At 56.6% G+C, this 555828-nt stretch overlaps 13 protein-coding genes and 2 long non-coding RNA genes across 28 annotated transcripts; 7 read left to right on the plus strand and 8 right to left on the minus strand.

Moving 5' to 3' along the window:
• The first annotated feature begins 599 nt into the window (after nt 1–599).
• On the plus strand, nt 600–40219 carry PKP1 (plakophilin 1). The gene is made up of 13 exons (XM_068538582.1): nt 600–801; nt 9894–9991; nt 26527–26918; nt 29551–29695; nt 30704–30911; nt 31654–31831; nt 32923–33037; nt 34087–34242; nt 34961–35137; nt 36263–36416; nt 36694–36880; nt 37384–37468; nt 40145–40219. The coding sequence occupies exons 1-13, from the start codon at nt 600–602 to the stop codon at nt 40217–40219; spliced, it is 2172 nt and encodes a 723-aa protein (XP_068394683.1).
• An 18030-nt stretch (nt 40220–58249) lies between these two features.
• Nucleotides 58250–68659, minus strand: TNNT2 (troponin T2, cardiac type). Of its 2 annotated transcripts, none has more exons than XM_068538584.1 (12): nt 68575–68659; nt 64632–64697; nt 64248–64277; nt 63409–63442; nt 62240–62300; nt 61928–62044; nt 61441–61518; nt 60872–60982; nt 59686–59795; nt 59201–59291; nt 58684–58724; nt 58250–58429 (listed from the first exon to the last, which is right to left on the minus strand). In XM_068538584.1, exons 1-12 carry the CDS (start codon nt 68579–68581, stop codon nt 58384–58386), a joined length of 792 nt encoding a protein of 263 aa, XP_068394685.1. In that variant the 5' UTR covers nt 68582–68659; the 3' UTR covers nt 58250–58383. The 2 variants fall into 2 exon arrangements, with proteins under 2 accessions (XP_068394685.1, XP_068394684.1); XM_068538583.1 differs by having other exon boundaries at nt 64248–64280.
• A 7630-nt stretch (nt 68660–76289) lies between these two features.
• On the minus strand, nt 76290–89334 carry LAD1 (ladinin 1). 3 transcript variants are annotated; one of them, XM_068538586.1, is made up of 10 exons: nt 89257–89334; nt 82496–82633; nt 80566–81376; nt 80012–80116; nt 79201–79244; nt 78012–78084; nt 77787–77924; nt 77424–77510; nt 77084–77185; nt 76290–76792 (listed from the first exon to the last, which is right to left on the minus strand). In XM_068538586.1, exons 1-10 carry the CDS (start codon nt 89292–89294, stop codon nt 76787–76789), a joined length of 1542 nt encoding a protein of 513 aa, XP_068394687.1. In that variant the 5' UTR covers nt 89295–89334; the 3' UTR covers nt 76290–76786. The 3 variants fall into 3 exon arrangements, with proteins under 3 accessions (XP_068394687.1, XP_068394686.1, XP_068394688.1); XM_068538585.1 differs by having other exon boundaries at nt 77424–77522; XM_068538587.1 differs by lacking the exon at nt 89257–89334 and adding an exon at nt 88132–88205 and having other exon boundaries at nt 77424–77522.
• A 9802-nt stretch (nt 89335–99136) lies between these two features.
• Nucleotides 99137–110349, minus strand: TNNI1 (troponin I1, slow skeletal type). Its single transcript, XM_068538588.1, has 8 exons — nt 110311–110349; nt 107162–107191; nt 104729–104770; nt 103677–103808; nt 102018–102107; nt 100663–100839; nt 100315–100424; nt 99137–99458 (listed from the first exon to the last, which is right to left on the minus strand). Exons 4-7 carry the CDS (start codon nt 103800–103802, stop codon nt 100317–100319), a joined length of 501 nt encoding a protein of 166 aa, XP_068394689.1. The 5' UTR covers nt 103803–103808; nt 104729–104770; nt 107162–107191; nt 110311–110349; the 3' UTR covers nt 99137–99458; nt 100315–100316.
• Nucleotides 110350–133877: 23528 nt separating this feature from the next.
• Nucleotides 133878–136482, minus strand: PHLDA3 (pleckstrin homology like domain family A member 3). Its single transcript, XM_068541880.1, has 2 exons — nt 135857–136482; nt 133878–134539 (listed from the first exon to the last, which is right to left on the minus strand). Exon 1 carries the CDS (start codon nt 136286–136288, stop codon nt 135917–135919), a length of 372 nt encoding a protein of 123 aa, XP_068397981.1. The 5' UTR covers nt 136289–136482; the 3' UTR covers nt 133878–134539; nt 135857–135916.
• Nucleotides 136483–149441: 12959 nt separating this feature from the next.
• Nucleotides 149442–170016, minus strand: CSRP1 (cysteine and glycine rich protein 1). Its single transcript, XM_068541881.1, has 6 exons — nt 169749–170016; nt 159643–159755; nt 153928–154096; nt 153002–153131; nt 150942–151035; nt 149442–150479 (listed from the first exon to the last, which is right to left on the minus strand). The coding sequence occupies exons 2-6, from the start codon at nt 159752–159754 to the stop codon at nt 150403–150405; spliced, it is 582 nt and encodes a 193-aa protein (XP_068397982.1). The 5' UTR covers nt 159755; nt 169749–170016; the 3' UTR covers nt 149442–150402.
• A 12141-nt stretch (nt 170017–182157) lies between these two features.
• LOC137761673 (uncharacterized) lies at nt 182158–188235 on the minus strand. The gene is made up of 3 exons (XR_011073442.1): nt 187977–188235; nt 186796–186965; nt 182158–182415 (listed from the first exon to the last, which is right to left on the minus strand). It is a non-coding gene; the product is annotated as an uncharacterized lncRNA (long non-coding RNA).
• Nucleotides 188236–188396: 161 nt separating this feature from the next.
• NAV1 (neuron navigator 1) lies at nt 188397–401387 on the plus strand. 8 transcript variants are annotated; one of them, XM_068541883.1, is made up of 33 exons: nt 188397–188688; nt 240207–240331; nt 250250–251002; nt 255423–255526; nt 271368–272153; nt 316408–316510; nt 320661–321026; nt 367900–368038; nt 368487–368784; nt 369552–370245; nt 370722–371165; nt 371816–371857; nt 372465–372610; nt 374136–374306; nt 375295–375347; nt 376046–376069; nt 376178–376255; nt 378864–378947; nt 379138–379249; nt 386734–386855; nt 390015–390211; nt 390313–390505; nt 390627–390795; nt 391089–391186; nt 391348–391443; nt 391662–391821; nt 392163–392398; nt 393078–393232; nt 393387–393458; nt 393893–394089; nt 394540–394658; nt 396076–396273; nt 398158–401387. In XM_068541883.1, exons 3-33 carry the CDS (start codon nt 250281–250283, stop codon nt 398251–398253), a joined length of 6474 nt encoding a protein of 2157 aa, XP_068397984.1. In that variant the 5' UTR covers nt 188397–188688; nt 240207–240331; nt 250250–250280; the 3' UTR covers nt 398254–401387. The 8 variants fall into 8 exon arrangements, with proteins under 8 accessions (XP_068397984.1, XP_068397983.1, XP_068397986.1 ...); XM_068541882.1 differs by lacking the exon at nt 240207–240331; XM_068541885.1 differs by lacking the exons at nt 240207–240331; nt 374136–374306.
• Nucleotides 401388–406402: 5015 nt separating this feature from the next.
• IPO9 (importin 9) lies at nt 406403–453425 on the plus strand. Of its 2 annotated transcripts, none has more exons than XM_068541892.1 (24): nt 406403–406596; nt 424152–424213; nt 424436–424522; nt 425254–425455; nt 428135–428223; nt 428929–429015; nt 429521–429640; nt 429753–429853; nt 430039–430097; nt 430693–430844; nt 431526–431624; nt 432505–432611; nt 432983–433122; nt 435366–435525; nt 445508–445734; nt 447673–447821; nt 448279–448449; nt 449013–449288; nt 449398–449564; nt 450116–450249; nt 451296–451418; nt 451782–451886; nt 452068–452144; nt 452470–453425. In XM_068541892.1, exons 1-24 carry the CDS (start codon nt 406434–406436, stop codon nt 452578–452580), a joined length of 3168 nt encoding a protein of 1055 aa, XP_068397993.1. In that variant the 5' UTR covers nt 406403–406433; the 3' UTR covers nt 452581–453425. The 2 variants fall into 2 exon arrangements, with proteins under 2 accessions (XP_068397993.1, XP_068397994.1); XM_068541893.1 differs by having other exon boundaries at nt 448279–448407.
• An 11157-nt stretch (nt 453426–464582) lies between these two features.
• Nucleotides 464583–467323, plus strand: SHISA4 (shisa family member 4). Its single transcript, XM_068541891.1, has 5 exons — nt 464583–464718; nt 464988–465159; nt 465903–466036; nt 466733–466900; nt 467075–467323. The coding sequence occupies exons 1-5, from the start codon at nt 464646–464648 to the stop codon at nt 467119–467121; spliced, it is 594 nt and encodes a 197-aa protein (XP_068397992.1). The 5' UTR covers nt 464583–464645; the 3' UTR covers nt 467122–467323.
• Nucleotides 467324–471950: 4627 nt separating this feature from the next.
• On the minus strand, nt 471951–504599 carry LMOD1 (leiomodin 1). Its single transcript, XM_068541894.1, is given in 4 exon segments — nt 471951–472072; nt 472660–472963; nt 472965–474112; nt 504162–504599. Coding segments are annotated over 4 exon segments (1740 nt in total). The 5' UTR covers nt 504423–504599; the 3' UTR covers nt 471951–472045.
• Nucleotides 504600–506060: 1461 nt separating this feature from the next.
• On the minus strand, nt 506061–508851 carry LOC137761674 (uncharacterized). The gene is made up of 3 exons (XR_011073443.1): nt 507682–508851; nt 507039–507201; nt 506061–506227 (listed from the first exon to the last, which is right to left on the minus strand). It is a non-coding gene; the product is annotated as an uncharacterized lncRNA (long non-coding RNA).
• Nucleotides 508852–511330: 2479 nt separating this feature from the next.
• On the plus strand, nt 511331–523051 carry TIMM17A (translocase of inner mitochondrial membrane 17A). The gene is made up of 6 exons (XM_068541895.1): nt 511331–511400; nt 514732–514831; nt 514965–515028; nt 519092–519220; nt 519952–520062; nt 522204–523051. The coding sequence occupies exons 1-6, from the start codon at nt 511375–511377 to the stop codon at nt 522287–522289; spliced, it is 516 nt and encodes a 171-aa protein (XP_068397996.1). The 5' UTR covers nt 511331–511374; the 3' UTR covers nt 522290–523051.
• A 7354-nt stretch (nt 523052–530405) lies between these two features.
• RNPEP (arginyl aminopeptidase) lies at nt 530406–548849 on the plus strand. The gene is made up of 11 exons (XM_068541897.1): nt 530406–530878; nt 534684–534824; nt 535136–535284; nt 539040–539156; nt 539672–539907; nt 541772–541885; nt 542599–542711; nt 542838–542946; nt 543764–543988; nt 547241–547383; nt 548325–548849. The coding sequence occupies exons 1-11, from the start codon at nt 530438–530440 to the stop codon at nt 548481–548483; spliced, it is 1947 nt and encodes a 648-aa protein (XP_068397998.1). The 5' UTR covers nt 530406–530437; the 3' UTR covers nt 548484–548849.
• Nucleotides 548850–549183: 334 nt separating this feature from the next.
• ELF3 (E74 like ETS transcription factor 3) lies at nt 549184–555810 on the plus strand. Of its 3 annotated transcripts, XM_068541899.1 has the most exons (9): nt 549184–551464; nt 551820–551990; nt 552272–552493; nt 552640–552735; nt 552831–552950; nt 553074–553163; nt 553319–553435; nt 554307–554502; nt 555061–555810. In XM_068541899.1, the coding sequence occupies exons 2-9, from the start codon at nt 551828–551830 to the stop codon at nt 555173–555175; spliced, it is 1119 nt and encodes a 372-aa protein (XP_068398000.1). In that variant the 5' UTR covers nt 549184–551464; nt 551820–551827; the 3' UTR covers nt 555176–555810. The 3 variants fall into 3 exon arrangements, with proteins under 3 accessions (XP_068398000.1, XP_068397999.1, XP_068398001.1); XM_068541898.1 differs by having other exon boundaries at nt 549184–551990; XM_068541900.1 differs by lacking the exon at nt 552831–552950 and having other exon boundaries at nt 549184–551990.
• Nucleotides 555811–555828: the final 18 nt, after the last annotated feature.

A 555828-nucleotide genomic window follows, 5' to 3' on the forward strand; every position in this document is an offset into this window, starting at 1 on the left:
CTTGCCGTCAACCTGGGAGCCCCCATCCACAGGGCTGGCCTCCGCAGTGACCTCTGCACGGAGGCAGATGGGCATCTGGCTGTGCAGGGGGCCCAGTCGAGAAAGACTCCTTTTTCCTAGAGAGAAGTCTCTCTCAGTGCCGAGCTGAGCACGCACTCTATCCCTGAGCGCGCAGGACCGGGACAGAGGGCGGCTACCCGGGCGGAGGCCTCACCTCGGCAGGTCGCGGGGAGAGGGAAGGGGGACAAAGGAAGAGAGAGCACGGTCCAGGCTCGGGACTTGAAGCCCTGCCCCCAGAGCGCCCGGCCCGCAGCTCAGCGCCCGGGGCTCCGCTGGAGCGGCCGCGGCGGGGAGGGGGCGGCGCCGGGCGGGGCGGTATATCCAGCCCGGCGGAGGGCGGGCCCGCCAGTGCCTGGACCAGGACGCGCCGGGAGCAGCAGCCGGGAGCCGTCACGCGCGTGCACCGTCGCTCGATGGCTCAGGGAGCCGCTGAGCACGGGAAGAGCCCCCTCCCGCTGCCGCCCAGCACGCCGCGCACCCCGCACACCCCGCACCTCGCATTTGGCCGCTCGCTCTCCGGGCCCGCGCCCCGCGCCGCCATGAACCACTCACCGCTCAAGACCGCCCTGGCCTACGAATGCTTCCAGTTCCAGGACAACTCGACGCTGGCTCTGCCGTCGGACCAGAAGATAAAGACCGGCACGTCGGGCTGGCAGCGCGTGCAGGAGCAGGTGATGATGACCGTCAAGCGGCAGAAGCCCAAGTCTTCCCAGTCGTCCACCCTGAGCCACTCCAACCGAGGTAAAGGCCGGATGCGCGCGTGGCCGTGCGCCCCTCCCCGGCGCCCCTCCCGGGCGGCGGGGCGCGGGGCGCGCGCAGACCCCAGCAGCGCTCCCTCCCGCCGCCGGGTCTACTGTGCAGCCGCGGCCCGAGCCGCTCGGCGGCGTGCTCACGGTGTTGGGGGGTGGCGGAGTGGTGGGAGACGCAGTCAGGGCCGTTCTCGGGGCCCAGGGCTTTCTCTTCCGCGGCCTGCTCCGGGGAACTGTCTCCGTCCGCGTCCTGTCTTACCCGGTCGCCCGGGGTCGTGCGCCTCCCTCACCCCGCCGCATCCTGCCCGGACTTAGCTGCGGGATCCCAGTGGCTGGGGGGGGGGTCTGGGGGGAGGGCGGTGCGTGGTTGCCGGGCGGGCAGGGAGTCACGGAGACCCGAGCGGAGGCCCAGGAGGGGCGGGCGGCCGGGGAGGTGGCGCAGGGAGCGGACAAGCCCTTGTGACTGCGCGGCGTGGTAGCGGGAGCCTCACACCTGGAAGAGGCATGTGTGGTTCCAAGGTCGCCCCGGGCCAGTGCGGACCCTGGGGACTGAGGCCGGGAAGGGGTCCAGGATGCCCTCTTTCCCGTGGCTGAGAGAAACCCACTTTCCCACGGGATTTGCCCTGCCCCACGCAGCTTGCCTAGAAACAAGTGCCCCGAAGTAGGGAATTCGGTGGACAAGGTTGGGAATCCCCCGCCCCCGACCCTCGCCTTGCTGGGCCCTCGTGGTGGGCACTTGTCCATCTAGGTGCCGGCCTGGCCAGCCCTCTCCTCTTCACGGTAAGGTCCCCCACCTGGGGGCGGCCAGGAGAAAGGGGTAGGACCCCTGAAACGCAAGGAGGAAGGTATGATACCTGACAGGGCCCTGTGTGGAGGATTTTTAGACCAAACGCTTTCATACAGAGCATTCCCAGTGAGAATTACACACAAATCAGGGCACCTTCTATTTATTTATTTAGCTAAATTTAGTTAAATGCTAATAAAGACGCTGCAGACTGCAAACCAGTACAGGTCAACCAAGATTTATTTATTGAAAAAAAGAGATACATTGATCAAGTCAGGTGTTCATGAGAGAGCGGGGAGAATGGGGTTAGTAAAGAGGGGGGGACAAAGGAGATGAATCCTCACCCATTCTCCCACGCGCACGCACACACACACACACACACACACACACACCAGCTCACGATTTCAACCTCTGTGCCCCCGCCCAAGTGGCAACTGTAGAGCTGAGGGGGAGAAAATGGCTGGCCGAGGACTCCCCTGCACCCCAAACCCAAAGGCCTGTGCGGCTGTGCCCCTTGCCCTGGCCTGGGCCCCCTACTCCTCTCCTGCCAGACCCCCGCTCAAGGCCACAGCCTCCAGAGCGCTTGCCTCCTTCCCTTTTGTTTGGTGCCTTGGTAGCTGCTTCCAGCCTTTTTTGGAAGTAGGTTTGGGAGACAAAGTGCCCCTCCTTCTGACCACAGCCCAGTCACAGCTCAAGCCCACCTCCTCTCTCCCTCGCTGAAGCCTCACCTGTCCCCATCCCACACCCGCTCCGTCCCTGGCCTGAGCTTGGGGCTCACAGCTCCAGAAAAGTCTCAGACCAGCCCCGGTGCCCCCCGATGGGGCGCTGGCTGAGCACTGTGGCCTGGCCTCTCTCTTTGTGGGTGACATCCATCCCTCTTCTCTCCACTTCTGCATCCCAAGGTCCTCCGGGGGCGTCAGCAGGCAGGGGTGGACTCTGGTGGCTAGTGCGTCCCTCTCCGAGGGCTGGCCCTGTAGGCGTGTCCCCGCTACCCTTTGCTCTGACCAGTTTCCCCAGCGGCACTGTAGCTGGGAGAGGCCGTCAGGCCACCTGCAGCTGGTTGATCTGGTTTTCTGGTTGATCTGGCTTTGTCTCCTCGCCAGCGCTGCCCCAGCGTCCCCCGGTTTGCTTTGTGACTGCCTCTCCCCGCTTTGGTCCCTCTTTGTCCTGTTGATTTCACTCCATGTGTCTGCTCTGGTTCCCGGGAGGGGTGATTGGCGGCTGTGGAAGGACCACACCCCAGGCCATCCCCCTGGCCCCCCGGACAGACTCGAATTCTCTTTCACTTGCCTGAGAGAGAAGAGCAGGTTTCTCTGGGGTCTTTGATCCTCCTGGGCCCCCGCCCTGCAGAAGGCCAGGCGCGCCCCACTGCCCGCAGAGGAGCTGCCTCTCCCTGTAGCCCGCGGAGGACAGTCAGGAATCAGCCACCCAAGGTCCTGGCAGTAGGAGTGCCTTTTGTTCGGAGCCGGCCCCATAGGGCTGCCTTCCATCCTGTCAGGGAGGGGCCTTGAGCCTCCAAGGGCTGGGTGTGGGACCCCGTGGGAGAAGCCTGGCATGAACGCCCGTCTCTGCCGTGCCCTCCCCAGAACACGGGCCCAGACACATGGCCCACCCTGTCAGGCAGTTCCAGTTAGGGAGGGGTTCTCGGGGGCCGGAGACCCTGCAGGAGGAGGCTGCTTGGGACCTGCCCACCCATCTTTTCCCGAATGGGGCCCCTGAGCATTGCTGCCCACGCTTCCTGAGGGTCCCCGTGGGCAGCGGGGTAAAACCATGTGGGAAGCGGGAGGAACGTGGGGACGTGGCTGCCCAGCCGGAGATCGGGGCTGGGAAACACGACCTCCTTGTGGCCGGCGGGTAGTCCCTGCGGGGCGGACCGTGGGGTTGGGGACTGGTGCACTGTCGTCTGGCCCGAGAGGAGACGCTGCCATATTCATGTCCTTTCTACTCTGCTTGGAATCTCTTCCTAAAGCTGAACCCAAATCTCCTCTGATCCAAGTCCAAAGCCGCCGCTGCCACACGCGCGCGCGCGCACGCGCACACGCACACACACACACACACACACAGACACACACACACACACACAGAGCTCGGTGGAACCGGCTGCCTTCTGCACATCACTCCAGGGAGTCCTAACCCACGCGCTCTGCCCACTGCCCTGTGAGCCAGCATCAGCCTTGGGCCCGAGGGTTCTGTCTCCACTCTTCTCAGAAGCACCATTTCCCACCTGTGATGGTCAGAGGTGGGGGTGGGGTGCGCTGGGCAGGTGTCCTGCTCCCCGGGGCCCTCCTGGGGGCAGGCTTGTGCCCAGGGGAGCCAAGACCCCGTCTTAGGGCCCCGCTGGCCGGCTCCCTGGATTCGTGGGGGGCTGTGTCTCGGCGTGAGCCTCCCCCCGGGGAGGTTCTGCTCTCTCTACTCTCCTGGAAGGGTCCTGCCCTGACCGCAGGCTGGGCACAGGTGTCTCTTTTGGGGTTATTTCCTCGGGACCAAAGCTGAGACGGGAGGAGGTACGTGACGTCTGTGCTTAGGCCTGCCCCAGCAGGGAAACATCTTCGTTAACTTCAAGCGGACCAGTTCTCATTTCTTCACAGTGCCTCTCGTCGTCTCGGAGCTGAGGGCTTAGCCAGAATTTCCACCGGCCTGTTACAACACATGCAAAAATGCCGAGTATTCCGGGGTTGGAATCCTGCTCCTTTGCTAAGCTCATTGACAGAGATTAGAAAACAAATAAACAAAACAAAAGAAATTCCTCTCCCCACGCACGGAATTGTAAATATCAATAAGCCGCTTGTTCTAGGTTTAAAACTCTGGGAGCTACTTCTGCGATGATAGGGTGTGACCCGTAGAAGTTATGTGATGTTTGAACAAAACAAAATGGAGGACTGTTTTCCATGGAAGGTAGCCTCACGTGAGGTTCTTTGTAGGCACACACCACACAGGCACGCACGTATGCACACGTATACCCACCGCTGTGCACACACACACGTGTGTCCTCACGCACACACACATTCACACACAGCCCGACTCGCAGCTTGTGCAGCGGCAGGAGTCCAGCTGGTGTCAGGAGGCTTGAGTTCTCTCCGATCTGTTGCCAACTGGTGTGTGATCTTGGGCAAGTGGCTGCCCCTCTCTGGGTCTGTGCAACTGTAAGAGGTGGGGTGAGCTCATCTCCAGATATTTCACTGGAAATAGATGTATAACTCACTGCCTCTGCAGACCGTTTCCCCAAACCGTCTGCAGCTGCAAAAAAGCTCCTCCCCTCAAGACACAGCCCTCACGGTTTCCTTCCAGGAAGCATCAAATCACCAAAAAATATCCCCCAAAGCACTGTTCTTAAGCACGGTTACACATCAGAATAGTCTGGGAATTGTAAAGAATGCAAGCACCTGGGTCCGGCCCCCAGAGGTTCCGGTTTAGTTAGCATGGGGACAGCGTGGACTTTTAAAGGCTCCCAGGCGATTCTGATATGCAGCAAAGATCAAGAATCCTTGTTCTCGTCCTCACCCTCCCTCACACAGAGACCCACTGTGGGGACCACCCCCATCACAGGCACACATCTCTACACACACACACACACACACACACACACACACACACACAGGGATGGACATCTAGTGTGGCAGTTGCTGCTGCTGATGTTTTACCCTGGACCCCCCTCGGGGGGCTGAGCCCAGGCCCCAGCATGCTCCCGCCCTCAGTCCAACACTTAGGCTTAGTGGTGACCACACACAGATCATCAGAAGAAGAAGCAGGATTCCAGCAGAGCTGGGTTTGAACACACCCCAGTGTGCTTTGGTATTTCTGTCCTGTACACGTGCCCAGGAAAGGGCAGAGACTGCGCCAGAGTGTCAGGTGGGGTTGAGCTGAACTCCTCCCGTCCAGGAAAGGGCGGCGTGCGCATGAGCGCCCCGCTGGCCTGGGTGGAGGGCAGAACATCCCCTGCGATGTTCGAGGGGCAGGAGCTGGGCTGCGGGACAGTCCGGGGGCCCAGACATCTCCATGCTCTCTTCCGACAGTTCTTCTTATTGTCTGACTTAAATTCCTCTTGCTGTGGACCTCGCCCTGCTGGGCACCCTGGATGGGAGGGATTTAGGGGGTGAAGTCAAGGGGTTTCTGAGGCCGAGGGACAGTGGGCTTCCTTTCTGAAGCTTTTTGTGCTAAGGAACAGATGTGAGTGCAGAAGCAGCTAGAAGAGGCAGGAGCCTTGTGAGAGGCAGGTTCACAGATACCGCTCTGTGTGCGGGCCTGTGGCTAGCAGGGACGGGGGTGTGGGGAGACTGGGGTGGAGGAGAGGCATTTCGGACAACCTCTGCCCCTGGGGCAGCCCTTCAGCCGGGCTGGGCTGGCCAGTGCCTCGAGGGCCTTGTCCAGGTGGAGTCTGGTCCTGGGTCGGGGTGGGTGGAGAGCGCCCCCAGCAGACACACACACAGAATGTACAGCACAGAGTGTGTCGAGCAGGTAGACCGAGCGCTGACACGGCTCCGAGGGAGAGCTGGGGCGCCGGGGTGGGGTGGGTCTTCTCCAGGAGGAGCTGGGTTGGTGCAGGGTTTGGGCTCCAGGGAGAGGCTTGGCTGAGAAGGGGAGCAGGAATGTTTCAGGCGTGGTGGGTGTGACCCATGGAAAGCTGGGAGGTGGAAGGATGAGTCACCTGTCCCAGTGGGGAAGGAGTCCCGGGGGTCCTGACAAAGGGCTGCCCAGTGACACAGGGAGAGTCAGGCCGCCGTGCAAGGCCAAAGGGAAGGGGCGCCGGGGTGCTGCCGTGTGCAGGGTGGGTTTTCTGAGATGGCTTGTCACCCGGAGCGATGACCCGGAGCGAGGCTCGCAGCGTAGGGAGCGGCCAGCGATGCTGGTGCGCAGGGAAGGCAGACCTTTGCTCTCTGACCCCGATGCTGGTGCGCAGGGAAGGCAGACCTTTGCTCTCTGACCCCGATGCTGGTGCGCAGGGAAGGCAGACCTTTGCTCTCTGACCCCGATGCTGGTGCGCAGGGAAGGCAGACCTTTGCTCTCTGACCCCGATGCTGGTGCGCAGGGAAGGCAGACCTTTGCTCTCTGACCCCGGGCTTCTGCGGGAGGGCAGATGCCTCGAGGCAGACACGCAGTTGGGCCACACGGAAAGGCCCATGGGCCCTTCCAGCGACAACAGCGGGCGCAGTGCTCCCCGGGAGGTGGGGTGACTGTGGGGCAAGCTGGTGCTGGGACCCCCCTCCCTTCCCACCCCTGGGCCAAGAATCCTCCCTGAGAATATAGCCTTGGGCGTTCTGGCTCCAGTCTCTCCCCGGTTCACCGACCCGCCAGGGACCTCTTTGGGTGGGAGGGGGGCCTGGTTGAGTGGAGTCAAGGACCCCAGTCCCCTGCTGCGGTTATGGGGACACTGAGCCTCAAGGCACCAGAGCCGGGCAGGGGGACCGTACCTCACCGTACCCTGCACTGAGAGGACAGGCAGCCTGGGGCGCGGGGACCAGGTGGGGGTCATCAGGAAAGGCTTCCTAGAAGTGACGTCCAGAGAGGTCAAGGGGCCAGTGGAGAAGTGCAGGCCATCAGAGCTGTCCCGTCACTCTCAGTGAGAAGCTCCATGTTCTTCCTGCTGAACTTGACTTTCAGAGGGTGGTACTTCCCAACCAGACCCCCCAGGGTCAGGAGAGGGAGCGCCCGCTTCTGCTGTGGGAGCAACAGTCTCACAAACGGCTCGCCTCCCGCCTGCACCCCTCTGGGTATCTGGCACACTGCAAGGTGTGACTGCAAGTGTGTAAGGTCTCTGGACTCCCCACCCTTGAAACCTCGGCCCAAGGGCAGCTGCCTCCTGCCAGAGAAGCAGTGCTGGCTGGTGTGATGGCAGCCTCATTCTCACAAGGAGGCCAAACCAAACAGCTCACGGTGGGAGTCAGGCAGTCTGACCCCCAGTTGCAGGTGATCTTGGGGAGATGCCTTCAGGAGCTGCCTGGAAGGGGCTGGAGGCCTTGGCCCAACCAGAAGTGAGAGTTACAACCCACACCTGTCATCACCACAATCCCCCCTGGGTCACAGGGACTGGCCTTGGAATGATGGGGTACTCCAGAGGTCATCTGCCTCCACGGCAGAGAACTCCCCACCTGTCACACAAAGGAGAATGAGAGGGAGGTGGGCAGGTGCAGGGTGTGGGGGAGGATATGCTTCACCTGATGACCAAGAGGGCGAGTGACATCACTGCTGACAGACTCCCTCCCGAGCAGGGCGGAGGCCCCGTGGGAGCCTGCCCTCCACGGAGCCTCCTGGGGACGCCTCTCCCAGAACTCTGTGTCTGTCACCACCCCAGATTTTCCATCCAAAGCAGCTGGCTGACCCACGCTTGCCCTTGGGTGAGAAATCCCTGCCCAAGTGAACCCTGCCCTGCCCTGCCCTGGAAGGGGTGTCAGAAGTGGGCTGGACGGAGGGGAGATGGACGGGACACTGGCTGTCGGCCACCGGGGTTCCTGGCTGCAGCCCCTTTTCTCGGTGAGAGCGAGTTCTGGGGGTCCACGCCCATGAGGTTGCCTCCAGACTCCTCCTGACGAAGGCAGCTTTTCCAGAGCTTCCGGAGAAAGGAAGAGGCACGAGCTGCCTGCATTCAGCTGGGAGCTTGGAGTAATTCAGAGCCTCAGGGGCGTCCCTTCTGGAGCCAGGCCTGGGCCTGGGGCTTTCTGGGGTGGGGACACCTCTGGGGGCAGCAAAGGAGGTGGTGATGTAGCCTTTGATGCCCAGACTTCTTCCTTGCTGAACCCTGTCTCTAGAGAAGAGAGGTCAGGCTTCCCTGAATGCCATCAGGCACGAGTCACTATAATCACACAACCACGGGACCTTGGGGTACAGAGAGGCCAAACCCCTCTTTCTATAGAAGAGGAAGGCGAGGCCCAGAGAAGGCAAGTGCCTTGCCCAAATGCCAGAGCCAGGACCAATTCCAACACCACCAGGTGCCTAGGGCAGGGGGTCTCTGCCACAGCTGGCAGCCCCAGTGGCCAGTTGATCCTCCGTGATGGGGGGGCGTGGAGAATCAGGGGCACTGCCCCTCCTGTGAGCTGTTGGGGGGTCACCTGGCTCTGGACAGAGGAGGTGGCACCAGGCAAGGACATCTGCCACACCCAAAGCTGCCCCTCTGCTCTGTCTTCTCCCCCCAGCTCAGATGCTCCAGCGCCCACCCCCAAAGGCTTGGGAGTCTGAGGGGGCACAGCCGATGGGGAGGGGTGAATTGAGCCAGGTGGGATCCCGGCCAGACCCTTGCCCTGATGCTGGGGTCAATCCCCTCTCCCTGGATCGACTTTCCCCAGGGGCCATCACTTAGTAAGAGTGTAGGACCACCCTTGCTCCGGATGCCCAGGCCATAGAGCCATGGTTCCTAGTCTAGGAAATGGGGCACCAGGCAGGTTGTGACCTGGGGTACGGACAGCAGGACGGCCTCTTGGGCGGGGCCCGGTTACGGGTTTTGAACTTGGGTTTACAGACGGTTGCGATTCAGTGGCTGCGGCCGAGGAAGGAAGGCAGACTCGGCACGGGACGCGGCGTGAGCAAAGCCCCGGGCAGGTCACTGTCAGCCATGCTTCAAGGGCAGCAGGACAGCGGGCAGAATTGGGCTGTCCTTTTCGGGTTCCCCAGCCATCCGGTGAAGGAGCCTAGCGTCCAGGCTGCCTTGTGAAATCCAAAGCCACTTTACCCTCAATAATAGTAATGACACTCTGTCCTCCCCGGAGCCTGTCGTCTGTGGGCCCCCAAGCACTCGGAAAACAGTTAATTAATCCTCACCGGGCCTCTGAGGTTGGTGGCCGCTCCCCCTTCAGCAGCTGGGGCACCTGGGAGATGCAGGAGGGGGCGGAAGGCTGGGCTCGGGAGCCAGAGTCCCGCGTGGCGTTGGCCTGGGACCCTCCGGAGCTGCCCTGCGGCCCTGAGGCTCTGGACCTGGCATGCGGAGCTCCTGGCTGTCGTCCCTGAGTGGGAAGGTCATCCTTGTAGAACTCGGAGTTGTGATTCCCTGGACCGGGACGACGGGGGCCTGAGGCCCTCCAGGCCAACTCCTGACCTGTAGGTGTCAGCCCACCCCCGGCCACAGGGGTAGACCCCCAGGAAGGGGTCGGCCGAGGCCCTCGGAGCTGACCCTGCAGCCATCTGGCTGTGGAGGGGCGGGTGGAGAGAGGGAGAAAGGCGAGCGGAAGCCTGGCTCCCCATCCCCGTCCGCCTCCTCCAAGGCCTCAGCCCTGGTCTCCTCCGAGGTCCGCAGGGCACCAGATGCAGAGGGGACACCGTGGGGAGGAGGGCTGGGGGGAGCCAATGGCCTAACCCCTGCCCCTGTCCTCAAGGTTCCATGTATGATGACAATTACAACAGCTGCGGGACCACCGGCCGGAGCAGCTACTACTCGAAGTTCCAGGCGGGGAACGGCTCGTGGGGTTATCCGGTAAGGAGCTGCTTCCCGCAGGGTGTCGGTTCAGGCTTTGTGGAGGAGAAGGCGTGTCCTGGTTGCCGAGACAGTGATGCGGGGTGGGAACGGTCCCCGAGGGGAGGCCCCCCAGCTCTGACCGGGTCCGTTTGCTTGGCCATCATTTCACACGTGGCTCTTACTGCAGCCTCCTGTCTGACTGGATATTTCTGAATGCCTCAGATGAGAACATTTTAGAAAAAGCGTAAAGGAAACATCATATTAAAAAAAATCCATTTCCCAATATATCTGATTTGATCATAGATTTGAAAGAAGTTTGAATTCTCATGGTCCAGTCATGTATAGATTAGAAGTTTCTAGAAAAATCCCGAAGGGACCCTCTCCTCAGTATGTGCTGATGACCAAGGATGTGTGCCCAGGGGGGAATGTGGCTTGAGTTTGTACGTTGGACAAACCCGCGTTCAGATTCTAGCTGTGTTACTGCTGAGCGTGTGACCCTGGGTGAGATTCTTCTACCTCTGGGTCTCAGTTACCCCACATGTAAAATGGATATAACAAAGTCTACCTCTGGGGATTGTTGTCAGGACTAAACGAAATAGTGTGCATTTAAAAAAACCTGATTATAATCATTCTTAAGAATTTTTTAAAAATATTAGCATGAGTAGAGATGATCCTAGATCCTTTAATCCTGGCCCTGCCACTGTCTTTCTGTGTGATCTCATCCCGCTATGCCCATCCACCCATTACTGAACAAATATTTCTTTAGCCCTAACTCTCCACCAAGCACCAGGGCAGATGCCCTGGTTCAACCACACAAGCCCACGCAGGAGTTTTCTTCTACCCCACAATCGGCGTGTTGGGTTAGGTGACGCCCGGCTTTTCTCCCAGTCTGCAAATTCTGTGACTTTCCTTTCTTTTTGCTAATTTCAACATTAGCCTATGTTGTTCTGGAAGTTCTTCTGTGAGGCCCTTCAGGCCTGTGCAGCTGGGGATAAAGGCTGCTTCTCCATGGGACTCTGGGCTCCGTCTGCTTGGGCCTCAGGTTTTAGGACCTTTTGCTTTGAGTCCACATTGCTCACAGATGTTGGGGTCCCGGGCAAGAGAGAGGTGGGTGGTTTATGAGTTAGGTGTTCTTTGTCATCCGCTTGATTCCCTCCTACCTAAGTTCTCACTGGGGCTGATTGGGGAGGATTTGTCTTTCTTGCATGGTACAGGTTTAACTAGGTTTGCTGTGAATTTATTTCCCTCCCTGTTTCCTGCTTCTTGATGTCAGTTGATACCCTCAGTGCCGATAACCGATAAATACGGTTAACTGAGCCCAGTAGGCTGGCAGACCAGGCATAGGTGTGAGTAAAGGGCTTTGACAGAAAGACTGATGACCGGGCAGAATCTGAGAAGATGACCTCATAATGCCGTGAAAAGGATTAGGAGAGACCCAAGGAGGGCAGGTCCCTGGACGGGACCAGCAGTCAGATGAGTCATTATGCTGACCGCGCAGATGTTATGTGTCTTTACAATGTTGCGTTGCCCAGTCAGAACTTGGCGCTTGGGTTCCCGCCCTGGGCCGGCTGCTCTCTGGCTCTGTGACTGTAGATCAAGCTCTGATTTCTCTGGGTATCAGTGTTCTCATCTGCGCGTGCTTCACCTCCACTCAGGGGTTGACGTGTTAAATTAACCGGGACGCGTCATCAGATGGGCAGTGAGGGGTTAGTACATGTGGAGATTTGTAACCGGAACCTGCAGGGAACTCATTCTGAGGGCCTTCTTGGGAGAACCTGTGTGCGGCTGGGTTGAGCATTGCTTCTGGGCCATTAGCTCGATCCTCACTGGCTCCCAGCTGCCCCTACACCCTCCCTGTGACTGTTTTCTGACGCCCGGTGAGAATTCCTTCCTTTTCCGAACCCCAAGGCCCAGCCCTCCTCGCTCCTTCTCTCTGCCGCCGGGATTTCAGAGTGACTCAGGTCAGGAGCTGCCTGGGCACGTCCCCGGCTCGCTCAGCTCAGGAGGGGCTCTGGGACGGGGATTTGGTGGAGGGAGGGGGATGGGTGGAAGGATTGATGCTGGAGCCGAGCACGTCAGCCGTGATGGCAGCACCGCTAGTCAGGACTTAGGGGAAGGGGAGCAGGGGGCAAGGCAATAGCGGTGCCATGGGACTTTCCCAGGGATGGCACAGCTGAGCCAGGGGAGTTCAGTGGCCCCCCTCCCAAGAAACCGGCGCAGAGGGCAGGGGGAGAGAACAGGGCACGCGGACCCTCCTTGGAGGAGCCTCCATCCGCCCTGGGAGGACCGCAGACAAATCGAATGCAGGTGTCGGTTGCTAAGCTGGAGGAGTCCAGCTGTGCTGCCATTGCCGGAAGTGTTTCTGGAACCTCTAAAAAAACTTTTTTTTATAAAATATAATTGTTGTTAGTGCCCTTTTAGGGGCCATCTAAGAAAACCAGCCCCATTTCTGTGTTGTCAGGACCTGTGTTTGAGCAGAAATGATATTAAGCCCTCTGAGAGCCTCACTCCTCAGATTTGTCTTCAGTTTCAAATATCAAATCAACTTCAGATAACAAAGACGGGTCACCACTGACTGTATATTTTATTTAAATATGCAAAGGATCTGTGGGCACTTCCAGAAAGAAAGTTCTAGAAACGTTTAGAAAGCAGTGGTGTTACCTTATGATTTTACCTTATATTCTATATCAGCAATAGTCTTCTAATTTAAAAAAACAGATTTTATATATGTATATATGTATCTCACCATACTATTTATAATCTATGATCACTCATATCACAAGATAAGAAAATTGAATATAGAGGGTCTTGTAATAGAATGAAACAAAGTTAGTCTGACACACAAAAAGCATCAAGGGGCTTAAGGAAAAGAAGAACTGGTCCCGAGAAAGTCGTTGGCCAGTCGTTCTCTGTTCCCTTCTGGCCGCTCCAGCCTCCTGGTCCTCGGAGACCGTATCTGCTGGTCAGCACCACTGGGGCCCAGAGGCCCAGGCAGGAGCAGATGAGCTGGGGCAAAGGGTGAGGCACATCCAGCCCTGTTTCTCAGATGAGCAGACTCTGCCAGTTCTCAGAACCAGACTCGGGGACTATTAGAGACCAACAAGGTTGGCATTTCATAGTTGAGGACACTCAGGCCCAGCAAGGACAAGGGTCACACGGCTGGTTAATGGGAGAGCAGACGAGACCCCCGGCCTCCTAACTCCTAACCTGATGGAGTTTCCTTTCATCGCTCCAGACATTTGCACTCTTTTGTTGGTCATTTTATGGGGTGTTTTTTGGTGGTTTGTTTTTTGTTTTTTTTTTTGCAATCTCAATATTTTAACACTATAGCATGTTCTGGGGACTTGGAACAGACGCGTGAGTTCAGATCCCTTCATTTCCTCCCTTCCGTCCCCCAGCCAAGCTTACTCTTTCCTTGAGGAGTCAGCCTCACACGAAAGATGCAGGGCAGTGGCCCCTTTTGCCTTCCGAGACTCAAGCTGGAGCCACTCAGCTGTGGGGGTCAGGGTGGGCCACCAAGTAAAACATAAAGAAATGCAATCTTTGCGACACACTTATCCGACAATGTTATTTGTTGTTTACCTGATATTCAAATTTAACTGGGTGTCCTGCATTTTTATTTGCTGGATCTGGCGTCCCCAGGTCACCGTGTATTTACACTCATTCCCTGTAATCAAAACAAGACTCCCTAAGCGCCCCTCTCCTAGGCTGGGGACCCAGGCAGAATTACTTTAGGGGAGCAAAGGGAGGCTGACAGCCCCCCTGAGGCCCTCGTACGGCACTTTGAACACGTCCCCTGGGTCGGCTGACAGCAGGTTGAGGGAGGAGGGAGCAGGAAGCACTGAAGGCACAGCCCTTCTGTTCCAAAGCTGAACACGGGCTTCTGTCACGTGGGTTTGTCCTGGGTGAAGTTGCGGCAAGTGGACAGTTTAGCTTCCAGGGGAGGTTCTAGATTAAGAGGAAGGTCTCCTTTTCTACCGCCTCCAGCCCCGAATGGTTTTCCTATTTACAAATCAAGAAGCACATCTAGAGCGCTTACGTCCCTCTGGGCGTCACATGGAGTGAAATGTGCTTTGGTTATGGACGGGCCCAGAGCATCCTGCCGGGAGTCGATCCCATGCGTGCAGCAACTGCCAGGCGGTCTGGGCCAGGGTATCCCATGGGGGCATTGTGCTGAATCCCTCCGTCGTGCTCAGTTACACCAGCCCAGCACTCGGGGCGGGGGCAGGCCAAGACTCCCCAGGAGAATGGCCAGAGGAAATTCTGCCTTCATCCTGGTCACTGACCCTATTTCTCTACTTTAATCCAGGGTTCAGGGAATTCCCTTGTGGTCCAGGGGTTAGGACCCCGAGCTGCCACTGCAGGGGGCACGGGTTCAATCCCTAGTCGGGGAACTAAGATCCCGCATGCCGCACGGGGAGGCCAAAAAAAAAAATTATTAAAAAAAAAATCCAGGATTCGCTAGCAAATCTTCCTCCCGGCCTCTTCTCAGCTGTAGTTGCTTAACTGATGTGTCAGTATTTGATGATCCCATCACGACAGGGTCTCCTGGACCACGTGCTGGGGACCCTCTCCCTGAAGGGGACTGGTCCTGCCCACCCCAGACCCAGAGACTCCTGGGTGGCCCTCTTCTGTAGATGAGAGGGCTGAGGCTGTGCACAGCCCCGTGGGGCATGGGAGCCCAGGCTCTGGTGAGCCACGTGTGTGCAGGGTCTGCAGGCGGCAGGGCCCAAGGCCAAGGGGCTGCTGAAGAGAAAATGGCAGGACTCTCGCCCTTGAAGCAGAGAAAGGTCCCAATAAACACAGACCCCTCCCATGGCAGGTGGTGTGGAGGGACCAGCCCTGGGCCCTCAGCTAGCTGGATGACCCTCGGCAAATTCTTAACCTCAGCTGCTTGCCCATCTCTGAAATAGGTGAGAATTCCTATCTCAAAGGGTAGTCGGGGCTGCAGATAGGACACACCCGATCGATCGGGTAGGAGGCCTGGATTCTGGTCTCAGCTTGGCTGCTGCAAGCGGAGGGAAGGACCTGGGGGGGTCTTCACCTCCTGAGACCTTTTCTCACCCACGGAGCAAGGCTGTTGGACTAGACCTAGCCAAGGACTCCCTCAGCCCCGACTTTTCAGGGTTCTGTGTGGCTTGAGAGCTTCCTCTGGACAGCTGCGGGACCCACAGCCTGGGCCTCACGGTGGTCTCCGGGGCAGACCGCCCCCGCTGGCCTGCAGGTGGGTGAGGGCTTCTGTATGACCTCCCCGCTTTCATCTGGGCACCTCCAGGCACCTGGGGAACGGCAGGTAATTAACCCTTGCAGCAGGATGGAGAGCTGGTAGGCCCTCATTTCCTTTAGCTTTACAGAGGGGAGGCGGGCCGGTAACTCCCACTGCTTAAAAACCCCGCCCCGCCTCCTGCCCTGCTCCCCTCTCTCATCTGGGTTCTCTGGCGGTGCCTGCCGGGCCTGGTCTGTTTGGAAAGTCTGAGGAGAGAAGGATGGAGGGGATGCAAGCTCCTGCCCCACGCGGACACGGTTCCTGCCCCAGGAGGGAGTGATCGTCGTGCTTGCCAGCCCGGCGTCCCCCTGCCAGCAGTGACTCACCCCCACCCAGCCCCGTGGGCCCCAGGCTCTCCCCCAACGAGGATGATGCTGCCGGGGGGACAGAATTTGTCCGACGGAGGAGGAGGCGAGCGAGCGGGTCCCCGGGCCGGCCCACCGCCCCGCGCCCGGGCTCCCCTCCCTGTAGGAGCAGCGCCTCGCTGGGCATCGCTGAGGCTGGAGACATCCCCTCTGTTCAAACTCAGACGCCCATGTCGGGGTGTCCCTTGGGGTGTCCCTTGGCGTGGCTGTGTGCATGGGGGGGCCCTGCTTTCTGTGCCGGACGATCCTGCTGCCCCCGGGCCGGAGCCTCCTTCTGGGCTGATTCTCACCGAGGGCTGACCCAGCCTCTCGGAGAGGCTGCTCTTCCTGGCTCAGGTTTGCGGGGGCAGGGACTCTTTAGGGGCCAGTGGTGAGGTGGAGGAAAGGCCACTGGCCTGGGCGTGGGGCTCCCCAGCACTGCCCAGCGACCGCTGCTGGCCCTCCATCCCTGCCGGGCCCCGGCTGCACCATCAGACTGTGTCCTCGGCTCTGACGTCCTGTGTTGTGTGTCCTCCCTGGGTGGAGAGAAGTCGGCACCGTGGGCTTGTGAAGGGAGAGGACCCGGCCCGCAGATCAATGCAAGCGGAGTCCCAGGACGGGCTCCAGGCGGGGATCTGGGCTTGGGGGCTGCCCTTAGCCGACAGGAGGGGGCAGAGGGGTGCCGCCAGGCTTGGAGCCGGGACCGTAGCCCCCGGGCTGTCCTTTGTGAGTGCTCACAAGGCACAGGCATCGCTCCGAGAAGGGCAGCTCCAGAGGCCAGGCCCAGGAGAAGGCAGGATGTCACCTGTCACTGTCCCAGCTGGTGGACCCTTGTGGGGGAGGGAGGCAGGCAATTGGTCGCAATGTCCAGAGAGATATGTCCGTGAAGGGGACTCAGTGTGGCCACTGTGTGGTTGGTGGGAGCATTGGGCTTTGCCAGCCCTGGACAGTCTGCAGGGGCCCCTCCCAGATGAGGCTCAGGGAGGAGTTCCCCCTCCTCTGAGAGAGGACCAAGCCTGGTTTTACATCTTCCTTTGGCTTTAATCCACCTGTCACTTCCCGTCAGCGTCTTTCCCCAAGAAGGAGGCTCCCCCGTGATCTGCCTTTGTTCTCACCTTCCTTCTCACACACGAGTCACAGTAGAGCTGCTGAAACTTTAGAGGGAAGATTTGAAGAATCAAGGACAATTGCAAACTTCTTTATTTCGCTCCAGAAGAAAATTAGTGAGTTTTAGTTTTGCCTTTTTTTTTTTTTTTTTTTAAGTCCTGACAAGAACTAATCGACTGAGCCAACAAGACTTTAAAGCCCTAACACTCTAGTTAAAAACAACTAACAGGGGACTTCCCTGGTGGTGCAGTGGTTAAGAATCCGCCTGCCAACGCAGGGGACACGGGTTCAAGCCCTGGTCCCGGGAAGATCCCCATGCCGTGGAGCAACTAAGCCCGTGCGCCACAACTACTGAGCCTGCGCTCCAGAGCTCACAAGCCACAACTACTGAGTCCATGAGCCGCAAGTACTGAAGCCTGCACGCCTAGAGCCCGTGCTCCGCAACAAGAGAAGCCACCGCAGTGAGAAGCACGCACACTGCAACAAACAGTAGCCCCCCGCTCCCGCAACTAGAGAAAGCCCGCGCGCAGCAACGAAGACCCAACGCAGCCAAAAATAAATAAATAATTAAATTTATTTAAAAGAAAACAACAACAACTAACAGACGAAACACCAGCGTGAGAGAGGGTGTGATGAAATGCTGGGGTTTGCAACACGAGCTCCTTAACCCTCTCCGGGCCTCAGTCTCCTGGTCTGTCATCGGCAGGTGGGACCAGGTGACCACCCAGCCTTCTTTCCTAGCACCAGCCCTGGTCCCCAGGGTCCTGGAGGTGTGGGGACGGAGCCCTGGGGTCCTGGGTTAGCAGGCAAGTGCCGGCTTTGCCAGGACCACCACCTTCATGTTTGGTGGGCTGTCAGTGGGAGGAAGTCCAATCCTCAGAACCCCTTGAATTATGGAGCGGTTTGAACGTATACAAGGTAATCCTGTTTCCACTTCCCAACCTGATCCTTCCACCTTTGTGAGATCTGGACGGGTGAACTGGTTGCTGTCATTCCGATTTTATTAGCAGGGAAGTCAGGCTACGGAGAAGTGCAGGGGCTGGCCCGGGAGGTACCTCACAGGTAGACTGGGCAGAACTGGGTCCAGAGCCCGGTCAGCTCTGCGTGGGGTGTCGGGGGCACGAGGAGGAGGAGGAAGGGTCAGGATCTTGTCTCCTGCCCGAAGGGCGAGTGGCAAGGGCTCCAGAGCCGGGAGGGAGGAGGGGGCCTTGAAGGAGGCCGCCAAAACAAAGCCCTGGGCAGGTCGTCCAGTGCCTGTTTTCTGGTTGCAACTGCCTTTTGTCACCAGGCTCCGGTGACAAATGCAGCAGCCTTTCCCGGGTAGGTGGATGAGGACCTCACCCCTCCCTAGGGTGGGGCTCAGCCTCCTCCCCCAGGGCCCGACCCTGGCATGCCTCTACCAAGGACTTCCAGCTGCAGGAGAGCAAAACGTAGCTGAAAACGAAAATCCAATAGGGGTGGGGGTGGGCGGGGGTGGGGGGAGGAGGTGGAGACACAGCTGGGGAGGGATGCAGCTTTGGGGGCTCTAGCAGGAAGCACCCCCCACACACACTTGCACAAGGGCGTGGCCCGGAGTCGGGTGAAGGCAGCCTCCTGGGTTTGTTCCGAAGCTCTGAGCTAGGCTGGGGAGAAGGGCGAGTGTGACTCGAGTGGGGCTGAATCGACACTGAAAGTCAGAAGCCTTACAGGGCTGGCTCTAGTTGGGGAAACGGAGAGGCTCAGAGAGGTGAGGTGACTGCCCAAGGCTGCACAGCCACTCAGGGAAGAACCAGGACTAGAGCCTGACCTCTGGTGCCCCTGCCCGGTGCTCCTGGTCACACTGTCACAGGAGGGGACCCTGGCCACTGTAGGCAGCAGAGTTTCATCTGATCTCTGCTGTCAGAGTTTTTAGAAAATCATCACACCAACTATTATTTACTTATTTTTAATAAACTTCCTTTTAAATTTCCGTGCATTCATTTTGAAAAGAAACTTTTATCAGTAACTTGAGAGAAAAAAAAAAGTATCCTTTGCCATAAAAGAAGGCTTAACCATAATTTAGAATCAATAATAATAAGTAGAATGAAAACAAATCATTGTTTAATTCCAAATGGGTAAGGCTTTTTTTCTTTCTGCTCAGAAAGGGAGGTTGGCAAATGTTAAAGACACATCCTGGCACCAACCTGGACCTTCTCCTCATGGTAATCAAAGTGAAAAAGAAAGAGTTTTCTATGAGCCTCAGTGCTAGTTATTGGCTGTGCCCTTAAATGCCTTAAAGTCACCTCACGACTGCCGGTGGAGCCTGGCCCACACTTGGGGGGATTCCGGGTCATAAGCTCATCATGCAGGATAATTTTCCCAAAGCTGGTCCAGCGGGTCAGGTAGAGCCGAGGGTCAAGGAGAAAGGTGACCAGGTGATGCCCCCTCCCCTCACCAGTGACTGCCCTGTGCCCAGCTGAAGGCCTTTTTGAATGGAGCATTTAGATATTTTCTTTTCCTTCTTCTTTTTTTAATATTTATTTATTTAGGCCGCGCCAGGTCTTAGTGGTGGCATGCGGGATCTTCGTTGCGACATGTTTTTTGGTTTTCTTTGTTAGTTGTGGCGTGCAAACTCTTAGTTGCAGCATGCATGTGGGATCTAGTTCCCCAACCAGGGATGGAACCCGGGCCCCCTGCATTGGGAGCGCAGAGTCTTACCCACTGGACCACCAGGGAAATCCCTTGAATGGAGCATTTAAAGATGAGGTTTCTGGCCAAGGTCTGTGGCCCTCTGTACTAACCCAGGGCCCGCCGGGCACCAAGCCCCGCAGGATCAATTGCTCCTGGAGAGGGTCGGCAGGAGACCCCAGGCTCTCCCGATCTCCCCGCAGCCCTAAGCAGCTCTGGGAGGCCCACAGAGCTGGGGGAAGGGCGAGGTGCCATGGGAAGAGGCCTGGAGGGAGCTGGGGGGCTCGGGGCAGGCCCTTCTCCTCCCTCTGACTGCCCCCGAGGCTGGGAGGGAAGTGGCTCAGCTTCTAGAGACCCAAGAAGCTCAGTAAGACTCGGCTAATTGCAGGAGACTCCAGGCTCGGCCTCAGTCAGCAGTCTTGAAGTGATGTCCTGATTTCTCAGGGCAGCTTGTGTGCACCAGGAGCAAGCATGGGTGCAGGGCATGGGGGCCCGCACTCACTCCTCCGTGCCCTCCCTCTCGAGACCCCCCCGGCCAGCCCTGCTGCGATCACAGGCTGCCTCGCCCCGTAGGCGTCTCTTGGAACAGAGGGCCTTCCAGCCGGGCTCTGTGGGCAGTAGAGCCTTACCGCGTGTCACACAGCCGGTCAGCTGCACTCTTCTTAAGCGTTTGCCACCATCGGCCAAAGCAGAGGAGCAGGCCTCTCTTGTGTCTGGGGCCCTGGGGAGGGGTTTCTAGGTGATGGCCAGCGAGTAGCCCGAGGTGGTGGTGAAGCCATTTAGACTTCACTCATGTCACCAGACTCTGGTGGCCAAGCGGCTGGAGGACGAACACCAGGAAGGTCGGAGGCCTGAGTCCTGGTTCAGGGTCTACCCCGTCTTAGCCTCATGGCCTTGGCCCAGCCTCAAGTTGTCCGAGCTTAAGAGGTGCTCTCAGAGAGAATACAGGTGCCGCTGCCTGTCCTGGCCCCTGCTCGGCCAGGCGGGAGGCGGAGGCTGTGAGGTTCCAGCGGGAGGATGAATGGGAGGGCGCTTCACCACCTGTGAAGTACCAGGCCTGCTATGCGGTTCTCAGGATAAGCTCAAGGCACTTGCAGGGACCTACCCGCCTGAGTCGACCCCCAGCCAAGTGATGTGTGTCCCACACAGGCAGGTGTGCACGTGGAGTGTGTGTGTGTGTGTGTGTGTGTGTGTGCACGTGCACACAGGCTCGTCTTCCAGTCGGGGCTCTGTCACCAAGCCCTGGAGGGTCCGGCCAATCGTCCCTTCCTTCCTGTGAAATTCCTGGCTGTCTCCTCAGTGGGAGTGGTTTTTTCACCAAGGAGTCTCCAAGGAGCTCTTTTTTGGCCAAGGAAGAATCTGCCCCTCAGGATGTTGCCGTCTTGTAGCGTCTGGCCCTCCTCTTACGGCTGGCAAGCGCCTCCTGGCTCAGGGCTCGGGTGGCAGTTCAGGGGCACCCCCAGTCTCCCTGCACAAGGTGGGGTGCCTGGGCCAGTGGGATCTCCCTGACGCTCAGGTGTGCTGTCTCAGGAAGCTGGCACTTCCTCGAGGTTCAGGAGTTCTTTCACGTGGGAACCTTGGAGGGGCCCTCACTTTTCCCTCCCCAGGATGAACCATCACGGGGAAGAAGGGGTCGGCCTCTGGGTTCAAAAGTGACCACAGAACACGGGGCTCCTGGGGGGCAGAAGGACCGTGCCTCGGACAGTTCTGAGCCCATGAGAGAGGTGGCCGAGGTGCAGGGATCCTTTGCCTCTTGGGACTGTTGAGAGCTGCCTCTGAAAGGCAGACACCTGCCAGGGGGTACTTCCCAAAGTGAAGCCTGAGGTTTCCACGTACAAAACCTGAGGTCCTTGTTCCCCAAACCCATCCTGGCGGGTCAGGAGCTGAGAAGAGCCCACGTCTCAGGTGTGCAGGGGGAGAGGTCCAAGAACAGAGTTTCAGAAAATAGTTTCTCCCACAGTTCAGTGATGAAACAGGGAGCAGGATGTGAAGGCAGAGCTGGATGCTAGAGCTGTGTGCTGGGTGCTGGAGCTGGGAGTGGGGTCCTAGAGCTGGGTGCTGGAGCTGGGAGCTGGAGCTGGGTGCTGGAGCTGGGAGCTGGGTCCTGGAGCTGGGTGCTGGGTGCTGGAACTGGCACCGTTGTTTTTTCAGACATCACATGTCATGGAGGCCAGCTCTCGGCAAGGTGCTGGGGCACACAAACGCACTTTGTCCGTCCCCCCGCCCCCTCGCCCTGTCGCCAGGAGCAGCAGGGGCCACAGTGGGCCTGACCCTTGCCCCCGGCCTGAGAGGCAGACTTGGAGCCTGGAGGGCAGGTGGCTTCTCTCCCCAGAGTTGTGACCTCTGTCCCTGGAGAGGGCAGCACCTCCGTGAAAGACCCACAGGCTACAGTCTGGAGCGTCATAGGTTCTTTTCTACTTGGGCTTCATGGTCCAGATACTTCAGAAAACTTTTCTGAATTACGCACGACAGTTCTTACTCCTGCCCTGGTCACTGGGAGTTCAGTCCTGCCCTTACAAAGTTATGAGGGACACGCCCGTGTTAACCAGCTCTCTGGTGAAATCTCTACTCTCAGAATGAACATCAAAACTTTCTTCTTTTTCACATTAAAAACATTCAGGTGATAAAAGACGCCCAGCCCCCGGCATTGAATTTCAGTTTCAGATTTCTGTGGTGCCTCCCGTGAGCCTGGGAGCCGGGCCTCCATCAGTGTGGTCCAGTTCGCAAGCCGGGGTCCCCCCGAGTGGGCACTGCTGGTCACTGGGTGCGGGTGACGGACTCTCGGGGGCAGCTCCTCCCGCCCTGAGGGACTGCCTGGCCGGGGTACCCACATAGCCTCCTCCGGGCCCACATGGCAGGGCCTCCGAGCCGAGGGGCTGCTCCGTCTGTCCTCCACGCTCCGCTCGAAGCCGCGTGCCAGGGAAGGAGGGGAGGGCCGGCCCAGGGCGGGACCCCTGCTCCTAGCCAGAGAGGGAGCAGTGCCCGGGGGTGGGGGCAGGGACCGGCACTCCCCCCGGCCGAGGTCCCACCTTTGGTGACTCAGGCCGGTGGTTCCCACGCTGATGCAAACTGCCAAGTAAGCAGCACCCCATCCCCGGGGGACCTCCTCACACCCTGGGTCCTAAGTTTCCCCCCCGGGAGCCCTTGCTGGGAGGGGACCTGTGCCCTCCAGACCCCCCCAGGCCACCACGCAGCGTGGGAAGGCCCCCTGCTGCCTGTGAGCGGCTGCGGTGCCATCCCGACCGCACTCCCAGGAGGAGGGAGGCTTGCTGTCCGCTTGCTGCCCGGGGGGCCCGGCTGGGTGCTGAGTGGGGTGGCAGGTGCAGGGAAATGGCCGATGGGGTCTGTCCCTGAGGCGTCTCTAATCCGGGTCCTTTCTCAGGAGCCCCCTCCCTGGGCCACGAGGGCGAGGACCCCGTGAAGCGGCCCACGGGCTGGCTCTCACGGGAGGACATTGGAGGTGACTCTTCTCTGAGCGCGCCTGGGCAGGAGGGTCCGGGCGTGTCCGCCCAGAGCTGGTTTGTCCAGCCCCGCCTGCCTGGCGAAGCTTGGTTTCAGAAAGGGCTCATCAGCGGACACAGACCCTCTTTTCATCCGGGCCCGCCTGGCGCGCCCCTGGCTGCTGCAGACCGAGGGGGGCTCGCGGGGGGCCGCCCGCACTCGGTGCTTTGAGGCCCTGGGTCCCGGGCTTCTGTTGCTTTACTTTGGCCCCGTCGCCCTGTAGGACTGGCTTCCTTGCCTGCAAATGAGAGGGTTGGCCTCTGCGAGCTTGCTGACTTCAGGAGGAATGGAAAGAGAGATTACGTTGAGGGCCCAGGGCGGGGGTGAGAGCACTCAGTGGGGGGCAAAATTCCCCTTTTCCACGAAGGAAGGGGAGAGGGAGAGAAAATGGGTTATAAGACCCAGGTCACTAGCAGAGCAGGGCGGGGCTCTGGGAGGCTCCCTGGATGGTTCCAGGCGCTGAAACGTGTCTCTCTGGACACACTGCCCAGGCATCCCTGAGGCTGCCCGGCCCAGCCTGCTCTCTGGCCGAGGGGTCAGCTGTGCTCCCGGGAAATCAAGTTTCTAGCCTCTGGCGTGTTTTGATCCATGGGCCATCCCACCCGAGGCCAGAGTTTCCCAAGGAAGCATGAGATGACCAGACCACGGGGGGGTGTGTGTGTGTGTGTGTGTGTGTGTGTGTGGGGTGTGTGTGTGTGTGTGTGTGTGTGTGTGTGTGTGTGACCTTTGTAGCCACAGCAGAGGATGCTGCCGTCAGACCACTCTCTGGGCGCGGGGGTGAGCCCGGAGCCCCGGCCTGGCCGGCACCGCCCCGCGCTGCCTTGCTCCCTGGTCTAGCCCGGCGGCTGCTTGGGACCCACAAGGCAGCGTTTGGAAGCGTGTGGGGTGTTCTCACTGGTCAGAGTGGCTGTGAGGTGTTACTGGTACTTAGGGCCTGGGGGCCAGGGCACCAAACATCCCACAATGCTTGGGGCATCCTATACAGCGAAGAATTGTCTGGCCTGAAGGCCGACATAGCCCACGCGAAGAAACACCAGCCGTTTCATCATAAAGCCACCTATCTGGGCGGACCGGTCTCCTCTGCTTTTCTGAAACCCACGGAGGCTGTTGTGTGGCCGTGGGGTGAGAGCAGCCTGAGGCCTGGAAGCCAGCGTGCACCCCTTTCCCAGGCCGTCCTGGCTGCCTGGGCTCCTCCCCCTTCCTGTGCCCACGCGGCCGCTCCTTCGGCAAGACCCAGAGGCAGCCAGCCTGGCCCCGGTCTGAGCGTCAGAGGGACACTTACGTCACGCTCTGAGCTGAGCGCCTCTCAAACATCCGTGCACCGAATTCTCCCAACGGCCCTGCACGCTGGGCACAATGATGCCACTTTACCAATGAAGAAACCAAGACGCACAAGCCCAAGGCCACCCATCAGGCAGTTGACGTGGGCAGAGCTCAACCCAGGCCATCTGGCTCCTGAGTCTGTGTTCTTGGCCCCCGAGTCTCCCTCTGCTGCAGAAGTCTCAGCCCACCGAGCCCACGATGCCCCTGTCCTTTCAGGCAGATAGAAGAAAAGGGCAAAGGGCACAGGCGTCAGCTAGGCCACGGGCCGCCTGCTCTGGGAGGGCTTGTCTGCGCCTTGGAGGGGAGCCCAGGCCCCCTGTGCGCTAGGAGGGGATGGTGCCCGGCCGAGAGGAACCCTTGCTCACGCTTGTCAAAGCGACAGCAAAGGTCCTGAGGGCGGGAGAGTTGTCCACAGCTGGCTTGGCCACCGCCAGCCCGCCAGCAGGCCGTGCCACAGGAACCAGGTGGGGTGCACGATGCGGCTGTGGCTGAGCAGTGCTGCCCCACGGGGCCATTGCCTCCCCCGTACCTGCCTTCCCGCGGCACAGCCGGCACCCCGGCCCCTGTGGGCAGCGCCCCCCGACCCCTGGCCGGGGCAGGAGAGCAAGCCCTGAGCTTCGCCAGCAGGACGGCATGTGCACTGGGTTTGGGCCGGGGGAGCGTGTGGACTCTCCGGCGTCACTGTCTGGGGTGACGACCAGGACTGTCATCCCTGAGGACCGGGGGGGCCCAGCCTTCCCTCCACGGCGCCATGCCATCTTCCTCCCCCAGAGGAGGGTGGGGTGTGGCCGCCAGCCTGAGGCCTGGAGGCCTAGCTGCGTGTTTCTCGTGTGCCGTGCAGGTTGCCCACTGAGGATGGTCAGACGGCGGCCCACTCCTTTGACCTCTGCCTCTTCTTGTGCCTACCGTGCCCCACACACCAGTTCCCTTTGGAGTTGGCTGGCTTGACCCAGTTTGGGGGTGAATGCCTTGCCCGCCTGAGTGCGTAGCTGCACGCGTGGGCGGAGCTGACCAGAGCGCCTTGGCCAAGGTTGACAGTGGGTGGCTTCTGAGCGCTGGGTGTCACTGCTGACGGAAGGTGACCCACAGGTGGTCTCCTGCTGCAAAGGCTCTCCCTGCAGAGAGGAACGGGGCCCGGCCAAGGGCCGGTGGCTAGATCTGGAGTGGAGGGGAGTTCCCAGCCGCCCGACGACTCCCCTGTGTGTGGGCACTCACACACACACGCGCACACACACGCACACACACACTCACTCACGGGGTGGGGCGGGCAGGCTCTGGGCTGCTGGACTGGCCCCAGCTCATCCTGGCAAAGCTGAGTCCCAGGTCGGCACCTGTGCGGAGACATTTTCTCAGGCTGCATGTTGATTCTCTAGTCTCGGAACAAGTCAGAGCAGGCAGACCCACCGCCCGTGAGCTCCTGGGAAAGCTCCTCGGACGGCCATGCGAGGGCTTCGCTCCCACCAAGTCTCCGGCTTTGCAGGCTCTTCCCAGGGCACCAGACTCCCCAGCTGGGCTCACACAGAGCCTTGGGGGCGCCTCATTATTATAAGTTTCCTGCTGGATTGAGCCCTGCCCACCTCTCCCCTGCTGCCAGCCTGATGGCACAGCCTAGGAGGCCGCCCTGCACCCCTGCTGCAGCCCCGGGCCAGCCTCCATGGGTGCAGGAGGCCCAGGGAGCAGGATATTTTCCCCCTCTGGCCTTCGAGGGGGTCCCCCTAGAATGCCTCTTGCCATTTGCTTCTTGACTTGGCAGACAGGAGGCAAAGATGGGGAGTTTAGCAGAGAAATAACAGTGGAAAGAAGTCCTGGCCAGAGTAGGAGGAATTTCCCTGTGCTGAGTACAGGCGGCCAAGGCGATCAGGGGCTGCTGGTGTCTGGGAAGTGCACGGGGTGGCAGGGCGAGGGCCTGGGGGCTTGCGTTCAAGTCCCACTGTTGCCCTTCCCTCTATAGGAAGGCCCCTCTCCTCCCTGGGCCTTTGACTCCCCTCCTGGACCGGGCCCACTGGGACCGGATCAGTGGCTGTCTAACTTCTTTGGCTACAACCCACAATATGAAGTACATTTTACATTATAGCCCAGCCCTTTCTACCTGCACTGCACTCTGATATTTTTTATTCCAGTATCTATTATTCCATCCCATTTTTAAAAAAATGATGGTCACAGTCTGCTAAATTGATTTCATGATCGATAACGGGTCACAGCCTGCAGTTTGAAAAGTAGTCCGAGATGCTGACCAGGGTTCCCTCCACACCAGACATCCCGGGATTCTCTGACCATCGTCACGGGGGGCTATATCCCGAGGCCAGCTGGACCCAGGATCCCGGGTCAGGACCCTCGGCTGAGGCTCTCTCCCCTTCTCTGGCCAGATCTACAATGGGACCCTTAAGCAGGGGGCAGACAACAAGCGCTTCAGCTCCTACAGCCAGATGGAGAGCTGGGGCCGGCAGTACCCTCGCAGCAGCAATCCCCCCAGCGCCGGCAGCGACATCTGCTTCATGCAGAAGATCAAGGCCAGCCGCAGCGAGCCCAACCTCTACTGCGACCCCCGCGGCACCCTGCGCAAGGGCACGCTGGGCAGCAAGGGCTACAAGACCCCCCAGAACCGCTACAGCATCTACAGCACCTGCAGCGGCCAGAAGGCGGTCAAGAAGTACCCGGTGCGCCAGGCCTCCTGTATCTCCAAGCAGGACTCCGTGTACGTCCAGCCCACCTCCTGCACCAAGGACCAGTCCTTCAGCCACTCAAGGGCCAGCTCCAAGTGAGTGTCACTCGGCGGGGTGGGGCGGGGGGTGGGGGTGGTGTGGGGCATGGGAGACAGACCGTTAGCCTGGGAAGTTCTCAGCATGGAGACACTGAACAAACCTGTCGAGTGTGTGAGTTTTCAAGGGTCACGGGGAATGAACAAGGGGAGGAGAGTCGGAAGCTAGCTGGGCCAGCAGTTCTCAAAGTGTGCTCCTCTGGCCAGTAGCCCCAGCATCACGGGGGGACTTGTGAGAAACACTCCTGTCAGGCCCTCCCAGACCTCCAGCTCAGAAACCCTGGGAGGGGCCCGCGGTGTGTGCGTTACCAGCCTGCAGGAGATGGAGACCCTGCCACGGTTTGAGAATCCCTGGGCTTGGGCGTGTAAACCTCTCCCCACGTTCTGAAAGAGCAAAAGGGTGGGCCCTGGGGTCAACAACGGGAAAGAGCCGGGTCCATCTTACAGGGCAAAAGACATAAAAACTGGTAAGATCTAGTGCCAGGGGTGGGAATGCAGGAGATGGAGTGGGAGTCCTATAGAGAGCCCTGGGCATGGGGTGGCTTGGGGATGGCCACGGTGTCTCGAGGGTCTTGAGGCCTGCCCTCCAGGGCTCAGAGCCCAGTGAACCTCGGAGCTGTCCTCTGTCACCACTGAGTGGGGTCCTTTATTCATGTATTTGACATTCACTGAGCATGTGTGGTCTGTGGTCAGAGCGGGGAGACAGCCATGAAGAGAACGACAGCCCAGGGCCATCCTGCAGCTGCAGGATTAACCCCCTTCCATGGAGCCCAAGAGCCTTGCAATCTTCATCTCTAACCCTCAGAGCCCTTCCAGGCTAGAACCTGAGGAGAAACAGGCACAGAGACATTAGGTAGCTTGCCCAAGACCACACAGCCGAGGCCACACCCCTACTCACCATGCTGTCCCGATCATAAGCAGAAGCGTTATAAAGCTGGCCCTCTCCCGGCTACTCAAAGGCCGTAAGGGGTATTTAGGATGCTCCCGAGAAGGACTAAGAAGCCTCTCTCCCATGGAGACTGACCAGGGCAGCGCCTGGCCCCAGCTCATTGCCCCAAACTGGAGGCCCCAAGAGGAGAGGGTCAGGTGAGCCATGGAGGGCGTGAGCGACAGGCCATTTGGAGGTGACGTTCGACTGGCAGATTCTGGGCGGCAGTCTCTCAATGAGGATGGGGGAGACTGGGGAGCTCTGCCCCGTGGGTGATCTTTCCAGAAATGGAGTCGGGCACCTGCTACGGAAAGGCATGAGGCTGGTACACATGAGGAGTGTTTCTCCCTCTAGAAACGCCGGGAAGATTTCTAGGGGGCAGGGCTGGGTGCCAAGAAGGAGCTGTCCCCGCTGTCTTGTGGGACCCAGGACACAGGCAGCTGGGGAGGCAGCCTGTAGTCAGCACCCTGGGAGCTGGTGTGGGCCCTGGAAGAGAGGTTTCCTTTCCCTGGGAAGGCAGTGGGTCTTCAGTGGGTCACAGGCATGGTGAGGGGAAGGGACGGAGGCACCCCTGAGCCCTGATCAGGGCACAGTGCAGAGAGCAGTCTTGCTGGAGCAGACCCGCATTAGGGCTAGAGAGTGTGCAGGACACAGCAGAGCCAGACTATTGGGTTAGAACATGGTTGTTCTAGTTTTGTGGCTCAGAAAAGCTGATTATCGGCCATTTCGTGTGGTTCGACCTAACTCATGCCCTTGGATATCAGTTTAAGCAGTTTGAACTTGAACTTGCAGTATGAGAAGCTGCTGATGGGGACAACACAGTGAACCGAGTGTTCAGACTGCTCATCTGGGAAAGGGGTGTAACATTTTGGATGGGAGTGCTTGGAGAAGACACCAGTTGCGGGGGTCTCACTGTAGTCCCAGTGAGAGTGACCATGGTCAGAAGGAAGGCAGTGGCCATGAGGATGGAAGAAGGAGTAGGTGTGGGAATTTTTGTGTTAGAAGAATTAGCTAGACTTAGAAATGAAGGGAGGAGAGAGAGATGGATGCATGGATGGGTGGGTGGGTAGGTGGATGGATGGATGGATGAATGGATGGAGAGAAGATGGGTGGATGATGGATGGATGGAGGGAGGGAAGATGGATGGATGGATGATGGAGGGATGGAGGGAAGGAAGATGGATGGATGGATGGAGGGATGGGTAGATGCATAGATAAATGGTTAACGGATGGATGGAGAGAAGATGGATAAATGGATAGATGGATGGATAAATGGATGTGTGGATGGAGGGAAGATGGATGGATGATGGATGGATGGAGGGAGGGAGGGAAGATGTATGGATGGATAGATAGATGGATGGATGGAGGGAGGGAGGGAGGGAGGGATAATGGCAGGACATGGATAGATGGACAGGCCCCCAGCCATTCTCTTCCATTTTCCCAGTACCAGGCACAGACATGAGAGATGGCAGAGTGGGTGGAGAGCTTCCCCTCAGGAATAGGGTGGAGGTAACTTGCTGCTTGGACATGAACCCATGGCAGGGCCTCGTCCCAGCAAGTGTTTGCGGTGGGGTGAGCCTTCCCCCTCCTCTGGAGGATCTGCCCACAGCGGGGCCTGGGGCTGCCTCATTCTGGCTCTCGGGCGCGCAAGGGGGATTCCAAGCCCCCGTAACCCTCCCACACCCCACACTGCCCGTCCCCACAGGATCTGCAGCGAGGACATTGAGTGCAGCGGGCTGACCATCCCCAGGGCCGTGCAGTACCTGAGCTACCAGGACGAGAAGTGCCAGGCCATCGGGGCCTATTACATCCAGCACACCTGCTTCCAGAATGAGCCTGCCAAGCAGCAGGTGAGTGGCCTGGGCGGGGCCTGGGCGGGGCCTGGGCGGGGCAGCCTGACCCTGCACTTGAGCTGGTGGGGGCATTTGCCGTTGGCTCCTTCTGCCCCAGCCCAGCTGCCTGCGGCCAGGAGTGGGCCTGGCACTGCCCGAGGTCAGAACGGGCATCTTAACCCTCTGTGGGAGCAGAGCCCCTGGTGGAGGGGACGCCACTCGGCCGTGTTTCCTCTGTTGGTCGTGGAAGAGACACTTGGTGACGGCCACGGGTTCAAAAGAGACCCCTCCTCAGATTCCACTAAGGAGGGACGTCTTCCTCCACTTCAACTTCCTCCCCCTGCCCCCTCTCTCTGTTTCTGTCTCTCGTCTGTCTCTGTCTCTATGTCTCTGTCTGCCTGTGTCTCTCTATGTCTTTGTTTCTGTCTCTTTGTCTCTCTCTCTCTGTCCCTGTCTCTGTCTCTCTCTCTCTGTCTCTGTCTCTCTCTGCTTCTGTCTCTCTGTCTCTGTTTCTGTCTCTCTGTCTCTGTCCCTGTCTCTCCATGGTGCCACCCTCTCTCACCAGGCGTCTGTGGCGGAGAACAGGGCTGTCGGTGTCTCTAAGCGTGGCTGGCAGGGAGGACTCCTCAAGTCCTCTGCTGTCAGCCCAAGGGTGCAGTCCCGTGAATGCATTTCCTGGAGTGCGCGGGGTCCGTCTGCATCCAGTTCCTGCTGTATGAGGAGGCGTTTCCACGGGGGTCTCCCCGCCTTAGGGTTCTGAAGTGTGTTCCCGTCTGGTCCTCACCCCAGGCTCCTGAGGAGGAAAGCGGGGCTGGGGAGGAGGGGGCTCAGGGAGTCCCGGCTAGGATGCGGGAGAGCTGGCGGCTAAGTCCTGCCTTCGCTCCGGGTCTGGCCGGTCACTATCACTCTGCGCTGCTTGTTTATCTCGGCCGCCCTGGGTGTTTCGGTCGGAGTGAAGCTGTTCCAGGCGGAGGGTCGTCAGCCCGCCTCACCGCCCTGCCCGGCGCTTGGCACCCTGTCCCGCAGGTGTACCAGCTGGGCGGCATCTGCAAGCTGGTGAGCCTCCTCCGCAGCCCCAACCAGAACGTGCAGCAGGCCGCGGCCGGGGCCCTGCGCAACCTGGTGTTCCGGAGCACCACGAACAAGCTGGAGACTCAGAGGCAGAGCGGCATCCGCGAGGCCGTCAGCCTCCTGAGGAGGACCAGCTGCACGGAGATCCAGAAGCAGCTGACCGGTGGGGAGCCCGGCCACAGAGAGTGGGGCGTCTGGGAGGCGCTGGGGCGGCCACAGCCCAGGACAGGGTGGGGCATGGGCGGCCTCAGGCTGACACCCCAGGAGTCCCATGGGACCGGTGCTGGCCAGGTTAGTCGTGTCCAGCTGGTGACCCTGGGTATCGTGTCCCTCCATCCATCTGTCCATGTCCATCCGTCCGTCCATCCACCATCTCTGTGTGAGGGATAGAGGGCGGGGGTGGAGGCTTGGTGTCCAGGCAGGACCCGTACTCGGCAGACCCTGGGATTTGCAGGTGAAGGGGAGAGAGCAGGTCAACAGGTCTTCCGCGCCTGTGTCCAAGGCTTGTGCCAGCAAGCACTCAGGGTGGGGACACAGGGCACAGAAGTCACCGAGGAGACCTTGAGTGGGACGGGGAAGATGGGACCACACACAGAGCAACAGTAAGAGTTTCTGGGCTGACTTTTGGGTGGAAAACAGAGACCGTGAGAAGATTCTGAGTGCTAGCATTTGTATCAGAAAACACTGCCGAGTCTGATGTGTTTCGATCAGCTTCCCTATGTGTAACTTTGACCTGCACAGAGAATTGTAGGCGCTCTGCTCTCAAGAGCCTGCCGTCTAGTTGAGACGTGGGCAAGTGGGCTCACAGGATGATCAGATGACAGAGGCCCGTCCGGGAGGTGGGGTCCAGCCGGGGGTGGCACCGGGTCCCTGGTCTTCCTGACCCTGGCGGTCCCCACCCCCAGGGCTGCTCTGGAACCTGTCCTCCACCGATGAACTGAAGGAGGAGCTCATCTCGGACGCCCTGCCCATCCTGGCTGACCGGGTCATCATCCCGTTCTCCGGCTGGTGCGATGGCAACAGCAGCCTGCCCCAGGAAGCCGTGGACGCTGAGGTCTTCTTCAACGCCTCCGGCTGCCTGAGGTGAGGGCGGGGGGCGCAGCCTGGCTCAGCCCAGGCTCAGCGGGGCAGGGCGCTGACGCCAGCCTGGCCTCCTGGGCCGACTCCCAGACGCGGCTGCGCCCCAGCTTCCCTGGGCCTGGTGGAGGCTCAGGACCCCACCATCTCTGCTGAGGGGCTCTTCCTTAGGAATCTGAGTGGAAATGCTTGGATCTGAATAGCTAAACTGGCTCAGCTGTCTCCCCTTCTTCCACCCCACAAAATATGCCTTTCTTGTGCTGTCTCGAAGGGCATTTTTAGATACAGGTCTGCTGATGGGCTCCCGGCTGGGGTGCAAACAGCATCTGCCGTGTTCCTCGGCGTGACGATGGCACTGCTCTGCCCAGAGTTCCCTGAGTTCTGCCCCAGGGTGTGGCAAAGGCCCTGGAGGCTGTTGGCGGAGGGACCTAGGCGTGCTGCTTCCAGGGGGGTGGGCGGTATGGAGGTGGAGCTGTGGAGCAGATCCCCCCTAAGGGTCACACCTCACTCTGACGGGGTTTGTCTTCCCCAAACTCCTGGGAGCCCCAGAACAGGGGTACAGTTGGCTTGGGCTCCTCCCTGCCCGCCTCTGGCGGCAGCCTCTGGGGAGCAGAGAGGCTAGGGAGAGGCAGAGCCAGGGTAATCGAAAACTTTGTGGGGTGGCAGCAGTCACACCCCACCTGCACCAGGCAGAGGGGCCCAGACTGCCCGGGTGGGAGTGAGCCCACTGCTGGGGGCAGAACACAGCCTCCGCGGGGAGGGACGTCCAGTCCCCTGCCCAACAAGTGCCACGAGGGCAGGGTGTGTGCCTGGGCTGCCAGCGGCACCGGAGCCCTGGACACATAAAAGTTACGGGCCTGGGGAACCAGGTGGGCAAGAAGGGTAAAAAGAGCTGAATTCCAGTGAGACCCCTTCCCAGCCTCAGCCAGGACTGAGCAGGATTGGCTGAACGATTTCTCTCTCCTTCCTTGGTCCTCATTTCTGTTTCCCGCTTGTTCCTTTCCTCTTCTCCCCCCCTCCCCTCCCCCCTGCATCTCCTCCTCTCCCACCCGTCCCCCCCCCCCACCCCTCCCCACCTGCCCCATGTCCTCCACCAGGAACCTGAGCTCCGTGGACACGGGGCGCCAGACCATGCGCAACTACACGGGTCTCATTGACTCCCTCATGGCCTATATCCAGAACTGCGTGGCGGCCAGCTGCTATGACGACAAGGTGAGCGTCGCCCCCAGGTGGCACCCCTGAACCTAGACTTCTCTCTGTCTCCAGTCAGTGAGGGCGGCCTGGGACTCCAGGTCCTGGTACTTTTCTCTCCCAGATTCCACAGAGCAGGTCTGCACTCCTGGGCGCCTTTAAGGCGTGGCCTAGTGGCCGGAAGGGACCCGGAGCCTGGCCAGCAGAGGGGACGTCTGGATGCTGAGCACCCCGACCCTTCCCTGGCGGGTGGCGCCCAAGCAGTGGTTACAGGGGCAGGTCCTCTCCCACACTTAGAGGCTTTGTGACTGTGACACTTCCCTCATCTCTCTGTTCCTCAGTTCACATCGTATCTACCTCGGGGGTTGTTTTAGGGACTCAGTTAATAAGCAAAACACGAAGAGAACTCCTGGCTCAGGGTGAGCTCTCTGTGAGCGTCTGCTGCCGCCCCCAAAGGCCCTGGTGGAGCCACCCTGCCACCCCCCAGGACTCTGGACACCTGCCCAGACAGACAGAAAGGGGAAATCAGGGCAGGAAGATAAACTGGAGGCTGAGGTCCTTCCGCACAGCAGGACGGAGACTGGCGAGCAGTCCCCGGGGGACTGGCCAGGCGTCACGGCCCCTGGGTCCTGCACACGGTTTCCCCGGGGAGGGATTTTGTCTTCTGCTCCCTCCCCTGGAAGTGACAACCGGCTTCAGGAGACAGCCTGTCACTTGACTGCTCAGACTGGCCTCAGCAGCACCGTGATCTTCTGCTCTGGGTGGAACACCCCCTCCACCTGGCTGACCCCGGGCCCTGGAAGTCAGGGGCTCCCAAACCCCAGCAGGGCCGGACATTAGGAGGGCAGATCTGCTGCCTCACCCCCGAGCCGGGAGGGTTTACGGAAGGAAAGCAGCAAAGATCTGGGAGCAGCTGCCACTGGGAACTTCTTGGACCGTGGCGGGGTCTGTGCTGGCCCAGGGCAGCCCGAGGGGCCCGCCCTCTCGTTGGAGGGACTGTGGCAGCAGGGACTGAGCCGGGCATTCGGGGGCTGAGCAGAGGCTCAGCGCCGTCTCTGCTCGGCCCCCAGTCTGTGGAGAACTGCATGTGCATCCTGCACAACCTCTCCTACCGCCTGGACACCGAGGTGCCCACCCCCTACCGCCAGCTGGAGTACAACGCCCGCAACGCCTACACCGAGAAGTCCTCCACCGGCTGCTTCAGCAACAAGAACGACAGGATGATGGTGAGCGTGTGTGTCTGTCCGTGCGTCTGTCCGTCTGCTCCCGCTGAGTCCCCCGGATCCCACTGCCTCGTCCACCCCACCTCTCTGCCCTGCTGGAGCCTGAGACCAGTCCCCGGGGATGGACCCCTGCCCGACCTTGGCATCTTAATGACACTGGGGGTGTGTGTGCTTGGGATGTAGGAGCTGCTCAGACCCCCAGAGGCCAAAAGCTCCAGCCCCCTGTTTGCAGGCCTCGTCTCTCTTGCTGTGTGACTAGTCAAGTCTCCCCCTCTTCATCTCACCCCTGAAGATGGGGGGGCAGCCTGGTTCTCACCGCCCCCTGAGCCCCCCAGGTCTCCCCAGAAGCGGGGGGCTGCTGCGGAGGGAGGATGGCTGCCGTCACTGTGCCGGCGGTGGAAGCCAGGCCCCGGACCACCCTTGTTGGCCCAGGGAGGGTCAAGCTCAGGCTGTGACTCTGGGAGGGGTGGAGGCGTCAGGGCGTGAGACCCACAGCAGCCTCATAGCTGGGAGGTGGGGGCAGAGCTGGCCTGGGGCACCGAGGATGCTCTGTGCCCCGTAGAGACGGCAGAGGGCACAGTTGCCCCTCACCCACCGGGGAGCAGCTGCAGTGCACAGAGGAGGGGGCAGCGGGCGCTTGCTCATCTGGGAACCATGACCTTGAGGCTGGGGGAGCGGAACGCGTGGGTTCGGCTCCTCTCGACTCGCTTCTTGTCCCCAGAACGACAACTACGACTGCCCCCTTCCTGAGGAAGAGCCCAACCCCAAGGGCAGCAGCTGGCTGTACCACTCGAACGCCATCCGCACCTACCTGAACCTCATGGGCAAGAGCAAGAAGGACGCCACCCTGGAGGCCTGCGCCGGCGCCCTGCAAAACCTGACCGCCAGCAAGGGGCTGGTGAGCGCCCCCCGCCCCACACCTCTCTCTCCACCCGCAGTCCGGGCTCAGCTCTCCGCGTCCCCATGAACCGGGGCCTGCCTGAGTCAAGGGTCTGGCATGCGTAGGCTCTGGGCCAGGCACTGGGGACGTGTGGAGGGAACATCCTCAGCCCCTGGGAACGCCCAGGTGGAGGACAGGGGCTGTGGAACCCAGCTCTCCTGGATTCTGTCTGTGCCGCAGAATCTGCCTCCTGGTGTCCGGCCCTGGGCTGGCCTCGGGCTGTGCCTGGGATGGGGGACAGGATGAAGGGCGTGTTTGTGGTAGGAGAGGAGTCTCCTCTTTGCTGAACTGACAGGGGTGGAAATAGAGGGTCTGGGGTGTGGGCAGGTCCAGAGGAAGATGTGACAGGATCGGGAGAGGTTTTGAGGCCACAGGCAGGGCCGGGTGGGGCCCTGGGAGGCACGTCTGCAGCCACCCCGCCCTCCTGTTTGCTCAGGACAGCAGGGGGCGGGCGGAAGGAGGACAAGGGTGAGTTGAGGGTAAAGGAGGAACCCCCACTGTGAGGGGATAGGCCGGGGGTCTTCGAGAACCCCACACCAGCCTGGACCAGGTTACGGCCAGGACGGCTTTGCTGCCAGCGGCCCGGATGGGCTGACCTGGATTGCATCTCCACGAGGCACAGGCCCGCTCTTATCCATCCTTGACTCAAGTACGTACTGACTCCACAGAAGGCAAGGAGGTTGGCAGAGGATGGTGGGCACTGCCTCAGGTGACAGGTGCCCTCGATCAGAGGCTTCACGTGAGCAGTTAGTGCCGGGAAGGGTGAGGCAGGCAGAGCGGCAGCCGCTGGCACCGGCTCAATCTGGAAGTTGACTCTGGGGCCCCTCCCACCGTGAATGAGGGACCGGAGACTTCCCTTCTTCCCTGGGCTCCAGGCTGCCCCGGGTGAGGTGCAGGTGCATGTCTGCCCGGGGCTTTGCTCTGCAGTCACCCAGGTGGGAGCAAATGTGTGTCTGTCTCTGCTTCCAACATGGAAGAGAGAAAGTTCTGAGGTCTCTCGGTTTGGGGTAACTGGCCCTCTCCGGCCTGCCGGGCGGCCTGGGGAGCCCAGCCAAGGCCTCACTCGTCCGTCCCTTCTCTCAGATGTCCAGCAGCATGAGCCAGCTGATCGGGCTGAAGGAGAAGGGCCTGCCTCACATCGCCAACCTCCTGCAGTCGGGCAACTCAGACGTGGTGCGGTCCGGAGCTTCCCTCCTGAGCAACATGTCCCGCCACCCCGCGCTGCACAGGGTGATGGGTGAGCTCCGCGTGGCTCAGGCCAGCCCCCACCCCCTCGAGAGGGACCCCCGCTTTCCAGAGCCTACCGAAAGGTTACCCTCTGACCGCTCCCTGGGGTGGGGGGGAGCTGGCCCAAGAGAGGCTCGGGCACAGGAAGGGGCAGGTCACCTGAGGATGGGACACAGGTGTGCGAGGTCCCCTACGGTCCCAAGCCCTGGGTTGGAGCCGCCAGGCCTGGGGCCCCATGGGAGCCCTCGGTCACCTGACCCCGTGCCCTCCCCTCCTTTCTCTCCCAGGGAACCAAGTGTTCCCAGAGGTGACCAGACTCCTCACCAGCCATACCGGCCACACCAGCAACTCGGAGGACATCCTGTCCTCGTCCTGCTACACCGTGAGGAACCTGATGGCGTCGCTGCCGGGGATGGCCAAGCAGCACTTCTCCAGCGGCATGATCAGCAACGTCGTCAACCTGTGTCGCAGCAGGTGGGCAGGTTGGGGCCCCTCCGTCCCCTCCCCGGCCCCGCGGAGCAGCAGTACTGCAGCCTGAGCAGGCCGAGTGGTGCCGGGGAGCCGTGCGGTGCAGGGTGGGGGTGGCGGGGAGGCTGACCAGGAGGGAAGTTCAGAAGCTGAGCTCTAACATCCAGGCCTCGGGCAGCACACTTCCCGGCCAGGGGACCGAGGGACAGTGAGTCCTCGTGGGCCAGCAGGAGGCACGGAGGAGCAGACCCAGCCTCTCTCACCCACGGGCCTCTCTCCTCCGAGGACAAGGCCAGGGGATGGGACCGGGGCCCCAAAGAGAGTCCCGGGTACCTCTAGGCGGGCAGGGGCCTGGGGTTGTGCCCGCTGTGTAGAGTGACCCCCAGTGGGGCTGCGCTCTCAGGCACCCAGGGGCCGCCCCACGAGGAGGTGAGGGGGGGACGGAAGGGGGTGTTCGTTCATCCTCAAGTTGCTGGAGTCTCACCCCTGATGAACTTCCACCCGTGCAGTGCCTCCCCCAAGGCTACAGAGGCCGCCCGACTCCTCCTGGCTGATATGAGGTCCAACAGGGAGCTGCAGGGGGTCCTCAGACAGGTAAGGGCCCACACCTTTCACCCCTGCCGGCGAGGCTTTCCCGCTCCTTCCCGGCACTGACTCAGGTCCGTGCGGCTCAGGAAGGGAGAGGCCGGCCCCTCGGTGACTGGGGTCCAGGCGCTGACACATCTCAGCCCAGGGCCTGAGAAGGTGCTGAGGGAGTGGAGGACAGAGGAAACCCAGGAAGTGCCGCAGAGGCCTGGGAGTGGGGGGTCTTCTGGGAACGAACTGAGAAGCAGGCGGGCCAAAGGCACATCACGCCCTTGGGGGCACGTGTGCACTCTGGCTGGGAAGGCGGGTTTGGGCTGCATGACGAGACCCCATCAAGTTTAGACTAAAGGGTTTGCTTTTGGCGCTGGGGAGCCATTGAGGGTTTGGAGGAGAGGGTTACATGCTGAAACCAGCCCTAGGAAGCCTCCTTTCATGCACTCTGCAGGGCGGAGTGGACACGAGACCAGGCTGCTGGATTTGTCCGGTGGCAACCTTGCCCCTCTGTCCCCAACACCTCCCCCCTCCCCAGCCGCACGGTCGGGTCCAGTTCTGTAGGAGCCCTTCATGCTGCCTGACCTCCTTTCCCATCTCGGGGGCAGCCGCTCTTTAGACCGAGGTGTCAGCAGCGGTGAGGGTGGACGAGAAGGGCAGGGGCAGAAGAAACCGGCGGGTCGGGCTACCGAAGCTCGGGCTTCCGGCTGGAGACCCTGTGTTTACGTTTAGAGACGGATCAGCCAGGGAAGGGGGGGAGGGTCAGGGGCTTTTGAGGGAGGAGGGAGGGGAGCCCTGATGGAGAGGTGGAGTCTGGGGTCTGCGTGCGGGGCCTGGGGAGAGAGGCCAGGCTGCGTGCAGACAGCTGCGTGTCCACGTGGGAGAAGCCACGGGCACGGGCAGCACGTCTGCAGAAGAGTCTTGGGGGACAAAGGCGGAAGCAGGGAGAAGACCCTCCCTGGGGGCCGAGGGGAGAGGGGGCAGGAAGGGAGGAGGAATTGCAGTGGGGGGGCAGGCAGCGGTTCCCGGGGCTCCTGATGGACAAGGAGATGGGAACAGGAAGGGCCTGGATCTGGGGATCCAGAAGTCTCTGGTGACTCTAGGGCACAGCTGTCAAAGGGGGGAGGGGGAACCCCATGGGGCCCACTGCAGGGGGGAGGGCGGGGAGCTGGGAGGGGACCTGATCACCTCAGTTTGGCCAGAGGGAAGGGAGACAAAAGAATGGGTAAAAAGCTGCCTGTTTAATGACATTTCTGCAGGAAAAGTGAAGGAGGAGGAGGAGGAGGAAGGCGGGGGGCGGGGGGTGGTGACAGGGTCTTGGAGGGTCAGGAACTGCCTGACCAGGCAGGGGAGGGGACGGGAGGACGGCCCCCTGGGCAGGAGGAGGACGGCTCTTCCTCCAGCGCAGTGGGGAGACAGACGGGGCCGTGGAGCCACCGTGGTCAAGGGTGGCCGGGGCCGTGTGAAGCCACTGCCGGTGTTGGCCCTTGTCCTGCTCTTTTGGGCAGGTGGGCTTGGCCATGTGACAGCTGCCAGGAAGGCCTAGTGGAGGGGAGGTGGGTGAGAGGACCAGGGAGCGCTTCCTCCAGCTGCTCCAAGGTGGCCCGAGGGTTGGTCTCACCCAGATAGGGAGGCGGCACCCGCCCGGGACACACAGAGAGTCCCCTCGTTAGGCTCTCCTGGGCCGTGCAGTCGGAGCCAGCTTTGACCACAGCCCCGAAGGGACTGGGCTGGTGCTTCGGTGCTCAGCCGTCTTCACGGAGTTGTTGCATCCCCAGTGAGGCCGCCATGGGCTTGGTCCCTCCTGCAGACCAGGGAGACGGGGCCCCGGAGTTAGCCTTGACTTGGCCAGTTGGAGGACAGCGGGGCTTGGACCCAGGACTCGTCTCTCCTGGGACCTTCCACCACATCCTGCCACGCTTGGCGGGAGAGAGCCTGCAAACCTGCAGGGGACGGGGACGGGGGTGGGGGTGGGGGGGTGGGGATGATCACGTGGTCCATGCCCAGACCAGGTGGGACCGGGGCTTTGAACCACCTGCCTTGGGCCCCTGTGTCCCCACTGGTCAGTGAGCACTGACGAGGCTCTCAGAGGCCAGGGCTGGAGCCAGGCGCCCCTTCTCAAGGGCCGTCCTCAGTCACTCCAGAGTATTTACTGAGCACCTGCTGTCTGCTATGAGACATACAGGAGTAAGAGTCAGTCTCTGCTCAGCAAGCACTCGGGGCTGGTGAGGCCGGAGGTGGCAGAACACACAGGTAGACAGAGCCCATGACCCTTCCCCCCTGCCGGGCATGACCTCCCTGCCAAGAACTCTTGTCGGGATTTATTTTTTTAAAAAGCGGGGCCAGTCAGAGGAAGAAATAGACAATTTTTCTAATCTGATTTCGGTGGCTGCTCTGTTTCTAGAGCGACAAGCACTAGCTAAACCCTCACGCCTTGATTCAGATTTCTGTGATGGCAAGTAGGATGTTCCATTGTGCGGAAGGCCGGACCCATCTCACTCACTCGTGAGTGTCAGTGACCTCATGCTTGGTCACGCGTTTAATCAGGCCAGCTTTAGCCCCGACACACGTGCAGAGTGTGTCCAGAGAGCTTGGCACGAGCTCAGGGATGCTTGGGGGCAGCCTCTGACCGCGTGGACGCCCACACTGGTCCGTCCGGTGATGTTTCCCGTACCTGGTGCTTCTCGTCCACAGCAAGGTTTGGATCGGAACATGCTGGGAACCTTAGCTGGGACCAGCAGCCTCCGGAGCTTCACCTCCCGATTCTAAGCAGAGGCTGCCCAAGCAAGTTCGGCTTGCAGGTAAGAGGCGGCCCATCCAGGGCCGGGGGCGCCCCCAGGACCCCTACCGCGGCCTCAGCCAGTCCCGGAGAAGGGAGCCAGGCGGTGCTCCCCAGGGATGCAGAAGCATCCTTCAGTCCAGCTGACGCACGGTGAGGCTGTCTGTGAGGACAGCCGTGTAGACTGCCCGGCCAGTGACCATCCCACACAGGACGTTAGGGGCGTGCAACGTCCTGGTAGCATCGACAGGCCAGAGGTCTGGGCGGAACTGCCGGGTACAGCCGTGTGCGTTGCACACTGCACGACCCAGGTGGTGCCATTCACGTGGACTGCAGTGTGAATGGCGCCCCTGCAGTGACACCATGTGTCGTTTTGGGTTTGGGCTTCTACAGCTCACCTTCTTCTCCTTTTTATAATCCACCTTCCAGTCTCTGCAACATGCCTAGTGTGGACAGGCTTGTTTCCAGCTGATGATTCTAGGGACCAAAACCTCAGATCCAATATCTGTGACAAAGGCTCATAAGCCTTAGCCTTCATTAGACTCACCTGGGACGCTTGCTAAACTGCACATTCCTGGTCCCAGCCCCAGCAGTTCCGACTCAGTGGCTCCGGAGCGGGGTCCAGGAAAATACATTGTTAAACAAGCATCCAAAGTGATTCTGATGCAGATGAGCCCAGGACCACGCTTAGATGCTCAAACCAGACCTCATCAACCCTCGAGGGTCAGCAGAGGCAGCCCTGGGGTGGAGCCATCTGCAAAGAGCCAGGGGTGAGGACAGGGCCTTCTGAGCTGAAGGGGACTTCCTAGTGCCCCAGCGATCGCCAGGACCCCAATCCCAGCACCCGGGGAGGGTCCTGGTGGGGGAGGGGCTATAACTTCAGTCCAGATGAAGGTTCCCTTAGACCTCAGACACCCACTCCTGGCAAATGGGCTCCAACAACATGAGGACAGGAAAGGAGAGGAGACCAAAACCAGCAGATGCCTGACGCGCGCAGTCACGGCGTTCGGTGCTGCGCTGGCCCCCGGGGTGGGGGGCAGCTCTGACCCAAGAGGAGCAACCTGTGAACGTGTCGAGGGCGACCCTGACCCCGGGCTCAGGCCTGGGCGCGTCTGTGCGGACGTGGTGAGAGGGGGACAGCCCTGGCGAAACCGGCGGCGTGGCTCTCCCCCTGTGGGCACTCACTAGAGGCCTTGTCCTTTTCCAGACGTGATACGATCCAGCTGAGAAGACTCGGGCCTTGCTGGAGGGGTATTCTGTCCAGCTGCACAGTATTGGGAAAGGTTTAACCACAGCTGAGAGCAATCCGGGACGCCGTGGACGACAAAAATACTTTTAGATTCTTTTTTTTTTTTCCTTGGGGGAACTGACAGGCAGTGGGGGTTGGGGAGGGTTGGGGGGCCTTTCTTGAGTTAAGGGAGCTTACGTCTGATGTCAATACTTCTTTTGCGGAGAAACGGTACATATACATGTGTATAGTGTGTGTGTGTGTGTGTGTATTGCCGCGCACGCGTGCGTGTGCGTGTGCTGAAAGCAGGACCTCAAACTGCAAAGAGCTGTGTGAGCTGCCGGACTGCAGCTCGCGGTGGTGGAGGGACCCGCCCTCACGGGCGCGGACGCTGTGTGCTTTGGGTTTAGCGTCCCCGTCGTCCTGAGCTGTGTGTGCCGGGGCAGGGGCCACGCCAGCGCCAGGCCCACGGGGACCGCTGCAGGGGGAGGGGCGCGGTGGGGAGTACCTGGGCCCGGGGGCTCAACCCCCGCTAAGAGGCAGCTCTGCAGGAAGGGAGGTTGGCGGGCTTCGGTGTATCTCCTGGGAAGATGTAGTTGTGCGCTTGTGTGGCCCAGCCCGCGGTGCCACGGGGCCGTCTGCAAGATGGGCCGGGACGGGCACACCGGCTTTGCTGTGTGAAGGCTGTCCCGAGGGTAGGTGCCAGAGAGGGGGCTGGCCACTGTCGCGGGCTGCGTACCCGTCAGAGCAGTCTCAGCCTGGGGAGCCCCTGCCTTCCGGGGGCTTGGAATCCACTTGTTGCAGGAGAAAGAAGGCAGAGTGGTGCTCAAAGCCCAGGAGCTGTGCAGGGAATGACAGCTTGGTCCTCGTATTCCCAGCGGAGGGGCAGGCTGGGCTGGGCAGGGAGTCAGCCAGGAGGGTCCTGCCCAGTGCGCCTGCCAAGATCCAAGCGAGGGAGTGTTTTGGGTCCCAGGAGACTTGCAGGAAGGGAATTTGGATAGACCAGGAAGGGGAGCCGCCCCCGTCCCAGCCAGAGGCCGCTTGCTTCTTCCCCGACCCCAGTCCTCTGCCTGTACTTTGTGCAAACCACAGGGCATGTGATAAGAGGCCCCCCCAGGAACACTGGCCACCCCAGACCCCAGGCTCCTGTGCATTTCAGATGAGAAGTAGAGGAGGGGCCTCCGGAGAAGGGCTGTGTAAATGGTCCTTGGTCTGCACTGTAGGACAGGGCAGGACACAGCGTCCCCGCCGAGCTTCACTGGTGGTGATCAAGGGGAGCTGGCTGCCTGGTCCTCCCTCCTCCCTCCTCCCCGCCTGGAGTTCCCCCCACGCCCCGTCCAGCCCCGCCGCTCACCCCAGCAGTCAGAGCCTCTGCACTGAGGACCCTCCTGATGAGAGATGTGGCAGCAGGACGGGACTGGGGAGGGGGTGGGGAACAGACCCGAGATGACGGGCCACGCAGCCAGGCGTACTCTGGTGCTGGGTCTGTGCTGCGTCCTCCCCGCCCCTCGTGGTGGCGGCTTGCCTCTCTCTCAGGGCCCGTGGGGAGCTGGTCCCAGTAGACTGTCCCCTCTGCCAGCCCTCAGGGCCCAGAGGAACTGGTTTCTCAAAGAAACACGTACGGAGCCAGGCAGTGTTGTAAGCGCTCTGGATACATCAGTGAACGGAGAGGCCACACCCCTGTCTCACGTTCTCCTGGAGGAAAGAGGGGCCCTGGGGTCCCTGGCTTTAGGGGTCCCCAATGTGAGAGGACCGTCCAGTCAGGGCGAGAGAGAACTAGCCAATGACCCTTTGGAGGTGCCCCTTCCCTCGGCTTTCCTTCCCCCGCAGGGTGAGGAGCCGGGGCCCAGCTTCCGCCTTGGGGATGGGCAGCTTTTCAGACCCCTGTGGGCCAGGTGGACAGTCAGGCCGGGCCTGGTTTTGGTCACCTCTCTCATGACTTCTGAGGCCAGCCAGCTGGGCCTGTCACTTTGGAAGAGGCAGACCTTGGAGGGGCCTGTGGATAAATTTCCTACAGAAGGAGCACAGGGTCTGCTGAGGCCCAGCTCAGGATGTGAAGTACACGTCGGCCGCGCGCCGCCGGGCTCGACACCCGGAACAGGACAGTCCAACGCCGAGTGGGGGAGGACCCTGTCCTCCCTGTCGCTGCCCCGACCCAGGGCCTCCTGCGCATAACACAGACCTGGTCACACTGGCCACCAGCAGCCAGTGCAGCGGGGCCGGCCTAGCAGCGCAGACCCAGCTGGTCCCGGGACGCAGAGGCGGAGCTGCTCCCATCCACCCTGGAGCCTGGCTGAGGCGGGGGCAGCTGGGACAGTGAGGAAGGGGCTCTGGATGGGCAGGGAGGGAGGGTGGGGCGCTCTGCAGCCCGTCCCACCCCGCTCCATGTTTGCGGAGGAACCTAGTGCTGGCCAGGCCCGTTTCCCTGGGGTGTACACTATGCATTTGCTTTTTTTGGAAATGTAGGAAATCAATAAATTGCTGGCATTTCTTTGAACATTTTCGAGCAGTGGATTATTGGGGGAGCTGCTGAGGACCGAGGGGCTTCTCACTTCCTCGAGGGATTCCCTCTCACTGACCCTACGCCAGGCAAGGACTGGGGTCACCATGGGGGGGGGGGCACCACCCGCTCCGAGTCCCACATTCCGTCCTCATCTCCAGGACACTGGTGTGGCTGCCCTAATCTTACAAATAAGTCACGTGGGGCTTAAGGAGGGGATAGACAAGCCCAATGTCCCACAGCTTGTAAAGGGAAAGCCACCCCCAGGGGAACATGTCCAGGCAGGCACCTGGGGGACGTGAGCTTCAGGGCTATGAAAGGAGCTCGCGTTTACTGAAAGCATGTTCTCCCTGGGTCCTGCAGGACAGGCTGGGGCCCCCTGCCTCAAGAGGCTCGTAAGAGACACGACAGGCACATGGAACTTTCTAAGTCACAGGGCATAAGCTCCCAAGTGGTGGTCAGACGTATGGCTGTGGGCTTCCAGGTGGAGGAGGCTGGAAAGGCTTAGGGAAGGCTGGAGAGGACTCTTCTCAGCCTGGGAGGGCAGTGACCTCTCTGTAGAGCCCATGGCCCTGACCTCTGGGTCATCCTTCAGTTGGTGACGGTCAGGAAGGCCAGGGAGGAGGGCTCTACCTCAGCCTAGCGGGAGAAAGACGGCCTATCTGTGGCCCAGATTGTTGATACACCAGGTCTGGGGCCTCCAAAATGTGAGATCAAGCTACAGATTCAAAATCAATAAGCATTTGGACTTCACTGGTGCCGCAGTGGTTAAGAATCCTCCAGCCAATGCAGGGGACACGGGTTCAAGCCCTGGTCTGGGAAGATCCCACATGCCGTGGAGCAACTAAGCCCGTGCGCCACAACTACTGAGCCTGCGCTCTTGAGCCCACGAGCCACAACTACTGAAGCCCGCGCACCTAGGGCCCGTGCTCCGCAACAAGAGAAGCCACCGCAATGAGAAGCCCGCACACCACAATGAGGAGTAGCCCCCGCTCGCCGCAACTAGAGAAAGCCCGCGCGCAGCAACGAAGACCCAACGCAGCCAAAAATAAATAAATAATTTTTTTAAAAAATGGCTGCTTAATTAGGAAAAAAAAATCAATAAGCGTTGAATTGGTAAGCTGTCACTTAACCAGAGCGTACGCACAGGAAAGCACACGGCTTCAGCGCGGGCGGCTCTGTGAATCTCTGCCAGCCGAGCCCAGAGCGCCAGCCCCCAGATCAGGAACAGAAAGTGACCGGCTCCCAGTGGCCCTTTGGCCCCGCTTGTGCCTGTCCTGCTCTCCAGGGCAGCCCCTGTCCTGACTGACCTGCGCTGCTTATAAACGGAGTCGGAACGCCCTTCTGCCCTCCCCGCAGCTCATGTTCTCGGGGCTCGTCCCCTGCTGGTCCGAGTCACGGTCACTGCCGTGAAGCAGCCCTTTCGCGACGACCCTACGATGCAAAATACAATGTTCCGTCCCCACCGTCCTCATGTCCAGCGTTTACGAATGTGGAAACCACGTGTGGATTCGTTGTCTCCCTGCCCAGTAGTCCCCACAGGTGATGTGATGACAGAGAAAGTATAACTGACGGTAAAGAACTCCGACCTGTATGGTCGGTGGTGCATTTAACGTGTACAGGTGCTGAAGGGACGTGATCTAGCCGTCCCTGGTCGAGAGGGCGCAGCCCCTTCTGGCCCCACAGAGGATTTGCAGATGGGAGTGGGAGCCCTCGGGGGTCCCAGGGCAGAGGGAGCGCAGAGCGGGCGCCAGGAGCCGCTGCGAGCCTGAACTGTGAGGAGGGGTCTCCTGAGTCCTGAGCCTGAGTCTCCCAGACCCCAGGTCCAGGTTGCCCACAGCCCGTCCGCCCCGAGCCGTGATGCCGTTTCTTCCTAGAGCCCAGGCTGCCCTGGGGACCCTGCAGTCCTCACTCATCACCTCTTAGCACGCAGGGCGTTCTGCCGCCCAGCACCCCCAGAGAAAGAGTGAACAGAACTTATTCATCCTAGCAACAGGCTTTTTACTTGAGGGACCACAAAATAACCCTGTTACCTTGCAAAGCCTTAGGGTGTTCGTTTTCTTCCCCTGGTGAGGCAGGCAGAGCTCAGGGCACTAACGCCCACTTCATAGACGAGGAAACAGGCCCAGGGAGGCTGGCCCAGAGCCACACGGCACGGCCGTGACACAAGCGGGGCGGGACCCGGCCTCCTGGGGCCCAGCCCGCGGGGACATCCCAGTGTCAGAGCTGAGGACCCCGTAAACGGCCGGACACGGGGGCTCCGCTGTGTGTCATTCAAGCGTCAGTGATTTGGGCGCTCGTGCTGCCTGAGGCCTCCTAGGATCTCACGTCTGGTGCCAGGGCTGCTGGGCCGACGTGCTGATGAAGAGAAAGTTCTGATCCTTGGAAGATCAGATCCCAGAAATACTGTGAAGATCACCCCGTCTGGTGCCGGCCGGTTAGCTTGGTTAGAATATGGGGCTAATGAGAGCGAGGCCACAGGGCAAAATATGCCTCAATGACCCCCAGCAAGCGTCCCCCAGCCTAACTGGTCATCCTTCGGAAACTGCCACTGGCTCAGCAGAGGACTAATGTCACCGACCAGCATGTCAGCCCTCTCGGGGATGCACGTCAATGCCGATGAGCCCCCTGACGGTGGATCAACAGGGACCCCATGTAAGAAAGGACTTCATGCCCTTTAGCCAACCATTCGGAGGTTTCATGACTGGTGAATTAATAAAAAAGCACTTTGGCATTTATCAAGTGGTTCTGAATCTCTGGGCCATAAATGCCACCCTTTCCACTTTTACGGCCATTAAAATCCCACCCTCTGCACCTCTCTCAGAAGGAAAACTTCACCTGGGTCTCCATGACCAAGGGGACCCCCGCTGAGCCTAGTGTGTCGTTCTGGACCTCCCCAGCCTCTCACCCCTGCATTCTGGGGCCTGACGTTGTCCTGGGGGACAGCTGGGCCGTGGGGACAGGTAGACGTACAGAGCAATGACCACACGTTAATCACCTACATCTTTATATCAATGCCACAAGGTAGGCGTGACCACTCCCAGTTCACAGATAAAGAAACTACGGTTCAGAGAGGCTGAGTAACTTGTTCAAGGTCACACAGCTAGTAGGTGACAGACTTGGAATTTGAACGTGGTCTGAGGCCCAGGTTCCCACTCTTCCCCCCTTTAGCTGCATCTAGACAGCAGTTGCCCACAGTCAGGCCAACTCCCACACTGCCCTCTGGGGACTGCGTGAGCCCGAACCTTGGCCCCCGCCCGCCCCAGCTCCTGGCCAGGCAGGAGGGGGGGTACCCATGGTTGGTGCCCGGACCCTACAGCCTCCCGCCTCAACGTCTGCCCGAGGTGGGAGACCCGGCCGATACAGCTGGCAAGTCAGGCGGTGAAGACTGGCCCTGCCAGCTCTACCTCCATCCAACCACAGTGTCAGCAGAAGCCCAGGCTGCCACCCACCCTACAGGTGGGTGAGACAGGGTGCTTCCCTCCGCCCTATTACAACCAGCAGGGGTGCCAGCTCCAGGCCAGGCTGGTGGATTTGAGAGAACCATCGCATTTGGGACTCAAAACAAAAGCTGGTGAGGACAACCTGCCCCACAGACCCTGGGCAAGGCGATGTCGCCTCCACCCCACGGCCGCTGTCCAGAGGGCGGTGGGGAGAAGCTCCCCCGGAGTCAGCTTCCCACCTCCCGAGGGTGCAAGGGTTCCTGAGCGCCAGAGAGCCTCACGTGAAAGCCTTCGTAACTGGTGTATGTGCATACGTGTGTGTGTGTGCGCCTGCGTGTGTGTGCATGTGTGCATTGTTGCATGTGTGCGTGGGTGTGCATGTGCGTGCGTGTGCATGTGTGTGCATGGGCATGTGGGTGCATGTGCATGTGTGCGTGGGTGTGCATGTGCATGTGTGCATTGTTGCATGTGCGTGCATATGCATGTGTGCATGTGCATGTGTGCATTGTTGCATGTGCGTGCATATGCATGTGTGCATGTGTGGAGAAAGGAATCAGATTAGCATTTCCCTAAGTTATTCCCACAGGACGTTCTTAGGTGCTAAGTGACAAAGGAGGTCTAAGTTTTGGAGACTCTGGGCTAAATGAGGTTAAGCAGTTAGCGTTCTTCACTCAGGACTCCCAGAAGCTTTAAGTGCTTACACACGTGGGAGCAGAGAGAGCGAGAAAGAGGGTGGAGGTGACGTGAGCCCCCTGCCTCCACCTTGTCTCCTTGCAGGGAGCCAGTCTGGGCCACAGTCTGCCTGAGCCCAGGTGAAGGGGGATTCTGGGGCCCCAGGCAGACATCCCCCTGGAGCACGTTAGTGGCAGACCAGCCGGGCATGGCCTGAGGGGGCCTCTGCCTCAGCTGAGCGGGTCCCACGGGGGCAGCCTCCCAGGGGAGTTTGTGTGTCCAGGTTTCAGCCAACAGGAGAGGCTGGTGGGCAGGCTGCTGTCAAAGGCGGATTCAGGATGGGGCCCGAGCAGACCTGCGTCGTTATTTACAGAATTTGAGACGCCCCCTCCTCTGTCCCCAGTCAGCCTGACCAGCTGACCCAGATTCCCAGAATCTCCATCTTGTCGGGGTTGGAACAGCAAGGGTGACCTCGCTCAGTAATTCCCAAGCTGTAACGTGCGTGTGGCCCCTTGGAATCTGGTTAAAATCCAGGCTCTGAGCTTCTGCGTTTCCGCCAGCCCCCGAGGGGTGCTCCTGCCGCCCGTCTGTGGACCACACTTAGCAGCGAGGTCCTAGCCAGTCCAGGAAGTCTCCCTGGAAGAGTAGACCTACGAGAGAGGGGAGACCGGAGGGAAAAGATACCAGGAAGCAGAGCTGGGGCTGCAGAATAATAGGAAAGTGGGGAGAGCCTGACAGCGAGCCCTTTGGGGGCCTGGACTTGAAGCGGGCACGGGGTGGGAGGCCCAGAGGAGGCCCAGAAGGTGGACGCCAAGGCCGAGCAGCCGGCCAAGTCTGCCCCGGGCCCCACGGGGAGGGTGACAGTAATTCACTCGCAAGGCCTGGGGACCCCACCCAGGTAAGCCCTAATTCCTCGGAAGAGGGGTGTGCCGTCAGCTCCCCCCGCGGCTGGGGGCTGCAGGGCAGGGCAGGGTGGGCCCGTCTTCCCATGACCAGCGGTCCCAGGCTTGACTCAGGAAGGAGAGGACAGGAAGGAGGGGCGGCCAAGGCCCGCCCTGTGCCCTGGGCTGGGTGAGGGGAGCCTAAGCTGGGGGAATCTGAGGGGAGGCAGAGGGGGGCTGGGCACCCCCGGGAAGGAGAAGGACAGGGGACACACACAGTATCCGAGTTGCCAGCAAACACTTCCAGGCCTCCCCCGTGTGCCAGGCGCTGCTCCGAGCTCTCACATCTAAATAAGCTCGTTTCATCCTCACAGTGACCCAGTGGTCACGTCACCCCATTTTACAGACGAAGAAACGGAGGCACAAGAAGGTCACTTAGCAAGTCAGTGATAGAACTGGGACTAATCCAGGGCGGGTGGCTTCAGAGGCTGTGCCCTTAACAACGGGCTCCGGGGCACCCATGGGCTCCCCACTCCCCACCTGCCCCCCTCCCCGGCCCAGCCCCAGCCCAGCAGGTGCAGGATGGGGTCTGATGGCCAGAACAACGGTCCCACTGTCGGCCGGCAAGGCAGCCCAATCTCCTTCCTGGGAAAAACTCCTTTCCTACTGGTCCCCCCCAGCCATTCACTCAGGGCCCTGCAGCCCTGGCCTCTCCATTGCCACCAGCTGAAAACTCTGTGAATTCCCTTCCAGTGACAAATTCTTCTGAGTGTCAAATATCCAACTGCCCTGGCCCCAGGGCCACGAATCTCTCTGTTACTTTCCCAGCAGCAAGATTCTCTCTGACCTTTTTAGAGCACTGGGGACGGGCGGCCCATCCAGTGCCAAGCCTCAACTCCCTGGGGATAAACGGTCATTCATTCATTCATTCATTCATTCAACAAACAGTTACTGCACACTTTGTGTGCCAGCCACACCCTTGATGCTGGGGATTCAGATGGGAATTCGGCAAAAAAGACAAATCCTGGGTCCCTTAGAGCTTACAGTGAATGGAGAGAGACAGAAGAAAAACAAGATAAACAGTGAAAACACACAGTACGCAGACAATGAATAATAAAACAGGAAAGGGGCCGGAAGTGCCACGGGGAGGGGAGGGCACAGCGGGGTTAGCCTTTGTGCCAGGGATGCCCACCTCCAGGAGATGAGGTTTCCTTATGAAAGTCTCATTTTTATCTCAATAACGGCCACAGCCGTGCCCCAGGGAAGCCCCTTCCCTGCAGGGTGGTGGGTCAAGGCCCCGAACTTAGCCGTTTTGGTTCTTTCAACTGTCACATCTTAGTTATGAAGACTCCATCCTCATCCACCTCAAACGCCAGCTTCATATTCAACTCACAGCTCCCCGCCTTCCCCTCCGCCAGCACGCACAGACTTGGGGGGACAGGCCTGCGCTCTGCCATCCCCCATGCCTCTTTCCACGCGGACCTCACTCGTGGAGGTGGGCCAGGGAAAGGAGACGGCAGCTCTTACCTGGTCCCGTGGGTATCAGACCATTCCCCTCCCCTCCACGTAGAGGCTCCATCGGGCCCTCTGCTTCATCGTCCGCAGGCTCAGAGGGGCCGGAGGGCGCCCGAGAGGCGGGTCGTGGAGGGGACAGTCCAAGCGGCAGACTCGCCGGACTGCAGCTCTGGGCCATGCTGTGATGCGCCCACTTCTCTTCAGGGACACTAAACTGCGCTCCGGGTCCCCACGCTCCCAGCCCCCCAGCTTTCCACAGTCAAGCCCCCCAAACCGCCTTCTCTTGCCCTGGGGGAGGGGTAGCTACTTTGAGCCTTTCTAGAGCTTACGGTAAGCCCTCCCCATCCTGTCCCCTGCAGCTGGTCCCACAGCGCCCTACGCGCACCTCGGCCTCCGTGGACTGGAGAAGCCCTGGAAAGGCCAGGCCTCCCTAGCTGTGGTAGCCGAGGCCCTGGCCAGCGGCCCAACCTGTTTCTTCCACCCCGTCTCCTCTGACTCTGGGAGGACCTTGAGCCCCATCACAGCCCCCCGTCCAAGCTCCCCCAAGCCCCACCGGCCACACGCAGTCACCCCTGGGCCCTCTCCTGGGTCTGGGGGTGTCCGGGGCACACACAGGTGGTGTGGTCTGCCCCACGGAGGACGCGCCCAGGGTAGAGGCCTCGCGGGCCCTGATCGTGGCAGGAAGCCGGGGTGCCAGGCACCCTGACTGTGGCTAGAGCAGCAGTGGTGGGAGTGCGGGCACTGTTTCCAGTCCTGGGCCACAGGAGCCCTCATGGCAGAACGCAGGATGGCTGCATCCCGAAGCCCATGGCTGAGCCCAACTGCGTGTGTGTTTCTCCTGTAGCAAGACTTTCCTGGTAAAGGAACCTGCACGGGCTCAACTCCTGGGGCAAATGCCCATCTCGCTGTGGTGTGTCTCTGAGCAGCTCTGGTTCAGAGCAGCCGGGTCTGGGGGCACGTCCCTCGGGCGGCAGACTGCTCTTCCCACCAGGCCCTCCCGGGTCTGGGGTGATGCTGGAGGGACCAGGTGAGGCAGCGCTGGGGAGCGGATCAGAACCTGCGCACTGGAAACAAAGCAACCTGCAGGGCACTCTCGCCACAAGATTCTACACCAACAGATCTCAGACCCCATCTCTTCATCTCCTCCACCCCCAGCCAGGACCTCACCTGCCTCACCTGCCCCACCTGCTGCCCCACTGTCGCCATGGTAACAGCCTCCCACCTGTCTCCCCACGTGCTTTCTGGCAGCTTCACCGCCAAAGTGATCTTTTTTGAAACGTAAACCAAAGTGTGTCCTCCTGCCTGAAACCCTCCGTGACCTCCCATCACACTCAGAGGAAAATCGACCCCCTTCCCCCGGCCCCCAGGACCCTGCCGGCCTCCCCGACTCCTCCCCCACCTCCTCTTGCCTGGCTCTTTCAGGCCCCGGATCACACCAACCTCCCTGCCCTGCATTCCCTCTGCTCCCGGCAGCTCCGCGCTCCTCCTCTGTGGACCCCTGTTCACTCTGGGCGCCAACCCAGCCATGGCTCCCACATTCCACATGTGTGTGTCTAAGTGTGTACATGTGCATACCTCTATCTGTATATTAGTATCTATCTATTCATTGGCTTAATGTGTTTACTTTCTCTCTCCCTGGTCTCTGAAGACCTGGAGCACCTGCCCTGTTGCCAGTTATGACCCTGACAACAGTCACTACCTGCCCTAGGCTCTGTGCTCGCTGCGTGTGTGTTGGATTCACGGAAGGATGGATGAGCCTCACGGTAGAAAGACTGGTCATCAGTCAGACCCGGTGCTCACACTGATGTCACATGAGTGAGGCGAACATCTCGACCTTTCAAGATCAAAGTTGTTCTTTTTCTAGTTTCCGTTGTTTGGGGTTGATTCAGTGCTCTGACTCTACAAGCTAGTACAGCTATAATGTGACGGTTTTGCCTTATTTTCCCTCCCCGTCAATATTTGATGTTCAGGTGATCAAATCCCGTACCAGACAGGCTGGATGAGAAAGATCTCTTCCTCCATCCATTCACCATATGTGGGTGGACACTGGGCTCCACAGATGAACAAGCCAGGGCCCCAGGAAGCTCCCAGTGTAGAAGGAGAGAGATGAGAAAACCAACCACCACGGCTGAGTGGGGTGAGGCCGATGTTAATCTGAGCAAGGACAGCGGCCAGACCTCACGCTCACCAGCCAGACCGCCAGCAGAGTGCCCGGGGAGCCATCAAAAGCTGGCAATAGACAGGTGTGAATGTTATTTCACACTCTTTTCCCCACCATCAGGACTGCTGCACGCAGACTTTGCATCGTATAATCAGAAATTATTCAAACATTTGTTGGCTAAAATACAGAAGCAATTGCTTGAAAATATGCTTTTCTTGGTTTCTATCAGATACCCAATTTGGTACAAAGCGTACCATGCAAATAATTTAAAAATCATAATCAAAACAACAAAGGTCCTGCCCTGCATGGCCTTGGATGAGTCACCCAACTTCTTTGAGCCCCAGTTCCTCACATAGAGGGTGTTATTTATGTGGGCCCTGACTCGGTGTGGGACCGAGATATCACACGTGAATTACACATGGTGCCCCAGCGCACAGCAAGGGCCCGATGTTGATCTAACATCGTTTGTCTGTGTCGTCGAGGAGCTGGCTTGTAAGTTATGCCCACTACTCACCGCCTGCCCTGGACCCCAGAAGGTAGGAGATGTGGAGCCAGAGGGGTGACCACGTCAAGTCCAGAGGAAAAAAAAACTGCTTGTCCATTACCACCGAGCAGAAATGAAGTGACCCCTCCCTTCATTCTCAGCAACCTGCACCCGTGGGCTGCTCCTCCGGGGAACTGGCAGGGGAGGGGTGGGTGGGGAGAGGGGAGGGGTGCGGCAGCTTGTGCTGTACAGGGTCTCCCGACCCTCCCTCTGCAAGCCCAGCACGATGATCTCAGCCCCATCTCAGCACTTCTCAGCCCGGAGCCTCCAGGGGGGTCACACCCCCCTCCACCCCGCCCTCCGCTTTCCTAAGAGCAGCCCTGCCCGCCTCCTGCGGGGTGCCAGTGCCACGGCCCCACTTTATGCGGAAACTGCTTTGGGACTGGGGCTCCCTGAAGCTGTGCAGTGCAGCCGGTCTTCGGAAGTGCCGGGCCACGGGGCGGGGCTGCCCCTGGGGCCTGGGCGCTTAGCGCCACGTGGGAACAGTTTTCTCCTGAGCCTTCCAATGAGAGCCATTTAAGTTCCTGTAGCCAGTGGGGTGGAGGCTGAGAACCAGGGATGAGCGGGTGGGTGGAGCCGAGGGTCCGGGGCGGGTGCCGGGGAGGGCGTGGGGCGCCCAGACCTGGCCTCTGAATCACAGGCCCAGAGCGAAGGGCCTTCAGCCTGGGGCTCTCAGGGAGGCATCGCCCGGGAGGCCACAGGAGCTGGTCTTCCCCGCACGACTGCTGGCGAAGCAGTGACTTGAGCGAGGCCCCGAGGGATGGACGGGAGAGCGGGAAGGAGGGCCGTCCAGGGACAGGGAGGAGATGGCGGCGGTGGGAGCGTGCGGGTCGTTTGGGCAAACGGAAGAGCTAACTCCATATGGCTGGAGTGCAGGGGCTGCAAAGGTTCCCTGGGGCCAGGGAACAGGCCCAGCCCCTCCACCCTGGGGTCCCTCTCTGTGCAGCCAGGTGGCCCAGCAGCAAAGCAGTGACAGGTGCTTCCGGATGCCCCCCGACCCCGTGGTCGCAAGAACGGGCTGTCATCGCCCCAGGAGGGCGAGGCCCCTGACTGAGTCCCCGCCCCTCCGGGCAAAGCCCCCTGGAACTCCCCATCTGCTGCTCATTCCAGAGCCACCTTCAGGCTGGCCTCCCCGTGCTGAACGGGGCGCATCCCCTGTCTGGTCCCCCAGCTCCCCAGGGGGCAGAAAGGCCAGACTTGCAGGCTGACGGACGGACGGGCAAGGCAGAGAGGCTGCCAGGAGGGGCTGCCGTTTCTGGGCTGCGGGGGAGGGAGCAGAGCCCAGCCCTGCCCTCCTGCCCCGCATCGACCCAGGCCCCCCCAGCCGGTTCCCAGGGTTCCCGGGGGGCGGGGGGGGCTCTGCAGTTGGGGAGGTTTGGGGTGCTCCCAGCAGCAAGGCCCACAAGCTAGGCAGTCCTGGCTCTGGAGCCGTAGATCCGGTGCAAACCCCAGCTTTGCACTTACTAAGTGAACGGCCCTCAGACAGCGCCTAAACCTCTGAACCTGATTCCCCATCGACAGGGGATGTGGCCTGGGGACCGTGGGTGGTTGGCCAGAGAGGACACGTGTAAAGCGGCCAGCACAGGCGTGCACGGGGCAGAGGGAGGAACACATGAGGGCGTGTTGTGTGTGGGGAAAGGGGTGAGCCTGCCCTCTCCCAGGCATTTCTCCAGTTCACACTGTCTCCCCCAACGTCGGCCTGGCGGGCAGGCTGGACTTCCCGGGGAAGCGAGCCCAGAGAGGCCAGTGCCACGGCGGCGACCCCACAGGGACACAGACACCTGGGCCAGCGGGAGAGTCTGGCCAGGAGGAGCGCCACCAGCCCCCCCCCCACCCCCGGCCCCAGGGCGAGTCCTGCCCCACCCTTTCCAGAAACCAGGCTGCAGTATCAGGGGGTGGAGCCCGGCTGGGAGCCAGTTCTGCCGCTTTCCGTGGGCAGTGGCGCCGACCCAGGCCAGCGCCAGGGAGGGACGGCCAGCAGCAGCCAGATCATGCGGCCCCCAGCCCCTGGGGTCTCTAAAGGAGAAGGCCTGACCTGGAACCCAGAGAGAAAAGAGGCTTCTGGGGGCTCTGTAGACCCCGCACAAGGAGGCCCAGCCAGGGCCCAGCGCTGCTGACCTGGCTTCCACACACCTTGAGCCCTGGAGGGGGCCGGTGACAGGTTACAGCTAAAATAGCAGGGACAGCGGCCAACATTCATCACACACTTGATGGGCAGTGAGCACTGTGCTGGTTACCGCACAGGTGCAGCTCTGTTTTTCAGATGAGGGAACTCAAGCACAGAGAAGGCAAGCAACTTGCCCAAAGCCACACAGCTGGGAAGTGCAGGGCTGGACTTCGACGTGGTCTCCAGCTGGAAGCGCTGGGTTTCAAGGCAAGCAGGCCCCAGGAGAACCCGTTGTTCTCTCTTAGCTTTTCCACCTTGAAAGTGGGCATAATCTGAACCAGCTCTGCCAGGGACGCGCGCCAGTGTGGAGAGAGGACCTGAGGGACGGGAAGGGTCTCCGTCTCTGGCCCAGAGCCTCGGAGCCCGGAGGTCATTTTCCCTGAGCACGTGGGTACACAGGGGGCCAACAGACCCCCGACGCAAGGGGTGTGGCCAGAGCAGGGCAAGGTGGGACCCGGAAGGATTGGGGTGCCTGGGGTACAGGGGACGCTGGGCACAGCAGGGGTCAGGGTGTCTGGTGGGCAGCTGGTCAGGACACCCAGGCCGGCTCCTGGCCATCCCCCACCTTTAGTGTGTGGTTCTGCCCCGGCTGCGTGGACAGCACAAGAGTGATGGAATAAAGGAAGAGCTGAGGGGGAGGCGGGTGTGCCCCCCCCCCAGGCACCTCCACATCCAGAGTCCATCAAGGGGTTTCGGTGCACACGTCGTGGTCCCCCCGCTTCCCAGGAGAGAATGGGGAGAGCGCACACCCTTGCCTTGGACTTGGAAGGGCCCCCTGCCCTAGGCTCTGGGCCCTGGCCCTCACTCACTCTCTCCTTGGTGAGCCCGCCTGCCCAGACCCTTCGCTTATGGACGGTGCTTATGGAAGGGCACACAGGGACCTGCTGGCCTCCAGCCAGAGGCGGCACTCGGGTCAAGGGTAGGGCTCATTTCACGGTGCCGGGGTGGGGACTGGACCACCTGCCGCAGTCAGAGCACGGCCAGCTCTGCATGGGGATGGCGCTGGGGCACCCGAGGGCCTCTCCTGGACACCAGGGGACCCCAGGAGAAGAGAGAAGCGGGACCTGGCCTCAGGGAGGTTCAGAGTAAGGCAGCGAGGCTGCCCTCCGCGTCCGCCTCTGCACAGGGTTTTCAAAGGCAAGACCATGTCCATTGGAGCAGAGAGACGCTCATGGGGACCCTGTCGGGAGGGGAGGTGCAGCACTCGGGACCGAGACCTCACCATCATTCCGTCCTGCTGCTCCAAGGAGAGGCTGGGACACAGGAAGCAGAGCCTGTGGGGACTTGGTGGTGGTTGGAAAATTCTGGTGTCCACTTCTGGGCTCGATGCCCCTCTCTCTGGTGGCAGGAGAGGAGACCATTACGGAGGAGGGGCTGGGACACTGATGCAGTTGTCGACTGGGGAGCGTGAGGGGGGCCGTGCCCAGGAGCTCCGGTGGGTCTCCCGGGGGCAGTGGTGAGAGCCCCCCGTGGGCCCGAGGGCCTGCCACCTGCCGCCCTGCTCTTTCGGGCCTGTGCAGGGGGCCCTCCTGGTCCCACCACAAGCCCTTGGGCTCCGTGAACGCGTCAGGCTGGTCTCTGCTACCAGGGCCTATGTCTGTGCTGCCCCTTCCCTCCCTGCCCGCCCCCCTGCCCCGAGTTTCTCCTCCTCACCCTCTGGGGCCTGGTGAGGACACCATTTCCTCCAGAAAGCCCTCCTACCTGCCAGGGTGGGCCCGGGGGGCCCTGGTCTGCACGGCCTCAGCCCCCGTGCACCCCTGCTATCACGCGGAGCTGGAGCCTTCTGTTGCTGTGTTTCTCTCCAACCGGGCTGCGAGCTCCTGAGGGTCGGGCGGCCCTGTCTAATCACAGCACCCCCGCCCGGCACAGCAGCTAGCATACATTTGGGGCTCAGGAGACATTTACTGAATGAATCAGTGAATGAACAAGGAATGAGGCCGAGACCCCAGGCCCCACCCCTCCCAGGTGCCCTGGGACCATAGCCTTTTCATCTCAGCATCTACCACGGGGCTCGGCACACAGCACCAGACAAAGAGGCCCACACGTCTCTCGAGCATGGAAGGGCGATGCCCAGAGAACAGGAAACTTGCCCTCCGTGCATAAGAGGTGGCATGACCGTGACAGTTACAGGGCCAGGGTGTGCAGAGCAGGGAGAAACGAGCTCACTCTGCCTGGAAGACGGTGGGAGGCCTCACCCCACCCCGAAGTGTTCACTGTGCCCCTTCCGGTGGAGGAGTGAGAAGTGAGTGGAGGACCCCGGACGGAGGGACAGCTGCATTCAGGGGACTCCAGAGGGCAGGGCGGCCCGACCCCTCCCACGCGGCTTCCGCGTCCTCTGCCGACTGGACCAGGGCCCGGCCTCTTCAGCTCAGGGACCCTGCGACCCCGCGACCCCGGCTCGCAGTTCAAGCCCAAGAGGACCTCCAGATGGTGGGGGGGACCGAGGCACGCAGATGGGCCCAGGCCGTCTTCTGAGGCGTGAGGAGCCGCCTGATGAAACTGGCCTCCTTCCTCTACCCGCTTCTCGCACCCTGGCCCAGAGAGGAAGACAGCAGGTGTGCACCGAGGCCTCATTGTTCCCGAGAGTGACTCACTCGTGAAGCCTGGGGGCCGTGAGGTGCCGCCAGGGGCTCCCATCACAGCCTCTCTGCCCTGCGGCCCAGGCTGGGGAAAACATGGGCATCCCCGGGCCGCGCCCTCTCCCCACCGGGAGCGGGCGAAAGCCCTGGTCCAGGGGCCTGTGTCCCTAAGGGCTGCTGTCCGCCCCGAGTCCCTGGGAGGCCAGGGTGCGCCTCAGTTTCTCTCCCTCTAAAGAGAAGTGAGAGGACGCCGTGGGTGCGTGGTGGCCTTTATTACTGGCTAGGGTGGGCGTGGGGGCGCAGTCGGGCACGAGTGCGGCTTCCAGCTGGGCCAGCTCCTGGTCTGCGGCGGGAGTCGGCCTCTGGTGCTGGAGGACCCCGGGAGCCGGGGGTGTGCAGGGCGGGGACACAGCGAGGAGCAGATCCTGGGAGAAGGAGGCTCGGCCTCCGAGGAGGCTGAGGCTCTACTTCCAGCGCCCGGTGACTTTGGCCTTCCCGCGGGTCTTGGAGCTGCAGGAGAAGCAGGGCCCAGTCAGACAGGACGCGGGGCAGCCCTCCATGGTGGGTAGGTGGGGGGCGTGGGGGGCTGCTGAGGGCTGCCAGGGGCAGGGGGCCACCTGGAGCTGCCTCCAGAGGCTCAACAGGGCAGCAGTCTCAGGCGGGGGGAGCTCTTTGACCCTACAGGAGAGGAGGAAGGGGTGGGAGGCCTGGGAGACAGGGAGGAGGGGGGAGGGGGCAAGGGGGGGATGGAGCTCGATGCTCACACTTTCTGGTTGTCGTTGATCCTGTTGCGGAGAACGTTGATCTGTAAGAAAAGGAGGAAAGAGAGAGTGACCCCGCCGGCACCCACTCGGCTCAGGACCCGGCTGGCCTGGGGACGGGGTGGGCAGGACCAGCGGGCTGAGCCGCTCTCTTGCCTGGCGTCCAGGACCCCACACTAGGGCCCCGGGCTATCACGGTGAGAAGTGAAGCGACTGCGTCCCTGGTGAGGTCCCCACCACCACCTCCACCGGGAGGCCTGGCCCATGCATCCTGGTCCCCCCTGTCGTGCTCAGTGCGCTGAGCTGCTGCCTCGAGGCCAGAAGTGGGGATACCCCAGGGATGGAACCCCAGGAAGTGTCTGCTCAGCCCCAGCGAACCCTCAGACTCCAGAAGCACCAGCCAGCCCAGCGGTGGGCGCTGAGCACCGTCAGACGAGGCAGCGGGCAGGCAGGTGAGCAGGACGGGGAGGGGCTGCGGGCAGCAGTGGTGTGGGGCTGCGGACGGGGCCGGCCGGCTCACCTCGTATTTCTGCTGCTTGAACTTCTCCTGCAGGTCGAACTTCTCCGCTTCCAGGTCGTAGATGCTCTGCCACAGCTCCTTGGCCTTCTCCCTGCACAGGCCGTGGGCGGGCGGCAGTAAGGAAGGGCCCTCACCTGCCTCCCTCCTGCTCCTGACCACTCCCCATCCCAGCCCTCCTCCCCTCTCCAGGCCTGCTGAGGCCCCCAACCCCGGCTGACTGCAGTGCCCGGGACTGAGAACGGGGCACCGGCGCCGCCAGGACAAAGCCCCGAAGCGCGGAGGAGGGGGGGGCGTCCCGACACCGTGCGCAGGTGGGGAAGGGGAGCGGGGCTCTGCCGCCCCGTCCAGCCCGTCACGGTCCCTCCAAAGCCGCCGATGGAATAAGTGGGGCGGCAGCACCCCCTGGTGGCTCAGGCGAGCCGGTGCCCCTGCCCTCGGCCCGACGCCCCTCCCTCGCGGGTGCAGCCCCAGCGTGCGGGCCCCACCTCAGCTGGTCTTCGTTCAGGTGATCGATGGCCAGCACCTTCCTCCTCTCGGCCAGAATCTTCTTCTTCTTCTCCCGCTCCGTCTGCCTCTTCCCACTTTTACGCTCCGTCTGGAGGGGGTGAGAAGCAGGGGAATGGGTTAGAGAACACCCCCTCCTATCCCCACACCCCCAAACCCAGCGGGGACAGAGCCTCGGCCTTGCAACCCCCAGGCCAGCAACTGCCTGGGCTCCCCAGGAAACAGACACGTGGGGGCTCCCTGGACCCCTACCTCCCCACATCTCGCCCCACAGCCCGACGCCTTCCCCTCCTGGGGCTCCCCAAACTACGAGGAGGAGGAGGGTTTGAGGACTGGCACCCACCTGGGCCTGCAGAGCCAGGACAGCAAGAGGAAGACCCAGAGAGAAAGATGCAAACAGTGACAGAGACAGGGAGAGGGGAGGGCACAGGGACACAGGCAGAGACACGGGAAGGAGAGGGACGTCTCCTCCGCTCAGAGAGGGACGTCTGCGTGCCTCGGTTCCCCCCACCCGCGGGCCACCTTAGTTACTGGACGTGCGTCCGGGGTGGAGTGGGGACGTTGGACAGCAGGGCCCTGCTCATAGGGTCGCCGTGGGGCGCAGGGGCCAGGGGGCTGGCCCAGTTCTGAGCTGGGGACTTGGAAAACTAAGAAAATGTTCTGATGTGTCCGCTGCACAGAGAAGATCAATTTCCCATTTCTCCGCCCCTGGGAACGGAGTATCTGGTGGGGATGGGCACCAGCACTAGGACGTGGGGGTGAGCTCCCAGGAGCAAACCAGCCTGCGTCTAGGCAGCACTTAGCCGCGTTCCAGGGTAGCCCGTCTGACCCTCTCAAAGCAGGCAGGGTGGACATTAACCCCATTTTACAGATGAGCAGACTGAGGCTCCAGGATTGCATGAGGCCACACACGGTGGATGTGAGACGGGGCACAGGGCCTGCCAGCTCCACCAGCCAGCGTGGGGCTAGGGCTGGGAGGGGCAGTGGTGTTCTGGGCTCTGCCCACAGCCCTAATCCCAGCAGCCCCTCCCAGGGAAAGCCAGCTGGGCGAGCGCCAGCTTCGGGTCTGGCGTGGGAACTCAGTCTCGCAACAGCGGCTGGACATTTCTTCCCGGGATCCCGCGCACAGGCACTCCTCACGACACGGGACGCCTGGAGGCCCCCCACCTTCTGGATGTAGCCTCCAAAATGCATCATGTTAGACAGAGCCTTCTTCTTCCGGGCCTCGTCTTCCGCCTTTCTCCGGTTCTCCTCCTCCTCCCGGCGGGCCCGCTCCTCCTGGTTTCCGGCAGGGAGGGAGCGGATTAGGGGTGGGGGCCGGACACCCTGCTTCTGGACTGGCGCTGGCGGTCTTTGTGGCCAAGCAGACTGTCCTGAGGATTGAGGGCACTCCGGGCATGGGGCCTGGTGCTGGAGTTTGTTGGCCGGGGACACGGGACTGAGCGAACGGGGTCCCAGCTCCTGACAGTGAGGCCCGCCACCCCCAGGCCAGGAGCATGGGGCCCCAGGGGTGGGCGGCATTACCGAGGCGGGGCCCCTGGCAGCAGCGCGGGACGGGGGCTATGGGACCTCAGCTCCCGGGGGGCGCGCTGTGCAGGGCTGAGGGTGGGGGGGTCTTTAAACGCCCAGTGCATTTCTGTCTAGTTCGCCCAAACAACGCCCAGCGCCCAGGGGGTGCTCGCCGTCCCTGACTGAGCCCCCGTCTGCGCATAGAGGGCCCGGCGGGGGTCACGCACGGCCAGGCGGGTCTGCCGCTCCTTCTCCCGCTCCGTCCGGATCCGCTGCTGCTCTGCCCGTTCCGCCCGCCGTTTCTCCTGCGGAGGGAGCGCCCGCTGTGGGACTGACCTCAACACCTGAAGAATGTCAGGTGGGCTTCTCCGTGTCCCCTGAGTGCCCCCCCACTGGCCGCTGCCCTGTGCTGGAGACAGAGGCCAAGTCCTGCTGTCGGCCAAGCAGCACAGGAGGTAGAGAGGCGAAAGGAATCCAAATAACCTCCTGTCCCCAGGAGAATGGTTTGGGATTCTGGAGGTCACGCATCTTCCCTCCGTTAGTGGCTGGGTTGTGGGGGGGGGGGGTGCCCGGTGGGAGTGAGGTAGGGGGGCAGAGATGATGGCTCAGCTCCAGCCCTCTGGCGGGGGGAGGGAAGAGACCATGGTGCTGGGGCCTCAGGGGCTCTTGCTGGACCCCACTCCCAGCCACCGGGGGAGGGGGCCCGACACCCACGATCCTGTCTTTGAGGGAGACCAGCTCCTCCTCCTCCTTCTTGCGGTTCTCGAAATGCGCCTCAATCAGCGTCTGCAGCTCGTTCAGGTCCTTCTCCATGCGCTTCCGGTGGATGTCCTGGGTGGGGGGGCGGGGCTCAGAGGCTGCCCACCTCCCCCATGCCAGGGGGGAGGGGCCTGGGTCCAGGAGAGCAGTTGGGGCCGGACCCAGGACACTGTCGGGCACTGTGTGCCCCCCGCCCGTGACCTCCCCTCCGCCAGGAGGTCCTGAGGTCTCTCCCAGGGGGCCTGCCCTCCCGAAGCCCCAACTCACGTCGAAGTCCACTCTCTCTCCGTCGGGGATCTTGGGCGGCACCAGGTTGGGCATGAACAGCCTGGTGGGCAGAAGGAGGTGTGAGCACCAAGCCCTCCCTGGACCAAGGGGCTGCGGTGCTTGGGCGGGCAAGGTCCTCTCCTCCCTGCAGAAACGCGGCCGCCGCCACCCGGCCACTGGCACAGTGACACCAGCGTGGTGTGCACACAGGAGCCCCCAGGCCACTCAGCACCAGGGTCCCACGGCACCCGCACGTGCCCTCACGTTTACCCACAGAGTAGGAACCAGTCGTCTCACTCAAGGAAGCCGAGACTCTGAGACATAGCGCCTGGCTCACAACCACCCAGCCAGGAAGTAGAGAGGCTGCACGAGTGACAGCTTGGCTGACCCATGGGACCTCCCCAGGAGCCCAAGAGGCCGCGGCGGTCCCCACCCCCTCCCACACTCGCCGTGGGACTCCAGACCCCGGGCGCTGGGCCTTGGTTTCCCGTCTGCCTCGTCTGTGTGGGGCTGAACCGAGACACTGCAGCGCTCACACCAGCGGGGGAACGGGGAAGGGGCTGGACTGTCGGGCTGGGCTGGTTTCAGACCATCCACTCTAGCTGGAAGGCACCGCGGGGAGACGCCTGCGTGTGCTGAGGCGCCGTCAGCTGGCGGCGTTGGCATTCCCGAAACACCCATCCCACCCAGCACCCAGAGCTCCCAGGCAGGGTCACGTGTGTGGCAACAAGTTGCCCTGTGTGGCCCTTTGTGACGCTCTGAAGCCACACGCCGAGGCTGACACACTTTCACTGCTTGGCTCCCCCGAATTTTCTTCCCTCTTCCCCACCCCCCGGTCCCACCTCAGCCACTGAGGATGGAGTCCCAGCTCTCCTGTGGGGTCGGACAAGGTGTCCACCCAGGGCCACAGCTAGTTCATCATTTTCCTCTAGATGGACATAGTGCTGACGGGGGCAGGGCCCGGAATTGGTGATGGAGTGTGGGTGGATTTCAGCCCCCATCTCCCCCAACCCCACACACCCTGGCAGCAGACGGCAGAGACTCTTGTGCAGTGCACAACCTGTAAAACCATACGTGGTGGTCTGTGCCCGCTGTGCCACCGTGCACTGCGGTCCTGTCCCAGTTGTCCTCCCTCATGGGCCCTCTGCTCCCAGGGCCTCACCACTCACCTGGGCTTGGGCTTGTACTCCTCCACTGGGCCATCTGGAGAGAAGGGAAGCACACGGCCACGGGGTCAGGAGGCCTGGATCTGGTCCCACTCTGCCCCTGATGAGCTGGGCACCTGTGGGCCTCCGTTTCCCCATCCACCTGAGTCCCTCCCAGCCCCGGGTTGCAGGAGCACCCAAAGAACTAAGCCGCAGGGTTGCAAACCCCACACTCCCTCTCGGGGCTGCTCCCCGGGGGAGTCTCGGGGGACGCACGCACGCACAGCCCTCTCGTTCAGCAGTGCTGGCCTCACAGTGAGGAGGGGTCCAGGGCACGGTCCCTGGGGGTCCTGGCCCCAGAGTCCCCTCCCGAGCCTCTGCCTCCTCGCTTGCCCCCAGACCTCCTGGCGGCCTGGGACCAGGAAGCTGATGGGGCGTGACCCCAAGACCCACTGGCTGCGCCCCTCCAGAGGCGTGACTGGGGCCACCTGGGCCCCTGGTGAAGGCTGGCGGCCAACAATGACCGCAGCAGTGACCCACCCCATGGACCATCCATGCCTGGGATCTCCTCCCCCAGACTCCCCACCCTCGAGTGGTTCAGCCGGGCTCCAGGCGCCTCGTGTGTGGACGTGGCTGTGACCACTGCCCTGCCCTGCCTGGGCCCTTGGACATCGCCCCTCTCCCCCCGGGCGCCACCGAGGCAGCTCCTCTGCAAGGAGGAGCCCAACCTCCAAACACGCATGATCACCGAGTTCTGTCCTGCCTTCCCCAGCCCCTCCCCCGCCTCCCTGGGGTCTCCCCCAAGCTGCTAGAGGGGCTCCCCGGACCCCCAGCGCCTCCTCCCAACGCCCAGCGGGCCTCACCTTCAGCCTCTTTATCTTCCTCTTCTCCACCTTCTAAACAGAACGTGAGAAATCAGTTAAGGTCCTGGTTCCGAGCTCAAACCCCTGCCAAGAGGCTCCCTGCAACAGGTCCTCGGCCAAGTGTGCCCTGTGGGGGTCTGGGGTCCGGAACTGTCTGTCTGCACCTGCCCTGGGCCCAAGACCACTGGGCACCAGAGGGGCACGTGGCCAGCGTTTACTGACAGGGCGACCGAGGGCTGAGCCCCGACAGGATGAGTGGCCGCCCAGGCTGCAAAGCTCAGTCCAGGCGGATTTCTTGCTGCTGTAGGAGTGGCTCTGGGTCTCTCGCCACCCCGAGCTCCAGGACAGAGCCCCTCGCACCCTCACCCCCGGGCGGAGCCTCACCTTCAGTGTTGGTCTCCTCAGCGTCAGTCCCGCCTCCAGCCTCTTCTTCCACTTCCTCCTCCTGTTCTGGAGAAGTGAACCAGACACAGTGAACACGCTCGTGCTGGCAGGCAGAGCCCGGGGCGGAGGTGTGGGGAGGGGGCCAGCGACATCCAGGTTCCAGATGAATTTGGGGGTGACTGATGTGACAAGATGGGGGCTACTCTGTTCTTGGTTTAAACCAGAAGTCCGCAAACTATGGCCCAATCTGGCCCCCAGACTGTTTCTAAATAAAGTTTTATTGGAGCACGGCCCAAGCTGCTTTCACGCAACAACAGAGTTGAGTGGCTTCCACAGGGACCAGGTGGCCACAAAGCCTAAAACATTTACTATCAGCCCCTTCTCAGGGGCCTGGAGACCGGCTCTGCACCTGGAGGCCTCTGGGAAGGCCAGGCGGGTGCTGGGCGGCACCAGAGAAGGGGTGGGGGCTGTCTGCCAGGCTCTTTTTGTCGACTCAGCCCCCTTCCCCACCCCGTCCCCCGATGCGGCACCACAGGGATCAGGGGAGCGCCTGTCCCGGGCTCAGACCCTGGAGACCCTTCATCTGTATTTGAAAGAGACCAAAGCAGGACTGCGTGTGGGTGGAGGAGCCGCCCCGCATGTGGACGTATGTACGGTCCAAAGAGTCAGGGGGGTTTCTGTTTTCATCCACTTGCTTGGCAGGGTGTAGACCCCACCCCAGTCAGGCACTCCGAGTAGATAGACACATTCGACAGCATGGCACCAGGCACAGGGATCCGCCTGCAGGGGGTGCTGATGATGACCTTGACTGAGGCACTACATGTGGTGGCCTCCTGGCAGGGGGGCTGGAAAGCCTGGAGGTGGGGGGGGTGGTGAGGCCAGCACAGAAATGTTCACATCCCCTGCCTCCACCCCCTGCCTCCACCCCCTGCCTCCACTCCCTGCCTCCACCCCCAGCCTCCACCCCATGCCTCCACCCCTCGCCTCCACCCCCAGCCTCCACCTCCTGCCTCCACCCCCAGCCTCCACACCCTGCCTCCACCCCCTGCCTCCACACCCTGCCTCCACCCCCTGCCTCCACTCTCTGCCTCCACACCCTGCCTCCACCTCCTGCCTCCACTCCCTGCCTCCACCCCCAGCCTCCACACCCTGCCTCCACCTCCTGCCTCCACCCCCAGCCTCCACCCCCTGCCTCCACACCCACCTCCACCCCCAGCCTCCACACCCTGCATCCACACCCCCTGCTTCCACTCTTGTTCTAGGTCTGAGTCCTCTCTGAGGCCTGGAGAGTCCTGTTCTTTGATCCCTGCAGGACCCTTACCTCAAAGAAGATCCTTCCAGAAGGGGTGAGAGGGGAGGGCTGGCTAGCAAGGGCATGGCCAGGTGTGGGGTCCACCTTCAACCCATCTTGTTAACACCTCTCCCACCCCATCTGATGTTTCAGTTCCCACCTCGCCCCAGCTGCCCCCGCATCCTCAGACGTCACTACCAGAAAGTTCCCGCTAAAATTCAGTCCGAGTCTGTGCCCCCACCCTGCCCCGTCCACCTGCAGCCGTGCACACTTGCAGGCTGACATACCGTCCTTGCTACTCGGGCTATTTCCAGTCCCCCAGCTGCTCTCCCCATGATTCTGTCCCCAGGCCCCTCCCACCCCGGCCACCCTTCCCCGGGGGCTGTCCCCTAAGAGGGCGGGGCCAGCACAGAACACTGTGTGTGCAGCGGGGCGGATATCGGTCCCCTCTGGATCCTGGACTTGGAGCGGGTGGGGGACTGGCCAGCCTGGGTCCCTCTCGGGAAGCACGGAAAGGGGCAGTGGCCCCGGCCGCTCCACAACTGTCCCCACCCCAGTGCAGGCCCCTCCTCATGGGGGCAACTTGGGACGACAGGGTGGGAGCACAGGGACAGGCAGATCTGCACCGCCGTCCCGTCCTCTCTCCGGGCTTCCTCTTCTGAGGTCGGGGAGCGGCAGCCGCGAGGGGAGAGGCGAGACAGGTTAGCCTGGGGGCAGGAGGACGGGGCAGGAGTGGACGGTGCATGGTGGCGCGGGTGTGGGCCGTGGAGCCCAGGCCCTGGCCCACCAACTCCTAGACCCGCTCCGGTGGCTTCCCTGAGCCTCAGGGGTCAGCAAAGGGGAAATAACTGCACTCCCTTCTCGGTGATGCTTGGCTGTGCCTGGGCCCTGGGGGGCACTCAGGGTACCTGGTCACTTCCTGCTTCCAGACCCCAGAGCTCCCGTCTCCCTCTCGCGGGGACAGAGGCCCCAGAGTGGGAACAACGCACTATTGTCAGACCCCTCCACATCCCGACCCCGAAGGAGCCTCTCAGGGACCCACGAGACATCTTCAGTCTCCAGGAGAGCCGGGCACAGGGCAGACTTGGAAGGAAGCGGCCCAGTGCAAGGAAGCACGGCCCAGCACTCCCACTCTAGGAAGGCCGACTGCCTGTAGAACTATTATCTCCTGAAGGAAGCAGAGGCCCTGGGATTGTCCATCCTGTAGGCTTAGTGACACCCTTCCAGACCTCGCTCTCTTGGTCGCTGGCAGCCGGGGACTTAGCTACCAGGGAGCCGGGTGTGGTCCATTCACTGCAAGCAAGGCAGACACTCCAGGGACTCAGACCACCAACGCAGTGGAGAATTATTTTGTTAATTCACAGCCAAATCCTAGTGTGGGTAGCAGGCAGATTGGTACCAAATCCAGAGTCTATGGCTCAAACCTCATCCCCCAAAACCTGTTGTCAGGAGCTGGCAAATCCTCCAAAGCAAAGGAAAACCCACCGTATGGAGAGTCTGCAGGAAACACAACTGAAGGTGGAGCTAGATTTTTGATTCAAAAAATATTCAAATAGCCTCTGATGTGAGTGGTGTTCCTTGAGAACTGACTCCCAAGGCCCCCCCCCGGGTTCTCCTGTGAGTGTCTCTGTGTCTCCTCTTTGTCAGGTACCCCTGGAAGAGCCTCAAATGCAAGAAGCCCCCACTTTCCCCAGAAGACTCGGGAACAAGGGTCAGCTCCCGAGCCCCCTGGTTCTCTCCGAGAGACCCTCCTCCCAGTGTCCATGCACGATGTGCTGACATGGTGCTTTTGAGGGTCTGCTGAGCCTCTAAGGGGCAGGATCCACCCTTCCCGGGGGCAGAAGCCTGAGGGGCCCAAGGGCCATGCTGGGCCAATTGGGGGCACGGTAGGGACAGAGAGAGGCCTCTTGACCACTGGCATGTGTCAAGTACTCAGGAGGAAGGGAAGGTTAGGTGCTTGCAGGGAGAAGGGGCACCACGCTGAGGAGAGGACCAAGATAATGATAATGATCAGCAAGTAGGAAGGGCAAAGATCCGAGGGTCAGAGTGGACCCTCGCCAGGTAATAACGTCTTCATGTCTGCATGACGTGCCTCAGATACCTGAACACCTTCATAATCTCATTTGATAAAGTATTAAACTGAACGTTTTTAGGTGTGATCACGGTATTATGGTTATGTTTTTTAAATAGTGCTTATCTTTCAGAGATTCATACTGAACTATGTAAGCGTGGGATGCTGTGATGTCTGCAGATGATTTGTCTGCTCTAAAATACTGGGCAGAGACGGAGTAAGTGAGAGAAGATGGGCTGTAAGTTGACGGTTGCTGAGCTGGGTGATGGGTGCACGGGGGGTGCATTATTCTATTTTTGCCACTTTTATGTGCATTTAAAACTTTACATGGTAAAAAAAAATTAGAGAAAAAGAGCAAAAATAATTAATTGGAAAAAAAGCAGTGATTCCGTGTGAACCACCTGGTGGGGGATAGAGACAGCTTTAAACCTTTTGCCCCAAGACCTGAGCACCAGGGTTCGGGCTGACCCCAGTTAGGAGCTGGGATTGGTGGAGGGTCTTTGCTCAGCTGAGAGCAAGGGGCGGGGACAATGTGCTCCCTCCACGCCACCCCTCCTGCCCACCCCATCCGTCCCCCATACCTTCCATGGCTCCTCCTGCTCCGGGGATGAGGCGCGGCCCCAAGAGAGGAGAGAAGAGACCATCAGTTTCAAAGCAGGCTGTCCTGCCCAGTGAGCGTGGGGCATGCGCTTACCTTCCTGCTCCCTGCGGTGCAAGGGGAGACGCCGTCAGGAGCACAGGGCACGCTGCACACACGTGCACACACACACCCACCCCACATCCGCACACCACACCCTGGCCTTTTCCTGAAGATGACCCCAGTTTTTGCCCTCCGCACTGGGTCCTGGCGTCCGCCCGCTCTGCCCACCCGCACAGCCTGGTCTGGCCCAGCCTCCGGTCCAGCTGCCTCTGACCACCCTCAGGAAACCTGGCTCAGCTGCTGGTTTCCTGCGCTCTGTCCACCCCCCTCCACCCGGGGTCCAAGTCCAGGCAGGCGGGCGGGGCCCCTCCACGCTCCGCGCCCAGGAGGGAGGTCCGCGGGGTCCAAGCCGTGCCGGCACTCGTGTCACTCCTGTGCACCCACTCCCCGCAGGAGATGACTGCGTGATCGGCCGCCAGTGTGTGCCCCCTCCCCGGCGCTCGGGACAGTGCGGGGGAGAGGGCGGCGCAGGAACAGCGGCCTCCCGGGTTAGTGATCACAAGGGCTCTGAGGTGGATTCCTGGGGCACGGTCGCTCTGTGGCCTCGGGGTCCTCACAGAACCTCTCTGGTCCGTTCTCGGGAGGCCCAGCTCCCAGCAGGAGCCCACTGCCCTGGGAATGGGGTCTTTACTGCCAACCCCGCGGGGCAGCCCAGAGGCACACGGCTGGAGATGAAGGGGTGCAGCTCTCCCCGGGCCCCCAGAGGGGCACGGCCCCTGCCCACACCCCAGCATCTCCCAGACCAGGTGCACGGACGGGACGGCCCCCCAGCAGGACCCCGGTACTCACTCCTCGGACTTGTCCGCCGCCTCCTCCACGTCCGACATGGTCTCCGCTTCCCTCCGGAGAGAGGAACAGTCAGCATGGGTGGAGGGCCGGCCTCCCGGCTCTGCGAGAAACGCTGGGCCCGGTGTCCACCCGAGACTCTGACCACCCGCCCCTTATCCGCCCGTGACGGCAGCAGAGCCCGCTGCCTCCTGTGGCGGGGGCACAGCAACACCTGCACCACGTGGTAACCGTCTGAACCCCAGCTCTAAGCTTCCCCAGCCTTCCCAGCCTCGCCCAGAGACCAGGGGAGAAGCACTGCCCCATCCGCGCAATCTCCCCTGGGAGCGGCACAGCGTGGCGTGGATGGTGACAAGACAACAGAAAGGAGCAAACCGGGGGTGCAGCTGACACCCCGGACGGACCTCCAGGGAATTACTCTCCCTGGGGGGAGGAAAAGCCGAGGCATGTGGTTTCATCTCTATAACATTCTCGAAACGGCAGAGTTGTAGAAACGGAGAACAGATTGGTGGTTTCGGGGTCGTGGGGAGGCTGGGAGGGAGGTGGGCGTGGTAGGAAAAGGCACACGAGGGACGATTGTGGTTCTAGAATTGCTCAGTCTCTCTGGTGGTGGATCCTCGGGCCTGCACAGGCTAAAACGGAAGAGAATTTCACACTCACACTCACACACACCCACAAAGTCGAAGCAGAGCGGGGAATCTGAGTAAGATCACGGATGGAGGTTCTACGTCCCGGCTGTGATTTGGACCTGGTTGTGCAAGTGTTACCGCGGGGGACACTGGGCAGTGTGTGTGGTTCTACATCATTTCTCACAGCAGCGTGTTTATCTACACCGGCTCAGTAAAAAGTCCAACTCAACGGAGCTTCTCTGGGGAAGCTCTCGTCTTGAGATTCTCCCCCCACTGCACTAGGAACAGAAAATCAAGACTCTCCTGTCAGCTGAGCATTGGGGCAAGTCTTCCCAAAGCGCAGACAGAGTGCCCGCATCCTGGCTGCCCGGCCCAGAGGTCTGTGAGGACCAGGCTGACACCGAGGAAAGCGTTTTACTGTCACTTCCCTGCAATGACGGGGAGAAGCCAAGGGGGGCGGGGGGGGGTGGAGGCTGCCCGCACGGGACTGGGGGGCTGATCTGGCTTTGAACGCTGGCTCTATCTCACATTTGCCTGTGACCTTGGAAAGGTCGTTGACCTCCCTACACCTCAGTTCCCTCTTCTCCGAAGGGGTGATGCAAGGCTGCTCCTGACTCTGCCCCACTGACACCCGGCGCTGCAGCCACCAACTTCCGACTCAGCCTGCGGTGACAGTGGCACGGAGAGCGGCGCTCACGCCCGCATCCCCTGTCCCCGCACACCCCACTGTCCTGGCCGAGACCCACCCCAGGCACCCATCTGCGGACACGCAGTGAGCCGCAACTCTGGCGGGTGGCGTGATGTCCACCGCAAGGCAGCCCCTCTGAGGCCGAGAAGTTCTGAAGGAGCCTCTGCCCTGCGGCCCCTCTGGCGGAACACCTCCTCAGACCCAGCACCGCCACAGCCTCGGACTGGCTGCCCTTCTGAACCTGCCTCAGTTCGTCCAGTCCTGCTGGGTCAGGGTGAGCGCTGCAGCGAGCCAGACCCCTCGCCAGCCCCCCTCGCCGGCCCCCCTCGCTGGAGTTGGTGGGTCAGTGAGGTGAGGGCAGGGCCAGGCACAGGGAGCTTTGGCCAGAAGCTGGCTGCGCCAGGTGAGGGTGGAAGTGGGTGAGAAGGAGATGTCAGATGTGTAGGGTGTCCTGAGAAGACACACCCCAGAGGGTCTTCAAATGGGGCCTTGCGGGGAGAGTGGCAGGGGAAGAGCCCCCAGCCCAGAGTGGGTGGGGGTCTGGCAGAGGAAGCAGTGCCTGGAGCCCCAGGGAAGTAGCCAGAACCGGTGGCCCGAGAACTGGGGAGCCCCTCCCTGAACCCCGGGCGGAGTCTGTCACCTCGGCGCAGGGGAGGCCTCCCAGGGAAGGTGCGTGGCCAGACTGGGGCTTGGGGTCTCTCTCTGCTCTCCCGCCCGCCCTCCCACGAGCTCAGAGCCATCGGGCACAGCCCCGGAGACCGCCCCCTGCTCCCTTGAGCGCCGTCCAGCTCCTAAAAATAGCCTGCCGACCATGGGGAGGGGAGGGCTTTCAGCAGAGAGGACCCAGCCAAGACAATTGTTCAGGGGACTGGTGACAGGAAGGCGATGGGCCCGGGCGGGGCTCCAGCTTGGAGGCAGTCGAGAACCCGGCAGGCGAGGTACCAGAATGCCCACGCCCGGGCCCCCACCTGCCACCACAGACTGATTTCTAGCCGGTCTCCCTCACAGCCAAGAGAGTGGGTCACATTTCTTGGGGAGTAAAGCAAAAACAATAGAAGGCAGAGAGGATGCTGGCCATGCGGTCAAAAGAGCTGGGTTTAAAACCCAGTTTTTGCTGTGTGACCTTAGTTAAGTCACTTAACCTCTCTGGGCCTCAGTTAACCTGTCTATAAAACAGAGGAATGGGGGTCCCATCCCTCAGCCCTTGTCCCCAGCATTCAACTGGAATCTTCCTAAGCCTGCAGCTGTTAGCCCACCGGCAGAGCTAGGCCAGGGTACGGGGGGAGTGGGAGGGGCAGTGGGCAACTTGATCCTCTCAGATTCCTCTTCTGCTCCTAGAGAAGGAGGCCTTGCCCTATAAGACCCGGGTCAGGGGAGGAATTCAGGAGGTCAGGTGCTTCCCAGCTGCACTAGGACAGGAATGTGCTTTGAAATTCCCCGCGCTCCAGGCGGTCCCTTTCCCAGTCTGTCCTCAGCCTGCCCAGGAGAAGAGGGAATGGTTCTCCCTCCGGAGCTTAGAGCAAGCGCTCTCCCCGGGGGCGTATGGAGGTGGATGGGGCAAGGGTCACACTCGCAGGGACCCTGGGGTGGGGGGCAGCTGGACTCAGGGTTAACCCTCTAACCCAGTGAGCTGGGTTCACCCCCCATGAAGGGGTCTCCCAAGGGGGTCTCTCCCCATTGCTCAGCCCGTGCCCTGCCTGGGGAGGGGTGCAGTCCTGGGTCTGGGAGGTCAGATGAACCCCGTGTCTGCCTGGAGGGGCCTCCAGGGGTCCCTGCTGCCTCAGGACAGTGTCTGAATTCCGGGAAAAGAGAATTCGGCCGCAAGGACTATTCTGACTGATGCGAACAAGGCCCCACTCTGCTCTCTGGGGATCGAGAGGGACCCCTTCCCTGGGAAGGCTCAGGGGCCCTCTGCCTGGAGGGGGAGCCCCGTGGGTTGGAGCATCATGTATTTAGAGGCCTGGCAATTATCTACCCTTCCTACCGATGAGGAAGCTGAGGCCGGGGGAAGGAAAGCCGCTCACCCAAGACTTTCCAGCAAAACCACCCTTCGGTGACAGATCCCAGACTCAAACCCAAGCCTCCAACCTCTCACTGAGGGCCAGTTAAACTAGTCTCAGGGTCCTGTCCCTGCAACACCTCCTCAGAAGCACCCGAGGGAACGGGGCCTCCCCCAGCTCTGACACCCTCTCAGAGAGGACCCGGGGACTCAGGACAGAAGGGCCAGGCCACAGGACACCCCTCCACTCTCCAGAGTCTGCCCGAGCCTTACCCAGAGCAGGAGCTGCCGAAGACGGGTCCTGCGGCGTCTGCGCGGCCTCGCAGGGTCTGGGCGAGGGCAGGGGATGGAGAGGGCTTTAAGCAGACACGCGGTCGGCCCGGGAGCCAAGCCCCGCGGTGGAGGAATGTGCGGCAGGAGACAGCCTTGGGGGGGGGGGGCGGCGGGGGCAGGGGGAGTGGGGCTGCTGGCTGCTATTTTGGCAGGTGCCGGGGAAAGGGCTGAGGGAACATGCACCCCAGGCCATATAAGCCCATGTGGTCGTCCAGCTGCTCAGATAAGCTATTTAAAACCAGGACAGATAGGCAGGGGACAGGAGGGAGAAGGCATGTAACACAAACCAGCTGTCCCTCCTGAGAATCCCAGTAAAGTGGACGCCAGCGGCGGGGTGGCAGGCTGGGGGCAGGGCCGGGGGCACAAGGCACTTTGTCAGTCTCCGGGCGGGGGTCTCGGGAGCAGAAGCAGGGCTTATCTGCAGCTCGACTGAAGTAATGCTGTGGATGAGGACGCCTTCCAGGCTACTGGCTGCTTCTGGCAGGACGAGCAGCCTTGTGGGGGAGGCAGGCTCTGCTGGCCTCAGTGAGCACATCTGCAGAGTGGGTCTTCTCCTTGACCCCCCCAAGCCACGTGGCAAGCCCTCCTTACTGGGCAGGGATTAAACCCAATACAGGAGGTCAGATTCAAGGTCACACATCCAGCCAAGAATGAGGGTTCTCCCCAAAGAGGCAGCTGGTTGAGTGAAGGGGCAGGGAAGACGGTTGACGTTCACGCCACTACGGCTTTAAAATTAGGCAACACGGGACCATGATCTGCTAAACCCACTAGATTACAAGGTCCGTGAGGCCAGCGCCCGGGGCTTTGGTGTTTGCTTGCATGTATGCGGCTGCCTTGGGAGCCACATGCCGCGTCCACCACCGACGTCCTTGAAAGGGTCCTCCACGTGCTCCTCACCCACTCTGCTATCAGACTTGCCCCGTCACTCAGCTGCCACTGTCCTTCCATGGTCCCCGGTGGCCTCTGAGCCCAGTGGTCTGATTCCCCACCTCCAGGCTCAATCCCTGCCATGTGGCCCTTTACACTGCCAGCAGATCCGGGGCGGGGCAGGCTGAAGCCACATGCCTGCTGCCGGCTTCCCGGGGAACAGGGACGAACAGTGAGCAGCCAAGCTGTCGGGAAAGAGGGGGGGTGCCCCATCACCCGCTCTCCTGGCGCAGCCCACCAGGACCTAGCCTTGCCTTGTGTCCTGGCCTGGAACCTCCTGGAATTTAGGAATTGCTTTTCCTAAATCCTCCCTTAACTTGAGCTACTTCAGTGGGTTCCTTGTAAGCTCAACAATCCTTCAGATGGGACGTAATTTGCTTGCACAGATGCCTGGGACAGAGATCTGGCCACCTGAATCCCCACGGGGAAAACCTGGTAGGTTCTTGGCATCCGTGGACTAACTGCGTGAGGCTCTCAGTAAGTGTCCTAAGGTGGGAATCTGAGTCGGACCGTGGGCGGCAGTCACTCAGCTGGCGAGTCTAGCCACCCTCCAGCCACCACATCTGAGCTGCCGTGGACGCCCCGTCCTTGCGAACAGATGTAACATCACCTCCTCGTGCTAATGGTAGAGGGGAAGGAAGAGGAAACAGATGGTGCTTGGCCAGAATTTTACTGGAAGAAGCAGATGCTGGTATGGTGCTTGAACATTTGCAGGAGGAGAGGCTGCTTGTGAGGTCCCGGGTCTCCGGGCAGGAAGGCAGGCAGGCAGGGCCCGGAGTGTGGGTGGGAGGGTGGGGGGCTGTTCTGTCCCTGGAGGGAGTGGGATGTCACCTCCTCGAGGGGCCTCCCCCGACCTTGTCACCCAGTCACCCCCAGGCTGCATGCTCTGTCCTCACACTGTCACCAGCTGAGGTCATCCTGGGCGTGCATCCATCTCCCGGTTTACAGACCATCCCCTGATAGGGGTGCGTGCAGGGCCCTCGTGTGTGGGATGCATGAGTGCAAGGGGGCAGGAGTCGTGGGGTGCTGTCCCCCACACCCTGCCCAGCAGTCAGCCCTTGATGGGCACCCCAGTGCATGGGTTGCAGGCACCAAGGGCTCCACCCCCGAGGGCAACAGCTTCCGACACCCAGATCCCCAGGACCAAGCGGAGCCCCTCGGCCCGCTCTCGGGTCCCCACGCTGGAGGGAGGGTTACAGAGGACAGTTGTGCTGGACAAATTCACCTGCTGGGACCTTCCCAAGTTTAGAATGGGAGCATTCAAAAACCTGCAGGCCGCCTGTTTGAATCCCGAGTTCCTGGCAGGGCCTGCGTCTCTGGGCAGTGTTTGCCCTGGCCCCCGGCTTTGTCCTGGGACTCGAGTTGGTAGCGGGTGTGGGTGTCCCAGGCAGGCCCTCCAGGTCCTGCTGCCCCCCGGCTCCAGGCAGGCACAGGACCGGCCACAGGAAGCCCACCAGCGGGAGACGGGCCAGCCTGGGGTCACGGACGGGGCCCCACGGGCCTCCTGTGCCCTGGACCCCAGGATGCAAGATAGGAGCCTCACTCGGGATCACAGAGGCTGGCCAAGGCTGGCCGCGTCTGCCCCACAGGCTCGGGGGCCTGCTGACCTTTCCAGCTGTGATCTGAGGAGCCCTGCGGTTTCCCAGGTGGGCCTGGGCCGGGCGTAGAGGGGCGTGGGCCCTGCGCCCGTGTTCCCGCAGCTGGCTCCGGGGCACTTGGGAACAGAGTTCTAATTTAGTTCTAACGATTAAAAGAAAATACATACGCGTGTGTGTGTATACGTACACACACACACACACACACATGCACGCACACGTACGCTTGTGCACACACGTACCTGCACACGTCTACCTTTATCACTACAGCACAAAGGGCTTTGACAGGCACCAGACTTTCTGAGTTTGCTTTGTCCTAGATTCTCAGCTAGCCCAGTGTCCGCCAAGCCCACAGGGGCCATGAGGTTAGAGGAACAGAGGACTGGATTTGGGGATCGTGTGTGTTGGGATGTGACAGCAGGCCTGGCACTGTTTGTGGCAGTTCTGCCCCACCTCAAGTCACCGTGCTAGACAACTGGGTAGCAACCCCCTTAAACGTGAGGACAAGTGATGACCGCCTCCCCCCTGCACGCCCGCAGCCAAAACAGCCCTCCCCGCACGCTGCAGACGGTCCCCATTAACAGCAAAGCCTCCAGGAAGGAAGATATTTAAAGTATTATCAGTCACTTACACCTGAGAGTGAATGAGTTTATCAGCTCTTTCCTGAGAACAGGGGGAGGGGAGACAGGACGGCTTGGCCAGAGCAGCAGGTGGGGATGTGAGGGAGAACAAAGCAGGGGACGGGGCCAAGGAAGACAGTGCGACTCTTCCAGCCTGGCCTAAGTGGGTGGCCCGGCCTCTGAGAGGTACACGGAGACACCTGCTGGCTCAGACCAGGCAGGGACCCTGGGCTTCTTGCAGGACGGCGCCCCTGACCCTGGAAGGGAGCAGCTGTCTCTGGACAGGACCCCGAGGCCTGAGGTGCGGACGGGAGTCGTGCTGTGCCCATGCTGGCGCTGGGGCCCAGGATTCGCTGTGCCCACAGCAGGACAAGGGGCCAGGCACACCTGCCCCGGAGGCTGGGCAGGGAAGGAGCTGGCTGAGTCCCCCCGACGTTCCTGGTCCCAGGTCCGAGGCAGAAAGGGAGCGGGGTGATGAGACAGAGGTGTACCTGCTGAGCCTCGAGACAAGGGTCCTCACACCTACGGGGCAAAGGGCGATTAGAACAAGACGGGTTCCTCGGGCTGGACAGGAGGGCACCCCTTTCCCCAAGCCCCGCGCCCACACTGGGCCAGAGGCCCCAGGTCTGCTGGTTGAGGGGGGTAGGGGCTTGCACAGCTGTGGGGAAGCGAAGCCAGAGGAGGGCGCAGCCGGCGTTCCCCAGGTTGGGTCCACCTGGCCTGAGAACGGGGCTGTGCCAACACAGGCCAGTCGGTGTGCGTGACGTTGGGCGTGTGGCGTCTCCGCAGGGCAACCACCCCCGCCCTCCTCACCTCGGCACCCAGGGAGGGGTCTGCTTTCTTCCTCCACTGGATCCTCCTGGCGGCCGCCGACTCCTTCCGCCCCTCCTGGTTGCGGGCATCCTTCTGCACTTCCTGGTTGCGGCATCAGGGTGGAGACCAGAGGCTCAGGCTTACGGCACAGGGGTCCCCAGACCCCTCCCCTCCCGAGGGAGGACCCCAGACCCTCCTCCTCTCTGCCTTCTGACCCGCAGGCTTATCCACGGCCGTTCCCACGCCCAGAATATCGCCACTACTTTTGGGGCTGCCCCTCCTCTGACAGGTCACTCTGCCACGAAGGGCCCGTGGTGAGACCGCGGGAGGGCCGGGGTACCTGCGGGTCCTGATCTCCCGACTCCTGGGTCCTGCTGATCCACAGGTTGAGCCTCGATGTCACAACCCCCGAGAGCCGCAAGTTCTCCTGAAAAGAGAGCTTCCGTCTCGGGGTCGGATGGGCATCTCCAGAGGCCTGTACCTGGCCCACACCCATCCAGCCCAGGGCGCCGGACCCGCCCCCCCTCATTGGGGCTGTGCGCACAGCCAGGGGGATGGGGCCTCAGGAGCAGGAGTGGCAGGGAACTCAAGTCAGAGGCAGGTTCTCCCAAACTGACGCACAAAGGCACAGAGCTGTCTGGCACTGCCTAGGCCAGGGGCCGGGGTTTGCAGACACCCAGCCTCATCGGCCTGAGCCACTCACCTTCCGGCTGGAGGCTGATCCTTCTCGGCCCTGACCCACCAGCTCCTTCTCAAAGAGGTGGCGCTTGCTGGCGACGTCCACGGGAGCCACCAAGAACTCAGGGCGGGAGGGGCCCGGAGACCTGACTGACTCTGATCTCTGGGAGCAGAGAGCACAAGCTGCTGAGCCTTGAGGGTGGGCGCCCACCACGCCCACCACGCAAGGCAGGTACCCGTCCCCGCCCACCTGTACAGCTGTGTGGTATCTCTCCAGCTTCTGGCCCAGTGTGAATGAGCTGGCCGGGAGCCTCGTGCTGGTGCTGCGGGACGGGAAGGCAGGGCAAGGCAAGAAGGCAGGTGAGACCCCCGCCCCAAGGGAGATCAGGCCTGCGTCCACACCCCCAGCGCTTCGGCTAAGAGAATGTGGCCTCAGTCCCCGAGGGAGACCATAACGACCTGGCCAAGGCGACGATCTACAGACTCCGGGGGGCTCCCCTGTCCTCCCTAGAAACAGTCCCTTCAGCAGGACCCCAGCCACCAGGCCACCCCACCCCCGACCAACCCCATCCTGTCCTCAGGCCACCGGACAGCGTACAAGACTCATCACCTGGTCCTGCCTGCCCTCCTGACACCAGTGTCCCCCCGCCCCTTCCTCCCCACGCTGAGGAGCCGGCCAGCCGGACGCCGTGTGTGTCACACTCCATGCCCTTCCTCATGCTGTCCCCTCGATTCAAAGCTTCCTTCCGCTTGGAAATCTCCCTCTAGTTCACGTCCTTTCAGATGCCAATCGCTCTGGGACCGAGTCCCCAGCTCCCGAGGGCCGAGCTCCCGCAGCCATGAGGGGCTCCAGCCCTCAGTTCCCATTCCCATCCCGGCACCTCCGTGCTGTGGGGCTCTTGCACACTTCATGTCTGACGTGAGCTGCTCGAGGGCAGCGGCGTGTCTCATCCACCTTGTACCCCAGCGCCCATCCCCACCCCCAGGCCTCGCCCAGCACTGCTGCCCTAGAGATAGTTTGGGGGCAGACGGATGCAATGCATGTGCATGAAATTCCCAACGCATGAGCACAGCTGCTGCTCAGACCCCATTTGTTGTTGTTGTTGTTGTTTAAAAAAACACACAGTCCTCCAGCTGCTTGCATGGACGCTGTGGGCAGAGGTGGGGGTGGGGGGGAGGTGGAAGCGCTCGTCAAGCATGCAGAGTCCCGGGCACCCGCGCCCCGCCTGCTGAAGCGGCTGCGTCCCCTTCCTGCATTGGTCAGTCTCCCTCCGCACCCCTGCGCCTCAGGACAGCCCCGCCCAAGCCCCGCCTCCTCCAAGCAGCTCCCCGCATCCGTCCCCTTGTGCCACATCTCGGGCCTCAGCCCCTCCTGCTAACCCTGCAGCACAAGCAGGACGGGAGCAGACGGGAGCGGACAGAGCCTCCGGGCCCCTGACCTGCGGGTTAAGGCTGCCTCTGAGTGGTCTCTCCGGGGGCTCATCTGAAACGAGAAGGTGCCCATGAGTGGGGTCAGCCGCGGCCTCCTCAAGGGAAGGCTCAGCTGTCAGAACACATCCCCCTCCAGGGGCCTCCCACCCACCTCTGCTCAACCCCCAATCCAACCCCCATTAAAGGGTCTGGGACACGGCCCCAGCCACCAGACCGGGTCAGCAGCCCCTCCTTGATGCCCCCAGGTCTTCTTGGGGCAGCTGCAACCACCTGCTTCCTGCCTGCTTCCCCACCGGCCCGAGCCCTGTGGGGCAGGGACAGGCACCGGCCGGCAGCAGGTCTCCTGCCTCTCCCCAGGGCCTGGCACAGCGCACGGTCAGTCAAAAAGTGAGTGAGTGACCCAGTAAACAGAGGAACCAGGAGTAAGTTCTGGCATAAAGCGAGAGGACCAGCCCCGGTCCACGTGATTTGTACTCCTGGGGCAAGGCAGGGTGGCAGGCACTGGGACAGCCCATGGCTCCCACCCACCTCCCCTCCTGGAGGAGAGGCTCTCCCCGCAGTCCGCCTGCGCCGCCCTCCTGCAGGCTAGCTGGGCCCATCACCTGGGGCTGCTGGGTCTCGTCCACACCCGCCTCCAGCCATAAACCAGTGCTTCACTTGATCCAACCCCATCTGCTCTCGGCCACCCTTGCGCATCCAAAAGCCCTGTGTCTGCGTACAATGTCCCTGGTGTCTAACCCAGGGCCCTGGGCTGAAATGGGGGCTGCTTTCCGCGGCATGCCCTCCAGAGGATGGGAGGCAAAGGGACCCGGGCCTCACCCGGAAGGAGATGGTCCTGGGGCTGGAGCGCTTCAGGGAGCTGCTGTAGGTGGCCTGGGTGGGCGAGAGTGTGTCCGCCTCGTCCTCCTTGCTGGGGATTTTCATCTGGATGGAGCAGGGGGAGTATCACACGGAAGGCCAGGGTACCCCGAGCCCAAGCTGCCACGGGAGCGCCGCTGGCCTGGCTCATCCCAGGAGCTGCAGCGGGAAGCAGGCAGCAAGACAGTCCTGTGCCTCCTGCCCCTCTGCTGTGGGGATGGCGGACACAGTCCCGGGGCCAGGCCATCAGGCAAGGCTTTCCAGGGGGACTTCTAGAAGGATCTGAGGCTTCCCAAGGGTCCACGAGGGCCTGCAGTCTGGGCCCTGGCTGAGGATGTGGTACGGGGTACCAGGTGCTCCCCGCCACGCAGCTGACGCCCCCGCCCCCGGGTCCGCTATCCTGACAGTGGTGGAGCAGGTAGGGAGAGAAGAAGAAGCAGCCAAGGCCGGCCTAGAGGCAGGAGGACAGGACGAGAAGGGAGGGCGGAGGGCGGGAGGGCAGGGGCACCGCCAACCTGGAGAGTGATGGGTGGGAGGCGGCACGTCACAGCCGGACGCTCTGACCCCTGCTCCCGCAGCCCCGCCGAGGACGGGGGCTCCTGCTCGGGGCCGGCCCTCCCCTGCCCCTTGCGGGTGGACGGGCTCTCCGCAGAGGCTGGCCGCTCCTGGGCCTGGGGCTGCCCTGGGGCCGCCGCCCTCACTGGGGCCAGCTGCGTCTCAGGGGCCGGGGTCTTCTCAAAGACTGCTGCTTTCTCAGACGTCAGTCTCTTTTCTGAGTCCGACGTCTTCCCTGGGGACGGCAGCTTCTCCAAGACACTTGTTTTGTCCAGAACCAACCTCTTTCCCGAGATGGTTCTTTTCTCCAACACTGCGATCTTCTGGGACACGGGCACTTTCTCAGGGCTGGGGTTCTTCTCGGAGGCGGAGATTTCCTCGGAGTCCAGGCTCTTTTCGGGCGCTAATGTCTTCTCTGGGGCAGAGGGCTTCTCTGAGCCCCCCTTCCTGCTGCATCCCGGCTCCCTGCCCGCCAAGCTCTCCTCCTCCCGGACCCAGGAGCTCCGCTGCTCCCGGCTCAGTCTCCGGCGCGGCAGCAGCTTCAGCTCCTTCTCGGGCACCAGGGGCGGCTGCCTGGCCTGCCCGGTGCCCACGCCGTCCTCCTCCTCTGCCTCCACCTGCTCCCGGACGGGGGCCTGTGCGACCTCCACCTCCCGCTGCCTCTGCCTCCGCTCCTGCCGTGCCCTGAGGATGGCCCACACGTCCTCGTCCTCGCCTCTGGAGTCTAGGGGTGGTCGGGGGGGGACCTCCATCTCCTCCACGCTCGGCAGTCTGAGTCGAAAGATGGGAGATGGGGCGGGAGACAGAGTCAGAGGCCGGCAGAGGTGGGAGAGACCCTGGGGTGCCCCCCGACCCAGTGAAGATGCCTCTGGGGCCACGCGGGAGGGGCGAGGAAGGAAGGCCGTGGCCCCCCCTGGAACCACCATCGCTTAAATCAGGATCCCTTTTATCTGCTTTACATCGGGCTTCTAAGGTAGCCTCTGAACAAAGCACATGATGCTTTTAAAAGAAATGCATAAACCCCTGAAAGGTGCAACCATTCCACGCTCAGCCCCGATCAACAAACACCTCCTCTGTGCCAGGCCCCACCCCTTGCAGCTTAGATCAGGACCAGAGACAGTCAGGGAGCTGGCACAGGTCACACAGCTAATGGGCGGTGGAGCTGGGAGTAGAACCCAGGCCTCTGACGCTCCTCCCGCCCCGTCAGCCACATGGGTGCAGCTCAGGATGCACACCTTGTGGTCCCTCCTCTGGGGGACCCAGGGGAACAAGGGCAACATGAGAGGCCCTCAGGAGACTCTTCCGTCCCCACCACCTGCTCGCCATGCGACTTGGGGCAGGTTAATTCACTGTCTGAGCCTGTTTCCCAGCCTGCAAACCCGGCTTGTTCGGAGGCGAGAGGAGACTCATGCCAGGAGCGGGCACTGTCCTGACAGACAGGAGCGTCCGGTGAACACGGCCCTTCTCTGCCTTCCCCTCTCGACCCTCAGATCTGGTGGCCACACCGGCCCCCGCGCTCCTCCGGTCAGAGGCGGACCACGGAGGGTCCGGGTTAGAGGGAGGCAGCCGGGGTGAATGGAGAGAGTTGGCCCCGGGGCCTGACAGGCATGGACGACACCCGTGGCCCCCGCTCCCCAGGTGGACAACCTGTGTGCTCTCTGACCAGCTCCTGCACCTGTGAGACGGGTTAGGACCCTCTCTCTCAGGACCCAGGAAGGACTGAGTTACGCTCACGAAATGTCCAGCAAAGGCTGCGCGTCTCACGAACACTGGCCACACGGGCTGTCCTGATGAGGGTGGGACCCACAGGAGTTCAGCCCGGTTCCCCAGGCAGGGGCAGCCGGTCCGTCCGTCATCCGGGACCGGGGTACCGCCTCCCCACCCCCGCACCTCTCTGGGGCCGCCGGGTCTCCGTCCCGGGCTGGCCGGGCCACCTCGTCGTCCGCGGTGGAGCTCAGGCTCCGGTGTCGCCGCCGCCGTTCTCGCTCCTGCTCCGCCTCATCCTCCAGGGTCCACTGCCTGGCCAGGCTGGCGGGGGACAGGAGTCAGTGCAGCCCACACGGCCCGCCACCCCGGCCTGCGCGGCCGACACCCCCAGGGGGACACTGGGCTGGACTCCGCCCTGGACCCCCGAGTGGGATGGGGGCCCATACTCCGGGGTGCCCAGGGACGCGGGAGGGCAGGTGCAGCTCTGCCTGAAGGAGGTGGGTGAACCTGACAAGCTCCCCTCTCTCTCTGGTCCGGGGACTTAGATAACATCCCTCAGTGGACAATCACAGAGAAACGTCCTCAGCTACACCGCTCCCCGTGGGACTTCTCAGCTCTCCAGAGGGGGAGACTTGCCACTGAGACCAATGACAGCCGGGGAGGGCCCAGCATCACTCCCTTCAGCCCCCAGGAGCCCCGTCAGCCTCTTTGGCTCCCGAGAACCAGTTCTCAGGTGCCGGGAGCAGGGGCCACACCTGCTTTTGCTTCCTGCTCCCACCACCCTGCACCACAGGGCCTACCGGCCACTCACAGCCATCCAACCTCCTGTCCCGGCAAACAGCCCTCCCCCATCGCCTCCACCGCCCTGCCCACCCGTCATCCTTATCCACCTACCCCCCCCCCAACCCACCCCCACCCTCCATCCCAACCAAAGAGCAAATATCCCTGAAGAACTGTGCTGGGCCAGCGCCCCGTCGGAAACTGCAGGTTCACAGACCAGGGCAGGGCCCCTGCCTCGGAGACACCTGCCAAATAGTGAGAAAGACAAGTGTGTCCACCAGTAGCTCTGCACAGGGAGGGAAAGGTTACTGGGGCTGAAGCATCAGGAGAGGCCCCAGAAGAGCCTGAACGTGGGCTGAATCTCAGGAAGGGGGACAGGCCAGGGCCGGGAGAAACCCGAGGTCCAGGCAGAGGGGAGGGACGAGCAAGCCTGGAGGTCAGAGGTGGGGGCTTGCAGGGGAGGGAGGCCGTGCTTCATTCACCCGGAGCCGCAGGAGCTTAGGCCGTGAGGGTTGGGAGTGGCCTCCCAGTGCTGTCTGGGGCCCAGATCAGATGGGCCTCTGCTTGGTCCTCCTGCCCGCGGGCAGGTCCCTTCCTTGCCTCCTCCGTTTTCCTCCCTAAGAGGAAGAGGAGCACCCACACGACGGCCCTGATCTTTTTTTCCAAGTCCAGCATCACACCTGCTGATCTGATCGTCACTAAACTCACATGTTTTGAGCACAGTCTACAGGCATGCAGGTTCCGGGAACTGGGAAGGAGCCCGACAAGGAGCCCGACGGGGTTCTGCCCTTTGGGGCGCGTGCCAGGTGGGGGAGTCAGACAGGGAGCAAGGAGCCCGCACGTGAACAAAACGTCAGGAAGAGACGGAGGAGAAAAGGCGCCTGGAGGGGAGAGGGCCCCAAGGACCAGAGGGGCTGGGTCTGGTGGCAGCGTTCAGGGGGGAGGGGGCAGCACAGCTCAGGTCTCCGCCGGCTGAGCTCAGGGGAGGGGAGCCAGGGCATTCGAAGGCCTGCGGACGGGGGAGAGCGTGGGTTTATTCCAGGGTGTGGGAAGACACTGGATAGTTTCACACCGAGCGGGGCATGGTAAGACTTATTATGGTCACTATTTTAAACCTCTCCGGCTGCTGTATGGTGACAGGACTGCAGAAGGCAGAGGAGAGGGACTGGGCCGGGGTGGGGGGCCCTTGCCAGGGCGCGAGCTACAGTGACGTGACCTGGGGTGGTGACAGTGAGATGGGAAAAGTGATGGATTCGGGACACATTTTGAAGACAGAGCCAGCTGGGTTTGCTGATGGGCTGGATGGGGATGAGGGGCGAGGAAAGGAGAAAAATCAAGGAAAACTAGATTTTCTGGCCTGAGCAGTTCCTGGCGCTGCTCTTAGAAGGATGGGGACCATCAGGGAGGAAGGGATTTGGTGAGGTGTCCGTGGCAGCGGGAGAGGAGGGAGCAAAGGAGGAAACCCGGGAGGAGTCGCCCTGGAGGAGGAGCCAGCCCTGTCCACACCGCCGGAAAGGCAAGACCACCAGGAGGCAGTGTTGAGCACAGAGGCTTCCGGACCCTTAGAAAGAGCCCGACTGGACAAGCAAGGGGAGAAGGGGACCCGAGAAAGAGGAGCTGGTGACGGCTGGCAACTCTGCTGAGAAGGTTTAACGAAAAGAAAAGCCACCAAGATGAGACAGTACCTGGAGGATGACGTGGATGCAAAGATTGCTGTCTTGATTGAGGTGTAATTTACATACAATAAACACACAGATCTTAAGTCATGTTTTCTTTTTAAAGATGGGCAAATGAGGCAGAGCAGAGAGGGTAGGAAAGGTTTGAAAAGAAAGTGCGAAGAAGTTGCCCTGCAGGGAGAGAAAAGACCACAGGACGAGCCGCATCCACCACGGCGCCCGGAACGCACAAGTGCCACCAATGTGGAACCAAGTGTTAAGTGTCAACTTCACTTGGGAAGAGGAGAGGGCAGGGCGCTCCTCCTCCCTGGGGAGGGGGGCGGGTTCACCAGATCTCTGCCTTGATAAGCAAGAGCACAAAGAGGGAGCAAATCCTAGGCCCAGGCAACCTTCCAGAACCTCCCAAGTCTGATGTCATGGTAGCTCTTGGTGAAAACCTTAGTTCCTCCTGCTTGTCAGGTCTGTACTCCACCTGTGTGGGGATGGGGCAGGGCTCCATCTAGGACCCACGGCCTTGACCACGGGGTTTAAACCAGATTCCCCGGGGCCTCCGTGATCATTCATTCACTCACTCACTCACTCACTCCACGGGAACCCATGGCTCCCTCCGGCCAGGCCCCAATGTCCCACCCCTTCCTCGCTGCCGGGGTCCAGATGAGAAAGGCCCACTTCAGCTCGCTTTCCTCTGGATCCACCTAACTGAGTGCACAGTTTGGGGTCAGCTGTGCCCTGCAAAGCTGAGGGACCCCCCCCACCCCGAGGGAGACCGGCCCACCGAGCGGGGGCTCCTCCCCCGACAGGCGCGTCTGGGCTGGAGCCCCCAGGATTCCTTGGGCCTGAGCAAGCCCGTTCCCACACAGGCCGTTCAGCCCTCAGGGGAGCCATCGGTTTGTTTGTGGGACCTGGGACAAGTCGGTGTGCGATCTGTCAGAGTCTGGTCTCGGGAAGTGACTCACCCCAGGCGGGTCCTCGCCCTGAGGGTCCCGGGGCCCGAGCCGCCCGAGGCGGGGCGGCCCAGGCGTCCTCGAGTGATCCCCAGCTTTGCCCCAAGACCCCGCCGCTCACCCACGTGGCGTGGTCACCCCTCACCCCTACCCCAGGAGAAACGTTATCTCCACCAAGCAAAGAGCTCCTCCTCTAAAGAGGAGAAAATGGGGAGGAGGGGGCAGGAGGGGTGAAGGCCAGGCTTCTGGGCGGCTCCGCAGGAGCCCCAGGAATAAACAAACGGTAACTAAGGGCCTGCATTCAGGAGCACACAAGTATTTGTTGACTACGGTGACTAATGAATCAATAAATAAAGGAATAAAGGCAGAAGTGAGCGCTCTGACATGTGCTTAGACAACACCGGGCGCTGGTCCCAGCGGCTCACAGATACCTCTGACAAGAGGCCCCCGAGAGCCCTGAGGGACGGGGGCGGGGGGGGGGGTCACTCCCATTCTGCAGGTGAGAACTCTGGGGCTCGTGGAGGTCAATAACGTTCCCAGGACAGGAGAGCTAGTAAAAGAAGGAACCAAGCTTCCAGCACAGGCCAGCCTCTTAACCACAAGGCTAAATGCCAGGAAGGATGCCCTGCCACCTTCTCGGGAGCCCAGCAGCTGAAGAGTCAGAGGGAGGAAGGGGAGTCTGGGAGGGCCTCGGAGGGTGTGGGACTCTCCAGCCCAGCACAGGCCTGAGCTCGTGGCGCAGCCTGGGGAAGCAGGTTTGGGGAAACCCAGCAGCCAACACGCTGCCCTCTCGAGCGCCAGGGCCAGGCCAGGGTGGACCGTGTAGGTCCCACACCCCAGGGAGTCCCAGCCACTGTCACCAGCTGATGCCGCAGCCCTGGGCGGCCACCCCGCCACCCCCTCCCTCTCAACAACCCTTTCCTCCACCTCCTGGCCCTCCTCTGGGGACACACATCCCTCTCTTTGCCCCCAGGTAGGACTGCTAGCCTCCCTACTCCTGACCTGACCAGCTCCATTCTTAGGGGAAGGGACCTCTTTTTCCCTTAAATAGTTATGGAAGACCTTCTGCCCTGCTGCTCAGGGCAGAGCTGGTTCTGCTCCCTCCCAAGGGCCATTCACCTGAGGTCTATCCTCCCACTCAGCAGCAGCTGAGTGCAGGGGTGTAAGTGCTGGCAGGTTTACCAGGAGAACCCTTCTTTCCCCAATTGAATCGCACATAGGAGCCCATTATACGACAGATCAAGGCTCAGCTGCCCTGGTTAAAGCAGGGGAAGGGTGTGAAGGCTGCCCCAGAGCATTCTGTGGAACCCTGAGGCTCAAAGAGCAAGGATTTGCAAAACTTGGAAGGAGAAAAGCGAGCTCAGGCGTGGCACTGGGCTGAGAGAGGCAGCTCTGATTAGTCGCGTGACCTTGGGCCAGTCTGCAGCCCCTGAGGGGGGGGGACAGGCCTTCCACACGACGAGGGGCCACGGCGGGTGGTCAGTGAGGTCCCTTCTAGCCCTGCTGGTCTAGGGAGAGGTGTCAGGGAGAGCCAAGCAGCTCGGGAGGTGACAGGGCTGCTCAAGACCCAGGCAGGGAAATGATTAACCCCCAGCTGCTCCAGATCCACCCCTCACCCCCTGCGGACGAGCCCGCCCAGCCTCACCCTCACCAGGCCAGCCCAGGGAGGAGAGGGCAAGGCTGCTGACCAGGGCACCCGGCCAGCCAGCTCACCACTGCCCTGCCCCAGGGCTAGAGCGTCTGAATTTCTACTTGCCAAGGACGGGCGGCAGGCTGGCCCTCAGCTGCCCACCTGGGCCCTGTCTGGGGCCACGCTCCTCGCACCCTCCTCAGCGCCACCCCCAAACCCGACCCCGGGAGGGCCTGGGAGGCTCCGTTGACAGTGACTCACGGCCCTTCCCTCCTGCCAGCTGAGGCTTGTTCGCCAGGGAGCAGGGCGGGAGGGTCCTCGGCTCCAGCTGCCTCACGGGGTGAGTGTTGGCCACAGCTGTGTCTGCCCACAGGGCTGGGGAGGGCCAGGGGGCGGGGCAGGGCTGGTCCCCGGGGCTTCCCGCTGCCTGGCAATCGCCCCCCCCAGCCCCCCCTGCAGCCACGGGAGACTGGGGCCATCTGAGCAGAGGACCAGCTAAGACCAGACCCTGCTCGCACTTTAAAAGTTCCAGCGCCCCACTGCCACCTGGCACACACCCTGACACACATCCGGGCATGTCTCAGACACAAAGTCACACACATCCCAGCAGACCGGGGGCTCCTGACTCAGCCATGTCTGCTTTGTATTTTTACCCCAACGCCCTGCGCTGTGGTCTTCAACGGACATCCGAATGGACTCGGACTCCCAAGGCCCAAACTCAGCAACGTCAGAACCTACCATCCACCCAGACGTGTCCGCACTACACACCCCAACACACACAGGCCCCACCTGGAAGCAGAGACACTCCCACGTCAGCGCCGGCACCGTGACCCACACGCAGAGTCCGAGACCTTGACCCCCAGCTCCACCCGCAGTACAGACCCTCCCTGGGTGTGTCCAGCCTCTGAGGCGGCCGGGCCCCTGTCCGGGGCACTGAGCTCCTCCTTTCTTGGGGCGTATCCTTCCCCTCTCTAGACCCCGCGGGCCCCTCTGCAGCAGGGTGACCGGGCAACTGTGCTTCAGAGCAGTGAGGTCTGAGGGTCTGGGAGGCCCCCGGCCCTGGAGAAGCTCTGGAGCCCTTGGGAAGGGGGTGGGGAGAGCCAGAGGCCTTGCTGGGGAAGGCCTGGGAGGGGCTGCTGGGCAGCCTGGGCCTCAACCCACACGCCCACCTGGGAGGGGTCAGCTTCTACCCGCTAGACCCTTTCGGGCTCCAATCCATCTACTATGTGGGCCTCAGTCTCCTGAGGGGGCAGTGGGGGGGGGGGGGATCGCAGCTGAAGATGCTCATGGAAGCACCTCTGGGGGGAGGTGCAGGGTGGCCCCAAGGAGTTCAGGGGTCACCAACCACATGAGGGGTGTTGCCTTCTGGACACCCCCCCAGGCTTCTCTGACCCTGACAGGATGTCCCGCAGGCAGGGATAAGACACCCAGTGCCCAGACCCTTGGAAGGACAAGCTCACAAATAAAGGCTGAAGCACAGAGGGGGGCAGAAACTATCGTGAGGTCACCCAGCCCAGACACCACCCCAAAACGCCACACTCAGAACCTCAGCCTCATCAGTGGGAGGGGATCTGTCCCCCCGCCCGGTGCTATTCACCAACGCTCCAAGGTGGTGCTGCCCGGCTCCTGGCACTGCGCTCCCTCCTCCTCCCCGGGAGGGGCCCCTCAAACTCTCTACAGAGAAACGCGGGCCGTCAGGGGGGCTTCTCGGGAAATGAGGCTGGGCCATAACTCCAGAACGCCTCCCCAATCCCCCGAGCCGGCCTCTAGGGGCCGACAGCCACCCCAGGCACCCTGCTTGTGCCTCAGCCCCCAGGGGAGGAAGGAGGCGGTGGGGGAGCCGGAACACCTGCGAGCTGCCAGGTGTGGCCCCGACTCTGTCGCCCCCAGGAGCGGCCAGGCCCCCGGGCTCACCTGGACAGCGCGGCCCAGTTCTTCCTGCTGACTGACATGCCGCCGGAGCCCGCGCGCCTGCCGCGTGCGTCGTGTCCGCTCGGCGCCGCCCCGCGCGCACCCCACCCGCCGCCGGCGCAGGTAGGCTCACCTGGCCTCTTATCCCCCCGGCCTGCGTCCCGCGCAGCCGCGCGCCGCCTGCTGCCCCGATTGGCCTGTGGGTAGGCGCGTCGCAGAAGGAGCCGCCCCGGTCCCCGCCCCGGCCGCCCGGCCGCGCGCCCAGGACGGGCCGCCGCACCAACGCACGGACGGACGGACGGGTGGACGAGAGCCCGGGCCGCGCGGGGCGGGGCGGGACGGGGGTGGGAACTTCCTGCTCGGGACCTGTCCGACCAGCCCGCCCGGCCGCCCCCTCCCGCAGGTGCCGCGGCCCGGGGCCGAAGCCCGGGGACGGGCCCGCTCTCCGCCCGCCAACCGGGTCGGCCCCGAGAATCCCAGACGGGAGGCGGGCGGGCAGGTGGGAGCCGGCGCGCGTCTGGGGTCTGGAGAGCCCTCCCGGCTCTGCGCTCCGGCCCGCCGCACCGAGACCCCGGGAGAGCACGGGGCGCGCTTCCTCTGCGCCGCGCGCAAAACTGCAGGCACGCCCGGTGCAAAGCCCACCCCTCCCGAAAGGAGAGCCTGGGTTCCATTCTGCACACCCTGGAGTGCCTCCGGCTCTGAAAAAGCCAAGACGTCGGAGGCGGTCTCCTCGCAGGCTGGTCTGGACTCTGGGCTGGAGGGGCTGGGTGTGGAACCAGGAGGGGGAAGCTCGGCTTTCCCCGGAAGGGAGCAGTGGACAGGGAACTAGCACGGGAGTTTTGGAGCCAAGTGAGGCACCACCTGGCTCCCTTTAAGTGCGCATCCGGCTGCCACGCGCCGCCCACCCGGGAGCCGGCCTCAGGGAGACCAGGGATGGTCAGTCCCCAAGTCGCAGAGTCTTAATCTTCCCAACGCATCAGAACTGGTGCAGCCCCAGGCACCAGCAGGAGAAGAGGGAGCCGGAACTGACAGCGTCTGTCCTGCTGGGTCTCGCTGGCCAGCCTGGCCTCCCTGTGGCACTGATCCAGGGCTGGTGGTCTCTACAATACCCTCCAGCTCTGAGATCTCCCAGTAGAGGGCAAGCCAGCTGCTAAGCAGAAGCTGGGACACACACGCACAGCTAACCTGCTAAGGCATCTCCTTCCCCAAATGCCCCCTCCTCCAGGGAGCCTTCCTTCTAGGCCAAAGGAGGTGAGGAGTGAGGTTCAAGGAATGAGAGCTGGGAGCCTGGAGACGGGGCTTTGGGCTCTGGCATGTATGAAACACATGACGTGGGGCAAATCTTCTGTTTCCTCATGTGTGTAGTGGGAAGAATGATACTTTGCCCAGCTTCTTTCCAGGTTGGGATCACATGAGTCCGTGGTTGCATGCTGGTGATGCTGGGGTGAGCAGTGGGAGAGCTGACAAGACCCCTGCAGAGGCCAAGGCAGGCCCTGGGCCATTGGCTCTTCCAGGGAAAGAGAAAGAGGGGCTGGCAATAACCCAGGTCACTGGATGCTGGGATTTGGGGCCCAGCACTTCCTGGGGAGACTGCTGACCCCTTGGGACCTAGAGAATGTCCTTCCCATGGTTTGTCAGTGGTGACATCTCAACAGAGAAGGACAAATGATCCCAGTCATTTGAAGCCTGGCCCTTCCAGGGACACTTCATGAAACCAGCGGACAGTCAGCCGTGTCTCTAAAAGCCCAAACTCCAGCACCCTGTCTATGGACACAAAAACCTAAAGACACGGAAGATTGGTGTTTAGACAACTCCAGAAGGAAGGAAAAGTGAATTATGTGCATGTTAGTGCCCCAAAAGTTCCTTGAGGGCAGGCATTGTATATTCACTAGACCCTTCCTGTGTGCCAGGCACTGTGCTTGGTGCTATGTCAGGGCTGCGGTGACAAAGTGTCACCAACTAGGTGGCTTAAAAACAACAGATAGGGCTTCCCTGGTGGCGCAGTGGTTGAGAGTCTGCCTGCCAATGCAGGGGACACGGGTGGCGCAGTGGTTGAGAGTCTGCCTGCCAATGCAGGGGACACGGGTTTGAGCCCTGGTCTGGGAAGATCCCACATGCCGCGGAGCAACTAGGCCCGTGAGCCACAACTACTGAGCCTGCGCGTCTGGAGCCTGTGCTCTGCAACAAGAGAGGCCGCGATAGTGAGAGGCCCGCACACTGCGATGAAGAGTGGCCCCCGCTCGCCGCAACTAGAGAAAGCCCTCGCACGGAGACGAAGACCCAACACAGCCAAAAATAAATAAATTAATTAATTAATTAAAAAAAACAACAACAACAACAGATATTTATTTTCCCACTGCTCTGAAGGCTGGAAGTCCATCGGCAGAGCCGTGCTCCCTCCAGAGGCTCTAGGGCAGGACCTTTCTTTGTGTCTGTCTTCCTGCTGCTGGTGGCTGCTGGCAACCCTGGGCCTGCCGCCATGTGACTCTGTGTCCGCCTTCTTCAGAGTCCCAGGGAACCGTCCCGGTGTCTCTGTGCCCGCGTCCGAAGTTCCCTCTTCTTATCAAGACATCAGTCCTTGCGTTACAGCCCGCGCTGATCCAATATGACCACATTTAAACTTGATCACATCTGCAAAGACCCGATTTCCCAGTGAGGTCACATTCACAGCTACCAGGGCTTAGGGATTGACCATTTTTTTGTGCGGGAACATAATTCTACCTGCTACAATCAGCAAATAGCGCTGGCTTTCAATGACACAAAGATGATGGGGACTCGGTTCCTGACCCCAAGACAGTCCCAGTTTGGCAGTGGAGGCACACACGTGCTGGTGCATATCCACATGTTCTTCTAATCCACATGTGCTCCTAATCATGCGTACACACACGTCTGCATAAGCATACGTACACACGTGTACTCCTAAGCGTCCTTACACCCAAGCCGTGTTCAAGACAGGCTGTGGTGAAAATTGAAACTGTCATCAGGAGAGATTAATCCTAATGGAGGGGTTGGGGATATCTGCAAGGGGAGGGAACATCTGGGTTGGGCTTGAAGGTTGAGTGGAATTCACTCATCAGAGAAGGGGGCGAGGGACCCGCTACAGGATGGGGTGTGAACGGAGATGTGGGGTCTCCAGTGGAAGGTGGTTCCGCAAGGAGAGGGGCTCATGTGCCCGAAACATCGTGTGCCCGTCACAGCACCGGGAAAGGGGGCCTCTTGCTGCCCTGAGCTCAGGACTTGGCCATGACCCTGCACAATAGCTGAAAATGACAAGGCAGATGGCCTCCGAGTGGGAAGGCCCCCGAGACTTTGAGAGCAAGACTGACCAGGCTGGAGGGGGGAGACCACCACCGAGGGGACTACTTTTAAGTCCATAAAAAAAAGGACTTAAGCACAGAGGAGGGGTTGGCTGGAGGTCTGGAAGGCTGAGTGGTCGTGGGGCTGGCTGCCGGGTGGAGGGGAGAAGGGCAGGTGACTCCCACTTGCTACCTTGAGGGGCCAGTGAAGGCTAAGGCCGGTGACCTTAGCCCGAGGGGCCCCAGCCTCAGTATTGACAGCTGGGGCCTGAGAGCTCTTGGCGTGGGGCTGTCTGCACCCTGTGAGGCGGTCAGCAGCACCCCTGGCCTCAGCCATTGGAATGTGAGGGCCCCAAGGACAGCCCGGGGAGCTGTCCAGCACATGGCTGGACGTCGGGGCAGGGCTCAGGACAGCCTGGCCTGCATTTTCCACGGCACCCGAGGGCTTGTGCAAGACGGGCGGGAGAAGGGGACAATCACAAGGGCAGGGGTGGTGCTCAGGGCATCCGCGCCCGTGTTTCAACGCCCCGAGCGTCTTGGGGACAGCAGGAGAGTTTCATTCACCCCCGTGTCTACACTAGCACTTAGCGTGGTAGGTTTACAGAATTGCACTAACTTGCTTTGGGAAGGAGAACAGGAAACCCCACACAGCCCGAGATCCCCTCTGTGTCATCTGGGAGGCTGGGCCGGGCGCTCTCAGCATCTAGGACCCTTCTTCTCCAGGATCGGGGTCACCCTGATGGTAAATTGCTGCAGGAGTGTACTTGCAAACCAGCAAGTGCTGATGGCCCGGCACCTTGACCATGGGCACCAGCAGGAGCTCAGAACATCCAGCGTAGCACTGGTTATAGTAGCAAAACTCCGGAAACCACCCAAAGGTCTATTCACAGGAAAAAGGGTGAGTAAATGGTGGTATGTCATCATTTCGTTCTTTCACAGGGGTGAATTTTACAATCTTCACCTCTAATGAACTTCAAAGCAGAAGCATGCATTTCGAGGCCCATGAGAAGGACATGGAGCTCTCGTCTGCTGTGCAGCGCAGCAAGGACATGGTGTGTGGGATCTGCATGGAGGTGGCCTATGAGAAAGCCAGCCCCAGCGAGCGCCGCTTCGGGATCCTCTCCAACTGCAACCACACCTACTGTCTCAAGTGTATTCGCAAGTGGAGGAGTGCTAAGCAATTTTTTTAAATTAATTAATTAATTTATTTATGGCTGCATTGGGTCTTCGTTGCTGCGCGCGGGCTTTCTCTAGTTGTGGTGAGCGGGGACTACTCTTCGTTGCGGTGCGCGGGCTTCTCATTGCAGTGGTTTCTCTTGTTGCGGGGCACAGGCTCTAGGCGCACAGGCTTCAGTAGTTGTGGCACGTGGGCTCAGTAGTTGTGGCTCGTGGGCTCTAGAGCGCAGGCTCAGTAGTTGTGGCCCACGGGCTTAGTTGCTCCACAGCATGTGGGATCTTCCCGGACCAGGGCTCGAACCTGTGTCCCCTGCATTGGCAGGCGGATTCTAAACCACTGCGCCACCAGGGAAGTCCATGCTAAGCAATCCGAGAGCGAGATCATAAAGTGAGACTCCTCCCCAGTCTTCATTTGTGCTTTCTAATTTGGGGAAGAATTTAGTGTCTTGTGCCAACTTTCAACCAGATGGACCGCATTTAAATGCACGCATTTTATCTTGAAACTGGGGTATTCTTCTAATTGGGATTTCTTCTTTGTATTTCAGCTAGCTTCTAGATTAGCTGGTATATCTACTTTTATTTGAATGAGGAAACCCTATGTATCAGTTAGTAGAATCTTCATGCTTTTTTCTGAGGAGATTGTGTTTAATGGATTAGCCAGTTTAGGTTCAGAGAACAAACTTATCTAGCTCTGAATGTATGTTTCCTGACATTTTACATTTTCCACTTTCCTATTCCATCCATTAAGCTAGCCAATAATCCACCATCCTTTAAGGATTGTTCTCATAACTGAACAAAAACTACATAATCTAAACAGAGCAAAGTTACAAGAAATAAATTTATTTAAACAAACAAAAAAAAGAAAGCATGCACTTATGTCAGGTTGACAAAAAGACGCAATGCATTGTTTTGGGAGCCAGAAACATCGAGAGCCAGGGGAATAAAACACGCAAAACTGAGGATCGCTTTTACCTTTGTGGAGGGGAAGTGTAGTGGTTGGAGAGGGGCGCGCAGGGGCTTCAAAAGCATTTGCAATAACCTAGTTCTTTTTTTTTTAATCGAAGTATAGTTGATTTACAATATCACGTTAGTTTCAGGTGTACAGCAAAGTGATTCAGTTATACATATATATTTATATAATTATTTACTTACTTATTTTCAGATTATTTTCTGTTTTAGATAATCACAAGATACTGAATTGCAGTTCCCTAGTTCTTAAAATGAGCGGTTGGCACAGAGGTGTTCACCGTATAATTCTGTGCATATGTTAATAACTGTGAGCGTGTGCTGGCCACTTCCCCTGGGGAGGATCCAGGAAGGCAGGGCTTATCACCCTGGGAATCCCCTGGTCCAGGACAGAAGTTTTCAAGACTCCCCAGCCGGTGGGAGGAGGGAGCCGCCTCTCTCTTCCCCTCCCAAGGAAGACATCGGGCTCTGGAAACCCCGGTCCCCAACCCCTGTCTACACAGGACATAAGGCAGCTTCTTCTTCCCCAAAGAGGCCAGAGTGGAGACCAGGGGATCCCCGGCCCCAGGCCAGTGGGGTTGGAAGTCACAGCCTGACTGTGACTGAGAGGTAAGACCCACACCCTAACGAATCCAGGGCAGTGGTTCCCTGGCTTAGGGTTTCACAAACTAATAATACTTTTTAAAATATGAATACACAAATGGTGTTGCCACCATTTTGTTTTTTGAAGTAAGAAATTAGAAGACAACAATTACCACTTCCTGTGCTCCCACCCCATAAGTACAGGGTCTCTTGATACTAAAATAATAGAATGAAGGCATGCATACTTGAGAAAAGGAGAACCCTCTTCACTGAATACATGTAGCTTTATGGAAACTTCACTGCAGTAGCCCGGTTTCCTCAGCGGGCAGTGGAGCAGGAGAAAGTTGGGTCACAGAGATCCAATCAGGAGAATTGCGTCTGGAAAATTCTAAAACGAGGGCCATGTGGGCATCCATCACACTCAAGGGCAAGCAAGCCACCACCCTCACGGGCACACACACCAGGCTCACCCCTCCGATGGACGGCCACGAGCACACGCGCACACACACGCACACACACACTCACTCCTCCCCGGGGCTCCCGGGTTGGAAAACCTGCCCTGGCATCCAGGTGTGGCCATACTTCTCTCCTGAGCCCAGAGCCAAGGGCGGGGCTCACCCAGCCCGTGTCAACCGGTGGAGCCAGGTGGGTGCCGACCCGGGGCCAGAGGTGGGCCACCCGCTCAGGCCCCCGGACCACTGCCTCTGGCCGGGAGACCAGAGCTCTGTCCACCTACGGGGAGTCCAGGGCCCTGTTCTGTCCCCCTGGTTAGGCCTGTGACCTTGAGCAACTCAGTCTCCCTCTCTGGGCCTCCAGAAGCCGGCTACAGCCCTGTGCACCAGAGCCACGGGCAGATGGGGGCTGCGCTGCTCAGCTGTGGCCTCAGGGACCCGCTTAGGAGTGTGTCTCGGGATAGAGTGCCCGTCACTCGCCTCCAGCGGAGGGCCCGCTGGCCGGCTTTAGGGTTGCTGAGGAGGGAGCCCTGCTGGGGTCAGGAGAGGCGGCTGCCGTCCGCACTGGTCCCAGCGGCCTGTCCCAGGCTTCAGCAGCTTGGTCACCCACCTGGAACGAACCTGGCCAGCCGGGAGCCCTGCGGGGAGCCTGACTCGCTTCGTGGGGGGCCATTGGGGCTAATGTTTAACGGGCTCCCTCCTTGGCGGGACACTCCAGTCCCTGCAGCCCTGAGCCTGGGCCTGCCCTGACCATCCTGCTGCGAGGTGGGCCCCAGACAGACAGTGGGCTCGGCCTCCTGCCCCGTGGATATAGAGACCTGGGGGGCAGCTGGCCTCCTGAGGCTCTGGGGCAGGCAGGGGTGTAGCAGGTGGCGCTCTGCCCTGGTCATTCCTTCCAGGAGGCAGGAGCTCCCCCTCCAGCTGCTGGCCCAGCTGCTGCTATAGGTCTGCGTCCCTGCTGTTGGAGAAAGTCGGCCCCTTTGCCCATTTGGGTGCATTTGCATCTCATTTGAATGTTTTCTCCTCTCTGGGGACAGGCGAACTCCAAGGTGTGTATGCATTGCCCTTGGTCCCCGGCCACATCCCTTCTGGAAAGTTACAGGTCGGGCTCTGTTGAGGCAAGTCTGATCCCAGAAAAGAGTGACCCCCAAGGCAGGTTGACCCAGGTCCCTGTCCCCAGCCTGCAGCTGTCACAGCCCGTGACTCGTGGTGAGTGACTTCAACTCTCCCAACCTCCGTCTCCTCATGTGTCAATGAATCTGAAATAACAAGGTCTACTCCTTAGGTTTTGGTGAGAACGTAATGATGTGATTCTGATAAGGCATGTTATTAAGTCGTGACTAAGAGTTCAGGCTCTAACAGACCAGTTGAGTTCAGTCCTGGCCCCTCGTTCACTAACCGTGTGACCATGGAAAGGTGTTAACCTCTCTGTGCCTCACTGCTCCCATCTGTGAAATGGGAGTGGTTGTGGTCCCTCTCTCATGGGGTGTCGTGAAGGTTAGATGAGCTAATTCAGGTGCAGAGAGCAGTGCCTGGAGTGGAGTGAGTGCTGCAGCCGCTGGTCTTCAATGGGGCCCAGCTTCCGGCTCTGCTCTGCTCGTGTCCAGGCCGGGTCCCTGCGTGGTGAGTGGGGACCGGGTGGAATCATGGTTCTCTCTCTCCAGAGACCATGCCTCCCGCCCAGGCCCTGCTGTGGCCACAACTAAGCCAGCCCCGCCCACTGCCACCCCAAGGAGCCCTGTGACAGAGCCCCCTGGCCGTCACCACTCAGGGCTCCATTGCACGGGGGGTAGGCTAGGTCTGGCCCTGCCAGGAAGCAGAAGAGACTGGACTTCCTCCCAGAGGCCTTTGGGTGGGGCCGGGGCCCTTTCCCAGAGGGCCCTCCTCCCATGGGCTCTCTGCGCCAGGCGTTTGCTCTGAGTCAGGCCTGGCTTTGCAGGGCAGGGTGGGGACCCCAGCGTGCTGGGCCCCGGGTCAATAGTCGGGGGGCGGAACCAAGCACTGCCTTTGCAACTCGGGGCCAGGATCTCCCAAGGCTGAGAGGAAGCAGAGGGGGGAGGCCACGCTACGGACCCGGGCCGGCCGCAGTGACCTGTGGGTCAGGGAAGGGGGTGTGTGTGTGGCTGCCAGGCGTGAGACCCAAGCCAGGCTCTGTGCCTGGACCAGCCCCGCCGGACTCTCCAGCTGTGTGTGTGTGTGTGTGTGTGCGCGCGCGCGCGCGCGTGTGTGCGTGTGCGTGTGTGTGTGTGTCTGGGTGTGTCTGGGTGTGTCTGGGTGTGTCTGGGTGTGTCTGTGCCTGAGAGTTTCCGTGTTTCTAGGAGTTGTCTTCTTTGAGCACGTCCGCCTTTCTGCCCACTGAGCTGTTTTCAGCAAGGACCCAGGCAGAGTGCTCTTCCCCCAACACATCTCGGGCTGCTGGTCCTTCAGGGGCTGGCCGGCTGCGTGGCCGGGAGCCAGACCCCGGCCCAGGGGCCCCTGGTGCTGCACTTTGCTCCCAGCTTCTGGCATTTATGGCAGATAATGCACTGGGAGCAGAGGGCAGAACAGGGACTCACAGGCAGGTGGAGGGCCCTTCACACAGCCCAGCCTCTCCTGAGACCAGTGCCGGGCGGCCAGAACGCCAAGGGCCGGGCCCGGGACCAGCTGCTTCCTCGTAGGCATATATCAGGAGTCACATGACACTACCCAGAAAAGCCAGGCCCTCTCTGGCCCAGACGCTGGTCTCTGCTCCACGGGAGCCTCTGTCCTCCGTATGGGGGGGGTGCCCCCAGGCCCCCCATTCCACCCCAGCAGACTTACACCCCTCACCGGGCTTTGGTCCAGATGTCAGTGGGATGGAGAAAGGACCTGACCTGGAGGACAGACAACTGACTGCCCCACCTTGGGACAGAATCAGTCCTGGGGGACATGGTCCGTCAGGAGTGTGAAGGAAAGACAGTCAGGGAGGGTGGATGCAGGTGGACAGGGCTGGCCCAGGATGCAACGGGAGAGCCCAGGGCGGGCGTGAAGAAGGAGCTGCCTGCTGGCCGGCGTGGAACTGCAGGGCATCCCCCTGGCTGGGCCAGGTGCTGAGCAGCACACGGACCTGACTGCTCAGCCCCGAGGGTCAGGTACACCAGGGCACCCGGGAGAGGGGAGCCGGGGGAACGGCCCTGTGAGAGCAGCAAGGCCAGGGGCTGGGAATGGAGGGGCCCCTTGACAGCTGCAGGGCAGGCTGGGCTGAGCTGAGCACCCTGGGGGTGAGGCTGTGCTGTGTGGTGTCACCGGACCAGATGGAAGGGGGACCAGGGGGACCTTAGCAGGTGGCCCTCCATGCTGACCCGAGCTGCTGCCTGAAGCCCAGCACAGCCTCCCTCACAGGCTCCCTGCCTTCCCCCTCCCCCAGGTGCTTACAGCCAGAGCTGCAGAAGCGACCAGGACACTGGTTTTAATGGAGAGGCTGTGACGCCCACGGGCGCTTGACATACAGAGCGGAGGGTGCGTGCCTCCTTGTGGCCTGTTTGCACCACAGCGGCCGGGAGCCCAGCCGCCAGCCAGGCGAGGTCTTCAGACGCTGCCGTTCCTCCCCTCTCGTGTCTGTTAATCCCAGTCCCGCCGGAAGGCGCGCAGGCTGGAGGGGAGACGTGGGAGTAGGGGGGGCGCTCTGCAGTGCAGGGGCGTATGCTGAGAGGCCGGCGGGCGGGCCTGGAGGACGGAGCCGGCAGGGCACCCGGAGCACAGCTTGGCCAGCTGCCTGTGGGACAGAGAGGCAGCAGCCCTCAGTTCCCAGGCCTTCTCACCCCGGCACCCAGGCTGGACTGCTGTCCACAGGGGCTCCTATGAGCCTCAGCTCTCCCCCCTCACACCGCTCCTCCCCACGGGGCTCCTCGCGCCCGCTGGCCTGGGCATCCTTCCACGTGTGGCTAGTCCCCACCTCTGAGCTCTGGCTGCACCATCAGCCCCCGACACGCCCCCCTGCGTCTGCAATCCCATCACGTCCTCGGAGAGCTTGCCCCTCCACGAGGCTTCTCAGACGGACAGGGCTATCGGACAGACCCTGCCCCGTTGCGTGTGCCCTCCGCACGCCCACAGAGGGCTTCACGTGTCCTAACTTGGCTGCTTTCTCCAGCAGCTTCCTCGGAGAGTGGGTGGCCTTGTCTCCTCTGAATGGAAGCCCCCCGACCAGTGCTGGGCACTTTGCAGGATTCCCCAGGAGGCAGTTAAAAGTGCTTTAGACTTTTGGAAAGTCAGAGCTGGAAGGCCTTGGGGGTCATGGAATCCAGGGGTCCTAAGCTCTGTCATCAGAGTCACCCAGGGGCTGATCCCACCCCAGAGTCTCGGATCCAGCAGGCCTGGGAGGGGCCAGATCATCTGCACCGCAGGTGATACACCTGGGGGATCACGGAGCTGATGCAATCCCAATGCTGCAGGTGAGGGAGTGAAGGGCCCCGATGCAGGAATGATGTGCCCCCCAGGTCCTCGGGGGGACCAGGACTGAGCCACCTCAGGGCTCCTCTCCCCCGACCGCCCTGCCCAGCCTGCCAGCCGCTGTCCTGGGGTCCCTGCTCCCTGTAAACTGGGGCCAGGGAGCGGGGAGCTGGCTCTGGTACCTCTACTGGGAGGTCGGGGACTTAGCAGCATCAAACATCTTCTTGCGGCCCTCCATCCCGGACATGGCCTCTACGTTCTTCCTCCAGTCGCCCACCTCCACGGGCCGCTCCTGTGGGCGGCCACACAGGGGACACTTAGCGCCAGGCCCTCCCTGCGCAGGGGCAGCTGGGGGATGGGAAGTCAGCCTCCCCTAAAAGGTGGGACATCCCGGCCCTCCTTCTCCCAGAACAGGGTGGTGAGGCCTCCCCGGGTCTCCCAGGGGTCCTGGAACGTTCTGCCAGCTGGCGGGGCTCCTGCGGGGGCTGCAGGGCTGGCCGAGGCCGCGTCGGGTGAGGTCGGGGGCTCACCTTCTCCGTGTCCTCCTTCTTCACAGACTTGAGGTTGGCACGCAGGTCCATGGACACTTTGTGCTTGGAGCCCAGCAGGGCGCGCAGCATGGCGTCGGCCGAGACGCGGACGCGCCGCAGCGGGGGGCGCTTGAACTTCCCGCGCAGGTCCAGCACCTTGAGCTTCAGGTCCTTGATCTGCGGGGAGGGGGCAGCTCAGGGCTCCGGGCCCCAGCCAGGCCCCACTTCTCCGGGCTCCAGGCCAGGCCCTCGGGGACGCCCAGACCCACTATCTGTCACCTTGCAAACAGCCACCTCTGTTCTATCCTATTCTGTTGGTACAGGGGTGAGTGGGACTCGGAGAGGGAGCTCCGTTAGCCGTGGCGGCCGTGGCGGCCATGGAGGGAAGAGACAGAAGTGTCATTCGGAAGCCCTGTTTGCAGTGGGGCGGGCCACTTCCTCTGATTCCTGCTTCTAACCAGTCCCTTCCCAGTGAGCCTTCAGAGCAGCTCATTGAGGGCACAGCCCTGGCCCAGCAGGATGGATAAACCCCATGTCCGAGCCCCCTGGGCGATTTCCAGGGTGCAACCTCAGGAGGAAATTCTGGGGGGATCCGTGAACCCACAGACCGTCATTCCTGCTGGGGAGAAGTGGGAAGGAGGGAAGTGGCTCCAGTCCCTCCCCACGCCTCTGCTGGAACAGGTGCCCACTCCAGCAGCAGGAACCCTGTCCCTCTGCATTCTGCCCACCGCGCTAGAGCTGGGTCTGGGTGGAGCTGACACCCTGCGCCCCATGCCAGGGGAGCGCTGAGTGACTGGAGTCAGGGTCAGAGGCCAGGCCCATCCCAGGTCCACTGCTGTGTGATCTGGGCCGAGTTTCTCAGCCTCTCTGAACTCAGTGTCCTCATCTGTCAGGTGCAGATAAAAGCACCCACTTCGTCCACAGGCGTGCAAGGAGGATCAAAGGGACAATGCACATGAAAGCCGTTTGCAAGGTAAGGTGGTATTAACAGGCTATGATTATTTGTGTGGGTGAATAAAAGGGGCGGCTTCTCTTCCACTGAAGAGCCCACCTTATAGGTTGGAGGAAGTCTGTGCTTTTCATCTGTGTGAAAAGCATCACCTTCTCTCTGCCCAACTCCAGCCCTGGGGGATGGAGTGCAGGGACCAGAGCTTCCTAAGTGCCACTCCCCAGACCCGGCAGTGGGAGGGGGACCTGGTCCACAACTGCCACGTCAATGCCCACCCGACACCCCCAGACATCACCCGCCACCCACCTGACCTGCACCGGCTGCGCCCACCTCCCCAGACACCACCCTGTCCCACCCAGCCAGCCTGCTGCAGCTGTGCCCCTGCCACCCCCCAGCCCCGGCTCACCTCCCTGGTGTTGTGCAGGCACTTGGCCTCGATGTCGTATCTCTCCTCGTCCACCACCTCCACCTTGGCGTGCAGGTCCCGGCACAGGTCCTGGGGAAGCAGGGGAGTCAGGAAGGGAGATGAGGGAGCCGCTCAGCCCCCAGCCCCCCTTTTCCACCTCCCAGCCGGGTGCCCGGCCCCTCCTCCACCTCGGCAAGACCTGAGCTGTGGAAGGGGCTGATGGACCCCTTCGCTCTGAGTGGAAGTCCTTTGTTTTCCTTTCCGAATGTACTTATCACTAAAAAGTTTTCTTATGATAAAAAGAATGTAAGTTAATTGTAGAAATTTTGAAAATTACATATTAAGCAAAAATACTAAAATAAGGGGACTTCCCTAGCGGTCCAGTGATTAAGACTCTGTGCTCCCAATGCAGGGGACACGGGTTCGATGGAGCTAAGATCCCACATGCCGCACGGTGCAGCCTAAACAAACAAACAAAATAAAAACTACTACTACTAATAAAATAGGAATAATTGGTGATAATAATGATTATTATTTAATTAATAGTTAAATAGGAATTATTACCACCAGGCAGTAATAACATAAGTTACCGCCTGGAGGTAACCATTGGTGACATGTTGGTCTACAAATGGTGGGACTTCCCTGGTGGTCCAGTGGGTAAGACTCCGAGCTCCCAATGCAGGGGGCCTGGGTTCCATCCCTGGTTGGGGAACTAGATCCTGCATGCCACAACTAAGAAGTCTGCATGCCACAACTAAGACCTGGCACACCCAAAATAAGTAAGTAAATATCTTTTTAAAAAAATGGTCCCTGACTTACGATGGTTCAGCTTATGATTTTTTTGCCTTTATGATGGTGAGAAAGCAATACAAATTCAGTAGAAACCGTACTTGGAATTTTGAATTTTAATCCTTCCCAGGCTAGTGATGTTCAGTGCTGGGCAGCCCGGCCCCAGCTCCTGGGCAGCCCCGCGCTCACGAGGGTGACCACCGACACACTTAAAACCATTCTGTACCAGACAACCATCTGCTTTTTCATCTTCAGTAAATTACACGAGATATTCATCTCTTTATTATAAAATAGGCTTTGTGTTAGTTGATTTCGCCCAACTTTCAGCTACCGTGAGTGGTCCTCACGTGGTTAAGCTGGGCCAGGTGTGCTGTGATGTGCGGTGGGCGAGGTGTAGACAGTGCACTTTGGACCTACGATAGTTTCACCTGGCGATGGGTTTCTTGGGACATAACCCCATCGTAAGTCAAAGGCGATCTGTATTTCCTTCCGGTCCCTTCACTCTGCAGTCACTGGTGTTTAAACTCTTACCAAAGTTATAAAAACATTAAAGGCCTATTTGCAGGGGAAGGACGGGCCAGTCTGGAGAAATGGGCCCTCCCAAGCGTTGCCCAGCTCCCCGCTCTGCACCGTCATGCTGGCCTGATACACGACCTGGCCCCTGCTCAGCACCCCACCCCCAAGCAAGCCCCTTCTCCCTGCTGAGGCTCCCTTCCCGCCTGTAAAATGGGACCCAACGCTGCAGCCCAGCCCGACCCCGCCACACGGGGTTGTGAAGACTCGTGAGGCCAGGTGGGGGAGGAGCCACTTGTAAAGGACAGAGCTCTGAGCCGAGCGGTCACCGGTCGGGAGCCCCTCCCCCTTGCTCACCTGCAGGGCGCTGAGCGACAGGCCTCGGGTCTGCAGCGCCGGGATGCGCTCCGCCAGGTAGCGCCTCTTCTCAGCCTCTCGCTCCTCGTGCTCCTGCTCCCAGCACTCCTTGGCCTTGGCCAGCATCAGGCTCTGCGCAGGACGGAGCCCGTGAGTGGGGCCCCTCGTCCCCCACCTGCCATCGGGGCTCGAAGGGAAGGCGGGCCCCCGACTGCGAGCCCAGCCCCGGAGGAGGCCCAGACCAGGCAACCCTGGGTGCCTGTGAACCAGGCGGCCGCCAGGAGCGGAGTGTGTGCGCGGCCACGTGAGACCAAACCCCGGGGGACCACACACAACCACACGCGCTCTTGGACCCCGGACCTTACTGTCCTTCAACCTTCCTCTTACCATTTCTCATCTTTTTGGGCCCCAGAGCTCCTAAGAAAGAACCTCTTACCAAAATAAACCAAGCCCTCTGCCCCCACCAGGGGTCCCACCCTGAAGTTGGTCCCACCTCCTGCCAAGCCCCGGGTAGGTGCCAGGACCAGAATTCTGGGTTCCCACCTGCTGACCACGGGCTCCGGGCTCCGGCCAGACTCCCTCTGCCGCCTCCTCCTCCATCCCCTCCTCCTCCATCCCCTCCTCCTCCATCCCCTCTCCTCCTCCTCCTCCTCCATCTCCTCCTCCTCCATCCCCTCCTCCTCCATCCCCTCTCCTCCTCCTCCTCCTCCATCCCTTCTCCTCACCCTCCTCCTCCTCCATCCCCTCCTTCTCCATCCCCTCTTCTCCTCCTCCTCCTCCTCCATCCCCTCCTCCTCCATCCCCTCTTCTCATCCTCCTCCTCCTCCATCCCCTCCTCTTCCATCCCCTCTTCTCATCCTCCTCCTCCTCCATCCCCTCCTCCTCCATCCCCTCCTCCTCCATCCCCTCCTCCTCCATCCCTTCTCCTCATCCTCCTCCTCCTCCCCACTCTGGTCTCCCTCCTCCTTGACCTCCCATGACCCTCCCCCCCAGAGGTGCACTGCAGCCCTCTGCCTCCCCGGACGCCTCCCCAGAGCCGGGACCCCGCTCACCTTCAGCAGGAGTTTGCGGGAGGCAGTAATCTTGGGTTTTCTCTGAGGAGAAAGAGGAGGAGAGACGGGTGAGGTGGAGGCTACAGAACCGGAAATCTGGACCAGGCCAGGATGAGTGCCAGCCTGTCACCATCCTTACCCAGAATCCTCGCCTCAGGGTCCCTTAAAAGCTCATCTTGTGATTTCACCCCTCAGATTCAGAGACTCAGCTCCCTGACCGAGGGGCTGAATCCTGCAAGACACTGTGGGTCACGGGGTCTGGGCACCCCCTTCCTCATCTGTGAGTCAGGATGCTGAGACCCACCTTACCCGGTCCACAGAGGGACTAGAGACAGAATGAGATCGTGGGTGAGCACCAACTTCGAGCAGCGTGGATGAGGCACGCGGCTTGGCGCTCTGGGGCCATGTTGTGTCACGTCAGAGAGGTAGGCCGCGAGTTCCCTCAATAAAGAAGCTTATCTCTTTAGACGTCAAAACTTTTCTTGATGTCAACACAATCCGTATAAATTGCTCTCAGTTATGAAAACAATATCTTCTCTTCTTATTAGAGATGCTTGACATCTCTTGCTGACTAGATACGTCCTAATAGGTCTTGGCCCTGTGGCAGCGTCCCCCAGGGAAGCGAGAGGGGGACTGTTCCATCCCTAACTCCGAGGGCTCCTGTCTCCTCCTGGACACAGGCGGTCACTTCTCGTGCGACTGGTGACCGCCCCCGCCCCCGCCCCCCCACCACCACCTGCAGCTACTCTGCTGAGCCCCGGCCACAGCTTGGGTTTGCTATTCTTGTGTGTAAAGTAGAAGCAATCAGCTTTGAGCCGTCCCTGTGGGAGACAATGAAGGGGCTTTCGTGCCTGGAACATGCTTCTAATCCAGCTCTTCAGGCTGGTCCGTCTTTTCCTCTCCGAAAGCCAAGGGTTTTGCTGTGTGTCCGGTCCGCGTGGTTGCGAGGGAATGGCCTGTTGCTATGGTCATCACCAGCGTCACCAGCCGCGGTTTACGCTGTCATGCACCCAGGGAAATGTTTCACCGTCTCCCCACCACCGGGGGAGACTTTGGCCACCTCGTTCACCATCAGTCACCAGGGACTCACTTTCATATGAGCCTCAGTGAAACTTAGAGATTCACACGACGATGGAAAAACAGAATCTCTCTCCGCTGAGTGTCCCCTCCATCCGTGCTGCTGATTCCCAGCCTGCCAGCCCTGAGTCCACAGCTCCCCAGCTGCAGTCCCCACCCCGGGCGGGGCGGGACCCAGGCTGTGTGTGTCCTCAGCAGCCTAAACAGACCTGGGCTGTACCGGGGGCAGGGATGTCTAAGACCTGAGGGGAGGGCAAGGATCCTCTTGCTACTCCCTCAGTGTCCAGGTAGTGGGCAGGGGTGGAATAACCCAAGGATGATCCCCTCCCACCTTTCCAATGTAGATATGCAAGGACAGGACGGACCCCAGAGCTGGACGCGCTCTCACACCCGGTGAGGGAGAACTGCTCAGTGGTCAGCATGGGTGCAGGGTCACACCGCCTCTGTCTGGTCCCAGCCCCAGGACCACCTTCCAGGGACGTGATGCACTGGGGCGCCCCCTCCCTGGACCTTGAGGAGCCCCACGTCCAGAATGTTCCCCCAAGGTTTATATCCTCCAGGGAATTTGCTCAGCCACTGAGCACCCCTCCCCAGGCCTTGACCCAAGCTCTCTGTCCTCAAATGCCCACCCTACCGTCACCTGTCTAACGTCCGCCAGGACAGAGACACCCCCAGTCTTACTCACCTCGCTGCAGCCATCCATCACAGGAAGGCCAGGGTGGGCGGGGGGCGGGGGGGAGAGCAGAAGACAGAGTGAGTGTGAACAAGGCATAGCATCCATGCGACAGCAGACCCTGTGGACAGGCTGGGGGAGGGGCGCGGTGACAGCACACCAGAAGGAAAGCAGACATCGTGCAGGGGCACCAGTCCGAGGACAAGCAGAATAGAGTAGAAACCCTCAGGCCCCGTGGGCTACTGGAGGCGCTTTTGGGAAACACCAGCCATTGTACACTGGGGAGGATGGAAACCTCAAGGTGGGGTCCTAGGCTGTGAAAACTTCCTTCCCCGGGCGAGTAGGTACCTCCCCAAAGCTTGCTTGTTCATCTACTGGGTAATGTTAAATCATGGCCTGGGGCTTGTGATCCATCCATTTGATCAGTGCAAACAAACTCTGAGACACAGGCCCAGAGGGTCTTCCGGCAACAAACTGGGAGCCAGTTCTGCTCAAAGCCTGGGAGGACACGTGGACCCTGGGGACCCCGGCTCTCAGGACTGTGCCTGTTTTAGGATCTGGTCTCCCGGGGAACTGCTTCAGGGACCGAACAGATGGTCTGAAATCTGCAGCAACGGGACATGCCTTCCTGGACCCCGGGGCGGGGCGGGGGTGCGGGGAGGTGGGGAGGCAATACTACTTACACTTCCGGCATGGCGGCGGTGGGGCGGCACCTGGGGCGGAAGGAACCATGGATGAGGGAGAGTTAGAGTTCCTGCCCTCACCCCGACCTGGCTGGGCCGTGGGGCTGTGTCAGCCGCCCAGCCTGCGAGAGAAGGTCCGATAGCAGAAAGGAGAAATCAGACATATCACCTTCCAGTGGGTCAGGATGGGGTAAATACTTGTCCATTTACTCTTTTTTCTCTCCATTCATTTACTCATTCATTCACAGGGGAGAGAAACCTTACAAAGGCAAAGAAACAAGATGAGAATCAAAAGTGGTTCTGCTGGGCAGGTGTGTAGGACCAGGATCTGCAAACTACAGCCCACAGGCCAGGACTGGACTGTTTGCTCAAAAGACTGTAAAGCAAAGAAGAATATGCGACAGAACCTTATGTAACCTGCAAAGCCTAAAATATTTCCTATCTGGCCCTTCCCAGGAAACGTTTGCCAACACCTGTGGGGAACAGAATGGAATACACAGGAAATGCGTTTGGAGTTGGGGGGGGTGGGTGCTCGCTTACAGGGCCTCGAATGACAGGGTGAGACAGACTGTCCTGTGGGCAGTGGGTGGTCATGAAGGTCTCGGAGAGGGCAGGGTCTGGAATAGTGAGCACAGGCCACAGGAAGCCACCACATGGCACACCTCCAGGGGGCGCCATTCACATGGATGGTGATGAGCTGGGACAGGTCCGTGAGGGGGCCCTGCAGGGGGGTCAGGCCAGGAGTCAGGGCAAAACCCTGTGTCCCACTCTGGTCTTCACCCTAGCCCTCTCCGGGCCAGCTTTTCCCTCTGCAAAATCAGGGGTTAGAGAACTTGTTTTCCATTTAATATTTGGTTCTTGAACCCTTTGTTCAAAGCAAGTCCAATCAATAGAGCGGCTGGCCCTGGTGGAAGGGGGGTTAGCCCAGGACCCCCCTGCTCCTCCATGAGGTCCTCTGCCCGTGGAGCACAGCATGAAGCCCCCTGACCTGGGACCCTGGGACCCCTTTCAGTCCGAGAGTCTGGGGCTCAGACCGAGGAGGGGGTCCTCGAGCCGTAGAGGGGGAAGCTCCACAGCCAGACCTGACCACCCTCTGGCCCGGGCTGGACAGAGAGCGTTCCAGTGGAGGCGGTGGGCACTGTGCAAACGACACGGGGAGGGAGGGGCACGGCTGCGGTGGGAGCCGGTGTGCAGGGCGGTCGGGAGCCCCGAGCTGGGTTATGAAGTGAAGGATCAGGGAGGGGATGGGGCCAGGGGAGGGCTGAGCACAGGGTCAGGAGTTTGGATCTGGTCCAGAACCCGGTGTGGGTAGGGGAAGGCTGACCCTGAAGGACACGTGCAAAGTGGCCACCGTTGCCTCCGCCTCTGCCTCGATTCCGCCCTTTCCCCTCGTGCCCAGGAAGCCTGGGTGGGGCTCAGCCACCCCTCCTGAATCTCCCAACCGAAAGCCTTAACCACGCCCCATCTGCCGCTGCCTCGGGGGTGGGGGGAGGGCGAGGCCCGGGTGGAGGGAGTGTGACCCAGAGCTTCAGCTGTCACCCTGGGGCACAGAGGGGAGTAGAAACAGTCCACACATTCCCGAGATGCTTGGCTGCAATTAGATTTTATCGCCAGCTGTTTATTCTAGGGCCGCACTCCTCTGAAGACACCGAGGCGGTCCAGAGAGGAGGGGCGGCTGGGGAAGAGCCCTCCCCACCCCGGGCCCACCTTCTGTCACCAGCCCACGCAGCACGGTCCCCGGGGGCACAGATCTCACTGCGGAGGGACTCGGCGGGGGGGGGGGGGGGGGGGGGTGTGTGTCCGGCCGTGTCCACACCCCCTAGACAGCCACTACCTGTCCGGCCAGGCCAGGCGTCCTGCCAAGCTCCGGGCCCGCCCCCGGCCCGCCCGCTGACAATCACCAGGCCAAGGGGTCCCAGCCTTGCACTGACACCCACCAGATGGGACCCCTCGACAGGTCCCCTGGAAGACAAGCAGAGACAAGATAAGAACTCAGGATGGAGCCGGCAGCTCAGAGGGTGGGAGAGCCGCGCTCCCGGCCCCCAAACAGCAGGAGGGAGATAACGGGACCCACAGTGGGAGGTGGGGGTCCCTGGGCTGCCCTCCCCCAGGCCCCATGGGTGGGACAGAAGGCCAGCCAGGCCGTGAGACCGAGACTGAGGCTATGTGTGGGTCTGTGTGTGTAAGTGTGAGTGTGTACGTGACTGTGCGTGAGCAGGGAAAGGACCACAAGTTTCTACTCAGGCTTGTGTTCCTCCCCCGGATCGCCCGCACCCCCGATCTTGGACCTCAGTTCAAGGGCATCCGGTCCTCCCTGACTGGCTGCTGACAAGGCTTGTGCTCCCAAGGCTGCAGTTGTGGGACCCCCCAGCACCCTGAGCTCTGAACAGGAAAGCCCGCCCACAGCTGCTGGGGACAGTCTCCGGTCCCGCCCCCTGTTAGAGAGCCCACCCCCACCCCCCAACCCCCCCAACCCCACCCTCCCGCCTCGGGTCCTCACTGATGTGCTCACAGGCTCTCGAGCTCCCACCCCAGTGCTGTCCCCCTGCCTTCCCCCAAGAGCCCCCTTCCGCGCCAGAGCCAGGAGGCTGGCTGGCGCTCTGCCCGCACCTGCTCTGTCCACTGTGCAGACAGCAAAGGGCGCCAAGCGAGTTGTCAAAGACAAAGAACAAAGAGGCAGGAGGCTTCCTTGGTCGGTGGCGGCGGGCGTAGGTGCAGCCTTCCAGCCCCCGAGTCCTGCCCCCACTCCTTCCTTCTCCTCCGACCCGGGCGTCGCCCCCTGCGCTGCTCACCAAGCTCCCCCTCGACTTCCAAACGCAGCCCCTCTGCCCCCTCTGGTCCCCAACGCGCCCCTCTCCCTCCTGGGATGGCTGGGCTGCGGTGTGAAAACAGTCCTCGAGGCTCTGCCGGGGGCTCCCTGGGCAGCCTGGAAAATCCTGCTCACGGCTCCAAACGGGCAAGGGGCTCACCTCCAGCCACAGTCTTGCAGGGCAGAGGCCGCCCTACGGGACTAAATGCTGCGGACTGTCTTAGGACCGTCCACCAACAAACCCAGTGGCACAGGCGAGACCGTCTTCTTCGCCATCCGAGCCCTCGCTTGCTCCTGAGTCCGGAGCACCACCTCCACTGCCCGGGCGGTGGACACTCACCTTCCTGGGTCTCCGTGGGTGAGATGGTCTCGCCTTGCAGTTGACTGCAGACTGTGGGGGGAAAGCGGAGGGGAAGCTATGAAAACTACAGCCCACAGCAACTGGCGGCTAAAAATAGAACAGACACGCCGCCCCTCCCGCCTCCCCGCTCCCCCCCCCCCGCCCCCCGCCCACCACACACACACCTCGCGAAGGGGACACCGCAGCACGAACAGCAGCAGGCGGGCTTGAAGACACACGTGTCCCAGGCTCAGGAGACACGGAGCCTGTGCACACAGCGGCCACCGCCTAGGAGACGGCAGCCCCGGAAAGGGGGAATGGACAGCAGACCAGACGGGGCTCCAAGCAGGGATGGGGCCAGGGCACCGGGAGGCCCGGGGGAAGGGGAGCCGTCTCGCTGACCCTGCATCTCTCGCAAGGGAATGTGGAAACCAGGCCCCACAGCCCAGGCTCCAACAGGGCAAAAGGCTTGACATTCGGGCACCTTCTGAGGCTCTGGCACACGTGGGCCAGGAAGGCGCCTGGACCTGGGGGTGATGTAAACAGTGCCGAGGGGGTCCAGTGAGGGTCCTGGGGCTGAGCTGACCTTCAAGTTCGTGGAGTCTCAGGGTCCACAGATGCTCTGCACCCTCTCCTGGTGGGTTTCCCAGGTTCCAAACGGCGCCCCACACCCCCGTGCCTGGAACTTGGTGAAACTAACTCCCTCTCTCCCCTGACCCACCCTCTGTCACCAGCCACATGCCAACAGCATCCAGGGGGCTGGTGTGCAGGGGCTACACCTGTTTACTGGCTATTTTTAGGATGATGGATGAACACCTAATACCCACCCTATGGTCAGAGAAAGACAATGCCTGCTATGTTAATCCAGTGGCTATTATTGTTGGTCATCTCATGGGCCGGGAGCCCAGGCTGGGGCAGGACAAGCAGGACGCTGACCGCTCTCGGAGGCCAGGAAAGGCCTTGCCAGCAGCAAGAGGCTGGGGAGCTCTAGCCAAGCGTCAGTCGGGTGGGAACAGAGCTGGTGGACAGGGGTGTCCTCAGGGGACATACCCAAGTGCCATGGAGGGGTAGAGGCCCCTCCCTCTGGGCCAGCAGAAGTTGCTCTGATTTGGCTTTGGTCAGGTCACCTTTGGGAAGCCTCCATGCAAGAAGGCTGCCAGGGAGAGAGAACGGGGTCTGGGGGGTTATATGGGGGGGCGGGGGGCGGTACAGGATTCCAGGTGGAGGGGCTGGGATGGAAACCAGAGGAGCAGCTGGGGATCCGAGAAGGAATCTAGGGGCTGGGGATGAGTCTGTGGGAGTTTATTGCATTGGTTTATTTGGGGGGTGCTCCCGATTCATCAGGTCCGGGGTGGAGCCTGGAAGTTTGCATTTCTAACAAGGTCTCGGTGATATTGCTGCGGCTGCTGGTCTGGGGACCACACTTGAAGAACCCCTGTAGGTAAACCAAGTCGGCACCCCCAACCTCACCCCCAGGCAGACTCCACCCTGGGGCTGGAAGTCTGGACTTCAGCCTGTGCTGCCCGCCTGCCCCCCGCCACAGAGCCCGTGAGCCGGGCACAGACAGCCCAGCCAAGGCCTGCCCTGACCCATCTCCTGCCTTTGCCCCGGACTCTCCAAACCCTGAACTCTGGGGGCGCCCACACTCCCCGCCATCGTTTACTCGTTGATCCCTTCCTCATACCTGCGGGAGGCGCCCTGCATCCCAGGCACTGACCCAGGCCTGGGGTTCCATAGCAAGCCTGGGACCCTGCCCCACTGCCGCCGGGCCTAGAGGGTGTTCTTGGGTGCTCTGACACCCCCCTCACCGCTTTCACTCTGGTCCTCCTTCCCAGAAATGATTTTCGTCTTCGTCAGAGGGACGAACTTAGTCCCAGAGCTAAGAGGGGAGGGTGAGTCAGTGGGGACAGAGTTCCAGCCTCCCTGGCACCAAATCTGTGTCTCCTGCCCGGGGGCCCCGAGGTGAGGCCCGTGTGCCCAGCGGCCATTCCACACGTCCCCTCGGCCCCTGTCCCTCCTCTGGTCACCACGGCACAGAAAATGGCATAGCCACGCCCAGGCGTCAGACCAGAAACCCGAGGGCCATCCCCCGCCCCCGCCCCACGGTCAGCGGAGCTCCGAGTTCTGCCCTGCTCCCTGCCTGGAGCCCCCCATCTGCCCTCTGCCGTCTGCTCAGCCATCCCGCTTTGCCAACTTCATTGCAGCCTCTCCGGGAACCCGCGCCGCCTGAACCATCCTCCTAAAATGAGGACACGGCCCCGTCCCCAATTCCTCCAGCAGTGGCCTCAGGATGAAATGGAAACCCCGCCGTGGGCTCGCCTGCCCTTTCAGCCTCCCCGCCTCCACACACCCTCAGCTCCGGACACGGGCCTTCTCGAAGCTCCTGGAGCCACAGATGCTTCTCAGAAGGCCCTTCTCTCACCCCACCCGCCTCTAAGTATCAGTGGAGCATTGCCTCTTCCAGGAAGCCTGCCCTGACCACCCTGACTGGACTAGGAGCCCTCCTCCAGGCCCCGGTGCATCGCTCTTTCCCTGCACTTAACCCGTTGACGTCATCTATTTAATCATCTGGAGAAACCTGAGTGTCAGCCCCACGTCATACTCCTGCTTGTATGCTCAGCACCCGGCACAGTGCCTGACACAGAGTAGGTGCTTAATCAGTGCTCATGGAGTAAAGGAATGGACCGATGGAAACACGGAGAGGAGCCTTCTGACCAAAGACAGTGCAGGAAATCGCCTCTCAGGGCTCAGGAGGGATCCTGCTTTTTCCTGGGGTCCTGGAATACGGTTGGGGTGCCCATGGCCAGGGGCCCGGGGGAAGGGTCGGCTGGGAAGCTTCTCGTTCAAGCTCTTGGCACTTGGAGTGTCCAGGTCCCAGCTGCCCCCTCCCCCAGGGAGGGGCAGCCGCAAACTCTCGCTGACATTGACACAGGTGATGAACCGTTTTCCCCTCCAACAATGAGCTCAGACAGACATAGAGACAGCAACTGGGCAGCTGGGCCTTTGTGGATGTGAAACTGAGCCCTCAGAGGTCACCGAGGGCTATGCCCATTCCCCTCCACCCCGCGTCAAGGCCAGGGCCAGGAGTGCCAGGGGGACACGGGTGCCAACGCAGCAGAGGGCTCTGCACTCTCTCTGTCCACCACTCTCACCCCAGGACGATTTTGCAGGCACCTTGGGGCGGAACTGGCTAGAGAGGGGCCTTCTCAAGATCAGAGGTTCTAAGGAAGTTCCCTCAAAACCCAGCCAGAGTGAGATGACCTCTCCAGAACCCCACACCTCCTTCTGGGGCCGGCTTCGGTGGGTGCCGCACTTTCCACGCTGGGGCAGAGGGGTGGGAGCGGCCTCGGGAAAGCGGAGGCCCCTTCTGTGTGTGTCCCTCCCCCCGCCAGTGCAGACACCCAGCCGAAGGTCCGCTCACGGCCTCCACCCACGTTTCCTCTCCTTGTCAGAGGGGTCGTCTGTAGGAGGGTCCACAACGCAGAGTCCTGCCCTCGCCTTGCTCCTGGCCGGTCCAGCAGGGGACACGATGCCGCAGACAGGGAACTGCACCCCGATGGAGGCTGCAGGAAACCAGCGGGGCAGAGGTGAACCTGATGCTCCCGGCAGACCCATCTCTTCCCCATCGTGGACTTTTGAACAGGTGGAGCAAAGGCAGGCACAGGGAAAACTGCTGATGCCACAGCAGGAATCAAGGTCGCGGCAGCAGACTGTTTTCCCACGATGCGCTCACTGGGGAAAAGCCAGTTTTACGTGAGAGTGTCCTTGATGAGGCGGAAGAAAGTGCTAAGGGAACTCTGTTGAATGCAGCTGGTACCCAGGCCCTCTGTCTGCTTGTAGGTGTGAGGACGTGGAAACCGCCGCTTTCACGTGGCATTTTCGGTTGATTGAAAACTATAGTTAGTCGGACTTCAGTGTTGGTAGATTGTTTCTCAGAAATGAATACAGTGGGCCTGTCACCTCGAGGGAAACAGCTGCCAATTAAAAACTTCAAGCTTTCAAGAGAAAATGCAAATCTGGGGAAATTTGTATCTGCCATTGTGAGCTCGACAGTTTCCCAAATATGTAGACTTCTCTGATAAGATTGGCAGTGATGTTAAAGAATGAAATTTTTACAAACTCCATGAATAATGTATGAACTGTGTTCGCATTGGGAAGATCTGCATGTTTTCCAAATGACCAATGAGTAGTGTTACAGAATCACCCCGGTAAGAGATCCATTCAAAGTGCAGGATAAATGTGGGTTTTAATGCAACTTCATTGAAGAATGAAGACTTCATTGATATGGTTTCAGATTCCACATTGGAACTAACCTTCAAGAAACTCCCGCCTGTTGAGTTTTAATACAGTAACCCAAGAAGAGTATTCACAATTCTCTGAAAAGATGATTAAAATATTCTACTTCTCTCTTTTCCAACTACATATCTGTGTAAGGCTGGATATTTTTTGTGAACTTCAAACAAAACATATTACAACAAATTGGCTGCAGAAGCAGATATGAGAACCTAGCTGTCGTCTATTGAGCCAGACATTAAAGGGATTTGTAAAAGTGTAAAACAGTGCCACTCTTCTTATTAGATATATTTTTTAAAAGATTTATTATTTATTTATTTATTTTATTTATTTTTGGCTGTGTAGGGTCTTAGTTGCGGCATTCAGAATCTTTCATTGCACCGTGCGGGCTTCTCTCTAGTTGTGGCACGCAGGCTCCAGAGCGTGTGGGCTCTGTAGTTTGCGGCACGCGGGCTCTAGTTGAGGCGCGTGAGCTCAGTAGTTGCGGCGCGCGGGCTTAGCTGCCCCGTGGCATGTAGGATCTTAGTTCCCTTGTCCCCTGCAGTCGTAAGGCGGATTGTTTACCACTGGACCACCAGGGAAGTCCCTTATTAGATATTCTTGCTTTGTAATTTTATTATTAAAACTATTATTTATAGTAACTAATGATAATGTATTTTATTTGTATTTATACATTTGTTATTTATAACATTATTAAAAATATTTTATTTATGTTATACAGGCTTATTATGTAAACCTATTTGGGCTTACATAATAAGATGTAAGATGGGCTTATTATTATAATTATTAAATAACTCAATCAATATTGAAATTTTTTTCCATTTCCATTTCTAATACGGTAAATATTTGTAATCATGACTGACAAACAAAAGATTTTTAGAGCCCTCAGTAAAGTAAAGGGGTCTTGAGCCCAAAAAGTGTAAGAACCACTGTTCTGTTTTATTATTATTGTTATTATCCTGATTAATTTATTTTATCTATCAAATAAAGCTTAAAAAAAGAAAAAGGATCAACAAAAAGTGAAGTAAGATTTTTGCTCCTGTCTAGTGACAGCCAAAAACAGGAATAATTAAGAAATTCTTAACATCCAAGTTATTGTGTGTGGATTGGCCATGGCTAACCTGGGGATTTTGTGGCTTTACGGTTTCACAAAATGCGCCTTAAATGACAAGTTAGGGAGACTTTGATAAGGAACCGCATGAAACTGGGGTTTTCACTTCAGTCCTGGGCGAGAAAACTGCCTAAATTCTAGCTCTCATCATCGCCACCAGAGGGCGCACCGGGGCGCGTGAGTGTGTGTGTTTGTGTGTGACTTACTCGTGACCCAGAGACCACGTACACACGGTCGTTTGTGTTCCTGCTCTCCATTTCATCCCTCCCCACCCACCCACCCCGCTGATACACAGTCAGGCGTCCCCAGTCGGGTCCAAATCCATCACCCGCTCAGCCTTCCCTGCTGTCCACACGTGTCCACACAGGTGAGCTGGGCCGAGCCCAGCGCTAAACCCGGAGACCAACAAACACAGCTTATGGTAGACGCGTTTGCAGTGCAGTTACTGTGACCCCCATATAGCTGCTTTGACAGTGGTGTATCTTCCTTAAAGTGAGGGTACCTGCGTCTAAAATTCCCCCTGAGGATCTAAGTGGTTAAGGGGTTCTTTATTTTGGGGGGACTTAGAACTTCCTTTGGAAAGTTTTGAAACCCGTAACATTCACACACGTCATTTGGAAGTCATCCACTTTCACACGCACACCAAGACTGGGGGCTCCAAGACCCTCTGAAACCCACTCAAGGACACACTGGGGGGTCTGATCCAGTCGTGTGTTCACCGCTGTCCCCAAGGACTCACAGTCCTTCCAGAGAGGGGACCCCTGCGCCCGGCTCCTCTCTGGGGTGACCGGGTGATGCTGAGAAAGGGCTGCAGGGGAAGGGCCGGCACTAGAGGACGGTGCTGAGCGGGGTCTGCAGGGAGTGGGCGTTTTCTGATGCCTAAGACGCAAAGGTATGAAGAAAATTCCTGCTGCTTTCACGCTAAGGATATTAAGGTTCCAGAGCAGCATGGAGGCCAGGGAACCACGGTATTTCAGAGCCTGTGACAAAATGATATTCGTTCTCACCAACACCTTCCCCCATGGACAATCACCTCACAATAATTCAGGGGGTCCCACCGGGGGTGAAGTGCACACTTGCTACACCTCACCTGTTATCCTCTCCCCAATCTCGATAAATGTGAATTCTTCATGATTCAGACTAAAATCTAGACAGACGGGAGCCTTCACCTCCTGCTTTGCTGTCCACATAAATATATAAAAAACTCCCCAAACAATTGTAATAACACTCAGTACCATATGAGCTTTATTGTAGTACTGATGGGGTGTGATGAATTCTCTGAGAAGAGACCAGTGTTTTTAGGAAACATCGGAGTTCGTCAGGCAACCAAGGAGAAAGGGCATTACAGACCCAGCGTGGTCTGAGCAGACACAGTGGCAGGAAAATGCATGGGGGTGGGGGGTGGGGGGACTATAGGCAGCTTGCTCTCGCTAGAGTGTGAGGGACTAAGCTGGGGACAAGCCGGAGGCGAGTTGGGAGTGGCTATGGGGTGATGACAAGTCCCAAAACCTGGTCTGCACCCCAGGTGCCAAGGAGCCTGGACTCCGTGCATTTACTAGAGGTCTGTTAAAGGGCTGTAAACCAGGTGACACAGGAAGATGTGAATTTTAGAACGTTCATGCAGACTGCAGAATAAAAGCTGGATCCGAGGGTGGAAGAACTGGAGACCAAGTGACCAGTTCAGAGGCAATTACAATAATAATGATAATAAACAAATAAAGAAGAATTTAAATATAAGTCATATAAAATACAACAGTACAATAATAATAATAATAAGGATGGCTGCTGAGGAGGACCTGAATTAAGGCAGCAGCGGTGCCATGAAACACACGAGACTTCGACTGAGGAAAACCACACGACCTAAAAGTTCTGAGTTATGTTATATTTGGGGACCTTACTGAGGACTACAGCCCGGGAGACAGCCACGGAAAGAGCTCTAAGGAGCTGCTCCGAAGAAGTAGGGGAGGAGCCTGGATATATAGGAATTTCTGTTGGGAAAAAAACCAAAAAACAACTTGTAGTTGAACATCAAAAAGTTCCTGCTAATCACGAAAACCAGACATTGCAAGTTAATGATTTTAGTGCCTTTCTATGGATGGGAAGATGCAAGAGTCTCGGCTCACTGAAATCATTCCTGAGATATGCATCTCAGCTCTCTAGGGCCAGTATCCTGTTTTCCTCCATCCTGAGTCCCCTCAGGGCGCAGCATGGGGGCCGGCTGCAGTGGCTGCTGGCTTGAGATTCGCTGTTACCAGAATGGCAGACCACATTTTTTTATGAGCAAGACAGATCCAAGAGGCCATCAGGAGGATGATCTTCAGCTCTAGCTGTTGACTGGTGTGTGTTGGGAGGTGAGGGGCAGAGGCAGTGGGAGGTGAAGGGAAGAATCTAGACCAATCGGCTCAGTCGACAGGATGGGTGTGGTGCCTTAAACTGGAAGCAGAAGTACATCACAGAGGAAGAGCTGGTTTGGGAGGAAGCTGACGAGGTCCACACTGGACAGACGGCACCCAAGATGCTCAGGGGACGGACCAGCAGCCTGTCCGGTATTTGGTGGGGGGGGGGGGTGGATATCCCAATGCAGAGCTCCAGGGGGACATGGTGCCTGGACAGGCAGACTGGGAATCACCAGTGCATCCAGCGAAGGCCTGGAGAATACGGGCCGGGTGTGGGGATAGGAGAAGAGGGGGAGGGGGGAGAGAGGGGGAGGGGGGAGAGAGGGGGAGGAGGACACCCCGAGGGGTGGGACATGCAAAGGCAGGCAGGGGAAGGAATTCAGAGGAGGAGATAAAGAGATGTGGGTAGAACGAGACCAGCAGGATACCCTAGAAGACAGGGAAGACAGTGGGTGTCGGCTCAGTCAATGACACAGGCGCAGGCAGAGCTTGGGATACGTGCATCGCACTGAAAACAAGAGGACGGAGCAAAGTTCACACACGGAGGGGTAATAGCCACCCCTCCCACTTCTGCTCCGGAAACGCTGGCAGCCAGCCTCAGACACCCTGGCAAGAGGGTGGAGATTCTGATCCAGGAAAAGCAACCATCCCGAGGAAAGCACTGACGTCTGGCAGGCCTGCAGTGAGGCCGCGGGTCCCCTGGAGTTAGACCGCAGGACCCCAGCCGCACCCACACACAGAGCTTCCAATGGCCTTTGAGTGCTTCCGATTCCTTTGTATACATGAACATTGAGGGACCGCCAGATAGATATTTGAGGAAAACATCTAACTTGAAGGGAACTAAAACAGTCAAAAGTAATCTGGGGAAAGCACAAAATGCAAGGAACGGAACAAAACTTCAAAAACAGATTGAGAGAGAGGAGATACCGTGTCCATGAGATGGGAGAGAATGCTGTAGAAAAAAGGAAAGGAACATTTGGAAAATAAAAAGAACTCTCGGAAATTAGCAATACGATAGCAACAATAAAGCATTCAGTAGACGGGCTGGATGGGAAAGTGGAAGAAATCTTCCGGAAAGTACAAAAAGAAATTGATCAGGAAGGATAAGAAAATTAAAGGCCCATCCAGGGGGCCCAGTATTTTACTACTTGGAGCTATGGAGGGTCAGACAGCCTAGGAGACAGTCACCAGAGACGCTGAGCCCACACCTCTCAGAACTGAAGCGATGAGCCCAGCTCCATGAGGACCAAAAACCCGAGGACCAGGAGACCAGCTTCCGGTGAGAAAAGTGGTCACACACCAAAGCCTGAAAACTTGGACAGCTACAGGCCTCTCAGTAGCAATACCAGAAACCAGAATACAGTAGAAAATGCCTCCAAAATCCTACGGGACAATGATTTCCAACTAGAATGCCTCAGATGCCCAGCCAAACCATCAACTGACCGGGAGGGTGGAGGAAAGGTGTTTTTAAATATGTGAAGCTTCAGAGTTCTCGTGTCTCTTTTCTCAAGAAGCTGCTGGAGGCTGGGTTTCACCAAAATGAAGGAACAACCCACAGAAGGGGAGGGCTTGGTGCCGGGAACAGGGATTCACTAGGGCAGAGGCAGAGGGAAGTCCCAGGTCGGTGGGTAGGAAGTACCCAGTGACCAGCAGCTGTGACCGAGGCCCAGCATGACCAGCACAGGTTAGAGCAGGGGCAGGGCGGGGGAGTCATGGAAGAAAAGAAAAGAGGGGGAGGGGAGGAGGAAACTGTCCCAGATCCCCTGTGGGTTCCGATGAACTGAGTTCTCTCTGCCACCAGAAAAACGGAGGCTTGTTGAGTCGTGAACACACAGACAACCAAGCAAATGCAAACAAGGCAAATCTCAGCTTCAGAGAAAATCATAGTGCTGGAAAAAGGGAATATTAATCATAATATACTATGCCGGCTCTGTTGTGAAAAGTATTTACATAGTCAAATTATGTAAAGACTTTTAATTTAACCAGATAAAAACTAAACTCACTGAGAAGGCGTGGGAGGGATGGATGGGTGGGAGGGGGGAGGGGGGTTACACGTCACGTGTAGGAAGGTAACCGTGGTGACTGTGGGCCTGGAGACTCAGCCCACCAGGACTGCAGGCAAAGGGTAGGCAGAGTCGTGGGGTGACCTGGGTGAGCTGTGAGCCCCCTGCCCGGGGCGGAGGCAGAGGCGTAGGGAGGGATGCTCAGACGTTTATCTCGTGGCTCTCTGCCAGTTTCCTGAGGACCTCAATGCCTTCGTTGTCACTAAAGTGTCAGTGAGCAGGTGTGGCCCTGACCATGCCCAGAGCATTGAAGTCTTAACAGGGAAGCCTGGAGGAGGGAACTTCCTGACTCTGCAGAACTGACCCACCGACCAGGTGACCCTGGACGGGCCACTTAGGCTCCCTGAACTTCAGGCTCGTCTGTAAACCAGGACTGCAAAGTTGCCATCACGGGGGCTTCCCTGGTGGCGCAGTGGTTAAGAATCCACCTGTCCACCAATGCAGGGGACATGGGTTCGAGTCCTGGTCCGGGAAGATCCCACATGCCGTGGAGCAACTAAGCCCGTGTGCCATAACTACTGAGCCTGCGCTCTAGAGCCTGCTAGCCACAACTACCGAGCCCATGTGCCACAACTACTACTGAAGCCCGTGCGCCTACAGCCCGCGCTCCGCAATAAGAGAAGCCCCCGCAGTGAGAAGCCCGCGCACTGCAACGAAGCGTAGCCCCTGCTTGCCGCAACTAGAGAAAGCCCGCGCACAGCAACGAAGACCCAACACAGCCAAAAATAAATAAATAAATAAAATAATTTAAAAAATAAATAAAATAAGTAAATTTAAAAAAACACAACTGCCATCACGGGTTGTCGCAAGAATCAAATTAGATAACATCCGAGGAGAGCCTTTGTGGGCATCGAGAGTTCTGAGGGCCTCGTGCTGAAACCAGATGGAGTAAGCATTGCCTGGAAGCTCCAGGCCTGAGCGAAGCCGGCCGTGATGTCCCACGTGTGCCCTTGGCAGTGGGGGGCGGGTGGTCCCACGTCCAGGCAGCTGACCCCACAGGAGGCTCAGAGGTCAGGAGAAGGACCTGTGGACTCAGGCGTCATGGACCAGTAATAACTGCCAGAGCTCCTGGCCAACTGGACACAGCCAAGCCTCAGAGCTTCAGGTACATGTGTGACAAGTGCCATTGATCCCTGTCGTTCGAGGTTTTGTTCCACTGTCACCGAACTCTCACCTGACAAACCCTGAGCCATGGCGCCTGGGACATGCAGGGCTGGGTTCCTGGGGGCCTCTGGTCACAGCGTTTTCACCAACCTGTCAACACATGACCTTGTTTTATGTATATTTCTGTTTAAAGACACTTTACCTAATATGTACCGAAGACTCATTAACATTGAACTCGCGACCAACAGCCCTAGATCTTACACCTGAACGAAGCCCATCTAATGTGTTTTCTCCAAAAATCACGTTCTAGCTTCCTTGAGCTCAGGACACCAGATAGCCCTGCAGCATCAGCTTGGGGGCCATTTTAAACACTGGAATCACCAACAAAATCACAAATCTGCAAAAAACATGGCACTAGATACTTGTTTACAGTATGAGACGGAAACCAGAAGGCAGACATCGTCTTGCTCAATCAACGTCAGCTGGGAACATGTGCCGCAGGTGACATTTTTCACCCCCCTGCATGTGAGTGACCATAAAGGCCCCGTGAGTAGTGATCAGGGGTTACAAATAAATTTTAGCAAGTGGGCTGATTTGCAAATACGGATCCCACAAATAATGAGCAGTGACTGTTATTAAGCCCATTTTACAGAGCAAGAAACTGAGGCTCATCCAGGCAAACAGCTACACCTGACCAACAAGTGGCAGAGCCGGGATTCAGACCGGCCACGACTGCAGCACAGTGTGCACCAGCCCCAGGACAGCTTCTCATTTACGGCTAAGGCCCGGAGGCCCAGAGAGGTTGTTGAGTCACCTAAGGCTGCACAGATGTTGGGGGCAGTTCAGGCTGAACCCTGGCCCTGGACCCGGGGAGTGTCCTTTCTCACAGCTGCACCCCTTCTTCATGAAGCGCCTGACCGCCTACGTCGTGGGTTCTCCCCTCCCAGAGGTCGGAAGACGCCCTCAGGCCACTGTCACCAGCTCAGCTCCGGCACTGCAATGAGTGCCTGCAGATGGGGACACCAGGGGGCGCCCCCCTCACCAATGCCGGGCGCCCCCCAGCCTGAGCAGTCCAGGAAATGGGAGGAACAATGGGGTGATTGATGCAGGCGCCCTGAAAGACAGATTGTTCAGATGAAGAGCATTCCAGGCTCCTGCCAAACGCCCAGAGTGTGTGGAATTTCAAGGAAAAGCTGAGTAAATGAGAGCTGTCTGGCTGGGACCCTGGCGCCCTCTCCGGGGTGTTGCAGGCTCAGCCTGGGCCCCAGAGGCCGAGCCTGGCCAGGTGGAGGCGGCAGGGGAAGCAGAGGGAAGGTGGAGCCATGGGTGGGAGGAGGGCTCCCTCCCCACCCTTCAGATGGCCTCCGCCTCTGGATACACTCAGACACGCACCCAGGTCCTGTCCCCACACCAGCGCTGGCGTGAACCCCAGGGTGGCCTCGGGTAGAGCCTTCCACCTCTCTGAACTCTGTTTTCTCATCTGTAAGGTGGGACTAAGCATCCCTCCCCTTTGTGCCCAAGGCCATTGTGAGGGCCAAGGAGGAGGGGCTGGACAGCTCAGCATCTGGCTCCTTTCTGGTCCAGGCAGGCCCCCCGCGAGCCGCACCAGGAGCCAGCCCCTCCCCCTCCGGCTCGCTGCCCAGCCCCACCTTGCTCCCCAGACCTCCAGGTGACCCGGCCCAGCACTGGCCCCTGGCGTGAGCTCCCAGCCTCCTCCAGCCCAGGATCTGAACTTCCGACCACCCCCCAAGGCCAGGGAGGGGGGAGAAGGATCTGGGCCGAGGGCGCACAAGGGCTCCTTGTCCTGCTGGGCAGCCTGGCACCGCCTGTCCTGTCCCCAGAAGGAGTCTCTCTGGGACTATTGTCTTTCTGGTGTGACTCCGGGGAGGGCAGATCAGGGCCACGGGGCCAGGCCGAGCGGCCGTGGTCTGCTCACACCGCACGCCACCCCCTGCAGCGCTGGGACCAGGTTTCATCCGGCCCACCGCAGCACAGGGCCCAGCCGGCACTTCCCCCGAAACTCCCCCCGGCCCCTTCCCTTCCGAAACCTCAGCTCCCACCCTGTCTTCACAGCCTCTGTTCCACCTGTGTCCCTTTGCTGCTTTATTAATTGAATTATTTACAGTTCTTACTGTGCACCCAGCAGAGTCCCAGCCCTCATCAGCCTTCAGTAAAATGCAGTTAAGGCCCAGCCGCCAACCTAAGTCACGCAGGCAGGGACGTAAGCTCCCAGCCTTTACTCTGGCCCGGCGTTCAGTGTTTGTCACTGCCCCTCCTGGCGGCCGGCTGCTCCCTGGCACCCCCGGCGTCCCCTTGCTGCTCTGCCCCAGCCCGTCCTCGGCCCACAGACCCCAGTTCCGACCCGACATCAGGCAAGCGCTACGTGATTTTGAACAAATGACCCAAAGTTTCTGGAGTGTGTTTCTTTATCTGCAAAGTGAGAAGGGCTCATCTCTGCTCCAGGCGGTGGGAAGATCAAACAAGATGGTAGTTATGAAAGCCCCGTGACACTGATCACCAGGCACGCAGCAGAGAAACCGTCACTGTGGTCCACGTGCTAGCAGGCGGCCTCCCCCGCCACCTGGAGATAAGGGTGTCCTGGTCCAGCTCCTCGGACACTAATAATAGTGATCCCCGTGGCGGGTAGTGTCCCGACTTCACGAAGCATTTTCACACGCTTCAGACCATTACAACTTTCCCAGTGGATCCAGCGACAGAAGAGGTGGGGAGGGAAAATGATTTGGGACCGCTGGAAACCTTCAGCATCACCTGGGTCATCTCTACAGGATTTACTATCTGCCAAAGATACACGAGGCCAACTCCCTAGACACACGCTGGCGACGGAGGAGCCGGGTAAACAGATTTCAGCAGCCCCACTCTGGGGCCAGGATGGGTCCTTCCAGCTGGCCCACAGCTCCTCCCAGGGCCCGACAGAGTTCAGTCCTGAACAAAGGCCTTTTGGGTGCTGGTGGTGACCGAAGAGGAGGCGCATGTGCCCCGGGCACACCCTTCCTGCCACGGTCCCCGCCAGCCGCGCCCGCGCCCTTCCTGGCTTCTGGCAGGGTGGGCAGCTTTAAGTCCCTCAGGAAACAACGCTGGGGCCGTTTGCCAGCATCGCATGCGTGAGCAGAGGCCCAGGCCCAGGGAGCCATCAGCAGGCCTGGGGAGGGTTACGTCCACAGGATGTGCCTGGGACCCAGCTGTTCCCGCAGGCGTGGGCGGGCCGGCGGGGGACTTCACAGCCTCTGCCTCTGCCGGGCTACCACACCTGCCCTGGGGAGAGATGCTGTTCTCGGGCAAAGGAAAAGAAGAGCCCAGCTCTGCAGCCGGGCCTCCCACGCAGGTGCCAGGGGAGGTGGGGGGCAGCCAGCAGGGAGATGCCAGGAGGGGAAGGCAGGGCTGGCCCTGTCTGTCCCGACCTCCCTTCATGTGAGGACAGCCGTTGGCAGCAGGGAAGTCGGTCTGGGAGTTCAGACTCCGGGCCTCACTTGCTGGGTGAGAATACAATGCTAACTATATGAGAATATGCTCTGTGCCTCAGTTTCTTCCCTCCTGGGCGCACCCTCCAGGTAGGCTTAATGACAGCCCCCCAAAACGTCCACATTCTAAGCCCTGGAACGTGTGAATATTACCTTACATGGCAAAGACTTTGCAAATATGACCGCGTTAGGGATCTTGAGATGCGGAGATGACCCTGGATTATCCGGGTGGGCTGTAAAAGTTGTCATGTGTCTGTAAGAAGAGGTACACAGAGGATTACAGACAGAGGAGGAGGGGACAATGTGACCACAGAGGCAGAGGCTGCAGTGATGGGGCCACAAGTCAAAGGACCCTTGGAACCCCAGAAGCTGGAAGAGGCAGGGGCTGATCCTTGTCCATAGGCTGGGAGGAAGCACAGCCCTGCCGACGCCCTGACCCCAGCCCGGCATCAGCCCCATGCAGGTTTCGGACGTCTGGTCTCCAGAGCCGTGAAAGAAGGGACTTCTGTTGTTTTAAGCCACCACATGTGTGGTCACCTGTCACACCAGCCACAGGAGGCTGTTGGTTGCGTCCTCCTTGCCTGGTGGCACGAGGAGTCCGGTGCCTGGTCTGGCTCCCAGCAAAGTAGCTCGTCTTCTCTGCTGTGCTGGAGAACATCTTTTTCAAGGAGTTTGTCTTCTCCGCCATACGGATAATGCTTTTAAATGGCCAAGGGCATCGTTCCGGCCTGGAAACATTCCAGGATGTCCTGGGCTAAACAGGCTGGCGAGAGAAGGTGCATTGCCCACGTGGGAGACAACAGACCCGCCCTTCCTCACCCCCAGGCCCCAGCTTCCTCACACGGCCCCCAGGACCACTGGACCAAGCCCTGAGCATCCGCTCTGGTCCCTCCCTCAGCCCAGGGCACGCTGATGTCTTCCACTACTGGCCCACTTTCTGAAAAGGCTGACAGTTTTGTCAGATCTGGGGAGCAATGGAGACGAAAAGACGGAGGGAGATTCTAGAATCTCAGGCTCTAGGCAAACACTGAACTCTCCCTGTGAGCCAAGCACAGGGCCAGCCCAGAGACGCAAGGCAAGAAGAACGTGGTCCCTACCCCGGGGCGGGATGGTGGAGGCAGAGAAGCGGACCAAGGCTACAGCAGTGAGTGTGTGAAGAGCCGGACCAGAAGAGAATCCTGACGACAGCACCTGCTTCGTTATCTGTTGCCGAGTGACAGATCGTCACAGACTTGTGGTGTAGACAACACAGCGCATCATCTCACAGCCTCTAAGGGCCAGGGATCCGGCCGTGCCCCCTGGCCTTCTGCTCTGGGGTCTCACAGACAGCAATCAAGTTGTCGGCCAGGAGGGGGTCTCGTCTCAAGGTCTGACCAGGAGGGACCTGCTTCCAAACTCACATGGCTGTTGGTGGGACCCAGGTCCCTGTGGGCCGTTGGTCAAAGGCCACTCTCAGTCCTGCCACGTGGGCCCATCCAACACGGACGTTTCCTTCGTCCAAAGGAGGCAGGGAGAGCACCACGATGAGCGAGATGGGCGTCAGGATCTTACGTGGCCCTAATTGCAGACGTGGCAACCCGTCCACTCACCAGGCCAGTCGCTCTCGAGGGGCGGGGTCCACACAAGTCCTGCAGGGGGCGGAGACAATGGGGGCTGCTTAGGGGCTCCCTGCCACCGGGACTCCCAAACTGGGTCTCAGAGGAACAGCGGGGACCAGCGAGGTCAGCAGGAGCGGGGGGCTCAGGAAGAGCGTGGCGGTCGACTGAGAAACCAGAGCAGAAGGGCTGCCAGGCGGAGAGCAGACCTCAGGGATCCCACGCCTGGCCCGAGTGCGGCCCAGGAGTTTACGTTTTACTATGTGCCCACTTGTGTGTCCTGACCTTATTTATTTGCACAGTGTTCCTGGAGAAAGAGAGGATTATTGCTCTGTCTCCATCTGTGAAAACCGACCCCAGGCAGTAAGAGTGTGGCCGAGGCCACCTGCCCATGTGGGCCCCCTTCTGCAGGGAATATTTGATAAGGATGGAATCTGGCAAAGAAAAGCACAAGGCAAGCACCAGTCTGAGGAAGACACAGGAAATGGAGGAATGAGGTCGCCCTTGCGGCCAGGACCCTGGCTTCGGAGGCTAAGTGAATGCATAGGAGCTCGCGGTGTGTGTGTGTGTGTGTGTGTGTGTGTGTGTGTGTGTGTGTGTAAGACACCACTCAGCAGACTCCACTCACTAAATCTCCACCAGGCACCTGGGTCCCAAGCCCCGAGGCCCGCACAGCAGCCCTGCGTTTCCTGCACCCCAAGTGCTTACTCTCCCCCAGCCCGAGATTCACCACGTCATCTATCAGGAAATAGTCCAACATCACAGGCTGTTGTGATAACACAGCAAGATCACATCTGAAGGTTCCTGGAGACTCAGAGGCCTGAGTAGAAACACAGGGTGAGGACAAAGATTAGAGGATGGGGAGGGGTCTTCCAGAGACCTTGCTGGGAGGGGGCTTGCTGGAGAAACAGACCATTGTGACTGGACCCACGGGAGGGGGGAATGCACATTGCCACTTGTGGTTTGAAAGTGGGGAAAGCACGGGGTCTGACGTCTCCCTTTGCACAAATAGCTGAAAGCTCCAAACGGCTGCCCCGACCACCCCAGTCAAGTATAACTAATTGCTGCTGTTGGAACCGCTTTCTGAGCTCCGTTTGTCCTTTTATCCGTCCTGATTAGCGCAGAGGCCCACCTCCTTCGCCACAGGGCGTCAGCCAAGGCTCCCAGGGCTGGCCTGGGCCCCGTTCTGCCCTCTCCTCCGGGCTAGGTGGGCGACAGGCTCTGGGAACTCAGGCGTGGTGGGTAACCTGCCCTCCCTTCCCGGGCAGGGGGACAGGCATGCGTGTGCGTGTGTGCGTGTGCGTGCGTGTGTGTGTGCGTGCGTGCGTGTGTGTGTGTGTGTGCGCGCAGGGCTCTGGGCCACTGGAGCGCAGCCCGCTTAGCGGTGTTGGTGGAGATCGTGTCGGCGCAGCTCAGTCTGATGACGAGGAATCTTGACAGATCCTGACCTGCTCTCTCTCTCCAGCCTCCTTCTAACCAAGGGAGCCCCGGGGGCAGTGGGAAGAGCCTGGGTCCCCCCACCCTGGGCCCCTGCTTCCACTCCTCCTGGTGGCACTTCTTCGTCTGGACAGGAGGTAAGTCTGGCAGAGTCTGTGTGTAATTTAGGCCGCACCCCGAGGGCTCGATGTTGGTCCTGGGTACGTTAATTATGCGTGGCTTCCCCCCAAATGGGGATCAGGCGGGCAAGGTCGCGGGGAGGATTTCTACGCGGCTGTGCTCACAGACGGCCGTGTGCACCATCTGTCCGCTGTATCCTTTACAGGCACTCTCTCCACCACGTCTCACAGTGATCCAGGAAGTAGGCCATCATCGTCTCCGTTTTAATGGGAGCCAAGTAGCATGGCCAAAAAGACACGGCGGGATTCACACTCGCGGCTCTGATTAGAGCTTTGGTGGTCAGCGGCCACCTGCACGCCTGCTCGTGGGTGACCTGAGTCACTGCCCACACGGGCATTTCCTAAACAGCTGCTGTCTCCCCACCGTCTCCCTGACTCCTCCCAGTCCCCCCACGGCTCCCCACACCCATCTCCCTGCCCCCAGGTCTCCCTCCTCTGCGACCACCAGCCCTTCTGAAGCAGCTCACCCGCACCCACCCTGTTCTCCAGCGGGCCCAGCCGTGCCGCTCTAAGAATTCTCCTAAAGAATCTGCATGATGGCACTTATATGTGCAATCTAAAAAATACAACAAACTAGCGAATATAACAAAAAAGAAGCAGACTCACAGATACAGAGAACAAACTAGTGGCTACCAGTGGGGAGAGGGAAGGTGAGGGCAAAATAGGGGTAGAGGATTAAGAGGTACAAACTATTATGCATAAAATAAATAAGCTGCGTGGATATAGTGTACAACACAGGGAATATAGCCAATATTTTATAACAACTATAAATAGATGTTGTGAATCACTGTATGGTACATCTGTAACATATAATATTGCACATCAACTATACTTTGATTTTTTAAAAAAGAAAACTTAAATTAAAAAAAAGGAATTATTTTAAAAAAAATCCAGAGACACAGAGATTTAAATATTTCTTTTTTTATATATGAATTTATTTTATTTTTATTTACTTATTATTTTTGGCTGCGTTGGGTCTTCGTTGCTGCGCGCGGGCTTTCTCTAGTTGCGGCGAGTGGGGTCTCCTCTTCATTGCGGTGCACGGGCTTCTCATTGCGGTGGCTTCTCTTAATGCGGAGCACGGGCTCTAGGTGCACGGGCTTCAGTAGTTGTGGCTCACGGGCTCTAGAGTGCAGGCTCAGTAGTTGTGGCACACGGGCTTAGCTGCTCCATGGCACGTGGGATCTTCCCGGACCAGGGCTCAAACCCGTGTCCCCTGCACTGGCAGGCGGATTCTTAACCACTGCGCCACCAGGGAAGCCCCAGACACAGAGATTTAAATAGGCAAACGTTCGTTGCAGCCTTATATATAACAAAGGAAAAAACAAAAAAACATGGGGATCCAACGAATGAGGGATTGAATGTCAAATAAATAATATAAACATAATAGAATAATATACAGGCATTAAAATATTTAATGTCATGGCCTCATAACACAATATATTAATACATAAAAAATCAAGATATAATACACATAATGACCCCATGTGTGAAAAATAATTACATATTACAAATCATATATAATAATTATATATTACATATGTATTTGCATAGGAGTAAATGTAGAAGGAAATATACCAAAATGCTAGCAAAGATTACCTCAAAGACGGGAACACAGAGATGATATTTGTTTCCCTCTTTATAATTTTCTGTCCTTTCACATTTTTCTTCAATGTAATAAAATAAAGGGGTGTGTGTGTAAGAACAGCGGCTTTGAGATGGGCTCCCCCCTGCCTGGAGAGAGAAGCGGAGATCACGGCCAGGGGGTTCCAAGTCAGCCGCCTCCTCTGGGCTCACCTGCTGTACTCCCAGGCTCTGTGCCACCTCACCTTTTCCAGCCCTGGCAACTTTGCCCAGGCCAGGTCTTCCCCTGTGCATTCCCCGCCCCCTGAGAGTCAGAATCCTAACCCCCTTGGAAGGACCACCTGAAACGTTCCCTGCATCCCGCCCCACCCCCGGAGCTCTGCCCCCACCACGCAGCCCTCCTCCCCGTCCAGTCTGCCTGCTCTGGCTCCAGCACCTGGCAGGTGGCGCAGGCTCGGCACTGGTGCAGCAGGTGTGGAGCTGATTGGAGAGCCCTGAGGACACTTGGTTCTCCTTCCTCCCTGCAGCCGGGACCTGACCGTCCTCTGAGGACGGCAGGAAAGTCTGCTGGAGCCAGCGTAGGGGACAGAGGAGCCCATGGGCCATCGCACAGTAGCTCACAGCCCGGGACTCTGCACGGTCCCTTCTCAGGGCCGAGGGCTGTGGGCGGAGCTGACTGCTGAGATGGGGAGGGTGGGAGAGGCCAGGCTTCCTGACCCTGGGCAGGGCTGGGAGGGGGGTGACCAACCGTCCCAGAGTGCCCAGGAGTGAGGGGCTTCTGGGGACACAGAGCTTTCAGTGCTCAAACCAGGAGAGTCCCAGGCAAGCTGGGATGGTCGGTCGCCCCAGCAGGGGGTGAGCCCTACCTGTGGGGCTCTGGGACCAGGGTGCGGCCACATGGGGTCACATCTGCTGAGCCCAGAGCCCTTGTCCCTGCAGGGTGGAGTCCCTGTACCCAGGTGATGAGACAAACAGCATTTGGGCCAACACAGGACCGGCACTGTCCCCAGCGTTCTCACGCCCGTCCCCCGACCCGGGGTCCCTCCATTGTTCCAGGGAATCCTGCCCCAGCCTTGATCCTGAGGGCACCCACAGATCCTCCCAACCCGGGGACACCTCCCTGTGTCTCCTCCTGTTTCAAGGCCTGGCTGCAGCCACCTCTCCACCCCTGCAGCCTCCTCCACCTGAGTCTGTGGAGGGTCCCTTCTTGGCCCTCACGCGGCCCCCAGGCCTCAGTGCGTACTCTCAGTGCCCACCTGTGAGCTCCCTTCTCCCAGGAAATCGCAGGCAAACTCACTCTGTCACTCACCTGCTCATCCTGTGAGAAGTACTCGTCTGGTGTGGATTCAGAGAACACATCTAGAGGCCCACTGCCCAGTCGAACCCTGGCTCCTCCGCCAGTTAGCCGCTGTGTGACTCCTAACAAGTCACATAACCTCTCTGGGCCTCAGTTTCTGAATGTAAAACCTAATCCACAACCTCAGCGGCTGGACGTTCCATGACTCCCTTGCGCTGATCGTGGGTCAGTGCCCACAGAGCAAGCTCGGTTACCGTTTGCCATCGTGATGATGAATCGCCTGCCTTGTCCCAGGAACTCGGAGGCAGCAGGAACATACAAGTGACGGGAGTGACCGACTGTCGCCAGGCAGTGTGGTGACGGGAGAGCCGTGGCTGAGGAGCAGAGAGCAGTTCCTTGGCCTGGACTGAGCGGGGAGGCTCCCCACGGCGGGGGGTGTGGGGTGAGCAGTGGGGTGGGTGCAAAGGCCCCCCAGCCAGTCCTGGGACCTGGCGCTTCCCATGCAGGGGCCCCGGCTGGGGACTGTGGGGACGGACACTGGAAAGAGCCCTGACATCGGAAGGCACACTTCCTGGGAGCTGGGACTTCCTCCCGGTGCATCGGGGAAGCCTCGGGAGGTTTTAATCCGGAGGATGAACTGCGTCCTGGGCGGGACACTCAGGTGGCTGGGAGGAGGTCAGCCCAGGCTCACGTGCAGCCTCCTGGCAGCTCCGCGCACAGCGAACCACAGAGTCTTGCCAGGGTCCCTGCGCCCGGGCCTGGTGGGGCGGCCGCCACGGTGCCTCCACACCCCAGCTTCCGGGAAAGGCCAGACTCCAGGGTCACAGGCGCGATGCCCGCTCCATCCTGCTGTAGACCCTCTGCTTCCGGCAGCTCTTTGAACTCGTCCCCATTCCCTGCAACAGGCTGGCTCTTGCCAAAGCCTCAGCTCCCAGCCCAGCTCACCTGACTAGAGCCAGCCCGGCCCTTCTCCCCCGCCTCCCCACCCGGCCTCAGTAGTGGATTCCCAGCTGCCGCCAGGCTGGGACTTGCCCCGTCTCATTTTCCCATTGATGACTCAGAGATCCGGCAGGAGTGAGCCATGGCTGCCGAGGCAAATGGAAAGATGGTGGTGACTGGCCCGCCCTGGCCTTACGGCATCCGCGGGGCCCCAACTGAGCGAAGTTTTTCCATCTCGTGCCTGTCTGCTGGCACTGTCGGGGCCTCTCTGTGCCCCCAGAAGACCTTGACCCTGCTCTGTGGTCCAGCCGAGCACTCCTGGGGTGAGGGCCCGTGCTCTTTCTCCCAAACTCAGTTGCCAGAGTGGCGAGGACACCCCTGATCCCAGGAAGCAGAGAGACACCCCAGAGAGGTCACGAATCTTTTAAAAAACGAAACTCACTGTGCAAGACCCGATCCCCGTGCTGCGAGTTCTTGGCGCCTCCAAGCAGCTACGGGGCTCGAGTGATTATCCCCATCCCAACACCCGCCACCGGCACTAGTGTCTGCTGAGAGTCTGTTCGAGGGTCTGTGCTGGGGGTCCTGCAGCAGCACCCCCTTGCAGGGACCTCCTAGCAAGGGGAGCAGCCGAAGCTGGGTTTGGACAGGAACCAAAGCATACTTGGAACCAACAGGGCTGGCTGTTCCCAAAAAGCAGGGGGGGCCAGGAGTTGGAGCCCGCTCCCCCTGCACTGCGTGTGCCCCCGCAGACATCCCACACTGGCTGTGCCCCCTGCTGTCCTGAGCAGCCAAGCCCCGGAACCACCCCTGCAAGCTCCGCTGAGGACAGGACACTCCCTGTGCTGCTCACACCCCTCTACTGGCACGGCGGGCACTTCCTCGCCCTGAGCTCTGGGCTCAGGTCAGGTGTTTCTTCACCTCCGCACCCCAGCGCCCAGTGCAGCACCTGGCTGCAAGAGGCATGGACATGTCTCCTGGATGGGTGTGTCCTACACCCCGATCCCACCTGCTCACAAACACGCTCCCACGTCTGAGTGTCTGGACACCTCCCTGAATCCTCACCATCACCATCACCAAAGTCACCTTTGGGCTCGATGGAAAGAGCAAGGATTCTATTTTACTTTTATTTATTTTTTTTTTTTTTTAGGATTCTATTTTAGAGGCTGCTGTGTTAGAGCAGGATGGAGAAGCTAAGCCTTTCATGTAGCTTCAATCAAGGAAACAGTGCCAGACACCATGCTCTCCCCACCTCCTCCACCCACATACATATAAGAGCTGCCAACCTCCCCACCTTTCTCCCAAAGCTCACGGCAGACATCACCAATTGATCACAGCACACTAGCTGGCACGGACAGTGATGCTTATTTGCCATCATGGGCTGGGTATGCAGCCTAAGGAGATCATAAATGAGATATCTGTAAAAATTCCTTGGTAACCTGTAAGTTCTTATTTGATTGTAAGATGTAGTTCACATATGAGATAAGCAAGAAGCTGCAGAGGACTCTGAGGGACGGGGACAAAGGACAGAGATCGTGATCGGACAGGAGGAGGCATCTGAAGGGGAACAAACAGGTTGGAAGCACTGAGGGGGCCCGACTTGTTGCAGGGGACACTCAGCCTCCCTGCTCCGGCCAAGCAGTCACTGCTCGGCAACAGGGGAGGCCGGACGTGGGTTACCCGATCAGCAGTTTCTGTGCAACTCAGGACAGCTGTGTCTCTGTACCTAGGTCTCCCCACTGCTGAAATTATTCCTTTTCAACCATCCCGTAGAGAAGACTTCCGGTGTTAATGTACAAGGCCCAAGTGTGTAAATGACAGAGACAGGCCCTACCCAGAATGCAGAGCCGCCCCCCCGCCCCCCAGGAGAGCAGGCAGAAGGGCATCTCTCGAGACCCAGTTGGCCCGTGCAGGTCTCACGGTCCCTCCCCTAGGACCTCTGAGTCCATGTTCCCTGGGTTGCAGGGTCTCTCCCTCCCCAGGCTGGAGATTTCAGGATGGGGTGTGGACTGGGAAAGTAGGGGTGAGGACACAGATGCTCCAAGCAGCAGGTCTTGGCGGCGGGCAAAGAATTTCACTCAGCAAGCGAACAGTGTGGTCCCTGCCCTTTGCAGGGCGTCTGCATTTGTGGACAGGTGTGAAATGGTAATGGCTGACCCCCCAACCACCCCGCCACCTCCAGGCCTAGTACCGCAGTGGGGGAAGAGGGGCAGGAAGGGGGAAGAACTGTGCAAAGAGAGGTCTGGATGGGTGGGGGTCCCAGAAGGACCCAAGCAGCAGATGACCCCCAGGTGTGGGCCTCAGACCCATCAGCTACCCCCGCCAAAGTAAATCCAGAGGCGAGCCCAGGTGGTTCCTCTTCTGAGCGCCAGCCTGGCCTCCCGAGTCCTGGGGCGCTGGCTCAGCGCCCCCGGGGGACTGCCTTCCTCCAGGCACGGCACCAAGCCGGGGTGGGGGGGGGTGCTGATTAGCAGTCTGCAGAAGAGACACAGGGCCGTGGCGGGAGGGGGCTTGGATGCCAGCTCCCCATCACAATCTCGGAGGCCAGGCCGGTGGCCGGAAGGTCCTGAGCCGGTACATCCCGAGAGTCTGAGTACCCAGGGGCTGGATCTTCATCCTCAGCCCCTCGGGGCCTTTGACCTGCTCCCCGGCCCCGGCCGCCCCTTACGCTCCAATGCCTCCTCCACGCGTCCACGGCCTCTGCCTCACCAAATGAAGCACAGTCACGCCCCAGGAGCCAAAGGGGGCACGGAAGCTGGCGAGAAAGAACAGCAGTTAGGGCAGGGCAGACACTGGGGCGGTGAGTGTCCCCAGCAGCTGTTTGTACCAGAGCTTCCCAACCTGCTCCGACATTTCAGGAGAAAACAGCATTTGTACAGCACCCTGTGATCACTGCAGGAAGCTGTTCCTCCCGGCCTCTGAGGCCTGGGGGATCAAAGAGGATCAGCTCTAAGGACAGCAGGTCTGCCTCCTGCCTGGCCTCTCAGTGACCCCTCACTGCCCCACGAGAGGCAGTTAACAGGAGGGCCGGAGGTGTGCAGCACCGACCACCAGGCACCATGGACCCTACCTGGTGAGGTGAGAAGCTGCAGGACAGGGAGAGTCAGGAGGGTGGAGGTGGTAGTGGGGCAAGGGGATACGGGTTTCCACGGGAGAAATGACAACTAGATCCTTCCTCAACCTGCACCCGGTTCCCCCGGGAGGGAGCGGTATCTGCGGAAGAGGGCACAGGGCCAGGAGCCACCGTTTCTAGGTTCTATTCCTGGTCCCTCCTCTGAGCCTTGCTGACCACAAACCCGCCCCCACCCCCTCCTCCAGCTTCCCTTCTCGGCCCAGCCAGCATGGCGGGCACTCTGGGGCAGGGGGCCAGGCCCACCCTCCTTGGCATCAGTGGCCTAGCCTGTACACCCCCCAAATCTCCTGGTTTCCCAACAGCTCAGCCCTAGGACCCAAAACCCACTGCTGAGGACAGGTAGTGGAGCTCCCAGGCCCAGCCCAGCTCCCACCAAGGTCCCACCTTGGGAACTACGGCTCCTTGGTTCTGGTCCCAACCCTGAGAACCCTGCCACTGAGGGAGGCTGTCTTCCTGCCTCAATCCCACGGTCAAGCTCCAGGATGGGCGTCGTCGCAGCAGAAAGGGGTGGGGGGCAAGCGCATCCCCCCTCCGCCCTCCCCAGCTCCCTGAAAGCCACAGCCCAGGAGCCCTGCCTTGGTGAGGGTAGAGGCCCAGCCTCCTGGAAGTCTGTTCTGCCAGCCTCTTCCACCTGAGCCAGGGCAGAACCAACCTGGGGGCAGTGGTGCTCATCCTGCCCACCTTCCTCTCAGGCACGGCGGGCACATTCAGGACCCCTGCCCGGCGCCCCGGGGGAAGGCCGGCTCTTGGGCCCAGGCCCAGGCACCCAGGGTCGTCTCCTGGGCTCTCCCTCCCCACTGGCCCTAGGACGGCCAGCTTTGAGGCGGCATGCTGGGGCGGGGTGGGGGTGGGGGTGGGCGCGGGCGGACAGTTCTTCCGTAGGGGAAAGAGGAGACGGGAGGGCAAGAGGGAAGGAGGCCTCAGACCCCAAGAACTCACCTGACACGACCCACGACACCGCGTCCATGGCCGCGGGAAGTGAAGACGTTAGCCTGCGGTCTAGGACACGAGGGTCCCGGTCCCGAGGCTCTGCCGGGCGCGCACGGTCTGGATGGCCTGCTGGTTCTTGAACTTGACCAGGCCCAGGGTGATCTGCGCGTTCCAGCCGGGGTCCTCGGGCGGGCAGCGGAAGTCGATCTCGCCGCCGCCCTCGGTCACCAGCGTGAAGTAGATGTGGCGCCCGGTGCTCTCCACGCACTCCACGGCTTTGATGCGGGCGAAGCTGAGCTCCTTGGGCCGGCCGCCCGCGCCCTTGGCCTCGAAGAGCTGCAGCCCGCGCTCGGTGAGCACGCAGCGCTTGCGCTTCCACTGCTGCAGCAGCCCGCCGCTGCGCTTCTCCAGCACGCCCTCCCGGAGCACGGCCGCCGTCATGGGCGCGCGCGGGGCCGGGGCCGCGGCGCGCCCCGCCGGCTCTCCCTGCGGCCCGGCCGGCGCGCCCGGTGCCTCCCGCGCCGGGCTTCGGCCCCCGCCGCTGCTCCGCGCCCTCCCGCCCGCTCTCGCCCGTTCGCCCGCTCGCTCCGCGGGCCGTCTGCGCGTCGGGCGGCAGCTCGCGGGATGTGCCCTCACATGTCCCGCGCCCGCCTCCCGCCTCCCGCCTCCTGCGCCGAGCATTCCTGCCCGGCCGGCCCTCCCCTCTCCTCCCCTCCCCTTCGCTCCTCTCCCCTGCGCGCCCGGGGGCGGGGCGCCTTCAGGCCTCCCGTCTGCCGTTTCTGGGGGCCACAGCTCCTCCAGGCCTTGGACTCAGGGGGGCATAGTGAGGGGAAGGAGGAGGGGGCGTCTTCCAGACGCGAGGGGGTCGCTGCTTGGGGGGTGGGGGGGTGGTCCGTGGTCGCGCACTGGCACCGGTTGGGACTCGAAAGGGATGGGGGTTGCCAGACAGCTGCTGGAGCTTCCCAGGCCGCAGCAGTCCTGGCCCCCAGCCTCTGCCCCCTCTCCTAGCTTGACCAGCTCCCCCTGGGCGTTGCGAAATCAGAAAAATGAGGCCGATCCTGGGGTTGGGGCGGGGGAAGGGGGGGGATCAAGCCCAAGCTGGGTTCCTCCCCCATCTGCAGATTTTTCGGTTTGGGCCTCGGACAGGCTGCCCACAGCTGTCTCTGCTTGGACGACCCACTGTCTTGCGCCTGCCCCCATCCAGTGCGGCTGAGGAGAGTGGAACCTTGAGGTCCCTCGGCCTCCCCTCCCCGCGGTGGAGGAGGAGGGGCCCGCCCCCCACGGATCACCTGGCAATGGCACTGCCTGCATCCTCGACACACACTGGAGGGGCCTGCAGTTCAGCCCACCTAGACCGCGTGCCTGGTGGAGTCAGCCCCGGGCCAAGCGCGACCCGGGCCTGTTGCTTCCCCTCCGAAGATTCAATCTACCTCCCTCCATCCCGCGCCTCCCGCCCCCAGAAGGGACTTTTCCCCGGATGCTGAGCTGAAGACGGAGGGAGGGGGTGGGAAGAAGGCTCCCCTCCCTTTTCTGCCTGGAGAGTATGGTGTAAAGATACCATCTCTGCGGAGTTGGGTTCCAACCTCAACTCTTCCGCCTTGGTGGCTGTGTCCCGCCCACCTCGGGCAACTTCATCATCCTTCAGTTTCCTTATCTGTTAAATGGGAGGATTAATTGATTCTTATCTCACGAGCTCTAGTGAATAAGTTAGATTACATCTGTGAAAAGCCCAGGACAGAGCCTGGTAACTCTCAGAGTCTCAAGAAATGTTATTCCAGGGAATTCCCTGGTGGTCCAGTGGTCAGGACTCCGAGCTTTCACTGCTGAGGGCTCCAGTCCGGGAACTAAGATTCCGCAAGCCGTGAGGCGCAGCCAAAAAAAAAAAAAAAAAAAATTAATTGAAAAAAAGAATTAGTCCACCCCTTCCCCCAGTTTTACTGACTTTAGAGGACAATGAGGACCCCGGCCCAGCACTGGGAGACGGCTCCCTGGGTCCCAATGCCGCCCCATCTTGGTCAGCTCCTCCAGGACTTGCCATTTCTTAGGGACCTATTCATATACATGTTAATAATAGCTTATTATGGGAATAATGATTTGTAATCATGATAGTAATAAGACCTCTTTGTACCCACACCCTGTGTTTCCACCCTCCTGCCCAGTGATGTGGAGCCTAACGGGCACAGAGAGGGTCCAGTGTGGAGGGGGAGGGCGCCCTCCCCGGCAGCACCCAAGTCAGGAGCTCTCATCTTCCCACCCACAGCTCTGCAGCCCGTGTGCTGCAGGAGACACACGCGTACACATGCGCGCACGCACATGTGGGCCAGCTAACCCCCTAACTCCCAGAACGCCCCTCTAAGGGAGGGAGTGGTCAGGCCATGAGAGAAGAGAGGCAACCAAGATAGACAGCTCCAGAGGGCGGCAGTGGAGGGAGCTCAAGGGGCCCGCAGCCCTGCCTTAGGGACCCCCAAGGTCTCAGCCTGCCCGCCAACCATGCCCTCCTGTGGCCCTCTCTCCAGCCTCCAACACCCACGCCCCCCACTCCATCCCTCCATAGGCATCTCCTGAGCGCACCAACCCTGCACAGTCCTGCATGATCCAGAGTTCTACTGAGGAAACAGGGCTCCAGACCAGCTCTGTGTTCCTGACTGTTTTATCGCTGTTGTTTCCTCCTCCTCCGGGCCTGGGACACATTGGTGCTCTCGCCAGACCCAGGTGAATTCACAAACGTATGGGCTTTGAAAGTTTACAGAGCGCTCTCACGTGTTTTTGAGTCTCGTGGCAGATGAGATCAGAGAGGCCGAGCAACCTAGATGAGGTCACACAGCTTTGTAAATGGCAAAGCTGGGATGAGATTGTGTGGTGGCTGAGAGGACCCAGGATCTTTTGCTGACACCACACCACCTCTCTGTAAGCATCTGGGTACACAGCATTCCTTTTAGACGTGAACTAGCCACCCACACTGTCCTCTTCAGCTTCCTGGCTGGAGCAGTGCCAGGCTTTTGGACACAGGAGAATGGGCCGAAAAAAGACAGAAGCACTGGGTAAAGGGGAGGCCATGGGAGGAAATTCAGCAGGGCGTACTCTATTGCTGGAAAGGTCGCTACCAGTTAAATGTCCGGTTCCCAGCCTCACATCTCCCCGGTGTCCTGTGTAGGTCCTTGGAACCTGGGAGTCCTGGCCCCCACCCACCCCCAGGGACGAGGGGAGATGGCTCATTCTAAACCTTTCCCCCAAACTGGTGTCTGCCTGGTGGCCCCATCTGGGAGAGGCTCAGACTCAAGCTGGATTACTTGAGCCTCAGAAGGATTTAGAGGGGCAGGGTGCAGGGGGCTAGTGCTGGCGCTCCCTGCCTGCCAGAGCATCTGTACCCCACCCCCGGGGAACACCGCCCCTGGGTACCAAGTCCCTGGGTACACTGCCCTGGGAATAGAGCTCTCACTCAGCCTCTGGGGCTTGGCTGGGGCAGTGCTGAGTCCCGGAGACACTCACTCAATTCTCATGGACTTGCTGACTCCACAGGGGACTGCTGGACAGAACCGGGGCTGGCTCTTCCCTCTGCTCCCTGCACCTCCCCCCCCCAGGGAAGTTGGTCTGCACCGTCAGTCCGTCTGCATCCAGCTGGAATGGGCTGGACTGCAAAATGGCCCCAGGGAGCAGCGGGCTGGAGGTGCTCTGAGCTCCCTAGTGGGGAGTAGGGCGCCCGGTCCACTCCAGGTGGCTGCCTGGGACGGGGTAGAAAGGAAGATGGGAACAGGATGGGATGGAAGGAAGGACGGGGCCCAGAGAGGCTCAAGGAGTAAAATCTCTGCTGTTTTCTACAATGTTTACTTAATCTTATTATAAATTCGCTTTAGTGTTCATTCATTGTGAGGCTCAGTCCACAGAACAAGCATTGAAGATCATTATATTTACAAAGAGAATGCATATTAACACGGTACAAATTTAAACTGAAGGGAGAATCACCCCTTTGCTTGCAATCCTCCAGAGCCTGAGGCCCCTCGGTGATGCAGCCCTGGGGGGCCTGCCCCTTTCTTCCTGACCTGTACCCCACCCCTCCCCCACCTCCAGCCAGTCTCCTCACCAGCCTGCCCACAAGGCCACGGGCTCCTCCCTGCCTGGACCGCTCCTCCCCCAGCATGTCTAGGTTCGTTTCCTTACCTCACACGGCTCCGTACTCAGACATCGCCTTCTCAGTGAGGTCGTCCCCACCACCCTGTTTACATCCCCCCACACACAGTCACACTCACACACAGACACACACACACACACACACAGTCACAGGCACACATACTGCATCCCCTTCCCTGCTTGACTTTTCTCCATACCACGTGTCACCACCTACAAGTCTTGATATTTTCCTTAGTTATTGTATGTCTCCTCTACTAGAACGTAGGCTGTATGCCAGCAGGGAGTTTTATCTGTTTTCTTTACCCTTGTAGATCCAGCACCTAGATCGTTGCCTGGCACACAGGGGGGCCTCAGCACATAATTGTTGAGTGAGTGGATGAAATGGAAATGTAACTGACAAAAACTGGGAGGAGGAAAAGGGCTAATGAGGGAGTTTCCCATTCTTTCATTGTCAGTTGTCAATAAACGCTACCTAGAGTGAATGAACTAATAAGGAAAGGTCTAGGTATATTATTTAGAATGATAATAATAGCCACCAGATGGGCACAGGGGATTTTTAGGGCAGTGAAACTATTCTGTATGATACTGTAATGGTGGATACATGACATTAAATACATGTGTATTACGTATATTTTTAAAATAAAATAAAATCCCTGGGGCTAGCTAGAAAGCTGGCCTGGCAATTCCCCGGGTGGGCACTGCAGGGCCTCCTGGAGTTGGGGGTGGGCACCACAGCAGAGTAGCCCCTGGGCTGGGTGTGCAGCCCCTCCTACCCCTGTGGCCCGCTCGCCCATCCCCTACCCTGGGAAACACGGGAGTCCCCAGGTTCCCCCTAGACCCCTGGCAACTGGGATTGGACGCCTCCTCCAGGCTGCCTGGATTGGACTCCCAGGAAGGAAGGGGCCGTGCGGTGCGGACAGTGCTTCCAGACTGCAAGGTACAAACAGTTCACCTGGGGAGTCTTGTGAATGCGGATTCTGATTCAGTAGGTCTGGGGTGAGACCTGAGATTCTGCTTTTCTAGAAGCTTCCACGGAACATACTTGGACAGCAAGGGTCTAGAGCAGCGGTTCTCAAGTGTGTCAGCAGCAGCACCTGGGAACTTGTTAGAAATGCAGGTTCCGGGCTCCACCCCGGACCTGCCAAGTCAGAAACTCCGGGTTTGGGGCCTGTGTTGTAACCAGCCTCCGGGTGATTTTGATGCGCCCAAACCACTGGTGTGGAGGACGGAGCACTGAGCCGGGAGACGGGGCCCCAGCTCCATGACACCTGGGACAAGTCTGTCCCCTCTCTGACTTCAGTTTCCTGGTCCCATAAAACGAAGGCTGCCCAGCCTGTGTTAGATTTGTAAGAAAGTCTGGCCGGTTTCTGGGGGGATCGGTTGTCTCCCCTTTGGTGAGACGAGAGGAGCATTTCTTCTCCTCCCCTGTCTGCTTCACAGTCCCAGGTCCCTGAGGTCTGGTAGCTCCCCTCACCTTGATGGGACAGGAAAGTGGGTCTGCTCACAGCCTGCTTCCCCCCGCACCACACACACACACACACACACACACACACACACAGGCAACCTCAGTCCACAGTTCCTCCCCGCCCTCCTCTCCCTGAGACTTCTCCTGACCTGCCCACACCCCTTTGATGTAGAGCGCTTAGTTCTAGGGCTTTGGGGTTTCCTCGGATCTCTGTTTTTCTAAAGGGCAACAGAGGAAAAATGGATCAAGGTTTCAAGTCTCCACCAGCGAGTTGGGTTTTACGGGCACCGTTGCAACAGATGTCAACAGGGCAGCGGCCCCGCTGGCCCGCCCAGGCTTGCTCCTGGGCTGGGCTGTCTCGGTGGAAATCCCCTCCCACGCTCAGCCTTTAATCACTTTCCAGCCCAATAACTTTCCTGATTCACCAGGGCTCCCTTTCGTCTTGAGAGCGCCCACTGCCCCCTCTCTGATGGGGCTGAGTCTGGGCTTGAAGGCATTTGCTCCCAGTTTGGGTCTGGCAGAGATTGGACTGTGGGTTCAGGTCGGGGCCTGCAGAATTTTCCCTTTTCCCACGTCATCCAAGCATCTGGATGCCCCTGCTCTAGGAGCAAAGGGGCTTCCCTGGAATGACCCTCATCCTCGGGGACACTGGGTCAAGGGGCAAGATCATCAGAAGAAGCCTGACTGCTGCCCAGGGAACTAGAGGCCTCAGTCAACCTGCGGGCACCAGCTGGGCAAACTCGGGCACACAGAATGCTTTCTAGCTCATGGCTTTCTTTGTCTTTTAACAATAACAAAGTGTTTGAAGTGCAAGTAACACTTGAATGCACTTCTGCTGTAAAAAATTCAAGACAAGAAAGTATCTTTTTCCACTCCTCCAGTCCCGCAACCGCAGAGACAAGAGTCACTTAGCTTGGCGTCTTCGCTTACACACCTCTGCACGTAGAATGGTATCCAGCAGGCTTGTCCTTGGTCATGTGCGGGGCTTGTCCCAGCATTCATAAGTCCCCTTCCAGCTCTGACATTTCCTGCACTGGTGGGTGGCTCTTCCCTCTCCTCCTAAAGGGCAACCATTCATAGGACCTCATTAAAATCACATGGGGTAGCGGCGTGATGGAGGAAAAAGGATGGGGAGAAAGGTAACAATGTCCCCAGGAGTTCCTTCTACCTGAGGGGACCGTGGGTGCTGGGGTTTTCCTGCTTGCTTTTGAGTTGCATAGCGAGGATTATGAATTTTCACTTGTATTACTTTGATGACTGAGACCTTCCTCTAAGTGCCATTGTCAAGACCAGGCAGAGAAGGCTGTGAGTTGTGCAGCCTGGGACTGGGGTCAAGGAGAAGCTAAGAGATGGCTCAAGGCGGAGGGGCTGAGGAGAGGGAGGGAAGCCCCTAGCATAGTCTTGAATATGATCTTCGGGGCGATTGGTGGGAAGGAATGTCAGAGTGAGTCATACTGGGTGTGAATTGTGTTCTGGGACGAGGCAGGGTGAGCAGGGACCTCCTTCACTCCTTCTGTAGGGAGAGGCAACACTGCGTGGCCCAGGACGGAGCCCTTGAACCCTCCGGAGGGGTCAGGCTGAGGTTGCAGAGTAGAAGTGTCGAAGGCCCAGGGCCAGGGGCTTGGCCAGGAGCGGAAAATGCCCACTAAGCGCTTTATTCACCATAACCTGCTTCCGGAATTTTCACGGCCTTGGGGCAAGTCTCCCCAGGCCCATAAACGCAGAACATCAGAGCTGGGCGGGTCCCCGGAACCCGGCTGCTGAATGAGGTCCTGGGACCAGCAGCATCCGTACCTCCCTTCCCTGGGAGCCCGAGAGAGGTGCCGGGTCTCAGGCCCCACCCAACCGCGGAACTGGAATCTGCACCTTCGCAAGATCCCCAGGAGATTCTCAAGCCTGAGCAGCGCTTCTCTGGAATTAATTGAGGCCAACGTCTCCATTCACACATGAGAGGTTGACGCCCAGAGGGAGGAGGTGGGCCCAGGGTCACACAGCTAGTTCCAATCTCCGCCCCACCCCTGGGAGTGACTTTGAATAAGCCACATAAAATTCACTGCATCTCGGTTTACTCTTCTAGAATAAAGGGATAAGATGACCCCTTCTCAGTGCTGGTGGAGGGGTCATGTCTGACAACACCCAGACCGATGCCTGAGTACACAGGATGTGCTCAGTGAGTGTTGGCTATTGCTACAGTCCCAGCACCGCACCCCACACCTCCCGGCCTGAGGCAGTTTCTTCGCAAGCAGAGTGTCAGGTACGTGGTGCAGGACCCGGGCCTGGACCCAGCAATCTGCGTTTCTATCCTGCTCTGCCGTTTGACCTTGAGCCAGATCCTAAGCTGCGGTCGGTTTGATCATTGGTAAATGGCAGTAATGACAGCGCCCGGCTCAGAGGGCTCTTGTGGGGATTAAATGAGTGAATGCATTTAAGGACTTCACAGAGGCCACGGCACTAAGTGCACAAGACAAGGAATGAAACCTCCAAAATGTCCAAAAGCGGGAGTCGGGGAGGGAGCCGGCCACGGCAGGGTGGGGTCTTCTCCGAGGGGACGGCTTCTGCTTTGCCCTTGACCCAGTGCAAGCCCCCAGTCTGCTTCTCCAGCCCCAGGACAGCCCCACCCCGGCCATGTTTCTCCTTCTCAGACGATGAAATGGCCAAACAGGGCCCCTGGTGCCTTAGTTGGGAACTCCGGGGAGGCAGGGATGTCTGCCCCCTGCCCACCCACCCCGGCCCAGGAGCAGACGCAGCGTCTCTGAAGGACTGTCAGCCGAGAGGGTGGGCCTGTCCTGGGTGACTCCAGGGACAGAAACAGCAAGTTCCGGGAGGTCGTCTGCAATCATTAGGCCTGTTCAGAGGCGGCACCAGCTGCCGGGTGGGCTGCAGAGCTCAGGCTGGGGGTGAAGGCAGGCGCTGGCCCAGAGGCCGGACTCCTCCTGAGATCCTCAAGCCTAGCTGACCCTGCGCATCAGAATCACCTGAGGGGCTCTGCAAATACAGATTCCCAGGCCCCCCAGGTGGATGAATCAGACTCTTAGGGGTGGGGCTGAGAATCCAATTTAAAGCCTCCCCCTGTGGTTCTCATGGTGGGGGGCAGGGGGTTAGAGGCACAGCCAGGGAGGAAGGGCAGGGGAGGGGGCCAGGGGAGAGGAAGACAGGGGAGGGGGGCCAGGGAGGTGAGGGCAGGGGAGGGGGCAACGGGGAGGAGGCGAGGGGAAGGGGCCAGGGGAGGGGGACAGAGGAGGGGGGGCAAGGGAGGGGGACAGAGGAGGAAGAGGGCAGGGGAAGGGGGCAGGGGAGGGGGGGGAGGGAGGCAGGGGAGAGGGAAGGGGGGAGGGGGACAGAGGAGGAAGACGGCAGCGGAGGGGGCCAGGGAAGGGGAGGGGCAGGGGCCGGAATCGTCCAGTCGCTGATCCCTGATGGCTCTTTCCCTGCTCCACACGTCAGCACCTCTAGGTCTGGGAACGAGACCCTGCTCAGTCGTTGGGGGTTTCCTCCCACATCTGAGAGCAGCTCTCACGCCCCACACTTCCTCTCCCTGTCCTCACCCCTCCGGCCATCCTCAGCTGCCTCCCCCCAGGAGGGACCGCGCTTTCCCGTCCTACCCCAAGAGCCCACAGGGTGGCCCCTCCCGAAACCGGGCCTTGCTCCCACAGATGCACCTCCTGAGGGCCCCTGGACACCTCGCTCAGCCATCACAGAAATGAGAAGAAATCCCGGAACGAGCAAAGACCCTCGGCCCCTCTTGCTTTGGGTCATTTGGGTTTGGCAGACCACAGGGCCCTACGAGCATGCAAACCCTGCGAGGGAGAAACTCACCTGGGTCCAGAGGTGAGCACCTACGTGCAGGAAGTGGGGTGCTAGGGACCCCGGGGAATGGGGTTGGGGGGCGCCTGCTTCTCGGCCTACCACAAGGCACCACCTGCAAGGTACGGCCCCTCCCCGCAGCCCCCTCTGGGGTCCCCACGTTACCAAGCAAGGGCTTGTGTGCCCACAGCACAGAAAACCAAATTCTGACAGCTGGTGTTTGCAGCAAAGTAAGGGTTTACTAGCAGAGTGCCAAGCAAGGCGAACGGGTAGCTCATGCTCCAGAGATGAAGGCTTTCAGGCAAGGGTTTTTAAAGACAGTGTGAGGGGAGAGGGTTATGGGATGTCTGATCTGCTCCTGGACCTTCTTCTGGTTGGTTGGTGGTGGGGTAACAGGGTGATATTTCGGGAATCTCAACCATCAACCTTCTGGTTCCAGTCTGTCTGGGGTCTACATGCTTGTGGTCAGCACGTAGCCATGATCCTCCAGCAGGTGGGGGTCTTAGATTCTGCAGAACGACTCAAAAGATTCTTATCTACATCCCTTCAGGAGGAACTAGGAGGCCCGTGATCTTGTCCTGATCATTAACTGTTGAGCCTGCTCTCTGGAACTCGGAGAAGGCCCTGGAGACCAAAGCCTTTTTCTGCAAACAAGAAATGGGGGACGTGGAGGGGCTTTTGTACCCAGGAAGGTCCTGCAGGGTCCTGCTTGGTTTCAATCCCCCCTTCACTTCGACACTCCTCAATCCTGAGGGGTGGGATAAGAAAGGGAATAAAGTTTTGGGTAGAGAGATTAATCATGAACTCGGCAGCGGGGCTCGGTTTTAGGGGAACTGGGTTTCACTCACTGCAGGTGGGCCTCCACCCGCCTCCTCCCCTGCTGCCCGCCCCATGCTGCCCTTAGGGGCTTCCTGGCCAGCCACCAGCCTCTGGGTACAGCCTTCTGCCTTTACCCAGTCTCACTCCCAGGAGGTGCATGTGCCCCCTCCGCACCATGGCTACTCTGGATGACCAGTGTTCCTGAGCTTGACAGCTAGTGTAGGAGCCTGGCAGATGGCCTTGTGCTGGGGCGCCAGGGGCCCCCGAGCTGCCAGCAGAGGGCAGCCTGTTCCCAGCTTTGGGGCCCAGACGTCCCATCCCGGCCACTCCTGTGGGCCCTCCCAGAGCAGCCGGTGGTTGTATGATCTGTTTGTGGAACCATCCATCCTCCCTGATGCACAGACCCTCGGGGAGAACGTCCGGTTGGCCACATCCTGGGCTGGACATAGAGATGTTATCAAGACGATGGAGCCCTTGCCCCGCCGGGAACTCACCTTGCACTTACCTACAGCTCTATAGCACTGACTGGTCTATACCAATCTTGTATGTTTAGGGCCCGTTCCCAGAGTCAGGGAAGGGGTCCCTCAAGGCCCCTGCTGGATCTGGTCATACAGACATGATGCACAGACTTGCTGTTGTTAAAGCAGCTGCTTATTGTTGTCTTGTGAATTCACATTGTGGGCAGGGAAGCCCAGCCCCAAAACATGCGACAGGCATCCCTCAGATGAAGGACACTGCAAGCTCTCAGATGAGCTCATTTAGAAAAAGTTTGCTCTTCCGTGGACTTGGCTGAGGTGACCCACCAGAGACTAAAGGTTTGTGTCCCTGCAGAATTCATATGTTGAAATCCTAACCCCCAAGGTGATGGTATTAGGAGATGGAGCCTTTGGGAGGTGATTAGGGCTTGAGGGAGGAGCCCTCGTGAGTGGGATTAGTGCCCTCATAAAAGCCAGAGAGCCCCCTCACCCCCTTGTGAGGTACACATGTGAGGACGCAGCAGAAAGACGGCCGTCTATGAACCAGGAGGTGGGTTCTCCCCAGACACTGAATCTGCCAGCACCTTGATCTTGGACTCCCAGCCTCCGGAACAGTGAGAAATAAACGTCTGTTGTTTATAAGCCACTTAACTTATGGAATTTTGTTAGAGCAGCCTGAACTGACCAAGGCAGAAATGGGTGCAGGAAGTCGGCTGCTGCTGTAACAGACACCTACAAACGTGGAAATGGCTTTGGAGCTGGGTGATGGGTAGAGGCTGGAGGGGTTTAGAAATGTCTGCTAGAAAAACACCTACATTGTTGTGAACGGACCCTTAAAGGGGATTGTGGTGAGAGCTCAGAAAGAAGAGAGCATTGGAGAGAAAGCCTGAGCTGTCTCGGAATAAGGAGGAAGTAATTCTGAGCAGAACGTTGTAGGAATATGGATGACAAAGGCCATTCTGATGACAGAAGTGAGGGGTGTGTTACTGGAAAGGAGACAAGGGGGACCCTTGTTATAAAGTAGCAAAGAATGTGGCTCGAGCGTGTTCAGACTCTGGTGCTTTGTGGAAGGCAGAACTTGAGAGCACCGGTATTTAGCCAAGGAGAGCTCTGAGCAAAGTGTGGAAGGACCAGCCTGGCGCCTCCCAGGAAATGGAAACACAAGAGGAGAGAAGTGCCTGGAGGCTGGCCTCGCGGAGCACACAGGAAGCAGAACTTAAAAGATTTGGACATTCCCAGCCTACCCTACTGCAGAAACAGAGCACTCAGGGTGCGGCTGAGTGACCTACAATAAGATTAGGACGGGTCAGCCCCTCAAGGAAGCCGAGTGCTGTTCCCCAGGACAATGGGGGGATGGCCCAGAGGGTGACTCAGAGACCAGGGCCGCCACCCCCATCACAAGAGTGCGAGGGCAAGGGGTTTCCCTGGTGGCGCAGTGGTTAAGAATCCGCCTGCCAATGCAGGGGACACGGGTTCGAGCCCTGGTTCAGGAAGATCTCACATGCCGCGGAGCAACTAAGCCCGTGCGCCACAACTACTGAGCCTGCGCTCTAGACCCCGCGAGCCACAACTACTGAGCCCATGTGCCACAGCTACTGAAGCCCATGCACCTAAAGCCCATGATCCGCAACAAGAGAAGCCACCGCAATGAGAAGCCCGTGCACCTCAACGAAGAGTAGCCCCCGCTCGCCACAACTAGAGAAAGCCCGCGTGCAGCAACGAGGACCCAACGCAGCCAAAATAAATAAAGTAAGTAAGTAAATTAAAAATAAATAAATAAATAAAAGAACTAAAAACGTTTAAAAAAACTTCCATTTAAAAAAAAAAAAGTGCGAGGGCCACCCCCACCCCAGGGTTCCGGTGAGGGGACCACCAGGAGCCGCCCCACCCCGGTGGGTCCAGAAGGCAGAGGACTGGTCTCAAGGTTTGTGGTCTAGTGGAACTTGCCCCATTCGGTTTTGGAATTACTTGGTTCTGTCACTCCTTTCTTCTTTCCTATTTCTCCCTATTGGAACGGGAATGTCTATCCTCTGTGTGTCCCACCTTTGTACCTTGGAAGCACAGAACACGTTATTTTTCACAGATTCACAGCCGAAGAGGAATTTGCCTCAGGACGCCTCAGACCTGGGGTTTCTCCCACGTCCAGTGTACGCGACACCGTGTGAGACTTAAGTCTCTGGAAGGAGAGTTAAGACTTTGGGGCTATTGGATCGGAGTGAGTGAATTTTGCGTGTGAAAAGGACATGAATTTGGGGGACAGAATGCTATTGACTGAATGCTGCCCTCCCTACCCCTCATATTCATGGGTTGAAACCTGATCCCCGGTTAATGGTATTTGGAGGTGGGTCCTCTGGGAAGGGATCAGGTCGGGAGGGTGGAGCCCCCATGAGTGGGATTAGGGACCCCTGGAAACTCTCTCCCGCTCCTCCCGCCACGGGGGGACACAGTGAGAAGACGGCCATCTGTGAGCCAGGCAGCAGGCCCTGCCCCACGACAGCGATCTTGGACCTGATCTCGGACTCCCAGCCCTCACTCCACTGCCTTCCTCCTGGGCAGAAGTGAGCTTTCTGGATTTGACATGCACGTTCCTCTGGCTGAGTTTCCCTCTCACTCTGCGACTTTCCAAGCTGGGAAAAGTTCTCAGCACAGTTTGGGGGCCTTGCCGAGCCCCTCAAATTCCAAGCCCACACAGTTCCCACCCCCAGACGTGGCAGCCGGATTGGGTTGGTCGGGTCACTCCGGGACAGCGGGTTCAGTTACAACGGACACTAGGGAGGAAGCAGCCCCAGCACAGCAGGAAGCGGCCACTTTCTTTCCACCAGACCTCCTGCTAACTTTCGGTTGCTCCCATCAAGTCCCCTCCCAGCCCCACGGGGGTCCAGAGCAGGACAGGGCACCAGAGTTCTGTTCTGACAGCTTTATTGACTGGGTGCGGAATCAGCTTGAGTACAACCCGCGCTGCAGCCCACGGTCCAGAGGGCAGCCCCACTCTGTCCCTGGGGGCAGCGGGGCCTGGCCCCTCCCCATCCTCCTGCTGCTCTGGACCTGGGGGCCTGGAAGGGGTGGGTGGTGTGGCCAGAGAGGGATCACTGGAGAAGGCTGGGGGCAGGGGAAGGGTGTCCGGGTGAAGACAGGCTGCGTGTACCTCCCTCCACATCTGAGGGTCGGGCAGGCGTGCTAAGGACAGAGCCCCGGCCTCAGGACCCAGGGCTGGGGGCAGAGTTACGCACCCTCAGCTTTGGGCCTCTGACAGTGCAGCGATGTTGGAGTGTCTCATTAGGGTCCCCGTCCCACAGGGAGCTCGAGCCTGGGGAGGCCAGACCACATCCTGACTCTGGGGCCCTTAGGCCTGGCTTGCTCACCGCCCGAGTCGGGGGACACCTGCCCCCAGTCTCAAAGGCACCAGGCCGAGCGGGGCAGGTGGCCCCTGTGGTGTGCGCCTGCCTGCGTGTCCCCCAGGAACTCCCGAGCTGGGACTCCCCAGGCCTGCTCTGAGGGACACCAGAAAAGAAGCACAGCCTTTCCCACCCCACCCGGTCCTGCTCCCCGCCTGCTGGGCTCCACTGATGACGGACATGCAGCTAAGAGGCTGAGGACAGGGGTCTGCGGGGTGGGGCAGGGCCAGGGGGAGACCCAGAGCCCCAAGGCCTCCTGCTAGGGATGGGTGGCAGGTCCCAGGCGGAGGGAGCGCCCTGGAGGGGTGAGGCCTCCGGCAGACGCCCGAAGCAAAGGGAGCCAGACACCCCAGTTCAAGTCCTTAGTGACGCGTGCAGGGCTGAAGGGAGGACGAATCCTGGAGGTCGTGAGGCTGCCAGGAAGGGGTGGTGATGAGAAGCACAGGCGTGGGCACGCGACGGGCAGGCTCACTCAGAGTGGACCAGAGCCCCAGCTCCCTGCCCAAAGCCGAAGCCCTTGGGCCCGAAGTTTTTAGCATAGCATCCTGCAGAGAGAGCAGAGGGGTGAGGACGCCCCCGGCCACACCTCCCGGCCCTCCCACCGTAGCTCCCGCAACCGCAGCGCCTGGCCGGGCCCCTGGAGCAGCGAAGCCCGCCAGCGCTGCCCCCTCCACGTCCACTCCAACAGTGAGGAGGCTCTTGGCTCCACGGTGTGGCCATTCCCCTGCCTCTGAAATCCCAGGGGAAGCGTCATCTGCTGTCGGAGCTCTGGGCCGGGAGCCTGGAGCCCAGGCTCTGCCCCAGCCTGCCCTGATCTGCCCGTGACTCTGGCCAAGTCACTTCCTCCCCTGGACTCCTCCTCAGCTCTAACAGGAAAGGGTCTCACTAGACGCTCTGGAACGGACTCTGAGGCCCGGAGTGGGTCTGCATCTGGCAAGGGCCTAACTGCTCGGCCCTCTACCCCTCAGACCTCCAGGAAGGGAAGACGTGCAGGAGGGACCACCCACCTTTGCAGTAAATCTCGCCATCCTTGTCGGCCAGGGTGGTGGACTCGAGGCCTTTGCCGCACTTAGCGCACCGGAAGCAGGACTTATGCCAGGACTGGGGAGGGAAGGAAGCAGTTAGTGCCGCCCCCCAGCCGTTCCCCTAGACATGATGAAGGCACTCGTGAAGCTTGACCAGCCCCGCTGCTGGAGGGACCCCAACCCCCCCTCCTGGAGAAAGCGCTGGGTGGGCAGCGGCAGCAGGCAAGGGGTGGGACCACCGCCAAGGCAGCTGCTCCCCAGCTCCCACCGTCAGGGCCGGTCCAGCCTCATCCTGACCATCCCGCCCGGGACCACTGGAGTGGGCGAGGGCTTCGGACCCGTCCCGGCATCACCTCCAGGTGCACGGCCTTCTCACCCCTCACGGGGAGACCGCTGCCGCCCTTGCAGCCGGATGTGAGGACCAGACAGACGGAGCCTGGCCACAGGGCAGGCTTTCATGATCCGCCAGGCCTCTGGATCCTAGAACGGGTGCCTGGTTTGCCCAAAGGCCGTCACCGCGGCAGGGGGGGTGGTGCAGCTGGGCAGGGGCCTGGCACAGAGGAGGCGCCCAGCACCACTGGAAGGAGAGAGGGTCCACGAGCTGCGCTGAACCCGCAGGGAAAGGCCAAGGAGCCTCGTTCCCTGGGGGCCACAGAAGCCCCCCGTGCTTCTACGAGGAGCTCAGAGGCAACACAGCCAACAGCCTCCCCAGGGAAGGTGGCCTGGGTCTGCACCCCTGGCGGGAGCCTGCCAAACCCGGATCAGCCGCCAGCTCGGGCAGCGCAGCCAAGCGGGCTGACAGCTCTGCAGAACCGGGGAAGCCAGAGGCCGGCAGCAGCAGACGGGACAAAACAAGGCCTTTTAAGGGCAAAGAGACTCCCTCGAACGGCTGCCCGTGCCTGGGGTGGAGATGAGAAAGGAAACTGCATGCCCTCCGGTTTCCTGACAGCCACTGCATGCCCTCCGGTTTCCTGACAGCCAGACCCGCGCATGTTGCCTCCTGCCCGGTGCTCGAGGGGCCAAGGAGTCCGGGGCCCTGAGCAGGCTCCAGACCCCAGCGCCCCCAGCCCCCCAGCAGGCACCAGTGCTGGGTCTAGACTTGTCCTACGTGTGAGTTCCCCGTCCACCCCCTCCCCGGCCCCTCCTCAAGGTTGAAAAGCCTCGGAGGCCAAGGCGCAGGTCCAGAGAAGCTGCAGACAGTCTCCAGGCCCCGTGGCTGCACAGCTGACCGTGTGAGCCTGGCCAAGCCTCGTGTGAAGGTCCAGAAACCCCCTCCGGGCACCCATCCTGAATATGCCCCTTCAGTGGTCCCCAACTGCTGGTCCCAGGCTGCAAACCCTGACCCCTGCCCACAGCCTCTCTGAGGGAGGGGACCCCACTGTGCTTTGGTGACCTGGGCGGCTACTATGGGAATACTGAGGGGGAAGGGCAGGCGAGGCAGTTAGAAAAGATTGCCTCCCAGGAGGCTGTGATAGGCCTGAACCTTGGGAAGCTCTGCCCTGCGGGGACATGGGTGGGTTTCTGAGTCCACATCCTCTGAAACAGGATGTACGTGGATTTTCAAGTGGTTCTTAACATTTCTGGATCACAAATCTTTTTGAAAATCTGACAAATGCTATGGACTGTCTTCCCAGGGAGAGACAGGATCTCACAAAAGTCTGCATATTCTTTTCAGGGCTTGTGTCCACACACCCTGAGAGGTCTGCGGCCCCTGATTCTAGAGACACCCATAGATTGGCAGCTCGCTAGGAAGTGCCCGTAGGCGCTTAATAATCAGCTCCACCAGGAGTGAGGCTGTTACGCTCGATCGGGAGGGATTCAGCCCCCTGGAGACCGGAAGGCACAGGGGACAAGTGAGCCCGGGGACAAAGGTTCCCCCTTCACGGTGGGCTTTGAAACGAAGGGAGGGAGTTGCAGCCCAGGGCTCAGGCTGGCTGAGCAGAGCTAAGGTCGCACTCGCAGAGCTCCGGAAGCCATGCTTCAGGAAGGGGCCTGGCCGGCCCGCGTCCCCACACCCCCCGCTGGCCCAGCAGCCGCCTTACCTTCCCAGCACCAATCACCTTCTCGGCGGCGTAGACGGCCTGGCTGCACCGCGGGCAGCGCTCAGAGCCGCCGATCTTCTGGGCAAACTTGGCCGCATTGGGGTTGGTGGCGGGCCTGTGGCTGGGGCCCCTGCGTGGGGAAGGACGTGCGGTGACATGACGTACAGGCAGCAGTACAGGCGGGGGTCTGGCACCGTGTGGGCACCACCCCGCCTCCACCTGGCCTAGCCGGTTACAAGGCCGCGGCTGCCAGGGCCTGTAGGGTCACCTCCCACTTTACAGATGGACACACCAAGGGCCGGCACAATGTTACTCTCACCGGCACATCAGACTTCGCTCAGCCCCCCAGTTAAAACACTGGAGTCACAGAACACCTCGTTTGCTAGGAATTGCCCTCCTCTGCCCCCGACTCCTTTGGCCTGCCGATTATGAGAGTCTTTCCAGGAGAAATCTGTTGACCAATCACCCCCACTGGGGCAGTGACCTTGGCCGAAATGTGGGAACTCATCCGTCACTTCCGTCCATCCCCCCAGGGCCAAGGAGCTGGCAGGCTGACCGCCAGCACCTCCACTCACAGCAGGTCAGTGGTCAGTGGGCGCTGGGGACCTAGTGACACCCCGTGATTCCGGGGAAGGGAACTGACGCCCCTGTGAGCAGGGGTGCGAGCTGGTCCGGCTCGGACACTCACTGGCTGTAGGGGCCCCCAGCAAGTCACTGAGACCGGCTCGGTTTTCTCATCTGTGGAAAGAAGAGATGAGACCCAGGAATTCTTGGGGCCCCTCCCAGCTCTGACGCCATGAAAATATGGGCTGCGGCTCCGCCGTATAGGGAAGAGCCGGGGCTGTTTCATTCCCTGCTGGACCCCCGCTCCTCTGACTGGCCTGACACACAGTAGGTGCTTCTACACCTGGGAGGGGTGTACTCACTCCTCGTGCTTGATGCCGAGCGACTCCCCCTTGTCCATGCTCAGCGTGCCCGCGCCCTGCCCGTAGCCGTAGCCCTTGGGCCCGTACTTCTTGCCATAGCAGGATTTGCAGTAAATCTCCTCGCCGTGCACGGCCACGGTGGTGCTGTCCAGATTCTTCTTGCAGACCACTGCAGAGGGAAGAGGGTAGGGGGAGTTGGTTCGCTGCAAGCACCCCGAGAGCCGAAGCTCTCTGGGACTCTGCACACATAATATCCCGATCTTTCAGGAGCCTGGTGACAGGGGTCAGGATGGCCAGGGAGCTGGGAGGAGAGAGGAGGGCGTCTAAGGATGCTGGCCGAGCCGCCCCCCACCAGGAACCGCATGGGCCTTCCTTGGTCCTCTGCACCCTCAGAAGTCCCCGGGTTCAGGAGCCAAGAGCCTAGACTGACCCCAAGCCCCAGGAAGCCTGCTGGACCTTCACTCTGCCCTTGACAGAGAGATCATGTGTCCCGACAGAAGAGGAAAAAAAGAAAGGAAGGAAGAAGGGCAGGGCTTTCCTGCCTTCAGCGATGGGATCGAGAAGGGACACCCCTACAGGCTTGGGGGCAGGGGTGCAGGGGAAGTGGTGCTCCCAGAGGGCAAGGGCAATATTTATCAAGCGCCCGGCATGGCGGGCTTTGAAATGAGATACAGGTTGTGCTCAACACGACAGCGAGATCTGCAATTTCTAATCTCAGAATCACTTTGCCACAGGAGGGACTGAGGTCAGATGCTGGGAAGAATTTCCTGACTCCAAGGCTAAGAGACTGGAATGGGATAAACTGGAAAGCCTGCGGGCCGCCTGTATCTTCCTGTGGATCTCAGAGCAGGGCTGTGCCCAGCGACCCAGAGTAAAACGGCTCGGAGCCCAGGGTCATGTAGAGTCAGCTGCCCAGAGCCCAATCTCTCTCCCCGCCCCTTCCCAGCCCACGTGTCCACTGGTAGATGCAGATGACAGCCTCCCCCCAAAAGGTGGCTGTGAGAATTCAAATGAGCCCTCACCCAGGGAGTACTTAGCACAGTACCCTGTGCACAGTAGGTCATCATAAACGTCAGCTGCTCCTATAGTGTGATACAGAGCTGGTGCCGTGGGAACACAAGGCGGGGGGTCAGGCCTCCAAATATCATCGGCTTCCAAACCCCAAGTCCTTCTCTCAAGAGACCCGACTTCCCCTGCTTCTTTAGAGGTCTTGTCCTGTGATTCTAATTGGGTCCCACGAAGGTCCTCAGATTTGGGATTCAGTGTGTCCACCTGGACCACATCCTCAAACACGTGCTTCTGAAGATGGATTCCGGGGGAACCCCTGGAGGAGCCGGCCGCTCCTCCCTGCAAAGAGGTGCTCCGCTCAGCTCTGGTCAGCTTGCCATCCCCTTGCCTTCAGATTTTTTTTTTCCTCCGCTGTGTGGTTTATGGGATCTTAGTTCCCTGACCAGGCACTGAACCTGAGCCCTTGGCAGTGAAAGCTCCAAGTCCTAACCACTAGACGGCCAGGGAATTCCCAGCCATCCCCTTGCCTTTAAAGGCCGGCTCTCTGCCCCCAGGGCTCAGGTTGGAGATTTCAGACTAAATAAGGACCCTCTGGTCCCGTCCCTGAGATCCCCACGTCCTTACGGCACTCAGGCGACCCAAATATGGACCTTCCCACCGCCTCCCTAGGGCTTGGCTCCCGGATGGAGGGAGCGGGAACAGCAGGGGGTGGGGCTCCAACATTCCTTCTTGGGTGGGAAGTCAGGAGTTGGCCTGGAATTGCTTCCCGTAAGACCCAAGTGGACCTGGAAATTCCAAGACCAGAGGGGAGGCAGAAAGTGAGACAGAACGGCGAGAGGAAGGGAGGTCTCCTCAGACCGACCTTGCCAGCAGGAGACCCAGGGGCTCAGCCCAGGGGAGACTCCAGGGTCTACGACTGACCCCTCCAGACGGCCCCCTGCCTGAGCCCCAGCTTCTATAGGGGGACACCCCGACCTCGCTGCCGGCTTCCGCTCTGCCTTGTTCTCCCAGAGGCCCTGGCCTCTGCCTTCCACCCCGGTCCAGTCTGGGCACCTGTAGGCTCCTCCAGAAACTCCATTAAGGGGAATTTTGAAGGAAGGCCTAAATCAATTTCTACCAAACCATGTTAAGCAAAAACCAAACAAACAGAAAAACTTAATTACGGGTTGGTTGTGTGCATTTGCTGGGAAAATGTACTCCAGATGCCACAGGGTAGAGGCAGCCCCAGGTGAGAGGCCAGGGCCCCCTCACCCCACCCAAAGACAGAGAGTAGTTCTCTGTTTCTGGAAGGAAAACCAAGGCCCACAGAAAAGTTCCAGCTCATAGAACCAGCCAGAAGCAGGGCCCGGCCGGAGCCCAGCCTGACCTCCAGGCCTGATTCTTCCCTGCCAGCCCAGAAGCCCTTTCGGGCGGGCCGGGCGTGGGACCACAGCCTGCGGCTGAGGGATGCTGGAGCTGGGGGCGCGCAGGGCTCTGAGAGCGCCCCGGTGCTCCGGGTCCTGGGGGGCAGCCCAGCTCCAGCAGCTGCCACCTCGGGGAGAGGCCAGCCCTGCTCTGCTTGCCCACAGGGCTGACCTGCCCCAGGTGGGAGCCGTTACCGCTCAGAGAAGCAGCAGCCTCGGGGCAGGTCCCTGCAGAGCCGAGCCCTCTTGCCTGCGGATGGGGACCGGTGGCCCCTCCTCACACCACCAGGCTGTACCCTGCGGGCCGAGCCCAGGGAGGAGGCTGCCCTCCCCGACCGTCTAGGGCAGCGTCCTGCGCAGCCCAGGCCCCAGGAAAGGGATCGTGGGTGCCAACCTGAGTAGGAACCAGAGGCAAGCACCAGGACGGTCAGAGGACCTTCTCTCGAGGACTCAGCCAGGCCTGGCCAGCAAGGGGCTGAGGTCCCTGATGCCACCCAGGCCCACACCCTGCTGGCCTTTCTCTGCCTCTGGATGTGAAGGTCCCCTGATTCCGAGGGTGATTCTGCATTCTTGATTCCAGCTGGACACTTAGGCCCACGTCACTGAAAGAGAAGTGACCCTCCTTCCACTCGTAAACACACCTGCGTGCCCGGTGCTGCTCTAGGCCCCGAGAATCAGCAGGTCGTGAAGATGCTCAGACAGGGGACATCCTCTAGCTCCGGTGCCCAGGAACTCCGCCGCAGCCGGAGACCCCAGAGACACAGGAGGCTGACCTACAGCTGCTAGTAGTCCTACAGCAGCCCTCCCCGCCCTGCTCCCCGGCCTGACCTCCCACAACTGTTTCTGGTCCTCTGCACCCCGCCCCTGCCCCGGGCCTGCCTGTTCCTTCCTGTACCGCCCCCCCGCCCCGCATTCCTGGCTTCCCTGGACCTCCTGGCCAGCAGCCGCTCCTCCACAGGCAGGCCTGCAGGCCTCCCCGCCCAGCTGGCCCGTTTCAGTCTGTGATTAAAGCAACATTTGAGGGCAGAGAGGGGTCCTTGGGGCCAGCAGTCTGGACCCTCTCCCTGGCCAGAGCCAAACCCTCTTATTCCCTCTGAAAAAAATAAACAGCTCGAAAAGTCCTGAGTGCAGTGAACTGCTGATTACAGGACGCTGCTGTGGGCGGCCTCCTCCGGGCTGGACGCCAAAGGCCCCACCCAAGCTTGCTGGCCGCCCGCAGCCCTCGGTCAGTCTCATCAGCGGCCGGAGGCTGTGGCTGCACGGGGCGGGGCTTCCGGCTGCTCCGCCCACAGCAGGTGGGCTCTGGTGCTCATCCAGGGGGCAGGTGGCCCTTGGCCTGTCTGGACCCTGCTCTGGACCACGAGCTCCTGGAAGCGACGCAGCCAAGCTCTCCCGACTCCGCTCGTGTGAAGCCAGGGGCACGGGCCCGACTCCCAGACCCCCCAGACAGGCTGAGATGCCAGCCGCTGCTGAGGGGTCCTCGAGCCACACCATCTTGCCGGGGATCCCCCAGGGCCGTGTGTGTGTGTATGTGTGTGTATGTGTGGGGGGGTGTGTGCGTGTTGTGGTGTGTGTATGTGTTCTGTGTGTGGCATGTGTGTGTGTATGTGTGGTGGTGGTGGTGTGTGTGTTGCATGTGTGTGTATGTATGTGAGCATGTGTGTGTGTATGTGAGCATGTGTGTATGTGTGTGTGGGGTGTGTATGTGCGGGGTGTGTATGTGGTATGTGAGCATGTGTGTATGTATGTGTGTGGTGTATGTGTATGTGTGTGTGTGGTGTGTGTGTATGTGTGCATGTGTGTATGTGTGGTGTGTGTGTATGTGTGTGTGTATGTGTGGTGTGTGTATGTGTGGTGTGTATGTATGTGAGCATGTGTGTATGTGTGTGGTGTGTGTATTGTGGTGTGTGTGTATGTGTGTGTATGTGTGCATGTGTGGTGTGTATGTGTGTGTGTGTGGTGTGTGTGTGTGTGTGTCGGGGAGCTGCTATCATTTACTGAACACTGACAACTGCTCCACCTGCTTTGCTTGTTTTCCGAGCCCCTTCCCTGTTGATTCTCTCCCCCCACCCCCCTGCCGCCCTGAGGTAGGTGCCGTTATCCCCCCCATAACACTGAGGAAACACAACCAGAGAGAAACCGAGTAACCTGCCCATCACCACGTAGAGAACAAAAACAGAATTCACATCCAAACCCTGACCAACTGGTTCTGAAACCCAGAGCTTAACCCCACACATTCCCTGCCTCCCCCTCTGCCTGGGCTCAAGGAAAACGCAGGTCACCTCTTCTCCTAACCCAGAACCTCGGCTCTGTCGCAATGAGCCCCGGCACTCAGGAAAACGGGGAGGCTCCCTCCATCCGCCACTTCCTGGGCCGGGAGCTCTGAAAGGCTGCCTGGCCCCGGGCCGTGGCCAGTGCAGCACCGCGGCCTCTGCATCCCCTGCATCCCCCGGACCACCCGACAGCTCCCGGCTGGATGGCGGCCGCTGCCCGGCTTCCTGTTCATCCAGGCTGTGATCGCAGCAGGTCTGGGTCCGCCTGTCGGGACGATGTCCAAGAACCTCCTGCTCATCCCCCTCTTACCCCAGACTGTCAGGCGGGGATGGGCAGTGAGGGGAAAGGCCTCGGGCTGCAGGCGCAGGGGAGGGAGAGCCCAGCTCCTCCCTAGACGCAGCTTCCCGTGAGGCTGCTGCCTTGAAAAAATGTTTTTTTAATTGAAATATAGCTGATGTACAGTATTAGATAAGTTTCAAGCGTACCACATAGTGATTCACCACTTTTAAAGTTATGCGCTTATAGCTGTTATAAAACACTGGCTATATTCCCTGTGCTGTATAATATATCCTTGTAGCTTATTTATTTTATACATCGTAGTTTGGACTTCTTAATTCCCTTCCCCTATCTTGCCCTCCCCCTCCCCACTAGTTTGCCCTCTGCATCTGTGATTTCTGTTGCCATTTAACAAGGGGTAATCTGGGTCCAAAGACTGATGAAACTTTGGGCTAAAGGTGTCTTCCTCTTAAATGCCAGGATCGTGGCAGGGAGAGAAAGAAGAGAGAGTGGGTGGAAAGTTTTCCCGACCCGAGTCTTTCCTGCCTGGCACTCAGCCCCTGTGCCTCCGCCACCCCCTCCCCTTAGAAAACAGCTTCTGAGGAACAAAGAGGCCCTGAAGTGCTTCCCTGCTCAGCTGCGTGCCAGCCAAATGTCAAGCTGTTTACCTCCCGTGGGGTCAGTTCCCCGGGGTGTCGACAGGCCCGTCCGGTCCCCATGGCAACAGCAGGGCCTGGGAGGGGTGCATACTCACTGCACAGGAAGCAGGATTTGTGGAAGCTGCTGCCTTCGCACTGAACCTCTTCAGCGAAGTACACCGTCTTCTGGCACACCCCACACTTCTTACCTCCTCCCCAGTTCGGCATTCTGAAAGCGGACGCAGAAACGGGAATTAATTCCCCGGGGAGATGGAGACACAGATGGCCCACAACAGAACAGCCAGGGACAGAGGCCGAGGGGGGAGCTGGTGGGGGGGGCGGGCAGAGCCCTCCTTGAATGGCAACCTGCGGGCTTCCCACCCCAGAGCCCACAGGTGATCGCTGGGCAACCGCTGTGTTTTCAGCCCCGTGCCCGTCATTCTAAAGGATACACACAAGCACAAGATACAGGCCGTAACAGCAGTAACGACGAACCGTCTGCTACATGCGTCCACACGGATGAATCTCACAAAGATGAATTTGGAGCAAAAGAAGCAGATAAGCTAGAACTCATAAAACACAAATTATCTGTGTCAGGCCCGCAAGCAGGCAAAATTCTATCCTCAAGGGAGCGACCCACGGGTGGGAGAGTTATAAAGAAAAGCAAGGGAATGAGTATCACAAACTACTGTCTTAGATTTGTTACCTCAAAGAGAGAAAAAGGGGGCCACCAAGGGGGCTGCTAAGCCACCAGCCATGTGTGGTCATCACACAGAGGCTCCCTTTGTAATTATTCTTTGAACTACACATGTAGGTTTTATACGCTCTTTTGTATATAAGATATAGCTCACCAAAAAAACCATTCTTTTTTAAAGCAGGAGGCAGGCACACAGGGCACAGTTAAGGGTCCATTAGAATGGGGGGAGGTGGGGGGCTTTTGCAAAACCAGATTTTCCAGCACCAACTCTGACCCGATGAATCATGACCTCTGAGGATGAGGTACAAGAACGTGAATTTTTAACAAGCACCCAGGTGAGTCCGAAGGAGGCGGCCTGGGACAGCATTGAGATGCTCTAGGTATTGGTTCTGAGCTGGGGTCCTGATGCCAGATGGGTTTGGTCCAGTCCTGACCCTGTCACTCACTGGCTGTGTGTACCTTGAACAAGGTAGCTGGTCTTTCTAAACCTTGATTTCCACATCTGTAAAACGGGGATAAAAGCAAAAGCTACTTCATAGATCATTTCCGGGGATTCAGTGAGACACGGCGTGTCAAAGGCGCGGCTCAGCACCTGGCACGTGCTGAGTGTGCGGTGACGATTATTAGTGCAAGAATCCAAGGCACAGGGGAGGCGACACTGCAGGTCAGAGCCCGAGTGGCACAGACACAGATGCCCGCAGAGCCCGAGATCAGGGAAGGCCCATCTCAACCACTCTCAACAGATGCCTGGCTGCGGGGGGACGGCGACCCTTCCAGCTCTTTGGACAGAAGTGCACGGGGCGGGGGTGGGGGGCTCTATGGGGGGCGCCGGCGACTGCGGGTACAAGATGGGTGATTGGGTGAGTAGGGCTCAGGGTGCTGGGAAATGGAGGGTGGGCAGGGGAGAGGCAAACCCCCCCGGGACGTGCGTCATGGAAACACCGAACGCAGGGATGGGGCATCCAGAGCCCACCCTCTTGGTACCGGGGATGTGCCGGCAGCTAAAGAGTCGGGGTCTAGGGCAGAGGGGACGTGGTCTCCACTGCCCGGAGCTTCCCATCTGACGCAGTGTAGGGACAAAACTTGCCATCCCGAAACATCTCTCTGTCCTGCAGATTATTTCAAGCTGAAAACAATCAAGGCCCAAGGGACTCGGGAAGAAGCTTTGACCTTCCTCCAACTGCCTAGAAGAATTTCGATAGAGGGCCTGTTCCCCAAACAGAGCTATCACCAGAGATCTCTAGAAAGAACACGGGCCGGGTGTGGTGGGAGGGTCGGCAGGGCCTGGAGACCAGAGTCCTCTCTGTCCCATTGTGTCTGCCGGCTCAGCAAACACTCACTCACCAAGCATTTGCTTTTCCATCTCCATGTAAATTGCCTTCCTCCCCTTTGAGGTCCCAAACCACTAGCCCCAACTTCCTCTTTTGTCTTTAGCTGAAGATGGTATTTAAGGTGAGGGTTTCAGCCACTTTGGGGAGTTACTCAGTTTTTCCAGGTCTCTCCCATGTAGACATGTTCTTGAACTTTGATTTTCTCCTGTTCATCTGTCTCGTGTCAATTTAATTTTTTTCCAGTCAGAAGAAGCTAGAAGGGTGGAGGAAAATTTCTTCCCCCCGGACAGTGGACACAGGCCTCCGCTCAAGAAGAAGGTCCAGTCGAGGTTCACTACCAAGTTCCCTGCACACAGGTGTTCATACAGGTGTTCAATAAATTGGCTCCCCTAATAGTGAGAGCCACAGCTGAGCCATGCCCTCCATCTCTGCAGTGCCCGAGGCCCTCACAATGCTCAGTGGGTATGTGCGGGATGAGAGCAGGCCCCACGTGGGGAAGGGGTGTTGGTGACACCAGCTCCTGAGGACCCAGGCTGCAATACTATTGAGACTGTGGGAATCTCCAGCAAGGCTTTGTCGGAGTGGACTAGTCAGTCACTCTTCACTGCCCCTGCTCTGTCCTCCCGTGTCCTGAAAGCTGGGCTTCCTCTGGTCCCACCCTGGTCCCTCTCTCCCCCCAGTCTCCTTTGGTCCCACTGCACCTGAGGTCACCCCTGCCAAGGACTTCCGTTCATCGCTGACCTTGACCTCTGCCCTGAGCCCAGGCTCGTACACCCGGTTCCACGGGAGCACCTCCACCTGGATGGTCCATGAGCACCTCGATTTCAACACGAGCCACCTGAACTCATTACCTTTTCTCTCTAACTTGTTCTTTTTCCTGACTTGTCCATTTTTTGCTGCTGGAACCCCAACCATTCTCTCCAGCACTGAGGAATCTTATCCCAAACCCTAGAATGGGGAGAAGTTCTCCTCCTCTCTCAGCTGCACCTGCTCTGTGCCCCCTTTACCTGCTCACCCCAAACCCTGACATCACTGCCTCTCTGGGCCTCTTCCCACTCACCTTCACTCAGCTGGCCCACGACCCCCTTGGAGGGGGCACCACGCTCCAGTCCCCTTCTCCTTGGGAACCACCCTGATTTTCAGCCAGGGCACATGGCCTGGACCTAAGCTGACCAGCCCAGGTTACCCGCTTGGGGATGGGCCAGCTATGCATTTCAGGCCAAGGAGACAGAAGGGAGTTCCGGGGGCTCCGGAGAAGAAAACATCCTGATCTTCAGAGAGAACGTCCTGGAAGCAAGCCCCCCTCCCCTGAGTGAGGAGGGGGAGCCATGGGCTCCGGGGCTGTGGTTCCAAGGGGGGACCAGCCGTCCCAGGATGAAGCTGACAGCAGGGAAGGCAGAGCTGAGAAAAGCAGCAAGGGAGCTGCCCTGACATCACTGAGCCACAGAACAAGGCCAGACGTCATGCTGACTAGTCTCCAGATTCTCCAGTTAAACAAACTAAGAAGCTCCCCTGCTGTTTAAGCCAGTTACCCTACACCTGAATGCATCCCCAGAGAGGACAATTCCGGCCACCCTGCTTCTGGAATCCCCTTCCTAGCCCCCCCCCCCCCCCCCCGCAGACCTTCTTGGCACAGAAGGGGACGCTCACTCCTCACCCTGAGAGCCTCCCCGGAGTACCTTCCCAGCTCCGTCTCCTGCTATACCGCCTCTCACACATCCTCAGGGCTGGTGATTTAATTGCCCCAGCCTGGGGCTAGGCATGTGGAAGCCCTCAGTCCAAGCCTGTGCGTTGGGATGCGGGAGGCTGGATGGGGCGGACGCCCACCGTCCTCACCCACGTGGGTCTGGACGGGCCGTCGACCTGCACAGGGCCTTCCCCTCCTGGGCTCTGGACTGTCCACGGCTCATCAGGCTTCCGCACATCCCACACCCCCAGAGGACAGGATTTCTCTAACCGCAGGCGGCCCCGCTCTGCCTCCTCAAATAACCCTCGAGGCCCGAGCTCCCGGAGCCCCAGGGCCAGCCCCATCCCCAGCCTCTGAGGCCCCGCCATTCCTGTCGCCCCTCTGCCCTGCTGAGCCACAGCTGGGCGCTGCAAGCCATGAAGGACAGTCGGGTGGGAGGAGCAAGGTCGGTACCGTCTGCCTAACCATCAGCCACCTCCCCCCACCCACCGCCCTCGCTGCAGAGCCCCTTTCTAATCAGGCATCCACCACTCCACCGAGTGACCCCAGGGAGGGGCTCAGGGCAGAGCCCAGACCCATGAGCCACCCGGCGACTCCAGTTCCTGCGGGGCGGTGCAGGGACGGCCACTGGGAGGGGAGCCCTGGGAGAGGTTCTGGTTCACATGGAGCCATGCGGCTTCTCTGACGAGGTGACTAGATGCGACCCCCAAAGCCCTGCCCGCGGCACCCGGCAGCCAGCCTGCCCTGAGTCTGCTGACCTACTGTGTGCCCGGCAGTCTGCAAACACCATCCACTTCTCCTGGCGACCTGGGGCTGGGGACACGCCCGTGACACAGATGAAGACACAGGGCTGGGGAGGCCAGGCCACCCCCCTGCGGTCACCAGGCTGTAGGAAGCAGAACTGGGATCCAGCCGGCTCCAGCCACCCAATCACTGTGCTGGTGCCATCGTATTCGGGGGGGCTGCACTCGGGGGGCGTCCGGGACGCCCGGGCTCCTTCCTCACCTTGCTTCCCACCCCCTGAACCCACAGGGGACGTCCTCCAGCCCCTAGGACGCCCCTAAGGGAGAAGGCTTCCCCTACCCCGTGGGGCGGAGCTGCTGCCAGCAGTGTTTTGCTCCTGACACAAAAGCCCTTCTCCCTCGTGGAGACCCACATATCCAACAGGCCGCCCTTGTTCTCCCTGGCTCCGGGTCAGGGGCCCACATCCAGCAGGGCCCAGGGAACCAGGGGCAGGGCAGGATGGGCGAAATCCGCCTGGGGCGCCTCCCGGCTGGGCCACTCCTCAGCCAGGCCACTTGGTGGGGGGTCCCCTTCAGGAGCCCAGAGAAGGGACAGGGCCCGGCACCTTGGGGAGAAGCACGGTGACCGTGTCCACTGCCAGGAGGGTCCCACGCAGCCCCGTGGACAGGTTCCCCTACCCCCGCCCACGTGAGGACCCCTCCAAGGGATCTACGGGTGGGCGGGGGGAGTCTCAGCTGGGGGCGCCCCGGCCGCCTCCTTCCCACCAGCCCCGTCTTTTCATCAGCCAGACTCCGCGGACAGGAGGCCCACTGCCTTAAAAGGAAACTGTTTCTCGGACCTTCTGGAGTTCCTATAGGGACGCCCGGCTCCTTCTCAGCTGCCTTCTCAGTTCCGAGGACAGAGGCCCTGCAGCCGACAGGGAGGAGAGGTGCTCTCTGGGTCAGAGTTCAGGCGGCTCAGTTCAGAGGTCAGGAAAAAGGGACCTGGATTCATCCCTTCCCAGCTGAATGATCAAGTTACTTTCCTGTCTGAGCTTTGATGTGGTTGGTTGTCTCTAAATCAGACCATCCACTGACTCCTTAAGTTGTTGTTCTGAAGATCAGGAAAGAAATTATAAAGCGATGGCCCAGGGCCTGGTGTGCTGTAAGGGCTCACTCCCGACGACCACCCGCAGGACGGGCCCAGACGAGGGCCAGATGTCCGCTCTCCTCCCCAGCCAGGCCACGTCTGGGAGGAGCAAGGCCTGAGAAGTAGCAAGCCAAACAGGGACCTGGAATCCCTGACTTAGGGACGAGTGCCCTGCCCCTCCTTGGGGTGTAATCACCCCGGCACCCCAGATGCAAGCAGAGACTTGTCTTAACATCAACTCTTTTGTCTTCTGCTCTGGGTGACCAAGAAGCTTTGCTGTCCCTGTGGTCACATCAGCCACTCTGGGTTTGCAGTGGGTTCCTCCAGAGAGTTCTGGTTCGTCCCACTTCACATGTCGACAATCTCGATAGAGAACCAGGCTTCAGTTTTCCGATGAATGGCTGGAAATACTTGGGAAGCTATTTACCGGAAATGTCAGGATCCAGGGCCGGTCGGAAGCTAGAAGCCCGGGACTGAACTCTTCCGACGAGCGGCCGGCTCAGTCTGCTGCCCCCTCCTTCTTGTGCAGCTGTCTCATCAGATCCTCTGTCTTGAGAGCAGAGACCCAAGACGGGGCTCGCAGGGCAGCAGAGGGAGAAGCGGACACAGGGCAACACTCCCACGTTCACCCCACATCTTGTGAAAGTCGGGCTGAGGTGACGGTCCAGTGTGGTCAGGTTTCAAGTTTCAGAAACCATCTCAGAGATGCTCAACCCTTAACCGCTGGCTGCCAGCGTCTGAGGGAAGGCCTCCTCTCCTCAAATCAGTGGTTTGACTTGACAGTCCACGCCATGTCTTTATTTCTCCAGTGGAAAACCCTCACCTCTCCCGTTCCAAAACGTCTTGCTCCCCAGGGCCAAAGGGTGACTTCTGGGCACAGAGTTCAGGTCCCCACCCACGCAGTCTGGTAGAGACCTCTCAGGTGTCTGCCTACATAGAGTCACCTGGCTGTGTGGTATCCAGCCAGGTACACAGGGGAGCTGTCACCCTTTCCAGCTCGCTGCTCAGCCCCTTCCTCCCCGCACCCACGTCAGGAGGGCAACCAAGGCGGGGGTCGGGGGCACCCCGCCGCTCAGGGTTCAGAGCCCAGGTCTTAGAGGTGCCACCTGAGAGCCCGGCAAACAGTCCTGCCTTGAAAGGAATGGTCACTGCTGGGGGGACGAAGAGCCAACATGCGGTACAAGCCCGGCCTCAGCTTCACGGGATTTCTTGGGAACCCTGCACGTGACTCAGCCTCTGGGAGAAGCCGGCCGGCACCGCTGCGCTGCGATCCCTCCAGACCCCACAGTTCCCAAAACTCGACTGTCACCCTGGCTCCCTCTCTCCCTCCCTCTCTGAGTTCTGTCTTTTCAAGTCCAGGCCCCGAGGCCCTTGTGGGGCAGTGGGCTGGGGTGGTGCCTGTCCCCCAGCGCCTCGTATAACAGAGCGTTCCACCCCTGGGGTTCAGAAGTCCAAAGGTCAACCAAGGTAGAAATGGGGGTCTAGAATTCTTTTTAAGTATTTCCAAACTGTCACAGGAAGTCCTATATCATAACAAGATCTCACAGACTAACCAACAGATAACTGTCTTTGCTTGTGTCTGGAACGATGTCACCTTAGTAACAATTGGTTACCCATGCTGGAAAGGTCTGAACGATTTTCCTGGATTAATTTTTAAAAAGCAAAAACAAAACCCATGAGCCCTTAGACCTTATAAAACAGGCTGTTTGCAGCTGACGTCTCGGGAAGCCCCTGCCCCCGCGGCTCCTGTATAAACACAGCCGGGAGCACCGCAGAGGGGGTGTGCTTGCCGGGTTGGTGGGTCGGGCGGGGGCCGAGCCTGTGATCCACTGTCGCTGCAGGAATCAGGCAGTGCCTCCGGCCCCTGGGAAGAGGTGGAAATGCTAGCTGCCTCGGTGTTTACACTCCTTACCATACATGGGAATCGCTCAGTGCTGACGTCAGACAAATTCCTGGGTAGCTGCGTAGTGCGGCCCCATCACCACCACAGAAATTCCTGCCCACTGGAAACCGCAGCAAAGCTGCTCCTGCGGGTACCCAGCAGTTCCCTGACCTCACCCCCAGCTCCACTGTGTGTGTGTGTGTGTGTGTGTGTGTGTGTGTGTGTGTGTGTGTGTGTGTCTTTTCCTGAAGCAGGCTCTTTCCCAGGCTTCCTTTCTTTCCTGCAAACCTGGCAGCAAAATTCAAACACGCATCAGACCTGGTGAAAGCGTATCACCTGGGACCCAGGCCCCGACTTCCAGAACGGCCCCCTCCTCCTCCCCATCCATGCGGCAGAGGGAAGACCGAGAGGTTGTGAGTTCTCACGAGACTCCATCCACGTTCACACGGCGAAGCCACATCTTCCTTAAGTAGTTTATGAGCCGCCATAAAGCTCTTTGTAACGCGAATGACTGGGCAGGGGTGTGCAAGGAGTCTGCCTGTGTCTGAATGGCAGCTGCAACCCCCAGCAAGTTACTCATCACCTCTGAGCCTCAGTTTCTTCGTCTGTAAAATGGGGAGCGTCCGTCCCCACCTCACAGACTGTCCCAGATAACACACACGTGGAGGACGCAGGCCAGTCCCTGGGGCCCAGCAAGCACAGACATCTGCCCACTGTTCTCTCTGGGAAGGGCCAGCTCTGACGCTTGTTCTCCAGTTCTTATTCGCCAGAACGCCCGAGTGGTGGCAACTGGTGAAACTTTATTCTCACCAGCGCCTCAGAATGTTTAATGCAGGATTCCTCTGTCCTCTTCCAGCCAACTTTTCACAATAAGCCAGCTTACAGAAATATCTAAATTCCAGCAGCCTCTCAAAAAAGCCTTCCCAGTTTGCCTTCCCACCAGGAGACCCAGAGTAAATAGAAACCACCCCTCTCCTCCCTGACCTGGGCCTCAAGCCCACTCACAGGAGCACCGGCGAGCACCAGAGCACCCCGTTTGCAAGCTTCACACACGGCCGGTAGGGCAGCTCAGCGAGCCGCCCACTCCTACCCCCTTCATTCACCAAATATTTACCGCTCGCCAACCAAGTGCCAACACTACACTCCCGGCCAGGGAGGATTCACCAGCTCACCAGCAGGCAAACGTTTGCCTTGAGAAAAGAAAACACCTGGGCTGGGAAGGCAGGTGCTGGGACGGCCCAGAGGAAAGGCCGTGGCCCTGCTGTGCTTCCCGTTTTATTAGCAGCCCTGCAGCAGAGGTGGTGGGCCGGCTCTTCAGTTTCTCCTCTGTGTCCCTCACCCCCCAGACCCTCCATAGCGGTAGTGCTGCCCCTCCCCCTCCCTGGCCCACAGCGCACCCTCTGCAGGATAAACTTCCTTCCTCGAGTGCCTGTCTCCCCCACCGCCGCCGGATTTCCTCCCTGCGGGACTGGGCCATTCCCTGGGAGGCTGTGGGCAGTACAGGGCTGGATCCAGCCACAAGGCGGTCTCTCTGGAAAGAGCCCGAGCCCACCTTGAGCATCAGGAGGCTGAAAGTGAGCAGCGGCAGGGGCACAACACCCCGTCCCCAGGTCCCACCGGGAGAAACCCCCAGCCTGCACTCAGCTCCTCCAGCCTCCTCAGCGTCTGGGGGGCAGGGGAAAGGCTGCAGCGAGGCCCAGGGACAAGACAGCAGCTGGCCCCTCTGGGCTCCAGGTCTGTGTCACACCCTCCCCGTACCACCCCCCAAAGAAGCTGAGCATGAGAAGCGAAGTCCCCTGTCCACGGTCGGCTGAGTATTCAGGGTCAGTCAGGGCCACACTTCCCACGAGAGCCCGCTGGACCTCCCGGAGCCGCTGGGACAGGATGCCCAGGTGAAGCCCTCTCAGCTGGAAGGGGGCTGCCCATGCATCCACGCCCAGGAGCAGGGGTGGCGGCCAGAGCCCAGGCCTCCAGGGAAGGGCTGAGCCCGTGCACCCTCCCGCCTAGACCCAGGTCTTGATTAGAGCACAACAAATGGGACAGGCGTTTGCAGAATATTCTGCGGCTTGTGAGAGCAGATACAACTCCTGCCTCGAGGCGGCTTGCTGGGTAACATACTGCAGCTTGCTTCAAGTGTGCCGGTAGCAGCCCCTTCCTGCTCCCCGGCCTTCAGGGACTGAGGCCACCAAACACTGTGGCTTCCTTCAGGCTGGGGTGATGGTCCCCACGCAGCGCCAAGACAAGGGGCGAGGGGGGGTGTGAACGTGGCGGGGGGTGACCGGGGACGGCTGCCATTTGGTCCTTTCCTAAAGGTGAAACTCACACCTGGGCTCGGGGCACAGCTCAGGGCACAGGCGGGCCCTGAACCTGGATGTTCCCCCACCCTGCCCGCGGCACGCTGTCCAGGGGGCAGGCGGGGGGTGGCACGGCCGCCCTCATCCCCCGCTGTACAATGAGCTCAGTGCGCGCGCAGAATCGCCGATTGTTCCGCCGCGGGACGCGCAGGTGGTGGGGAGACTGGCAGTCCCGGGTCAGGGGCACGTGGGGGCCCTTTGTGTCCCGGGAGCCCGGGGCGGGGAGGAGTCCCGCGCCTCCTGGAAAGAGAACCAACCGCCGCCACTTCTCCCCCCTCCGCGGCCCGCGCCGGCCCCGGCCGCCCCTTTTCCTTGCGACCCTCCTCGCAGCTTCCCGGGCGGCGGCGGGGCCGGAAGGCCGGGGGCGCCCTGCGCGCGGCGGGGCCGGGGCGCACTCACCTGGCGGCGGCTGGGCACTCGGCGTTGGCGGACGGCAGGCGGGCGAGCGGCAGGGCAGCGCTCTGGAAGCGGGGCTGGGCGCGCCCGGCCCGCGCGGCGTTTTGTTCCGCTCGGGGAGGGCGTGTCCGGGCCACGCCAACCAGTGGGCTTTGCACACTGCACCACACCGGCGCCGATGTCACCGCACCGGCGCTGATGTCACGGCGCAGTCCCGCAGCGCGGCCCCCAGGCCGGAGGCGTCCCGGCTGCGCCCTGGGGACCCCCGGTGCGCCCCGCCGCGGAGGAAGCAGCGGCTCACACGTGCCCGGAACTTCTCAGGGGTTCCCGGCAGCCTAATACGAGGGTGGAGACACGTGATCCAAGAGATAAGACTCCTGATAAACTTGTGCCACAAGAGAAAGTGTGGGGGGACGGGAGGTGGTCTCGCGTTTGGTGTCCTGGTGGCAGGGTGTCACATGGGGCGCCGGGGTAAGATAGGCCAAGCTCTGATCCCGCCCCTTCCGCGTACTAGCTGGTCCCCGCCCCTAAGCCTCAGGTTCCGCATCTGTGAAGGGGGTATAACCCAGAAGGAAGTGGTTTTTTTTTTTGGGGGGGGAGGCGGGGGGAACAGATTGTATAGGCCTAGTAAGCCTTCAGCAGTGCCCTTCAATGAGTGTAACCCCCCCCAAACAGCTCTGTCCCCTCAGCTTTCCCCAATCTCCCCTGCTATCCAAAGATGGAGCCCCCCTCCGACCCCCAAACAGCAGCTCTGAGGAGTGGGTACTTCAGCTGGGCTTTTATCTGGGCCTCGCCAAGCTGCCCAGGGGCAGCTGCGGGTGGGTGGGCTGCCCTCGCCACCTCCCAGCCCTTCCCGCAAGCCCGCTGCCGGCGTCTCAGAGGGCAGAGAGGCTCGCACCTCTTTCCTGGACGCAGGTACAGCTCAGAAACCCAGTGCTCTGGAGAGAGAAGGAGCTCCCGGGGGCCCCTGGCAAGGAGGGCCCGGTGGGGAGCAGAGAGAGCCGGGCTTTAAAGGAAGATGCCATCCTCTCCCCCCACGGTCCTGCCCGCCCCAATCAAGGCGCACTGCCCTTTGGGCCTTGTGGATCTGGACCCGGAGGATCATGAAAATCTGAGACACTGGTGTTCCCAGCACTGGGAGAGCCTCGGGACACAAAGCACTTTCTTCTAGTTTGCAGTTTTCGTAGCTTGTTCACTGCATTTCTAAGTCAAGAGGAAACTCCCTCTCATCCTCCAGGTTGAATTACCCCATTTGCACTGAATGCAGAGGCAGACGGAGCAGGGCCTGCCCAGATCCTGGGAGTCCCTTTTGCTGTGACTGTGTCCGCTGTGTGCCTGTCTGTGTGTCACTCTCTGCTTCTCTCTTGGGCTCCAGCGTCTCTGTGAGAAGGAAGCCTCCTTCTGACCAAGGCAGTGAACTGGGGGCAGGTCTGCTGGGCAGCTGGTCGCCCCTCCCCCAGGTCACCCACAGACGCAGCTGCCACGTCTTCCAGGCTGGACAGGTATCAAGGCCTCAGACCCTCACAGGCTTCATTTAAAGCCCCAGGTGGCTGAATCAACTCTTCCAGGAGTAAAGTCAAGCATCTCATAATCCAGAAAATGGAGTATTATATTTATCTAGGCTTTTCTTACTTTCTACCCTAAGAAACATCTTTCTTTGGGCCGGGCCCTCCATACAAACAGGGTCCCCCAAGATTGGGAGCATCGACCAGGATTTCTTGCAGATTGGGTGGCCGTTCTCATCTGACCCAACCAAGATGTAAGAGCAGAACCCAGGAGAATTCCCGGTCACCCCTGCACCGCGCGAGCGATAAATCAACAGGCCCGTTTCACTGCAGAATGACATCAGCGTCAGAGGCCATGGGCTCACTGTCCAGAGGTGGCGGTCTCGCGGGATTATCCCGCCTCCCTTCAGTTCCCTGGATCCCGGAGAGAGGAGCTTTGGAGTCTTGCCCAAGATTTTACAAAAAGGCAAACTCCTGCCTTTCCTTCTTTGGTCTGGGTTTGTCCTGTCTGGGCGATGGGGCTGCTGATGGATTTCCCCAGTGAGGACAGCCAACCTGTGCTGTGAAACATCCTTAGGGAAGGTCCAGGAAAAGGCAGTCACACCTGGATTCTCCCGGAGGCTCTTGGAGCACCTCGTGAACTGGTGGCTGTGTCCTGAGCCCTGCCTCCTGGGAGGCTGCTGAGTGGAGAGCACAGGGATGTGTCCACACGACACTGGGGCAGCAGGACTGTCCCAGGCAAACCAGGCCATGTGATCACTGTGCATGCTTTGTTCTTCTCCGGGGGGAGCACAGGGTCAGGAAGTTTTCCCGGAGAAAGTGAGTTCTTGCAGGGCTGAGGTTCTGCTGGGAGCTTCCCCGGGCACGGAGGAAACGTGAGGGTCGAGGAGGAAAGATGCAGATGAACACGTTGTCCACACGCCTGGGGGTGGTCACAGCTGTTTCGCAGCCTGAGACGGACCCCCAAGGAAGAGCAAGGCCCTTGGATCATCAGGGCCGTGACACTCTGAAGGAACCAGGGCTGAATTTGTATTGTGAGTCTCAGCTCCGTCATCAAGCATTTAAAATAATAATATGGGGAATTCCCTGGCTGTCCAGTGGTTAGGGCTCCACACGCTCAATGCCGAGGGCCCGGTTCAATCCCTGGTCGGGGAGCTAAGATCCCGCACGCTGCACAGCGTGGCCAAATAAATAAATAATATTCATGACAACCAGACAGATCATGGCGAGGATTTTGAGATGCATAGAAATATCAAATCACTGTGCTGTGCACCAGGAGCTAACATAGTGCTGTCGGTCAATTGTGATTCAAAAAACAACCAAACAAACCGCTAAAGAGATCAGATTTGTGGTTACCAGAGGCAGGGGGTGGCTGGAGGGGAATTGGATAAAGGCAGCCAAAGGGTACAAACTTGCCGTATAAGATAATAGGTACTAGGGATGTAATGTACAGCATGATAATGAACACTGCTGTCTGTTATATAGGAAACCTGTCAAGGGAGAATATCCTAAGAGTTCTCATCGCAAGGAGAAAAGTTTTTCTATTTCTTTAATACTCTAGCTATACGAGATGACGGATGGTCACTGAATTTATCCTTATAATGACGTATGTAAGTCATATCACTATGCTGCACACCTTAAACTTATACAGTGCTCTATGTCTATTACATCCCAATAAAACTGAGAATAAATGATATCAATACTAACAAATAACTGCTGAGCACCAACTGCCCGTTGGGCCCTTTACAGCAGCTCCCCTTACTCTCCCCAGTGGCTGAAGGTTGTAGGACTATTTTCACCTCTTTTGCACGTAGGTGACCACTGGGCAGTAACCAGCTTGGTGACCGTGTGACCGAGATCCAGACCCCGGTTTTCCTCGTGTGTGAAATGAGGGCTGGGACCAGCTCCGCACTCTCAAAGCTTCCCACGGAGGTGCCCCTGCCAGCAGAGACGGGACGTGCTGCTCCCGGGAGCTCAGAGTGTTGGCGGGATCAGTCGCTCCCAGGGCTCTGAAGTCTTCGGTTTTATTATAAAAGTTTGTTTAAATTTCGCGTTCTCCTTCACAGATGCCTGTGTTTGTTTTAATAAAAAGATAATGTTGAAAATTATTTACAGTAAGAGAAACAGAGGTTCTTGGAAAGGGTGTCCTGCCAGCCTCTGTGGACCCTGGACCGTGACAAGCCCAGCAAGGGGCCTGGGGTGGCTCTAAGGCTCTTCCCAGGCTTGATCTGCCTGGATCTGCCTGGATCTCCCGGGGGATCTCCCTGGATCTGCCTGGGTCTCCTTGAATCTGCCTGGATCTCTCTGGATCTGCCTGGATCTCCCGGGGGATCTCCCTGGATCTTGCTGGATCTGCCTGGATCTCGCTGGATCTGCCTGGATCGGATCTGGCTCTGCAGTGCTGAGGCTGTGACAGGGGGCTGAGGGATGGCCCCGGATTCCTGACCAGGACCCTCAGTCCCTGTCTTCATGTTTCCCGAGGAGGAGTCCCAGAGCCTCCCGGGGTTTGCAGGAGAAATGAGCCTGACGGCCGAAGATAAAAGAAAAGGCAGGAAAGTCCATGTGTAAACGTCAGGAGGATAAAATGCTTGGAAGCAAGAAAGGGGGAAATCCACCTGGAGAGGAACAAGGGTACTATGGGGGCTCCAACAGGGAAATGTGTTCCCATCTTCAAGCTGCCCTTTACACTGTGAACCACAAGGAATGTTCCAGGGAGCTTGGAAGGTGATTCAGAAATTCCTTGGGGGAGGCCCGGGGCTGGGTCCTCAGGGTGTTGTGAAACAGGCTGGATAACTTTCAGTTAAATCCACCACGTCCCCTTCCCCGCCCCCCTGGCCCGATGGCCTTGTGAGGCCACTTCCCTCTCAGCAGCCTGCGTCCACACCAGGCCGGTGTGGGCAGGGAGACAGGAGGCACCGGGAGACAGGGGAAAGGAGGGCCCGGGGCCTGGCAGCTCCGGGGAGAAGTGCGGCCGGGCAGTCTCTCCGGCAGACCTGCCTCCTCCACCCAGCCTCCTCTGCTCCTGATCCGTTCCCTGGCCTCCTGTCTAGGACCCTCCAACATCCCTGTGGTCATCTGGCCAGACAGCAGAGGTGTAAGCAGTGAGTAGATTGAAAATAACCAGGCTTTAGGCAAGACCTTTGACGCCTCTGGTCCATCCGGGTCAATCGTATGAAATGAGACCCCGAGACAGAAGAGAGGGCTGGACGACAATCCAAAGATGAGCTCAAGAGACAGAGTTTACTCTTTATAGGATGGCCGCAGGGGGCAGGGTTGTGGCTCCATCTCCTTTGTAGCTCACACGCGCCTTGCCTGGAGAGGTGCTTGGCTTTACTTTGTTTTTTTATGTTTTACGAATTCCAGCACCAAAAAGTTCATTCCAGTTTGCAGGCTAAGAACCAGGAGCGAGGCTGCCACCTGCCGGCCAGTTTGTGAATCACACTCTCAGGGGCCTCCTAGCCTAAGCAGCCCTTCATCCTTTGTTCACTGGGATCACTTGCTACTTAAATTTTTTTGACTCTCACTTGAAACATCCTAGGCTCCTAGCAGAGAAGCCAAAAGTCCTGGGACGCTGTTCAGAGAAAAAGGCCTTTGAAGGTAGCGGAAGCTTGTTTGGCTCAGGGCCCTCCTCTCTCCCCAGGATCCTCTTCCCCCTCCTCCAAGCAGCACCCACTATGTGCCAAGCGCTGGGCTGTAGACTCGGGGCTTCCCAGGGCCAGGGGAGATGTGGGCGCTGTATGTGATGCAGGAGGCCGGCACAGCAAAGAGCACTGTGGGCTCAGGAGGGAGGCTCCCCTGCAGGAATCCGGGACAGATTTACCTGAGCTACTGCACACGCTGATGAGCTGGACCACGTGGAAATGGACAGACTTCCGGTACCTGCTGCTGCGTAACGAGTCACCCCAAGCTCAGTAGCTTAAACCCACAGCAGTCACTTACTTTTTTCTCTCGTGGCTCTGGGGTTTATGAGCTCAGCTGCTTAGTTCTTGCTCAGACCATACATGTGATGCGGTCAGGTGATGGTTAGCTGCGGTCATCAGGGGGACTTTCCTGCTCATGTGGCCGGCGGCTGATGCTGGCTGGCAGCTGGCCTGTTAGCGGGAACCCCTACGTGTAAGCTCGCCAGGCGGCCAGGCGGGGCTACGAGGGCAAGTGTCCTGGGAGAGAGGAAGCCAGGAGGAAGCTGTGTGGCCTTTTGCCAACCAGCCTCAGAAGGTGCAGAGCAGAACTCCCTCCCCACCCCCACCGCGCTCCGCTGACAGTCCCAAAGCCCCACCCAGTTTCAAGGAAAGGGGACACAGACCCCGCCTCCTGATGTGCACCATGGCAAGGTTCTAGAAGAGCACGTGGGATGGGAAACACAGCCCTTTAGGGAAAAGACAGTTTCCAGAGGCGGGGAGGTCACTCCAGGTGGATCCCTTCAGCTGTGCTGCCTTCAGAGATGCATTTCCTAAGAAAGAAAGTTTTTACAGATGGGGTGTTGCCAAGAGAAAACATGAGGGATTAGAAGTATCCGCTGAGCCGTCCTCACTAAGACTTGCAAAAACATTTCTCTGAAAAGGATCCTCAGAGAAAGAGGTGGATGCAGGCTGCTCCCCCGAGGGGGTGTCGGGGACTCTGGCTGGCGTCCAGCATTGACCAAGGCAAGGGAGTAGTGGCCTCTGGGGGAGGGGGCCCGTTCAGCGAGGTTCCGCTGAGACGGACTCCCAGAGGGAGAAGAATCCACTTGGTGTCACCACAGCCAGTGGCCAGGTAGAGCCAGCAACTCTGCCCCGCTGAGTCTTCTCAAGCAGCCACGGGCAGAGCCCAAAGCGGGAAGCGACCAGTAAGGAGAAGCCGCAGCACAGCGAGAGAGATGAGGTATGGCCGTGGTCACGTGGAAGCTCCCTGTGTGGGTGTCACACGGGAGCCGGGAGCGGTCCTCGTGCATAGCGAGACCTTGCTCGGAGAGAAGACACAGCCCGCCGTGAGAAGGCAGGATGGCACCGCAGTGCGCAGGGAGCGAGATCGAGGACGACGGCGGAGCGCGAGGGCCCACGGGCTGGTTGGGAGCAGGCCTGGATGCCCAGGCCTCCGTGTCACCCACCAGCCTTTAGGGAAGGATGCGTGAGCCTGCTTCAAAGGCTGGACGAGCTGGGAATGGTGAGGTCGAGCGTGGCTGTCTGGGAAGGGGGATGGGGGTGGGGCTGGCCCTCGGCAGCCCCCGAATGTCTCAGAAACAAGCTTCCAGAGGCAGTGCATTTGGGCCCTGAGACCCAAGGGAAGGGGACCGCGGCTCTTCTCTCTGCGGAGCCTGGGCCCCAGCCTGCAGAGGACTGGTCCAGCTCTCTCTCCAGGATGCAGAATGCTAAAGCCCATCGCCTGTGTTTTCCACTTCTGAGCACCAGCGGGCATCACCCGAGCCCCCTGCGGGCAGCTTTATGCTACTTTAAGAGGATTAGGTTTATTCTTCGTAGTCTGAGCTGCACAGACGTGGTCCCAGCCAAAACTTCCTTTGCTACAAAGGGCTACAGAGAAGCACGAAGTTGGGGACAGAATTGTGTCTTGGTCAACTTCTGCATGTCCAGTGCCTGAGATAGTATCTGGTCATAGTGAAAAAAGGAAAGAAGAAAAAAAAAAGAAAAGGAAGGAAGGAAGAAGAACAGAGTCAGATTTTTTAAAAAAAGAAAAGAAAAACTGTGCCTGGTGTCCTAGTCACACCTGATCTGGTCAGTTCAGGAGAGCCAGAGGAGTTCTGGAAACATCCATGACCCAGACAGACAGTATATGCTGAGTCAAAAAAGAAAACTGCAGAAGAACACACACAGTATGATTTCATACGTATAGTTAAAATAGTCTATGCATGTATAGTGTATAACATAGTAAAAGCATAAAGAGATGTATGGGAATGGTTAATGCCAAGTGCAGAATAGTATCCCCTCTGTGGGCAGAGAGAAATTCAAGAGGGGAGGAGCTTAAGCTATGCTCTCGCACTGCTTTATTTCTTACACTGTATGGTGTTCACAGGTATGATGGTTAAATTTATGTGTCAACTTGGCTGGGCCACGGGGTGCCCAGATATTTGGCCAAAATTATTCTGGGTGTTTTTTGGATGAGATTAACATTTAAATTAGTAGACTGAGTAAACCAAATTGCCCTCCCTAATGTGGGTGGGCCTTGTCCAATCAGCTGAAGACCTGGATAGAACAAAGGGGCTGATCCCCCCTCCCCCGAATAAGAAAGCATCCCTCCTGCCTGGCTGCCTTCAAACTGGGACATCAGCTTCTGCCTGGGTCTCAAGCCTGCTGGCCTTCAGACCAGAATTATCCCATCAGCTCACCTGGTTCTCAGGCCTTCAGACTCAGACTGGAACTAAACCGTTGGCTTTCCTGGGTCTGCAGGCTGCCAGCTCCCTCGGCAGAACTTGGAACTAGCTGTCGTTAACTGCCTGAGCCAGCTCCTTATAATAAGTCAGTAAATGAATGCATGGATGAATATCCCATTAGTTCTGTTTCTCCGCAGAACCTTGACGGATGCAACAGGTATGTTTGCTATATTGTTTTCCATACCTTTGGCATGTCTACAATATTTCACAATAAAATTTTAAATTAATAAATGATGAAGGAGTGTTAAGATGTCAGATGCTATAGAGATCAAGTAAAATGAGAGCTGGAAAACGCACTTAAGATTTAGCTTTCAAGAGGCCAACGATTGCCTTTGCTGGAGTGGCTCAGCACCGTGTCCAGAGCGGAGGCCTGAGGGTGATGGGCGGCTGGTGGTAGGGAGTGCACGCGCCCTTGAAGGAGGTTAGCCACGAAGCAAAGGAGAGCTCCGGTCTGCTGCTGGGATGGGGGGCAGAGGAGAAGGAGGGGGTTAAAAAGGAGTGACTTCACTTCTCCCGGGGGCTTCCACACCAATTCTGTCGGAATTGTTGGAGCCTGGTGTTCCTTTGGTCCCTGGGATGATTCCAGTAAAGATTCTGGAAGACTCAAATTGCATCCCTGGGCTGTACAAAATGATCTTTAAAATATCTAGCCACAGAGGCAAATACTCCAGATGTCAGCTTTCTTGGTAGCAGTTTCCCAAAGAGTGTAACACCAACCCCTCTCATGGAAAAGGAGACAGTAAAGCCATAATTATCCCGTTAGCCCCAGGTCCAAAGGGTGCAGCAGACCCACAATAAATTAAGCTGAAAGTTCATTTTTTCCTTTTTTATCCAGTTGAATAGTTGAATTTGGCTGGTGGAGTGTTGCTAATGGTTTCTCGGTTTAGGTTCTAGGGAATGGGTAGCAAGGAGCTGACCAAGCCACAGAGGCTGGGAGGACATGCTGCCATTCTGCCTCACTCTTCCCAGAAACACGGTCTGGGTTGTGTTCTAATTTCTTCTTGGTCTCATCAAAGGAGCCCGAGCGGGGGAGATTCTGAGCTGGGCTATTTCTTCCCACCCCCTCCCAGACGGATGGCAAGGTTTTTCCGACACTCCATCCTCCCTAGGGTTCTGCCTGCTGGCTATGGGGAGAAAAGTGCCAGCAGGGGTCAGCAGTGTCCCACGTGTGGCTGGAGGCACCCACCCGCCACCTGGGCTATGGGTCCTGGCTGGTCCAGGCAGACGGGAGCTGGAGGTCAGCTTCCCGTAGGGACCTCGGCATCTCTGAGCACCACCGGCTCAAGCCTCCCCTCCCTGAGTCGGGGGTGGGGGTACTACGTTCATTCAAAGACCAACTGACAGGGGAGTGGATGTGTGACCCAGACGTCAGCGATGCGGACTCACTGCCCGGTTTTCTCCCGGGAGGTTTACACGTGTATTGACACGTGCAATGCCGTGTGCGGGTTGGATGTCAGAGATGTGTGGCTTGGATTTGCCCCAATGAGCTTTTTTCAGAGACCCGGGGTTCCTGGCCGGGTACTCGCGCTCTCCATGAAGGCTGGCAGTCCCGCATGGCTGTGCGGGCTCCCACGAGGCCTGCCCAGTCCACGCCACCCCCGCACCCTCAGCTGGGAAGGGGATTCTCCATCCCAGCGTCTCCAGAACGACATCTCTGCGGCCGAAGCCACACGGAGCGAGTTTAGCTCTTGTTCCCAGACTCATCCTTGTCCTTGGCCTCACTGCCCGCCTTCTCCCAGCTCTGGTTGCCTTTGACCCCCCGGGTCCAGGCTGCTGCTCTGCTCCACCGCGCCCCTGCCCCCGGGATCGCTCCCAGCCTCCCCACCCCGGTGTGGGAGCCCCCAGCGAACCAGCTGGGCCGAGGGGACAGCTGCATGGCTGGAAGCGGCTCCGGGCTGGAAGAGGGTCCAGTCTGTGCTGAGACTCTAGGCCCAGCACTTTCCAGGCGGCCTCCACGCGCAGCCAGGACGGGCAGATGCCCTGCCTTCCTGCCTGCAGGAAGGAGGACCCGGCAAAGCCCGGCACCTGGCCTGCCTTCCCTGGAGTAGAGTTACGGCCGCTGATCCAGGCAACAGGTGCGCGTGGGCGTTCCAGCTGCCGCAGGGCACATCTGCACACAGGGGGAAGGCTGCAGCAGCCGCGGGGACACCCCCGGAGGCAGGGGAGCCCAAAGGGCCGGGGGGGGCGAGACATGTGGGGGAACTGGTATCAGCACTCATAGAGCACCCCCCCTCCCAGGATCCCAGTGTGGGACCCCTGGCCGAGCCGCCCAAAGCAGCCTCACTGGCCCTGCAGCTCGGGGGCTGGAGGCCTGCGTCCTCTTGTCTCACTGCCCAGCCCTCTGGCTGTAGCCAGCTCTTCTCCCCTCCCGGCGGGCTCCGCTCAGCCTTGGCAGGCTGCACCCAGGAGGCTCTCGGCAGCTCGCCTAGAATATGGGGAGGGAGGTACTGGAAAGAAGGCTCTTCATACGTGCAAATACTTCTGGCCACGTTAGTGCCTCAAACTACAGTCAATTAAAGGGGAGGGGGGACATTTGGGGCTCCCAGTCTGAGCCAGGCACTGGGTCCAATGATTCACCGACATCATCTCATCAAATCCTCCCAACATCCCCGCCAGGTGTGCAGTGCCAGCACCCTCTGTCTCCCAGGGGACAGACCCAGGTTACGGGCACACAGTGAGGATGCAGTGAATCTGGGGCTTGACTACAGCCCTGACCCCACAGCTGCGCTCTGTCCACTGGGCACCCTGCCTGAAACCTCCCATTTCCTGGTACATCCCACACCGGGGCCCCATCCCTTCCTCCCGTGGAGGGGATTCCTTGCACCCCTGCCTCCGCCACCTCTGCTCACCACAGCCAAAGTCACCTCTACAACCTCGTCACCCGGTTCACTTGGCAACTCATGCCCCTAACACCTCCTCTCACCCGCCCACCACGAAAGTGGACCCCGTGGCCTCCAAATCCTTGGGGGCCACGCCCAGCACCCACGGACCGTCTGGGCGATGGTTTCCACACCCAGCCTTCCCCTCCCCGTGTCCAGCCTGCTCCCCGCAGCCCTAACTCGCCCAAAGCCCTTTCTTTCCTCTACCTTCCACGCTTCAGTGTCCCCATGTCCCTCCTTTTCCCTCTCAAGAAATTTTTCTTTTTTTGGCCACACTGTGCGGCTTGCGGGATCTTAGAACCCTGATCAGGGATTGAACCCTGGCCCTCGGCAGTGAAAAGCGCCAAGTCCGAACCACTGGACCGCCAGGGAAGTCCCACAAGACACTTCTTAAGGTGTTAAGAATATTTACTGATATAAGAAAATGTTCACAGAATATACTAGGAGTATCTTACCATTTTACCTGTCATTATGTAATTCCTGAATACATTCTCCTTGTGAAAAAACCCCCAGCAACTCAAACATACGGAAAGAATTAGCAATGCCCTGGGTGACTCTTCCCCAGAAGTAACCACTGCTATCAGTTTGGAGACTTTCCAGAGTTCTCTAAAAACGTATTTTCATACAGGTATAATGCACATAGAAATATATAGTTTTGTGGGGCATCTTTTGACATAACTTGGATCAGAGTGTGCTGATTGTTTTGCAACTTTGATTTCTCTTAACGCTCAATATGAAGACTCCATGATCGTGTCGTGTACATAAATAGCTCATATGTAAGTAAGTTCTGGGTGGAGAAATGCTATTCCTTACTGGGACCTTAAGAGTCAAGCTCGGGCTCTGCTCTCTGTCCCGTGGGCAAAACTGGCTACACAATTTATGGGGGCCTGTGCGAAATAAACATGTGGGATCCCTTGTTTAAAAACTTGGTTAATAATTTGAAGGGGGCAACAGCAAAGCATTAAACCAAACACGGGGTCCTGTGTGACTGCACACGTGCCCGTGAAGCTGGCCGGCCTGTGGGTGGTTTGAATCAATGCGTCCTCTGTCCCGACAGTGGACATTCCTGCCTCGGCCTCCACCTTGGGCCGTGTCCCTGGATTCTGCACCCAGCCTTCCCCGCTGCCGGTCAGCATTGCCCTGGGGGCCCCCCAAAAGAGCGGGGGGGTGCTGGCAATGACACCTCCCCTGTGCCTCAGGGGAAAGTCTCGTGGGAGATAAGAGAGCACCGAGCTACCAACCAAGAGGCCTGGCCTCCAGTCCAGCCCTGCCGCCCCATGTGCTGCACGCCCGGAGCGGCGTGTCCTTAGCGGGGAGTTGCTGACCTTCTCGGCACCTTGGTTTCGTATATGTTGAAAGAGAGGGTGGGATTCGACAGCCTTCCAGACCACGCCCAGCTCTGAAAGTCTGTGTGTAAGTGACCCTAAGAGACCAGAATGGTAGTAACTCACGCGTTTACCATACGCCACTTACATGCTCATCTAATGCTTGGGACAGGCCTACAAGGCAGGCGGTGTCATTCCCACTTTACAGACAAGGGAGTCGAGACTCATTAAAGCAACTGAGCAAGGACTGGGGTGAAGCACGTGTTCTAGAACCTGGTTGTGGTCATGGCAGCACCACTCTAACTTTAGTACAAATCATAGACTCGCATACTTACAAGGGGTGAATTTTATAGAATGTCAACTATACTCCAAAAAAGCCATTAAGAAGGGAGAAAGAAAGAAACGTGCAGCAGCTGCTGAGTGACAGAGCCCCCCCCAACCCCGGGCTCCACATGGTCGCCAAGCCCCCCTTTCCTCTGCGGATCTGCATGGCACCAGGGCACGTGGCCTCGGGTGCCAGGCTGCCGGGATGCAAGTCCCGGCTCCAGCACTGACCGGCTGGGGACCCAGGCAAGATCTCAACCTCAATTTCTTCACCTACAAAATAGAGACAAAAACGAGACGGCTGTTAAAGGCTTAGACTAGCAGTCAGTACCCAGCAAGAGCTCTGTAAGTCGGACTGTTATAATCTTCTCGGGGCAGCTCCAGCCAGAGCCAGCCTCCCGAAACGGAAGCATGTCTCCCTGCCCACCCCATCCCTACCCTGCTGGCCCCTTCCAGAAGCACCCCTCTGGAAAAGCCATCTTTGCAAAAACACCGTGACTGGCTATCAGCATGGCTCACTTCCTGGGGATAGAAAGGGAGAAACGACACCTTCCCCATAAGGCAAGCCTCACTCTCCTGAAACATGCAGCCCAGTGCCAGCTCTTCCTCACAGACCGTTCCTCCCGGGTCCTCGTCCAGACCATCAACACAGGGGCCCGGCACCCTGAGGCCAGGGTAGCCACATGGGGACAACTGCCACACCCACGCCCACCCCATCCCACTCCCGTGAAGCTCCTTGCTGGTTAACGGATCAAGCCAGAGATGATGAGGGTTGTTAGTAGACAGTCAGATTTCTATCACTCAAAAGCAAGTTTTCTCAAACTACCAATGGCATTTTTCACAGAACTAGAACAAAAAATTTCACAATTTGTATGGAAACACAAAAGACCCCGAATAGCCAAAGCAATCTCGAGAAAGAAAAACGGAGCTGGAGGAATCTGGCTCCCAGACTTCAGACTATACTACAAAGCTACAGTAATCAAGACAGTACGGTACTGGCACAAAAACAGAAATATAGATCAAAGGAACAGGATAGAAAGCCCAGAGATAAACCCACACACATATGGTCACCTTATTTCTGATAAAGGAGGCAAGAATATACAATGGAGAAAAGACAGCCTCTTCAATATGTGGTGCTGGGAAAACTGGACAGCTACACATAAAAGAAAGAAATTAGAACACTCCCTAACACCACACACAAAGATAAACTCAAAATGGATTAAAGACCTAAATGTAAGGCCAGACACTATAAAACCCTTAGAGGAAAACATAGGCAGAACACTCTATGACATAAATCACAGCAAGATCCTTTTTGACCCACCTCCTAGAGAAATGGAAATAAAAACAAAAATAAACAAATGGTACCTAAAGAAACTTAAAAGCTTTTGCACAGCAAAGGAAACCATAAACAAGACGAAAAGACAACCCTCAGAATGGGAGAAAATATTTGCAAACGAAGCAACTGACAAAGGATTAATCTCCAAAATTTACAAGCAGCTCATGCAGCTCAATACCAAAAAAACAAACAACACAATCCAAAAATGGGCAGAAGACCTAAATAGACATTTCTCCAAAGAAGATATACAGATTGCCAACAAACATGTGAAAGGATGCTCAACATCACTAATCGTTAGAGAAATACAAATCAAAACTACAATGAGGGGCTTCCCTGGTGGCGCAGTGGTTGAGAATCTGCCTGCCAATGCAGGGGACACGGGTTCGAGCCCTGGTCTGGGAAGATCCCACATGCCGTGGAGCAACTAGGCCCGTGCGCCACAACTACTGAGCCTGTGCGTCTGGAGCCTGTGCTCCGCAACGAGAGGCCACGATAGTGAGAGGCCCGCGCACCGCGATGAAGAGTGGCCCCCGCTCGCCACAACTAGAGAAAGCCCTTGCACAGAAACGAAGACCCAACACAGCCAAAAATAAATAAATAAATTTGAAAAAAAAAAAACTACAATGAGGTATCACCTCACACCGGTCAGAATGGCCATCATCAAAAAATCTACAAACAACAAATGCTGGAGAGGGTGTGGAGAAAAGGGAACCCTCTTGCACTGTTGGTGGGAATGTAAATTGATACAGCCACTATGGAGAACAGTATGGAGGTTCCTTAAAAAACTAAAAGTAGAGCTACCTGACGGCCCAGCAATCCCACTACTGGGCATATACCCTGAGAAAACCATAATTCAAAAAGAGTCATGTACCACGATGTTCATTGCAGCTCTATTTACAATAGCCAGGACATGGAAGCAACCTAAGTGTCCATTGACAGATGAATGGATAAAGAAGATGTGGCACATATGTACAATGGAATATTGCTCAGCCATAAAAAGAAATGAAATTGAGTTATTTGTAGTGAGGCGGATGGACCTAGAGTCTGTCATACAGAGTGGAGTAAGTCAGAAAGAGAAAAACATTTCTCTAACATAGCATAATGGTGGCCATTATGCTAACACATAATATGGAATCTAAAAAAAATGGTTCTGAAGAACCTAGGGGCAGGACAGGAATAAAGACACAGATGTAGAGAATGGACTTGAGGACACGGGGAGGAGGAAGGGTAAGCTGGGACGAAGTGAGAGAGTGGCATGGACATATATACACTACCAAATGTAAAACAGATAGATAGCTAGTGGGAAGCAGCCGCATAGCACAGGGAGATCAGCTCGGTGCTTTGTGACCACCTAGTGGGGTGGGACAGGTAGGGTGGGAGGGAGACAAAAGAGGGAGAAGTTATGGGGATATATGTTTACGTATACCTGATTCACTTTGTTATACAGCAGAAACTAACACACCACTGTGAAGCAATTATACTCCAATAAAGATGTTTAAAAAAAAAAAAAAAAAGCGAGTTTTCGAACATGGAGCGTATACCCAAGGGGATGTGATGCGGGGGGGACGGGGCGGGGGTATGAGATGTGTTTTCTGTTTGATAATCGCGCTTCTGCTGGCATATGCTCCGCACTACGTACCACACCTTCCCTTCGGCTCTCTCACTGAACGCTCACCCAGGCCTCGGTAGGCGGTGGGGTCCCCTGGGTGTCACCCCGCTTACGGACGAGCATGTGCTTCGGCGAGGGCCCCCCCAGAGTGTGGACTCAGGTCCTCTGACACCCGGTGTTTTTCCACCGTTCTTCCGAGGAGGAAGCCAGAGGCTCCCTCTAACGACGTTTATTAAAGGCTCAAGAAACAAAGTGATGCACTGTGCTCCCACCCCTGCCTTACAGACGGCTCTGCACGCCTAACAGGAGCCGGAAGGTGCAGACAGACCCTCGCGGGCCACGTGGGATGTGGGAGATCTGACAGCGCAAACTCCCGGATCCCAAACGTAAAACAGATTAGCATCGGTCCTCAGAGCTCAAGCTGGCAGGAAATGGGCAGCGGCCCCAGGAAATCAGGCCAGGCCTGGAAATGCTACTTGCTGAGCTTGCTGGGGCTCCCAGAGCATCTCAGCTCAAGCCAGGTCTGAGACCACGGGGTGACAACAGGCTCCTGGGCTGATTTTTTAAAACCTATTTGTCACGTTGACATTAATCCTCTCGTTAAAAATCTCCTGCCCTGATTCAGGATGGGCTCTAAGCCGCGGATGGAGGAGGGGACCAGGGGCAGCTGTCGGGTTTAAGGAGTCACAGGGAGGTCAGCAGGGCCTGGAGGCCGCCTTGCGGTGGGGTGGGGGGATGATCCTGAGCCTGAATCTCACCGTTTCCCTCGTGGCCAGCCCCTTCCACTCTCCTCTCCCGGTGGCCAGGCCCTTGCCTTTACTTCTTATTGATTTTCATATTTAAGGAAAAGCCATTTGCTTGATTTAGAGCAAAAGAGTCATCACTGTGTTCGGAGGAAAACCGCTCACAGGCAGGCACTTGGTAGAGGCCTCTCCTGGGCTGGGCGGGACCCTGCTTCCCACCCAGGCAGCCCTGCGTCCACGGTCACCGTGGCTTCTCTCTGCCACCCTGTCCCACCACCTTGTCTCTCAGCAACTGTCACTGCCTCTGCCCTTCAGCACAACTAGAGCTGGTCTGTTTATCCCCTGCCCACCCCCCTACCCAGCAATATGCCAGCGTGTTTATCCAGACACACTTCACTGCTGCAGGTCTGTGACTGGGGCATTTGGAGCAGGGTTGGGGGACTGGTATGATCAGCCATTCGTGAATGGGAGAGAAATACCGATCTCACGGTGGAAGGGATCTAACCCTCAGAAAACCATGGCTTGGGACTTCCCTGATAGCGCAGTGGTTAAGAATCTGCCTGCCAATGCAGGGGACACAGGTTCGAGCCCTGGTCCGGGAAGATCCCACATGCCGCGGACAGCTAAGCCCGTGCGCCACAACTACTGAGCCTGTGCTCTAGAGCCCGCGAGCCACAACTACTGAGCCCGCGCAACACAACTTCTGAAGCCCACGGGCCTAGAGCCCATGCTCCGCAACAAGAGGAGCCACCGCAATGAGAAGCCCGTGCACTGCAACGAAGCGTGGCCCCTGCTCGCTGCAACTAGAGAAAGCCCTCGTGCAGCAACGAAGACCCAACACGGCCAATAAATAAATAAATTAGAAAAAGAAAACCATGGCTTTAGCCTTCTTCCCCATTCAGCACCCAAGGAACAGCATCTTCCCGCCATTACCAGTATGGGTGGGGCCCCGCGTGCAGCCTCACCGTGGACCAGAGGGCAGTTCAGTCTCTGAAACTGCTTTGCAAGGCTGCTGTGTAATCCTTGGTCCCCAGACCGAGGAGGCGAGGAACTCAGCCGGCCCACCCCATGAGCCCTCGAGAAAGGACAGTGCTTCTTCCGAGAGGACCAGGCTCCCCTTTGCAGGCCGAGGAGTCTGTGAAAAGCAAGAGAGATTCCAGTTAGCACATGGCTGAGTGCCAAACTGGATGCAGGGTTACATGACTCAGAGATCAAAATAATAATTAATGTCTACTGAGTAGTGCCAGGCACTATTCTGAGTGTGCCACCTAGATTATCACACTTACTCTTACCAACAATCGTAGGAGATGGCAACTGTCATTACCCCAATTTACAGATGAAGAAACTGAAATGGTCAGAGGTTAAAGAATCCGTTCTGGTTCCCATGGCTGCTGAGGAGCAGATGCAGGATATGAACCCAGGCAATCTGCCTTCGAGCCCACACTTTCAGCCACTGTACCCACAGGGCAAGGACTCGCCCCACGCGTCCCTGTGAGACAGCCCCCTCCCCCGCAAAGAAAAGGCAACTCATTCCTTTCAAGGACAAAAGCCATATAAAAATCCTTTTCCCTGGTTAGTTGGGAACTTCCTCAATGTCACTGCTAGTCCACTGTCTAGTGTCCCTTTATCACCCCCTTAGGTCCACAGCCACTGTGACCTGACTGGCTGTTTGGACGGGGGTGGGCAGGGCTCTGCTGACCCTGCTTCCCTCGGGTTGACCCGTTGCTGGTGAAACTTTGGGAGACCTCCCAGGGAGCTGGCCCCGGAAATAATCAATCATGTTTGCTGGCTGGAGCTGGCGACGTCTCTGGTCCCAATCTGGTGGGTCCTTGGTCGCACTGCCACCTTTCTCCCGGAGCTCGAAGCCTGCTCCAGAAGCCCAGGCACCTGACCTCCGCTGCCCTGTCCCGGGAGGCAGGGTCGGTGGAGGCCGCACTGCACAGGCTGCACTAAGCTCTGGCCGAGGCCCCACTTCCAGCCTCTCTCTCTGGGTCTGGTCGTTTCTTCTCCCCCTCCTCCCCCTCCTCCCCCTCCTCCCCCTCCTCCCCCTCCCCCTCGCCTCCCCATCCCAGGCCCTAGAAGGAGAAAGGGCCGTGGCAGGGTCGCGAGGTGGGGCAAAGCCCCACCCATTTTACTGAGCACCTACTATATGCCCGGCCCTTCTGGGGTCTCCCCTCCCCTCTGCATCCGCGTCCCAGCCCAGAAAGCGGAACAGAACAGAGAGGAAGGAAGGGGGCGCGGGCGGAAGGGGGTGGGAAGGCCGGCCGACCCCTCTGTCCGCGCTCCTAAGAACTGCCGGCCGGCGGCAGCCCGAGGGCGCGTGGGGGTGGGGCGGTCGGGCCTGGAAGCGGAGGGTCCCGGCCGAGGAAAGGCTTGATTGTGCGGAGGCTTCCTGCCCCGCCAACCAGCTCCGCCTTTCTGCGGCCGCGGAGGCGGGACGGAAGGCGAAGGCAGGAAAAGGTTACGGGAATAGCTTTCCAATGACAAAGTCTGGAAGGGCCCGGCGCCTCCGCCCCTCTGCGGGTTCAACTGGCACAGCGCGGGGGGAGCGGGGCGCTCGGCGGCGCAGCCTCCGCCCCCGGCCCGGGGAGGCGGCCGGCGTGTGCCCGGGGCAGCGGGTCACCAGGCTCCGCCCCGCGCCCGGCAGGGGACGCACTTTGTTCGGGATGCCGCCTCCCTCCGCGTCCTGGGGCCCGGGCCGGCGGCGGCCCTAGTGCCACCCGCGAGCGGAGCGCGGACGCCGAGACTCCGGTGGGGGCCGACCAGCGCGGGAGCCAGAGAACTTTCTCCTCGCGCCGTGGGCCTGGCCGGCGCCGTCGGGATGCGTGGACCCGGGGCCCCGGGGCGCAGGCGCGCGGGTGAGTGGCCCGCGCAGGGACCTGGCGGGCGCGGGGACGGGGCGGGCGCGGGGTGGGTTCGAGTCTGATGCTCCCCGCTTTGCGGGACTGCGCTGGCGGGTCCTGCGGGGCAGGAGGGCCCGAGCCCCGGGGGGTGAGCTTGCGCCCGCGGGAGGCTGAGCGCAGGGCGCGGGAGAGGCGCTGGAATAACAACCCGGCTGTTGATGGCTTCCCGGGAAGGTGTGTGTCTACACGTCCCCGCGGGGCTGCGCGTCTGGTCCAGGAGTTGACTCACCATGGGCCACCCAAGTCCAACCTTTCTGAGCCTCGGTTTCCCTTGCCTTGCTGTTTAAAGTGTGTTGAGATCCTCTGATCAGAGACACCGAGGGCTACATTACACACACACACACACCCTGCCCACATCTTCTCCTCCCAACCCAGCGGAGCGAGCTGAACAGCTGGGCAGGTGACCTTGGCGCACTGTTCCAGAAAACGTTCTCTGGCCCCGGGATGCACCGAGAAGCGTCGCACGGGCCCCGGAGGCTGTCCTCCTGGTACGCCCGAGAAAGCTTCCCGGAGCAGCTGGGAGGGAGGGAAAAAGAGAGGGTGGCCGCTCTGGGAGCTCACCTAAGGGTCCCCGGTGCTTGGGCCCTGTGGTCCCTTCTATGCTCAGAGCCGACAGAAACTGGTCGGAAGATAAAGAACTGGCCAAGTCTGCAGGGGGCAGAGAGGGGAGGCAGGATCGGGGAGGCGTGAGTGGGGGCGGAGGGGATGGTGTGCAGCGGTGACGTCCACCCTGCAGAGAGGGTTCCTTGTCCCCGAGCCCAACATGGGAACATCAGCTGGTGAGTCAATGGGACTTTGTTAAGACAGCCCAGGGCGCAGCTGGCGCCGGCTTCTGGGACGCGCCGGATCCCCCTCGATAATGTGCTGTTTATCTGGCTTCCCGTTTCAGTGGTTGGCACACCATTGGCTCGTTCAAATTCAAGCTGAGAAGCCTGCGGCCTTGTTCGCGCTGCAGAAGTAGAGGGTCTGCCTGGGTTTGCATCTTGCCTGCGTCTGTCTTGTTCCCCTACGCGGTGTCCCCTGCCACTCTTTTATAATGGGGCTGCAGGACTTGACACAAAGAACCCTCCCCCAAGTAGGCGGAGCTGCCACTAGGTAGACCTGGGCTCCCTTCAGGCCAAAGACACAGATGACTCCAGCCTGCTTATGAATTTTTTGTATCCTGCTTTGAATTTGGGTTTGTGCGCCTTCGGGATTAAACTGGGAAAATGAGACAGGGAATCGCAGTGATTGTGAGTTTCCTCGCCCGAGATGGGCTTTACAGTGGTCGGTACTTTCACCGGTGTTTTCTAGGGGAAAGTTGCTGATCAGTTTGTAGTTCTGTATCAGCCTGTGCTGCTCACTTCCTGGATGACCCGAGAGCAGGTCGTTCCTTACTTGTGTACCACGGAGCGGGAAAGAATGGCCAAGGCTTTTCTGATCTGTGCTCCAGCCTCTAGGGTCTGTTTCCTGAGCTCCCCAGGTTTAGAGGGAACAGCCCCTACTCTGAACTCCCCCGGGGCAGGTTTCCATTCTGCTTTGTGTTTTTATCTCCCTGTGAAGGCCTTCCTGCCCGCTGTCCTGTCTGACCACGCCCAACACTCAGCAGGCATCTTTCAAATGTTTGCCAAATTAATACAATTGGGGGAAAAAAATTTAGGTACCACCCAGAGGTCTCCCATCCAACTCCGGTGCCCATTTATTCTTATTTATGTCTTTCTTTGGGAGTCGTTTGATTCGTCTCCACCACCACCACCACCCCTTTTCCCCTGAAAACCTGGTCCATAATGAGGTTGATTTGTTCACAGGTGGGCAAGCTTTAAGCATGCAGGCCTTTCCTGGGATCTCCTTGGGAAGTCCTGGCCTGAGCAAACTGAGAACAGGAATGCTGTTTTTCCTTCCCTTCCCAAACCTGGCCCCCTCCTGAGTCCTTGGGAGCCTCTGGTATTAGCCCAGCTTTGGCCCAGTAGGAAAGAATGGCCTAGAGAAGAAACAGCTCTTGTCCATCTTTTAAAACTTGTCTCTCTTTTCATCTTTCCATTTTCCATCAATGTCACTTCCCTTTTCTTTTAAAGTTCTTTTGAATTCTTAAAGGGTTTGGCCTTTACAAGCACTAGTCTAAAGAGGTCTTCCCCTCCCAGCCCCTGCCCTGCCCTCCCCTTTACAGCGGGGAATCAAGGCCTACAGGAGGGAGTGAAGGGGCTCAAAGCTGCACAGCTGGGGCTGCAGAAGCCAGCCTAGAACGCAGGGCTTCCGGCTCCCGGTCTAGGGCTCCTTCCCTTTCAGCCAATCACTTCCGTGCATCAGAATGTTTCTCTTCCTAGTATTGCCATCCGTAGATCTCAGAAGATGTTCCATAGCTGTTGGCAAGAGAGAGGAACAGAAACAAGGGGGAAGGAGAGCATCTCTGTCATGGAACCAACCACCAGCTCTTAGAGTCTAGGGACCACGGAGAACTGAGAAATGTGTCTATCCTTGGCAAACACTCCATCATTCTGGCCCCGAGTCACAAAACAATCATTAAAAACACTTCTAGTTCCTTCTTCAACTTGAAAAAAAAAAAAAAAAACCACCAACTTTTCAAGTGGAAAACACCCCCCCTACGTAAACAATTTCCTGGGCCTGATCTGTTCCCTCCCCCTCCTAGGAAGGCTGACTCAGGCCTGATTTCCTCCAAGGGGCCTGGGATTTTGCTTCCCAGCTTCCTGTGGCTCTTGAGATGTGAAGGGAGGCAAGATGGCTGAGCCCCAGGTCACTCTGGCCTGCCTGCGGCCGTGGTTCCGTTTCTCTTGCACAGACCATCATCCCCATCAGATCTGTTTGCTCTACTTGGTTCTAGTAAGAGACGCACTAACACACGTGAAAAATTAAAGTTGCTCACTGATGCATGCTCCTCCACCAAGGACCATTAATAACGAGATGTCCCCACTTCAAGGGGCCCTGAGACTCTTCTGATGCCCAGTCCTCCGATGCTCTGAAAGCTTTCCTAAGTGGGATTGTTTTCTCAGTTTCTTTTTTGGATTGTTCACTGCCGGTGTGTAGAAACACAACTGATTTTTGTGTGTTGATCTTGTCGCCTGAAACATTTGTTTATTAGCTCTTTTGGCTTTTGTATGGGTGGATTCTTTGGGATTTTCCATATGCAGGGTCATGTCAACTGTGAATAGAGATAATTCTACTTCTTCTTTTCCAGTGCAGATGGCTTCTACTGCTTTTTCTTCCCTAACTGCTCTGGCTGGAACCTCCCATCCAGCGTTGAGTGGCTGGTGAGAGCAGGCAGCCCCGTCTTGTTCCTGATCTTAGAGGGAAAGCTTTCAGTTTTCAGCGCTGAGTAGAATGTTTGCTGTGGGTTTTTCATAAATGTTCTTTATCATGTTGAAGAAATCCCTTCTAATCCAACTTTTCTAAGTGTATTTTATCATGCAAGTGTGTTGGATTTTGTCAAATGCTTTTTTTCTGTGTCACTTGAGTTCATCATGTGTTTTGGTAATTACATTGATTTTCTTATGTTGAAGTACCCTTGAATTCCTGAGAAAAATCCCTCTGAAAGCTTTTTATAAAAAAATACGCAAAGTTTCATTTTTTTTATTTAAAAATCTGAAGAAAATTTGACAAAGTGCTAACATTCTGTAGTTGGGTGGGTGGGTGTGTGTTTATTATAGTTTTCTTTATAGTTATTGTACTTTAAACATTTATAAATTTTTATTGTGGTTAAATATATATAGCATAAAATTGACCATTTTAATCACTTTCAAGTGTACGGTTCAGTGGCATTAAGTACATTGTTGTATAACTATTGTCACCATCCGTCTCTAGAACTCTTTCACCTTCCCAGACTAGAGCTCTGTCCCCAGTAAACAGTAACTCTTCGTCTTCCACCCCACCCCCCAACCCCTGGCAACCACCATCCTACTTTCTATGTCTGTGAATTTGTGAAAACTTCGTAATAACTAGAAAAGTCAGAACTTTGAGGCATTGAACGATTAAAGGACCTCACCCCATGTCCAAAGGGAACATCTTAGAGGGGTTTTTTATTTATTTATTTATTTATTTATTTATGTATTTATTTATTTAAAAAAATTTTTTTTAAATGACCACTACAGAGATAAATGTTTGTTTATTTATTTATTTTTATTTTTGGTTGTGTTGGGTCTTCGTTTCTGTGGGAGGGCTTTCTCTAGTTGCGGCAAGCAGGGGCCACTCTTCATCGCGGTGCACGGGCCTCTCACTATCGCAGCCACTCTTGTTGCGGAGCACAGGCTCCAGACGCGCGGGCTCAGTAGTTGTGGCTCGCGGGCCTAGTTGCTCCGCGGCATGTGGGATCTTCCCAGACCAGGGCTCGAACCCGTGTCCCCTGCATTGGCAGGCAGATTCTCAACCACTGCGCCACCAGGGAAGCCCCTTAGAGGGATTTTGATTTAGATCTTTTTGACTTACAAACACTCGCTCAACCACTGTCCCTGTGTCAGAGACTTTTGACAATCCCGGGTGTAGACATGAGCTGACCCAAGTGTAGACATGAGCTGACCCAAATGTAGCCATGAGCTGATCCAGGTGTAGTCATGAACTGACCCAGGTGTAGACATGAGCTGACCCAGATATAGACATGAAGTGACCCAGGTGTAGACATGAGCTCACTAGGTGTAGACATGAGCTTACCCAGCTGTCAACGTGAGCTGACCCAGGTATAGACATGAAGTGACCTAGGTGTAGACATGAGCTCACTAGGTGTAAACATGAGCTTACCCAGGTGTAGACATGAGCTGACCCAGGTATAGACATGAAGTGACCCAGATGTAGACATGAGCTGACCCAGGTGTAGACGTGAACTGACTCCGGGTCTTCATGGGGCTCGGAAGGCACCAAGGCCACCCCAGCGTGAGCTGCATTTTCCAGCTCAGTGGCTCCATCTTGACGGCCCGTTGGACTCACCGGGGAGCTTTGACCAGGACGGATGGGTCCCTGGGCCTAGCCCCAGAGTGTCGGCTTCCCTCGGTTTGGACACAGCTGCCTCCGTGACTCTGATGCACGGTGAGGGTTACGACCGCTCGGCGGCTGAGCTGATTTCCTCCCTGGAACCCTTGGCTGGTCACCACTTTCAGTGACGCAACTCCCTCCCCATCTGGACAGTAAAACTGACCCACTTTACATCCCTCGCCGACTTTAAAATCCATTTGTAAATAGAATAAATGCCAACTTCTGTAGAACTAAACTTTCAAAGTTGGGAAGAACCATGTCACGAAGCCCCATGTTTGCTTTCCAGGTACCACAGGCGCCTCTAAACCATCCCCTCCGGGGTCCTCCGGCTGGGCACCCCCCACGACTGTGTGGTGAAACCATCTGGTTCTGTGTTTGAATGCTCTGTCCTTCAGGGTTCCTCCTGGGTTTATCTTTCATGGGTGTTACTGTCACCCTCTGGTGAAGATACCAAAGGTGAATGGGCTTCACCAAATGCACCCCCACATAAAGTGGGGGGCTAGCAATAAACCACGCAGAGCAAGTGCTATTGCCCCGCACGGTGACAGCCTTTCAGGGTCTGGAAGCAGGTGCCACGCGCTGCCCGGGCTCCTCCCGGGCCCTGTTTCCTTCACATCATCCTCACTGGGTATGATCGCCAGTGTCTTCTGGGAAGACGGATGATGTCATAGTAAGAATTTGGACCATGAAGTGAGGCAGACTGGGAGTCAAGGTTCAGGTCTTGACTTTGCATGCAAAGTCCTCAGCACGTGATGAATATTCCACAGATATTAGCAATTGGAATCGTATTCTCCCCACTGACCTCAGTGCTGTCTGTGGGACCTGGGCCGCCAGAGAACCTGGTGGAGACTCCACTTCTTCCCCAGGGAGAGTTGAATGAAAATGCTTCACTCCTAAGACACTGTTCCCCAGTCACCTGATCTCCACCCTTCCACCACTCCCCCTTCCATCACAGTGATTCCTGTGATCTGGCCAGGTTGGGAAATCCACTCGGAGAGTGATTGGGTCACGTGAGCCCATTGAGCCTGCCCTGGTCCAGGGACGGTCAGGGTGAGATTCCCCTCACCCTCCTCGTTGTACTAATCACCCTTAGGACAAGCCGGGGTCCATCTCCATCTGAACAGAGGACGGCTCTCCAGTCCCGAGCTCCCTGCACGTCGGCAGATCGCCTGTCATCAGCTGGGAAGGCAGCTCTCTTTCTGAGGTGTGGATCGCCCCCCAGAGCCTGCGAGCTGGCTGTCCAGCTGGGGACACGGGATAAGGCCTAAAGCAGGGAGAGTCTGGTGGCATCTTTTGCTCTTTCCTGTTTGTGTTGCCTCGTGTTCTCTTGCTGTTCCCTAGCTTTTTGCAGACTTGGAGCAGAGTGTAGAATAGGTCCCCAGTAGGTGACTGTAAAGCCAGTCACCAGCTCCTCTTCGCCCAGCTCATTGGTGCAGATAATTGAGTTGACTGGGCAGGAGGCTGGGCTCCAGGTGCTGCTAAGATGCCAACTGTCTGTCTGCTCTCCTTTAACAAAGGAGACAGCTGACGCCCCGGCCGGGGCCCACCGGCAGCCGCCCGCCTGGCCCTCGTCCGGGGTGGCTCTGGGAGTCCCTGGGCCCTCCCCAGCACCCCCATGCCACGCACGCACTCGGGGGATGGTGGCAGCTGCGGGGTCAGGGCCCGCCCCTGCTTCCCTGGGGACAGGAAAGGCGCCACGACAGTTAGGGCGCTTCCAACATGGAAAGTTTTTTCCCTATAATGTTTTATTTTGAAGAAATGTCAAATCAGTAGAGAAGGTGAGTGATAGGGCAGTGACTGGATTCTCTGACTGGTAACGTTTTGCTCCGATGCTGTGTCCCTCTCTCTCCATTTATCCACATAAGTGTATATATAATAACACTTTCCCGAGCCATTTGAAAATAACTTGCTGAGATGGTGGTATTTAACCCTTAACTATTGCCCATGCATTTCCTGAGAGTGAGAACTTATAGCCCCACAATCACACCCAATGATAGTGAATTTAATAGCATTATTATATTTATAATAATATATTTATAACAAATGGGCCACATTCAGATTTCCCCGTTGTTCCCCAAATGCCCTCTAGAGAGCTGTGCATTTCCCCTCCGCCTGATGTGCTGGGGCCTGAGCTGCAGTTTTATCTCCCGAAAGAGAGAACTGGGGTCATGACCCCTTAAATTGGGACAGTGCAAAGCACTTTGATTTTTATGATTTCATTTAGTCTTTTCAACCTCTTAGCGAGACGGGCACTAATCTTCTCCCCATTTCACTGGTGAAGAAACTGAGGTTCAGAGAGTTATCCAAGCAGCCCCACCAATGTGAGCCCTCGTTACCATTCCAGGCTGCATGTTATGTGATCTTATTTACAAAAAGCCTTGTAAGTGTCACTCACGTTCCTTGTCCTCCCCGTCTTGTCTTGTGAGGCATTAGGACCTGCTATGCTGTCCCCATTTTACAGATGAGGAAAGTGAGATTGGGAGCCTCCAAGGCTGGTATCAACCACACTCCCGTAGTCCAAACACCATAAGTGACCTGCATTGTCCTTTTGAAGCAAGCTCAGTGTGGCTGGTTGTCGCTGGGCAAAGGAGAATCGAGTGTATGTGACCAAGGGGAGGGGGGCAGGGGAGCGGGCAGGAGGTTCTCCAGTACTCTCGTCTTATCCAGCTGGGGGTTCAAGAGAGTCGTCAAAGTGTCCTAAAACAAGAAAACAAAACTCAAGATTATAAGTGGGAAATAACCATTAAAAGGAATGAAAATAAAATATTGGGAGGACGAGAAGGAGAAAGAGAAAGATTCTTAGTTTCTACTATTTTGTCGGGTAACGGTAGATATTGTCTAAAGGTGGCAAAACAGGGAATCGAGTTATTAGTGTATCATCCCCGGTTGTGTGGGTAACCACCCAAAGAACAAGTAGCAGAGGCTCTCTGGGTGCCAATTTTATCACTCCTGCAAATTTTACCCAGTTAGTCCAAGGAACACTGTCAAAGTGTTATATTTTGAGTTCTGTTTCTCATTTTCTCCTCTGAGTTGAAAATAACCATTTTGCATGAATTTAGCCTGTGTTCATCTGGCAATACATTGAGACTCTTTGGCTTGTTAGCTGGTCTGGAGCTGACACACTGGCCCCTCCCGAGGTCCACATCTCCCGTGAATCCAGACCTCTCCGCCGTTACCCATCTCCCTACCAGATGTCATCACAGGGGCACATCTCTTGAGGCCACGTCACCCCTGAGTCATCCCACCGCTTCCTCTTGCTGGCCTTGGCCACTAGGGGGGCCCAGAACGTGGCCACAGGGTTGGAGTAGTTGTGGGAAGAGGGCGGGAAGGCCCTGCTGAGCTGGCCAGAGGGCCCGGGACACTCTGGCACCACGTCCAGCGCAGACAAAGCCCTGCGTCTGGGATCCGGGCGGGGGCTGGCGGGCCGATGTGTCTGGGAGAGGCCGCCCAGGGCAGAGGAAAGCCCGCTGGGCCACGCTAGGCTGGCCTTCGAGCTGGAGGTGGCCTGGCTGGGTCCCGGCACGGAGTCAGGCTCAGGAAATCCTTGCTCACTGATGCCTCGAGGGGAAGGGGTGGGTTGTTCGTAGCTGAGGGCCAGGTGGCCGTGGGTATCCGTCCCTCTCTCCTGCCAAGGGGAGCCCCGGTCCTGACTCTCCCTGGCCGGTGAGAGGCGCCCTCCTGGGTCCTCAGCTGCTCCTGGGGCCTCTGCGGTGGGAGATGGGGGTCAGTCTGACCCGGGCTCCTGCGACATCCACTCCGGGCTTCCGGCCCCTCGTCTGTAAGATGGGGACAGTCATTGCTACCCCATGGAATGGCGAGAGCCGTCCTAGGGTTAGGGTTAGTGTGTCAGGAGCTGCCTGGCTGGAGCGGGTGCTGGTCACTATTGTCGGACGCCCCACACTGCCCCTGTGGCCGCCGCATGTGGGCCTCGGAGGGTAAACGCTGGCTGGGCCAGCGACAGGGCAAAGCAAGGAGGCCGCAAGCACTCAGTGCCCCAGCCCTGCAGACCACGCTTCCGGGTGGATTGATCCCCAAAGGGGTGTTTGTATGCCGGACGGGGAGATGCTTCCCTGCCAGGGCCAGACGGGGAGGGGGGAGAGGTGCGGCTCTAAGATGTGTGATCCCTCTGGGCCCCAGTGGGCTCCAGTCTGCAGGCCTCTGGGGGGGCAGGGGGAGTGGAGGGACCTGGGGCTCTTTCGGCAGAGCCTGCCCATCCGCTGGCCCAGGCTGTGTTTCCAGGGCATCGCACACAGCCACGGCTTCGGGAGGAGAGGTCGCAGGTGTGGCCGAGGCAGAGTATACGCGAAGGTGGGAGATTTGAAAGGATGAGCTCAAGCCCCAGGAGCCCAAGTCCAGGCTGGGGCGGTCGCCATGGCAGTAGGACACCAGGGAGGGCTCAGCCGGGATGCCTCAGGCGGAAGGAGGGCCTGATTTATGAGCGGGCGGGGTGGGGGGCGGGGAGAGCGGTGCTCGGCAGCCCGTGGACGGGGGCCTTCTACTCTGTTCGCGTCCACCCGCCTCTGTGTAGTGAAGGTGGCCGGCGCCTCAGGCTGGCCGCGGGCTGAGCAGAGCCCGAGCGAGACTCCAGCCTGGAAAGCAGTAGAAGAAAACGCTTCCGCTCACCGTCCACGGCACCCCCCACACTCTGGGCCCTGGGCTGGCCTTTCCCTCCAACCCAGAGGGAAGGAACCCTTTTCTCCTTTTTTTCCCCCTATTCTGTTGTATTTTAATTGGGGTATGATTTACAAACTGTGAAATTCACAAACCGTAAGTGTCCCGTCTCGGGTGTTTTTAACAAACGAACGTACCTTGGTAACCACACCCCAGTCCAGATATAGAACATTTCCATCAGCCCAGTTTCCTCCTGTCCCTCCCGGTCAGGACACCTCTCCCACCATTGTTTCACTGTTCTGATTTTTATCGCCGCAGATTCGTGGTGCCCGTTCTTGAACTTCACGTACGTGGATCGTGAGGTGGGTTCTTTTGTGTGTCTGACTTCCTTCGCTCCACGTACTACTCCTGAGGCCCATCCATGTTGAACGATGTACTTTGTTCCTTTTAATTCCTGCCGTGGACACGAACCGGTTTGTTTCCGGGGGAAGCTTCCAGTGCTTTTCCTGTTCCAGGCGTCACATCTACCCGCATCACCAGGATCTCTGCTGGGGTTTTGAGAGTGAAGATGAGCTGGAGGTCTTTGAGGTTGGCAGTGCCGTCTTCTTTGTGCCCAGACCACATCCCGTTTCGTGGCTCCCTGTACGTGGCCCTGGTGCCTTTTCTTTCCTTCGCGGGCTGGGAGCCACCTTCCCTCCTGGAAGGTTCAGATCCTGGGACAGCTGGAACATCCGCCCCTGCTGGTGGCACAAAGCCGGTGGGAGACACCCGAGGTCCGAGAGGGCGTCTGACCCAGCGTCCGGAGCTCCAGCTCGGCTCTGGTCTCTGGAGGGACCCCAGCACGTGCCGGCAGATCTGCTGTCACAGTCGGCGAGGGCAGCCCTGCAGGAGGGCGGCGAGAGCGGGTGGGAAGCAGCAGGACGCAGTGAGTTGCACACGGGAAGGACCAGGATGGAGAGGCAGCAAACCTGCTGCCCTGAGCCTGGACCCGGGGGATGCACTTGACTTGCCCCAGCCTCAGAGTCCTCGTCTGCCAAAGAGGACCAACCCCTTGTGTCAGCTTGCTGGACCTGTCATCGCCAAGTGCCACCAACGGGGCGGCCTAAAACTACCGAGATTTATTGTCTCGGTTCCTGGAGCTGCGAGTCTGGACTCCAGGTGTCGGCAGGGCTGTGCTCCCCCGCAGACCTGTGCTGGGGGCGGGTCCTTCCTTGCTGCTCCCGGCCTCCCGAGTTGCCAGCCGTCCTTGGTGTCCCGCAGCTGGTAGATGCATCACTTCAGTCTTTGCCTCTGGTCACCACGTGGCCACCTCCTCCCTGTGGTCCTCATGTGCATCTGTGTCCAGATTTCCCTCTGCTTACGAGGGCACCCTACTGATAAGGGCAACTCTACTTGAGTGTGACCTTGTCTTAATTAATTACGTCTGCAGAGACCCTATTTCCAAATAAGGTCACGTTCTGAGACACTGCGGGTTAGTATTTCAACGATCTTTTCTTTTTTTTTTTTTTTTTTTTTTGAATGTTTGAATTATATTTTATTTGTTTTTTTATACAGCAGGTCCTTATTAGTCATCCATTTTATACATATTAGTGTATACATGTCAATCCCAATCTCCCAGTTCATCCCACCACCACCACCCCTTCAACGATCTTTTCTTGATGACACAATTCAGCCCCTCACGTACCACCTGCCTCCTGACATGGAATGAGGCAATGCATACCAACTCCTTTGTAGCTGTGTCGTGTAAGGCCAGTGCCAGGGGTGATTTTGACTGGAGGACCTGCTTTAACGTCGTGTGCCCTTGTTCAAATTCCCTCCCCTCTCTGAGTCTCCATTTCCTCATCAAGTTTAGTCTCTAGCTTCTTCTCCAGATCTAAATCCTGTAAGTCTTTGCCTCTGCGCTTCTGAGATTTCAAGCCTGGGAACCTGGGAGAGCAGTGGGGGTCCCTGACAGATACGGGGAGGTTGGGCAGGGGACCAGTCTGAACATCAGAAGATGCTCACTCTTGGGCCTGCCCCTTCCTTCCTATGGCGGTTGGACCCTGGCAAGTCCTGCGCATCTTCTGTGTGTAGCCCTGGGCCATTGACCCTCACCTAGTGAGGCCTGGAAGGAGGGAGGCCTGCTATAAATAACACTCTCCGATCCAGAGGCCCTCTTCCTGGGCAGGAAACACAGCAGCCTGAGGGCAGGAAAAAGGTGTTTCCGAAAGAGAGGCCAGAAAAGGGAGAGGCTAGAGGGGGTTCAGGGGACAGATGGGTCCCCCGGCCCCGGAGGAAAGGCTCTGCGGAGGCAGCTGGGCGATGGGTCAGTGGGCGGCCTAGGGCTGCTCGGGGGACTGGCTTCTCGCTCTGCCTGGGGTCTGTGTTCATGAGAACAGCCCGTGGAAAAGGCCCAGGAGGGGTTTGGGCTGGGAGACGGGATTTCAGGTGGAGCGACGATTGAAGGTGCCGTGTTCACTGACTCACCATCGCTCATTTCATCCACCGAACACTTGCCGGGGCTGTGCTGGGCGCCAGGACAGGTGGTCTAGGCTCAGTTACAAAAGACGTCCTGAAAGCAAACCAGCGATACAGCCTGGTTATCACAAGGGCCCCAGAGGCAGCTCAGGGCCGGGGGGGACGAGACAGAGGAAGGAATCATAGGCACTGGCGGGGGTGGGGACCTCCTGGGCAGTGAGTGCCGTTGGCTCCCAGGACTGAGTCAGGCAGAGAGTGGTTGTGAAGGGGGTCGGGGGCGTTCCAGGCAGACTCTTCACCTCTGTTCTTCTGGCCCAGACTTTGTCCAGGAAGGGTCTCCGGGGCGCTGGTGGTCTCAGAGCAGCCCTCGTCCCCTCCACAGAGACTCTGGGCCCTTGCGGAGCACCGCCCCACACCTGGTCGGCCGAGAGCGCTGTCTCCCGTGTCCTGTGTCGAAGACACGTGAGGGTCTCCAGTGCCGTCTCCTTAAAGAGCCTTAGAAAGTCATCACTCTCCCCGGGAAAACAGAGGCTTGACTCTGCTGAGGTCTCTGCAGTGGCAAACGTCACCGGCCAAAGCTCGGACGCTGGCTCGTCCCTGGGGCAGGGGACGATGGCGAGTCAGCCCGCGCCTGGGAGCCCTGACTCCTGGCCCTGCCCGAGCACGGGCCCCCTTAACTGAGGGAGGGGACTGTAGGCTGTCGTTTCTGTCCAGAAGCTCGGGGAGTGTCAGGCTGAGACACCTTTGCGTCCCCAGGCCACCAGCAGTGCTTTTGAATTGCCGCCTGCCAGCCGTGGTCATTCAGCCAGGGTGGGTGGTGATCTGGCGCCTTCTGAGGAATCTGGGCAAAGCTCAGCCTCTGCGCCCCCCTTCCTGTGAGGCAGCGCTCGGTGGTTTGGGAAGAGACCCAAGGCTGGGCTGCGTGCTTGCCTGAGCCCCTCAGCCCAGTCCGCTACAGCCTCGGGGCCCCGTCAGGCCTCGATCAGGACATTAACTCTCCTTGGGGCCGTCACCTGCAAAGCCACACCTTCCCCAGGGGTCCCTGGGGTCAGCCGGAGGGAGAACCAGGTCAGGATCTCACCCATAGCCTCCTCTGCTGGGGTCACATATTAGAGATACTTCTTGATCTTCCCACTTCTCAGGTGGGTAAAGTGAGGACCACCTGGCCTGTGCCACTTAGACTGGAAAAAATGAGTAAGTAAAGCCCAGGAGTAGACGGCAAGACCCAGTCCCTTTACTGTAATCGCGCTGAGAACTGTCAGACGCAGTCTGTTCCCATAGGAGGGATGAAGGGGCACAGGGTGGCTGTGTCTGCACCAGGAAGAGGATGAAAGGGCTCCTGGGGGGCCGGGGAGGGGGCTGAGGGTAAGAAGGAGGTGGGGCAGCAGCGTTCCTACCCTTCCGCCACTTTCCAGTTGTCTGTGCAGGTGATGCGTCCCCAGAACGCCTTCACCTGCACAGTGGGGACCATCTTAACCCAGCTCGTTTGACTGGTCGAGGGTGGGATGACATCACCCACGTAGCCCACGGCGTCTGGCCTGGGGAAGGGCAGCTCTCCGTCAGGCCTGGCCCCTAGGGGGGAGGTCCCTCCGTAACTGTGTTGCTCTCGGGCCTCCCCGCTCAGGCCCGTGGGAGGCTCCCGTGAGCTGGGAGGATAAGTTGCTGGCGTGAACCGGTTCTGGTCAACGTCGCCCCTGACCCACCACCTCCGGTCCAGCTGGAGGGACTGGCCCCGTGCCCTCGGAGGGTCCGACACGGGGCGGGGGGGTACCGCCTGGACCCCTGTGTTGGGTGGGGAGGCCGAGGCTCTGGAGCAGAGCTGGCTTCTCGGTCGAGGAGCTGGGAGCAGGGCTTTGGGGCCAGCGATGGGCAGAGGGGGCAAGTTTGCTGGGGCCGGAGTGCCTGGAGCTGTGGAAGGTCACCTCCCTCCTGGGGGATTCCGTTTGGGAGCCCTCGGGAACAGGGTGGTGCCTGTCCACTCTCCTCCCCCCGGGCAGGGCCCGGTGCCACCCTCCAGTAAGTGAGGGCAGTGCAGAGGATTCTGGGAGCTGGAGAAGGGATGGGGTTCGCTCTTTGTCTGCAGGTCCTGCATCTTCCCACCGCTGCCACCAGAGGGCGCAGTTGCCCAGCAGAAGCCCAGTCCCCACGCCCTCTCCTGTGTGGGCAGTGGGCAGCGGGCAGCAGCGGGCAGCTCTGCACCTTGGGGGCTGTCCCTTCCTCATCCCACTGCCGGCCCAGCTCTGGCCGTCCTGGGCCAGCAATCAGCAGGCAGGAGCCCAGTGACCCTGAGTCGGTGGTGGTTTGGGGTGCCCAGGGGACGACACACCCCAGAGTGGGGCAGAGGGGGCTGGATTGGCGCTGGGCCCTGGGTTCCTTGCCCCATGGCAGGCCCTGAGAGACCGGGACTCCCTGAAACCCTCCTCCTGGTCCTTTAGGGCCCAAGTCACCGTCCCGCGGCGGGAACCAGGGTCTCCACGATCCAGATCTGTTGCATTGCTGCCTCTGCTCCCTGCGGGGCCCCTTTCCTGGGACAGAGGGGCTGTGCAGAGCTCCGGGGTCTGTGTCATGAGCCCTGAGGCCAGGCCGCGGTTCCAGGCCAGCCCCGGGGGCACGCAGTGGACAGTGGGCCTGGGGAGGGGTCAGCATCCTGCTGCTTTTCCACGCCCCACCCGGGGGCCCTCCATCTGCTCCCAGTCTTCATTCCCTCCAGAGGTCCTGAGTGGGGCGTCCGTCCAGGGACTGGCTTGGGGTTGAGCTGGGGTGGGGACTTGGCGCTCTGAACCCTCTCTTGCTGAGACCCCAGAGTCCCTGCCTGGACCCCGGGAGCCTCGGGAGGTCCTGCCCTGCCCCGAGTCCTCCTCTTTGCTTTAAAGGGAGGGTGTCGGCAGTCCCCTTACCGCTGGGACAGTGGGATGTCGGCAACCAATGCATTGTCCTAAGCGTAGTGATTTTTTAATATTGTGAGAGCGGTGATTTGTGGCTGGGAAGGAGCAGTAGCTCCCAGCCTAAAGGACGGCGTGGGGAATGAGGGGGGCCACCCTGCCCCGCACGCATGCTGTTGTCCTAAAGCAGGTGTGTGTGGGCAGGCGCAGGCCTGGGTTTGAATCCTGGCTCTGCTACTTCCTGGCTGGGTAGCTGACTACGGTGCTTCAGTGTCCTAGTCTGTAAATTATGAGGCATAAAGATTAAACCTGCAGGGTAGCTGGCACATGGCAGGCCCTCGAGGGACGTTAGCTTCATTTTCCATCATCTGTGTGTCTAAGTTTTCCTTCTGAGTCTTTTTGCCCCAGACATTCTGTCCCTGGGACCGAAGCTGTTTCCCCAGACTGCAGGCTCCTTTGGGGCCGGGCTCTTTCTCCCGCGTCAGTGTGGGGTTTACTGGAGGCAAGGGCTGTCTCCCCACGCATCCCGGCCTCTGTAAACTTGGCAGCTAGGCCTTGCCCATCAGACTGGGCGCTGTCTCTGAAGGCAGGGGCTGTGTTTCCTCCTGTGCCATCAGACTGGGGGCAAGATTTTCAAGGTTGGAACAAAGGCACGTGAGGATTAAGAGCAGTTCAGTTTGACAGTCGTTGAAGGGCAGGTAGCTAACGCCACGTGCTTGGTGGGCTCGGAGGGCAGTCTTCTAAGGCCGTGTCCGCCCCTGGACCTCGGTGTCGGGTCCTTGTTGGCAGAAGGTGTTTCTGCAGTGGAGGCATCTGGGGTGCACATGCAGAGTTGGCCGGGGTGGATGGAGGCCTGGGAGGCTTTGGATTCCAGGCTCTGTGACTCACCACCCCCCCCCCCCGCCGCCCCCCATCACAGCAGCCCCTCCGCAGCTGGCCGCACAGGGACGGGGTTGGTGGGTCTGGCCTGGGGTGGGGGAGGGCAGTGGTGTCCTCCCCTCGGGCACAGCTGCATCTCAGCAGGAAAAGATGAAGGGATCCTGGGAGGACTGGCTGCTTTATAAAAGCGCCTGTGACCACCAGCCCCAACCTTCCCGCTGGGTGGGGCTTAAAAGCCTCGTAGGAAGCAGGCCACCCTGGGAATGTGCAGAGCAGGCCCTGGCACCTCTTCTGCTTGAGCTAAGGGGTAGGGGGCACTCCAGGCTGGGGCGGTGGAGGCGAGCTGGCCGTCGGGGGTGCAGGCAGGGCAGGGCGGGCTGGTCCTGTCTCTGGTATTTTGTCTGTAAGGGAGCCAGCGGGTCGCCAGGAAGGAAGGTGGGCTCTGAAACCACACACCTGAGTCCGGATGCTGGGCCCTTTGTGCCTGGATGATCTGGGACACGTCGTGGGATCTGTCTGAGCATCAGTTTCCTCTTCCAAAAAGTGGGGGTGAAAGCAGCACAGGTGGTGGGCAGTCGATGAGGTAATGCACGGGCTTCATGAGCAGTTTTTGCCAGGATGCATGGCCTGGGCCCTCGACTCAGCTGCCCTGTCCTGTGGGGAAGCCCTGGCGGGGGGGGATGTGTGAGGAGGTGACAGACCCATTAAGAGGTGACGGGATAGGCAGAGGGTGCAGACGTGCTTAGCAGGCAGTGTGGGGGAGCTGCCCTGGGCTCACTCCTCAGCATCCACAGAAGCAGGAAACATTTGTCCTGGGAGGAACCTCTCCGGACACAGGGGCCCACACTGGGGGTCACTGCCCCAGAGTGATTTCCTGGGGCAGCCCAGGCTGGGAGGAGTCGGCGGGTCTGGGCCAGGGGTGAGCACACGAGAGCGGTCGCCCCAGGATGCTGCCTGGGGGCGGTGGGACCCAGCTCCCTGCCGCAGGTGCGGGGGCGTAACGGGGTGGACCCCAGAGCCCCCTAATCCCGAGGCCAGGCGGAATCGGACGCCTGGGGTGTGTGCTCCAGGCCTGACGGGGCCACTTGACTCTGGACTGACATGCCTCCCCGCCCGCCCCACTTCTCTGAGCCTCCGTTTCCTCATCTGCAATGTAAGGGCACTGACCCCTGTTTGAACAGGTGTTGTGAGGCTAAAACGAGGAACCGGGAAAGAGCCGCGGGGCTGACAAGCAGGGCTCTGCAGGCCAACCCGCCTGGTGGGGCGCCAGTTCTCGTGGGCCTCACACGGGGTCTGGCGCGTCGGGGAGGGGGCAGCTCCCCTTGGGGAAAGGACCAGTGGTCGGAGCTAATCCTCCACCGGTGCCAGCAGTGCTTTACCCTTGCGGTCCCTCACCTGCAGGGCGGAGCTGTGTGCTCCCATTGCTGCTGTAACAGATTTGCACCAACTTGGTGGCTTTGCCCAACACACACCTGTGACCCCAGGGCTCTGTGGGTCAAAGGTCCGCCAGGGAACCGCCAGGCTAAGATCCGGCGTGGCCGGGCTGCGTTCCCTTGGGGACTCCCGGAGAGCCTGTGGCCTGGCTTAGCAGCCTCTGGAGACTGCGCTCACTCTTTGGCTGGAGGCCCTGCCTCCATTTCTAAGGAACATCAGCTAGGCCCTCCGCATGCCGCCCTCTCTCTGTCTCTGCAGTGGGGCGGGAAAGCAGCTCTGCTTTGAAGGGTCCGTGTGATTAGATCAGGTCCACCCGGCTCATCCAGGGTAACCTCCTCATCACCGGTCCTTACCCCTGACCGCATCTGCAAAGACCCTTTTGAACATGTTCACAGGTTCTGAGCATCAGGGCATCTCTGGGGTCCCGGACCATGGCGGGGAGCGGGTGCCTATCACAGAGAGGGTTGCTGAGAGGAGTTAATACGAGTAAACTGGCCGCCCCCGAGAAGGGCTCAGTGAGGGTCTGGCCGTGGTTTCAGGGTCACCGCTAGTCCTCAGCTGCGTTCCTGAGGGAGAAGCTGCAGCTCCAGTGTCACTCTCCCTGTGCCCCGGTGTCCTCACCAGCAGAGGGTCTGGGCAGCTCCAGCTCCAGGCCGAGGAGACACACAAAGTCTCCTTGTGCTGCTCGAGGGCGGCTGCCAGCAGCGGGCATGGGGCCCGGCCCAGGCTCTCCCGGGGATGCGGCATCCACCCAGATTGCGGGGGAACAGAAGGGCCCCTTCTTCAGAGGGCAGCAAGGCTCCAGGCGGACCCCCGAGGGAACTGAAGCCCCTCTGTGGGGAAGAAACCCTCCGCTGTGAGCAGCCTTGCTGTTTGCAAAGCGTTTTACAATCATTTTTATTAGCGGAGCCCCAGGGATCCAAGGACAGTGGGAGGCTGTCACCCACCCCCGCCTCTCCGGAGGACACTGAGGCCCCCACGACCAGAGGCCGGACCCCTGGCCACACGATGGAGAGGATTTGACCAGCATTGCATCACCAGAGGAACCAGACGTTCCCCCCCAACACCCCCCCTCCCCCATTCACTGAACCGGACCCAAAATCAACGCCCACACGCCCCGTGGCCCCTCTCAGGCTTTTCTCTAAAAGACCAACTTGAAATGCAGCCACCTCCTGTCCGGTCCTTCTCTCGGATGCCCTGTGCCCCCACACACACACACCCCCGCGCCGGCTCTGGGCCCTCCCACCACATCCGGACCCCTCCCCCCCCCCCCCCCCCCGAACACACACACAATCTGACAGCTTCACTCTGTTCCCCAGGAGTCCTCCCCTCGCCCCTGGGGCACCCGGCAGCCCATCCTCACCCCAGTTCACGTCGGAGGCCCGCGCCAGGCCTGTGGCCTCCAGGAAGCCCACCGCACTCCCCAGCGCCCCACTGTTGCTCCCCCGGCCCCTCGGGGCCCGGGGACACTGCTCAGGGCTCACTCCCTCCCCCACCCCGGTACTTAAGCTGTGCTCCTGGCTGGAGAGGTGTCCGCATCTCCCGGGCAGCCTGCCCCGCTGTCCCGTGGCTGTCCTGGCCCTCACGGGGCTTTGTCCCCAGCCCGCCACGGGCGCACGCAACCCCCCTCTTCCCTTGGGAATCAACAGTGTCGCACCACAGACTCCCTGCCAGGGTTCCTGTCCCCCCTAAGTTTTAACAATTTTTTTTTCGCTGATTGATGGAGCTCACGATGGGGCAATAGAACAGCCGTCACCCCCTCCAGAAGCGACAGGTTAACTCCCTGCTGGCCTGTCTTTTCAGGCAGGCTCCTCTCTCACGGTCAGTGTCACTCCCTGCCTACGGTTTTGTGTTTTTTGCTTGATATTTTCTCAGGCATTTTCCATATCAGGCAAAGCTCCGTACACATCCTTTTGAACCGTTCTTTCCTATGGGTGTTCCATAATGCGCTCGACGGTCTGTGATCCCAAACCATAGGGTGCTGGCTTCGTTAGTCGGTGTTTTGGAATAGACCACCCCTACCCCCAACCTCCGGAAGACAAAAGAGGTGACCAGCTGCTCTTCGCGGGTCTCTGATTACGATCTTGAGCCAGGTGGAGTTTGGAAATCAGTGTCACACCCTCCCCACACCCTGCCCTTCCTGCCGGACACGGGGGAAAGCAGTTGGCTGCAGGGGGCTGACAAACACCCCACCCTGCTCGTGGGGAAACAGCTTCTGTGCGTGCAGGTAGCTGTCTCTGCTGGGCTCTCTGATGAGGCCGTCCCCAGACTCGAGGCGTGTCTGTGGTCAGAGGGGGCTGCCAGGTGGCGCAGGGCTGGGCAGATGCTGGGCTCTGCCCCCCCACCCCGGCTCTGCTGCCACGCGGCTCAGAGAGGTGCAATCGGGATCACTGTGTGTATAGGCAGCTGTGTGTATATGTGCCCCGGGCCGTCTGAGGCCCAGGGAGCGGGACCTACAGCTCCCCGGGACCTCCCTTCAAAGCCAACGTGGCCAGTGCCTCCCCCCAGTCCACACACACCTACTTCCCCAGCCACGTCCGCACCCGGGAGTGCCCACGGTCCCCGGCCGCACTTCTGGAATGCCCTTCTCTACACGGTGCCGACCCACACGAGGGTCAGTCAGGGAGACGGAGCCTCCCCGAGCACTCCCACTGGCTGTGCGGTCAGCTGTGTCCCACCGTCGTCCTCCATCAGACCCCCGACAGGCGCTCTGACCCCCGGAGTCCTGGGCCGGAGGCTGCCCCGGCCATCAGAGGAGGCGTGGCGGGCCCCCGGAGAGCAGGGAGACAGGGCGGGCCGGAGTGCAGCGGGGGCGGGGGGCGCAGCAACCACGGGCTCCCCCTGCTCCTCCGGCGTGGGGAGGGGCTGGCCCCAGCCCAGAGCGAACCCCTCGTGCGGTGGCCGTGTTCCGGGGACAGCTCTTCTTGTCCCCAGTTGGCAGGTCCCCTGGGAAGATCTGGGCTGCCCATCCTGGAGTCCTGGCGCCTGAATCTGTACTTCCCGGAATGCTCCAAAGCCTACTTGTTAACACAGCGTCAGCACCCACTCCCACCTCCACCGCCCCCTAAGGCTGCGGCCCTGATCCCCGTCTGATCAACGCTGTATCTGTCCCTTCTGAGTTTTGGGCGATGGCACGTCCGGCCCCATCTGGGCCCCGTGCAATTCCTGCGAGGACCTCCGTGCTGCCTGCACACACGGACCCAGACATGCTGCCTGTGTGATGGGCTGGGCAGACGTGGGTTCGACAATCACTGTGGCCGTTAGGCGTGTCGTTTTGCCTCCTTGGGCCTCAGTTTCCTCACCTGTAAAGTGGGAATGTTAATGACAGTCACTCCATGAAGTTGTCTGGATTCAACAAGAGAATGCGAGCGACCCCCGTGTGCACGGAGCCTGTCCCAGGGTGTGTGCTCAGAGAGGGGCTCCATTGCAGGGGCTCTGAGCCTCAGGCTGCTCACTGACCCCCCTTCCCCAGCGTCTACCTGGGCTGAAAGTCCAGATGTGCCTTGTGCGCACACAGAATTTTCTGGGGGTGCCTTCTAGGCCCTGGCGAGGCAGGGCCCTGGGGCCGGCTGGCTGTGTAGGGTGGGTCCCCCTCCGCTCCCCTCCTCCCAGCTGCTTCCTGTTAGCAGGACACCCGGGAGAAGCGTGTTTCCTCCCTGCACTGGGCAAACCCGGCGATTCCCTCACCCCCACCCCCAGGACCTCTGTTGGGCCCCGTCAGCAGCCCTGGGGACAGGGCTGAGCTGGCTGGAGGCTTGTCCGAGGTGGACAGCCAGCCCTGGCCAGAGATGCTCAAATGATCCAGGCTTGGGGCTGACGTTGGGTGGGCCGCCATGGGCTTTGTTCCAGGGGGAGTCTGCCTGCCACCTCCTGGTGCCCAGGGCAATGGTGCGGGACGTCACAGCCACAGTGAGAACCCCTCTGATGCTGGGGCCGGCCCCAAGGGGGCTTGGATTTGTGAAGGATTTTGATGTCCAGAACTAACATCACCTTCTGTTCTTGAAGCAAATGACTCCAGGGATCTCGAAGCACTGGACTCAGCCCCGGGGACACTCAGAGGGTGTCATGGGCCCCGGACCTTCTCTTCACTTCCGGGGTTGTTGAAACTAACCCTCTGTGATCTGACACCGTGTGAGGCGTTCTAGATTGCCAGGGGTGTGTCTGCGTGTAAACAATTACCTAGGAAGAGGCAGGAGGGCCGAATACAGTCCGTGGGCCTGAACGGGGTCTCTTTACTACAAAGGACCCTGTAGACAGTGGCAGAGCTTGAAAAGAATACAAGGATTCAGCGACAATGCATTAGTGTTAATTTTCTGACTGTGAAGGTTGGGTGGTGGTTACATAGACGGTACGGACTCTAGGAAGTAAACACTACCGTAATCTGGGGCGATGACCTAAAGTCAGCAATTTACTCTCAAATGGTTAGGGGAGGGGGGAAAGTTCTTTGTACTAAAACTTGGAACGTTTCTCTAATTTGAAGGTGGTTTCCAAAAAGTTAATCAAAAATAAACAGAAAAGTTAAAGAAACAAAATAAAAACCACAGCTTTCCATGGACCCGACCTGAGCTTTTTTACATGTTGGGATGTCTCTGGTCCTTCAGGTGTATTTTCGTTCTTTTGCTATTTTAGGCCTGGCTTGAACTCACACAATCTAAGTGATTGACACAAGGCATTGTTGAAGAATATAAACATCACAAATCTTCCACAAACCGAGGTCAGTTGGATTCTTCCCACAGACCCGGAGTTCATACCTAAATTGGGGCAAGTGGGGCAGGGGAGTAGTTGCAGGAAGGGGACTGTGGCCTTAAGCTCGAGAAAGGCCTGATGGAATGATTCTGGTGGAAAAAATCATCTAGGGAAGGTGCAGTGATGCTGGGAGCTTGTGGGGCAGCACGAAGAAAGGGGTGCTGTTCCCGGGGGCGGGGGGCCCCCCTCAGGGTGCATTAGGAAGTCCTTCCAGCCTTCCCGTCAGAGTGCACCCTTAGCTCAGCTGGACACCCTCCGAGACCCTGGCGGAGGGCAAAGAACCAGGCCCTGGAGGCTTCCGACCGCGGGTGGCCCACAAGTCAGTTTACTTCTCATCTGCAGTTTACCTGCGAAATAAAGGGAAACCTGTCACCTGCCCGCCTGGCTCACGGGATTATTGTGAGAACCCAGTGAGGTAATACATGTGAAGATGTTCTAACCGTAAAATACGGTATCTGTTTTATTCATTACGATTTATAATTTACTATTTATATCGTTTACTAGGATGTGTTTATTATGATAGTGGCACCGCAGCCATCCTGGTGGAAGCCCCTGGCCTCTCTTGTGTCCTGATTTAGCTGACCTGGAAAACACCAAACAAAAAATTAGAGCAGGTTCCCTCCCTGGTAGGAGCCTGTGGCTCACGTGCAGGCCGTGCCCAGGGCCACCCCTCCCTCCCTTGCGGGGCAGCAAATCCCAAGAGCGAGCAGCTACCAGGGTCAGGAGGGCTTGGCGAGACAGCCCTGAATCCGGTCCCCTCCAGTTCCGGGGGCGTCTGGCCACACACCCCGTCCTTATCTGGCCTGCAGTCCCAGGAGGCACAGGTCGGCTGGTGGGAAGGGGCCCCGCAGCCGGGCGCACGCCCTCCGGAGTCTGTCCTTAGAGGAGACAGGAGGTGAGTCTTCAGAGCGGCTGTGGGACATTTGCCTGGTGCCCAGGGGGTGGGACACAGGGCTTTTCCACCCTGTTCACCGCCTGGCTTCTGCTGGAGGGTGTCCCCAGGCTGGCTGAGTGCTGAGACCCGGGTGGTGGTGGCCCTTCCCGCCCCTGAGCGCGGGCCTGCTCCCGGGAGCACAGGTGTGGGAGCGCGTGGCCTCCGGGAGTTCCGGTCCCTGGAACCCGGGCCGGACAGCGTGGCCTATTTTCCAGCACCAGCCCTGCAGCTGCCTCTGCTCTGCCGCTGACCCTGGTTGCCCGTTGCTAAGGCAACCGAGCCTCGAGTTTCCTGAGCTTCACGGCATCTCGGCACCCATTTCCACTGTGTCTACGTGCACCCCGCCCCCGCCAGGGTGGAGGTGCCTCGGGCTGCTCCGTCCCTGCCAGGCCTGGTGACCGTGGCCTGGTGACAGTGTGCGTGCCGTCAGCACACTCCGAGCCACGCGGGCTTGCGGCACTGGGCTCCGGGCTTGGCCAGGCCGGAACCTCCCGTGCCCGTGCCCACAGTGTGACGGGGGGCGTCGGGCCACCTCCCGGAGCCTGGTCCTCACCAGTGACGCCGAGGCGGTGGTGGGGTTGCTGTGAGAACGACATGAGATGGGGATGAGGTCGTGCAGGCGGGGCTCCGAGCACAGAGCCTGGCGCGTTGTAGGTGCCGACGAATAAGTGGCAGCTCCCTCCCTTCCCTGCGCCGTCCTGGCTCACCTGCCTGCAGACAGTGTCTGCATCTCCTGAGCAACTTCTGGGCTTCTGCGGGGGGTGGGCTGCCTTGCCCGCCTTTGCAGCACAGCCGAGGGGCCAGGCCCGGGCGAAGGGGGGCCCAGGGTGAGGACCCTGGGTCTCTGGCTATGGGAGCCCAACACTGCAACTACAGGGGCCCCTAGATTATCCACAGTCAAGAACAGGGGGCCTGGCCAGCCTTCTGTTTTGCCGAGAATCACTTATTATAGTTTTATTTTTCTTCTGCAGTAAATTTCCCTTCCTAATATGGTTTTGTTTATCCCACTATTAAAGGGGGATTACATAGGAATTTATCCTAAGTAAATGATCATCAATGTGTACAAAGATCTAGCAGCAAGAATGTTCTCTGCAGGATCGTTTATCACAGGGGAAAGGCTGCAAGCAGTCTGAGCGGGCCCAGCACCCGGGGTGCCGGTGACGTCCCGGTCCAGCCATCGGCAGCAGGGGACCATCTGCGGTGCCGCGTGCGTCCTGGGACGCGTTCGTGCATTCATCCCGTCATCCTTGCACCTTCCTCTGACTGTCCACGCAGCTCACGTTCACTGAGCCCCTTCGGAGCAAAGGCCTTTACAACGGAGTGTTTTATTCACGTGTGTGTGGATGGGAGTGTGATCAGAGATGCAGTAGAAAAGTCGGGGGTTCGTGATGGGACGGTGAGGACACTGGGGGAGCAGGGATATTGGAACACCTCCAGGCTGAGGCGTGCAAGGTGCCGCGTGGCGGTTCTGTGGCAACCAAACCCTCTCCAGCCTGCAGAACTGCAGGTCCCAAGCTGTACCCTTAGCTCCTGAGAGCGTCGTGGGCCAGGACAAGCTCGGGACTGGAGTCCAGAGACCCAGGTGCGAGTTCCTCTTCCACCCTGAGGCCTCGGCTGCCGTCAGTGAAATGGGGACTTTAATGCCTGTCTGACCTACTTCCAACAAGTCCTCACTGGTGCAGAGCAGGCCTTGCAGGGCCCTCTCTAACTGTGCAGGAGGACATGCAGGGTTAGTTTTTCCGGGACAAGATGCTCTTTGCCCCAGCAGATGCCCTCAGGCATGGCGTCCAGCTGTGTCCTTCTGGGTGTCCCCTCCCAGCTGTCCAGCTCTTGCCACTCCCCATCCCATCCGGGCTTTTCCCATGGGACCCGGGCCAGGCTCTGTGAGCCCAGCACCCAGGCCAGGCCACCTGAAACCGCTGTCATCATGGGAGCCTCCAACACGGATGGGCCCTCCCCTCAAAAGTAAATAATCAAACTTTGTTTAAAGCCCTGACGTAGTGTTTATTTGTGTTGGTCCTGCTCAGATTGAATTACACGTGCACAGGGCCTGTCCCTGAGGAATTTACCAACTCGGCCAGACACCCTGACTGATTCAGAGGACGTACAGGCAGCAGGACATCCAGCCAAGGCAGACCGCAGGGAGCTGGCCCAGAATACGGCTGCTGACCCCAGAGAACTTTTTGTTTGTTTCCTGATGAGGGTATGTGTGTGTGCGTGCGTGTGTGTGTGTGTGTGTGTGTACACATGTGCATGCACCCATGCCATATTTAAACTCTCTCAAGGAGAAGGAAGGAAAGAGGGAGGTAGGGAACAAAAGCAAATCTTGGAAGAGGGGCCACGTGACCCCGGGTACAGCCGTGTGCAGCCCCTGCCCTGCCCTCCTCTGGACTGGCTCTTCCTGGCACCGTCCCTCACACAGAGCTTTTGTTACCCCCCATCTCACACACACAGCCCCCCTTGCTGTCTTGCAGTCAGGGCCCTCCATAATGATAGAGAAATGCCCACACTGTCTTCTGCTCCAGGCCGGCCTGCCTTCCCCTGCGGTTGGCCCCAGACGTGGTTGCCCTGGGTGTGGCCACAAGGAAGCCTAGACCCGCTCAGCAGTAGGGCCGCCAGCCGCTGGCCCAGGCAGTTTTGTGGCTTTGCATGGCCTCCACTGACTTCAAGAGCCCACCCTTCCCAGAAGGCAGCTGTGCGTGGTGGGGTCTGCCCCTGCCCACTCTGCCCGGTGGGGCGAGGGAAGACCCGTCCATAGCCCCCCAGCCGCCCCAAGCCAGCCCTCAGGCCCACCCGGTCTCTAGACGGCCTGGTCCAGCCCAACCCACAGCAGCTCTGTCCAGGAAATTCTAAGAGAGGCCCCGACAGCACAGCCGCTCTGAGAGTGGGCTCTAGGGCCAGATTTCTGGGTTCAAGTTCTGGTGTCTGCTCTTCCGAGCTGTGTAACCTTGGGCAAGCCGTTTAACCTCTCTGGGACTTTGTTTCTTCATCTGTAAAATGAGGACAATGGTGGCATCTCCCAGGTTCGTGAGGTGGTTAGATGAGCTCTTATATGAAAAGTATGTAGAATCGTGCCAGGGACCTGAGGAAAGCTGTGGGTGGTCACATGTTTAGTTTTTTAAGAAAACTGCCCAACTGTTTTCCAAAGTGGCTGCACCATTTTACATTCCCACCAGCAGCATACGAATGATCCAGTTTCTCTGCATCCCCCTCAGCACTTGGTGTTGTCACTGTTTTTACATTTTAGCTGTCCAGTGTCTGTGTGGTGATACCTCACTGTGGCTTTAATTTGCATTTCCCTGATGACTAAGGATACTGAGTTTCTTTTCATGTATTTACTTAACTGTCTGTGTATCTTCTTTGGTGAAATGTCTCTTCACATCTTTTGCCCATTTCCTAATTGAATTGTTTGTTTTTTGACTATTGAGTCTTGAGAGTTATTTATGTATTCAAGGTACTACTAGTCCTTTGCTGGATGTGTAATTGGAAAGTATTCTCTCCTACTCCATAGCTTGTCTTTTCATCCTCTTAACAGCGTCTTTTGCCGAGCAAAAGTTTTCAATTTTTGACGAAGTCCATTTTTTTCTGCTTTTCCTTTTATGGATTGTGCTTTTGTTATCAAGTCTAAGAACTCTCTGCCTAGACCTAGATCCCAAAGATGTTTCCCTGTTTCCTAGAAGTTTTGTAGTTCTATGTTAAACATTTAAGCCCATGATCCATTTGAAATTGACTTTTGTGTAAGGGTGTGTAAGGTGTGAAACATAGGTTGAGGTTCATTTCTCTTTTTTCCTTCTTTTTTTTTGTTTTTTCTTCTTTTTGAGGTTCATTTCTTTGCCTATGGATGTCCAGTTGCTCCAGCATCATTTGTTGAAAAAGTTATCTTTCTCCCACTGAATTGCTTTGCACCTTCGTCAGAAATCAGCTGGTCATATTTGTGTGTCTATTTGTGACTTCCTTCTTCTGTTCATCATTGATCTCTGTGTCTACCCCTCTGCCAATAACACACAGCCTTGATTATTGTTACTATAGAGTAATTATCAAAATTGGGTAGACTGATTCTTCCTACTTTATTCTTCTTTCTCAAAATTGTTTTCGCTGTTCTAGTTCCCTTGTGTTTCCGTATAGATTTTATAACAACATTTATATCTACAAAAATTCCTGCTGGGATGTTGATAGCAATTGTGTCAAACCTGTATATCAGTTTGGGAGTAACTGACTCAATCCTTCCTATGTTGAATCTTGAAATTTCTGAACATGATATGTCTTTCCATTTATTTAGATCATCTTTGATTTCTTTATCAGCATTGTGTAGTTGTCAGCCTACAAAACCTGTACATGTGTTATTAGATTTGCACCTAAGCATTTCTTTTTTTAAAACTAGTGGTAAAATACACATAACAGGGGCTTCCCTGGTGGGGCAGTGGTTGAGAATCTGCCTGCCAACGCAGGGGACACAGGTTCGAGCCCTGGTCTGGGAAGATCCCACATGCCGCGGAGCAGCTGGGCCCGTGAGCCACAACTACTGAGCCTGCGCCTCTGGAGCCTGTGCTCCACAACAAGAGAGGCCGCGATGGTGAGAGGCCCGCGCACCGCGATGAAGCGTGGCCCCCGCTCGCCGCAACTGGAGAGAGCCCTCGCACAGAAATGAAGACCCAACACAGCCAAAAAAATTTAATTAATTAATTAATTTAAAAAAAAATTACACATAACAAAATTGACTATCTTGACCATTTTTATGTGCACAGTTCAGCTGTGCTAAGTGCAGTTACACTGCTGTGCTGGGCATCTCCAGAACTCTTTCATCTTATAAAAGTGAAACTCCATTAAGCAACAACTCTCCATTTCCCGCTCCCCCCAGGCCCTGCCAGCCACCCTTCCTCTCTCTGTCTCTATGAATTTGACCCTAGGGACCTCACAGAAATGGAATCACACAGTATTTGTCTTTTTGTGACTGGCTTATTTCACTTAGCATAACGTCTTCATGGTTCATCCATGTGGTAGCATGTGTTCGAATTTCCTTCCTTTTTAAGGCCAAATAATATTCCATTGTATGTATATATACCACATTTTGTTTATCGATTCAGCCATTGATGGACACTAAGGTTGCTGCCACATCCCAGCTATTGTGAACAATGCTGCTGTGAACATGGTGTACAAATATCTCTTCAAGACTGTTTTCAATTCTTTGGTTATATTTCCAGAAGTGGAATTGCTGGATTATATGGTAATTCTATGTTTAGAGGACCTGCTATGCTGTTTTCCATCGCGGCTACACCATTTTACATTCCCAGCAACAGTGCACAAGTGTTCTGTTCCAATTTCTCCACATCCTCGCCAACACTAGTTATTTTCTGTGTTTTCTTTTTTTATAGTAGCTGTCCTAGTGGATGTAAGGTTGTATCTCATTGTGCATATCCCTAATGATTAGTGATTTTGAATATCTTTTCATATGCTTCTTGGCCATTTTTATATTTTCTTTGGAGAAATGTCTATTCAAGTCCTGTGCCCATTTTTAAATTGTTTTTGTTGTTGTTGTTGTTGAATCTTAGGAGTTCTATATATATTCTAGGTATTCCTTGTCAGATATATAATTTTCAAATATTTTCTCCCATCCCATAGGTTGCCTTTCCACTCTGTTGGTTGTGTCCTTTGATGCACAGAAGTTTTAAATTTTGAAGTACTCCAGTTTGTCTATTTTTACTTTTGTTGCCTGTGCTTGTGGTGTCATACCTTTTTTAACAATGCAAATAGTATTGTAAATATTGGTTTCTATGTATTTATTGTTAGTCTATAAAAATGCAATTGATTTTTCCATGTTTATCTTGTATCTGGTGACCCTGCTGAACTCACTTATTAGTTCTAGGAGTTTTTCTTGTAGATTCCTTGGGATTCTCTTCACAATCATGTCATCTGAAAATTGGAATAATTTTGTTTCTTCCTTTCTGATCTCACGGCTCTAATTACTTTATCTTGCCTTGTTGCATTGGCTAGAACTCCCAGCACTTTGTTAAATAGGAGTGTTGGGAGTGGACATCTTTGCCTTATTTCCAGTCTTAGGGGTAAAGCATTGAGTATGTTAGCTGTAGGACTCGTGTAGATTATCAGGTTGAGGAAGTTCTCCTCTATTCCTATTTTTCTGAGAGTTTTTTAAAAAATCATAAATGGGCATTGATTGTTGTCAGATGTTCTTTCTGCATTGATTGATAGGACCACATGATTTTTCTTTGTTCTCTTGTTAAAATACTGGATGACATTGATTGATTTTTGAATCCTGAACCAGCCTTGCATCCCTGCAATAAACCCCATCTGATCACAGTGTATAATTCTTTCTATATATTGCTGAATTCTATTTGCTAATATTTTAGTAAGGATTTTCATGTTTATATTCATGAGGGATATTGGGCCACAGTGGGGTTTTTTTGGTACTCTCTTTGGTTTTGGTACTGGAGTAATTCATTTCATAAAAGTTTCAAAAAGAGGGAAGTGTTTCCTCTTCTATTTTCTGGAAAAAATTATGTAAAATTGGTGTTACTTCTTCTTTAAATATTTGCAGAATTCTCCAGTGGAACCATCTGGAGATTTCTTTTGGGGGAGTTTTTAAATTTTGAATTCAGCTTCCTAAATAATTAAATGGTTATTAAAATTATCTATTTCATATTGGATGAGTTATGGTAGTTTGTGTTTTTCGAGTAATTCAGCCATTTTTTTGTTGGTTTGTTTGTTATTTATTTTATTTATTTATGTATGGCTGTGTTGGGTCTTCGTTTCTGTGCGAGGGCTTTCTCCAGCTGCGGCAAGCGGGGGCCACTCTTCATCGCGGTGCGCGGGCCTCTCACTGTCTCGGCCTCTCCTGTTGCGGAGCACGGGCTCCAGACGCGCAGGCTCAGTAATTGTGGCTCACGGGCTTAGTTGCTCCGCGGCATGTGGGATCCTCCCAGACCAGGGCTTGAACCCGTGTCCCCTGCATTGGCAGGCAGATTCTCAACCACTGCGCCACCAGGGAAGCCCCTAATTCAGCCATTTTGTCTAAATTGTCAAATGTATTTGTGACTTGAGTTGTCACATTGTGTAGACTTGTTATTATTATTCCCTTATTATCCTTCTGATGTTTGCAGAGTCTGTAGTGATATCCTCTGTTTCATTACTGATATTCATAATTTATGTAGTCTCTCTGTTTTTCTTTGTCAACGTTGTTAGAGGTTTGTCAATTTTATTGATCTTTTCAGAGAATTAGCTCTTTGTTTCATTGATTTTCTTTATTGTTTTTCTGTTTTCAGTTTCACTGATTTCTGTTCTTATCTTCACTATTTCCTCCTTTCTGCTTGCTTTGGGTTTATTTTTCTCTCCTTTTTACAGGATCTTGAGATGAGAACTTAGATGATTGACTTGAGGCTTTTTCTCTTTTCTAATGTACACATAAGGCTATAAATTTTCCTCTCAGCACTGCTTTAGCTGTGTTCCATAATTTTGATATGTTGTATTTTCATTTTTTATTTAGTTCAGTTTATTTTTTCATTTTCCTTGAGTTCCTTCTTGACTCTTAGATTATTTAGAAGTGTGTTGTTTACTCTGGTTTTTGTAGAGTTTTCTGTTATCTTTCTATTACTGATTTCTAGTTTGATTTCACTGTGACCAGAGAACACACCCTACATAGATTCTACTCTTTGAAATGTGTTGATGTTTGCTTTATGACTCAGAATATGGTCTACAGTACGTGTTCCAAAAGCACTTGAAAATAATGTGTATTCTGCTGTTATTAGATGAAGTGTCTATAAATGCTGACTAGATCCTATTAGTTAATGATGTTGTTGAGTTCTATCCTTGTTGGTTTTCTGTCTAGTCGTTCTACCAGTTGTTGAGAGAGGAGTGTTGAAAATCAAACTGTAATTGTGGATTTGTCTATTTCTTCTTTCAGTTCTATCAGTTTTTGCCTTACATATTTTGCAGTTCTGTTGTTTGGTACATACACAGTTCGGATTGCTGTCTTCTTGGTAGATTGATCCTTTTATCATTATATTATAATATCCCTTTCAGTGTCTAGTAATCTTCTTTGCTCTGAAGTCTACTTTATTTGATATCAATATACTCATTCCTGCTTTTCTTTGATTAATTTTACATAATTCTTTTACTTTCAACCTGCCTATATTGTTATATTTGAAGTAAGTTTCTTATAGACACCATATTGTTGCACTGTGTTTTTTAATCCATTCAACCAATCTGTGTCTTTTAATTAATATATTCAGACTGTTTACAATTATGTAATCATTGATGTGTTAGAGATTAAGTCTGCCATTTTATTTTTTGTTTTTTGCTTGTTCTGTTTTTTTTGCCTCTATTTTGTTTTTCCTGCCTTCCTGTGGGTTACTTGAACATTTTTTAGAATTCCATTTTAATTTATCTGTAGTTTTTTATCTGAGATATAATTGACATATAATATTAGTTTCAGGTATACAACATAATGATTCAATATTTGTGTATATTGCAAAATGACCACCACAATGTCTTTATTTTTTTTTTAACTTTCAGTCTTTCACATTCAGTCTTTTTCTTTAAATATCTATCTATCTATCTATTTATTTATTTATTTATTTGGCTGTGTGGGCTCCTTAGTTGCGGCTCACCAGCTCCTTAGTTGTGGCATGTGAACTCTTAGTTGTGGCATGCATGTGGGATCTAGTTCCCTGACCAGGGATCAAACCTGGGCCCCCTGCATTGGGAGTGTGGAGTCTTATCCGCTGCGCCACCAGGGAAGTCCCCACAATAAGTCTTATGCTTATCTTTGCGTAGCTTTTTAGTGGTTGCTACAGGTATTAAATTACATATACATACTTTATCACTGCCTCCTGGTGTTTTCTTATCACCAATTTGAGGGAAGTATAGAAACTTCACTTCTTTTTATATCCCTTTACCTTCCCCTGTTTATAAGATAATTGTCGTATTTCCTTTATATACATTTAGGACATCAGACTGTGTTATAATTTTCGCTTCAAACATCAAACATAATTTAGAAAACTCAAGAGAAGGAAGCCTTATTGCATTTACCCATATTTTTGCTTAATGGGTTTTTTCTTCCTTCCTGATATTCCAAGATTTCTTCCCTTTCATATCCTTTCTGTTTAGAGAACTTCTTTTAGCCATTCTTTTCTTCTGGCAACAAATACTCCTGGTTTCCCTTCACCTGAGAATGTTCTTGATTTTCCCTTCATTCCTGAAGGATATTTTTGCTGGGTTCTGGGTTGATAGTTCTTTTCTGTTAGTACTTGAAAAATATTGTGCCACTTCCTTCTGGCCTCCACGGTTTCTGATGAGAAATCCATTGTCATTTCAATTGTTTTTTCCCCTGTAGATAAGGTTTCCTGTTTTGCTGGCTGCTTTCAAGATTTTTTTTTTCTGTCTTTAGTTTGCAGAAGTGTAATTGTGATGTGTCTTGTGAATTTCTTTAGGTTTATCCTGTTTGTCTTTTGCTAAGCTTTTTGGATCAGTAGGTTTATGTCTCTTACCAACTTTGGGACATTTTCTGCCATTATTTCTTAGAGCAGTGGTCCCCAACCTTTTTGGCACCAGGGACCGGTTTCGTGGAAGACAATTTTTCTACAGACCAGTGTTGGGGGGATGGTTCAGGTGGTAATGCAAGCAATGGGCAGCGGCAGATGAAGCTTTGCTCACTTGCTGCTCACCTCCTGCTGTGCAGCCCGGTTCCTAACAGGCCACGGACCGTTACTGGGGGTTGTGGACCCCTGTCTTAGAGTACTTTGTCGGCTCCATTCCCCTTCCCCTCTCTTACTAGGACTTTGAGGACGTGAATTAGGTCTTTTGGTCCCTAAGGGTATGCTTATTTTTTTCATCATACTTGAGCTGTTCTTTCTGCTGTTCATCCTGGGTAGTTTCTATTGTTCTGTCTTCCAGCTCACGGATTCTTTGTTCTGTCTTTTCCGTTCTGCTGTTGATTCCATCCACTGAGATTTATATTTCAACTCTTCTATTTTTCAGTTTAAAATTTTCCATTTGCTTCTTCTTTATATCTTCTGTTCTCTGCTCCTCATTACCCCTGGCTGGGGGTGGGCATCCAAGCTCCTCACTTGGTCTCCACTGACAACTGGGGGTCGTGGCATCACTACCAGCAGGTGGGGGGGGTGGGGTCCTGCTCCAACTTGGCCCATTCTGACACCACGCTGTCAGGGGTCTCACTGCAGCTTCAGCCTGGGGAGGGAGGGTGGCCTCTGCTCCCCACTCAGCCTTTGCTGGCGTGGGTGGAGGTGGCTGAACTGTGCTGTTGGCTGGAGTGGAGCAGTTACTGCCCACAAGTTTTCTATCTTGCTAGGCTCCCTCTTTCCTGGTCCCTTGGCTGGAGAGAGCAGGCTTTTGTTGGGGCGTTTTTTGTTTGTGCCCGTTGGCGTCTCTGAGTTACTGGCTTCTTCAGCTCCAAGTCTGGGATGCATGAGGCAAAAAGAAAACCCAGGGACCTCACCACCATGAGAACAGGCCGGCATGTTCTCGGGAGGTTCCCTTCCAGTCTGCCTTTTTCTCTCCACCTTTTAGGGTCCTCTCGTGTTTGTTTTATGTATGATGTCCAGGGTTTTTAGTTGTACTTCATTGGTTAATAGGGAGAAGTACTCCACATCTTCCCAGAATTATTTTTGAACACCTGGCTATGCCAACCTTTGGGGATGCAGAGACAAATGAAATTAATTTTTTGCTTTCAAAGAGCTCAAAGGAGAGGAGACAGATGTGCAAACGAATAGATCAAACAGTGCAGTCTAAGTATTTTGGTGGGAGACTAGATGCCGCGTGCTGGGGGCTGGAAGGCGGTGGGGTGGGGGCAGGGCTGGCTTCTTAGAGGCCGTCATACTTGAGCTGAACTGTGAAAGATAAGCAGCCTTCTGGCTGGACGCGGTAGGAAAGGGCATTCCAGCGGGGAACACAGCAGGTACAAAGGTTTAGAGGCATCAGACAGCACCAGGGTTCAGAGAGCTCACTGCAGGCTGTTTGCAGAGGCTGGGGCATGGCTGGAAGGGAGGGCTGTGAGGAAACCCAGGAAGCTGGTGGAGGGAGGGAGGGAGGGAGGGAGTGGGGACGGGACCACAGAGCGCACTGTGTGCTGTGCTAACCTGAAGGTTTAAGCATGAAATGATACAGTCGGATTTGTATTCCTGGCCAGTCATCCTGGAAGGGATGACACAGGAAGTGCAGAGGCCAGCAAGCGGGGTTCTGTTAGGGTTCAAGCAGGGGTTGGACGTGGACAGCGGTGGTGGAGGTGGACCGCAGGGATGACCTCGAGGGCTGTTTAGGAGACAAGATTTGCAGGGTGGAATGGAGGCGGGAGGAGGGGAGCCCCAGCTGAGAGAAGGAGATCAGGCTTTGAGAGGGAAGGGGAGGAGCCCGGCTGTGGACGCGCTGGGTTTGGAGAGTCTGAACAGCCCAGTGAGGACGGCAGGGCAGACGTGTCTCAGCAGAGACGTTAAAGCCGGAGAGAGGGATGGGGTTGGGATCGTCACGTGGAGCTGGGAGTGAAAATCGTGGAGGCTTTGAGACTTGAAAAAGAAGATCCAGAGCATTGCCACCACGTTTCAGAGGAGGACGGGGTAGGTCAGAGCAGGCCCCTGGCGAGGTTGAATCAGTCTCACCGGGACCACCTTCCACGTTTCCAAGAGGAAAGCATCACGCGGGGAGCCCACTCCGTGAGGGATAAACAGAGGAGGAAGTGGCTTCCACTGCCGGCCGGAGGACCAGGCGCCTGTGGAACCAGAGGGCCAGTCGGGCAGGGGCCGGGGCCACCCAAGTGCTGCCAGAGCTGCGTCCTGAGGTAGAGAGGGAGGGAGAGAGGACCCCGGTGCCAGGGCTGCGCTGGCAGGACTCAGCCAGGAGCCGGAGCTTAGGACCCCGGGCTAGGCCCCTGCAGGGCTCGGCCGTCCCCCGCCACACACGGGGAAGAGTGTGGGGTGAGCAGGGGCAGAGAGCAGGGCCCGGGGCCCAAGGGGCTCAAGAAGGGAGTCCTCCGCAGCGCCTGGGGCCTCTGAGGGCTTGATGACCCGAGGGGAAGTGTGCTCTGGAAGGATCCAAGGAGAGCATCGGTGACCTCGGGGAAGGAGCCGAGGCCCATGTCCACCCGGCCTGGTGACCCGGGGCCTAGCCCTCGACACCTTCAAGAAGCTGGACCCGACCCCAGACACAGCCGCTCCCCTCGTCACGTTCAAACTCACACCCACTCCTGATGTCAAGCTCCAGTGCTGGTTGCTCCCCGTCTGCCCAGCCTTTGGAGCCTGTGTGCCACCTACCTCAGCATCTCCCCCGCCGAGGCCTGGGCGGGGCCAGCCCATGTGGGCGTCCCGGGGCTCCTCTCTGCCTGGCCTGGCCCCCACTGCACCCAGCTCACCCGTGTGGGGACAATGGCCTTGGTCCCCGCGCTTGGAGAGGGCCTGGTGGGGCGAGGCCCCCGCCAGGACCCAGCATCCCGGTGCCCCGCTGTGTTAATTGTCCAAGCCACCAACAAGCCCAGCCTGTTCCTCGGCTGCAATTAAGACAGAAAGCTCGTTATCTCCTGCTGTATCATCTGCAGACTCTGCTGAGGGCTTTCTCTCCAGAGCAGCACCTGCAGAGGCCGGTGGAGGTTGGCATTAACCCCTTCCCAGCTGTCGTCGGGACCCTCTGGTCCTAGGAGAGCCAGCTCCGCAGGCAGCTGGGGCTGATGGGAAGGGCTCTGTCACAGCCTCGCTGGGTGACCTTGGGCAGACAGGTGACCTTCTCTGAGCCCTGGGAACCCTTTCCTCCCCGCCCTTCTGCCCGGGAAGCTGCTCGAGCTGTCGGCTCCCTTGAGTAGCTGTGTACGTCCCGGGTCTTACCCAGTCGTGTACGAACAGTCCTTCCCGCAGTCGAGACCCTGTGCTTCTGGATGAAGCGTGTACATGGCCTGATGACCAGAGCTGCTCGTGCCGGGGGATCTGCTGGCTGAGACCTTGCACTGCCCAAAGGGACTTGAATTTAACAGGATTTGCAGCCCCACGTCTCAGTGTGTCCTTCAGCAAGTCGCTTAATCTCTCTGTGCTCTAGTTTCCTCCTCTGAAAAATTAGGGAATCCAACTGGATAACCTCCGAGATCCTTTCCAACTGAGATAATCCCATTACCCACGATGATTTCTTCTATACAACACAATTTGAGAAGGAAGGAAATTAGCATTTACTGAACCCCTAGCATGTGCCAGGACTTGCACGTGTATCATTTTTCCCATTTTAAATGTGAGGAAATAAGGTTCAGAGAGATTGAATAAGTTGTCCAAGGCCAAACATCCAGTGCGCAGAGGACTCTGGGTTGAAATCCACGTTGATGAGGCTGCAGAGCCATTGCTCTTTCCATGACCCCGTGTATTAAGAGGGCTGCCCGCCTAAATGACTCCTTACAAGACGGGGCTGAACGCAGAGGGAGAAGTGACCTAACTTAAGACAAAGGGGTCTGAATTCGGACCCCTTAACTTCTCCGGAATCACGGTATGTCCAGGAAAGAATGAATGAGAAAGAACCACATTCCCTCTGGTCTCCAGCGTGACTGAGAGATGGCCTGAGATGTGTGTGCAGACCCTGAAAGTAACATAAAAGAGTTTATATAATCTTCAGGCATCGGGCTCTTGTTGCCATCTGGGTAAACTGAGCCCAGAGATGGAGCACAGCTGTTAAATCAGCAGCCGCTCCAGGCTGGGATGAGCTTGTGGGCAGCAGAGCCCCCTGCCGCCCGCTGAGACCCCTCCTGGGCCCGTTTCTAGAATCTCCTGAGTCTGCAGAAGCTGGCCTGGGCTTACCCATCGGTCGGCTGACAGGCTGGGACAGCTCGGATGCTTCACCAAGGTCCTGATCCTGGACCTTTTGCACAGATGGCTAGTCTGCTCCTGAGTCATCCAGAGAGAGGGGTCTGGGGACAGTCTGGAGCAGACAGGGCTGGAGGGGGTCCAGGAAGCTCTTGGCTGGCTGGCAGGGAGCCCAGACCCTGGAGTCCCAGGAGGGAGGGAGTGGGGGGAAGAGCCCCTGCGTCTGCAAACTGAGGAGCTCAGAAGAGTGAGAGGCAAGCCTAGAGTCCTCCCTCTGGAAGCAGCTGACTGAGTTCCTCCCACCTGCCTCCCCAGCCCTTCCCCACCAAGCCCAGCAGATAAGACGATACTGCCTGACCGGGTTCCGCACTGGGACCGCCGTCGGGGGCCCCGCTCTTACCCCCCACCCCGTCTCTCAAGCTCTGAGCAGCTCCCCGAAGTCGGGCCCTGGGCTGGATGCCCCAGGTTTGAGGGTTCTGGGTTCGTGCTGCCTCATCTGTTGCCGGGGGCTTTTCTGTGGAGCATGAGAGCCTGGGAGCCGCACATCTCAGAGTGTGTCCTGTGAGGGGGGGCACACAGGTGGGTCCCTGTGGTCAGCTACAGTTTGCAAAAGCAGTCAAGTGCATCTGCCTCTTGGAATATCCATCTGCATCAACGTAGAAAAGGCTCCACAGAATTCTTTATTCACAGGCACCAAAGGAAAAATCCGTAAATTGGATTTGATCAAAATTTAAAACTTTGGGGACTTCCCTGGAGGTCCAGTGGTTAAGACTTCACCTTCCAATACAGGGGGTGCGGGTTCGATCTCTGGTCGGGGAGCTAAGATCCCACGTGCGTCATGGCCAAAACACCAAAAACAGAAAAACACAGAAGCCATATTGTAACGAGTTCAATAAAGAGTTTAAAAAAAAAAAAAAGTGAAACTTTGGTGTTTCGAAGGATTCTATCCAGAAAGTGAAAAGATAGCCCACAGAGTGGGGAAAAGGTTTGCGAATCATGTATCTGATGAGAGTTCAGTATTCAGAATATATAAAGAACTCAACAATAAAAAAGACAAATAACAATTTTTAAATGGGCAAAAGAACTTAAATAGACATTTCTCCCAAGAAGACGTACAAATGGCCAACAAGCACTTGAAAAGATGCTCAACGTCATTAGTCATCAGGGAAATGCAAATTAAAACCACAGTGAGATGCCACCTCATAGCCACTAGGATGGCTGTCATCAAAAAGACAGGAAACACCGAGGGTTGACAAGAATGTGGGGAAATGGGCGCCCTCATACATTGCTGGTGGGAACGTAAAATGGTGCAGTTGCTCTGGAGAACAGTTGGGCAATTTCTCAAAAAGTTAAACATGGAGACGCCAATTGACCCAGCAATTCTACTTCTTGGTGTGTACCCAAGAGAACTGGATGGGGACAGGTTGAGAATTCCCACTTTCCAGAGAAGCAAAGGAGAAATAGACATCTAGGAAATGAGGATAAGAATATTTAGTACCTCGTAGGGTTGCTGTGATGTTAAATGAGTTAATATATGTAAAACAAGGAAGAAAACACTTGTTGTTGTTATTACCGGAGCACATGCTATGGGATCATCACCAAGTGTAAGTTGTACAGCTTCTTCCTTAAAGCCACCCTATAAGGAGGACGTCAGTGTCTCCACTTCACAGATCAGAAAGTGAGTCGAGGCCGGGTTAGTAGCGCCCAAGGCCATGTCGCTAGTAAAGGACGGGTAGGGATGCAAGCAGCCCTGCGACTCCAGGCACCTGCTGCCTCTAGTTCCAGCCTAAAATGTCCCCAGGAGTGAGGCCCTGCCTGACTTAGTATGTGTGCAGGTTTACGGAGGTACGGTTTACAGGAAATGAAACCCAGCGAGCGTTTACAGACGGATACAGCCCTTTAACCGCCTTCACAAGCATGATTTACATTTCTAGCTCTTCAGAAAGTTTCTGTTGATCCCTTGCTTCCTGGCCCCGGCAACCCCAGCCTTGCCTTTCTGGACTCAGGTGGTAGGTGCCCGAGCCCAGCGGGGAGGGTGTGCAGGGGGGTGGGGACTGCTGCTTGGTTGGGGGGCAGCTGGGGGCCAGGGCAGAGCGTCTGGTCAAAGCCGGGGCTGGGCCGGGCCTCAAGCTCATCAGCTTTGTCAGCCAGGCCTCCCTCCACCTTTTCAGCTGAGCACGTGGCCGGGCACCGGGAAGGAAGGGGCGAGGCTGGACGGTCCTGCGGTCCTGGGCGGAGCTAGGAGTCCGGGGCCTGACTGCAGCTCTGACTCTGTGACTGGCTCACCCACGACGCCGGCGGTGACTGTCTTCACGGCAGCAACGTCACCCCCACCTGGCGCTCCTGGTGCCCTTCCGCTGCTTCCTTTTTCTGCAACCTCAGCACCACCCAGCCTGCCTCCTGTCTTCTTCTTCATCACCTCTCTTCTCACTAGAACGTACTTTGCTCTGAGGAGGACGATGGGGCTGAGTTCCCAGCCCTGAGAATGAGGACCCAGCCCGCTCCTTTGCCTCCTTGGAAGACGGGCCGTTGGATTCCAAGATCCCTAAGGCTTCTCTCTGGCTCTACGCTCTGGATGTTCTCCTCCACTCAGTGCACCAGGGGGTCGCCTGGGAACAAAGAGGCAGAGGAGCGAGGCTGCTGCGTGGTTGTCACCCCTTAGCAGCAAGTGACGGGTTGGTCCCATAAGGAGAAGTGTGCCCGAGGGCCTCTTTGTCAGGTGGTAGGGAGGGAAAGGGCTGTTTGCATAGCCTCTCAGTGTCATGGCTAGGTGGGCCCCCCGCTGCTCCCGCCTGGGGGAGGGGCTGAGCAGGCCTGGCATCAAGGGGGGGCGGCGTGGGGAGCGGGTTGGCACTGGGGAAGTAAGCACATACAAATGTATGCAGATATATGCAAATCTCTGCAGCTCTGCTGCTGCCCTCAGTGCTGGCCTCTGGGTAGGAGACCCACAGCCTCACCCCAGGCGCCCACCCCAGGTGCGCTGTTCCCTGTGGCCGAGAATCCCCCTTCCTGCTCCTCCCTCTCAGCGCCCCCCACCCCCATGCGAGGTCTGAGAGAGTGAGAAAGCTGAGTCAGGAGGTGGGGAGACTGGAACGGCAGCGCCATCCCCGAGCTCCCAGCTGCAGCCCCTACTCAGGCCCAGAGCCCCAAATGTCCACTTCCCTCACCGACGCGCCACTCACGATCTGGAGTGAGATGAGGCAGCGCTTGGCGACACCTTAGATGCAGGCTGAGCTCCTTTCCCCCCTCTGCGCCCCCTCCTCTCCCCCTGGGGGAGGGGGAGGGCCCGGAGGTGTGGGAAACTGCCCCACCCGGTGGGAAGCCAGCTTTCTAGGTTTGGGCCTTTACTGTTCCAAACGCTGCCTGCCTCGCCCCTCCTCTGCCTTCAGCCCCCTCTGCTCCGCACGCACCCCCGCAACATCCACCGTCAGCAAATCTTGGTGGAACCAGCAGTGGCGACACAACCCTGGATCAGAGTTTGAGGGAGACACACAGGCCTTGCCCTGAGAAAGCCTACGGTCACTTTGCAAAGGTGGGGACACGGGGAGGGAGGCGCAAACCACCACCAGGCCTAGAGTGGGGTCTGGAGGGCGCCTGGCTCAGCTCCTTGCTTTGCTGCTGAGGAAGCAGAGGAAACAAGAGTGGGCAAGGGCTTCCCTAGAGCACACAGCAGGGTCCCCTGACCACCAGGCCGGTGCTCTGCAGGCCACGCCTTGCTCGCTTGTCCCTTTAGTGTCTGTGAGGGGTCGACGGTGAGTGGGGATCAGGAATTGAAGGATGGGGGCCTTCCTGGAAGAGGCGGTGTTAGGATCGTGCTCTAAAGGCTGAGTCGTGAAGAGTGGCAGGACGAGGCGAATGGTTGTGTCCACAGGACGTGAGGTTGGTTTGAGCCAGGTCTTGTGGCCCAGATGGCCAAACGGAGGCTCGCTGTTGGAGGGGCAGGTGGCCCGGGGCCATTATCTCCCATCGGAGCAGCACCTGCAGCCCAGGCGCGAGTCCAGTGGCGACTGGGTTCCGTGGGTGGCCCCGTCACTCTCAGAGGCTGCTGTTCTCAGCTAGGGGCCATGTCCCCTCACCTTCCTCCCCATCACCAGGGGTCTCTGTGGACAAACACAACAAAGACGTCTCCAAGCCCCGAGCGGTGGGTCCCTCGGAAGGCGGAAATTCGGGTCTCTGGGGCTGAGTAGGGGCTGCGACCAAGCGCTCAGCGGCTCAACGTGGGCCGGGGAAAGAGGTATCCAATCACCCGCGCCGCGCCTGGCTCTCGCGGGCCTTCGCTGCCTGACGCCTTTCCCAGCCGCCGTCAGTCTCCAGCACAGGCCTGGCTCATCCATCAGTCCCACCGTGCCTGTCAGCAGGTTGGGGCGACGCTGGTTCCCAGGCTTCAATCCGCTCCAGGCCGGAGACAACTTCCCCTCCCTTGGAGGGGGCGGGCGCGGGGCAGCTGCAGGCCCCTAAATTAAGACCTCTGCTCTCCCCCAGCCCGGGGACCCCAGGCTCCACAACCTGGACCACTGTCGTCTTTTTGGCCCTAGTCAGCTTTCCCCCAGTTCGTCAGGCCCTGGGGCACTGCCTAGACACAGATGAGCCAGAGGTTTGCAGAACCAAATCCAGAACCGAGAGCTTATCCAAGTGCTGGTGACCTGCTGGCCCCGTTCTCTTCTGATTCCTCCTTGTCTCAGCAGTTCTGGCTTCTGTGTGCCGGGCGTGCACCGTGCTTGCCATCTTTAGTGAGCCTCTGTGACAGGGCCTCTGCTGGTACTCCGGTGGGGGTGGGCAGGCAGCGTGGCCTGAGCCTGGGTGCTGTCTCCGCTCACCCCAGGGGCCCCAGTGCAGGCTCCTCCCCGACTCCCAGCCGCCCCCTCCGGCCCTGCCCTTCCTGCCTCTGCTCCAGCCCGGCTGCGGGAGAGGCGGGAGCCTGGGGCCAGCGGAGGCTCCCGGGATGGAGATGAATTGCGAGCGGGTGTTCAGTCTCACTTTTGGCCCCGCGGGTCGTTGTAGTGGGACCACCCCGGGAGCAGGTGGGAGAAGAGACCAAGTGCACGAGCATCCTGAGAGGCCGGGAGCCGGGAGCCGGGGGGTCTGGTCTGTCTGCGGGGATGGGAGCACACACCCCGGCCCCACAGGCGGCTCAAAAGGCCCTCCCGGGCGGTCACCCCGGCACTGTGCCGGCGGGGCTCCTCTCTGCCGCGCCGTGCGCCTCATGCCCCCAAGCTTGGAAGGTAGGGGCTCCTGGGACGACCCAGGAGAAAGGAAGGGAGGAGGCGCCGCCAGAATGGGAAGGCGAGGCCGCGCCCAGGCTGCACGGGGTCTGGTGAGGCCGCGGGAAGAAGCCTTCAGAGCTGGTTGCGGAGGGGTCTGTGGTCAGACCAATTGACGACAGCTCGGGACCAGTAGCCCGAGGTGGAGCCGGGTCAGACCAGGCTCTAGCAGAGCCCTCCGTGGAGCCCACCTTCACCGGGAGGACGGCTGAGCTGCTGGGTTCCCCCAGAGGGAGGGGGCGGGCAAGGCAGGCGGGAGGTGGGCCTAACTCCTGAGGGCGGCTTGGCAGGATTCTCCCTGTGACACGTGGCGGGTCGGGAGAGGTGGGGTGAGGGGGGTGCAGCAGGGAGGGAGCTGGCCCTCGCCGAAGCTGGCCTGGCCCAGCAGAGACCCGAGCAGAGGCCCAGGCAGAGCAGCAGGCCTGAGGCAGCTCCAGCCTCGCCCACCGCCGGGGCCCTGGGAGCTGTCCAGCACAGAGCCTGCTGAAACCAGCAGGGGCCTGGCCCGCAGGAGGCTCTCCCAGGGGCCCTCTGTGGCCCACTGCCCGCTCTCTGCCCCAGGGATTGAGAGACCAGCGTCGGGGGTCAGGCAGAGAAGGGGAACGCCCAGCAGAGGATCTCTGCTCCTTCTCCACGGGGACGGGGACGGGTAGGGGAGAGAAGCAGCATGTGTTCAGTTCTGAGCACCAGCAAGGGCGAGGTCTTTGCTCTGCTCTCCACCTCCTGTGGCCCCGGGGGAGGGACACGAACGCATCGGAGGATCGCTCATGCCTCTAGTCTGACTGTATCACCGGGAGGGGAGTGGCCTGCTGCAGTGGCCACTGGACCCGCCACGTAGCTGAGGACCCAGGTTTCCTCCGCTGTAAAATGAGAGGGTGAGATTATCCGCCTCCTGGGTTTTGTGAAAATGAGCTGGGCTGAGGCAGGTGCCGTGCTGGGAGCAGGGGGAGAGTGGCCATAAACGTCAGCCTTGTTATTCCTTCTCCAAATGGTAGGCCTGGTCCAGCTGCAGGCCCACGTCTCCCACCAGGCTGGTTGTGAGGGTTCTTTCCCATCATTCCCAGGCTGGTCCATGTAGCCGTCTACTGGACTTCATTTATTGAGCATCTGCTGTGTACATGGGTGCAGGAGGTGCAACGATGCACAAATACGGTCCCGCCCAGGAGAGCTGCCAGCCAGGTGGGATGGGATTTAACAAGAGAGAAGCAGTGGGTCTGGGGTGGGATGACAGGAAATGACCCCTGAGGAGGAGCCTTTGATGCGAGGAAGGATGAGGAAGGGGAGGGTGAAGGGGGTGAGGAGAGGGAGCGGTCCAGGCCTCCTGCAGCCCGCCTGCTGCCCATCCCCTACCGTCCAGCGTTTCCCAGGCCACACACGCCAGCCTCGGCCCCACTGCTCCCCACACCTTCCGCCACCTCCCGCCCCAGCCTGAAGGCAGCTGCTTACCCGGGGCTTCCGGGTAAGTCTCCTTGTGCAGACCACAGCCTCACGTAACCGCCGACACGCCCCGGGGGCCTCTGGTTACAGCCTGAGGGGAGGATTCTAGAAGACCCCTTCCCGCTGTGCCCACCGGGCTGGGGGCCGAGCTGGGGGCACCCAGCAGCCGGTCCAGCAAAGGGGCGAGATTTCCTCCCCTCCCCACAGGCCTCAGGAAGCTGTGCACAGCGTCCCACCTGCTTCCTGTTCAGTGGGGACACGTTCCCGGCCTGCTTCCTCCCCAGCTGCCTCTCATTTCCTCCCTCCCTCCCATGGCCCCCTCAGCATGCAGAGGTGAGGCGTCCCTGCCCGGCCTGGCTTCCTGGGCCCCGGGAGCCCCCCACCCGCCTGAGCTGGACGAGCAGCGGGGCTCAGGGCACCTGGTGCCGGAGTCTCAGGCTCCTCCATCCCTTGAGCTCTGGCGCTGAGCCCAAGACCCACGGAGACAGAGAACCAGCTGTGCAGACGGTGCCAGGGGGCCCGGGGGTCCTCCTGGAGGGGACGATGTCCGAGCTGAGCAGGAAGGGTGAAGAGAAGTTAGCTGGAGGAAGACTTGAAGCCACGTGGTAGGGGCAGGCGGGGGGATGATAAGACTGGAGGGTAAAGTCCGAGAGGGAGAGGCTGGGAGGTGAGGCTGGGAAATGGGAGGAGTCAAGTCGAGGGGGGTCTCGGGGCCCCCAAGAAGCTTGGTTTGATTACACGGGGGAGTCGTGGTCAGCCCCACTGTTTGGCCGAGTCCTGTGGCTGCAGCGAGGAAATGGTGTGAGTGGACCAGCCGCGGGGCAGGAGAACAAGGCGTCTGTCCTGGTGAGAAATAAAGGGACCTGAGTTAGGGCTGTGGCACGAGGGTGCAGGGGTCAGGAAAAGCCGGCAGGACCGCAGGTCTGACCGGACATCCGTGGCCTGGAATCGGGAACCTGGCTGTAGCTCTGTGACCTTGGACCACCTCTCACACTCTCCGAACCTCAAGTTCATCATGCGTGGAATGCATCCCCACCTTAGGGGTGGAGCCAGGGTGATGGAAGCAAAGGCGGCAGGTGAGGGCAGACGTCCTGCTGATTGTTGATTGCTGGCCGGTAGAGGCCCTGTTAGGACGCCAGCCCCGCTCTGCTGCTCCAGCTTGGTGATGGGCAGACAGATGGGAGACAGGTGTGCTGTCTCTCTGGGGCCGGCAGAGCCCTCCAGGGGGCATCGTACCCCATTGCCTTCCTTGGACAGGTGACCATCGTCAGGTGGGGCATTAGAATCAGGAGGGCTCTGCCCTTCAGGAAGCACTTCTGGACCCTCTCCTGGGGTCGGGGCTTCTGTTGGCCCTACGTGGCCACGAGGAGAATAAGACAGACCTCTGCCAGCTGGCCGGCCGCCTCCTACACGGACTTCACCAGCCCAGGGTGGTCCCCCGGGAAGCAGGATCCCACAGCGGGTCGGGGTGGGGCTTCTGGGACGATAAGGTCGCACTGCTCTTGGATCCCTCGTTGCAGTGTTTCCTGGATCCTCGCCTTGTCATTTTCTTGTGTCCAACCCAGTCTTTCTGGCTGGAAGGGGACTCCTTTTCTTCCAAGGCCCTCTTTTCAGTGGCAGTGGGGAACAAAGGATTTATATCTGCGAAGCCCGTTAGCCCGCCTCCCCGTGACCTGCATTCCGGGATAAGCACCTGAGTCCATCAGTCTCTCGCCGGCGGGCCCTCGCCCTGTACCCCATCATAGGCCACAGAGCACAAAACAGGTTGGTTGGGGGCTTCGAGAGGCCCTGGCCCACGGTTGCCACAGGGGGGGTGAATTTCCTGGCAGTTCTGCATCAGGGCACCGGCCCCCGCAAATGCAGGACTCAGGGCCTGCTCTGATGCATCAGTCTTGGGAGCTCCTCTCCACAAATCTGTGTCTCTAGGAAATCAAAGCCCTTCCCGTGAGCCCCTTTTAGGGGCAGGGGACCATCAGGCAGGCTTCCTAGCGCAGGCTCTGACTCTTAGCACCCCTCGCGTAATTGCTCTGAAAGAGACCATGCTAAGGTACAGAGGGAGGAGGGCTCTCTGTGTCATAAACAAGGAGAGAGATTTAGTGGGTTTTAAGCTCCACAGTCATCTCCAGGGAGAGCTTGAGAGGGGAAGAATAACACTTTATTTGGAAACAATTCTGCCGAGGCCCCTCTCAGCTTCCCTCTTCCTGCTGTTCATCACCAAATCTTCTGTGCTCAGAAACAGGCTGAGTTGTGAAATCAGGCCAAATCCTGGGCTGCGAACCAAGGGGGCAGCTCCGGCCAGGCTGTGTGCCCTGGAGGGGAAGGGTCTGGAGCAAGGCAGCTCATCTGTGATTGTGGTCACTTCATCCCTATAGCTCTTGGGGACAGAGACCCCACAGTCACCCTTAAAAGCCTTAGTACCATTGAATGACCTCCGTTCGCGCAGAGGAAAGCTCCAGGAGAGAGACCCGTCTCTTGCTCTTCTTGCTGCCTATGACCTGCCCAGAATCGCCACACCCGTCACTCCCGAGTGACAGCAGCCCGGATGCCTTCTCCTCGTCCCCTGGAGCACGGTGCAGACAGGCTGGACTTTGCAAAAGAAAATTTAAATTTTAAAATGTAGGGGAAGCGAACTGCAATGGGGGCTCCTGGAACAGAAGAAAGACATTGGTGGAAAAACTGGTGAACTCTGAATAGAGTCTGTAGTTTGCTCAACAGTAACGAGCTGATGTTAAGTTCTTTGTTTTCACAAACGTACCTGGATATGTGAAGCTTCAGCACGAGGGTAGCTGGCTGAGGGGCACACGGGGACTCTGTACTCTCTTTGCAGCTTTTCTGTAAGTCTGAAATTACTTCAAAATACAAACTTTATTGTTTAAAAGGTGGAGGGAGGGACAAAAAAAGAACAAAGATGAGTCAGGAAATTCAAGAATAGTGAGGGTTAGCATGCTTTGGTGTCTGATCCCTCCATCCTCGTGGGAAAGCAGAGCGCCCTCCGGGGGCAAAGCTCCTGCATCCGGTTGATCCGGAGATAACCGCCCTCCGGCTCCAGTGGTCCCCTACCTGAAGTCTGGAGGTTGGCCCCCTCCCAGGGCCTCTGCAAAAGTTGAGTCAGTAAACCTGCTTTTTCCCTTTCCTTCTTTCTGAGCTCTCTGACCCCCAGGGGGGGCTCCCCTCCCAGCTTCCGGTCCAAGACAGACTGATTAAAGCCCTACTGGTCACCGATCCCCATCCAACTCCAGAGAGTGACTCAACTGGAGGAGTCTTCAAACCCATCGTCTAAATGGAATCTCACGTGGAGAGCCAAGGTTTAAAACAGACCAACTTGAAGCTAAAGTGGGGGAGGCCCCCCCGCACCCCTTTCCACCCACTCATGGGAGCTGCAGCGGGGTCCCCACAAGCCCTTTGGACCACCGAGCCCTGCCCAGCTTGGGCACCAATTGCTCCCCTGCCCCTGCCCCCGGTCTGGGGCTTACACCTGCCCCTCCCCTCCCCACCAGAGGGAAGGGTTTTGCAAACGTCCACCCTTCAAGGGTCCAAAAGGATAACGCCCGCCACGAGTGTCAGAGGGCTGCTCCCCTGAACCTCTTTTGTTGCTGCAATCACAGCTTTTTTCTCCGGCACAGGAGAAAGAGACCTGAACGCTGTCAGACCCAGAGTAACTCTCTGTTCTTGAATTAATCCTTTTCTAAATTATCCTTTTTTTAACCGTGAAATCACTTAGAGTCCTTCAGGCTTGGGCCCCAGGGCCAGGCCTTCCGAGGCCTCCCGAGAAAAGGGCCCACGCGGAGGCTGCTCTAAGCCGGGCTACCCCAGGAGGGTGGGCTGTCCCCAGGCCCCCGGCCCACAGTCACGGCCGCCCCAGCCTGGCAAGCCTGGCTCAGGCCCAGCAGAAGTGGTGCCAGCATCCCTCTGATGCCTGTGGCATTATTGGAAAAGTCAGCTTCGAAACCACAGAGGGATTCAGCGTTGGGGGCTTGGGCTGGGGCGAGCTGCAGACAGCAAGGCGGCTGTGTGACCACCTGTCTGCCCACCTCCCTGGTCCTGGTGTGACCCTTGAAGCTGGCGAGCCATTTCCCTGCTCAGCCAGTTGCATTGCTCTCTGAGGACAGGACCAGAGAATTGCAGCAGGAGGGCTTCAGGCTAGACATCAGGAATCATTCCAGAACGTTATGGGCCCGAAGCAGTTTGCGGAGTCGCCTTCCTGCGAGGCAGCCAGTAGTTTGCCGAGGCTCCACCTGCCCAGGTAACCCAGGTCAGCCCTGCCCCCTTGAGCTCTTCTTCTTTTGTGACCTGGGGACGCCCGCGTGGCGGTCCTGAGAGAGTCCCAGCCTGGACCCGCCGCCTCGTCGCTATGACGCGTGCAGGGGTGGCTGTGGTCTGTCCTCGCCCGTGGCTGCTGCCTCTGCATCTGCCGACAGAAGCCATTGTTCTGGCCACGTTCATCTGCTCGGCGATCAGCCTGGAGGATGTGCCCTTGCTTCGCCTTCTGTGCGCCCGCACGCGCTCTCTCTCCTCTCTCCGGGGTCACGTGTGACCGGGGTGCTGGGAAGGGCACCCGGCACTGCTGAGCCATCCCTTCCTTGAAGGAAGACTGAAAGTCTGGGGCCACGCTCTACGCCTCGGAGCACAGACCTGGGCGTGGACTCAGGAATGGTGCCTTGGCTTTTAGGGCATTTAGGGCACCCACTGGGTGCTCAGGACGGGCACAGGCTTGTCATGAGCCCACTTGAATCTGGTCCTCCTGATGGCGTCCCAAGGGACAGACTGCTACCCCATTTCACAGACGGACAGCTGGCCCCTAGAGAGATTGGGGGCCTGACTGAGTCTCAGACAGTAGGTGCGTGAGTCTGGGTGGAAGCCAGCTGGGCATTGGGAGCCAGGCTCTCTCCATTCCACGTAACCTTTCCATTCTGGTCACGATGATGGTGACTAAGAGAACAAGGAATGGTGGGTCACAAAAGACCCCCATAGTGACCCTAGCGACCACTTCCTGAGCTCCCGCTACGCGCTGGTTGGCGCTCATCCCACCAGCCCTGGGAGGTGCAAGCTGCTGTTCCCATTTGACAGATAAGAAAACTGAAGCTAAGACGCTGTCATTTGATGGTGTCACAGATCGAGGAATGGGTGGGGCTGAGCTTCAAATCCAAGCTTTCGACCTCAAGTCCTGCTCTTTCTGCTGTGCCGGAGGGTCTTCCTGTAGCATTTCCCACTCTGATATGTAGGACCTTCTTTTTGTTGAAATCTCCATCCATCCTGCTGCAGTGTAAACAGAGCTATGAAAATACAGTACTGTGTGTTTATTTTGCCTTGTTTTTACTGAGGGCACCAGAGCAAATACACAGGGTGACCCAGCCCCCGGGGAAGTTCCGTGTTCCCTTTTTTCTTCTTCACCCGGTCCTCTCGTCTGCTTCCCTCCCCCCGCCCCGAACTTGGTGCTCCCCCAGGGTGTTTCTCCACTCTCCCACCTTCCCTCAGCATCCTTGCTGCTCCTTCAGACCTCGGCAGCCAATCCTGTACCTCCAGCATCTCGTTGCCGAGCAACAGGCTTCCTACCTGCCCCATTGTGTTAGAATCTCCATGACAACAAGTATTGCCAAAAGAGAGAGAAAAAGAAGTTAGGTGGTGGTAGGAAGAGGTGGTGAGACCCTGTGTTCCAGGACACTGGTGCAGTTTTGCCAGTAGTAACTTGCTTGCTCTCAGGGTCCCCAGAGGGGGGTCACAAGTAGCCTGAACCAAAACCTAGGAGATGACAAGTCACCAGGCTGACCGTCTGCATGTGGGGCTGGAGATTCTCGCAAAGGCCCAGGATGAGAGCCACGGACATTTTTTGATTGAGACAGAGTCGGGTGGGGCCCGTGATCACCTTTCTGTGGGTCAGTACAGGAAGGCAGCGGACGAGGGAGGATTTTTCAATCGCTGCTTGACTGAGGGGGTTGCAGGAGCACATGGGGAGGGGTGTGTCTGAACAGGGCCGTGCCTGGAGCCAGCAGCACTTAGGGACAGGCTAAGACCCAGGGCCGGAGTGGGAGGCAGGGGTACCATAAACAGGGTTTTGGACACACAGGCACCTGCCCAGGGGCCGTGGATGGGTGAACCCTGTGGATTTTCCCGGTAGGCCGAGCTCCAGGCAGTGGCCGATCTCGGCAGCCGCTGCGTCCCCTCCACCAGGCCTTCCTGCCCCAAAGGCCTGGAGGAAGCTCGTAGGGAAAGGAGGGAAGGAGGAGGCATGGGAGGAAGTGAGGAAGCCTTAGATCCCCAGGTGCCCAGGCTGGGGCTCACCCTGGCTCTCCTGGCCGCCGTCTCCAAGGGCCTGACAGGTGGTCACCATGTGGCTTGCAACCCACCTGCAAGGCAAGTCGGGGGATGGTCTCAGAAAGGGGAAGGACTGAAAAGAAAGGGGAGGGGGCCTGGGCCAGTTAGGACACAGAGGAACTGCCGACCTGGATGCATGGCGGGGGCCTCCCAGGACCCTCAGAAGGGCAAAGATGTTTGAATACAGAACCTCCTGTCCTGCGGCCACGGCAGGGCCTGCTTGGGCAGTATTTACTGTTCAAGGCGGATGGTGCACAGAAGACCCCTCCAGCCCAGGGCCTGGAGGGCACTTGCAGGACCTCGGCAAACCCACCAATCTCCCCTCTTCGCTGGCTCCGCCTCAGTGGTACTGCCGTGTGCTGCACGGCTGTCCTGAGGCCCGGGTCCTCTGCGATGCTGCCCGTGAACCTGGCCGTGAGCATTGTCTGCCTTCCAAACCTCCCAGCAGGACTAGACAGGCCCCAGTCCCAGTATTTGGTGCTCTTCACAGATGGAAAGTTCCTCCTAGCCTCTGACTTGACGCCCCAAAGTCGAGCGGTTCGTCTTCTTCTCTGTGTTCAGTGGGGAGGTGGAGCAGATCTGCTGGCACGGCACCGCCCCACACTTTTGCCTCCAGTTCTGCTCCCCTGCCTGGCCTGACTATTCGAAAACGTTGTGAAAGCTCTTGGCATGTGTGGCCGCAAGGAAGGCCAGGCTCCCCACAGAGGCTACACCCCCCACTGCTGTACCAGGCGACTCGGAGAAGGATGCAGTGAGTCAGACACTGCTGGGGGAAGACAAGTGGGATGAATCTTTCTGAACAGTGATCTGCAATTTGTATCTGAGACCTTTTATGAGATTCCCCCCTTGGACCCAGTAATCCCCTTTCCAGGAATGTAGCCTGAGGAAGTCATCTGAGGCTCAGGCAGAGCTGGTCTGGTTGCTTATCACAGTGTTACAGGAAATAGTAGAAAACTGGAAACAACCTAAATGGCTAGTGACAGTGCAATGATTAAGCAGTGTTTGGTTAATGCAGTCACAGAAGAGTTTATCAGCAATTAACAAGTATGTTTCTGAAAAAATGTCTGAAGATTTTTAAATGAAAAGTAAAAAGGCTTACTACATAGTAAGCGAAAAGGTGTAAAATGTATGTATAGTATCATCACAATTTTATGATGAATATATGTATGAGTGTGAATCGTAAAAAGCCTGGAAGAAATCGAAACACTTAAAAAAGGCTAAGTATCGGCTAGTAGGGGATAGAATTTTTCTTTATATTTTTGTGGATTTTTCCAAGTTTTTCCTAATGAGCATGTTACTTTTATTATAAGAACTGCCCTTTTTTAAGCACTTCCCCTGGGCTACCACGCTAAGCATTTTTCACACTGCTTTAGATTGAATTTTTGTGTCCCCTAAAATTCTTGTGCTGAAATCCTAACCCTCAAGGTGACGGTATGAGGAGGTGGGGTCTTTGGCATGTGATTAGGTCATGAATGGGATCAGTGCCCCCATAAAGAGACCCCCGAGAGCTCCCTTGCCCCATCCTCCACGTGAGGACACAGTGAGAAGATGCCATCTGTGCACCAGGAAGGGGGTTCTCACCAGACTCTGTATCTGCCGGCACCTTGACCTTGAACTTCCAGCCTCTAGAACTGTGAGGAATAAAGTTCTGTTGTGTGTAAGCCCCCCGGTCTATGATATTCTGTTAAGCCAGCCCGAATGGACTAAGACACATTATCTCATTTCATTTTTACATCAACTCCGTGGTGTCACTATCCTTGTTTTTCAGATGAAGCAACCAAAGTTTGAAGGATTTAAGTAACTTCTACAAAAGCCACACGGTTTACAAATAGCAGAACCAGGCCCTGAGCAACGCCCCAGAAAAGTTACCAGAGGTTACAGCTGTCGTTCAGGGTAAGCGGTGGATCTGCGTAGCTGTGGGCTTCTGGTCTAAGAGTGCCAACGCCCACGCGTCCCCACCTCGGCTGGCCCGGGTCCAGCTCCTGAGCAAGCCTTCCAGGCAGGGGGAGCCTGCCCGTAGCCCCTGTGCTGGGAGGTACAGATAGTCACGAGTGGGGCCTTGGGTGTGGGCTCCTGCGTCCACCCCCAGGTAGTGAGAGAGAAAAGGGGGCTCCCCCAGCTTCAGCTGGGGCGGGTCTCCCGTGAGCTCGCCGGCCAGCCTGCTGGCGCCTGGCGGACCCTGGGCCTTGGGGAGCTGAGCTCTGGGGGCCTCACAGCCGCTCTCTGAGATTGGGGTCCTCCGTGCGTGACTCCCACGCAGATGTGCTGCTGCTGAAAGGGGGGCTGTCCCGGCGTGGGGACGTCGTGCACCAGGAGCGGGGGTGTTCTCTCTGCTGCTCTGGAAGGGCCTGACTCCTCTCTCACGCTGGAGTTGCCTGCCCCACTTTCCAGATGGTAAACCTGAGGCCTAGACGTGAACGACTCAGGGAGATGCTTGGCACTGGAGTCCAGTCCGGGGGTCTGACTCCCAGGCTGCCACCAGCCGCCCCCATGCCCACTCACCCTCGCCCTCCAGGGTCTTTGCTCGTGTAACTGGCCCGAGGCAGGAGGCCTGACTGGTACCTCACGTGGGTTTGCAGTCCAGCCCCTCCAAAGGCCACCATGGGGTTGGTGTTCCACGGCGGGTACCAGCCCACACTCCCCAAGGGGCAGCGTCTCCGGGTGGAGAGCTTAATTTAAGAGCAGTCCAGAATCCCCCAGACCCCTCCCGCCCCAGCCCGGTGGCCCCTGGCTTCGGGGCCTGGAAGTATGTGGCACTTCCCCTCCGTCCGCCTGGCTGGACCAGCACCCCTGGACCAGCCCTGGAGCTGAGGGAGCAGGAGAAGGAAGTGAGTGTGACAGAGACGGAGCTGCCGGGGGGCCACGTGGGCTCCAGTTTCTCTGTCAGCCTTGAGCTCCCCGCCCCAGGCTCCGCCACCTTCCCCTCCGGGGCCCATCTGGAGGCTGAGCAGTCACTTGGGAAGCCAGGCCTCTAGCGACTGACGGGCCTGCAGGGTGTCACGCGAGAGGGAGGGAGAGAGGGAAAGACGGGGTGCGGCAGGACAGTCGTGGGGCACCTCCCAGGGTCTGGGCCTTTGCACCCTCGCGACACGGACCCCAAGCTCTCGCCTGCGTTACAGGGGCCCTGTCAGGGGCCCTGGGAGCCCCCGGAGGGGTTTCAGCTCTGGGCTGCCCGTGCTCCCCAGGCCAGCTCAGCTCCCTGGAGGCACTTACAGCGGAGGCCTCCAGCCCCCGTGATTTGTGGGGCAGTTTGGTTTTTTTAATTAATTTTTTATTGGAGTATAGTTGATTTACAATGTTGTGTTAGTTTCTGCTGTACGGTAAAGTGATTGGGATATACATATACATGTATCCACTCTTGTTTTTGTGGGGCAGTTTTTTTTTTTTTAATTAATTAATTTTGGGGGCTGCGTTGGGTCTTTGTTGCTGCGCGTGGGCTTTCTCTAGTTGCGGTGAGCGGGGGCTACGCTTCTTTGCGGTGCGCGGGCTTCTCACTGCAGTGGCTTCTCTTGTTGCGGAGCACGGACTCTAGGCACGCGGGGTTCAGTAGTTGTGGCACGTGGGCTCAGTAGTTGTGGCGCACGGGCTTCGTTGCTCCGCAGGCATGTGGGATCTTCCCGGACCAGGGCTCGAACCCGTGTCCCCTGGATTGGCAGGCGGATTCTTAACCACTGCGCCACCAGGGAAGTCCCTGTGGGGCAGTTTTAAATCATTGATTTTCACTGGCACCAAGTCATTTCTCTGGCTAATTGAAAAGGAACCAAGGATCCTGACAGTGGAACCGTTTACATGGATCAGATCAGTAAAAAACACCACCCAGCTGACACACGCGAGACTTCAGCTGCGGCTCGGGGCCTCCCCGGAGCTCGGGTGGGCTTCTCTCTCAGAGGCCAGAGAAAACAGTCCCCCGAATGGGGACCAGGAAGGCAACTGGACCCTGAGCAGGAAGAGTGGAGGTTAGACCCTGGGAAGAACTTCCAGCCCAGAGAGATGGGTGAGAGATTCTGAGGGGGTGGGCGAGCCCCTCTTCCCTTGCGTTTTCTGGGGTCTCCCTTCTCCCTGCCCGTCGGCCTGGACCCAGCCTGGACTCAGCCAGGACCCCAAGGGCTGGAGAACCCTCTCTGGGAAGCAGAGGCGGCGTTGCTGCGGGAGAGCAGATCCAGGCAGCTGCTCAGTCGTGGGAAGCCGACCCGGGGACGGGGCTGGGTGGGTCTCGGCACCAGCTTGACCACTCACTGTAAATGCCAGGGAACTGACCCATTTCACGTCGCCCGAGATGATCACAGCCGGTCCCATTTTTCCTCTGTGAGAACTTGTTGCCATCTGGCCAGAAAGAAGAGCTGTCTGCAGTTTTTAGGCTAAAGGAATCCCCGAGGGTGTGGGCAGAGCCCCGGCTCTGGGGGTAGAGATGGGGAGGGGATTGCTGAGTCCCACCGCTCGGGGACAGTCGGGCCCCGACTCTGAGCCCGGAGCCAGCCAGGCGGGCGCTGCTGTACTGAGCCGCCCCCCACCTTCCGCCAAGTCCCAGCCGGCGGACCCTTCTCCTCGCTCCCTGCCAGCGCGGTGCCCAGTCTGCCCATGCCCCCTGGAAGTGGCGACGCCGCTGGCTGTCCACCCTGTACTCTCCACGCTGACCGGGGTGATCGCCTTCTCTGCCAGGGGCCAGACCCGGCTGAATGGCGCCCCGCCCCAGTTTGCTGGAGTCCAAAGCCGGGTCTAGAGGCCAAGAGGAGGGGCGGGGGGGCCTGAGATCCTTCTACTGCAGCCCCAGTGCCCACCCACAGCGCAGCTCTAACGTCATCTCGGTCCTGAGAGGCGGGCAGAGGCTAGAGGCTGGACAAGAGAGAGGAACGTTTAGTAAACGGTGTTGCAGGCCTGTCCTCAGCCCTGGGAACCCCCCATGACACCTGGTCTTGGGTGCTTCGTGGAGCCAGAGCGCGGGTGTGGGTGGGGGGAGGAGGGCCGGGAGGCGCCCAGGCCCTGCGTTTCCTCCCCTCCGCACAGGGATGCTCCCCTGGCTGCCTCCTCGTCCGTAGCCCGCGTGTGAGCTGGACACGGTCTGGGGCCCACACGCGCGGGATGAAAGCTGTGTGCACACAGTCGGGGGTCGGGCCCACTTTTCCAGGGAGAGCCTGTGAGCGCCGCCGGCGAGCCGGGAGCGCTGGAGATGGACCAGGACGGGAGGACACAGAGGGTGTCCTCACCTCCCGGCCGGATGGGAAATGGGCCAAAAGGGAGCGATGCAGGGGACACGGAGAGAGGGCAGAAAGCCGGAGCCAGGGTGTGTGTGTGCATCTAAGTGTGTAGGCGCGTGTGGGGGGTGTGTGTGAGAGAGCATGTGTGCATATAGCTGTGTGTGTACCTGCACCGACATGGGTGGGTGTGAGTGAGCAGGGTCACTGTATTTGTGGGGTTTGTCCGAGGTGTGTGGCAGCTCAGTCGCCTCTTTGTCCCCTGGGGTGGTTCTGCCTCTGGGGACCAGACTGGGCCTCCGACCAGAAGTGAGGCCCGAGCTGGGTTTGGCCGTGGGAGGAGCTGGTCAGGGTTCCAGGGTGGAAGAACGGAGGTGTCAGTTGGGGTAGGAAACCTGCCCGTGGTCCAGGGCTGCAGCCCAGGGATCTGTCTGTGCTTCCGGCCCCCAGAGGTCATTCCGCCCACCTTCCCGCCTGTGGAAATGTCGCCCCTGGGCCGTCCCTCCTCATCCTGCAGGAGGACCTCAGCTTCCAGGGGCCTCAGAGAAAGGCCACCTCCCAAGGTTTACTTTGAACCGTGTCTGACTTTGTTTACCCTCCTACCCCCATCCCGTATAAACTGGCTGTCCCACAGATACTCAATAAAGACGTAGAAATTTAGTTTAGAGGGAAACGTTTATGTTATTGGGACTGGAATGGGTGACAGAGGTTCCGGTGGGAAATCTGGGTAGAACAGGGATAAACCCTGTGCTGATGATCTGTTTGACTTTAACTAGCATTTCTTCAGTGAGTTTTCTGGCCAGGCACTGTCTTATGTGATTTTTCTTGTAATAACTCACCTGATTTGTATAAGATGGGGATGATGATGAAGATCCCAGTTTTACACATGAGGGAGCAGGACGAGTAACTCGCTTAGGACCACAAGCCGGACCTGCGCTGGGGGTGGGGCGAGGAGGCGGTGGCTCTGCCTCCAGGACCTTCCGCCGTGCAGAGCTGGCCTCAGCGAGTCCTTTTCCACGCGCCAGTCCGCTGCCTTCCCCCCTTTTCCTGAGGGGCAGCTTCTGCTCCCTCTCCACGCACCGGGGAACGGAAATGATTTGCCCCACTTCTCGCAGCCCCGGGTGGACTCATGGGACCAGCACCCGGGAGTCCCACCTCCCAGGCTTTTCCTTTTTTAAATATCTTCTCTGTGTATTTATTTTTTTCTTTTTCTCTGTCTCTCGGCACATCCCACCTCTGAGTGCTGTGGTTACGTGTTCTGACCCCTTTGAAAGGGGCACCCCGGCTGCGTTCACAGCGCGCAGGCGCGGCCCCTTCACGCCCCGTGGGAGGAGTTGCCCCGTCAGCACCAGGGCCTCTCAATGTTGCCCGGGGACCGCAGACCTGGGGGGACCGCCCTCCTCGCTCCTCCCACCCCTGCTTCCACCTCCTTCTGAGCTTGAGAGAAGCATGTGTAGGCCAAAGGGTGTCCTGGTTCTGGGGTCTTTGGATCCTTGAGCCAGTAGCTCTGTTTGTCCCCTTGGTGCCGGGGGCCAGAATGGTTCCGGCTGAAAGGTGGGCGGCTGGGGGCGGGCGGGCGGCAGAGCCGGGGCAGGCAGAGCCCTGGCCAGAGCTTGACGGTCTCGGCCCTAGTGATACCGCCGTGTACTGGCTGTGTGACCACCAGCGCTTTCCGTACGTCTCTGTGCTTTGGTGTCCCTGCCTGTGGAGTGGGGCAACTGCGAGTTGATACACACGAAGCCCTTGGCGGTGGGGGGAGGCGAACGTGCCTGCTGGGGGTAGGGTGCTGGGACCGGGCCGCCCCACCCAGGAAGCCCCCAGCCTCTCAACTCCCCTGGTACCCACGACACTCTCCCGCTCGGCGTGTGAATTTGTCTCCTTCCTTTCCGGGAGGAGGACAGCTGTTCTTAACACCATTTCTGCCATCTCTTGAGCACCTGCTGGGTGCCAGGCACTGTGCTAGGTCCCTCACCTTTATTCTCTCATTTAATCTTTACAGCATTCTAAGACTGCTTCTTGCAGATGAGGTCTTTGGGCTCAGAAAAATTACATAACTCCTCTACAGCCACATAGCAAGACGAGGCAGAGCTAGGATTTGAACTCAGCTCTTCCTGACTCTAGAGCTGGACTCCCTCCTCGCCCGTGTTCCTGTCCCTTCTGCTGGTGGATGGACACCGGACGCCGTCCTATCCACACGGACGGCGTGTTTCCTACTGATGTCGCAGGCTTCCGAGCCGGGCCTGGCAGGTGCTCTGATCCTCCTTTGCTCTGCTGGGGGCTCTGGGAGGCCAGGCGGCCCCGTCTCCATCGCTGGGCGCCTTGTCCACGCGATTGTAGCCCTTACTAGTTGTCAGGCGCTGTTCTAAGCACTTCACGCTTGTAAGTAACTTAATCTCCAAAGCAACCCTGAGAGGCAGGTCTAGTCTCAGCCTCCTGTCACAGATGAGGAAGCAGAGGTTATGGAAGTTGCCTGAGGTCACACCATCAGCAAACAAGCTTTGGACCCAGCACTTTACTCACCACCCACCAGAGTCTCTTTGGAGAACAGGGGCTGTAGGGGCGCCGGCAGCCCGTGGGCTTCGGGAGCAGCCATCCCACCCTCTGCTCCCCAGACCCGAAACCGCCCCCGACCGGCCCCGACCCCGCTGCTGCCTCCTCCCGAAGCCTCCCAGGTCCCGCCTCATCTGCAGACTGTGACACACGCTCCCCACGGCGCTTGGTTTCGCGTCCGTCCGCACGACGCCCGTGCCGTGGTGAGGGTGGCCGTGTTTCCTCCCGGGCAGACTTAACTCCTTGAGAGCAGAACCCGGGGCTCAGCCCTCGGGGGTCCCCGGCACCACGGTCGGCGAAAACAGGGGTCCTGCTGTGGGTCCTTGTGTGGCCGCAACGAGCTTTGTGATGAGGACCCCAGAACGAGAGCGATAAGGGACCCCCGAGGCTTCAGTCCGCTCACCGAGGCGGCGTGAAACTTCAGATCAGGGCACTTGGATGGAGGAAGAGCAGAAAGGGCGTGTTTAGGGGCAGGGGACCTGGTAGGAGCCCCGACACCCCACACGCACAGGCACGCGCGTACACGCACGCACACGCACACACGGCGAGAAGCGGGCTCCTTGCGTCCACGGCCAGCCCCGCCACTCCTGCCCTTGAGGCTCCCCAGACGTGTGGGAGGCATGCCGAGGGGCGAGCAGCGCTCACAGCCGAGCACCGTGGCTGGAACAGAGCCCTGCCCCAGAGACAGCCCGTCCTGCTTCTCCGGGACGTCTCTGTCGGGCGCTGAGAACCAGGACAGGGGCCGGTACGGCGCACCTCTTCACTCCCGTCCCTTATCCAGCCTGCTCTGGACAGGAAGCGGGGCAGCAGGGAGGCAGAGGGGGGGGGGGGTCCCCTCATTTCCCAGGAGGAGAGCCTGAGCCCGGGGCGGGCACGCGAGTCCCCCAGATCATTTGGTCCATGTAGAACGCAGCTCGGGTGCCATGGAGGCACCTTTGTCCTCGGGGTTCAGGAGCCCACCCTCAAGAACATCTCTCCCCTTTCTTCCCCAGCCGCCCCCCCTCTGCTGGAGACCCGTAACCCCGGGGTCTTCCTCCTCGATCCCCACCCTTGCCCAGGCGTGACCTGCCACTGGACCAGTTTAAATCCTCTTCCCATCGAGCTTTGGAAAAAATGGTGACGGAGTGAAAGCAGCAACTGCATCTGCTCCATTAGCAAGTGAGGAAGAGGCAGCCTCCACGGCCTCAGGGCTCTCTGGCTGGAAACCTGGCCAGGCCCAGAGGCAGGGGCCCCTGCATGCGGGGAGGGGAGGGTCTGATCGAGGGGAGCTGGGGGTGCGCCAAGGACAATGCAGGTGAGTGGGGCTCGTGGGCAGCACCAGCCGGGTGGGACGGGGCTCCCAGGAGAGACGCGGGCAGAGCCAGGATGCAGTTCCGGGTCCTCTCGCAGATACGGCTCCCAGAAGGGGTGGTCTGGGGCACCACGTGGCTTTGTGCCCCCATTGGGGCTGCGGGGAGAAGCGGCAGCGGGTCATGTGGCACCGTGCCCGCCGGTGCAGGACGGAACTTGGGGATGCTGAAATGCAGAGCTGTGGTCTGGGGCCCTGCTCACAGGTGGTCAGCTGGCTGGCCCTGCTGCTCAGCGTGTGGCTCAGCTCTGTGTCGAAGGCCAAAGTCAGCCGCTCAGGTCCACGTGAGCCTGTGAGCAGGTCCGCACTTGGGCCTCTGGTCCTACGAGGCACCGTCAGAGACGCGTGGAGCTGATCGCTGGGGCGGTGGCTAGAAGGGGTGACAGAGCAAACCTGCTCTCACCTCCACGGGGAAGGTTCTACTGCAGGTCCTGAGGCCAGGCTGAGGCACGGTGTCCTCTTCTTGACTTAAAGACTCCCTCTTTCCCCACCCGACTGTGGTTTCTAGGTTTTATCCCACCCTCGTTTTGCAGACTGGGCGTGGAAAGGCTAAGACATTGACTGGAATTCTCACAGCTGCAGGCAGCACCTGCCTGACGCCCTCTGAGTGCCTTTATGAAAGCACTTCCCAGGCCCTCCTGTAGGGCTGTCCTGGGCCTGCTGGGGCTGGGGACACGGCAGGCCCTGCAGGAGAGACTGTGGGCAGGCGGGGGGCCACTCAGAGTGTCCTTCCAGGCTGTGGCTGGTGGGTGGTCGGGGGTACACGAGGCAGAAGTGGGGTCAGGCGAGCCTTGGACATGATGCCCTGTGGGTCCAGGTGATGGGCAGACACTGGGGGTGGGGCAGCCGGCTCTGGCCCCCTGGTCACACCGGGCTTTGCCTTCCTTCTGTGCCAGAGGAGGTGGGGGGCTTCACCTCATCCAGTACTGGTACCAAGTCATGGACATGCAAAGTAGAGGAAAGGGGGACGGTTCCTGGCATTTCTGGGTCTCTTGGAAATTACTCCATCTGTCAGCAGAGCAGACAGACTCCCACGGTCATTTCAAGCTTAGTCCTATAAATCCATCAACGCTCGAGGGTCTCCGTTGGCTTCGGGGTCTCCGTTTAGCTTGTGGTCTGTGCTGTGGCCGGCAGCGCTCTGCACAGCAGGGAAGGGCACATCCCGGCGGCCTCAGGTGGACCGGCCATGCTCTGGTGGCCTTTCCTCTGTGCCAGTGTCCCCGGTCTCCATCTCCACCCCAGTCACCGCGAGTATCCTCCTCGTTATAGACATTAGCTCACATCTGTCATTATTCCCCAAGGATAAGTTTCTGGATCTGGGGCTGTGCCCACGGCCGTGTGTCAGGGCCCTGTGGTCCTGCACTCATTCCATGACTGGAAATTAGAATTTTCTAAGAGATAGTAAATTTGACAGCAACCAATGATAACTTATTTAATTTTCATCTCTTCAATTTTAATGAAGCCCTTTGTTTTTGTTATGTTCTGGCCGAATGTATTTATTATTTTATGAATTTCTTGTTCAACCCTTTGACCCCTTCCTCTACAGGGTGTTTGCTTTTGATTGATTTGGTAGAGCTCCCTGTATGTAAAGGTATTATTAACTCCTTGTCTCTTATATATGTTGCAAGTATATTTACAGTTTATTCATGGTTTGAACCTTTGGAAAGGGCTTTTCACAGGGATTTTAATTTTTATGAACTGAAATCTATCAGTGTTTTCCTTTATGATTCCTACCTTTGATGTGATGCTATAAAGACCTTTCCCACAGCAAAATTATGAGACCATCCATGCATATGTTCTGCACATTCTTTCATGATTTCATTTTCTACGTGGAACTCTTTCATCTGGAGTTGATTTTGCGTGTCTTTGTAGCCGGCTTCGAATTCCCTTTGAAATGAAAGCCATTAATAGATCAATTAATTCATTCATTAACATGGCGGGGAGGGGAAGCTGGTCAAGGATACGTGAGAAAGATGGGGTAATTCATAGATCGGGGTCCAGAAGAGAAGGATCAGGTGGCAGGGGGTGCCTGGAGGGATCTGCCTTTGTCTCGGGGCGGGACACTCATCTCTGAGACCGGAGGAAGGGGCGGAGGTCAGTTTGGCCAGGTCAGGAGGTGGGTAAGGAAGGGTCTAGAAAGAAGGGCTGTGAGCTGGGTGCCCACATCTCCAGGGACAGAGTGGGTGGGTGGGGATGGTGGGGAGGGACCAGGAGGGGTGGCGTCAGTGACAGAGGTGGTGTGAGCCAGGTGGCAGGGGCCTGGCCAGGGCGGAGGTACAAGTTTAGCATCTGTAACTGTGATGGGCTGCCCCGCCTTCGGGCCCGGTGGGATCTGGGAGATTACACTCCACTGGAGAGGTGTCCTGGGGGAGAGCCGGGCGTCAGGGAAAGGGGAGGTGGCAGGAGCAGGCTGGGGGCACAGGGAGTCAGTTCACCGTGGGCAGAACATTCTAGACTCAGGTACAATGAGAGATCCAAGAAGGAAGGGGCTGTGGGAGGGGAGTCTGGCCCCGATCGGTGGACAGGAACGGAGTCAAGTTCAGATTACCCCGTTTGTACAGGGCATTACGATCCCCGAGCACTTTCACGTGTGTGTTTGCAGGAGGTAGAGGGGTTCGCCTCGAGCTGGGCGGGTAGCCCGAGACCGAGTCAGGATGTGACCTCGGGAGTCCCGTGCCCCTTCCCTAGGGCACCGCCTAACTGTCCCCATTCTCTCTGCAGCACAGTAGCCCTGCCGCCAGCCTTGCTGACCATGGACGGGACGGCCAGTGTGAACTCTTCCGGCCGCCCTCACTACGCCTCCTCCATCCCTGTGCCTCGAGCTGCTTCCCAGACCAGGATTCATACACCGGCCACCTCTCCCCGGCTGCGGCCGCACCAGGCCGGCCTGGCCCTGAGCCCGCAGCGGGCGGCCTCCCCAAGGCCGGGCAAGGCGGGGGGCCCTTCCAGAGGCTCGTCTCCCAAGGCCTCCCGGGGGAGAGGCTCCCCCAAGGCCTCTGGGGCAGCGAGGGAGTCGGCTGAGGGGGCTGAAGGCCTCGCCTGCTCCCCCTGGAGCAGTCCCAGGGCGACCCCCAAAGCAGCCCTCTCCAGCCGGGCTGGGTCCAGAAGCGTTGGGGAGACGCAGGGCACCCAGGGAAAGAAGAGGGTGGCCCAGGAAGGGATTCTGACCCGCCAGACCCGGGGCAGGAGCCCCTCCCGGACCAGTTCTCCTGGAGAAACTCAAGTACCAGGGGCTCCCGAAGGTCGAAAGCCATCTAACCACCCAGGAAAAGATCAAAGAGATGTACCCTACAAAAGTTCTGGGGGCCCCAGGTCTTCGGAGCCTGATGCCCGGGCAGCTTCGGGGCCGCGCTCCCCAGTCTGCAGCCCCGTGCGGAGCGCACGCCCGCCGCCCGCCCCGGGGGCCATCAGCTTCTCCTCCGTCCATCAGCAGAGTCAGCCTGTCACAGCTACCGTGGCCCCCTTCCGCTACAGGTGAGCTGCGGAGCGGGCGGAGGCGGGGGGGTCAGGGGTGGGGGTGGGGGTGGGGTGGGGAGGGACGGAGCCCGCGGAGGGGAGAGGGGCTGGTGGAGAGAATAGAAGGTGGGCGGGGACTAGAGAGCTGGGGCGGGGTTAGAACCTTAACAGGGGGACCCGGACCGGACTCTGGAGACGCCGCCACAAAGAGGCTCAGAAGGAGGGTGCCCCCAACGCGGCCGTGCGTCAGGGTGCCGTGGGTGCTGAAGAGCCAGTTACCTGGGTAGGCAGGTAGGCAGGTTGGTCTCACCCAACTCACCAGTGGGACAGCTGCCACCACTGAGTTAGACTGAGAGCACGTGACGGGCTGTGCCTGCAGTCTGTGGTCACTGAAATCCCCATGGCCTCCCTGGCCGCCCCCACTGATGCCCTGCATCTGCCTGTCTGCTGCCTCTCTCTCTCCACTTTCCACACTGCCTGTGCGTATCTGTCCCCAGGGCGCTCAGACGTGCTTCTTTCTGACGTGGTCACATTGGGCCACGTCACCACCGTCGGCAGTGGCCAGGCCACCGTTCATGCCAGCATGGTTAACAAGCTAGCCTGTCCTGCTTTCTTCAGACACCACAAGTGGAGAGCACAGAAAAATGCTTCCGTCAACTGTGGTTCTTTAATAAAAATATAACTCTTTACTGAAATGTCCACCTTAAGTAAGCGACATTCGCATTCCTAAGTATGACACGGGTTAGAGATGCTCAAATGCAAAGGAAGTGCCTTCCTGACTAACCGAACGTCCTGGGTTTTCTCTCTGTGCTGATTCGAGGACAAGCTCTCCCACGGTTTGGGTGAGACGCTCCCTGGACACTGGGTCTCCCAGGCTGGAGTGGCTGGGGTTGGTGAGGGGAGCTGCACCTTTCCCTCGAAGCCAAGGGTGTGACTTGATCCCTGAAAGGTCTTGGGCTCCCTTTCACCACGTAACAGACAGCTGGGCCCCAACACCTCGTCTGCATGTCCCACCTCCTCCAGAGCATGTCCCATCTCCTCCAGAGCACTGCATTCAGTTACGAACTCCACAGTTTAAAAGGACATTGGTGCACGAAAATACATGGAGAAGAAGACGGACGGGTCGGTGAGGGATCCGAAAAGGTGTTACAGGAATGTTTAACGGAGCCGAAGCAGCTTGCTTTGGAAGAAGAAGGCTGAGAGAGGGTCTGAGAGCTGTTTTGAAAGACCTGAAGGGTTGTCGTGTTGTAAGCTGACTTAGATTCACTTGGTGCGGCTCCAACGCCCTGAATCCACGTCATGGTGCTTAGAAGGTAGAGAGACTCTTGAAGCTCAGGAGGAAGAACTTTCCAGCAACTAGAGAGGCTCACAAATTACCCACTGGCAGTGAGCTTCCTGGCACTGCAGGAATCCCAGCTACCCCACGACCGGAGCAGGCCTCCCCCGGGGACCCCTGCCTCTCGGACCATCCCTTCTGCCCGGCACACCTGACACTTCTTCCCCGTGACCTCCTGGACTTCCATTCTTAAGCTGATCAGACACCTTCCTGGGACTGGTCCCTTCCCAGCCCTGACCTGCTTCCCTGCGGACTCTGGGACTTGCTTCTCCTCCCTGAGTTCCTTCCTGTTGAATCCATCTTTGGGGGAAAGATGTCTAGGCATTCAACTGTTCAAGATTTTACATTATCTACCCTACGAGCCCCCTGGCAGATGTAGAATCTGACATCCTCCAAAAAGTTCAGGACTTTTTACTCTGAATGTCTCAATGTGACCTGAACGGACGGGTTTCCTCCGCTCAGCAAACATCTGTTGCCTCCTCGTGTTTTAAACAGAAAAGCGTTGCACCACCTCAGCAGGGGTCTTCACCGTCCCGCCTTCTAGACCTGCCCCTTTTAGGCCCCGGGTTAGGGTTGCAGGAGGTTGTGGTTTGGGCAGGGGAAGACTGGGACCAAGGACACCCCAGAGGCAATAGGTGAGAGCCGTGGGCACCTCTGCTGAGTGCCGGGCTGGGCCACCCCGGCAAGGACGTGCCATAGGCCCCCTAGGGTCACAGACAGCCTCTTTTCATGGAAACTTACCCCTGCGCCCTGCACCTTGGCCTCTGCAAAGCTCCAGCCCATTGCAGAAGCCGGGGTTGTCGGGCTCCACTCCCCGTCCCCAGGCCGCTCCTGCCTGACCTGCTTCTCCGGGGAACGAATCCAGCAGGTGTCCTCCCTGTCTCCTCAGCCAGCGCCCCTGGGTGCGGCCCTTCCCCACGACAAGGTACAGCCTCCCTTTGGGCACCCCTGCTCCCGGGACAGAGAAGGCGCAAAACGCCCTTCGGTCTGCTCGGGGCCGTCTGCTTCCCTCAGATCTCCGCCCTCACTGCCCTCTGCCCTCTGGGAGAAGAGCCCCAGCAGGGGTTTCTTTCCCCAAGGGTTTTCCCCTTCCGTCCCGGGTGGCCTTCACTCAGACCCCAGTTAGGAGGGTGCAGTTAACGCTGTCAGGAGTGTCGGCTCGTTGGTTCTCTTCTCTCTGGTTCAACCTCCAAACAACGTCCGGCATAGATGGTGCTGTCCATTCCGGCTGGGAAGGGAGGGGACACGGGGGCCTGGCCCTGCAGGGCAGATACAGGAAGAGGAGGTAGAAGTGTGCAGCTCCTGAGCTCGGAGCAGCTGAGGCTGCTTCCTCACTGACCCTGGATGGGGGCTGCGGCCCGTGTGCCCCTCACTCGCCCTTGCTCACAGTTACGGCGGTAGTCAGCACTACAGCAAGGTCTTCCTGTTTGTAGCCATGGTTCCTGCCTGCCCACTCAGGGTCAGACGGTGCTTAGCTCTTTATGTGTGTGACGTTATTCAGTGAAATGTTTCTGCATGGCCTAGAATCCCCCTTCTCCCCCCATACACTGCATTATTTATTTATTTATTTATTTATTTAATTTTTGGCTGCGTTAGGTCTTCGTTGCTGCGTGCGGGCTACTCTTCTTTGCTGTGCACGGGCTTCTCATTGCAGTGGCTTCGCTGTTGCAGAGCACAGGCTCTAGGCGCGCAGGCTTCTGTAGTTGTGGCACGTGGGCTCAGTAGTTGTGGCTCACGGGCTCTAGCGCGCAGGCTCAGTAGTTGTGGCGCACGGGCTTAGTAGCTCCTTGGCATGTGGGATCTTCCCGGACCAGGGCTCGAACCCGTGTCCCCTGCATTGGCAGGCGGATTCTTAACCACTGCGCCACCAGGGAAGTCCCAACATCCCTTATTTTAAAAACCCAGGTTTATGCTCATTTCTTTGAAGAAACCTAGCAATTCCAGTTTTTCTTTGGCCCCTTGACATTTAACTGACAGTAGCCCATGGCGAGTGACCCCATCCTTCCCAGGGCAATGGGGTCTCCTGCTTCCTCTGAGTTCCCCCACCCTGCTCGTCCCCATCCCCGGCGCAGGGGCCTGCAGACCGTCGAGGGCTCCCGGCTGCCTGCATGGCTTTGAGAGGCGGCAAACACCTCCCACAGCCCTGAACTCTCAGGCTGATCCGGGCCTTGAGGGCATCTCTTCCGCCCCGTGACCCAGTGAGGCCCAGAGAGGAGAGGCCTGCTTTGCATTACACAGCCAGAGTCCCGGCCATCTCGGTGCCGGAAACGGTCAAGACTAGAGAGAGAGGGAGGCAGGTTCACCCCCACCGCCACCCCACCCCACCCCACCCCACCGCCTGGCCCAGGCCAGGCATCGATTCCTCCTCCTGCCACACAGCGTCCCCCCCACCGCACCAAGCTGCCAAAGGGTACATTTAGCTGCAGACGCGGGCGGGGCAGGCGGCCGGCTTGGAGAGCCTGGGTAATTGCCTATAATAAAAGCTCCTAGAGCCTTTGTCCCTGGGAGCGATTGCACAGTTGGGCTTGTGCTCGGAGGCCTGTGTGCACTTGGGAGATGGGGCCCGGAGACCTCGCCCTTCCTTCCTGCTGCCACAGCAGGCCCAGCGAGGACTCGGCCCCCCGGGAGTCGAGGTGACCCCGGCCTAGCCCGTCCCTCCTCCTCCTCCGACCTCCTCGCTGCCTGGACGCTGGGGGCCGGGCCCCCTGGGCTCTCTCAATGGGCCAGTGGCCTCAGCTGCAGACGGAGCCCCTCGCGTGGGTGCACAGGGCAGCCTGCGGGCAGGACACAGGCCATGAGCCCGAGTTACCTGGGGTCCCTCCGCCCTGCGGGGGTGATTCACGTTCATGGGACTCGGGGACCCTGAAGGGTGACTGGCAACAGGTGGCCCCCTGCCCTCGGGTGCCCCCACCCCTGCCCCTGGCCTAACTTTGCCTAGAAGGCGCGCTGCCTGCCGGGGGAAGGGGCACACATGTGCCCATTGGGGGGGCCTGGCCCAGGGCAGGGGGCAGAGCACCACAGGGGAAGAACCGACCTCCAAGGGGAGAGGCTCGAGGCCAGGGTGGCCTCTGCTGTGAGTGACCACCGTTCTCTTTCCCGCAGGGCCCAGACCGACCCAGAGCCTGGCCCCCTCCGCCAGGGCAGCTGGGCTGCTGATGCCTACTCCGGCCCCCACAGCAGGACTGAGGAGAGCCTCTCGTGCGTGGGTAAGTGCTCCGGGGGCGAGCCCTCCTCCTGGCGGGGGGCGCCCTGGGGCCAGAACTCCCCTCACTGCCCACAGGGGAGAAGTGGCCCCGCTTGACAGCCGGGCACCAGCATGTCAGTTGCGCTTTGCGCCCGTGCTGTGCCCGACTCAACGCAGGGTCGGTCCGCCAGACCCAGGAGGCAGCAACGTAGCCAGCGGGCACCCTGCTTATCCAACGCCCGGGGTGGGTGTCGCTGAGGCCGTGACAGAAAGTAACAAGCTGGGAGACTGACAACCGAGAGCCAGGTCCGAGCCCCGCCCAGAACAGAGGAGGTGCTGGGCACCTGGCAGGCAGTCCAGGGCCCCCTGCCCAACGGCCCGACATCCGCCCCTCCCCCAGGACCACTTTTAACCGCCACTCCCTTGCAGGTCACTTCCCTGTGGCCTCCTGTAGTCACACCTGCCCCCAATGCGTGTCATGCCGCTATTGCACCTTGGGAAGCAGAATTGAGCCTTGCCAAGAGGACCCCCAGAACTCGACACGGTGGTCTCCCCCGAGGGCAGGGACACGGCCGTTCCCAGGGCCCGTCCCTCCTCTGGCCTCGGCAGGTGCCCAGTGGGGGGTCTCTGGATGGAGGGACGGTGAGGGGTGAGTGAGTGCCTCATGGGCCGGGGGTTGGGTTCTAAAGGGGTCCAATTCTAAACTCTTAGCAGGGCTTGAGCGTGTGTGTGGATTTTCTTGCGACATTAAAAAAAAACCCCCAGAGGATGGCTGTGGTCACCCCAGAGGTACGTGAGGCTCCAGGAACCAGCTCCATCCTTTCGTTCCCAGCAGGGGGGCTTGCCCCAAGACAGGAATGAACCTGCTTTTGGCAAAGCTGAGGTGGTCCACAGGATTTGTCTTACAGCTTCATCTCAGGGCCCTGCTAACAGTGGGCAAAACTGGGGCTTAGAGCACAGCCTGACCCTGAAGTCGCCAGACACCGGTGGTGGCCACTCCTGCCTTCCCTGCAGGGCAGGTGGCCGGGGTCCCTGTTGAGCCCTCTGCCGGCCTGGTCCCCAGCAGTGGTGGGAGCAGCAGCAGGCCCCCTTCCACGGCAAGCCCTGCAGAGGGGGGTCGTGGGGCAGAGACGGGCGTCTAGAAAGCAAGCCGCGCGCTTCCACAGCGGTGCAGGCACAGGGGAAGCAGGGCACTGCAGGGACAGAAGGAGACCTCAGTTCGCTGGCACCAAAAGCCCATGAGTGTTAGGATGCGGTAACCAGGAAACTATGCAAGCTCTATTTTTGCATCTGCAGTGTTGCGAGTGTAATGGCTTCCTTATGTGTGTGCCACATCATTAGGGCCTGATGGCCTCCGGCTACCCAGGCGCCCGCTCACCGTCGCCATGCCATGAGCGCGGAGAGGAATTTCACACTAACATCCGCGCACGCTGGCCCCGGGAGCCCCGGGCTGGTCGGCTGGCAGGACCCCCCTCACCAGCTAGATGTGAAGTGTCTGGTGGATGGCAGGGGAGGGGTTCTCTGTTGGGGGGGTGCAAGGCAGCCTTGGGAGGTGGGCTTCACGGCGAGAAGAGAGCCCCCTGCCTCCCCCAAGTCTCCCGGGATGAGGGCAAGGCCCCCACGCCACTTGTGCTCCGGCTGTAGCTGTGGTCACGGTGTCCGTCTTGGCCAAGGACACCCTGAGCTCTTTGACAGGTGGAATGGGGAGAGATTTGGGGTCTGCCTGTGCTTTGTGGGGGAAGGGGGCCTGTTCTCTGAGCCCGAGGAAACGGAGGAGACGAGAGGAAGGTGGGGGGGGGGGGGGAAGGAGGGCCTCACTCACTTGTTACTTCTCTCATTCAATCAAGAAACCACCAGGGAGCCGGCCGGCTTTGTGTAGCTGGAAGAGAATTTCCCATGATGACTTGCCACCAAGCAGGGTGCTGGGTGTGGCCTTCGTTTGTCCCAGTGTCCGTCCACCGTCCACCGGCAGCTGCCCTGTCCTCCTCTGCCCCGGGCAGTGTAGGGGCAACTGTGCTGGTGCCCTGACCCTCCCCGTGCCCACCCAGCTGTGCCAGGGAGAGCCTGGCACTGGTCCCCTGCTGACACGCCCCTTGGTTGCCATCAGCACAAACAGTGCCTGGGCCGCCGTTGGATCTTAATTTGGAGAGTCAGGGGAAGCCAGGGCCGACGTCCCCGGCGCCCACGTGTGAGGCCGTGTGCGAGGGACCGGAAGGGTCGCCCCGAGGTCGACACCGTTGTCTTAATCACTTCCACTTCGTGGCGTGTGTGAGCGCTGAGTGGGCAGGGAATGAAGGGACCTTTTCTTATCCTCACACCAGGTGTCACCGGGGAACGAGCCCCCCTCACCCGGCCCCCGCCAGGCTTCTCACACGAGGCTGAGGGGCCTGGGAGCTGGCCTCGCGCTGGGCTTGTTTGCATTTCTCCTTATCCCTCTCTGTTATTGAGTCAACTCCATCTTTAAGCCACAAGCAAGTTTTCCATGTCGTGTGGGTTTGGGAGAGAAAACTCCAGATCTGGTGTGTCTTCCCAGGGCAGGAGCAAGGCTGGAACTTCCCTTGGGGAGGGTTTGCTCTGGGCCCCCAGGTGGCCGCATGCCCACCAGGCTCTCCCGGGACTGCAGAGGACTTGGGCTCAAAGGCCCTGCGGGTCAAAGCTGTAACAGACTGTAGCTTCACCCAAACCCGGCCTCAGTTTCGCTGGGGAGAGAGAGGCCCGGGGAGGGAGGATGGCCTGCTCAGGGCAGCGTGCGTGGTTCGTGAGCAGCTGAGCTGAAATTGGGACCACTGCCTCTTGACTCCCCAGATGCAGGGAGGACCAAATGCTGATGCCAACTACTATTTATTGAGCACTTACTGTGTGCAAGGCACGGCACCAGGCTCAAAGTCCTTCGTAAGCACGTTACACACGCTCTGAGGTGGAACCATTGCTCTGCTGTAGATGAGTGAGCTTGGCTCAGAGAGGTTATGCAAACAGCTTGTCTGAGGATGCACAGCACTAAGATTGGAGTCCAGGTCACCGTCTTCCGGGGTCACCCCTGCCTTCCCGTCTGCTGCCCGTTGCATGACTCAAGCTCAGCTGGGTCTCCCTCACTTCTGCCAGGTGGCGGGAAGGGGACGGGCCAGTGAGCCAGTCCCCACGAGCCAGTCCCCGCCACCACCTCCCCCGACCTGAGCCAAGCCCGGGATGCCACTGCCTCTGCCTCCCAAGCGTGTGTCCTTCATGCTGCGTTCACACCGCCCCCCCCCCCACCGCCCCCACTTCACGTTTCCACCCTCTGGGGAGTTTCGGGCTGAGCCGGGCCTGTGTCCCAGCCACCCGTGGGGAGCGGACGCACAGACAGTTGACTAGAAAACACAGCCCAAGCTCTGGGCAGGCGGTATGAGCTGTGTTCTCAGGGCTCAAGCGGGTCAGGGCCACTGTAGGGCCGGAGGGGCGTAGAGCTCGGGGATAAACAGAGTAGGTGTCTGGGATGGAGCAGCCTTCCAGGACCTGGGACAGGAGGTAATAATAACACTGAATGGCAGTGCCGACTCTACTGGGCTTCCTCTGAACCAGGCGCTGCCCTGTGCGCCTCTAGTCCTTCCAACAACTGGGCGAGGTGGGGACCCACACCTTTGCTTGGCATCGCGGCCTTGCTGCTTGCTGGCTGTGCAGGCTTGGGCTGGTTCCTAGTCTCTCTGTGCCTGTGTCATGACACCCACACCTTCTTCCGAGGGTTTTGTGGGGATAACGTGCACCCATACAAGCAAAGTGCTGAGAAGCTTTGCCCGGCACACGGGAGCCACTCAGCGCCTGCTGGGTATGATCTGCTGCTGCCCTGGGGTGGGGAGAGGGCCGTTCCTAATGTGCCCACCTTACAGGCAGCGGGAGGGTAGGTGACATCCCAAGGTGGTCCAGCCAGGATTGGAGCCCAGCCTTCAGAGGTCACGCTCTGGGCCATCCCTGCCATGACCTCCCTGGGGGCAGGGGACACGTCCCAGGTCCTGGGCACCAAGGGAGGCCGGAGAGGCTGTGAGATGACCAGTGAGACGGGCCTGGCTCAGGGAGGGCCGCAGAGGGAGAGGCCAGGCAGTGAGGTCATCCAGGGTAGCCTGCTGAGTGGGGTGTGGTACCTAAAAACTGGAGGCATCTGGATTCTGTTTCTTTGGAGGAGGGGAGGGGGAGGGGGGAGCCTGGGGGACTTCTCACGTCAGCATTTGGCTGGGAATGGGGCTCACCTCCAGGCAGTGGATTCGGCCCATTTTAGTGGAGGGTCAAAAATAGCAGAGGCTGGGCAGCCCAGGTCCCCCGGGACTACCACCCACGAGTGCTCGAAAAGCAATACACAGGGTTGGCAGGGCCTAGCTTCCCTGCTTCCTGTTCCGCCCAAGAACACAGGGCCCCTGTGTTGCCCAGCTCCAGAGAATTATACCCATTCACCAGATTTTTATCCAGCACCGACTACATGCCAGGCACTCCTCTAGATACTTGGGTACATCCAGGGACAAAGCAGGCACAGACTTTGCCCAGTGGAGCGTCTGTGGCTGTCGAGCTGTGCAGTGTTCAGCCTGTGCAACTGTACATGAGCTGCACAGAGGCCCCGTGGTGGAGAAGCCCCAGCTCTGGAGTGTGCGTGCATCCCAGTGAGCAAGGGCAGAGCTCTGGCTTCGGGACTCCCCCTGAGAATGTGAGCAGCGGCCACCTTCAGTGCTGGGAAAGCCCGGGTCTTTGATGCTGGGAAGGATGGTGGGAGGGAAGGTGATAAACATCCCCTGTGGTTTTCCTGGAGCTTCACCCCTGTGTTCCATGCCTGTCTGTCCTGGACTCAGCTCCTCCCTGCAGGGCTTTGAGATTCAACTCTCCGGCCTCAGAGGAACTGCTTCCATTCTTCCTAGGAGATCCTACCCCGTTCATTCCTCCGTGCGCCTGTGGGCCGTGGGCGGGTGCCGAGGATAAGGATACTTGTAGGAGGTGGGCCTGGTCACCGGGAATCTCTCCAGATCAGACCACCCCATACAACTTCGGGGCAGTTATCCAGGGAGCCAGGGTCGCGGGGCAGCTAGAAATCTCAGCCATGGGAGGAGCTGAGACTTCTAGACTCCCACCACTGTCCGTCCGTCTGTGACCGGTGGAGAGACCTCACCTCCAGGGTTGCCCTTAAAGACTCGGCTTCACAAGGCTTTGCCCCCTCCCCCCGGGCAAAGGGGGGGCCCCTCCTTTCCTGACTTCTGGGGAGGCCCAGGCAGGTGGAGAGCACCCTCCAAGCCAGTGACGTGCAAGGCTTCAGTCCCGCCCTGGGCACCACTGAATGGGCAGAAATGGGCGCAGAGCATCCTTGCCCACAGCTCCCCCACCCCTGTGATGAGAGGATTAGGGTCCCCGCTGGGAGACCCCCACCCCCACAAGGAGATGCCCAGCAGCCCGCCCAGAAGGAGCTCTGGGAGACGCAGTGGAGAGTGAGGGGACACGGACACAGTGACCAGGAGGATTAAGAGCTGAGAATCACCCCTGGTCATAATATGCATCCACACGAGTCCTTTAAGAGGCAGCCGGAATCAAAACCCTGCCTTCCTGTGTATGTCTCCTGGGTTATGGGGTCGGGAGCTTCAGAGGGAGCTGAAGATAGTTAAAGGGTCCGGTGCAGAGGGAGGGTGGGAGGGCGTGGGGTCGCCCAAGCCCTGGGGGCGGGGAGGGCAGAGAAGCACCTAGCTGTCCCTTCTCTCAAAGGGCTGGAGGGAAGCCAGCAGGTTCTGGGGGGAGAATGGCTGAGGTCAGAGAGGGAAGGGACTTCCAGCAGGAGGGAGGCTCAGGCCCAGGGGCAGTGGAGCCCGGCAGCCCAGGTTCACAGTCCCGGGCAGGAGCTGGACCCCGTGAGCTCCTGCATCCTTCCCGCCTGGGAGGCTGGGCCTCGGCAGAGCTTGCGGGCGTGTGCAGTGGGGAGCAGAGGCCGGAAGCGCCTGGGGATGAGGTCAGGCTATAGGGAGGAGGAGTCCTCGGCCCCACACCAGTGGATATTCTGGGCATCTGCAGGGCAGTTTGTAAGTGCCAAGTGGTGACCAGTGAATAGTCCATTAACGTTCATTGAGACAGGAGCCATGGCATTCTTCTGTTACGTTTAATGCCTTGTTTAAAAACCTAACAAAACTCTAATAAAGCACAGAGGTGCCATCTGAGCAGCCACCGGATGGGAGTGTGTCTCCAGGCAGGGAGAGGCCGGGTTCATTAACTCAGCCGCCCAGCCCTCCCCGGCCCAGGTGGGCAGAGGCTTCTCCTTCCTCTAGGAGCTGTCCTTAGTTTTTTGGCATCAAGGACCTCTTTCAGAAGCTGGTGGACACTCAATCCGCCTCCCAGACAAGTGGACGTATTCACGACGCAAAGCTTGCATGTGGTGTTTGGTTTTCTGGGCCTTCTGTATCTGGTCTGTGAACCCAGACTAAGAAATTCTGCTCTGCAGCAGTGATGTCATCACGGGGCTGGCCAGACAACCTGGGTTTGGGCCTTGTGTTTTGCCTCATCTGGCTTTTGGGTTTCTTGGCCCACAGCAAGGTAATAGGATTGATTACAAACGGACCAGTTCTGCCCGAAAGCAGAAAACTGAGTAAGATTGTCTTTGAGGTTCCTCTGACCTTAGAACAGCCAATCCTGCACGGACGGGTCAGAGTGGACTGTAGGTTCGCCTGCATCAGAGGACACATACCCATACAGGCAGTTCACGGGTCTCCATCCCACATGACACAGCCAGCACATGCTGCCCTCCCGCTGCCCTGGCTAGGGTTCCTGCCCGCCCACCCCCACCACCTCTCAGGCCTGCAGTTGCCATGACAACCGATGGCTGATCCTGGTCTCAGGATGGTGTATCTGGGCCTTGCAGAGCTCCTCTGAGGCCCAGTATGCAATGGACGGCCCAGCAGGTGTGTGTGGGGACGGTTGCCATGGCAACATACAAGCCAAGCCCGTGTGGGAAACATCCAGACTTCTTACCCTGGTCTCTGTATTAGCCGGGAGCAGGAGGTCTGATTTTGCATGAGTCCAGTTTCAGACCGAGTCCTCTGGGTCAGGTTCTTCCTCCTGCCTCTCCCTGCTGGAAGCCCACCTCCACCCCGACCTGACTTCTTCCTGACCAGCCGAAGTGCGGAGAATGTGGGCATTCTCTTAAGGCCACATGGCGAGTCCTGAAGGGAACCCGAGACCCCCAAGGCTCGGGAATAAGGAAGTCCCCAAGGGGTCCTGGATGTGTTAGGGCTGCCAGGTCCCCTGCCAGTGACAAGGATCTCAGGACAGAGGTCCCGAGGCTGAGCCATGAAGGGCCCATGGTGCTGCGGACAAGCAGCTGGGTCCATAGGAGGAATCCTCCACCCCGTCCCCCACCCCCAGGATTCTGCGGGCCAGTCCGAGTGTGACCGCAGTCCTGGACCCAGGCAGACCCCAGGTGCGGTGGGCATCCGGGCTCCAGGAGGCTCCTGGCTGGACAGGTGGTCCTTCCCAATCCCCACCCCCCCTCCAGGACCCAGGCCTCCTTTTTGGGATCACGTGCAATTATTCAGCAAGTCCCGAGAAACAGCAGGAACTTGTGGGAAGTTGTGAGAGACCCTCAGATCTGTGTTCAAATTCTGATCCCACCGGCAGCCTGCTGGGTGACCTTGGGCAAGCATACTTCTCTGTAAAATGAAGATAATGATAGTCCCCGCTTCGGAGGGTTTGATGAAACGGTGCAAGTGACAGGTCTAAGAGGGTCCCTGGCAATAGCAGGTGCTTCGTGGCGGTAAAGACCCCCTGCCCCGCGGCTCCACAAGCATCAGTGAGCCCTTCTTAACGGCTCCATGTAGGGAGACGTCGTAGTCAGCCCAGGCTGCTTTAACAAAAGTACCGTAGACCGGGCGGCTTAAACAACAGAAATGTATTCCTCACGGTTCTGGAGGCTGGGAAGTCCAAGGTCAAGGTGCCAGCCATTTCGGTTCCTGGTGAGAGCTCTCTTCTTGTCTTGTAGACAACTGTCTTCTCGCTGTGTCCTCACCTGGCTCAGAGGAAGCAAGCGCCCTGGTGCCTCTTCTTATAAGGGCACTGATCCCATTGCCAGTTCTCTGCCCTTGTGACCTAATTACCTCCCAAATGCCCTATCTCCAAATACCACCACACTGGGGATTAGAGTTTCAGTTTATGAATTCGGGGGGGATACCAACATGCAGTCTATAATGGGGGGCTTACAATTTAGTTAGAAGGGGAGGATCTCTCCCTGGGATACAACTGGGCAGAATTTGACTACGTGGCACCCTGACTATAATCGGTAGAGAGGAAAGTTCAAGATCAGCGTGGGATGTAGTCAGAGAAGGCTTCCTAGAGAAGGCGGCCCCAAGGCTGGGCCTTGAAGGGTGAAGTGGACTTGAATTCATATAAGAGAATGCATCGGGGAGAAGGGCAGACACAGCCAAGGTGCGGGCGTGGGATTTGGCCTGGACCCGAGGGTGGGTAGGAGAGCATCGGAGAGCAAGGCTCCCGGGGGCGGGGGAGGGAGGCCGAGTGCTGTGTGTGGGTCAGCACTGGCCTCTGTGGCGGCTGACACCAGAGGGTGGGGGACAGTCCTTCCCTGGGAAGCCACGCAGCTCACCTCCGCCCGCCATCACGGAGTTCTGGCTTGTAATGGAGAAGGGGGGGCGTCAGCGCTCAGGGGTCCTGGGCGGGGTGCTCAGAAGAGGAGCAGGAACCCAGTGCCTTGCTGTGCACGCCCGGGCTCCCCTGCCGAGGAACGGAGGTCCCGTGTTCTAACCTGGGGGTCAGGATGCTTGGGGGGCGTCAGGGAGCCACAGCCCAGCCCTAGATCGGACCTCACCTCCCGGGTCTGAGGCCCTCGGGCCACAGTCCCCGCTCGCACACCCAGAGCACCCAGCCTCTGAGCAGAGCGCCTACGCCCTCCCAGCCTGGGAGAGCCCTGCCCGCCAGCTGGGGACACTGGGCTTCGGGCTCAGGCCCTGTGTCCTCCCTGGGCTCGTCTCGGGCCCCTACTTCACACGATGGGCAGGCTCGCCCCCGTCCTGTTGGCATGGAGGCTCAGGGCAGAGGCGTCCAGTGCCGTGAGCCCCCAGGAACGCGGGCTGGAGTTAGACTTCCTCGGCATCCTCAGCCTCCCGGAAGTGCTCCCTGAGACGCTGGGCCAGAAGGCAGACTGGGGCCCACGGTCCCTGGCTCCACGCCCAGCCTTGGGTTTGCTGGGCCTCATTTTCCCCAATGCAGGCGGACAGCAAATCTCTTCCGGGCCCACACTCCTGACCTTGCAGCCCATAGGAAAAACCCCCAACCCTGAAGCTTAGGGAGCCTCCTGGGCCCAGAGAGGCTGAGCCAGGGCCCTGCAGAGTCCACGGAAACGTCTCAGCTACCAAGGCCCTGGAAAGCAAAGGCTGGGAGGAAGCAAGAGGATCAATCTGGGAGGGCTTCCTGGATGAGGTGCGAGCCAGCTGGTGCATCCATGCCGGACCACTGTGTCCACCGGCTCTTTTTCTCCTCCAGGTGGCCGGGGAGGGTGGGGCCCAAGTTCCTGGTGGGACTGCCAGGTGCGCGAAGGAACGTGAGGACTTCTTGCCCACTCTCGCCCTGTCCCCCACAGGTGTGCAGGGCAGAGATGGGGGAGGAGAGGGTCTCAGCTGTGACCTGTCCCAAGGTCACAAGAACTGGAGCTTCCTCGAAGGGGCAGAGAGAGGGTGTGCTGGGCTCCCCGCGGCCCAGAGCTGTAGGGAAGGGAGGGAAGATGTGGCTGGGACGCTGTCCCCGGGCCTGGCTGCCATTCGGCACCAGCTGCACTGTCTCTCACCGCGGGTACCGAGACGTCACTGCTGTTTACAGTCCCCACACATCTGCTCTGAGTCACGCATTCATTCATTCCATCAATCGTCATTCATCAAATATTTCTGAGAGCCCACTGTGTGCAGAGAGCCGTGATGGGTTCTGGGAAAAGCTCATCGTCAGTAGGCCAACCAAGGGTGGATCCTTGGGAATCACAGAGGAGTGGATAAAGGATGTTGGCTGGATGCCAGGCGATTATTGCATTGGCTGCAGTAAGCGTGTGGGAGAGTCAGGAAAGGCATCGCACAGGAGGGCCCTTTGGCCTTGAGAAGGGCCAGGAGAAACAGAGGGTCCAATCCTCTTTCCACGCCAGCTCCTCCTAAAGTCTTCCCGGCCTTGACTGACAGCAACCCCAGGCCTAGAACTGTCCAGGCCCCAATCCTTGGGAGGGTCTTGACCCCTCTCTTTCCCACAGACCCACATCTGGTCCATCAGCAAACCCTAACGGCTTCAAAAGATGCCCAGAGTTGACCATTCCTCACCACCGCCAAAGCCACCACCAGTTCCAAGCCACCGTCATCTCTCACCTTGATTTTTGCAGTCTGCCCAGGAGCCCCGCCCAGCAGCCAAGGGACCCTTCCAAGGGGGAGCCAGGCTGTGCCAGTCCTCTGCTCCAAGCCGGCCGGGGGGCTCCCATCCCACTGGGCGAAAGGCCAAGTGATGACCTCTGAGGCCTCCGCACACTGGCCTCCACCACATGCTGACCTCACTGCCTGCCGCCGGCCCCGTCTTTTCTCTCTAGCAGATGTGCCTCTGATCTTGCGATTCTCCGAACACACCCGGCACACCCTGCCTCAGGGCTTTGCCTGGGCTGTTCCCTCTGGCTGGAAACCTCTTCCCCAGATATCCATAGAGATTGTCCCCTCTCTTCTTCAGATCTTTACTCAAATGAACCTTCTCAGTAAAGCCTTCCTTGGTCACCGAATCAAATAGTCACCCCCTGCCCACAGCTGTTTCACGTTCCCCTTCCTGCTTTGTTCTTTCTCCTTAGCACTTCTCAGTAGCTGATGTTTCTGTCTATTGCCTGTCCCTCCCATTGGAGTGGACGTCCCACGAGGACAAGAGTTTTTGTCGGTCCCGTTCTCTGCTGCACCCGCAGCACCTGTCAGAGCTGGCGTGCGGAGGCGCTGAGCAGGTGTGGGCAACGGGAGGCCGGCTGGCCAGCTGCAGACGAGACGCCACTCGGCATCAGCCACCTCCGCAGCCTCCAGCCTGGCCTCGTGCATGTTCTGGGTGCTCAAGAAGTCCCTGCTGAGAGGTGGAAGGACATGGGGGGTGGGTGACATGGAAGAGAAAAGGGCAGAAGGAAGTGGGCATCAGTGGCTGGAGGGCTTTCCACAAAGGTGGAGGTGTCGGGACGTGATGAAGGACCTCATCACAGGGGTCAGGTGGGGACACGTTAAAGAAGGTGCTTGTCGCTCAGCCCCTGCTCTCCAGATCCTGACTGTGGGCATAGAAATCAAGAGAACCCTCCCCTCTTCTCTGCTCTGCCCTTAGCCCTCGAGGGAACCAAGTGTGGACTCACCTGCCCACTCCCCCTGCCTCAGATCCCACCTTCTCCCAAGGTCACCTTTCAAGGTCAACCAGGTGGGGGCAGCCTAGCCCTCCTTCCCAACTTCTCCTCTCTTCCTCACTCCCCACCCCCAGAAATCCTCTCTCAAACCGAGGGGCAGATCCCAGAATGCCCTCCCACAACCAGGGCTACATCCATTTCCAGTCACGGGCGGGGGATGTAACATCACACTGCATGCCTGTCCTTGGCCGTGTGCCTGTATCTTCATTCCTCAAGTTGCTTTAAGTTATCGGTCAACAGATGTGGTCAAATCGCTCATCCCACGCCCACCGCGGAGACTGCCAATGCCTTTGGAGAGAGAGGAGTGGGGTGACGAGCGATTTCGGGGGGCTGGAGATTGGGGACTTTCGTGATTCCAAACCAGCCTCCTTCCCGAGTGCCCTCTGGAGCCCGGGCAGGGTCCAGTCCCCGCCACAGGCCACTGCATCGTTAGCACCCACTCCCTGCCCAGCTGGGCCTCTGCCTCAGCACACAGACCCTCGCCTTCTCTCTTCATTGGACCCTCCCGGCCAGGCGGTCCTGCAGAGTGGGGAGAGGAGAGGGGACGGGGCAGGAACCCCTCAGTGGGAGGGGCTCCAGTCTGGGATTGGGGGTGCTGTGACAGGGCAGGATCCTCTCTTTTTAGGAATCACTTGAGGAAGCATATATTGGCTTTATCGACTGCTGCTGGAATGGCTGTTGCCACGGCAGCCGAGCGCTCCCACTGCAGTAGAGGATGGTGGGAAACTCGGGATGTGAAAGGAATAAAGAGAGCGGGATAGAGGGAGAGGCCTCACTGGGGAGCGTCTATAAGTTCCAGGACGCCAAGATGATGATTTAAAGGGACCACCCCGTGATCACAGCAAGACCCTTTAGAGAGGGACAGCGGGAAGGTGAGCAGTACTGGGTGGACAGAGGGGGGACCGGTCCTCATGGGGATCAGCCCTGAATCAACCCAGGCGGTGAGCACGGAAGGTATTTTCTGTCTCATAAATTGACAGGTGGTGTTTCATGCAGAGGGAGGATGGAGGGGGTCTAGTGCCTCTCTTCTGGAAAACCCTCTTTTCTAGAAGGAGGCAAAATTTCAGGAGCTGTTTATTGAAGGAAGGGGACGGGCATGGGGTTTGGGGCATGTGATATCCCTCGAGAGGAGACACAGGGGAATAAAGAGAGGGGGCAGGGACCAGGCTGAAACACAGGAGCCGATGAGGGGGTAAGATCCCCAGGAAGGAAGGAGGATCAGGTCCAGGGCAGTGGGCATCCAGGGACCAGGAAGCGCAAGTGGACAGCGCAACAGGTGGAGTAGTGTCAGAGCAACTCCAGGGACTGATGTGGGAGGAGGGAACCTACAGACGTGGGTACCAGAGACGAGGGGCCGGAGGAGGCGCCGGACCTTGTCTACAGCAGTGCGCACGGGCTGGGATGGACCACAGCGCAAATCATGCTTTTCGGCTAGATGGCAGCTAGTTCATTTCTCCCTGTCTGCTAAGGAGGAGATTGAATTTGTGTACAGGAGGAGGACATACACACAACAAGCAAACTACTGTAACCTGGTACACTAGGGAACAAGTGTCCCCAGACTCTCAAGCTGCTGTTTTTAGGAATGGTGAGATTCCCGCGTGATTGAATTAGCTGTGTCTTGTGCAAACTGGAGGAGACCCCTGAGTAAGGATGAGGACTTCAGAAGCGATTGTGATTTCATGAAAAGCGGCCTGTGTCGGGGGAGGGAGCGCACGGTCACCCAGACCTTTGGCACCGACGATGGGACTGGATCCCCTCCTTGAGCTGGGATCTTGTGTCTGGGCTTAAGCATGAGTGTCCCGTGTGTGCCCAGAGGGAAGATCTCCTGATTGGCCTCCTCCTTTGGGCATTCTCTGTGCCCGGACCAAGTTCTGGCATGAAACCACTTAAGCCCCTTTACCCATCCTATTGTGTCTCACTCCCTACCTGAAATCTCGATCCCAGCCCACCCCTGAGTCTCCTAAGTGCTGGACACAGGCCCAGAGGCCAGTCTGCATTGTGCCCTCTGCCACGGGACCTTCTAGTGAACTTGCACTCACTGCCCCTGCTCCCTGCCCACCCCCCCACCCCCCGCCCCATTTGAACCCTTCCCTATTTATACTGCATCCTACTCCAGGAAGCCTCTGAGATTTCCTCCACCTATTCTCCCACCTGCCAGCACGACCTCTTACTCCTATGCTCATATGTATTGGGGACCTCCTAAGTAAGTGCCAGACCCTGGGGTTACAGCATCAGTGAGGCAGCCAGGGGCTCTGTCCTCCGGGGTTGGGAGTCTCCCCCTTGTCATTCCTGTAATCAGTATACAGCCACCTCCGTCTGTCTGCCTGCAGCGAATGTGTTGATGTGCTTGACGTTGCTGTTTCCCATGAAAAGGAGTATTATTTTCCCAGGTCTTGTATTGTTACCTTGCATGTCCTGCCAGACATTGAGTTCCCTGGGGGCAGAATCGCCATCTTTCCCTGTTTCTCCGATGCCCAGCCAAGGGTCCACGTTTCCTACCAAACACCCCTCTGCCTGAGAAGTCAGTGCTCAGTACTGTGGTCAGTGCATCCTCTCTGCCACGACACCTGGACTTGCAGACTTTATAGTGTCTCAGTCCAGGCCTGGGATGATGGAAGACAGAGTCCTGGGGACAGGACCCAGGAGCCATGCAGGGAGCAGGCCCGAGGCACAGCCCTCAGGCCTCCAAGTCCACGTTACCAATACAGCGGCAGCATCTGCTCCACCAAGGTGCCGAGAGACACAGCTCTGTCCCTGAGAGCGTGGGTGCCGGTGGGGGAGACGGACGCGTACACAAATGCCTCTCACACCAGGCAGGCTGTGATGAGTGCTAGCAGAGTGCGTGAAGCAGGAGACTCCGATTCTAGGGTGAAGGGGGGCCTGGGGCTAGAGAGATGGAGGTTGGGGATGAGGTGGGCAGGTATCCGATGGCTAGTGCTTTCTGGCGAATAGTTCTCAGGGCTGTGCCTTCCCCAGTGTGTGGCTCCGCTGGGGCCCGCTCCTCCCTTTCTCCTGTCCCTCACTTTCTTGCCCGAGGACCGTTTGCTTAGGCAACTTGGCCCTGACCTGGGAGGCCGTGGAGAATGGGCAGTGTCGCCCTCTACTGAGGGACAGCCCCTTGCAAACGGCTGCCTGCTCGTCAGCCTCTAGCCTCCGCTCCCCACCCCACCCCAGCTCTCTTCCCTGGGCCCGGGTGGGAGGGGAGGGAGAAGGGCTCGGAAAATGTCGTTTTTAAGTGCTCTGCAGGCTCCACCGTAGCTCTGGCAGGCAAGGGGCCAGTGCTCAGCTTCCTCCTGATGCCCTGGGTTTGACAAAGCGCTTTGCAGGTCCAAAGTCCCTTTACCTCTGAAGCTGGTACTATAACCGCTGTGAGAGAAGACCGGGGGTGGGGGGCGGGGAATGCAGTGACTTTGACAAGGTCATGCAGTCACCGGGAACCCAATCTCCAGGTCCCGAGAGTCAGTCCTTGCCTCCAAGGCCCTGAGGCCCCTGCCTAGTCAACCCTGGGCCCCGTCTTTCCAAGCCACCCTCGTCCACCCCCTGCCCCCGTCCTCCGGAGGCATCCCGCACTTCAGGAGGGCAGCCTGGAGCCCCAGAGACTGAAGGCAAGTGGGGGGCCGGGAGTTTCCCGGGCGACCTGGATATTGTTTCTCCACGCCCGCCTCATCTCCCCCCAGGCCCCACGAGCCCACTCTCCCTCCGCGTCCCGAGCCGCCCAGTCTCAGCCCCTTTTACCCGCACGCCCATACCAGCTCAACGGAACCTTTCCACCGCGCCCCCCACCCCCACCTCCGGGCGCGGCAGGGGGCAACCCGTGCCCCGAACCTGCCCGCCTCGGCGGGGAAAGCGAGGAGAAGACCGGGTCGAATCCTTCATCTCCCCCTACCCCCTACTCATCCGCCCCTGGCTCTCGGCTGCAGATACCACCCCCTCTCGAGCCAGAAATAGACTCTCTCTCCCCCACCTCCCGGCGCTCGCGCACACCCCTCCCCTTCTCCGCCGGCTCCTCCGCCTCCCCCCTCCTTCCTGCGCTCCGAGCCGCAGCCCACAGCCTCCGCTCCCGCTGGCGGGCGGCGCGCGACCCACGGGACCCACCGGCCGGCGGGCGGGCGGGGGACCGGGTCCCGGCGCCGGGCACCTCCGAGCGCCAGCCAGCGGCGGGGCTTGCGTTCTTCTTTGATTGATTTTAAGATTTTGATTTGTATTTTCCCCGCCCCGCCCCTTTTCCTCCGACCCCGCCCCATCGCTCCACGGCTTCCGCGCTCCTTCCCTTTCCCCGGCTTCCTTCTTCGCGATTCTTTCCCGGGCGCCTCGGCTCGCCTCCTCCCCGCTCCCTCGCTCCCTCCTCCTTCCTCTCCCCTTCCTCCTCGGTTCCTTCCGTCCTTTCTCTCCCCCTCCCCTCCCCTCCCCTCCCTCCCCCGCCTCCTCCCTGCGCGCTTCCCCCCCACCCCGCCCCCGCCCCCGGTGCCTGCAGACGCGCGGATCGTCCATGCGCTCCTCGCGGGCAGAATGCTGGGCGGCAGCGTCAAGAGCGTGCAGCCCGAGGTGGAGCTGAGCGGCGGCGGCGGCGACGAGGGCGCGGACGAGCCTCGGGGCGCGGGCAGGAAGGCGGCGGCGGACGGCAGAGGCATGCTGCCCAAGCGCGCCAAGGCGCCGGGCGGCGGCGGCATGGCCAAGGCCAGCGCGGCGGAGCTCAAGGTCTTCAAGTCCGGCAGCGTGGACGGCCGAGTCCCCGGCGGGCCGCCCGCCTCCAACCTGCGCAAGCAGAAGTCGCTCACCAACCTCTCGTTCCTCACGGACTCTGAGAAGAAGATGCAGCTCTACGAGCCCGAGTGGAGCGACGACATGGCCAAGGCGCCCAAGGGCTTAGGCAAGGCGGGCCCCAAAGGCCGCGAGGCTCCGCTGATGTCCAAGACGCTGTCCAAGTCCGAGCACTCGCTCTTCCAGGCCAAGGGCGGCCCAGCGGGCGGCGCCAAGACCCCCCTGGCCCCGCTCGCCCCCAGCCTGGGGAAGCCGAGCCGGATCCCGCGCGGCCCCTACGCCGAGGTCAAGCCGCTCAGCAAGGCTCCCGAGGCAGCCGTGAGCGACGACGGCAAGTCGGACGACGAGCTGCTCTCCAGCAAAGCCAAGGCGCAGAAGGGCTCCGGGCCCGTGCCCCCCGCCAAGGGCCAGGAGGAGCGCGCCTTCCTCAAGGTGGACCCCGAGCTCGTGGTGACCGTGCTGGGAGACCTGGAGCAGCTGCTCTTCAGCCAAGTGCTGGGTGAGTCCTGCCTCCCTGCCCCACCCCTGCCTTTCCCCTCGCCCGCTGCCAGGGAAGGTGTGGGGAGAGCGGCGGGGCTCTCTAGACCCCGGGTCGGGCTATGCGGGGACACTGCATACCCCAGATGCACAGGGCTGGCCCATCCCCAGGTGCATATGGCTGAAGTGCGCCCTGGTAGAGACGTCCCCAGGCTGGGGCTCTGCTCTGGCCTGCCGGAGGTGAGGCTGGACAATGGGGTGGGGGGCTTAGCTCCTCAGAAATAGAGCCCATCAGCTTCCCGGGATCTTAAAGCCTAGAATCTTAATACGGCAAAACCTGGGGGGCTGCTGGTGACCTCTGCCGTGTTCGGTCTGTGCGGGGCAAGAGCGCATTCAGCATTGCCGGGGAGCGCCGGCGGGAGCCGATCTAGAGCACAGATGTGGGGAAAGCAGATGTGAGGGCTGTTTGGCCGCGGAGCAGAGCTGAGGCTCCGCTTCCTCTCTGGATCCCCGGTGGGAGCACGAGTCGGATTTCCCGGGTATGGGCTGTGGCAAGGAGACACGACGGGGGCCTGGGGGCAGGCGGGCAGCCAGCTGCCCGCATCTGGACGCGTGTCCTGTACCTCGGCCCCGGCCCCAGGCCTGGGCCAAACCCCTACCCCACCCCACTCCCCAGGTTTTTAGGGCGTGTGGAAAGGTCTGGGCTTTCGCGCGGAGACTCCTGGTTGACTGGGAAGCCTTTGCCTTCTGGCTAATGGAAGCCGAGCGGGCGGGAAGGGAGGAACAAAGCTCGCTCGGGCGGAGGAAGCGCAGAGAGCTGCCCCATTGTTCTCCGAGCCTGAAGAGCCTAAGCAAAAAACCCGGAGCGGGCCCGGAACTGCGCTTGCTTTCCCCGGGGACCCTGTGCCCTGAGAGGGAGGGACCCGGGATGCGCGGGACGCAAGGCCGCTGCGCCTCGAGAGCCGGCGCGGGCCGTGCCGGGGCCACGAGAGGACAGCGGCGAGGCCCGGAGCCGGGCGGCCGCCGTGGCTCCGCGGACTTGTTGCGGGGGCGGGGATGTGGGTCCTCCGGCGCCGAGGGATCCGAGCTTCCCGGGTACCAGGCGGGCTGCCAGCCCCGCTGGGGGCTGGGAAGGGGCGTGTGCGTGCGCGTGTGAGGGGCGGGACCGACGCGGGCTGCGGTCCGAGTGATGGGCAGGACGAGGTGGGGCGCGTGGGAATGGGGGGGTGAGGTGCTCGCCTGGTGGCCTGGAGAAGTCATAGCTGGGAAGACTGGTTCGACCTACCGCGACCTTCCCGGGACCCACAGGCCCCGTGTGGGCCAGGACGAGGGACCCCCGAGCAGGGGCAGGGATTTGGAGCTTTGGATTCAGAGGCTCACAGAGGAGGCCGCATATGGGCTCTGCAGGGGCAGTCGGGGGGGCTGGACAAGGGCAAAGAGGGGGGCGCAGCGGCCTGAAGGCCCGGCCTCCGCAGGCAGGGACCCGTGGGGATGAGGGTGGGGGCAGAAGCCGAGGGGCGGCCCCACCCCTCCCCCACCCCTCCCCCCTGTGCCGAGTGCTGCCCTCAAGGAGCTTACAGTCTAATGGGGGTGAAACAGACAGTAAAGGAGAAAAGAAAGAAAGTAATTCCAGGCACCAGGGAAGGCTGTGGAGAAAATGGGGGCGGGGCCTGCTTAGGCCCCTCTAAGGAGGTGGTACTGAGCTGTGACTGAGACCAGGGAAGGTGCAGGGGCAGGTGGGGAGAACACTCCCTGCAGGGCTACGAGGGGGTGGGGTGGGATGGGGGAGAGGAAGCAGGGGCTGTCTCTGGGGGGAGTGGAGGGAGTGTCAGCGACACAGAAGACTAGAGGGCACAGCCCCCCTTCAAGGTCAGGGCTTCCCCAGCCCTGCGCGTCCCTACACTGCCCCAGGACCTAGCTGCCTGGCCGAAGCCCTCTTAGTTGCGTCTCAAGAGGCAGTGACCACAGAAACCCTGGCAGATAGTCGTAGAGCTGGTGGGCGAGGGGAGAGGAGGGCAGGGGGAGAGGCTTTGCTGTAACCCCTCACGCCCACTCAGCACTTGTCATGTCTCAAAGCGCGCCCTGGGAGTGAGGGGAGAACAGGCCCCATTTCCCAGGCGGTCCGGAAACACAGGGTCAGAGTCTCGAGGGGCTTGGAGTCTTCCCTGAGCCAGTGATGGGAAGGCAGATTCTGCACGTCTGTCCTGATTGCTAAGTCGCAGCTCTGTGTAGGGGACCTGATTGAGGGAGGGGAGTCAGCGGGCAAACAGGGGCCTGACCAAGCTGGTGTGTGCTGGGCATGGGCCACCAGACCGGCCCTGATGACCCCACGGCGGGGCTGGTGCGGGGAGAGGGGTGGAAAGTCTGGTGAATGTGCTGGACTGACCCCGGGCGGGGCTGGCCCCAGGAGGGCAGTGCGGGGGGCATTGAAGGGTGGAGCAGGGAGGGCAGGGGAGGAGGCGGGAGAAGATGACGGCCAGGTAGAGCCCCTCTCCTGTGTGGGATGGGGTGGGGGAACAGGAGAACCCATGAAGGTGTCCGGGTTGTCAGGACCCTCCCTGGAGAGCAGAGTGGCCCCTGGGGAGACGAGTGGACGCCTCTGCCTCCGGATGGTGGTGAAGGACGCAGGCTCTACACCCGTGAGCCTCCAAGTCAGGACACGCTTACTCCCTGGGACCATCTCAGACCCCGGAAGCTGCCCAGCCCCCGTTGCTGGAGGGAGAGGGAGTGAGGCATCCCCGAATAAGAGCCTTTCTGGAATGAAAGGGAATGAAAGCTGATCATGGCTTGCCAGAAATCAGCTGGGGCCCAGATGGTCCCGACAGGCGCCCTGCCCTTCCCTGGCTTTGGAAGCTGCCAAAGAACTAGGGTCCCACTGGGAAACCCTAGAAACTTGGAAGACTGAGGGGTGGGTGTCCAGGGGAAGGGGGCCTGTCTCAGGGATCATATGCCCTCGGACCCTGGTGGACAGTCCGTGTCAGGCAGTTCGGCTCCAGAGGGAAGGTCACCGGCCCCTGGCCTGGGTCTGGGGCAGGCAGGAGGCCGCAGTCCTGAGTTCCCTGTGCAGAAGTCCTAAGCTCTGTGACCTCCTCTGGGACTCACGTTCCCCATTTGTGAATGGCAGAGCTGCCCCATGGCTCTCTCCTACCTGTTGGCATCAGGGAGGGGTGCAGATAGAGGTGGTCAGACCTTGACAGGGCCCCAGGTGCCTAGGAGAGCCTGTCTTAACTCAGAGCAGTTACGTACACAATCCCGTCCCGACCACACTCCTCCACCTCCTCAGCCCTGGGTCCGAGGACCTCCCAGCAGTCAGTCTGGTGACCCCACGCACACTGCACCCCCTTTTCAGCCCTCCAGACAAGGGGACCAGGTCAGGTGCAAAGGAACCCAGGCGGCTGGAGCGCCTGGTCCCACTTCCTCAGAAAGTGTCTGGACCCACGTGAGGGGTTGCCATGACAACGGTTAGGCCCTCAGAGACGCAGGCCAAACAGAGCAGGGGAAGGAAGTCAGGAAATTATCTGTTTCTAAGCCAGTGGGTTGATGTGGGTTTTTTTGCCGGGGGGTGGGGGGTGGGGGTGGGAATTTACTCTAGAGATTACATTCTGGGATGCTGTGAATAGGGGGAGGGAAGAAATGGCTTCTCAGATGGCTTTCTTCCTTGTTATTCAGTGCGCTGGGGGGTCGGTGGGTGGAGGATTCTTGGGAGTCCTCCAAGATCCAATGCCCGAGCAGCCAGGCCGCGTGTGCAAGCTCACCCACACTCTCGTGCCCAAGGCTCTACACGCAGGGCCGTTCCTGGTGCCTTCCCAGTGGTTCCCCAGAGGCCCGGCAGGAGAGTGAGGGCGCTGACTTGCAGCCTTCCCGGGCTTGTAGAGCCACAGGTGAAGGAAGGCAAGGCCTGCAGGTGAGCGCGTGCGTAGCGGAGGGGCAGCTGGCACAGGCCCTTCCCGCTGCGGGGCCTCTGCCTCCTCAAGGGTAGCGCTGGAGAGGACGTTTCTTTTCTCCTCCTGTCCAGGGCTAGGCTTCGGGCTCCATCAGGGCCCGTGGGGTCCTGCTCTTACCCTCTGGGCCTTGCCCTGCTCAGGCCGCTGCAGCCAAAGCCGTCTTCCTCCCCATCCCTGGGCAGCCACGGCCCTGCTGCTGCCGAGAACGGATGGGGGACGGGAAGGCCTTGGGGTAGCTCCTGTGCTCTGGGGACAAGGACACGTGGAGGGGAAGTGCCCAGGGCTTCTCTCAAGGGAGATGCCCTCGGTGGTCAGCAGCGGCTCCACCCCCAGGCCCCAGGCCCTCCTGGATGGGGGTTGAAGGCGGAACAGCACCAAGTCGCCTGGAATCCTGGGCTGCTTTCTGACCATTAGCTCTCGTCCCACCCCCTAACATCTCCTGCGGCCACAACCGCCACCCCTGTGGCCTGTCCCCACCCAGCTGCCAACACCGGAGGCTTTGTCTTCTGCAGACCTCCAGCCTCGGCCTGCTCTGGGCCGCCCCTCCACACCCGTGCCCACAGCCCACAGCCTCTGACCTCCAGGGCTGGGGGTGCAGGCTGCCCCACGGGGCTCCAGGGAGAGCGGGTCCCGCGCTGACCCGGCTGAGCAGAGCCCCCAGGCCCATCCCTGCTGCTCTGCGTCGCCTTCTTGTACAGCCGGGAGAGAAGAACCCTCTCCGTGCAGAGCCCCCGCCTCCCCCCTGGGATTCACAGAACACACAATGGAAATTGTCTGGTTGAGCCACCCACCTAAAGCAGAAATTACTCCCTCCTAGCATCGTAGGCAAGTGGGTGTTCTGTTTACACACTCCCGGTGACAGAGAGCTCACTACCTCATTTTCCTGGAAAGCCCTCGTTATTAGAAAGCCCGCTAAGCAGAGTTTCTGTCTCCTGAGAGTTTCCACCTGTGGGTGCAGACCTGCTCTCCGGATCCTCTCGGGTCAGGCTGGCCTGCCTCTCAGATGCCTGACTGCATCCCCTCGCATCTTTCCTCCCTTCGCCCCCTTTTCCTCTTTCTCCCGTCTGTCTTTTCTTTTGCAGTAAGACTTGGTAGGGGGAGGGGCCGAGCTGTTCCCCTGATTCCTGGGCCCCGTGGAGCCCAGTCCCCAGCTGGACCCCCCACCCCTCATAAGGTCTGTCCCCCAGCACCTGGCCGACCTGGGCTCCCTCCCACAGCGTCTCCCTCGGCCTGGAGGCCTGTGCCGGCCGGCCTGCCAGCCAAGGGGGAGAGGATGCCACATGCTTCTCATTTGCGTTGGCTGACCTCCTCCCACAGCCTGTTTGCATTACCCAGCTGCGTCTGATGTCCCCGGGGCCCGCAGCCTCCCTCTCTTGCCGAGGAAGGCCGGGGGGCCGGGCGCAGCTCGCTGGCCCTGTGTGGGCAGGCTGCGCTCCTGCGTGGAAGCCTTGGAAGGCTGCGTCAGCCCTCAGAGCGGGCACCGCCCCCCGCAACTTCCCCTACTGTGGCTTCTGGGGACCCGGCCCCTGCAGGGAGAGGAAACCGGAGCCCCCTGGGTCCAAGGCTTCCTTCTGACCAGCAGGCATCAGGGCTCAGACCGGGAGGATGCCCCCGGAGCGGTGTCTGTCTCCCGGAGCTGTGCCCAGGGCGTGTCCGGCGTGGTCGCAGCCGCGTGTGCCGGGAAGGGCGGATCCCAGCTCTTCGTCTCTGATCGGCACCTGTGCCTCTGGCAGAAGAAGGGGCAGGTTGCAGGGGTGCGGCCGGTGGGGGGAGCGAGCACGTGCGGGGTCCCCACTGGCACTGAGGCGGGAGAGCACGGACACCACCTTGGGCACGTTACAGGTTCACCCCGAGGGCTCGGGCTCCGGCAGTGTCCAGGCTCTCGCCGCCCGCGCTGCCTGTTTACCGCGCGGCTCTTCTCCAGCTCAGCTCTGGCCAGAGCTTGGCCGGTGGCCAGGGCGGGCCTTGGCCTGAGCCCTCATCAGGTCTATTTTCGACATCCCGATGATATGTTTCAGGGCCTCTGCAGCGGGCGGTTCCTGCACCGTCTTCTAATTTCCGAGCAGCAGCGCTCGCTCTGAACCGACTTCCCAGGGTGCTTGCTCACGAGCCTCGGGCATGCGAAGCCAGGGTGTGGGCCCTGTGCGCCCAGGCTGGTCCCCGGGGAAGCTGGCTCGTCTGGAAGGGTGTCCAGTTGGGGTGCTGCCATTGGGAGTGGTCTGGTGAAAAGCGCTGGAGTTTTCTTGGAGAGCCAGGCCATCAGCCGTGACCTTGGGCTGCGTAGGGAGGTAGTGAAGGTTGAGAGCGCAAGACAGGCAAGTGTGTGGGGAAACCTGCGCGTAAACCTTCACGTCCAGACGTAAACCCCCAGGACGTAGATGGGGCTGGGAGTCAGGGTGTGCACGAGGGTGCACAGGGGCTGGGTGTGTCACGTGGAGAGGTGCACGGAAACACTTGCACACTCGGCCCCTAGCAGCTACGCACAGACCGAAGGGGTGTGTGTGTGTGTGTCCGTGTGTGCGCGTGTGTGCGCGCACACAACTGTCCGGGCGTGAAAGGGTCTGAACCACGACCAGGCTGGAACAGCTTCCCCCAAAGAGACCCCCAGGCAGAGAGCGCAGGGGTTGGGGCTCCCTGCCTGGCTCCTCTCCCAGAAAAGAACCTTGAGGAGGACACAGGCTCCCTCTGCCCTTGGTGACCGCTGAGCAGGCCCTCCCTTTTGGGGGCGCAGGCAGCCACCCGGGAGGCCGGGCTTCTCTGTGCAGAAGCCTCAGCTGCCATAGGCCACGGGCTCCAGCACACCCAGGCTGCGGAGTGCCCTCCCCAGGGCTCTGGGACCTGATGCTCCACGGGAGGAAAACGGGCCCAGAGAAAGTGATAACCTACCAATAACCAGCACCCGTAGACCATGTGGGGCATGAGATTCTTGTCCCTTAGGTTTAGTGAGTCACTTACTGCCCACAGTGACCCTGTGACCCTGCGCTTACAACTGAGCAAACAGAGACACTGGTTGGTGGATTGGCCGCCCGAGCCAGGAGAGCAGGTGGGCCGCGGGGCCAGGACTTGACCTTGACCCCTGTGATGTCAGCTTCCAGGAGCCTCAAGACCCCTCCCCCCACAGTGTTGAGTTCTATTCCATTTAATTCAGGATTGCTGTCAAGCAGTCGCTGTGGACAAAGCACGAGCTCCTGGGGTTGCGGCTTTGGGCCCCTCTCGCCAGCTGCTGGCCTGCTGGATGAGGAGATAGGGATTCCTGCTCATCCCAGGGCAGGGCAGGTGCTACGGAATAGTTGGGAAGGGGTGCGGGGGAGAGCAGGCTGGCCTGGAGCCGGTCGGCGTGTGGGGTGAGTGCGGTGCGGTGGGCAGGAGGGGACGCTGTGGACAAGTGGCCTGTGCTTTGAAATGCAGGTTGGGATCCCGGCAGCAGAGATGGAAACGGAAGAAGGAGGTAAACGGGGGGGCTTCATCGTGGGTACCGTCCGGCTGCGGGAGAGGTGGGGAAGGAGGTGGACGAGCAGGTTGGGGGCGGCCCTGACGTGACCATGACCGCCCCCAGGGGTTGCGCTAGGCTCTGGGCAGACCTTTGGGTGGGAGCTGTCAGGGCTTGCCCCCAAAGGCACCCGAAAGACTCCCAGCTCTGGAATCGGTCCTGGGAGAGGGTTGCTGAGTGAGGACACCAGCCGGCCCAGGGCCTCGTGAGTTCCACATCTGTTCGCTGGAGCGAATGTGGCCCTTGCTGCCCCTGCAGTGTCCACATGGGAGGGACGAGGGGGAGGACGCCTCTGTGCCCAGAAGTTTGTCTTTGATGAGCAGCAGCTCTGATTAGGCCTGAGGGGTCAGTACTTTCCTGCCCCAGCCCCCGGGAGAGCCTAGACCTGTAGCCCACCGCAAAGCTGAATCAGACCATACATGGCGGCAGCAGCAGCATGTAAACCAGTGTGAGGACGGACAGAGTATTCCAATGACGTACAACTCGGTTGGCGTGAAAAGAGAGCCGTGCGTAGGGCGGGCACTGCATTTCGGCTCCAGGGTACTTGCTCCATCCGGGAAGCCTTCCTGAAGGAGTTAGGAGTTGGGAGCTGTTTAAAGGAGTCAGAAACACTTGGCATAAGGGGCGAAGGCATTCCAGCCACCCAGCTTTCCTTGGAGGGGGTGGGAGGACCGGACTGGACCTCGCCGCTTGGGAGCCCTAGGAACAGACGGTCCTCGAGGGCCGTCCCGGGTAGGAGGGCTCGAGGTGGTGCGGGCGCCCCGGGGGAGGATGGGGAGCCCTGTACCCAATGCAAATCCTCCTTCTCCTTTGTTCTTTGGACCAGTTTCCGTGCCCTGGGCATTGCCATGGGGTCCCACTGTCCCAGGAGCTGGGGTGTTTGGCTTTGTCCTGGAGTCGGGTACCCCGAGGAGTCCAAGAGTTCAGGGTTGCTGGAGGACGCAGGCATGTCGCAATGTCTCAGGGTTTCCACGGACGGTGACAAGGCATCCAGGGGTGCTGGGGCGTTCACCGCCTGGCCTCCCTTCATCCGGCCCCGCAGGGAGGGTGTTACAGCAGCGAAGGCCGCGGTGCCCCCTGGGCAGGCGGGCAGGCGGTGCTACTGCTGTCATGTGGACAGCAGGGACCGCGAGGGCCGCTCCCCAGCCCCAGGGTCAGGGCTCAGCCTTGGGCCGCCTGACGCCCGGCCCGCCCGGTGGGGTTGGCTTGAGGCTCAGTGGGCAGCCTGGAGAGGCCGCCCCTGCTTCTGCTGCACATCAGGGGGCCTCCTGGACGCCCGGCAAGGCCTCCCTGCTGGGCACCTCCGCCCAGCCCGTGGCTTGGGGGCCACCGAGGGCCTGGCCGCAGGGTTTGAGCTCCCAGGAAGAAACGTCAGAGCCCAAGACGCCGCTCGGCCTTGTACTCTGCAGGTGGGTCAGCAGACCCCCTCCCGAGGCCCCGTGGTGGTCCCCAGGACACCCAGAGGCAGGAATCACTGGGGATTGACAACAGCAATGACTAGCACTTAGTGGGCACCCACTGTTTGCCAGCTGTGCTGAGCGCTTTGTGGGAACCCAGGTCAGCCTCACAACGAGACACTATTCAAGGGTCACACGCAGACAATTTCACAATCCTCGCAGACTATTTCACAATCCTCGCGGGCCAGGCTGCAGAACTGGGGATGCCTGGGGCTCCCTGTTACGCCGGAAGTTAACCCCGTGGGTGCCGAGTCGTGGGGTCCCAGGGGCAGGGCGGGGGTGGAGGAGGAGTGCTCATTTGCCGCAGGTGTGGGAGCTGTTCATCTTCAACAGCCAGTGTGGCCCTCCTGGTGCGTCGCTGTCGACTGGAAACCCCACTCTGACACGGACTTAGACGTGAAGAAGCTTAGAGGAGCCCGGGGTCACTCGACAAGTTCACGTAGAGCTGAGATTTAGCCGAGGCTTGATTCGGGCTCATCCAGACTCTTTTGCCTCTGGCACAAGTAGGCACGTCTGCCCCCCCCTTGCCCTGTAGACAATCTAGAGCCTTCAGGCCGATACGGTCCCGAGAGCCCCGATCTGTAAAAATCAGTTCTCTCCGGCCCTCGGCAAACGTTCCTCGGGTCCCGGGACCCTGCGTCCCAGCGTGTCCAATCTGGGAAGCAGACCACGGACGGACAGTCACGGGGCAGCCGTGGCCGGTGCTGGGGCTGCAACGCCCAGAGCTGCAGGCAGGCTATGGGGAGAGGGCTTCCCCCGTGGACGGGAAGGTCGTGGCCACAATGAAGATGACCAGACCGGCCGGAGAGACGGGGCCCTCTGCGTCCGCCTGGGATAAGCTGCTCGCCTGACCCCTCTGCCTGTGAACCCTGGACCTGTCCCTCGTAACCGTGGAGCTTGAGTAAGCCCTGTAATGCCTCAGCCTCCCTGGTGGTCAAAGAGGGGTCAGACTTGCCAGCTGGCAGCTCGGGGAGGGAAGGGCTGGCCTGGGGCTGAGGCCACAGATTCAGCCCTGTCTTAATCTCAGGGGCTGAGTTCTCCTTCCCCCCCACCCCCACCTCCTTGCTCCCCCGTGGCCAGTGGCTCCTGATTTCTCGATTAGATTCCGCCGAATGCTGCATCTGCAGGAAGTGGAGGGCGGGGGCGGTGGTGTTAGCTTCATGGAAGATCCAGGGGCTCATAATAATATCTGTCAATCATTATGTGATATGTAGCAGGCACCGCGCTGAGCACTGTACGTGTATTAATTCATTTAACCGTCAAGAACAACTTAGTGAGTTAGGTGCTGTTTTTATCCTCATTTTACCAGTGAGAAAACTGAGAGGTTAAGTAACTTCCCCAGAGTCACACAGCCAGGAAGTGAGGAGCCTGGGAACCACCCGCGGGCAGACTGGCTCGAGCGCCAGCCTCCTTAACCACGGTGCTACAGGGCCTCTCGCCGGTGGCGAACTCTGGCCTTGCAGAGTTCCACAGACACGGCAGATCCTCTGGGTAGCTGCCCTGTCCTTTATTCTAAATAGCGTGGCCCTGTTCTGAGGTCTCCTGCAGGAGTTTGGTGGCACAGGCAGCCGAGCACGTCCCCCGGACCCCCTTGGTCCCCGCTGCCAGGCTGAGGACAGTGTGTGGGGTCTGTGGTTGGGGCACTTTCAGCACAGCTGTGTTCACGTCGCCCCCCTGCACACTTGTCCCGGCAGGACCGTGGCCGGCCCGAGAGCTGCAGGGGACGGCGTGTCCGCCCTTGGCCGGAACCCGGCGTCTCTGGGGCCCTGGCTGCCTGGCCTAAGAGGAAAGCACCAGCTTTGAGTCGTGCAGATGAGGGTCCAAATCAACCCTGCTGCTCACCTGCTGGCTGCCCTTCGCCCTCCTCGAACCCGTCCCTCATCTGTAGGATGGAGCTTATGCGCCCTGCGCGGGGGTAATGGAGGGGATTCAATAGAAGAGGGAGCCAGGGAGCCTGGCACCGCCGATGACCATACAGTTAGTTCTGTTGCCGCCTTCCCCGCAGGCCTCAGACCCCCGGCCTCTTCATCCTGATCCCGGGGCTCCGCAGACCCGGTGGCGACCAGTGAGCCCAATGGCGTCACTCAAGGATTGGCTCCAGTTCAGCCCTGGTAGTTTAGTTCAGTTCAGTGTCTTGGTTGTGTCTGGAGCCAGCTTGGGTGGAGGGGGAGTTTGTTACAGGACAGGGAGAGTCTTGCGGGGCTGGGGGTGGAGGCAGGGGCAGCCGGGTTTGCGGGGGGAGGGGGCCGGCCTCACTGAGCCTCTTCTCCTGCTCCGCGTTACTGCCCCGCACGCCTGGTTGCTGCCTTTTGAACCACAGACCCACCTCCCTGCCGCTGGTCCACGAGGCAGAACGTGGTGCCCACGGCTCCGGGCTCCTCTGTGCCAGAGATCTGCTAGTCTCCCCTGGGGGGTGGGGGGCCTCAGAGCCATCACAGGAGAGAGGGAAAACACATTCTCCAGAAGTCGGCTGTATCAAAAGTGTTTAAGGTCATTCCTCAGCCGGGTGGCTGTTTAGACTTTGATAAAAAGAAAATAGCAGAAACAGTATGAAAAGAGGGGTTGAAAGTGGGTGTGTGAAGGTGGCAGAAGGAGCAGCTTGTGTTCAAGTTCATTACCTGTTCCTGGACTTTAGCTCAGGCCTGGGTCCTGTCCAGATCAGAGACAAGCTGGCAGTGCCCTCATTTCTGGGAGGTATGGGGACTCAGGCCTGACCCAGAGCTTTGTGGTGGCCTGATCTGTCCCGTCCCCACCCCAGGTCCTCTGGAATCGTCCTGCCCTGTTTCCAGGCCCTCCTTCGGCCAACAGCCCCTCTGGTGGTCCTTGTAACGTCCTTCCGGGCTGAGACATGGAACCCACCCTGCTGGCTTGTTATCACACAGCTGGGAGGACATCTGGGGGGGGGATGAGGCCAAGACATCCTGGCTCCTTCCTTATCTCAGGGAAGCACAGGTGATGGGGTGACGCTGACCCGTCCCTTCCCACAGGCGTGCGGCTACGGCCTGGGTGTTGGGGCCGGGGTTGGGGGCCCACTGGCCTGGGGTTAGGGGTGGGATTCCGGTGGGGGATGGGAAGGGATTGGCCCCAGAGGATCCAGCCCTGCCTCTGAGCCAGAGGAGCCCAGCCAGGCCTGGGGCTGGGCAGGGGCTGGATTCCTGCCACTTTCCCACACGGCACAGAGATTGGGTTTCCTGCTGAAATCCTATCTCTGAATCACAATCACAAAGTTCCCAGCTTCTCACTGCAAGCTGTTTGCAGCAGCTCTGTGTATTCTGACGGGGGTCCTGGAAGGAAAGACACAGAACACAGTGGTCAGACGCACAGGGTACGGGGCAGACAAACCTGCGTTCAAATCCTGCCTCTGTGTTAACTGGTCTTGAGGCCCTGGGCCAGGTTTGGTTTCCTCACCTGTTCAACAGGTCAAATTGAAGCTACCTTGTTGGACGGCTGCCAGGCTTAAATGAGATATTTCTTAATCTGCTGTTGCCTCATCATTACCCGTCCACGCTCACTGTGTGGGTCGTAGGGGGAGGAGGGCCTGTCCTCAGGGAGCATCAGGCAGATGACGGAGACACAGCCCAGCATCCTTTGTCCTCCGGTTGCTGTGTTCCGGGCCCTCCCTCCTGAGCCTTCACGAGCCCTCAGCCCACACCCCCTGCAGCCAGGCCCCTCCGTCTCCAGAACGCCCCTTCTCTCTTTGGGGTGTCCTTGGGCCCTGCCTCTGCCGTGCTGTCTCATCCCCGGGCGCACCCCCCAGGTGACTTGTCCCCGGGTCCTCTCTGCGAGCAGCACGGAGCCTGTGCTCAGGAAGCTTCTCCCCAGGGTGCTCGTTCCTCTCCAAACGCCGCCCAAACTACAGACCCAGAAGTTAGGCAAGTCCCGTTGCGTGCTGTCAGCCTTACATTTGCATGTGATTAAAAGACAGCAGCGGCCTCCCACCCACATTTGTTCCTTTCTCTCCCCACCGCCATTCTCCCACCCCTCCTGCCTTGCTGAGCTCAGGGAGTCCTCTGGTCGCCCCCCCAACCCCACCCCCGGCGCCTGGGCGCTTCCTGGGCACAGCCCGTGCCCACTGTGCCCCCGGCACCCTCAGTCCTGGAGCCGCTGGCCGGCCGTCAGAGCCGCAGTGGGCGGGGGTCACCGTGGCTCCCTCCCAGGCCAGAAGGCTCGGGTGAAACCCTCAGGGCTGGTGCTCACACACCAGTGGTGCTTCTCCCTGGTGGAGAAGCGTAATGAAGGGGCCGAGTTGGCCCTGCCTCCTGCTTCCAGCCTGACGGCTGAGGTTTGGGGTTCCTGCCATCACGTTGCAAATGCCCTCATCCCTCAGTGACCTGTGCCAGGGTAAACGTTCAGAAAAGCGGTGCCGCGGGCTGCTCCTCTCCCTGAGGTTTGGGGAGAGTGGTGTTACTTGTCTGGCGTCCGGTCACTTTGCAGCTGGAGTCTACTTTGCTGCCCTGAGCTCACATGTAAAGCAGTGAATGGGCAGGTGAAGGCCACCTCTCAAAGGTTAAGTCCTGTTTGGATGGGGGTCCGAGGCCGGAGCCGAGGGAAGGGGCTCCAGATCCCACCGTCTTGTCACTCGGACCATCTTTCCGACCCATCCCATCCCAGCGCCCCCCCCCCCCCCCCGGCTCCTTCTTCTTTATCCTGCCCCTCCCCCTTGTTCTTGGCTGTTCAGGGAACACAAACTGACACTCACGTCAGCCTGAACCAGACAGAACTGGAAGGGGATCTGTCCCCACACCCACTCTCATCTTGCTTCCCTCCTTAGCAAAAAAAAAAAAAAAAAAAAAAAAAAAAAATTCCAGATTATCTCAAGCAGCTCTGAGCGTAGGAAACATGAGTCTGGAAGAGGAGCAGATGGGCGGGGGGGCGGCACAAGCAACTGTCCTCTGTCTCCTGAGGTTAGGCTCAACGGGCCACCCCCAGGATGCAGGAGCCCAGGATGACGGGCGGAAGAAGGGGTGGCGTCCCATCCAGGCCCGTCCCTGGGCTCCCGACAGCTCAGCTCGTAACCTGGAGGAGAAAGAGCCCTGTGCTCTTTGGGGTTACGGGGACCCTCACCAGGCGCTGGGCGTCTGCTCCTAACCAGGCGGCGGCGTGGTCTTTGGTGCCACAGCAGTGAGCAAAGCAGACCCATCCTGTGTCTTCATGGACTTGAGTTTGGGGGGGAGGCGACCTTAAGCACATAGTCACAGAAGGGAATCCTTAAATCGCCCCGGTAAGTGCCGTGTGGGAGAAGCAAAGGGAGCGATGGTTAGACTGGAGGGGTTAGACTGGAGGGGCCAGCCGGTCGGGCAGTGCTTCCCCGAGGAAGGGCGCCTTCCCCCTCCCGCCCGGGCCAGGGGAGCAGCCTGGCAGAGGGCAGGGTGTGCAGCGGGCCTGAAGCAGAGCGAGCTTGGGTGTGGAGAAAAGAGGGAGAAGGGAGGGGTCCCGCACGAGTCTGGGACGCTGGGCTTGGGAGGGGTTTGGGCCAAGCTGGGCCGGGGGGCGGGGCAGGGGGGTGGTTAGGGTCAGGACGCTCAATTTTATCCCTGTGTCAGCAGGAAGACAGGGAAGGTGTAAGTGGGGAGAGTGACATCAGGTTCGTGTCGTTCAAAAGTGACTCCGGATATGGTGGGGGAGGAGTCGGAGGAGGCAAGAGTGAAGGGGTCCCGATGGGAAGGTCCCAGCTGGCGCCCCCCGGGGGACACGCAGTGGCCTGGGGCCGGGAGCAGGCGGCAGGAGTTGTGGGGCAGTGAATGGGACCCTGCAGGCCCCGGTGGGGGGGACGCTCTGGGGAAGGGGTGGGGACCTCATTTTGCCTAGATACTAAAGTTTCTTCGGTGCAAAGCACAGACATCCAAGAACAACATCTCGGGGATTTTTGAATAATAAAACCTTTTTTTTTTTTTAAATGTAAGCTCGTCTCAGCTGAACGAGATTCATACAAACTGAGCTCAGGAAAGGGAGGGGGCAGTCGGTGTCCTGAGCTGGCAGATGTGGTCGTGACCCTGACGGTGGTGGTGATGGTCTTGGTGATGGTGGTAGAGCTGATAGTGGTGGTCATCATGCTTTTGGCAATTGTGGCGGTTTAGGGGATGGCGGCGCCCAGGTTGATGGCCATAGCAGTCACTCCGTCTGCAGTAAACCGGGGCACCGGCAACGCTAATGGTTTCTGCCCCAGATGTGCCCAGTCACTCGAGCTAAAGGTGACCTCCAGAGAGCCTACTTGCCACTTCCTTAGGCAACAAGTATTACTGAGCCCAGGGCCACGCTGGGTGCTGTGAGGTTACAGCAGGATGTGGAGGTGGTCCCTGCCCTCAGGGGTTTTGTCATCTTCCCAAGACGTGACCGAGTGCTCAGTCTCCGCGTCCCATCTCACTCTGCTGGTCGTTCCCGCTCTCCGCACCCTCTTCTCGTGCACTGAACGGGCCGCTCCAGACATGCCAAGCTGCACCCTCTTCAAAGCTGACACCCCCTTGCCTCCTCCCCCACCCCGTCCACACCTGTCTGTGTGCAGACCTGGTCTAGCTTAGGCTGGGCTAGAACGCGAGTGTGGACTCTGGGGCCAGTTGTTACTCTGTGACCTTGAGCAAATCATACGCCCTCCTGGGCCCCGAGTTTTCTCATCTCTTGTCAACAGAGTGTAACGTTTTCCCCACCCTTTCTAGCTCAGAGCGCTATTCGGGGAACCGTGTGAGACCACATCGTGGGAGGCACGTGCCCTTGGCTCTGTGTGGGCAGCGTGTCTCTGGTCAGGCCTCCCCCCTCCACCGCCTGCTGTCGGGTCAGCAGACCTGCCCCCAAAGGGGCCTTTGTCTGCCAGTTCCCTGGGAACCACGGAGCCACCACGGCGTGGACCCCGGCCTTTATCTCCAGCAATAACCTCAGGCTATCTTGAGGGAGAACGTTTTGAAAGGAAGCTTTTCCAGTCCTCCGCGAGGGCGGAAAGCATGAGATGCAGGCTGTCCTTGCCGTCTTGATCCTCCCCTTCCTGCCCTCCACCCCTTCCCCACTTTCGCAGGATTGAACCAAGAACTCATTCACACGGAGGTTGTCACTAACTGACAACACCCTCAAGCTGTGGATTTTAGAGGGTTTTTTTCCTACCTTGACCTCCAATAGGAAATACACCTTCTAGCAAATCCAGTGTGTCCATATTGTGTCAAAAGATTTTTGAAACAATACTATGTCCAATGTACTTGATGTTCTGTTTTGTTGAATGTGTGTGGGTGTTTTTCTTTAATTGCCAGTTACAATGCACTGAGCTGATTTCATGACCCACAGATGAGTTGTAACCTGCAATTTGAAAAGCCCTGCCCTGAAAGGACCGTCTTTCCAAGCACAGAAGGGCCTGGGAACGGGGGCGGGGGGCGGGTTAACCCCGGCTTTGGGGAACAGCATTTCCCTTGCGCCAGGCGGTGCTCCAGGCGCTTTGTTATAACAGACCAGCTAATCCTCACACCCACTCACTGCGGTAGGTGTTGTGATCCTCATCATCGTGCCCTTGTTATGGGCCAGGAAACTTAAGTTACTTGTTGAAGGTGACACTGCTAGTAAGTGACACAAGCTCAACAGCTGGGCTGTGCTGGCTACCAAGGTGCCTCAGAAACAAGGTGGTCCCACCAGGGGAACCCACCGCCCACGCCCTGGCTGTCAGAGCCAGGCTCGGGCGCTTTTGGAGGGCAGGCCTGGGTGTGGGCCGTAGACAACCTGCAAAGCAGAGGGGCCCTGGGAATCCACAGCCCAGCAGACGCCCAGGCTGGACCACCCTGTGGATGCACGTGGAGCGATGCGGGTGCCTGGGGAGCCGGAAGCCCTTTGGGGTGCTCGTTAGGCCCAACGCAGAGCTCTGCCCATGGCTGATGGGCAAGCAGGACCTTTCTGAGTGGAAAGGAAAGCCTAACTCTAGCCTTTAAAAATAATACTGCTGTTAATTTTAAACATAACACTCTTTGCAGGCTAAAAAAAAAAAGTGAGCTTAACCAAACACTTTCACTGTTTTTTTAATGAGTTTATTGTCGTAGGCTCTATGAGAATGCAACTAAAGTCTTGAGAATGTGTTTCAGAGCACAGTAAGTGTGTCCCTGCATCTGGTGGGTTGCTTTTAAGATCTGAGCCCGGCGCTGCTGGTGTGTGGGCCAGGGGTCCGCAGACAGGCCTCAGTGCACAGAGGAGCCCAGTGAGAGGGCGTTGGGAGGGGTGGTCGGGGGAAGCACAGGCTTATCAGATCCGGGTTCTGCTGCGAGGACTCGAGGGAGGCTGAGAAACAGGTTCTCCAGACTGGACCTCAGCCCCCCAGAAGGTGTGAGTGCCCCATGGCCCCTCCTCCTGTTTACAGCTGGGAGCATCGAGCCCACCGCCTGCCCCCATGCCCAGCTCTGCCTCCTCAGCTGAGCTCTGTGCAGAGTTCAAAGCCAGGAAACAGGCCTCCAGTCTCGTGGGGAGAAGGTCCCAGAGAAAAGACCCGTTAACAGGGGCGGCTGGGCGTGGACAGTGGGAGTGACACGCCGGGCGGGCGCTCAGGGAGGCTCCCTGCGGCTGAGGACCAGCCCTGGCTGGACCGGAACTGCTGCCCAGGAGCCGCCCGGAAGGGCTTAGGGAGGATTCTTAGAAGGGGAGGAGGAGGGCCTGGGGGAAGCGCACTGATGGTCTGAAGGCGAAGGCACCTCAGTGGGAGGACTGGCGGGGGAAGAGCCGGGGGTGGGAGGGCCGGAACCACTGCTGCCGCCACCCGCTGAAGCCGGCCCCCGGGCCTCCGCCCTCCAACCTCCCTTCACTTGGTTTCCTGTGAGCCTTGCTTGACAGATAAGCGTGAGGGCCCAGGGCCCTTCTCAGCTGTGGACGCAGAGCCAAGTTCAGTCGCCATGGTAACCCTCTGGCTGATAGGGACTTGGGTTGCTATGGAAACTTGTCTAAAACCAAAAAGTATTATGGGGGAGGGGTCTCAGCAGCGAGGAGGGGTAACTGGGCCCCTGGGCAGCAGTTTCCTCCTGGTCTGGGTCCTCCTTCAACCAGGGCTTCTCTCAGGCCCAGACCAGGGCTCTGGGGATGGTGGAGGGTGGTACCAAGGAGGCACCCAGGGCTCCGCGGCCAGACGTTCCTCCATCTCCGGGGAAAGTCTCACAACCGCCTCCAGGGTCAACTCTGCTTCTGGAAGCAGCAAGGTCCGCGTCCCTCTGCAGCCCGTCCGCGGCCCCTCACCGGCAGCCTCCCGGCTGACAGGCCCTTCTGGCCAGTCACAAGGCAGGGTGGCCAGCCCTGGCTTCCTCAGTGCCGAGTGGAGGGATGAGCGTCCTGTTTCTTGGGCAGCTGGGGAACCGCGCGAGGCCTGCCCGGACACTGAGCAGACCCCGCTGCTGTTCACGGTGACCCACCACGGAGTCCGGTGCGGCCCTTGGCAGGTGCTTCCAGTTACCCGAGAACCAGCATGTGTACTATCATCTCTTTGCCCTTCATCACAAAGTGGGAAGAGGTTTACAACAAAACAGTGGAATTTGAGGTGCTTCCAGGCACCCAGCGGATCCCCACACACGTCACATAACTCACCTTCGGCCCCCTGCTGACCCCCGCCAGCCTCTGGGGCTCGAGTTCCACTGCGGGTCATGGGACTTCACCACCTGGAACCATTTTCTGAAGCTGGACGGCAGGAGGGGGTCCTCAAGAGGGGAGAAAAAAAGAATCGCTTTCTGGCCCAGCCCATAAGTAGCCCTTCGTGATTGGAAGAATTCATTCCCAAATCACCGGCTCAGGCTTCAGGCCCCCTGCACCAAAAGGAGCTGATTGCAGCCCCCCTTTCTGAGCCGGGGCTGAGGTCAGAGCAGGGAGGCCGGAGGTCGGAGGCCAGGCGCTGCAGACCGTGGTCTCCCCGTGGCCGCTCCCCCCGGAAGCTGCACCTCCTTGAGCAAGGCTGAGCCCAGCTGCCCACCCTGCAGAGGGGCTCCCTGGGAGCAGCCCCCCTGTGCCTGGTCCTCACGCTGGGACCTCGAGGGCAGAGAGGGGTCAGGGAGCCCAGGAAGTCAAGCAGAGGAGGCTGCAGTGAAAGAGGGTCTCACCGTAGCGGTCAAGGCCAGGGTCCAGGCAGCCCCTGGAAGGGGAGCACAGCCTCAGGGGCTCCGGCCCAAACCCTTCCCGGCCTGTGAACCTTTCCTCTTCCCCTCCTGCCAAGGGTTTATTATACCAAAATCATTAGGCGGTTAATAATCTCGTGCACTGTGCCTCTGGCACGCCACACTTTTTAAACTTTGGAATCTGTGTGTAACGAATGTCAGCCCACAGCTCAGGCATCCAGGAAAGGTCCCATTCTTGACTGCCCTTAAATCAACTTAATCTTGGTTCTGAGCCCCACCCACTGGAGTGCGGGGGGGGGGATGTCACATGTCACAATGGCTGGGGTCCTTTGCCCAACCCCAGGCGTGCACCTGACACGGAGGCTTGGGGCGGGGGGTGGGGGCCGGGAAGCCGGCAGGGAAGCTTCCCCCGGTCCCGCGGGCTCCTCAGCACCCTGCGCTCAGCGGCACCCCGGGCCTCCCCCCGGGGGACGTGGGCCTCTTTGCCAGGCTGGGGGGCACCTGTGCCCGTCCCCCTTCCTCTCCGCACCCCTTCATCCCTCATTCTGGAGAGCCCCCCCTCTGCTTCTCAAAGGTGGTCTCTTCCCTTCCTTGAAAATCACCTCCTCTTTAAGGAAGCTTCACCGAGCCCTCGGACTGCTCTGCCTCCTGCCCTGTCCCGTGTGCTTGAAGTTGGGAGCTTTGTAACCTGGTGGCCCCTCGAGGTGGAGCAGAAACAGAGACACAGCAGATGAGATGTCTCAGGAGGGTGAGGGCTCATCCTTCTCAGCCCAGCCTCGGGAGGCGGGTGGGACAAGTATTAACATCCCTGGGAGACGGATGGGGAGCCACGGCATGAGTTTGTGGCAACGCAGGACACGAATCCAGGCCTCTGGGGTCTCCTGCCCAGACCAGCCTCCCCGAGCTCCGTGAAGGCCTCCGTGCCTGGGCCTCCGGTGCTCAGGACCGTGTGCGTGGAAGAGTTTGTTCCACCTTCCCTGTCAGTCTTTGAGGTGCAGGTGCTCCTGCCCCCATTTCACAGATGAGGAGCTTGAGGCCCAGGGAGGGTGGGCGCTCAGCTGCAGGTCAGCGGTGTGGCCAGAACTGGAAGCTGAGCTCTTTATCTTCTCCTATGGTGGCTTTCCTAGGGACTTCAGCAACCCTAAAAAGGAAGAAACCAGGGAGACAGGAATGGCTTTATCAGCAGTTTTGTTGAGCTTTCTGACTCCATCCAGCCTCCAACAAAAGAGGCTGCTTTCCAGAGCCCCAGGCTCCATTCATCCTGTGGGTTCACTGCTCTTACCCCACTCACCACACGGCCGGCCGCCTCTCAGACTCAAGGACACACTCCTTCCAACCCAAACCCAGCCGCTTTGCAGACAAAAAAGCTTGGGGGAGGACGGGCCCTGCCCAGAGCCTCGGGGGAGCTGGGGTGGGAGAGGTTTGGCAGCCCCTCCCCTCCATCTGCTTCCGGCCTTCATGGGATACTGGGGAGAGGGAGGCCGCTGGGAAGGCAGTGGTCAGTGGGCCCCAGACGGGAGGCGGTGGGCAGATCGCTGGGGGTCTGGGATGCCCCCCCAGCAGAGCCTGCAGGCGGCCAGCTGGCCTTCTTAGCACCTTCTCCACAAAGCCTGGGGCGGGGATGGGGGGGGCCATTCACAGCTCTCCCCCAGGGAGCCTGGAGGTGCTGGGCGAGTGAGAAACCCAGGCCTCTGATGACTGGTGCGTCCGGAGCGTGAGGCAGCTTCCACCCCCCACGAAGGGAAAGGAAGCCCAGTCCTGACGCTCCAACTGGACGCCGAGCACCCCTCCTCCCCCCCCCCCCCCGTGACTGGGAGCAGCTGGTGTGTGACCTCCTTCCTTCCTTCAGCCCGTCCAATCAGAGCAGCCGCTGAGGCTAGCCAGGCACAGACCATGTACCAGAAGCACTTCGCATATGTTAACTCCTCATGATAAGCCTACAAGTTGGGGTTGTTTTGTTCTCCTTCTGCCAATGAGGAAACTGAGACAGAGAGGTTGGGTAACTTGCCTGGAGCCGCCCAGCTGGGAAGTGGTGGAAAAGGGTTTTGAACCGGTGTCTGGAGCCGCGGAGTGGTGCCGGCGGGAACACAGGCTCTGCGCTGTCGTGCGGACCGTACCTACCTGCATGATTTGGAATTCTTCCGTATGGAGACCTGGCTTTTCTCCCCGATGTATTTGTTTTTCCATCACCGATTTATATCACACACACTCATGATTATCTGTACTCTGACTTGTGATCCAGCGCTACGTTTTTATCCTGTTGCTCAAATTAATTTTGTTGTGCCCTTTGCCCAGTGGGGTTTGGAGGTGGCACCCTGGTCTGGGTCTCTGGAGACAGAGAAAGGAGGAGGGTGGGCTGTGCCGCAGACGGCCTGTCCCAGCCGGGGCGGGGGGGTGCCTACTGGAGGTGGGGGGCCTCCCATGCCTCTTCTCTCCTCCCTCCCTGGCCCTGCCCCTGCCCTTGGCTCCATCACTCACCAAGTCTGGCTGCTTCCACCTCTTGAAATACCTCCCCCGCCCCCCACCCATTGTCTTAATTCACGCCATCACCCCGTCAGGGAAGCATCCCGGCTCCCCTCTCTCCCGTTCACCCCCAGGTGCCGCTCTGGGGGCACCTTCCTCAGGCACAGCTCAGACGCCGTAGCTCCCCACACAGGCGTCCCCCAGTGGCTCCCAGGGGAGAGCCTTGTGATTTCTCATCCTAACGTTCGGGGCCTCCACAGTCACACCTTCCTGCCCCCCGGTCTCCCCACCCCCCTTCCTCTTCCCTGCCCAAGCCATCTGCCCGCATTTCCCTGAGGAAGTTCAGTGAGACTTGTTAATTGGCTCTGCTGAAAGATGCAAGACCCTGGGTTGAACGGGGTTAAACAGGTTTCTTTCTTGTGGGACTTCTCAGAGCCTGTACTCACCGGCTTCGTGACTGCCCAGGATCGGTTAGTGGGATGCAGAGTTCCCAGCGTGTGTCCCCGGGATCCTGTTATCACAGGGGTATCTGTAGGGTGGTGGTCCGTGGACCCTGTGGGGACACTGCCCGTCTTTGGTCAGGTCGGGCTCTGCGGTTCCCAGAGCCTGCTGCGATTTTCTGGTCTCTATATCTCGGGTTCAGCCATATCCCCAACCTGAAGCCCCCCACTGCCTCCACCTTCCCCTACAAAAACCTTACCCGTCCTTTAAAGATATTTTTCTTGACTCCCCCCACCCCAACCGTGAACCTCTCCTGGGGTCTTTGGACCCTGCGTGGCAGTCTTCTGACAGCGCCCACCAGTTGAAACTGTTTTCACTCTGTCCTCTTGTCCGGCGATGACCCCCGTTCTGCCCTTGGTCAGACTCTTAAGCCCCTCGCTGGTAGGGCCGTGTCCTCATTACTTTATTCTCTTCAGTATCTTCACGTGATACATCCCCCTGGCTGTCCGACTGTGCCTCAGAATTGTCTGTGCGGCTTTTTTTTTTTTTTTTTGGGCTGCGCCGCGCTCCTTGCAGGGTCTTATTTCCCTAACCAGGGATCGAACCCGGGGCCCACGGCAGTGAGAGCACGGAGTCCTAACCACTGGACCACCAGGGAAGTCCCCATGCAGCTTTTCATCTTTTACTAAACTTTAAAATTTTAGAATAGTTTCAGATTTACCAAAAAGTTGCAAGGATGTTACAGAGAGGTGTCACACACCCAGTTTCGCCTGTTGGTAATGTCTTAGTTACTATGGTTCATTTGTCACAATTCGTGAACCCGTCCTGATACATTGTTGCTAACTAAGGTCCATGCTTTGTATGGATTTCCTTTTTTGTTTTTAACCTGATGTCCTTTTTCTGTTCCAGGATCCCATCCAGGGACCACATTCCATTTAAGCCTGTCTTCTTAGGCTCCTTTGGGCCGTGGCAGTTGCGGTTTTTCAGTCTTTCCTTGCTTTTTTTTTGTTGTTGTGTTTTGGCCGGGAGGTGCGGCTTATGGGATCTTACTTCCCCGACCAAGGATTGAACCTGGGCCCACAGCAGTGAAAGAGCAGAGTCCTAACCACTGGACCGCCAGGGAATTCCCAAGTCTTTCCTTGTTTTGATGACCTTGACAGTTCTGAAGAGGGCAGTCAGGTGTCTTGTAGAATGTCCTTCAACATGGGTCTGATGGTTAGACAGAGGCTTGATGACCACGGAGGTAAAGTGTCATTCTCACGGCATCAGATGAAGGGTATTTACTCCTAACATGATCTGTCGTGGTTGTTCACCTTGACCGTCCGGCTGATGTAGTGTTGTGTGTCCCCACTGCAGACTCACCCATCCCTCTTGTTCCGTGGTGCACTCTGTAGAAGGCGGTCACCCGGAGTAGCCAGTCAGGGAGTGGAGGCAGTTAGGCTCTGCCTCCTGCCATGGAGAGTATCCACGTAAATTCTTCTGTGCAGGAGATTTCTCTGTTCTCCATTTGTTTAGTTAGGTGAGCGTGCACTCGTGGATGTTTATTTCATTCTTTGAGTCAGACTCTGATACTGCACTGTTTATTTTGCTCAAACTGTTTCAGCATTGGCTGTTCGGAGACCACTTTCAGTTGGTACCTATGTCCCTTTGACATACCCTGATTTTTTTTTTTTTTTTTTTTTTTTTGATTTCCTTGCTTTGAGGCCCTACAAGATGCTCCAAACTCATCTTGTGTATTCCCTGTCCCATTCCAAGAATCAGCCATTTCTCCGAGGAGCCTTGTTCCTTTCATTGGAGGATGGTGTTAGAAACCAAGATCTAGGTGTTGGTGATCTCACTGGTCCTAGGGCGTCACTGCTTCTAGACCGTCTCAGTGGACGGAGCTAGGGCATATATGTGTGTATGCTAACCTGAGTATAAGTAACACGCATACCTCTAATTGTATTTAATATAATTAAAGTAAGAGACGTTAGTTAATACCAATGTGTCCAACTCCAGTCTAGAACCACGTGGTTCATTCTAACCTTCTTTCTTTTATGCGGCTTTTTAAAACCCTATTCCTTCTGAATCACAGTCTTCAAGGCAAAGACTGCACTCTAAAGGCACTGTAGCAAGCATGCAGATGTGTCTCAAATTTAATTGAGTTTAAAGGTGCTGCACATCTAAGGAGCTACACCTGCCTCATCACAGGCGTGCAGCATCTCTTACCCCTGGGGCTGTGGGCACGTTAGCTCCACCTTCCCCCAGGTGATGCTCTGTGGGGAAGCAGCCTGTAGTCCTCGCTAACGTGTCCGTTACCCCATGTTTGGGTGTTTCTGCTCATTTCCTCCTGTATCTGGTTCCCAGAACACCTGATACTTCCTGGTGTGAGGCCGAATCGTCTGGGATCCATTACTGCCTGCAGCAGAATCTTTAGCGACAGCCCTGCCTGTCCCCCTTGTCTCAGCAACCAGTACGTCCTTCCCCTGCGGTGACAATCAGGGCATGTGTGTCCCTAAACAGAGTCCACAAAGCTTGAAATGACTTGTGGATCATTTTCCAGATGAGAAACAGGTCCAGGAGACATAGCTAGTGGCAGAGCGAGAAGTAGAACCCAAGCCGCTTCCCTCTTCAAATCCACTCTGTCCCCGGCCCATCCGTCTGAATGTCCTACACCGGAACCGTGGTGATGCCTGATGGATTCGTGGGGAGGCCGCAGGTCTAACAGCACACCTACACTAAACACCCCAGCACATCTGTGGCTCCCTTTCCGCAGGATGTCCCTGTGAGGAGTGCCTGAGACTTTTCTGCAGATCAGCAGGACAGGATGTCCTCAGCTCACTGAGCTTGATTTCACGCTCTCCTGAGGCTCCAGAGCCGGGAAAGAGGGTGTGGGAAGGCACAGACCTAAGAAGCATCAGGTGACAGCTGTCCTGTCCTCCTGGAGGGGAGGGAGTCATGCCGGTCCTAAGCAAGTTCAGGGCTGCCTTTAGCACCTGCCCCATCCCCGTCTCTGCCCCTCTTCTCAGCCCCGCCCCCCATACTCACTCCTCCTCTGGGGATGATACTCTTCCCTGGGGGCCGTCTGGTCTGCCCCCGCAGCGTGGCTTGTCCAGATCAGCCCTTCCCCAAAGTCCCCATCAAAACACTTATTTCTTTAGTCGAGGTGTTTGGAAAGCAGTCTGATTAAAGTACGGGACACGATGCTTTCAAATTTCAGAGATCTGTTAATGCATCTTGACTATTTGGGGTGCAGGCCTTGACTCCAGCATCGGATGCCCCTTTGTTACCTGCACTTGGTCTTGAGTGCGTCTCGGGCATTTCTAACCATGTTTCTTTATGCTGAACTGACAACCTTGTGATTTTATTGCAAGGTTGCAATGATTTGCATTTGCCCACCGCCACCCCACCCCCCAATCCACCTGCTTATTTCAGGAGCTTTTGTAAGTAGACTTTTCTCTGGCTACTCATCTGCCATCTTTGCCCCTAAGGAGCCCTGAGATTGCTTCCTGGCCGCAGTCTATCCTTTTCTTTTTGGAGAAAGGCTCAACCCCTGCAGCCTGCCTCCCCACCAGCTCATACCTTCCCGCCGTACCCTCCGCAGGAAGAGCCAGGGCAGGAGGGGGCTCACGTTTGCTGCCCTGCAGAAAGCTCCAGTGGCAGCTGATCTGTCACTCAGTTGAGAAGCCCCCTCCCGTTTGGAAGGTACTCTGCGATTATGCATAGTTACCCATTAACAGAAACCTTTCAGCTCCTTGCAAGGTTCATCTTAAATGCCCTTCCTTTTCTCCCTTGGGAAGTCTTTATAACCACAGTTTTTAGGAAGGTCTCCTTTGCCAATATACACAGTATTATATAAATTACTCCACGGATTAACCAGTGACCCTCACTCTAAGGATTTTACCATCAGTATATAACCAAATATATTTCACTGATTGAGTCTAGGCAGCTACTACAGGACAGTTTTATAGACTGCTTTAAAAAAAAAAAAAAGACATATCCTGGGGCAGGATATGTCTTCCCTGAAATCATATCACCACTCAACCTAGTAGACATCTATCGAGCTCAAAGCAAAGGGAGTGGAAATGAGTGTTATGTCCTCTGGCACTTTCCTCCATTGAGGTGGAGGGCTGGTAAGAGCTTAAAGCTGAGGACCCTCTGCAGACCCCTAGGTTTATAACCAAAGTGGACCAAGATGGATAGGCTTTCCCACTTACAGTAATAATAATAATAGTAATAATAACTGCTACTATTTGAGTACCTACTCTGTGCTAAGACTTTAACAGATGTTATCTGATTTAATCATCCCAATAACCCTAAGAAGTAGATATTTAATTACTTCCATTTTGCAGGTGAAATTAAAAAATGAGACTTCTGAACATTAAGATTCTTGGCTTACTCTTAGTTGAGTCAGTTGATTCAAACTCAGATCTGTCTGATTCTAAAGCTACCACCTACCCACCCTGGATATGGGTTCAGAGAAGCCTGGAGACTTAAAACTAACGTGGTCCCCACCCCTCCTGAAACCGACTTAACTTGCAGACCAGAGGCTGATGGGGAGAATGAGGGGGAAAGCCGGTTTCTCCGAAGCCCTTCCTCGGATGGGAGGAGGTGGGAACCAGGGGTCGTATCTTCCCATAACCACCTCCGGTGACGCTGCCCTAAGCATCCCTCGTTCGGCTACGCAATTAGGAGAATGACTGCCCCGCCATTGGATATCTAGTCGCGCCAGAACAGGAAAGTGACAGTGCGGGTTATTACCTGTGCCACATTAACTTCGTTGTGTTATTTAAACACTAGATTCTTTTGCTGTGCACTCAGCCTCTGAAGTTACTCACATAACAAGGTTGTCGACTCTTAAAGAGGGAGAGAAGGCAGGAGCGTCGGAGTAGAGCGGGTTGTCCTGATGTGTAGGGGTCTGGGGGCTCTGGGTCGTGGGTGGGCTGAGGGTGGCTGTGGGGGGAGCGGTGCCGGAGGAGAAGGGGCGCTGGCAGGCTTGTGGGGCGAGTGCATGTCCGCCTGGGGGGAGGGGAGGTCACTCAGCTCATGGGCTCCCTGACCCCATGACATCAAGGAGAACATCCTGGGAAGAACGGGGTGTTCTGAGAACATGCTGAGTGAGGGTGGAGGAAGGTTATTAGACGTGGTAATATTTCCCTGAAAAAAAGGGCTTCCACGCGAAGTATGGGCACCTTCTAACCAGATCAGAGCTGAGACGGAGCCATCCCACCGTTCAGAGCCAGGGATCCCTTTCTGCGGGCCTTTCACTGGGGGAAGAGGCTCAAATATCACACAATTATCACTGACACCGCCCTGTAGAAAATAATTATTCAGGGGATTCTGAAAGGCAGTATAATTAGTCCAGTTAATCTCTAGCGATGAATTATTCTGTCCGATAATCGTCTTCGGAAGCAAAGGATTCATTAGGGTCTCTGGCTGACAGCGGGGAGTCAAATGTCCTTTTATCTCCCTCTCCTGTCCCTGACTTGATAGAATGGAATCTTCTTGTTTTGATAAAGTCTGTCTCCATTAACGAGGAAGCTGGCTGGGGAGCAGCAAAGGCTGGGACCTGGGCCCCAAGACGTGCTGCCTGCTCCCCCGACCTTGAGGTTAAGGCCTTAGTTTATCCCATGGGAACGTGGGGGACCCTGGGTGTGAGCTACGTGACCAACCAGCAGATTAACGGGGGGGGGGTCTTCACGGGCCTCCGAGAAGCAGTTAATCCCAGCACACCCGCTGAACGGGGGATTCTCCAGGAGTTTTAAGGCCAAGGCCCTCCTTTTTGTCGGAACTTACTTTGCAGCATTTAATAGTCTTGAACTCCGAGTGGAGGCAGGTGGTGGAACCCAGGGAGGGGGGCTCTGCTGGCCGAGCTGCCCTTTCTGATCAGAATCTCAACCCCAGTTCGGGGAGAGGTCTGAGTGGTAATGGAAGCTGTGTCTGGGGCCCCAGAGCACGTGGAGAGGGGGGGACGACTGTCCACCGTCTGCACAGTGGCCTGTCCGAGCCGCCGGGCGGGGCCCCAGGTCAGTGCCTCTAAACCTTCCTGGTCTCAGATTCCTCTCCCCGGGAAAATGAACACTGCACTTGGGTACAAGATCTTGCGAATACATTCGGGGGGTTCTGGACCCTCTGTTGTCCTGCGTGAGCAACTCCAAACGTTACAGTCCCTGGATCGTGCCCTCAAGGGACTTAAAGTCTAGGCAATGGAGATAGGGGGCCTCAGTGTTAACAGTGCTGTGACAGGCCTGCCTCGGCGCTGTTAACCTTTAGGGCCAGAGAGCTCTCGGTTGGAGGTGGGCTGTCCTGTGCGTTGTACGATGTTTAGCAGTATCCCTGGCTTCTCCCCACTGGAGGCCAGGAGCGTCCCATCCCAGGCTGTAACAGTCAAAAACGTCTCCAGACATTTCCAACCCCACCCCCAGTTGAGAACCTAGTGATAGAGGTGCAAGCGGTGTGCTCAGCCCCCGTGGCAAGTGCGATGAAGTCTGGGTGGGGGCATCATCAGGGAAGGCTCCCTGGAAGAGGAGCTCTGGGGACCAAACCAAGAAAACAGCCTTTTGTTTGGTTGGTGCTTGGTTGGTTTTTTTCAGCCTTTTATGGCTGGAGTCTAGCCCGGTGTTTGATGCGAAGGTGCTCAGCGCGTGCTCTCAGGGTGCAGGTGCTCACGGGGTGCAGGTGTCCCAGGTGAGAGAGCAGCACCGAGCGAGGGCACAGGGGCTGCGGGGGTGCAGGCCGCCCGCTCCCTGTCCCGGGGATGAGGATACAAGACCGCAGCTTTGCAGCTCTGGCTCAGGAAGCTGTAGGAGGCCTTGTTCTGAAGACCCTTAAGAAGAGGGCCAGCTGCCTGTCTCCTAAAGCCTCCACTCACTGACCACAGCGCCCCTTCTTGGTAGACCTGGAAGGGTGTTTTGGGCCCTGGAGTACGTCTGAACACAACCCTCCAGAAGTCACTACGTTGTTTGGAGTTGGAGCCTCAGACGTCACCTGCTTTGCCCTCCCTGGCTACGGTCCGGGCTCTAACTGCAGAATCGGGGAGCAGTGTTCCCGCCCGAAGACCCTGGAACGGAGCGCGCCGTCCGCGCTTGGTCCCGGGTCACACGTGCGTGTTGCATGTCCCCCGGGCTGCCTCTTCCTCCTGGGCGTGGAGCCGTGAGGGGCTGGGTCCTCCTCTCTCCTCCCTGCTGGCTCATGGCTTACTCGCTTGCTTGATGAGCCCGTGTTCTGGACCCTTGAGGTGCAGAGGGGACACGGCACAGCTGAAGGGTGTCCCCAGGCAGCCGGGTGACGGCAAGTTGAGGGCTACGTCAGGGAGACGGCACCCTGGGAGTCCGAGGAGCCTCGCCTAAGAGCCGGCCCTGGGAGGCTGTCGGGACCCTTGCAGGGAAGGGGTCCCTGGAGCCCCAGCTTCACGAGTCTGGGATGGAGAGTTTTATTGGAGCTTTTTTTCAATGCGTGTTAAAGAGCCGTACGTCCAGTAAAATATATGTCTGCCTTCCCAGGGAGGATCACGGAGGCTCCCAGGTAACCGGAGTTTATAGTGGCCTGGAGAAAACAGGACAATCTTTAGAGTGAGTTCCTGAGCTCCACGGAAAGCGTTTATGGTGTTAGGGGAGCCGTTTCCCTCTGACTTGTGTCTGAACAGGGGGAGGAAGACAAGGGCCCCGAGTGTGACGGGACAGTGGGGCGTCCTCGAAGTCCGCCCATGGGTGGGAGCAGGGCTGGGCCTGGATGAGACGCCGGCAGAGGGGGAGCTGCGGAGGCGGAGGCAGGAATCCAGAAGGTGGGTGGGGAGTGGGGCGGGGCTGGCGTGGAAGTCTCCTGGAGGACCTGAGCCAGGAAGATGGGGCGGCAGTGCAGGAGGCGCCGGCTGTTGGGGGCACCTGGGGACAGGAGGCTGCCTCCCTGCCCCTCTGTGAACCCGAGAGTCCCTTGAGGCGGGGCGGGCATGGCAGAGGACGTATGGGCAGCAGGCTTTATGGAGGACCTGCCACATCTGGCAGGTGCTAGGCGTTTTTGGGATGGAGAGCTATGGTCTCTGCCCTGGAGGTGGACAGACAGTGAGGAGGTGTGGGCAGAAATGGGGTGCATAGGCCGTGGACAAGTCTGCCCGGGCTCCAGCAGGGACCCGAGGGCAGGACAAGTGACCTCTACCCAGGCTAGGAAATAATGGTGGAAAATCAGGCTACTTCCCGTAGAGGGCCTTGAACGCCAGGCCAAGGACTCGAATGGCATCTGAGAGGCACTGAGGTCTCACGTTGCAGAGGCCCACCCAAGGTGGTGTGGATGGCGTGGCCTGTGACTCCTTGGTCTGTGGGGTGGGAGCAGGGTCTGTCTGAAGCCACCTGAGCTACTCCCCAGCCTCCGGCCTGGGCTTGGCACTCCTGTGCTGCATTCTTTCCCCCACGGGGGAGGGGAGACACACAGACATCAGTTCAGTCAAGTCTGTTCACCCTGGTCCCCAGGAGCCCTGGCCCGCTGTTCCCATGGCAACCACCAGCCATGGGAGCACGGAGAGCTGGGGGAGGGCAGAGCCCCAAGTCATCGCTGGGCTCCCCCGTTGAGAAGTGGGGGCAGAGGGGAGCTGCTTGCTGTAATGGGGCGTGGGAGCACCGGGCAGGAAAGCGGAGGGCCAGGGGCTCCCTTTGTCCTTTGAAGGAGACAGCAGTGAAGTGCTGACTGGTGCTGGACCTGGGCACGGCTGACCCCCATCTCTCCTTCCATCCCTCCTTCTGAGCCTGGGGCGAGCCCTCTGCATCCTCGGTCTCATTAATGATGGATGACTCCGGAGAGGGGGCAGGGCTCACCAGCTGCTGGGGCCTCCTGCCCTCGCTGGGCTGGGGGTCATTTGCAAGGAGATGGTGGCCTGGACCGCCAGCAGGCTGAGCCAGGCCGTGGACGAGCCCTGGGATGGTGGTCTTTACTGGCCATCAGCATCACGTCCCTGAGAGCAGGTCCATCCACTGACAGACATTAGAAGCCACTTGGGAGGCGGGGTCCGTGTTCCCCGGGCCCCGTGTTCTGTGGGATGCTTTATCACCGAAGATCTGTGATGGGCGGGATGCAGTCCCCAGAGCGGTGCTGGGCTCAGAGGAGCCGGGTCCTCATCCCGAGCTGCAGAAGCCGCTCTCCTGGTGTCCGCCTCACAGGATCAGCACAGGGCTTAAATGGCGTCAGAACCGTGAAGGGGCCTGGCACACAGCAGGCACTTAATACATGTTCGTTTGCCTCCTTGATTCCACGGTAGAGGGACAGGTGAGCTCAGTTCTGCCAGAGGGCCTGCGTGTTTCCAGGAGGCCAGCCCGGCCAGGCCCTCGGGGCTTACTTTCCTGGTCCCCCCTCTCCTCTGGAGACCCTCCCTCCGGGCCCAGCCCTGCCGCAGCCTCTCTGCGCTCAGGCCTCCTGCTCTGGCCTGGTGGGTTCAGGACGTTCCCTTGCACAGGGGGGAGGATGAAAGCAAAGGACACTGGCTCTTCTGTGTCCTCCCGGGTGCGCTTGGCGGCCCTGTCCCCTGAGGGGGCCTCTCTGCACCGCTGCCCGCACCCACTCTCTGCCCAGCCCTGGCCTCCAGCCGCGAGGGCTCCTGCAGACAGGCTGGCCTCCCCCGGCCGCCCTCCTGAGCCCTGAGTGTGGTTCCTGGCCCAAGCTGGACCTCACTCAGCTCAGCGCTCGCCCATCTCTGCCCTTCTAGAAGGCTCCAGAGGAAGGAAGGCCTGCTGGGTTCTTCCGAGAACCCTCACACAGTGGGGACGTGGGGTGTGGAGAAGAGCCGGGGCTCCCCACTGGGAGGGTGTGTCCTCATAGCGCACAGACCTGGGACGCTGTCCAGGGGGATTTTTCCCTGGGAATTTGGTTCCATTCAAGTGGTGACCAGTCCTAAGCCGCTCAGGGGCTGCAGCCCGGGCCCTGGGGGGATTGGGTGAAGGCTGAAAGAAGGCCCGGTGTCCCCACTGCCTCTCCCTGACCCTCCCTGGCCTCACACTGAGCGGGTCCAAGGCTCTCCAGAGAGACCCCCGCCTCGCCCCGGCCAGGCAGGAGCTGAGGCTGGTCCTCCTGGAGGAGGGGGAGCGGCGCACCGGCGCATGAGCCCCTCCCTGCTCATCCCTCGCCTCCCCTCCCCCTGCATCAGGGGGGCTGTGGGGACCTGCCGACTCGCTCTCGAAGAAGGAGAAACCGAGGCCCAGAAAGGCCCAGAAGAGGCTGTGCAGGAGCTCTGAAGGCCCACCCTTCCCGTGTGTAGGGACTAGCCAGGCCGGCTGCTGGCGGGGCGAGGCAGGGGCGGGAGGAGGGGTCCGCGGGGGAGGGAGAGGGCGTTGGAGCTCTGCTTTGGCCGCAGCAGGTTCCCAGGCTCCCGGCTGGAGACGGGGAGCTTGGAGGGTCTCATGGCCCAGAGCACAGCCACGGTCTTGGCAAGCGGGCTACACAGCCTGCCTGCCAGACGCTCTAGGAAGGTTCTTCCCAGGCCAGATGATCCGCAGGTTCCAGAACTGGGACAAAGCCCAGCGGGAGAGAGGGGTCCCTCGAGGAAGTGTTGGGCAGGACCGTGCCTGCCAGCAAGGGGACTGGCCGCGGCCCCAAGTCCTGGAGGTAGAGAGACGCCGGCCTGGCCCGAGGCCTACTCCTCCAGCCTCCTGGCAGCCCTGCCCTCATGCATTCCAGGAGCAGAGCAGGACGGGCCTCTTCCTGTGACCTGTAAGGCGCTCCACCCCAGCATGTCGGTCGGGAAGGCCCCTGGGCATCCTGCTCCCTTGTCCTCATTGTCAGTTCTAATTTATTTCGGGAAAAGCATGGACTTCAGAGTCAGACGTGGATTCAGGTTCCTATTACACCACTTACACAAGCTGTGTGACCTTAGGAAGTTAAGCGGCCTCTCTGAGCCCGGCATCTATCTGTAAAGTGGGGGTAACTACATTCGGGCTTTGGTGCCATGCTCAGCGCATGAGGCGCTAAGTAGATACCCGTTCCCTTCCCTTCCTGCCTCAGAGGACATTGCCTGCGCCTCAGTGGCTCCAGCAGACCTCGTCAGGTTTATGCCGATTTCTCTGCACCGCCAATCAGAAGCCTTCTTTAAATTGAGCCTCCCTGCCTCGCTGCTCTTGTGCCCAACCTCGGGGGCGGGCGGGGGGGCGCCTTGGCCTTTGTTAAGTCTGGTCCTTTTGGTGGGTGGTGGGGCTACCCTGGAGGCGTTGGTGGCAGATGGGCTGAGCCTGAGGGTCCCCCGGGGGGTGGGGGTGGGGCCAGCAGAGGGTCGAGGGGATCGGTGACACAGAAGGCTTTTTCAGAAATGGGAAACCTCCGGGGAGGCGGCCAGACCAGGCCGACCACAGGTCTGATGTGTCTCAGATGTTCGCACCGGGCTGGGGGGAAGTGGGGAGCCTCCTAGAAGAGGGCCTCCCCCTTCGGGCAGCCCTGAATGGCATGCCCTGCCCGCAGCTGTCCCCCCTGGAATCCTCCCTGAGGCCTGGCCACCTCCCCTGTCCCCTAGCATGGCTCTGACGTCCTGACCAGGTCACTGCCACACCGTTGGGCCTCAGTTCTTCCTTCTGTCAAATGGCCTCTGAGGCTCCCGCCAGCTCTGATGCGTGATGAGTGTTACCATCCACCCTCCTCCACGCTGGCACACAGGCTGGCCGACCTTGTACCCGCAGCCCAGTCACCATTGTCCCAGGGCCATCGTCCCATTTTACAGGTGAGAGGAGTGAGGCTGGAGATTAAGTTCCTACTGAAGTTCCCACGGCCGTGCTGGCTGTCGGCTGCAGGCCCCCTGTGCGGGGACGCCAGCAGCTTCTCGGGGAACGATTGGGGCTTCAAAGGCAGTGGTAGCCTGTCCATCTGACTGTCCCCTCGCTGTGGTGTGGCCCCTCCCTGGGAGCCAGGAGGGGCAGAATCTACAGAGGAGACTGGAAGGTCGGGTTTGGAGATCTCCGGGGGGCCTACAGCCAGTAGCACTGACGTGTGAGGCGCCCGCCCCCAACAAGGCTGGCACCTTCAGAGGCAGTGCCTCTTGTCACTTGGCCACTGGTAGGTCCTGGGAAAGGCAGTGATGCTGGGGACTCGGGTGGGAGGGGGAGTGAGAGTGCGCAGTGCAGGGGGAGCCCGCCCTCACCTCGGCTGCCACTGACTCGGATGCTGTGCTCTGGCAGCTTTCTGTCCGACTCACTCTGGGCCTTGCAAACCTCAAGGTGGGCCCCATACGTAAAGTAGAGTTGTTGCTGAACTCGAAGTGCACCAAAGGCAAACACCTTATGGAAAAGCCGTGATTCTAGCACAGACCAGGCCGGCGGGCTCGGCAGCGCGGCCCGGGAGGACTTCCTGGGTGACGGAGTTGTCCTCTCTCTGCTGTGGTGGTCACCAGCCGGCATGAGGGTGACATTCCTGAGCAGTTCAGGTGTGGCTGGTGCAACTGGAGTCTTACTTTGTATTTAATTTTAATTAATTTCAATATAAAACATGCTCAACTGCATGAGTCATTGGGGAAATGCAAATTAAATCTCCAGTGAGACACCTCTTCACACCCGCTAGGGTGGCTAGAATAAAAAGACAGACAGTAACAAGTGTTGGAAAGGACGTGGCGAGGTCGGAGGCCTAGCACACTGCTGGTGGGAACGATGGTGCAGCCACTTCGGAAGACGGTTCCTCAGATGTTACAGAGTTACCGTACGACCCCGTGTTGCGCTCCTAGGCATTTATCCAAGAGAAATGAAAGCCTGTGTCCATGTAGAAGTTTGGATATGAGGGGTCATAGCAGTTTTATTCGTAAAACAGGCAAAAATGACCCGAATGCCCATCAAATTATGAACAGGTGAATAAAACACGGTGTATGCATACAATGGAAAATCACTCAGCCATGAAAAGGCATGAAGTACTGACACGTGATACGTGAGTGAGCCTTGAAAGTAAAAGAAGGCAATCACAGAAGTCGACGTGTTTACGATTCCACTTCTATGGGGTGCCTAGGATAGGCAAATCCACAGAGATAGAAGGTAGATCAGGGGCTGCCAGGGGCTGGGGCAAGGGGAGATTGCTGATGGGCCTGGGGTTCCTTTTGGGGGTGATACAAATGTTCTGGAATCAGACAGTGGCAATGGCTGTACAACTTTACAGATGTACTAAAACCCACTGAATCGTGCACTTTAAAAGGGTGACTGTTACGCTTTGTGAGTTAGCTCTCCGTAAACATACTGTATACGTATGTCCATTTGTGGATCATGGCTGCAATAATATCAGGGAATAATATCTCTAGAGTCAGACCATCTGGTTGGGATCCTGGCTCTATACTGCCTTCGTTCGGCAGCTTACTTCACCTCTCTGGGCTTCAGTTTTCTCAACTGTAAAATGGGGGTGATAATTGGACCACCTCAAAGGGCTGTTGTGACAGTTACATGGGCTACAGACCGAAAGCCCCTAGAAGCGTGCCTGGCAGGTGCCGGAGGACTTAGCCCAGTTAGCCGGTACTAATATTACTAGTTTCACAACCAGAAATCCCCCAGGGCCCCTTCCAATTGTCGCCCACACCTGGGCCCAGCCCTAGCCCTCCCGCATCCTCCTCCTTCCCCTCCCCCCTCTGCCTGCAGATGGTCTTTGCTAACGTGAGAACTGTTGCCATAACAACCACTCCGCTCCCCGGCAGCAGCGACTTCATTGGAGCCGGCTGTCACGTGAAGGTTCTGGGCACCATCACTATGAGAACATTGCCAGTAAACCATGAGGTTTACAGGGCAGGAGAGCAGGGCCTGTCAGGGAACGGGGCCGCATACCCCGGCAAGGCAGGCAGGCCATCGTCGGCAGGAGGCTGGCCCTCTGCGCCCAGGCTGGAGTTCAGGTCTTTAAATGAGGGCAGGCTGAGTACGTCAAGAATCCACTCTCTGACCCTGTAACCTAACGATCAGAGGGAAATGAGGCAGAAGAGGGAGGAGCAAGCCGGCACCCCTCCAGACAGAGCTGTAGGCGGGCACCCTCTCCAGGTCCCCTAGCCCTCGGCGCTGGCCGCCCCGGACCAGCAAGTCTCTCTCTGAGGCACACGGTGCTGGACGTGAAGAAGTAGCTGTGGCAGGATTGCCGTCCAAGCCCTCTTCCAAGTGCAGGCTGAGCCGGGCTGACCGGCCAGCCATGGGGGCCGCCCTTCGCCCGCTGCAGAGAGAGGCGGCCACTCCCCCGAGAAAGGGCGGGGCTGGGCACGATGGGGGGTGGCGGGGGTGACCCTCCTCCCTCATCAGGCCAGCTTTTGCCTGAGAACACTGCCGAGCAGAAGTGAGCCCAGAGCAGGCATGGGAAGCCTGCTCCACTCCCCAGAGGCGCACTCCGTCTGCAGCCCCTGCAGCAGAAAGGCCAGCCGGGCCCCTTGAAGCTCTGGCCCCACGTCCAGGCTTGCCGAGTGGAGCCTACGGGCGCCCAGAAGCCAGGCACTGCAGCCTCTATCCCGGCGGGCAGGCTCCCCAGAGTAGGTGCTGCAAAGCCTTGGCTGTTCTCCAAGGGGGATGGAGTCAGGGAGGATGTCAGCCCCGGAGCGCAGAGCCAGGCAAAGGGGGTTGTGCTAAGCAGGACGCAGAGGGAAGGAGAGCGTCTGGGCGCTGCCCGCCCAGAGCCTGGAGCAGAGGCTGCCTGCCTGGCGGCACTGCGGCAGTGTCCGGCGGCGCCTGAGGCCCGGCAGCGCCCCCTGGTGGCCCGCCTCCGCAGTGAGGCCGCGGCCGGGTGGCCTGGGGAGGGCATCCCCAGAGGAGCGGGACAGAGGGGGCCCCTCAGGTGAGGCCTGGGGATGCGGGAGTGGACTTTCGCAGGGAAGGGACAGTGCGTTTGTGCCAAGGGAGCAGACTTGAGCTGGAGGCCCAGGACACACCGCCCGGCGGCCTGGCATCGGGAAATGGAAGCCGTGGTTTCCATGGGCAGCCTGTTCCGGCGGCCTGCAGCAAGGCGTCTGGATTCCTCAGACGTTACCTTCTGCACCACGTCACCCACAGAGGGGACTTGGGTGGTGCAGATTCCTGGGCCCCGTCTCCAAGCTGATGAGTCGTAATCTCTGTGGGTGATACCCTGGCACCTGCCTCTTCAGCACACTCTGGGAGGAGGAAAGATGCTTTTACAGGCTTTAGCCAACAACAGAGCTACGCAGCTGGGCTGTCAGAGTTCGTTCGGGCCTTGGGTATGCCCAGCCCCAGCTCCCTTGTTTAATCCACAGAGAAACTGAAGCCCAGAAAGGGGAGGTAGCTTACCCAAGGCCCCACAGCCGACTAGCGTGTGCCCGGAGGAAACCAAGAGAGAGCTCTCTACCGGCCCCGAGCCACCGCCCTCACTCTTTTTTTCTTTTTTTTTATAAATTTATTTATTTTATTTATTTATTTTTGGCTGTGTTGGGTCTTCGTTGCTGCGCGTGGGCTTTCTCTAGTTGCGGCGAGCGGGGGTTACTTTTCGTTGCAGTGCGCGGGCTTCTCATTGCAGTGGCTTCTCTTGTTGCAGAGCACAGGCTCTAGGTGCGTGGGCTTCAGTAGTTGTGGCACGCGGGCTCAGTAGTTGTGACTCATGGGCTCTAGAGCACAAGCTCAGTAGCTGTGGTGCACGGGCTTAGTTGCTCCGCGGCATGTGGGATCTTCCCGGACCAGGGCTCGAACCCGTGTCCCCTGCATTGGCAGGCAGATTCTCAACCACTGCGCCGCCAGGGAAGCCCCATCCTCACTCTTCCCTCCACCCCGCCTCACACTTCCTCTTGGCCCAGTGCCCACTGGAGACAAGTCACTGAGGGTCTCTGAGCCAAGTCTTCTACTCAAGCAAAATCAAAACTGTCGGGGATCTGCAGAGACCCCTGCCTGGTGACTCTGGGCCCGGGGAGACCCTTCGTGCCCCCTCTCTGGCCCCTCCTGGTTTCCTTTCCTCGCCTCACACAAGCACGTGGCCGGTACCTTGCTTTGTCGTCCTGGCCCTTTCTGGGTGCTCTGGGGCCACTGACTGCTGAGCTCCGGGCGGGCGCTCGTCGGTCGAGAGGGTTCAGGCTTCTCCGGAGCAAGGATGGAGACCCGGGAGCCCTCGACAGCAGGAAACACGGGATTTGTCGCGCTGCAGGGCTCTGTGACAGCCGCCTCCGACAGTATTGTGACTTACGTGGGTGGTGAGCGAAACGACGGAATTAGTAAAAGAATAAACTGTCCCCGCCCGCACGGTGGTGAAGGTGGGAGCCTCTTGCATGGACGGCCACTCCGGGCTCTTTCTGGGGCCTCTGGGCTCAAAAGGTGGTGAGGAAAGGAGTGGGGGAGTGGGGGAGTGGCTGGAGGTGAAGGAGGGTCGCTGGGCTCTGCCAGAGGGCAGGGAGGTTTGTGTGCAGGGTCCTTAGTCCTCTGCGGTTTCAGCCCCGTGCCAGCCTCACACAGGACCGGGCCTTCAGAGGCCAAGGCCCCTGGCAGTCCATCTAGGGCAGGGTTACTGGCTTTCAGAGTCCGCAGAACCCGCCTGGTATGACCTGTGAGCCGTGAGCGGAGACCTGGCATGTGTGGGGAGCGGGGGTGGGCCCACAGTGCCCTCCCGGGCTGGACCTTGAAGGTCACGTCCTTGAGCAGAGGAGAGGGATAGAAATGAGTCAGACTCCCAGAGACGTGGGGCTCCGTGTCCACACAGAATGATCATCCACAGACGCTGGTTGTCCTGTGGTGACACAGACTCCCAAGGGTCTCCTGCTAAATGTTGTTCGGGAAGGGGACCCCTGGCTAGAGCCGGAGATCACTTTGTCAGAGAGAAGTTTGTGTTTGTAACTGGCTCTTATTATAATGGTATTAGACTTGCGTGTACAAGGAGCCCAAACTGTGTTGAATTTTAGAATTTAGAGAAGACTTGGACGCTACCCTTGGGATCTAATAGGGTCAGGAGAGATTTTTTTTTTTTTCTTTTTGGGAGTTGTTGAGAGAGAGGGGGTGTGTGTGTGTGATGCTTAGTCCTGCCTGTCCCAGGTCCTTTAGCCTGGACTTCTAGGTGGATCTATTCTGTACCGTCTTAGTTTATGCAGCAGTCACCCCTGCTGGTGACACACCTCCGTGCCGATCGACCCCAGGACAACACAGAGCCCACTGGCCCTGCCACCCCCCACCTGGTGACGCTCCCAAGCCTTTCTTCTCTGGGCTGGAGCGTTGTGCTTTTTCTCCCATTCACGAGCTGCTTCTTTCAAGCTCTGAAATGCCGGGACTTGAAAATCTTCCTCTTGAGCCACTTCCTTTCCTCCTGTTGGTTCCCACCTGGTGCAGCCACTCAGAGCAGGAGCCAGTCTCGAGGCTGGACACAGATGCAGTCCTCTGGAGGCCCTGCCCCGGGCTAAACTGAACATGGGCTCCAAAACGCAGTGCAAGTAATTAAGAGTTCACCAGGCAGTTACAGCGGTTCACCTAACTGTCAGCCAGTAATTAAAGCTGTACAGAACTTGGGGAAATTTGACTGCTGAGTCCCTCCTCCTTCCTGCAGGCCCCTGAATCTCTTGGGGTCCTTATCCTCCCGCCCATTACGTCAGGTTTCAGATCACAGGCCGAAGAAGGGCCCTGAGGCCCAGCCCTTCCCACGACCGAGACGGGCTCGCAGGGACTGGGGATGAAGAAGTACCAGCGCTGCAGTGCAGGGGGAGGTGGGCCTGGTGACCCCTCCGCGTGTGAGTGAATCCCAGCGGAGAAGGTGGGGTCCACCTGAGCTGCACCTGCGGGAGTGGCACTGCCACCTGCAGGTGTCTGGGTGCGCCCACCTTCCGCCCCGCCCCCGCTGTACCTTCGGACAAATAAGAGCTGCCTCACGCAGAGACCCTCCTGGGCACCAAGCACCGGAGTCAGCTCTTTAATTCTCCCGACAGTCCCACTGGGCGGGTACGCTATTCTCTCCCTTTAATAGAGCGGACAACTCAGAGGAGTGGTGAGATGCCTCGCTCCAGGTCAGATGTGCTGGGAGGGCATGGCAGCACCTGCCCTTGGCCTTGCTGCCTCAAGCTCTGTGTTCCCTCTACCGCACCACCCGACGGCACGCCCCGCCTCTGGGTCTTGGCCGTGCACGGTCTTGCCCTCCGGAAGCCTGTTTCCCTGGTTCTGACTTCAGAGAAGAAGGGACCCTGTTTGCCGTCAGCCTCCCAGGGTGCCGCCCCGTCTCCAGCTCCAGTGACCCCTGTGCCCTGGTCTTTTCCTTCCACACCTGCGGCAGGGGACACGTCCACACAACTCTCTCCGTGCACACGTCTTTGGGACGGCAGAGCGGAGTGTGCGTGATTCTGATGTGAGGGTTTCCACAGACTGCCAGCTGCACCCTGGGGAGGTGTGTGTCTGGAGGCGTGTGTGCGTGTTTGAGGCCCCGTGTTGTCGTGGAAAGGACAGAGCTTTGGAGTCACACAGACGTGGGAAGTGCCTAGTCGTGAGCCCACCACGTGGTGCACACTCAGTGAGTGGGTGTCGTGTGCATTTGCACGAGTGTATGTGTGTGCACACTTGCGCACCTGATGTCAGGTTTCCTTGGTGGCCCGTCCTTACCCCAAGGACTCCTGATGGAGACAGCCGGCTGTCTGTGGTCTCCTGTGAGAAACGCCGCCCCCGCGCGCGTGCTGGGAGGATGCTGTTTGTGGCGACTGTGCGTTACCGTGGTGACGGCTGGGTTGCGGGGGACTCTTGGCGTCTTCTGAGCTCAGGGACCACACACATCCTCCCGGCTGCTCCATTTGCAGGGTGAGGCTTGGAGCAGCAGTCCGGACAACTCGTGCTCCCCGCCCCACCTCCTCGTCACCCCGTGACTGCTGGGATCCCTACCCTGCCTCCCCCCAGCCCTGCTTCTCACACCCACGTACATGCACGCGCACACACACAGGCACACGTGCACACTCAGGCATGCACCACGCCCTCCTCTTGCTGCTGGGCCCTGTCCCGCAGGAGCTGAGAAGCCAGGCCCCCAGAGGAAGGCTGTGAGGTGTGTCCTGATCAGGGCCTCCAGCCCAGGGGAGAGGTGTGCTCTGTGGCCACAGCGAGGACCCTGGCGGGAGCTGAGTCACACTGGAGAGGCCCTTTTCCTCATTTGCACGAAGGTACCGCATAGACTGGGAGTGCCCTGAGTGCGTCCCTGTCCCACACCGGGGGCCGGAGAGGAGCTCCCGGGCCCCCCCCCCACCACCGCCGCTCTATTTCCTCCAGCCTCTCCCCCATACCCAGACCTGACATTTGACAGATGCATGGAGGCATCATGACTCAGCCAACGAACCATTGTCACAAAGTCACGTGTGCCCCAGATTACCTCCCCGCCCCATCTCTGATCCCTGGGAAGATGGTGGGAAAGGGGTGAAGCTTGTTATGGGTTGGGGGTCAGAGGTGGGTAGGGTGGGGGGATGAATGCCTTTGCAACTGCAACTTATTCCTATTTTAAAGCTAAAAATTTAAAGACTTGCTTCTGGGGTCAGGGGTGTGAATGTCAAATTGCCCTCCTCCCCCCTCCCCCCAACGCCCGGCCCAGGCCACAGGGTCTGCAGCTCCTTGAGCCACAGAGGCCTTCCCTTACATGCAGCTCAGTCCTCTCGTCCTGGGACTCCCGCTGCACCCCCAGAGATGGGCCTGTCGCCTGAGGATGTGGACACAGCCAGACTCTCAGCACCAGCTGCACCTGAGCTGAGCCTTTGATGAGCAGGGCGGCATGCCCGAGATGGCCACCAGGGGACGCTGCTGGGGCTCGGAGGGCGCTGTGGGGTGGCACCTCTGCAGACTATCCAGGCCTTGGGGCAGAGAGCAGAGCCAGGCCCCCTAGCTCTGTCCCCAACTCTGTCCCAGCCCTGTCCCCAGCCCTGTCCCAGCTCTGTCCCCAGCTTTGTCCCTAGCTCTGTCCCCGCCTTCCCCCCTGCGTGCCCCCCACCTACACCCGGGGCGGCAGCCTGATGCCACATGTTCTTCATTGATACGTTTCTGCACCTCCAGCCAATCGTCCCCCTGCCCCCATCCCTGACCTCAGCCTCCCGTTCCTCCTGTGACCGTGTTGGGCTGACTCAGGTCCAAGGACTCTTGTGGCTCTGATTTGGGGCAAGTCTAGGAGACTTTGGGGGTAGTCCTGCCCCACTCTACCGGCATGGAATGAGAAGGCTGCTCTGTGAGTTAAGCATTTTTCCCTTTAAAAAAAAAAAAAAAAAAAAAAGACGTCTTCCTAATGGGACACGTATCCATCCATCCTTTTTCTATGTGTTTTTATTGTGGGCTCATCCATCCATCCATCCCAGAGGCGGTCACCGAGCACCTACTCCGTGCCACCACTGGCTTGGTGCCGGCGGTGCCGAGATGCCCTGTGATCGGTGGAAAGAAGTGTGAGCTTCTTCCTGGACTTGACTGTGCCCTGTGCTCCATGTGAGGCGTGGGACTCTGTCTCCGAGGCTCAGTTTCTCCTCCGTGAAATGGGGCAGCAGCATAAAGCTCCCCCACGTGCTGGAGGCTCCACCTCGCTGATGCCTGCTGGGGTTGGCACACACGGTCTCCGAGTCACCCCTGGTCCCCTCCTCTCGAGGACCGCTCAGCCCTCGGAGTCGTGTGCACCTCTTCCCTCACCTCTGCCAAACCCATGGAAAGCATCGCCCTGGCCCAGAAGCCCCCATCTTGGTCCCCATAGAGGCCTTTTAGGACCAAGCTTTAAAAATATACGTACACAGACAGGATCCCTGTGTATTCTCCACACCAAGCCGTCATTACAGCCACAGAGCAGCTCACACGTGACCCTTGCCAGGATAAACAGGCGCTGGCGCCCCCAGGCGTGCCGCGCGGAGACCTGCCCTCCTCCCTGCCAGCTGCCCCCAGGCCCCCAGGGAAGGGAGGTGGCTGGGCTGGGCGTGGAGCCGGTTCTCTGGAAAGGTGCCTCCGAGGCTCTAGGAAGGCTCCCTGCAGCCCTCACCCCGCTGACCGGACGGGCAGGGCAGCCGCCTGCCAGCCGGCCGGACTTAGTCTTGGGGAAAAGTGCCTCCTGAAGGGACTCAGAGACGTCCCCTGCGGCAGCTGATAGAGCTGCACACTCCTGCTGGGTCTGGGTGGGGGAGGGCCCATGGGCTCTGGGGCGAGGACCCCCAAGGGTCCGGATCAGGGGGCCGGTAGCCTGCGGGGTGAGAGCTCTGGGGTTTTCTCCGTTGCTTTGCTGTCATCTCCGTGGGTCTGTGACTCTCCCACGGGTTGTGCCTTTTTTTTTTTTTTTTAATAAATTTATTTATTTATTTATGTATTTATGGCTGTGTTGGGTCTTCGTTTCTGTGCGAGGGCTTTCTCCAGTTGTGGCGAGCGGGGACCACTCTTCATCGCGGTGCGCGGGCCTCTCACTGTCGCGGCCTTTCCCGTTGCGGAGCACAGGCTCCAGACGCGCAGGCTCAGCAGTTGTGGCTCACGGGCCTAGTTGCTCCGCGGCATGTGGGATCTTCCCAGACCAGGGCTCGAACCCGTGTCCCCTGCATCGGCAGGCGGACTCCCAACCACTGCGCCACCAGGGAAGCCCCGGGTTGTGCCTTTGATGGACGCAATGGGGGATCTGCCTGCATTCAGTGACTGTGGGTCCCAGGTCCCGGATAAGCCGTGGAGCAGGATGGACTCTGGTGTCTGCTGCATCGACGCTCCCTGGATGGATCGGTGGAGGGAAGGGGAAAGTCCCTGAGCCTCTTCATGCTCGGCACCCTCAGGCTTTCGGATGCTTCCGCCCTGGGAAGGCGATGGGGCACATTTCTGTCTGCCGTGGTGGAGTCTCCTCTGTCCAGGCTGAAGTCCTGCCTGGAAACCAAGGCTGGGTTCCATGACCCAGATCGTGCGGGGTCTGCAGTGGGGCTGCACCCACACACCCTCACCTGGGCTCACACCGCTGGCCTGGGGTCTGGATGCCCTGTACTCAGCCCGTGCCCCGGAAGATGGCTGCTCACCGCCCCCGCCCGCCGGCGTTTCGGGGGCTCTGGACAAACTGTCCCCTGGACCCCAGCGGCAGACGCTCCCAGCCTGGGGCTGGCTCACACCAGCTCCCAGAGCCAACCCTCAGCCCCTCCCCCTGACTCTGGGGTCAGCGACATCACGTTGGCAGCCTCACAGCGGGGCATTTATACCCCGGAAACTGGCCAGCACTACCCATTTGGGCATCCCCACCTCCGAGAGCCAGTTGTTAAACATCTACCAACACACCTCCAGAGACGGGGTTTCAGGCAGACCTTCCGGCTGACCCTGACCGTGGGGGCCTGGGCCGGGGCCTCTGCTGGGAGAAGCGGGGCCCCCCAAAGTGACGCCAGGCTGGGGTGGTCTCGCGGGGCTCTGGGAGGGCACTGAAGGCCGGTGCCTGCAGCCCCCGTCCAGGGCCGGGACGTCGGGACTCCAGGGCATGTCCAGGGCCCTTAGGAAGGCCTGAGAGGCAGACCCTCGTGCCCCCGGGACCGGTCCCCTGGGGATATGGTCACCTGCCACCTCCCGGCCCAGCAGTGAGTCCTCTACGCTCATCCATCCAGCTTCTCTTCTCCTCACGCTAGATCCGGAGTCCCAGAGAAAGAGGACGGTGCAGAATGTCCTGGATCTACGACAGAACCTGGAGGAGACCATGTCCAGCCTGCGAGGGTCCCAGGTGACACACAGGTGAGAGCCAGCTGCCCCCTTTCTCCCACTGTTGGGGGGCAAGGCCTGCGACCTTGGCTCGAGCGTGCGAGGTCGGTGGGCGTCCGAGCAGTGCGCGCTCAGCCCCCGGGGCCACGTCCACGTGTCCACAGGAGGAGCGTGGCCTTGCCGGGTGTCTGCTCCTGCTGGAGACTTAGGTTTCGTTTCATTAACTTGGAGCATCGCTGGAAGGGGGATGGGAAGCAGGAGCCACCACGAGGCTCAGGCTGTGATCTCCCACGTCCATGTCCCTGCCGGCTGCCCGTCTCCTTGTGGTCACAGGGGTTATTAACCACCCTTCTCTGCCTGTTCTGAAGCTTCCATGTGCCCTTCCCGACACCCAGCATGCTTCCTGCCCTTCAGCCGGTGGCCAGCACGGTGGCCCAGGTTCCATGCCACGCAGACCCTCTCCACCTGCCCCCCGCGAGCCTCGCAGCCCCCACCAGGACCCCTCCCGCAGCATCTCCCTGCCCGGTGCCCTGGCCTCAGGCTCTGCCATGACTCAGAATTTCCCGCACCGGCTCCTTGGGCTGCCTGGATGAGCTCATGCTGTCAGCTCCAAGGGGGACAGAGGGCCGGGCTACACCCTGGGGGGTAGAGAGCAAACAGCCAGGATTGAGAAATCCTGGGGGGTGTGGAGCAGGAAGGTGGAGAAGGGGCCTGGAAGCCAGTTCCTCCCCATCTCCTGGGGTTGAAAAATGAGAGCAAAGTTGGGATCTAGGGGCAGTGCGAAAAGGGCCTTTCTTAGCCCAAGTGCGTGGCCAAGTTATATGAAGACCAACTTTACATACCTCCAGTGACAGAGAACTCATTACCTCCCAGCCATCCCTTCCTTGCGGGGTTGCTGTGACTATGAAGTGGAGCTGAAGTCTGGCCTCAGTGGCTCCCACCCATCGGCTCCCGTTCCCCTGCTGAGACGCCCTTCTCCTTCCTTCCCACACTCTTTCCCCAGCCCCAGCCCATCTGGACACGCAGCCCTTTGCTCCCAGACATCTAAAATATTTTACGTGATGAAGCAAAGCCTCTTCTCTCTGGGGTTACCTCTGCTCGGGCCAGCAGGACCCCGACTAGTGATGAAAGGGATGTGATCAGGGAGGGCTGAGAAAAAAAGTGGATGGTGGGGCTCCGGGAGGCCCTGGGACTCAGGTCCCTCTACATCTGGGTCCAGCCTCCAGCCCTCCCAGCCCTGGGCAGAACCCAAGTGGGACAGGGGTCTGGCTTGGCTTGGCTCACCATTTTAAGGACCCAGTGGATGAAATGTTGAACGTCCTCCTTCCCCCCAGACAGGGAAGTTGTTGGAACAGTGCTCAGCACCAAATCACCCGCCAGCCCCATCCCAAAGAAGGCAGCAAGAGCTCCTCCGTTCCTGAGAGGGTCACACCCCAGATGACTCAGCCACAGGGAAAGGGCACCCGCAGCAGCCCCGGCCCCCTGTTCCCCTGCCTCTGAGCCCCCAGCCCCCCAGCCTCCTGGTGCCCCGACCTCTGAGCCCCCAGCCCCCCAAGTTAAGGCACCTTGACCCCCAGGCAGGCTCTGCTGCTTTCTGCTTGGGGGCAGAGTGGGAAGAGGGAGACCAGAAGCCTTTTGCATAAAGTTGACTGGTGTGTGGGCAGCGCCTCGGGCCTCTGGCTTCTCTCTCCCTTTATGGGAAAAGAACCAAGAGCCCTGAAGCTGGTTTTTCTGTTTACTGTGGACCCAGAGCCACTTCCTGTCTTAGGCTTTGGTTTATATTATTCCTGGTTCACACTTTGGTAGCCAAAACAATGATTCCCTGAATTTTTACGGCTCTTTTACTTATTAAAGTGCTTTCCATCAATCAGCCCTTCCCTCGGCCCTGGGAGTGGACGGGATGTGTACACACGCCCTGAGTTAGAGAAGGTGCAGCGGGAGGCTCCGGAGAAGGGGTCACGTGCCAGAGTCGCACGAGCCGATCAGGGTGGCTTCTGCGTCCAGCGAGCTGAGAGCCCGGCCGGCTGAGTGCAGGACAAACACAGGCTCTGTCCTGGAGGAGCTTACAGTCCAGTGAGTGTGTCCAGCAAGGTTATTTTCACCCTGCAGCTCACAGGCTGCCTCTAGATTCAGTTCCTTTTCCGCAACCTGTCTTCCTATCCTACTTCCTCTATTTCCCTGGCTTGTTCCCCCGCAAGGAGAGAGTCTGGGTCGGAGGGCTGCGGCCGGAGAGGAAGTGAAACTCCCCCCTCAACCCGCTCCAGGCCCACCATGCCCTCCACCCCAAAAAAAGTCCTCCCCAGAGAGAAGCAAGACTGAAGGGCGGAATCCAGGACTGGAAATCAAGGACCCAAGTTTGAGCTAGAATTTCCGCCACCGACTCAGAGGTGTCTGGAGGTGTGTTTGGGGATAGGGGGGAGCAGTGAGGTCGAGGCCGCGAGCCGGGAACAGAACCGAGGGACCTGGCGCTCGGCACACCCACACGCGATGCTAGTTTTGCTACAAAACGGGCTCCCCTGAAGCTCTCCATCGTCCCGTCACCAGGGCCGTCATTGTCCTCTTCCTTCTGCTTCTCGTCTCCTTGTCACGGTCAGCTCGTTTTTACTAAGCCCCTACTTGCTGCACAAGGCCCGGTACTGGGTCTCACTTCAAGAACTCGCCTGCACGTCCGTCCTGGGCTCACCCCCGCCCATGCGGTCTTGAGTGCCAAGCACCCGCCAGGGCGTGCAGAGGGCAACCCGCCGTGGTGAGCGAGGCAGGCCACACACAAACCGCCCCCCCCCCCCCCCCCGCCGAGGACCACAAGCGCCCAGGGAACTGCCGTTCTCCCTGAGGTCCGAGTCCCTAGAAAGGGAAAGTACCCAGGGTACCACACACAGGACAGACAGGAAGCCCCAAGGGGAGAAGCTGGGTGTGGACCAGGCCAGGAAGCCTGGTCACTGATTTCCCTGTCCATCCCGGTCCCCTGCTCACCCACAGGACTTCTACAGGGACCACCGTCAGGGTCAAGGCCCATACAGCTCCCTCCAGTTTTTGATCAAAAAATAAAACCTTGTTTTCTCAGGATTGACAGAGACAATCTTGGAGGATTTTGTTATTTTCAAGGAACTTTACAAAAACAAGAATAGAAAAATCAGTGTCTCACTCCATCTGACCCCCTAGAGTGACTAAGAAATGGATGTGTTTGCAGATTAAAGATTCCTGAGCTCTGTAACTCAGCTTTCCTTTGCCGCCCAGCTTTCTTGGCCCACAGATCCCATCTCATTTATTCAACCCTGTCTGGCTCTACTTAGGCCAAGCCACTGAGACCCCACCTGTGGGTGATTTGGGCTGGCACCACCGCTAGGCTGGGGGTGGGGGGGATTGTGGGTCTCTGCCTGTCCAAGCAGCCACCTTGCTTCCCTGGCCTGGCCGAGCAGGGCCTGAGGCTTCACCCGCTTCGTCCATTTTCCCACGTTCTCCCCTCTGTCCAGCTAAGGCCGCTCTGTCCTCTGGTGAGGTTCTGCTGCTTCTCCCGATGCCCATGCCTTGGCTGGGGCTAGTCTTTCGGGGACCTGCTGCACATCTCAGGTTCCCAGAGGTTTTCCTACACGCTCCACACCCCACTCCTGACTTTGCTGTCTCTGGTTTGGGAAGCAACTAGCCCTGAGTTCACTAACAGAAAAGAGGTGCTGGACTCCCCCGAACAAAATGAATGATCGAGGCCTTCCACTCTCAGGTGACTCTCCCAGGTCTCGTGGGCCCCTTCCCGTTCATTGCACACCTTCTGTATACCAGGCACTGTGTTAGGTCTTTACAACTCTATATGTGATAAAGTAGCTATTATAGTTTTATCCCCATTTGACAGATGAGGAGATGGAGGCTTGGCAAGGTTGATGACTTGCCCCGGCCCCCTGACTAATAAATAGTAGAAAAGGATTCAAACCCAGGTCATATTATAAAATCTGTGCCCTTACCGTGTACGGGATTCCCTCCCTAGCGCTCACCGGCCTCTTCCTTTGACAACCTGAGCTGACACACCTCAGGGCAACATACGCCCTAAGAGGCCTCCTGGAGGCCCAGGAGCTCGGGCAGGGGGGCAGAGGCGGGAGGGCGGGAGAGTGGAGGGAGGCATTACAGCCGCCCGAGGACGGGCCTCAGAGCGCTGGACTGGAGAGTAACCAGTGCCCTTCCGCCCGCCCAGCGCCCTGGAGATGACGTGCTACGACAGCGACGACGCCAACCCCCGCAGCGTGTCCAGCCTGTCCAACCGCTCGTCGCCCCTCTCCTGGCGCTACGGCCAGTCCAGCCCGCGGCTGCAGGCCGGGGACGCGCCGTCGGTGGGCGGCAGCTGCCGCTCGGAGGGGCCACCCTCCTGGTACATGCACGGAGAGCGCGCGCACTACGCGCACACCATGCCCATGCGCTCCCCCAGCAAGCTTGGCCACATCTCACGCCTGGAGCTGGTCGAGTCGCTGGACTCGGACGACGTGGACCTCAAGTCCGGCTACATGAGCGACAGCGACCTCATGGGCAAGACGATGACGGAGGACGACGACATCACCACCGGGTAGGAGCGGCCCGTGGGCAGCTGGGGGGAGGACAGTCCAGCGCGCGGACGCCAGAAGGGCGGATGGACCCCAGGGAGGGCGAGGGGACCACGGACAGCGCAGCGCGTGGCTCCCATAAGGGTGGATGGACTTCGCCCCGGGGAAGGAAGCTGTGCTGGGACAAGGAGCCAGTGGGGGCCTCGTGTGGGCGGTAGCGAGGCTGCTGAGGTTGAGCGGGGTGTGGGGGGGCGACGTCTGAGGAGCTGATTGGTCAGCGAAGGTGCCCCCTCATTGGCCCCTGCGGCTGTCATTCTGTGGCAGCCCCGCCCTCCACCTGGTCTCCGCCCCCGACCCGCTGGTGGTCTCGGCCGTGGAGGATCCTTGTGCTGCACACGTGCACGTGGGACGGCCTGACCTCCCTATTTGAGAGTCAGGGTGACAGGGCCGCTTTCCCTCGAGGGACTACTGAGAAGAGAGGCCGAGGGCGTGTGTTGGGAGCGCTGGAGAGCGGAGCGCAGGACTAGCTCTGCTTCCAACGCCGGGTCCGGACCCCTGTCCCCACCCCACCCTGGCCCCCTTTCTCCTCCTCTGGTTTCTTCCTTTGCAAACCTCTGCCAGCGCTGCAACTTCCGAGTCTGACCCAGACTCGGAACGCTTCCGTCAAATCCTTCTTTCCCATCTTCCTCTTCTCATCTTTTTCTGTCCCATAGACAGGGTTGGGTTTTTGGAGCAGCTTGCAGGGGCTTGGGTTTGGGGAGCAGCTTGCGGGGGTGGAGCAGCTTGCGGGGGGTGGGCAGTCTGGGACATGAGGGGAGAGGACAGGAAGAAAGAATTGCTAGGGACTTCAGGGTCCAAGAGCTGAGACCAGAGCACTGCACAGCTCTGGAAGCTCTCAGGCGTCTCCGGCTGGCTCTACCTCCACTCGCCCTTCTTGGTTTGCTGGGCCCTCCCAGGGACTACACGGGTAGCCACAGTGCCCCTCCCCACCCCCCTCGGAACTACCTCTCCCCAGTAAACAGCTCGAACTGGAAGGGAGTGGAAGGTAGCTGAGCTCCAGGCTGTCCACTTCTGCCCACCCCAGGGATGTACTGGGAGGACCGGACCTGGCAGGGCCTGTTCCGATGACAGGCTGCTTTGGAGCAAAACAACTGACTCATGAATGGGGTTGTTTACTTCTTGTAAGTCCCAGGGGCCGGCCCACCTCTTGCTCAGATCCGCCAGCATGGGGCTGGGGCCGGAGACAGTTGTCCAGCTCCTCGTGGGTGCAGAGGCTGTGCTAGGTGGAGGAGAGCCTGGCGTCTGGTGCTGCTCTGCACAGCCTCTGCCCCAGGAAGCCCTTCTCCTCCTCTGAGGAAGTGTTGGGTCCCTGCCCTCTGACATCGCCCAGGTGGACAGGGCAGAGAGCTCCCACGTCCAGGACTCTGCCTTTGGAGAGACCCCAGTCTGAAGCAGGTGGTGGGACCTCTGGCACCTAACCGGCTGTGAGCTTGGGCAAGTCACTTAAGCTCTCTAGGCTTCGGTTTGTCTATCTGCCCAGTGCAGATAACAGTAGAACTTATCTCAGGGTGATGATAAGGGTTAAATGCATTAATTACATAAAGTGCTTGGGATAATTCCTGGCTCTTTGTAAATGCTCAATCCTTGTTAGTTTATTTTTATTGCTATTATTACTGTTACTATTGTTAAAATCACCCTCTAAAGGAGGGGGGGGGGGTGACTCCTGCCCTCTGAGGGTCCCAGGCTTGCCCTCAGGGACTGGGCAGTGCAGCAGAGCCCCATCAGAATCGGCAGCAAGGACAGATGTAGCAGCAGCTGGCCAATCCTGGGGACATAGATTCAGGGGTGTGTGGGTATGGAGTGCTGGGTGGGGGAGCCAGGAAAGACGCCCTTTACCCAGCCTCTAGCACCTTTTCTTTGTCCTCTTCCCTCTGGACAGTGTGTGTGCTCCTGAATCAGTGCAAAAGCAGAGTTCACTAGACTGGCATGGATGGGACCTTCCCTCCCTGTGCACTCATGCCCGTCAGCCCTGGGGAAGCGTGGGGTTCGCAGGGAATACAGAACAGGGTGGCGATACCCACAAAGTGGACCTCACTGCAAACTGCAGTGCTGGTGCCAAGATAATTTCACATGAGTTTTTACGGTCAGTCTGCAATTAGCAGCAACTCTCAACGAGCCAGTTCTAAGGGGGCTCCGGCGTTAACATCCCCACCAAGACTGTCAGCACACCCATCCTTCAATGCCCTTAAGCAGTCAGAGTTGAGGGGAATCCATTTATAATCCCCAGTAATTTTAATACAACCAATCACTCCTCATTTATGTGTTTTCACAGTTAAGTGTCGTGTTTTTTCACTTAAAAAGACCTCGGGCATCCTAGGTTCCAGCAAACCTGAGCCACACTTGCCCAGCCCCTTTCTGGTCCTCCCTCTCCCACTGTGGTTTCCATCCAGGTTTTTTAACTTAGAAAACGTCCTGCTCCTAAGAAAATTGCTTTTCCTATTCATAAAACAGGCAGGCCTATTCCCTTCTCACCTACCAGTGACACCCCATCCTTCCCCGTTGGCCACTGCCCGTGACCATTCACTTCCCGACTCTCAGAAGTCTCAGCACTGGGCGAGCAGGACAGGTGAGGCTGGCTGCTGGGCTTTCGCTCCCTCCCGCCCCCCGACCCCAGCCGACACAGTCACAGGCCATCCAGGTGAGACGTGGAGGATGGCAGTGACCCCGAGGCTTTCTCGGTGCCCTCCGTCCATCCCCTGCTGGGGGATCGTCCACCTGGGGCTCTTCCCAAGCCCGTGTTCAGTCCAGAATCAGCCCTCCCCGCTCCATCCAAACGCCTGGCCGTTTCCCGGCTTGCCCATCTGGGTGAGCTCAGGGAAGGCAGATTCTTCAAACTGAAGCTCAGCAAACCAGGACGAGGAAGGGAATGCAGCTGCTAAAACCATCATATACTTGAAGTTATATATTTAAACAATTGTGGTAAAATATGGTTTTATATGTAGCTAATAGCTTAACTGCTTTTAAGTTTAAGAGTTCAGTGGCGGTAATTACATTCACATTGCTGTGTCACCATCACTGACGTTCATCTCCAGAACTTTTTCATCTTCCCAAACTGAAACTCTGCACCCGTTAAACACTGACTCCCCAGCCCCCTCTCCAGCCCCCCACCCGACCCTTCCTCTTTCTGTCTCTATGAGCTTGACTATTCTAGGGGCCTCACAGAACTGGAAATCACACAGTATTTGTCTATTTCTGACTGGCTTATTTCACTCAGCATCATGTCCTCAAGATTCATCCATGTGATAGCAGTCGGAATTTCCTTCCCTTTTAGGGCCAAATAATATTCCATTGTATATATAGACCACAGTTTGTCTATCCATTTACCCATCGATATACATTTGCGTTGCTTGCTATGAACATGGGTGTACAAAATATCTCCTCAAGAAGCTGCTTTCAATTCTTTTGGGTGTATTCTCAGCAGTGGAATTGCTGGATCATATGGTAGTTCTATTTTTAATTTTTTCGAGGAACCACATACAGTTTTCCAGAGTGGCCGCACCATTTTCCATCCCCACCTGCAGTGCATGAGGGCTGCCTTTTCTCCACATTCTTGTCAACACTTGTTATTTTCCATATGTTTGTTTTTTTAATAACAGCCATCATGATGGGTATGGAGTGGTTTTAATCTGCATTTCCCTAATGACTAGAGATGTTGAACATCTTTTCATGTGTTTATTAGCCATTCATATGTCTTCTTTGGAGAAATATCTATTCAAGTCCTTTGTCCATTTTTTAATCAGGTTGTTTGGTTGTTGTGGTTAAGTTGTGGGAGTTCTTTATATATTCTGGGTATTAATCCCTTATCAGACATATGATTTGCACATATTTTCTCCCATTCTGTGGGTTGCCTTTTCATTCTGTTGATGGTGCCCTTTAATGCGCAAAAGTTTTTCATTTCAATCAAGTCTAGTTTATCTCTTGTTTCTTTTGTTGCCTACACTGTAGGTGTCATAGCCAAGAAATGATTGCCAAATCCAATGTCATGAACCTTTTCCCCAATGTTTTTCTCCAAGAGTTTTATAGCTGCTGAGGCTTTTTTTTTTTTTCAGTTTTTAAAAAAAAATTATTTAATTAATTTATTTATTTATTTTTGGCTGCGTTGGGTCTTTGTTGCTGTGCGTAGGCTTTCTCTAGTTGCGGCGAGCGGGGGCTACTCTTCATTGCGGTGTGTGGGCTTCTCACTGTGGTGGCTTCTTTTATTGTGGAGCATGGGCTCTAGGTGCACGGGCCTCAGTAGTTGTGGCACACGGGCTTCAGTATCTGTGGCTCGCGGGCTCTAGAGCTCATGCTCAGTAGTTGTGGTGCATGGGCTTAGTTGCTCCGCGGCATGTGGGATCTTCCCGGACCAGGGCTCGAACCCGTGTCCCCTGCATTGGGAGGCGGATTCTTAACCACTGCGCCACCAGGGAAGCCCGCTGCTGGGGCTTTTTAAAAATACAAATTCCAAGTCTCATGCCTGGCCTACCTCTTCTACCTCAGGAAGCCATATTTTTCTGACGCTTCTCAGTGATTTGGGGGCTAGTCTTGTCTTCCCATAAAGTTAACAAATCTTCTTCATAGTAACCCCGACAGCATCTTTCAGCTTTGATTTGGGTGGGCACAGTACCAGGGGGGCTTATTCCACTCCAAATAGCATAAGATTACAAGAAGGCGTTTAAGTATTCACCTGAAATCTGCTTCACTTCTGCCTATTGATTCAAATGTTGTCATCTGAGAAAAACAGACTAAGTGGAAGTCTTCATCCAAACATTTCAACATGTTCTTAATGATGGTTCAGACAGTCTCTTCTCTACAAAAGAAAGAGTCCCCAACTCATTTCAGTAGTTCCTGAAATGACCCAGTTTTCCAGATCCCACCTGTCCTCGTTACCCTCCTCTGGAAGCTCTCAGGTTGTCAACGATCCTCTTAAAATTTGGCACCTGGACTGATCTGCCCGGTCCTGGCAGGGTGACATCCAGAGCCTGACACCGTGGCCAGCATCGGCTTGGCTGCCGGCTGTCCTAGGTGGCAGCTCAGGACATTTTTACCTCCTGAAAAGAGAAGAGGAATTTGTTTTTTCTAAAAATAGGAGGGTCTGGAATTTAATCTAAAGAAGGAGATGAGTTCCACAGCCATCTGCACACGCCTAGCCCCCAGTGTTGGGGTGGGAGGTGGGGAGGCTGCACCTACAGAGGTGAGTGTGGGCTCCGGCGGGGGGGGCGTGCGTACGGGGCTGCGTGTGCCCTCCAGCCCCTCCCTCCTTTGACTTGGACGTGCCTCTCACTGTCTCCACTTCCGTCTGTGTAAGTGGTGGTCTGGGTGGGCAGGAACCCCAGCTGCGTCCCCAGCAGTGGTGCTGTCACACCCTCCCGGGGGCGTCCTTCACCTGGTGTAGAGTAGTCTCTGCAGCCCTGGCAGGACCGCTGTCGGGCGACCTCGACCAAGGGCCGCAGAGCTTTAGACAGAGCCCTGCGGGTGTGCCGGGGGACAGCTGCCGGGGGACAGCGGGGCTCCACCGTCAGGTGGTCCCTGCTCCGCGTGGCGGCTGGCTGCTCCTGTCCTGTCCCTCTTCGTCCCCTCCTTCCCCAGCCTGTCCTCTTAAACCGTGCTCAGGAGCTCGGGAACAGATGGGATTCGTTTCCTCCTTGGTGCTGAAGTGACCTGACGTTGAAAAACGTCAAATAAAATAAACTGTAGGCCCCGGTCTCCTCCCAGGCTGGCTTTTTGCTCCCAGAGGCAGGAGCCCAAGCCTTAAAGAAACCCTCCCGCCTTGCTGAGTGGCCTGGGCCTGGGCAGCCCCCTCCTGAGAAGGAACGTCACTCACTGGGCTCCAGGTGGCTGATCCCAAGATGCCAAACCCCACCCCGTTTAGGGACAGAGTCCTCCTGCGAGGAGCACTGGGTTTGTAGGGTTTGTACAGAGAGAGGAGGACTCTGGAATGTGAGTGGGCAGGGAGAAGAGTCTTCCTCCCCTGCCCCTGTCTCCTCTGTTTCCTGGCAGGCATTCCACCCCGTGGGCGGCTGGACCAGGCCGGGCTTTTGCCCGTGGAACACAAGGATTGGGGCAGAGGGGTAGGGGGCCATCCTGGGGAGGACCCAGCCTTCAAGTTCAGGAAGGAATCGGTTCCTGCCCTTGAAGGGCTTCACATCTAAAAGGGAGGAGGATGCCTGCTGTATCCATGGCAGCAGCAGAAGTGAGGTGTAGTTGATGCAGACAGTGGCTGTTGCCTCTTTGGGGGTAACATCTAACGATGACCTGCAGCTTCATGCACGTGGCCTCGGCTGCCCTTCTCTGGGTGCAGGGGAAGGAGCATCTGAGCATCCGGGGCTCCCTCCTGAGCCCCCCTCTAGCTCGCTGTGTGGCACTAAGCAAGTCCCCAACCCCTCTGAGTCTCAGTTTGCTCATTTGTAAAAAGGTCATCGTTTGTGCCTTGGGAGGATCACGTGGAAAAGAGTAAGAGTGCTCTAAAAAGTATGAGGAACTGTCGGTTTGAAATATTTATTCTGGTTTCAACTTACGGTTCTGTTCATTTAACTGATGGCCTCTGTCTTAATTAGGGGCTGTTAGAGTATCCACATAAGATTTCTTCAACTTGACAGATGAGTTCACAGAGTTTGGGCTTTGACTCTGTTGAGGGGGGTGACCTTGTTTTGCTTTTTTACAGTGTCTTGATGTTCTTTCTGTCCTGTGGTGCAGAGTTAAATGAACCGGCCTTTGCGCACAGGCTTGCCAACATGGCACGCCAGGACTGGCGGGGTTGCAGAGTGGTGTGGAGTACAGCTCACAGCTAGACAGAGCCCTGGCTCTTCACCTGAGCTCTGTGTGTCACTGTGGGTGCCTGCTCTCCCTCTGCCTGAGTTCCCTTGTCTAGAAAAAGCAGAGAGTGGTGGTACCCTAGTCTGTAAGGCTGGTGCGAGCACCGAATTAGTGAACATGTTTACTTTGTATATAAGAAGTGTTAGATGTTAGCCCTTTGGTGACTGACGGTAGCAAGCTGGTGGCCCTAAGCTGTCACACGCACCTTCTGAAAGATAAGACAGTATTTGGAAAAGTGTGTGTGTTAACCTTCATGCTTGAACGTGATGTTTCTGAGCCTCGCTGGGAGGGTGACAAACTAAGTGGTTTACCAAGCAGGATGGCGGCGTCCTGGCCCACTTCTGCCTGTTCATGCAGTGCTATCGTGTGGCAAAGGGTGTCCCTGTGTGGCTTGGAGACCCCCGGCCACGGGTCCAGCATGTGGCTGTGCAGTGTAGCCAAACTAATTGCACACAGGACCGCACAAGTGACCATGGTTCCTTTCCCACCGTGACCTGGCTAACGGGGCTGCCTGTACCTCACACAAACACGTGTGTTGTGCATGAAGTGTGTCCTGGGATGGAGTCCCCAGAAGCAGACCTCGAGACAAGGATTTGTGTGCAAGTGGCTTATTTGGGAGGTGATTCCAGAAAGCACTGATGGGGGTGGGGAAGTGGGTCGGGGAGAGAAGGAAGCCAGTGCAGGATGCGTTCTGTGCGGGTCACTGTTGAGGTCAGCTGGGCTTGGGGGTTCTGGGGGATTATATGCCCACCCAGAGGGCCAGGAAGCCTGGATATTTATCTTTCGACTCCCAGTCGTTATTGGCTGAGGGCGGCTCCCAGGGGCATTGCATCCTGGTGTTTTCTCCTGCTCCACACAGGCTGGGAGTCACAGGTGCCTGCAGAGCGGCTGTGTCTGTGTTTACGGAAACAGTAACTGCAGAGGGGACACAGGTGGGATACAAGGGGCATCAATTATAAAGAGGGAAGATGGGAAGGGAGGAGGCCATGGAGTCAGATTCCTGGTCTGTTGGGAGGGAGGGGGTGGCTTCAGAGAGCCAGTGGCTGTCGAAACACCCTTAACTCCTAAAACAGAATGGTGAAAGCATTGCTGAGAGTGTGTGGGGTTAATCGGGATCACAGGGTCTGTTCAAACCCAACAGGGTCGCTGGAAGGTTGGAGTAAGCCAGGTATTCCAGAGGCGCAGCTGGATGTGTGCTGGTTGCCAAGGCAACGGATGCAGGCAGAGGAGGGGCCCCTCTGGTGTGTCCTAGTAACCTACAATTGAGCTGCCGGGTTTTCCCCGGGTTTGATGATATACAAGCTGGTTGACAGTCAAGACGGATAAGGGCTGCGGAAGCCGTTGAGACGGGTCTGGCACTTCCCCACCAGTCCTGCCCGCCCGCCTGCCTGTCCACTTGTCTCTTCTCCGTCATCGTCGGCCTTCTCCTTTCCCCGCACACCTTATGTTCTGGGATGAGCCAGCTGGGCTCGTGGAGTGCTGGAAATTCCATGCAATCTGATATTACAGGAAGAGCCCAAGTTTGGAGTGGGCTCAGATCCCAGCTCTGAGGCTTTGGGGAGGCTGTGTGTCCATTCTGGCGGGGCTGGTCAAACGGGAATAGGGTCGTCGTGAGGATGTTATAGTGTACATTGTAATAACGTGCTAGGTATACAGCAGGTGCTCAGCAAATGTTACCTCCCTCCCTTCTCTCGGTCGGCGCCTAGAAAACCAATGCCCTGAAGGTCTGAAGGCCGTCTGCAGAGGGGGACTTTCCCAGCTGGGGGGTTGGGGGGTGATACCTAGTCGCTCACTTGTCCGTGCCCGGTTCCTCCCGCCACCCCTGCTGGAAGCCTCCCCAAATTCACCCCATTGCAGTGTGACTGCTACCCGACTCGGGGTCGTCCTGGAACTTGTGTGTATAATTTGTGCTGTAGTAACTTGTGCTTTTATAATTCTCTAACAATTGCACGGCACATGTGGTTTACAAAACACTTATGTGGCACTGTCTTATTTAATCTTAACAACTCTGTGAATCAGGTATTCTTTTCCCCAGTTTACAAGCGAGGAAAGTGGAACTCGGCTTTCACTGGCTGGCCAGGAGCTCATAACTTAAAAGCGGCAGCACGGGAGCAGAGCCAGGCGTCTCCGACACCTGCCCTCCCCACGCCCTCCCCATCCCGTGCTCTTTCCAGCTCGCTCGCTGCCTCCATTTGTGTGTAGCATGTGTGCCCCTAAGCTTGGGGGCGGGGGTCACAGGCCTTACTGCCACCGCAGAAGGAGCTCCCCTCAACACCCAGCAGGCCATGCTGTTGGAGGCCCCCTCTCCGAAGGCCCCTAAGTGGCTGCTCCGTCTTCAAGGATAGGGTCCTGCTTTGCAGCCCACAGAGCAGCCACAGCCGGGAGCTCAGGGCAAGGGCAGGAGGAGCAACGCACGCCCCATGAATACAGGCTCTGTTGACTGTGGCTCAAAGGCTGAGCTGTCCCAGGATGCTCGCGAGGGCCAGCTCTGGCCTCTGGGCTATCACGTGTCTCTGGCCAGGCAGCAAAGGACCATTCACTGCGGCTGAAGAAAGGCCAGCAGGCCAGGCTGGGCACCCACCCGCTGAGCTGTGCACGGGCTGCCCCAGAGAGGCTGCGGGACCGAGTTGCTATTGCCCGTACGCTGGGGCCGTGATGGAGCTAGCACAGGCAGATGCATTAAGGTCTGGCTTTGGAAAGCAGGCAGAGCGAGTCAGGCCCTGAGAGGCCGCAGGCAGGCGCTATGGTAGAGGCAGACCAGGGCTCACGGATCCGCAGGTCAGGGTCACGGACAGACGGGTGGACAAGCCGATGCCGGGGCTGGTGCGGGCGGTAAACAGAGCCAGTGCGCGGGACGTGCTGCCAAGGCGGGGGCGGTGAGAGCCACCCAGACACATGTGTGACGGGCTGGATACAAAGAGGCTGTGTGCACACCGGCTTCCCTGGCAGAGGGCAGGGCGTGCGCCAGCCAGCCAGGCCGGAGAGCGTCCGAGAGGCGGAGGGACCAGTGTCTCACCAGCCCGCCTGCTCTGCCCGCCTCGGCCGGCTCGTATTAAGAGGGGTCCAGGGAGTTCCCTGGTGGTCCAGTGGGGAAGATTCTGCGCTCCCAGTGCAGGAGGCACGGGTTCGATCCCTGGTCGGGCAACTAGACCCCCCCCCATGCATTCCGCAGCTAAGAGTCAGCATGCCGCAACTAAGACCCGGCGCAGCCAAATAAGTAAATAAATGTTAGGAGGGGTCTGCCCTGTGCCCTGTCCCTTCCTTCTTGTGGGGCGTCTCCAGCCAGACCCGGGGACACGTCTCCACCGTGGCTGCTGCCCTCTGCTCCTGACCGCTCAGCCCCGTCCAGCCCCTTTCCTGTCCCTTCTTCTCACTGGCCACCCCTCTCAGTCTCTCAGCCTCCTCTTCCTCGTCTGGCTTCTGTCTCGGCCCCTGTGGGTCTGATGACAAGGGGCAGTTCAGGAGCGATGCCGTCTCCATGGACAGAGCCCGGTGGTGGCACTTCCGGCAGCAGAGGCTCCCAGGACGCAGCTTTCTGCCGCGTATCATTAGAGGAGGAGGCACAGCTATCACCTGCCCGTCACCGTCGCCCTCTGAGCGGCAAGCCCCTGCAGCCGCCCTATGCCTGTCCTCACCTTTCCTCGCACGGTCCCCGTGTGAGGTCCTGCCCTTCCCAGCTCCGAGCCGTCGCCCCTGCGGTCTGGGTGGCAGCAGCCGTCCCGTCCCTTGTGGCTCCTCAAGTCCCTGTGGTTAGTTTCCTGTTCTTGAGAGATAGGCCGGCGCCATCGATGGGGCACTCCAGAGTCCAACTGCCCCGGATTTATCCTCGGTTTGCCGCTATTGCCTGCATGACCCTGGATAAGTGACTTAGCCTCACCGTGTGAAAGGAAAGGGGATGACAGTGCCCACCTCATGCTGCTTATTCACATGGTCAGTAGGTACTTCTAGAGACCTGCTGTACAGACACTTGGGGGTACAGCAGGAGAAAAAGTCATCATTCTTAAACTCATATACAAAAGAGAGAAGGCAAGCAAGCCAACGAGGTGAATACGTGGTAGATCAGGTGGTGCTGTGCGCCATAAAGGAAGATGAAGCAGGCTGAGGGACAGAGTGGTGGGCGGGGGCTGTTGGGGAGCGTGGTCAGGGAAAACTCTCCAGTAATTGATGCCCAGAAGAGCATGTGCAAAGACCCTGGGGCAAGAATGGGCACGTGTCCAGGGAAATGCAGGGAGGTCCGTGTGGCTGAAGCAGAATAAACAAGACAGATGGTGATCAGCAATGAGGTCAGGGTGTAGCCAGGGGCCAGGTAGTACAGGTGAGGGGCAGCTACAGGCAGCTTCCAGGCAGAGGAGCAATGAGATCTGACGCGTGTTGCAAAGGGTGTGCCTGGCTGCTGTGAGGGGGCAGCGAAAGGAAGCTGCTGGGATCGTCTGGGCGGGGCAGGGTGGGGCGGGAGGCAGAGATTGGAGCTCCAGCTCCAGAACGGGGAACCTGGGTCAGCGGGCGCTTCGGCCAACCTGAAATCACTGCGCTGCCCTCGGGGGTCTCACACTCATACACACACTCACACACACACTCGCGTCTGCCCAGGGGCAGCTAAGGGTCCGGCAGGCCCTGTGGAGGGCGGGCAGCCTCCTGCTGTCTCCATTCCCATCGCTGAATCTGTCCTGCGCTCTCAGAACCACACAGAGACGCTGAGGTTTGGGAGGATGTGAAACAGTTGCCCACTGTGTGCGATCTGGCGGGACGCCGCCTCTCCCAGCTGCGGGGTGGCAGGGAGGGCAGGCCTCCTCAGAGGTTGTGTAAATATTTGGGAAGCAGGCACACAGCTGGGAGTGGGACCCCCTCCTCCAGCTGGCTCGTTTGCTGCCCCAGGGACATTTCAGCAGGACCTGGGGCTGGGCTTTGGGACACCCCACCACGCATGCATCTGCCCTCCAGGCCCGACCCACACTCTCCCACCCACCCTCCACCTTTCCCTCTCTCCCACCCACCCTCCACCTTTCCCTCGGAGCCCAGGCTGCCCTGGGGAGGGAGTTGGAAAGAAGTGGCAGCACGGCCCCGGAGTCAGGCGGCCTGGGTCTGCAGAAGGGCTGCCCTTCCTCAGCCCACCTTCCTTCCCCATGAACACCTGGGCGCCGAGCCAGAGGAGCTCTAAGGCTGTTTTGGCTCTGACATTCCAGATCTCCAGCCATGAGAAGTGCATCTGTGCGGGGCTCAGGCACAGCCCTGATGGGTCCAGAGCGGAGAGAGCTCGCCAGGGTCACGTCACGCACAGGGAGCCCTTGAAGGCCCGGGCCTCCCTGAGAGGCCAGAAGTCCACCGGGGATCCGACAGCCCCTGGCCTGGGACCCACGTCATCACGGCTCCCATGCCTGTGGCCAGAATACCTAAGGCCACGCTCTCAACCTTCCTGAGCCTGAATGTCCTAAAGCAAGTGGAGAGTGGACCAACACCTGCCTCACCCTAGATCGCTAGGTTGTCTGAGAATGAAATCCTATTTTATGATGTGAACGTGCTACCCAGAGGCCAGGAATGATTTTTATAGATTCCTTCTATCAAGGTCACAAGAGATGATTCCCCAGAATTCAGTGGGGTCACTGGGGGACCCGGGGGTAGGTTTGTAAAAGCTGGGATTAGAGATGTGGTGAGGTCATTCCCCACGGACAGCGTGAGGCCCCACCAGTGTGGACACCGGCCAACTCACCGCCCCCCCGCCCCCCCGCATTCTGGTCTGATTCTCTCTCATCACCCCTCTCTGTGTGGTGAAATGCTCTTTGTTCTGTCTGCCCAGATGCTACCAGCTCGGTATGCGCGGCCAGGACACGCAGGAGCCTCCGGGCCCAGCTTCCGCCGTGGGCCGAGGGGGCTCGTCTGCTGGCCGAGACTTGTGCAGGGGCAGAGGCTTTCCTACCTAAGGGAGGGAACAGCCTCGTAACTGAGGGGAAAGAGGGGAGTAGGCATCGGTCCAGAGACAGAGCCTGCCCTGGTACCTAGTCTTCTGAGGGGTCTCACTTCCCCGGCTCAGCAGGAATCAGGGGTGCGGTCAGGCCCCAGACAGGTGAAACGGGAACTCAGACCACATGGCACTTCCTGGCAAGTCTTTCTCTTCTTTTCTTGCCTCTAATCAGCCCCGTTTGCCTTGAGACTGTTGTTAGGGAGACGACCAGGGCCTCCCACGGTCTCCTCGGATGCCTCTGTTGGAAACGGAACACTGGTCCAGAGCCCCGGGGACTGAGATCCAAGGTGTGTGTGGCGAGGGGTAGGGGAGGGAATCGGGCTGAGAGATGCATGCGTGTTAGTCTGGGCCCCGCCCTGTGCTTTGGACATTTCCTGGCCTCCCTGTGCCTCAGTTTCCCCCTTGTAAAGAGCCACTCTGCTGGGCCTGGCACAGGGGACACACACGATCTTGGCTCCTGAGGGCTCTGTGAAGAGGAGCACAGAGGAGGCTGTCTGAGGTGGCCGGGCCTTTTTCCTCTCTGGCTGGGTTTTCTTTCTGGAAAAGAGCCTACCTCTCAGCTCCCTCTCAGCAGGTGTCTCCCCGTTCACCCTGCCGCAGGCTACAACTCTGCAGCCTGGGACCCAGAAAGAAGAGCTCAGTCACCCCTGTGTGCCCCTCCCTGTGCTCAAAACAGCTGGGCCACCGCCCCCCATACTTGGCCACACCCCCGTGATGGGCGAGGTCGGGGCTGCTGACCCGAGAGGCTGAGGTTTCCTGTCTTCACAGAAGCTCCCACACGGCCCTGCTGTCCAGTTACCCACACGTGCCTTGACCTGGTGGCTGAGAAGAGCAGGAGCTAATTTGCATGCTATTTATTTAAGGAGCAGAGTCTCCAGCGACCCTGTCCTTACCCTGTGCAAGCCTCTACCAAGCAGGAGAGTGGGTCCCAGGACTGGCGGGGTGGAGGAAGGTAGGGTCTCCCTGCAGCCCAGCTTCCTCCTTGAGAAGGAAAGAGGAACTTATGGAGGGAAACCTCAGACTCTTTTGGGTTCTGACAGGAACCAGTTCCAAGGAGGAGGGGGTTTACAGATCCTGCAGCCCAGAATCCTCTCAGCAGGGGACTCAGAAATCTGGGACCTCTCCCCTGGGCTGAGCTGCTGGCTGACTTGCTCTCTTTCTGGCCAGTTCCCCCATCGCTGTTGGGGGTGAAATGCAGGGAGGGGAAGGCTGCAGGGAGGGTGGGCGGCGGCTGGGTGTGACGCAGGGGGAGAGGCCCACAGCTCAGCAGGGCTGTGAAGGCGCGTCATGGTGTGTGTGTGGCGGGCAGGGGGGTAGGGGGGAGCGGACGTCTCAGTTCCCTGCACAAAAGTCTCTAGTCCTCCGAGTAAACCCCTGTGCCTTACCCCCTTCAGGCCTCCCCTCCCTCCCTCCAGGCTCTGCCCAGAAAGCCACAAAGGAGGAAACCTGATGGAAAACGCACAGCTAGATCTAGAGAAAAACATCCCCTGCTGGTGACATTCCTCTGGCTGAGACAAAGTCATTTTACCCGGGATTCCATGCTGGCTGAGGCTAAAGAGAATCCCTCACGGTGCACGTCCCATGTAAGCTGTTCCCCAGATGACCCAGGCGGGCCCCAGCGCAGAGAATCCATCCCGCTCACCCTCCATTTAGGCTGGTGGTGAGGATGGGGTGCAGGGAAGTTACAGAAGAGCCCGGGTGGGGCCTGGCCCGGGGCCGTGAGGTGGGAGGTGCTGCTGCAGAGCCTGCCTCGCTCGGATTCCCCCCAGAGCTGCTCAGCCTGGACCCCGGTGCACCTTTCCTGAATCTCACCACCCAAACCACTCAGAGAGAGGAAAGGGAATGGAAATCGATTCCCCCCCCACCCCCCCATGCTAGGGGGTCGCCTGACGGCTCGGTGCTGGGATCACTGCAGCTCTTTACTCCCCTTTGGGCTGAAAGCATATCTGGAAAACTTGGCCGCAGTATATGCACCCCCAGAAACAGACCTCTCCCCAACTCAGACTGTTCAGGGATCCGGGACAGAGCTCCCTCTGAGACGTCTCCCACCCTCCAGAGCGGCGGTTCACCCCTTAGAGCTGCAGCCCCAGGTCGGTGGCGCTGGGCACTCAGAGGACTAGAGCCAGGCGGGCTTTCAGGGAGAAGGGCCATCCTCGGGACTCAGAGCAGCGTCCACACCTCCCTGAAGGCGGGGAGTGCGGAGGGGCTCTGCAGAAGTGTGACTCCTCTGCCTTAACAAGCGGGCCGCCGAAGTTCGGAGATGAGAGGCCTAGGGGAACACGCTGGCCTGGGTCTCTGCGTGGGGCCGTCACACACGCTGCCCAAACCCAGAGATACTGCTGCTCTGTGGTTCAACATCATCGCAGCTCAGGCCTTCGGGCCTTTAAAAAAATATCATCGCTGGCGTTGTTTCTGTTGCTTTAAGAAATTGCGGATGTACTCTGTCCATATCTAAGACACAGTCTTTCCCCTTTGCCCGGGTCACTTTGGGGTTGGGAGCGACCTTACACACTCAGCCCCTCCCAGGAGCAGGGATGGGCTGGAAGAAGGTGGGCGCAGCAGTGCAGCCCCCGTGCAGCCCCTTCCTCCGCAACAGGGGGGTTAAGTTACCAGGAATTCCCTGAGGGGAGAGGCGCTCTGTGGGAGAGCCCTCCCACTGATCCCACTTTTTTTCTTACTCTGCACTAAAATCTTTACATCTTGGGATCCTTTTCTTCCTGATCAGTCAACTGAAAATGCCTCCTAGATGCAGGCACAGACCCTTGCGTGGTGTGACCTGTTCTTTCTCCCCACAATCAGCCCCAACGTGCACGCCTCCCTCCCCACCCCACCGCTGGAGGAAGGTTAGCCCCGCCCCCGTCAGTGGTCAGCACTTTTCAGGAGGTCGCCCACCCTGTAAGGAGGACAGCTCCTGAGCACCCTCTGGCTCTTGCACCCCGTCTGCCCTTCACCCCCTCGGCACCCCCCCCGCCCCGCCGACCTTGTTGCAGGCGCTGTACTGATCCCGGGCTCTTACTTGGTCTGATTTAAAAGCCTGGAAAGGGGCCAGGAGGGAGCTGGGAGGAAACTCTCCGGGGAGGGTCCAGCTTCCCCGACCCGTGCCCACCAGAGCACGCGGGCCCCCTGTCCCCAGAGACCTGGGATGCCCACACGCGTCTGCCCGCGTAGCCCGAGGAAGAGCCCGGGTCGACCCGCGGCGGGGGGTCGGGGGGGGGGGTGGCCCGCAGCCGGCGTTGGTGTGGGGGCGGGGGGGGGGGGATGTGCCCCGCAGCCGGCGCCCTGGGGGGGTTAACCCGCAGCCGGCGTCGGGGAAGGGGAGGGGGATGTGACCCTCAGCCTGCGTCCGGGTCTAGACCCGCAGCCGCCCGGCGGAGACCGAGGCCCCGGCCGCCGCGCACCTCCCGGCCCCCGGGCCCCGGAACGGCCGCGCCGCGGCGGCTCTTTGTCTACCTGCTCCGGGCGTTAAAGGGCCCGCTCGCAGTCGGGGCTCGGGACCCGAGGCGGCGACGGGAAGTGGGGCTCTGTCGCTTTAAGTGCAGCTGGAGCGGTGAGTCGGGCGGGCGGGGGGAGGAGGGAGCGAGGGGCGAGGGCTGGTCCCGGGTCTCCGGCCGTCCGCGTGGCCGCGCTCAGACCTCCGCGGGTCGGCCGGGCGGGCGCGGCGTCGGCGCGGGGTTCCCGGCGGCCGAGGGCCGCTGCGCCGGGAGGATGTTGCATCTGCCCCTGCCCAGGGCGGGAAGGACGAGTTTCTCCCGCAGGTAAGCGCCCCGCCGCGCGCCGGCCCTCCGCTGCCGCAGTCTTGCGGGGGTGGGGTGGCGTCCGCACGCAGGAGGGTCTTGGCCGCCCTAGAGTCGCGGACTTAGAGGACGGCAGCGCCACCTGAGCCTCTGGCTCCCGAGCGTTTGGCCTGTTGGCCTTGGGGTTGGAGGTCGGGGTGCGGAGGGGTCTCGGGAGGGGGAGGAAAGCAGGGCGCGTGCGGTCCCCGGGGACCGGGACGGACCTGGGACAATAGCACGACTGGACAGAACTTCCCTGGTTCCCTGCAGTGCGGTGGGGCCGGGGGTCTTGGGGACCTGGGGAGTGGAAAGCGAGAGGGCTTCGACCCCAGCCGGGTTCCCCCAGCCCCGGAAGCTCTGGGGGTCTTTTGGGGTGAAGAGAGGTGGTGGAGGTGTAGGCTGAGACCTGAGTGGGCGCCGGGCTGAATTTATGACGCCGCAGCCGACTGGATCCCTCAGAGGAGAGTGAAGCCCGGGACCCTACTCTGGGAGGGGATGAGAGCCGGCTGATGGGGGAACAGACACCGGCCCTGTAAGGTGAGGGTCGGGCACTCAGGCTCCCCACTAAGGGGCAGTGACTATGACCGTGGCCAGCCCTGGGACCCCGCCAGCCGACTTAGAAACCACGCTTCCAGGAGAGGATTAGGGAATTCCAGCCACCTGAGGAAGAGGGCTGCTGCTGTCTGGCGTTTCTGGGAGCTTCCCACCCCGGTGTGCACCCTCCCTCCCCTCAGCCTCCCTTCGGACCTGTGGAGCTGAGGAAGCTGGGGACTGGGGAGTTGAATGGGAGGCCGGATGCCCCTTGCTGTGACCGCTCCACCCCCCCCCCCAGCCCCTAGACCCCTGACTCGCACCCTGTGCTCCTTCTCCCCCGAGGTTCCTCGGAGGGAACCCATTGCAGTTCTGCCCACGCAGGCTCAGGGTCAGAGCAGACCAGTGGGTAAGGCCTGGTGAAGGGGGGGCATCCCCAGCACCCGGAGCCCCTCGGAAGCCTGTCCTGCTGGCCTCCAACTTGGGACCCTTGGAGTCACTTTGCTAAGCTGACTGGTGAGGCTGGGGGTGTTGTAAGAGGAACCAATTCACGAACAGAGAATATTCTAGAGAACAGAGGTCTATTCAGGGACCTGTGGGAATTCCTGTTTCTGGTGGGATCCCGGGCCGAGTCCTGAGTCCCTGGCCCTGGAGAAGGCAGAGGGGAGGGTGCCTTCCTAACCTCCCCTACCCCCCACTTCCACCACTGCCACCCCAGCTCAGAACCCACTCCGGATCCACACGGGGTGTGTCTGAGGACCGTTATAGTTGCACCGGTTCTACTATTAAGTTCTCCCCCCAGCGCCCCCCAGCCCCATGGCAGAAGAGGTGAAAATCTCTTAGTTGATCCCAGCGCCCTTCCCTGAACGCACCACGCCTTTCTTCCTCCACCAGCCCTTGCTAGGTGACCCCATCACGCCTTGACATGGAATCCTCCCTGCTCCCTTGCTCTGCTACACCCCACCCCACCCCAGGAGACCCAGGCTCTGTACTGTGAGCTCAGCATCCGGTCCTGAATCCACAGCCGTTGGGTACTCACTCACCTAGCTTCTTACCAGAATCAGACTTCTGGGCAGGTGTGCCAGGTGTGCCCTAGCCTGAGGACAGAGCAGGTCGAGTTACACCTACTCAGCCTGCCAGCCGCCTGCTGGGGTATGGCTGGGTTGGGCCTGTGGTTTCCTTTTCACGAAAGCCCAAAACTTTCAGGGGGATTGTAGTTAGTAGGCAGGGAGAGAGGGGATGTCATAAACTGGAGGTCAGTCCGAGAATTGCCAGAGTTCAAATGTAAACGTTAACTGCCCTGGCTCTCATCCACGGAGGGAGGGCTTAGCCCAAGCCTTCACTCTGGGGACAGCTCAGAACCTAACTTGTAAATGATGTTTGATTGGGGCCAACCGGGATCAAAGAGACGCTTTCCCTGCAGGCTCAGGTCCCCCGAACTCTGCAGGAGACAGCTGGGGAGGATGTGAGTGAGGTCTCAGGGTGAATGGCTTAATTTGGCCCTCCAGTATCTCCAGGACCAGCTTTTGATGAGCTGAGCTGTGATCAGCCCTGGGCCTTTCCTCCCCAGATGCCTGGGATTATTGCATCTACGGGGGAGGCGGTTTCCATTGGTGCCATTCTCGCACATCTCAAGTGTTAGGGTCTCTCCTGGAGACCCCTGTCTTCTCCTGCCCCAGCAAACCCCGTCCTCAGTGTCTCCCAAGCAGGAATCCTGGAGTGCAGGCATCTGTCCCATTCAGCCCTCCTGGACACCCTCCTGGGAAAGGCCCTGAGCTAGAGCCTGGGGACCCTTGGGAACGGGACCTGCTCACAGAGACCCTGGGGCAGAGGGTGTGGACCTGGCACAGAACCAGCCCCCGTGAGGGGACAGAACGCCTCGGGACAGCAGAGCCAGTGGCTGCTTCTGGTTAGAGGGTTTTACGGAGCTAGGCTTGCATGCCAAGGGCAGGCTGCACTTGGCTGGCTGGACCTCTCCCTGCAGAGCCCTGCCCTCTGATCGGGAGGCAGGAGGAGAGAGGGCAGAGGAAGTCTGGGTGTGGCGGCAGCCCGTGCCCACATCTGAGCCAGTCACTTCTAACCACTATGACAAGACGCTCCAGGCAACGCCTGTGCCGAGGGCTTTGTAAACACTTGCTTGTTTAATCCCACAGCAAGCACGGGACGTGCATTTTACTGTCACCCCATTTCACAGATGAAGAAACTGAGCCACAGGGTGGTTCAGTGAACCTACCTGAGATCCCAGTGGTGGGATCTGCCTGACTCTAAAGTCAACCTTTAAACCCTGCGCCAAGGAACCTGTTCTCACTGACACTAATCTGGGCCCAGGGGATGCTCCAAGCTGAAACCGCAGAAGCTGCGGGTAGTAGCAGCCTCACAGAGGTGTAGTGAGAGCTGGCCTGACCGCTGGTGGGTGTCGTGGGAAGAGCCCTGGACTCGGAGTCCACCAACCCGATCCGGACTCTGGCTCCACTGCTGATTCACTTCGTGACCTTAGTTGCTTGGCTTCCTGTCCCAGTTTCCTTCTCGAGCTCCTGACCCGTCCGCCTCGTGGGACGTGGGAATGACAGTGAGATGATGTGACAAGCAGAGTGCTTTCAACACCTGAGCCTTCCCGGGTGATATCGCACAGCCAAGGTCCCTCCCACGCAGCAGGGCTCCCTCCTCGATTCTCCAGGCCGCTCTTTCCCTCAGCATCCTACCCTGCCATCTTGCTGGGACCCTAACGAAGGTGCCCATCAGTGTAGTAGACTAAACAGTTCTCGGCTTAGGATATATCTTGGATTTTTACGTAAATTCTTAATTGTTCATCTGCAGATTTCTATTCAGTCCGAGTTCTGTGCTAACTAGGATAGCGTATTTATACCTCCCATTCTTGATGGCAAACTTGAAAAAAACTTAATCATTAAAAACACCCAGCCGTTATTTATTCAGCCTTTACTGTGTGATAACTTTGGGCCCGCCACTGTGCTGGGTGCTGGAGGAACAGTGGACCCCTGAGGAGCTCACATCTATTCATTTATTCAACAAAGTGTCATGAGTGCCCCCCAGGTGCAGGCACAGTGCTGGGAACAGGGGACACAGTGGTGCACAGCCCCTGCCATCAGGGAGCTTGGAGTCTTACCGTGAAAACAGACTAACAAAAGCAGCAGACACATACATACGGTATTTGGAATCGTGAGACACGTGAGAAGCAATCATGCAGGAGGAAGCAGTCTGTGTAGGAGCCGGGGAGGCACGTCACTGTGGTACCTGCTCATACGTGCGGTAGCTGGAAGCGGGCAAGGCAGGAGGGCTTCATGGAGAAGGTGGCGTTTTCCTTGAGCCTTGAAAGTAAAGTAAGGGTTTTCCAGAGGAACATGAGCTCCTTTGAGAAGAGAGGGAGGAGCGTTCCTCGGTAGAGCGGTTCTGTCTCATCTTCCAGCTTCTCTGCCCAGACCCGCCATCACTGGGGTACCTCCCATCACACAGACTCCTGGTCTGAGATGGAATCCTCTGAGGCAGACGACTGTATACATTCTCACCTGCTCAGCCCCACCAGGAATCCTGCCTGAAAACCTTTGATCTGATAGCACAACTGGCTTGTTTCCTCTGGACCTGGATCCAGCGTCATCTCACATTAAGTTCATGGCCAGAGTAACAGACTGCCCTCGCCCTTGCCCTTAAAGCAGAGTCAAATAATGCTACCCCCATGGAGAATGCATAGCTTGTGAGAATTCATCCTCGGCCTAACTGTCTTGGGATGCCTCAGGAATTTCCCAGAAAGAGTAAATTCCTGGACATTCCTGGCCATGTGAAGCCTCTATTGAAGGCTGACACATCGTTGGGGCGGAAATGTTGAGAAGGAAGGAACATCATGACCCCTTCACCCCCCTACCACCCCACCCCCGCCGTGCACGTGTGCACACGCATGGCAGCCCGGCCGCTGGTCCTGTTAGCACAGTCAGGAGATGGTCGGTGTGACCTGTGTGCTGACAGAGGGTGGAGCAAATGTGAGTTGCCTCATAAGCTAGTTTTCCTCCTTACTGTGTTGCTACCGGGGCCATTTGAGTAGCAGGTAGTTTATTCAAAAGAGGAGATTGGAGGGAAGCCGTGTACCTGCCTTCCCTGCTGGGTGTCAAGCTGGGTGTTGTATTTTTACCTTGTCTACTCCGCACGATGATCTTGAAAGGCTGGTGGTGACGTGACCATTTGGGGGCTGCGGGTGTGTTTCGGGGAGGGCAGCGCCTGTCCCAGGTCACAGACGGTAAGTAGTGAAGCAGAAATTCATACACAGCCTGGCTAGCTCCTCTGCCCGCCCCACTCTGGGCTGGATGTCGGGCTAAGGGGCTTGGTGCTTTCGGTAAGCTCGAGAACACTGGGGCTCCCTCAGGGACGGTCGCTTTCTGTAAACAAGAGCTGCTGATATATCAGCTTCTCCAACCTCCAGGGAAGCTGCTTTCCAACTTACCTATTTATGCTTTTCCCCCATTGTCGTTCATAACATGACGGTGGTTTTGTCCAATCACAGATTCCTGGGGGCAGGGACTCTTATGCAAGTGATGCATATATGGAATTAATAATGGTCTCTTGATGATGTCAACAAATAGCCAACAGGGTCCCATCAAGACGGCTTACATAGCAGGTCAGATGTGGATGCACCATATGTTTGAAAATTTTATTTTATTGAAGTATAGTTGATTTACAATGTTGTATTGGTTTCTGCTGTACAGCAAAGTGATTCAGTTATACGTATATACATTTTTTTAAATTTATTTATTTATTTATGGCTGTGTTGGGTCTTCGTTTCTGTGCGAGGGCTTTCTCTAGTTGCGGCAAGCGGGGGCCGCTCTTCATCGCGGTGCGCGGGCCTCTCACCATCGCGGCCTCTCCTGTTGCGGAGCACAGGCTCCAGACGCGCAGGCTCAGTAGTTGTGGCTCACGGGCCCAGTCGCTCCGCGGCATGTGGGATCTTCCCAGACCAGGGCTCGAACCCGTGTCCCCTGCATTGGCAGGCAGATTCTCAACCACTGCGCCACCAGGGAAGCCCTATATACATTCTTTTTCATATTTTTTTCCATTATGGTTTATCACAGGATATTGAATATAGTTCCGAAGGGTGGGTAGGGGAGGGATGGATTGGGAGTTTGGGATTAGCGGATATACCATATTTATCCTGTGCCCTGTCACGCTAGCTCTCTTTAGGGTCAAACGGCTACGTAAAATAAACGCAAATCAGTTCTCCACCAGCACGTACTGATTAATTGCCTACTGTGTGCCAAGAATTGTTCTGATCACTGCAAGGGGAACAACAGACAACTTATTTCAATCCACATGGTGGTACGATTAACTCGTCACAGAGTGGGATGTTGGCTTCTGACACTAGGAATGACAGTAGCTGGAAATAGGAAGCAAGCAAGTCAGAAACAGAAGAGATTTACGCCCAGGTCAGGGAGCAGCAGTTAGGAGGGCAGTGAGTGTGGCGAAGTCACGGAAAGTTCAAATGCAGACTGCAAGGACATTTGGGGGAAGGATTTCAGTTATGAAGGAAGAGGGAGGGGGCCCTGGGCCCAAGAGGCACCTTGGAAAGACTTCACGGGGCAGGGGGATCAGTGGGGGACATGGGAAAAGATTGGAATGAGGGCACATCCCCCGCCGTCTCTGATGTCCGGCCAGGCCCGTTCTTGAGGCTGTGTGGGCAGGTGTCCGGTGCATGCATGCTCCTGCAGGGGTGTGTGTACTCGTGTGTGTGCGTGCGTGCATGAAAATGTTGTTTTTCAGCTTGGAGCATTCTCCCACGGCTTATTTGAAATTCTTCTATGAGGCTATACCAGACGACCAGGTTTTGATCCTGGTGACCTGCCAACTGTGTGATTTTAAGACTAGGTTTTTAACAGCTTTAAAACAGGAGTAGTATTTCTGCCAGTGGGTAGAGTTATGGCTCAGAGGCCCAAAAGGAAAACAAATCCTCGGGATTTATTCTTGGGTGTCCTGGGTTTCTGGAGTTTGAGCCCCTGTACACAGGGACTGAGGCGTACATCCTGGAACCAATTCCTCAATTCTCTCTGAAGGGAGGCTGAAAATCATGGTTGGTTCATCAGATCTGGGAACGGAGGAAAGAGCTCCCGACCGAAATCCTTGTTTACGTCGAGGTGTCTTTCCACATTCTGGATATTTGTGCCATTTCTTCCTATTTACTCTGTTAAGTATGTGTTCCATTCCCATAATTTGTACTGGTTCTCCCATTTAAGCTTCTCTCTCATAAACTCTAGGTAAATATCCTCGTAATTTCCAGGCCCGGGTTCCCAACCCAGATTTCCATACCTGCTGCTCCTGAGAGCTTCTCTTTGGGGCGTTGCTTTTCCAGAACTCACCTCCCACAGCAGCCCCTCGGGGGTGGGCCCCTCATACATGGGCGTCACGCTTAACAACTTTGCCTTTCAGGCTCGCATCGAGCTGCTCTTGGGGAAGACTTCTGAGTCACCTTTTCCTGCAAAGGTGGCTCCTCTGAACGAGGAAAACCCGTAAAGGCCACTATTCTCAGTGCTATAATGCATTTTAGAATTACCTTCGAAGTACAATGAGCTATATGTTAATTGATTAGTTTCCCTCCATTTTCCTCGGCCCACTGTTGACGGCGCCAGCTCTTACAGATGAACTGTGAAGGAGGGGATACATATAATAAGACCAGCCTTCTCCTGTGCGCTATAGAAATTGCTTTCATCCTCCGTAGATGCACCTCATATCTGCATTATCTTTCAAGTGCTTTTGTCCTAGAGGCTGTATGGAAAGCCCAGGCAAAGCTGTGGCCCCAGGGGATGGGGGGGTGTATAGAAAGGGAGACGAATCTAGGCCCCTAGACTTCGGTGACCTCAGCAGGGACCCTCAGAGCCTCCACCGATCCGCCCGCCCAGGCCTCAGAACCAGCGGGGGGAGGACCAGTCCCTCCTCGCTCCCAGAAACCCTTGCGGGGGGAGGAGAGCATCGCTTGCTCAGGAGCCTTCCTGCTCTCGAGAAACCACGTCTGGGAATTTGCACAGAGCAGTTCGTGGTGGGAGCAGCTCTGATCCCCAGAGAGTCCAAAGCCCCTTGGGAGAAGCCTTGCTGCTCCTGCAGGACCCCCGGGCTCGGTGACGGTCTGCTCTGGCGAGCCCCCGGCCACTCCATGTCTCTTACAAAGTCGAAGCAGGACTCTCTAACCCACCACGATTCTACCAGTAAAATAATGCTGTCGTGTGCTGTGAGCCCAGAGATGCAGAAATAACCTGAATTTTGATTTCTGTCATCCCCACCTCTGGTCTTCACGTTTAGCAAAGAAATCCAGAGGTGAAACAAGGAGGAATATTTGGGAAGCAGGAAAGGTCAGAACCTTCCTGAAGTGGTTCTGGGCACCAGACATGGTAGGGCCCTGCCCCTGACTTGCTCCTGCGCCCCCTGCCCCCGTGCCCTCCTCCACCTGGCATGTCGAAGGCCTACAGAGAGTTGTTTGTTCCCAAACCTGTTTGTGCCCGTTGAAATCGTGTCATCTAATTATTACATAAGTTGATGAAGTGTGAGTGTAGAAAGAAAGTTGTTTCTATAAAAACTACATCACTGCAACTTCCCTGGTGGCCCACTGGTTAAGAATCCACCTGCCAGTGCAGAGGGTGTGGGTTCGATCCTTGGTCCGGGAACTCGGATCCCACGTGCCGCGGAGCAGCTAAGCCTATGTGCCGCGACTACCGAGCCTGCACGTCACAACTAGAGAGAAGCCCGCGCGCCGCAACTAAGACCCGACGCAGCCAAATAAATAAACATTAAAAGTAAAAAAACTACATCACTGAAGGCTTTAGGGGGCTTGAAAAGGCAAATTGTTAGGAAAACGGTGGTGGAACTGGGTGTAGGACTTGAAAGGTTAGGGGGAGAAGATTGCTCTGTGCCATGAGAATCTCGCCCCACTTCAAAGACTGATGCAGGATGGCTTCCTGCGTGTGGGTCCGGCCGTGAGGAGCGGGGGTGGAAAACACACGTGTGTCGGGAAAGCCCTGCCGGTTCTGGGACCTTGACCAGCACTGAGCTTCGCTGGCGCCCTTCTGGGGAGTTTTCTGTAACAAGGCTGAGTCTGCGAGGATTTTACCGGAGCGAGCCCTCAGGAAGGTGGGGAGGGGCCTTCCCTGGACGTCCTGCAGTGCAGAAGAACGCCCACCCGCCAGGGCCTGGGTGACCCGCGCGTTGGCAGGGGGGCCACCAGAGCAGCCCTCTGGTTCCCTGCCTTATACATGGGGGCTTCTGCTAAAGATGTCAGCAGAAAGCTTTCCTCTCCTCAAAAGGGGGCTTGCAGACTACCAGCTTCGTTCTTTTCTGTCTCCCTTCCTTCAGATGCGTGTGAGACGGAGCTGAGCTCGCCCACGTGAGGCCCGGGGCGTGTATCTTTGGTGCCCAAGTCACCTCGTCTGTCCGTTCATTTTCAGCTCCTTCTGGTGCTGACTGATGCACTTTACATTTACTCAGACCTAACGGTTGTCACCTCCAAGGGGGACCCCATTAGGGCTTTGTTCTTCCAGGTCTCTGAAAGGCAGGCGGGACTTTGGGCACAGCCCCCTCGGGACAGCAGCGGAGTTGCAGTGGCTCTGGATCTGTCCTGCGTTGGATAAGAATGGAAGAAATAACAGGATGTTTTCATTCCCATCTGTTGCCTGAAGGCTCCTTCCCCAGAAATAAAACCAGTTGGATTTTGATTAACTTTCTCTTCTTTTAATTTCGGCCTTCCTTCTTTGGACTTCTTTAAGGATTATGCCAGAAGCCCCAGACTGATCAGAAAGCCTCAGAACAGAGATTCCAACTTATAGTTGCCCAAGAAAAGCATGTTAATACCCCAAGTAATTTCCTAGCTGGTCATTTCCTGTGTTCTCAAGATTGTTATTTTTTCCTAAGATAGGTATCTGTAGGTAACAAAAACTGTTCTCCCTCTTGACCTTGGGGAGGTGATGTGACAGGAGACACCATGAGGGAAGCATTAGCGGAGGGGCTGGGGAAAAGGCTAAGTGTACGACCTGTATGTAGCCAGTCTTGGAGTACGTTTTCGATGCTGAAGTGAAGAGAAGAAGTGCCGGAAATCTAATACTGACTTTGCCACTGATTTGTTCCGGGACCCAGGGCGAAACTCCCAGCCTTAGTTTCCCCTTCTTTGAAGGAAAACTAGGGCCACCTCAGTGGAGAGGCACACGTGAGATGGTTCGCAGAGAATGGAATGCCTGGGTGGAGAGTGCTGGGTTCAGGATTTGCTACAGAATGATGGCAATGCACTCTCAAGGGGTGTTGGAAGCAATGACCAGTTCCCAAAGTGGCTGGGGACGTATGTTTGCAAAGCACTACAGATACTTCAGTACCTGATCTGTAAAAACTGCATAGGACATCTGCCTCTCAAAGCTGTTTGCTATCTCTGGCGTTTGCAGGTGAGGGTTTGAGAAGTTTAAATCTTTTCCGTTCCCTGTTATTTTTTCCTCCATTCATCCTTCATCCTTAAGCGGGCAGAATGTCATGCCTGGGGCAGGGAATGAGTGTCTCTTTACCGTGCCTGAACACCTGTGTGTAGTTTGTTTCTCTGGTCTAAGATCTTTACTTCATCTCCTTATCGGTTGAGAATTAAGATTCCTTTTCTTTTCATTCTTTTTGTTCAAGGCTTTGTAGTAGGTGAGAGATGGGCTTACTTTCACATACACAGAAAACTCACCCATAAAAACGCGGCTCTTTCCCATGCACTAGCTGGGCTTTCCTCTGATGCTGACCTTTGACCCCCACGCACAATGTGGTATTCAGCCGTCCTGCTCTCTGAAGTGAAAATCTTCAGAGCCCTCAACAAAGATATTTCACCGAGAGTAAGCAGTCCGTGAACTAAATGGCTCCCGATAAGAAGGCGGTTAATTTGGCGATAAAGATGAAGGCAAGAGGTCTATAAAAATTACAATGCCCACCGAGGCCAGATTACTGATCCCCCCATGGTGGGAGTGACAGCTCAGTCTTCCTTAAGACCTAGATTAAAGAGACAAGTAAAGTTTTTAGTCAGTGGGGTTTCTTAATGCTGGGATTTCTTTGGATAAACCTGCCCAGTGTTCCTTGGTAGGATTGATAAGAGTGGAGAATCTTAGTGGGGGGAGCTATGCAGAAATCCAGAGGGCCTCTCGGGAGCACTTCTTTTGAAATCCTGAACAAGTGCTCCTGTTCTCTGGTTTTCAAGGACATAAGCATTTATAGGCTGGTTGGCAAGAAAGAAGACTTCATAAACAACATGGGGTCCCAGGCATCACCTTAGACAAAGCGCAGAGAAGGTAACAGATTATTAGCATTGCCTTTTTTTTTTCCCCGTCTTGCTCTCTGGAAATGTAAGGGAAGACTGAGACTGAGGAACAGGCCTTGGGTGTTTTATTGTAAGGTTGGTTGACGAGAGGGAGACAGAGCGGCGAGGTAGGGAAAAGTCAGGGTTCGGTTTACACCAAAAATCATTTCCCAGGGCTGTGTTCAGAACCCGTGTCTGCCAGTTGTGTGCGGACATCCAGATTTCCATGGTGTGAGGAAACTTCTTTTGCTGCATCTACCTCACAGCAGTAGCTTGCAGATTTTTCCTCCATGAAGCTTTATTTTTGGAAACCACTGTAATTCACATGTTGGGACCTATTATTAACTGCTCATTTTATGCTGTTATTGGAAATCTTTATATCAGGAAAGAATGTACGGGTTGTTCTGAGGGGAAGGGAGGCTCGAATTAAAAGTTACCTTACCTAGCATCTCAGGTCTGGGGTCTGAGAACAGATTGGAAACCCATATCCCCCCAAGCAAAGAAAGCTCTCTTGGTTGTCTGCCCATGACTGTCTTCCCGAATGAAGGGCCCTCACGGATCTAAGAGGTGGCTGTTTCGAGGCAGAAGATCATGTAAACACTTGTAAAATTGTCTCTTTGGGAGCCACGGCGGTGTAAGTACCGCCGTCCACCCTCCAGGACAGTGTTGATGAGGAACTACATGGCGTGTTTCATAAACGGAGAGAGAAGCAATCGCACCATGTTACATTTCAGCCCATAACTGGATGGTTGGAGAAGGCCCCTGTTTAATTAAATTCCAGCACGTGGTGTCTGACAGGACGACTTGGCCTTACACTTGACCACCGGCTGGGATTGGAGAGAAACGCCCTCCACGAGCCCCTGCACACTGGCGTCAGCTCAGATGCTGTGCGTTCTTGGCAGGAAAGGGTCTCCCGCAGCCATGGCGGGGCTCCCACCTCAGGAGCTCTCAGGAGACCTCAAAGAGCTCAGCACGCAACGCCCCTGCAAATTCTGCCTCTGGCTTTCGTTTTTAAGCTGTTCTGGGCAGGCTCCACATAGGACGGCTTTTCGGAAACATGAGGGACTACATAAGCGTTGGCCTCTGGTGGGTTAGCGTAGGGGATTGTTGTTGTGAAACCAACGACCCTCCCAGCTGCAGGAACCCAGGTAAGTGAGCGCCCAAGGGACGCAGCCGGAAGGGAGCAGGAAGGAAGGAAGACAGAAGCCAGGCAGCTGGAAGGAAGAGTGCAGGAAGGGCGGGCACAGACCTTCCTGCGAGTGGACCAATTGGCAGCTCCCGCGCCGCTGACGGACAGGGCAGGACGGGGTGGGCGGGGCGCCCGCGGTGGGCGGGGCGCTAGTGGACCCTCAGGCCGGCCTGGTCGCGGAGGGGAGGGCGTGACTGTGTGCCGGGGACATGTGGCCGTGGGAAGGCCTTGCTGACCCCCGGTTATGGGCCCGTCACCCCCGCCCCAGGGCCATGAAGGCCCCGGCGGAGGCAGGTGTCGCCGCAGTGTCCACCGGGCCTCGCCCAGCATCCTGGCCCTCGCTATCAGGGGCGTTTGAGTTTTACCCATCGTCCCGAAGAGCCCTTTGCAAAGCGCCGTCCAGGAGGTTGGACTTCACACTCGAGCCGCGTGGGTCCCGATGAATCCCCACGAGGGGAAGGTCGTGGACCGGGGTCCACAGAGCCCCCCCCACCCAGGCCAAGGCACCTGAGTCGTCTCCAGCTGCCCGGCACCCTCCCACCACTCTGCGGCGGGCCCGCAGGGGCACATTGTCCGCTGGCCTTTGCAAAGGGCGGGAGCCGGTGTACGCACGTGGGAGGGCCTGTCGGGTTGGCCGCCCTGCCTGCCTGCGCTTAAGCCCTCATCCAGTTACCGAGAAGCAAGACCCCTCGCAGGAACGTCGTGTTTGGGCTTTCAGGCCTTTTGAGGTTTAGGACTAACCCTGTTCTTCACGATTCTCGATCCCAAACCTCAGTAACTTGAGGTGCTGTGTAAAAGCGGTGGAGCAGACACAGATTATCACTGACCCAGAGAGACCAGCTCTTTGTGCAAAGGGCCCCTGGAGGCGGGTAAGTGATCTCGCCCTCCAGCGGAGCACCATTTGGAAAGCTGCCAAATAACACACTGCAGAGTGACGCCCAACGGTTCCCTAGAGATCCAAGCAGATGCCTGACTTAGTTCTGCTAGTCTGTGACTACCCCCAACTAGAGCTGTCTCTCATGATGGGAGTATTTATAGTCTATACAGTGGTTAAAGGCAGGTCTTAACAGTCAGACAGATCTTGACATTAAACGGAGGCTGTGGGACCATGGGCAGGCATGCAACTCAACTTGTCTTACGTTTCTCCTCTCTTATGCGTAAAATGGAAGTAATATCTAACTCCAGGCTGATATGAAGATTAAATGAGGTTGTACCTCTATGTAAGTGCCCAGCACAGTGCTTAGACACATATTTAAATACTGGACACATGGTAACTATTGTTTTCGTAATCTGGTGACGTTCACAAAGAAAAATAAGATTAGAATATATGCTTGGATCGGCACAAATCTGGCATCTCCACTAGAAGATAATGTAAAAGGCGTGCCCTTCTGACAAAAGCAGGTGCCATGGATCAGTTTAAAAGGCAGCATATTAAAGATGCCTTTTAATAGTGAGCATTTCAGAATCACTGTTTGGATTTCCACACTGCATTAGGCGGTGGAAAAGTGGAGAAACTGCTGTGATTTGAGCGAGCTTATAGACAGACAACCAAATGAGTGAGCTTGGTAATTTCTCTGACTCCACAGACTGAAGGGAACCATCACCTCGGCTCCAGCGTTTCTGATGTTGGGGGTGGTATGACCTTCATTAGCATAACTTAAGGGTGTCTTCCGGAAAGCCTTGAGTCTTCAGTAGAGCTGCAGACGTTGCTTTGGTCAAGTGCAGGGCGTTGCCACGTGTGTGTCCAGCAGTGTAGAGTCCTGTTGGTCATGTCTGACCAGGTGGGTGCAAATCATGGCTCCTGCTGGGTCAGACCCCAGCTGCCTGCTGGTTAAGTGAACAGCAGCTTTGCACAAAGCAGCCTCAGCCGACTTATACTCGGATTGCTTTGCTACAACAGAAACCTTTACTCTTAAAACCACACAGCTTAACAAATGTTCAGTTATGAAGTGTGCCCTTAAATTCTCCTACCTTCTCACGACCATTTCTTTTGAAAGAGTGATATCAGGGTGCCAACGGAGGCGTCAGATAAGCTTCCCCAGTAAGAAATTGAAAAGCCTCCCTGGCAATACACTGATGCTCCTTTGAGGCCTCAGCTTCTGATTCTTTGCGGAGAGAAAACTTATCACCCTGGACTCCTACACCTATGGCCACTGCCATTCTATATGATCGACATTTTTAGATTGGAATTTAAATGAGGATACGACATAAAGAGGAATTACAGCTGTTACGGGAATGAAGAAATCCAGCCGAAGTCACTAAACTCAAAACCCCAAAGGGACCTAAGTAGGCCGTATCAAAATTTTCTGGAACCTGGAAACCAGCTTCATCTTGTATCTTATTTATGACTCTCCACCCAGCCCGGGATGTTTCTTTTTCTTTATATTCAGTGAAGGTACAACGGTTTTTGTGCGACCCTGCAGCTGACTTTCATTAGAGTAACCGTCCTTGTCCAAGGTTGTTGGCTCAACTTCTCCCCAGGGATCTCAGGAGGGTGTGGGCTCCTGCAAGAGGTGCTTGCATTCTGCTATGGATTGCTTTCTCAGTGTTATTCGTGGAAAGGAAAACAAATTAAGGATTCGGATGACATTCCCTGTGTGTGCACTGCAGGTGTCATGCTGTCACGAACTTTGCGTTTATCCTGAGCTGATCCTCTTGGTGGACGTAAAGGGCACTTGGGTCTCTGACCGCGTGTTGCCAGGATGGGGGTGGGGTGAGGGGGCCAGCATGCCGGTAGGCAGGCTGACGCTGGGAAGGACGTTTCTCTTTAGGTCTTAGGATTTGGAATGTGTGTTTGTCTCTGTTTTGCTGGCTTTCCCTTTGAACGTTCCTTGTTTTGTTTGTCTTTGGTGGATTACACGTGGACAGCATTAGGATAATTACAGACAGGAAACTTGGGTGGCGCGTTGCCCTCTGTTTTGAGTCAGGATTTTTGACTGGACGAGGAGTCTCAGCGAATAGAAAAAAGACGATTGCCTCAGTTTATGTAGAAACACTAGGAAGAAGTTGGAAAGTGGACTTTTAGTTTTAACAGAGTAAGAGAGAAAAAAGGTGATAACGGAATGCCAGGGACTCTGGGGTGAGAAGACTGAATGTGATACAAAGAATTCAGCAGAGGGGAGTGGTGTATTCAAAGGGAAGGCCTGGCAGCGGTGGGGTTTGTGGCGGAAGCCTCGTCCCGCCAAGAGAGTAGCTTACAGGCTGGGGGTGTTTACTGCCAGCTCAGCATCTCACACCAGCAGTCTGGCCCAGACCCTCCGGAGCTGCCAGAAACTGCTCAGAGTGTGCAGATCCTTAGCCCGGAGTGTGGACCGGGGCCCACTTCCCCATCCCCTTTCACCTCTTCGGAGGCCCGCTGTATGCTCCCAGGGTAGTCGTCGATCTGAAGATGAACATCAGGACCTCTTTGTTGCCGCGACCATGACAGAAACGCCAGGGCGTAGGCACTCCTCCTGACTCCTTCCATCCTGTCCCTGGGGCAGGCTCTGTGCTTCTCACTGAAAAAGGCTTTCGCTTCCGTCAACTGTGCATAAATCATTCTGAAAGCTACAAATATGTTTGATTCCCATCCTACTTTAAGGCATTGCCCGATTGCAGTGGGGGTTTGGCAGGGAGGGGCAAGCAATCCTAGCGCTTCCTTTTTTTCCTTCTCTTTTCCCCTCCCTCCCCAGCCCCCAACCTTTTATTTTCCTGAGTCAAGAGGAGCCAGTAATATCGCTGGGAGAAAAATCGTGTTTTGACTTGTAAACCGAGCAGCTTAGATCCGAAGGGCACGAAAAGGGGATAAAAGCAGAGGTCTTTCTTAGTCCAGAGTTGCTTTTTGGTCCGAGACTTGTCAGTTGAGGAACTGTTATTTTCCTTTTCGCTTTAGTTTGGTCTAGCCCAGCGGTCAGCAAACTTTGGCCTTCTGGGCCGTACCTGGCCCACCGCCTGTTTTGGTTTGGCCCACAAAGCAAAGAATGGTTTTCACATTTTTTAGTGAGTGGGGGAAGAATTAAAAGAAGAAGAATATTTTGTGACACATGAAAATTATATGAAACTCAAATTTCATTGTCCATTTAAATAAAGCCGCATCCATTCATTTACGTGTTGTCTCTGGCTGCCTTCCTGCTACAAGGGCAGAGGGGTGTGGCTGCAACAGAACGTGTGGCCATCAAAGGCTAGCATAATAACTGTCCGGTTCTTTACAGGGAAAATTTGTCCAGGCCGGGGATTTGGGAATTGGGTGACAGACCCCTGAGGAAGAGTAGGTGGGAAGTGAGGAGGAAGCAGGAAGTATCTTCCGAAACGTTAAACCAAACAGCATTTTCACCCCTTTCCAGAAATCTACGGAATGGGACGTCTGCGTTGGTTTAGGAAGAGAAGGGAATGTTGGTTCCAAACAGCACCCTATTGACTGTTCTTAGAGCCTCTTTCTGATGGAAACTCAAATCAGGATCACTTTTCACCAGTTGACACCTTAATTTTGTGACTTTTTAGCTCTTGTCAGGATTTTCTTTGCCCAAGTTAAGAATCAAACTTATCTTCCCAGATGTTCGACTTCCCAAACATTTCACTTCGTAGGTCTGGAATGACCTATTTACACCTGGGGAAATTGAGGCCAAGACAAGTAAGCGAATTCAAGTCTGGGAGTTAAGCGCAGTGGGGACAGTGCATGGTTCCAGAGTCTGCCCCCAAGGGCTGCCCTTCATCCTTCCGAGGTGAATTGAATGGCATCCCGTAGTATTATTTTCCCTTTTCTTCAGATTCCCAGTTATTTTTGACTCTGTGAAGGATTTACATTTCCTCACTTGGAAACGTCTGAAAAAGAGAAAGGTGCCCTTTTTTTCATTCCTGCCCCTGTGAAAGTAGGAGAGGAGGGGGAAGGCTTGGGGCAGGCGGAAAGGGAAATCTCTGAAACAGGAGAGAACTCAAACAAGCCTCGGCCAGCCGAGTCAGCATTCTCACCCGCAGTTGGTCCTCATTAGGGAGACTCCCGTTAAACAGCTCGACTTTCTGCTCTGCTTTCCCGTGCTGGGCCCTGCCAGCTGACACGGCAAAGCTTAAAAACCCACACCTCGGAAAGGGTCTCTCATTACTCCCTGTCTTCTCACTTCTCTTGTCTCGCCCACCACCCTGCAATTACCCTTTCCCACATTAAGATCCCAATAAAATACATTGATTCCTCTAATCCAGTTGCATCCATTTTGTCCCACAAAGTGCTAGCCAAGCTGTTTGCAGGACTGAATAGTTACGTAGCGTGTCATTAGGGGAGCACATGTAGAGCCTGGTTTCATCGTAAAAAGATGGCATTTCTCCAGGATTGTACCCCTGCCAAGTCAAGGCAGCAATGATCATTCCTTCCACTCTGCTCGCCTCCTTGCTTTTCTCAACCCGTAGCTTCTACTGAGCCCGGCTGATGGATTTGGGTATTTTATTTCAGCTGTAATGACCTGCGGTATCACGATCAAAAACCTCGTGTTAGTAAATCCCTGAATGGAAAACTGCCTGAATCATGGAGGTGGTCAGGGTCCAGTGTTTTAATGTATAAATAAAAAAATAAGCTAATTATACCCAAATACCAAAGGCTGGGTGGCTTAAACAATAGAAATTAATTCTCTCACAGTCCTGGAGGCTAAAATTCCAAGATCAAGGTGCCGTCAGGGTTGGTTCCGGGTGAGACCCGTCTTCTGGCTTCTCTCCGTGTCCTCCTGTGGAGAGAAAGAGCTCGGGTGTCTCCTCCTCTTCTCAGGACACCAGTCCTATTGGATTAGGGCCCCACCCCTTTGACCTCATTTAACCTTGATTACCTCCCTAAAAGTCCTATCTCCAAATATAATCACTGGGGGTTATGGCCTCAAAATAAGGATTTGGGGGGACACATTTCAGTCTATAACGACGGTCTAAGTGTGAGAAACTGTCTTAACCTTAGGGCAGAGATTAAATGCCAGAACCAAGAAGGCAATGCTTGAAGCAGGGTGTTAGAAGCCAAGATGATAATTTAAAGAAATTTTTTTCTGGGTCATAGACATTTGAGAATTCAAAGGTATGATCAGACAACAGAACATTGCACATATGCCTAGAATTTTGTATATTAACTACAGGAGCACCCAGTTCTCCAGAACAGTTAAGTACTCCAAGCTAGCAGGCTGATTCTCTCTAAATCATTCTTTTGCCGCTGCTGAGATGGCATCTCTTCAGATTCAGACACAGGCTTTAGCTTGACTGAACGGGGTTCTGCTGAGGACGGGCCTGTGATCCCACTGCCCCACTGAAAACACGTCGACCTTCTAGGAGAGGAGAGTGGCTACACTGGCCGTGTTGACGGTGGTTGACTTGGCAAGGAAGGGGTGAGGGGAGCCACAACTGGGACCCAGTGGATAGAAGTCCCCTCCCAGTAAAGCACAGGAGGAGCCATTCCACATTCTCGGTGGCATAGCAGACTGTGTGTATTTACACCAGACCCTGTCTAGATGGCACGGGGAACTTTGGCCCTCACTGAGTGACTTAACAGACAAGGGCAACAGTGGAAATGGGTGATTTCACAATTTGGTAGGATGATCAAGGTACAATAGGGCATGGGGTCTAATTTTCTCGGCTTTCACTTGAGCTGGGTTTGATCCCCAGGAAATATTTTCTGAGTTTGTGATGCTTCTCTTTGTAATCTTCCCTGCTGGGTCCGAGTAGGAATTCATCACTGAGGTGTTGCACCAGATCTCCTAGAGTGATGGGCTCCTAAACGGTGGTGCCTGTTTTCTCTCATTTTTCGTCTGTGTCTGTAGCGCCGGGTAATCCGTCTGTAGAGATTAAATCTGAATTTTACGGTCCCCAGCCATCATCATTCACAAAGTTAGCCTCAGCATTCGAGAGTTGAACAGAATTCCTCAGATCTGTGACTCAAACTGGAGTTCAGGAAGTGTCTTTAACAGGTTGCTGAAACCATCAGTTTTCATAGGGACTGGGGTAGAGGTATGAGCTAAACTGCCAGAATATCAAGGGGGCCAAATAAATTTCCCTAATCGTGCACATCCTCCAGTTTCCTATCAGACCCTGGTTACCTGGTGCCGCAGAGTTCCTTCTTCTATGTGATCTTTACCCTTAAGACTCGGCAGACCGTTAGCTCAAGACGTTTACATTGGCTTCTTCTCTGCCCCACCCCCTCTTCTTCTAAATCTCTCTGTGTGCAGTTCATCTTTGTTGGCCAGACCAGGCTGGCTTGCCGTGGGCCTCGGCCAAACCACAGACATGTAATGAAGCAGGCGCTGTGCTGCGCTCGCCCTGGAGAGCTGAGGCCACGCGGGCGGGTGAGGGCCGGTGCCTGAGCAGAACGTCGGTCTCTCTACGTGGCCTTGATTCATTTTCAAAACTGAACATCACACAGTTGCTCAGTTTCACTCTGACTCCTCCATGATCTTGTCTTCTTTTTCTTCCGTTTTAAATCACTTATCCTCTTTAGCCTTTTGAATGCTCAGGACTGTGGCGAATAATTCAGTCTACGTGCCCAGCAATTCTGCCACATCTGGTGCCATCGAGAGAAGCACCATTGACGTTTAACTGCAAACCACAGCTTTTTCAGGTCATGGACCAACTGTAACCACTGTAGCAGCTAATGAACCCCAGCTCTTCGAAGCTGACTTTCCATTGACCAAGAGTTTCCTCCAGGACAGCGCTTTCCAGTAGAGACGTGGTGCAAGTCACATACATAATTTTAAATTTCCTAGTAAACACATTTTTAAAAAGTAAAACAGGTGGAATTAATTACAGTAACATGATTTATTTAATCCAGTATATCTGAAACGTTATCATTTAAGTATGTAATATAAAATTATTAATAAGATATAGTGCATTCTTTTGTCACACTAAGTCTTTGGAATCTGGTACTAAGTCTTTGAAATCGTACCGCACACCTCAGTTTGGACGGGCTACATTTCAGGTGCTCAGTGTGTATCTGTACGTGGCCAGTAGCTACCATATTACACAGGCCTAGGAGGTGACCCCCTGGTAACCAAAGGGGCAGGAGGGTCACTCGCTGCAGGGGCCCGAGAGGAGCATCAGCAACCAGATGCCTTGTTCGGAGCCGTCGCCATGGCTGTGAATGAGCTCTGGGGAGGCCCTGGGCGGGCTGGCACCCGAGTGGCTCGCCTCCAGGAAAATGCCTGGAGGAGAAAGGATCAAAGGCAGTGAAGAGTGGCATCTCTTTGGAACTTTGGATTGAAGGGAGTCCAAGATGTGTTCCCTTGTTTTCAGAGGCACCGAACTAGGCCTCAACCAGGACAGGTTGTCACCTCTGTCGTTTGATCCCAGAACTCAGCGTCTTCCTGTTGTTAAGAGCTCAGAACCCACTACCGCACTTCTGTAGCAAACAAGTGCTGAAGCCCAGGCCAGACTCAAAAGGAAACACGTGTGATGTTGAACCAGATGGAAGTGGCCCCCGGTCAACCGTCTTCTACCTACAAACTTGGCAGTGTCGTGTGGTTTAGCCCGTTACCTTCCATCCTAGATGGTGAGCGGGGAAAGCTGTGTCCTAACCCTAAGTGCTGTCCTCCCAGGGCAGCCGTGGATGTTTTCAAAGCTAGAGCAAGACCCAGGATGTCCACTTCCAGCCCTCCGGGAAGCCTCCCCAAGAGGACAGAGTAATTGGGAGTCTCTTTACGTATGTCGTTCCAACAGGCTGGTCCTGGACCAAGCTCCGCGTCCTCCTTTCCGGTCCCGTGAAGTAGAGCAGTTTGAGTCGCGGGGCTGCAGAGCCGTCCAGGCGGCATCACCTGAGGCACTTGCGTTAGTAACATGTTCCTTTTGTCTTGAGCCGAGGCCGTGCGGGCCCTGGGGCCTGATCATCACACTCGTACACCTTGGCTGTCGGGTTGGCTCCACCCTGCGCTGATTTCTGCTGACTCACCACCACTCACTGCTGCCTGTTCAACTGCCGGGGCCTAGGCAGCCGACTACCAGCCCCAGCCAGGGGGACGTGTCAAGGGTCGTGTGTTGGTGACGCTTGGCCTGCCCGATGCTTGTAGGTTTCATGGAATAGAGTCGCCCTCGTTGGTTCAGCGATGGGCACCGAAAGCCTCCCAGGTCTGACTCCGGCTTCTTTTTACGAGCAGCTGGGAATTCAGTTTCTGGAAACTGGGTCCACTGTGCGGTCAGAGAGCCTCTTGCTGTCCTGGGGCGTGTTTCCGTTCAGACGGCGGTGATACCAAGATGGAGAGCAGGAAGGCCTCGGCGTCTGCTGGGGCTGTAACATCAGGCTCCCGATTCCGTAAACTTTACCTGGGAGTAAAAGATGATTCCAAAAGAAAGAAAACAAAAACAAAAAAACAGCCCAACTCCTACAACCAGCCTGTTGTATGGCGGATATTTCTCAGAGGAGGAAATTAAGGTTTCAGAGCTCTGAAACCTTAAAGTAGTAAAGGAGCCGTAAAGTGGTAAATAACCAGAGGGCTGTGTTCGCTGCTTCGCCAGGCACGTATGTTCTGGCCCAGAGGAATGCCGCCGACTCAGTGTTCGGGCCTGCCTTCCTCGGGCCGTGCTGGGCTGGGGAGAGCTAAGGAATTTTCCTGTGCATCACGAGCCGGCCCGCCCTTCCCATCCGCTAGCCCCCACACCCTTGGCCCTCTGACTCCCTTGGCCACTTGAGTTCTGCGGGGAGACGTCTGGGAGGGGCGGCCAAGAGCTACACGAGTGCTGGTGCTGTTCCCGGGGGAGGGTGCGCCCCACCGTGTGCACTGCCCTGGGCCTGCACAGACACAGACGGGGAGCGTCCAGTTGAGCTGCCCTCCCCCGCCACGGTCCTTCTTTCTCGTCCCACAGAGGAGATGGGTGCACCCGTGTACCCCGGTGCTAGGAAGTGGGCAAGGGAACAGCATAGGGATCAGCTGGCTCGCTCACAGCCCTAGGCGGAGGGCTTAGAAATTTACGGAAGGAATGATGCAAGGTCGCCACACACTGCCACTCCCACCCGACAGCGAGAAGGAGCTGGAGAAGTGACAAACATAACTTAGGAAAGAAAAAAATAAGTATCTAAAGATGCAAAGTATTCTAACTGAACTAAATTCCGGAGAGGATGAACCCTTCCTGGGACAGAAAGAATGCTCGGCTGCTTTCATCTGAGGGGCCCGGCGGGAGGCAGAGGGTTAACCCGCCAGAGATGAGGATAAGGAGAAAACCAGCTGGACTTTGTACAAACTTTCAAAGTCTACACGCGAACTGGCTACAGGGAGACTTAGTCACAGAACAAGTACGTCCCCACCCACCCTTAATTCTTTCCCACAGGGCCTTCCCTGAGAGCACACAGTGGACGTGAGCCAATGACCGAGGGCAGGGCAGAAAGATGGGACAGACACCCCTTCCCCATCTGGGGTGCACGGGGCATTCACGGAGTAGCCGGAAGCAGCACAGCACAGAGGAAGCTAAGAGCAGGGCAGGAGCGTGGAGGAGACCCCCTACAAGGCACAGGGCCCTTCTCTGAGTGCACGGAGGTGGTCACCACCAGCTAAGAGAACTCGGTGGCCCTGCAAGCTGGCAGCTGGGCTGTAAAGCGTGGAGAGATCTCTGGGGTCTTACCGTGGTCACGTCCGAAGTCCCATAGGAAGGACAGCCTTGATCCTGCCCCCAAGACGTTTGGAACCGACTTTAACCAACGTGACAACAAAACCCAGACCTAGCTCTACCGCAGATGAGACCGACTCAGCCCTCAGGCCTAGCAGCCTGACAGAGGAAGGGGCACGTCGTTTTCTAGGTGTGTGTGCTGCCATCCACTTACACACAGCATATAATAAGCAGTTATGAGACCTGTGAAGAAATGGGAAAATACCACTGGCAGAAAAATAGTCAATAGAAGCAGACCAGCAGATGACTCTGCTGTTGGAATTAGCAGACAAGGATTGTCAAATATATTTTTTTAAGATTCCTTTATTTATTTTTGGCTGCATCGGGTCTTGGTTGCGGGCTTCTCTCTAGTTGTGGCATGCAGGGTTTTTTTTTTTTCCTCTTCTCTAGTTGTGGTGCACAGGCTCCAGGGCGCATGGGCTCTGTAGTTTGCAGCACGTGGGCTCTAGTTGAGGTGCACGAGCTCAGTGGCTGTGACGCACGGGCTTAGTTGCCCCGCGGCATGTGGGATCTTAGTTCCCTGACCAGGGATTGAACCTGCGTCCCCTGCATTGTAAGGCGGATTCTTTACCACTGGACCGCCAGGGAAGTCCCTGTCAAATATTTCTAATAGGTATTTTTAAGGATCTGGTAGAAAAGGTGGATTACATTCTTGAATAGACGGAGAATTTAAGCAGAGATCTAGAAGTTCTACAAAGAGAGAGTTTATCAATTCCCACTGAAGTGAGGATTCTTTGGAAATGAACTACCAGTCATTTCTTAGAGAACAGCTATGTAGCATTTCCAAATCGTAACCCCTTCTCTGAGTTAATGCATCCCTGCTTTCACAAGCCAGGAATTCAAGTCTGCCCGCCGTGTACAGACACTGTATGAGGGGCACAGTCCTACCCCTCAGGGAGAGGTAGTCCAGCAAAGGGATGCACGGACATAACTACTTAAAGGCAGAATGCTCTACTGGAGCTAGAGATGAGTTTAAGAAGACATAAAAGAGGACGCGATTTCCCCCGACGAGGAGGATCACGGAAAGCCTCGTAGAAAACTGGGTGTTTGGTGTGGGCCTTGATTTCAAAATGCAGAGCTGGGGGGAAGCCCGTGGAGGCGGGTCGGGTCTGTGTGCGTCCCTGTCAAGTGCCGTGATGATGCCAGGGCTCCAGAATCTTCCGCACAGTGGTGAGGAGGGCAGCTCCTTGTCGCAGGCCTGTGCTTCCGAAAAGACACGAGGTGAGCCCGCTGGCCACCGAGGCGGAATCCGAGGGGACTAGGAATTAGGAGCGGAGACTAGGGGGTGAGCATCGTGCTGAGCCGCGTCCTACATGGCGGGGCCGTATTTCTGCATTGGGTCGGAGAATTAAGTCAGCCCTTGCTCTGAGTCCTCTCGTGTCTGTGGTCTGTGCCTCCGATTTCATGTTTCATTTATATCTTTTCCCCTCTTTGTTCTGGACAGTCATTGTAAAGTGTCCGTACAGCTGACGCCGCCCTGTAAATGTTAGCTCGGTGGATGTTTGCCACGTTGACAGCGAGCTTAACCCCGAGCAGAGTTTACAGGACTTGCATTCGGAGAGCCTGGCTACAACATTTATCCGCGCTCTGTCACACGCTGCGCTCACGAGGGCTCACCGACGGTCTGCAACAGCGGGGTGCAGAGTTCTGATTCGATTGTCTCAGCAGCGAGAAGCTAATGAAGGTTTGGGGAAGTGCTGGGTCGGGCTTCTCCCGATGATATTCAGTGTGTGTTGGAAGGAGGGAAACTCTGTTGACAGTGGGGTGGATGGAAGCCTTTCACAGGGCTTCGGCTGAGAGGTCGTTAGGCTCTGAACCAGAGCAAAAGCAGGAGAAACGTAAAGGAAGAAAAGATGGACAGGCCGGTAGCATTAGGTTGTCCAAAAAGTTCATTCAGGTTTTTCCATAAGATGTTACGGACCATCCCGAACGAACTTTTTGGCCAGCCCCATAATACAGTGGGGAGCAGGACGATGGGGGTGCTCAAGGGGGGAAGTGAAGAAAAAGGCGTTGAAGACACATTGAAGGTGTTGGTCGGATGACAGGGGGAAAATGTCATACCTCTAGCGGAAACAGGAAATGAGAAGTTTAAGATTTGGAGGGAGGATTAAGGGGTATGAGGAGATGGGGAAATGGGGAAATAAATACCCTGCAGAGAAAATGCCTTAATTTACCTTCTACCCTGTCGAGCACGTTAGAAACATCCCTTGACAAGGGATGTTTTTGTCGTCTTGTTTGTATGTGACTCAGTCTCTCGTGTGCTTATTCCGACTCATTTCATCTTCTATTCCGAGGGTGGGTGAAAACGAGGAAGTGTCATTGTTCTTATAATAACCGTCCCAGAATGAAAACTTGTACACCATTCAAAGTAAATTGCGTAAAATGTTGTAAATGCTCAAGAGAACATTTCTCTTATACATCAGTTACCCGTTAGTGATTGTTGTTTGGACTTATAAATAGATTGGATTATAAAAGAATATTAAGCTCTCTGCGTTCTGTTTTTCTTATGTCCCAGTAAATTTAGACCTAGATTGTCGCTGCCCAGCCCTCTTTTCTCCACCTGAGATCTATGTGAGAAACACATTCAAAGAGAAACAGAAGGAAGAGAGCAAAACCCAGCTTAGAGTGAGCAGAGATTCTTTGTGCTACATGACAGCCCTCCGGAGCTCGGGCGGGGCCTGACTCCACTTTGTCTGTTCATTTTGGCGCTGTATTTAAGCTGCTTTCCTTCCCCCCGCTGTCCTGATTGGCCAGGCAGGTACTCCACGGTCCTCTAGACTCACTAGCCGGTAGATTTTTTGAACTCTTCTAAAGACTTTCTGTTCTTACACCTTAAACAACCATGTTTCAGGAGGGACAGGGTTCACCCAGCCTCTTCTCTCCCACGGCTCTTGATTCTTCAAAAACTCAGCTCAGGACTTCCATGGTGGTCCAGCGGTTAGGACTCCACGCTCCCACTGCAGGGGACCTGGGTTCGATCCCTGGTCGGGGAACTAAGATCCCATATGCCACGAGGCAACTAAGTCCACGTGCCACAACTAGAGAGAAGCCCGTGCGCCACAATGAAAGATCCCGAGTACCACAACTAAGACCCGACGCAGTCATAAATAAATAAATAAATAAATACTTTTAAAAAAAAACCCCAAACACTCATCTAGATGGTTCCTTCTGCCTCTTCTTTCTTTTTTTTTTTTTTTTTTTTTTTTCGGCCACGCCATGAGGCTTGAGGGATCTTAGTTCCCCGACCAGGGTTTGAACCCGTGCCCTCGGCAGTGGAAGCGCCGGGTCCTAACCACTGGACTGCCAGGGAATTCCCTTCTGCCTCTTCCTGATTCCAACACCAATATCTCCTCTGCTCGCTCCACTCAAAGTCTACCCGTCAGAACATCGAATCCAAAAGGACGAGCTCTTAAGCGTCATTTAGGGGAATTTTGCTGCTGTGATAAAATCCGTTTAATATATTTCACAACTACCCCCAAAAGTAAAATGACCATAAAGGGTTTGGGATTTTTTTTTTAAATCATAAAACCACAAGGACAAAGACTAGAAGGGAGAGACAGTAGCTACAACATCTGGGGAAGCTGGAATCAGAATGGCAGGTGTGAACTGATTTATCAGCTCGAAGCTGAGTCCTAAGCCAACAGTGGGGACAGCTGTGCAGCACCTCTGTTTGTATCCCAGGACCCTTAAAAAGCTTGCTGATTTGGTGACGTCGGGTACCTTTAGAGGGGGAACAGGTGAAACTAAAAACAGGAGGACTGGTTGGAAATTTATGTGAGAAACCTCAGAGCCTCAGATCCCCTCCGAGCCTAGGAAGGCTACGGCCGTTCCCCTAGTCGACAGAAGACTGGAAGCTCTGGAGAGAACAGAACAGGGATCTCTGCACTCGTGGGCTCCTGGCACAGTGAAGGCTTAGATTTTGAGCCAGTATTGAGTGAAACTTGGCATATTGAATGTTGAGACCCCCAGGGCCTTCCCCAGCTCAGCTCTCAGAACACAGGTCTTATTCCCTCCAGGCAGGAGGGTGGGAGATTAATCTCTAGGAAATCTGAGCAGCCCCAGAGAAGAAACGTACATGAATCAGTCCCATTGCATCTCCCTCTACTGACGCCATCGCTGACAAGTCCTACCTGTGTACACAGAGCTTCCAAAGAACTTACAATGAGGGTCCCAGTCTTACAGATGAGCAAACAGCCAAGGGTCGTCAGAGGTCCGAGAAGGTCTGTAACACAGAAGTCTCACCAATGCAAACAGAAAAAAGCAACTGGGAGCTAGAAACGAGGCAAAGAGATTGTAAACCTGACCCTCCGAATGAATGAGTGAATGAATGTCTCTGAGAGTTAAAAGAAGAGGTTGTGTCCTTGAGAGAAAGACCGATATGGTGTTTTCAAAAGTACCCTTGGAAATGAAAAATGGTAGCAGAAAAGAGGCAGTGGAAGATAAGATTGAGGCCACTGCCCAAAAAATAGAGTTTATATATATGTGTGTGTGTGTGTGTGTGTGTGTGTAGTGCTGGAAAATAAGAGAAAATCAGAATATCAACCTCAAAATCTATCATCTAAATAACTGACAGTCTAGAAGAGAGCACTGAAAAATGGAGAGGAGAAAACCATCAAAGAAATAATCAGAGAAAATTTGCCAGAGCTGAAGGGCACCAGCGTCCAGATTTGAAGGGCCCAGGAACGTATCCAGCTCAATGAGTAAACACAGCCCCCCACACCAAGCCCCATCATTAATGATACTTCATAACACCGGGGAAGATGCTAAACGTTTCCAGAAAGGAAACAAAGAAACAGGTCACATTCTAGGGACAAGGAGTCAGAATGGCAACAGTAGAGGCTAGGCGATGGAGCAATGCTTTTGCATTCTGAAAGGATATTATTTTCAGCTAAGGATTCAACGCCTGGCCAAAATCTCACACGTAAAATAGAATAATGACATTTTATAATGTGTCAGATGTTATAAAGTTTGCTTCCCAAGCACCCTTCTCCAGGAGCCTACTGGAAGAGGTACTTCACTAAAACAGTAATGTAAACCAACGAAGAGGAGGCCTGAGGTTCCAACTTAAGAGCCTCCAGAGGGTGCGGTATGGTCCCGGATGCAGAGGGCAGACAGCTGCGGACAGGGGGCCGCATGGGGGTGCTCTTGAAGGAAGCACAAAAACCGTTACCCGTGGTTACCCTAGAAGTCACAGTGGGAGGGCAGAAAAGGGGCGTTTTTCCTTTTTCCCTTTATATTTTTACATAATGTTCGAGTCTTGACTAGAGCATATATTACCTGTCTAATTTTTCTTTTAAGAAAGAAAATATGCTCCCTCCAAAGGACGTGCTTAACCCTTAGTCATGACAACAGACTTTCCCTTTTGTTCAGGACCTGCAAAGGAATTTCTCTAGGTCAGGGGTCCCCAACCCCTGGGGCTGAGGACCGGTACCGTTAGGAACCCGGGCCGCACAGCAGGAGGTGAGCGGCAGGTGAGTGACCAAAGCCTCACCTGCCGCTCCCCATCCCTCCCCATCGCTCGCTTTACTTCCTGAACCATGCCCCCGCCCTGCCCCCAGTCCGTGGAAAAATTGAAGGAAACCTTCAAATCCTGTAGCCACCCTTGCCCAGTAATTAGGCTTGAACTTTCTTACTACAGGAGAAAGTCTGTGAGTTGGGAGCGGAGGTCTTTGGGGCCAGGAGGAACTGAGTCTCTGAGAAGATAAACACCCCTCCCCCGTCTCAGCTTTGGGCTTTCCGTCAATGCAGAGCAAAGGAGGGGTTTCTTTAGGGTTGGTGGACTGCAAAGGCCTCTTGGTCCATATGAGTTTTCTCTGCCCCAAGGCCTCGATTACCCGTAATTAATCTCTGTGCAAGGACAGGCTTCTTGTGTATTTGACCGGCTGGAAATTGTTTGTTGGCCAGAGGTCTTATCTTGACCCAGGAGAGCTGATAGGATGATAGGATGGTAAAACCAGAATTGATCTTTCCTGCTCAGTATGTGTTCTCTACGATATGGGGTTGGGGGGAGGTGTTGTTTTAGCCCAGAACAAATGTGAGATTTAATATATGTCACAAGTTGGGGGGAGAAGAGGTGGATTGTCATTTAATAATGGCCATATTTCATAGTAATAAAGTCTAGCTCACTCTGTAGTGTGGTCTAATCCCCATGCTTTCTTTGCTCTTTCTCAATGTATTTGGATTAATCCCTGCAGAGCAACAAGCCAAATGTCCAAACCACCCACTTTCCTATTCCCAGCAAATAAATCAGACGGAGGCCAGCTGAAATCTGGGCCAAGCACTTAGATGACTTGTGTGTCTGATTTTTGTTCCATGATATGAAACTCAAAATAAACCTAAAGGGAGAAGTTTCCCAGATACCAGCTAATTCACGGAAAACATCTTAAGCCTCTTCAGCACACACGTGAAGCTGATGAACAAACTCACTGTGGACGCAAATGCGAGGGTTTAGAGAGAATTCCCACGGAATTACTAAAGTCCCGTGTTCAGTCTGAGGCTCTAAAACTGAACACGGAATTTCTGAAGAACTTTTTAGGGTCCAGAGGGAAGAAATAGAAATGGGGAAAGGCTTGGGAAATGGGACCTTTGAAAAAAGGTTGTAGGAGATGGAATTTGAGCTTTGAAAATAACGTGTGAACAAAAAGAAACTTGTGAGAGCAAGCACGGATGGTCCAAGAGGAGACTGGTATGAACGGTAGAGGAGGAGGCATTTCGTTCAGATGTTAAGAATAAACGTCCTGACTGTGAAACTTGTCAAACGCAAAAATCAATAGCCAAGCGACTGTGGGAGAGTGACCGAGGCTGTGTCAGGCTCTCTGAATATACGGACCAGGGTTCTCGATATAAAGACATACAGACAGATGTTTAACGACAGTCTCTCCCAGGTACCACAAGTCTGGTACTCCAAGCCATTGGCAGAGCAATGAAACCACTCAGCACACATTTGGCCCCTCTGCTTGGCCACGGCACCTAAAGTGGGTTCACTTACCAGAAGAAGCGGGGCCCGGTCCCAGGATGGGGTGAACCCTACAAGGAGGGGGGCAGTGAGAAGTGATAGGTCTAAGCGGCTCTAGAAAAGATCAGTCTTTTTCCGGCCCTGGTTATCAGGTGTGGAAAAATTTAGAAAAGGGAGGGGAAATACCTAGAGAACACATCTAGAAATAAAGATATAGTAATTCTAGGAATGGAGGCTATTTATAGGGACGGGAAATGGGTTTGTGTGATTAGCTCGATCCAAGAATTACCTTGTGTCTATAATACACCTTTCTGTTAAGGAGATATAACATCTTCCTTGACCAGATAAAGCTAGTCCCTTCTTTTTCTTTTAATGTAAATTTAATATTTATCATATATTGGAGTATAGTGGATTTACAATGTTGTTCTTGTTTTAGCTGTAAGGCAACTTGATTCAGTGTATGTCTAACACGTGTATCTTTTCTTTTTCCTATTCTTTTCCCACATAGGTTATTACAGAGTGTTGAGTAGAGTTCCCTGTGTAGTCCCTTCCTTTTATGAAAGAACATCACCAAATTACAAGGAAGTTTAAATCACTCTTTGCGTTGCCGGCAAACCCAGGACTAACCCCCAAGCTTTTCCCCTTCTGGCCGGTCTGCATGCTGGGGTACAGCCATCCTGCCCTCATTATGGGAACTTTATTTCTCGCCGTGGCTTCTGTCTTGACTGCTAACCTTTCTCTCCTGTCCCGCAGCTGGGATGAGAGCAGCTCCATCAGCAGCGGGCTCAGTGATGCCTCAGACAACCTCAGCTCGGAAGAGTTCAACGCCAGCTCCTCACTCAACTCCCTGCCCACCACGCCGACGGCATCTCGCAGGAACTCGACTATAGTGGTACGTGGGAGTGCGGATGCCTAGGCCGCCTTCTGCAAGAGAACCACGGGGCAGACCGGGCCGTGCCCGTGCGCTTGGTGGCACGTCCGCTCACCTGCTCCGTGGGATTGGTTCCCACGTGCCCTTGGCCGAGTCCTTCTTGAGCTGGTGGAAAGAACTCCCTAGCTGCCGGGCAGTCACCTAAGGCGTGAGCTGCTGTCCTGGTGGGCGGGCCTCTATCGAGCGCCCACGCCAGTTCGGAGGGATGCCCGTAAGTGCTGTCCCACCTGGCGAGGAAGAGAAGCCCGGGATCTGTGTGCCGTCCTCTCTGGCAGCCTGGAGGTGCGGGCGGAAGGCTGGTTCACTGTCTGCTCTGGAAGAGTCAGGCCACCCGGCAGCCGAAGTCCCTCCCTCCGCCCAGTCCTCCCTTCCCCACCTGAGCCTCCACTCTGCCTTCTCTCGTCTCCAGCTGCGCACGGACTCCGAGAAGCGCTCGCTGGCAGAGAGTGAGCTGAGCTGGTTCAGTGAGTCGGAGGAGAAGGCCCCCAAGAAGCTGGAGTACGACAGCGGCAGCCTGAAGACGGAGCCCGGGGCGTCCAAGTGGCGGCGGGAGCGGCCCGAGAGCTGCGACGACCCGTCCAAGGTTGGGGAACTGAAGAAGCCCGTCACCCTGGGGCACCCCGGGTCCCTGAAGAAGGGCAAGACCCCGCCGGTGGCCGTCACCTGCCCCATCACTCACACGGCCCAGAGCGCCCTCAAGGTCGCAGGTGAGCCGAGCGACAGGGGGCCGGGGGGACCAGGGCCAAGTGCTGCTTCCCTGGCTTCCTCACAGCCGTTAGCCCTCGGGAGACGGCCAGCCCGCAACGCTGCTCCCACGTGCCGTCCCCCCTAGTCCCCAGGCCATCCCGAGCCAGGGAAGACGGGCAGTACGATGTCCGCCGCGCACATGTGGGCATACAAGTGCCACGTGCTTAAAGCCTAGGCCCAGATGTAGAGGAGGGGGGGAGCCTGGCCTGACCTGCCTCACACTGTCCAGCGGTTCCCTCTCCTCTCCTGGGACGCGCAGGTGATGCCCTTGTCTTCCTGAGGGCTTGTTTGCCATCCCAGGGAGGTCCTGACACAGTGTCAGAATCATGCCGCTCCCAGAGCGGCCCCTTGGTGACCCTCGGCCTCGGTCAGGCTCCCTCTGGTCCCTAACCACCGGCAGACACAGCTGGGTCCGGTCCTTTGCTTCCCCCACCTCCCCTCCCTGGACCAGTGTTGGACGTCATTCCTTCTTGACCATCTTTGTGATCGCCTTTGCCGTTTCAACCAAAATGGGACACCCTGCCCTGGGAGCGGACAACAACAAAGAACAAAACAAACAATCGGAGGCCAGTCCCGCCCGGAGGCCCCTCCCGTCTGGCGAGAAGGGTCCTCAGCCTGCGGGGCTCCCGCTCTCCCGCCCCGCAGTTAGACCCTAAAGCCCCACGGCGCCCCTCCTCCCGGGGCCGGAGACGCTGGCCTAGCACTCACTCCTGTCCGCCCTCCGCAGGCAAACCCGAGGGCAAGGCCGCCGACAAGGGCAAGCTGGCGGTGAAGAGCGCCGGCCTGCAGCGCTCCTCCTCGGACGCCGGCCGCGACCGCCTGGGTGACGCCAAGAAGCCTCCCTCGGGCATCGCGCGCCCATCCACGTCGGGGTCCTTCGGCTACAAGAAGCCCCCTCCCGCCACAGGCACGGCCACCGTCGTGCAGACCGGGGGCTCGGCCACGCTCGGCAAGGTCCAGAAGTCCTCGGGCATCCCCGTCAAGCCGGCGAACGGACGCAAGACCAGCCTGGACGTGCCCAACAGCGCGGAGCCCGGCTTCCTGGCTCCGGGCGCCCGTTCCAACATCCAGTACCGCAGCCTGCCCCGACCGGCCAAGTCCAGCTCCATGAGCGTGACCGGCGGGCGGGCCGGCCCCCGGCCCGTGAGCAGCAGTATCGACCCCAGTCTCCTCAGCACCAGGCAGGGCAGCCTGACGCCCTCCAGGCTGAAGGAGCCCTCCAAGGGGGCCGGCGGGCGGGCCACCCCAGCCCCCGTCAACCAGACGGACCGGGAGAAGGAGAAGGCCAAGGCCAAGGCTGTGGCCCTGGACCCAGACAGTGTGTCCCTGAAGAGCATGGGCTCCCCGGAGAGCACGCCCAAGGGCCAAGCGAGCCACTCCCCGGCCCCCAAGTTGGCAGAGCTGCCGCCAACCCCCCTCAGGTACCCAGGCTGGGCGCTTCCTCCTGTCTGCCCGCCCGGCATCCTCCCAGGGTCCTGGCGCTCCTTAGACGGGGCGGCCTGTCCCCTGCTGCCCCTGGGCCTCCCCCCTGTTCCCCGGGTGCCGGGCGCCTCTTCCGTCTTTCAGAGCTGTTCTCAGCACCCCCCGATGTGCTCTGAGCCTCTCCAAGCTCTTGCTGGGTGGTTTTGCCGTTTTATTTTCTCACACACACATCCATTTGTGTGTAAAGCCACCCTTGTCTCCCTTATGCATGTGCTGCCCCCTCGTTAAGACTTGATGGTGCCCAGGTCAGATTTCCTCCCCCGTATTTCCCAATGGCATTGAGAGAAGCCCCCCGTGCTTTGCAAAGAGCCCGAAAGCAAGGAAACAGGACCAGAATTTGGCTGAGATCCCACCTGCCTGTTGTTTCTCTAACTCCGTGATCCTAAATGTCCTGTTTTATCGTCACTTCTCTCAGGGCCACGGCTAAGAGCTTTGTCAAGCCGCCCTCCCTAGCCAATCTGGACAAGGTCAACTCCAACAGCCTGGATCTCCCTGCGTCCGCTGACGCCCATGCGCCGAAGGTCCCAGATCTGCACGCTCCGGGCCCGGCCGCCGGGGGCCCCCTCCCTTCTTGCTTCAGCCCCAGCCCAGCCCCCATCCTCAACATCAACTCCGCCAGCTTCTCCCAGGGCCTGGAGCTCATGAGCAGTTTCGGCGTCCCCAAAGAGACCCGCATGTACCCCAAGCTCTCAGGCCTGCACAGGAGCATGGAGTCCCTCCAGATGCCCATGAGCCTGCCCGGCGCCTTCCCCAGCAGCGCCCCCGTCCCCGCGGCCCCCGCGCCCCCCGCCGCCCCCGCAGAGGAGAACACCGAAGAGCTGCCCTGGAGCGGAAGCCCCAGGACCGGGCAGCTGGACAGGTAGGTGGGCGGGGCCGGGGCCGAGCCCGAGCCCGCCCCTGCCTCCGGCCGTGTTTGATTGCTGCTCTGTGACCTTCAACACTTGTGTGCCCATTAAGTAACCTCCTCTGCTTCTCAGCGACTCTTATGGAACAGGATTTCCTTTCTGTGTTTAAATTCTGATTCTCACCTGTTACATGAGGAACGAGTACACAGACGTTCAGTGACTTCCCCAAGACCTCGTGACTGGTTCAACCTGCCCTCCGAAGCGTCTGCTTCCTAATCGTTGGCCCCAGATCATCCCTATTATGTCACATCCTGGTTTTCATCTACCACAGTATGATCTTTAAAAAGCTAATCAGCGGGAATTCCCTGGCGGTCCAGTGGTTAGGACTCCACGCTTTCACTGCCCAGGGCCCGGGTTCAATCCCTGGTTGCCGGGGAGCGGTGCCGGGGAGTGGGAAGCTAATCAGAGAAAAACATCGAACGTCTCAGATAAATTTCTCAAATTGTGAGCCCAGAGGCGGCTGTGGCTGACCTCCCCTTTGTTTATGGAGGCGGGGGACTCACAGTCGGATGCCCTGGGTCCCGGTGTTGCATCCGTCAAACCTCTGGTCCCAAAGTCTAGTTCCTAAGATGGACCCACGTGCTTCTCTTTTTTTCCTCCACAGTAATCAGCGGGATCGGAATACCCTTCCCAAGAAGGGGCTCAGGTAACCCTTACGTGTGTTTTTCTTTCCTATACCTGGGGCTTCTGCTCTTTATGAAAAACCGTAACTTGCCCTGTCCCAGGCTCCAGTCATGCATGCGGTGCCCCTTTCGGCCGGTCACGTGTACCTGGTTCCCGTACACCCTCCCAGGCGCCCACCCAGGCTCACTGTTGTGTGTGCGTCACCTTGTAGCCGGGGCTCTGGTGACAGAGGAGAGACAGGCTTGCACATGGGACTCACGCACTTCCCGGCACCAGCCCGTGCTGTCTGCCCCAGTCCCGCCAGAACCCCCCCCCCTCCAAGCCTGAGGGAGAGCGGGCCACCTCTGGCCACTCAGGTGGGCAGTAGGTCCTGCAGTCCGGTGATTCCTGCTGCTGGGAGGTTCGAACGCCGAGCTCTGTCCTGGGCCTCCGTCATCTCGGCCCACCTCGGGCAGCCCCGCAGGGACGCCCCCAGCCCTTCCGCCCCTCCCGAGGTCTGGGAGAATGCTGCCCCCCCCCACCCCTCGTAGTCCGCCCCGACGGCTCCCACCTCCTCGTCCTGCTTTGGGAGCCCACCTCTGAGCTCAGGTGGTAGAAGCCCAGACCGAGCTGTCGGCTGCCGCCCGCAGGTACCAGCTCCAGTCCCAGGAGGACAAGGAGCGGCGACACTCCCACACCATCGGGGGGCTGCCCGAGTCCGACGACCAACCAGAGCTGCCGTCGCCCCCTGCGCTGTCCATGTCCCTGAGCGCCAAGGGCCAGCTCACCAACATAGGTCAGTGTCCGCAGTCACCGCCGTCCCGGGGGGCAGGCAGGGCAGCGGGGCCTTGGGTTTCACCTCATACTTGGTTTGCGCCGTGGCGGCCGGTTCACGGGTCTCAGTTCATCCATCCACCGTGAGACGCACGGCCGAGTGCGCCTAGACCCTGACCTGAGACGTGGCCCCTGGGCCCAGGCTGTGGGGTCCTTGCAGCATCAGAGAGTCTGCCTGTTGGCGTGGAAGAGCCGTCAGGGAGGCCCAGAGCAAAACCCGGTGCAGCCAGAAGGGAGCCGCCGCACCCAGCGCCGCGACGCAGCGTTGGGCAGCTGGGGAGGCAGGGGGTGAGCGGCCGAGTGCAGAGGTGGGTCTGCCCCAAAGCCGGGACCGTCCAATCCCGGAGGCAGGGCTGAGGGAGCCCCGTGCTGGCCTCACCCTTCCTGGTGTCTGAGGAGAAGGGGCAGCTTGTGAGCAGTAGGCGACTCTGCTTCAGAGACGGGAGGGGCGAAGGCCGGGGCCCACGGCCCTGTTTCCTGGGGGCCGAGTGCCGGGGGCCCTTGAGGACAGAGCCCGGGCCGGCCTGTTGCTTCCTTCCTGCGTCTCCAAATCCACTGCCTCTTTCAGCGGAGCGAAGGAAGGCAGTAAGCAAAACCCAAGGACCTGTGACACGCCTGTGGGACGACTGGGGAATCTGAGAAAACTAGGGGTCGGGGTCATCTTGCTAGAGAAGGGCGCGATGCTAAAGGGAAGGTCATCTGGTCCCTGAGAGCCATTAAAGGGAGGGCGGGGCCAGCTCGCTGTCCGTCTCCATGGAGACCACACAGGGGGATGAGGGGCCAGGCCAAGCCACGATCATCACCTCACACACGCTGAAGGGCCCCGAGAGAGGTGGGGTTGTCTTCTTCCCAGGTCTTCCTGGAGACTGGACGTCCACGGAGTGTCCAAGGAGCCCCCGCACCCCAAGCATGCAAGCCGAGAGGCAGGGGCCGAGGGGGCGGGGCTGCGGGCCAGCAGGGCTGCACAGCCTCCCGGACACACTCACCGGCTCTGGCCTTCCAGCCAGGGTAATGCTGGGCACGCGCCCAGAGCAGCGTGCTTTATGGGGAGCCCCGCTCCCCTCCGTGGTGCCCGGCCGTGTGCCCCACAGCCTGACCCCTGTCTCTCGCTGGTTCTCTTCATCACTCGGATCTGAGTCTTGCTCTGAGCTCTCAGGCCTCCCCGGCAGCCCGTTGTGTGTTAGAGAAACACGACACCCCGTTTTCATCGGCACATCCAAGTGATGCGAAGGTTTCAGAAAAGCTGCCAGGCCCCCAGCCTGACCTTCGAAAGCGACCTCTCCGGGGCAGACAGGCCCGAGGGAAGGGCGTTCAAACAGGCCACGCTCTTCGCCCCTGCACACCCGCCGCCCCGCCAGCCCGGCCTCCTCTCCGCCCCTCCATCCGCCTCTGCTCCTGGCGCCCCGCCCCCGGGACCGAAAGCTGATGCCCCTGCCTCTTCTCCCGCCCTCCCCTCCCTCTCCTGTCCCCCGCCTCTGTCCTTCCAGTGAGTCCCACTGCGGCCACCACGCCAAGAATCACCCGCTCCAACAGCATCCCCACCCACGAGGCGGCCTTCGAGCTGTACAGCGGCTCCCAAATGGGGAGCACCCTGTCCCTGGCCGAGAGACCCAAGGGGATGATCCGGTCAGGATCCTTCCGAGACCCCACGGACGACGGTGAGACTTCATGCCAGCGCGGTTCACGCTCATTCCAGCTCTGCTGGGTCCCCTCGCCCACCGCGGCCGCCACCGCGCACATGTCTGATTCACAGAACATCCGGTTGGGCCATTTCAGCTCGCTCTTCCCACCCCTTTGAAGGGTCTGGGGGCCCAGAAACCTTGGGTGGCACCGTCTAGCCCTGGGGCTTTGGGATGGAGCCTCTCCCGGGGGCGGGGGAGGGGAGGCAGCGTGCAAGGCTTATTTAGATGGCGCCCTCGGAGCACGCCGCCACCGTCCTCCCATCCCCCGAGTCATCAGAGGACAGGACCGCTTACGGGGACGCAGAGGTAGCTCTTAAAGCCTTACGAGAATTAGGCATCTCGTTCCTCTTTCAAGAACGTTCCGAAGACCGGCTTCAGGGCGGCCCTCTGGCCGCGGTGGCCAGAGCTGGAGCCCGGCTTTCTGGGGGTGAGACTTGGTGACATCAGGACGCGCATCCCGGGGGCTTTCCTTGCCGACACGCTCCGGTTCTCTCAGTAGGGCTGTCGTTCATGAAGAATCAGAATGAGTGTCTTGCACTTGGAGACTTTTCTCATCTGAACGGTCCCCACTGCGAAGAGGAGGCACAGGCAGAACTGCGTTTCGTTCTGAGCAGCTCTGATGGGAACTGCCTCTTCCTCAGCAGCGACGGTGCTTTCCTGATGGGGGAGGCGGTGACACGTGCCCGGGAGCATCTTCTCTCCCGGACCCCTGCGCCCTCGGAGGAGCAGGCTGGGCACAGGGCCCTCGCCCCGGCTGTCAGAGAGCACGGGCCGGAGGGGGCAGGCCAGCCCTGCCCGGAACTCGAGTCCTCGGGGAGGCAGACAGCCGCGTCCTCTGTTCCGTTCTCCCTCTCTGCTCCAGGATCAGAACCCAAACCCCGGCCTTAGCGCTCCTCCCGGGAACCCTCCCCGGGTTCCCCGGCCGAGCGCTTTGCTAACCCTTTGCGTTCTGCTTCTCTTGCAGTTCACGGCTCAGTGCTGTCCTTGGCCTCCAGTGCCTCTTCCACCTACTCCTCAGTAAGAGCCTCGCTTCTCCCCCCGCCCAGCACCAAATTGTGCCCTGGACCCTCCTGGGGGCGGGGCGGGGCGGGGCGGGGTGGGGGCCCCTGGAGCTTAGGGCACGAAGTGGGCGCCTCTAGACCTCGGTGGTCCTTCCGGCCTCACCTCCAATCCCTGAGCGACCCTGGCGCCTTTTGTGCCTCCTTTGAAATACGGAGAATCCCCTGGTCGTGGAGGCGTTCTGTGCCCGGGAGGGTGGGCCGCGCTCAGGGACCCCAGAACCCTGGCTGTGTGCAGAATCTGCCGCATGTTCCTCGTGGGCCCTGGGCCCGCGTCTGCCCGTGAGGCGTAAGCTGGTCCTTAGGTTCGTTCTGCCCCTAATGCTTTACTCCTTCAAGTTGGTGGCGATAGGGTTAGTCTTCAGATCAGCAGTTTCATTTCCTGGCCTTCTTGGCAATGGCAGAGGTGGCTGTGACCTCTGCTCCAGAGGTGTGTTTTATTGAACCGTGGTCTGGGGTCTGAGCCCACCCCGTGAGGAGCCAGGCCCGGCCCCAGGGCTTCAGCCTCTTGGTGCTTCTGCATCTCGCTTCCTCGAGTTCTGCGTTCTGCGCGCTGCCTTTGCCTCTGTAGTAACCGCCTTCTCTCTCTCTCTCTCTCTCTCTCTCTCTCTCTCTCCCCCTCTCTCCCCCCACCCCCCTTCTGTGCTCCTTCTCCAGGCTGAGGAGAGGATGCAGTCTGAGGTAGGGTCCCCAGCCTTCGCCCCGGCCTCCTAACACCCCTGCACCCCATTTCCTTGCGAGCCTTACATCTCTTCTGCCACTGTAAGTGCGTCTCCCTCTCCTTCGCAGCAAATCCGGAAGCTTCGCAGGGCACTGGAGTCATCCCAGGAGAAAGTAGCCACCTTGACGTCGCAGCTCTCCGCCAACGTGAGTGCCGGGGAGGGGACAGCCGGGCAGCTGTCTGGGCCCAAACTAGATGAGTTCAGCCCCAGGAGAACTGTCTCATGAGGTGTCCCGTGGGCTTTGATTCCAGGCAGCGGAGGATCTGGGGACTGGTCTCCTCCTCCGAGTCGGGATGTCTCTAAGGAGACATTTTCACCCCCACCCTAATTAATAGGTACGGATGAGCGCCCGTCCGATGGTCTGTGAACCCCCTAGAGAAAGAGAAAAGGGTTTATAACAGTGGTTCTGCGCGGAGGTGGGAACAGCCTTGCCATCGGCCGTGGACAGAAATAGTCACGGATCAGAATTATAGATCCCTGGGAACCCTCTGCCTCTGCCCTGGGGCGCGTCCGTGTCTTTGTTCACCCCGTCGCTGGGCAGGCACACAGCTGGGTGGTGGGGCTGCATCTGGGAACCGCAGCACTGTTAGGAGGCCAGCCCGGGCTCCGGCTCCTCGCCCACAGCTGCCTTGTCTTCTTGGGCCCCTGAGCTTAGCTGGGGAGCCCGCGTGCTTGTCACCGCCCTCAGCCTGCCCAGAGTACATCCGCTCAGAATACGTTTCTTGTGGCCTCGGTTTTTCCACCCTGTGAGATGGGGAGAAACGAAGCTTCCCCACAAACTAGGCTGCAGAAGCCTCTCCCCAGCGACCGAGCTGCAAACAGAGAACATAAGAGCCATTTTCCCCCAAAGCTGTAAACAACAGCTGAGCCGGATCTGCGGAGCTTTCCAAGTGTTTGCACAGAGTAACCATGTCTGCAATTTCCGCAGTCCTTGCTGGTTTTTTTCTCTTCCCTTCCTCTCTGGGGAGCCCAGCTGTCAGGCCTGGGTCTCACTGGAATCAGGTAGGAGACCCTGCACCGCGGTTTTGCGTGTTTCCAATACATTCTGGCAGCGGTGTCCTCACCACACTGGTTGTTCTCTGTGTTCTCTTTATTCTCTTTCCCAAACTCTCAGTTGGTCAGTTGTATTCTTACTGGCTTGCACGAAGCTCCTATCAAGCCTTTTCCCCACAGCTGGGGACCCGTAAGAATCGTAATAGAAACAAGACCCATCTCTTCTGTCCCTGGCGCCTCACCCAAGGCCATCACGTCCGGCAGAGCCCAGGAAGCTCATGTCTGGGAGACGGCGGCCGGGGAGGGGTGTCAGAGAGCATGAGCCTGTCTGACTCATTTACACCCTGTCAGTGTCGTGCTGTCGAGTCTGGGCCAGAGCCAAGGGAATGAGTTTAGAAGGTGACTCTCTTAGAACAGGAAGTTCCTTTTGGCTAAGAGAGGACAAACTAAACGCTCAGACATGACGGTCCTGAATTTTGGAGACAGGCTTTCGCTGAGGGTCAGAGTCCTGGATTCTGGAAGGTTCTCTGCTGTTCTCAGGGTCCCCCGATTCCAGACCTTGTGTCCTGTTCACCGGGACTCCCCAGCTGCCTACGCTGGGCACAGCCTGGACGCCTTCCCCCTCCCACATGCCAGCCTTTCTCCAGACCCCCGGCTGAGCCCCGAGGGCATACAGGCTCCCTAGTGGGGCTGGGGGTGAGGGAGGCTCAGAGGAGGGACAAGATGCGGGGCGGCAGCCCCCCCCCCAGAGGAGAGGGAGCCCCAGACGGAAAGAGGCCGGCACGGAAAAGCCCCGAGGAGCCGGGGTCTCGGGGCCCCTCACGAGGAGCCGTGCGCTCACAGACGGGCAGGGACGTAGGGACCAAACAAGAGGTGACCCAAGGCCAGGAAGGCAGGAGCTCCCGGTCCAGCAGGTGGAGGTAACCCCATCGTGGCACAGACCTGCCAAGGAGCCCGGCCTGCACCAGAGAGGCCTCCAGCCTGTGTCAAGGACAGGGGGCGAACACTAGGGTCGACCCCCAGGGAGGCAGAGCCACTGGCCGAGGGGAAGCAGGGGTTACAGGCCCCCAGAGCTCTGTGCGGCGTGCGCCCCTCCCTCGAAGGGCCACAGTTTACTGCCCCCCAGCCACGGCCGTTCCTCTCCCGGAGCGAGCGTCCCCCTCTCTGGTCCCAGCCTCAGCACGCCCCCCTTCCCTGCAGGCCTTCCTGCTGGCAGAGCCGGAGTTCCTGCCGCTCCCCCTGCTGCCCCCCACCAGATCCTTGGGGGTCCCTCGCGGAGCCGGCCCGACACCTAGTGGCCAGACTGTGGAATTGCCACGAGGTGGCCCAAGCTACCGCTCCAGCCCCAGGATCAGGGAAAGAGCAGCCAGAACCTAAGAATGGAGGCCCCCTGGGCGCGGGGGTGGGAAGCTGTCCCAAACCCGTTCTCTGGGAGTGATGGGGCCCTGGGGGAGGAGTTACACCAGGATAAAGCGACGGCCCCCGAGGTGACGCCCCCCTGGAAGCAGGGGACACTCCCACCTCTGCAAACAGTAGGTGTCGCATCTCTAGACACCTCCAAAGACCTGCCCCACTCTGATGCTATCTGTGCCGCTTCATCATTCAAGGAGCTGGGCTCCCCAGGAATGTTCTTCGGGCCAGAAAGGGAACCAAGGTGTAAGAGCCCCTACGCCGTTGGTCAGCTCAGCCATCTCCCACAGACGTCCCCTCCTTTCCCCAAACCCAGGCACCTGGGGAACCCCCGTACGTGTTTGTTTCAGGCCAACCTGGTGGCGGCTTTTGAGCAGAGCCTGGTGAGCATGACATGCCGCCTGCGGCACCTGGCGGAGACAGCCGAGGAGAAGGTGAGAGCCCGGGTTGGGGGACGGACAGGCCAGGCCAGCCCCCTCCCTCCTGCCGCCCTGGGTCCTCCACCTGCCCCGATTCCCTGCCCTCCCCATCGGGTCTGGAGAGTCCCGAGCCCAGCCCCTGGCCGAGCACAGAGCAGGTGTCCCCACCTGCCACACCCGTGACACCACTTCGTTTCTCTCTCAGGACACTGAGCTACTGGACTTACGGGAAACCATAGACTTTCTGAAGAAGAAGAACTCTGAGGCCCAGGCCGTCATTCAGGGGGCCCTCAATGCCTCAGAAGCCACACCCAAAGGTAGGCCTTCCGGCCACAGGGCTGGGCTGGAAAGAGGCTTACTGCAGGATTTCTCTCCACGTCAGGTTTCTAGAAGTTGAGGGCCCTCGGACGGTCAGCGAGGAGCAGCAGGGGCATGACCCCACCACCCCAGAGGGTGAGGGAGAGGAGAGGGTCCTCACCTCCGACCTCAAATGACTGTCGAAGGCAGTCATTAACATAGCACTTTCCTCTTACAAACGCAAGGTACTCCTGCTGTACAGCCCAGCGGTCACGCTCCTTGGTATCTGCCCAAAGGAGCTGAAGTGTTATGTCCCCACAGAAACCTACACATGGGTGTTTACAGCAGCTTTATTCACAGTCAGCAAAACTCGGAAGCAACCCCGATGTCCTGCGGTAGGCGAACGGATGAATAAACTGTGCCATAGCCAGACCACGAGATGTCACTCAGCATTATAAAGAAACGAGTTATCAAACGACGAGAAGATGCCGACCGTGTTAAGGGTACACTGCTGAGTGAAAGAGCCAGTCAGGAAAGGCTGCGTGTTGTGTGATTCCGACTGTATGACATCCCGGGAGAGACGAGACTCTGGGAACAGTGACAGGGTCGTGGCTTTCGGGGCTAGGGGCGGGGAACGGAGGTGGGCAGGCAGAGGATTTGCAGGGCGGTGACAGCACTCTGTAGCATACGGTGATGGGGGATATGTGTCCTTATCCGTTTGTCCAGACCCACAGAATGTACCACCAAGAGCGAAGCCCAGTGTAAACTCTGGGCTCCGGGGGACGGTGACGTGTCAGTGCAGGTCCATCGATTGTAGCCAATGTAGCTTCTGGTGGGGATGTTGATAGTGGGGGGCCGTGCATGTAGGGGGGCAGGGGGTAGTGGGGCATCTCTGTACCTTCCGCTCAAATTTGCCAGGAACCTAAAAGCGCCCTAGAAAGTAGTCTAAAACACTAGCACTTTCCGCTTTGACATAAACGTGTGCGTGCGCAGACGTGTGTATAACCCCACTTGATCCTCACTTCAGTTCTCCGAGGGGAATGAATCGACTCTTCAAATGAGACAGAGATCACATGGATTCCATGGGGCTCAAGTGACAGGTTTGCCTGGGATTTAACAGCCAGTCAAGCTTTGCTAGAGAAAGTCAGGATGAGGGGTGATCTGGGCGGGGGGCTGGGGGTGGATGAAGGTGGTCACAAGGTGCAGCCGTCCGGTAGGAGATAAATAAGTACTAAGAATGCAAGGTGCCACGTGATTAATACAAAACACAGACAGCTGCATGAAAGCGGTTGAGAGTAAATCCTAAGAGTTTTCTCATCGCAAGGAAGACATCTTGTCCAGGGCTCCAGCGTCAGCTTTTTCTTCTGACTGTGCATACTCTCCCTAGTGTTCACGTCTATCCGGTAGCTTCTGTAATCTCTTTTTCTTTTAAATTGAGATGTAATTCACATGCCATACAATTCACCTTTTTAACACATGCAATTCAGTGGGTTTTAGCATATTTATAAGGTTGTATTTACAACCATCACCACTATCTAAATCCAGAACATTTTGATCACCCCACAAAGAAACCCTGAACCCCTTAGCCGTCACTCCCTCTTCCTCCCTCCTCTCAGCCCCGGCATCCACTAATCCGTTTTCTGTCTCCGTGCATTTGCCTATTCTGGACATTTCATGTAAATGGAATCATGCAGTATGTGGTGTTTTGTGGCTGGCTTCTTTCATTTAGTTTAATGTTTTCAAGCTCCACCCATGTTGTACCATGTGTCAGGACTTCATTCCTTTTTATGGCTGAATAATACTCCATTGTATGGATGGACCACATGTTGTTTATCCATCATCAGTTGGTGGACACTGGGTTGTTTTCACTTTTTGCCTGTTACGAATAACATGACAGTGAACATTCATGCACAAGTTTTTGTGTGAACGTATGTTTTCAGTTCTCTTAGTGTATACCCAACATTGGAATTGCTGGGTCATGTGGTAACTCTGTTAACTTTTTGAGTAACTGCCAAACTTTGTCAAAACAGCTGCACCATTGTCCTTCTTCCCAGCAACTTGAGGGTTCCAGTGTCTCCACATCCTTGCTAACATTTGCTGTTGTCCTTTTTTGTTATAGCCATCCTAGTGGAGGTGAAGTGGTATCTCATTATGATTTGGGTTATAATTTCCTCAGTGGCTAAGGATATAATGGGCATTTTTTCATGTGCTTATTGGCCATTTGTATCTCTTTATGGAGAAATGTCTGTTTAAATCCTTGGCCTATTCTTCAATCAGGTTTTCTTTTTACTGTTGAGTTTTTTGGGTTTTTTTAATAAATTTACTTGTTTTATTTATTTATTTTTGGCTGTGTTGGGTCTTCGTTTCTGTGCGAGGGCTTTCTCTAGTTGCGGCGAGCGGGGGCCACTCTTCATCGCGGTGCGCAGGCCTCTCACTGTCGCAGCCTCTCTTGTTGCAGAGCACAGGCTCCAGACGCGCAGGTGCAGTAGTTGTGGCTCACGGGCCTAGTTGCTCCGTGGCATGTGGGATCTTCCCAGACCAGGGCTCGAACCCGTGTCCCCTGCATTGGCAGGCAGACTCTCAACCACTGCGCCACCAGGGAAGCCCTTACTGTTGAGTTTTAAGAGTTTTTAATATATTCTGAATGCTAGCCCCTTATCAGATATACGATTTGCAAATATTTTCTCCAAGTTGTTTGAGTTGTTTCTCCAAGTTCTGTGAGTTGTCTTTACTTTCTTATACTGTCCCTTTGTAACCGAAAGTGAGGTCCGGCTACTCACCGCTCAAAAGCCAATAAAGAGGCCAGGTTGGTGGAAAGGAGAGTTTATTTTGGATGCCGGCAATCCGGTGGGGAGGACAGACACCTGTCCAAAGGCCGACTCCCCCCACTGACAATCAGTGGGCAACAGCTTTTATAGACAGAGGGAGGGGGCAACATGCAGAAATAGCAGAGTCAGCTCTGACAGTCATCTTAAAATTGGTCATCGGTGGTCTGACCAGCGTCATCTTGATTCTTTTAGGTACAGTTAATCTTCAGTTCCAGGGTCTGTTTGTTCCCATTTCCTTGATGCCAGTTCTCGGAACTGTGGCAGCTTATGTCATGGCTACAGCCTGGTCATCATGTAGTTAAATTCTTCCACCTGGTGGGGGGTCTCATTGTCTATAAGACAGCTCACAGGGTACGGCTCAGAATATTATCTGTAGCCCTTAAGGAGGAACTAAAGGTCCTTGACTATGCTTAATGACTAACCTATTATTATTTGGTCTCCTTTGACTGTTTTCCTTTGTTTCTGCATTTTCTCACTTCTCTGATTAAACTTATTCTTTGGCTAAAGTTTTTCCACACACAAAAGGCAGGCTGAGGACATGGCGGTGGCAAGGACCACAGGGTCCTGCTCCGTTTCACCTTGAAGAACCAAAGCTTTCCATTTTGATGAAGTGTAATTGATCTGTTTTTTACTTCGATTTGTGTGTGTGTGTGCTTTAGGTGTTGTATCTAAAAAACTGTTGCCTGATCCAAGGTCATGAAGATTTATTCCTACGTTAGCTTCTAAAAGTTTTATATAGTTTTATCTGTTTCATTTAGATCTTTGGTCCATTTTGAGTTACTTTTCCTATATGGTGTGAGGTAGGGGTCCAACTTCATTCTTTTATAAGTGGCTGTCCTGCTGTCCCAGCACCATTCGTTGAAAAGACTATTTTCCCCATTCACTTATCTTGGCAGTCTTGCAGGAAATCAATCAGCCGTAAATATATGGGTTTATTTCTGGATTCTCAGTTCTATGCCATTAATTCATTCATATGTCTATCCTTAGCAGGTACCACCCTGCCTTGATTACTATAGCTTTGTAGTAGATTTTGAAATCAGAAGTGTGGGTCCTCCAAATTTGATCTTTTTCAAGATGGTTTTGGCTACTCTGTGCCCTTTGTTTTCCCATGTGAACCTTAGGGTCACTTTGTCAATCTCTGCAAATTATCTGGCTGGGATTTTGGTGTAGAGATTGTATTGGCTCAGTACGTGAATTTGGAAAGTATTGTCGTCTTCACAATGCTGTCTTCCATGACCATGGCATGCCTTTCCATTTATTTAGATATACTTTAATTTCTTTCAGTAGTGTTTTGCAGCCTTCAGTATACGTCTTGCATTTCTTTTGCTGAATTTAATTTTTGATCCTATGGTAAATAGAATTGTTTTCTTAATTTCCTTTTCAGATCAGTCATCACTAGTATAGAGAAATACAATTGATTTTCTTGTATGTTCATCTTGAATCCTGCAAACTTGCTGAGTTCATTTATTAACTCAATGGGTTTTACAACTTCTTCGTCTGTATGTCCCTTTTCTTAATCTGTGTCACGCTCCTGAATCCCATACCTCTATTTCCAACTGCTTACCGCTCTCCCTTCTGCACTTTTGCCCACTTCAGGTATAAACACCTGCCTGGTCACTGAACCCACCGATAGGAGTGTCATCCTTTACGTCTCCCTGTTCACCCTGTGTGGTCAGTTAGCTTCTACACGTAACTCACACACAGATCTGTATGTCTGTCCTCCGCTGTCTTGTCACCCCCCTGGCTTAGGCTGTCACTCTTCTTCTGGGTTATCACAGTAATTTCCTAACTAGTCTTGTGTTGCTACAGTCCTCCTGTCACTCTGCCCCCAGAGTGATCCAGCCACATCAGTTAAGATCAGAAATCATTGCAATTTGAATTTGCTTAGGTGTAATACTGATGCTGTGAGATAATGCTCTTATTCTTAGAAGTGTTTAGTGGTAAAGTGTCACGTCTGCAACTTGCTTTCAAATTGTTCAGGAAAATGTTCTGTGTGTGGGTGTGTGTATGTGTGTGCACATGTCTGTATGCAGAGAGAGTGTGCGCTGGTGCAAATATAACAAAATATCACAGTTGTTATATGGTGGGGAGGGCCTGTGGGTGTCCTCCCTTGTGCTGTGCTTTAAGTGTTTCTCTGAGTTTGAAACGTTTCAGAAAAGCAAGTCAAAGGGAAAGAGAACACATGCAAACCCTGCAGCAGGAGCACTGCCCTCCTCCTGGTCTAGGATGCGCTTTCTCTCTGCCCGCATCCACATCTCCCATCACTTCTCCTGCGGGCTCTGCCCCAGCTTCCACCGCAGGAACAGCCAGCCGTTTTTGAGCACCTCCAGTATGCCAGGCACTGTTCTGAGCATTGTACTTATGTTAACTCGTTTATTGCAGGTAGCAACCCTATAAAATATATTTTACAGTTGAGAATAAGATCAGAGAAGACAAGTAACTGGCTCAAACATAGCTCCTAAGCGATGGGTCTGGGACATCGAGCTATTTCTAGTTTCCCGAGTACACCTGATTCTTCAGCTATATTTGTGTTGAATGGATAAGTGAATCCTGTCCTTTGCTTTCATGTTTTCCTCATTCTTCTTGACCCAGGTTCAACTTGGCCGTCAAAGAACTAATGCTTAAAGCAATGATGCCTACTTTACTTTGCTTGTAAATAGGTAATACATGTACATGGCACAAAATTTTAAATGCACAAAAGATTTCTTAACTTTTTGAAGACTGTTTGATTCTAAAGCACGTCCTTTGCTCTTAAAAGTACCATATAGCATATTTGAAAAATTTAATTGACAGGCTCACAGCTAATTGGACCCCCAAGCAACTGATGATAGATACCTGTTTTGCTGCCTTTCATTTTGTTGTTAAGTAACTAATTGTAAATTAAATTTATCACAAAAGCAATACACGTTCTGGAGGAAAATGTGAACTAGGGGTTGGCAAACCCTGGCCCATTGGCCAAATCTGGCTCACCACCTGTTTTTATTTTTATTTATTTATTTATTTATTTATTTTTCACCTGTTTTTAAATAAAGTTTTACTGGCACACAGCCATGCTCATTAATGTACATGCTGTCTGCGGCTGCTTTAATGCCACGCAGCCTTCCTGAGTAGTTGTAAGAGAGAGCAAATGGCCACAAAGCCTAAGATATTTACTGTCTGGCCTTTACAGTAAAAGCTCGCCAGCCCGTGATGTAAAGTATACAAAAGGGTGTGTGGTAAAAGATAAAAAATCCCTCTCCCCGAACCCCCCTCCAAATCCCACTCCTCAGGGGTAATTACTGCTAATAGTTTCTTGTAAACCTTCCAGAAATAATTTTCTATGCAGATATAAACAAATATGTATGGATCCCCCCCCCCATAGCTCCATTTTTATACAAACGAAAAATTCTTTACTTCGGTTAAGCATATTCCCTTGAGAAGTTTGCATACCTTTTAAAATAACTGGAGGCACGCTGGGTTGCAGCAAACCTTGGTTTGATGGTCATGGAGCGAAGGGTTTTCCATGTGCTTTGGGAGCGTGGTGATTCCTTCATCGGATCCTAGGATCTTGTTTTCCCTGTGGTATGAAGGGAAAACCAGAGTTGAAGGATCCATTGCTGGTCAAGGAGAGGCGAGAAAAGAACCAGCCACGTCTCCTGCACTGAACAGGGGAACAGCTGCAGAGAGGCACCTCTAGCCCCCTCCTTCTGGGCTAGCTCCTGCCACTTCGCCTTTCTCCTTGTTCTTGTGAGACGTTGTGCATAGTCACCCAAGAGGCTAACCCTGGAGGAGGCTGGGTCAAAGGTGCACGCGGGGGACCTCCCCGCCCATTTCTCTCCAACTTCCTGTGAACCTCTAATGATTTCATAGTAAGGTTTTAAAAACCCAGTCCTCTTGGCACAAGGCAGACTTCCTTCGAGGGGCCCCCAGGGCTCGCCCCGCCGGGCTTGTCCTCCAGCATCCCCCTCGCTGTTTCCCCCCCCCTCCCCGGCCCTGCTACCCAGCCTGAGGAGCCCCAGCGCACAACCGGCTCCCTGCACAGCCTTTGCAGGGGCTGTTTTTCAGCCCTGAAATCATTTTCCAATGTTCCCGCCTGAAGAGCTTCGGTTCTTTCAACACTCAAAGGCCTTCTCCTTTATTAACCCTTTCCTTCTCTGTAGTAGAAAAGGGCGTCATTTTGGTGCCATTGCAACCCTTCTCAGAGAGCTGAAAAGATTTTCTGCCCATCAGATGAGGAAACTAAAGCTTTTTCGGGTTAAATGCGGGGCACGTGGCCTTGGACCCCCCATCCAATATTCCTGGAGAAAGTCCTGAGGGCGTCAGGTCACTGTCTCCATAGGACTGTGGACGCCTGGCCTGGGCTGCCCCTTGTCACACCTGCTCAAGCCGAGGGCACTGGATTCTGTGCTGCTTTTTCTCCTACTAGACTGGGAGCCTCTTGAGGACGGGGATCATTTCCTACTTGTTTTTTTTTTTTTTTCCTACTTGTTTTTTTTATCCCTTAACCTTTGTTTATGTTGAAACGTGATTGGCACTCAATAAAGGCTTGTTGAGAGGATGATCCAAAAAAATGAAGAATGTGGACGAGGAGGTGGGTGGTTCCTCCTCTTTCTCCTGCAGCGAGACTTGCCCTAAGCCTCACGCCGTCTCCTTTAAACCCACCGTGTCTGTGATCGCCCCCTGTGCTTGGCCCCTAGAACTCCGGATCAAGAGGCAGAACTCCTCGGACAGCATCTCGAGCCTCAACAGCATTACCAGTCACTCCAGCATCGGCAGCAGCAAGGAGGCCGATGCCAAGAAGAAGAAGAAGAAGAGCTGGGTAGGTGAAGGTTTGGGGGAGCCGCATGGGACGCTGGGGGACCACACCACCTCAGCACGGGAGCCAGCCTTCCGGAACTCACCACGATGAGTCCCATCTGATAGGAGCCCCTGGTGGCGTCTGCCCAGAGCAAGGTCTGCCGCAGCTACCCGCCCACTTCCCCCCGCACCCCCCCCGCCAGCCATCCCCTCCAGCCCTGCACACATCTGATGGGCAACAGAAGGAGACATTCAGAAGGGAACGCCCCATCTGTCTCCACCCACTCCCATACTGTGGAGAGAAGATTTTATGAACAAAGCCACTCATTCTAGATGCTCCTGGAGGTCATTTCTTCAACTTTTTGGAGAGGTATTTGTGGAACTTTCCAGATTACCTCAAAAGGAACCTTTGTATTACCTGACCGGTCCAGAGAGCGTTGTTTTGGTTGTTTGTTTGTTTCCCAGATAACCCTAAACTGACTTGGGATGCCCTTTCTGACACTATCGAGGCAGATGGAAAACACCGCCAGCCCCTCTGCTGCCCGTGTGGAGGAGGGGGGCCCCACGAGGGCATGTGCCACCCGCTGTCCCCGTGTGATGAGCCCCCCACAGACCTTTGTGTAGTCCAGACAGGGGCCACCGTGTGAAATGAGTGATTAAGTGTTGCTTCTTTTTTTTGTTTTCCCCTTCAAAATGCTGACTTCAAATCCCTATTTTTTTCCAGGTCTACGAGGTAAGACACTCACTCCTCTCCGTTTTCTCTTTGCCTTTGCCGTACCCTTCCCATCTCCAGAGCAACCCCCTCCCCCTAAACAGAGACGGCCACTCACGAGACTAACTGTGACCACCTCCGCCAAGCCCCTAATGCCCTCCCCTGCATGTCCATCCACGGCCGCCCCACGAGGACAGAGGAGAGGTCTGGCTGGGCGCCGAGCGGGAGGGCTCTGCCTCCTCCTGCCCGCCCCGACCCCGGTCCAAAGTCCACCTGTTATAAAAGCAGTCAGACCGCGCTCCCCCTGTCCGGAAAGTGAGCGCCCTATCTTTTGATCCATCAAACCCTAGAAGCCCCAAATGGAAGAGATTGCCAGAGGCCAGTTCAGTTTGGGGGTAGCCTCAAGATTTAGCTCTGGAGTGAGATGAACCAGAGAGAGGTGAGCGCTGGACCTCAGGTCACTCTAAAGCCTGAAGCCCTCTGAGCAGCCATGGGGTTTCCAAAGACCTTTCGGGGATTAGGGTATAAAAGGCTAAGACAAACAGAAAGCGAACCCACAATTTCCATGACAAACCAGACACGTTAAGGTCCACTCAAACCCTATCCCAACATTGTGCTGGGTGTTGTGAGGACAGGAAACACGGAGTCTGTGAGCTCAAGGGGTCTGCAGAATTGCCAGGGACACAAAAATACTGTCCATTTAAAACTGATAATAATCCAGCAGTGTCAAATGGTTAATTCAGTGAGTGAGGCTCAGGGAGCTGACAGACGAGAGACCCGTTCCGGAAGGCAGGCCCCAGGGGAACTAAAGCTACGGAGGTGGGATCGTGATGGGCAGAGAGGGGTATGCAGAGCTTCCTGCAGACCCTGGTCAGAAGGGGCGGCAGGCAGGGAGCAGGTCCCTCCCCCAGAGCTTGACCGAGGGGCACAGGGAGGAAGGACCTGAATGCAGGGGATTACTGAGACTTGAGTCTTAGTGCAGCCTCGCCCCAGGTGAGTTCCACACCAGCCCTTCGAGATGCTCGGATCTGAGGAACGCTGCCTTCTACACGCACGTATCTCAGGACAGAGTCCCGGTTCATTTTGCTGGATCCACTGTTTCCGGAACTCATCTGACCACGGAATCCCTCACCACATCACACCACACAGTGCAATGCCCAGCAGTTCTGCTGTGGGGACACGGAACCACACAGAGCTGTTCCCACTTAGGATCTCGGTGATCTTAGAGGGTGGGTGCTCCCGGCAGACGGGTGTCACAGGACCTGTTCCTGCATGTGCACACACACGTACACGCACACACAACTCACACACACACATAAACACATTCATACACACTGGTACACACATATACACACACGCACACACGGCTTCCTGGGAGGCAGGGGCTAGAGAAGTCTTCGTCGGGTTGAAAATCAGGAAGCCCGAGTCCTAGTCCCAGGTCTCCATCTCTGCAGAGAACGGTGCTTCCTGACACTCTGAGCCACGTGATGGCATGTCCCCCGCGCACACACTCCCTCCCTCACATCCCCATCACCAGATGGGTCTTCCTACCTCCCGCCTGGTAGAGACCCTGACACGCCCCGCCCGCAGCGCCAGCCACCACCTGCAGCTTTCCCAGGCTCCAGGAGACACACATGGAAAGAGTGCCCTCAGATTTGCACTCTCTTCTCTTGCTGTCCCAGCGATCTGGTTTGCTTTGACCCCTCCTTTACTCTCTGTGTCCGGCTGCCTCTCCGTCTCCCCGTGTGTGTGCGCGCATGCTAAATGGATGCATGTGACGGGTGTGGGACAGAAGCCTGGTCTCCCTCCCTCATGCCTAACACCCAGCTCATCAACACCCAAGACCAAGCCAGTTACGGTCAGATTATAATCCCCTGCGTACCTGGAGGAAATGCCGGGAGGTGTCCCTTATTCTGGGACATTTGAGTGGAAATACTCGAAAGCACTTGTATCTGGTTGTTTTCACCATCCTGTAATGTGCGGAGCACAGGAGGCACTAAAAGAAGCTTGGTTCCACTCCCTTCTGTTGATTCCACGGAATCGTAGTGTAAGTTTCTGGTGGGTAGATTCTGATCCGATGAGCCCTGCTCAGAGGTGGGTCCTGAGGCCCAAGTGAGCCAGGCTGCAGACGGAGCAGTTGCTGGTCTGCGGGAGAAGGTGGGATGGGGTCGCCGAGAGGCACGCCTTGTGTCCCGGGGCGTCCCCTCCGTCCCTTCACGGGTGCGGCTCCCCCACGGGGGAGCGAAGACCCAGAAAGTTCCCATAGCACAGCAGCAAGTCCCACTCTCTCTCAGCCCGAATTCCTAGGCGAGTCTCCCGTACGTATTCCATGAAACCAGTGAAGCCTTTGGGGGAGGCCTGCTTACCGACACATCCCTGCTTCTGGCCTCTGTCACAGAAGCCCCTCCGCCCTCACCGTCTCCAGCGCGGAGCCCTGACTGCTCTCTCCCCGGATCTGCTTTGTTCTAGCTCCGAAGTTCCTTCAACAAAGCCTTCAGCATAAAGAAGGGGCCCAAGTCCGCCTCCTCCTACTCTGACATCGAGGAGATCGCCACGCCCGACTCCTCGGCCCCCTCGTCCCCCAAACTGCAGCACCAGGCTACGGAGACTGCCTCGCCCTCCATCAAGTCCTCCGCCTCGTCCTCCGCGGGCACCGACGCCCCCGAGTGAGTGCCCCCCACTGCAGCCCCCTCCCCGGGCAGTGGGACCAGTTACCGCCACCCGCGGGCTCAGCGTCTAACGCCCGCCGCTCCCTGCCTCCTTCCAGGGGCCCCGCTCCCCCGGCCCCCCACGCCCGGCTGTTCCAGGGCAGCGAGGAGGAGGAGCCGGAGAAGAAGGAGGTGTCCGAGCTGCGCTCCGAGCTGTGGGAGAAGGAGATGAAGCTCACGGACATCCGCCTGGAAGCCCTCAACTCGGCCCACCAGCTGGACCAGCTGCGGGAGACCATGCACAACATGCAGGTCAGTCCCGGGCGGGGCCGCGGGGCGGGGCTGCAGGGAGGGGGCGGGGCGGGGCTCCTGGGCGGGGCGGGGCCGCGGGACCTGGCGGCCGAGGCTCCAGACCCCCGTGTTCTCGCCGCAGTTGGAGGTGGACCTGCTGAAAGCTGAGAACGACCGCCTGAAGGTGGCCCCGGGGCCCTCGGCGAGCTCCGCTCCAGGGCAGGCCCCGGGATCTTCGGCTTTGCCATCCCCTCGCCGCTCCCTGGGCCTGGCGCTCACCCCTCCCTTCAGCCCGAGCCTCGCAGATACAGGTACCTGTTGGGGAGAAGGCCCTGGGCGGGTGGAGAGAAGGAAAGGGTTCGCCCCCGCTCGCTCTGGTGCGGCTTCCTTGGGTCAGGGGCGTACCAGTGCTGCCGCCAAGCCGATGCTGGTGTCCTGAGACACCGAGGGTTGTTGTGGTCCTCAGACCTTAGTCACCGTTCAGGCTTGGTCTCCAGCTTCACTTTGGGGTTAGATAAAAACGTACTTGGAAAGGCTAGTGGCAGGAAGATGTAGGAAAGCCTGTGGATGCCGCCAAACCAACAGTCCTCTTCCTCACTTCCAGACCTGTCTCCCATGGATGGTGTCAGCACCTCTGGTCCGAAGGAGGAAGTGACTCTTCGGGTGGTAGTGAGGATGCCCCCACAGCACGTCATCAAAGGGGTACGGAACTTCGGGGGGGGCGGCACTGTCATGTCTGCCCAGGGAAGGCTGGGCTCGAAGGACCCCCGAACCCACAGCACTCAGCTCCCAAGGCCTCTTGCGTCCTCCCCTTCTTGGAGCCGTCTGCCCTGGGCTCACGTGCGTCCACCTTGGCCTCACAGGACTTGAAGCAGCAGGAGTTCTTCCTGGGGTGCAGCAAGGTCAGCGGGAAAGTTGACTGGAAGCTGCTGGATGACGCTGTTTTCCAGGTGTTCCAGGTAAGGGATGCGAGAACTCAGGCGGTCTGCTGGGCCTCTGACGGCACTGGGGTCTGGGGGCCTCTGAGGCTTTGTGCAGGAGTGCTCAGTGGGACAGACATTGCTCGTCCCCTTCCCCATCGACTTCTGTGCCCTGTAGCACTGCCTTCCTCGTGGCCTTCGTGTCTGTGTGTGTGTCCTGCTCCGTCATCTCCTTTCTCTCCCCCCTGTCCCGTCAGGACTACATTTCTAAGATGGACCCGGCCTCGACGCTGGGACTAAGCGCCGAGTCCATCCACGGCTACAGCGTCAGCCACGTGAAACGGCTGCTGGGTGCGGAGCCCCCGGAGCTGCCCCCCTGCCGCCGAGGGGTCAACAACATAGCAGTCTCCCTCAAAGGTCAGTCCCCGCTTCTGGGTGTGGGGCTGAGGAATGGGGGGGTGGAGACCATCGGGTGGTCCGTCACGCGTTCCTTGAGCAAGAGCTGGTCGAGAGGCTATAGGGCGAAGGTCACCGTGAGACGCGAGATGAGCGAGTCCGGTCCCGACCTGTCCCAGGGATGTTGTCGTTTGCAGGACATTTCTGCCCGGCCTGGGCTTCCCCTCCGCCCACCCCCGTACCGCACGGCCTGCCCCACGTTGCCAGAGCCAGGCCTGGGGGTTCCCGCGGGGTCCCCGGGTGAGGAAGGCGAGCCTCAGGGCCCCCCGCCCAGGCTCACGCCGTCGGGGGCTGGGGTCCAGGTCTCAAGGAGAAGTGTGTGGACAGCCTGGTGTTTGAGACGCTCATCCCCAAGCCCATGATGCAGCACTACATTGGCCTCCTGCTCAAGCACCGGCGCCTTGTCCTCTCCGGCCCCAGTGGCACCGGCAAGACCTACCTGACCAACCGCCTGGCCGAGTACCTGGTAGAGCGCTCCGGCCGCGAGGCCACCGACGGCATCGTCAGCACCTTCAACATGCACCAGCAGTCTTGCAAGGTGGCCGCCACCCCGCCTGCCCCGTCCTCCCTCCCCTTCCTCGCCTCCGCCTTGACCTCCCTGCCCCTCGGCGACCCCCTTTCCCGCCTCAGCCCTGCCCCAGTCTCCTCCCTCCCTGGGCCTCCGGGAGCTGCCACCCCAGCAGGGACCGCGGTCCGCGCTCTGTCCCCTCATGTCCCAGTGGCCCTCCGCCCACCTTGTCAGTCCCCCGCTTCTCTTTCATTTCCTTTCTCTCCAGGATTTGTCTCTGACGGTGGGCTTCCTTCAGGGAAGCACACAGAACTGTCACTACTGTGCTGTCCCCTGCCAGGTCCTGCTGCCTCCCGAGTTCCCCCCGACGCTGTGCCGTGGCTTCAAACCTTGGCCTCCACCTCTGCCCCACGGGGAGGCGCGTCCATTAGGAGTGGTTCCTGGTGTAAATCCATTGAAGAAAAGCGTGTGTTCCCCAACCCTGTGGGCTCTAGGGGCCACCGCTTCAGAAGGTTGCTCTGAGCCTTTGGGCCACTGCTGATCGGTCTGGGGTGGCGTCTTCCGTAGTTCCACGTCCAAGCGCGTCAAACAGGAACCAAGGCCCCAGGGGATCCAGAGGCAGCTCAGCTTCTCTGAAACCCTTCTCTTCAAGGCTTATCCAGGGGCTCACTGCTACCGAGTGTTGACCCACCGCCTTTTTTCATTTCAGGATCTGCAGCTGTATCTCTCCAACCTGGCTAACCAGATAGACCGGGAAACAGGAATTGGGGATGTCCCCCTGGTGATCCTACTGGATGACCTGAGTGAAGCAGGCTCCATCAGCGAGCTGGTCAATGGGGCCTTGACCTGCAAGTATCACAAATGGTAAGCTGGAGTCAGGACCAGCTTCATCACAGTGGGGAGGAGAGCCCGGTCTCAGCCCAAGCTGTGAGCTTCCCATGGGCGTCGCGGGAGGGTACATGGCAGAAAGCAAGTGTTCAGACAAGTCTAAGCAAATCTTTTCTCTCTCTTCCCACAGTCCCTATATTATAGGCACCACTAATCAGCCGGTGAAAATGACACCCAATCACGGCTTGCATCTGAGCTTCAGGTAAGGACTGTGGCCCTGGATGAGCCTTCCAACCCTACCCGAGTCTGTAAACCAGTTCAATCCAGGATGTGGCCAGAGGCGTAGCAGAAGGAGACAGAAGTAGCGGAGCCCTGTGGGCTGGGGAGAGGGCAGGTGTGTGTGCTGTGTCAGTGCAGGGGGAGACCGACCCCTGAGACAGGAGAGGACTGTAAAACTGAGAGATGCGGCTTCGTGGCTGAGGTTCAGGTTCTGTGCCCGCACGCCCCTTGTCCAGGCCAGTGAGGTCAGATGGTTACCTGAGGGGGGTCACCGATCTGAGAAGTCAGCTCTGCCGCGGCCCTGAGTTCAGCGGACACCACGGGCATTAGTGGGAGGAAGGGGGGGATGGGCCCGCGGGGGATGAGCCGGACACGTCCCTGCGCACTCCGCCCCACCCTTCGCATCCCTGGCCGCAGGATGCTGACCTTCTCCAACAACGTGGAGCCTGCCAACGGCTTCCTGGTTCGCTACCTGAGGAGGAAGCTGGTGGAGTCGGACTGCGACGTCAACGCCAACAGGGAGGAGGTGCTGCGGGTGCTGGACTGGGTGCCCAAGCTGTGGTACCACCTGCACACCTTCCTGGAGAAGCACAGCACCTCGGACTTCCTCATCGGTACGGCCCGCCCTGCCATGGCCTGCTGCGCCGCACCTGGGGGCCAGGGTCGGGGGCACTCCCCTGCCTTCTCGTGTCTTCAGCACATAGAGTCACCGACCCTGTGCCTGAGTCACTGCGCCAGCGCCCCCGGCGCAGTCCGCACCCTGAGTCAGCCATCAGAGAGCTGACCCCTCACCCTCATTTCCCCACGATTACTGGGAAGAAGGGGGGAAGGGATTTCCCCTCGCTCCCCCACCTCCCGTCCACCCAGGGAGGCATCGTTCACGAGGCTGCAGCCAGGCTCTCAGCTCCCGCCCGTCCTGACCTCAGTCTCAGTTTAGCCCAGCCCTGCGCTTCTTTCAACCCTGTGGTTATGAGACCCTCTGCCTGGTGTTAAGGAGTCAAGGGGGCAGATGACCAGGGAGAGCAAGGTTCTCGGCCGTCTTCACGGCCCTGTCCTCTTCCCAGGCCCCTGCTTCTTTCTGTCCTGCCCCATCGGCATTGAGGACTTCCGGACCTGGTTCATTGACCTATGGAACAACTCCATCATTCCCTACCTGCAGGAAGGGGCCAAGGACGGCATCAAGGTGAGCCCGCCCTCGACTCTGCTCAGCCCAGACGCCAGGCTGGCCCACCTCACAGAGCGGAAACAGGGTTAGACACGGGGCCACGGAGATCTTTAGGGTCTCCTCCTGACAGGTCGGGTGAGGCACTGGACAGACCACGCTGCTTTCCTGCCTTCGGCCAGCGTTCAGCAAATCGCTAAATGACCACTGACCCTGGGGCCGTGTGTCCAGCCCTAGGCCTTCTGGCTCTGCTCTAGGGATCAGGGCAGAGAGAGAAATAATTGAGCAAAGAATTAAGTAAAACCCTATTACAGCCTTAGCTCATTACTAACTACTAATATGTTACTCTGGCCAAGTTGCTTAAACTGTTTAATATCCTCATGTGTAAAAAAGGAGGTGGTATAAATTCTGTTCTGCCTAAATCACTGGCAGTGTTGCGAAGGCAAATGAAATACGTGAAAACACTTGTAAAAGTAAAAGTTAGAATAAGAACTTGGTGTGAAAGGAAAATGTCATTTTTTTTAAAACCTCCTTAGTTTTCTCACGTGTTAATTAGGGCATGATCCAGTGACCTGTGATGCGGTGACTAGACCCTACTGGTCACGTATTATCCATAGAAGTAATGTGTCACTGTGATAGACACTGCCTGATGATATGGTAGATTTCTAGAGATGCAGTGTATCATTATTTCATTTAATTTGCACTGTTATTAATAGTTTTCCAACTTACATCATTTTTTTAAAAGCTCTTTTGTGTTTTTTTTAAGTTAATTAATTAATTATTTTTGGCTGAGTTGGGTCTTTGTTGCTGCACGCGGGCCTTCTCTAGTTGCAGTGAGCGGGGGCTACTCTTCGTTGTGGTGCACGGGCTTCTCATTGCGGTGGCTTCTCTTGTTGCGGAGCACGGGCTCTAGGCGCGCGGGCTTCAGTAGTTGTGGCTCGCGGGCTCTCGAGTGCAGGCTCAGTAGTTGTGGCTCACAGGCTTAGTTGCTCCGCAGCACGTGGGATCTTCCCGGACCAGGGCTTGAACCCGTGTCCCCTGCATTGGCAGGCGGATTCTTAACCACTGCGCCACCAGGGAAGTCCCCCGACTTACATCATTTTTACACAGATAATATCTCATTTCAACAAAGTTGAAATTTCTTTCAAAAGGTATTACTAAACTGAAAGAATTTACTTGGAAAATAAAATCGTAGGGTCGTAAGATTTGTCCATGTTAAGTTTTAATGCAGTCTGCCAAATTATCCTCCCAAATGGTTTCTACCAATTTATGCCAACTTATTTTACTTCCCTTGTTGGGAAACACAAAGGAAATCCCACAGGGATCAGAGCCTCAAGCTTTACGTTTGAGGAAGTACACACGCCATCAGGAGACTCCACGAACAAGCCTCTCATCTGCGGGTTCCTCGCCCAGTGATCACATTTCTCCTTCTCTCCAGGTTCACGGGCAGAAAGCCGCCTGGGAGGACCCCGTGGAGTGGGTCCGGGACACTCTTCCCTGGCCGTCAGCCCAACAAGACCAGTCAAAGCTGTACCACCTGCCCCCACCCACCGTGGGCCCTCACAGCATTGCTTCGCCCCCTGAGGACAGGACGGTCAAGGACAGCACCCCCAGCTCCCTGGACTCCGACCCGCTGGTGAGTAGAGGCCGCTCTAAGGCAAAAGTCAGAGTGTCACAGAACTGAACCCTCGTCCACAGCCCGCTGGGGCCCGGAGGCCTGGACAAGCATGAGGCCAGTGGGTGGGAAACTCTGGCCATCAGAACCCTGGGCTAAGCTACACAGTGTCACCCGCCAGCAAGGTGTGTGTCATCTAGCAACGACCCGGGTCCGGGCAGAGCCCAGGTGGGAACGGCGGCCAGAGCAGGAGAGCAGTGGGACCCATGGGTGCTTGTCCTGCTCCCGCTGCTGGTCCCTGGTGTCATCCTGGGGGCTGCCGCGGTCCAGGGACTATAGGAGCCCGTAGAAAGTAAGCGGAGACAAGTGACAAACCAGGGGAAATACCTGCAGTGCTCGTAACCAAGAGAGGATTGACACCCAGAACACGTGACCCTTCCCCCCAAAACTGCCATGCAGAACAACAATGGGCAAAGGAGGCAAGGGGCAGGTGTTGACTGGAGGAAATGCAAAGGGCCAATAAAGGGACTTCCCTGGTGGCGCAGTGGTTAAGAATCCACCTGCCAATTCAGGGGACACAGGTTCGAGCCCTGGTCTCGGAAGATCCCACCTGCCACGGAGCAACTAGGCCCGTGAGCCACAACTACTGAGCCTGCGCTCTAGAGCCCGCGAGCCACAACTACTGAGCCTGTGTGCCACAGCTACTGAAGCCTGCGTGCCTAGAGCCTGTGCTCCACAACAAGAGAAGCCACGACAATGAGAAGCCCGCGCACTGCAACGAAGAGTAGCCCCCGCTCGCCGCAACTAGAGAAAGCCGGCGTGCAGCAACGAAGACCCAACGAAGCCAAAAATAAATACATAAGTAAATAAATAAATAGATTAATTAACTTAAAAAGTACTATTAAAAAAAAGGGCCAATAAAAACAGAAAAAGACCCTTTCCCTCCCTAATCACTGAGGAGACGCGTATCACAAGGAGATAACTGTTTCACGTTTGCAGAATCGTGTGTGTGGGGAAGCTTGGACCTTCCTTCTGCTGGTGGGGCATTTGTCAGTCACTGTTTTGGAGGATGATTTGGCAGATGGTCTGAAAAACTTAACGTGCACAAACTCCAGGACCTTGCAATTTTACCTTTTCGAGTAGGAGATTCCTCTACTTTAGTCCTAAGACATTTTATTTAAATTTTGACCTTGTAGAAGACAGGTGTCCTCTGTGTCAAAAGGCTTTTAAATCGGGAGGGTGCGAATATCATGGAAACAGAGGCTGGAAGGCAGAGCCATAGAGAGGCAATGAGGCTTCCTTAGCTGAATGGAGAGTCAGAGTCGTGAAGTGTTGAGGGAAACTGAGGAAGAAGGGCGGGAGGTGGGACTTCCCCGGCGGTCCAGTGGTTAAGACTCCACGCTTCCAATGCAAGGGGTGCGGGTTCGATCCCTGGTCGGGGAACTAAGATCCCACGTGCCGCGCGGCACAGCTCAGCCCCCGCTGAAGCGATGCGGTGGGAGCTAGGGAGAAGCAGGTCCTAAGGGCACTGGGTGCAGCCGCTGGGCCGTGGTCTGTTGCAAGGAGAGCTGTTAGACGGTCTTTGGGCCCTTCCCACCCCCTCCTAGGACTGGTTGGATCTGCGGGAGCGCCGGCACCTTGCGGGGCGGAGGTGGCTCTGCCCTCTGGCCTTCCCCGCACGTCACGGCCAGAGCAGCACCCTACCTGCCCGGCACTCCCGAGGGCTGGTCCCTGCATTCGAGCTTACACGCAGGGTGGAAGCAGTCATCTTGGCCTCTTCCTGAAACAGCCGCAAACTCTCTGGGCTCTCAGCCCCTTGCAGACCCAGGACCAGACCCCACAGTCTGATTTTCTGTGTTTCCCAAAGTCCCAACTCTCCGTAACTGTCTCTCCGCCCCTCTTTAGATGGCCATGCTGCTGAAACTTCAGGAGGCTGCCAATTACATCGAGTCTCCAGACCGAGAAAGCATCCTGGACCCCAACCTCCAGGCCACGCTCTGAGGGCCCGGCGGCCAGTCACAGGACAGCAGGACACGGACACTGCGGCGGGCGGCCTCCTCCTCCCCGCTTCCTCCTGGGCGCTGGCTCTCTGGCCACGAGGACAGGAGGGGGGAGGTGGAAGGAGGGGGCGGCTTCCTGGTGCTGCACCTTCAAGAACTCCCGCTGGGACTGGTGGGTGGACCTGTGTCCCCAGGTACATTTCCTGGCCTCCTCTTGTGACTTTGGGGAAAAGATGATCCTGGGTCTTTTTCCTTGATTTCTTGTCTCAATTACAAACTCCTGAGCTTGCTGGGGAGGGGTTCAGAAGACATCAAACAAGCCTGCAGTGGTTCGTAACTGATGCTCACAGACAACTCAGAGACACGGCCCCGTGGGGGAATCTGCGGGGGGAGGCGGCGGCTCCCCAGACCTTCCCGCGGACCCTGCCCAGTTCCGTCGCCACTGCCAACAGCTCTCCCCGCACCCCGAGATTTGGCTGCAGCCCAGAAAAAGAAGCATGTGATTTAAAAACGTTTAAATCAATCTGTAAAGGGTTTAAAAAAAAAAAAAAAAAGAAAAGCTGAAGCTGGAGGGAGGAAATCCATTTGCCTGGGCAGAGAGCGTGCCGGCCGCCCTGCCCTCTGGACCACATGGGGGCACCGACGAGACGGCTGTGATCTGAGAAGTTGCCAGACCCCAGAGGTGCCACCACAGCCTTCGGAGAAGCACCGCCGGCTCCGTCTCAGCCTCTAATTTAACACGCATGAGTCAATAAACCCTACTTTTTTTACTTTTTATTTTTGTTTTTTGTTTTGTTTCCATTTTCCCCTCCCATTTGCCTATTTATTCTCCTCCTCTTTTTTTGGTTTCTTTTTTTCCATTTCCTCCCACGTCCACGAGATGCTCACGTTGCTTTTCCAAGTCGCTCTTTGGAGAGCCCGATGCCACCTGATTGGCACCAGCTAGACACCTGCCATGCCACTATGTCTGCCACCCTTGGGGCTCACATGGGACATGAAGCATTGGCTCAGCAGTGGGACAAGAGGGACCTCGAGGTCCCTTTTGAGAAAACACACGCTCTGCCTGGAGCCCGGCGGCCAGCCTCTGGAGGAGAGCGCATCGCCTCACCCTGATACAAGATCTAATCTGAGCTTCCCCGTGGACTGGAGGAAAACCGGAAACTGGAAATCTCTCTGTCCTGTGGCCTGTGGAGCCCCTCGCTGCACTATTCTGATGGCGACCGCTTTGCCCAACTGAATCCAAAATCCCCAGCCGGCCTTTACTGTTGGTTTAGAACAAGTGACTAGTCCCTTAGGAGCGGACATCCATGTGAGATGCTCCCAATCAGAATATAAGGAGTTTGATTTGGTGGCAGAGATCTGCCTTCCGAAGGGATCCACTTTTTGCAGAAGTTGCCCTGAAGTTTTCGGCAGTCCTAATTCCTTCATTGGACAAGCACTTATAGGGCACTTACCGTGTACAAGTCACTAGGTTAAAAAAAAAAAAAAGACGTGGGCCCTTACGTTCACAGTCTAGTAGGACATGTTAACTTCCATTAAATGCACACATCTCCTTGTTTTCTGGACCTTCAGGATCACCTGAGAAATGGAGCCAAAACCCCAGGAGCCAGCCAGCGAGAAGCCCGTGACTAGGTGTCCGGCGCACTGGGTTGCCTGGTGAGGCTGCGGTTTTGGGCTCTGCAGACCAGGGATGTGTGATGAGCCTGGGCCCAAGTGTTTGCTCTTCAGATCCCCAAGTAGCACAAGACCTTATCAGAACCTACAGGCACACTAATCACTAACCAGGATCGCTCTGTCCCGCCAAACCAAGGAGTGGCTGCATCTGAATCTTCGTATCAGAAGACTTTCATTTAGGTCCAAAAGGTGGTCCAGATTGCTCCCTCCAAAAGCTTCTGCATTCACCCGGTGGCTCCCGTGGGTGACGGGTTCGTCTCTGCTGGAGACGACGTCTGCTGATGCTGCTAGAGCCGTGGAGACCCCCAACTCAGCCGGAAAATATGCAATTCTGAGCGGGAAGAGGCTGTCTGTCCAAGGATGGTGCTGACATCACTGCCTTAAGGTCTCCGCCGTGCAGAAGGAGGAGGCCCCAGAGGTGGGCGTTCTAGCTTGGAAGGACGGGGAAACACCCGAGCGGGCCTTCTCTGGGCTCTGGCCTCTCATGGCCCCTCCCCGGCTGCAGTCCCGTGGCCGGGCTTAGGCTCCCAGCGCCGTCTCCACCCGGGGGCTGAGCCTTTCTCTCTGTTCTCGGTGCTGCCCAGCCAGTGCCTTCGATCATGGGTATTAACTGGCTACTTGAGAAAAAGGAAAGGGGTGACCCTCTTCCTCCATTCCAACTGCCTCAGACCCCCAAAGCGATTCCTGCTTCCCTGGTCACCGTGGATACCACCGCGAAGTTTACGTGGATCCTCAGCAGGCTGGCTCTGGAGGCCTCGGGTTCCGGCGTTTCATCTCCGTTCCCGGATCCACCGCTCTGCTCTCGGCTGACTGCTGCGTTTAGCCCGGGTCTCCAGCCACTTGCCGCCAGAAAGTGGGATCCCATCTGGCGAAGTGGCACCGCCCCTCCGCTTTCCCTCTGGAGCCTGGGCCCCTGTTTCCACTTGTCCACCTGGGCCCCTGGCTGTGGGCGTTGGTCATCCCCCAGGAATCACGGTGACATGGCGACTGGGGCAGGCCGAGCCTCCTCACGGTGCTAGGACCCTCGGGGCGCTCATCCAGAGTCCTCTGAAGCTGAAACCCGAGCCCCACTGCCTCCACCCTGGAATGAGTGGCAAGTGCAGATCCACAGCATTCTCTCCCACCTACACCCCTGCTTCTTGGTCGAGACCACTGGGATCCCTCAAAAAAGAAAAGCTGGGTCCCAGGGCTAAACTCTCAACGCCCAGCACCTTGAGAAGAATCCGGCCTCTCCAGGACTGGAGTGTGTGCCCTCCCCCACCTCCAGCCCCCAACTCCTTTCCTCACCAAAGCCGGCGAGCAGACCACGTGGTTCAATGCCCAACCCCGCTTCAGGGCAGAGGTGCGGCTGCGGCCCCTCGTTCCTGGATGAAGGAGACCAACGCATTTTGTCCAGTGTATTTGTCCTCAGCCCCTGCCTAGGCACGAAAAATAAAGTACTAGGTAATGGAGGCCAGCAGAGGACCCGATGTCTGTGTGTGTCTCTCTCACAAGAGCAGTTGACGGCTGCCACTCCCTATCTTCTGAGCTTTATCGAGTATTTTTTAAAACCTCTGCTTTGAGGCAGCTCTGCGGTGCTTATCTCTGTGTGTGCGTTGAGTGTCATCCCAGCGTCTCTGTCACGTGGTCGAAGCCTCGGGAAGCTGCAGGGAAGTAGGGTTTCCTGAGGTCCTGGGGAGCCCCCATTGCAGAGTCCTTAGTGGTTGACATGCTAAGCTTTGGTCACATGCTAAGCTTTGGTTCTGAATTACCAACCTTCTCACTCATCTACCCATACTCCTTAAGAACCTAAGACAAAATAGTGATTTTTTAAAAAATTTTTATTTCTTGCTTTCTGGTTTTCCTGGTTTGGGCCTAATCTCACCATTTCTTCACTCCTAGCTCCCTGAGACAAGACTCCCAGTCTTCAGAGGGGCACTCTTCAGGCTCTGAGGTCACTTTATTTCCTGTACTTGTCCAAGAGGAGGAAGAAAGCAGTGGTGACCTGCTCCTTCTCACCAGCACCTCACACACACCTACCCTGCACAGAGGTGAAAGTTGCCTGCATGAGTGGGGCTTGGCCCTGTAAGCTGGGATCAGGGCAAGCCTCCATGCTGCTTTAGGGACCCTTTATTGCAAGGCGTTTGGGAGAGGAAGTTGCGCTTGTGCTAATCACACATTGAACGGGGCATTCTTTCTAGGGCTAAAGTCATCTGGGTCACCAAATGTAACTTCTCATCATACTTTTTTCCCTTTCCTTAATCCTGGGCCTTAGCTAAGCTGAAGCTAGTAAGTATAGACTCTATAAGCAAACCCCCTCAACTGATGGGGAGAAATGTGCTCTTCCAGAGGGTTCACTAGTGGAACCCCAGTACTCTCTTATGATGACTGATATCTACTAGTGAGTTCTGGTCCGTGGCCCCCACCAAAGAGGCCGTGAGAAAATGGTCTTAGGGACACTGTGTTCCCAGAAGGCCAAAGCCTGAGGATAACGCCCTTTACAGTTGAATCCGTTTTATATATTCATGAGCCCTCAGTCAACCTGATCAGGGATACAGGGGGCCACCACCTTGGCTTGCCCACTGCTGAAGGTCCATGTGTGCGTGTCAGCTCAGCCCAGCCTGGAGCAAGTGCTCCAGCCGCAGACCCTGCGAGAGACGGCATAGTCTGAACGTGAGGACACCAAGAGAAATTTGGAAGCTGCAGAAATACCAACACAGTGGAAAATTAAGCCTGTGTGTACTGGATCCTCCCACTTTGGTGTTTTGGTTCTTTCTTAGTGGTTATGCCACGGAGACTTTTCTGTGACAGGCATGGTCATGGAAGTAAGTGAACACTTGGTCCCTTGATTCATCTCTCTTTTTTTTTTTTTTTTTTCTTTTTGGCTGTGCCCCTCGGCTTGCAGGATCTTACTTCCCCGACCAGGGATTGAACCCAGGCCACAGCAGTGAAAGCACCGAATCCTAACCACTGGACTGCCAGGGAATTCCCACCTCTTTCATTTTTTTTTGCCTCCTCTAAACTATTTATTCTGATTTCTCGACAAGTGAGTTAATTGGATAGGCCCCCGTGACAGACATTGCATACTCGAATTCATAGCTTTCTGCCAAAACAACATATTGTGTGCTGCTATATTTTCTGCATCGGAACTGGGAGCTGACGCCCACCTCTTTCGTTTCTTAATATGTTCTTACATATGTTTCCAGACCAGCAGTGCTGGCAGCCTCTGAGGACTTGTTAGACATGAAGTTCTCAGACCCCAGCCCGGACCTGTTGAATCAGAAACTGGGGAGAAGGCCCAGCGATTCGTGTTTTAACGAACCTCTTGGTAATTCTGCACACTACGGTTTGCAGCTCACTGTGTTAGGGAAAGCCAAGGGTCAGAGTCCCCACACTGGGGCTTTAGGACCAAAAATAAAGTCCTAGGTTATAATTCAGACTTTAACATTAGTTTCAGAGTGTTCTCATGCTTCCTCATGATTCTGTTTTTCCTTTCATTTAACAGAAAGGACGCGTATGTGTGCCTTTGGGCAGAAGTTAGGGGGGAATGCTTGCATCTCCTAGTCAAACACAACCTTCAGAGAAAAATGTCATGGCTCTGAGATTCCTAAGGAGCTTCCCAGGGGGACGCAGTGGGAGAGCTCTTCCAGGTAGCTCTTCTGCTGGGTGACGTGTCTACTCACCTTTTTTCTGGTGATACAATAGGATGAGAACGGTTTAAAAATGTGACTTGCATTTCCATGAAAACTTGTTCTCTTAGCAGCATCCCTCGCCCTTGCCCCAGTTCTAAAGGGCATCGCCAGGTCTGAGAACCTGCCAGAACCTCCTGCCCCCCCCCCCACACACACACCCACCCCGGCCCTGCTCAGTCCGCAGGAGAAAGGTTCAGGCAGTGGAGCACCAAGTCGTCGGGGTCATCCATCCCTTCCCCGCACCAGGACACACAACTGCTCATGGCGGTAGAATAAAAAAAAAATTTTTTTTAATCTGAAAGGAGCTTCATATCTTTCCAAACTCACAGACCCCCGCTGGTGGGGCCGTGTGGGAGATGAGGTGCGTACAACTGGTTTTGTTTCAAGTTTGTCCATTTTCCTCATGAGAGCACTTGTGGGTGGAGGACGAAGAACCATCCGGCATTGGGCCTCCTGAGCTCGGGGACCAAGCAGCCGGAGGAGGACGAGAAGGCGAGTGAAGCGCTGCACTAAAGTCACCCCGGGTCCTTCATCCAGCTCCTGCGGGGTCTCCCCGCATCCAGGCCATGTCTTGTGTCTCCAGACAGAAGATGTGGATGGGAAGGCAGGGGTTCCCATCCCAGCCCCATCCCAGCCCGTCTCTGGGCCACTGCTGTGCGAGGACCTCCCACTTGCTGTTTTTGGTTTTTTGGGTTTTTTTTTTTTAACAGAACAATCTTTTTCTCAAATGAATTCCAGCCCCTGCTGGGTTCCTTTCCTTGTCCCTAACGCACCCGTCCCGTTTTAGGCAGCGCTGTTTGTGTGATGGAATCTTGTTTCTCAAACGCATGGCGATCCTCAGGTGGAAGGTGGGCAGGAATCTTTGCAACACTTTTTTTTTTTTAATTTATTGTGCACAAACCCCCAAACCAGGATATGTGTGTGTGTCTGTGTGTTTATGGTTTTTATCACTGGCCCTCCCTCTTTCAACCTACCCCCCTTTATATCTGATGTAGAGAAAGTGAGCCGTTGTACATAGTTGCGGTAACAATCATAAAGAGAGCTGGGCCGTGCCCTCGGTGATTCATCTTAAATAACAAAGTGGTTGAAAGTTAAATCCATGCCGGGGCCGCAGAAGAGGCCTTCCTCCATCACTGCCAGAGGCCCCTCACCTGGGCCCTCTGTCCATCAGGCATGTCTCCTCCCACCAAGAGTCACCTGTTTGATGCCATTTGCATTTCAATAAAGTTATCTTCTGTGTTGTCCTATAGCTCTCTCCAGCTCCCTCTGTCTGGTTTCCGTCTCCATTTATCTCCTGGCACGTGCCTTGATCGGGAAGGTCATTTGCCGAACCCAGAGGTAAGAGCCACCTGCCTGGATATCTGATCCTCAGCCCTAAGCAGGACCCTCTTGGCCCCTTTGGTTGAGGGTGGGGTGGGGTCCTGCTTGCAGACTGGACGCAGCCTCCTTCACCAGAACTCGAAACGTCCAGCCCAGACCTCGGGGCTCTTTGAATCCTTCATCCACTGCCTCGATGTTTGAAAACATACCACCCTCTGGACTTGCCTAAGTTTTCTTCTTGGGGTAAAAGTGACTAAACCTCTGAGAAAAGAAGCTGTTCTAATAGAGTTCTGCTTCTCCTGGCCACTGAAAGAAGGAAAATAGGAAGTCCTACTCTGCCCTACTGTGGAACTGTGGCGTCCAAAAGGGCATCTTTCCCCTACGAAATTGTGGTGACACAAGCCACCTCTGCCCTCTAGTAGGAGGTGGCAAGTGCGTTTAGAGCTCTCCTCAAAATAAATAATCGAGGAATCATTCTTTCGGAAGAATACTCAGGCGAGGTGACTTAATTCCTGTTACCAGCTTAGCCTCTGAAGTCTTAGAACTGGGCTAGGAATTGCTAACTGGTTTCCGTTGCCACTTGGGAAGGAGTTGTGGTTCCTAGAAACGTTTTCAAGGCAGTTAACCTGAACAGCTTACTAAGAAATGCCTGTTCCCATTTGCTGTGACCCTGGCACTCCAACGACAGCCCCATCCCTGTGCCGCCGCGTGCTTGCCCCTGCCCTGCACTGCTAACCCCTCTCAACAGTCCTCTCCGCTTGCTCCAGGCTTTAGGAGTGTCTCTGCACCTTGAGCCATGTCCCCGAGCAGCCCAGGATGGCCATATTAACTACTTATCCCCCCACCCTGTAAGGTCCAGCCATAATTTCCCTGGAAAAAAACTTTATACTTTCTCAGCTAGTAGGACTTATTCTCAATGGGACTTGTAAGCACTTACTCTGGACGGAATTCCCTTTCCCACGCTGCTCTCTCCTGGCCAGCCACGGTCCAACCTTGAGGTTGGGTTCATCCACCTGAAAAACCAATGGACTCCCCACTGCCCAGTCCACGCAGATTCCTTCCCCCGACCTTTGGATTCCTGAGGCTAAGAGATGAAAACTCTCACTTGTTTCGGGGCAAAAGCGGTTGGTTTGAAAGAGGAGCTAATTCCGACCCTCTCCTTAAAGCCTCGTCCACCCATCCCCATCCCACCCTCTCCTGACTTGGTATCTTACGCGTGAAGGACCCGTGCATGTGGAGTCACAGGTCACCAGCTGCGCTCCCGGCGAGGCTGCCCAGCCGCCGTTAAGCCGCAGAAGAAACCCCACCTCCTGGCCACCCGGCCAGGTTCCTGCGGAGACGGTGCAGTTCTCGTCCCCGCGGCAGGTGGCGCTGTCTCCGGAGGTTAGGGCCGCGGCCCCGCCCGCGCGCGCTTGCCCGGCCAGTGCGCAGGCACGGCCTCGCGGATTGGCCGCGCGCAGGAGCCGTCCGGCGGCGGCGGGTTGGGCCGCGGGGCTGGCGCGCGGCGCGGAGCAAGATGGCGGCGGCGGCGGCAGCTGGTGCGGCCTCTGGGCTGCCGGGGCCGGTGGCCCAGGGGCTGAAGGAGGCGTTGGTGGACACGCTCACCGGGATCCTGTCCCCGGTGCAGGAGGTGCGGGCGGCCGCCGAGGAGCAGATTAAGGTGCTGGAGGTGACGGAGGGTGAGTGAGGCGGACCGTCGCGAGGGCGGCGGGTCTGGGCCGCGCTGACTACTGGCCGCGCTTCGGCCGGAGGCTGGGCCCGGGGAGGTCGTGGGCCGGGGAGGCCTGGGGCCGCTGGGGCCCGGCCGGGCGGAGCGCGGGGCCGGGGGCGCCGGGCCGGGGCGCGGGGCCGGAGTGGGGGCGGGGGGCGGGGGCGCGTTCTCCGCCGGACGGCGGGTCTGGGCGCGGCTGTCAGTTGGGGGCCTGGCGGGGCCTCCGCACGTTTCCCCGGGAATCAATCACGCCTGTGCGGCCGCCTCCCCTCCCCGCCGCGTCCCCGCCGGTTTTCGGAGCGGCCGGCACTGTTCGGAGAAGCCGATCGTCCTTTGTCTTTGTGTCTTTGTCCCCCTCCTCCTATTGGAAGCTTGAAAGTGATGGAGGAGAAAACAAGCCGTTGGCTTGAGGTTGTCCTCCAGTTCCTGCCGAGCGGGCCTTTCTCCAGGCCCGGGGCAGCCACGCTCCGAAGAGCATTAGATCCTGAAACAGGAGGAGGGAAATCCGCTCGGGGTTTATGTCAGGAATACTTCTGGCCTGTCGGGGCTTCGCTGGCAGAACTCCAAACCTGCGGACTCCTCCAGCTCAGCAGGACGGTCTCACCACCTCTCAGAGTGTCCGTAGGAGTTGGCCCGCCTATGGACTGAGGGTTTTTATTGAAAAGAACTTAAGACAAAGCTCACTTAAATTTAATTTTATATTCTCCCGTAGCATGAGAGAGCTCTTGAAGAACTAAATTATCTCTATTGGAAATACGTTGCGATTTGGGATCTAGCAGGTTAAGGACCATTTTGAAGGCCCAGTTGTAATTGTCATTGTCTTGTGAAATGTCAGATCCTCAAAGAGGAGCCGTGCACAGATTGAACTGTAGGCGTTATTACAGCCTACTAGGTGAAATTCGTTTATTCACGCTAACGTCTCTGCCTCCCTTGCGTGTGAAGGAGAAAGGGTGACAGAGCAAAGGAACCTCATCACATTCAGGTTGCTACTTGAATAAAGTTGAAGGTCCGGTACCTTCCCTGAGTGACACCCAGGGTTCCCGGTGCCCCAGGCATAGGTCTGGTGCTTTCCTACAGAAGGTGAACCTTCGCTCGTGTTTGAACTGTCCAGCAGCAGCTCCGATTGGGCTCTGATCCCTTTGACTCTAGCCAGCACCATGGTCTCATCTAGGCAAAGTCAGTTACCATCTTCTTGAGATCTTCTTGAAGTTCTACTCTCTTACTTCATCTTTTTGGGTCTCAAAATAAGAAATTAAACAGAAGTGCAGAAGTTTGCATTTGATCTAGGCCACTGATGGGAATAGATTCTCTCTCTCCCTCTCACACAGACACCGACACACACCCCACACACACACCCCATAACTTACTGGGAAGCTGCCAGCAGTGTGCTGCGAGCCGTGGGGAGGCTTTGACACAGCAGCCTGCTGTCGGTGACCCAGTAGGAAGGCATGTGACTCACAGGGTTGGGATGTGATGTGCAGGGTTGAATCAAGTCTGTGGAGTTCAGTGTGGTACTTTGGACCCTTTGGGGGTTGTTTGTGTTTTTAAATAGTCTAATTTCTTTTGTTTATTGAAAAAGTATAGAAATCTACCCCTTTCAGTAAACTCTTTTTGAGATGGCGGGTGGTGATCCGTTCCTCAGATACAGTACCTTGCTTCTCTCCTTTCCTCTTCTTGTGGCCTTTAACAAGTTGTTTTTTGCCATGGGGTCCAGAGTACCTCCTGTCTTCTCTTCAGTCTGAATGTCACACATTTCCTTTGCGCGGCCAGTTTCTTTTCCTTTAATGAAAGCAGAGCATGTGCCTTCCCAGCCCGGGTTTAGCCAGCAGTCTGGCCTGAGGAAGCGCGCAGGGCATTGCTCCCACTGTTAGAACAACACCCTGCAGGCCTAGGCGAGCAGCCGTTCTCGCAAGTGAGTGAATCTTTTCCACTCCTTTGGAGTTGCTTCATGTTTTAGTTTTATCCTAGTAGAAGAAACCTTGCTTTCTGGTCCTAGGAAACACACTTCCTTAAAACTTGGAGTTGATGGGGAATCTGGGAGTTGGTGTCTATTATTATGTGTGTTCTTTCAATCCTTTTTTGGTTCCAAGAGGCCCAAGATTGGATGACAACCAGACCTGGTTGTTTCTAGTCCCTCTGTCCCCTCAAATAACCACGCTGTCTTTATGAGCCTTATTATTGCCTCACGTGGGAGACTGGTCCCAACTGATCCCTAAGATTAACCCATCTATTCCCTTTGACAAAGGGAACAATTTCTAATTTAATTTGGGGGGAAAGACACAGGTCAGCTGTCAACTCCCTGTTAAGTGGACAGATAAGAGAGGTTGCCATGCTCTGACCGGATTCTGGAGTAGAGGAGATTTTAAGAAGCAGTTATCTTAGAAAATTGAGGTGCTGGAGCCCAAAGTACATCCAGGTCATTCAGTCTGCCAGCTGGTATTTTCCGGGAAATAACTTGCCTATTATCAGTTACCATGTTTTCCAGAATGGGAACCTGTCCTCTTAAGCCAAGAAACGGTATGTATGTCAGAGATCCACCTGACTCGTATAGTGGGCTAATTTTGAAAGGATGAAGATAGGCTACGCCCACCAGCCTGGTGTCCTGGGATGGTTTTCTCAAGTCCCTGTGCTTGCTGTTTTCCCTAGTCACTTGGAATCTGAGGGAAACCCAGCAAACCCTTCTGACTAGTGAAAGCCTATTTAACAGGGCTAAGTGGCAGAGGAGATGGTGCCACTAGCCACCTTCTTCAGACAGCACTCACATCCTGAACTGAGAAACTTATTACTTGAAAGTTGGAGGTTCCTCTGCTATACAGTATTCCAACAGATAATTGGTACCCTTTTGTTTCCTTAGGAAGACTGAGATTTTGAGTTTTATCAACAGGGTTTGTAGGAATTTAGTTCTACCTCAGTAAAGTAAGAATTAGTCTTTTTGATCTGTTAGAGCATTCTTCTAATTCCATTTTATTTACTAGGTGGGATCATATCAAGCATCTTATAAACACAGTAATTAAAGAGAAGGAAAGTTTGTGAACTGCCAAAGGTCTCTTACGTCAAAGTCTAATGTTCTCTACTCAGCTTTATGAGCTCTTTTTTGTGTGACTTATTACAAGATCGTGACTTTGACAATGTCAGCTCTCTTTTTTTGGTGTATTTATGCTTGACTTTTTTTATATCTTAGAACGAAGTTATTTCCTTTTTTTTCTTCCCTGTGTACTGTCCTCTGAGAGCATCACCTGAGTGGTGGGATGTGTTGCTTCCATTCTGAAGCTTTAATTCTCCAGGCCAGCCAGTGTAGCAGAGACTTTCTCATATGACTAGATTTAGACCCTAGGTCATTTTCTTCTTTTAGTTATTTCTTTTGTCTGTTAGAAATGAAGACATTTGGCCTTGACTTAGTCTTTTCTGTCTTGCTCCCAGCAGATATGTCACAGAAGATACATTTTTTCTTTCCTCCCACCACCATTATATTGAGCTGGGGAGGGGGGATTATCCCTCCCTCGCTTTTCCTGACATCCGACGCTGCCGAGATATCTGTGTCGATTCCCCATCTTAGGTGCCTAGAGAGATGATCCTGCTGGTGGAAGTTTGCTTTCTGGTTCTCATGGGCGCTTTTCTGGCTCTCTTCCAGTGTAGCGTAAGCACTGTCACCTGCGAAGGGAGCCCTCCAGGATCCAGACGCACTCCTGGGCGTGTGGCGGGCACTGAGCCGAGCGGAAGGCGGCCACGCTCGGAAAAAGGCCAGTGGTGCAGTTTTCTTTTTCCTTTCAGCTGTGGTTTTGTGAAAAACCCTGTGAGAAAGGGGGACTTCTCCAGAGCTCTCCTCAGAACTCCCTCCTTCCCAGACAGTCCCTGTCCCCAGTTCTTCCTAGTAGGAGCCTTCCTGACCGTCCAAGCCTCATGTCTCCAGTCGACCCTTAAGACCAGGAGCATGTATTTCTCAGCTTATCCTTTCTCCTCCATGCTCTCCTTTAGATCTTCCCTTCTCAGCCAAGTTATAGAAGGATCGTGTTTTTGCCAAGTGGGGTGAAATGAGAGAAAGAGGAGCGAGGAAAACCAGAGAGGGCGGCAGAGACTAAAAGGCCAGAGAATGATTAAGGAGAGAGAGCAAAAGATTCCTTAGGAAGTCAGAGGCTACCATTTTGGGTTGGATTAAAGGTTAATCCAGAACCACTTAGAGTCAGGGTACAAACCCAGGTTAACCGAACAGGTCTGTCCTTATTCACCTTGGGAAAGGGAACTAGAGAAATTAAATTTCTTAACGAAAATGGCTTTAGAAAGCTAACTTCATACAGCCCACTTGAGAATGTCCCCCTTTGGCCTAACTTCATAGATTGAATCTTAGTTTAATCTAGAATTGGTCCTTTTCAAGCAAGACAGAATGAAACAGCTCTGTCTGTCTGTGTCTCTTGTATTTTCCCTGCCTTAATCATCCCAAAGTAAGTTATTCAGCTGTTCTAATGCTTTCTAAAGAAATTATGTTAAGTTCAGAAAAAACTGGAAATCCCCCAACACACACTAAAATTTTTCTTTATGGATATACTTAGTTATAGTTCATCAAAAAATATTGTATGATCTCTGTTAAGTGAATATCTGTAAATAAGATTTTCCTGCTTCACAGAAGTCATCAGTGGATAAGGCAGTGGTGTTGATCAGAGTTAAAGTAAGTCTCAGAGAACTTGAGGGTTTTTCCTGGCTTTTCATCCTGTGAGTTTTATAGAGCACAGAGTTCATCACCCGCACACCACCACTGTCACATCTTGTCAGTGATGCTTCAGAGAGCTTTTAAGTAAGGTAAAATTAAACTAACTAAAAATAAAATTAAATTTTATGATACGAAACTCTTTTATGGCGACTGATATCCTGTATTTCTAATGGGTATACGGTCTAGACAGACTAAATTAGGTTAAATAAAATAATAATTGATATCTTCCCTCTTATATCTCCCTGTAACCTAATGCACATGAGCTCTTTGTCTTTGAATTTGGGGGGTTTCCAAACCAGAGTTAATCATGTCACTGTTTTTGAAACTCTGGGAGCCTGTAGGGAAGAAAATCTATTCTGTTTATCCATTCTGTTTTAAAAATTTGTCTTTAGATGATACTCTTTGAAGATTTTCTTTCCCATTAAAGCTTTTGAACAGAGAATCATATTTTTCGAACTTTCAAGCTTCTACTTTCCTACGTGGAGGAAATCAACTTTCAGAGAAAATCCATTCTGTAATGCTTGTTGTGGGTATGAATCCCCTGGCTGACTTAGGTTTCTGGACTCCCACATGGATCTTTACCTGATGATCTTTCACTCTCACCATCTTTTACAATCTCAGTGATGTGTGAAGCACGGTGATTGGTGGAAATTGGAGTGTGATCTTTGATAGGTTCCTAGACAAGATGAATTTAAAGATTATGTTAGAATGAAGAGCTCCCAGTTATTGTGATCCTCACCAGAGTACGACCACCTCCTGGCACTCAGATGGAAAACATGTATTCACACTAAGCTTTTCTTTAAAAAGAGTGAACTTGAAGTTCTCAGGTTGATGAGAAAGGACCCCTGTGTAGAGTTTGCCTGGTCTTCCTGCTGTAAGGACTCTTCTGATCGGTGGGAGTGTGGACTGATGGAGAAGGCCTGCTTCCTTCTCCCTTCTGTGAGCCTCGGCGTGAACCCGACAGCAGTATCTGTGCTTATTGGGAGGAAATTATTCAGATTGGTTTAAGCTTTATAGTCTCCACTCATGTTCCAAACCCTCCTCAAAAAAGTCCTATTTTATACCTCAGTATCTTTTTCACACCTTATGATTAAAGATTTTGTTTATCTTGATCTCATTACTTTGTCCCTGTAGTGATGATCCAGAAATTGTGCTCTTGGCAGGAACATTGGAAATGCGTATCAGAGTGGTCCATGCAAAAATGATTGAAACCGTGCTGTAAAAGAAAGTACTGCGTGGCCTAGGTAATTTGCGACTATGTTTATAGTCATTCTGCAGGGCCTCATACAGGCTCACCAGAATTGGTTGACAGTATCCAGGGCGCTAAGCCTGGGTAGACGGTGACATTCTTAGCAGACTTAGGGCCATAAAGTTAGCATCCGTTGTCACACCAAGTATCTGAAGTCAGAGGAGGTCTGGGAGCCTTACAGAGCATTCCAAGTGCTCTTTCTCTCTCTCTCTTTTTTTTTTTTTGGCCACGACATGCTGGGATCTTAGTTCCCTGACCAGGGATCGAACCCATGCCCCCTGCAGTGGAAGCTCGGAGTCTTAACCACTGGACCGCCAGGGAAGACCCCACACATGCGTTTTATTTATTTATTTATTTATGGCTGTGTTGGGTCTTCGTTTCTGTGCGAGGGCTTTCTCTAGTTGCGGCGAGCGGGGGCCACTCTTCATCGCGGTGCGCGGGCCTCTCACTGTCGCGGCCTCTCCCGTTGTGGAGCGCAGGCTCCAGACGCGCAGGCTCAGTAGTTGTGGCTCACGGGCCTAGCCGCTCCGTGGCATGTGGGATCCTCCCGGACCGGGGCACGAACCCGTGTCCCCTGCATTAGCAGGCAGATTCTCAACCACTGCGCCACTAGGGAAGCCCCATGCATTTTAGAGTGCTTTTTTCCATTAAACTTGAACATTGGTTGGTATCCAGGAGGTCTTCCTAAATTATGTCTGACTCATCTGTGTTTTAGTCCATTTGGAAAGTTGATTCCCGTATCTTTGAGTTGTAGGCACCTACTGTTTGTTCTGTTAAAAATGGGTTTTTTAGACTTACCAGAGGCTGAAGTAGCCAGATTAACCCTAAGAATTAGAATGGATTTCAGTATTTTTAGAGGTAATTCTGCAGGTGTGAAGTGTTTGCTTGTGATTTAATCGCTTAATAAACGCTTTAGAAAGAATGTGGCGGCTTTTTCAGTGGTCTTGCGAAAATTCTCCTTTCCTGAGTGAAATGATAGGTGCCATAAGGTTGTATCAGTAACTGAAGCTTAAAATAAGGGTGTAATAAGAAAGAGTTAAGAATCTAAGAATTCAGTAAGGTAGCATAAATTAAAAATACAAAAAATTAAAATATAAAAAAACAGTAGCCTTCATATACACAAACAGTAAAAGGTTAGAGAATATAATGGTGTTTTTTTAAAAACCCTTTACAATAGCAACAGAAAGATTAAATACTTAGGAATAAAATTAACAGGAAACGTGCAAAAACGTATTAGGGGAAACTTTTTAAACATGCCTGAAAGCCTTCAAAGCAGACATGAAATGGAAAGGTGTGTGCTGTCCTTGGATAGGGCAGCTCAGCATTCTAGATGAGTGAGAAAGGTTGATTCTGAAGTTTATAGAAAAATAAGCTTGGGAGAAATAGCTCCAAAAACACCAAAAAAGGAAAACTGTGAGGAGAGACTAGTTCTAGCAGACATTAAAACATTATCTAAAGCCTCTATAATTAAAATAAGCAGTGTGGCACTGGCACACAAATAGGCAAATAGAACTGTGGAATAAAATAGAAAGTCCAGAAGTAGACACGAATAACTATGGAAATGTAGTATTGATAAAGGTGGCATCTCAAATCATTGGGGTAAAGATGGACCTTTTAATAAAGGTGCTGGAACAATTGGGTAGCCATTTGGAATTAGATCAGTATCTCACACCATACAAAAAATTAGCTTCAAATGATTAGGAATCTAAATATTTAAAACATGAAACCATAAAAGTTTTAGAAGAAAATACGGGTGAATTTTTCTTTATCCTTGGCATAAAGAAAGGCTTTCTAACTATGACTCAAAATCCGGAGGCAGTAAAAGATTGATAAATTTGACTACATTAAAATTTTAATTTTCATGACAAAAAACACCATATAGGGCTTCCCTGGTGGCTCAGTGGTTAAGAATCTGCCTGCCAGTGCAGGGGACACGGGTTCAATCCCTGGTCCGGGAAGATCCCACATGCCACGGAGCAACTAAGCCCGTGCGCCACAACTACTGAGCCTGCGTTTTAGAGCCCGCGAGCCACAACTACTGAAGCCCGTGTGCCTAGAGCCCGTGCTCTGCAACAAGAGACGCCACCGCAATGAGAAGCCCGCGCACTGCAACAAAGAGTAGCCCCTGCTCGCCGCAACCAGAGAAAAACCTGCACGCAGCAACGGAGACCCAATGCAGCCTAAAATAAAATAAAATAAAAATAAATTTTAAAAAAAACCATATAAAAAGTCAGTACCAACAAAACAAAATTATACCTAAGCCTATCATATTCAAACTGCAGAAGACCAAAGACAAAGAGAATATCTTGAAAGGAGTCAGAGGAAAATAGTACCTTACCCACAGAGGAACAAGAATTAACAATTACATTGGACCGCTCTTCAGAAGCCATATAAGCAAGAGAAGAGTGGAGTGAGATATCTCAAGTGATGATAGAAAAATATTACCACCTAGAATTCTGTATCCACTGAAATCAGCCTTCGAAACTGAAGCATTAAGACTTTCTTAGACAAACAAAAATTGAGGGGCTTCATTACTAGCAGACCTGCCCTGCAAGAGATGTGAACAGGAGTTCCTGAGGGAGAAGGGAAATTATACATTAGAAACTTGGATCTCAAAACAAGCTCAGAAGAAATAAATAGAGATGAAATTTTTTTTAAGTCAGAAGACAGCTGACAAAGTGAGAGAAATTTTCACAGCATATACCACAGACAAAAGGGTAATATCCTTAATATATAAAGAACTCTTAAAAATTGAGAAACAAAGGACCAAAACCTCAATAGAAAAATGAGGGGGTGGGGAATGGACAGAGAAATCACCCCTCCTCCTAAGTGTCATTAAAAAGGTACTCAAACACACACAAATAGTTTAAAGTCACTCATGATTTAGAGAAATACAAATTAAACAACATTAAGATATCATTTCTCCTCTATCAGACTGGCAAAAATTTTAAAGCACGTTCTGTTGGTGAGGTTGTGGAGAAACACTTTTTTTTTTTAAATTTATTTATTTATTTTTGGCTGCGTTGGGTCTTCGTTGCTGCGCGCGGGATTTCTCTAGTTGTGGCGAGCCGGGGCTACTCTTCATTGCGGTGCGTGGGCTTCTCATTGCGGTGGCTTCTCTTTGTTGCAGAGTATGGGCTCTAGGCGTGCAGGCTTCAGTAGTTGTGGCACGCAGGCTCAGTAGCTGTGGCACGCAGGCTCAGTAGCTGTGGCTTGCAGGCTCTAGAGCGCAGGCTCAGTAGTTGTGGTGCACGGGCTTAGTTGCTCCGTGGCATGTGGGATCTTCCCGGACCAGGGCTCGAACCCGTGTCCCCTGCATTGGCAGGCAGATTCTTAACCACTGCGCCACCAGGGAAGTCCTGGAGAAACACTCTTTAACAGTGCTAGTGGGAATGCACATTGGTGCAGTCCTTCTTGAGGGAAATTTGGCCACACCTGACAACACTACAAATGCACTTACTTTTTTTTTTTTTTTTTAAATAAGAGGCTCTTTTCTTTTTTTTTTTTTTAATAAGAGGCTCTTTTCTTTTTTTTTTCTTTTTTTAAATTTATTTATTTATGGCTATGTTGAGCAAATGCACTTAATTTTGACCCAGCAGTCCCACTTCTGGGAATCTACCCTGAAGATATACATTTAACAGTATAAAAATACATACTGCACACTATTATTTACTGCAACGTTGTTTATAAAAGCACAATAATTGGAAGCAATCTAACTGCCCATATATAGGAAAATGGCTGAAAATGTATGTGTATCCATACAGTGGTATATTATGCAGCCGTAAAAAAGAAGAAGGAATCTTGAGGAACTGTTTTGGAATGGTTTCCAGATTATAATGTTAACTGAAAAAAAGCAAAGTGCAAAAGAGTATAATATACTACTTTTCATGTAAACAAGAGGGTACAAGAAAATATACATGTATCTGCTTGTTTATGCAAAAGAATTACAGAAAAGATAAACCAGAAACTGATTGGTTACCTACATGGAGTGGCTGGGGAAAGGATGGAAGGAAGTTAATAGGGATGAGGAGGGAGCAGTGCTTCTTGGAATGTGCCTTTTTGTGTAGCTTTAACTCTGAGAATCATAATAAAGTTTTACATACCCCCCAAAATAAGTTAATAATTAAAATCAAACAGTGGAAGGGTACAATTAGTAACAAATGAACCTAACTGTATTACAGATGAGCAGTGTAACTACTACTAGGTGTTGTGGGAGGAAAGAACTAACCTAAGTAACTTTGGAAAATAGTATTTTTGTTTTTTGTTTTTTAAATTTTATTTATCTTTGGCTGCGTTGGGTCTTTGTTACTGCTCACGGGCTTTCTCTAGTTGTGAACAGGGGCTACTCTTCAGTGTGGTGCCTGGGCTTCTCATTGCGGTGGCTTCTCTTGTTGCAGAGCACGGGCTCTAGGTGCGCGAGCTTCAGTAGTTGCGATGCGCAGGCTCAGTAGTTATGATGCATGGGCTTAGTTGCTCCACGGCATGTGGGATCTTCCTGGACCAGGGCTTGAACCCGTGTACCCTGCATTGGCAGGTGGATTCTTAACCACTGCACCACCAGGGAAGTTCCTGGAAAATAGTATTTTGACTGCATATCTTACAAGACTCAAGTCAAAAAGAACTGTACACAGAAATTATACTCCACTTAATATATCTGTTTTTCACAGGAGTATGTGTTAATAGTTCTGTAATTAGTTTCTGTGTATACTAAGATTGAACAAATAAGTAATTTTATTGTAGATAATGAGAGCCAGATTTATCACTATCAGAGAAAGCATTACAAATAAGGAGGACAAGCAGAGTGAACCTTGAGATATTGGATTGGCATTTGAGTTATCAGTAGATAGATGGATGGATTGGCAGGCGGATGGATGGACAGATGTATGTGTAGGCATAGGTTAGTATGCATACATATATGTCGTAGTGCTGTTCTCTGAGGGGGCCTAGGAGCAGTGACATCCCAGAAGCAGTGAGCACACCTAGCGCCCAGATCTTGATTTCTAAATGGCGTTCTCCACTAAAAAGCACCAGGGCTCCTTGGAGGAAAAGTTGATACCAGGGTTTAGGCAGAGAAAATACAAGGTGAGCCTAGAATATCCTGTGAGAACAGAATGTAAGGAAGGGCTTGAAAAACGATGGGAGCATGTGGAAAGGCCTGCAAGAGGGTGTGCTGATGGCCACAGTGGAACAGCTGAGCAACAGAACAAATAATGAGAGTGTTGGGTTAAAACTCATGGAGTGAAATGAGTAAGCATGTGTCCACACGGGTCGAAATAAATAAAGGAGACAGAACAGTGCTTCCTTACAAAAGAATTGCAAGTAATTAGTAAGTGTAAAGAGAATAAGAAATACAAAAGCACCACGGGACAAACAACACAGTAATAATTGTTGCAGGCAGGATCCACAGATGGATGCTAAAATCAATCAGTGCGTGTTTGAAGAGAAACAGGATATGAACATAATCTCAAAGTATCTCTCTGAAGATTTTTGTCATTTGTAAAGGGAGAGACAGTACCTTTACAGTGGAAAATCCAGCAGACCCCACATTACCAAGTGGTCATGGTTAACATTACCAATAAGAAAATTTATCAACATTATGATATGCTAAGGACACAGCATCACTTCCCTGATATTCTTGCCAAAAATGAATAACCTCAATCTGATCGTGAGGAGACGTCAGTCGAATGAACATCAAGATATGTTCTACAAAATACTGACCATTACTTATCAAAAGTGGTCGGGTCATAGAAGACAAGGAAAGAATAAGACTGTCACGCATTGGAGGAAACTACTTTAAGTCTAAAAATTATTTCAAAATTAAACATTAAAAAAAAATAGGGGGCTTCCCTGGTGGTGCAGTGGTTGAGAATCAGCCCACCAATGCAGGGGACACGGGTTCGAGCCCTGGTCTGGTAAGATCCCACATGCCGCGGAGCAGCTGGGCCCGTGAGCCACAACTACTGAGCCTGCGTGTCTGGCGCCTGTGTTCTGCAACAGGAGAGGCCGCGATAGGCCCGCGCACCGCGATGAAGAGTGGCCCCTGCTTGCCACAACTAGAGAAAGCCCTCGCAAAGAAATGAAGACCCAACACAGCCAAAAAATAAATAAATAATAATAAATAAATTTAAAAGAGAGGAAATCTTAACTAAATCAGATACGTTTCATTTAAAAATAAATAAATAAATAAATAAAATTAAAAAAAAATAGGCATAGGGATTTCCCTGGTGGTGCAGTGGTTAAGAATCTGCCTGCCAATGCAGGGCACACGGGTTTGAGCCCTGTTCCGGGAAGATCCCACATGCCACGGAGCAACTAAGCCCGTGTGCCACAACTACTGAGCCTGCGCTCTAGAGCCTGCAAGCCATAACTACTGAGCCTGCGTGCCACAACTACTGAAGCCCGCGTGCTTAGAGCCCGTGCTCCACAACAAGAGAAGCCACCACAGTGAGAAGCCTCTGCACTGCAATGAAGAGTAGCCCCCTCTCGCCGCAACTAGAGAAAGCCCGCACGCAGCAATGAAGACCCAACACAGCCAAAAATTAATTAATTAATTTTAAAAATAGGCATAGATCATTTTCAGTAGTTTTTCACCTGCTTACCTGGATAAGCCTTGAACATGGAACATTGCCTGGAACAACTTTTTCCTGATATTAAGCTTTTGTATTGCATAAATACCCTTCGGATGGCTATTTCAGTGGAATCTAGTTATGATAGTTAGCACTTACCATGGAAAGTAACTTTAGTTACGTCGATAAGAAAGCCAAACAATGTACTCATGATGGGCAATAAAAATAATAGCACAAGAACTGATTTTTTTTTTTTTTTTTTAGTTACGGAATTTTTGTTTTTCTTGTGATGAAAACGTCTAAGATCTAGTCTCAGCAACTTTTCAAATATGCAACACGGTATTATTAACTGTAGTTGACATGCTGCACGTTACTTCCACATGACTTATTTTATAACTGGAAATTTATACCTTTTGACTCTCTTCACCCATTTTGCCCACCCCCCCATCTCTAGCTTCTGGCAACCACCATTGTGTTCTCTGCGTTTGTGAGCTTGTTTGTTTTGCTTTGTTTTGTTTGTTTTAAATTCCACATATAAGTGAGATCATATGGTATTTGTCTTTCTCTGTCTGACTTACTTTACTTAGCATAATGCCCTCAAGGTCCATCTGTAGTGTTGTAAGTGGCAAGATTTCATTCTTCTTTGTGGTTAACTAATATCCCATTTTGTGTGTGTGTGTGTGTGTGTATCTGTACTCACATACATATACATACATACCACGTACATATTCTTTATCCATTCACCTATCGGTGGACACTTGGGTTGTTTCCATATCTTGGCTGTTGTAAATAGTACTGCGATGAACACGAGGTGCATATATCTTTTTGAGTTAGTGTTTTCCTTTTCTTTGGATAAACACCCAGAGGTGGAATTGCTGCCTTAAATGGTAGCTCTATTTTTAATTTTTTGAGGAACCTCCATACTGTTTTTCATAGTGGCTGCACCATTTTGCATTTCCACCAACAATGCACAAAGGTTCCCTTTTCTCCACATTCTTGTCAACACTTGTTATCGCTTATCCTTTTTTTTTTTAATATGTATTTATTTACTTATTTGGTTGTGCTGGGTGTTAGTTGTGGCAGGCAGGCTCCTTAGTTGTGGCTCCAGGGCTACTTAGTTGTGGCATGCGAACTCTTAGTTATGGCATGCATGTGGGATCTAGTTCCCTGACCAGGGATCGAACCCACACCCCCTGTCTTATCCCCTGCACCACGAGGGAAGTCCCGTTATTGCTTATCTTTTTGATAATAGCCATTGTGACAGGTGTGAGTTTATCTCATTGTGATTTTGATTTGCATTTCCCTGATAATTGGCGTTGTTCAGCATCTTTTTCATGTGTCTGTTGGCCATCTCTAGGTCTTTAGAACAGTGTATATTCAGGTCCTCTGCCCATTTTAAAATCCAGTTTTATTTGCTATTGAATTGTATGAGTTCTTCATATATTTTGTATATTAAACCCTTAACAGATACATGATTTGCAAATATGTTCTCCCATTCGGTAGGTTGCTTTTGTATTTGGTTGATGGTTTCCTTTGTTGTGCAGAGCTTTTTAGTTTGATGTAGTCCCACTTGTTTTTGTTTTTGTTTTTGTTTTTGTTGCCTTTAATCTTGGTGTCAAATGAAAAAAAAATCACCAAAACCAATGTCAAGGAACTTACTGCCTGTGGTTCCTTCAAGGAGTTTTATGATTTCAGGTCTTTTACATTCAAATCTTTAATCCATTTTGAATTGATTTTTGTGTATGGTGTGAGATAGTGGTCCAGTTTCATTCTTTTGCATGTGGCTGTTCAGTTTTCCCAGCACCATTTGTTGAAGAGTCTCTCCTTTCCCCATTGTATATTTTTGGCTCCTTTGTCATAAATTAACTGACCATGTATGTGTGGGTTTATTTTTACGCTCTCTATTCTCTTCCATTGATCTGTATGTCTGTTTCTATGCCAATACCACACTGTTTTGATTACTACAGTTTTGTAATACAATTTAAAATCAGAGAGCGTGATGCCTCTAACTTTATTCTTTCTCAGGATTGCTTTGGCTGTTTGGGTCATTTGTGGTTCCATGCTGATTTTAGAATTGTTTCTTCTGTTTCTGTGGAAAGCGCCATTGGAATTTGGATAGGGATTGCCACAGCAGCTCAGGGCCCAGGCTTTAACCCCACTGATCGTAGCTCTCAAGTGGGATGGTGAGCCTGTTGTAACCTGTGCACCTGCCACGACCAAGCAGTTCTGAAAGCTGCTGTCCATTCTCAAAAAAGTGCTGTCCGGTAGGAAGAATGAGTCACATGAACGTTTTAATCATCTAGTAGCTAAAGGGTAAAAAAGAAACAGGTAAAATTCATTTTTAATACTGTAATCATTTAACCAAATGTATGCAGTGTATTATTTCAATATGTAATCGATATAAACTTTACTAAAATATTCCACAGTATTTTGTTTCATACTGCGTTTGCAGTCTGGTGCATGTCTTACATTTCCAGCACATGTCAGTTCTCGGAGGCCGCATTTCAGGTCCTCAGTAGCCACTTGTAGCTGATGGCTGCCATATTGGATCGCGCAGCCCTGGAAGGCAAGATGCGAAAATTAGGATGCGCTCTTGGTCTTACATTCTGCTTCCTTTTTTCACAAATACATATTTGATAATTTACTCCTTTGCAAGTATAAATTAGATCTAAATTCAAACTTTTTTTCTTGTGGTAAAATACACTTAATATAAAATTTATCATCTTAACCTTCTTGAAGTGCACAGTTCAGTGGTATTAAATACATTCACATTGTTGTACAGCCCTCACTGCCAACTATCCCCATTTCTTCTTGTAAAACTGAAACTCGATACTCGTTAAACAGTACCTTTCCAATTCCCCCTCCCCCAGCCTCTGGCAGTCACCATTCTACTCTCTGTCTTTATGATTTTCACTACTGTAAGTACCTCATGTAAGTGGGTACATACGTACTTGTCTTTTTGTGACTGGCTTGTTCCACTTTGCGTACTGTCCTCAGGGTTCATCCATTAGAGCAGTTGTTTTAGCCTATTGCAGAATTTCCTTCCTTTTAAAGGCTGAGTAATATTCCATTGTACAGGGCTTCCCTGGTGGCACAGTGGTTAAGAATCTGCCTCCCAATGCAGGGGACACGGGTTCGAGCCCTGGTCTGGGAAGATCCCACATGCCGCGGAGCGACTAGGCCCGTGAGCCACAACTACTGAGCCTGCGCATCTGGAGCCTGTGCTCCGCAGCGGGAGAGGCCGCGACAGTGAGAGGCCCACTCACCGCGATGAAGAGTGGCCCCCACTCGCCGCAACTGGAGAAAGCCCTCGCACAGAAACGAAAACCCAACACAGCCAAAAATAAATAAATAAATTTATTTTAAAAAAAAATTCCATTGTACATATAGACCACATTTTGCTTATCCATTCATCTGTCGATGGTCACTTGGGTTGCTTCCACATTTTAGCTATTATGAAATATGCTGCTGTGAACATGGCATACAAATAAATATCTCTTCAAGGCACTGCTTGCATTTCTTTCGGGTATATATCCGTAAGTGGAATTTGCTGGATCATATAGTAATTCTACTTAAAAATTTTTAAGGAGCCACCGCTGTACTGTTCTCCACAGCGACTGTACCCTTTTGCATTCTCACTAACAGTGCACAAGGGTTCCAGTTTCTCCACATCCTCTCCAGTGGCAGTTTTCTGTTTTTTTGATAGTGGCCATCCTAATGTATGTGAGGTGGTACCTCAGTTTTGCTTTTCATTTCCCTAATGATTAGTGATGTTGAGCATCTTTTCATGTGCTTTTTGGCCTTCATATATCTTTGGAGAAGTGTCTATTCAAGTCTTATGCCCATCATTTAGTTGGGTCATTTTGTTGTTGTTGAGTGATAGAATTTCTTTATATAACTGGATGTTAATGGCTTATTACATACCTATTTGCAAGTTTTCCCATCCTGTGGGTAGCTGCTTTACTCTGCTGATAGTGTCCTATGATGCACAACATTTTTTAATTTTCATGAAGTCTAGTTTGTTTAGTTTTTCTTTTGTTACCCGTGCCTTTGGCGTCACATCCAAGAAATGATTGCCAAATCTAATGTCATGATGTCATGAAGCTTTTGTCCTATGTTTTCTTCTGAGAGTTTCATTGTTTTAGGCCTTATTAGGTCCTTGACCCATTTTGAGTTAATTTTTGTATATGGTGTGAGGTAAGGGTCCAACTTACTCCTTTCGCACATGGATATCCAGTTGTCCCAGCACCATTTGTTGAAAAGACTGTTCTTTCCGCGTTGAGTGATCTGTTCCGCTGATCTGTATGACCGTCTTTATGTCAGTACTGCACTGTATTGATTGCTGTAGATTTGTGTGAGTCCTCCAGTTCTGGTCTTCTTTTTCAAGATTATTTTGGCTATTTGGGGTCCCTTGAGATTCCATATGAATTTCGGGATGGGTTTTTCTATTTCTGCAAAAAGACGTCATTGGGATTTTGATAGGGATTGCATTGAAGGATCTAAATTTTAATTTGGGAGTCAGAGTTGTTTGTAGCCTCCCAATGTGCATTTCGAGATTACTGCTTACGTTGCTTGTTAGAAACTGCTCACTTATGACAGTTGTATTTTTAGGACTAAGCCTGTGAAGGCCAGATTTTCTTAGACTTAATCATCTCTTCTCTGGTGGTGTATATCTGGACAACTCCTGAAGTCTCACCTTTTAATTTTCCTTTGGGGTTAGATAGCAGTGGTTTTGGGTTAGATACTATGTGCATTGCTACCTTGGAAGGCAAGACGGCTGTGCAGCGATTGGAGGAAGTGAGAGGTGCTGGACTGTTCATCGCGAGCAGCCCTGCCCTGCTTCTCTTGCTTAGAGGAGCCAATCTGAGCAGTCATCAGCACTCTTGGAGCCACTGAATCAAGCTCCTCTGAAATCTTTCCTGTTGGCATCAGGGTTAGAGCTCAGTAAACCACTATGGCTTTCCTGGGCGCTCTTGGACTCACAATAGACTTTTCCCTTCCAGAATTTGGTGTTCACCTGGCAGAGCTGACCGTAGATCCCCAGGGGGCATTGGCGATCCGTCAGGTAAGTTGAGACTGATTGGCCCAGTTTATAAGTAATTTCCCTTTACTTGGTGGTGAAACTTTCTTATGGGAAAGTGAAAGAATAAGGCCACTTTATAAATAACTTAGAATTTTATACCAGATTTAGATAGACTTCAGATGAATATATCGGGCCGTGTGTATGGTTTGTATGTGTGAAGAGAGTCCTTTTCTTGCTGTGCTCCTTGGCTTACTCTTTTCACAGCTGGCATCAGTCATCTTGAAACAGTACGTGGAGACTCACTGGTGTGCCCAGTCGGAGAGGTTCAGGCCTCCTGAGACCACAGAAAGGGTGAGGAGAGGTACTCGACTTGTCTGCCTGTGGAGATGTGCGGGCCGTTCTCTGACCACAAGGAGCTATCAGAAGGCCGTGGAGTGACTGGTAGCTGGCACTGTGGGAGCCATGTTACAGATGAGAGAGCTCGAGTGCGAGGCGGACCTGGGTGCAGGCGCCAGTTTGCCTTTTACTAGCTATGAAATACTCAAAAAATATTTTAACTTCTAAGCTTCAATTTCCTAAATATCTAAAATTCCGCCTTTAAAGAGTTGTTTGAGGGTTACATGAAATAATGTTTCTGCTTAGTCCAGTGCTGTGCAACCACGCTGGGCCCCCAGGAAATTCCGAGGTATAAGGTCTAGAGCAGCACCGTCCATTGGAGCTTCCTGCCGTTGTGGAAACGTTCTGTGTCTGTGCTGTCCAGGACAGCTGCTGGTCACGTGTGGGTGCTGAGCACTTAAAACGTGGCTAGGGCAACTGATGAGCTGAATTGTTAACTTCATTTAATTTTAATTAATTTACATTGAAATGGCCGCATGTAGCTGGTGGCTACCATAATGGACAGCATAAGTTTAGAGACCATAGTTAAACTCTCTGGATGAATTACTTGTCCAGTTGGTGTATTGGAGTTTTCCATAGATATGCAGTGTCTTGTACACATTGCTTTTCCAGCACATGAACTGGATAGGACTCTGCCACTCACTTATAACCTGGTCTAAGGGCAGGTGGGCTTTTCTCCTCTCCAGGCAAAAATTGTCATCCGGGAGCTATTGCCCAATGGCTTGAGAGAGTCGATAAGCAAGGTGCGCTCCAGCGTGGCCTATGCGGTGTCAGCCATCGCTCACTGGGACTGGCCCGAAGCCTGGCCCCAGCTCTTCAACCTGCTCATGGGGATGCTGGTGAGCGGAGACTTAAACGCAGTCCACGGCGCCATGCGAGTGCTTACAGGTATTGGAAACCATCCCCTGCTTTTGCTCCTTGGACCCCACGCGTCGCCCTCCCTGCTGCGCCTCCTCCCAGCTCCCACCTCCCACCTCCATGGCTGTCCTCCCGAATCAGTGACCCTTCCCAGGGGACGAAGTTGGTGTTGTGCTTCTGCCGCTGCCAGCCCTTCCCACTCAGGAAAGAGTCAAGTGTGGCGGTTAAGCACGCAGACTTCAGTTCACAGTCTGGCTTAACCTTGACCCAACCTACTTCGTCTCTTGAGCTTTGAGTTTCCTTGTGTGTAAAATTCAGGTAATGATGGTATCCACCTCAAAGGAACATTTGGTGGTATAGTGAGCTAGTCTATGTAAAGTGACCTGTGGTAGCACACAGTGGATTTTAGCCATTATGATTATCATCATTATTATATATTATTTTTCTACTTGGTTCAACCAAGGCAAAGTTAAGAATAGTCAAGTTGAATTTTTATGGAGGTATAAGAAAGAAGATAAAACAGTCCCACTCTACAATCCTGATCTTCGTTTGGCCAGCTTAGAAAAATATGTAGTCTTTGGTGTCTTTTCTTTCTTTCTGTTCTGAGAGGTTGAGAGAAATACTTGGACTTTGAGTCCAAGGAGCCTTAGTGAACAGCTCTCCTAAGCTTGGCTGACCTATCAGCCCCTCACAGGACCTGTCCTTAAGTACCCCCAGGTGTGGCCTGAGTCTCCCAGTCTCTTGCAAATTCTGCCCTGCTTCCTGTCCCCCATGTGGGGTCACTGCTCTCCTTTGCTTTCAGGGAATCCTTATGTGGACCTTAGCCACTGGGTACTGATCCGTTAGAAACCACATTGCTTTCTGTTTATATAAGTTTGCGAAAGTCTCACCCCTGTCTTACCTCCTTCTCCGTGATCTGCTAGCTTACCTGAAAGGTATTCTTACATAGTTAGGAATGCCGCTTCAACCTTTTCTGAGTGTCAGTCAGTTTACTAAAATTTGGGCATTTGGGCCCAATTTTACTAGTCCATCTAATATTGATAGTAGATAATACCAGTTCTATGTCCAAAAGCAAATCACCCCTCTCCTTTTGTTTCAGACCCCCTCTTCCCGTGCCCCAGCTGCCTTTTTGCGCCACCCAGTGTATTTTTATTGATTACATGTGACAGGTGCTCAGGGCATAGAGCTGACCTACTGAAAAGGTCAAATGCTCCTTGCTCAGACGTTCCCTGCCCTGCTTATCGCCCTTGTTTCTCTTGTACGGCGTATTATTCAGGTGACTTCTCCTACCCCTCTCCGTGGAATGAGCCTTCTAGGATTCTTTATTTACAAGCTCATGATGCCAAAATATCAATTAACAGACCTGTTTTCTACTAAGGAAAGGAAGCCTATTCCCTTCCAGTCTTCCAACACAAAGTTCAGCTTCTTCTTTAAAAACCTGGAGAAAAAAATAGTTGTACATTTGTATATACAGTTGGCTTGCTCAAGAGCCCTTGTTGTGCTTGACTAAGGAAATCATTGTTCCGTGAGAAGACTTTTCTGTCAGCCACAGGGAAAGAGCTGGGGAAGTGTGTGTTCTCCTGCACGTGGGTCGCTGCCAGCCTCCACTCCCAAATAGCTGCTCCACGCACCTTCACGCGAGGCTGGGCCGCACTCCGGCAGCTGCGGCTCAGGTGTGCGTGCAGGGGGCAGGGTACTGGTGTGTGGACAGGAGCCCAGCAGGAGAATGGGTCTGATTCTCGTCAGGGCTGTTTAAGGTACTGTCCCAGTCTCTCTAATTTAATAAGGCTTCCCATTAAACTTAGCTGTCTATAAACGACAGCTAAGGCTAATGGTGTGAAGGAAATGCAAACACAGCCGCCAGGAGTTGAAATGAGTGATCCATGAGCCTCAGCTTTCTCTTTGCTCTCAAGGAACTTTGGAGACTGATGTCGCTGGCATCCCATGCTTTTTCTGACCTGATGAGTGACTCCAGAAAACTTATTTTGGACTTAAGCTTGTAAAGTGTTGATAAATTGAGTCTATCAAGAATGATCATGAGAGTAATGAATGTGGTTGGTTAAGCAGCAGATAAATGAGAGGACACTGGGACTCGAGGGCTTGTATTCCATGCTCAGCGACACAATCCAGAGCCCTGCTTGCTGTCTCGGTGCCTTGTGAGGTTTTGGAAGTGAAGGGAAAGCTAGGACCCACATTTGCCTCACCTTCCTCAAGTCTCATTCCGCGGCCAGGGTGCTCTTTGCCGCCTTCACGGGGTATAAACCCCCTTCTCTTCCTCTGAACAGTGGCCTGACCTCTAGGTCAGTAGGCATCGTCCCCATCTGCAGGGTGGAGCTCAAGCCAGGTAAGTCTGCACAGACTTTACTGGGTGCGTCAGAACAGCTTCTTGGGCAGGGTGTTGAAAGTGGAAGGTGAGACGCCTCCAAGTGCACCTGGATGGTGACAGTGGGCACAAACTAGATTAATTCCGAATTTTCCTAAGGCAACCTCACAAGGATTTTTACACAGTTCCGTTACAGGTTTTCTTTCTTACTCTCGTGTATTCTCCTTTATCTCTGCGTTCTCTTTCCCTTCTAACCAATGATTGGCACTACTTCCGTAAGCCAGGGTAAGTCTCCCAGCCAGCGTCTTTCCCTGTGTGCCGCCTAGAAGCAGTTCAACAATTTTCACACGGAATGTCTTTGTAAAGCGGGGCTTTCTTCTCTGTAGAATTCACTCGAGAAGTCACAGACACCCAGATGCCGCTGGTTGCTCCTGTCATTCTCCCAGAGATGTACAAGATCTTCACCATGGCCGAGGTACGAGTCTCAGCTGCGCCGTCCAGCAGGCAGAGCTGCTCGGGCTCTGGCCAGCCGCCCCCGCTCAGGGGGAGCCCGTTGTGTTGGCTGCCGATCCCCAAACCTGAAGACAAGAACTGACAAAGCCTGAGCTGGGATGATACTCAGGCCTTCACTTATAACTACGAGGACAAGCCTGTGATGAGAGAGTGAAGTAGCTGCAGTCTCTCCTCACATCTCACCCCTGCTGCCTGGGTGCTACCTTGGCCTCTCCCTAGGCAGCCCACCCGAGCTGGCCCACCTCAGCCGAGTACCTGGAAACAAGTCTACCCCTGCACTGCACCCGATAAGCCCTTACTTTACTCTGTATGCGTTTGGTTAAGCTCCCTACTCCTCTCCGTCCCCAGCCAAGGGCTGTGTTTTGAAAGAAATACGTTGACCGTGTTGGGGTTTCAAGCCGTACCCAGCTTCGTATTTTTGTCAAATTAACCCACAGAGGCCTATATATAAGGCTGATTCTAATAAGTTCTGACATCGTGCTGCCTTTCATTCTCTGGATTACAGAAGAAGTCTGTCTCCTGGACATGAGTGATTGACATTTCCTGTCTCTCTAGGGGATCCAGTCCCATGTCAGGATTGAGTAGTCACAGTTTAGTCACACACACACGCGCGCACGCACGCACGCACACCCACCAGTCTCATGGCTACACTGTAACTTGTTTCCAGGTGTATGGTATTCGAACCCGTTCCCGAGCCGTGGAGATTTTTACCACTTGTGCCCATATGATCTGTAACATGGAGGAACTGGAGAAGGTGAGTGAGCCTTTAGGTTGGTGACAGACGGCCTGCCTAGAGGTCTTCAGCACAGCAGCGCCGGGACGGACACTCGCCGTGTTGTGGATGCAGTGAATGTTCTGGTTAAATTCCTCGTCTGCATGTAGCTTAGTTTCCTTTCGTCTGAGCCTTATTTTTTCTAACACCCGCTCCTGCGTCCTTTTCACGCTAGTCATCACCCAGAACTTCACTGCTCTTTTATCTGTCTCCCATGTGGAACCAGCTAGCTGAAAAATACCAGTCCCTGGGATTGAGAAGCTGGCCTTATGTAGTAGCTTTGCAGAAGCTCCTGGTGAGGGGCTGCCGGTGTTGGATACGGACACAGCAGGCCTTGGGGACACCCCCAGTGACCTTGGGGACACGACCTTCTGACTGAGGCCCGAGCCTGAAGGGGTCTGGAAACAGCGTGGGTCTCGGTGTTTGGTGCATGCACTGAGCCGTGATTCGGGCTGCGTCCAGTACTGACTTTGGTTTCTGCCGCCAGGGTGCGGCCAAAGTCCTGATCTTCCCTGTGGTGCAGCAGTTCACAGAGGCCTTCGTCCAGGCCCTCCAGATACCAGACGGCCCCACGTCTGACAGCGGGTTTAAGATGGAAGTCCTGAAGGTAAACATTTACTGCGATGGAGATGCTGGGGGTTTGAAGAGTGGTCTGAAATCAGTGATTTTTCTCCCATATCACTTGTAACTCTTGGGGTTTTTTCTCTTTAACTTCTCAGGCAGTGACAGCCCTGGTGAAAAACTTCCCAAAGCACATGGTGTCCTCCATGCAGCAAATTCTGCCTATTGTTTGGAACACCCTAACTGAAAGCGCAGCTTTATATCCTTTCCAGAAGGTTGAAGGGACCTGCCACCCCCATAGTTGGGAATCTAGCTTTGGGTCTTAATGTTCATGTGGTTCCACTTTCTTAAAATGTCTACTCCTAGTGTTGGAGTGTACAGCATTCCCTTGTAGAGTATGTCTAAAGCAGACTCCAGATTCTGTTTCTTTACTCTTCATTGTACTTATGTGAGGACAGAAGTAAATTACACAGAGGAAGTAGAAGATCCTGTGGATTCTGATGGTATGTGGTGTGTCTAATCTCAACAGGTGTACCACTTAGTGGGAAAGGGAGCCAGGAAAAGACAGAACAGAGGCAGGAACTTAGAGGCTTCATGCTATTAAGAGAGTGCTCTCACCAAGTTTCCTCTAAGTGTATTAGATGTGGGGAAATGAGAATTTGAAAATCATTGATCTGTTCCTCATGGGCATTTGTGTAAGTCTCATGAAATTGTAGAACTTCTGAGTGGAAAATGTGTTCAGTGTTTCTGATTCTTTTTTTTTTTGGAGGGGGGGGAGTGCCTCACTGCATGGCTTTTGGGATCCAGTTCCCCGACCAGGGATTGAACCCACACCCTCGGCCGTGAAAGCGCTGAGTCCTAATCACTGGACCGCCAGGGAATTCCCTGATTCTTTTACTTGAAAAACCAAAGACTACTTAATAGCCTCAAGTTCCTTTCTTTGACTCCTCAGCCCCTTCTTCCATTCCCTGGAGAATAATAATTAGCAAGTGCTTTAACTATTCATTAACTTACAGAGATGATGTAGTTCCTTTCCAGCATCTGTGCTTTCCTTTTGCTTTCTTGTTATTAAAAGCTTCTCTTGTGTGTTTCCTATAGGCGAAGTCCTGGGCTTTGAAAATCTCGTCTTTAGCATTTTTGAATTTGTCCATGCTCTCCTGGAAAATAGCAAATTCAAAAGCACTGTCAAGAAGGCCTTGCCTGAGTTGATTTACTATCTCATCCTGTACATGCAGATCACCGAGGAGCAGGTAACAACGTGTGGGAGACAGCGACTGGCTTGCATTCAGAGAGTGCAGCCTGCATGTGGGGTCTAAGTCAGGCGACCAACTGATTTTGAAAAATAGACACCTGAAAAATAACTTCATGGGAAGTTCTAGAAAGCTTTGATGTCATTATATTGCCGAATCCCTGGGTGTTGGGGTTTTATCAACTCCTGTACTAGGTAATTGGGCTTTCAGAGTACTAATACTTTTACATCTATAGGACCACCAACCAAAGGCCCAGATATCCAGAAGAGCCTACCTTTCTCTATAAATAGTGAGATATAATAGAGTGCAGATCATTAGCCTGGTTGGTGAATCATTAGACCAGAAAAGAGCATTAAAAAATACGATAATGCCTGTCTCGTATGAACAACACAAGAATGGACATGATTTTCCATTGAATACCCATCAGACCTACTAGACTCAGCAAATTGACGTACCTGGGGGTAACAGCCAGCTACAGTAGGAGGGGCCAGCAGTCAGCCACCTACTGCAGCGGCCTTTGCTGCTCAGCTTATTAAAGGGTTCGCTTCTCTGCATCAAAAAGAATAGCATTCTGTTCAAGACAAAAACAAAAGGCTGAACCATTCCAGTGTGTGGATGAAAAGAGGGAACATATGGACCAGATGGGAGCCTCAGAGAGACCTAACTTCATCATCCTTTCAGATCAAAGTGTGGACAGCCAACCCCCAGCAGTTTGTGGAAGATGAAGATGATGATACTTTCTCCTATACTGTTAGGATCGCAGCCCAAGACTTGTTGCTGGTAAGAGGGCCCCCTTGATACTTCAGCCAAATGATCCTGAGCTATTCCTCTTCTTTCTAGATCTCTAACCCAAGCTGAGCAGTGTTGTTGGGTGACTTTGTCTTAGACTTTTGGGGGATAAGAAGAACATCTCGAATGAAGTCTGAGACTCAGGAGTTCCAAAGTCATTGCTCCCAGTTCTGATTTACGTGTAAATATTAGGTGTAAAAATTGTGCAGAGGATAGTGTTCTAATGAGTAAGGGTGGTTGAATCAGGAACTTTTCAGTTTAATTCACTCTTCAGCAAGAATCTGTAGCACAAACTAGAGGTTGGCAAATTAAAAAAACTTCAATTGCTGAGAGGTTGAACACCCAGATGGCTGCTCATGTTTCTTTGGCTCTGACTGGAGCACAGGACTGTCTCCAGGCTGAGGGTCTGTGAAGAAGCTGCCACCTGCCGCCTGTCAGGTGCGAGGCTTGTTCTCGTTGTTTCCTTGTTGGTGAGCACTCCTTGTTATCCTGCGGTGTTTCTAAGGCACCTAGGAAAGACCGCACCAAGTTTCAGCTAGTAGATTAGCCTTGTATTCCCACAGTCAGGCTCCCAGAGAATAAATATCTGGTCCCCTGCCATCCAAAGCTGAACCTCTCATTGACCCCTTAGGCTCTGCTGAATGTAGCCAAAGGGAGCTGTCCATTTCGTGAGCTTCACAGTGCTCGGGCACTGCGGAAATATGGATACTACTCTAACGTAGAGACCTTAATGCAATTAGGGGCTGTGTCCTGAATGTACCTAATTGGGCTTAGCCATGGGTATGTGAAGGAGTTGGAACCATTCAGTGTGCAATGAAGCTTGCAGTTTAATTTGCACAGAAACATTTGTTAGCGCCTCTCCTCCCACCAGGCTGTGGCCACTGATTTCCAGAATGAGAGCGCAGCAGCCCTGGCCGCCGCAGCAACTCGGCATTTACAGGAAGCTGAGCACACCAAGAATGGCGGCACCGGACACTGGTGAGAGTGGGCGGCGGGCGTCCCGCTGAGGGACGTGCTCTGGGCGTCAGGTCGGAGGCAGGCGCGTCCTTGCTTTGCATTATCTGTTTTAAAGCAGTTCTTCCCATCCTTAAAACAGTTGGCTAAGATGCTTTTATTTTACCCCGTTTTAAAAAGGTTTGAAAGGAAGGACTTTTGCTTTGTTTTTAATTAGAAAAACCTGTTGTTATTAAATTACACTGTTTTCAGTTATAGGTTTAGATCGGAAGAGCAGCTCAGTGCACTTTGGGGTCAGGCTGTGCTGAAATGCCCTTTCCTGAATTGGCTTCCCTCAAGCGTCTGTCTCTTTGGCCGTGGGTTTGTGTGACCAGGCTGCGGTGTCCCTTTGGCAGGTGGAAGATCCACGAGGCATGCATGTTGGCCCTCGGCTCGGTGAAGTCCATCATCAGCGACAGCGTGAAGAATGGCAGGATCCCCTTCGACATGCATGGCTTCCTGACCAACGTTGTCCTTGCAGACCTCAACCTCTCAGGTAGGTTTCGGCACCACGCTTAGGCCCACCATCAGCTCAGTTCTGTTGTTCACTTAGGCAGGTAAACCTCGGGGTGAACGTTCTTCTTCCACCCTAGAGCTTGAGCTCGTCTGAACCTCTAAACTGCCCAGAGACCTTGACTCAGGCTTCACCACCTGAGAGGCTAGGATTGCCTTGTTCATGGTTCTTCCACGCTGCTCTCTCACCCTGTTGTCCCGATCAGCGCTCAAGTCCCGGATGTTTCCTGGAGTCTGAATAGAGTGCAGGTCTGGCTGCTCTGCCTTGAGAGCTCTGGTGCAAACTCTGCCATTGCCAAGTCCCCACGCCCTCAGGCAGCCTGTGTATGGTTCATCCTTTCTGTGTGCTTCTTGTCAGTTTTCTCAGGCTCTTCTGTCTACGTGGTTGAAGTGTCCGTTCTCGTGTCCACGCTCGCTACTAGCCTTAAGAAGTAGCCTCGACCACGTGGGCCTGATTTCTCAGCACCGCAGGGCAGCGGCTGAGAGGTGGCGTTGTCTCTGCGTGACGCTCTCCGTGCCTTGTTCTCACCCTCAGAGCCCCCAGTGCTGTCTCTGCTTCCTCCCTGAGTACTTAAGTCATGGGGCCCCCGCGTCGTCGATGCCGTGTCAGTCCGCTCACTGCTTCCTCTCCATAGGATGCCCTCTGGGTAGCTCAAACCATTGGAAAATGTTCTCCACTTCTCCTTAGGCCAGCTGTTATAGGGCATCTCAGGCCGGAGTCACAGAATTAAAATGGTTGAGCATCCAGAGCTCAGGACCCGCTGAGCATGTTCCTATTTATTCTGCGTTTACCACGTGCTGCTTTATGTTGTGGTTGACAAATATGTTTTCTTCTACTAGAATGTAAAATATTTGAGTACAAGCCATGTCTAATATATCCTTTTGCCCCACAGTGCCTGGCACCTAATGGACATATTATAACCACGTGTTGAATGACAGTGTTGGAATTTCTCAAACCCACTAGCGTATTTTTTGTAGAACTTGCCCTAGCACAGCTTTTCTGTACAAGCCATTCTCAAACTTTTTGGTCTCAGGACCCCTTTACGCTTTTAAAAATTATCAGTGATCCCAAGGAGATTTTTTTGTGAGTGACGTGTAGCAGTATTTAACATATTAGAAATTAAAACTTGAGAAGCTTTCAAAATATAAGAAATGCAAGCATACGTTCCATTAGCTGTCAGAGCCATGGTGTCACACATCAGTAACCTCTGGAAAATTCTACTGTATACTCGAGTAGGAATGAGAATGATAAAAGACAAATAATGTCTTGGTATTGCTATGAAAAGAGTTTTAACTTTTGGGACTTCCAGGCGTTCCTGGATGGTACTCTCCATTATATGAATTAGTATGTAATTATTTGGCACCGTTTGCTAGGTTCTGTTGAATAGGTCCTATCAACTAAATGTTTATTGTACAGGTAACTGAGTTAAGCCCTATGACAGCTGAATATAGTCTCTGTCCTCAAGCATCTTATAACAGGCAGGGGGTAGTAATCCTTACACCAGTGCCTAGAATGTCAAAAAATATACTTGTATCATGTTAGAAAGCTCATAAGGACATGGGCTTAACGTGGCAGAGATAGTTAGGATTACTTCAGCCCAAGAGATCGGTTAGATAACGCAAGGAGAGGTGAGTGTGTTGGCTTATAGACAAAGCACAGAAATGGCAAAGTCAGATGTTGACTTCCTAGGGAGGGGTGTGTGCCTGAGTTTGGAAGGCACAAAGGGAAATCAGAGGTAATGCTAGAGTCACTGATCTGAGAGGTCCTTGAATGCCGTGCGAATTTAGATGGGCTTTATTGGGTAGGCTATGGAATTCGTTGACATTTTAAATAAAAGCATGACAGAGCTATAATTTATAGTATTCCAATAGTGGTCCAAGAGTAGGAAAAAACTGGCAGCGGAGAAGCCATCTAGAGGACTGACTAGCAGTGCGGTAAGGGGTGGTGAGAGCTGTGGTGGGAACAAGGGTGGGGGGCTTTGTAGTCTAGGAATATTCAAAATGTACTTTGCAAATAGTGAAAACTGAAACTAGGGAAATGATTCTGTGCCATAGGTCATACATTTGCTTTTATCTTTCAAGATCATGCTTTTTCTCTCCATTACGTTATGTATGTTTGGTGGTATTCAGTTACTGCAACAAACTGAGGAATAGAGGTGGGGAGGAGGGTGGGCAGTAGCAGAAACTTGTATTGTCCAGCCCCTAACTGCTCTCTCTTCCTCCCAGTGTCTCCTTTCCTCTTGGGCCGGGCCCTTTGGGCTGCCAGTCGGTTCACTGTTGCTATGTCCCCTGAATTGATCCAGCAGTTTCTTCAGGCAACAGTTAGTGGTCTTCATGAGACACAACCCCCATCAGTTCGAATTTCTGCAGTGAGAGCCATCTGGGGGTGAGTACACCACCTTAGGACAACGGAAACAGTTTTAAGAGAAAGTTGCTCAGGGTAGAAGTCCCAAACAGCAGTTGTCCAGTGGACTATGTTGCTTGGAAATTTCTGAAGACCTCCTGCAGAATGGATGTTGGAAGGACAGGGAAAGAAACCATACCAGAAACAAGGCTTCTGTCAGTCCCGGATACATCCTGTTCCCTTTTACTCCTCGTTCCTTTTCAATTCACTCCAGCTCTGGAATCATCTAGACCAACTCCCTGTCTTACAGAGAAGCAGAACCTGAGGCTCCGAGAGATAACTAACTTGCCTAGGGTCGCACAGCAGCGGGTCATAGAAGCAGGCTTAGAGTCATTTGGTTGATTGATTGCCTCTGTATTGGAAACCAAATTTGGGATAATGTAGCCTGGAAACACTGCTTATTTTTTCCCAATTTTACTTCTCTTTGTCACAGCTAGTGTACTAGTGGCTCTATTAGTCCTTTATTTATATTCCTTCTCAGACCACAGGGAGTATTGATGTTTTCAGGAGTATTTTCAAGTCCAAACTTAAGAGTCTCAGTTGAATCCTAAGAATTGCTTGAAACCCTAAAAACGCAGAGTTCACCTTCCACCTGCCTGCGCTACCTCCTTACCTTTTGAAGCAGAGATTGAGGGGTTGGCATTACTATATGTCTTTAGAAAGCATTGCTGCGGGGGGGCGTGTCAGCAAGATGTCTGAGTAAGATGTCCCTCGCTCTTATCCCTCCCACAACAACAATTTGACATCTGTCCAAGCAAGGAGATTGTCAAACTCAGTGCCATCTAAGGACAAGGAGAGCTGTTTTGAGAAGACAAGCCCACATCCCAGCCACTGACTTGCCGACCATAGTCCCGGCTACAGCCCCATTTGGTTTTGGTTCTGTCATCGGCACTGTACACCAAGGGGGAATCTCACCCACCTGTATGTCAGATAATAGAAACACAGACCTCGGTCCCAGCTGTGGATCTTGACGTGGTCCAGGACCTCCTGGAGAACACTGACTGAGACAGTTACCCACAGATGAGAGAGCCTTTGTTGAAGTCCAAAGCCCAGTGGAGAAGTTCTAGCACACCACTGGAGCAAAACAAAATCCAAGATTGGACACTTGGAAGAGGTCAGTCAGTAAAGCCTGGAGGAGGTGACTGCTACTTCAGAAGTGAAGACAGCAGTGCAAGACATAAAGGAATATGAAAAACCAAGGAAGCATGACATCACAAAAGAAACACAATAACGTTCCAGTAACCAACCCCAAAGACGTGGAGATCTGTGATTTATCTTATAAAGAATTTCAAAACAGCCATTTTAAGGAGCTCAATGAGCTACAAGAAAACACAGAAAGACAATTCCATGAAATTAGAAAAACAACTCACAGACAAAATGAGAAGTTCAACAAAGAGAGAAATCATAAAAAAGAACCAAACAAATTCTGGAGCTGAAGGATACAGAGAATGAAATGGAAAAATGCAGTAGAGAGCATCAGTAGCAGAATGGATCAGGCAGAAGAAAAAGCCTGTGAAATAGAAGACAGAACCTTCAAAATCATCCAGTCAGAGGAGGATAGAGAATAAAGAATGAAAAAGAAGGAAGAAAACGTGAACTGTGGGGTATCTTTAGGAGAAGCCGTCTACGAATTATTGGAGTCCCAGGAGAAGAGAGGGAGAAGGGGCGAAAAGCTTTTTAAAGAAATAATGGCTGAGAACTTCCCAAATCTGAGGAGAGATTTGTACCTCCTGGTTATAAAGCTAATATATCACCCCAAAATTTCAATCCAGGGTGATCTTCTCCAAGACAAAATGTAGTAAAAACTATCTAAAATCAAAGACAAAGAGGGAATTTTCAAAGCAGCAAGAGGAAAAAACTTTTCTCTCATGCAAGGGAACTCCCATAAGGCTAGCAACAGATTTCTCAGCAGAAACTTTGCAGGACAGGAGACAGTGGGATGGTATATTCTAGGTGCTGAAAGAAAAAACTGCCAACCAAGAGTGCTTTAGCTAGGAAAGTTGTCCTTCAGAACTGAAGACAAGATAAAGACTTTCCCAGACAACAAAGCTGAAGGGGTTCTTCACCACTAGACCTGCCTTACAAGAAATGCTAAGAGGAGTTCTTCAAGTTGAAATGAAAGGATGCTAATTAATAATGTGAAAATATATGACACACTGATACAGGTAAGTATATAATCGATTCGGAATACTCTGATACTGTAATACGGTGGTGTGTTAACCACCTAACTCTAGTATAAAGGTTAAAGGATGAAAGTGTTGAAAAATAACTAGCTAAATACTTTGTGATTATTATTATGAATACACAGTATAAAAGGAGTTAAATCGTGACATCAGAAACATGAAAGGAAGAGAATAAAGGGGTAGAATTTTTGTATGCAGTCAAAGTTAAGTTGTCAGTGTGAAATAGACTATCATATCTATAAAATGTCTTATGGTAGCCACAAAGCAAAAATCTATGATAGATGCACAAAAGATAAAGAGAAAGGAGTCAAAGCATTCCACCATGGAAGATCACCATTCACAAAGGAAGACAGCCAGAGAGAAAGGTCAGGGGAACAGGGAACTACAGAAGAGCCAGAAAACAATTAATAAAATGGCAGTTAATAAAATGGGCTTACTTATCAAAAATTACTTTAAATATAAATGGATTAAATTCTCCAATTAAAAGTCAAAGTAGCTGAATGGATTGAAAAAGAAGACCCAACTATATGCTGCCTAAAAGAGACTATAGGTTTTAGTACACACATAGGCTCAAAGTAAAGGGATGGAAAAAGATATTCTGTGTATGTAGAAACCAAAAGAGAGTGAGGGTATCTGTACTTTTATCAGACAAAGTACTTTAATTCAAAAGCTGTAACAAGAAACAAAGGGCATTATATGATAAGGGGGTTAATTCATCAGGAAGATACAACAATTATAGATATATGTGCACCTGCCATCGGAGCACCTAAATATATTAAGCAAATATCAATATCTGAAAGGAGAAATAGACAACAGTACAATAATAGCAGGAGATTTATACCCCACCCTCAACAATGGATATGCTCATCCAAACAGAAAATCGATAGGGAAACATTGGACTTAAACTATACTTTCAACCAAATGGACCCAACAGACATACAGAGCATTGCATCCAACAGCAGCAGAACATACTTCCTTCCCAAGCATGCATGGAGCGTTCTCCAGGATAAGTCATGAAGCAGGTTTTAGTGAATTTAACATTAAAATAATACCAAGTATCTTTTCTGATCACGTTGAGAGGAAACTAGAAATCCGTTACAGTAGGAAAACTGGAAAAATCACAAATATATGGAAATTAAACAGCACACTTCTAAACAACCCGTGGATCAAAGAACTCAAAAGAGAGATCTAAGAATATTCTGAGGGACTTCCCTGGTGGCGCAGCGGTTGAGAGTCTGCCTGCCGATGCAGGGGGCACGGGTTCGAGCCCTGGTCTGGGAAGATCCCACATGCCGCGGAGCAGCTGGGCCCGTGAGCCACAACTACTGAACTTGTACTCTAGAGCCCGCGTGCCACAACTACTGAAGCCTGTGCACCTAGAGCCTGTGCTCCACAACAAGAGAAGCCACCGCAGTGAGAAGCCCGCGCACCGCAATGAAGCCCCTGCTCACCGCAACTAGAGAAAGGCCACGCACAGCAATGAAGACCCAACGCAGCCAAAAATAAATAATAAATTAATTTTTAAAAATGATAAAGATACCCTAAAACACACGAAAATGGAAAATACAAATACCAAAACGTATGGGATGCAGCAAAAGGAGTTTTAAGAAGGAAGTTTATAGATTAAAAACACCTACCTTAAGAAAAAAGAAAGCTCTCAAACAACCTAACTTTATACCTCAGGAATTAGAGAACAAACTAAGCCCAAAGGTAGCAGTAGGAAGATGAGAGCAGCAATAAATAAAATAAAGAGCAGAAAAATATTAGAAAAATTTAGTGAGACTAAGAGCTGGTTTTTTGAAAAGATAAACAAAATTGACAGACTTTAGCTAGACTGAAAAGAAGAGAGAGAAGACTCAAGTACAGAATCAGTAATGAGAGGGGAAACTTTACAACTGATAACACAGAAAGACAAAGGTTCATAAGAGACGACTGTGAACCGGTATATGCCAACAAATTGGATAACCTAAAAGAAATGCATAAATTCCTAGAAACATGCAGCCTAACAAAACTGAATCATAAAGAAAATTGAAAATCTGAACAGACCAATAACTAACAAGGAGAGTGAGTCAGTAATCAAAAACCTCCCGTAAGAGAAAAGCCCAGGACCAGATGGTTTCACTGGTAAGTTCTACAAACATTTAAAGAAGAATTAATACCAGTCCTTCTCAAACTCTTTCCAAAAAATTGAAGAGGAGGGAACATTTCCAAACTAATTTTACTCGGCCAGCATTCCCTGATAACAAAGCCATACAAGGACACTACAGGAAAAGAAAACTACAGGCCAGTATGCCTGATGAATATAGACGCAGAGATTCTCAACACAATACTAGCAAACTGAATTCAACAACACAGTAAAAGGATCACACACCACGATCAAGTGGGATCTATCCCTGGGATGCAAGGATGGTTCAACATACATAAATTAATAAATGTCATACACCAATTAATAGAGCGAAAAATAAAAAATCACATGAGTATCTTAATAGATGCAGAAAAAGCATTTGACAAAATTCAATACCCATTCATGACAAAAACTTTCAACAAAGTGTATAGAAGGAACATATCCCAACACAATAAAGGCCATATATGACAACCCCCCCCCCCCCCAGCTAACATCATATTCAACAGTGAAAGGCTGAAAGCTTTTTCTCTTAAGATGAAGAACAAGGTAAGGGTACCCACTCTTACCACTCCTATTCAACATAGTACTGGAAGTCCCAGCCAGAGCAATTAGAAAAGAAAAGAAGAAATAATGAACTATCACAAAGAGAAATTTAAAAAACAATCTCCTGTACAATTGCATCAAAAACAATAAAATGCCTAAGCATAAATTTAACCAAGATGGTGAAAGATCTGTACACAGAAAACTATAAGACGTCGATGAAAGATTGAAGAAGACACAAATAGAAAGATGTTTCATGTTCATGGATTGGAATAATGAATATTTTTCAAATGTCCAAACTACCCAAAGCAATGTACAGATTCAGTGCAACCCCATCAAAATTCCAGTGGCATTTTTCATAGAAGAACAAACAATTCTAACATTTGTGTGGAATCACAAGAGACCCTGAATAGCCAAAGCAATCTTGAGAAAGAAAAAGCTGGAGGCATCACACTTCCTGATTTTAAACTATGTTACAAAGCTACAGTAATCAAAACAGTGAGGTACTGGCATAAAAACAGACACAGAGATCAGTGGAGCAGAGAGCCCAGCTATAAACCCACACTTATATGGTCAATTATTTTATGACAGAGGAGCCAAGAATATACAGTGGGGGAAGGACAGTCTCTTCAATAAATGGTGTTCGAAAAACTGGACCCTTATCTTACACCGTATGCTTAGGTCAACTAAAAATAAACTAAAGACTTGAACCTAAGACCTGAAACCATAAGACTCCTGGAGGAAAACATAAAAGTTAAACTCCTTGACATTTGTCTTGGCAATGATTTTTTGTATTTGGCAACAAAAGCAAAAGTACACAAGTGGGACTACATCAAACTAAAAAAGCACAGCAAAGGAAACCATCAGCCAAATGAAAAGGCAGCCTACTGAATGGGAGAAAATATTTGCAAACCATTTATCTGATAAGCAGTTAATATGCAAAATATATGAAAAACTCATACAACTCAATAGCAAATAATCTGATTTTTAACAATGGCAGAGGACTTGAATAGACACTTTTTCTAAAGAAGACATACAGATAGCCAACAGGTACATGAAAGAGCGCTCAACATCACTAGTTATCAGGAAAATGCGAATCAAAACCACAATGAGCTACCACCTCAGACTTGTTAGAATGGCTATCATCAAAAAGACAAGAAATATGGGACTTCCCTGGTGGCGCAGTGGTTGAGAATCTGCCTGCTAATGAAGGGGACATGGGTTCAAGCCCTGGTCTGGGAAGATCCCACATGCCGCGGAGCAACTCGGCCCGTGAGCCACAACTGCTGAGCCTGCGCGTCTGGAGCCTGTGCTCCGCAACAAGAGAGGCCGCGATAGTGAGAGGCCCACGCACCGCGATGAAGAGTGGCCCCCGCTTGCCACAACTAGAGAAAGCCCTCGCACAGAAACGAAGACCCAACACAGCCATAAATAAATAAATAAATAAATAAATAAATAAATAAATAAATAAATAAAATTAACAGTTAAAAAAAATTATTAAAAAAAAAAAGACAAGAAATAACAAGGTTGGTGAGGGTGTGGAGAAAAGGGAGCCCTTGTGCACTGCTGGTGGGAATGTAAATTGGTGCAGCCACTGGAAAACAGTATGGAGGGTCCTAAAAAAATTTAAAAATAGAACTACCATTTGATCCAGCAGTCCCGTTTCTGGGTATATATCCAAAGGCAATGAAAACAAGATCTCGAAGAGGTGTCTGCACTCCTGTGTTTATCGCAGCATTATTCACAGTGGCTGAGACGTGGAAACAACCTGAGTGTGCATCGGTGGATGAGTGGATGAAGGAGATGTGTGAGTATTCAGTGGACCATAATATAACTCAGCTGCGAGAAAGAGGGAAAGCCTGCCATTTGCAGCAGCTTGGATGGACCTTGAGGGCATGGTGCTGAGTGAAATAAGCCACACAGAGGAAGACAAATGCTGCATGGTATCACTTACATGTGGAACCTTTTAAAAAGCCCAACCCTTTGTAAAGGAGAGCAGGAAGGAGGTTGCTGAGGGTGGGGAACATGGAGAGATTGATAAAAGGGTACACGCTGTCGTCGGTCAGATGACCAAGGGCTGAGGATCTAACGTGAGATATGGTGACTGCATCATGTAACGGGACGCAGAAATTAGTGTTCTCACCCAGAAGAAGGTAAATCTGAGATGATGGACGTGTCAGTGACCTGGATGTGGGAAACCTTTCACGCTGTGCATGTCCGTCCAGTCACCACAGTGTACATAGCTAACCATTTTATAGGTCGGTCACGCCGCAGTAAAGCTGAGAAGAATTTAAATTTAAAGAAACTTAAAGTTTGCTTAAATTTTATACTACTCTTATAATCAGAAAAAATATGTGAAGAGAACTCTCTTTTGTTTAATAGTTTTCAATTCTCTGGCTACATGGGCATTGGTTTTCTGGAAAGGTGTAACAGCTGTCTCTGGAAAAGTGACAAAAGCCATGAACGTGCACAGCAAAGAAATGGACACTCATACCTGTTTATAAAATTTTACATCATGTGTGGAAGAGTGGACCCCAGGTTAAGAGCTTCCTGTGAAGGGGTGCTAGCTGTGCTTTCTTTCACAGCCAGGATTCTCCATTTGGCCATTTCCCTCTTCAGTTTTCCAGCCAGTTTCAGTCTGGCTTATATTCTCATCACGTCACCGAAACTGCTCATTCTCATGTCACCAGCAACCCTTTCCTGGTCATCATACCACCTTGGCTTTTCTCTCTTTTACCCCAGTTTTAATATATTCATTCATGTCGTAGTGTATGTATTATTGCAAACTGCCTTAAACACATTTCTGAAACAAGATATTGATTGACAGATACTTCCACTTGTGTCTCATTTCTCTAATCATATTTATGCCAGCCTCTCTCCAGAGCTCCAAATTAATGTATGTGCTTACTGTCTATACCAGGATGGGTATCTTACAAGCACCTGAAAACTAACACATCCACTACTGAGCTTACTGTTTACCCCCTCCAGGCCTACCCTACCTGTAGTCCCTGTTATAGTAAAAGTACAGATCTTGTACCTTTAGATCTTATACCTAAAGATAGAGGTCTGTACTCCCAGAGATGCCAGCTCTCTGCCAGGGCTTGGTTCCTTCGCCTCTCCTCCCTTCCTCCCTCTCCCACTGTGGCTGCCCTGGCTCGTGTGCTCAGCTTCTTGTGCCTGAAAATTAAAACTCATGGCTCTGGTTGTGCTCTTCGAACTCTGGGATACAGGTACCCGGAAGAAAGTCAGAGTATACCAGATGGTCCATGAGGCCACAGGATAAATATAGAGCATTTTCCTGGGATGTCGGTTTTCCCTGAAGACTGTGGGGTAGGGCAAAGAAGAGATTAGGTGTTAGGAGTAATTTGTAAAAAAAAAAAAAACTTTGATATACACTGACTTCCAGGATAAAGTCTAACCTCCTTAGCATGGCATGGAAGATCCCATATGATCTGGCCAGATGATGCACTCTGTGGTCTCCCAGACTCTGTAAACCCTTAGAATGAGAAGCAGCGGGAAGAGGTAGGGCACCACTCAGTCCCAGTGGCGATGGATGCAGAACCTAGTCTGACGAGCCAAGAGCTGCTCACAGCCAGACGCTGAGCCAGCTCTTAAGGAGGAGTTAGATTAGAGCACGGTGGCATTGAACATAGAGATGTTATAGATGAGGAACTCCCTGACAATCCAGCAGTTATTGGCGCTTTCACTGCCGAGGGCCCGGGTTCGATCCCTGGTTGGGGAACTAAGATCCCGCAAGCCGCGCAGTGTGGCTAAAAAAAAAAGATGTTATGGACCAAAAAACAAAGAATCTGAACAAATCTGAGATCGATGTTATGGACCAAAAAACAAAGAATCTGAACAAATCTGAGATCTAAGCCCACAGGTTTACTAGTCACTGTGGATCTTTGAACCCAGCAGCTGACACAAATAATATGGTTGTAAGACACTTAAAAATTAAGTTAAGAAAAACCATTTATTGTGAATCTGGGGTCGGGGGGCCTTGTTTCTGCACTAGGTTCTTTTAACATAGAGAAACAATGTTTTTATTGACTTCTATTACCGTTCTGAAAATAATAAAAGTAAAGACTTAGATGATATATTTTTAATAATTGTATCCCATTGGACATGGTAAGCAGCACCCAGTAAATATTTATTGATTGAATAAGAGGCAAATAAGGTAGAACTATGTATAGAAAACAAACTTTTTTTTAAGAAATAAAATTTCCTTTTTTTAAATTTTTAAATTTTTATTTTATATTGGAGTATAGTTGATTAACAACGTTGTGTTGGTTTCAGGTGTACAGCAAAGTGATTCATTTATACGTATACATGTATCTATTCTTTTTCAAATTCTTTTCCCATCTTGGTTATTAAAGAGTATTGAGCAGAGTTCCCTGTGCTATACAGTAGGTCCTTGTTGGTTATCTATTTTAAATATAGCCACGTGTACATGTCAATCCCAAACTCCCAGTCTATCCCTCCCTCCCACCCCCCCGTAACCATAAATTCGTACTCTTACGTCAGTGAGTCTGTTTCTGTTTTGAAAACAAACTTTTAAACCCTGCAAATAGTACACCAATTTTGTAAGTATGTGTAAAATGTTTATATACATTGATCTCATCTTAGGATGCAAAAAAACTCCAAAAAGTATAAAATCTTTATAACATGAAAGTTAAATAATAGTCTCCTACTAAATTAACAGTTGTATTGGAAAAGATTTAAAAACACTGTTTGGAAAATTATATATATATATATATATATCTTAGGAATGTGACTAAAACAATAGTCTGAGGAATCATAAGTCATTTGACTTAATATCTTAATAATTTGGATGCAACCATGACTGGGATTTGCTTCAAAACGAAATAGAGGGATGAAAGAAATTTTAAAGGAAATAACAAAGACCAAAGCAGAAATAAATTAGAAAACATAGAAATGGTGGTGGTGATAGTTCTAAACAAAAAGCCACAGAAAGATGTAAAAACTTAATGAGCTCTAGAAGTAGTAGCTTCATAAAGCTTCACTTGTAAATGCTGTAACACGTAATGCTGATTGGAAAAACCAGGAATTGAGGTACCTGCTGGTGAGTAGTTCTTGCTTATTTCTTGCTCTCCAGTTATTGTGACCAGCTGAAAGTCTCGGAGAGCACCCACGTGCTTCAGCCCTTCCTCCCCAGTATCCTGGATGGCTTAATTCACCTGGCGGCTCAGTTCAGCTCAGAGGTCCTCAACCTGGTGATGGAGACCCTGTGCATCGTTTGTACGGTAGACCCAGAGTTCACAGCAAGCATGGAGAGCAAAATCTGCCCCTTCACCATCGCCATCTTCCTAAAGTACAGTAACGGTATGCGCGAGGCAGGTTGCGGGGGTGGGGTGGGGGGGGCGGGGTCGCGTGAGCGCTTCCCTGGGTCTGATGGTCTTAGCATTAGAAGCAAAGAATGTGACTTTGAATTTGCGAGAGTAGGGTCGTGCTATATAGATCCAGCAGCACTAAACAGCAGAGAACCTATGCCTGTAACTCTCATTGTCTAGTAAGAACTGGGAAGAAAGATAACGAAGAAAGCTAACCAGCAAGACGTATAATTCAGGACTTTGACAGTAAAGTAAGGGAATTGAGCAACTAAATCAAAAGCTTCCTAAAAGAAGAGGCCTAGAACTATAACTAGAAAAGGAAAAGTGAAGAAGGAGATACATGCAAAGGTTTATGAATAAGGTGTTCATCGCATGTTCTTTATAGTAGCAAAAATTTGGAAATAATAAGAGGTTAATTAATTATATCCATAAAATGGAATGCTTTGCAGCCGTTAATAATCCAACCTCAAAGGAATTGTTAAAGCCATGAGGAAGCGCTCACCTTGTAAGTGAATAGATTGTTTTCCAAAAGGCGTAGAATATAACCCCAAGTTTTGGTTTTGCTTTAGAAAAGGATGTATGTGTGGATATGTATATAGAAAAAACACCAGAAGAAAATGCATCAAAATGTTAAGGGTAGTTATCTCTAGGGGGTGGAATTACAGGTGTGTTTTTTCCTTTAATACTTTCCTGCATTTTAAGTTTTTCTGCAGTGAGTGTGTGTTAGAAATATTGAGGACATTTGTATCTGAAGAGCGAGTATTGAAGCTTGGAAGGGGGTTGGTTATGTAACATGATGTTGTACTGAACATTTTATTCAATTCGCTTTTTCACTTAAAAATGTGTCCTAAGGAGGGTTCCACACTGCAGTCTTAGATAGTCCTCATTCTCTCCGCCCGTCACATAGTGTTTATTCCATAAATACCATCATTTATTTACCCATGCTGTTCATGGACCTCTGGGTTGTTTACAGTTCTTGTCTATTATGGACAACGCTGCAGTGAACTTTTAACGTGTGTCTTAGTGCCCTGCACACTGCATACGTTGTCTCATGCTAGATAGAGGAGGGCATTTATATTTTTCTTATATATTTTTCTTACATAAAGCAGGTCGAGCTGAAGTTGCATTTCTTCACGAGGCTCTGCTTTTGGAAGGCTTTTTTACCTTTTGCCCTCCAATGGCTTTGCGAGTTCTTGTGCATGGTGCCCACCCCCAGGAGATGTACGTGGTCCTCGTCGACACGTGGGAACCTGGGAAGAGTCAGTACTTGGGCAGTTTCCGAGACTGATGTCTTCTTAACAAAGTGTCAGTGGGGGCTTTTTTTCCCCTTAAGCATTTGTTTTCATAATCAGTCCAAGTTTCACAAGAATACAGACGTTAAAGATTTGTCCCAGAAAAAGAGGCAGGTTTTGTTTTAGGAATAGCTGTTGCTGACTCGTCCCTGACTTCATGAGATCACACACATGCTGTCTCCCAGACAGCTAGCAGCTCTCCCTGCTTTTCCGGTTACTCAGGTGGCCCCAGTAGGTTCCGGGTCAGTGATGTGTAATCAAAGCAGAAGTTGTAAACGTGTGGACACCAAGGGGGGAGAACCGCGGTGGGGTGGGGATGGTGGTGTGCTGAATTGGGAGATTGGGATTGACATGTATACACTGATGTGTATAAAATTGATGACTAGTAAGAACCTGCTGTATAAAAAAACAAACAAACAAACACAAAACAACTAATACTAAACTTTCTTTGGGTTATTTGTATGGAAATATGTTAATGTAAATGTTTCAGACATTACATGAAATTTCTAAAAAAAAAAAAAAAAAAAAACAAAGCGGAAGTTGTTCACTTCGGTTAGGGCCAAACAACAGGCAGCATTAAGGCAGAAGCACACACAGACCACCAGGCGGGGGAACTCGTGTTGCCTTCTCCACTTCAGATCCTGTGGTCGCCTCGCTGGCTCAGGACATCTTCAAGGAGCTGTCCCAGATTGAAGCCTGCCAGGGCCCCATGCAGATGAGGCTGATTCCCACCCTCGTCAGCATCATGCAGGCACCAGCAGACAAGATCCCTGCGGGGCTCTGTGCGGTACGGCAGTCGTTAACGGGGCCGGGGTGGGGATGAGAGAGCGCGAGCGAGCCCTGCACGAGCCCCCCGCGATCCCACCCCGCGGAGGCCGACCAGCAGCGTGATATGTTCACGGGGTGATGTTCCTGGGCTACTTCACCCACAAGGACAGTGGGCGGTTCTCGAGGCTTTCAGAAGGGAGCTCTTGTTCCCAAGGTGCCCTCGGTGATTGGACAGTCCCGTGATGACACTGTCCCTGGCTGTCCAGTCACCCTCTGTGCCCGCCCACCCCCATGGCTTCTCAAGTGGTGAGCTGCCGCCAGGAGACTTGAGAGCACCCTCTGCTGTCTTCTTCTTCCAGAAACGTGCCTTTCATTATGAGTGTCTCTGGGTTGGTGGGTGGGCTCCGCACAGTAAGGATCTTGTTGTTGGGCCCCCTCCGCCCACCCCAGAGGCAAGCCTGACTTCTCTCCTGCAGACGGCCATTGACATCCTGACCACGGTCGTGCGGAACACGAAGCCCCCCCTCTCCCAGCTGCTTATCTGCCAGGCTTTCCCTGCTGTGGCCCAGTGCACCCTCCACACAGACGACAACGCCACCATGCAGGTATCTCCGTGCAGGTGTCACCACGCCGGCGTCCAAGCCGCGGTGCGTGTGCAGCAGGCTGAGAAGCGGGACGCCATTTCCTGTCTTTGAGATAGAAACCCCTCAAATCTGTATTTACCCAGAGGACCCAGGAAGGGTTCCGACTGCTAAAACCAAGACGTTCTGTGCGTCTCAAAGGTGTGAGTGCCAGCCGTCCTACTATCTGTGTGGGGGCGCTGCGGCGGCAGAAGAGATTGTAGACGTACAGACTAATGAAGTCAGCAAAGGGGTCAGCCTTTGGAAATCTGTAGGCAGCGTGGTTGGTGTGAGGTCTGCTTTATTCTCACAGAGACCTGCAGTCCCCCCAGTTACCGCTGTGTCTTAGCTCTGTTTTCTCAGTACCAGAGGTAGAGCTTTACGGTTGAAACTCCGTTTGCGTGTCCATTCTCCCTTTGATGAGAAGCGCGCGTTTCTGAGCTAGCCGATGCGGCACAGCAGAGACAGGGTGGTGCGCGCCTGTGTCTGCAACGGCGCGGCCCCAACTCCAGCGGAATGAGCCCCCCAGACCCTGCAGACGGAGGGCTTGTGTGCCCGCGGCTGACCTGGTCCCCTCCCTTGTCTCGCAGAATGGTGGTGAGTGCCTGCGGGCCTACGTGTCGGTGACGCTGGAGCAGGTGGCCCAGTGGCACGACGAGCAGGGCCACAATGGGCTGTGGTACGTGATGCAGGTGGTGAGCCAGCTCCTGGACCCCCGCACCTCCGAGTTCACTGCCGCCTTCGTGGGCCGCCTCGTGTCCACCCTCATCTCCAAGGCGGGGCGGGAGCTGGGGGAGAACCTGGACCAGATTCTCCGTGCCATCCTCAGCAAGATGCAGCAGGCGGAGACGCTCAGCGTCATGCAGGTAAGACGGCCCCAGCCCCAGAGACGCCGGCGAGGAAGCGGCCACGCGGCCCTCTGTCTCCTGCCCGGCTGCCTGAGTCCCTGAAGCCGGCGTCCTCCTGTCCCCCCAGTCCCTGATCATGGTGTTCGCCCACCTGGTGCACACCCAGCTGGAGCCCCTCCTGGAGTTCCTGTGCAGCCTCCCGGGGCCCACCGGCAAGCCTGCCCTGGAGTTCGTGATGGCCGAGTGGACCAGCCGGCAGCACCTCTTCTACGGGCAGTACGAGGGCAAAGTCAGGTGGGGCCTCCTCCTCCTCCTCTGGGCCTTCTGCCTCTTTCCCTGACTTGACTTGACGTACCCAGCTGCCCGTTGCATTCCTTTTGCCTCTGTTTCTTTCTGGCTAAACTGTATATTCAAGTAGCTGCCGTCTTGAAATTCCCAAAAGAGAGTCGTCGCAGGTGGAGCGTGTGCTTTTGATCTCTGCTGGCTAGAGACCCTCCCCTGCCCGCACCTTCGCCCAGCCAGGTGCTGCTGGCGGCTGCCTCTTCTTCATAAACCCAGCTTTCTAACTTTTCATCCTGGACTTTATGCACGGCGTCTCATCACCCCACACTCCTCCTGGCGCGGACATCGTGGTGCTGCTCACCCACTCCGGCTCTGTTCAAGGACAGCTCTCATCCGACCGTCCTTAGGAACACGACATCCCCTTTTCAGCCGAACTCTCTTCTGTCCCCTGATTAGCTGTGAAAGCACTTTCACCCTCCAAGTGTCGGGACGTAACTGCTTGTCTCCTTGGAGCGAACTCCGAGGGGGCAGCTGATCGGCCCTTTCTGGCTCTTCCTCGCCAGCTCCGTGGCGCTGTGTAAGCTGCTCCAGCACGGCATCAACGCGGATGACAAGCGGCTGCAGGACATCCGCGTGAAGGGGGAGGAGATCTACGGCCTGGACGAGGGCACCCGCACCCGCTCCAAGTCGGCCAAGAGTGGGTGACGCTGCTCCCCTCGCGCGCACGCGCACGCACGCGCGCACGCACGCGCGCGCGCACGCACGCACGCACGCACACCCCGCCCCCGCCCCCGCCCCCGCCCCCGAGGCTCGGGACCGCCGGGCTGGGAGGCGGTTAAGACGTGACTGTTAGTGATGGGCTTGATAAGAAGCAAGCGGCAGAAAACCCCGGGTAGACAGTGGAGCGGAGCGTGTGGGTCCTGCTGCTGCTGCTGAAAGTGGACAGGAGTCCCAGGTGCACGGACCCCCCCAGCATCCAGCTTCATCCTGGGCCTTGGATGCCCACTTCTAGCCTCTTTCTGTCTGATTGCCTTTGGCCCATGACTCCGCTGACGTGTGGGCAGAGTGCAGAGCTGCCTTTTTTTTTTTTTTTTTTTTTTTTTTAATTTACCATCTTAACCATTTTTTTTTTTTTTTTAATTAACTTATTTTTTCTGCACCGGGTCTTCGTTGCTGCACGCAGGCTTTCTCTGGTCGCGGGCTGCGCGGGCTTCTCATCGAGGTGGCTTCTCATTGCGGAGCGCGGGCTCTAGAGCGCAGCCTCAGTAGTTGTGGCGCACGGGCTTATTAGTTGCTCCGCGGCACGCGGGATCTTCCCGGACCAGGGCTCGAACCCGTGTCCCCTGCATTGGCAGGCGGATTCTTAACCGCTGCGCCACCAGGGAAGCCCTAGAGCTGCCTTCTTTAACTGCAGGTTTACACTCACCTGTGCTGCTTCTCGAAACTGCAAGTCCCAGGGCCTGGAGTGCTCCACCCTATGCAGGTCCCTGGTTTCCAGGCTTTTTTTACTGGCAAAACCTGTCCTCCCTTAGTCCCTGAAGTCTCTCATCTCTCCTGACTTCTAAACTCCTGTAACGTGGCACAGAATGAAGTTATTTAATTTTCCGTCGTGCCTCAGGGCTGGGTGTGGTCTGGCCAGTGGAGAGCCAGGGGGCGGTGCGCTGTGCCTGGTGAGCTAGGGCTCCCTTGCGGGGGGAGCGGCCCAGGGACAGTCGGACGTGGAGCCTCCTCTTTCCCTCCCAGACCCTGAGCGCTGGACAAACATCCCCTTGCTGGTCAAGATCCTGAAGCTGATCATCAACGAGCTGTCCAACGTCATGGAGGCCAACGCCGCCCGCCAGGCCGCCCCTGCAGAGTGGAGCCAAGGTGCCCGCACTCCCTGGAGACTGAACTAGCAGCCAGGCCCCGGGCTTGCAGATCGCTGGCTGGGTGTGCTGAGTCCCCACGGCCCAGACTGATCTCCAGGGTCTGCCTGCAGCACCTCGGGGGTGGCCAGGAGGCCAGCCCTTCCGGCTCTGATTGTTCTGAAGAGCCTCTCGGCCTGTTCTCTCCCCACCAGCACGCTTAGTTTTTCCATTCAGACTTAGTGGGGGATCTGGCCTGGTCCTCTTACCGCTGGGGCCCATGGGGCCGCAGCGCAGAAACCCACGGGGCTTTTGTGTCCTGGCCGGTCTGGCTGTGGGAGGGAGATGCATGCGTGTGCTCCAGCTGCTTCTCGGCCCCATGCAGATGACTCCAGTGACATGTGGGAGGACCAGGACGAGGACGACGACGAGGAGGAGGACGGCCTAGCGGGCCAACTCTTGTCCGATATTCTTGCCACAAGTAAATACGGTGAGCGTCGAGGCCAGCCCTGCGCACACTGGTACCCAGAACGGGGCGCCCAGGAAAGGGCGAGCGGTGGGCCCACGAGGGACGTGCCTTGGGCTTTTGTACCCCTTGACCTCAGCCATGTGGGCGCTGCCTGCCCCCCGGGGCCCGTGCCCTGACCCTCCCTGGCTTGGTGTCTCTCCAGAGGAGGACTACTACGAGGATGACGAGGAAGACGACCCTGACGCCCTGAAGGATCCTCTCTATCAGGTCGATCTGCAGGTGAGGGTGTCCAGAGACGGCGTCTCGCAAGCAGCAGTGGCTTGAGCACCATTCCTGGCTGACCTCGTCTTGCCCGGTGGGCCGGGCTTGGGGAGGGCGGGGACTTTGCACCCCGGGGCTTCCTACCCCTGCCCCGTGTTGGAATCCAGCTTCCTGGGGCTGTGTCGTTGCAAGTCCTAGGGGTGGATTGCCAGGTGTGGTCTTGGGAAGTCCCTGTGGGATTCAGTCTCTGGGTTGAACCTTCCCTAGAGCCCATCCCTCGGGGCACTGGCACGAGTGTGAAGGTTCCCGCCCTCAGGGACACCTCCCTCCTCCGTTCCTCCAGGCGTACCTCACGGACTTCCTCTGCCAGTTTGCTCAGCAGCCCTGCTACGTGGTGTTCTCAGGCCACCTCAACGACCACGAGAGGCGGGTTCTGCAGACCATTGGCATCTGAAACGGTCCTCCTCCTGCCCCGCCGCACACCGTTCTGCAGCCCTCACTGGCCTTGAGATGCACTTTCTTCTCAGCCTGGAGCGGCCTCTGCAGAGTGACACTGGCAGTACAGACCAGGCTCACCAGTGCCATCACCTAGGAATGCTGGGACAAAGGACATTTCCCAAAGCACCCTGAAGCAGCCCGTCTCTGGAACCTTCTTGTCCCCAGCTGTGCCCGCCTCTGCTCCTAGAGTCCTCTGCTGGCCGGGCCAGAATCATGGTGCCCGGAAGGGTTATGTGTTCATGGATTATTCGGCCTCACCTGAGGAGCACCGGAAGTCACGACCGTTCATATTCTAAAGTGGACCTGTTTCCTTTCGCAGGACGTCTGACGTGTTCAGATAGGAATACCCTCGGGCGAGAATGGTGTTTTCTGCCCCGCGCCGCAGACGCGCTGGGTCTCGTAGGAGCGAGGGGAAGCGGCGCCAGGGCCCCCCCATTCCTCCTGCGACACTGAGACTCCCCGTCGAAGGAGGTCGTCTTGGTTTTGCCTCGTTGCATGACACAGCCCCTCCCCGACGCTGTTCCTCTGTATACATGCACGCACACGGGATAAGCCAGACAGATGGCAATTTGTTTTTCCTTTTTTAGAAAAAAAAAAAAAAAAAATGAGGGAAGAACAGATTTTTTTAAAAAGTCCACCTGACCCAACCATATTTAACATGCCTCTCACACACATCCCCACACCGTCTGATATTCAGAGGCTCCCCCTCTCCCTCAGGAATTCTCTAAGGTGGGTAAGTTGTAGCCCTCAAATTTGCAATGTGTATTTTTCTAGGAGAGTAAAGTAATCTTTACAAATGAATTTAGTCTGCATGGTATAAGGTGTCTCAGCACCTCTTCCTTCTGTTCCTTCTAGAAGGAAAATTAAAATGAGGGGGAAAGGCTTAGGTAGAGCTGTGTAGTAGACACCGTTGTGTGTTTTAGCTGACCTAGAGGAAATGATTGATTCTCCTAGTTGGGAATTGTCTGTGGTGGGTTCAAAAGTGAATGAGGATAAGAAATCAGGAGGAGGAAGGTGAATTAGCCCGGCAGCCCCTTTTTTGGTACTGCCCACACCCAGCGCCCCATTTTTAATAGCTGCAGAGTATTCCTTTAGGGTGGTGGTCTCACAGCGGGAAATAGAATATAAACTGAATTTAACTATCTCAAGGAAAGACCACCCCCCCATGGGCATTGATTCTGCGGGGCTGCCTTGGGAGCCTGGGGACTTGTTGCCACTAGGTGTCCCTGCTGGTCACTGCCCCCCACCTGCAGTGGAAAGCCTGGGAGCGGGGTGGTGTGTGTGTGTTCCCGGGGCTGCCAACCAGGCCCTGGGCTCGTGCCGCCTCTGACCACTGCTCCTCCTCCCGTGATTCTGGTGAGATGACGCAGGTCTGGCCACTGGTGCTCGGAGACTTGCCCCACGGTTGTAGGTCTGAAGGCAGGGCTCGGTGCTGAAGGTCCACCAGGCCAGGATGTCCCGGATAGGCACAAAGGAGTGGTCTCGTGCCAGCAGCCTGGGAGGCGGGGGCTCCCACACACTGGCCGGGCCTGCTCCCTAGGAAGAGCGTCTGCATCCAGGGCTGAAGTGACCCTCCAGCGAGGTCCTTTCCTCCTGCTCTCCTCTCGCCGGTTTTGGGGAGGACCGGGCCTCCTGCCTCAGAACTGGAGTCCTGGAGGAAAGGGTCGCGGAAGCATTTAGGGGGCTACCCCTGCCCCGCAGACTTAACGCTGTGGGCGAGAGCAGAGGGAGCCCTCGGTGTGCAGGCACTTCCTTGTGTTTCCAGAGCGTGTTCACATACGTCGTCCCGTTTACCTTGACAGCTGGTTCCCGTGAGGCGTTTCCATTCTGTCGCTGAGGAAAAGAGTTCAGAGACCACATCCGTTGTCAGGGCAGGAAGTGAAAAAGACCTGCCGGAGGCCAGGGGAACGGACAGAAAGTTACACTCTAGCTCCTCCTTTGTGTCTGTCTTTTTGGCCAAAGAGAACTAGCTCCAGTATGGAAAGGGTGGGGCTACCTGTTTGCAAGGAGTTGGAGTTCAAGATCAGACCGTTGGAAAATAAGAGCCCTTGGCTGTTCTGAGATCCTTCAGGTCCCCTGACCCTGAAGAACAGTGGCTAGGACACCAGGGCCTCGCCCAGGGCTTCACAGAGCTCTCAGTGGAGAGAAGTGCACGGGTACGAAAGTGCACAGGCGGGAAAGGAAGCCGAGGAGCACACGTCCCTGACCTTCGAGCGCCACTGCTTGGGGAGCACGGACCAGCAAGGGACTCAGGCAAGAAAGGTAAAGTTTAAAAGACCAAGTGATGTCAAACTGGCCTCAGGGTCTAATTTTAATAACATACCAGATGAAATCTGGACACGGTAAAGTCAAAAGCATTAGGAAAGCAAAAGTGGGTAACTGTCCACCAGCTCCCTGCAGATGAGCCCGTCGGGTGGTTTATGGTGTGCCCCAGGGCACTCTGTCCTCAGCCCTCCTTTGATGTAAGTGGCTGATGAGGGTTTTTTTATGCCTTACCTTCCAGAAGAGGGTTTGAGGCCATTTACAGAAGACATAGGTACTAGACAAGGGCGGGGGGAGGCACTGATCATATTCTCAGATAGGGTCCAAACATCTCTACAAGCTGCAAAAAGTGGGCAGAATCTCTATGTAACGTTGTTTTCAAAGATGCGGATTGACAAGAGCATCCATGAAAAAAGCCAGGGATTCCAGAGCGCCGCTGTTGCGCAATCCCGTGCCAGTACCGAGTGTCTGTGATGCCAGGAGCTGTTCACACGTCTCTGCAAAACCCCAGTATGGACGAAGGCTGGGGTCGCAGCCCAGCGTCCAGAGCGGCACGTACGGCCACCTCGACCTTCCTGTGCCTGGCAGCGGGCCTGGAGTGCTCCGTCCCATCTGGTGCCCAGCGAGGACTCCGTGACAGAGGAGGCCCATCTGCAAGGGGAAGGCCGGGTGGAGGACCTGGATCGTGTCGAGGAAGGAAGCTGGAAGGGCTGGCGGGCTTGGGCAGACAGGACATTGCTCTGGAAGGTTAAAGGCCTGTCCCGCGGAAGACACTAACCCGGCGGAGCCGTGGCCACTAAGGAGACGGTAACACACGGCCAATTCCTGGCTCCTCTGTTTCCAGTGTGTTTCAGCAAACACCAAGCCTCTCTCACGTGCAAGGCCATTGCCGGGTGCAAGGGGCTTGGCCCCTTCCCCAAGGAGCCAGTCTAGTACGGGTTGAGAAACAGTGCGGTGGATCTGGGGATGTTACGAGAGAAATCGGTTCTGGGTTGAGTGCCCACCGCCCGAGGGGAACGGCTAATGGCGATGGGGGAGGCCGCCCTTGCAGGGTGGCTGACAGCTGCCGATGTTTCAGAAGCACAAAATGCAGGGCTGCTCTACGTGTCGCCCGTTGATCTCGTTCAGACCCTCTGCCGTGGGTCCTTGACCGTGGCTCGGGGGGAGGGTGTTGGGGCAGTCGGAAGCCCACTTATGACTTACAGGGGGCCCTCGGTTCTCCGTATTAGCGATTCAACCAACCAGGGACAGGGCGATCCTGTAGTAGTTACTGTTGGAAAAACCCGCGTCTTAGCGGACCTGCACGATTCAGACCCACGTTCAAGGGTCAGCTCTAACCTTCCAGAGTAGGTGCTGCGTCCACCCCGTTTACAGGTGGATGAAACAGGCCCAGAGATGCACGATGACGAGGCTGAGACCAGCGACAACCTCCGGTCCTCGGTTTCCTTCTCTGTGAAATGGGGAACTGACACCTGCCTCAGGGCTGTGGTTACACGTAAAGAGGACCGGATTGAAGACCCTCGGGCTTGGGCGGGGGCGTCTGCCCCTTGCCTCCCCACCCTCCGGTCGCAGTCGCGGGGAGCTGTGTTTGGCGGTCTCCCTGACTCATTGGGTTAGAGTGACTCAGTTTCACAGGTGCTGCTGCTGAATTAGGGCCTTGGTGAGCCTTTGGGAGGACAGCTCTGTGAGGGCCCTGCCGTGGGCGCGGGGACAGCAACGGAGGCGGCGGCGGCGGCGGCGGCGGCGGCGGCGGCGGCTGCCTACCACCTGCTGAGCAGAGCTTTTCCATGTCGGTCTGCGTGACATTATAAGTTATCGATGTATTAATCTGCTTTCACTAGGTTTTTTTCCCTCCACTTATTCCAGGAACATAGCCGAGTTTTTGCACTTGCCTTGCCTTAGTTGCTTTTGCATGGGGAAGGCAGAACTGTTTGAGGATAAGCTGCTTCTGGATCCTTGGTTGAAAGGTTGCATCAACTGAGATTAGGCCCAGGGTCTTGGAGGAAGAGAGGGGGAGGGGTCCCAGAAGACAGGAGGGGAACTTCTAGAAGTCCGCGGGCCCGTGAGTCGTGAGGACCCTGCCCTGATCCTGGCAGAGCACCTGGAGATGTGAGGGCTGGACACGGGGCACTGGGGCTCCCGGGAAGGTCCCCGTGCCTGGGCCACGTACGTCGAGGCTGCTGGACTCGTAGGCCCCCCGAACTCACATCTGCCGGGCCCGCGTGGACAAGGCTGCAGGGCCCGCCCCTGTGTTTGCACTGTGTGAGGTCCCGGGACCTTTTCGGGATCCTGGCACGGGGAGCAAACCATAGGGACAGCAGACAACTCCCACCAGCTGGCAGGAAAGAGACTCAGTCTGATCTCATTCGGCTGAAAGAAGGAAGCGTGGCCTTCTTGCACCCCTGGTTCCCAGCCTGGCTCGCCTGCCTGACCGCACGCCCACCGGCTGCGGCAGGAGGGCCAGTTCCACCCAGGCCCTACCTGTGACCTGCCAGTGACCTCCAGCAAATCCTTTTTCCTTTGAATAGAGAGAGAGAGAGAGAGAGAAGGGCCAGAGTGCCTCTGCCGGCTGACCTGCGGTTCTGGTGGGTCTGACTGAACCCTAGTCCGTTTACAGTGCGGAAGCCGAGGCCGGAGGGGCTGGGCAGTTTCTCCAGTTCGCAGAGCCAGGAAGTGGCAGAGCAGGGCCCCTGCCCTGGCCGGTGGTTCGGAGCGGGGACCCTGCATCCTGCATCCCAGCTTGGCCGTTCATCCTCTGGGGCCGCTTTGGACGAGCTGCTGAATCCCCAGCCGCCACCTCCCGGTCCGAGGAACGCCTCCTGCAGCGAGTCTGACTGTGGGGCTGCCTCACTGCCGGTACCGTGGGGGCCATGGTTAGTCTAATCCTGAGCCCAGTGTCGTTCTCAGCACCTGGAGCTGCCCTTACACAGCCGGTCTTGCCGAGGAGGACCGGCCGTTCGCATCTGCGCAGATGGTTCACACGGGGTCAGGCTGAAAACGGACCCCAGGTGGGAAGGGTCAGTGAACCCTTCCCCGGAGAGGGAGTGGGGACAGACAGGAGAGCTGTCAACGGAGCCTTCTTCCTCTCTTACCCTCAGTCCCAAAATAGCACTTGTCCGCCCCACCCTGCCCAGCTGGCAGGGCTGCCGGCTGAGTAAGGTGCCATTTAAAGACAACCTGGCTCTCCCCGTCTGCCCCGCTGGCCGGACCTGGACCTCTGCTGCTCCTACAGCCACCCAGGGGAGAGCCACCCTGGCTCTCCCCGCCTGCTTTCCTGAGACCCTGGCTGCCCAAGTTCTGCCTAGACTGCCCTGGGACCCTGCAAAGAAGCAGAAGCCCGGATTCTGGGAGAAGTAATCCTGCAAAGGCAGTGACAAAAATCCCTCTAGAGAAGAGCGCACCTTCCTACGTGGAGCTGGAGCAGCGGTGAGGCCCGTCCCCATTCCCCCCGCACACACACACACACGTCCCTCCCCCACCAAGAGGACGAACACAGGAGACAGCGTTCCGTTTACAGCAAGAAAGAGTCAAGCTTGGGGCTTCCCTGGTGGCGCAGTGGTTAAGAATCCGCCTGCCAATGCAGGGGACACAGGTTCGGGCCCTGGTCCGGGAAGATCCCACATGCCGCGGAGCAACTAAGCCCGTGAGCCACAACTCCTGAGCCTGTGCTCAAGCGCCTGCGAGCCCGCACGCCACAACTACTGAGCCTGCACTCTAGAGCCCGCGAACCACAACTACTGAAGCCCACGTGCCACAACTACTGAAGCCCGCGCACCTAGAGCCTGTGCTCCGCAACAAGAGAAGCCACCGCAATGAGAAGCCCGCACACCGCAACGAAGACCCAGCGCACCCAAAAATAAATAAATTAATTAAAAAAAAAAAATAAGAGTCAAGCTAGACACCAGGAAAAACCCCTGATGAAGGAGAAATGTGTGTTTATCCTGGGTCAGGGGGAGCCAGGAGACCCTGTTCTTTCAGTGCAATGAGATTATATCAGGCAGAGGAAAGGGTGTAATGACCTCTCTGGAGGAGCTGGGTGGACAGAGGCCCGCCCGCGGGGTGGAGGAGGGCAGGGTGCCCTCAGGGCCCTCCTGAAGAAGAACCTGACTGCTCAGAGGCGAGGGAAGGAGGGAAGGGAGTCACTCTGGTCTCAAGATGGCTCAGCTTGGAACATGGGCCAGGTAATCGGGAGGAGCAGGAACCTCTGGAGTGGAGGCCCCAGGGCCCCGGGCCTGGGGAAGTAAGGGGGGCCTCGGTGATGCCCAGGTCAGTCTGCTCTGATTTGAAGAGGAGCGTCAAGCGGGGCGGGGTGGGGTGGGGGAGGAGGCCCTGGTCATTGCCCCACGGTGGGATGACTCAGCAGAGTACTGCCACAGCCTCGGGCCAAGCCCAAACTGGGTCACGGGCTTGCCCCTGCCCCCCGCCCCCGCCGCTGCCCCTGCTTCCCACACAGAGTACTGCTGGGGATAAAGGCTGCGCACCAAGGTCTCCCCAGATACTGCTCTGGCCCGGCACGGAGCATTTTACACATGTTCAAGGAGAGGCAGGAGGTGAAGTGGAAAGGCCTGGGCTTTGAAGTCACAAAAGTCAATTCTAAATCCCAGCCCCGCTGTGAGCTGGGAAAATTAACTTCTTCCAACCCAAGTTTCCTCATCGGTACAATGGGACAAACTTGAAACAGGAGAGAAAGGGTCAGGGCACAACCTTTGAAAGAATGACATAGCCCGAGGACGTGACGTAAACTGATTAGAACCAAGTGGGTCCAAGATGGCGGATGAGTCGACTTCCACTAGACCTTGAGCCTCAGGATACGCTCACTGTAACACATCAGCAAGCTGAGTGACACACCCACAGGTGCCATGACAGTTCCAAGGCCGACCAGAAGGATCAAAAAATGGGTGGTGGCCCAATTCCTGGAAATCCCCGCCCCTTCCCAAAATAGCTGGAATACTCCTCCCACTCATTAGCCTATGAAATTACCCACCCCTATAAAAACTGACAACCCCATACCCTGGTGCCTTTCTCACCTTCCGAGACGGCCCACACTCTGCCTGTGTGGAGTGCGCTTCTCTCTAAATAAATCCACTTCTTACCTATCACTTCGTCTCTCACTGAATTCTTTCTGCAACGAGACATCAAGAACCTGAGCTTCATTAAGTTCTAAAACCCGGTGTGTGATCTCAGTTGGTTGGGTTTTGGCCGGGTTTGAGTCCCGGCACGTGGGTTCAAGTCCCAATCTGAGGTGCACGGTTTCAAACTCACTTGCAGAGTTAGCTGTTAGTATTACCATTATTATCACACTCAACGCACTCTGCCTCCTCTGGTCCAGGAAAGTGTCTGTCCCGCTCACTGGGGGCCGGGAGGCCAGCTTGTTGAGGGGACCAGGCTCCCATGTGCTCTTGCCTGCAGAAGGTCTGGGGAAGCCCCTCCAGGCCTAAATATCTATCTGTACAACCACCTTCCAGGGCCCCCAGCTTTCCCACCCAAGCCTCTTCCTCACTCCCTCCCAGCCCAGAGGCCTGGATCAGCATGCAGGTCCAGATCGGTCACGGCCACAGAGCCGGCCTTAGCTCCCCAGAGCCGGCCGTAGCGCCCCGCCTCCAGGCTCCAGCATCCCCTGCTGAGAAGCGCCAGCCCTCCCATGGCTGCCTGTTCTCGCCTCTGACCTGCCCGCGGCCCCTTCCTCACCCTCTGCCCTTGTCCAGTCATCTCCCATCACCTGCACTGAAAAGTTTTCCTAGAATTTTGCAATTAGAAGTCACTGATGTCGGGGCTTCCCTGGTGGCGCAGTGGTTGAGAATCTGCCTGCCAATGCAGGGGACACGGGTTCGAGCCCTGGTCTGGGAAGATCCCACATGCCGCGGAGCAACTAGGCCCGTGAGCCACAGCTACTGAGCCTGCGCGTCTGGAGCCTGTGCTCCGCAACAAGAGAGGCCGCGATAGTGAGAGGCCCGCGCACCGCGATGAAGAGCGGCCCCCACTTGCCGCAACTAGAGAAAGCCCTCGCACAGAAACGAAGAGCCAACACAGCCATAAATAAATAAATAAATAAAATAAAAAATTAAAAAAAAAAAAAATCACTGATTTCTGACTTCCCTGGTGGCACAGTGGTTAAGAATCCGCCTGCCAATGCAGGGGACATGGGTGTGAGCCCTGGTCCGGGAAGCTCCTGTGTGCCGCGGAGCAACTAAACCCGTGCGCCACAGCTACTGAGCCTGTGCGCCTAGAGCCCATGCTCCACAACAAGAAAAGCCACCGCAGTGAGAAGCCCGCGCGCAGCAACGAAGACCCAACGTAGCCAAAAAGTAAAAATTGAAAAAAAAATATCATTGATGTTGCTGAGAGCTGGGTGTCCTGATGAGCAGGAACCAGGGGTGTAAACTTTGAGGAGAACTACTTGGAGAAGAAAGGAGAAAAGCAGGAAAATAGCTAGAAAGGGATGAGTTTCGGGAAACATGAGGTTTTGTTTTGCTTTGCTTTATTTCGTTTTAACAGGAGAGATTTAAGATTTTGTTCCTAAGGAAGGAAGAACTGAAGACACGGAAAGAAGGGATGATGAAGAGGAGCTCCAACAGATGGGCTCTGAGAGCACGTCGTCGGCGCGCAGCCGGGGCAGGAAGGACAGCCCTTCACCTGAGAGTCGCTCAGCAGCCACGGGGGAGCCCCCGCAGTGAGGGCTGGGGGGTCACAGGGAGCACAGGGCCCTACGGTCCCCACACTCACAGAGCCTGTGGTCTGGGAATGGACACGCCGTCAGGCGTGGGGACCTGGGAACTCTCTCCATACATCCGTCTCTGTGGCATTTTTGACTGCTTCTGCGTCAGGACAGATGTACGCTCCCCCCTACCCTGCCCCCATCAGACTACCAGCTGCTTCCTGGGGCAGGAGCCGACCCTCTCCTCACTTCCACTCTCCTGGTGGGGTGCCAGCGCCCACAGGGGACCAGGATGGGGCAGCGCCTTCTTTGGCTGCCCTTCCCTAACCTGTTTAGATTCTGTTGGGTCTTCCACGCCCGGGACACGGGAGAGACTCGCTGTCTGCTGTTGGGCATGGGAGCCACCTGGATTGCTGGATTGATGGACCCTTGTGATGAGAACTCAGACTTTAGCCTTTCGACAACTTTCTTATATAACTTACAGCCGTGTTCGTTATATTGATCATGCTGTACGTTAGAGCCCTAGTGCTTATTATCTTACAACTGGGAGTTTGTACCCTTTGACTGCCTTCATCCAAATCCCCCCTCCTCTGGTGACCACAAATCTGATCTCTTTCTTCTATGAGTTTGTTTGTCTGTAATTGACCTACAACACTATGTTAGTTCCTGTTCACAACATAGTGATTCAATATTTCTTTTTTTTTAAGCATTATTTTATTATTATTATTTTCTAAGTTAATTATTTTTGGCTGCGTTGGGTCTTCGTTGCTGCGCGCGGGCTTTCTCTAGTTGTGGCGAGCGGGGGCTGCTCTTCGTTGCCGTGTGCGGACTTCTCATTGAGGTGGCCTCTCGTTGCAGAGCATGGGCTCTAGGCACGCGGGCTTCAGTAGTTGCAGCACGCAGGCTTCAGTAGTTGTGGCTCATGGGCTTAGTTGCTCCGCGGCATGTGGGATCTTCCCGGGCCAGCGCTCGAACCTGTGTCCTCTGCGTTGGCAGGCAGATTCTTAACCACTGCGCCACCAGGGAAGTCCTGATTCAATATTTCTATACGTTCCAAAATGATCACCATGATAAGTCTAGTTACATCTGTTACCATACAAAGATATTACACAGCTATTGACTATATTTCTCACACCATATTCCTCATCCCTGTGACTCATTTATTTTAAAACTGGAAGTTTGTGCCTCCTAATCTCCCTCACCTATTTCTTTCCTCTCCCCAAGCCCCCTCCCCTCTGGCAACCACCTGTTTGTTCTCTGTATCTATAACTCTGTTTCTGTTTTATGTTTGTTCATTTGTTTTGTTTTTTTAGACTCCCCATATGGGATATCATACAGTATTTGTCTTTCTCTGTCTGACTTATTTAACTTAGGATAATACTCTCCAGGTCCAGCCATGTTGTTGTAAATGGCAAAATTTCATTCCTTTTTTTATGGCTGAGTAGTATTCCATTGTAGGTGTACACCACATCTTCTTTATCCATTCATCTGTTGATGGACACCTAGGTTGCTTCCATATCTTGGCTGTTGTGAATAGTGCTGCTGTGAACAGAGGGGTGCATAAATCTTTTCAAATTAGTGTTTTCATTTTCTTCAGGTAAATACCCAGGAATAGAATTGCTGAATCGTATGGTAGTTCTATTTTGTATTTTTTGGAATCTCCATACTGCTTGCCACAGTGGCCGCACCAATCTTCATTCCCACCAACAGTGTACAAGTGTTCCCTTTTCTCCGCATCCTCACCAACAAATTTGTTATTTGTTGTATTTTTGATGACAGTCATTCTGACGGGTAGGAGGTGACATCTCACTGTGGTTTTGAATTGTATTTCTCTGACGATTAATGATGTTGAGCATCTTTTCATGTACCTATTGGCCATCTGTATGTCTTCTTTGGAAACATGTCTATTCAGGTCCTCTGCCCATCTTTTTAATCTATTTTTTTTTTTATGTTGAGTTGTATGAGCTCTTTGTATATTTTGGATTTTGACCCTTATCAGATATATCATTTGCAAATACCTTCTCCCACTCAGTAGGCAAAGCCAGCTGGATTTAGAATGCCTCCGCCACTTACTGGCTCTATTACCTGGAACAAACCCTTTAACACCCTTGAGTCCTAGAAATCTCTGTCTGTAAAACGGACTGATACAACCAGTGAGCTTGGTTTCGCTTGTGGGATTCCGGGGAGCCCCAAATGAGGGGCCTGTCTGAGTGCCCTGAAGGATGCACGCAGAGGGGCTGAGAAAAGCTTTGGATTTTCTCCACAGCTTGGTCCCCTGCACGTTCCTGGTCAGGGAGGCCCTGGAGCAGGGGCACAGCTACCAACACTCAGTACAAATTTGTAAGGAGATTGATGACCCCCTATGGGAGTGGCGGGGAGGGCCTCCCTATGCTCTCTGGCTACTGCAGTATCTCTGCCTGCGGGGCTGCTTTGTGAAGAAAGGGGTTTTCACCGTCAAGGGTGTCGGACTGGATGGTCCCCAGGTGGCCCCAGCTGCCTGCCATGCGGACTGGTGAGGCCATAGGCTGGCGCATGCCAGGGCTGTCCACTCGGAGGGGGAAGGGGCCACTCAGGGAGCCAGCACAGCTGGCAGGGTCCAGGCCTGTGGGCCCGGCGGGGACAAAGCTGCTCTGAGCTGCCTCTCAATGGGCGCCTGTGTTCTGGGGTGGGGGCGGGGTGACCCCCGCCTCCTCGCTCTCCTCCCGCCGCCGCAGGATGTCCCGGGCTGGACACTGGGGCAGAGGAGGTCCCGCACAGGGAAGGTCAGGGTTGGCCGCTGCGCCTGAGCACTCGGAGGTGGCACCAGGATCAGGGCTTCTGGGTGCCGGGACGCCGATTGGGCCGAGGCAGGGGGCGGGCCCGGCCGGCCGCAGCGCCCAGCAGTCACTGGTCCCGGGGGGACTTGAAAGGAGGAGCCCGCTCGGGGCGTGTCCGGGGCGTGTCCTGGGCGGAGCCCGGACGGGCGGGGCGCGGGGGCAGGGTCAGCGCCGACCGGCCGAGCCCCGCCCAGAGTAGGCGGAGAGGAGCCGGCGGGCGCGCTGGCCCCGCGGAGCTGGGCGGCCGGCGTCGTCCTGCGCGCCCCGCGCCGCTCCCCGCGCCCCGCCATGCCGCCCGCCGGGCTCCGCGGGGCCGCGCCGCTCGCCGCGATCGCGCTCCTGGTGCTGGGGGCGCCCCTGGGTAAGGGCCGGGGGCCGGGGGCGCGGGGGAGGTCTCGGCGCGCGGTCCCGGAGACCCTGGGAGAGGCCGCGCCCCGGAGACCCTGGGGGAGGCTACGACCCGGCGTTGCGGGGTCCGCGGGAGGGGAGGGCGGCGGGTGCTGGGCGTGGGGCCGACCCCAGGGGCCGCTCCGGGCAGAGGCCTCTGGGCGCAGGGACCAGGGTGGGTGGAGCTCCGGGGAGTGGGAGTGGGGCTGGGCGGCCACTGGGTACCCCCGTCCGTGCCCACAGCGCTGGCCGGCGAGGACTGCCTGTGGTACCTGGACCGGAATGGCTCCTGGCATCCGGGCTTCAACTGCGAGTTCTTCACCTTCTGCTGCGGGACCTGCTACCAGCGGTACTGCTGCCGGGACCTGACCTTGCTCATCACCGAGAGGCAGCAGAAGCACTGCCTGGCCTTCAGGTGGGCTCCGGCCCCTCCCCTCCTAGTCCACCTCCACGTTCTTAGCCCACACCCAGGGCTCCGGCTTGGGCACGAAGCGGGGCTGTAGCGCCGGGGCTGGGGAGTTCCAGGAGGGGCCGGCTAGTTACCGTCATGTGGTCACCGCTGGCTGGGCTGAGTCCTCCCCTCGCTCCGGGCCTGCGCAACCGGGCGCAGTGGAGCTCTCTGGGCGCAGTGGAGCTCTGGCCGGAAGGTGGGAGACGGGGGTCTGATTCCCAGGTCCGCTGCTCACCAGCTGCGTGATCTTGGGGAGGACATGTCCCGGGTGGGTCACTGTTTCCTCTCCATGAAAAGGGGGGGACACAATGAGTGGTTTTCAAACTTCTTATTGGAGGGGACGCTGACATATAGAACAGGTATAGGGAGGCTGTGATTGAAGTGGGATCTGAGAAAACAGCTCTGGATCATTTCCCAGGGGGCTTTCAGGGCTCCCGTGCTGGAATCTAACCAGTTAAGTCATGGACGGGGGCGCACACTCCACAGCCCCGCCGGCCGCTCTCTGACCAGCAGGCCGCCTGGCCTTCCGGGAAGTGTGGCCCCCTAAGATCTACCCACACCGGTCGGGCACAGCCCCACCAGGAGACCCACATCTCGGTTTGTGGTGGCCCCCTGCTGGCCAGGGGTCCGAGCCCAGTGTTACTGTCAGCGTGGTGAGGATTCCCCCCTTGAGGTTGGAAGGTGAGGGGACCTGTTCTTTGTCTAAGTCCCAAGACCATAGCGGGCATCGCCTCTGCCGTGATCCTCTTCGTGGCCGTGGTCGCCACCACCATCTGCTGCTTCCTCTGTTCCTGCTGCTACCTGTACCGCCGGCGCCAGCAGCTGCAGAGCCCATTTGAAGGTGCGTCCGTGTGGGACGGGGCAGGGGAGCCTGAGCTGGGCCAGGCTGTGACCCACGGTGGGCACCAGAGGTCAAGGGGGTGGGGTTCCGCAGCAGCGTGTGCTTCCAGACACACACTTGCCAGCATGTAACCCCAGAAACAGGAGCGTGCAGGGGCACGTGTGAACGCTGGACTGGTATACACGAGTGCGCCTGGCACCGTTTGCCGGCATCAGTGTGCCTGCCCTGGGTTTGTGCGTGCTCTTGGCTCTTAGGAAGCACTGGGGTGGGGCCTGGAGCGTGAGCATCATCGGGTGCGCTCCGTGCTCGAAGGACGCGTGCCTGAGTTGGCGTGTGGCTGCACATAGGCCCAGACTGGTGGGCGTGGGAACAGTGACTCCCGGGCAGGGCATCAGTGTGGGAGGACCCCCGCTGGGGGCAGCTCTGCTAGGTTGCAAGATTCCAGCCCCACAGCGGCCATCTCCTTGCCCAGGTAAGACGTTCCCCAGGCCGTGCTCTCTGGCCCAGGAGGTCTCTGAAACCCCCTGAGGGAGCAGACTGCTGAACCCAGACTGACCAGCAGGGGCCACCTGCAGGCTCCCTGCTGGACTTGGCCGAGCAGGGTCTGGGAGCAGAGGCGGCAGGGCCTCCCGGGCCGGAGGAGGTGGCTTCCCATGGAGGCAGGGCCCTGAATGCTGGTCCTTGTCCCCCCACTAGGCCAGGAGATCCCAATGACAGGCATCCCAGTGCAGCCGGTGTACCCGTATCCCCAGGACCCCAAAGCTGGCCCTGCAGCCCCACAGCCTGGCTTCATGTACCCACCTAGTGGTCCTGCACCCCAGTATCCACTCTACCCGGCGGGGCCCCCTGTCTACAACCCTGCAGGTAAGTGAGCCCTTTGCTCCCACCTGCCCGCCCCCCACCCCCTCACAACCGGAGTCCTTCTCCCAGACCTCCAGGCTGCCTTGGCCCCGGGGGTCCTGCGTGGTCCTGCGGTCAGGGGTTCCTTTGCGCCCTCCCGTGCCACTGTGACCCTCATCCTGTCTCCTTGGCTTGCAGCTCCTCCCCCATATATGCCACCCCAGCCCTCCTACCCGGGAGCCTGAGAAACCAGCTGTGTCTCGGCCGTCCCTCAGGGATGCCCCCGCCTGAACCTCCATCCGGCCCTGGGGGTGGGCAGGGTCCTCTACTCGCCAGGCCCCAGACCAAGCTGCGCCCTGAGACCTTCTGGGAACAGAGCCCCAGGGAGAGCAACAGGAGCTGAGCTGGAACTTGGCCGTGAATGAGGGGTGGGTGGGGAGGGCCTGGGATGCCTGGACTATTTTTATCCGGGGCGGGGGAAGGGGCGGGGGAAGGACGGGAAAGCCTGGGTCACAGCCCATGCTTTCTTTTAGTCCTTCTCCTCCCAGGACCCCAGCCGGGAAGGCTGGGCCGCTCCTGTTTGCCCGCCGTGGGCTGAGGGGGCCGGCGCCGAGGGGGCTCCGCCGGCCGTGGGCAGAAGCCCTCCTCCTGGCGCCCCCGTGGGCCGTGCTCCGGCTGCTGGATTAAAGCTGTAATGACATGTCATGTGGGTTGTGTCATTGGGCCACGCACAACTTCCTGGCTCTGCCCGCAGCCCCACAGCCCTGAAGCAGGGGAGGGCGGGTGCCAGGGCTGGAGCACAGGCAGAAGCCCCCAGGCTGAGGGCTCCTCGGGCTGGTTCCCAGAGCCTGGAGGCGGATCCTGCCACTGCAGGGAAGAGGGTGCTCGTTGGTTAGGTGCCCCACGAGGGGCCGGCGAGTGAGGCACCGCCAGCCGCCCAAGGGCCCCTGCCCCCATTCGGTACACTGGGCCTCACACTCGGACCTGGGTGTGTCTGTGTCTCCCAAGGTTGCCAGGTCTCAGCTTCCTCATCTGTAGAATGCGGATGTTGCCTCAGGGCTGTCCTGAGGGGGAACCGTGTACAGGAAGCTTGGTCAGGTCCGCCCTTCCCCATCAGAGGAGCCAGCCTGGGCAGGTGCTGTCAGCTGCCTTGGAGCACCAGGGGAGCCCAAGGCACGAGGCCCCCAGGCCCAACTCTGTGTCTCTACTGGGCCAGGCAGGTCTCCTCCCCCGCCCCCCTGACCTCGCCTCCAGAGGACGTGGGCCAGTTTTTAATTCAAGTGGGAAAAGTGCCAACTCAGCTTGGAAAGCCACCCAATCCGCCATCTCCCCCTTCCCAAGCCCCTCGGCTCGGCCCCCCTCCCCTCCATCCGCGGTCCTCCAGCCCCACTGCAACCTGCTTGCCCTTTGGTTTCCTCAGGCCTCTGGGCCCCAGCAGCCTCGTCTGGATGGCCATAGTGCTAACCATGCCCGGGGCCCACTGGAGGCTCTTGTCACACAGCCCAGGCGGGGAGCTCCTGGGCCAGCTGCTTTGGGGACGGGTCAGACCTCTGTCCCTGGACCTGACCCAGATGGAGGGGAAGCTAGGGCTGCTGGGGCCAGAGCTGGGACCACAGCTGCAAGTCCACCTTTTCCTTGAGGATGGGGCAGGGAGGTGGGAGGGGCCGCGAGTGTCCTGGCTTCCGGCCGCAGGTTCTGCCGTCACACGCTGGGAGAGGCTGGGAGAGGCGGTCACCAGGTCACTCCAAGGTTTGGACCGTCCCCCTCTCTCTCTCCTGAAGCTGGGAGGTGGAGGAGGTTTGCAGGATAAGATTTCTGAGTTTCCCTAAGAAATGACGTGTAAATGAATGCAAGGCCGTGCCAGTCAGAACTAATTATCCTTATGTCAACAGCCTGGGGCCAATTAAAAATTGCTCTGTAGTCTGGGAGGGGAGTCAAGTTTATCCCAGTCAGAGCTGCCTCCGGCGTCACTGCCCCCAACACTTCCAGTCAATCAGCTCTGCAGAGCACTGAAAATAAGAGAATTCTCAGAAAAGGGGAGACCGTGACAGAGTGCAGCTTCCACATGTGGGAGGCAGAGAGGAGGGCCCCCTCACGTTCTCTGGTTTTTAAAACAAGACAGCACCCTGTCTCCAAAAGTGCCACATCCTCTGTGGCCCAGCTCCTCACCAGGGGACGGGGCACAGCTGCTCCTGCACCAGCACCCCGGAAAACCGGCAGACACCCTACAACGTGGGGTGGGGTGGGAGGAGCCGTGATCCTCAGGGATCGGGCGACAGTAGGGTCCTGCCGGGCTGGGAGGGACCGGCGGGGACCCTGAGGGGAGGTCTGGGAAGCCGAGACGGGGAAGGGTGGCGTCTTACACGAAGCCCGCCGGCCTGCGCCGCGGGCGCATCGGGGAATGCTGTGGTGGTGGGCGTGCTGAGCCCAGCGCAGGAAGCCAGGGAGACGGCTAGGGCCCAGGTACTTGGAATACAGTCAGGCCAGGAGCCAGAGGTCAGCAAGAAAGGGGAGCGCTGGTGGGGCAAGGGGAAAGCTGGAGGGCGGGTGGGATAGAGGAGGGGGTGAGGCCTGCAGAAGGGGGCCGCGGGGTGGGGAGAAGGTGCGTGGCCAGGTAGTGCGGGTAGAGCACGGGCAAGGCGGCCGAGGGGCACCCTCCCCAGGCCAGCAGCCTGTCCCCCTCCCCCGCCCTCCCCAGCAGGCAGCTGGCACGCGCCTATCCAGGCTGGGTGAACTTGGTGGGTGACCTGCGTTCGGACCTTACGCTTCTTACAGAAGCCACCTGAGTGGCCTTGGTCCCGACGCCTGGCCTGGGCCTCCTACGACAGGAAGTGGGCCGAATGGCCCTGCAGGCCCAGTGCCTCCAGGGCCTGGGCCCCAGCTTGTACACACCGCCCCCAGGCCCGGCGAGGGGACGGGGAGGGGATAGGGGAGGGGGCACTTTTCCTGCGGGCGGGGCCTGGGGCCAGCGTCTCAGATGGACCCCTGGACGGGGTGGGGGAGAGAGTGCGGCGGCCGGAGGGCCCTGGGGGAGCCTCCTGGCCCAGGTCGGCAGGAAACCTGGGTTTGAATCCGGATCCATCAGCTGTCAGGTCGTTTGCCCCGCCTTGCAACCCCTCCCCTCAATTCAGCTGATCCCAGAGCACCCGCGCCTGAGGACGCTCCCGGCCGCCCCGCCCCCGCCCCCGCCCCCAGGCCTCCCCGCAGTTGGGCCGCGCCAGGTCCAGCTGTCCACCCTCCGGGCTCGGAACGCTGCGCGGCAGAAGGCCCGGGGCCGTGGTGTCCGCCAGGTGGCGCTGCGCCACCACCCCAGGCTCGGAGGGGATGACGTCATCGGCCTGCGGAGGCCACCGCGGAGCGGAGAGGGGGGAGGGGGGAGGGGGGAGGGGGGAGGGGGAGGGCGGTGCCCCTGGAGGCCCAGGAACAGCAGAAGGTGGTTTTTTGTCGGCTAATCTTGAGTTAAGTGTGTCACGCCCTAAAGCGACAGGTCCAGCTGGAGCTCTAGGATCTGGACCCTGGCGGGCGGGGTCGCTTAGGCCTCCTGAGCCCCTTCACCTGCGCTCGTTGGTGCCGGGAGGGGGCGTCACCAGGAGCAGCTCCGGGGCGGAGCTCGGGCTCCTGATGAGCTGAGTGGTCGCGGCCCGTGTCACACTCTCTGGGCCAGCCTTTGTCTGCGACGCGGAGGTGATGTCGGGCCGGCTCACAGAGCTGCAGCCTCGGCCCGCAGACTTGCTGCGCTTAGCTTGGGGGCGGCAGTGTGTCCCCCTCCGGCCCGGCCTTGGTTGGGTTTCTGGGGGACAGGCGCGTGGGTGGGGGGAGGGGGCAGGGTGCGCCCTGGGATCTGAGCTCTCTGCTTCCGGGACCAGCCTGCGCTCTGTTTCTGGCCAGACCTAGCTCAGGGGTCCCGCTTCGGCGCAGGGACGCCCCACCTCCGCCCTGCAGACGGGAAGCTGCAGGAAAGCCTACATCTGACCCACACCCAGGTGGCAGTTCCACAGCGACAGGGGTGCAGCTCCTTTAGCCGATCAAACCAGAGAGATGCCTTTGCTGTATCGGGGATGGAGGGCGTGGGGCAGAGGGGGCACAGCCGTGTGGGCACTGCTCCCCAGTGGCCTGGGGCTGCTGGGGGGAGATGGCTGGAGCCCGCGGTTAGGAAGAGTCGCGGAGGAACATCCAGAACACGCCTGATATAGTCATCCCGGCGCCCTGCGCTCCACTCTGCCTGCCACCCCGACGGTGGGCGACTCTGCCCAGTGACCCCAGGGCCTGGACAGCCAGGTCAGCGGGAGCCCTCCCCTCTGTCCGAGTCTTTCCCTCACACTCTGCTTTCTGCGGATGGGAGCTTGTGTGTGGCAACCTGGGGAGGCATGGCAGGGAACCTGAGTTTCTGGAGCCCTCCAGGGAGCCCAGGTGAGTATCGGGAGCCTCGGGACAGCACAGAGGTGAGCACAGCCATGCACAGCTAAAGGCTCGTATATATTATCAAAATCTTACGGAAAAACAGATACACAGCTATTTATACAGCAGCAGGTGGGTGTGAGGAAATGTCTGCTTTGGCATCAAACCTTCAGGTCCAGCTGCTGTCTGTCCTCTCCTCATGTCTGGAGCCCACTCCCCCGAGGCTCGCTGCCCCTGCCATGTCCTCTGATTAGCTGGGAGGGGCTTGCGGGTGTCCTCAGCCCCTCCTCCCTCTTCCCTGGGCCCTTGGCCCTCCAGTCTTCCAGGCTTGCCCCACACAGAGAGCCAGCAGCGCAGCGGCCTTGCCCCAAGGGCTCCTCAGAGGCCTGAATCCTGGCCCTAGCGGGGCAGTGGGGCCGGGCGGGTCACGTGGTCCCTGGGAGACATCGTTTCTGGATCCTAGGACTTTGGCAGCTTGCCAGCCGCATGGGCCCCAGGCGTGCCATCTTCTCGGTCACGTGCTGAAAGGACTCTTCTTGTCCAGAAACCTCAGCTCCAGGTATGAGACATTTGTGGAGAGCCTCAGAGACAAGAAAAGGAAAGCAAGGAGAGAAGGCATCCTTCCCGGAGCTGGCCCAGGCCTCCAGCTCTCCCACGGCAGGGCAGGGACGTCCGGAGCAGGTCAGCCGGCGTGGCGGGCGGGGTCTGTGCGGCCCTGGGAAGCGGGGCCTGGGCAGGCGTGGCGTGGCGGATGGCGCCTGCAGCCCGGTCCTACTGGAGCAGCTTGGGCACCTCCACCTGTCCGGGCAGAGCAGAGATGGTTTAGAGGAGGGAACCCAGCGGGGGCTTCTGGAACCCCTCTCACTTCCTTTCCTGCTGGGCTCACGAAGAGATGAAGTGTGGACAGAGGGAGCCCTTTCCCTTTTCTGTGAAAACCCGATGCCATCGAATGACCCTGGAGTTACAGTCGAGGTTGTGCGGTATCTCAGGAGTGACCGTGTAGGGGTGGGGTCAGCCGGGCAGAGGACCGAGACTCCACCACCCAGGGAGGCCGAGCCTTGAGAAGCAGGGTCTCCAGGGACGGACTGCTTCCCAAAGACCTTTGGGATAAACTGACCTGTAGGACTTGGCTGGTCCTGAGAGGGAATTAGGAAAACAAAGACCATCTGGGTTTGGGGAATGGGGGGAGGGAGGAAGGGTCTGAAGCTGCTTCTCCATTTCTGGGAGAAAGGGGTTCCACTGCAGGGTGAGGGGCTGAAGGGAGCCCCCGAGAGGAAGGGCAGGCTCCCTCGCGGGGGAGGCGGGGCGGCCAGGCTGGGGCGGAGGGCGGTGAGATGAGCCAGCCCCCTCCCAGCCCCGCGCTGCGGCTGAGCGCACCCGCTCACCTTCTTGAGCTGCTTGAGGTTGCTGGAGCGGATGGCGGCCAGCAGCTGGTCCCGGGAGTTCTTCTCCTGGGCGGGGAGGACCTTGTCGCCCATCTTGCGCTGGGTGGCCGGCGAGAGCGAGTTCTTCAGGTTCTCCACGAGGAGCGGGGGGGCCAGGGGCGGCGGCGGTGGGGGGGGCGCGGCCGGGGCGCCCCCTTTCCCCGGGGAGTTCTTGGGAGCGGCCCTGGGGGACGGCTGCGGGGAGGGCCTGGGGGAGCCGCGGGCGGGGGCCCCGGCGCGGGGCACCTCCAGCAGCGCCGCCCCCCCCGCTGGCCTCGCGCGCCTGGCGCTGCTCCTGCAGCCGCTTCTGCCGCTGGCGGTCCATGTTGCGGCTGAGCAGGTTGGTGACGGTCATGCGGGGCCCGGCCAGCTCGAAGTGGTAGCCCAGCTTGAGCAGCGTGGTGTTCTCCTTGAGCAGCTTGGCCATCTCCATCTCGGTCTTGCCGCCGCAGATGTGGCGCTGGTTGTGGAAGCGGAGCTCGGTCAGCGAGGTGTTCTGCAGGAGGGCCCGGAAGATGGCCAGGATGCCCTTGCCGGTGATGTGATTGGAGTCCAGGTTCAGGCTGGTGATGGTCTTGTTGGCCTTGAGCATGATGGCGATGGCGAACGCCACGTGGTCGTCCGCCCGCGTGTTGGCCAAGGCGAAGACCTTGACGGCCGTGTTGAACTCCAGCGCCTCGGCGAAGCGCACCAGGATCTCGGGGGTGATGCAGTCCGAGTTGTTCACGTTGAGCTCGGTCACCTCCGGGTCGTTGCTCTTCACCCTCTCCAGGGGCTCGTCAAAGACGCTGGGGGCCGCCTCCTCCTCAGCCTGGGCCGGCCCGTCGGCGGGCTCGGCGGGGGCTCCAGGGGCTGATCTCTCCGGCGCCGCCGGGCTCTTGCTCTCTTCGCGGGGGGCCTTTGCACGGTGGGGCTCCTCCTTTCTGGCCTTCTCGTCCTCTGGCCTGGCACCCCTGTCCCTGCTGCCTCTCTCCACCTTCTGGCCCTCCGTCCGGGCGTCCGTGTCCTTCCTCTGCCCCTGCACCTTCTCGGCCTCCTCTGTCTGGCTTGCTTCCTTCTTCTCCTCTCCCTTCTTCCCCTTGTCTCCGCTCACACTCCCCTGCCTCTCCTCGCCCTTCCTGGGGGCTGCCGTCCCCTCCTGCGCCCGCCCCTCCTTCCCGGCCTCCTTCTTGTCCACCGCGGCCCTGACCCGGCCCTTCTCGAGGCCCCTGACGAGCTTCTCCTCCTTGGGCCTCTCTGCGCCTTTGCCTTCAGCTTCGTCCTTGTCTCTTGAGAAGCTTTTCTTCAAGCCGCCCCTCTTTGGCTCCTTCCCCAGGTCTGAGTCCCGTCTGGGGCCCAGGGGCTTTTTGCTGGCATCTCTGCCCCTTTCCTCTCCCTTCTTGGCATCTGTCTTGGTCTCCCCTTGCTTGCCCTCCTAAGAATTCAGGAAAGAAAAATAAACATGAAGAGCTGGCTACGGAGGCAGAGGAATGAGCCTGGGGACAGCGTGGGGGTCACTTATGTAACCGCCTGGAGCCTCCAGACAGTCTCCGTTGAGGACGCCATGCGGGGGCTTGGGGTCACGTGCAGAGACCGAGCTGACATCGGACTCACAGAACGTCAGGGTCGTGAGGCCCCAAAGGGAATTCCTGGGCGGCTGTGGCCCTTCCTCCCCAGAGGATCTCAGACCCTGAACTGCTCTCCTCTGTCGTGGGTGACTGGGAAGGTGGACCCTGCTGAGCCTTGCTGGAACATCCCTAGAACTGGTCGTGTCTTTGTTTAAAATTTCAGATTTTTGTCCATATTGCTTTCTTTGTGTTAAATTTGATTTTTTACAGTATTCATTAAAACATTAGTTGTCTTGGGGCTTCTCTGGTGGCGCAGTGGTTGAGAATCTGCCTGCCAACGCAGGGGACACGGGTTCGAGCCCTGGTCTGGGAAGATCCCACATGCCGCGGAGCAACTAGGCCTGTGAGCCACAACTACTGAGCCTGCGCGTCTGGAGCCTGTGCTCCGCAACAAGAGAGGCCGCGATAGTGAGAGGCCCGCGCACCGCGATGAAGAGCGGCCCCCACTTGCCGCAACTAGAGAAAGCCCTCGCACAGAAACGAAGACCCAGCACAGCCATAAATAAATAACTAAAAATAAATAAATAATTTAAAAAAACAAAAACAAAAACAAAAAAACATTAGTTGTCTTGATCTCCTGGGCTCCCCTTGCTTCCTGTGCTCCGGGCGGGAGCCTCAGGGCCTTGCCCTGGCTCCCAGGAGTAGGTCAGTGATTCTCAGATCCTGGGGTATTTACAGCCGAGACCTTTTCAAAGGAAAAAAAGGTTGGAGGGACCAACAAAGGACTGCTTATGTTTTATTTTATCAGTTAGGAGTATTTGTAAATTCTGTCTACCATCCTCATCTCATCGAAATAAGAAGGAGCCAACAATAAAGAAGGAAGGTAGACGTAACAGAATAAAGGACATACCTTTACATCAAATATATGTGGCTTTTTGAAAAGCCCACATCATTTCCCTTATTTTTTAGTAAGCACTGTGCTAAGGCCCAGCCCTCTCTGTGAGGAGCCCGGGACCCGCCAGGTCAGCTGGCCTCGGGAGAGCTGGACCCATGCTGAGGTGGCGGGGGGCCGTGGCAAGGATGCTGCGTTGAGCTAGAGGCTGGGGCGTGACGACTGCACCTCATTCTGAGAGCCGCGGGAGCAGCTGAATCGCCTAAGACGAGATATTAGATTTAACCCTGTCCAGCTGTGATAGACCCCAGGGCAGCCGGGCCCCCAGGGACGCCCCGATGTCCTTCTGAAGGTTCTTACCAGGAGGAGGCTATGGCCCGACTGCTGGGAGGTGTTCTGTCTCTCAGGAGCCAGGTGGCTGTGGGGACAGAAGCCCACTCAGCCTACGTGGCCCTTCCTCACATGTGTCCCGGAGGGAGTGGGGTGCCGGTTGGCCCTATGGAAACAGTGTGCACCTGGACCACAAACACATGCCCTTGGGGACCAGCCCCAGGGTTCATTTAGCTCCACCGCCAGAATCCCATCAGGCAGCCATGGGGCACGGGGCCTGCTGAGCCAGGGCCTTGGAAGGCACCACTTCCCTCCTCCTGCCTCGCAGGCCCAGGTCAGGACTCGTGGGGCACAGAGGCCCCTCCCACTCACTCCGGCTCCCAGAACACGGGTGACCCTTCAGAGCACCTTCCAGGGCTGGGCCAGGAGGGGTGGCGATCGTGCCTTGATTCGAAAGGGAGAGAGGAACTTGGAGATACGAGGCCAGTGAGGGGCCCGGTGGCTCAGCCCTTTTAGGACATTTGTAAGAACCCACCCACCGTCTGGCCAGGGAGCCCCTCTCCCCCTCCCCGTCCCCCCGGGTTCAGAGTGGTTCCATCACAGATGCTGTCCCCTTGAGGAGCTGTGGGTGAGCTGGGGCCGTGGCCCACCCCCCCAGACGGAGGTCAGGCCCCCGGCCGTGCCCATGGCACACGGTCCTGCTGCCCTCTGCCGGGTTCCCATGCCGCTCGCAGGCCTCGCTTGGAGGGAAACTGGGGATCCAGAGGGAAGATAACTTAGCCAGCTTCACCCAGCATTCGCGAGAACCCGACTTCAGACCTGTCTCACTAGCGCCCCCGTGGGGCGGGGTGGGGATGGGCAAAAGCACCCCCCCCCTGCTGCCCGCAGAACCTACGCCCGCCTTCTCTCCCGCCCGCACCCAGCCTCTCAGGACTGTTTTCCAACATCCTAGCCCTCTCTCTGGCCCCGCGTTGTCTTCACCGGGATTCTCCCCCGACCTCACGCGCTCCCCGCACCGGCTCCTAGTGGGCTGGGTTCTGCCACGTGTCTGCTCTACAGGGGGGGGAGCCAGCCCTTTAAAAAGAACCTAATGAAAAACAGGCCGGGGGTGGGGGGGTGCGGGGTGGCGCTGAGTAATCATCGTTGCCTCCAAATAGCCAGGAATGAGTGGGGCTGGGGCCGAGAGCTCAGACGTTGCCTTAAAAGGAGAAGCAGCCCAGCTTCGTCCCGGGGCCGGGCTTCCGTGGAGCCAAGCTCCTCGGCACAGAGCACGCTGCCTCCTTGCTTGTCTGAGGCGGACGCCAGGCCGACTTCTGCTGCTGGAACTGGGGCTGCATCCTGGTGACCTCTGGGGGTGACTCTGTGTTCCTGTCTCTAGGCCCCTCGACGAAGCGGGTTTAGGTTGAGTTGAACTAGGGACCTCCATGGAGCAAAGGTCTGCAGGCCTCTGGATGAGACTAAGCGGAGTTATTTTCTTCCTTTGGGAAAAGCTTTTGGGTCAGGGGAAGCCACAGGGGTGGTTTGGGACTTCCTCGTGGATGCAGGGGAGTGGAAAGGATGACCTCGGAAAATCTCTGAGGACCCGTGACACGTGGCAGGGACCCGCCGTGAGTCCAGGGTCAGGGTCAGGGAAAGAGGCAGCTCCCGGCCCCCAACTCCTCCAGGCCGTTCGGCCTCATGACTTTGCTCTGTGCCTTCAGGTGGTCAGGGTCCAGGGGACGCGTGTTTGGCGGGTGTGGACGGCAGGATGCCGTGTCTTTCCCCGCCTTGGGCCTTGCACTACTTCCCCGGGAAGTCTCGTCTGATTGGACAGGGGAGAGCGCTTCCCACTTCCACTGCCAAAGCAGGAGAGGAAAGGAAGTGCGTGCCTGTCAGGAAGTCCCTAAAGATGAGGACCCCCTCCCCGCCTGGTGCGCTGCACTGAGCCCCCGGCCCACCGGTGCCCTGCGAGCTCACGCTGACTGCCACCCAGGTCCTCTCTGTCCTTCCCGTGACCCATCACCTGAGGAAGAGTAATCCTGGCCCGAGGCATCTGCAAGAAGGGGTCGCAGGCCCCCAGAGGGCAGGTGGAGCCTGGGAAACGCCTCAAAAGGGGAGGGAGTGCAGAACAGACCCGCTAGCCTAGGAGGGGGCGGGGCCAAGGGGGCAGGGGTGGCCACGGCCTTGAGTTTAGGTGCATTTGCTCCTTCCCCACAGCAAGAGCAGGGTGATACCCACCCAGATGGTTCTGTGTCCCCAGGGCCGCGTGGTGAGGCCCCTGAAGGTCTGTGTCTGCTTCTTGGTCTTCCCTGGTCAAGGTTCCATTTCCCGGGAAAGCATCAGAGGGCATGTCCTGCTCCCGTGCTCAGAGCGCCCCCCAAACACCTCTCCTTCCTGTCCTGCACCTGCACTCCCCACCAGCCCCTCCGTGTCTCACAGCCCAGCTCGCACCCCCCTGATTCTCCCCTGAAGCCGGCTGGCCGAGGGCTGGGGCCCTGGCCCCCACTCTCTCCAGGCACCTGGTGACCTCTGATGTCAGGCACTGCAGCTGTCAGGGCCGTCTGTCTACAAGGGAGGGCAGGGAGGAGCTGGCCATGGGCCAGGGGCACCCGAAGTTCCCCTGGGAGGGCAGCTCCCTTACAGGGCTGGCGGGCGTGAGGGCAGGACAGGGGCAGGGCCAGGGTTCACGGGGGCCCAGAGAGCTCACTCCCTCCAGCCTCCTGCTGCACGGAGGGCCAGCTCTCTCACTGTTTTCCGCCAAGAAGAAAGAGTCTAGATTCTCCCAACAAGAAGTTTCAGCAGGGGCTTCCCTGGTGGCGCAGTGGTTGAGAGTCTGCCTGCCAATGCAGGGAACACGGGTTCGAGCCCTGGTCTGGGAAGATCCCACATGCCGCGAAGCGACTGGGCCCGTGGGCCACAGTTGCTGAGCCTGCGCGTCTGGAGCCTGTGCTCCGCGATGGGAGAGGCCGCGATAGTGAGAGGCCCGCGCACCGCGATGAAGAGTGGCCCCCACTTGCCGCAACTGGAGAAAGCCCTCGCACAGAAACGAAGACCCAACACAGCCATAAATAAATTAATTAATAAAATTAAAAAAAAAAAAAAAAAAAAAGAAGTTTCAGCAGAGTCCATTGCCTTCGGGGGCCGGCGGGGGGGGGGGGGGCGGGGAGCGGTGTTGCTGGGGCTGGCAGTTCTGGGAGGGACAGCGGTGCCCGTTTCCCTTGGTGGCTCGCGGGCAGGAGCCTCTACTGAGGCTTAGGCCAGCTCGTTGGGCTGAGCTTCAGGTCTGTAACAACCGATCGTCCCCTAGGAAAACTACCGGCTCCCTCCAGGGCTGTCGGGAAGCTGGGATCGTTCAGGAAAATTCTGCCTATAGTTGCATGGGCGCTCATTGGCTTTGCAGGCAGCTTGCAGGAAACCCAGACCCAGAGGGTGGCTTGGGGCTGGGGGAGGGGGAGGGGGCACGGAAGGAGGGTGCATAGGGCTTTGACACCCCTTGGTTAACATTCCCGGAAACATACTTTCTGGGGTGTTCAGGGCTCATACAGACACTCAGCTCCTGCCCATAACTGGTGTCTGGTTAGTCCCCTGAGAACGGGGGGCTGGGAGTGGAATTCCCATTGCTGGGCTGGGGTCTGGACCACTCACTGTGAGGGCAGCACCGTGCCTTCTCGCACTCTCTGAGGCGCACCCAGGACTCTGCTTGCAGCTCTGCAGCTCCCAGCGCAAGGCCTGCAAGTGGTCAGTGCCTGGCGGGACGACGGCCATGCCAGGCGAGGACAGGCCCAGGCTCAGGGCCCGCCGTGCTCCCAGTCTGGAGCCCCATGGGTGGATAGGGTTAGCGCCAGTCCGGACCCGCGAACACAACAAGCTGTGCTGGAGGCTGTGCCCCTCGACCCCCAAAAGAAAGCCTCCTGCCTGCTCAGGGCGCCCGGGGACGTATGTGCCTGGTGTGCCCTGAGCCCAGGGGCCAAGGTCAAGAGGCTAAGAGGAGCCACCCCTGACACCCAGGCTCCAGCCCATCCTGGGGACAGCACACCAGGGACAGCGAGGCACCCACTGTCCTGCCCAGTGAGGAAAGCGGTCATTTCCCAGCTTTGGCCGCGTCTGGAGAGGGCACCACGCCCCTCGCCCCTCCCGGAACCCTCAGCCCCAGTGCGATGCTCTGCGGGCCTGTCATTGTCCCCATTTCACACGGGACGAAACTGAAACACAAGGCCGCACAGCTACCCCCGAGGAGGCCGGGCTTCCAGCTCTGGGGTCTGAACCGTTTCCTCTGCAGCCCACCGTCCTGGGTTTCACTGAAACGCTGCGCTGAGGGCTTGGCTTGAGCCATCCTTCCGGTTACTCCTGACCATCCGTCCGTCCATCCATCCATCCATCCATCCATCCATCCATCCAAGCAGGCAGAGCGAGCTGAGCTCCGGGCTCAGCAGGAGGAAGCTTGGGGACGTGGGGGTGGGGGCCTCACCCGCGATGACCTTCCCTGGTGTCTCACGGGCTGCCTTTCGCTGTCCCTACAAGCCTTTACCATGTCATCAGAGTGTCTTGGAAACAAACACGGAAAACCCACCACCGTTGGACAGTGTGTGCAAGGGGAGCGTGTGGGCCGGGGCCAGTGCTAACGTTTTCCTGGCTCTGCAGACGGCGTGTCGGGGGAAGTGAGAGGCTGGAGGTCAAGCTTGGATCTCCCAGGCTCTTCACTGCCCTTCCTGCCATCCGAGGAGTGGGTGCCACCCCCGCCAGGAGCTCCTGGCAAAGCACGTGGAGCACACCTGACGTTCGTCCCCTGGGTGCCCGGTCGTTGGCACACACAGAGGGACAGGTCTGTGCCAGGCACCGGGCTTGGCCCCTGGGGTGCAGAGAGGGCAGGGCGGGAACCCCCCAGGAGCCCGGGACTGGGGTGGGGTGGGCAGCCAGCATTCCCTGGTTCCCCTGGATTTCACGTCCAGGCTGGCAGGAGGGGCCCCGTGGCCTCTGCTAAGGCAGGCTGGTGGGGAAACAGCCTCGTGGGAATGAAGGTCAAAAAAAGGAAGGCTCCCACCTGCTCAGGGCACGTGGGGACATGTGCACCTGGGGGGCACTTCTTATTCAGATGCTGAAGGAGTCAGCGTCTGCAACCCCGGGGCCTCTACTTCCCCGTGTTGGTTTTCCCACATTACTTGGCACTGAGACTGAAATTCAGAGGGCCTGTGTGCTTGACGAGGGCCAGAAATGAAATAGACGGAGGCTTGGAGGTCAGTCCTGAGGACCCTGACCTGCCTTCCCGCCCGGCCCCAGCCTTGCAGCCCAGAACCGCTTAGGCTGACCGCTGAGCCGGGTCAGACCGGCGGGGCAGTGTGAGGCCCGGGCTGCTGGGGGAGGATGCAGGTGACCCCGTGTCCTCTGGAAAGACGGCCGAGGCTCTGCCTTTCAGCAGGGCCAGCGGGGAGCACTTCTACGCTCCCCACAGCCTCTCCTGAGGAGGCCAAGCCCGAGACGGGGCCCAGAGGCCCCCGGGGAGTCGGCTAAGGCCCCCAGCCTTGAGGATGTCCGGAGCTGGGGAGGGAGGTGGGAGCCGAGAGGCAGAAAGACAAGCCGGCCAGCACCGAGCCTGCCCCCCAGGATGGCCCTTGAAGGAAGGCGGTAAATAGGGAGCCGGCCCTGGGGTCCAAGGTGGGAGGCTCGGGGCGGGGGGCACCGACAGCCACTTTATTCCACCTTTATGGCTTTACTCTCCACCTCTACCGCTTTATCTCAAAGGACGGAGCAGCTGGGGAGAGGCTGCGTTTGCTTTTCCAAACGAGACCGGTTACCTTCAGGCTGAGACCTGACCCCCAGGACTGGCACCCATGGGCTAGTTTCCGGCTACTTCCCCAGTGGCTTCCCTCTGGGCCACCACTTGGAACGTGGTCCTTCAGGACAAGGCTGGAGCCCCCCGCTGACTACTCAGTTCTCACCCGGATCACCGCAGACCCTCTTGTTGCTGAGAAAGGTGCGTGGGCGAGAGTGAGACGAGGTCCTGCTACATGGAGCGGTCACCTGCCGGACAGGGACCCTCGAAAAGCTCAAATTCAGAATTTCTTCCTTTTTAAGGCTAACATCCCATTATATGTGCAAACCATGTCTTGTCTATGCACTCATCCTCGGATGGACCCTTGGGTTGCTTCTGCCTTTTGGCTGCATGAATCAGCTGCTGAGCATGGCTGGGCAGGTGTGTGTCTTGAGTCCCCGCTTTCAATCCTTTTTTTTAAAAATCCCTTTCACATACTTTATTATTTATTTATTTTTAAAAACAGTCCTCAACTTTTAGGTTGTGCATTTTTTTTCTTTTTCTTTTAAATTAATTTATTAATTATTTATTTATTTGGCTGTGTCGGGTCTTAGTTGCGGCACGTGGCATGTTTTGTTGCAGCGCGTGGGCTCTTTGTTGTGGCGCACAGACTTCTCTCTAATTGTGACGCACGGGTTCTAGAGCGCGGGCTCATTAGTTGCAGGGCGTGGGCTTAGTTGCCCCGTGGCATGTGGGATCTTAGTTCCCCGACCAGGGATTGAACCTGCGTCCCCTGCATTGGAAGGCAGAGTCTTAACCACTGGACCGCCAGGGAAGTCCCCTTGCTTTCAATCCTTTTGGGTCTGCACCCAGAAACAGCATCCCTGGAGCGAAACCCAGGTTCTGGCTTCTCTACACCAGCTGCCTTGACTGCTTCACCACCCAACCTTCCTTGTACCGAGTGTGTCAATCACATCCTTACAAAACCCTCAACCGTGGTCACAGCCACTGTGCAAGCCCCGGCCTGACTCTCGCCCACTGCACGTCTGTGCTGCTCCCCATCAAGGCTGCTGGACACACCCCCTCCTGAGCCCCAGCTCTGACGTCAGAATGCCCGCGTCCAGCCTTTGCTCTCACGTGAACTTGGGGACCACAGTCCTTCCCGGGCTGTCCAGTGGCTTCAACGAAGTTGCATGAAGCTCTAACAGTGCCTAGCGCACAGGAGCTTCAGGTAAAGTCAGGCGTCCTCACTGAGCGCATGTCCCCAGTCTACAGCTCCTCCTGCTCTCCACGCATCTGTGTGAACCTTCCCCCTGACCCGCCCCACCCGCAGTCTCAGCAGACCACCTCCTCCACTCACGTCCCCGGAATAAACAGAAACCAACTGCGGGAATCCTCCCACTCCCGCTGCGGCTCCCCTCCCTCCTCCTGTCCGGGGCTCCCCTGCCTGGGGCTCTGGCTCCCAGCCCCACTCCTTACACCCCCACCTCCCCCCGCCCCCCACCCCCCCCACCCCCCCCCCACCCCCCCCCCCCCCCCGCCTCCCAGAGCCCTAACCTCTTCCCCTTCCCTGGCTCCCTCCCATCACCTTGTAAAAGTGCTCACACCTCCCCCAGGACAACCAAATCCTGCCTCATGCCCACCGCCCCGCCCAGGTGCCCTCTGTCTCTATCCTTTTACCCCAGCCTCCCCCAAAGAGTTCTTTTTAAATCCCTGTTCATCCCTGGATCCGACACAGTTTCGCCTCAACCCCCAACATTCCACGGAAATGTCTCACCCGGATCATCGCTGACCTTGTTGCTAAATCGGATTTAGGTCTTTTATTCCTTATCTTGCTTAGTTGCTTGGAAAACATGTGACACTGTGGACCAGCCCTCCCCTCCCCCCTCGAGCCACCTCCTGGCCCTCTGGCAGCTCCTTCTCAGTCCCCAGGCCGTCCTCCTCTGCCTGCCCCTAAAACGTGGGTGTTTTCAAGGTTTTCCTTGAAGCCTCCTTCATTTACTCTTTTAGCATCTCCCTGGGTCACCTCATCCACTCTGATGGTATCAGTTGGGTTCTAGGTCCTGGTGTCTCTTGAAGCTGTACTTCTGGGCCAGAACCCCCTACGGAGGTTCGGACCCTAGTATCCAACTGTCTAATGAACATCTCAGCTTACGAGCCCCAACACACCCCAAAAACCCCTCTTCTCTCCCCGCCGCCACCCCACCTGCTCCATCTTGGTGGGTGGGTCCCCAAATCCATCCTGATGAGGAGGGGTGGAGTAGCATGTGGGGAGCGGCGGGGACCCCTCTGCCTCACTCATCCCTGCTCCCCATCCCAAGGGATTCGGGGGGCGGCTGTGAAATCGACCTATTTTACAAAAGACAGTTTTATACACACACACCCCGTCTCCCACAGGCAGATGAGGCCGCATCCTCCACACTACCTTCTCCACCCTCACCAACGTTCCTCTGGTCCAGGCCCCGTCACCTCTCACCTGGGTCACTGCAGACCTTCTCACTGGCCTGCTCTCTGCCAGGACACTCTTCCTGCTGCAGCATCAGGACCTTTCTGGAGTACAGATCCGCCAACTCACTCCCTTCCCTGAAACCTTCTGGTGGCTCCCCGGTCCCCCAGGGTAAGCCTTGACTCCCAAGGCCTCACCCCAACTTGCATTCCTTCCCACCAGCCCCACCTTTGCCTTCGCCTTCGAGGGACCCAGACTGTGGGCTTTTGCGACGATGTTCTCACTACGTGGAAAGCTCTTCCTCCTTTTTCCTGGTAAATTCTTACCCTAATTTTTAACCTTGAGGGATCTTAGCTGAGATCTTTAAATCAGCTGGGATTTATTTTGGAGTATGTTAGGAGGTAGCAATCTAACTTCTCCCCCAAACTAATGTCCAAGTTATCTAATGTCTGGATTACTTTTATGATAAGAAAAAACAAAAGTTGTTTCAGAAAAAGAAAAGGAGAGAAAATTGTCCTGAAATATTTCAGTTTCATAGCAAGACAAAGGGAAAAGAAAAACAAAACAAAAAACCAAGACCCCTCAGGTCAGCGGCAGGTAGGAGGGGCGGATAGGGACAGAGATGGGCGGTGATTCCCCACCACGCAGCCCAGCGGCGCTGTGCCAGGACCCACCACGGAGCCTGACCCTTGCCCGGTCCAGCTCCAGCGACTATGAGGTCAGCGCAGTGATAAATATTAGGGTTGCGCAGAGGGCTGGGGGGCTCAGGCGCCGCCTCCCACCCCAGTGTAAACAGTTCATCTTTACCTCCCGGGATGGGGGGTGGTTTGTGAACCCGGGACACAGGGCACTTTCTGCTGGCGTCCAGCGTGAGGCCAGGCTGCCCCTGTGTCCGCTTTGCCCTGTACGTGGAGGGAGGGAGGGCTGGCGTCTTCTGGAAAGCGGGTGATGTGGAGACTCGGTGGTTCAGCCCCTGCACCGAACTCCTCACCAAACTCTGCCCCTTGGCTGCTTGGTGTCCTCGAGGGCAAGGACTTCGTGTGAAAGAGACGTGAAGTGCTGACCAGGGGAAGGACACCTGCCGGCGGGGACGGGGGCGACTCTGGGGCCCTTGTCTCCTCCTACGAGCTCCAAGAGCCCCCCAAAGAAGGGAGGGGCCTGTCCAGGGTCACCGGCATTTCCCTGCAGGGAAGGGAGCGCCAGGTCAGGGGTGGGTCTCGGCTGCACTGGGCCTGCCCTGGCCAGACCCCCGCGGGCCGTGCGAGGCTGTGAAGGAGCCGCCTCCAGGGCGGAAGAAGGGTCTCGTGGTAGATCTTCTCTGCCCCGAAGGCTCAGCGGCAGTGTCTCTGTGGACCTAAGGGACTTGTCTCTGGCCGCTGGGTCTGGTGACTCAGGGTGGGAAGCTTGTAGCAAACCCCATTTTTGGAGAAACTGGGAAAGCACACGGTAGAAACAAACAAGTCGCTTTGGCCCTCTGCTGTCTGCCAGGCTCGGCTGCCCCGAGCGCCTGCAATTCGTCCCAGGCAGACGCAAGCCAGTGAGTCTGAAGAAGGCTGTAAAGGGCCGCTTCGATGTGAGCGTTTCCCTCTTGTCCCTCCTGCCACCCCTGGGACCTCAGCGGGACCCAGGGAGTGAGACGAGCAGTTTAATAATTTTTAAGGAGCTTGTCTCAATTTTAGTACTTATAGTTGTAAGAGATCGTTTCCTTCAATTTTGACATTGCTTTGTCCCAGTTATCTAGGGATCATATTCCAACTTTCTGTGGCAACTCAATTTTACATAGTATTTTGAAAGGTAATTGTAATGTCCCTGGGTCCCACTGAGGTCCCAGGGGTGGCAGGAGGGACACGCCGTCCTCTTGCCCGGTTGTGAGGGGGGCCTGGCTCTCCCACAGCCCCTCCCGCCTCTTCTGGACAGAGGCCTGGACTCTGCTCTGCCCCAGGCCCCGAGCCCGGCTTCAGGCTTCAAGTCACCATCTTGAAGGCTTAATTCCTGGACAAGGGGCCTCACACTTCAGTTCTGCACTGGGTCCTGAAGATTCTGGAGCCAGCGCCAGGCCGAATAGGGAAAGAGGAGGGGGGATGGAGCGGTGGGCACCGCGTCCTCGGAGTGGACCCTGGGACGGCAGCCCTACCTCCCTGCTCCCTTCACCTGCCTTCCTGACACCTCGGCACCCTCTGCACTGCTGTGCTGGGGCCACAGCTGGTCCCCTGCCCGCCTCACTGCACCTGCAGCCGGGGCCATCTCTCGGAAGTGTCACCTGGTCAGTGGGTCCGGGCTTTTGGGATGAGACCCAGACCCCTGAGCTGGCCCACAGGCCCTCGGGACGTGGCCGCTGCCCGCGTCTGTGCCCCGCGCCCTCCTGCCCGCACTCCGGTCACCGTGCAGGACACATGGCCTGGCTGCCTTCGAGGTGCTGTTCATGCCGCCCAGTGTCCTGTCCCCCCTCTGCCTGCCTGACTGTCCTCCTCCTCCCCCCCTCCTCCCCCTCCTCCTCCTCCCCCCCTCCTCCCCCTCCTCCTCCTCCCCTTTCTCCTTCTCCTCTGCCTCATTCTTCTTTTTTTTTTTAATTAAAAAAATGTTTTTTTATTATTTATTTTTATTTATTTGGCTGCATCAGGTCTCAGTTGCGATACTCGGGATCTTTGTTGCGGCACACGGCCTCTTTTGTTGCGGCACACGGCCTCTTTTGTTGTGGTGTGCGGGCTCAGTAGTTGCGGCACGTGGGATCTTAGTTCCCTGGGATGGAACCCGCGTCCCCTGCATTGGAAGGCGGATTCTTAACCACTGGACCGCCAGGGAAGTCCCCTCCTCCTTCTTTTTAACTTTTTATCTGGGGAAACTTCAACGGTTCACAAAACTAGAGCATAACGACCTCCTGGCGGCTCAGTCATCACTGTCTGCCCACCTGTGTTTCTCTCACCATCAGATTATTTCAGGGCAAATCCCAGGTATATCGCTTCATGCACAAACAAATCAGTGTGTATCTCTAAAAGATGGCAACTTTTGAGAAAGAGAGCTACGATACTGTTCTCTTACCTACAAGGTTAATAATAGTTAATTCCTCTGAATGGCCCATCAACACGCAGCCCAGGCCCTGGGCCGGGAGCGCCTCCTGGTGGCTGGCCCTGTAGCCCTCTCTGCGCTGTCCTGGGACTAGACGGCGAGCGGCCTGAGGGCAGGACCGGCCCTTTATTTCTGTCCGCAGCATCTGGCCTGGCCGAGTGCTTTGCATGTAACAAGTGTTTGCTGGGATGGAATGAAATATTTCAATCCTACCTATAATGCCCCTACCACGTAGGTTCCAGGGACAGAGAGCTCAGTTCTTCCTGAGGAAGCCAAGCCTTTTTTTTTTTTTTAAGCTGACCCTATGGCAGAAAGCCCTCTGGTTCCGCCCCCAGGATCCCACGGAACAAGGTCCCCTCCTCTGAGTGCTCTTTCCACCTGTTATACTGAGCCCGTCATCCCAGTCTGACCAGAACTTTGTGGATCCTGGTTCCGCTGTTTCCGAGTTCACGCTCCCTCTGGGCCTCAGATAATCCACAGGTCTGGTGGGCGTGCCTCCCAGACCCCCATGCCCACAGGACAGGGCAGAACGGACGACAGCCCTGCTGGCCTCGGGGACCCCCCACGTTCCGGGCCACCTGTGCCATCCTGGGTGCCGAGCCACCGTGAGGGGTTTCCCGATGCCTCTGGATGGGACGGGACCATGGGGATGAGGGACTGCTGGCTTCAGTGCCACCTCCCCCGCTGCTGAGTCTTCCTGCAGATTTTACCCCAGGAAAATGCCACACCTGAGCCTCCATTTCCCAGGCCTTGGGCACCTGCAGGTTGTTCTGGAAAGTTCCCTCTTTCGTGCTGCGGGGTCATCACGACTCCCAGAGTCAGCTCCCTTCCCGCAGTCGAGGCCAAGGAGGTGCAAGGGAGCTGGGACCCCCTTGTAGTAGAGTGAAAAGGCTGGGTCTTTCCGTTTGAGACACACTGGTGTGGGGAGGGTCAGAGCTGGGCACCAGCCTGAGCACTGAGCTGAGTCTTTAAGCCCCAGGACAACTGGGAGGTGGGTCTAGTCCTTCCACTGCAGGGAAAGAAGTCGAGATCTAGCTGCGGGAGGCGGTGGGGGGGGGGGGACTTCCCTGGTGGTGCAGTGGATAAGACTCGGCGCTCCCAGTGCAGGTGGCCCAGGTTCGATGCCTGGTCAGGGAACTAGATCCGACATGCTGCAACTAAGAGTTCGCATGCCACAACTAAGGTGCCCCTGTGCTGCCACTAAGGAGGTGGCGAGCCGCAACTAAGGAGCCCAGGAGCCGCAGCTAAGGAGCCCACGAGCCACAGCTAAGGAGCCCGCCTGCTGCAACTAAGACCCGGTGCAACCAAATAAATAAATAAGTATTAAAAAGAAAAAAAATCTAGTGGGGGGAGGCAGCAAAGGAGGATGTCAAACCCTTACATCAGGGAGGCCAAGCCCCCCCACCAGTACAAGACCCTGTGTCTATACTGTGGAGGCCAGGCCAGGAGGACATGGGACTGAAGCGTCATCCCAGGGGGCCTCCTTCAGAGGGCTCAACTGGGACAGGAGACAGGCAAGGACTCTCTTAGCGCGAGGGTCAAAACGGGCAAAGCACGTGATTTGCTGGGCACAGGGTGGAGGGGCTGAGACCAGAATGTTGCCCTGGGGCCAGATCACTCCAGACGCCAGAATTCACGCATGGGCCTCACATGATGGGCAACGGAAACACACACTTTTACGCAGGGAAGTGACAGGTTGTATCTAGAGAGACAGCTCTGGCAGGAAGTGATGGGATCCCAGACCAAGGCTGACAGTGCCTGCCTTGAGGTGAATTCTATGCTCATTTCCGGGGGACAGTTAATAAGATTTGGTTAAGTGGGGAATGGCCCCAGGACTTCCAGCTCGGTTGACTGGAGAGATGGTGATGCTTTAAAACCATGACGAGGAGAATGGAGGGAAGGTGGGTGGGAAGTCGGGTGATGGCTGTTTGGGCCGGGATGACGGTTAAATGCCCAAGGAGCTGGCTTTAGTAAGACCGACGGCTCAGGAGACAGACCTGGGCCTGAGACGCAGATCTGGGAGTGGAAGGTGTGCGAGCAACAGTGAAACCACAAGAATAAATACGGCAGCTCTGGAGAAGGAGCATTAGGAAGAGGGAAGGGATTTGAGGAATAGGAGCCAGCAAATCGCCACATTATTTAATGAAATAAACCCGTGTCCTCTGAGGTTAGCAAAACCACAGTGAGATACACTTCACACCAACTAAGGTGGCTGTGATTAAAAAAAAAAAAAAAAGATAATAGCAGGTGTTAGTGAGGATGTGGAGAAACTGGAACTTTCATACACTGCTGGCGGGAATGTAAGATGGTGCAGCCGCCTTGGAAAAGTCTGGCGGTTCCTGAAACAGTTAAACACAGTTACCCTATGACCCAGCAGTTCCGCCCCTAGGTAATATATATACCCAAGGTAAATGAAAACATGTGTCCACACCCACACAAAAACTTATACACGCACGTTCACCGCAGCATTATTCATAACGGGCAAAAAGCGGAAACAGCCCAAATATCCATCAGCTGCTGTGGTGTAACCATACAAATTAATATTATTCAGCCATAAAACTGATGAAGTGCACGCTCCAACGTGGATGAACCTTGAAAGCATGATAAGTAGAAGGAGTAGACCCCAAAGACCACGTGCTGTATGATTCCATTTACATGAAATGTCACAGCAGGCACACCCATAGAGACAGAAAGCAGATGACGGTGGCCAGCGTCTGGGGGGCGGGGGGGGGGGGGAGGGGGGCGGTGCCTGGGGAGGAGTTGCTAGTGGGTGCGGGGTTTATTTTGCGGCTGATGAAAATATCCTGCAATTAGATAGTAGAACTGGTGGCACAACTTTGTGAGTTACTGAAAAACCACTGAACTGCACACTTTAAAACGTTGAATTTTATGGTATGTGAATTATATCTCAATGAAAAGTTGAAAGATAATTAAAAGAGACCTTGCTCTTTATGACACCAACAATGATAGGAGGGTTATACTGAACAAAATCTTATTTTACGTACCATGTTTATCTTCTCTTGCTTTAATTTCTAAAGGATAAAGATTAAATAAAGAACTGAAAATGTAAAACGAACCTATGTGCCTGGGACCATTGACGGAACACCGTATTAGACCAGACCCATCCAATGGAAACATAATGGGAGTTATACCAGCAATTTTAAATGGTCTAGTAGCCACATTAATACAAAGGAAAAAGAAACAAGTGAAATGAATTTTAATAATGTGTTTGTTGAAGTTTCAGTGCCCTTGAATTAGCAGGGGCTGAGTCACTAACCCTGCAGATTGAATTTATAAGCACTGACTGAACTTGACCTTGAGCCCATCACATCCTTCCATTTCCCAGCATCCCAAGAATATGCTCACATGTGCACGCACACATGCACACACACACATGTGCACACACACCCAACGCCACGTCAGACTTCCCTCTGTGAAGATATGCATTCGGACACACGCAGGAAGGGTTGATGATATGATTTCCTAATAAATCCTGTGTTTTTTTGAATTAAAAATACATGTTTTGAGCCCATCTGAAAATTATTTCCACATGTGATCAATGTAAAATTACTAGTGAGCTACTTTATTCTTCCCGATAGGTCTGGGGAGTCTATGTAACTCACACTTGGCTCCCAGGGGCCACACCTCCAGCTCGTCAGCCCCATGTGGAGGGGTCCCCGTGCCGGATCCGGAGTGATTGCACTTCCCGTGTGGGCCGTTTGCTTCCCTCTGTTTATTCCCATTTGTGACGAGCAATAAAAGCCCTAAATAATAAGGGCTCCTGTGATCCACAAAGACCCTTAGTGACCCAGCGTCCCGGGAGGGGTGAGTGGCGAGACCACGGCCTCCTCCGCAGCGGCTGCAGGACCTGGGGTGGAGGGGGTGCGGGGTGGCGATTCTGGGGCCGCAGGCTGGGTGAGCGAGCCCTGGGTCTGCATCAGGGAGAAGCCATCCTGGGACCACCGAGGGCAGGGTGGCCGGGCCAGCTCCCGCCCCAGAGCGCAGAGGGGTTCCAGGCGTAGCACCTGCCCCAGGTGGGTGCACGGCAGGCATCCGCCACTCGAGGGGGCGCTCAGAAAGGAGGCTGAGAGACAGGCTCTTTTTCTGTGAACTTGAAGTCAGAAGGAGGCGCTCGAGAGCTTCCCTGGTCACCAGCTGGGTGACCTCCTCAGCCCCAGCTCCTCTGTCTGTCAAGCAGGTTAAAGCCTGTCTATCCCATCTACACTGCAAGGCTGACGGGAGGGGAAATCAGACGGCGTTTGCGGGAACCCACAAGCCCGGACAGGCTGGCAAGCGTGAGGTTCCCCTTTGGAGCCTGGACAGCTGGGGCTCGTGGGCGGATGTCCCAGGACAGCAGCTGAGCGCTCACCTGGGTCAGCTGAGCTGAGACACCCTTCCTCTGCTTTTCTGGGGGAGGGAACCGGTGCCGTGGGGACTTGGTACCTTGGGGCGCCTTTGGGGCAGGGCCTCGGAAGCAGGAGGACGGACCAGTGCCCTCCCCTCCTTGACATCCTGCCCACACCTGAAATTTCCCAGGCTGGAGGCCTGATTCTTTTTGTCAGTAGGAACAACTCTTTCCTCCCAAGACCGAGGGAAGCCGGGCACACCAGCTCTGCCACGGTGCACGCAGGTGACTAGTCCTGGGGGGGGGTGGAGGGCTGCCCTGCCTGGCAGATGTTCCAACATCAGGAACTTGAGCCTCGAGAAGGAGCACGGGTAGCCTCGCGTGTCCCTGCCCTGGGAGTAACCATCAGGGAGTCTTTTCTCCCCTTTCCTAGTTGGTCTCGCCCATCTGGCCACGAGTCTCAGCCGGGAAGTGTGTCAGTGGCTCTGTTTATCATGGGGTTTGGCTCAGTCTCTCTGGGGACAGGCGCCAAAGGCCAGGGGAAGGAGCCTGCGTCTGGGGATCCACTTGGGGACTTGGAAAGTATATTTATTGGAAACCATGTAAGTGTCCAAATATAGGCAAATGGCTTAACCCAGCCATATGATGGACCATAATACCCCCTGAAAACGATGTTCAGGAAGAATTTTTAGTGACATGGGAAAATGACTACTATAATATGATAAGCAAATAATAATAGCAAGCAGGAGACAGAATGTATGTGAATATGTGTGTTTGTGCATAAAGTTATCTCAGCTACAAAAGGAAAAGTGTGTACACACGTCTGCACTCAGGAAATGTGACCATGGCTGACACCTTTAGCTAATCAGACAAAGAATGATTGGTTATTTTCTCTTTTTCCCCTATGTTTTGATATTGTCTATAATGAGCCTTATGACATTACAATTATAAATCATTGTTTGAAGAAACAGCACCTCCGTGCTCTGTGTACCACTGTCTCCTCCTGCCTTTAAGGCAAGGATTACAGGGACGGGGAGTAAAACAGAAAGTCTCTCTGCCCCCCGACCTGAAAGAACCCTGACCACTGGGACACTGGCGTCTTCAGCACTCTGGGTGATCAGTAGACACTTTCCTGGTGATTTAGAAATGCATTATTTCTAAATAATACACAGGGATAGGCATGCGGAAGACTCTGCCGTTGGAGTAGGGGAGGTGACCCATCCTGGGGACACTCGGTACGAGGAAAATGGCCTGAAGTCAGCCCTTGTCAAAGGGGATTCCAGGAGAATGCCTTAAGGCGTCCACTGTATGTACTGGATTTCTTTCCTCTGTACTTAGAATGGGACCAGCTACTTAGCACCTTTGGGAGAACTGAGGAAACAGTCACTCAATTTTCTGCAGGGCTTGGTTCTCTGCAGAGCCCTGGTGAGAAAAGCTGACCGTTTATCTACAAGGACCTGCTCCCGGCTCTGCTCCGGCCTCACAATCCTGCCTTCAGGAGGGCCGGTGTGCATCTACCTGGGTCAGAAGTGGCACATCCGCGACCTTCCCGGTTATCACACCCCCATGTTCAGACCCCCAGCCTCCCCGCAGGTGGGCCTGCGACACCGTGACCGGGGCTTCGCTCCCGCTCCAAGGGGAGACCTGCGTGGAGCCAGTTCTCTGCAGGAGCCACGGCACTTTCTCTGGATCTACAGGCAAAGCCGCAAACTTCTCCAGATATTTTAGGGGAGAAACCAGATGGTGGGCGCGGACAGCCCCAGCTGGCTGGGTCTGGAGCTAATCATTAATATGCTCTTCAGGGTGTATCAGTGGCCCCCGAGATACAGGCGAACTTGACTGGCTCAGGCTAAAAATGTCAGCCTGTGATCTCAGGTCCCTGGAGAGCCGGCAAAGAGACGATCCGGAGAAGGAAGAAAAATGGAACAAGTTAAAAATGAGTCCGTGAGTCTCATGCTGTCCAGAACAAACTGAGGGGGAAATACGGCAGTGACCGCTCCCAGCCCTGGGGCTGTAGGGTGTAAACTTGTGGACCGATTTCAGTGGTTGTTTACAGAAACCGGAAAAAAGGAATCACTGCCAAATCTCTCTCCATTTGAGGATCTGGACACAAAGTCATATTTTCCAGTAGTCTCCAAAGAGCACAGATGAATAAATAACTTCTGCAGGTCCAGTCAAGTAGGACAAGAAGGGTATTTGCAAACCGCTCATCCTCTGTTCATTCAACGTTCAGATGTGTTCTGAGCCGGGCCCTGCACTCACTGCTGGGGAGAGGGGCAGGGTGAGGGTCAGGCCTCGCCCTCTAGACGTGCGGGGAAACACGGACACAGGCGACGCGGGAACACCGCGTTCCACGTGTGTGGGAAAGTCACGGCTGTCACCGGAGCCGAGCCTCCAGGGGGAGGATTATCCGGGCTGGCAGGTCAGCACAGGCACAGAGGAAGGAGAGGAAGCCCCTTTGTGGGCCACCGTCAAGTGTAGACGTGGCGAAGGGTGAAAGTCAAGGGGAGGAGCATTAGTAGCCGGGAGTCAGGGAGGCGCTGGCTCCGCCCAGGGCTCCCTGGGCCGCCGAGGAGTGTGGTTTGGTGGTGGAAGCCGTGCGAGCGAGGAGGCTCTCACGCAGGACAGTGTCGGGGTCAAGACTGCGATCTATGATGAGACGCTGGCAGCTCGGGGAGCATGGATTCCACCGGGCAGGGGTGGCGTGGGCGGCGAGGTCATGACGAGTGATCCGAGCGCCTGGGGAGGTGGACCGGAGGGGAGGACAGCGCACCAGGGGTCTGTCGCCAAGAGAACCCGGGACGTGGGCAGAGGGGCTAGGCGGCCCCTTGCTCACCAAAGTACAGAAGGAGGAGGAAAGGCGGGCCCGGGGTGGGGCGGTGGTTAATTTATTTTTGGACTAGTTGAACTTGAGACACTTGAGGAGCACGAGAGGCAAGTGAATGCTCTAGGCTCAGAATGGAGATCTAGGCCAGAGGGAGTGGGCGGGCACAGGGGCTGCAGCCAGAGCCCTGGCCACAGCGGTGTCTGGACACCAGGGGAAGACGGGGAGGGAGCAGCTGGGGAGGAAAGGAAACCAGCGGGCTGGTCAGGGTGCCAAGGGACCGAGGTGGCGTCAGATGGCGCAGGGGAGGCACGCAGGACGAGGACTAAAAAGCCAGCCCCCCAAGGCTGTCTGTGCAGGGGCCAGGGAGCTGCGGTGAGATGGTGACTGTGGGGCTGCTTCCTGAAGTTTTGTCGTGAAGGAGGAGAGATGGGGCCGGAGAGAGAGCAGGGAGGGAGGCTGAGGAGAGAGGGACAGAGACACAGAGACACAGAGGGAGGGACAGAGACAGAGACACAGAGACACAGAGGGAGGGACAGAGACAGAGATGGACAGACACAGAGAGACAGAGAGACACCGAGGGAGGGACAGAGACAGAGACAGACGCAGAGACAGAGAGACACAGAGGGAGGGACAGAGACAGAGACAGACAGACACAGAGAGACACAGAGAGACAGAGAGACACAGAGGGAGGGACAGAGACACAGAGACAGAGACAGAGAGACACAGAAGGAGGGACAGAGACAGAGACAGACACAGAGACAGAGAGAGAGAGGCAGAGACAGAGAGAGACTGACTGAGAGAAAACCGGTGTTTAAGGGAGCAAAGGTTGCAGAGGACACAGGAGAGAACAGAATCCGAACAGTGCCTGGTCCAGAGGAGGGCCGTCTTTTCCGTGCTGAGATAGGAGGGAAGGGGGAAGATTACATACATGGACGCCTACAAGTTTTCAGGTAGCAGAAGAGGAATTTGAACGTATTCTCACCGGAAGGCTTCAAGTTTCTCAGTGAAACCTGGCGCTAGGTATCTGCTGAGGGTGAAAAGAGAGCTGGGACAAGAGGGCTCCTAGAGGAAGGCTGCCTTCTGGAAGAAGAGAGGGCTGTGCAGAGGTCTTCCGGGCAGCCTGAGGGCCTGGCCGCGGGCACCGACGACGTACCCGCGACGTCATTCTCTCCAGGTCCGGGGAGCAGCTGTGGGGCGGGGCACACATGCCAGAGGGTTAGTCTCCTGCGGCCCGGTGATGAAGGTGGGGGCCGAAGCATGAGAACCGAGGGGAATGCTGAGAATGACCGAGTAAGATAGAAGCTAAAGGGGAAAATAAGCAAAGCCGGAAAGGCTCCGAACACTGACGAGAAGTCTGTCCACGTTGGGGCCAAGGATGGAAGGGGCCACAGTCTCTGGGAAAGTTATAGTCTGGGGATGGAGAGACCTGGCCCGGCCCTCACTGCGGCATCCAGGTCTGAACAGAGTGACTGGTGCGCGTGTGGGAGGGCAGGATGTGTCCCAGGACGTGACAGTGGGCAGCTGCCCTCAAGGATGGGCCCCAGGAGAAATGACAACGGTGGCTATCACTTAATTAAATGCCTACTGTTTGCAAATCGTTATGTTAGACATTCTGCAGACTTGTGTGCCCCACCCTCACAGAGACTCCAAATTAGATAGGATCACCTCCATTCACAGGCAAAGAAATGGAAACTTCATTATGTGTTTTCTGTGTGGCAGCAATTCCACTCCCAGGCACATCCCCAACAGAAATGAAATCATAAGTGCACCCCAAAATGTACAAAAGTGTTCATCACAGCATGGTTTGTAATATCCCCAAACTGGAAACAACCCATTTGTCTATTAACAGGGAAACGATAAATAAATTATGGCATATTTATACAAGGGGTTACGACATAGCGGTGAAAGTAAAAAAACAACAACAACAAACAGAGCTACAGACAACATGGATGAATCTCACAAACATACAGACGAGTGACAGGACACACACTGTGTGACTCTAAATATATGACTTTAAACGGGCAAGACTAAGCCTGGGGTTAGAAGTCAGGGTGGGTCCCCCATGGGGAGGGGACGGGAGTGGCGACGGGGAGGAAGCATGGGCGGTGCCGTCAGCGCTCTAGTTCTTGTTCACTTTGTGGGAATTTGGGAAAGTCTGTATTTGTGTTTTGTACACTTTTCTGTATGTATTTTATATTTCAATAAAGACGTGTGCTAGAAAAAACATCCACTCTTGTCAATGAGATACAGGTAAGACACTGAAGAATAACATGAAAGAAAGTAAAGCTGGCAAACGTTCGGAGCTCATCTGAGGCTGCGCGGCTGGTGAACCCTTGGGCCGGGAGGGAGTCCGGGGCCCCTGCTTGGCCTGCAGCCCAGGGCTCGTCCCACCGCCAGCCATGCCGAGGGTCCCAGAGACCCCCACCTCCCGCTGGGCACGGTGGCCTTGGGGACAGAGGATCAATGCCCCCCGGAGTGACAGTCTACTGGGTCTTGGAACAGCTCTGGCAGCTGTTGCTGCAGATGTTCAAGGCCGGGTTTCATGTCTGGGGCGTCTTGTGTGCCCCTACCTCACCAGGAACCACTGAGCATTTCTCTTGGGGCCTGAGGCGTAACCTCTGACCTCTGGCCCCAGCCTCCCAGCTTCTCCCCTTCAATCCACCCCCGCTTGGCCGTGCCGTGTCTTCCCAGAGCAGCCCGGGTACCTGGCCGCACGTGAGAGGCCAAGCTCCCCTCCCCCTCCCCCGACTCGCCTTCCTGACGCATCGTGGCCCCCTCCGCGCCTCCTCCAGTGTGGGAGGTGAGCCCCCCACTGTAGTGCATCCCGCCATCAAGGTCTCCCTCTCTACTGACCCTCCCCAGCAGCACCGAACACGCTGTCATAGCCCATCCGCGTTTACCTCCAGCTGCTTCCCATTAGAACAAAATGCAGAAAAAACAGAGAGCCGTGTCCGTGTGCTCCGTCCGCCGGCCCCGCCATCCTCCTCGAGTCTTACCTTGCGGACTCTGTCAGCAGGAACAGACGTGGCGGCCCCCCCCACCAACCCCCGCCGCCATGAGCCCCTTTCACCTGCTTCTAAGAAACGGCTCCGCGCCTCCGCCCTCCTCCCCAGCCTCCTTCAGGGCTCCTCCTCCTTCTCCAGCACCTGAAACGTGGGAGGGACGGAGACGTGGTCCTCGGCCCCTGGCTCTTCACCCACACTCGCTCCCCGAGTGCCTCTTCCAGGCCCAGGGTTTTCAGCATTACCTCTACACTTCGGGCTCCCAAACGGGGTCTCCCCACTGAGCTCCAGACTCGCGCCTGCAACCCAGCGCTGCCCTTGGGGGCTGCTAAGCTGCACAAGCATTCTTCATCTGCTCAAATCCCCTCCTCACGTCAGTAAGCGGCACCAGATATACCCGTAGCTCAGGCAGGACGGGTCACCTCACTCCTCTCTTTCCCCCAAAACGTCAGCCAGTCTTGGCTGTGCTACTGTGAAGTATTTCCTGAATCTGACCACTTCTCCCTGAACCATCCTTGAGCTCTTGCCCAACCCTCCTCCTCCAATCCTGCCCTCCTGCCCTCTGTGCATCCCACAGCTGGCAGAGCAATGGATCCTTTTATTTTATTTTATTTTTCATGGAAAGGCATTTTATTTTAAATATAGCAGTGTGTACATTTCCTTTTGAAAATGGAGATCAGACCACATCTCTCCCCTGCTCAGAACCCTCCAATGCCATCCCACCCCACTTGGAATAAAACTCCAAGCTCCCACTGCTGCCCTGTAAGGCCCCGCATCTCCTGAACCCGCCCACATCACCAAAACCTGCCCCACATCACCTGAACCCCGCCCCGTATCCCCTGAACCCGCCGCGTATCACGTGAACCCGCCCCGTATCACCTGAACCCCGCCCCGTATCACCTGAACCCGCCCCGTATCACCTGAACCCCGCCCCGTATCACCTGAACCCCGCCCCGTATCACCTGAACCCACCCCGCATCACCTGAACCCGCCCCGCATCACCTGAACCTGCCCCGCATCACCTGAAAACCACCCCGCATCACCTGAACCCGCCCCGCATCACCTGAACCCGCCCCGCATCACCTGAACCCTGCCCCGTATCACCTGAACTCGCCCCGCATCACCAGAAAACCACCCCGCATCACCTGAACCCCGCCCCGTATCACCTGAACCCACCCTGCTTCACCTGAACCCAGCCTACTCCTGGCCTCATCCCCCGCTCGACTGCTCCAGTTACAGGGCCTGGCTCGCCCTCTGACAGGCTACACCTGCTAGCACCACAGGCCTTGTGTTTGCTGTTCCTTCTAGACCGTCCCGTGGCTGATCCCTCAGTCCATCCCAGGCCTGCTCCCACGTCACCTCTGGGCAGTGTTTTCCCTGACCCCTGGTAGGAATCTCCCCCCACCAAGACTGTTGGTTATATACTCTTTCCTGAAGCTAGGGTATTCTTCGTAACAAACAGATGTTACATGTGATGTGTGTATATGGTCTGTTTGAGCATTATCTGTCTCACCCACTAGAATGTGAGCTCAGGGCCAAGCGCCTCTCCATCTTACTACTGTCTCCCAGTGTTTAGAAAGTGCCTGTTGGGAACTCACGAAATAGCTGGAGAATCAATGATTTAGTGGAATCCGCCTCCCTACTTAGAAACACAAACATGATCCATGAACCCTGCCTAAAAAGAGTGAAGGCGGGGCAAAGCTCAAGGCCCCACCTCCAGGCCCCCAGCCCCCCGCCTGCCAAGTGCCTTCTTTTTTTTGACCGCGCTGCATGGCACGGCATGCAGGATCCTAGCTCCCCCACCAAGGATTGAACCTGAGCCCCCAGCAGTGGAAGCTCGGAGTCTTAACTACTGGACTGTCAGGGGAATCTCCCCGCCACATGCCTTCTGTGCCCTATTTTGCCTAAACCTCACAACTGCCCTATGGTGGGCTTTACTTCCATCTTGTGGATAGGCATCTCGGGCTCAGAAAGGCAAAGGGACGGGGTCTGAATCCAGGTCCAGCTGCCTCTGCCTCTGTTCTGACCTCCAGACTCGCTACCTTCTGCGCCCGGGATGTTCCACTTTTCAGGTCAGGACGGGGTCCAGCTGGCACTGATGGGACAGCCTGAAGGGGCTGTGGACCCTCCTGGGGGAGGCAGGAGGCGGGTGGGAGGGAGAGGGTGTGAGGCAGGAGGCCGTTCTATTCCTAGCTGTTTGTAAACAGCATCCGGACGACCAGCTGGTCCTCTCTGCCTTCGACCCCAGAGACGAGGAGGGTTCACAGGCCCGAAACCTCCCCCATCTCCCTTCCCCCACCATCGTCCAGCCCTGCACCTCAGCCCTTGAGCCTGGGGGTAAGATAATTAGGCAGAGGCTCGAAGAAACCAGGCCACGGGATGGGGGTGGGGCAGGAAGTAATTAAACTCCCTGCCTCCCTCTTTACCGAACTCAGGGCCACTCTCCCCGCATCCATCAACTCCTCACTCCCACCGGCAGTAGTTTTTAACCTCATGAGGGATTAAGAAAAAGTTGATTTGGTGAATACCCAGGCATGAAGTCTGCGGGATTCAGGGAGAGGAGGGGAAGGTCTCTGTGCCACTTTCAGCACCTGGTCCAATTTAACCTCACAGTAACCCTCCAAGGTCACCTGACAGGTAACGTGGTCGACTCAGGAAGCCACGTTAACGAGGCCTTTGGTCCAGAAGGTCCTCAGCACCGTGAGTGTGCTTCCTTCCTGAGGGGACTCGCCGAGTTCTCTAGCTCGCAAGGGACAGGAGCTGGGTCACACCTGGACACCTCAGGCTCCAGACACCGGGGGCTCCCCGCACCCCCGTGTCCTGGGCCAGCAAGACCTGGGGGGGACAGACCCCGAATGCAGACCCGTCTTCCTTCTCCCGTTATGCCAGGAGAGGTCTGGTAAACAAGCTCAGGCTGGTCTGGAAAGGCTATTCTTGTTTATCCAACTTGGCAGGCATCGAATATCAACTACCCCCCCCCCACCCCCCAAGATGTCTGACACAGATGCCCCAGTCCCCTGGGTGGAGGGAGAGGCTGATGGGAGCAGATGGGGGGGTGCGGGCTCTGGCCCCACCCTTGCCCCTTCCTGCCTCAGCCTGGGGACCCCGAGCCCCCAGCCTACCTGATCTGGTAGCAACCTCCCCTTGGTCAGGGGGATGCTCATCCCAGCCCCGCCCACCTGCATCCCCCAGCACTGCTGCACTTTTTGCGTGTTCGGTTCTCTATGGTCCTGCCTCCCCCTCTGCCCGGCCCATCCAGCCAAGCTGCGTCCCCGCTGCCTCGCTGAGGAGAAGGCAAGCGCCCAGGGGCAGCCCAAGGGTGGGAGCGGGAGCTTCACTTGCTGAAAATTCATTAAATTGAATATTCTATACATACAGAAGAAAGTATATAATACATGAGTAAGAACAGCAGTTAAGACAAACACACGTGGATCCCACCACCTAGTTTAAGAAGTGTGCTTTTTCACACTCCGGATGGACAGAGGCAGCTTTCAGATCCAGGGTGAGATTCTGAGCTGGCCGGGCCATCGCTGGTGCCCGCTGGTGCCTCCCCATCGCCTCTCCCGCCCCCTCCGCCCGGCCTCCGGGGCTATTCTGGTTGTGGACCCATCGGGGTCAATCTCCTTAAGCAAGGAGCTGTGCTGCCCAGTGCACACGGCAAAGGGCAATGGGACCTGCTGGTGCTGCTGGGCTCTTTCGCTTTCCCGTCCCCGCGGGGAGACCGCGGATGCTGGGCCGGGAGCTGAGGCTGCGGGGCAGGGACCACAGGGAGCGCAGAGGCTTGGGCCCAGCAGCTACTGGCTCGTGGAGGTTCTCGAGTTTTCCCCGAGGGAGAACCCAGAAGGGCTTCCTCCACCCCGACTGAGCGGCCCCTGCTCCAGCCTGGGCGCAGGTGCTAATCCCGGCCCCCGGCAGACCAGGGAGGAGGACGGGGAGGCAGGCGGGAGGTCTTCTTTCCCACGTGGGAAGGAAAGAGAACACACGGCTGACCCGTTGGGATCCGGTTCCTGAAACCTGAGCCGGGACGAGGGTTTCACTGAACCCTTGGCTACACACCTGCCAGGGCCGTCTTCCACCTGGGCGGGAGGACCGGGATGGCACACACTGGCCTGGCCGAGGGCTCTGCCCCTTTAGGGGGAGGGAGGGGAGCCAGGGGTCAGCTCTGTCAAGCCCACCCTGACCCCCTGCTCACCAGGCTGAGCTAGCACTTGTTCTCCAGAACCGCACCAGCTGCACAAGAAAGCAGACTCGGCAACAATGTGACGGCAGGACAGGATGGGCCAGGGTGGGGTTGGCACAGGTGGCGTTGGAGGGCTCAGATCAGGCAAGGTGCCCGACACTGCCAGGGGCAGGGGACGTCAGGGAAGACCCCTGGAGGAAGTGGTACCTGAGACCCAGGGACAGATAGGAGCTGACCTGGAGGAAGCAGGGGGCGGGGGAGAAGCAGAGCGAGGTCCCTTCCACAGCGAGACCCACCCAGTCTGCATATGAACCTTGGGGACTCCACCCCAGGAAGAGCCAGAGTTTAGGACCCAAGCTGGGCCTGCCTTCCACTCTTGGTCTCTATGTATTAAATAAAAAAACAAACAACATTTTACTATGGAAAATCTGAAACATATACACAGAAATAGACAGATGAGTATAATAGCACAGTGCGGACTCACCACCAGGTTCAACACGTCAGCAACTGTCTCCCAGCGGACAGTCTCATGTCATCTATACCCTGCGCACTTCCCCCGGCCGCAGTACTTTAAAGCAAATTCCCTAATCCTAGCAGGTTTTTTCCCATAAGTGTTTTAGTGTCCACATTTAAAAGATAAGGATCCTTTAAAAAGTATGCCCACGGGCTTCCCTGGTGGCACAGTGGTTAAGAATCCGCCTGCCAATGCAGGGGACACGGGTTCGAGCCCTGGTCCGGGAAGATCCCACATGCTGCAGAGCAACTAAGCCCGTGCGCCACAACGTCTGAGCCTGTGCTCCAGAGCCCTCGAGCCACAACTACTGAGCCCACGTGCCGCAACTACTGAAGCCCGCGCGCCTAGAGCCCGTGCTCCGCAACAAGAGAAGCCACCGCAATGAGAAGCCCAAGGATCGCAACGAACAGTAGCCCCCGTTCACCGCAACTAGAGAAAGCCCACGCGCAGCAATGAAGACCCAACGCAGCCAAAAATAAACAAATTAATTAAATAAATCAAAAAAAAAAAAACAGCGCACCCACAACACCGTCATCAAGTCAGGTGACGCCAGCTCCTTACTCTCTGCTTAGAGGCAGCTCCAGCACCGCCCTCCCACCCCCATGGCTCCTGGGCTTCTTGACCCAGGGAGCCGACACGTTGGAGCTGCAGTTTTGGCTTTGAACCAGCCCGATGTGGATGAGGTGGAGGCTCCAGCCCTCACTGTGGGGATGAGGAGACCAAGGCAGGTCACAGTGCGGGACACTGGTCCTCAGACCACGTGTTGCAAAGCAAAGTTCGCACCAGGCTCGAGTTTTGCTAAGGGTGCTGACGAAGCCGTGTCCCCGGGTCTGCGCCCCCTCCCCAGGTGACACAGGTGACTCTGCTCACGGCCCGGGAGGAGCGCCGAGCTGCACGGGCCCCCGGCCTGGGGGAGGAAGCGGGGTGGGGTGGGGAGGACCGACAGCCTCTCCCCAAGGGAAAAGGCCTAGGGGTGCCTTCCCCACCAGGCGTCACTGTGTCCCCTGACTCGGGCTCTGCCTGCGAGACAAGTGTCCACCTGGTGCTAACTGGCCAGCCGGGAGGCCTGTGAGGGTGAGCCCCTCACATGCTCTGCGGCCCGAACGCCTTGCTCTGGGATCAGGGGTGTTTCCTGCGTGTCTTTCACCTCTGGGGACCTTCGCAGCTGTGGGCTCAGAGCCTGGGGACTGGGTGCCAGGGGTCCAGTGGGGCGTTGACAGAGGTGCCAGCCCCCGGGGAGCGTCTTGCTTCCTTCCCTGTGTGTCCCAGCAGCAAGTCCCCGCATCCTCTCATTTCCCATCAAGGTGGTAGTATCTACCCAGCACGTCAGAGCTGCATCTGGACCTTGCCCACAGGATAATAAACCATAACTGACCTAAAATGCTACCGCTGTGTTAGTTCCCGGTGCACAGCATAGTGATTTGATATTTCTGTGTGTTACAAAACGACCCCTACCCTACCAATGTTTTGGCGAAGCTTTAAACACAGGCCGGGGTGGCAGGGGCAGAGCCGGGGCACCAGCTCCTCCACCTCGCCCCACCCTACCCCTCTGCTCCTGCCCCCCATCCTCGAGGGGCCATGCGTGCCCACCGGTGGGCACTGCGGCTAGGGTCCCCGCCGGACACCTCACAGGAGCTTCAGGTGATGGCGCACAGGGCGGTGGCTGGTGAGGTCCGGGGCGGGTGGGGTGGGGAGGCAGCACACAGCAGAACGGCCTCCCCAGCAGACACTCCTGACCTGGAGGAAGGGTGTCTGCGAAGTCGTCCTCCGGCCGAGGCCAGGCTACTTCGTCCCAAGAGAACCCACATGTGAGCACACGGCAGAAACCCGGGAAAAACCCGGAAAGCCACTCTGCTTAAGCCCATCCTAGATGTGCGCAGACGCTTCCCCAGAGGTCACCCCTGCCCCTCCTCTGTCCGCTCCCGGTGGCAAAGCACCTGGTGGCTGGGAAAGAGCTTCATCCCCCAGCCAAGGGGCCTTACCCCCAAAAGGGGGGCTCTCCCTCAAGAGGCTCCTCCAGAAAGTGCAGACCCCACCTCCCCTGGGAACGAGACGGACGGAAGCTGTGGGCGAAGGCGCAGACCCTGGCCTGTCTCCACTGCCCTGATGCCTCACATGGTCCACATGCCACGAGATGCCCAGAGACCTTGAAAGCGAGCTGTCCTCCACAAGGAGGGCCTGGCAGGAGACCGCAAGCCCAGTCTCTCTTCCTGCCAGGAGGGTGGGATAAACGGGAAGGAAAAAAGCCAGGTGTGGGCGTCCGGGTGGAGCCAACCCGACAGTGACCACCCCAAGGGCGTCCCCTCCAGCTCCCAAGTTGCTAGCAGCCCCGCGAGATACGTGGGTGCAGGTCCCCCCAACACATCCGACCTCTGCTTCATGAGACAGCAAATAGGGGTAAGGAGCTCACACGGCCAGTTCAGGGGATGACAATCGGTTCTGAAACATTAAATCCTTTGCCAGCAAGAACTCTTCTTCTAAGGGAAGAGCATCCTCATCGTGGCGTCGGGGTCTCCCCGCTCCCCACTCCCTCCTCCTCCCCCTCCCCTCCCCCTCCCCCTCCCCCGCCCCCCCACCCCCACTCACATCCATGGACATCTCCCTCTGGATAAGTTTCTTGGTCTCCTTTTCACAGAAGTTGAGCATGGCTTCCCGGTTGTACACGCCCGTGGACGGCTTCTCCGTCTGGTTCCTCTGGCGCAGCCCCACGGGGACGCTCCCATCTGGGTCCACCACGTCCAGCTCCTTCTCCAGCTCCTCCATCTCCTCAGGAGACAGGGTGGACAGCAGGCTGTCGATGTCGGGGTCCTCGCTCACCTGCCGGCGATACTTGGCTACCTTGGACATCTTGGCAAAGTGGGCTGCTGCTCTTGCGAGGGCTGCGGGGAGGTCCTGGAGGGCCGGGACGGAGTGCGAGCTGATCTGGACGGAGCAGACCCCCAGCTGGTCGAGGACCTCGGCTCCCCTGCCCTGCCTGCTGCAGGTGCCCAAGTGTGAACTGGGAGAAGCAGCAGCCTCCCCAAGCCCAGGGCTAGTGGACCCGGGCTGGTCCAGCCAGCAGCCAATAAGGCCCCACGACGGCCCGGCCCTGGAAGGAGAGGCCAATCCCCGGGCGGGGGCGGGCCTGCCTCGCTGTCAGAGCTGTTTGAAACTTGAGGACATTCCAGGGAATCTTGGAGCGCTGTGTGACCAAATTTAGCACAGAGCATTTAGCCTTTTAAAGACAAGGGGGCCACGCAATGAGAAAAAGATATAATACAAAAATGCAGAGGCTGGCAGAAGCAGGCGAGAGCCACGGAGAGCCAGAAAAGCAAGCAGACAGGACGCGGGCTTCACGAGCGGCCAGCCCCGGGCCTGCCCTGTTCAAGTGCACACGTGACGCCTCCACCCGGGGTGGACGGCGCTGTGGTCAGCACGTGCCCCACTGACTCCTTTCTACTGTATTTGGTAGTGTGCTGGGCACTCCCCAGTGTCTACAGCCCCAGGAAAGAACTCTATTCCAGAAGCCCCGAGCCACCCACTCGTTCTCCCCTGCCGAGGAGGGCCCAGCATCAGAGGCCCCCACCTGCCGTGGCCACTTCTTGCGAGCGAGCGAGCGAGCGAGCGAGAGAGAGAGAGAGAGAGAGAGAGAGAGAGAGAATAAATCCTCACTGTGTTCCCAGACCAAAAACTGGCAGGCTGTTTGAGCAAGAAAGTGTGAGGTGCAGAAGTCAGGGAACGTCGGCCTCCACGAGCTCTTGGGAAGAGGGTTCCCACCACCTCCCTCCGCCCCGTCGGCTCCTTCCTCTGCCGGGGCACCTCCCGTGGGGGCATCAGGAGGGGCAGCAGGCCCCCACCATGTGCAAATCCAGGGAAATATAACTCTGGGCTGTTGGGAGAGACCCTACTGCAATGGGTCTGGCAGGTTTCGTGAAAGGTCTTTCACTGCTCATCCCTCTTGCTGTCCTGCACAAGGCGCAGGGACATTCAATCTCCTGCCACAAAATCCCTCCAGAAGCCCTGCCGTAACCCACCGCGTAGCGGCTTCGATCTTTCCTGGCGTCGGTCCACCCTAAGCCAGAGAGAGACAGTCACCCATCGGCGCTTGCTGACTCCAGGGATCGTCTGGGAGACAAACTTGGCCCTGGCGTTGACCGACGGCTAGTCGCGCTTCAGGATACGGCTGGGAGGAGCTGGGGCTGGCTGGTGGGACGGGAGGGCAGAGGGGAGCAGGCGGAGCCGAGGGGAAGGGGGAGGAGGGGCTTGGGGGGCTCCTGGGGTTGTTTCTTTTCAGAGGCGGGGCGTCTGTGGGCGAGTCGGCGAGCATATACTGATGAGTGCAGACCACGTGGCAGGCACCAGTCCAAGAGCAAGGAGTGAAACTAAGGATAGAAAATCCACGTGGTCCCTGCCTTCCTGGAGCTTACAGTCTATCCGTGAAGACAGTTAATAAACAGGTAATTTCAAACAATTTATTTAAAAAAAAAAAAAGAGTTTACAAAACGCCTCCAAAGAGAAGTGCAGGGGCCGCGGGGAGCAAAACAGGGAGGCTGGTTCCACGGTTCAAGCTCGGGCTCCCCGGGCGGCCGACCTGCTTAGGTCCTGGGCTCCCTGCTCAGCCGACGTGGGATTCTGGCCCAGCCACCTCCTTCCCTGAGACCCAGCTTCACCATCTATAAAATAAGGACAGCGCTGGGGCCAGCCTCGGAGAACGGTTGTGAGCATTACACGTGAGCCACGCGGTTGATACGCCTGATGGGCACTGAGCACACAAGGCCTGTCTGTAGGCGTCATAATCACTCGCTTCTTCTCCTGGCCCAGGTTCTGTTCTCCACGCCCCCCCTCCTCACTCATCTTTGTCTTTCCGTCCGTCCTTCAGCAGAAACCACTTTCAACACACACGCACGCATACAGGCATGCACACGCATGTGTTTGCACACTCATCTCCTCCCCTCGTTCTCATCATTCACTCATTCATTCATTCAAGGGCGCTGTGTTTATATCCCACCCGGCCAGGCACTATAGGGAGAGAGATGCAAAAGAATAATTACAGTGCGGTCATCTATTGAGGTAAAAAACAACTCCACGTACTAGGAGGCAAGGTGAAACAGGAGAGCAAGAAGCAACTGCCTAGAGCCCGAGGGAGACACACTAATCTCATGGGGAGGGTCAGGTGGCCCCCAGTGGGCACGCCGAGGCCTTGGGCTGGCCTGGGGGCTCCAGGGCGCGTGGACAGAATTGTCTACCCCCCAGCCCCTCACGTCTGTCGGCCTTTGCTCTCACTTCCGCCCAGAAGAGGCATGATCTCTGGAGCCACCCCAGCCAACCTCTCGACCCTGCCAGCTGAAAGCAGCTCTTTCCAGCCCCCAGCGACTCTTCCTTCTCCTCCCAAAGCGGAGTCACTCAGCCCCGGGCCACCTGGTTTCAGCAGCCGTCTCCTCCCCCTGGTTCTAAACTCAGAAAACAAAGCCAGAGCTTCCATACTTCCAGGCAGGACTCCCGGCCTCCTAACCAAAGGTTTCTGCACAGAAGCCCAGCATGTTCTCTGCTTCGGTCCCACGATGCCAAACAGCTGGCTCTTCTGACATGACTCGGTCCAAAGCCTCTTGCTCCTAGAACCCGGGCTCCGGGTGCCAGCTTGCAGACCCTGAAAGCCAAAAGGCATCACCTGTGGGGCTGGAGGACTTGGGCCCCTGCGGCGAGGGACCACCGCCCCACTCACTCTCCAGGGGCAATGGTTATCCAAGCTCAGAATCCACTTCCACCCAAAACAAATTCATCTTGAGTATCGGGATTATGGGATGGCCTAGTCCCCAGAGAAAACCCAGCACTGCTGTGCCAGACGGAGGAAGGGAAAGGGACCCCAAACTCTGGCCAAAACCTGTGTACGTGTCGGGGGACAGGGACCAGAAGCAATTAACTAATGTTTAGGGTGGCTCTCAGCTGGGCCGAGTGACCCCAGGAAAGTCACATTTTCAGGAATACGGGGTGGCAGTGTCGTGTAGCAGATAAGGCCACGGGCTCAGGAGTCGAATGACGTGGGCTCAAATCTGAGATGTGTGACTTTGTGTAAGTTATTTAACCACTCTGAGCTGCAGGAAATGGAAAACGAGAATCTTAAAAGTACCTTGAGAAGAAAACATCCTGCACAGGGTTACGAAGGTATTAAATATATCACACAAGGTGATGCACACAGAGCGTGCGGCAGAGCGTCGGACGCCGTAAGCACTCAGTCTGCTCACGCTCAGTATACGACCACACCGGCTTTCTCCTTTTCAGGGAGCCTGGAAGTTTCTCTGGAGTAGCAGACTTTGTCTCTGAAGCAAGCCGCCGGCCTGGCCCCGCGCGCTTGGGATGGGCAGAAGTGGACAGAGGAGAGCTCGGAGACAGACCACAGGCCGGACACGTGTCTTCCTGCAAGGAGGGCAGGGGGAGGAAAGAGGGCAGAAGAGAGACAAGAGACTGCCTCCTCTCCCCACCCACCGCGCCCCAGCCCGGCTAAAACCCCAAACAGGCCCCAGTCACAGACTGGAACCCCAGACCCAGAGCTGGCTGTGGTGCCAGCCTCACTTGTCCATGGCAATCTGACGGGCCAGGTGGGGCTGGGGTCTGGAGCCACATACATGGCCTGTGACCTCCTGCTGCGTGGAGCTCTTGAGGTCCCCAACCCACTGGGGGCCAGGACCCCCTAAGTGGCAGGCGGGTTCTGAAAATGTCCACCCCTCTCCAAGGGTGGGGTCTGGGTGGAGAGAAGGGTTCCTCCTTCGCGCCCCTCACCCAAGCTGCTTCCAGCCTTTTCTTCACCCGGTGAGCTCACCGTCTGCCGAAAAGACAGCATCCTTCTGGAAGGAACTCCCTCAGCTACTTGAATAAAGTAGATAAAACTTCAATACATCACTACTACCTGGAAGGTAGACAGTCTGCTCCAGGGAGGGGAGGGAGAGAGCTGTCCCTTCACTATCCTGTAGCATAAATACACCTACTCCAGAGGAAGTCATGTCTGGAGCTGTCCCAGGCCACCTGCTTACAGCAACGCTCTCGGACAGAGGTGAGCTTCTGATGCTCGGATGTGTAGAATCGGGAGAGGTCTGTGGAGAACTGTCTCCCGACACACAGCTGACCCTGCCTCTGGCTCACACGCCCCACCTCCACGGCCGGGAACTCTATCCCCTGAGAAAGCCTCATTCTCCCGCTTCTCAGGTTTCCTACCCTCCCGGTGGGACCAGCAACCCACCTGGTGACAGCGCTGAGTCGTTCCTGCTCCTGTGCCTTGTCGCTGGCATCCCCTCTCCCTCTGACCCCCTCACCCAGCAGAATCCTCCCAATCTTCAGGCTCCAGCTTGACTGCCATTCCCCCAGGACCCTTCTGCAAGCACACGCCAGCCCCCCCCCCAGCACTCTCTCCCCTCCGAATGCCTCTAGCATTTAGCACGTTCTCTGTCACACGCTGGCATTTTACAATTTTGACCCAACAGCTATTTCTCAAGTGCTTATTCTTTCTCTCCAAGTACATTTGGAAGACCCTGAGGGTAGGAACCACGTCGATATTTTTAGTATTCTCTCCACCCCAGTCCTTACACTAAGGCAACTCTGAGCACAGGGGAAGGGTCTTACAGTTGATTTGGGATTACCAATCCCTCTTGTTACTTTCTCGGTTCAGCACAACCTTGGCACCCTTAATATCCATCAAATGGCCCTGTGCCCAACCCTAGCCTCTGAAAGTGGTCCTTCCCCAAGAAAAAAGACAAGTTCTACTTGTCCAAGAGCAGAAGACGAATGAAAGCTTATTGTGGGGTGGGGGACGGATGGGGTGGGCAAGAGGCATCAGAGTCACTGCTGGCCCCACCACCTCACATCCCTCTGCATGGTTTCTGAGGGAGGATCTTCCTTCCTTCACTTTGTTCGGCTGGGGGAAATCTCACAGCAAAACGGGCCCCGGGTCACAGCTCTTTCAGTTCACACAGGGAGCTGCTTTCCCCAAAGCAATACCCAGAGGACCTGGGTCGCAGGGTTCCAGCGCAGCCTTACACTGGGCCGAGCACACCGACTTTCACCAAACGTGCCCAGGGGTGTTGGGTCACCATCTCAGACTCCCCTCCCCTTCAGGCCAGGTCCCTCTCAGGACCCCACTCCTTTCCTCTGTTGGTCTTGATGTCATTCCTTCATGTCACTGACTGTTTAGCTCTGCAGACTTCTTGAAGACTCACTACGCTCTTTTCTTCCAAGATGGATAGGGATATTTTCTGGGGGTGTGGGGGGCATGGGGGCGGCTTCCTTCTCTGGCCAAAGGTGAAGTCCTAGGCCTCGCCCAGGCCCAACTCTCTGCTCCACCCTGTTATCTGCTGCAGTTACACAAAACAGAAGGTGAGAAGTCCAAGAACGCTTGCTGGCCACGTGAGCAGTGCCCTCCAGAATGGTAGGCTGCTCCAGGAGAGGGACTGTTGGGATGAAGTGAGCCGGGTAACCACAGCCTAGAGTCTGGCCCTCAGCTTTGCAAACTCAGCAGCTTGGTATGATCACCATTCCTGGCGACTGATTTGATTCAAGGGAACCAACCTCACAAGAGGTGAATGCATAAACCAATATAACCACCGAGTGGACAGGAATAGTTATGAGCATTCTCTCTTAAAGGAAAATCCATTCAGAAACCAAATAACAATCAGAAGACTGCATAATGAATATGGAATAGGAGCTAAGGGATATTTCCTCTGGGTCCTGGAGAGACCAGAACCTCATGAGAACGCAAATCTCTAGTTACTGAAATACTTATGCCCACTAGGACTCTTGCTGCCTGGTGACTCTTTCCAGGTCCCAGGTTGCCCGTCGCCCACATTATCTTCAGGCTGTCGATTAATTAGATTGAAGCGTTCTTAATCAGAGTCACATTCCAAATAAGCCCTCTTGGACTTAGGCATCCAAATCACAGGACTGGTTTGAACTGTTCTTTTCAGTATGAGACACATTTTGCTGACAGTCTTCATTTGGTTCTAAGGAGGGCTCAGTTTATTTGCTCACCTTATTTCCAAGATTTTGGAGGCAACGTCACTCTTCCTTGCAGTTTCCTATTATTTATTACACTAACTTTCCCAGGAAATAAATATATACAAGTTTCAAAGTCAACCTCAAAGGTGCAGGATGGGGAAGAGCTCCCGTAGCAGCTGTCACATGACAGGTTTTGCTGCCTGCACGCTGAAAGGGCCCGGGGTCCCCAGCCTTTTGCTACCTCTTCTCTGAGCTAAACACCCCTCACGTCTCCCGGTGATCATTTGGAGTGAGGTCTGAAAGAGGCTTCGTTGTCGCTGTCCCCCACGTCGAGGGCCCCCACGGGACACGGCGCCCCAGATGTTCACAAACATTTATGCAACATCCACCACAGTCCGGCCCCGAGACTCTAAAGGACTCGGGCACCGCCTGCCCTAAAGGAGCTCCGGGTAGTCGGTGGGGCTTCACCAACTCTGACGAAGTAGGCAGCATTTAATCCACACTTGACAGCCAGGTACTAGAACAAAGAAACGTGTTCGTAAGTTCTGGGAACCCTAGCGGAGCAACACCAGGTTTGTCTTCCGCCTGGCCCCGCAGCTTCAGTGATGGGTACCTCTCCGCACCTGGGGGCCCCGGGCGCCCCGCCCCCGCCCGGAGCCTTGCCTTCCGCCCGGAGCCCCGCCTTCTGCCCCGCAGCCCTATCCCCGGCTCCCATTGGCTGCGGGAGGAGGCGGCGAGCCAATCCCCGGACACTCTAACGCCCTCCTCCTGGGATCACTTCCGCCGCCGGGCCAGGCCCCGCCCCGCTCGCCCGGCGTCGCGGAGCGGCGGAGTCAAGATGGAGGAATACGCGCGCGAGCCTTGGTGAGTCTGCCCGCCGCCCGCCGCCTGCCCCTCTGCCCCTGCCCGGCCCCCGGAGCGAGGCCGCTCTCAGCCGCGGGCTCGGCAGCGCCGGGGGCCGTGGGCACCCGGGCGTGAGCAGCCGGCTAGTCAGCGGGGGCCGCGGGGCCCGCGCCAGGTGACCTTGCGGCAACTCGAGGGCGCCCCGTCTCGGCTGTGTGGCCCCGGCCCCTGCCCGGCCCGCGGGTCGGGAGCAGCCCGTCTGCCCGCCGGCGGCCTTGGGCTCGTCCTTGCGCTCGGGCGGCTCGGCCTGCGTGGGGAGGAGGCGGTGCCCGGGGAGGGTCCGCGTGGGCGCGGCGGCCGTGGTCCGGGCTGGGGGTTTCCCCGTGGGGGAGGGGCGGCGCGGTCGGGAAAACGGGGAGAGTAGCGTGTGTTCTCGAAAAGCCGGCGACGGGGCTCTGTTCATTCGGCATTTAGCGAGGGGGAGTGGTCTCTGCCCCGCGCTCGGTCGGTCCCAGGAATGAAAGCATAGAGGAGTCAGGCACGCACACAGTTTAAGGCTTCGGAGGTCATGAGTGAAAAATCAAATCTTGTTTTTTGGGTTAATCACCTGTGTTTTTTGTAAGAGCAAGAACCAAGGTGTTCTCCAGCTGTGTGAAAAGGCCCAGGGCTTTACATTCTGACCTTGCCAGCATTAGCCATGTTGCCGGCTTTGTGCTTTTTTTCCTCCCTGAAATAAGATACAGAGTGTATGTTTCAGCGCCTCCCAGCTCTTTAAATTTACCTTCTCCAGAGGTAGTGGTCCCCCTTCCTGGGTTGTGCTCAGGTGTGCGGGACTCAGCATGCTGTACGCTGCTGTTGTCACCTGCTCTTGGCTATGATATCGTGAAGCAGGTTGGCAAGAGGGGAAAATACTTGACTTTCTTGGGTTAAAGATGTTATGGGAATCATGAATTTTCATCTACTACTTCATTAGGTGGCCCCTTTGCTTTCTCAGTACATATGTCCTGAAGCAGTACAGTCAGTTGTCTGGTTGGTTTTATACTCAAAACTGCTTTGATCTTCTGGACTCCCCTGTTTTGTGAAGTCATCCGAGCGCAAACTATAAGCATATTTCTCCTCCCTCTGCACCCACCCCAACGCCATAGGCAGCCTGAATTCTTTCAAACCTTCCACCTTTCATTTCCTATTGTCAGGATCTTACCTGGCAGCCTTAATGCCTTTTACAGTAGTTTCCTAATTGCTTTCCTTCTCTTCAGTCCTTTTTAATACATCATAGGTACTTAATCGTCCTAAATACTTTTTAATCATGTGTTTTCTTTTCAGAAGCCCTAGTCTATAGGATATAGTGGAAAGAATTTGGGGCCTTTGGCGTACTAGATTTTGTATTTAAATTGGTTCTACCAGTTATTACCTATATGACCTTGGGCCTCTGTTCATCTGTAAAATGGAGAGGAGACAGGAATACTCTTCTGCAAAGTTAAAAGATTAGGGAGTCTCTAAGAAAATAAGCTAGCTTTCTTGAAAATCAGGTTATTTGCACTATAAGGCACCTGAAACATAGTTGATACTTAATAAATGATAACTTTAATCTTGTGGTTAGTTATTGGTTCCCTGTTGCCCTGTATTTGTCTGGCATTTACATTTAGAGTCTGGCTTCAACCTTCTTTTTCTGTATCCATCACTTCCCTGCAGGAACCCTGATTTAGCCAGACTTAGTTCAGAAACTATTTCCATCTTGCCTTTGTTTTGGACGTCCTCTCTTGGAATACTGTGGCTGCTCTCTGATCTGAATCCTGCTATTCTTTACTGATTTTTTAAATACTCGTTTTCATTCTAACTGATTGTAGGATCATTTAGGTTCGATCGTTTAGAGTTAGTGACTCTCCTTTGTCTTTCCTTTTTACTTTTTTTTTTTTTGGCCGCAGCACGCAGCTTGTGGGGTCTTAGTTCCCCAACCATGGATCGAACCTGGGCCCCGGCAGTGAAAGCACCGAGTCTTAACCACTGGACCACCAGGGAATTCCCTATCTCTTTACTTCTATTAATGTTTCTACCATTTTGAAGAAATTTTCCTAATCCTTTTTAGTCTCTCAGAGCACTGCTTCTCAAACTTTTAAAGTGAAATCAAGTCACCCGTGGATTGTGTTAAGCTGTAGACTCTTGATTTAGTAGGTCCTGAGTGGGACCTCCCCAGAGCCTGCATTTCTAATGAGTTCCCAGGTGTTGCTGATTTTGCATTTAGGCCTGCAGGAAGCAAGCCTTGGGTAGCAAGGCCCCGAAGCATCAGGCTGACAGTTGGAACATCTGCTGCATGAGATCGTCATTCTGTACAAGCTCCTGATTTGTTAGACTTGGAAAGGACAAGGTGTTTCGTATCGATCTGGCAAAGTGAGAAATTACTTAGTATTCAGATTCTTCAGCAGCAACGATGCGCTGAACTCACACGTTTACTTGAGCAGCTGGATTGCCCGTAGGGTCGGTACAGCATTTTACCCTTGACACTGGAAAAGACATTTATGAATTGAACTATTCACAGGCTTGTTTTTGTTTTTTTTTCTTTTGGCCATGCCGCGAGGCTTGCGGGATCTTAGTTCCCCAACCAAGGATCGAACCCAGGCCACCACAAGTGAAAGTGCCGCGTCCTAACCACTGGACTGCCAGGGAATTCCCATTCACAGACTTTTTAATAAGCCAGATTCCTAGAATAGTGGTGCTGTTCTGCTGATCAGATTACTCATGTCATTGTGCTGCATGAGTTAGGGTGCTGCATTTGGAAGCCGGGTGTACACATTTAACCTCTAATTATCAGATGTTAGAGGTTACCAGTGTGTTAAGTGGATCTGATACAGACTTAAGTTCCAAATGCTAACTTGGACTCAGTAAACCCAAAAAGAAGTGTTAAAATTTAAATAATGTGTCTTCTTCTGCGCCTGTTGAAACTTTATTCTTTGGGTCTCAGCTTTAAATTTTGCTACAGCTGGAGAGCTTTCCTTGATCCCCAGGCGACTGGGTCACCATTGATTATAGTGTAATTTCCTAATGCTTGTTTATTTGCTTTTCACGGTGCCTTGGAATAGATGCACTAGTAGTTGAGCGAATGAATAAAATGCTGTGAACAGTAGGGAGTTGAAGCCAGTTCCATTCCCTGTAGCTTAGAAGACTTGGGCTGAATAGATGTGGATCTGTTTAGAATCCTTAATCTTTGTCTGTATTTTATGGGCCAGATGTTACTGGTTGCAGTGAGCCCTGCCCTGGAATCTGTTGTATATCCCTTATTAACAAAGAGGGTTTTATGGTTTATAAATGAGAAGTACGCTCATCTTTTTTTTTTTTCTCTCTTTTCTGTTCTTAGCCCCTGGCGCATTGTGGACGACTGTGGTGGGGCCTTTACGATGGGAACCATAGGTGGTGGGATCTTTCAAGCAATCAAAGGTTTTCGTAATTCTCCGGTGGTAAGTGGGTGAATGGTCTCATGTCGTCATTACTTGAGACCCGTTTGCTAATGTCACTTGGGCCCCATCGGTGGGTTGGAAGTGTGTTAGACTCCTAATGTATTTTTGGTTGCTTCCTTTTGTTTCCTTACAGGGAGTAAACCACAGACTGCGAGGGAGTCTGACAGCCGTTAGAACCAGGGCCCCACAGTTGGGAGGTAAGCAGAATGTTGCCATTTGTACTTCAGATGATTTTTTTCCTATTCTTTTGAAGGTGAAACTCTGGTTTGTTTTCTTCTTTTTTAGATTATACCAGTTAGTGATTTTAGTTTGGTCTAAATAACAGTTTGTCACACGTTAGTATCTATGCGAATGCTTGATTTATGATTTATTTGGAAAGTTAACTTGAATTGTTGCATCCATTTGAAAATCTGTCCTTCAGAAGCTCAGTGGGGTTTTGTTTTTGCTTGGTTTCATTTGATTTTCCCCTCTTATCCAGACAGTGTGTCTGCAGGTTAGGTTTGTGAGGGTCAGGAGTGATAACTTCTGGGTTAGCATGAAACAGAGGAGGATGTGAGCAGAAGCCTTAGGGTGTGTGCTAGGGATTGATGGAACGGATGGGGCTCCCTCCAGGCTTAGCGTTGGGACATTGTGCCGAGGTCAGCGCAAAGGTGGAGAACGATTATGTTCATCACACTCTTTAAGCTTGGTAACTCAGAAGCTGGGAGAGGAGAGAATAAGAAAGCTGGGAGCTTATATTTGCTTGCAAACATACAGTCAGGCTGAAGAGACCACATATAACACATGAAATGGGCTTAGCACTTTCAGTCGTTCCTTAGTGATTTTGTGCATCAGAAGAAATAATCTTCTCTGTTTTTATAGCATTTGTTTTCTTTAGAAGATAGTAGCCAATGTCTGTTGTTTATTGAGTGCCTGCCATGTGCCAGGCACTCCAGGTGTTTTACAGGATTATTTTATTTAGTCCTCACAGCAACACAGGAGGTGAGTACTATTATCTCCATTTTCCAGATGAGGAAATTGAGGCTCCGAGGGTTGAAGTGATGGTGTATCTGTTTCCTGTTTTTCTCTCTGTAATAATTGTACACCCTGGAAAGTAAACAGTGACTAATTTTCCTTTGTTTTAATGATAAAAAAAACAATCAGGTAACTGTCACAGCCAAGAAGAGCCTAAGGAGGTATGACTACCAAATGTTATGAGGTGTCCTGGAACAGAAGAAGGACATAAAAACTAAGGATATCTGAATTAAGTATGGACGTCAGTTAATAATGTGTCAGTATTGGGTTGCTGTGACAAATGCACGGTGCTGATGTTAGATGCTGGGGAGACTGGGTGTGGGGTACGTGGGAGCTGTACCATCTTCACGGCTTTGCTGTGACTCTGAAACTAGTCTAAGAATACAGGTTTGGTTAAAAAACAATCAGGGTGAAATAGAGGAAGAGTAGGTTGTGGTGTGAGTGAATTGGGGTCAGCCTTTTTAAGGAAACTACTGAGGAATCTTTATGGAGTCTTGAATTTTAAAAGTACTGGGATGGCACTTCCAGTTAATTCAGTGAGCGTTTACTGAGCTCTTCCAATTAAGCTCCTGGGAAAAGGCAGTGTGGGAAAGTCATAGTTGTGTCCTGAAAGGTCTTGTATTTTCATAGCGGAAATAAGACATGCTTTTGATACGTCCCCATTATGCTTCCAGCCCTTCCTTGCATTTTGGAACAAGATGTTCCAGGCTCATCTTGTACTTTCCCTGCCTGAGTGTAGAGTCAGCCGTCCCCAAGGAGTCCTGCTTCCTTCTAGTTGAGAATGGTACTTAGAAGCCAAAATCTGGGCACTAAGTGTATCATTGCTGTGGGGCATTGCTGTTCCCAGGCCTTCTTAGGAATGTACTGTATGTATATGAACACACACTAACCACGTACACATACATACACAAGTTTGTATCTATGTTTCTGTATATCTATACGTATTAGGAATCATGGGTTCACACTGATACCTCTAACTCCAGTCCAGCCCCACAGGTTCATTCTCTTTTCTCTTTTCATATGAATACTTTCCTCCTTGCCTGACTTGGGCTAGGGCACCCCATAACAGGCCACCCTTCCACGTGGGCACGCTGATCTCCATGCACGGGAGTGTCCTTCCTGTGGACGCCTCCTCACCCTGCTCTGGCTTTGGCTGCCCGCACGGGGCCGCCCTTTCGTGTGGACTCGGTCTCCTCTCTCATCAGCCACCATAGCTACTCTGGCAGTCATTCTTGGCGTGGGGAGAGTTCAGACCCTTGTGAGGGAGTGGGAGAGCCTTGTTTGAGGAATTTGGTGAGATAATTCTAATACACCTGGACATATCTCTCTCCCAGGCACAGAGCCACTGAGTTAGAAGGACGGACTATTTCATTTGTATGTAGTATGTGGTATTTAGTGTTGGACCGAAAAGGAGGAGGCTCAGGCATAGTTTATTTTTATTTTTAAAAAATATTTATTTGTCTCGTCCGGGTCTTAGTTGCGGCACGTGGGATCTTCGTTATGGCACGCAGGATCTTTTTATTTTATTTTTTTAATTAATTTATTTTTTAAAAATTTATTTATTTATTTATTTTTGGCTGAGTTGGGTCTTCGTTGATGCACAAGGGCTTTCTCTAGTTGCGGCGGGTGGGGGCTACTCTTCGTTGCAGTGCGCGGGCTTCTCGTTGCGGTGGCTTCTCTTGCTGCAGAGCATGGACTCTAGGCACGTGGGCTCAGTAGTTGTGGCCCGTGCGCTCTAGAGCACAGGCTCAGTAGCTGTGGTGCACGGGCTTAGTTGCTCCACGGCATGTGGGATCTTCCCGGACCAGGGCACGAACCTGTGTCCCCTGCATTGGCAGGCAGATTCTTAACCACTGTGCCACCTGGAAAGTCCCCAGGATCTTTTTAGTTGCAGCATGCGGGATCTTTTTCTTAGCCGCGGCATGCGGGATCTTTTTTTTAGTTGAGGCACGTGGGATCTTTGTTGCCACATGCTGGATCTTTAGTTGCAACATGTGGGATCTTTAGTTGCGGCATGCGGGATCTTTAGTTGTGGCATGCGGGATCTTTTTAGTTGCAGCATGTGGGATCTCTGTTGCCGTTATGTGGGATCTTTAGTTGCGGCATGTGTGTGGGATGTAGTTCCCTGACCAGGGATCAAACCTGGGCCCCCTGCATTGGGAGCGCGGAGTCTTAACCACTGGACCACCAGGGAAGTCCCTTGTGCATGCTTTAACTGGTTATATCTGCTGGATTTAACTCACAGGGTGAGCTCTGGAGAAGGGTGCTGGTGATGATCTGGTTCAGACAGTTGGCGGAACCCAGTTTATTGTCCTTATTAACACACCCCTGCTGCTGTGAGGTTTCAGAGGGTGAAGGATAACCTGACAAGGGCTCCTCAGTGCGGTTTTTCTTCTTTCTTTAGTCTTAATATAAGAACTCTTCATAGAGTGTAAGTCATGTGTATTCATTTTAGAAGATTTGGAAAATAAAAGCACAAAGCAGTGAAATCGTCTGTTATCATCTGTCACCCAGAGATGCTGACAATTAAAATCTTGGTGTTGCCTTTTTATGTTTTGTGTGTACTTATACATGTGTATGTGTGGGTGTTTGTTTTTTATTTTACAGAATAGTCACTGTGTTTAGGAAGAGCTTAAAGTGCAAAGTAATCTGACTTAGGGTTGCTTTTAGTTTCATGCTTGAGGAGTAAAGGATAGAAATGAGAGAGGAAAGGTAATTCCCATTCCCTCGAGGTTCCATAATTCGAACTGTTTGTATCACCCTTTTGCCCTTTATGTGTATTGGCTTACGCCTGTAGTACATCCCAAAATAGCCCGGTTTCTTTTGTGTTCACATTGGTGATTTTCGTAGAGCAGGTGCTCAGTGGCACTGACTGAAGAAAAGAAAAATAGAGGTAAGATGAAGCTTTAGTAAAAGAAAAGAAGGAAGGAGGACACTTTTTAAACAGATACACAGTCTTCTGAAAGGGGGTTTGAATGGGTTTAGCCCAACTCTTTTAGGCCTGGCTTATTTCTTCTAGGCTTTGGGCCATTGCTGATTTCCCTGCTGATGTAATACAAACCAAGCTTTATTAAAAAGATAAGTATTCTGACTCCTGTTCGGTGCTTATTCAAACTTGTTTGCATGTGTTTGTGAGAGTTTTAAGAATATAGTGAGTGTTGTTATTTAAGCTTGTTTTTGACTATTACATTTAAAGTCTAAAATTTAAAAAATGAAATTTATTTGTTTTGTTTTTAAATAAAATAGGTAGCTTTGCAGTTTGGGGAGGTCTGTTTTCCATGATTGACTGCAGTATGGTTCAAGTCAGAGGGAAAGAAGATCCCTGGAACTCCATCACGAGTGGTGCCTTAACAGGAGCCATCCTGGCAGCAAGAAGTAAGCAGTCAGAGACACACGCATTGAAGCCAACCTCTGCCTGAATTTAGGGACATCTGTAGTAGATAAACTGAGCATTGTGTAACTCGGTATAGTGTGAGTGTATGTGGTGATTTGGGGGGAAAAGTAAAAGGATCTCTTAACTTGGAATGTTGAGAACAAGAGAGCCTGGGGCTCTAACCAGTGATCACCGTGGTTAAGAGCAGTTCAAGTTCTGGTTCTTCCACTTTCTAGCTGTGTGACTGGGCAGTTTCTCTCCTCAGCCTCTGGAGTTAACCATCGTACCTGTCACACAGCATTGTTATGAGTGAAGAGCTTAGACCCATCTTCTGGGTCTTTGGGACAGAGAGCAACCTAGAATTCCTTTGGGCGTAGTGGGTGGGCCCAGGAGTCAGCACCCTCTTCTGTGAAGGGCCAGGTAGTAAATGTGTGGGCTTCGTGGGTTGTGAGGGCTTCCGTCACATGTACTCAGCTCTGCTGTCATGAGCGCAGCCTAGACAATACGTGAATGAACGCGCATGCTGTCCCAATACAACTTCATTTACACAAGCAGGCCGTGGGCTGGATTTGATCTGCGGGCCATAGTTCGCTGACCCCAGTCTTGGTCAGCGAGAAAGGGGGTTTGGGAACGGGGGGTAGCATGGAGCCCTATGGACAGGTCTTTGTTTTATGGTATCTTACATTAACCCGGATTTCTGTTGAAGTAACCTCTCTGTTCTCAATGTGCTCAGACGGACCAGTGGCCATGGTTGGGTCAGCCGCGATGGGTGGCATTCTGCTAGCTCTCATTGAAGGAGCTGGTATCTTGTTGACAAGATTTGCCTCTGCCCAGTTTCCCAACGGTGAGTCGTCTTTCTGCCTAACACCACAGCTCAGACGTTTGAAATGGTTTCCCGATGTCTGCTAAAATGTGGTAGTTTGAGATCTTTGCATCACACGTGAATACGCCGTGCTTCGTGAGGATTCTGGTAATAGGCCGTGGCTCTGCACGGGTGTGGGTGCAGTTAGCTGTGTTTAATCTCAGTAACAGAATGCTTCGGCTAGATGATGCTGTCGATCTTTCCTTATAGTTCTTAGGGTTTAGCAGTGCTCACTTGCTCATTCTAAGAAATTGCCGATCATTTCAGCGGTGCGGGAAGAAAGGTCCCTGCAGACGTGGAACAATGATGGCCGTCAGTCGCCAACTTATTACTGCCTGTGTGGGGGGCACCGCTCTAGCTGCCGGGGGCCGTGGGAGCGTCAGGCTGACACGCTCACAGATAAGTGAGATCATCTGGTTGTGCTGCTTCCTTGAAGAAGGTGAAGTAGCGGGAGAAGGTGACTCGTGGTTGGAGGTCACTTAGGGCTGGAAGGAGAGTTTTTCTGAGAAGTTGGTGATGTAACGTGTTACTCCTGTTGCTCTTGCCTGGTGCAGGGGAAGGTGAAGTGGTGCGCGGTTAGTGGTCCACAGGCCATCACCACGTGGTCAGGGAGTGTCTGCTCAGCCGTTAACGTGTGCAGATTCTTGTAACTTAGAAAACTTGAGTTGTCTAAATGGGAATATTCCTTGACATTGGAAGGAAGCAGAAAGACACTGAGGATCATAGTGGGGAAGAGCTGACCTGGCATTTGGGGAAGGAAATACGCAGAATGGTGAGACTTGTTGAAAGTTATTTTTGGAGCTTGGAAAGGATTCGGCATAGAGTTAGGGACAGGTCACAGCTCCCGATTCGATTTGATTTCCCTGAGGCACCAGGCGAGAGATTCGGTGTCTTTTGGGCATGGTTCTGAGGCCTGCTTCTCGTGGCCAGTGGATGACCCGGGTGACTCCTGGGCCCTCGGTCCTCGCTTCTGTTTTCAATCATTATTTCTCACTGAATACTCTGTTGTGATGGCCACTTTCTTATTTTGCTTTCTAGTTTAGCACTTTAGTGTGAAAGACTTCACATAAGATGTGAGAAAAGTTCCATGTTTGCAGAAATTCAGAAATTGATAGAACAAGAACTCAGTCACACTGTCTTGTAGGATTTAGCCTTGTTTGCTTGGGTTTAGGCTTCTTTCCTCGGAAGGAGTTCTCTAAAAGAAATGCTTTTTATTTTAGACAGGAGGAGTGTTTCCGAAAGGCTATGCGGGGGCAAAAATCTTTGAAAAGTTAATCATATTTTTCCAGTTAACTTACATGAAAGAGTTCTTAAAACAGAAAGACAAGATAAAACTGTATCAAAATGGTAACAATGGTTATTTTTGGTTTATCTTTTTCACCCAGTGTCTTCTCCAGCTTTCTGTGATGAACAGATATTTTTAGAATATAAAAAAAAAACCACTGGAGTAAAGTGTTGGAAAGAAAGCCCTCTTTACCACTGTCCTCTTTCTCTTTTCCTTCCAGATATTTTTTAGTCTGCCTCAGTTTCCCTGAAGAAAAGAGGAGTGATTATTGCCATTAAAGTCTTTTTTTTAAAGAGCCACATTTTTTCTTAGGTCACAGGCCGTCTCATCCTTTGAAAGCAAATACTACAACACTTAGTTCTGCGCAAGCTAGGGGATGGGGGTGTCTTCCCATTTCAGGACCCATTCCTTACTTAGTTGTATATAAATTGTATTACTGAGTTCTCTTGAAACATGACTAAGGTACTTAAACTTTGTGAAAATAATTTTAAATAGCTACTGAAAAATACATCAGGAGGTGTGAGAGATTCGTCCAGTCCTGATATGGCAGCTTGTTCAACAGTTGCTTTAAAACTGGCATGTTGTTTCTTGCTGTAATTATTCCATCTGACTTTGCTGGCATAGCATTCGAGAGCTGCTCATTCTGGAGCAGAAGGGACGCCAGGCTGCCATATGTTAAGGCGCTCTCGTGGGAATCGGGCAGCTCTACAAAGAAATTCAGATTACAGCTCTGATGCAGCACTTTTTTTTCTGAGTTGATTGATTTGCTCTCTACAGAGACTTGTCCCTTTAAATTACATAATATTCAGGTGGTGTTTAAATTCCCTCTTAATTGCAGGTCCTCCGTTTGCTGAAGACCCCTCCCAGTTGCCTTCGGCCCAGTTACCATCCTCACCTTTCGGGGACTATCAACAATACCAGTAGGACCTCTCTCCCAGGACTTCTGTAACAGAATGAGCTGCGGTTCAAGGAAGGATTTCAGAAGGTCAAATTCAGTCTGTTTTTAAAACTGTAGGTGGGACAACTATGGCCAAATAGGCTGTGAAGAGACATTTAGCACATTTTTCTATTTAAAGGAACGTGGGGGGCGGGGGAGGGCCTTAAGAGATAATACAGTTATTTATTCACACTTGGATTGCGTTTGTGATCAAAATAAATGTCTGAAATCTTTAGAAGGAAAAGCAGTAAGTGCTTGGAAGATGAAGGACCAGTGGCAGACAGCAGTGAAGCATGAGCATCATTTCCTCGGGACCCTCTCTGCCTGGTTTTGTTCTGTTAAACAATAAAAACGCCAGGAGATTGCTCTTTCTATTAAGATAAGTTGCAGAGTTCTCCTTTTCATCCTTGAATTCAAATAACGCAGAGTCCATTGAAAGTTGCACGTGGTGCAGTCACCAAGGATTGGTCCACAGCAAACACTTCTGGGCTGGAAGGCTGCGGGAAAGTGCTTAGCCTTCTCCTTGCAAGTAAAAAAATATGCCACGTCTTGCTTTTGAGGGTGTCGGATACAAAACTCTCTTCACCTCTGAAGCTACTGTGTCTTGATTCTTAGTCATCAGAAAAGCTTCCTTCCGGTATACCCAGTTCTGTATGAGAAGGTTCCTGGAGGGCATAATAGCCCTGGAAAAGTTTGGCGTGTATGGTATGCTGGAAAGTAAAATACATGCTGTTTTTAATGTGTTGCAAGTCCCCTGAAGCTGATCTTCGTCGAGGGTGTGTTTTGGGGTCTGGCCGGGCCTGGAAAATGGATTAGCATTTCAGAATAGGCCATTTTACTGGCTGTGGTGGAGATGCCATGCGGCCTTACAGGAGGCAGGCTGTTACTCCCCATTTGCCTGCCTCTGTGTGAAACGGAGAGCAAATCCCTGTGGGTGTGGTGAGCACACGCATATTTTGGCCCAGTGCCACGTACGTAGTAAGCATTTAATTTACTGATGCTGGTTCGATCTTTGTGTGGTTAAAATATACAGGAAATCATACCATTTTAACCATTTGTAAGTGTACGGTTCAGTGGAATTTAAATAGTGTAACAGTCACCGTTGTGTATCCCAAAACTTCCTCATCATCACCAACAGAAACTCCCCATCCCGCCTTCCCCCAGCTCCTGGTAGCCACAGGTCTACTTGCTGTCTCTGAGTTTGCCTATTCTGGGTACCTTGTATAAGTGGAACCGTGCGAGATTCGTCCTTCTGTGTCGCTCTTATTTCATGGAGCGTCATGTTTCAAGGTCCATCCGTGGTGTAGCAGAAACCAACACTTCGTGCCTTTCGATGGCTGAGTAATATTGCATGGTATGCAGAGATGACACTTTATTTCTCCATTCATCCATTGATGGACACTTGGGCTGTTCACACCATGTGACTCTTGTGAATAACATGGGCATACGACATCGGAGTCCCTGCTTTCCGTTCCTTTGGGTGTAGACTTAGGAGTGGCGTTGCTGGGGCATGTGGTAGTTCTATGTTTAACTTTTGGAAGAAGCACCAGACTTTTCCACAGTGCTGCACCATTTGACATTTCCACCAGCAGTGCACGAAGCTTCCCATTTTTCCACATCCTTGCCAACACTTTTATTTTCCTTTAAATAAATACATTACAGCCAGTCTAGTATGTGTGATGTATCTCACTGTGGTTCTGATTTGCGTTCTCCTGGTGACTAACGTACCGCGCTTATTGGCCATTTGTGAGTATTTGGGATTTGTCTTTCAGTCTGGAGCTCTTTTGACTTCCAGGAGTAAATGTAAGGAGATGTTATCAGAAGAACAGTTCAAAGCTGAGGGCATGCTGAATCGCAGATAAAATGCTTTACACTTCTTAAGGTCTCCCAAACTCTTAAATGGCGTATTGGTTTGGAAAGTAAGTTCCTTTCTTGTGAATTCGGAGGCTGACGGGTGTGTGTATGTGATGCTGGCGTGTTTTTGCCATTTCATTGGTTAACTCAGCATATCTGAAGCAATCCTTGGTTACAGATGAATTTTCTGGAAGGAGGGGTGGGGGGGAAGAGAAGAAGCTTGAAAAAGACGGAAAACCAGTTCTTTTTGAAGAACTTGACATTTAATTCCACAGTACGTGGGACGGCAGGTAGAAACCCCGAAAACCTTTCCAGTTGTTTCCCTGCTGCTTGCCCCTCTCCTCCTTGGTGGACGCCCCCTTCCTCTGTCCCGCACTTAGGAGAGCTGCTGCTCTGGGCAAAGCCTGGCTGCCCACCTGCCTGCTGGGGCTTGGCCTGAGCGGAGTGGCTCCGTCTCCGTGATGTGTCTAGTGTGGAGATAGGGGGCCGGTGAGGAGAGGTGAAGGGGGAAGCACACTTCATTCCTCTGATTTTCTACTGGAAGCCTCGTGCCGTCTGCGTTTCCAGGCACAGGTGTTTCATAACCGCCCAAGAGCGTCCTCGTGTGCTGTGTCCTCTGCCTGCCCCCGTTTATCCAGCGGGCTCGTTCCTGGTGGTCTGAGGACCAGCTCGAGCGCCCCTGCAGCCTCCCGTCCCCTCTCCGTGTCCTGTTGTCGCACTCTGCACAGCAGGAGGAGATGGTGAGCGGTTTGTTTTGTTTTCTCTCCCCCACCTTTTTCCCCAACATTTTTTCAATGAAAATATCAAACCTGTAAAGTTGAGGTTCACAGTGAACAAACATATACCCATCACCTAGCTTCTATGATTAACTTTACAATACTTTACCGTTGTGTACCTGTTCACCTATCACCCGTTTCCTAATAAAATTGAAATTTATGAAATCCATTGATAAGCTTTATAAGATGTGATTTAAAAAAAAATTTTATTGGAGTATAGTTGATTTACAATGTTGTATTAGTTTCAGGTGTGCAGTAAAATGAATCAGTTATACATTGATTTTTTTTTTTAAGTTTAGCAAATAATAGAAACCAGGTAGTTTAGATTCTAATAAATATCTTAAAATACCTATTTGAAATGTTTAATACATATTCTAAAACTAATTTTGGTGTACAAGAACCCAGAATAAAAGGTAAAATCATGAAAATTGTTTTAATTACCAAGATAAATGCAGAAACAAGCAGACAGGAAGGAATTTTTCCCTAGGTCTTTTTCTGGAATAATGGAGTGGTTTCCTCAGTTTCAAGGTTGAAATGCTCATCAGAAAGATCCCATCTGCTTCTCCCTTTTTTCCTTAGTATCTGACACTTTGTGTGAAATTGGCCTGAAATAGTGAATTTCTGAGTCAGGGTTGGAACACGTGGGTTACAGCTGCATCTGTTGAAAGCCCATCTGTTTTCTTATGTGAAATGTCTGCAGATCGTGACGGCGTGGTCACAGCTCCACCATGTGGTGCATTAGTTTTAGAACACACAGTACTTTGCTGCTGGTTTTGCTTTGTACAGTACCTTATCTTTTAGAGAGAAAGTCAGCCACCTAAGGCTCAAGGGCCAAATTTACCCTGCTGCCTCTTTTTGTAAGGCCTGTGAGTGAAGAATGGATTTAAAATTTTTCTAAGGGTTGAAAAAAAATCAAAAGAAGAAAAATGTTTCATGGCACATGGAAATGACATGAAATGAAGATTTCGGTGTCCATAAATACAGTTCTATTGGTGCACAGCCATACCACGTCTTCACGTTTTATGAGCGACTGCTCTCATACGACACGGCAGAGTTAAGCGGCCGCGTCAGAGACCTCAGGGCACACAACTCCTGACATGTTTGCCCTTTAGAGAAAAAAAATTGCTGGCCTCTGTTTTAGAGCAGCTAAAAATAAAAAGATTTATTTTATCTAAACTGATTCCATTTCTAGCACTCCTTCTTTTCTTTGTGTGGACCCAAGTTCTTCTCTGGTATCATAGTCCTTCTGTCTCAGGAGCGTCCTCTAACATTTCTCATAGGGTAGGATTATATGGGTGGATCCAGATGGATGCCTAGGGATGTAGTGGGTGGCATTATAGGAGAGGAGCTTTTATATAACAGCTCCTTATGCCCTGAGCTTTTATAGTGGGCAGTAGCATTCCTGCTTTTGCCTCTGAGGGAGACATTACCTTTATTATACTAGATAGTGAGCGTGACTTCCCTTTGCTCCAAAGCGAGACCCTGTCTCTGTCTTGGAAGGGTGTAAGCCAGTTTACCAGCCTTACCACTGTGGACGTTTAGGGCTGGATAATTAGTTGTGGGGACCTGTCCTGTGCAATGTAGGATGTCGGATCCCTGGCCTCTGCCCACTGGATGCCAGCAGCACCTCCTCTCCCAGTTGTAACCACCAAATGTGTCTCTCGATGTTGTCAGATATCTCCTAGTGGGCAAAACCGGTCCTGGTTGAGAACCATTATGATAAGCATACCCTTTGCTCCAGAGGAAGTCACCATCTGTCTTTCAGAGTGGCTCTCTATACAAGCATCCTCGACCAGATGGTCCAGAACAAAGGGCACTCAGCGGCTCATTTCTGCAAGATGTGCAGAAGCGCATGTGATCCGTGGAGAATTGGCTTCCAGCGTTGGTTTTAACTTAATTGCATTGTGATTAAAGGAATGTTGTTCTGTGTGCCATCGATTCTTTTATTTGTTGCGAGTTTTTCATGGCCTATCTATGGTTAGTTTTGTGTGTTTTCTCTAATTGTTAGGTGCAAAGTTTGGTGTGTGTTGATTAGGTCAAGATTGTGACATTTTTGTACAGATCTTTTATGTCTGTATGACTTTTGTCTGTTTGATCTGTTAATTGCTGGGGGAGGTACGTAAACCTCTCTGTTGGCGGATTTGCCCATTTCCCTTGTAATTCTGTTAACTTCTGCTTTCTATAGTTTGAGGCTATACTTACTGTTAGGTACATGCCCAGTATGTGAGCTAGAACACTGACGAGTAGTTTACGTCTGGGTATTTATGAGCTCTGCTTCCTCCAGCCTAGGGTAAGTACCGTCCTCTCCAGCTCATTTCCTTTTTTTCCCTGATTTTTAAAAATCATACTACATATTTTCCCATTCGTTGGCTTGTGAGTTATATTCATTTTATATTCCTTAAGTGATTTTCTTGAAAATCTTAAAACGCATACCTAAGAAAAAGATCTCACATTTATCCCTCTCCCTCTCCTCCTGATAATCCAAGGAGTTTAGAATGCTTCAACTTCAATCACCCCCTCTTCTTATATACATTTAGTCTAATATTTTCATTTTATTCTGATTCCCTCATGCAAACATTATTAATATATATTTATTATTGCTGCTTTATACAGTGTTTAAATTTTCCCACTTTTTTTGCTCACCATTCCTTTTTTCATCTCATTTTCCTTCTTGAAGTAATTCCTTTAGAAGTTCTTTAGTAGGAGTCTGTTGATGGTGAACACTGAATTTTTGTCATCAAAAAATTTATTTGCCTTCATTCTTGGATGATAGTTTAGTTGGGTATACAGTTTTAAGTTGACAGGTTTTTTTCCTCAGTGTTTTGAAGATAATGCCTTCTGGCTTCTCTTGTTGCTAATGAGAGGTCTGCCCTTGGTCCAATTTCCATTTGTCGTTTTTTTATAAGAAACCTGTCTTTTTTCTTTGGGTATTCTTAAGACCTTTATGTCTTGGTCTTCCTCAGTTTAACTAAAACATGTCTAGGTGTAGATTTATTTTTATATTTTTGCTTGCAATTTGTTGTAACTTTTAAATCCTTAGAATCACACTTTCATCAATTCTAGAAGATTTTCAGCCATTATTTCAAAATGTCCAAGATACGTTGCATTCTAAGCATTCAAAAGTGAGGGAAGGAGAAACGGAAGGAAGGAAAGAGAATGGATGGGATGAGAATGCTCTTATCCCCAGGGAGACGTGAACGCTGAAAGGAGAAGCAGCATAGTTCCACAGATGCTTGACTCTGCAGCCAAGGGTAAAAGGCCCTCGGGACTTCCCTGGGGGTGCAGTGGTTAAGAATCCGCCTGCCAATGCAGGGGACATGGGTTCGAGCCCTGGTCCAGGAAGATCCCACATGCCGCGGAGCAACTAAGCCTATGTGCCACAACTACTGAGCCTGCGCTCTAGAGCCCGTGAGCCACAACTACTGAGCCCTCGTGCCACAACTAGTGAAGCCCGTGCACCTAGAGCCCGTGCTCCACAACAAGAGAAGCCACTGCAATCAGGAGCCGCACACTGCAACGAAGAGTAGCCCCCGCTCGCCGCAACTAGAGAAAGCCCCCGTGGAGCAACGAAGACCCAACACAGCCAAAATAAATAAATCAAAAAAAAGAATCCGCCTGCCAGTGCAGGGGACACGGGTTTGAGCCCTGGTCCAGGAAGATCCCACATGCCGCGGAGCAACTAAGCCCGTGGGCCACAACTACTGAGCCTGTGCTCTAGAGCCCACGAGCCACGACTACTGAATCCTGTGTGCCTAGAGCCCGTGCTCCGCAACAAGAGAAGCCACCGCAATGAGGAGCCCGCGTACCACAGTGAAGAGTAGCCCCTGCTCGCCGCAACTAGAGAAAGCCCGCGCGCAGCAGTGAAGACCCCACACAGCCAAAAATAAATAAATAAATAAATTTATGGGGAAAAAAAAAAGGATAAAAGGCCCTCCTCCTCCAGCAACACTTACCTGGAAAGATCAGGCCTGGTGTCTCTCCTTGCTTCCCGTAGCATCCTGTTTTTCCCAGGTCACAGCACAGCACATGGAGTTGTCGTGACCTTTCTCCTTGTCTCTAGGTTAAATTGTGAGCTGGCCCGTGAGCACCACCAGGACAGGGGCGGTGCCAGGCTTGCTTCAATTGTATCCTCAGCACCAAGCCCAGTGGCTGGTGTATGCAGATGCTCAACAAAACCGCATTGCATAAGGGAATGAATAATTTGAGGGTAGATATATTGAATGACTAATAAGTACCAAGTACTGTGCTCAATGCCACAGAAAAGTGGTTTTCCAAAGTTTTTGGATTTCACTAGCCAGTAAGTTAAAAAAAAAAAAAGAAAAAAAGAAAACTAACATTGACCTCATATGGAATTTAAAAATACCTACTATAAGCATTTCATGAAATAAAATGTATTTTAACAGTGTAAAAGTAGGAAGAACATACTAGGATACTATTTCCTTTTATGAAAAACTCCCTACATTGTCTCTTAAAATTTCATTTCCTAGCTGATCCGTAAAAATCTCACCGTCGAGTGGCTCCTAGTCACAGAAGGGCGACTGCAACCGCTGGTACAGGAGAGAAACACAGCAGGAAGTGTGTGTACCTGGCTCAAAGAGCTGTCCCATTCAGGAGGGGGGGACAAGCGGCACAGCAGACGCCCAGCCTTAAAGGTGCTGTGCTTGTCTCCATCCCTTGGCGGAAGGACGCGCCCGGAGTCCCGGGAGGACCCCCATTGGTGTGGAATCCCGTGCTGTTTCCGATTGAGCTCTCACAGGTAGCTCGAGAGATAGTATAATTCCTCCTGTTTTACAGGTGCACAAAGAGACTTGGAAAGAGTCCCCTTTCTTGGGGGAGGTTTGCCCAGGATGACACGGCCCTAATAATTGGGCGAGCGCCGAGCTTGCGACCTCCAACCCGGACCCTTGCGATCGGGCTCAGTGCGGCCTGCCTGGAGGAGTAGGACACGGGAAACCTCAGTAGAGAAGGGCCTGCGGAACATCCCAGTGGGATGAATTCGGGCCAAGATGGATCAAATTGTTCCCCCCCCCCCACGCCCCCCCCGCACGCCTGTCGGAAGTCCTGAGACGCCGGTGCAGAGCTGGGAGTGGGGGAAAAGTCAGGAAGAGAGGCGTGGCCCGGCCGCGTTCCGGGGCGGGGTCTGCACGGTGGGGCGGGGCCGGAGGCAGGGTCCGGGTGCGGCTGTACCGGGGCCTTGGCAATCGGCGGGGCGTGGTCTGAGCTTTGTGGCGTGGTCACGCCGGTTCCGGGCGTGGTCTGTGGAGCGGGGCCTGCACCGGTGCACGGGGGCCATGGCGAACGGCGGGGCGTAGTCTGAGCTTTGGGGCGTGGCCGTGCTGAGTGCCGGGGCGAGCCCAGCGCTGCCTGTCGGGGCCCACTCGGGTGCGCGGCAGAAGCGCCGGGGACCACGACAAGCGGGGGGGGCGGGGCCAGGCCTGCGGTGGGGCGGGGCCTGCGCGGTGGGGCAGGAACTGCGACGGCCCGGTGCAGCGGCAGCGCGGGGCCATGGCGGGCAGCGGGCGTGGGGCTGGCGGGCGGGTGTTGCACGCGGCGCAGGCCGAGGACGTGGCGTCGGCCTCCAACTTCCGCGCCTTCGAGCTGCTGCACCTGCACTTGGACCTGCGGGCCGAGTTCGGGCCTCCGGGGCCGGGCCCGGCCAGCCGCGGGCTGAGCGGCTCGGCGGTGCTGGACTTGCGCTGCCTGGAGCCCGGCGGCGCTGCGGAGCTGCGGCTGGACTCGCACCCGTGCGTGGAGGTGACGGCGGCGGCTCTGCGGCGCGAGCGGCCGGACGCGGGGCAGCCGGAGCCGGAGCCGGAGCCGGTGCCGGTGTGTACGCGGCCCTTCTCGCACTACGGCCAGGCCCTGTGCGTGCGCTTCCCGCAGCCCTGCATCGCCGGCGAGCGCCTGCGGGTGCAGCTCACCTACCGCGTCGGCGAGGGACCCGGGGTGAGTGTCCCAGCCCCGCGCCAGCCCCTCCTCCCGCCCCTCCTCGTGCAGATGCGCCCCCCTCATCCCCTCCCACCTCCCCTCCCATACCTCCACCCCCTCCTCGTCCAGATGATCCCCCATGCCCCCTTTCCCCCCATCCCATCTCTTCGCCCCATCCTCATCCAGATGCTCCCCCCACCCTTCCCTCCCCCGGCACTGCTGTCTCTAGTCCACGTCTGCCCGAGGAGGTCACCTCCTCCAGGCTGGACAGCAGACGGTTCACGAACAGAACTTAGGGTTGTCGCTGCGCTCGGCCTAGGCCGGGCCCTGGTGACGAGCTGATCCGCTCTCCTCCAGGGTGGCCTGACAGTGCTGGCTGGTTACCCGCTGCTGACTCAGTCCTTTGTCCCAGGTGCCCACCTAATGCCTCGGGCTGAAACAGCTCGAAACTGGGCAGTTAGTAGTGTTTCCTCCTGCGAAGTCCTGGATTTGATGAACAAAAAAATCTGAGTAAAACTGAGAACCAGAATTAGGGTGTACCAGGCTTTGTAATAACTTGGCTTTCTCACTGTTGGTTGACTCAAATCTTAACTGGGGGGCGGGGGGCGGCAAATGCTGGCGATCAGAAAGGGGAAGGTCATGTGTCCACATCTGTGAATGTCCGGGCATGGCTGCCAGTCCTTTCTTGGATGGGGTGTGCTACAAGTCTCAGCTGGCTGCCTGCCTGCCTACCACGGAAGCTTGCTTATTTGGTTGCACTTCCCCTTTTGCTGTTGGAACTCGCTCCAAGGGCAGTTCTGTTTCCATCTTTCACCATTCGGGAAGTAAATGGTGAAGGTCTTATGATAGAACTTGTTTAAAAAATTAAAGTCCAAAGCAATGTAGACTGACCTCTAAGGCAGAGGAGAAACCCAGGGACCTCTAGGGATAGCATGCCATCTGGAAATGTGTTTGGTTGCTCTAGTATATTTTGGTTCCTGGTTTGGGGCAGAAATTAAATAGGATAACTGGAAAAATTAGGCCCTCCTAGATGTGCCTAACAAAAGTGGCACCCCAAATTAAATATCGGAACTAAATAGCTTTCATTTAAGACATGGCGGCAGAGATACACGCTTGACGAAGAACTGTCCTTTGCCCTGTGAAGGTCTCCACTGGTGGCACTGTGCCTGTTCCTTCCTCTCATTGCCACCGTCCCAGGGAGGGCTCTCACCTTGGACGCCGTGGGTCCCAGCATCTCCCTGACTTGGACTCTATAGTGTGTGTCCTGCCAGCCTCCTTCATTTTCTTCTCTTCATGTCAATAAAACAAAGCCAAGAACCAAAGAAAGCTCAAGCAAAGATGATGAGAAGGAATTGTGGTTGAGGGGATGATAGTCAGTGTTATTGAGCTAAACCTGACAATAGTTACATGAGTTGTCTTTATATAAGTCCTAATACCGTGCCTGGTACTTCTTACTGCCAACTCATTACAGTTGTTTTCATTAATAGGATTTATTTTTTAAAAAGCTGTGTAGAGGACTTCCCTGGTGGTCCAGTCGCTAAGACTCCGTGCTGCCAATGCAGGTGGCCCGGGTTCGATCCCTGGTCAGGGAACTAGATCCCACATGCATGCCACAATGAAGATCCTGCGTGCCGCAACTAAGACCCGGCACAACCCAAATAGATAGATAGATAGATAGATAGATAGATAGATAGATAGATGTCTAGGTTACCAGGAAAACTGAGCAGATAGTACAGTCTCCATAAACCGCTTCCACACACACACTGTTTACCCTTTACTAGTGTTTTACAAGTTGGATACATTTGTTACAGTTAATGAGACAGTATAGATACCTTATTATAAACTGGAGTCCATAGTTTTTCCAGGTTTCCTTAGTTTTTTTTTTAAATAATAACTGATATTTATTGAGCAACTTTCATGTACAAGGTATTATTAGTGTTTTTTTAGTTTTTATTTTATATTGGAGTATAGTTGATTTACAATGTTGTGTAAGTTTCAGGTGTACAGCAACCTTAGTTGTTTTTTTTTTTAATTTATTTCATTTTATTTTTTTGGCCGCACGGCATGCCATGTGGGAGCCTAGTTCCCCAACCAGGGATGGAACCCTCGCCCCCTGCAGTGGACGCGCGGAGTTATAACAACTGGACCGCCAGGGAAGTCCACAACCTTAGTTTTTAATGTGTCTTTTTCTGCTCCAGGGTCCCATCCAGAAATCCACTGTGTGTTCCGCTGTCAGGTCTCCTTTGGCTCCTCTTGGCTGTGACAGTTTCTCAGACGTTCCTGTTGTGGTGACCTTGATAGTTTGGAGGAGTGTGATACCCTCTATTGGAATTTGTCGTTTTTCTCATGATTAGACTGGGGTTATGGGGGTTTGTTTGTTTTTCATAGACTATTTTTTAGAACAGTTTCGGTTTCCCAGCAAAACTGAGCAGAAGTTCACAGAGATAAGGTGTCGTTTTTGTAACGTCGTATTGAGGGCAACAGTATTGACAGGATTTATGGCTCCTGTGCTGACCTCCGGTCACCGGGCTGAGGCAGAGCTTGTTGGGTTTCTGCACCAGGACGTTCCTCTCTCTCCCCTGCTTCCGTCTGTACTGGACTCTGGAACGAGACTCATCTCACACACACACACACACACACACACACACACTCTCTCAAGCAAAGAAAACCCCAGCATCCCATTGTGTCTCCCTTGTGCCTCTTAAAAATTGGTCAGGACTTCCCTGGTGGTCCGGTGGTTAAGAATCTGCCTTCCAGTGCAGGGGGCGTGGGTTCCAACCCTGGTCGGGGAACTGAGATCCTACACGCCGCAGAGCAACTAAGCCCACGCGCCACAACTAGAGGGAAGCCCGCATGCCGCAACTAAGACCCCACGCAGCTAGATTAATTAATAATTAATTAAAAAAAGAACAAGAGACCCCTCAGGGAATGTTCTCGTTCTTAAGTCTTGTTCCCAGGGGGAAAAAAATTGGTCTCAAGTGCCTCTGTGCTCAAAGCCCTTCATCGCAGCTGCCGGGTGGGCGCCCACCTCCGCCAGAAGCCGCACTCCCCCGCGCTGTCCTCATGCTGCTGCCCACCTCCTGGAGGGACTCTCCTCCCTTCCTTCCTGCCGTCTAAATCCTGCCCACTTTTGAAGGTCCAGCCAGGGAGTTTTGCTTCCCCTGTGACACCCTCCTGGAGTCACCTGACCCTGTTCTAGCCTCTCCGCGGCGTGTGGTGCTGACACACCCTCCCTAACCCCCCCACGGTGGCATCTGTGTTACAGGTGAACTCCTCTTCGCTGTGGGCAGGATTTGGGTTTGTAAAAATCGTTCAAATGTGCTCTTGATTAAGGGCTGACAGAAGACAAGTTAAGAATCATAGCCAATGCCTATGATGTAAAACACGTTTATTCTGAAAGGGTAGATTGGAGGGATGGAGAACACACATTAATCAGACTCCTTGCTATTAGCTTCTGCTTTTCTGTGTCTTTTATCACAACTTCAAGAACAGCTTCTTCAGTATTTGTTTGTTGGTGAGAAGTTACTACAGCGGGGGGGACAGAGGAGGGAGGCAGGACCAGGGGGTCGGAGGCCACCTCAGGAATTCTTGAGACGGCCCATGGGACACACTGAGGAGTGGCCCTTTGGTGGTGTCCACCCTGGGAAGTGGACGTCAGACCTTGGCCTGGACTCCAGGGGGATTAAATACACAGGAGGAGAGAGCGTCTCGGTCTGAACTGGATCGTAAGGATTACCTCAAGCCTCCCCTCCAGCCAGCTCCGCCCTGGCCGCTCTGGGCTTGTGCAGGATGTCAGTTCCGAAAGGTTCTTGCCTCCTCTTAGGTTTGCTGGTTGGCTCCGGAGCAGACAGCAGGAAAGAGGAAGCCCTTCGTCTACACGCAGGGTCAGGCTGTCCTGAACCGGGCCTTCTTCCCCTGCTTCGACACTCCTGCGGTGAAATGCACATACTCCGCTCTTATTGAGGTGAGCAGGCTGAGGGCAAATGTACCTGCCCTTGGGATTGAAAAGTTCATTTCTATCAGGTCATGTTTCAGGTGGTAGATTATTACATCCATTGGGGGATACCTCTGAAAAACTCCTCCACCTACAGAAATTTTGTCTGTGCTAAATCCCAGCAGTTTAGCACAAGTTTAGTTTTTTGAAGCCTCTGTGCTTCCCAAGGTGGACCCCAGGCCACTGTCATCACCATGCAGGTTGCTGGTCATGCCGCCCTTCAAGCTGATCAAGAGCAGACTCTGTCCAGGTGAAATCTCCTAAGCTTTCTCTCTTGTCAGGTCCCAGATGGCTTCACAGCTGTGATGAGTGCTGACACCTGGGAGAAGAGAGGTCCAAATAAGTTCTTCTTCCGGATGTGTCAGCCCATCCCGTCCTATCTGATAGCTTTGGCCATCGGAGATCTGGTTTCGGCTGAAGTTGGACCCAGGTAGGAGACCAAGATCCCGCAAGCAAGACTGAACCAGCCTCTGAGCACAGAGGCCTCTGACCAGCGAGCGGACCTGCTGGGGTGGCTCTTGGGGTCACGTCGGAGCCTCCCGAGCCTGGGACCTTTCTGCGGCACAGGGCGTGGCCTGAATGGCCAGACGATGTGCCCTTTCCTCCCCCTCCTTCCCGTCTTCCTCCCATGTCTGCGCTGAGACCATCAGTCCTGCAGTGGCTGCGGTCCTGGGCCATCTTCAGAGGGAGATGGGAGCTCCAGCAGCAGTTTTAGAAGATGATCTTTATTAGCATCTTTAAGGTCTAAATTACCTTCTTGCTACTATATTTGCTTTTTTATCTTTGTAGCAAATCTCCCCATTTTCTCTGGCACTTAATTCCTGGAAATATATGGCCTTGATCTCTCTGTCTCCCTCTGGAGAGGCCCGGGGAAGCTGCTTGTCTGTCTGCTCCGGACACAGAGGCCTGGACCTGTGGTGGCAGAGGGGCCTCCGTGAAGTGAGATGGGTTTAGTGGAGATAAATAACGATTTTGTAAGGTTTCCTGAAAAACACATTTGACCAGGAGCACAGGTTTTTCCTGGCTGTCATCTTACCCACCAGCGTAGCATAGTCCTGGAGTGAGAGGGTCGGTTTGGATGTGAAGCCGTGGCTCTTCCTGGCCCCGGTGCTGTCCTTCTCTCTGCCGGGCCCTCAGCCCCTGGAGGTGCTGGATTGGCTACAGGCCTCGGGCTTCGCAACTGGGCTCAGCAGTGGCGCCAGGGCCGTGAGATCAGAGGGAGAGATGGGTGGGGCCCCGTTGGCATCTGCTTCCGCCACGCGCTCAGGACAGCACCAGCCCTGAGAGACGAGGGGTCCCTTCCTGTTGGACAGGACGGTAGGTGACCTGCGAGCATGGAAAATAGACAAGGGGAGGAACATCTTTTAGGGTGTTTACTCTTGCTGAGGTTCTGTTAGTAAGAGTAGGAGCTACTAAGGGGAAATGAGAGAACAGTCTATTCTAAATACACTGGATCACGGAGGTTTTTTGAACCCTCTGTACTGAAGTGACGACACAGTACGTTAATCCAGGTGACAGAACCCGTTTTACTGGAGCTGTTGACTTACTCCTGTCCCCTGTCAGGTGGACAGTCCTTGCCTCCTGGGTCACGTCGGAGGGTCTTGCGGGAGTCTGTCGAGTGGGAGGGTCTTCCGTCTAGTCCCTGTTACCGCAGGGGGAAAACCCTGGGCAGGAGAGACTGGTGGACACCCCCAGGGGCCCCTTTATGTATGGTCCCTTCTAACCCTTACAGGCAACACTGAGGGACGTATTGCTGTCTCCAGTTTGCAGTTGAGAAACTGTTGCTTTGGTAAAGAGCCTTGTGCAGTCACCTGGTTGGTAGAACTGGAATTCAAATGCAAGTGTTTCTGTTGCAGATCCCGTGCTTTTTGCCCCTAGAATCCTGGTGATGAGATTCCAGCTTGACTGAGAGCATCCTGATTTCTTTGACAGAAATCTGTGTGCTCTCGGAAATGTCGTGGGCGTCTGCGGCCTAGCCCGTTGTTGCTAAGGACGGGGCTGAAGGTCTTTGTTAGTTGTGGTGCCCTGGCTGGTGATGGAGCAGCTCAGAGTAGTGCCTGGGGACTTGGACTCTGTGCTGCATCCCAGGCCTGGACAAGGGCATCGCTGTGAACGGGGCGGGATCAGAAACTTCCAACAGCGTGGCCTCCTTCATTCTCTGCCCCTCCTGCTGACCTTCGCCCTCTGGGGGCCTCACTCCTACCACGCCCCGCTGTGCCTGCGCCTCGCCCTGAAGGGCCGCGCGTGCTCCCGGGCCGGCAGCCTCTCCCGGGACTTCTCTCCCGCCCGGGGGTGACCGGTCATCTCTCGCCCACACCCCAGGCCCTCCGGCTTGTCCTGCTGCCGCGCATCCATCCGGCCCGGGCTCCTGCCATCCCCTTTCTCCACTCAGCACCTTTCTCCACTCAGCGTCTCTCTCTTTTGAGAGACGGAGAAAATAATGCAGCTGTGCGTGGTACCCGTTCACATTTCTGGTTTCTTGGTGAGAAGCTGGAACGAGAGAAAAGGTGATGCAGGCGTTTGAGAGGTTTCCGTGCGCTCAGCCGTCCTTCACTCACCTTTGCATCTCGCGCCCCTTAAACTGCCTCTCCAGTTTTCCTTTCAGACGCCAGCCCCTCCCTCCAAGCACGGGGTCTCGGCTCTGCTTTGTGGAGATGTTTGGTCTGTCAGGTACGATTGTGTCCTGCACGAACAAGGTCCCTCCGTCTGCTCTCACCCCCCATTCGTCCGTCTGGACCCCGACGATAGGTCCTTTCTTTGTTAAAGCCAATCTCTTCATCTGACCCGTTGACTCACCCCCACCCCCATCCTCTGGGCTTTGCCTCATCGTTTAGTCCTGTCTTCACACCTGCGGCCTCCACCCCCAGCTGGCCAACTGGCTCTTTCCTCTCCACCCCTGGAGTCCAGTCCCCTAAACTCGCTGAAGCTCCTGGGGTAAGAGGCCGTTGCTCAGCGTGGAAGGTGCAGGGACTCGAGGACGTGCCCTTGGCCTCCGCTTCCCGGTCCCGGGCCCTCCTGGCCGGTCCTCGCTGGGCTCCTTGTGGGTCTGGCTGCCCTGGGCGCAGGTGCCCCCGGTTCGGTCCTCGCCCCCGGCTGTGCCTGGGAAAGCTCACGCCCTCTCGTATTGAGCATGTTTCCTGTGTCCGCAGCTCCCTAGACACAGTCTGATGGTGTCGCCCCCTGCGCTCTGCAGGGGCAGCTGTGTCACGCGGCATCTGAAGCCCTTTGTGCCCCGAGCTTGGGGCCTCTCCCACCCCCAACCTATCCCCATCAGACCTTGGACTCTGGTCACCCCAGACCCCGGCGGTTCCTCGCCTGCATGTGCAGCTCCCTTCCCGCTACGAGGCTCCTGCTTTTGCTGCTGGGACCCCCGACGCGGGTCGCCCCGCTCCCCCCCCTGCTAGAACAGTCCCCGAAGTTCTGCCGAAAGGAAGCTCTCTTCATCCTGGCCTCGCACCCACCCACTTGGCCGTCTGTCCCTCGACTGAGGATGTCCGTGTAGGGGGCGCTCCGTGGAGCATCGAGGGGCCTTGACACAGGCTTCGGCTGCAGGGCCCCTGAACTCGGGGTCCGCTCACCCTTGAATCCCGAGGACGGTCTCGGTTCCTCCCATCCCCTCTCAGCCTTGGCTTTCCTTCGGACTGGATCTTCTTCATTTTTCCCCCCCTCACCTCTGTTTCCTCATCTTTTTACTGTGAAAATTTCATAATTGAAGATTCCTGCAGGAAATGGAAGGAATGATGCATTGAACACCTGTCTGCCCATCCATGTTGCCGTACTAGGTTTGCTTTTGTGTGGATTTGTGGGGGTTTTTTGCTAGACCATTTAAAAGCAAGTAGATCAGCCTGCCTGTCCGAAGAGTGAAGACAGTTACCGCTTTTCTGTTAATGTGAATTGGTTTATCTCTAAAGTTTCAATTCCAAAGATTCGATTGTGAGAATCCTTTCTAATCTCTCCGGGGGTACACCAGCATTTCCTACCTGAGCCACCGTATGAAGGGCCTTCACACCCGTCTCGTCTCCTTACCGCGCGCCTTGCAGATGGGGACTGAGGCTCGGCGGGGGGAGAGCCTGTCGCCTGCAGGAGCGCCCCCAGCCCTCAGCCCAGCTGGTGCAGGTGCTTTCAGGACGGGTCCCGCCGTGGCCTCTGAGCACAGTGCTGCCTCCTCTGCGCCTTTGTCTCCAGGAGCTGGGTGTGGGCCGAGCCCTGCCTCATCGCAGCTGCCAAGGACGAGTATGACGGGGTCATAGAAGAGTTCTTGGCGACGGGAGAGAAGCTTTTCGGCCCCTACATTTGGGGAAGGTGTAGTATCGCGTGGACTCTCATGTCTCTGTTTTTACAGTGAGCCGGTCCTCCCCCCTCCCGCCCTGATCCGGGGGGGGGTTGCAGGGGGGAGGGGATACGCCAGGCCTCCTCCGCTGTGGCCGAGGAGGGGCCTGGGAGGGCGGGCATGGCGGTGACAGAGGTGTGCCCGTGCCCACGTTGCCGGGGTGGAGATGAAAACGCGCTGTCGGGGACGTGGCTGACTTGCCTTTCCCGTTGCTGGAAGCAGCTCCTTACCCATTTTCTCTTTGTCATCTTCAGACTTGAGGTCCCCTAGATAAGAGGCTCCGTTAGGTCTGTGTGACCCACGTGGGCCTCTGGGGAGCTGGGTGTGATGGAGCCCACCGCATGCCCACTGTGAGGGGCCTGGGAGAGGGAGGCCCGGTGAGCCAGGGGCGGGGGCAGGACTGAGGACCGGCTCGCTAGCCTGTACCGCCACCCCCGTCAGTGGCCGGGATGCAGCTGGGCCCCTCACGACAGCCTGCCTCTGGCAGGTACGACGTGCTCTTCATGCCCCCGTCCTTCCCATTTGGAGGGATGGAGAACCCCTGCCTGACCTTCGTCACCCCCTGCCTGCTGGCGGGGGACCGCTCCTTGGCCGACGTCATCATCCATGAGATCGCCCACAGCTGGTTTGGGAACCTGGTCACCAACGCCAGCTGGGGGGAGTTCTGGCTGAACGAAGGCTTCACCATGTACGCCCAGAGGAGGATTTCCACCGTCCTGTTTGGTGAGCCGCCCCCGAGGACCTGCCTCCGGTCCTGGGCCCGCGAGGCTCCTTCTGGGAGTGAAGGGAGGAGGGCGTAGTGCAGGGAGCCCGTGACAGCCAGGGAGGGCAACTCGAGACAAAGTTACGTGTAAGTAACTGTGCCCACCTCACTGCATGTCACACATCAGCAGGGGCTGGGGGCAGAGGGAGTCTCGAAAATGCCACGCGGCGGGATGAACTAGCGGTGGACGTGCCTCCCGCTGGGGCTGAAGCTGCCCTGTGCACTGTCCTCCCTAAGCCGGCGTCACCCGGGGGAGGGCGGCCCGGGCTGGCCCCCCAGGTACCAGTTCGCTTTATGAGCGAGTCGTCAGATCACTGTCATCATCACCTGTACTGAACACCTGTTTTGTGCCAGATCTCTCACGTACCACCTTCCCAGCGTCTGCACGGAGATACTGTTATTCCCATTTTACATGTGCATTCACTGCGACTCAGAGAGGATAGGAAATGTCCCTCAGCCACTTAGCAGGTGAGGGCAGATCCTCAAATTGAGCCCAGCTGTGCTTTTCAAATACATTCTCGGGAATGCCCTGGCGGTCCAGTGGTTAGGACTCCGCGCTTTCACTGCCGAGGCCACGGGTTCGATCCCTGGTCAGGGAACTAAGATCTCGTAAGCCGCGTAGCACAGCCAAAAAATAAAATAAAATACATTATCAACACAATCTCCTTATTGAAAACCCGTGGTGTATCAGGTGCTTTTGTTATTTTTATTATTTCTCTGATCCAAATCTATTTTGGCACCTATGGAAAAGCACACACAAAAATACTTATCTGTAATCTCACTGTTCAGAGATAATCGATGGTTATCCTTTCAAACATTTTTCTCTGTGTGTGTGTGTGTGTGTGTGTGTGTGTGTGTATCATCAGACTGTACATGGTTTTAGAACTGCCTTTTTTTTTTTTTAATATAATAAAGTTAAACATTTTCCCAAGTCATTAAATTTTCTTCTACAGCTCCAGAGTATGGAGGCTTCATAATTTATTCAGTCAACCTCCAGTTGTTAGGTTGTTTTCAGTTTTCAAACGAAATAATATTCTGACAAACATCTTTACATAGGTTCACGTGCATCTCAGATGATTTCAGTAAAGATAAATTTCTAGAAACATAATTTCAGGACCTGAACATTTTAAAGGCTTTTTTTTTTTTTTTTTTTTTTAGCATATATTGTCTCCTTCCCAAGTTTACACTTTGATCCAGAGTCTGTAAAGCAATAGTGTACTGGCCGCTAGGACTCCTGCACACAGCTGTTCGTGTGCGCCGTGCGCCTGAGGACACTGAGGCTGGCGGGGGCGGGGGGTCGCTGGCCCCGATCAGAGCATCTCGCGAGCGGCGGCGGTGGCTGGTACACGCCCGGGCCCTCCCCAACACTGTCCCCTCAGTAGTAGTTCTTTTTTTCCCACGGCATGTGGGATCTTAGTTCCCCGACCAGGGATTGAACCCGGGCCCTCCGCAGTGAAAGTGCGGAGTCCTAACCACTGGACCGCCAGGGAATTCCCTCCCTCAGTCGTCTTTAGAGCCAGAAGGAGACTCAGATGCTAGAAAAATCTTGGGTGACAGTTTCTCTTGTCTGACAGAACAGTCAGATGAAGAGATTCTGTTTTCGTGGGAGATCAAATTACCATCTCCACAGATAACACGCTGAACGGGAAAGGTCACTCACTGTCAGAGGGGAGGTGTGAGCGGGGGAGGCTGAGGGGTCAGCTGTCCATAGCCCCCTCTGCCCGCCGTCCCTGGGGAGTGCCACCCCCGGGCTTTGGGCCTCCGTCCTCTTTTCGGGGCCTCGTGGGCAGCGCGGGGGGTGCCAGCCGCTTTCCTGTCGCGCAGGACCCGCCTACACCTGCTTGGAAGCCGCCACCGGGCGGGCTCTGCTTCGGCAGCACATGGACATCACGGGCGAGGACCACCCGCTGAACAAGCTGCGCGTGAAGATCGAGCCAGGTCGGGGCTCCTCTGACCACCGCGCAGCCCCCGTCGGGCTGGACGCACCTGGGTCCCCCCTCCGGAGGGAGGAGCCCCCAGGGCGCTTCTGGCTGCCCCGGCCGCTCCTGAGCGGCTCCGAGATGCTCTGTGTGTCTGGGTCCCTGTCACTTACTTGTCCCTTTGCCGCCCCTTGTCCATGGTCAGGTCAGCCCCGCGGGGTTTGTAGAGCGAGGTCACCCTCACCTCACCGAGGGCGTGGCCCAGCACCAGAAAGCTCGTGACTGCTCTGAGGTCATGGATTTTTGTTTCCTAAGATTTTTCTTTAGTTCCACATGTGACTAACTTCAACCTTTCTGTGCAGTTGAAGCTCGTGTTCCTCGATGCCTCTGACTCTGACTATGAACTTCCTGTAGATGGGCAGTCAGTTCTGTTTACTCCAGAACATGCACAGAACCCAGCCTGCCCCGGTCTGGGCAGGCGCAGCGCGTGTGGGTGACGCGTGGGGCTGGGAAGGCGTTGGGTGGAAGGACCCCCCCGAGCACGGAGCCCCGGGCAGGGGGCAGCTGCAGTCCCCCTGAGCCTGCTCTCTTCGTCCTCCCATTGGGTCCGTCTTCAAGCCCCTCGAGAGAGGCCAGGATGGACCCGGAACACTCATGGCCTTGCTGTTCCTGGGAAGCTGAGTTCCGGTCTCTTCTCGTGGCTGCCCTTTGAATCCAGAGCTTTCTCTGCAGGTGTCGACCCAGACGATACTTACAACGAGACCCCCTACGAGAAAGGCTTCTGCTTTGTCTCCTACCTGGCCCACCTGGTGGGTGACCAGGACCAGTTTGACGATTTCCTCAAGGTGCATCAGCTCTGAGGTGAGGGGAGACAAGCGGGGGCCCTGCTGCCGGGGGCTCTGGGTGACCGACTGTGCCTTCCTCCCTCCCTCCCTCCCTCCCTCCCTCCCTCCCTCCCTCCCTCCTCACAGGCCTACGTGGATGAGTTTAAGTTCCAAAGTGTCCTAGCTGATGACTTTCTGGAATTCTTCCTGGACTATTTCCCTGAGCTGAAGAGAAAGAGGGTGGATTCCATCCCGGGTGAGCAGAGGAGCCGGCCCACCGCTTCTAGGTGGTCGTGGAGGGTGGGGTCTGGCTCGCGCCTGGCGGGGGGCTGAGGTGCGCCCCCTGGGGGCGGCTTTGGGGCAGACCCAGGGGCCCAGGCCCTGTCCCACAGAAGGAGCTCGCTCCCCACCTGGCCTCCTTTCCCCACTTTGCTCTTCTGCTCCTCTCTGTCCTCTGGTTTCCCCGTCCCTGGACATAGTCAGACCCTTAGCTCTGCCCAGGCTGCCCCCGCCCCGAGGGGCTCCCAGGGCAGGAATGGGGGCAGCGGCCCCACCTGGGGAGCGCGTGAGAGGCCTGCTTCCTAAGAGAGGGCGAGCACGGCCCCTCGCGGGCCAGGCAGCTCGATAGATGTGTCCCCACTTCCTGCTCCATGCTGGGCGCCGTGCAGCCAGCTCCCCAGCCAGCTAGTGAGGGGCAGGGCCGGGCAGGACCCCCAGCTAGTGAGGGGCGCGGCCGGGCAGGACCCCAGGCAGCTGGCTCCGGAGCCCGGGAGCATCAGCACGGCCGTTCTGGTCGTGGGAGCTGGGCCGCGTCCGTGCGTGTGGCTCTGACGGCTGATCTGCAGCACAGGACACGCTCACGTGGAAAGGGGCGTCCAGGTCCATGAGACAGTGTCTAGGCCTCACGCTGGCTGGGGCCCTGTGGATCAGGTGATCGTGCCGGGCAGCGGTGCCAGTGTTGGGGGAAGAGCTTGGGACGGACGGAGGCTCGAGGTCTCAGGAGCGGCCTGGGCAGGTTGGCCGTGATGCTGCTGGGGAAGTCTGACGGTATCTTCTCCACTTCTGCCGAACAGGATTTGAATTTGATCGCTGGCTGAACACCCCGGGCTGGCCCCCCTACCTCCCTGACCTCTCCCCCGGGGACTCCCTCATGAGGCCGGCTGAGGAGCTGGCCCAGCTGTGGGCGGCCGAGGAGCTGGACGTGAGGGCCATTGAGGCCGTGTCCATCTCTGCCTGGAAGACCTACCAGCTGGTTTATTTCCTGGATAAGATCCTCCAGAAATCTCCTCTCCCTCCCGGTGAGAAAAAGTGGGTTGTTCCTTCAAGGTTGGAGGGAGACTCGCGATGCTCAAGGTTGCAGGGAGACGTGTGATGCTCAAGGTTGGAGGGAGATTCGCGATGCTCAAGGTTGGAGGGAGACTCGCGATGCTCAAGGTTGCAGGGAGACGTGTGATGCTCAAGGTTGCAGGGAGACTCGCGATGCTCAAGGTTGGAGGGAGACTCGTGCGATGCTCAAGGTTGGAGGGAGACTCGTGCGATGCTCAAGGTTGGAGGGAGACTCGCGATGCTCAAGGTTGGAGGGAGACTCGTGATGCTCAAGGTTGGAGGGAGACGTGTGATGCTCAAGGTTGGAGGGAGACTCGCGATGCTCAAGGTTGCAGGGAGACGTGTGATGCTCAAGGTTGCAGGGAGACGTGTGATGCTCAAGGTTGGAGGGAGACTCGCGATGCTCAAGGTTGCAGGGAGACTCGCGATGCTCAAGGTTGCAGGGAGACTCGCGATGCTCAAGGTTGCAGGGAGACTCGCGATGCTCAAGGTTGCAGGGAGACTCGCGATGCTCAAGGTTGCAGGGAGACTCGCGATGCTCAAGGTTGGAGGGAGACTCGCGATGCTCAAGGTTGCAGGGAGACGTGTGATGCTCAAGGTTGCCGGGAGACTCGCGATGCTCAAGGTTGGAGGGAGACTCGCGATGCCCAAGGTTGCCGGGAGACTCGCGATGCTCAAGGTTGCAGGGAGACTCGCGATGCTCAAGGTTGCAGGGAGACTCGCGATGCTCAAGGTTGGAGGGAGACTCGCGATGCTCAAGGTTGCAGGGAGACGTGTGATGCTCAAGGTTGCCGGGAGACTCGCGATGCTCAAGGTTGGAGGGAGACTCGCGATGCTCAAGGTTGGAGGGAGACTCGCGATGCTCAAGGTTGCAGGGAGACTCGTGATGCTCAAGGTTGGAGGGAGACTCGCGATGCTCAAGGTTGCCGGGAGACTCGCGATGCTCAAGGTTGGAGGGAGACTCGCGATGCTCAAGGTTGCAGGGAGACTCGTGATGCTCAAGGTTGGAGGGAGACGTGTGATGCTCAAGGTTGGAGGGAGACTCGCGATGCTCAAGGTTGCAGGGAGACTCGCGATGCTCAAGGTTGCAGGGAGACTCGCGATGCTCAAGGTTGGAGGGAGACTCGCGATGCTCAAGGTTGCAGGGAGACGTGTGATGCTCAAGGTTGCCGGGAGACTCGCGATGCTCAAGGTTGGAGGGAGACTCGCGATGCTCAAGGTTGGAGGGAGACTCGCGATGCTCAAGGTTGCAGGGAGACTCGTGATGCTCAAGGTTGGAGGGAGACTCGCGATGCTCAAGGTTGGAGGGAGACTCGCGATGCTCAAGGTTGGAGGGAGCCTCGCGATGCTCAAGGTTGCAGGGAGACTCGTGATGCTCAAGGTTGGAGGGAGACGTGTGATGCTCAAGGTTGGAGGGAGACTCGCGATGCTCAAGGTTGCAGGGAGACTCGCGATGCTCAAGGTTGCAGGGAGACTCGCGATGCTCAAGGTTGCAGGGAGACTCGCGATGCTCAAGGTTGCAGGGAGACTCGCGATGCTCAAGGTTGCAGGGAGACTCGCGATGCTCAAGGTTGCAGGGAGACTCGCGATGCTCAAGGTTGGAGGGAGACTCGCGATGCTCAAGGTTGCAGGGAGACGTGTGATGCTCAAGGTTGCCGGGAGACTCGCGATGCTCAAGGTTGGAGGGAGACTCGCGATGCTCAAGGTTGCCGGGAGACTCGCGATGCTCAAGGTTGCAGGGAGACTCGCGATGCTCAAGGTTGCAGGGAGACTCGCGATGCTCAAGGTTGGAGGGAGACTCGCGATGCTCAAGGTTGCAGGGAGACGTGTGATGCTCAAGGTTGCCGGGAGACTCGCGATGCTCAAGGTTGGAGGGAGACTCGCGATGCTCAAGGTTGCAGGGAGACTCGCGATGCTCAAGGTTGGAGGGAGACTCGCGATGCTCAAGGTTGCCGGGAGACTCGCGATGCTCAAGGTTGGAGGGAGACTCGCGATGCTCAAGGTTGCAGGGAGACTCGTGATGCTCAAGGTTGGAGGGAGACGTGTGATGCTCAAGGTTGGAGGGAGACTCGCGATGCTCAAGGTTGGAGGGAGACTCGCGATGCTCAAGGTTGCAGGGAGACTCGCGATGCTCAAGGTTGGAGGGAGACTCGCGATGCTCAAGGTTGCAGGGAGACTAGCGATGCTCAAGGTTGCAGGGAGACTTGCGATGCTCAAGGTTGCAGGGAGACGTGTGATGCTCAAGGTTGGAGGGAGACTCGCGATGCTCAAGGTTGCAGGGAGACGTGTGATGCTCAAGGTTGGAGGGAGACTCGCGATGCTCACGGTTGCAGGGAGACTCGTGATGCTCAAGGTTGCAGGGAGACTCGTGATGCTCAAAGTTGGAGGGAGACTCGTGATGCTCAAGGTTGGAGGGAGACGTGTGATGCTCAAGGTTGCAGGGAGACTCGCGATGCTCAACGTTGGAGGGAGACTCGCGATGCTCAAGGTTGCAGGGAGACTTGCGATGCTCAAGGGTGGAGGGAGACGTGTGATGCTCGTCCCAGGTGGCTGCGGTGCATGGGAGGGAGGGTGGCGGGTGGACAGAAGCCCAGGGCAAGGAGCGCGTTGGCAGAGGGATGCAGGTGCCTGCACGAGTGCCGGGCAGTGGGAAATCATAAAACCTGGTGCTTGTGGAGTCCTCAGCTTATGCAGGTCATTCTTCTAAGCTCCCCCAGCTATGACGCCATCTAATCCTCGTCGCTGCTCTGTGACCCCAGGGACTGGGGAACGAACCCGAGGCACAAACTGATCCCACAGCCAGTAGATGTGGGGCTGGGGTCTGGACCTGCTGGGCCGCAGCTCTTCAGCACACATGCTTTGTTGCTGCTTAGCCAGAAGTAGTATTCACCAAGGGGTGTGAACTCAGAAAAACAGAGCAAGGTGACGTTTAGCAGGTTGACGGTGGGATATCTGAGGCAGTGCGCAGGCTGTAGTCCGGGAAGGATGATGGGGTGACCACAGGAAGTCTATCTTAAGGGAAGGTTGGAGGAAGAGCCGTGGGAATTACAGCAAAGTCAAGACGAGGCGTGACCACCTCGGGCCTGAAGGAGTAGGAAGAGCGGGTGGTCGGCAGCCTCCGTGGAGTTCCTCCTGGCGCCCTCGGAGGGCCTCGGGCACACACATGGCCGCCTCAGCTCATGGTGTGCTGGCGAAGTCGCTAATGACCTGTTTCTTTTCTCCAGGGAATGTGAAAAAACTTGGAGAGACGTACCCGAAGATCTCAAATGCCCAGAACGCGGAGCTACGGCTGCGATGGGGCCAGATTGTCCTCAAGAACGACCACCAGGAGGATTTCTGGAAAGTGAGGGATTTCCTGCACAGCCAGGTGGGTGACCGCCACCTGCCTGTCCCCCTCGCGCACACGGCAGGCAGGGTCTCTCGGACCGCCCTCTCGGGAGCAGGGGTGAAGGGCCTGGTGGGGTCCTGTGAGCAGGCTGTGGTGCCGCCGTGGGGGAGAAGCCCCGGGCCAGGAGCTCCTGCAGATCAGCCGGGGAGGCCTGCGGGGAAAGAGGCAGTCAGCACTGACCCGAGGCAGGGAAGGTCATGTGTCAGCGGGGCTGGTCTCGGAGGGAGGCCGGAGGCCAGGAAAGGTGAGTGAAGGTGAGATTATAGGCTCCTGCTCCCGGGGGAAGCTGGTGACCTGGGAGGGTTCAGAGACCTGCTGGACCCAGGTCACCCGGGAGCGCTGCCCTGCCGGGGAGGGGCCCACGGCTCTCAGGATGAACCATTCCACAGGATTCCAGAGCCGGGTTATGGACAAGCCATGCGCAGACTCCCTCACCTGTTGGCAGGTACCTGCTGGCAGGTTCTCGAGCCCCTGAAGGCTTCCCAGCCTCTGGGTGTCAGGTGTGGCTGTCTCGCGCTGACGTGAAGGCGCGGGTTTCCTTCTGCTTGGCTGCAGGCGGTCCTTCTGGGGCCCTGGTTTAGGTTTAGGTTCTGCAGCCTTTGCCGTGAGCTGTTGCCTCGGTGCCTGACCACTTAGAGCTCTGAAAGTTTTGAGTCTCCCATGTGCCAACCCCCTACTCAGTTCTGTTGAGTGTAGACATCTCCAGGAGGGTGAATACCAAGACCTAGCCGTGTGGATCTTTGGCCAAGAAGATTCTGGAACACAAGCCCTCGTGTCTGGGAAGCCCCCCATTCCAGCAATTATACCCGTATCCCTTTTGGCCCCTGATCACGAGGCTGTCAGATGGGCCCAGGGCAGGGGCTGGGGGCTGCAGACCACCGAGCAGGCTGATAGGCCTCGAGCACGTGCGTCTCTTGCAGGGGAAGCAGAAGTACACCCTCCCACTGTACCACGCCATGATGGGGGGCAGTGAGGCCGCCCAGACCCTCGCCAAGGAGACCTTCGCGGCCACGGCCTCCCAGCTCCACAGCAATGTGGTCCACTACGTCCAGCAGATCGTGGCGCCCCTGGGCAGGTAGAGGCTCCCGCCGTGGCCTCTGCGTCTGCAGACCGCCAATTCCAGTTCTTATCAGCTTCCCAAGTTCACGTCCCCGTGGGGTAACCTGTTCTCTGGGCTTGGTGTTTGGGACTCTGGGCTTCTGCTCTGACTGGACGGCTCTGGACCCGTCGTGCGACCAGCAACCTCCATGCTCTCTGGGCTGGGTGGGCGGCAGGCTTCGCCCTCCCCGCCTGGGTCTTGGAAAAAGCGGGAAGGATTTTCTTTTCTCTCTCTCTTTTCTTTCTTTTTTGCTGATTCTTGAAGTACTGTGCAAAGGGCTGATTTCTGGTGATTCCTTTTTCAGGTTTAATCCATTATTTTAATAAATATTTTTAAGTGAAAAGTATTTTGGTGACTGTGAAATCCCTTCTCCCAGGCCCCGCTCTCTGTTCTGAGCAGGTCAGGGGGAGACCCAGAGCAGGACGCTGGCTCCCTGTTCTTAAGGAGCCTGGGCTGGAGGAGCTGGGGTTCCCACAGGAGCATGTGAAAAGCAGAGGGCACGGAGGCGTCCCTCCGTGCAGCGTCCCGCACGCCCCCTCCTCTTCACCGTTGCTGCTAATAAGTGCGCGCTGGAGTGCTCTTCCCGCAGCCTCTCGCCCTCCCCGGTCCTGGGTAACCGGCTCCGCGTGGTCTGTAGTAGAGTCTGTGCAGAACCCGGCACTAAGCTGTGGTTTCCACGTGGGGATCTAGGCGGTTAGCGACTTGGGGTGGGGTGTGGGGTGAGGGGAGGGTCGCACAGAAGTATTTCAGGATCTTTAAGTTGTTTTCCTAGATCCAGGGTCTCCCTGGTGGCGGGCTGAGAGGCGGTCAGCACAGACCTCCCACCACGCCCTGCAGCGTGGGAGCGAGGACGCGGGGCGCCTGGTGGGCGGCCCTTCCGGCAGACCTCCCCGGTGCCTGCTCCTGGCTGCTCCTGGCTGCTCCTGGCTGCTGTTACAGGCGGGGACTACTGGGGGCCGGCCAGACGCCTCCCCGGTGTCCAACCACTCAGCTCTGCGCCCAGCGGTGTCCTTCCTGGTTCTGTGCAGACCCTGGGGCGCCGAGGAGCCCCGCGGGACCCCTTCCGCAGCAGGAGCCTGAGTGCAGCTTCACAGCCAGGCGTCCTGAGCTGTGTCCCCCGCTGTCCCGCCAGGTGGGCCTGCGACAGCGCCCCTCCTGCCCCCTCCAGAGCCCTCTCCCAGCCAGGTGCTCTCGGAGGGCTGGCGGGGAGCACGTGAGCCGTCTGGAGCTGGAGCCGGTTCTCCCACATTCCAGGGCGAGGGACAGGGTAGAGGGCGTGCCTCGGGCTGTGGGGGAGGCCCCTGAAGGGCTGGGGAGCTGCTGCCCCAGAGCTCGGCTCCGCACCCGTGGCCCGTGGGAGGGACCCTGGACCTTAATGCCCTCTGCTCTGCGGGGCACCCAGCAGTATCAGAGACCGGACGAGAGGCAGATTCCTGAGACAAACCTCTTAGTCCTACAGAGGGTTAAAGGAAGGGGGGCTGGGGCGTGGCCTTTCACTTGAGGCCGGGCCTCCCAGGACCTTGGCAGTAACCAAGGAGGAGGGGAAAGAGATGTTCAGATGCTGCATCTTTGATGCGTAAAGATCTGAGGCATCAGTAAGTCCAAAGGGGCTTGTCTTCATGGATGGGAAACGGAAGAGGCCCCAGGACCGGTCTGTGCCCCCTCGCCAGCCTGTGCCGTCCCCACGCAGGTCTCCGTGGTCTGCGGGACATGGCCCTCGTGGTTAGGGCTGAGTTCGCGGAGGGGACCCGGGTAGGAGGGGTTGCCTTGCCCACAGGGAGGGCGAGGGCCTCTGGAAGGAGCGCTAGTTGGGGGATATAAACCTCAGCCCCACTTAACTAGCTCCGCGTGGCCCGGGCAAGTCTTCAACCCTCGAGCTGCCGCCTGCTCGTCTGTAAAATGGGGATCACCACACATCCTGACGATTCTCGTAAGGGTTAGACAGGGCCCTGCTAACACGGCCTGGCCCCTGATGAGCGCTGAGCTGGCCCAGGTAGCCGGGCCTCTGACGCTAGAGGGCAGCAGGTAGGTGCCGCTGAGCCCTGTGCGTGGCGATTAGATGGAGGCCAGATAGAGGGGTAAACACGTCCACGTGGGTCCGGCCCCTCCCTCGGCAGCCCTGCGCGGTGGGCTCCCCCAGGGGCTAGGTAAGTTCTTCGGAGCAGAGCCAGGTCCTCCAGAGGGGGCTGCAGCGACTCTGATGCTTGGATGGCGTCCGGCAGGCAAAGGATGCCAAAACGTTGCCAACAAAGTCGATGCCGGCGGTGGCCCTGTGGCTGGGGATGCTGGGGACGCTGGGGCCCTGGGCAAGGCTGGCAGGCCGTGAACATTGCCTGGTGTCTGGAGAGCCTTCCAGCCTGAATCCCAGGCGTCGTGGGAAAGATCCCCAAACCTCCGTATCTTCCCTCCCTGCTAGGCCCCCTTGTCCTCAGACCTGCAGATGTTTGGGGGCCAGGAGCCTTCCTGACCCAGTTCTGACCCAGATTCCCCACCCCTTCCCGCTTCAGCCCATCCCTGGCCTGGCCCCCCAGAGGAATTTCCTGAGCCAGAGGCTGGCCGAAAGTGCAGATGCCCACCCAGCGTCCACCTGCCACCCGCCCAGGCCACTGCCCTGTGCCCAACCCCAGAGGGTGCGCGATGACAGACCCTGACAATCATTAAACCAGCCGGGCCTGATTTCCCAGCACCGCCGGCCTGGATCCCGGCCAAGTGGCACAAAATATGCAAATCACCTGGGGCCAGGAGCCCAGTCTAAAGGCCAGGAAATCCCCTCGACCAATGAGCCACCAGCTCAGGTTACCGCGGGTGCCTATAAAGGCCCGGGCGCGGGCGGAGCTCGGAGCTTCTACTTAGCGCGGTGGGAGCTCGGCCTGCGCGTCAGCGCTACCTGGCGAAGACTTCCCCCTGGATTTCCTCTGCCTGCTGCCCCTAAACCCGCCTGCCACACCCTCAGCTGCCAAGGTAGGACCCCTGCCTGTCGCACTCCCCCGCCTGGCCCTGAGGGGATTGGGGAGGGGCCGGTGGAGCTTGGTTCTGAGCCTGCCCAAGCAGGAGTGCAGGGCTGGGCGGTGTCCTGAGGGCCCGAGAGCCCGTCCCTGCGAAGGACAGAGTGGCCATGACTGCTGGTCCCACTCGTGGGCCCAGGAGGGCAGAGGAGGGAGCCCAGTGGGAGGCCTTGTGCCCCCCACCAGCACACCCTCCGTCCCCCGGGGTTTTAAGACCCTGGAGCCCTTCTTGAGGAGAGGGTGTCCTAAGAGATGTTGACCTTCGTGCCCTTGCGCCCCTGGCTCTCACCAGCCTTGCCCTCCCTTCCCAGGTAGCCTCATGGCTACAACCTGTGAGATTAGCAACGTTTTTAGCAACTACTTCAGTACGATGTACAGCTCGGAGGACCCCAATCTGGCCTCTGTTCCCCCTGCCACCACCTTCGGGGCCGATGACCTGGTGCTGGCGCTCAGCAGCCCACAGATGCCCCTGGAGGGCACAGGTGGGTCTCAGGAGGGGCTGGGCGTTTGGGGAGGGGGAGACATCCGTCTAAGAGCCTGGGACAAGCGGGGGATCGGGCAGGGGGAGGGCTGGGGTGAGCTGTAAGAAGCTGGGGTGTTGGGATTTGGGGGCTGTGCCTGGCGGGGGTGCTGGCCAGGGTGCTGTGAGCACCACCGCCCGCCCTGCTCCTGGCTGGGTGCTCTGAGAGTCCAGGCGGGACCCCCGGAATCCCCAACTGGCCCCAGAAGGGGGCTGACCCGTCGCCGTGCTGGCCCCTTGCAGAGAAGGCCAGCTGGTTGGGGGAGCAGCCCCAGCTCTGGTCCAAGGCCCAGGTCCTGGACTGGATCAGCTACCAAGTGGAGAAGCACAAGTACGACGCCAGCACCATCGACCTCTCGCGCTGCGACATGGACGGGGCGGCGCTCTGCCGCTGCGCCCCCGAGGAGCTGCGCCTGGCCTTCGGGCCCCTGGGGGACCAGCTCTACTCCCAGCTGTGGGACCTCAGTGAGTCCTGGAGGGGAGCCCGCCTCCTGCCCCGCCCCCTCCTCAGTTAGGGAGGCTGGTCTGGGGACTGGCCTGAGGGCACCACCAGGGAGAGAGCCCCAGGGAGGGGAGGGGAGACCCCTGGGCTCTGAGCCCCTTCTCATCAGCTTCCAGCTTCCCCGACGAGCTCAGCTGGATCATGGAGCTTCTGGAGAAGGACAGCATGGCGCTTCAGGAGCCCCTGGGGGACCAGGGCCCCTTCGGTGAGAGCCCCCTCCCAGCCTGTCCCGTCCCCTCTCTGCCCCACCCCCCCAGCTGGGAGAGTCAGGGCCCCCTCTGAACTCTCACCTCCCCCCAGACCAGGGAAGCCCCTTTGCCCAGGAGATGCTTGAGGACTGCAGACAGGCCAGCCCCTTCTACCCGGGCAGCTTCGGCACGGGGGCCCCCTCCCCGGGCAGCTCTGACGTCTCCACCGCGGGTGAGCCCTCGGGCATCTGCCCACAGCCTCCCCTCCCCAGATGCCCTGAGCGCTGGCACCCCGCACTAGACCCCGGGCTTTCTGGGAGGACCGGAAGGGGCTCACTCTGACTCGCCCCTCCAGGGACTGGCGCTTCTCAGAGCCCCCAGGCCTCAGACTCCGGTGGAAGCGACGTGGACCTGGACGCCCCGGACAGCAAGCTCTTCTCTGGGGGTAAGTGGAAGGAGCCTCCTGGTCCCCGTGGGTGTTCCACTGGCAGTGCTCAGGGGCTGGCCCCCTGCCCCACCCCCTCAGGGTTTTCCTGGAGGGGGGCTGTCCCCCAGCAGCCCCCATGCCCCCCTCTCCTGACCTTCCACCTCTCCCCACAGACGGCTTTCCCGACTACAAGAAGGGGGATCTTAAGCATGGGAAGCGGAAACGGGGCCGGCCCCGAAAGCTGAGTAAGGACTCCCGGGAGTGTCTTGAGGGCAAGAAGAGCAAGCACGGTGAGAGGGGGCCCTGCACGGCTGGGGGGGCCCTGCACGGCTGGGGGGGCCCTGCACGGCTGGAGGCCGTGGTAGGGCAGGTGGGTCCTCTCTCCTGAGCTGGGCCCTCCACATGCTCCTGTGCAGGGGGCCAGGGTGCGCGTGGTCACTGCCCGGTGGCAGGGCCTGGCTGGTCCTGCATGGTGCGGTGGCGATGGAGCCGCAGCGGCTGCAGGAAGGGTGGGGCTGGGGTCCAGGCTTCCTGCCCACCCCTCATCCTGCCTGAGGGGCACACTTGCTGGCGGGTGCTGGGCAGGCTCAGGCAGGGACAGTGGCTCGGCCGCTGGACGCCCCGTCCACCGAGGGCCATGCAGGGGTGGCCCTTCCACGCACCAAGTCCCTGCCCCTGGCCTTGGCCCTTGAGTGGGCTCCTGCCACCAGAGCCACCGGGAGGGCCCCCGCAGCTCTTTCTCATCCGCACACGCAACCCCTCCCACATGCATTGGGCCTGTTTGCTTCTTGGGGTCATTCTTCCCAGGAAGCTGTCCCCTTGTCCCCCAGGCCGGGGCCAGCTCTGTGGTCCTGCACCTGCTGAGCTCTCACCACCTTTTACTGTATTTGCTTTTTTTACCGTGACCCCTCGGAACTGTGAGCTCCTCAATGCGGTACCGTGTCTCAACCGCTCTTGTAGCCCAGCCAGACATTTGATCAGCGTCTGAGCGAGTTAAACCTCTGTGCCGTGTGAGACGTGGTCTTCCTGGAGCTTCCCCGGCTGTCCAGTGGGGGAGGCCAGGAGGGAGGCAGCCGTCAGTAGGCTGTGCACCGGGATGGGCAGCGGTCGTGGGGGTCAGGGGTGCCCTGGGCCACTGACCGATGGAGCCTGGCCTTGTAGCCCCCAGAGGCACCCACCTGTGGGAGTTCATCCGCGACATCCTCATCTACCCGGAGCTCAACGAGGGCCTCATGAAGTGGGAGAACCGGCAAGAGGGCGTCTTCAAGTTCCTGCGCTCGGAGGCCGTGGCCCAGCTCTGGGGCCAGAAGAAGAAGAACAGCAGCATGACCTACGAGAAGCTGAGCAGAGCCATGAGGTGAGCGGGCCTCGCTGCCCGGCCGGGGCGGCCGTTGGCACCATCAGAGCCCTCCCCCTTCCGACGGGTGTGAGTCCCGTGCAGCGAGGAACCACGGGGTCTGGCCGCCTCGTGGACTGAGTGGGAGCCTGGTAGGTGGCTGGCTGGCCTGCAGCACACACTGAACTTGATCTGACAGCATTTCTTTGTATGTCTGCAAGGCTCGTCCTAAGAAAGGCACTTGGTGGTAAAAAGGGCAGTAGCCAAGGCCCACACCATTGAAGCCATTAAGTTGCCTGTCTCTGGACCTTTGTTTCCTCCCAGACCATCGCTAAGGTTTCCTCAACCCTAAAATCACGTGGCTTCATGATGGGCCCAGGACAGAGCTGTAAGCCACACAGAAGCCAGGGCATGGCCAGGTGCTCGGGACAGAGCAGGGCGAAGGGGCAGAGGCTCCTCCGTGCAGGAAGTGGTTCGGGCCCAGGCCGGCCGGGCTGCAGCCCAGCGGGGCAGGTCACCTGAGGGTTCCTGGCAGGTGGGCCCCTGCCTGGGCACCTCTGACCACCCTTCTCCCCTCAGGTACTACTACAAACGGGAGATCCTGGAGCGGGTGGACGGCCGGCGGCTTGTCTACAAGTTCGGCAAAAACTCCAGCGGCTGGAAGGAGGAGGAGGTGGTCGGGCATAGGAACTGAGGGTCGGACCAGCCCTGCGACCAAAGCTCGGACTTGAGGCTGCAGCCCCCCGGAGAGGACCCCCAGGACGTCGGGGCATGTGCCCTTCGCCGTGGAGAGAAGCTGAGGCTCTGGGTCCTGTCGGCCGTCGTCCTGGCATCTGGGGCAGGCGGCCTCTGCTCTCTGTCCTCCTCTTGGAATTACAAGCCTGGTGTTTGGGGCGACTTGTGTGCTGGCTGTAGCTGCGCTCGCGGCTCCTTCTGTCTGGGCCGCGTCAGACCCGATCAGACCCCAGTGGCGGACACCTCCCTCCTACAGAGGCCGGAGCAGGCTGAGGAGGCTGGGGGCCCTGGGCCCTGAGAAGGGCCCCCTCTTTCTGGACTGGCTTCCCCCTCCCCGCTCAGTGCTTGGACTCCGCAGGCGGGGGTCAGAGCACTCCGTAATTTATGTGCTATAAATACAGATATGTACATAGAGATCTATTTTTTCTAAGACAGTCCCCTACTGCCCCTCCCTCACCAGGTGCTGGTGGCCACACTGACTGTTCTAGGCCCTCTGCTGGACCAGTGAGGAGCAGGGCGATGCCGGGACCCTTGGGAAGGGGCTCCTGGCTCCCTCCTCCTGTGAATGGGGGCAGAGACCTCCAATAAAGTGCCTTCTGGACTTTTTCTAAA

This window comes from Eschrichtius robustus, chromosome 3 (assembly GCF_028021215.1).
Source record: "Eschrichtius robustus isolate mEscRob2 chromosome 3, mEscRob2.pri, whole genome shotgun sequence".
NCBI classification, from domain to species: Eukaryota; Metazoa; Chordata; class Mammalia; order Artiodactyla; family Eschrichtiidae; genus Eschrichtius; species Eschrichtius robustus.

Excerpts from the sequence above, each read along its gene's own strand:
- PKP1 (XM_068538582.1), top strand. The coding sequence starts at position 600 with ATGAACCACTCACCGCTCAAGACCGCCCTGGCCTACGAATGCTTCCAG. Across the intron at positions 26,919-29,550 it reads CACTCAAGGGCCAGCTCCAA|GATCTGCAGCGAGGACATTG; the intron begins GTGAGTGTCACT and ends CCGTCCCCACAG. Across the intron at positions 34,243-34,960 it reads ACAAGAACGACAGGATGATG|AACGACAACTACGACTGCCC; the intron begins GTGAGCGTGTGT and ends TCTTGTCCCCAG.
- TNNT2 (XM_068538583.1), bottom strand. Across the intron at positions 62,301-63,408 it reads GAGTACAAGCCCAAGCCCAG|GCTGTTCATGCCCAACCTGG; the intron begins GTGAGTGGTGAG and ends TCTGCCCACCAG. Across the intron at positions 61,519-61,927 it reads TCTCCCTCAAAGACAGGATC|GAGAAACGGCGGGCGGAACG; the intron begins GTGGGTGTCGGG and ends CTCCCTCCGCAG.
- LAD1 (XM_068538585.1), bottom strand. The coding sequence starts at position 89,294 with ATGTCAGTCAGCAGGAAGAACTGGGCCGCGCTGTCCAG. Across the intron at positions 81,377-82,495 it reads GACCCGGCGGCCCCAGAGAG|ACTGCCGAGCGTGGAGGAGA; the intron begins GTGCGGGGGTGG and ends CTTTCGACTCAG. Across the intron at positions 77,925-78,011 it reads GATACCACACAGCTGTACAG|AGATCAGAGTCAGTCAGGTC; the intron begins GTGGGCGGGGAC and ends CTCTGCTCCCAG.
- TNNI1 (XM_068538588.1), bottom strand. The coding sequence starts at position 103,802 with ATGCTGGCCAAGGCCAAGGAGTGCTGGGAGCAGGAGCACGAGGAGCGA. Across the intron at positions 102,108-103,676 it reads TGTCGCTCAGCGCCCTGCAG|GACCTGTGCCGGGACCTGCA; the intron begins GTGAGCAAGGGG and ends CTGCTTCCCCAG. Across the intron at positions 100,840-102,017 it reads GCCTGCACAACACCAGGGAG|ATCAAGGACCTGAAGCTCAA; the intron begins GTGAGCCGGGGC and ends CCCTCCCCGCAG.
- PHLDA3 (XM_068541880.1), bottom strand. The coding sequence starts at position 136,288 with ATGACGGCGGCCGTGCTCCGGGAGGGCGTGCTGGAGAAGCGCAGCGGC.
- CSRP1 (XM_068541881.1), bottom strand. The coding sequence starts at position 159,754 with ATGCCGAACTGGGGAGGAGGTAAGAAGTGTGGGGTGTGCCAGAAGACG. Across the intron at positions 154,097-159,642 it reads CAAATCCTGCTTCCTGTGCA|TGGTCTGCAAGAAGAATCTG; the intron begins GTGAGTATGCAC and ends TTCCCTCTGCAG. Across the intron at positions 150,480-150,941 it reads TGGCGAGATTTACTGCAAAG|GATGCTATGCTAAAAACTTC; the intron begins GTGGGTGGTCCC and ends CTCTCTCTGCAG.
- NAV1 (XM_068541883.1), top strand. The coding sequence starts at position 250,281 with ATGGACGGGACGGCCAGTGTGAACTCTTCCGGCCGCCCTCACTACGCC. Across the intron at positions 391,822-392,162 it reads CATAGCAGTCTCCCTCAAAG|GTCTCAAGGAGAAGTGTGTG; the intron begins GTCAGTCCCCGC and ends GCTGGGGTCCAG. Across the intron at positions 393,459-393,892 it reads GGCTTGCATCTGAGCTTCAG|GATGCTGACCTTCTCCAACA; the intron begins GTAAGGACTGTG and ends CCCTGGCCGCAG.
- IPO9 (XM_068541892.1), top strand. The coding sequence starts at position 406,434 with ATGGCGGCGGCGGCGGCAGCTGGTGCGGCCTCTGGGCTGCCGGGGCCG. Across the intron at positions 432,612-432,982 it reads AATGGCGGCACCGGACACTG|GTGGAAGATCCACGAGGCAT; the intron begins GTGAGAGTGGGC and ends TCCCTTTGGCAG. Across the intron at positions 451,887-452,067 it reads TCTTGCCACAAGTAAATACG|AGGAGGACTACTACGAGGAT; the intron begins GTGAGCGTCGAG and ends GTGTCTCTCCAG.
- SHISA4 (XM_068541891.1), top strand. The coding sequence starts at position 464,646 with ATGCCGCCCGCCGGGCTCCGCGGGGCCGCGCCGCTCGCCGCGATCGCG. Across the intron at positions 464,719-464,987 it reads GGTGCTGGGGGCGCCCCTGG|CGCTGGCCGGCGAGGACTGC; the intron begins GTAAGGGCCGGG and ends CCGTGCCCACAG. Across the intron at positions 466,901-467,074 it reads CCCTGTCTACAACCCTGCAG|CTCCTCCCCCATATATGCCA; the intron begins GTAAGTGAGCCC and ends CTTGGCTTGCAG.
- TIMM17A (XM_068541895.1), top strand. The coding sequence starts at position 511,375 with ATGGAGGAATACGCGCGCGAGCCTTG. Across the intron at positions 511,401-514,731 it reads GAATACGCGCGCGAGCCTTG|CCCCTGGCGCATTGTGGACG; the intron begins GTGAGTCTGCCC and ends TTCTGTTCTTAG. Across the intron at positions 519,221-519,951 it reads AGCCATCCTGGCAGCAAGAA|ACGGACCAGTGGCCATGGTT; the intron begins GTAAGCAGTCAG and ends CAATGTGCTCAG.
- RNPEP (XM_068541897.1), top strand. The coding sequence starts at position 530,438 with ATGGCGGGCAGCGGGCGTGGGGCTGGCGGGCGGGTGTTGCACGCGGCG. Across the intron at positions 542,947-543,763 it reads GAGGGTGGATTCCATCCCGG|GATTTGAATTTGATCGCTGG; the intron begins GTGAGCAGAGGA and ends TCTGCCGAACAG. Across the intron at positions 543,989-547,240 it reads GAAATCTCCTCTCCCTCCCG|GGAATGTGAAAAAACTTGGA; the intron begins GTGAGAAAAAGT and ends TCTTTTCTCCAG.
- ELF3 (XM_068541898.1), top strand. The coding sequence starts at position 551,828 with ATGGCTACAACCTGTGAGATTAGCAACGTTTTTAGCAACTACTTCAGT. Across the intron at positions 552,951-553,073 it reads CTCTGACGTCTCCACCGCGG|GGACTGGCGCTTCTCAGAGC; the intron begins GTGAGCCCTCGG and ends TCGCCCCTCCAG. Across the intron at positions 553,436-554,306 it reads GGGCAAGAAGAGCAAGCACG|CCCCCAGAGGCACCCACCTG; the intron begins GTGAGAGGGGGC and ends CTGGCCTTGTAG.